The sequence below is a fragment of the Lepisosteus oculatus genome, chromosome 11, assembly GCF_040954835.1.
Source record: "Lepisosteus oculatus isolate fLepOcu1 chromosome 11, fLepOcu1.hap2, whole genome shotgun sequence".
Taxonomy (NCBI): Eukaryota; Metazoa; Chordata; class Actinopteri; order Semionotiformes; family Lepisosteidae; genus Lepisosteus; species Lepisosteus oculatus.
In genome coordinates, this window is record NC_090706.1 from 24,375,361 (window position 1) to 24,837,032 (window position 461,672).

A 461,672-nucleotide genomic window follows, 5' to 3' on the forward strand; every position below is an offset into this window, starting at 1 on the left:
CCTTTGTAAAAATAAAATAAAATGACCAAAAAAACTTGGAACAAAAACATATTATGTTCAGCTTTACAGTTGTGCTTCTTTTGCACAGACTACAACTTAAATATTCAGGAAAAGCTTCACCAATTGGGAGACTCAAAAATTAAAATGTGCCCTACCATTTTAAGCAGCAAGTCATCAGCATTAGCTAGAATTGTTACTAGGACCAGGAAGTACGACCGAACTGTATAACCCCTCTACTGAGCTCTCTCCATTGACTTCCTGTCAGGTACAGGGTCGACTTCAAAAACCTTCTACTGACTCATAAGGCTCTCGGAAGTCAGGCACCCGTCTTTCTAATGGAACTTATTAATATATACAATCCAAGACGCCCGCTTAGATCACAGAATGCAGGTCTTCTTCATATTCCATGCATTAATAAAAAAAACAGTTGACAGTAAAGCCTTTAGTTACAGGGCCCCTAGCTTATGGAACAGTCTCCCACCCCATGTTTGGGATGTTGAGTCAATCTCAGTATTCAAATCCAGATTGAAAACCTATTACTTCAGCCTAGCCTACTCACACCTTACATCATAGCCCGCTGCACTCATGGCTGCTGGTGCTGCTGTACATGTCATTGTGTGTCTTTATGTTGGTCCACCGGAACAGATACATCTGTTCTGACCAAACAATCCTATTCACCTCCCCACATGTCTGGATGGTGCCCGAGTTGGGCACCATCTGAGTTGGATGCTGCATCACTGCCATGGATCCAAGAGGGACATTGTGGATATAGCTATCGTTTAGGAGGAATTTACTGGTCTACAGAGATCTGCATGGAGTACTGACATACAGAAGACATGATGGATGGATTAATACCTTTATTTATTTATTCCTTTTTTAATTGTATAATGTTTGCATGCCCAAAGGGGTTGGGCAGCCAGTAGAAAGTTTTTTTCTCTTTACTAAGTAGCTTTTGGTTCCTCTCCTACATTGTCTTCTGGTCTTTTCTGTTGTGTATTCACAACATGAATGGTCACTTGCTTTGTTAAGCACTTTGGGGCAACCTTGTTGTGAAAGGCGCTATATAAAAAAACTAAAAGGTAATCCTCCAAATTCATCCCATGAATGCCATTTACACATAACTCCTCTTTTATTTATCTGTTGTGCTTAATATCTACTTAAATGAAAGGAAATTCTCAATACAAAAGTGTGGAGGGGTGTATGCAGCGACCCCCTTCCTTGAAACCCTTTTCAGATTGTAAAATTTCATTTAGAAATCATTGTGATCATTCACATCTTAATGCACTGCTGCTGACCATATATGGTTGAGGGTCTTTGTTTCACCAGCCTACATGGTGTTTCATAAAACACTGAAATGAATACTGTTTATTCCATACTCTAAGATCTTAATGCTTGGTTGAGCCAAAAAATCTTTGCTTAAACTGCACCTTCCCAGCAGTCTACAGATATTTTACAGTCTTTTGCTTTAAATTACAATGCTTAGGACAGCTGAGTTCTGCATGTGAGCAAATAGAAAACTGACATCACCTGAAAAGATGTTGTCAAATGTTGTAGTGAGTTTGATGTTACTCACTGAATGCTTAATATGAAATTCAAATATTGTTTTGTATTTGTCTCTCAGAGCAGAAGGTGACAAATCATCATTTTAGCGGGTTTATTCCATGCTGAAAAAAGAAAGGAAACACAACATTAAAGCTTTGGAGTCTTCTTCAGGTGTGTGGTTCTTCAAGCCTTCTTCAAACGTGGTTCCACAGCCGAAACATTGTGTTTCCTTTCTTTTCTTTTCAGCTTGGGATAAACCCGTTATCTGTTCCTTTGCAGCCTATGCATGCTGACCCAGCTACTGTACCTAATTGAACAGTGAACAGTGTTTTCTACTCGTTAAAAATTAAATGACTCCTTTGTCATCTGATTTCCTTTGATCAATGCTGGGATGGAAGACCTCTACAGCTTGCTGAGTGGTGCTCCCGGACTGGGAGGTGGCACTCTTCTGTCTGTCCAGAATTTCTAAATCAATGTCCCAGTGTCGTGAGGGAGCACTGTGTTTTAGGAGATGCCATCATTTGCATTAGATGCTACAGTAAATCACGGTCATGACTACTTGATCATTGAAGGTCCCATGACAATGTTTCAAAGGTAGTTGTGTTAACTGATTACATTTCTGCTTAAGCTTACATGTTCCTATATAAATCTTCCTTCTAGTGGAGTTTATAACAAACGTTCAGGAGGGATGACAACAACCACACATTGGCACCCAGGTTCATACTTAAATATAAAGCAGTTTTTTATTCAGTTTACTTGAGTTTTTGTTATTGGTGGCGAATGTGTTCGTTTGGGCCAAAATCAAACTGTACTGTATGTATTTTATAATCTAAGACCATTCAGGGCCTAAATTCAATCACACCCTTTTTTGCTTAGTATTATCAATAAAATACCAGTTTCACACAATTGTGGAACAAGAAAAGGTTAACATCTACTCAAAAGGGAATGAAAACAATATTTCATGTGTTGTGAAAAGAAAGGCAGAGAGCAGAAATAGGAGGGAAAGGGGAGGGGATGACCTCAGAAGCTAATATCTACACACAGGATTCATACATACCCCCAGTGCTTAAAAATCAATTAATCTCTTTTTAATCTTTTTCCAATCAACGAATGGATGCTTTCCATACCTCCCCCTGGACTCTGTTACTCGGTGTCCCCTTTTTTACAGCCCATTGCAAGTTTTCTTTCATTTTCCCTGCCCCCTCATACCTCTGCTCTCCCCATCTCTGCATGTCCACATTGTGATGAATGTTTGTAGACATTTAACTGTCTTAGAGCTGGTCAATCTCTATGCAACCCCTTAGCATGAAAATGGCAATAACTTCCACTTGAAGCAGTACTTTGTCAGGTCCAAATCCGTTCTTAGCAGAGAGCTCCACCCCTACTGAAAGAAAAGAAATGCAGGTTGACAATCAGCCTTGAAAGCACCTTAATACTATAATACTATCACCCTAGATAAAGTAATCTTTTGCAGAACAGCAACTCAGTTTAGTAATACAGTTTATTCAGCATTTTTCCTCTAACACAATGCAACTTATTATTTACAGACACAAGTCACTGGGAATTCAGCTTGTCTGAGATGGACTTTCACAATGGGCACTATGTATATGTGCAGCATGGGAACTGAAATGCAATTTAAAAAATGGCTAGAATATGAATGTTTAGAACTGAAGCAGTGCTTTGCCATTTGTTAAATATCTTTGACACATTTAATAAAATAGCCATGTAGTTTTTTAGTCTTCAGGTAAATATGCTCCACTGTAGAAAACTTATATGCATCCCAGTTTCACTTACAATACTTATTATGCAGTTAATCTCTGTTTAGTTTTTATTTAATTAAAAAGAAAAATTGGAAGACTGTTATATTTATTTCAGTGATACACTGAAGGAATGACCTCTACAACTTTAAGAATTTATCCTTCAAACTGTAGGCACAGAAATTAAAATACACATTTCTTCATGTCTTGGACTGCTTTCTGAAAATGCATATTAATGTTCCTGGGGTTTAGCTTTTGTCAAGTGATTCACTGATACTTCTTTATACCATTAACAAACCAGGATAATCCTTGACTTTGTTTGGCAAAATCTTTCTAATTGAGCCACAGAATCTGCTTGGTTTGAAAATGTGATACTGCAGTGCTTATCATAACATCCCTAGAACCCAAGCCTTTCTAAGGGGCTTTTCTAAAGTAATAAATGCCTGGGACATGAGCTTTTACTAGGGTGAATTGTTTATCTTTATTAAGTTTTGTGATACTGGTGTGTGTCATTTATAGGTTCAGAAGAAAATTCAGCTGCCTCTAAACTGGCCTTTATATATATTATAATGTATGCACTACAACATGTACCAAAATCTTGCTTCATTTTTTCAAACAATATGGTCTCCAGTGATGTAGCCAATATCTTTTCATCACTATCAGGCCTTTTCGAGACAAGTCTTACTTCAGCATATAGATCACGAGGATCAAATGACTTAGGGGGCAGCCACATGCCTCAGGATTGATTTGCTCAAAAAGGCTCTATTTTTCATCTTTGCTGAAAAGAATGAGCTTTACGTGCTGCACAGCCATCTGGCACTAAATGTTCTAATGTGCTTTTCCTGGAAGGTCTCTGCTTCAGTGGACACATCTTATGGAGGGATTCCTGTTGCTGATGCTTGTAAAATTGTGCAACATTTTAAAACAGAAAAAACCCTTTAAACATTTTTATCTTATCGTAATTTGGGGGAAAAAAAATTCTGTTCCCAGTAACACATCTCAGAACCCTTTTTAAAGTAAAGAGCATAGCACCTGAGGCTTATTTGAAGGATCAAAGACTGCTGAGACTGAACATAATGATACAAAATGAAAATGGAAAAACGGTAAAATACGTGATTAATTAATTAATTTGTTTAATTAATATTGATAACCGCCCAAAACATAGGGGGTACAAATCAGAAAATATGTAAAAACAGGTTATTTCTGAAGAGATTAAATCAACTGTCTCAACTTTACTTAGTGGTAGTAAGATTAATTTAATGTTTTTAAAGAAAACTCATGTAAACTGAGATCACTACATGACGTGACAGAGAATTCTGGGAATTGTTTTTACTGAGCAATTGGAAATACAGTATTTTATATTCTTATAGAATTACATTACAAAGGTAGGCTTACACCTCAGATATACAGTACAGTATCTAATAATAATAATTCCTTACACTTACAGGATATAGCACTTTTCTGGAAACTTTAAAGGTCAAAGCACTTTAAAGGTAATGGGGATTCCCCTCCACCACCACCAATGTGCAGCATCACCTTGGATGATGCAACAGCAGGAATAGTGTGCCAGTATGCTCACCACACATCAGCTATCAATGCAGACAAGAACAGAGCGATGAAGCCAGTTCATAGATGGGGATTATTAGGAGGCCATGATAGGTAAAGACATCTGGAAAATCTGGCCGGGACTGGGGTACCACCTCATACTCTTTTCCGAGAAACACCCTGGGATTTTTAATAATCACAGATAAGACCATGGTTTTACATCTCATCAAGAGGACAGCACCTGTTTACAGTATAGTGTCACTATACTGGGGCATTAGGACCCACACAGACCAGAGGTTGAGCACCCCCTACTGGCCCCACTAATACCTCTTCCAGCAACAACCTTAGATTTCCCAGGAGGTCTCCCATCCAACTTCTAACCAGGCTCACGCCTGCTTGACGTCAGTGGGTTGCAAGTTGTGAGTTGCAGGGTGATATGGCTGCTGGCCATCTTCTCATTTCCAACACACATAGAGTGTGTGTTCAAGAAATCTTGTTTGAAATGAATCACACAAGCTTAGTTTCACATGCAAATCACTTTCTTACAAAAGAAATTTGACCAATTATTTTTAAGACAGGTGATAAGCATATAAACAGACAGATTTTCTAGATTCCCTGTGTCTGTTCCATCAGCAACAACAGTGGATATGATTTATTTTACACAGGCCAATATAGAAATGCATGGCTTGTCCAAATTGATACCTCTTTTGCCTTTTTGAAATATGACTGAAATATATAACAGGGGAGTGGATAAGGAAATTGTTTCACAGCATGTAAATCTGCCCTTTTGTCTCCTGGGCTTCTACTTTGAATAGATAATTGATATTCTGTGGGACAGAACTCTTTCATATCAAGGCAAATATGGAAAATGACATTTTGCATGCTGGGGCTGTATGAAATTATCTGAATGAATTACAGACTGAAAAGGGTTTATACACTTATCTAGTATTCACAGGATTAAGCCCTGAGCATTCCACTCATGGAAGCCTGTGCAAATGAAGGGTACAAGCTATGTGCTTAGCAATATACTGAGCTATCTTGCTAAAAATGTTTTACATCACACCTGGGCCATGCAGTTCCTTGTTTATACAAGAAAATTGACTGATACTTTACATTTAGAATGGTAATCAAATCCAGAGAAATTTTACTGCCAGCCTCTATGCTTTAGTAGCGCTACCCATAATGGCATCTTAAATCTTCATTAGACTTTGAGATGCAGTAATGAATGTTCCCATTTTTATAGATGATCTGGGATAAAATCCATGTCTGCAGAGGCTTCTGCAGCTGCCCCATCGTAGGTTTGTGGGCTATATTCTTCAAAAGATAGAACAGATGTCTAGGGAATAATTGATTTATTTACCCATACCAGGTGGACAACATTTGCTAAATGATATTCAGTTTATACCATGATAACATTTTAAGTGCCCAGGAATACAGCATAACATGTGTGACTGTTTTTGCAAAAAAGGAGAAATTTTTAGTGGCTGTAAAAAACATACGGCAGTCTAATTGTTTAATTGCATTCCCATCACTAAGTTGCTTCCAATTCAAAAGGAATTATTTGGGGTAATATGGCTTGGTAGCTGGTAGCTCGGTAGCTTAGTAGTATAGTCCGGAAATTGCCGTTTTTGTTTTCTCCTAAATTTCCAGTCCATATCATTCAAGTCAAAAGCCTTCTGCAAATTGAGGTTTACCGATCCCATTAGTTTGAGAAGCTAAAGGGCTGTAAAAAGTGTTACAGGGACACAAATCTGGGAAGGTCTCCAAGTCATTCCCTCTCCTAGAAGCCTACATTGCATCTTTTAAAACATTCTAATTAAGCTGCTTTTTGCAAGAATAAATAAGATATAGATTTGCATGCGGCCTTATAATTAAAACATCAATGGACATAGCAATAGTTATTTTTCTATTGTTAGATGCCAATAGTAAAAGGACATAGGTCAACCACTCGAAAAGTACTGGCATTTAAAATGGCACTCATGAAGCGGAAAATGTGTTTATCTGTGGCAGTTCCAGAAGCATACTGTATTCAGCGTACTCTTGCTGTCTTTTTCTATTTACTGAAAGAACACGTGATAGAGTTCAAAAAAATATGGTAAAGAAACACAACAACAGGGTAAAAAAGAGAGAATTATAGAGAGCTTTGGCAAAATATTATGATTGAAGACATCAGTCTACATAATGGTAAACAAATCTTACCAAGTATTCAATATTAACACTAGCCATGATGCCGGCTATGCAGTTGGTTTGTCTTTTACTTGCAATTTTAAACTTAAATCTTTAAACAAAGTGCTCATTTGTTTATACTTACAAAACATAACACATATACAGTATGATACAAAATTATATTCTACAGTAAAATTTGAAAAGAAAACATTAGGTTCAAAACATTTCCAGAGCAATAAAACATTTTCTGTCACACCATAATTCAAATATGAAAAAGCAGGGCAGATGTCTTAAATGTGCATACTGTTTCATTTTGAGTGTTGCAGTTGTGGTTAATTATTCTCCTTCTTTGCTAAGAGTATGTCCATGTAGAAAGTTTTACTATTGCACTTTACCTCAGAAGAATGAAAAGCAGATGAAAGTGCACAGTACATTATGAATGCTTAATGTCACCCACAAAGGTGTTTTAATTCTGTTAAAAATAAATTCACAACCCAGATGCTCACTGGAATAAAAAAAGATTATTTGAAATGAATAAAGTGAGGAAAACAAGAAAACCTATTTTTAGAAGAACATTCAAAACTGATTTTAAGCGCAATGAGCAGCCAGTATAAGGAAGCAGATAAAGTATGGATTTAGTATGTAGTGTAACAGTGCTACCTGCAGCAAACTTTAAAAAATTGAATAATTGAACTTTTCTTAAAGAAGCATAGTTTTCTTTAGGACAGACAGTTTTAGAAAATGTTACTTTGAAATATATTTGATATATTATGATATATACAGTATTATGGAATAATTTAGTTTTTTTTAACAGCTGGTAACCTGGTAGAAAAGGACCTGGTTAAACTTGTAGGTCAGCTGAATCTCAAAAAGTACAGTACATCAGACATTCACTATCTTTTAATGTCCATCATTTAGTTAAAACTTTAACACCAGAACAGCAAAAAGTCTCATGGGGGTTTCTGAACCACTTGTTTATAATAATGGTCTACTCATTAACTGATTTTGCTAAATAAATGCTATGTTAACAAGACAAGACAACCAAAGTAAATTAATATTGAAAGGAAATTGTAAAATGAATGATCAAAAACAGACAGTTGTGGTGTATGAAGGATACTAATGAAAATAATATTTGTTGCTTTTTGACAGCCTGGCATTTGCTTCACAACGGTTTGGGAAGAGGAACATGAGAAAACTCCCGTCCTTGATAGATTCGGTAACCAGAATTCCATTTTAGAGCCAGTGAGGTGTTGCACAGAAATGTCCCCATGGGCACCATGAGATTGAAAACCTTGACCTTTCATTCAACCCTGGCAGAGCGAGTCACAGCACATTGACTTGATGCATGAGTGGAAAAAACGCAAAGGAAGAAATTAAGTGAAAATTTTAGGGTAAGATAAATAGACTTTACAAGACAGCTAGTTAAGGTATATTGGGCTTTTCAATTAATTGAAATACAGAATAATTCGGTGTTGAAGAACTCTTAATAAAAAGGGCTTTTTCTAATGCTTAGTCTATTAATCTTCCATATTTCTTAGTGCTGCTGTATGGCCAGTATTAATCCAATCACACCATTAACAAATTACAAACTGCAGTTCTTTGGAGAATGTGCTATTTTATGACAACCAGTGGAAGATTTATGGCAGTGCCACAAAAGTCATTTCTATGCAATTTACATACAAGCAATTTCAGAGTTTTCAAAGCTTTCTGATAGTAATGTTTACCAATGGCACCACAGTCTCTAAGGTACTGTATACAAAACACGGTTCTGTATACAAAACACGGCAAAAGGTATACAAAACACAACAGGATTGCTAGCTGCATACCAATGTTTTAAAATGTTTTTTACAATACTGAAATACTATAAACAATTACATTTTAAAGGGTTACAGAAGTAATCTAAATAAACCTTTTAAAATGGCGACATTTTTTAAGGTCTGTAAAATATGTCTGTCTTACATGTTGTAATAATTGGCTCAAAAAAACCACAAGCCATCTTTTGTAAAAATTCTCAACCAGTCAAACACACAAAAATCCATAAACCATACCAATTTTTTATTTAACATATAGAATTAAAGTAGGCATTATCAAAGAACTTTCTTGGATATTTAAGCTATCAATACCAATCATCTTCACCCAGGACCCATGTGAGAAACCTTTTTAAATGCAGATTTGTCAGGTTTTCATAATGAAAAGTAGACAATCTGGAAAGGTTTTTTCAAGCAGCCTGTTTAAAATATATATATTGAGGAAATATTTGAAAGACTTCAAAGTATTTTCTAGTTCAAGATGACAATCTGTCAACCTAAAACTCTAAGGTTTGTGTGTCTAAAACTCTAAAGTTTCCCTGTGATTATTACAAGAAGAGTTCAGCAATTGGTATGGAATTGAACCTGCTAATGTTTTATATTGATGGACAATTTAAGTTTTCTGTAACATTTTTCATTTGACAGAATAAAATATTACATAGTTAAACAGCTTTAACATGAGATAGTATATTACTAGCAATGAGGTATTTCTCATACACAATGATATACAGTAGACCCATGCTTCTCTGTGGTCTATGAAATTTTGCCAGTGGTTTAATTTATATGTTTCCTGTGTTTGCTGGTTATATTTGGAGTATATTTTTTAATTTCCTTTATACAGGATATTTTTTGTTTTACAAACCTGTAGAAAAGATATTCCATACATAAAATATGGCATGGAATGCACTGCACTACTGTATATTTAACTGAAAAAGTCCACTTGAAATGAGAACCTCAGCTTCTATTTAATAAAAATTATTTAAGACCATAGCTCATATACTACCTCCTCTTATGGCACATTAGTTGACACAAACTGTTTTTAAAAAACAAAGTGTTTAATTTGTGTGTGTTCATCTCCAAAATTAATGTACTTTATATGTGTGAAACATAAGGAGGATATACAGTACACCAATCAAACATTTTCTGTACTGAATGAATGAAAGCCAAGAAGCAGCAAGATTAATTAACAGATGCAATGTTTATATCCTTATTTATACTTTATTGACAAAGAAATGAGCCAAGAAGGCAATGAATTGGGATAATGTGAAAGAAAGAGCAGTGATCATTGTCAGGCTCTTGGAGGATTACGATAATTGATGATTTCTGGGTTCTGCTCTGAGCGTACAACCATGACAGCTGTAGAAGTGGATCAAGTAGTCATAGTTAAGTTTGCCTTATATACATTTTTTCATTCACTGTTGGATACATACAAACACTACATCTCTTTGGTCTCATGAAATGAGAGCACATTTTTTATTTCCATCAGGGAAACTATTGAACTTGTGGTGACCTTACTGTACATATTCTATTTAAAAACCTTAAAAGAGATGCTGAAGACACTTTTCTTACTACACTACACAAGGCAACTCGTCAGATTGTCAAAATAAAAATGCAGTAGCTTAGAAAAAACTAAAGACATATACTGTATAATAAAACTGTGATAGATTCTGAAAGATATTGATACTAATATTAGATTTTGCATATCCTCTGCTGTTTATATTCAGTTTACTGCAGATAACACATACAGTATTTGTACATGTACCTCTTATAAGATTTCATCTTGTCCTCCTTAAAACCCCAAAGCACTAGAAACCTCAGAACTGACAGTTAATATTTTTTTAAGTAATAACATCATCCATATGCCATAACATCATTAATTTTTCAGAGTCTGATTTTCCAGACTAAAACATGTTAGCATTTCTGTACACGAAAAAAATAATTTTCACCTTAGATTAGCAAGGTATCACGTTAGAGAGGTGCTACAGAACTATAACTGCAAGTATATGAGAACACACTTCTGTAAAAAAAATATAAAGAAACCCAACTTTTTAGCTCCTGAAGTCACATGCAAAATGTGCTGGAAAGTGTCTTACAGAATATATTTGTGAAAGAGGTAAAGTGTATATCTTTAACTCTCATTTCTGTCAAACACTTTTCACTTTTAAATGTTTCAGTGCTAATCTACATACAAGTTTTTACCACTTTGAGTCTATGAACTTAAAAATGAAGTCAAGAGAAGTGAAAAATCTAAATGTTTAAGCAAAACTGAAATACATGATGCATCTACTTTGTAAATTAACTTTCTCAATATACACTTGCTGAACTCCATAAAGTTAATTTTCTACAAAGTTTGCTCATGGTGACAAATCAAATACAGTTAGTTAAAATCTAAATAATATCTGTGTCAAGAAAATAATTATATTAATATATATTAACTGTAATTATTAAATATGAATAATTTGATCTAATCACAGACATTTAATTTAAGTACCTTTATTCTAAACCTAATTTAGTAAATATACATGCATTAGAAATTAATGAATTTCCCAAAACTTGTACCAAATGCAGATTACAAAAAACATGGAAAATATGTTTGTATTTGTTTTCCAATTAAACCATTTCACAGTGAGAGACTTTTCAGATTAAATGTGTTGTGTTTCAGCTTTTGGTGGGTGCAACAGCAGACGCAGCAATCAATAACTCATCAACTACAACACTGAACAAAACAAACAGGCAATCATTTAAAAACACGCCTTAGAATAATCACACTCATGTGGGAAAGACAATCAAGAACTGGCACATGTCGGTTTAGGAAATTAAAAAACAACACAGAAAGGATGTACTAATCAATTTTCAGATGAGGTCTGTATAAAGAACAGAAAGAGGAGATGCTCTTGACATTCGCAATCTGCAAACTTTGTGGAATTCAGAATACTAGGACTAACAATTCACTTTTTCTGCTGCCAAGAAGTGTTTACACTAAAATTTTAAATCTAACAACATTGTACACAGTCAAAAATGCCCACACATTCAAGGCAAGAACTCGTTTTCCATTTTTCCAGAGAAATACAGGCCATACACAGAGAACGGTAGTGAAGGGATGTCAAACTGCAATGCACTCACTATTTGCAAATTACAAATCCAGTACTTGATGATGGCATTCTGTTGGTTAAAGAAGTCTCTAGAAAACTAACAATGGAACAAGTAAAGGTTCATTCAATGCTGAAAAGAGAGAAAAGAAACACAATGTTTCAGCTGTGGAGCCTTCTTTGGGGTGTGACCTTCTTTGAGAAATGTTGCGTTTCTTTTCTTCTTACTTGTTCCTTTGCAGCCTATGCATGCTGACGCAGCTACCTAATTGAACTAATCTAGAAAACTAAATTACAGTACTAGCCACTGGGTCTGTAAAAAGAGACAGGTGGCTATTATAATTGTTTTATTGGATCCTGGTTAAATTATATAATTATTGTTATGGTAGTGTACTGGTTGTAGCACAGATTCAAGCACAGAGCATTTCGTACAGTATATGCAAAAAGTACAAATAAGGAGTAAATGTTGAAATTGTGGTGATGTAATTAACGGAGTACCACAGGGGTCTGCATTAGGATTATTGAACTTTATACATTATATTATTGTTTAAACCTTAGGTTTCCCCTTAAGACCTTTTTGCACACAAATCAGCTAAAGCTATAAAACCAATACCCCAGTCAAGGGAAAATATAAATACTTTAGGTATTAATATTTAAAAGGCTTTCCTCACCTAACACTAGATACTGAGACACATTCTCAATGTATTCAATTTACAGGTATATCACATCAATATTTAATTAGATATTAAATTGTATCACTTCTAAAAAAACTACATACACAGTGTTTCGGTCCTACATCTGATTCCTTTTAAATGTTACCTCTGTTTGCAGTAAAATATGTAAATGTTTACATTTTTTTTCCTTTTTTCCTTTGATGTGTTTAAAACAGACAGTTCTTGCTTAAAATGGCAACTTTCTGATTTAATAAAGTAACATTTGCAAGACCTCATTATTACTATTTGTGGACGTAATAATATTGTCATGATGTGCAGAAGAAATGCCATCAAAATGATGTTTTAATGTTTTAGAAAGCTTTGGAGTATTAGTCCTGTTAGAAGGACAAAAGTAGTTAACTAACTATTAAAATAATGACATGCTGGTAGCTGTTTTGGCATTCCCTATATAGTTCTAAAACAATTCATCAGTATAAAAATCTATACTTTTATATTATTACAAGACTCTTCTATCTGCCTCACTCTGATTATCTGATGAATAAAGCTCTTCAGATGTGTCTTATGGAACGGTCCTTATCAGAGACCCATGGGTCTTGTGCTTGAAAATACATTTCTTTAATGTTTATGAAAGAAAAAAGATACAACAGGTATGACTGATGCAAAAATGTCCAGGAAGATCTTTAGCAACTACAGTTACATATTATAATTATTTTTAGATTAAAAAAACATGATTAAAGGTCAAGTAATATAAAATAATGTATATTGTATTTGCTTATATATGGGCAGGTATTTCAATTATATATATTTAGAAAATATTAAAAAGGACTCATGAATCTAGTCATTGACAAAGCGGTTAATTTGACCCTAAGGCATATCATAATGAGCAATTGTAAACTGCTTTCCTGATCTTTTAACTCATTTAAAGTCAGTTACTTATTAATGGTCTTACAAGTGGAGCCTGCTTCATGCAATTATGGCATTCAGCCATTTTGCTGTGGCAAAGACTTTTTTATTTATTACATTCATTAGCCTAATTTGTAACTTTCAGGCAGTTTATGCCAGGAAAAAGTCCAGTTATGCAACAAAGATTGATCATTTAAATCATTTGAGGTTAGAGAGGAGAAAGTATTGTAGCGCTCTTGGGTTCACGTGGGTATGCGTCCTCACCGCTGCCGTCTCAGGTCGGCCCCCCCATCGCTGGGGACTCAAACCCGGGTGTCCGGCGTCACTCAACAGGGACCCAGCCAGTTGAGCTAAAAGGAAATCTCCCATCAGACAGATGGCTGCGGTCCCTGCTATCCACAGGGAAGGGCGGTGATGTCATCGCGCTGGTAGGCCAGCTCGAACAACCTGCAATGGTGGCCTTATGTGTTACAGTATCCATTGTTACTTTACTTAACACAGAAAGGTATCGTATAGTATCTAAAGGTATTTGTTTTCCATTATCCATTATCATTACTTCTATCCTTACATTTTGAGTCTTGTTACATACTATTTCTTACACAGTTATAGGATGGTACAGTGTTTAGCATGGGTACTGGGATGCTATCTGTTTGGAGTTTGTTCTTCCTTTGTAGGTTTTATCTCACAGTGCAAAAACATACTATTAAGTTAATTGGTTTCTGGGAAAAGTGGCCTTAGGTGTGAGCTTGCATGGCCTTGTGTCCTGCCTTGCTCCTGTTGTTTGCCAGGATAGGCTCCAGCTCCTCTGCTTCTCTGAACTTGAAGAAGTGGTTATATTTGTGCCCCATTGTACAGTATTTAGATACCAGTGATTACATTCATTACACTACATTTATTTTATGTGAAATTTTGGCTACAATGCTTGTCCTTGTATTACTTGAAAGTGAATATACTTAATGGTTTGTACATTTATATTTTGGAAAAGGGGGCTTCCAATTCGCTAGTTTTGCAAAATGATTGCCTTCATTTTCTCCAAACCATTTAAGTCTATAATGCTTGGAAATCTTGTTCCTTTGTTGGTAACATGTATTGCTAATTTCAGTTTTACATTTCAGACTTAGCATGAGGCATATAAACTGACTTTCTGAATGAGCATAACATTATTTATTTAAAGAATACAGAATAATCAATAATCAAAAAATAAATACAGTAAAAGAAAAAAAGGAAATAAAATACCATTTGTAGAATGAAAGCCTTTGCAATAGTTTCAACTTATACACACAGCAAATGGCTCTCACTTGAAGATTATGTTTAAGGAAAATAAACATATGTGACGTATAGACCTTTTGAGACATCATTGGAAAACTGATCCATTTCTTTGATGGCTTCTTTGGGAACTGAAAATGTCTACTGAATGATGTAAGTAATGGCTTTCTACAATCTCAGGATATTTCATATGTTTTCTAGACAAAGTGCTTAAAAGAAAATGGTAAGCTATTGAGTTATCAGAAAGTCAAGTGAACACCAAAAACAAATCTTTCCGTATTAAGTAAAAGGCAGGTTAATAGAAGACATACAGATTTATCTTTCACCCTTGGAGTTTTCTTTGTAAGTACTGTAAAACATTTTTCCAGAAAGTTATTGACACAGCTGTTAAAGCATGTCAGCATTTACCGTTCCACAAATGCATCATTTGCAGACATGCTTTTTTATATTCAACAAGAGCTAGCAAAAAGAATGAGCAAAAGAGATGTTATTATTTAGCTGAAAGAAGCACAGGATATTCTATAAATAACAGAGCTAATGCAAATAATGTTGATGGTGCTCTTTTTAAAAACACAAACCTTTTTAAAAAATAGCAAAGTATATTAAACATAATTAAATAAATACAACCGTCTTAAGAAAGATCAACTTAAATAAAAGCAAGAAGTAGTTTTAGGAGTAGAAATACATATGTCTAATGTTGGAAAAAATATCTCAGTGAAGCCTTGCTTAATCACTACATAAGCAACATAAGCAGCTATTATAGCAAGACAACACTTTTCTCAGTTCTGACAGTTTCCTGAACACGTTTTTAAATTGCTTTTCCTCTGGGGAAATTATTTCTGTACGCAGACTTCCAGTTACTTACACACACACAATCTTCTAATTTTGCTGGAGGTTCTGTTACAGTTAATTTTGAGTGTTCTTCTAAAACGTGTAGCTTCAGATCAACAGTATCAGAACTTACAGAAATGCCCTGAAAATATGTCACCTTTAGGTTTTTCATTAGCACTGACATCTGTGGGAAAAGCTGCCAGTGATTACATTGGTATTCATGCATATGTTTTTGTGTTCATCATTTACTGTTGTTTTCTTAGGGAATCAAATATACCTTTAAATAAAATCTGCCAACAGGCATGTTTCTTTACTTCTCTGTCCCTGTATGAGAATGAATTGTGTTATCTGTAGATCACATGAGGGTGTTTCAGTGAATAAAGTTTCAGGATGTCTCAGACATATCTCTTTATTTTATTTATCTTATGAGCTCTTTATGCTTTAATAAAGAAAGTGTAATAAGAAGTAATAAAAACAGTCTGAGTTGTTGTGTCAACGTATCATCTTACTGCAAGGTAATGCCAGCCCATGCACTACCAACCACAAGACTGTTTGTGGCATCATGAGTTCAGGTTATGAGCGAGGTCATGAACCACCCATCTCAAAGCCCTGATGTGAACCTTGAGGGATGAAGACACTCACTTAAAATGCAGGCTGAGCTCTACAATATAAACACTGACCATTTCACTAGCTGCTTGTGACCTGGGCTCCCAAGGTGGTGACCTAAAGCTGCCTGAGTACTGTTGGGGTAAGGACTGAATGAATGAGCCAGGGCTGTCTTGGGGACTTTCTTAGCTTGCATTGTGGAGCTTGCAAGCATTTCAAATGGCTTCTTCTGGCTTTGGAAGTTGGTGGGTTGGAAGAGAGAACCCATGTTATAATGGTAAAGGACACCTTGATAAAAGACCAAGACTAGCGGTATTATTTGATATGTTTTCCACTTGTAAGTCATGTCGTTTTTTTTGCTTTTTGCAAAACTTGCAATAGTTTATATTGCTTGTTACACCTAAAACAGCACCAAGTAAGGTAATAATTCATAACCGATCAAATTTCTGACGGCGCAACTATATTGAGACAGCAGGTGATACAATGTTTCCCAGGCTACCTTGATAAAATCCACCTCAGTAACACATAAACTGAAGAAGTGAATGTACTCAATATGCAGCAGAGATATCCTTCAATGTTCAGTCCCTGTGCAAACACCTTATGGTGAGCTGAATTTAACATGAGTGTAAGAATAACAAAATAATTTGACATTTATGCCAACAGAGAACTAACTTGATTGATATTCACACAGGACATTCACACAGCTTAATTGGGCATCCCCTAATAGATAGTGGTGTCAGCAAAATTGGCATCTGAAGAATTTCCAGCTGAAATTAGAAGCTAACATAACATTTTATAACAGATTGAGCCGTCTGTCAACCTCTTTGTAGAAAAGGGAATCTCAACATCCACTGTAATGTCCAGAGGTCCAGTCTGACTTTTCTTTACCTTGGAAGGCCAGCCTCTCATTAAGCTTAGTAAAGAGCTCTGCTAACTCTTGTCACTTACTGTAGCTTCAGCACTGCTATTGTTCATTAGAACAACCTCATAAATCTGAAGAAATAACTTACATAAAGCAAAGCAGAAAAAAATGTTCTGATAAGTAAAAAGACAATGAAATTGTCATATCATCTAATTTCTGACACTCTATTAAATATAGACTCACAATAAAGACAGGGATCTAACCTATTTCCTCTAAAACTGAACAAAAGCATAAAAACATGACATGCAGAGAATTGTTTGATTCTTGTGGATGTATCAGATTAGAAAGGCTTACGTGCTTTTTAGCCATTTTTGGGGCTGTGCTGTCTTTCTGCATCACTTTTGAGTTAACCTCAGGCCTCCTCAGGCTTTTTTTGGATGGTGGATGAAACCTAGATTTTTTTCAATCTCCAGAATCTTTTTTTCCCTGTCTTGGTATGTATAGTAAGTCTTAGTAAGTATTCAGTTGGAACATCTAAGAATATTAAAGCTCAGTGATTCCATCATGCATGGCCTGAGGTTTGAAAATTACAGAACATCTTTCTGATGTGTGTGCAAGAGATGTGCAGTATTTGTCTAAAATACATGGTGCATAAATATAAATAGATACAAGACTATAAAGAATGTGAACATAAATATCTCTTACTACTACTTAAAATTAATACTTAATTATATTAATTCTTAGAATTCTTAATTATCTTAAATAGAGCTCATCTGCATGACATACCTAACTTTGAGCAGTGAAATGAGCGTCTATTTTTAATCTAACAAGGAACAGAATTCAGGGTTATAGTGGAATTTAATGCCTGTTGAGACAAATCTGCTTTCTGTAGAGCTAATTATGAAACTTTCTATAATTCAGATGAGGTTCTTATTCTTAAAAGCCAACATAATACCTTAATGTTCTTCCTTGTTAGATATAAGTTAATTAGCTTGATCCCATCATTAATTCCCAAACTTCATAGCAATTGTAAGCATTTACAACATACCATAAGCCCGTAAGATGTTGTAAGATATTGCAACAAAATTTGTGAATTGTGGAGAAAAAAAGCACTCAGAGTGCTGACACATAACATGCAAAAATAAATCAGGACATATTATTTAAGGAAGCTGGAGTATTCAAACAATTTGCTCAAGAGTATTCAGCTCTTTGGTTTAATAGAGTAACATAAACAGAAATTTCAATTTGTGTATTTTGTAAGTTAGCAATAGCTATAGAGGCTACTGTAGAAAACCAATCTTAAGGCTTGTCAGGTCTTTCGTTTAGAATGATACAGTTGAGAATGGCTAAACCTCAGTTGGACACCGACAAACCCTGTTCTGCTAAAATTGGTTCTAGTAAAGGCCATTAAGATTCCTGACTCGCAATAAATCTAATCATATGCAGAGAAATAGCAATGCAGATCAGAATACATATTGCAGCTCAGGCATGTAACCATGAGGCATCTCAAAGGACAAAAGTGGAAGTTAAGACTAAACAAGCTGAATATTCAGATAATTTTGAGAAACAGTAAATATCTTTGAAATTTCCCATGTTATAAAACATGCAATATGCTAGCACCATGCCATGCAAACAGCACAATGGAAGGGTTAACAGTGATAAATAATTTCGCACTGAGGTGTTTTTCTGCTCTCTATGAATGGCACACCACAGTTAGCCATGCAAGCCACCTGTTTAGATGGAAAGAATCAAGCACACACGGTATCAAAGATGCAGTTTTATTTGAACGATTAGCAAGCTTTTGGGTAGAAAAAGATTAAATTTGTTCGAGATAAGTGGGAAAATCCTATAAAGAAGGAGCAGAAATGAATTCCATTGATTCTATCCCTTCAGTGGTTCAGCCATTGAAATGGAACTGATTAGTTTCTTCTGAAAAGGGTAAAAAAAAGTTCTTGAGAGGTTTCAATTTATTTTTGGTCAACTTCACACAGTATGTTTGTAACATATTGCTTAGAGATTTTCAGAATGTATATCATGAAAGTGAAATTAGCTGCATTTCTAAGCGAGGTTTACTACTTTTCCTTCTCACCTATGTATTATTTAAATTAACTAACCATGTAGAGAGCTATTATTTCCCCTCAATCATCTTAAGTAGCTGTAGATAGCTTTAAAGGGTTTTGCTGTCAATTGTAATGGAGTCATTGTAGTCAGAATGTTATTTTATTCAGTATTGTGACAAAAAGAAATGGAAATTAATACAGCGTATATATTACTGTCTGCACTGAAGATCTGCAATAAAGAAATGCCTTATATTCTTTCTCTCTTTTGTCATGCTTTCTAAGAGAATGATATATTGGAATGTGTAGCAATAACTCCCCATTTATCATTTAATTAGCAAGCATGTGCTAGGATATTATCACTAAATTGTTTTTTAATCGCATCATCAAATTGGAAATGCAGGAAAAAAATATTATTAAATATATATTGAAAGTATAATCAAAATGTGCTTATGGTGTCCCAGCACAAGCCTGTCAGAAGAAAGAAAAAGATAATATAGTCCACATTCTAATACAGTATCAAAAATTAAATGCTTAACAATACTTTAGTTAGTCAAGACTAAATCCAAGTCCAGAAGGCCACCTAGACTTGTCAGATTAAATTAATGGGGTAAACCACTGAATAAACCAATAATGTCCAGCTTCATATTTTGTCAAGCAAGATTCTATCAGAAAAGAGAAGTAATGCAACACTAATCTTCATAGTTTATGAAAGTAGCTAGGGACCAAAGTGGAAACATCTACCCTTCTCATGGCTAAGGGATGTTGGACAAAAATCTGACTTCCCTCATCGAGATCCTGTCCTGTTCACAAGTATGGCTATGGATGACAGGATGACATAAGACCAAAGAATTCCAAGGGCTCACATGCTCTCAAATTACTATTGTTGATCTTTTGCACCTCTTCTATGTAAGGGGTATCGTATCATTTAGTTAGCAATCATGCTAATGCTAAGACACAAAGCTCATAAACTCCTAATATACAAGTAATGTTATCAGGTGCTGATTTTTTTTAAATCTTAGAACACCAGAGAGGGTGAGAGGTAAGAGAAGAAAATGCAGTCTATCATTCAATCAATCACCTATCATTTATCAGCAGCACATTTCAGGTTTCTGCACATTAAAGGAAGGAATATGTGGATGAAAGAAGTCAAGCTGCTCATTATAACAACTTAAGAGTAAGACTTGAGTCTTTCAAAGGAAAAAAATCTTCAGTTCTTCAGTTTTGATCCTGTAACCAACAGGGGTTGTAACCTTAAACAAGGTATTTCCCCAGAAATGCTCTGGGGTGGCGCAGTGATACAGTTGTTTAACCCAGAGTCCCTGGGTTGAATTCTGGACCTGGAGTGCCATCCGCATAGAGTTTAGGTTTTCTTCCTGTATTTGCACAGGTTTCCTCTGCATCTTATCACAGTCCAAAACACACTTGCAAGTTGATTTATCTCTGTGAGTGAGTGTATGCGTGTCTGCTGTGAGACAGACTGGCATCCCATCCAGGGTGTACCCTTTCTTACACTCGTTGCTTGCAGGAACAGCCTCCGGTTCCCTGGAGACCCAGAATTGGAAGACACAGTTAGAAAATAGATGGAAAAATGCTGTAATTAATGCCCTGCTGTAGAGGTCAGCACTGTTCAGATAATAAATTTAAACAAGAATTTGTTCTGAATTGACTTGTATTTTTAGGAGTATAAAGTTTCTGTCTTTTCATGGAGAGTCTTGAGTGATAAAAGCCTAGAGAGCAGAATTGTCAGGTTAAGAGGTTGTGTTTATTTGCTTGAGAGTACGAGATGACCTTTAAACTAGCTCCCTGTGTCCATTTCAGATTACAGAGACACCTCAGGAATACAAAATTTGCAACAGCAGTTGAAATATCAACAAAGGCTTGCCTCACCTAAAGCTGCCCTTTAAAAGGAAAATGTCATATCCTCTGAAAGATTCAGCGAGAGGGTAAATCAGGGATTTGGTTCAATCTTTTCCATCAGTAATCTGTGGGTGATTCTGTATGTTAATGAACTGATTCCCTGTCTCATTGCATCTGGCAATTTTACGACATTCACCTGAAGAATACACGAATATGATACAGTGGAGTTATAGACTAAAGCACACCATTTGCTACGACATTTTTTCTTCAATATCATTGAAATAGAAGGCAAATGATCTATATAGTACTTTGCCTTACCAAACGTATCCAGAGAACAAATGATGTACAGAAAGAATGGAGGTGGTGACTGTATCGATCATATTCTTCTCTCACACTGATGATTCTCTGGGTATCTTGGGATCACTGAACAGATAACCACCCATCTACCCTTTGAAACATAGGGCTGTAAGGCAAATGCCTTCATGTCATTAATTCCACTTAAATCAGTACATTACAATCCAAGATTGTTAAATTTCTGTGTGACTGTATTGGAAAATAAATATTAAAATATGAACCTGTACTAAAGGACCAGCAGTAAAGTTCTCCTCAGCTAGAAAAATGTTTTAAACATCATCGGGACATAAGAAAACATCAGGGGAGATGCGATATTTTTACAAAATGTGCCAGTATGAGAGGAGACGGATTGATTGGAGATCTGAGCACATTTCAAAAGAAGAGCAGGTATGACAAGGCAATGAATCATAGGCCAAATCAGGGGGCTTCTTTAGATCACTAGAGAGTTTTACTTTGAGCATCCTTTCCTGACAGCTGCATAGCACAGGGTCTGCAAGAGAAGTTCCTCCTTTCCCCTCCAATCAAAATTGTACAAGGATAGCACAAACACATTCCCCCTGTGAAATCAGAAAATGTGTGATGCCTAGACAGCAGCAGTAAAATAAAGTTTTCTGCAAATACTGTATGTGGATTGTGTTCACAGCCACAGATACCATAAAAAGGGGGTTCCTTTAAAGTTCTAAAAACATTATTTTAATCTCCTGTATGAAGTTAATTTTACAATACCATCTTTAGGCAATTATGAGCTATAAAACGATATTGTTTATACCTCATCCACACTAGCATTCCATATTTCTGGAAAATAAAGGAGGCATACAGATATATTTCTAAAACAACAGGCATGCAAATATACTTCTTTGCTGGGCAACCACTCAAAAGTGTCCTTCATTAACATATTTGGTTGAAATATCACACACAGCTGCACAGAACTATGAAAATAATAATGCAAACAGGACTGAAGAATGTCTTAGTTTCTTCTGTTTTTAGCTGCCTTTGTTCATAAGTGCTACCTCTTCAAATAACACCTATGAATAGAATTTACATTATTAATAACTTATTCTTAAAGCACACTGCCATCTTTCCATATGAGATAACATATGGTTTGTAGAAGCATTCAAGTATAATTCTAACACATTTTAATTTTTTTAATTACTAAACAGAAGCTATGTTGAATTTGTATGTATAACTTCCTGACAGAAGGAAGTCTTGGTTTAATTCCAGGAAAAATACATTGGATGTTAAAACAATGATGCAATATTTAATATACAGTTAAGTATACTGTGACAGCATGCCGGAATAATGGAAATTATTTTAGGAAATTTTTACATATGGAAGAATAAATTTCCACTTTGAATTCCACTTAAATTTCTCAACCCTTCCTACAGTATGTAACATCATAGCAAAGGATTAAACCTCTGTTGTACCGTGCCATGTTCAGTTTTACACTAGAAAAGAAGAATGTTGATGTTTGGACACTTCATGTTCCTGATCCATTTTGAGCTGTACTGATTCATTAGTGTAACCTCTCGAAACTGTTGCTGTTCAAAAGACTGCATGAATATCAATAAAAACATGGAACACTGTCCCTTTTTAAGATCTAAGGCTTCTAGTGAGTGGTACTTGTTCAATTTAATTAACATTTATTGACTCACTTAAAAATAAAGAATACTCTTGAATTTTCTAGACACGTGTACAAGAGGGCACAGTGGTGCAGTAATTTGTGCTGCTGCCTTCTGTATGGGTTCCCTGTGCAAAGAAAACCCACATGGGGTTTTCTTTGTGTGCTCCTCTTTCCTTTTGCTTCCCAAAGGCATTCGTGTGTGTACACACCCTGCCAGGCTTAAATCACGCTTTGTGCTCAGTGCTTTCAGGATTGGCTCCGGGTTTTAGTTACTCTCACCCGGAATATGTGGCTTTTAGATAATTGAGGAATGGAAGAAATTAAAGCAATTTAAAGTGGAGGCTGTTGGTATATGAAAGTATCAATTCAGTTCTGTAAATTACATTTTAACATCTCTAACATCTGGAAGGCAAAAGGCTACCTCAAAAATTGAAGTCCTCTTATATATATACATGGCGTATATTTTATATCTGTTATCTTGGGCATTGTTTATGAAATTCAAATCCAACACAGAAAACACTGTAATAAAAAATCAAATAACTTTTGTGATCTTTAAACAGCAATTATGTAAATGCTAAAAAAAAACTAAGGAAAGCCATGTACCCCTGGTGTTAATTTATGAAATAGCCAGAAAACTCTCAGTAAGCACGAATAAACAGTGGGCGGAAATATGGCAATCACTGAAGGAATACAAGTTACCAGTCACCTCCATATTCTCACCTTAAGAAAGTGAGACACCTCAATAGAAAAGATTTATAACAACACAGCATGCAGCTCTAATCATACACTTCTGAACATATTGTTATTACTGAGGCAGGGAAAGGGAACCCAAATTCTATTGACAGCAAGACCAAAACAAAATGAAAAATTCCTCTAAATACACACAACTATCTAGCTACTCAGTAGGCCTTCAGCTATCTCTTTAATTAGTAAGCAATCAGTGCAGCCAGAGGAAGGGTTGAGCACTGCGAGATCTGAGACAAATTAAAGCCAAAAGCCATTTGTTTTATATAACTGTCACAGAAGATATGCTTTGCTTTTCATGAAAGGTTACGTTAATTTGTATTCTTTCAATCTGGCGAGTTTTTTATTGTCCAAATGTGCAAGGTGTAGTAGAATGATTCGATATTGTACCATACAATACTTCAATTATTAATTGTAGTTCATTGCCAGGATTAGTTCTTTTTTTAACTGAGAATGAGATTGGATAAGCAACTATAGTACACAGTTGAAAAACAACAAAATGTCTCTTTTAAGGTTCTGAGTCTTGAATGATCTACTGTATATATAATACTTATTTCATTGAAGTTTATTAGTTGGGCACGTGTGTCATCACTGGAGTTGCTGTATTTTCCTATAAACTATTGCTTTAATATAAACAAAATATTTTATGTATGTTTAAAATATACAGTATGCATGTAACCTGTTTTCTTTGATGTCTGAATCAATTATACAGTGAGTAAAACATACTTCAACAGTATAGTTTTAAAACACTGATTAAGCTACTTTTAATCAAAGTTAGAATTATTATTTTTTTCAAAGCTTTCATCACATATATGATCTGTAAATAAATATTCACTGTTGTCTGAAAAAGCATGGAGTTTCAACAGTTATCTCTCAGATCACACTGTTTGTTTTCCAATCCTGAAGGCTGGCTAATTCTGCTTTCAACAGATTTCACAAACCCTCAAGAGATACACATTCTCTGCTTCATGTATTACAAATATATTTAGTTTCTGAAGACATTTTTTTTTCCAATGGTGAGCCATGAAAAGTAATTTTGTATAACAGCCTAGCATGTTGAAAAGTGTTAAACTGACACATAGATTTTATGGCTTGATAACATTGCTATGTGATTTTGATTTGGCTTCAGTTCAGTTTTTTGTTATGTGGTTCCAGTTACAGATTAGCCGTGAAAGGAAGCAATGTAGAAGTAATGTTAAATAACTAAGTCATTTCTGGCAGTGGTAGAAGAAACAGATTGTGCTGGGAAACATCTCACTGCAGTAAGTTTTTAGTAGCTTTGTTGTTATGAGTTACTGTATATAAACGGACTTTAATGCTACTCCACTACTTACAGCAGCCATATCGCCCTGCAACTCACAACTAGCAACCCACTGAAGCTAAGCAGGTGTGAGCCTGGTCAGTACCTGGATGGGAGACCTCCTGGGAAAAACTAAGGTCCTTGCTGGAAGAGGTGGTAGTGGGGCCAACAGGGGGTGCTCACCCTGCGGTCCATGTGGGTCCTAATGCCCCAGTATCTTTATGTGAAACATAAAACCGAGCTCCTGACTCTCTGTGGTCATTTAAAATCCCAGGGTGTTTCTCGAAAAGAGTAAGGGTGTAATCCTGGCGTCCTGGCCAAATTTCCCATCGGCCCTTACCTCCTAATAATCCCCATCTATGAATTGGCTTCATTACTCTGCTCTCCTCCCCACTGATAGCTGATGTGTGGTGAGCGTTCTGGCACACTATGGCTGGTGGTGGAGGGGAGTCCCCATTACCTGTAAAGCACTTTGAGTGGAGCGTCCAGCCCTATATAAGTGTAAGCAATTATTCTTATTATTACATTATAAACTACGTTGTTTCGAAGCAAAAGGAAAGTATAACTGAAATCTTCTGGATCATTTTCTGAAAATCTATCATTCTCGATTGCGATTCCGACTAGTCAGAATTCAACAAAATTAATTTTCTATAGGAGATTTATCTCATCATCTCTAGCCTGCAAATTGTGTTCAGTTTCACCCTTCAACATTGTATGTGTAGATCCACAGTATTAAAACCCATTACAGTTTCAAGCCCCAACGCTTGCATTTTGTTGTAACCTCCCAATGAAAAGCATCAGAAACTCTCATCATTGGCTACACTAGCTACAATGCCAACACTTCAGTTCCATACATTTTTACGCAATTCCCTTTCTTCAGAAATAGTGTTAAATACTGAAAAAAAACATTGTTTTCTTCTGTGGAGTGAATCCGAAAGTATTGTACATGCAGCTGCAGCACTGACAATTTTCTTTCGCTGCACATTTCCAACTGATGTTCAAGCACAAAGGAACGTGTGTTGCTTCTGCTGATTTCTGCATGCATCTGCTGTGATTTGACATCTGCTCAAAAAAGGAGGGAGGGAGAAATCAAAGAACATTTGCAAGACAGATGTAAAGGGGGTGAAGAAGAAAAAACTCGAGGGGAAAACTAAACACCAAAGTACCAGGTGAATGCATGCTTATAACTAAATCCCAGAAGTATTACAGACAAAATGCAAGAAATAGAAGCTACTGCACTAGCATGTGATTATTATATAATGAGAATCATAGAAACTAACAATAAGCAATGGTACTGAATACAACATTTATGGATACACAACATTACTAAGTGATGGAAGGGTAGCATTATACATCAAAAACAAGCACAGAATCATAATGTACAGTAAATTAATTAAGAGTTTCAGAATCCTTATGGGACAGAAGCAGAAAAAAAAACATTCAAATGGGTACTATATGTAACAGACCACCAAATTACAGATACTAAATATAATGCAGTCTTATATCTTAAACTCAGGGATGTATATGTATAAAAAAGAAAAAGTAATCAGATTTTCATTTTCCTATTATAGATTTGGACAAAGCAAAGACCTCAAGCAACTGATAGTGGATATGGTTAAGGACCGTTTTCTTGGCTCGTCTGAACACAAAGGAAAGGGAATACAGTATCTGTATTGATCAAATTTTTTCAAACACTCAAGTGAGAAAAACAGATTATAGAAACATCAGGGAACTGTCATCTTAATATAATATGAGTTGGACTATATTTAGAAAGTGTACAAGTAGAGTCCAAAACAAAGGTTTCCAATTTCAGGAAAAGAGACTCTTAGTGATTTCAGAGATATTAATGAGACATATTTACAGACGATGATGACAGGAAATGGATAATATATTAAATGAACATTGTACTAGCATATTTACCAAGGAAAAAACTGACATGATTCAGGATGAGCAAAGACAAAGTTATACTGTACTGTATTCAAGAGACACAAATTTGATCTATTTAAAATATGAACATATACAAATATAGACTTTTTCACAAAGGCTTGTGGAACAAGCAACCCGAGCCATGTCATTGATTTCAATCCGTGGAGAAATTGCATTTTTAAGTTTAGGATTCCTTAACAATGCTGATTATTTTGATCCTTCTAGTGTGGTTTATTACGTTATCATCCGTTTTGATAAGGACATTGATTATCCCAAACAATGTCAATTGTTGAATTCCAGCTTGAACAAAAAATAAACAAAATGTTCATTTTTAGTCAGATCAGTGAATTTTTCTGTAGCTAGATGAGGAGACTTACTAGCCATGTGCAGTTAGGTATTAGAAAGATAGAATACCTAGGGTAGCATCAGTTTCATTTTACTAAAACAGCTTCAAAAGTAGCTCTAAAGAGCAGCTAGGCACTTTTTCAAGTTCTTTGGGACTTTTATAGCTATAGTGAGCCACAGGATCAGAGATATTATTTCCAAAATATGTTGTTATTTTGGACTATGCTCATGGTGAGTGGTTGTGATTTTCTATTAAATTAATATAATGTCATTAAAATATCAACAAGGTAAGTGTTAATAACTAATTTGATATCTACATATTCTTAAACTAATAAAAAAATATATTTCATGAAGATTGGTTCACTTAATAGGATTTTATTGTAATGAAAATGTGTCCTTATATGGAGAGACCCACGGCAAGAACAGTGGCATATGTGATAAAAGGCAAAAATGCTTTTCAGAAGTTACTAAACAAAGAATGTCTCCTTTTGCCAAAACATATCATGTCTGCCTGGAAAGCACAAGGTTATGAGATCTAATGCTGGCAGGCACTGGAAAAAATCAAAAGCCTCACTGTTTCCTTGACCTAACACATAGTATAAAGTGCAAGAGATGAGCAACAACCGATGCACTGCCTCACTCCACAGTGGATTGCACAGAGAAGACTAATTCATGGTGAATAACATTGTGTCAGATGTATATACATAACCCCCTGCTTCTGAAGCACTGTGTGGACGAGATATTCCGTTCAGGGATTCTTAAGTGAGATCTCAAGAGCCTGGCTTGACACATTTCATAATTAGCTTAGCGCTAAACCACGGATGCTACAAGTACTGTAGAAAAATAAGCAGGATTTTCAATATCCATATAAGATTTCCCTGGGTACTGAAGTGTTTTGCTGAATCTCAATGGATCAGCATCACTGTTTGTTTTAATCCTTTTGACATGTAAGAAAAAAAATACTTGCATTAGCAAAATTCAGCATTCACAGTTCTTCTAAGCAAAGTAAGAAGTTTAATTTTAAATGCATTCAGTATATACATAGGTAAACACACAGATGTTGAGAAAGAGATGTATGAAACTGATATAATGCAATATGTTTAAGACTGCAAGACAATATTTCAGCATGTTTTTTCCCTGAATTCATTTCCATAAAATGGCACAGTAGTTTTCATGACAAAATACAATTACAATACTGCGGCATCTTACACAGAACCTTTTTTAATTAGAAACTTTATTTTCAGCTTTAATCAAATGTTTTGCTGACACTTCATGATCTAAGCTATCCAATTACCCAATGGCTGAAGCCTAAATGGCAAAATTAAGCATAGAAAAATTAATTGTTACATAAATATATTTGCTGTAGCTTTTATCTCATTACAATTTGCTTCAATGACACATTTCCAGTAACTTAAATTTCTCATATATACTAAAATACAAATGTATCTAGTTTTATTGTTTTACACTGGGAGGCAAGTCTCAGCCTGAATTTTAATTTCTGGCTGTCCCATTCAAGACAGCAGCCATATCACCCTGCAAATCACAACTGGCAGCCCACTGAGGCTAAGCAGGTGTGAGCCTGGTCAGTACCTGGATAGCAGACCTCCTTGGAAAAACTAAGGTTGCTGCTGGAAGAGGTGTTAGTGGGGCCAGCAGGGGGCGCTCACCCTGCAGTCCATGTGGGTTCTAATGCCCCAGCATAGTGACGGGGACACTATACTGTAATCAGGCGGCGTCCTTCAGATGAGACATAAAACTGAGGTCCTGAGTCTCTGTGGTCATTAAAAATCCCAGGCCATTTCTTGAAAAGAGTAGGGATGTAATCCTGGTGTCCTGGCCAAATTTCCCATTGGCCCTTATCGATAATGGTCTCCTAATAATCCCCATCTATGAATTGGCTTCATTACTCTGCTCTCTTCCCCACTAATAGCTGATGTGTGGTGAGCGTTCTGGCGCACTATGGCTGCCATCACATAATCCAGGTGGATGCTGCACATTAGTGGTTGTGGTGGTGGAGGGGAGTCCCCATTACCTGTAAAGCGCTTTGAGTGGAGTGTCCAGAAAGTGCTATATAAGTGAAAGCAATTATTATTATTATTATTATTATTATTATTATTATTATTATTATTATTATTAAGACCTCTTCAAAGATAGATATCTGGAAGATAGATAATTCCAGGTTTGAAATTTTGTAAAAAGTAAAAAAATAATAATTAGAGGTGAAGGAAAAGACAGGAAAATACATTTACTATCCAGACAAGGTGTGATCACGTTTAACTATTGAGAAATACAGAAATACAGAAATACAGGTAGAGAAACTCTGTACTTCACACACATAACCCACAGCTTTATTTAAAATTTTATTTTATTTTACAATAATAACCAAAACCATTGTACTTAGTATGAAAAAAGTTATGTCTACAAACATGACACTTATGACGAATATTTTAAAAAACAAACATAAAAATAATAATCATATTACTATTATGTATTATGTACTATAATTATATTAAATATGAAGGCAGCACTATGTTGTTGTGCTGTTTTAAATACTCCATTACAGAGTATGCAGATTTCTAATCATTTTAAACATTATTTTATATAGAAACAAGTAAAGGTTTGCGTTTCGGCTGTGGAACTTTCTCAAAGAATGCCACACCCAAAGAAGGCTCCACAGCCGAAACGTCATGTTTTTCTTTTCTTTTCAGCATGGAATAAACCTTTACTTGTTCTTCTGCAGCCTACACATGGTGGTGCAACTACATACTTTAAATTATTTTATAAAGCATTTGATATTGCAATCATTTCAAAGCTCTTCACAATAAATCAAAAGAAAAAAGAACACAATAAAATTAAACCATATTAAAAAATGCAAAGCCAATAAAATGTAAAATATAGAATATTTATATAGTCTCTGTAAAAAAGTATGTTTTGGAGCTAGTTCTCAAAATGGCTGAGTCCCTGATTTCTTTTGGGATGGTGTTTTAGAGCTTTGGGGCACAACAACAAAAGGCCCTGTCACCCAGCAAGTGTAGGGAGACAAAATTGTGTGATTCTAAATATGATACTAGCACAGCAACTATTAATAATGCATCACACCAACAAGAACAACAAGAACAGAGGCCAGATGTCAGACAGCTAAAGCAAACACAGGCAATCTATTCAAACTGGATAATATACTTATAAAACTACAGTGTCCTGTAAGTTGAACACAGTCTTACTGGAATTTATGCCTTTGCTTTATTGCTGTGTGGTAAAATATGCTTACACCACTAATGTGGTGTGAGTCTTGAGAACAATCAGGCTTCCTAAAATAGTAGAACATACAATTTATGTGAGAAGTCTAAATAGAGATTTTTCTTTTCAGTTAGAACAAAGAAAATGGTGGTAGGAAAAAATCAAAAAGAAGATGTAATAGTGTCACATACAGTAGTTTAATAAAGAATTAACAGCACTCTGAGTATTACTGAATAAATTAAAGAAGTGCAATTTCTGTTCTGTCCTTTTTTATGTTAAATGGATGCAAATCTCTAATGAACACTGAAGAGCATACAAATAACACCTGCATATACAGTATCATGCACTTCCTCTGTTATTCTGATGGCATTCTAGCAGTAAACGCTGTTGGTCAGATGATCACTAAGAGCAGAAAAGACATATTGATTTCTCACTGCATTGCCAAATGATTTGAAGTGTTACCTTTAGAACCAACACAGTGTTGGGCTAACATCATCATAACTCAAATTGGGATTGCGTCAAAGTAAGCAAATTTGTGATCACCGCTGCAAAGAGTTCCTGAAAGATAGTGTTTATTTTAACAAATATGGCATTATTTTTTATTTTTAACAAAATAACCATCCAATAGAATAATAAGGCCATAAAAAGTGCAAGGCATCACCTAACTGGTACTGTACTTGCCGTATCCTAAGAAAGACAGCAACAAAAAGCTAAGAAAAGTCACAGATAACGAGATATTCTTTCAGCTCACCATGCCTACCCATTTCTTACAGCAGTGGCTTTTTGATCCAAGGAATAATATTTCACAGAAAGTCCCATTTCTCACAAAGACATTGCATAAATTTAACATCAAGTATGAGATACAAGCCACTGACTACCATGTACTGCTAGTCTGAGCTAACAGTAGGGGCTCAAAACTTCAAGAGAAGGGAAGATGCAAGTCCAATTGGAAGCCACTGAAATACTAAGATTCCGTTTCTTAAAAAAAGAAGCAAAATCAAAGAATAAGGATATCAAAACTAAACAATGAAAGCTATGAATATATATGAAAATTCATAGTTGCTATTCACTCTGTTAGATTTATGTGCAAAAAAACTTCCAAAACAGTCTTTTGTACTGTTGCTTGTTATACTGTACTTTTGTTTGCTGGCTTGGACAATGTTAAAGCTGATGCAGTATAATATTCAGAAGGCTGTGAATCACATTATAGAGGAACGGGCATGAAATTATTGAACTTCAGAAATAATGATTACTGCAATAATGCCAATGATGTTACTGTAAACATGCTGTAGATTTCTGCAGAATAAGCAGCTTTTAAGAGAGAGAAGAATATGACAAAGACAAATTAACATGAATGACATTTTCAATTGATTCATAATTGTTATTTTCCGAATTAAAACTTACTTTCTTAATTTTATTAATTTGTTATATCCATTCCAGCCCAATGCCCCACTATTAGTATTCAGTCTCTTCTTCAATTTAATTTTCTGCTTTTCTGTCACCGTTTCTCATTTTGCATAACAGTTCAATTTAAAATTAAAGTCTAAAGGGAGATCTGCACCTGATCCAAGGACCTGCCTCATTGATTTTGGAATGGGAATCATTGCCTTTTATTTCAATGTGTTGCATTTATGCAGTAACTCCAAAATTATTATGCATATCTTTGATGAACTGTGACTAGAATTTGATCTAGGAAATAAATATACATGTACATCAAGAATTTCTATCCAAAATTTAAGAATTATAGTCAGATAAAATGTACAGTATATAAAAGCGTTGAAAGTATCAGCAGCATAAGACAAAGAAACAATTGCATACATTAATAAAATAAACAATGTTCAAATCTATTAATAGTCTGAAATAAACTGGTTTATTTTGGATTTAATATTCTAATGTTTTGTTTTGTAGTTTTACAAACCCTCAGACAGTAGAAGATTCTGGATGTCATCATTATCTATTAAAGGAGACTGAGCACAGAAGACAAACAACCAGTATTGCATCATCATGGAAAAAGATCTTAAATAAAATATTTTTCACCTTGGCAACTCCAGTGATGGCTATAAGAAAATTTGTAAGACATCCCAGTTTTTGCTATGGTTTCCATTATAAAGCAATTCAAGGCTATTGAACTAGTTAAAGGGTGGCTTCCTACCAGTAAAGGCAAATGTCTGGTCAGAATATCAGTTTGAGAGTGTTACGCACAGGGCAACAGTTGGGACCTTTTGCTTCTTTGGGATACAAGACTTCCTAGACATTGCAGTTTTGTGCCTGCTTCTTAGGAAAAAAGTAAAGATGTGAATTTGCTGAAAACTGACTAATTGATAACCAAGTCAAATGAGACCAAATGGTGAGTGCGGATGAAACACAAACTGGATTTCTGTACAGTGTTTGTGTTGAAAAAGAAGGTCTTTTGTGAAGAACAGAACTGGATCTCATCTACATTTTCTAGTCCTGGGGTCCTAGAACTGAGGGACAGGTGAAATCCAAAGTTTACTGGATATTTTAGCCAAGGAACTGGCCCCATGTGTCAAGTCCAAATTTGTAAGCAAATAGACTTTACAATAGAACAACAATGAGTTAAGAGGGCATCAAAATCAAGTGTTCTTGATTGGCCATCAAAGTGTTTACTAGAATGAGTATGGTTAGAGCTGAAGACAGCAGTTCACATTTGCACATCTTGCAGGACTGCAAAAGGTTCTGCATGGAGGAGTGATTGAATATTGAATAAGTTTCAAACCTATTAAAAGGCTTCAGGAAATAGATAGATAATACTTTATTAATCCCGTAGGGAAATTGATGGGTTACAGCAGTCCAGCCCAAGACAAGCAAAAACAGACATCAGAATAGTTATAAAACAAAAGACAACAAAACATTGTTGAATAAAAAAAATAAATAAATACATAGGTGTGTGCAAAATGTGATGATCATAATCACTGTAAAAACAATAAAATATATGCAAAATGTGCATAGGTTTATACAGACTGATTGTTTTAGCGTAAGCGTTTAGTACAATGGAGCAGAAATGCTGTCCATAGACTAACAAATGAAGGGCTAACAGTCCTATCCTAGGGCAGAGTTATACACCCTGACAGCCGCCGGGAGGAAAGACCTGCGGAAACGTTCCCTTGAACACCGTAGCTGGAGCAGTCTGTTGCTAAAAGTGCTCCGCTGCCCAGTAACAGTCCCATGAAGCGGATGAGAAGTGTTGTTCATGATGGCTGTGAGCTCGGTCAGCATTCTCCTCTCAGCCACCACCTCCATGGGGTCAAGGCTCAGCCCAAACACAGAGCCAGCCTTCTTGATGAGTTTATTGAGTCCATTTGCATCTTTTGTCATGATGCTGCTGCCCCAACACACAACAGCGTAGAACTCATAAAAAATGTGTAGCAGTGTTCCACACACACCAAAGGACCTGAGTCTCCTAAGAAAATAGAGTCGGCTCTGACCTTTCTTATACAGGGTGTCAGTGTTACCAGACCACTCCATCTTATCATCCAGGTGTACCCCTAAGTACTTGTAGGAATGTACTTCCTCTATGTCCTCACCCTGGATAGAAACAGGGTTCAGCGGAGACTTATTCCTTCGAAAGTCCATTACCATTTCTTTGGTCTTGCTGGTGTTAAGGTGGAGATGGTTAAGATGACACCACTACACAAAGTTGGTAATCAAGCTCCTATATTCCTCCTCCCTCCCCTCTCTAATACACCCACAATTGCAGAGTCTTCCGAAAACTTCTGCAGATGACATGTCTCAGAGTTGTACCTGAAGTCAGAGGTGTAAAAGGTGAAAATGCCTCCTCGTGATTATCAAAGCAAATGTAATTTCCACAAAGAACTAATTGATTAAATTTGAACATCATGCATTTATAAGTATACTGTATGTAGCTATAGGTGAGTAGTATAGGTGAGACAAGAAGACTGTGAGAAAAGGTGTTTGTACTGTAACTTCTTGAGAGTGCATCAGATTGCAAGTTAATAGAAACATCAGTTACCTGTTAGTTTTAGAAGATATTCATATACATAATTTTTACATTGCCTGCCTGGAGATTAGGATTATTTGCTTTTAATACCCAGTCATTTAAAGGCAGATATAAGAAATCGACAATAAAATGTGTTACATCTCCTGTTACCTATTAAGTGAATCATTTATAGCTAGATTTGCTTAATAATAAAATTATCACTGGCCTTTTTAACATTATGAGAGACAGGAGCTATAACTAGCTTTCTTCAACAATGGTAAAAAACAAACATGAAGGTAGCATAAAGCATATTTGATATACCATAAAATAATATATTTTTAAATAAATACCATCTATACTTATATATGTGTATGTATCATACCAATTAATTGTTTGGATTGGACTGGATTTGTAAAACCCTAAAGGGAAATGCAAAACCAAAACAGCTTTTAGGTCTAGTGGACATTTTATAGATGCACTTGCTGGATTGGAATATGAGAAAAACAGGAGCAAGATGCTCGATTTTACACAGTGAACTTTGCAGCCTAAAACATCAGGCACTTTTACACACATCAGCTCCATAGCAATTTTATCTGCACTTTGGTTCCTTCAGCATATGGTCTGATGGCACCATTCCACCCCTCCAGCCCCCTGGAGAGCAGTTTGAAACAGAGAGAAATGGCACAGCACATTTTGGTTTATGGAGTATTAAAGAGGTGGCAGTGAATGGTAGCTAGAGCAGTGGAGTGAATTATTTATAGGGTAATGGCAATGCTCTTCAATGCCACCCTTCTCACAGGTCAAGGTTTGGCCATTACATACTGAGGGCTTGTTAGGACAGTTTTACTGCTGTGCCACAGAGACATTGTACAGATCACTGCATCCAGTTAAAGGGATAGCACTGCATGACTTGAGCTCGAAAAGTCTTACTTTAGACTGTCAGAAGAGACTGTGCGGATAATGCTATCATGATTCAAGGTTAGAGATTCATGCAGCTTTTTTCTGGAGGATACACTTTTTTTGTTTTTTTGATTTTTACAATAAGCCCACAACCCTGGAAGAAGCAGACAGAAAATGGACGAGTGGCATAACAAGATGTGACCGAAACATATTGTCCATGCCAAAGAACAGAAGAGCATGTGGTCACAGTTATAAAACAGCTTTTGAAAAGCAATGAATCTTGTTACACACTATATTAGCAAAATACTCACAATTGGAATCTAGAGTTTGCCTAAATGGGCTGATTTATTTCAATTTTAAGGTTGCATATTTACAAAGTTTTGATTAAAACTGCAAATTTGATAATTTTTTTTTAAAAAAAAGATTCAAATGTTTTTCTAATATTTCAAATATTTATGCAGTAATTTCCTTCAGAAAAGCCCCAGCGACTTTAACAGCTCCCAGGGTATTATTATTATTATTATTATTATTATTATTATTATTATTATTATTACCATCTGTTAATCAGCATATGTATTTCTGTCCTTGCTGGTTTTAAATGTGTACATAGAGTTCAGATTCATTCCAGTGGCACACACTGATCTACAGACCTGATCTACAGATTCTTTTTTTTGGCCTGGGTACAAGCTAAAGAGAGCCCCATCATTGCAGCATAGAGTTATCAAAATGATGAAAGAGGCACCTTGTTGTTATTGATTTACTGCTGACATGATATGTCTGTGGCACCCCCAGTCCCTCCAACTCTACCAGGCAGGTGTATGCAAAAAAATCTATCTACTTAAGGAGACACAAGGTTCATTTTTAACACTGCTGTGTTGGCAACAAAAATGTGCTGTCTGCAGTTTCCGCGTCTCACCAAGCTTATCTGCTACAGGGTGTCAGACTGGTTCAGTGGTTGCTCACTTATCAGACTGAATTTAGGAATAATTTATTCACTTATATATTGGACTGCAAACCTTTGAGCCATATTGAGTGCTTTGCTACAAAAACGGGCATCCCCCAATCATCCCTATATACCTTTGATGAATAGTTTATGCTTATGCTCCTGTTATTACCTGTTGTGATTGGTTTATCTGAGAACATCAGGTTGCAGCTGCTAGCAATTTTACCAGACCATCAAGCAAGGACATACTGTAGTTCACTCCATCTAAAACACATTAGAAATGGAGCAAAAAGATACACAATACTTGTGAATAATCATGCTGCAGAAACAAATAATGTATCAATATTCCCATTTATTTGTTCGGGGATGTACGCCACAGATAAATTACTATAAATGCCTTTGTCCTCAAGAGATGAAGTCTCATGCAATGACATTTTGACTATTTATTTAGGTTTTTAAAGGTGTCATTTAGAATTCCAGAAGGAAGATTTCAGTGATGGGGGGGGGGGGGGAGGGGGGATTTTGAGCTACCTGCAGTGTATAAATTTTGGAGCATGAAAGAGGTCATTTGATGACCTAATCCTCACACCATTAACAAGCCACTAGTTTGTTTTCTATTTATGGCAATCAGTAGGTGGTTTTCCTTTAATTATCAGCCCTATCATTCCACAAGATATACTGACTAACCTATCTCTCTCACAGACGATGTCCTCTACAGAATCATAAAGGACACTTTTCCCATTATCAACAACATTCTCTCATAGCAATGCCAGCCATGAACTGCTAGGAAGTCACATATTTTGGGGCCTTTTGCCTAATGTCAAACCCAATAAAAAAAAATCACTGACTGTAAAAATGTTACCAGGATTTATCATTATCAGACCAGTTCCTCCTCTTGTCCCCTTTACGGTCTGTCTTCATTATCTGTCTGCTTTTTTCCCTTTCAGCTGAACTAAAATGCATTAGGTTTTAAAACTGTCAGACAAATTTATACAGTATCTGTGTGCGAAACACCTTAATTTGACCATGAGAAGTGTCCTTATGCTAATTAAAGAACATCAATCTTGTGTTGACAAACGGTGACACTGACTTATAAAAAGTGGGCATTTTCCAACAAATCGAGCAAAAAAAAAATGTTTCTTAGAATTTTATACAAACAACTAACACACCTGAACTGGAAACACTCATTGATCTAAGAGAGTCAAGTGGAAATGCAAACACAGAGGGGAGAAACCCTCAGGTGAGGAAAGAATATTAAGGTCAAACAACAATGATGGGCATTTAAGAGGAATGTCAGATATGATTTATAACAGACTACTGCAGCCTCACACATTTTTCCATGACTCAGAAAGAACATATTTTGCAGTTGCTCTATTGAATAATTAGATGCAAAGCACTGAACCTTTTAGTAATTGTAGATTTGTAACTACGAAAAATATAAACCATTGAAAATAAAATGCTGTCTTCTAAAAGGCATTTTATTCTACCAAAAGAGCTAATCAGAACAATGAAAATGTGGATTTAACAAATCAGGCAAATAAACTAGTATTTGAGGGTTTTCTAAGTGGAATTACAGTACATGTTGCTCCTTTCATAAAAAGCTTCCATTTACCAATTTTAAGACAGATCTGTGCTGATCTGATTCTTGTATTCGTTTGAAACCATTTTAAAATTCTTTTTTGAAAATGTGATGCTGTTTAAAGCAATTAATTCAGTCTGATTTTCCCAGTCTGTTCAATACAAGAAATTTAAATTCTATATTTGAGTTTAATCCATTTAGTCATGCAGATTAAATGTAAACATTATGAACATTATCACTTTTTGCAGTTTGAGGTTTACTAATGTTTTACTTAAAAAATAAATAAAATTAGATTCACAGACCTTTGAACCATAGATATACTGTACATTTTACTGTCTAAGAGATGTGTTGCATTCTAAATAAAATTAAGTCAGCAGTCAGAATTCAGAAAGTAAAGTGAGTATTCAAGATCATAAAGAATGCATAAAACTATATCTGTCTAACCTGACATTAGGTTTTCTGGGGTTTTTTTCTTGTTGGGAGGGATTCTGACGGCTTTGCTTTTTTTTCTAGTTGCTTCAGCAATAAAAGGTCTTCTGCTTATTATCCTTATAACTCTTTAAAATGTTAATTTTTTATCCTTTCTTACTAACTAGGCCAGTTTTAGTCATCCCATCACAGATCATCTTCTAGCAACATCCGCTTAAGAGTAACAGGAATGATGTGATGTGAACTCATCCCTTCTTTTTGTAAAGATTTCTGCATGAAACATAAAAGCCTTGCATAGCTGCCTTACATAGTTGGCACCTACAGCTCCTGGCATGTGTTTTTCTTACAACAATCCTTAAGCAGCAAAGACTATGTGCTTATTTAGAATACTGTACCTCTAGTAACACCAGAATTTGTTTTTCCTATGCTTCACTGAAAAACTGTTTCTCATTGCATGTTAAAAACCTTGCGACTAGAAGTCCTTCTCATTTTGTTGAGAGGGTCAAGGGTCTTCTTCATTATAAGTGCAGTGCAACATTAAAAATGACTGCAAAGGAACAAGTAATAGGTTTATTCCATGCTGATTATTTCCATAAATAGGAACAACAATAGTCATTAACATTACTCTAAAATCTCTTTAATGACCTGATTCCTGCAAAACAAATTAAAGCAAATTATCAGAAGTCTTGATGATACTGCTGGTGATTCTAGGCAACACTATTGACACAGGCAGTTAGTTTGTGAAATATGTACTGTATATACACATGTATGAGGACCTGGATACATTCCCTGGATTGCTTCAGCACAGGTATCTGCGGCTTGTACTATCACCCCAGTTGCTTGCCAGTCATAAATGTTCATTAAAATCATAACCGTGACAAGCTCTCTATAAAGCAACAACTGCATGACAGAATTTATTTCCTGATGCAGGTATATGATCCTTAAATGATAAATGACACACTCGATCCCTCATAACTAAAAATGAATTCTGAACATTATTTTCTCCATCTTTACCATTTCATTTTACTAAGCACTGATTAGAACTATTTCTAGGGTTGTGTTTCATTACATGCACCCCATGAGCATATTTCTTTAACTGTAAAATTAGGCCATATCAGGGTTGATTGTGGTGTTCCTGATCTTCAGATCTAATAAAAATCTTATCAGAGAGGACAAGAACTGAGCATAATTGATATAAAATGCTCTGCCATTTTTAATTCAAGCTTCTATATAAAATATATTGCTTACAGTTAAGAACCAGAAATAACGTTATACAGGGCATTGATCATAGGTCCGTAACTAATTCAAAACATACTGTATACCTGTAAATCCCATTTAGAAATGCTCTTAAAAACCTACATAAGGCCAAATGGTATATGAACAAAATTAAAAATGCATCTTAGGATTTCACTAATGTGTGATCATATTTGAAATAGATCTTCCTGCACTCATATTTCTAAAGGGCCAAAATATTTATTCAATACATGTGTGGCACTACTTGTGTGGCACTATTGGGAAGACGTTTGTTTTTGTTTTGTGTTGTTGAGTGGCAGGCACATGCACTTGAAATAATCATTTAAATTCATTACTGCTTGTTGCTGCAGGTGCCAGCACTTCATAAGTACTGATCCCCCCCTCCCACCACCACCAGGCATGTCTGTCAAGTGGAAGGGATTGTGTCACACTCAACCCAAAGGGTAATCATTGAATAAATTCCAGTGCCACCTGCCTAACAGGAGCGGAAACAAATGCAAACTCTCCGTACTTTAAGGTAATCTTAAAATCTGCAATTCAAAGCTCTCTTATTATTGAGGAAAATTACTAAAATGATATTTTTTAGTCTCTAATGAAGTAGGATGAGAAATATAACTGCTACTTAACTCTAATAAAGTGGCTCATTTTGATAACATCAAGAGTACATTATTCCTATTGACTCTGAAATTCATTCAGTCATATTGCAAGCTAATATTATAATAGGATGAAAAATAATATAGTCATAATAGTATGAGAGCATTTTAACACATAGCGTTTTAAAATGAAAAGCATGAATGTATGTCATCTGTTGATTCTTAATCAGTTTTTGGCCCAGGGACACGGCAGAATCTGCAATCCACAGTTGCACAATAATCACTTAAAGAATGCCACATTTGTGAAAACAGCAATTCTGTAACATGCCTGTTAAAGGGTTATTTTGAGAAAACAGTACAAGACAAAATAATCTAGAAAGACAGTGTCTCTTTCCCATGCTCGGCTGTTTATAAAATGTATTTACAAAATCATACAATGACAAATATTATACAGACAGCAATAATTATAATTCCTTCCATTCCTGAAATGGTTTTTCACAAAATAGCATCTGACACAAAGAATAGGACCCATATCCATCACCTCCAAGTGCAGCAACCATTTAAGTGATGTTTAGCCACCATTATGTGTCAGTAGTACCACTGTAATGCCCATTACAGCCTGTGTGGCGCAAATCAAGCAGGACAGTGAGAGAAAGCAGCGCAGTGTGCGCAACAGGCAAGGGTCAAGCTCAGAACAAGAGGGTCAAGAATCTGGGAAGGACAAGCAAGGACTTAAAATCTTGGAAAAGTAGGAAACACAGCTAGGGTCAGACCCAGAGCACTGCCTTAGTTAAGTAGCCTGCTTCACCTGAGACAGGGAAGATCCCCATAATTGCCCACAGGTGAAACTGGCTTCCTATCTGATTATGTCTTAATGGCAACCGCACTGACTGACAGACACAAGGCCGGTAGCCATGGTAGCGCTAGCCCATCCTCAGCACTCTAGCGAGGACGAGCATGACACTCACCAGGCAATGATACCAAGGATATTTATGAATTTACCGAGGAATTGCAACAGCAATCGACTGGAATTACATCAAGACATTATTTAATATTGTTTTCCTGTGCTATCACAGTGTATCTATTGTTGGAGGTAAAGTATTTAATTCTTTAATCATATAATTAAAGACACAAATTATACATCATAGTATGATGAAGCCACAGTATTACAAGTATTTCTAGTTTTTCATCCTATTCATTTATGCCATTGCTCCAATTACTTACAGTAGTAAGATACAAGACAATTTCTTCTTCAGTAAATATAAAAATTACTGTAATATGCTGCACTATGAAAAAATTAATGCTACAACATAAATAAAAATAGACTGATTAGCAGCTCCTTGTTTTCAATTTCATTTACAAAAATTAGGACTGATGAAGAAGGCAGAAGTTGGTATGAATACTTGATACAAAATGAGAAAGTACTAAAAATTATATTAAATAACTAGACACCAGGAGTGGTTTACTACTCTTGTGGTAGGGCTCTGTGACATTGAACCTGGCACAGCTTTTAAAAAAGATTATTTTGCCATATGCATGAAATCAGACAGGGATTCAGCACACCTGCCCTGGGACCAGTGTTAAAGAGCAAAGTAACTCATCACCCAGACAGGCCTGACATGAAGCTAGAAAACATTAAAGAAAATTACTGTATAGAAACTTGCCAAGCCTATTAAACTAGTGTATTCCATATTAATTAAATTGGAGTTCAAAATGCTATTGCCCATCGTTTACAGTCAATCAAGAAGTCATGCTTTCTTCCCTCACTTCCAAAATGATGGTGGAAGGGTAAATCTGTTTATGAAGCTGACCTTTTCAGAACCTAAACTTGCATATTATTCTTCATCAGGGGAAATTTCCCAACAACAAAAATGTGCAGTATACAATTCATTACAGAAGGGCACAGTGATACATCATCTTGATCAGTTCACTAGGTATAGCTTTTTTTCTTTACTTTATAAGTGCTTAGCAAATATATACATTGGATAGAGAAATATTTAAAAAGGGTTCAAAAGAAATTCAATGCATTCTAAACTAAAGAAATGGTGAAAGTTTCTTTGTCAAATTGAGAATGCAATTGGAATTTGTGTGGCATGACAAATCTAACTAGACTTGATGATATTAAATGAACAGCTGTGTAAGTACTATGCTACAGTATGTTGTATAACACAAAAACAGAAACAAGAAAAAATGAAAAAAATTAGACCAAGGAGACCAAGTGAAGTAGGCTGACAACAAAATACATAACAATGAATATTTTACCATAAAATGTTTATTTTTGGAAGTCACAAGAGATGATATCAAAGAACAAAATCTGCCTAACCCTCTCTCTTGTCCAGTACAGCAAGCAAAATGGCATTCACAACTAAAAACAGTTAATTTAATTGCAAAATATTCCATATCAATTTATATACAGTACTCCAGAAAGTAAAATAAATGCTTAACATCTTAATTGACTATCTCAGTTTAAGCTCACATACAAATGTTGTATTGCCATAGAAATGACCTTGTAATCTTATTGAAACTTTCTGCATATTCAGTTTTCTTTATAATAATGGATTCAGCATGTCAGTTAAAGCTACAATAAACTGAAATGTCTGCAATGCATTCACTCTCATATGTTGATGTGTATAAATTATAATGGAATTCATGTGAAGGGAAATCTTGAAATTGAAAATACGATCACTCAAAACTGAAAATGAAAGGGTTAACACACAGCTTTAAATTCATGACAGAGATTCATAAATTATTCATGCATCTTACATTACTGAGCATTTTACCAGGTTCTAATAGACTATGTTAACAGGCCACAGTGCAGGAATCACTGGCTGGTTGACCTACTGTACAGTATGTATATACTGTAGCTTAAAAGGCCCTTAGCAGACCACAAAAACCTGCAAGGTTTTAAGCTGAAAATGTCAATTTTTGTCATTAAAAAATGTAAAAACAAAAATAAAACTGAAACCTGAATTCTGACTCATGCCTTTGTGAAGTATTTTTGTACCATTCAAATCACCCTCTTCATCTGAAGATTTGCTCCTATTTTCTTCCTTCATTCTTTTTTTCACATAGAACATTAAAAGGAAAGTTAAATCGGAAAGCAAGATAAAAATGCCATCCACTTTACCTGACATGACAGTACTTGACTATAATCATAAATGTCCCAGTTTGTTCTCTAAACATAATGATAACATCTACATACTGCTGAGGTGTAGCTCCTTTTGAATTCTGAATTAGAGGCCTTCCTTTTGTTCACTATTGATTTTAGATGCCAATACACACAATGGGAGTAATTGGGTCTTATCTTGATGGCTGCAAGTTTAATTATGTTGGCTGTGAAGATCGATCCCTGGGCTCTTGCAGCAGTGTGAAAGACAGATCCTGCCAAATGGAGTTTGCTCAGGACTTAACAAATGCTAGATCATGCAGGAAGACGATAATAATACGCCCATTTCTTTTACAACTATCATTCTTGCTATCACTTCACACTCTGTGTGCACAGCCATAATGGAGAGCATTCCTCAATGACTGAAAAATGGATCTTCAGTTCAGACTTTGGGGGAAAAAAATTCTCTCCCCTGCTTCCTTAAAAAGAAAAATACAACTAAAACTTTTGAAACTGGGTGCCCAATGAAAACTCTAAAATGAAGACTATCAGAAAATTCTTTTTTTTAAGGACACTTGTAATGCTTTTGCTATTAGACCAAAACCAGAAATTTCAATATAACACAGAGAAGATGGGTTTTGAAGCAGAGGAACCTACAAAAGCATTGCTCTACACAAAAATCACCAAAGCATGACAAGCACACCCATTGAATTGGATCGCTGTGTGGCAGGAGAAAATTTAAAATGAAGAGCTATTTTCTGCGACTGTAAGGAGGGAAAGGGATTTAGTATTCCAAGACAAGATTTGCAAGATAATACTTGAATTCATTAATTTTCTTAACCCCATTGTGACAAAAAAAAACTCATACATCAGGTTAAAGAATTAGAAATGAGATGTGTAACTTTTTATATAGTTCAAATATAACAGCCTAAAAAAAAGTCTTATTCAAATCCCTCTTTGTTAACCATGCAAATGGTAGGATGTGCAGGGCAGGTGAGAGAATACTTTGCTCACAGTGCTAACCTCACCTTATGTCCTTTGCGAGGATGTAGAATATTTCCCAACAAGATTGGCAATTCAGTATTCAGTAATCAGCCCCCTGATTAATTGTCAAAACTACACGTGGCTCCTCATAGACACTACAGGGGTGTCCGGCTATATCAAGCCACACCTGCTCATTTAAAATAAAAAAGAGCCACAAAGAACAGAACCTGCAAAAATAAAGACTGTTTTCCAGCATTTTACTGGGTACAAACAAAATTTTGATTGGTCAAAACTAAGGTTTCCTGTACAAAAAAAGAACAACAACAATTTGTTCATCTAATGGTACATTTATTTATATCTACAGATGTTTAGGGCATTGAAGTATACTGTATGTGGCAAATTTAAATGAATGTGCCTTTATTTAACCATTTCTTATGTATTTTCTAATTAAGCTCTTAAGGTAGCCAATTAACTGCTGGAAGTTTTCAGTACTGTATTTTTTCTATGACTGGAATTTAGTAAGGACTTCACACCTCCTCTATGTTTCTGATCATACTTTTGAATGGCATATTTATTTTACACAGTTCCTAAATTAACCATTCCTCTTATTAATTAAATTAGTAATGCCTTCATCAAATGCCTTTCTTATATGAAACCATAATCAGTGAAACCTTAATTTGGTGTAATCTCTGTATAGACCAGTAATACTGGCATAAATATTCAGGGAGTGTTTCCTGGGTGAAATTATGCTTATTTTTGCATGATTAAAGCTGACATCTCTGAACCACAGTGAGTTCCGATGACGAGGAAGCCTGTGCAGTTAAATGGAGACAACCTAAGATGAGCTCTGTACTGGTAGATGCAGTTTCTTAGCAACACCTGTAACTGTGGGTCACTAGGTGTAGAGAGGTCAGAGACTAAAATCAGAGGGTGACTAATGATCTGTAGTGCTTTAGATGGCAGGGAAGAGTTTCAAAACTAGTTTAAAAACAGTGAGGAAAGATAACTGTTGTATTATCCCATCTTTAATTTCCATCTTAAATTTGAGGTATTAGGGCAATTAATCTGAGTGGCTACAATCTATTTCAGGATGTTGCCTTCACTACAGTGGATTAAAAAATGATTAAATCAAACTGAGAAATACTACTTGAGCTCAAACTGTTTTATGGCCTTGTGTCAGATTAGTAACTTTACATCTTTTCACAAACTTTTTTATTAAAGAAATGTGTTTCACAAAACTGATCTGAGCCTAAAAAGAAAACACTGAGCACTTGAATAGGGTCAGTTGATTGATCTGCCTGACAAATCGCACCATGATGTCTCTTCCGATAGGATGTAAGCCTGAAAGACTTGCGCCTGGAAACAGGGAAACGCATGGAGCTGAAGTTGAGCAAACAAGCATGTCATAAAACATTATGTCAAGTCCACCGTACATATGCAGGACTGGAAAAAAAGCCAGCTTTGCAATATGACAAAAACGCCACTGGCAACTCATATGGTTGTTGCTTTCTCAGTGTAAAGAAGCTGGGCTGTAACAAAATGCAATTCACTCAGTAAGACAGAGGAAGAAAATTCCTTCACATATGACATCAGCAGTTCTCCACGCAAATATATACTATCACCATTTCAGCATTTTAACAGCTCACACATTTCAAATGGATTTGGGTTTTTTGAAAGGCTGCAGAGCAAATAAAACAAATAAATAACCTTATCTTAATAAGGTTTTAAGGTCTAAATCCAGAGAGTAATGCTCTCAAATAAGGAAGCTTGAAAGCAAAGACATCCGAGTTACAGCACCATCAGCTCTTTGCCACATAACCTGATGAGCACATGCCAAAAGGAAAAACTAAAACACAGCAAATTTGAAATAAAAAGTAAATATAATATTGTTTTCAATTCTATGGTATTTGCAGATACATTTTTTCCAGTAATGATACAATATACTGGAGAATTGAGGCATGAGCATGGAATGTTGTTTCTCTTTTAAAACTTTAGTTTTCAGAGCTTTAGTCATATACAATACTGTGCCTTCATGAATGTAAGTAATAAGGCATAGAAGGACAATTAACATTACATTTAAAATTAGCTTTCATAGATTTTTACTTTCAAAACACATCTTTTTAAATTCTTAAATGATCAAGCATTTGTCTTCCTTTGATAATGTATGTCCTTGAGACCAGGGATGTATAGGCATGGTTTGATACTTTTAACATTCCAACATTACAAAACAAGCACTTTGGAGTAGTCTTGTTCTAAGTTCTAAGTCATTTTGCAAGACTTTACGAAATGCATAGTATATTCAGGCTTTTGTGCTTAAAAATGAATTATTATCTGAAATTTGTATTCAATTACAGGGAAAACATTTATGGTATTTTATACAGTAAAATGTTAAAACTATTACTGTAAATCGGAATTATGTATAGTCCTTTATACAGTATGTACTTTTCTGGAATACTGACATGGAACCTACTGAACATGGATTCAGAACAAGTGCACATTTTATTGATTGGGTCTTCCATAGGTGCTGCCCTTCAGTTCTGCAGAAATTTGAAATCCTACTCTACCTTATAAAACTAAGAACTAAAACTATTCCATGAAAACATATATTGAGATGCTCATGGGATAAGCTAGACCAGACAGGAAACTGACCTCAGTAGCTGGCAGTTCAGGCAAATGCATAACTTAATCACCAAAATGTTCAGATGTGCTGTCAAGGCAGATTCTCATTTCCTCTGCCACGTGCACCCACAAAGGCTGTACACATTACAATATTATGAAAGCACTGAATACACTTAAATTGATTTAGACTTTTTAATAGGTTTTACGCTTTGGGTTTACGGCGTCTAAATTGTGTGCAAAGTTTACTACTGTTCATTTCTGTTTTAAAGCATTATCTAAGCTCTTGCTTTTTCAGACTGTGTTCTGATATATTCATTGAAAACAAAAAAGTCATTTCGCCAGCATAAAACAAAATTCTAGCAATCTCATTCCGTAACTTTGCAGTAGACTATCCACAGTAGGCAATCCATATGTACACATTAAAATTCATGAAGGTTTCAAAGCCTATATTAAACAGCCTTGCATGGAGTTTCAAAGAGAGACATAGGTTCGCTGTCTGATCTTATCCCATGGCTGTTGGCAGCTCTGTCCTTTGATGAGACTCGGTAAGATACAGTGCAAAGCTTGTCTATTTTGGCACAAGCAGCCTGCACCTACTGGTGAAAGGAGAAACTCAAGGCCAGCACTGATTGTACCACCTACCCAGGGAGTGCTGTGGTCAGTGTAATGTGCCAGCTGTGAGGATTCTCAAGACTAACCTTCACACTTCAAGGGTTTTAACATTCCTCGCTACCACTGTCACAGAAATAAAAAGTCATAGTAGCTAAACTCTGCCTGATGAAATACGAATAGCTCTGGATGGCCTGTTGTGGGTGTTTGCAGTCTACGTTATATAAAATAAAAGATTTAAATGAAATTAATAATTAAATTAAAAGATTAAAACTCGATTGCCACTTTTTCCTTGCAACAGGAAGCCATGTTTTCTATGTCAGTATACACTAAACTCCAACCTACCAGTTAAAAGCCCTATGTTTAATGAATGCTATGTGCTAATTTAGGATTTGGTTTTTCTACTAAATGACTTTGTCGCTCCCAGCAGCACGTACCTTTCTGTAAATTATTAAGCATCCGTTTAAAATAAATAAGTAATTTATATTCAGCTGAGCACGAATCGTATACTTCCTCTCTGTCAGCGGGTGGTCAGGCTCAAGGTGTGAACAAATAAAAAACATCCTTTCCTGCTTCCTGCAACCTGAACCGCCCTGGATAAACACAAATTAGGAAAAGTGCCAGCATCTCACAAAATCAAAGGTGAGCAAAGTTTAAGGATGACACTCCACTTTTGCTGTTCTTTGTTTTCAGCTGACAGAAGACTTCATAGAGACAGGTGGTCGATCTATTTCTTTCACATTAGTATTTCAAGTCAGTTTAAATGTATTAACATGCTGCAGAGGTTAATGTTTTTCTCATTCTAAAATACTCAAAATGTCAATACTAAGCACCTTATTTTGTGTCATAAAATCAGACCTCACATTCAACAGCTGAGAAGCATAAAGGACAAGCTGAGTGTGTGACAAGGACTCTAGTGAAGTCACTCTCAAATGACCTGTCACTAATCCACATCCTTATTGATTCTTTTCTCTATAGACTTACAAGAAAACATTCTGTGTGCTTTAGAATACCACACATTGTTTCTTTTTAGGTTTGTCTGAACTAAAATCACTTACCACTTTTTTTATCAGAATAGGGGACCTCTGCACTCTATTTTATTTTCATTGATCATTTATTAGCTCTTGCTGTTTTGTAATAGCTCAATTAAGGATTCACAAAAGTCATTTCAAATACAAAAAACACTAAGCTGACACAGACCTGAAAGAATAAAATGCAAAGGTAGACTGAATACTGTATATTCCAAAAAGATTGCACCATATTTTAGGAAGCTTATATTGATTGATTTTTGTCCAGCTGTAGATGAAGGGGATTGATCAACATTTAATTCATTAAATGATAAGACAATAAAATTGTATGGTTGCTTCATGCTCAAAAGCAAAACAATTCCCCACAGACCTGAGGTTAAATTATGAGGACATACATTTAGGATTGAAAATAGGAGGTACTGCAATTCACTCCACCTACAGTATGTACATGGTAGTATACTTGCATTATTCAGTAATAAAGAATTAGCAGATGCCTTTTAATACCTTCAACTCAATTTAAGCTTTTCCAAAATCAGTTGTGTCCTTGAGATTGTTCATGACATGCCTAGATAAGATACTTATGCCAAGAAACTGGAAATATTTAAATCCACCAAGTGGTCTACAATTTGTAATTTTTGTTGAGTTTGTCTCATGTTCATACTGTATGCATGTCCTAGACCTTCAACTCTTTAAAAGACAAAAAAAACCTAGTACTTAGTTTTCAAAATTTGTTTAATTCTAACATATTTCTCAGCTACTTCCTTTAGTACCACAAAATACTGTTGTTATTTGTATGAAGAACAGCATTGTGTGATCCTTCTAAAGAAAGGACAAACAATGACAAGACTGTGTATTGATTTAAGCTGATTGCATGCCCATCATGGAGGAAGACAAATGAAGAAAAGAAAATAAATCTCAAGCTATGGATACACCACTTTCATTCATCAGCATCCCTATCAATCACCAAAATCAGGTATACTTTCGAACTGTTTTATTTATTGTCCACGATCTCTTCAGTAAATGAAATTATATTACTTACAGATAAGAGGCCTAAAAGCATTCCTGCAGTATCTGCAAGAGGGTCAGGCAAGCACTACTTGACAAGAATTGCTAATAGATATTTGTGAGATTAAAGTTAAGTGGTTATGAAGAGTGTTTGGAATGGATTTGTGTATCAACTGTATAACTCTAGTGGCATGTTTTTTTGTAGCATTCAATTTATTAAAAAAATGTCAGGTTAAGCTTTGGTCCACGTAGACATGACTGAGATCTGACCTAACCTTTTACCTTAGATTTATTCATTAGACAACATTGAAATTTATGCATATGCCTAACAAATCTAGCATTAAGATATTTCTAGAATGAAACTTGTTCATTGGTAGCCCAGGCCAAATAAGCAAGGAATGATAATGACTGTTCTGCTGTTTATAGAGCTTGTTTGCATAAAAGTGAGCAGAATACTATATCACCTTGTAAATGTCAGCAGTGTCATCCATTAGCTTTATATTTGCAACACAAGAATGTCAGAAAATGAAAGAAACTAATTATGATTGCCAGGTGCCTTACTCTCTACAATATTTTCAACATTTGTGTCCACATTGTGGATTGGGTCCACTTAACAAGAACCTTTTAACTAAATACACCAAAGAGTGGTTTACAAATGATAAATTCTGTTTTTACTCTTTTTGAGTGGAGCAGTGATATTATAACATTGAGGAAAAACTCCTGGCTCTTTATAAGGATGTACAGTAGCTAATTTTCAATTCCACAGCAGTATACAATGGTATGCATTTAAAAATCACAGAGGGCGAATGAATCCAGCCTATCCATTACATACCTTATTAATCAGAAATAATGCAGCACCAGTTGACCTAAGGACTGAACTTCTGTAGTCCAGCTAAGTGGATTAATGCTTATAAAAATATGGGTTCATAAATTATATTCATTCCATCAGGTTGGACAAGGAAGGAAGATCAGGCATATGGCCAGTAAAACGAAAGGTTAAAGAATATTTGCACTGGGGGACTGAGATTTTTTAAATGGAACTGTTGATCAGTCATATATTTTAAAATGCATCATGAAAATGAAATGGTTAATTAAAACAATTAAACCAATACCAGTGAAAGTGGAGGATTTAGATTATTCTAAAATCATTTACATTTTTGTAACTTTGTTTTCTTATCCAGGAAATGTGTCATTGTCAGGAGGACAATCACTGATTAAAAAGTATTATATAAATCTTCATCATTGCTCTAATATTTGAAGCATCAAAGATGGTAAGAACAAGATCTGTATTATATACAAAAAGACAGCCAAAGGTACAATTGTTCCACTAACATCTCTTGGTTATCTTACCCATTATTAACCTTGCTGAGATATGCTTTAATCAAATCAATTTAATCCAACAATAACCCAAAGTGATATGATTGCATCCACAAATTCTATAATTTGATTTTTAAGCAATATGGCCTGTTAGATTCCCATTGACCTCTGCTGGTTGTCTGACCAAAGTAGCAATTAATAATAATAGTTTTTCAACTGTGTATAGAGCTTGCTTGCATTAAAGTATGGAGAATATTATATATTACCTTATTAATTTCATCTGTGTCATCCACTAGCTTTATCTATGTAAACACATTTATATGCGTTTTCAGACTAGCACTTCACAATACTAATAAGAGTGTGCATGTACAGTAAATAGTTTTTTTTCTCTTTTAGTCTCAATGGGTTTATTCCTGGTGGAGCACAATAATAAATAAAATAAGCATTTACCCAGGGGAGCAAAAATAACCGGAGAATCAGCAGATTTTAGATCTCTCCTTGAAGACCTATAGTGCACCCAGTTGGGAAGTGTATTGACTATCCTCAAGAGTTCATGCTATTACTGTAGGTGTTTCCAGACTCTTTTAGGTTTCATGCAGCTGTATATAGTGCTTTAAAATAGCTAGTTTGTTTATTTACAGCTACAATCCTTACCCTTTCAAACATAATTTCATAACAGAGTTATTGATTGTTGAATACAATATATGAATGTGCCCATAAACTCAATATCAGGAATCTATAATAACATTCTAATCAAAAGTGGATACTTTTGCCTCTTGAAAGCAAACATGAAATATTCTTTGGAATAGTTGCAGCTTTTTTATACAACAACTGAAAAAGAAAAGGGAGGGTAGTGCACAAGGTTTAGAGGATTAAAAAAAAAACGTTTTTTGGGTGTGTTAGACAGACGTCCCTCTCCAGCTTGTTAGATCGATGTAGAATGATAGATTGTCGGACTTGTTTGTTTCAGTCCAGTAACATACAGGTATAAAATGCACAATCATACTGTATGTCAATAAAAACAAGAGAAAGAAAAGGATATGACTGCTAACAAATACCAGTCACTGATCCTTACTAACATATGGTTTCCTAACCACACATGAAGCAGAAAGATGCAATTCCAGTGGAAGCTAATACGATGAAAATAATAAAATGTTACAGCTTTATTGGTTTCAGAAGACTGGAGCATTGCTTCCTGTGTATTCAGACACATTGATTTTAGTCTGAAATCTAATGCGCAAGGTCTACAAAGTCACTGCTCTTGAAGGTACTCCTCAGAAAGTTTGGTATCAGGTTATCTGAGGCTACAATTCAAACATCCTTTTTTTAAACTTTTTCTAGCCCACTTTATACAGAACAACAGCAGACTTGTATGTTTACAGCTATACCAGGAAAATGTGAAGGAGCAGATGCTCCTTTAGCTAGGCCACCTATGGAGCCATTCATCTTTTGATATACTGCAAATTCCACACTACCTTACCGGAGAGTCAGAAACAGCATATCTCTCACTGACATCCCTGCAAGCCTGCAGGTGCCTGGGAAGTTACAGTTTAGCCATAAAACTGACAGTGAACTGGCCCACTATTCCCAGCCCTATTCCTAATTGCACTCTGAAATGTACAGTGCCTGGTTATGAAGATCACCCTGTGCACAGAATGAGTCTCTTTACTGACCAAACTGTTTGGGAGCCTCAAGTGTAACATAAATGCTCATCATTGGCTTCTCACCCAAGCACAGACACTCAATTTGATTTCACATGAACACAAAAAGAAAACCTTCATGGTAATTGTGGGTGTGCTGCAACCTGCCTATAGTCCAGTAACAGTAACAGTAAAAGATGCCCAAATCTATACACCTGTAAGTGTTTAGAAGAATAATAATCAGTTTTTGATTAATTGTGAATTACCTCAATTATATAATTAATTATAATAAGATTATTGTACCAAAAAGCTGTACTGCAATGAATTAGACTTATTAAAAGGGTTTACCTTTCCTACTTAGAAATGTATCTCCTGAGAATAGTCAAAGCATTCTTTCTTAAAATCGTTGATTTAACTTTGGTTTCTTTGATTGGTTAAATGCTCAAACCGATGCATGGGGAAAACAAACTCTAGATAAAAATTAAAATATATTAAAAGATGCACTGAGTATTATCCACCTACAGCCATATTGTTTATTTTGAAAAGTGGCAGGAATTCTCATTTTTCATCTCTACAAAACAATTCCAGGCTCTGAAGGGCTCAAATTTTCTTTTCTTCAATTTATAATTGGCAGGCACTCACCTTGCCTTCTGGTAATCAGGATTTTATTCTTCAGTCATATAAATCATTAGTCCAGAGTAATAACCTACAGTGGCAGAATGACAAGGTTGAGAAATGTGTTAGTACATTAAAGAAAATGAAATATGTTTGAATTAAAAGCTTTACATTTATGAAAAACATAGGGTGGTCTCTATACCCATATTTTTCCCCTTGTCAAAATACAAGGAGAAGGGTTTTAGCCATATGTTTCAAAGCAAAATTTGAACTGAAGTGCTTTTGAAAAACAAAACCTATACAAAACCTGAACAACTTGTGCCAGTGTGTGCAAATAGAAGATATACACATGGTAGTAGACCAGAATATATACTGATGTTTATATATTTAACATGTATGTCATGTAAGCATCCAAAGAATGTTTTATTTATGATGGCTCTCACCTTATCCAAAATTCAATATAAAAGACTGAGCTGTTTTACTATTTTAGGCTTACATGTAGAACTAAAATCAAGAAGGTAAAGGCTGATTCTTTGCCAGATATTGGATTTGTATTAGCATAGATCTCAGATGTGGCTATACTAATTTGAAGAGCACCACACAGAGAATGGTTATGAGATGTGTTTTTCAAAATTGTTGTTTATAGGTCTAGTGTTTTCTTTAAAAAGATCACTTTTTAAAGTGCATCTGAAAATTCATGCAGCAGAATGCAACTTTTAAATTGCTTTCTGCAGGATAGGTTTATACTGTCAGGAGTAAAAGAAATCCTTGTTAGCTTAAAGGATATTGAAAAATACCAGACATAAAAGTAAAAATGAATAAAGCAGCAGGATGTTATTTCTGGATATATAAAAATTACATCACCACCGGATCTGTGTAAATAAAAAAGCTATGTGGCAGGTTTGGTGAAACATACAGTAATGAACTGAACTGATTCATCTTGAGGTAATCACCTGAAAAGAAAAACAAGAAAGGTTCAGCTTTAAAATGAGTGATGCTACGATTTGTCTCCGTTTTCAATAAGAAAGTGTTTCATTTTGAGAATACTGCAACGCATTCAAGATGGTGATAGTCTCCTCTGAATGGAACGATCATAAGAACATAATAAAGGTTACAAACTAGAGGAGGCCGTTAGACCCATCCAGCATATTTGTTTGCTAGTAGCTAACTTATCTGAGGATCTCATCCAGATGTTCAAATCCAACCATTACATGCACAGTGTAGTCCCGTGATAGAGTATGATCTTACTTTATTTTGAGACTAGAGAGCTGATATTTTTTTGCTCCAAAAACTTTTTCTTTTCTCTTTTATTTATGCCTGTGTGTCCATATGCGATGAAAAAAAAGGGATTGGATTAGGGTTCACCATCCTTGGTATTTGATTTTGGAATTGGTCAGCCCATCTTGGTTTCCAGGCTAAAATCAGAAGAGGAAGACAGGGGTACTCTGTATGTACAGTATGTCAACATGCAATGTATGTCAAACATTTGCTAACAGTACCTTATCGATTTGAACGTGGCTAATCATGCCACTTCAGTACAAAAATGGCTGTTGATTTTCAGAGCAAAGGTTAATGAGAAGTCATTATTGAAAGACATTCACTTTGTTTTACTCTGTTTGACACCCTTCTAATTTAAGTTAGCTATTTTACTGCTTAAAATGTGGCCAATTTTTTTTTTCAATAATATGCACATTGGTGCATATAAAAATACAGGTACAGTGTATACCTCTGTATCTATTTTGTTATATGGAAGATGTCCCTTTAAGGGAGAATGGCCTTAAGGGACCTGAGTTTTGTATAAACTGGCCTAGAAATACTCTGAAGAATCACGTTGGGCTTCCACAAGGGAAGTTGGAGTCTATCTGTGTGGTAATCCAAATGTTGTCGATCATCCTGAGGTAGATCCATTTCAAATTAGGTCTCTCTCTACATTTTTCATTATATATGAAGTCAAGTAAACAATACCAGCTTGTAGCCTGATCTCATCAGATTCCAGAAACTAAGCACAGATGTGTTTGGTCATTAATGGGATAGCAGATCTCTCAGGAAAACCATATTTCCACTGCAAGTGGTTGTGATGAATCATGAAGTACCAAACCAATGTTCATCGTATGGTTAACAGGGATGCTGTGCGGTTGGGGATGAGATCCCAAAGTACTTGTCAAAATAAAGGGAGATCTGCCTCATTTATACTCTTGCTTTATACAAGCTGGACTTCTTAAACATTCTCCTTTAACACAATTGGTGAAGCAATTTCTCTGTGGGGTGTTAGGATGAAAAGAACTAATTAACTGTGTCCACTTCTTGAAGTAAATAACTTCCATACATGAATGGCAGAAGTTTCATTTGCATTATTTATCAGTATAATATTGTTTTTTCAGAAAGTGTTTCCAAATCAGGTCAAGGTATTGTAGTGTTCCACTCCACCCCTGGTCTTCCACTGTGCCATTACCCCCTGAACTTGCTCTCTGGCAGCTTCCCCTCTCCAGCTGCACCTAATATAAGAAGGGACACCCCTAGCTTTCTCATTCTTTGAACTGTATGGCAAGCTGCAGGAGGCTGTGCTCCCCCCTTATCTAGCTATCTCCAGTCTCTCTCCCTCCAGAGTGAATAACACACTCCTGTAACCTAAAGGGCAATGAAATCACTGCCTTGGGAAGCTGCATACCTGCCTCCTATCTACTGTATTGCTGTCCTCTGCCAGACCAGGTTTTGGTGCCGATTCACTACAGTATTATTAATAAAATACTAAAACCAAGTATAATTTAAAAAAACTGAAGGTCATTAATAATGTGGCATGATCTACTAGACCACCGCTCATTTATCTTCTCTCATTTTTAAAGTATAAATTAGTCTTTTTATGGGTTTAAAATAGAAATGATTTTTTTAAGTTAAGGTTAAAAATGTATTCTGCATTTTTTGCAGAAATTAAAGCTATTGCTGTACATTAAGTTGCATAAGTTAACTTTACACTTATTATAATTTAATACTTCAAATTAAAATTTATGATTTTACAAAGCTACATTTTTAGACAAAAAGGAGTTTTGCCAAAGATCAATGAAATGAAAATCTTAACTATATTATTTAAGACTTTGCCCTTGATGTCTATGAAGTTTTCAGAGTTACAGAGTACAAATTTCCTTACAAAGGTTGATCTTTGGTTTGACAGACCACCAGATACTGCAAGTTGCCATCTGACAAAAGAGAAAACCTAATTTCCTAAAAAAATGATAAAGAGAACAAATGAAACAACATGTTTTTAAGAGAAATTTAATATTAAAGTACATTTGCTCAAAATAAAACTCAAACAATTCACTAAAGAATTTTGGATTTGCACCCTTAAGGTAATTCTATTGAGGGCAAAGGTGATAGTGTTCTACAGAATACACAGTAGCTAATGTTTTGCTGTTGAAAATAACTTGCATCTAGGTTCGTAGACAAAACTGCTCTCCTTATCTCATCTTTCCTGTCAAGTTTAATTTAATTAAGGCTTGAGTAGCAGGCATGTAGGGAAGGCTATAATTACTTTCGGATTGCAGCTTCACAACAGTGAGTCAGATCAGGAGGGGAGAACTTGGGATGCCAAATGTTGTGTCAGGACATTATAGTTAATGCAGTCAAATTAATATCATTAGAGACAGCAATCACCTTTACATATTGAGATATTGTATTATGGAAAGTTAGATTTGTTTTTACTTTAGCCTCAGTCTACCTGAAGCTCAGCATTTAACTCATTCCTATGAATGTCCTGTTGGGTAAGTATAGGAGGAGGATGACAGAACATTGAGCAAGATACTTAAAATATGTTCAAATAAGTTCTTACTTCAACTGCACACTCCCTGTGAGTTGTTATGCATTGCATGACTGAACGATTATCATCAGGAGCATATTAAGGGAATTGTTTTAATGGCTTAATTATGTGCAGTTTTCCCCTCATTGAATTGAACCTGTATTGCAGGGGAGGAAAGATTGCACTCAGTCAGCTGTGGATTCATTGCAACTTGATCACCTCCAAAAAACTGGGAAGACAAATGTGAATGTATGATACAATAGGAATAGCCTGAGTAGCTTCTCATGCAGCAATTGCTATGTAGTATATTAAAAAAAAATTGCACATTCACTAATAGAAGAATACATATATGCCCCAGGACTCTTTGTAAGGGTGAAAGTTGACTTCTTATATGACTGAATTAATTTTTCTTGACCAAAGAAAATGTGGATTTAAAAAAGGTAGAAATAATGCAATTTAATACATTTCCACAAATCTAAAGTGAAAAATGGTACAAAAGTCTGTCGAATGTGTTAAGTGGGATTTTAGTATTTATTACACTCACTTCACATAACAGCCAAGTGCTTTTTTTATTCATGTTTATCAATGGAAGAAAACATTGCCACCTTCTGGTTTTCACTGAGAATCTGATTTGGTTTTCACACTGTACATTTCTTGTTTTTTTTTTCTATGAGGAAACTCTTTGGTGTATAACTGGCCATAAAGTAAGTTACTGAAGAGTTGCTGTTTCACAAACTTTCTACTTTATAAACCACTACACTTAATACAGAATATATTGCAAACAATCTTTGTACTGCAAACACTTTAAACCGATGATACGTATTGTGAATAAAGATGAGATTTGCTCTAAAAAGACTTTCTAAATATATGGAGACATATTTTAAGACTTTTTTCATACAACTGTTGAAAATAAGAACCATACCAAAAAATGAAAATTTACCAGAAAACCAGATGATTTAGTAAGGTAGGTAGGTCAGTCCCTTTTCAGGCCATAAAGGCCCAGGGTCACCATTTGTCTTTGACCATCTGACACTGGAAGTGGAAGTGATGTGGTCAGCATCACACTCCAGCTGGCCCATTACCCCCAGCAGGATTAACCCCCAGTACTCATTTGGAAAGCAAGCTGAGTGGACCTGGGAGCCAACTGGAAGGAATCAGAGCAAGCTACATTACTTGCCCCTACAGGGGATTGAACCAAGGACCTTCTAGTCAGAAGCTAGATGCCCTGGCCATCTGAGCTACCACAACTCCAGGGGTAAAGGAAGTAGTCAGATAATTTCATAAAAACTAATTGCAACATTTGTTTTTTTCCAGTATCGTTGCCATTTTTAAACTTTATTTAAATGAGGTACAATTTTATGAATTAATTTTGTAACAGAGTAGGCTGAATGAATGCTGAAAATCAAATATTCAACATCAATACTAGACCTCTGTTATCAGAAAAAAAAACATTGGCGGACTTCTTGGAAGTAATTGAAAGAAGAATGGTCCAAAATGAGATTATTTTTAACATGTTCTTTCTTCCAAAATACTTTGCAAAAAACGGTTATAAATGACAGATATTTTTGGAGTGAGATTAAAAGAATTACCTTAAAAGCACTGGTTATGACAGACACAAATACTGTAGGAAGAGCCCAGCAGTCTTTTTGTACTGCCTGCCCTCAGTCCTTCAGTGCTCAAGCTCTTTATAACAGGACTGCAATCACAAGGGCAAACATGTGTGAAGAAGAGACTTAATGGTTTGCAATCATTGTTAAATTTTACCTTGATAGTTAACCTTTCCCTCACCTGCAGCAATGGCTCCTGCCTATATAATGAGCAGAAATTAGTTAAATTGATTTAAAAGTTCAATTTGCCTATTTCTTCACCACTGTGTGATTGAAATGGAATTGGTAAAGGCGTACTTAAATGCAGATTATGCATACACTTCTTGGGTTCATATTGATTTACATACAGAGGAATAGGCTGACCATATTAGCTGGCAGATAAATTATCAGGGGAATAACAGTTGTTTGACAAAGATGTCTATAAAGTGTATGTAGTGGGGTGAGAGGGTCTATGTTAAGTATTTTACATTATTACACTCCTACACTTCATTCCTTTCAGCATCATCAGCCGTTAAGATAGCATATTATAGTTAAATCAATGTTTATTATAGTTTCCCATCATAGGGAGTGAATATTGTGTTTTCTCAAGCATTATGACAAATATCTAGTTGACTCTTCTTCTTTTTATTCATGACATAAATCTAAAATGGAAAGGGGCAATGTTTTAGTAAGGGCAGGGGTGTGAAATTGTAATTAGACTGACAATTCCTATGAAACGTTAAGGACTTGTCAAATTGGTTCGTATGAGTGGGTGTTTATGTTATTTCAGAAACATTTTCCTATTAAAATGCCAAGCCTATATGTATTAATTGCGTTTCATTCTGAACATTATGTTTTTTATACTTAATTTGAATTACTCCACATTTACATAGCATGGACATATAAAAGTCAACTCTGGTGAACCATTCTGTTTTAAACTAACAGATAATCCTGATAGAACTGTTTTTAGTGCAAAAATAGTTTTTTGGATTAATGGATGTGTATAAATGACAAGGAACACCTCGCAGTGAGTCAATTAGATGTGATTGGTAAATGTGATGGATTAGCCACTATAGCACTTCATATTGGTGGCTCATGTATAATTCACGTTTTTGAAGACTAATCGGTATGAGTTAAAGATTACTAAATGACAAGCTTTGTTCCTCCTCACACAAACTATGCCATATTAATAACAGTCAAGGGTATTGTAAAAAAACACTATTTGACACTTTAATGGTTAATATAATATGTGCATATTATGAGCAACTCCTGATTATGTCTTACGATGTCTGAGACCTGTACACAGCAGTGCATTTTATGTATACGGTATATAAAAGCATTCATATGTGCACATACAGAAGGTTTTTAGTGGCCAGTCATAGAAAATGATTCTTGATTTCCTCTTCTTTATTCAGTTACAATGACAGTGACCAGCATTAAATAAAAGTCAGGTTGATTTACTTTCAGGGTAAGGCTGTAAAAACGTCACCTTGATTTCTTGGAGAAGTAAAAGTCATTATTGATGATCTAAATATGTGTCATCCAATGAGACAGGGGACAGTTCTTGTATTTTTGTATTGGTCAAGGACTGAGAGATGTTCCATCCATGTGAAAATAGTAAATACATGCACAGTGTAGCAGTACCCATACCATATGTGGCCAGGGAGGGCTTCTGTGACCTGGAAGAACAAACAACTCAGCATGCAGTAGGATAAACCAGCATCCTGCGGGAAAATCTGCAAGAAAAGGTCAAAAACAGCAACCTTGTTTATTATAAGTGACAATCACAATAAGGCACTAACATAAACAATTAGCTCTTCAGTACACCTACCACTGGGAAAACTGAACTCCAGTGCCAGAAGCTAGTGCAATAATTATAACAAGATATAGAAAGATCTTTTGCGATTCATTGATCACTTATGTTTACAGCAACACTTGGGTCTGTGTTAATTTTTGTTTTATTCTCCATGGAATGCAACAATACCTCGAGGGTATCAGATCAGTGAAAAAGTGACTAAAGAGGCAGAAATCAGTGACAACTCCTCCCTTCATGTCTGTTGATGTCAAAAGTAGCTTAATTATAGTATATTCCATGCCAACCTATTCCTGTGATGCACTCTGAGAATTTATCATGACACGCTTTGAGTCTGCTTTTCAAAAGTGTCCCATGTACTGTAAAAATCATTTGTCTTATTTATGTGCATGATGCTTAACCTTTCCACACTCAAGGAAAAAATACCATTAGTCGAGGCCAACAAGGGCAGGGAAAGATCAATAAGCAATCAATGCAAGTGAGCACATATAGATACATTCCCTTTCAACTCTCCAGTTCCAGTCCCTTAGAGGGATGTCAGACTGGCTGACTCAGAGTTTTTTTCAAAGTACACACAAGCCAAGCTTCATACACTTATAGTTGGCCGTCTTTGATAAAACTGCTGATATTAAACTACGTCTTTTTACTTCACAGAAATTATTAGGAAAGTATTAATTAAAACATTAAAAGATGTAAAATAGGCCTTTAGAATGAGATTACAGTTTGGGTTTTTGAATTAAACATAATGCAACCTTTTTTTTTCTTCCTGTAGTTGAGGAATCCTGTTTTTGGATCCTGTTTTGTCTTGCCGCAAATTATTTTAGGGTGACTTGTTTTTCAGGGAGCTCATAAATATAGCGAATTTAGCTAAACCTGTTTACTGTGTATTATTATTCAATTGCTGTCTAGAAACCTTAAAAAACATTATATTGCTATCCTCGTTTTAAACTGCTTTTTTAATGACCCCAACATAAGCATTGAACATCAATTTATGTATGCAGATCTGATTCACAGCAAGATGTATACATGGAGAAACTTGAAATATAACTTATTACACAAATCTTTAGTTGCACTGTATTCAGAAGCCATCTAGGTGGTAACTATAATTTTCATCCCTATGTGCTACAAGCCTCACATAAGACTCCCATCCTGTGATTTAAGGATGTTACATCTCTGCTCACAGTTACAGTAAATCTTTTAAAATGCACCTGCAAGGAGGCAGACACAGAATTACCTACAGAAGATTGGCTCTTAAAGAATCACATCAAGGAAAGAGATATATTCTTTCTATTCTTTTCAGCAATGGCTCATAAAAAATCTTGGCATTTATAAGCTAGTCTTGAGAAGTTCTTCCAGTTACATGAAATTCTGAAGGTTAGAAACAAAGAACACCAATCCATACAATACCATAAAAGAATGTTCACTGACATTTTTCTCTTGTTGGTTTGTTTGCTTACGAATGGATTTGCGATAAAAGTAAGGTGTGCTCCTTGTTCAAATAATGAAATAAGAAAAAATTGAAATAATGACACAAGACAACCAGACCCAAATTCCAGCGCGCAAATCTGGGCTTCGATATCCTTCCATTTAAAATGCACTTAGTGCACAGCTCCCTCTTTGTTTTCATTCAGTGGCTTCAGATTCTGAAAACGCAGCCTGACCTTGAGAGTAGCATGTGTTCCAGCTCATTTTCACAAAGCCCTGAGGTTACAATTGCCCCACCAGGAGACACTGTACTTCAGATGTGGAGCAAAAAAAATATATATAACTACCCTCAGAACATACACTTGCCAGGTTTGTGTTTTATGGATACAATAGGAGATAAAAATAAATTAAAAAAAACACCTGCAATCTTTCAATCAAAATGTCTTTTTTGCAATTCATGATAAAATCATAGTTTTGAAAATGAGATCAACCTTTGTTATTTTTCCTAATTCCTCCATAGCTGATAGCAATTCTAGGTCCAAGAGACAAAAAAAACAGTTCTCAGTACCAAACATATACATGAAGACCGCTTACAAGAAGAATCTAATTTATATTTCAAGCTTTCATGCACCTGAAGAGTCCACATTCAGCAAAGTTTCTTTCTTCTTTTAACCTTACAGTGAAAAATCACAACTCAACTATGTTCCTTTGCAGCTTGACCTCTAATGCAGGTCGTATATTTTTGGATTACATTGGCAATGATCTGAAAATGATAAAAATAGCAATAAAAGCAATAAAAACATTAACAAAGTATTTCTTATTAAATACTAGCACTGTACCACACCCTCTGAGAACCAAAACACAATTAGCTCTTCCTAAGAAAGAAGGACGATCGTAAAGAGAAGCAATGGTTTCAATAGGAACATCATAATCAACTGCTTTACAACATTTTTCATTTTTATTGCCACTCTCATCCCTCTGTGTGGGCAAAAAAGTTGGGAGCAAAACAACAATAAAAAACACAGTCTTACCTCATCAAAACTTATTTCTTTCACTTTAGCTGTCAGTTACCTTACAGGTGTTTCAGATTATTCATAGCTACCAACCTACCCGTGAAAAGCTAATTAGTCATTTAACTCTAATTAAAAGTGTAACATTATAATTAAACCTTTCAGTCAGTGTAATCATTTAAACATAAAACACAAACTGATCTGAACATTATTATCAACCTACTATCTGAACAGAGAGGTTGATTGCTTTCAGGTACTCTGATAAAGATACATTTCCTCGGGCAGGATGGTGGCGCAGTGCTGGGGACCTGCATTCAATTCCTGTGGTGCTCCCAAAGGATTCAGATGGATTTAATGCAGCCAAGTCTTCTTTTATGATGAGTCAAGGACCAGTCTTTGGACATTAGCAAGTGTGTGATACATTTGCGGAATGATAAGTTTGTATATTGACGCCCCTCCCAAGGTGTAGAATGGGATCCGGCTCCCCCATGATCCTGAACTGGAAGAAGCAGTTCGAAAATGGATGAATGGATACATTTATATCCAATTGTGGTGGTATAAGAGTGTCTGGCCATTACAGAACGTTTATAGTATCATGGCACCCATTCGCAGCACACTGATGAAGTTTTGGGATCTTACTTACTGCCCCTCCATCTGGCTCATGCAGTATGAATGACTTTTTTGCTACATGAGACTAATGCAGTTATGCTATGCATGCTTTATTTGGCATTCCTAAGCATCATTGAATGTTAGTTGGTTCAGCTGGGAAGACATATACTGTAGTACAAGGATTTCAAATACCACTGAGCACACAGATGCTTGTCCAGGCTATAGGAGAGGAGAAGGACAGAATCCCACAAAACTACATCTGCTACCTGCTGCAAAACATGTGCAATATTGCTCATTTAAAAGATATACTACTTCTAGTGGTGGCCTCATACGTTACTATCCTGTGGCTTTCACAGCAGAGCCCTGTCGATTAACCCTGGCAAATATTAAGCAGCATAATGAATCTACCTGTGTCAGATCTGTTCAATAAAATGTCACTACACCTGCTACTAAAGCTTGTCATTTTCCTGTTAACTTTATGCATCTGTTGCAGTTCTGATATATATGACAGGGCACCTCTATTCATGTAAACGGTCCCAGCATGCAATATGTTATATAAATGGAAAATAGCAAATCGATATGTGGATTCGTTGCAGTATTTCAAGTATTTCAAGGTTTTTTTTATAACATAACAGGGTGAACACTGCACTCTCCTGGTCAGTTGATAAATAACAGTTTGTTATTCAGAAGACTCCATTTCCAAAGACTGATAGTAGTGATTATTTATTTTTTTAAAATGTTAATTTGATAAAGTTGTATTTTAATTCACCTTCAGAATTTCATAAGAGAAATATAAATATTTTAATAAACAGAGCTCTTACACTGGTAATCAATGCAGAGTTTTTAAGAGAAAAGGTAGGAAATGTCTCTTTCCTACAATATACTGATGTGAAATAAAAATGCAAAGTCTAGATTTTACATTGTCTCACTGTGCACATGCACATTTCATTCCATATAGTGTGTGATAGGTTTGTTTATTGAGTACTGAAGTTCCTGAAAATAAAATACTGAGCTTGTTATGTGACATTATATAAATGCCAGAACTGGCAAGTGCTCACTGTTAGGTATTTAATTAAAAAATGCATAAAAAAGTTACAAATCTATACAGACATTCAGAACATATTTGTGTTAATCAATGTATGAAAACAATGACAAAGTGCTGTCTGGTTGCTACTGATCAAAGGTAACTTGTCTGTCAGAGAAGGATGTTGGACTTCAACATCCAACAGACTAGACCAAAATAATCGGGTAACAGGCTGTGTGAGACAGACCGTGTCCTAGAAAGCTATTTGATCCATCTGTGCAATCATTTTCAGACAACAGAGGCTGCAGCAGCAGAATTTCCAGTAAGATGTAACCCAGGTATCAACAGAATACCATATTTGGATATAAATGATCTGCAGGTTCAGAGCTTATACAAGCTTATAACATTTTAATAATTGAGACACCAGATTGTCATCTACTGTAGATCAGGGACAGCTGAGGTGGTAGCAGAGAAAGTGGTGGACTGTGACTATTGCCTAAGTACTAAATCATCTTAAATCAGTACATGAATCACTAATTAGTGAGAGAGTTGACTGGACACAGGGATGAGACGTGCCCTGTTTAATGTCAAAGCAGGTGAAAATCAAGAAAGAAGAACACAGAAAGGAACACACATTTCCTGCACTGAATCCATCCGATGCGTTATTAATTGATCAACGCTGTTTTACCATTGACCGACCTGATGGAAAACGAAACCGTGCAGACGTCGAACATTAGTTCATTTCATTTCGGCTAACCGGAAGGGCAATGTGGGGAGGAATCTCCTTACAAGAGCACCTTTAAGAAAGATTGAGGATAATCTTACTTCTCAGCAATATGTTAACATCCTTGAACTAACAGTTTAGACTTTGCAAGCCATTTCAAAAGTGTTGATTTTCAAATAGTAAAATGCAAGGTCACAGTGCCTGGGTTACAATGGAATATCAACAAATATTCAGCCTGGAAGCTACTAAATACAAGCAAGTGGACTTTCTCAGCTTTTTTCCATCTCACTTGCTACCCAGCTCGAATCCTAGGATTGTGTGCATGCTCCATTGGACAACAATTCACCGATAACACAGTCCTCTTCCTCTTTATGTGCTAAGAGGACAATCTCTGGATGACGGTCAGACTGCGGCAGAATGCAGCATTCCTCTCCATGCGTCAGAACACCGGGCCAGGCACCTAATTCCAAAGACTTTATATTCAATGTTCATATTATAACCGTGGAGAATTCAGGTTTATTTAAAAAAGTACATATTTTCATAAATTGATAATTATTAAATATGATGTGCTTGAATGAGACCATGTACTGGCAGTACACAGTTGATTCCACAAACACAAGTGCCATAGCTAATTTTAACCCTGCAGAATGAATATCTTTTTGTAACCCCCAAGTTTGGCAAGCCTTCCAAATAGTTTGTAGGCATGGAAGTGGCATCTAATTGTAGTTTTGGAGGCACGGTGACACCAGGATGCAACCAACTCCTGCAGTTGTTCAACTGTGATCTTTGGAGGAAGTTTGGCCTCTTGAACCATCCTTCTGATTGCACGTGGAGGCAAAATACACTTGCATCCTCTTTCAGGTAGGTTCATCAGAGTTCCAGTTGTTTGAAACTTCTTAATTATTGCCCTAATAGTGGAGATGGATATTTTCAGGTGTGAAGATATTTTTTATAGCCAGTGCCTGATTTATGAAGGTCAACAACCTTTTGTCGCATTTCTTTATTCTCTGATCTTCCCCAAGTTGATGGATGATTAAAGATGTTTGTCCTGTGTCTCACCTCATATTTATACCCTAGTGAAACAGGAAGTCATGGATGACCACTTAAGTTTTCCTAAAGACTCAGGTGTGTTTAAAAAAAGGTAAAATATAAATGGGCATATATGTCAATTAGATTTTGTTCATTGGAATTTCTAGGGGTGCCAATAATTGTAACGTGTTTCTGAGGATTTTTTCCTTTGAATAATTTTACCTCACTGAAAGGTTAGATTTCTCTCAGATTTTCAGTGTAAGATCAAGCTGATAAAAACCAGACATTTTTTCATAGCCTTTTTTGCTCATCTTTACAAAGGGTGCCAATAATTCTGGAGGGCACTGTATGCATAAAGTGTATAAAATAAAATGCAGATCATATTGTTTACTATGACCAATCCTTTGTGGTTTCCCTACTATTATTTACTCCATAAACAGAGAATGAATGCAATGTAAGATTGATTAATGAATAAGACATTTCATTTTTAATGTACATAGTTTATTGATGTCCAAATTTATATCGGTAGATTTGGAGGAATAAACTGTACTTTTTAAACATTCTCTTAAACAAAATATAACAAATATTTACACTCACTGGTAAAAATACAAAAAGCATACAGGCAAATTGTCTTTCTAAAAGACATAAGTTACAACAGCTATGAAAAATGGGAGACAAAAAGCAACTTATTGGATAATACTTGTGTCACAGACATGTGCAGTACATTTGCTACCTGTATGACTACAATTGTGCAGTTCTGCCAGAGGTCTAAAAAACATTTATTCCAAAGCTCATTTAGTGCATTCCAGATATATTAGAATAGAGACAAGCGATTGGCAAACAGTGACACACAAGTCAGAAAAAAGAAAATGCCAAAATAAATCTCCCAATATAGCAGAAAGCAACGTTAAAGAGAAAATACACCTTGGTTGAACTGCTCGTGACTTTGCACAACTATGTAGCTCATAACAGAGAATGCTACAGAATAGTCATACGAGTGACACTTTTTGATGTTGTTCCCTATATAAAAAGTGGTAGGCTCCTTAAAAAAAACAGGGCACCGGCCAAGAAAAACTCATGTGTATGGTGTTGAACATTTTAACTTCAAAACACAGTAGTTTATGATACTTTCGTGCAACCCCAATACAAGTATTGTAGCAAAAAACATGCAAAAAGTGTCAGCCCTATTTAGAATGCATTTAGAATGACTACAAGATGTGTTGAACGGTTGCTCCTACAAGAACCACAACAACAACAAAAATTGCTGTCAAATCAGCCTTGACAAAGAAATGGGGTTTTGGTCGGGAGTCTTAGATTTCTCCATAAACCCATATATAAAACAAGGTGAACCTGATGTATACTGACATGAAACATCACCATCCAGACTCTCATTGCCACACTACTGATAGTTTACACTACTGAGTTTATTTCACCTCTGCTCTCACTAATTAGCGGAATACAAATTATCTCACTAAATGTGACTAATATTTTGCCTTAGCTTCAATTATTTATCCTTTCAACTGAAATATAAAAGACTAGTAATGCTAATGCTTATACGTTTCATCACGGAGAACCCTCTTTTCATGTTTTCAGTATAATTTGTCCAGAGTAAATTTGGGTTCTATTTCACCCAACAAAAACAACTATTTAAAGATTAAGGATTTGTAAAGGATTTGTCAAGCTAGAAGTACCATTTTCTCTTTAACTTTGCTGGAAAAAAAGGGACACCATCTGCTATTGACACAACCGATCAATATGATCAGCTAACCTGAATAAGAACCACAGCTAGGCCATGCAAAAGTAAGCCAAACTGCGAGTTGAAAATGCACAGAATAAAAGTCTGAAATTACCAATGATATTTTTTTTTTATTTACACTGCTCTACAAGTAATTTAAATTAGGAAAATATAAAGATCAAGAATATATATTTAAGATCTCTCTTCAAACTTTGTGGCAAATGTTAATACTAAGTTTCATTAAGGTTGTTGGGGAATGTGCAAAGATTTCAGAGGCCACTGGCTCAGCTGGGGACTAAGCCAGTGTTTTCAGTGCCGAAAATCCACGTATTTACGAATAAAGCTAATTTATTCTGCAAGTTCAGTCAGTTGACAAAAGTTGAAACAACCAATTGGAAGGAGAAGCTTTTTCTGCTATGCACAGAAGTTGAGAGATGTCTGGCTGAACTTCCAGGATTAGAACCAGCAGCTGTTGTCCACGGTGCTTTCGTTTCACCACAAGGACCCTGCCGTTAACACTGCTCTCTTTTCTCATCTCTAAGAGCCAGTTGCGTCCGATTACTGTACAACCTATACAACAACAAGAGCAGGACAGCAGCAAGGAGTAAAGATGAGGTGATTCAGAAGGTACTCCCGATGTAAAGCAATGCAGCAAGCATATAAGCTGCGGAGGCAGGGAGGACACATTATGTCATAAGACAAAAAAATCTCTGTACAATGTTTATGAAGCTCAATTTCAGTCTTTACGTCACACTAAAACAGCTTAAATTACACAACAATCTTCCTCTTTAAGATTCCTGCCTCAAAACGATTCGGGGCAGTCATAATCTCAGATTTCGATATATCAATATAACAAAATATTAAAATACAGTCTCTATAGCTTTTTTCTCATCTATACAGTCAGTAACATTAATTTATATTAAAACAAAAAATAGATGTATATATTACCATTAATATCTTCAAGTCTTCGTGTCGCATAATGAGGGAAAAAAACCTTGGGCACTAACAGCAAATGTAAAATAGCCCAGAGATATTCCAGTTATATCCCCACATGGAACATGAAATCCGCAGTTTACAACTCCAGGCCTAGGGTTTGTATTTGATTTGATTACATTACTTGATTTACAGAGTAATTTGCAAGCCCCCTAATTTAGTATGTTTCCAGGTCGCAAAATGAAGTTTTATAAAGAAGCTTGAACTTTAACAGAGCTAAGCCAACAAGACTTGGAGCTGAGAATCCATGAACTGCAATATTTACTTTTTCTTGTTTTATTTTACCAGAAAAGGGATAAAGGAAGGCTTTTTAATTGATGCTTCATGGTAGTAACGTTTACACACTGTTTATGATATAGCTTCCACATGAAAAAGGCTCAATATATTTTTACTAAGTGTTTGACTAATATTAGATAACTAACAACTTGGAGTATTATTTAACATTTTAACACACCCCAACAAGACAGAGTAAATACTAAGAAATGCTGTAGCTGCATAACTCATGTAAGCAATGTCATAACTTCAGGTTGCATATTTGTCTTAAATGTCAACCTGTAAGCGTATAGTGTTTATATAAATTGATTCTAGTGTGAAACAGTAACAGAAGATGTTATTACAATTATGTTTGGCCTCAGTTTCTAAATTCATATTTAGATTTTTTGGCATTAAGCAGGTAGATGGCAGCATTGCGCTAGGAAGTAACCTGTGTTCAATAAGCTGGAGTAGACTAAAACATTTTTAGAACAAAGCCAAATGTTTTCAATTTTACACTCAAAAGAACCTCAAGAGAAAGCAAGAAAATAAGAAAATATACTGTGAGAAGTCAGTGGATTCAATCATTTTACTAGACCTACCATAATCCTGCTTCTTTTAAAAAGACTACTTTGTCCCCTTCCTAGGTACAAATTATGCTGATCACGCTGGAACATATTTAGAAAGTACTAGCATGCTACTTTAAGCATAAGATTACAACACCTATTAATAAGCACACTGACCAGTCTGATATTTCACAGCAAAATCTAAAAAGAAAAGTTAAATTGATTTTGGTCAAAAACACAAAAATTGTGCTATAGCACTTTAATACTTTTTCCCCCCCATCACAGAACCATAGATGAGGTCATTAAATAACGTCCATCCCATTACATGGAGGAAATTGAAGATTTTGCAGTGCTTTGCTTTTTGTTCAAAATATCCAAGGTCATTAGAACGGGCACTGTCACTGAAGATGATTTTGGCTACAAGGATGGAAAAGAAAAGTACTCCACATAAGAATTTCTAAAAATATATGTCTATATTTGCAATTTTATTGTACATGTCCCAATACAGGGCAGTTTGTGATGGTGTAGGCCCTCTAGCAAGATTAGAAAAATGTGCTCCATTAAAAGACAGCAGCAAGCTGGTATAGCTTATGTAATAAAACACTCATAAGTTTAATCTTCCAGTGTGACTGTGTCCACTGATCCTTCGAGACTCCTTTAAAGTCTTCTTCAGAGAACTAGACAGCCGACACTTGTTCTCCTGCAAAAGAACGGAGAACATTTTATTTCTGTACAGCCTGTTCCAATCAGCAAAATAAGAGTCATCAATATTTCTAACAATCATTTTTGTTGCTTTGATTTTACAACACCAGTCACAATAAATTATTATAATTTACAGATAATAAGAAAGGCACTTAGTTTACTTAACTGAAAAGCTGAATAAAGTTCCAATAACACAAAACCATATAAAGTATTTTACATCATTCTTTTTTCCCCAAGTACAGGGAGTTGGATTACACTAAATGGCACTCGCTTCTCCATTTCAAAATACTATTTAAAAAGGGAAAAGCAATAACTGCAGCCCAGAGCAATTTTTAAAAAGAAAGGTACAACTGGTTTTGAAAAAAGGCAATCAGATAAAATTGTCCATTTCGGACTAACATTTTGGTACCTCTCCAGGTACAGAACACCCATTGGTTACAATTTAGGTGTTTAATCTATATAATTATGTTGTTTTCTCATGCATTATTAACACAAAAAAAGATGGAATAAGAGGAGTAAATATTGTTCAGGCAGCTGACACTCTAAAAAGCTTACATTTCAATAAAAGTCATTACAAGTTAGTTAGCATAGGAATCTTTTTTTACGGTTTCACATCACGTACCATCTTCCTCACTATCATGTTGGCTCTGCCGATTAACACTTCCTAGACTAGGGTCAGAGTCTTGCCGGAATTGCATCTGGGACTGAACTAGTCTCTTCGAATGTGCAACAGCTTCAGGTTGGCAAACAATGGCACATGGGGGCTTCACCAGCTTTGACCTCTGCACTGCCACGCTATAGTCTGGAGGTTTTAAGTGTGGGTGGCGGGACGGTCCTTCCTTTACATCCACTAAGGAGATTCCCTGGTATCCCGGCGGAGTTGGGGGGGGCCCTCTATACCTATCGTCCTTCTGAGTTGACGTAACACAGTACACTGGCACAGGAGACAAGCAGTGGCAATGTTAATGAGGAAAAACAGAAAATGAAAAAATAAATTAAAAACAATGAGATGTTAAAGTTATAAACACGGTACAAAAAAAAGGGTATAAACAGAATGCAAGATGAATGGCAGCAGCAGATTTTAACCTTAACTTTCCCCCGTCTCTATACCTACGAACACCCCTGCCATCTTTTAAGAATGATGTTAAAAAGGAGCTTTGAAATGCAAACACAGATAAGGTAACCAGGTATAAAGTAGCACAAATGTATTACAGTAGAAAGTAGCACTTATAGTAGTAAGTTAAGCTTAAAGCTTTTCTACATATACTACCTTTCATATTTTACATATTCAAATGAAACAAACCAGTTAAATCAGTTTTGAATTATCATGCTCAGTACCTTCAAAATCTTTGCAGTGGGCAAAAAACCTAAGGGTTCTGGAAACAAATACTACATCCTTCGCAAAGCAATACTGTTTAAAGCAATAGCAGCGGCAGGTGCGTAACAATACATAAAGCACTCTCTTTTCATTATCCTCAATTGCAACTCAAGCCCCACAGATAAAGAAGACAAGACTTGTGTTTAGTGCTTGGTTAATTTAAGCTAGGAGACGGACAGAGGAAAATGAAGCGGTTACGTGCCATTTCGAAGCCCCGAAATCTGCTGATGTCATTTCATTTGTTTCAAAATTTAAAAAAAGGCATGGAACTCTTCAAGTACATGCAGGTAGAAAAAGAGACGAGGTACAGTATGTCCTTACCTATAAGTCCCTTTTCTGTGCTTGAGGTGACAGTTTTGTAAGACGCATCTGTCCTTTGGGGGCTGTCCAAAGCAGCTCCCTGTGTCACCACAGAATTTTCTGGAGCCCTACGCTTTATAGTCCCATAGTTCCCTTCATAAGTGTCAGATAGGGAACTTGAAGAAGCCCAGCTTTGCCTGGACTGGTTGAGCTCTAAGCTGTCCTTGGAATGTCTTTTACTGGCATCGTCCACCCATGAACCTGTCGGTTCCACTTCCACTATGGGCCCTTCCAGCTGCGTGTGGCGGAAGGAGCTGAGCTCCCAGGCCCTCTGGCCAGGGATGCTCTGGAAATTGTCATGGGAGTTGCTGGAGCAGGAAGTCCAGCTCCCTCGGCCGCTGTCCGCTGTGTCAAGGAATATGTGATCGTGTGTGAGCTCCTCATTGCTCGTTGAAGACGTGAATGTTGACGCCCTCGTGACAGGAGGCCGTGGCATTGAATAGCTAAAGAAGAAAAAAGAAACAACTTCTTGCACAGCAACAGAACCCAATGTGCAACGTCAAGCAGTCCTTTGCAGCTACTACTGAGCCACTCATCCAAAGCTGAATAATCAAAGGGTTTTGTAAAATGATTACTAGGAAGGGAAGGCCATACATAATACTTTGCTGTGTTTGCTAGGGAATAAAATGATTTGATCAATTCTGATTATGACACAAATCATGGCGAGAAGTGCAGATTAGTGGATTTCCTGCTGTGCACACACAGCTATCTGCCACTGAGCAATGTACTTCAACCAGACTGGTCCAGTCTAACAAGTTGCAGAAATATCAGCATTACCGAGGGTATCCCTAGTGCACTATCCAAGATGGCGTGACATACAGTACTCTAGAGTCTGCTTAGTGTTACAGAAACCTGAAAAGTTCTAAACTGAGGAGCTTCTAGGATTGACTGTGGACTTTACAGAGTTTCGTTAACTGGTTAACAGTACCACAATCAGTATTAATTTTATTCAAATTATTTTTTGGACTGCAAGAATGAGGATGTAATAGGAAATAAAAGTACAATGGTATGTGACTTATGGTTTAACTGCATGTCTTAGGTCATATTCCCAAACTGTCAGCACAACACTTAGTACAGTGACCTGCCTTGGTTTGGTACACCAGGTCATGAAACAAGGCAAAGGGGGTGAAGGTCATCTGCCAGTGGCTGCAGGATGTTACCTGGTACAGGGCTGGATACAGTCGGCTGCGGAGTGTACACCGTTTTTCCTGTCTGCGGCCCCGGCTCTCTCGGCGAGGCTGCAGGCCTGCAAGTAGCAGCGCTCCTCTGACGCGGAGGCCGGCACGGAGTCCACCGAGCAGTTGCTGACGAGGCTCGAGCGAGAGGAGATCTCGCTGTGACTCGAGTCCGAGAAGTTATCAGACCTTGTCGGAGCAGTCACAGCAATACCTGGGAGAGGGGGGGGGGGAGGCAAACTCGTCAGGTTTCTTTCAGAGTTTGCAGCATATTTTGCAAAGGAGTTGTTTCTGTCCTTTGGAGAATTTTAACAATATTATAAATTTCAATTAGCAAAAAATAATATACCCTTAAGCCTGATCGCTAAAACACAGTAAAGCAAAGGACTACTACTATTCCCATAGCTCCGGAAAAAACTCAAGACTCTATGGCTCCCCAAGAACTTTATAAACTTGGATTTTAAATCATTGATCAACAATTAATGAAGATGAGACATTTTATGTGTCATTTAGTATTAAGTCCACCAAAACCACGATATAGCTATGCACATCAGTTAAGATCACTTTAATTTTGCAGCATCGTTCTGAGGAGAACATTTTGACCCCCACAACCATCTGAATTTCATGGAATTCAGTAATGTGTACGGGCCAATACAGTATGGTGCAATATGGATGTTAATTTTAAATCACATTTGAAGCAATCTATACAAATAAACGTTTCTGTCTTTCTGTCTACAACCTTCTTCATTTTCTTTCTGTTGGTGGAAAGGGGCTCTTGAAATCTGAAGTAGTAATATCAAACTAGTTATGTGCCGTTTCCAAACGGACAAAAGACATGTAACTTGGCAAAGAGCGGGTTATGTTTCACTCTATATGCAATTTTGGAAAGTGAAGGTTATCGACAGCATGCAGATATTTTACAAATTCATGAGTCTGAAGGAACTTAATTTATAAAGCACCCAGGTCTTAACTTGCTTCCTTTGGGTCTTCTGTGCATCACCTACAGGCTTGTTTCCACAGTTTTTTTAATAAAACAGATCTGAGGTTTTTTATTATAAACCTCTCAGTCTTAAAAATAAACACAGCCTTGTGCAGATCAAATCACCAGAAAATGCACAGTTAATTCAATACACTTCGACAGCCAGTGTCATGGGAGGTGTTTTTTTCAAAAGCACTAATGTTTCTAGCACTAAATGGCATTTTCTGCATCTATTATTTTATTAAGCACATTTCCTTTCACTATTTCAAACTGTACAACTGTATATACAATGTTAAAGAGATATTCCCATTTTCCAGAGTGCATCCCTACTTTTTACTGCTCTGTATTCTAATCACATATTCTGTCCCTCACGGTATCACTTAAACTATAAATAACATCAGTTTATCTGTATTTTTGCATACCACTGATGTGATTTGCAGTAGGAAAAATATTTCATGTAAAAACACGAACATAAAAACTGATTAACAATAATGGACAAAATACAATTAGAATCTGTAAAGATATTGATTTTTCTATATATTCTATAGATATCCTGGTCATCAAGAGAACACTTGGCTTGTATTTAATCTAAAAAACATTCTAATGAGCATTATAATTGCAAATAATTGGAAAAAATGTTTTTGAACACTGAAGTCCAGAGTCTATTCAATCTGTGTTTCTGTCCTTGAACTTAGAGCTGTTTTTTTATTCAGATGGTCTTTCTTCTCATATGCCTGCCTCTGGGGGCGAACCATGCTGAAAATCTGTTCACTTGCACAGCGAAGTTGCTCCACCCGTGACTTCGCTTGCTAGGATCCTCCGAGTCATTTCTGGCTCTCTCTGCCTGCTCTTCAACACAGTGAGCTGCCTTGTCCTCACTGGCAGCAGCTGCTGCAGCTCTCTCCCTAGACTGGCTCCTCTCCCTGCAAATTCTAAACGGTGACCTCATCCTTTTCCTTGGGGTTATCTCTGGCACTGGCTCAGAGGAAGGCCCTGGCACTGTCTGCATGCTGTCATTGCTACCGTTTCCTGCCGCTGCCCTCACTGCTGTCATCTGACGGATTCTCTTCTGCAAGAAAGCCCCACCTATAGAGCTGCGGTGTGCACTGTTCCTGGTGCTAGCCTCGCTGGTCAGTGAGGACGAGGAGCCTGACAGGTTCATCTGGCTCGAGTTCTGAGACTTTGGGACACTGCCAACTGCACAAGGAAAAAATGAAGATGAGACAAAATGCCGCATTTACGGTTTTCATCAACTCCTTCAAAACCCTAAGACTTTACCCGTGAACTCTAGAGCGTTGGGTTTTTCAAATTTTCTTTTCGAGGACATGAAGCATCAGCATTTATCATACATCTGTCGCATCGATGCCTAGCTGTTTTAAACCTTTTATTTTTTATCAAAAGTTCACCAGTTCATTCTAAAGTAGTCTAAGCCAAAATAATTACTACCTGTAAAAGCATAGTTCCGTATAAGAGTACGCTTCACAAATCTGTCAGTCTGCTTTTGCAGATGAAGAACTCAGAACACAGGACTCTTTCTGCTCAGGTTACTTTGATCAAAACAGCATTTAAATCTTTCTTTCTTAAAAAGCAGAGACACGGTGAAGAAGCCAAGGCGCACCTTTGCGGGGTGATCCCTGCGGAGAGACAGGGGGGCTGGAGTGAAGGGAAGAGGCAGTCGACCCAGCGTCTTCTGCAGCTCTCTTACAGTTCACCTCCTCAGATGAGCTGACAGGTTTCTTTACCACCTGTGGAGAACTAGTACCTGCAAGAGGGGACAACTGGGTCAATCTCACAAGTGACTGCTTCTGGCACTGTGAAGCACTTCTGGCACTTCTTTCTTGAAGAGCTGAACAAACTGACAAATTACACTTGCTTTATGCTAAAATAACACCCCCAAGGAATTATCAAAAAGACAAATGCAAACTTCAGACACTCTACATACATTATAAACACAGATAAGATTTTTAAATCCAGCTGCTTTGCATCAGAACTGCAACAAATTAAGACAGTCACAAAAAAGTAGACTTCTGAAGAGGGAGGCTTCAGCAGGTCTCAGAAAGACTAAACCATACGATGCATTTAAAGCAATTTTATGGAAAAACATGAGAGACGGGCATTAAACTCACTGAATGAGACAATGTCCTTGGATGCCCCTTTCTTCCGCAGTGGGTAGAGATTGACAGTGGGCACCTGCAGGACCTGGCTCATTCTGTGTTGCTGGTGGGATTTTCCAGATGGAAGTGATGATCTTGAGGATACCGGGGACATGTCAGATTTGGCTGACCTCCTTTCACTTAAGTTCTTGGACACTGTCATATTGAAACAGGAAATAATTAATCTTGCATTTGTCGTTGCAAGATTATTATGTTCCCACCAAAGACAATCACAAAATAACAACATTTTAAGGCGTTTTACAGTAAGAGTGGAGATGTGTCTAGTTGAGATAAGTGGTTGGGAAAGTCAAAGACAAGGGAGGAACAAACATATTAAGAATTAAAGTTCTGACAAGTAAACGGAATGCTTGAGAAACCTACTACTACTACTACTACTACTACTACTCAGATGAAACAAATCTGAGATAAAATGTAAAAACAGAAAGATAATCTGTTTTATCCATATCAAATTGTCTAAAATGTTATAATCTGATGTAATTATTTTTACTGGTATTGTTCAAAACCATTACATTGGCCCCTGTCTTGGACACTGAGCAGGGCTGTCCAGCACAATCCACCAGATGGCAGTGTGAACCCAGTAACTTCTGAAAAAGTGTTTTCCATTACCAGCAAGTACTTAAAATAATTCAAATAGCTTCAAATTTCATCATCTATTTGGTGACCAATGTTTTAAAACATCTAGAACATGGTCTAAATGTGGAACCAAACCTAGCAGTAGGAAAGGATCATTTTTTGTGAATCTATTTGAGCAATTAAAACATATTGCCATTCTATGAGCATAAGGCTGAAAACGGTCAATACATGAGGCCAGAATATTTAGGTTGCAGAACTAAAATCAGTTTTAGCCGTTTTTCGTTTCAGTTCTATTTCATCTCCCACTGGCTGAATTCTTCCACATCTTACAGATGGAAGTTTCCTGTATACTTACAGAGCTTCTGTATAATTATAATAAAAATAATAAATTAACTGGGTTATTCATTAAGAAATACATATAGATCAAATGAAATCTAAAAATGGCATACCCAGGTCAAAACGTAAAACGTGATGAATGCAGAAAGTAAACTACTGTACAACCCTGGACTGAGAAGAAGTGTACAATTCCCCTTGGTGGAAAAAAAAAAACTTACAGGTGCTGTAGGCGGGTTCACACTGCAGCGACATAATCTGGAATTTCTCCTCGTCCGTTTCCACTTGCAGATTGGAAAGATACTGCTTCACTTTCCGTGCCATCTGGGCGTCCTCGTACAGCTTCTTGGCATTGAGGAGAGAGCTGCGGCGCACGCGCTTCTTGTGCGCCCCCACTTGGACGTCCAGCACGTTCGAGTTAGTGCTGCCCTGGCTGAGAGACCTGCAGCAGGGAAACGGATATGAACGAACTGCATAAAATCAGCACGAGCTGCTCAAAACAGACATGCAAACTGCAGGTTATTTCACAAGAGCGATACATGCCTTTCCCGTTGCAGTTAAAATCAAAGTCTTTCCTTCTTAGCATTAAAGGGATAAGGCAGAAAAGGGTTTATTGTAGCGAATTTTCAGTAAAACAAAACCACATTTAGATCACACACATAGTATGACTAGATTCTGTATAAAACTTTATGCAGGGTCATATTCTACTTCAGCTTACTTTGAACCCTTACAAACAACAGTGCAAGAACTCTAGTGCATGACATTTTGTCGTTTCAATTGAAAAAAATCTTGTGTTTTTACATCAGTTCTGTTACACAATGTTTTATAAGCTAGATGCAATTACTTCATATTCAAGCAAAATTCTTAAGAGTATATCCCGTATTCTGCATTCCTAGATACAATAAGCTGCACCCCTTGCTACCAGATTAAATATAGTAATATGCACCGATTCATAGTTGTCCTAATTCTTTTAGAAATAGAAGCAGTCCATGCTTGTTAAATATTTTTTTACAAAGTCATTCAAAATTTACTTTTAGCATAGCAAGTTAAGAAGGCCATGCAGGTTTCTTTTTCACTGAACCATGCCAAGAAATAATGATGTTTGATGAATGAAAAACGTTAGAAAACAAATGATAATAGTAACCAAAAAAAAACACACAACACAAAGTAATTCACATTCCATTACAATGTTTATGATGCAGAATGATTATTCCCCCTAGATATAGGTTACTTCGCAGCATCCAGCATGTTCAATGGCTGACAAAGTCTTGTCTTGCAACCAGTCCCACTCTTCAGTATCAATGTTAATACAGTATGAAGCATGCTGTTCTTATCTTGGTAAAGGCAACCAGGATGCAAGGTGTTAAAGTGCTTAGAATTGGTGGCTTGGTAACAGGAACTTACCCTAAACTTTTCCACCTCTTCTTCCTGCAAGCAAGAGCCATGAACATTGAAGCATGTTTTAAAAAGGAAGAATCAGGACACAGAACAGTCAAGACCCAAGAGCAACAGGAGCAAAACAGAAGGAGGAAAAATGTTTGAAGCAAAGGACAATGACAAGATCTGAAATCCTCTTCCATACCTCAGAAATTCAAACACCTTGCATTTGATTACGACGTACTAAATATAGCAGGTAGTGTTGATGTTGAAATTGTATAGGAATATTCTAATCACCTGTCTCTCCCCTTTTCTAAGATTAAAAAGGATTTGATGCAAACAGAAGAGTGGTCATAACTCCTTCAACCTTCAGCATTTGAAATAATTTACAGTAAATTAGAAATCTTCTCCCTTTCCTTGCCGAACCTCTGGAGTGATCATATACATGACCATATTGTCCTATTCAGAAAGGCACACATGAATACAATCATTGCCTTGACCAGTTCAAGCACTAAAATGAAGAATGTCCACATCACAGCCAATAATGTATTGCATCTAGATTATATTAGATATACAGGGGATTTGGGGAAACAAAGGTGATAAAACATCCTCAACAGAACTCCGTTTGTGGCCTTTACAGGCTTCCTCTAGGCAACATAAATCAACAGCACATCTTTCTTAAGGATCCTGGACATTTCTGCATTGTATTCAGAATTACTGCATGTTCTGAAAAATGGAAATGTATAGAAATACAGAGTCCTTTCTTGACATTACAACTACTGTCTTCCTGGTGTCCCCAACCAAAACCTAAGAAATATTTATCATTTATACTTCCATTTGTGATTTTTATTGGCTTTTACCCTACCCATCAATCGAGACATCTATTCTGAAATGCTACCTCTATAAGCGCCATAATCAGTGCCTTTCACATACTGTAATTGTCAAGCCTTTTCTCTTCTGGGCTCATGCACGAGTCTTTTACCTCAGCCCATCAGCCTCCTCTGACAAATCAGTGTTAAGGACCATTAATCCACAACATGTTCGGCCACAATGGCTACCCACCAGATTTCAAATCACTTTCATGAATCTTCAGATCCTTACCGGCTCTCCCAGTACATTCCTAATAATCTATTTGTACCTTGTGATTCTAGCCCATTCTTAACAGATTTAAGATGGCTAAGCCACACGAATGCTCCAAAACTCAGCCATTACTATCAGAACAGCCCCTATTGTAACCTACACAACATCTCTTTGGCTTATACTAAACCTGATCTCTTCTAAAGAGCAAGTGTAATATTTTGTCCCATAATTCATCCTATTTAATTCTGATTATGATAGCTAATGAAACACCCCGTTTTTGTTTTTCCTGTATTTTTAACTTGCTTAGAAAATGTTCAATATAAAATCTTACTAGTGCCTGGAACCCTGAAGTAGTTTCCGCAGCTTCTGTAAAATTCAGTTTATCAACTGTATCAAGGTAAGATGAGCAGTTGTGACCACAATGAAAAGTTGCTCAACATTAAAATGAAAACCACTCTTGAGTTTATAGGAGACTAATGATAATCAAACCTACAGTACCAAAGGTTTGCTAAAATGCATGAAAGCCTCCTCAATGAAGAAATTATTCTAGACTTCTCACACCATCCAGGCAGTGCTGGGGCTGGAAAAGACATTGGACAGTTGCACTCCTATTGCAATACTATACAATGTGAGCCATCTGGATACTTTACCAATGTTACAATATCTTTATTCTAAACGAGCCTTGTTATTGATTACACAAAAAATCGATTCACACAGTGACACTGGCTGCCAGGGGTTTTAGTCAGCAATAAACTGCATAATATCTTCATCAGGGAATTCACACACGGAGCACAAGCACAGTCGTTATTGATTCTCAGGCTTCAGCCACAGCCCTGGCCTGTTTGAGCTGCATTATTCACATGTAAAATGCCCCACTTTCACCTTTGAAAAGTACCCACCTCTGTCTGAACATGAGGGCTGGGTCCATGTTGGCAGAAGTCATGCGCACGACGTGGCGGATCTCTTTGGCAACCATCCGCAGCTTCTCAAAGTTCACGAGACCGTCCACGCTGGAATCATTACCTGCAACCACAAGGAGAGTTTCATCATGTAAAATAACTACATATTGCCCATTTTAATTAGAAACCGCACAAGAGTTAAAACACTGGAAGGTGATGAAGAAACAGAATACTGAACGGTTTGGTTCTACATAAATGTTGGCTGAAACACAGTCTGCCACCTTCATATGTCTGATGTACACAATAAATATATCTTTCTTTATAAAAAAAGATTCCACCAGACCTCCTCAGAATTTGAGGCTTTCAGTTCTCCGTTTTACTGAGATTCTTTTCAGGATACAAGCTTGCTCTTCCACTGCAAATTATTCCTGCTCTGCGATGTAGATATTCTCAGAAGGACAGGCAGCTGATAAAGCATTTTAACACATAGGTCCATCATCATAATGAGCTTCCAACTGATTTATTATTTCTTTTTAATCATTACGAATGGGTTTGTAAATAGTTGGTGCTCATCAGGGACTATGACCTTTCTGTAGGCTAGGTACTTTTATTAACATGGTATTTAACATATATTTAAAATTCTGGACTGTTACTTGTGACTGCAAGACAGCTTTCTAATTTGTCTTCTGCTATGAGCTACCCATTTAACCAAAGCAACAGTGCTCTAGCAGCACTTCTTACAGTATTTTGCTGAAATTAAATTTTACTTTTACCATTGTATGACTGTAAATACTGTACACAAGTCCTAAAATGGAATTGCTTCGATAGCATTTGACAGACGTTTGGTTCTCAAGATAGTTACATAAACTTGTGATTTTCCACCTAAAACTTCTGTATTTAACTCACAAAGAAATAACGAGATTAGTCATAATGCAAAAAAGAAAGCAATCAAGCTAGAAAAAAATAATTTAAGAGAAAACAATCATCATTAATTAAGAACTTCTTAAAATAGCCTACCTTCATGAAGAAATGTCAAGTCCTTCTTCACAACAGGAAAGAGAGGAATGATGGGAGGTTGCATACTCTGGCTGCTTAGTAGATTGCGATACTTAGCCATGTTCCTTGAAGGATCAAAAATGTCCTGGAGATCTCTGAAGAGTTTTTCATACTTGCTTGGAAGCTTTTCCCATGTTCCCCTCAGACGAGCTACTGGTGCCAAGTTCAGGCCACTACAATGGTACAGGACAGAGTTTAAGCCTTTCAATGCAGAAGAACAAGAAATTAAGCAAGCCCAGATCTGTCAGAAAGTAATATGAAACTTTTTCCATATATATAACCGATATGCTCCTTTGTTGAACTGTTGAGTTTAGAAGAGAATTCCCTTGTTAAATATGACTTCTCACTGACTGAACATTAATAGGAAAATCTGAATAAATTCGGAACCTACTCATTTTTAAGAACCACCCCCCAAAACACACAAGCACTTTAAGTCAAAATCAATCAGCAAAAACGTGAAGTTTTATAACAAAGTTTTGAGTTTTCAAAAACTTAAGACAGCTACTGCAATTTGTAATCTTAGGTGCTCTGCTAAATTCAGATGGAAAGCTACTGTAACAAAAATTCTGAAAGACTTAAGAATTAAGTCAGGATTTATAATTTACCTCGCAAAGTGCTGACACACAACTTCTACATAATACATGTACAACAAAAAACACTGGTTTGTGTTCTCGCCTACAAAAAATCTATACCAAAGTGTTACATTTTTAATGCTTTGTTTCATCAATAAGAACTGATGATATATTCCTGACATCAAGCCACGTCTTTCTCTAGTATCTAAAAAAAAGCTACGTTGTTTTTTGCTGGAAAAGTCTCAAGCATTGATTCAATAACATGCTCAGCAGCTCATATAAAACAGGAAAAAGGTTGAACCATGACTTTGAGTTCATCACCCATTTTCAATCACTCAGTGCTGCATGATCAACTAACTAAAAATATAAATTTAGAGACTTACAATGTTGTAACAAAATCCTTTGATTGAGAAATTACATGTTTTATTTATTGTTTTCGGGGTTTTCCTCATTAAGCAGTATGGATGGTAGAAATAAAAGATCAATTGCGTTTTGTTTTTCAAAGCAGACTAGTTGTTTGTCGTCAGTCATAAAATTTTCAAACATGAAACAAAAGAGCAGTCACTGTCACTTACATACTCGTCATTGTGGTTTTTGCTTCTCCTTTATTTTTACAGGTAACAATTCTTTACTTAATGAGACTTAAAGGCCTCGATTTACTTGTTTGGGTAACAGTGGGAAAATAAATCAGTGAAGATAACTCTGCACTTTCTGTTTGGAGATCAACCTATGCAGTGCAGACGACGAAACTTACTCAAGGTGTGATGAGGCCCACAAAAGCTGTAGTAAACGGACTACTGATGAAAGTGACTACTTCATTGGCTTTCTTTATTTCAGCTTTCGCCAAAAGTAATATTCTATTGCAGACTACCGGTAATTGCACTGTATAGCAAGTTAACAAAATGATGGTTCACAGAATATATAAATTCTGGCAGATACCAAGGTCAAATGGTACTGTAGAGAGCACTTCAAATTAGCACAGAATTTCATTTGAAAAAAAAAGAGTAAATCTTAATGCTACATCATACCATCAAGATGAAACATTCATTCCCAATGCTCTTTCAAGAGAAATGAATGTGTTAGGCCAACAAAAAAAAAGGAAGCATACCTGATTATTGCAAACATAGAGTTAAAATTTTTACACTCCCGACAGTGCAGAGAAATTTTAATGAAGTGCTTAATGGTCTTCATCCTCTTGAAGTGGTTGGGCTCTTTCAGGATCTCAGTGGCCACCCAGAACGTTTCTTGATTAATGACATCTTCGAACTGCTTGAGGTGGGTGTTGCTGGCCGCAGAGTCCAGTTTGAACAGATCGTCAATGTACTCTGTGGGCTCGAGGTTGCGGAAGAGTTCGAAGTCCCGCATGGAGAGCTGTGTGGCCACCTCCACCGTGCTCAGCTGGAGCAGGCTGATCTGGCTCTCCCTCAGCAGCTCCTGAGCATCGTCATCTGAGCACAGAGTCTCTGTTTCCATGTTATTTTTCAGGTAGTATCTGGGGAAAAACCCACAAATGGTGCAAAAAGATTAATGACATGAAAAAAGCTGCAAGGCTTGCTCAAAGAAGAGATGGGGTTCGAGAGGTGTCTGCAGAACAGCAGGTCTGTTCTAGGAATTGGGAGGATTACAAAAAATGCAATTCTGGTCTAAGTAAAAAACAAATTCTGCTGGATCAGCTTGTCTGTGTCTTAATATGCATATTAGTTACTGTCAAGGAAGTTCCTGTTAAGCAAGATACAGAACAGAAAGTGGCTCTTATTTGCATAGTCTAGAGACCAAAAATAGATACATTGAATGAAAATTTTGCTCCAAAACATTTACATCAAAAGTATTCAGTTTACATGCTGTTCTATGAGACCTTCAATTTAAAGACTCGATATATGCATTGCTGTTCAGACACAAGCGGGGATAACGTTCACTGCAGTCTAGAATGAAACTGGAAGAAATGTTTAAAAAATAGTGTTGAGTATTTTAATGGCTTTTTAACATGCCTTTCGGAGCACGTGTTCTGTTCATGTTTTTCTACCACTCCATTGGAAACATGTTTAAATTCCTACCGCCCGTTTAGCTGGATCCTGTCGGCTAGTTTGGACAGCTGATCAGGAAGCCTCCTCTGTTTGATCACGCCCTCAGGGCTGATGGAGACCTCACAGAGGGAATAGGTATCAGGAGCTGCCGTCAGACCAAACTCATTGACCACATGAGACACCACATCCTTGGCTGTTGTGTCTTTGCTTATAATGATGTAGCAGCTCTGCTGGTCAGCCTTAAAAACGCGGATAACTTGATCTGGAATGTCTATTATAGAAAAAAAAAAAGAATAGTTTTAAAAGACAAAAAACAGTTGATCTGAATTCTCTGTTCATTTTTGTTTTCACTGACACCTACTGTATGAAGACTGAAATACGTTTTGAGGATGTTTTCATAAATACACAACAAGTCTAGAGTTAAAGAAGTTCCTTAGAAGAAACTACTTCACACATTCCATAAGGGACTGCAGAAATAACTTTGGTAAAGGTTATACCATAAAAAACCTTAAGCTATCCAAAAAAGGTTAATCAGCCTATAAAATTTAGAAAGATTCTTGAACATTAAACAAAGAACTGTTTCAACTTCAAGATTTTAATACCATAGACTGAACTGCACTAAATTAAGCAATGATAAATAGAATATAAGCTTCACTTATACGATATCAAGCTAAATCAATACTGATATGTAACCATTATTATACATTGAACTATGCAACCATTCATACAAATTGAGTAGGTTAACAAATGCATAATTAAAAATTGATAGCACAAGGCTGCTTATTAACTGCAAAGTGACTTAAACATCTATTAAAATATCATTATTCTTTTGCAAAATTAAAGATTACACCACAATGTCCTGGGAAATCATGATGAACTGCAGATTCTTTCTAAAAATATTCATTACATCTGATGTTGAATGAATAAAAACTATTATTTATTAATTAGAAACAGCCGCTTTAAGTGCTAGATAACAGAAATGCTGTATATCAGGTTACAGTGCAAAAAGGACATTGCATTAATAGCCAATACACACTAGTACAAGATTATAAATTAAATAATTTCCACTAATTATCTTTAAAAAATGTATTTCTGTTTTCATGGCAGTGTAACAAACTTTACACTGTCTGTTTCTTTCTCTTATAAAATGAATTTGGCTGCTTGAAAATTTCAAATAATGCATTCAGTTACTTATCAAAGTTCTCCCTCTCTTCACTCTTCTGGGAGAGGTCAGATATATCAAACTAACAGAAGCTACTGAACTGCTGACTCATGACATGCATACCAAACTACTGCACCATATTCAATAGGAGGGAGGAGTGTGTCAGTTTTATCAGGCAAGAGGTTCACATAAAACTCAGACTAAGCTAAAACTACAAAAAAACAAACATGGAATAAAAAGGGAATACTATGTATGGCAAATGACAGGCAAAAAAGCATGTTAAAAAATGCTAAGGGAATGAAAAACACCACTTTTAGTGGAGGATAAGACTTTTTCAGTATTCCAACAGTAAATAACATTGAAGAATGAAAGGTTTCAGAGAGGAAGGAGGAAAACTTTAGATGATGAAAGGGTAATAACTTATATATAAAATGCATATTTTACTCATGACTGACAAGATGCCCAAGGCTGAATAAAGAAAATATTCTATAATAGACTGAATAGTATTAGCATGAAACAAAACATTTACAGGTTTGAGAATGACTTAAACTAGAGGATTATCAGTATGGCAAAAGTATTTTGTAGTCAACAATCTCCATAACAAAAAAACACTTGGTAATAAAAACTGAATTACAGCTCCTTTAAAAACAACTCATGCATTATGTAGTTATAGGCATACTTACAGTAAAAGCTTACAGCTGCGTAAGCAGAAAAGAAAAAAAGAAGCCAGTCAATGGAAACATGACATTTAAACAAATTGAGACATGATATTTCTCTTTTTTAAAAGTAAAAAAATACGGACATGAACAAGACTAACGAAAATGCAACCTTACTTTTGCATCAGTTGCTCATTCGGGATGTTGGTGAATTAATTCTATTTTAAACAGTGAGCACATAGGTTGTTAATTGTTTTGAGTAATCTTTTTCCTTGATTATACCAAGGTGAAGCCATTTGACTTCATTAAACCAGCAGGTGCTCAATGTTCGATATATGAGTTAAATTAAAATTGCCAGTATGAGTGATTAAGAATCTGTATAAACAGCCACTCATAAAGACATGATTTTAATTAATTCAAGAACAGTGAAGGATAAGGCTGTGCTCTGACTAAATAATGAAGACTGCTGGTTGCTATTGTGACAGTTGGAGGGGTCTGCCTGAGAGAAACTGCCCTGTGAAAGAGATATTCTAGAACATATACACTAGTCTAGAGAATCCAGGAAAACAGGAAGCACACCCAGATGATCCAGGACAATCATATCATGTTTGATCCATAACCATTTTTGCATTGCAGGCTACAGTGGTGAGAAATGCTATGGTAAAAAACCTACACATGAGCAGAATGACTGTACCTCACTTTCTGCTTAAAAATGATCTGTATGTCATTCATACAGCAGAGAGAGTCATTTTATTCAACAGTAAATGCCGTTTTGCTTCACAAAAACAATGGAAGACGACATGATCAGTGTAATGCCAATTGCCATGGGATTTAACCCAACCAGTAAGTCAGTGGAACTGTGACTTATTGGTTGGGTTAAAGTGGAGTGGAGAAATTTGCTTTAACACAAGAACATCAATGCTGCAGTTGGTAGGCTAACTTCACCACTCAGCAATACACTTGTTACAGTTATCAAGCCAGTAAGTTTTACAATCTTGAAAGCCAAAGCAATGTTAAGCTCTTGCAATGGTCTGCTTTTTCTCCACAAGGCTCCACACACCCAATGAAGAGACAGCCAAAATGTTGTATTATTTTTATTCTTACTTGTTCCTTTGCAGCCTACGCATGCTAATGCAGCAACCTACTAGAATAACTTTTCATAGAGCAATTCATTTAATTAATGGCTCTTTATACAGTACAGTATATAAATGGAATAGCAAACCACAGAAAAATGTGTGCATATATAATCGCACACGTGTAGATGTAAAAACCGACACTGATAAATGCAGAAGCACCTACTACACGTTATTTCCACTGCACTGTGTTTAAATGGTAAAAGATAAATTAATGCTACTAACAACTGCTTTAATTTTTTAGTAGCATACTTATTCTAGCATTACTGAATTATAGTAAAAGAAAGAAGCTGTTTTAAGCTAAAAAGTTACTAAAAAAGCAAGCAATTACTCATTTTTAAAAGTCAAAATTATTAGTAAAAGTAAAAGTTCGCAAGCACTCTTCCACTGCATTTCACTTCTTTCATATAGTGTACCTATGTGTTTTTGCTTTGCTGTGAACAAAATGAGAATTTTCAGGCAGTATTTTTTTGGCAATTGCTAACGAAGCTAAGTGACATCCTTATTCTGCCAATTAAACTTTGAAAATGTATTATATTGCCTGCAAAGGCTGGCAATATTTTTTGAAACAACAAAAATGTATAAAAAAGATTTTGAGTTTACTTCAGTGTTCAAAACAGTTCTTTTAACATTTCCGTTAATATTAGGTATAAACTTAGTTACAGGAGCATGCGATGGGAACAACAGATTTTTACAAGTTATGTATTGTGAATTGGTACAGTATGTTTAGAGATGACAGCTCCTCAGCAGCTTGGACATCCAGGAAACAGACAAGAACACAGAAACAACTGGGTAAATAAGAGTCACCAAATATATCGAAAGCAGGGGCTTCCACATAGGCAACGCTCATGTGTTAATTAAGCAGATAACATCCCAGCATGCTTAGGGTCATGTATGGAAATGCTGGACAGGTCTGGATACATATAATTTTGGTGAACATGGCTACAAGAGGAGACCTCAATGACTTTGAAAGAGGGGTGTTTGGCAGATCGCTAGTGACCAAGAAAGCTCAACTTGCTGATGATTCACAAGCAAACGATGTCTAAGGTGACATCAGCATGGAAATCTGAGTAAACGAAATCAATAAAGGGAATTATTGGGCAAACTCCAGGATCGAGATAGCCTTGTAAGGCAAAACAGGTGAGTAACTGCAGATCAATTCACTGCAATTTTCAACCTGGGACATTAGCAACCAGTGTTATCAAAATGGTCACTTCTGAATCCAGCTGAGCATTTATACTGTATTCTGGAACCACAAAGACAGTTTTTTCCATATTCATAAATTAGATGCAAGTTGACTGACAAGTCAACTGACACGTTGAATGGTGCTGCACCACTCCTATAGAATTCCATATTCTGGTAAACCCTATGCCATGACACAAATGGACTCCATTGGCCTTGTGGTCCAATGCCATCTTAACTGACGTGACATTTCACACTTTTCACTGCTTTTCTGTACAATTTTCCCCAATTAAATCATATGCAATCTTGGACCAGATCATTACTTCCATGGCATTCCCTGTACTCTGACCCCAGGCTTCTCTTCCTGTCTGTGTGTCTCATGGAGAGCAAGTTGGTGTATGCGAAAAATAAATTCCTAATACAAGAAATTGTATATGGCCAATAAAGTGATCTTGTATCTTTTTCAGCATCTCCAGGACAGCCTTACCTGAAGGATTTGAGAAGTCCAGCACACTGGTAGCAGGCTGCAGGAGGTCAGGACTGCTGGAAGACAGAGATCCTGGGATAGGCATGATAGCAACACTATGTCTGCACTGCTTGGTTCCAACAATGCTGTCATCTTGGGACTGGCCTACGCCACCATCACTATACAATAAACAGAGTAGAAAAAGAAACAAAAATAGAAAGAAATTCTCCTACTTTTTTTGACCAAATGCAAAACAATAGTACTATTAAAAAAAGCAAATAAGAAAACCTCATTCTTGGGCCACCTCACTGCTGAAATGTTTCTAACACACAAATGTACAAACAGTTACAGATTCCCAAAATACTGTGCAATCACTGATAATATAGGTAGGGAACTTAACATTCAATTTTAACCAATATACAGTATCCAATATACATACAGTGTACTGTATACAGTGAACTTATGTACTACTTTGGCTAATCTCAGTTTATAAAGCCAGTTGGTTGGAGCACTGGAGTCTGAGCCATTCAAATAGACCCACTGCATGCTGTGTAAATACCATGTATGTGGTACAGATGTGTGTACATTACAGTCTTCATTCTTGTCTGTAAAGTAATGTAATGTAGTTTTAATTAAATAATGTCACTTACAGTTTTTGCAAAGTTATACAATTAGGAACAGACTGATCGATGTAGTAACACATACTGCATATTCAAAATTGTAAATATTGCCAAATAAGCCTATAATTATTAGCTTGTACAAATCAAGCATGAACAGTATATTATGTAGCTCTGATGTACATACCATGCACAGTATAACAATACTAACAGAAAACGATAAAGACATTTGTTGCCTCCATTGCCTAGTCAAATATTTCTGTAGTAAACGATATGCAAAGTATGACCTTTTGACAAATGTGAGCGTCATCACTTAACTTTTTTAGGTCATATGCCACAAATACAGAGGTGTAAAAGCCGAAATCCTTAAGCAGTCTAGATAAATGACAGTGCATTCTGTCTTCAGTTACAGACAGCGGGGTATTTTAGACCTCCCTGGAAAATTCAAGATTAGATGTTATGTAAGATTTATCCTCAATATAGAGGTAGCTGGCTTTACAAAACAGTGAGAGAAATTCAATATTTCCAAAATGTTCCTTTGCATTTAAGGCCCTGTAAAACAATCATTTTTGTTTCCGGGCTACTTACAGTAACAGGCTTTGAAGTAAAGAATCAATTAAGAATGTCCTCAATGCAACAGAAACAAATAAATAAATCCATATTCATAAAAAAATTCTCAGGGATTTAAATCCGTTTTACAATAATTGTAAAACACATGGCAAACACTATTAACATTGATTGTTTAGTGCTGTAGTTTCATAACTAGGTTACAAAAGGGGTAAAAAATACTGTCCAATTGATACAGTCTCTGCTTTTTTACTTTTATTGCTATACTTGAAGAGATCTATTGGATGTTCAGTGCTAGGCCCCATCTAGAATGGTGCCTACCAATTATCTTTAAACAAACCAGAGCTCAATGTGAATATTTATAGCACCAATAAGGCTGTGAAAGATACACAGTCTTTAACTGTTTAAAAATCAAAGCTGTGTCATTAACATTTCATATAATGGCAATACACTTTGCCACATTCAATGTCTAAATCTGAATTCACCCCACCATTGCTTTCTTTCACAAATTACTGACCTTGAAGTTATAACAACAATAATGATATTTGAAATGTAAGTCCATTTTAAGCCAAATCATAAACCTTGACATTTAATTTTATGGTATTTTAGGATAAATTAAAAGAGAACTTTTTTGGGGGGTGGGCTTGTCGTTTGCTTATTTTATATTTCTCTTTATCATTTTAAAACATTCTCTTTATAGATACAAGACATGTATCACCTCATATTAATTGTAATTATACAAGGGTCTTACCAAAACAGTCCCCTGTGAAGGTGAGGCAGTTACAAAGAAAGACAACATTGGAGAACATGAGAATGGACAACACCATAGCAACTACAGCCATTAAAAAAACACACAAAACAGAACAAGTGCAGTAACCAGCACACTGAAACTCACTAGGCATACACCAAACAAGAACAACATCACACAAAATCTATATTATAATAATTTAAAATGCCAAAGTGATGTAAAGCCTTAATATAACATGAAATTAAGCAAGTGAAACATAAAATGTACATCACATTTAGGATTCTTCAAAAAGACATTAGAAATATGCACATACTTCATTAGGCATCTTATATGAATGAAGAGGTTCTTGAAATGGTATGTGTGTAAATAAGTGAAGTGGGCTTATCACTCTAGAGTTCCAATATACATCATGGTCACATACACTTAACTTCACACAAGATTTCCAAATGATTAATGATGTTTAAGAACCACCTCCCCCTCTCAAAAGGAGCTATACCAGGCAATCTTACAATTACTTCCCTGGGCTTCCAGCTCTACAGCAGACAAACAACCAAATCTGATCCCAAGAAAGGAAAGGAAAATGTGTTTGTGCTATTCAATCACTTTATATGTTTGGATAACTGTCTATGTCAACAACGTCACCACTCATGGTCTATCAAAAGCAAAGTACCACCCCTAGCTACTTGCCAGCACAACAAAATACAGAGGATGCTTTTTGGAAAAAAAAAAAACATTTTGAAGAAAGCTTTTGGTTAAGGAAAATGGCCTCTGTTACACAGGTTAATTTGGAATAAAATAAAAACACCTGCACTATAATAATAGACTATAATAGACTCCTACGCTTATTGAAATAAAACAGATTCACACTTGGGAGGAATCAATCCCACACCTCATAAACAGCTATTGTGAAGATACAAAAAACATACAGAACAGATGTAATCATATCCATCAGATATTTAAATTTCCCAAACTACTGAGGCACTGTAAAACAGAAAGCAGGAAAAGAGCTTTGAATTCAGATAATAGTGCTTCCAGCTATCTCTCTTTTTATGTTTTACCTCACATTAATAATACGATGCTGATGAGCTTAAACTGCTTGCAATTCTTACATCAATGCCTTTCATGTGCATTTTCACCAATTTCATAGCAAAAAGCAAAAACCTTTCAACTCCCTGCAGAGCAGGACAGGAAATGAGCATCAGTTTTCATCTGCCAAAAATTGTGAGTAAAACCAACTATAATGAGAACAGCCTATCTATAGAAGATGGTAAAAAAATCATTCAATCTATAGTGCATCATAACATTTACATTTTTTCCTGAAACAAGAAAACCGTTTGTACCTCTTTTATACCCTATGATCGCTAAACCCTTTCCAATCAGATGCATAATTCCGCCTCATTTGATTCTACTCGCATATCTATTAGTATAATGCTATAGAATGGCAGAGTCACTATCTGTGCAGATCTGCTTTATTAACTGTGCATGAAAATAGGCAGTGGAATTTGCTGTAGCTTCACACATCACTTGCCTGCTACTCAGCTAATACAATACTACAGAGCAAATGATGACTCTCTGCACCCAACGGAAGTGCGTGATGTTGAAGACAACTGTCACAGAAATTAAAATGAGATGGAAGTGCTGATAACTTTTAGCAGTGAAAGGTTGAATAACATTGAAGACCAACTGCTGTGACTTCTACTCTGTTTCCCTTTACATGACAACATCGCAGTCCAAAGGTCTTTTCTCCCTTTTGCTTCTGACTCGACGTACCTGAATGGTTTCGGAGGCAGGATGCTGAAGCGTGTCTTGTCCAGGATCTTCCTGATTTTGTTCCTTCCACCCGACACAGTATTGGCTTTGATCTTCTTGTTTCCCTTTTCAGTAGGAAACATCTGCTCCATGTCTCCAGGAAGATCAGGAATGGAGTAGCGATTCCCTTTCTTCTCCTGGATTTTGGGAATGTGAGGAATGCCATTCTTCTTTTCATGCACTATTCTGCTTAACAGCTCCTTGAAAACTGAAAGTACAAAAATATGAATGGGATCTGTCTAGCACAAAGGTACGAATTAAAACTATAAAAACAAGGGTCTCGATTGTGCTATTTTAGTGTTAAATGCAGGCATTTAACTAATTCTATAATTTACAGTTTGTGTGTAGAACAAAAAAATTTAAATAGAGGAGGAGAAAAACTAAAAGAACATGCAAAATACTTGATTAAGAAAAACTTGACAGATGTTTGTTTATTCTCTAGCATTCCTTTGCCTTACAAAAGATAAGCATCTCCTTACCAAATATATTAGTTTTCACTGTAATGGAAAGATGTGTGTTGTTCTTCAGGATATCAATGGCTTTGGCAGAGGTAATGTTTTCAAAATTTTGGCCATTTATTTCCATTATCTGAAAAGCAAGAGAAACAAGAAAATAACATTTGGGCTGCCGGGTTCACAAAAACGGTCTATCCTGCACTTGACACAAATGCTCGTCATTCTAGATGTTTTAATGAAAAAACACACAAACCATTTTCCTATCCAACCCAAGTAAAAAGCTTTCTGAACCATAACGTCATTGAACAGTTTTAATGACAAATCCTTAAAGGATGTCATTGACATAATTCCCACGTCTGGCTTTGCCGAGATGGTGCTGCTGTCCCCAGCAGCCTCATCTTATTGATTGTCTTAATTATAAAGTGTGCTCAAAGGTCAATGATGCAAAAACAGCTCTCTCGCTCATGTCTGCCTTGCTTGGTTGCCACAAATTACATGCTAGCTAATGAGTGCCCACTAGTATTTTCTATACCAAAGGAATATTTAAAACAGTATGTGTTATTAATGGGGTATTAGAGGACACAAAGAACTTAAGTGATACCCCTCTGACACCCAAACAGCACAGAGATAACAAATGACTGACAGGAAGGATAGTTTACAAAAACATATCCTTTCAAGGAAATACCAAGGATGAAAGAAACTTTAAATACAATTAGTGAGCTCAGCTCTTTTTAAAATCGATACCAATTAGACAAACAGAGCCACATGTATGTGCTGTTATCCTACAGCAAAATGACCAGCTATCCAAGAACTATAGCCTACAGTGCTATAGTTCAATCTTTCATTACATATCAGGCGATCCAAAAATATACCCAAGTGTGTACTTATGCAAACATGACGAACCTGATCTCCTCGTTTCAGACCAGCCTCAGCAGCTTTACTCCCTGGTTCCACAGACTCGATGAAGATACCGAAGCCCCTCTCGCTGCCTCCCAGCAGGGTGAAGAAGAGGGAAGACTCTCTGGAGGGCTTTAGCAGAGTCACCTGCCTCCATTTGGCTTTAGCAGCACAGGCAATGTTCAAGAGCCTGAGATGACCTTTCATTTTCTTGAAAAGAGAACATTAAAAGTCTGTGACCAATTTGTAGGCACTGACAACTGCTTAAATAATGTTCAGTTGTCTGCAAACATTCACAGACTAGTATATCTTGGACCAATACTTGAACAATGATACGTATCTGGATTGTATTATTTTCTGAAAGAAGCATTGTTTTTAACATATGAATGCACTAAATCCTTACTGCTGCTTCCAGAAGTCTTTCAAACTCCTCCAAGAACTGCGTCATCGCAGGATCTCCTTCAAAATCATTGAAATGATTGTTCACCCACAACAGCACTACCCGTGTAACCTAGCATGAAAAGATTCAAGTTAAAACAAAGATCGGCACTCTTCAAACTCACACGGTAGTTAAGCATACAATTTTTTCACTGTTTTTCTCTAGAGATGGAAACTATTTCTGCAGATGTTTTAAGAAGGGAACACATCTTTGCATTAATAGGATCCCTCTGTATAACATGAGGGATGCTTAGGTTGAAGTTTTTCCACAATGGAAGAGTGTTTCCCTCTAGATTTAGGCCCTGCATGTTCCTTCATTCACTCAAGGTATAACAAGATCTGAAAATTACACGTTGAAAATTTGTGATTCATTGTCATCAAAGTGTGCGAGTCCGAACATCAAGTACTTCAAATCAAAGCCATCAAACTCCACAAAGAGAAAACAATAAACACCTATATCTTCTGGTGTAATCATTCCTAAAAGAGATTAACTGCCCTTTACAAAATGTTCTCAAAGGAATATTGATCGTTTTAAAGTATTTGATGTTTTATGGTCTAGAAGTGAAGATATCTGCAATTCAGTCCCAGGCGTTTGCAGACCTGTCAATACTGTTATTGATCCTGTAGAGCACTACTGCGCTCACTTGAATGTAAATCAATTGTTAAGTGCTTGATGACAGCCTTGGCAATGTCTACTGACCTTGTCCCTGAGGCTGTCAACTTTGAACCACTCTAACAATTTCCTCCCCACCTCCATGGGGCTCGACAGAAATGTCCTATAGGTTAGTAAGAAATCCTCAATGTATGTGGGGTCCACAATGGAATGTTCTTCCACCAAGTGCATGATAAGGCGTTCGGGAGTCCCCTGAAGACACAGCAAACAGACAACAGTGTGATTCAATGTGATTAAACAAAGATCTTTATCAAAATTCAGCTTCCCTATTCTGCCTAGAATAAAAAAAAAAACAGGGATGTAAAGTGGTATTCACATTAATTTAAGCTAGTAATACTGCATACCACAAAACCAATGCATGTGCTACAGTACGTTTGCTGAGCAAGTCAATTTTTGGCAACATGAAAATAAAACCTTTTACATGAAAACACAAAGGCTTATTCAGCTTTCATCAGCCTTGCCTTGCTCTTTGTGCTGCATGCAAGCCACATGACCAGAGGTATTGCTTGGGAAACCCCTACATTTTAGAGGATGAGAAACTAAAAACGTGGTTGTCAACTAAATTGGAATAAGGAAATACAGAAGGACGGATCTACCAGGACCCGTGCTCATTCACTATTTAACTTAAATTGAAGCGTTATCCTCTTGTAGTCAAAAGAAAATAAGTAACTCATATAAATCTAGAAGCAGAAAATGACTGTTTATGAAGGATTAATAATGGCAATCTAAAACCAAAGAGCTAGAAAACAATGCTTAGTAGGCAAAAAATCAGCTACATTAAAACAACTAATGTTAAAATGAAATACATACTGTATAACACTAAGCCCTGATTGTATCAGTTTCTCTTGCACAGTATTTTCAATAATTCACCCCCCAATGTGAATTTAAAAGTGGTTAGAAATTACATTTCAAAAAAGCACGGAAAACAAATTGCTCCCACCAAGCATTACAGTTCATATATTTCTGAAAATCTTTTAAAAATAGCAATTGGATACATAAATAGAGAAGGATTTGCCCAAATAAAAATCATAAATGAACACAGATTTGAAAGCACAGAAGCTGTCCTTGCCTTAATGACGATGTGTCCTTTCCTGGTGCCACTGCGATCGAGTTCTCGGTGTTCCTTCACCATAACGATCTCTCCTTCCTCCTCCACTTTGTGCGTATTCTTTTCCACATGGTTCAGAATGCGCCAGTAATCTTCTTGGGCTATACAAACAAACTGCCCCACAAAGATATGAGGACAGTTAATAAACTGGTAGTACAAAAGAACACTGCTATCCACCACTGATGGGTATTCCGACAACAGCAGTACAGAGTCATTCTCGTTAGGCATTGGACTTCAACCACCTCTTTTGCCAATATTCTTTAAAGACAATTTAGTTTCTTTTTTCAAGCTTTGTATTTAGATCAATATCCGTTGAAGATATTTTTTTCAGAGACTTAGCATGAAGAAACAAACAAGCAATCGGAAAGAACATGAATTTAACTTTACAAACGGTAGCAACAGGAAACAGAACTTATCAGCCTAACTCTGAAACTGAACACTTAAAAGTACTTGCAGAAGCCAAAACCACTTCTTGAGTATTAGCAGAACAAGAAGGTCACTTTTACTGCAGCCTCTCTAAATTAAGACAAAGTTCCTGTTCTATATGACTAAGCTACAACATTTAACCCTGTTTTATCTTGTGCTCGTGACTGCAAACACATATGATTTGAAACCGATTATTTTTTCAAATATATTAAAGAAATAAACTAAAAAAAAATCTAAAATGTATAAAGCTGGACAGACTCCAAATCAGTTACAGTAGCTTTAACATAGAGGGCTGTTGCAGGGCCTATATTCTGATAAATTGTGGAACACATTCAAATTAAAATTGTTTTGTAACGACTATCCATAACACTCTCATTCCGTGTTTAATTGTCAAATAGTACAGGAATTAATAAGGAATTTATCCTTATCAGGAGGAGACATTCTGGACTATACACACTTTACAAATACTGTATTACAGCAAAATCAAAAGGTTTTTTTTGTATCGTAAATTACCACAAAAAATGTGTTCAGTTTTGATACCAACCTGACAGTCTTCTACTTTGGTCCGTACCAAACCACTCATGAACTGCTTGTCAAGAGAGGGAGAAATCCCAAAGCTGTTTCCCATGCAAAGGATTTCCATTCTTCCATCCGGATGAAACACTTCAACTGAGCCATTCAGAATAACATACCACATATCCAACTGCAAAACGCCAACAAAAAACGCATAACAATCTCTTTGGAGAACTCTTTGCTTTTAGCACTTTTAAAGGCAAAATGTATAAGCAGTTTCAAAGCTACTGGTCCACCTCCTGTTTTTTTTGTAGAGGAGACATTCCTCCATGATGTGCTACATACTGTAGTTTGTTTCTCTCCACACATGCATAAGGGGTTTGCATTTCAGCAGAAGAGGTGGATGCCACGGGATTTGTCTTAACCTGAGTTTATATTTTCTACCAAGAACCACTTTGTGGCATCCTGTTATGATAATAATCTTCAAACTGCTTCTTCTAATTCTGGCTCGGGGGGGTTTCAAAGCCAAGGGTTTGCCCAGAAGCCTATGAACCTGACAGTATGTCTTTGGACTGTGGGAAGAAACCGGAAGAAACTCACACAAACACGGGAATAACATACAAACTCCACACAGATAGATGTCCAGGACCAGAACTGAACTCAGGGCACCGGTGCTGTGAGGTGGCAATTCTATCCACTGCTCCACCATGCTGTCCAAAACTGACTTATTTAGCTAAATAAAATTTGCCATTTATTATTACTACAAATCAACGATAATATTTATGTCTTAGCTTTTTACCTCTAGTAAAACTAAATTGTTTCAAGTTGAGAAAATGTTGACAAAATAACTTCTATGCCATGACATGCTCTCTTCCTACTGTAGATTCGATATGAATTTTCATTTTCTCAGGCAAGTACCTAAATTAACTACTTAATGCATCCATCTCTACACAAGCTAGCTAAATAATTAAACAAGCAGTGTGCTCTACATTTTGTACTGAATCATAGATCCACTGTAAGTCACATGCCACTGAGGTTTTGGTTGATGAAGAATTTCTTACTTTGAGAAATTGCATAATTAAGATGTATTTAAAAAAGATGGGTAGTTGTATGAGGTTTAGACTGATCTAGAGTTCACACTGTGTCTATACAAGTATTTTACATCTAGCATAGGTTAAATACAGGGACTTACTTCTTGTCCATCCTGAAGAATGACTTTTCCTGCATGTTCAATTACTTCAAATTTCATAACATTGCACAGTTCTCGCCTCACAGACATGGTCATGTTTGCAAACGCAGGCAGCTGGTGCATGAACTCCAGCAGTTGTTCTGAAACAGCAATGAAACACATTCCTTACAAGCGAGGTTAGAATTCTTGTAATATGGGTTTTCTGCCAGGAAAGCTTGCAAACGGATAACTTTTTACACTCAAGCATAAAGTCAAACATTTTGGACAAAATGCTGGATGTTAAAAAAGAAAAGTTAATATTCGGTCATTTCAACCCTTTTGGAGAGATGAATATGGATTAGTTCAATTTGCTGTTGTGCTCTGAGTGCTTGGAAATAAATGATGTACCGTGATTAGCGATTCTTGCGAGATAAAGAGACTCATGGAATTCGAGGAGCTGTACTGCCTAAAATCTGTGCACGGCATAACTACAGGAGAAGATCTAGCTACGACGTATAATAATCATTTTGAGGAAATAGGAGCTGACATCAAGAATGTATTTTCTGTGATGACTAGATGGTGCTCCTGCTATGAACAGAAAAAAAAGGGATTCGTAGAGATCATTGTTGATCACATTGGCTATGCCATGGTAAATTTTCATTGCATTACTGATCAGGAAATGAATACTCTGTGCCAAAATTTCAAATGTTGAGCTTAATAATGCAATGTCTGCCTAGACACACAAGCAGTTTTAATCTCTGCTTCAAGCCTGAGAACCTACTTTGTACTTTGTACAGTCATCTGTTAAATTTAGTTTTAGTTTAGTTCCTTTAAATAAAAGTTTTTTAATTCAAAGAAACCTTTAATTTAAGAGTTATTCTCCCTACCATCTCAATACACTGCAAAATTGAAGGTGCTTTTCAATCTAATCTTTGCTACTAAAATACTTGCCAACCGTCTTATAACAATACAGGATTTTGTTTGAATAACTGCACTTCCTGAGGCTGATAATGCCTGGCCTGAAGCTTTGTACATTACATGAGTTAAGTGGCTTTTTTCAGCACAACTAACAAACATGTACTGTCTGCTTAAATAACACACTGGCTGATAGAAGATGACCTGAAGACCTTTAAAATTCTTGACCAGCTTCCTCTTCTGTAAGGTTACATTTTACATATTTACATACACATTTTAGGTCCAACCAGAGATAAAGCCATCTCACTTGGTGTGAGTTATGCTGCGACACAGTCTTAATTAAAAAAGGGTTGTCTACTTTGGGATTTTGAATAATTTGTCTAATGTATTATATGTGTGTATGTGTATATCATACAATAAAATTATGTTTTCATTAAAGATTATTAACATAATTCAACTCAACAGTGAAAGGTTCTAGTCAATGGTTATTAAAAAGATTTAAGTAGAAAAAAAGCCTGCGATCCCCAAGAAGAATACCATGTTGTTGCATAATGTGGGTTTTCCTGGTACAGTTTAAATATGAAAGGTACTAACCAACATCATCATCCATTCTGTCAACTGGATCCTTCTCCAAACACTCTCGCACAACATCTCTCCCCAGGAGGGGGTCTGAGGCTCGGTCGATATCTTCATCTTCCTCCTCCTCCTCTTCCGAATCCACTGCTGCCTCAGGGAGACCTGACAGATCAACATCGCCAACCTCACTCTCTGTGGCCTGGGGAGAAGGACAAGAGACTCATGACTTCCTTCCTTCACTGCTTTATTGAACCTATTGGGAGGAATCTCTATAGATCAAAATTTTGACAGGAACCGCTGTGCAAAAGAGTTGCACGGCGATTTTCAGCCTCTTTTTTTTAAGCTCATAGTTAACCATTATCTATATTTTTAGCTTAATAGATGAGTATAGGGCAACAAATGATGCTAATTACAATGAACACCTGCCAATGGGTTATTTATATTAGTGTGGTAAATGAGATGGCTTAGCTAATGCAACTCTTAATATTAATTGCTTATATGTAGATTGCCTTGAACAGTTGTGACCAATCTTTTGAAGACTGTTGTCAATATGAATTAAAAATGGCTTTAAAAACAAGCTTGGTTTCCTCTTGCCCCAACTAAGATGTATGCTCACCACATATATACAGTAACTTTTCATTATGTCCCAGATGTCTAAAACCTCTGCACAGAGTGTTTACAGACCACGTATCACTGTAGAAACCGAACTGTGCTCGTTCGCTGCCCTGTTGGTCAGACGGCTAGCCTGTGAGGAAGGGATACAGCTGGTCTATGTGCCTGCCCATGCTGTCATCTGCTCTCCCACACGTGCATCCGCTGCCAACTCTACCGAGACCGAACGTGGAGACTGCTAATCCAAGCCTTGGGCAATAACTTGTCCAGAAATCAACAAGATAAAAAACAAACTCCTTTCAATGAGCCATGTTAACTAGGAAAGAGACAGAGGTTTAATGAGAACTTGACATTGATAGGTACTGCATCTAACAGGGCAAGGGATCACTTGGAATTCACAACAGATGCCATCACCAATTACATTAAACAAAATTGTACTTATGCATTAAATTAATAAACAGTGTGACAAATATGTACTTCACTTACAAGTTTGAACAGCCTTCAAAAATAATCTTTAGTTGCACAAAGTAAGCATTTATTAACATTTCTTCTTCCACTTGACAATTGCAGAGATGACCTGATGAACAGTGAATAGTTATTTAAATATCTCACACCTTGAGAAGGCCCCATAGCCAAAATGTTATATTACTTTTCAACAGAACTATTTATTTATTTCTTAGCAGTTTGAAGCTGAGATGCTCAAGCAACTCCCCAATATAATCTATTAACCAGGATAAAATAGGGATTACTTTGAATCATTGTACATGAAACTGCCATGACATTATCACAATGCTCAAAACAATTCAGTCGATTTAAACAGCTGTTTCTTATGTGAAATGGTCATAGCAGTTTGTTTTGTGTATTGCCCTGAATTCACTGAGATCATTTTGCTATCCTGGACACCCTAACACTGAAGAGTATAGATGTAACAGTAGATTATATGTAATTTAAGCACACTGTGACTATTAACATAAAATGAATAGAATGGGTAATAAAATATTTTGCCCTCATGAATTGGTTCATAATACAATACTGGATTGAACAATGAGTACACCTACAGTATATTTAGATACAAATTTAATCTCATTGAGACCAACACAAAGGCATATTACTTTAGCACTAATCTTGTGGAATATTACTCAATTTTCCATGTCAATCTCTTAAATAGATTCAATCTAAAATAGGTTCTATTTTAAAAGGTGTTTGGGGGCATTGTTTTCAGATTATTATCCAAGGTAATTTTAAATTCGTAGTTGATGGCATGCATTAGCACACAAAATCCGTCCCTTGTGTTACTGTGCTTGCGTTACTTCAACAGCTCAGCCAACAACATTAGCACAATAAATCTTTCATTTTGGTTTCAGCTCAGTTCCCACACCTATCGGAAATGACAGATATCAGTTCTGCTTCACTGCAATCACGTCAGTTTCACCACCTGGACTAAAGCAAATTATACACTGCATGCAGATTTGATGGTCTTTAATACAAAAACTGTGCTCAAAAAAGCATTGCTTGAATCATGTAAACAAAACTGGCAGATGCCAATAACATTTTTGTCTTCACACCTTTCCCCTTTCTGACCGTTATTAGCATTTTTCCACTATCAAAACAGAAAATGGGGTGTGCTAAAGGAATGTCAGTAGCAGACTCAAAACCTTTACTGTATTGCAACAGCCAAAAGCACTATTTTACAAAACAATTACAGGAAGTCTATGAGCTCTCCTAAGACTTCAAAATACTGCTGGAATCTGTGAAAGACTACATCCGATTTATTAAACTCTACAGTAGTTCGGATTTCAAGAAACACTATCTATCTTGCTTATTTCAACGACTGGGACAGAAATCTATCTTCTGTTTATTTTTGAGTGATGTCACATATCTGGGAAAGGTATTTTTTGAATGTTTTAGGACAAATGGAATGTTACTTTGCATTACAATACATTTCATTTTTACATTGCAGAATAGTTCATACACCAGATTACTTGACCTTTTCAAGAAAAATCTATAGAAACAATGATAGCATAACTCAATGTTATATATTTATAATGTTAAATTTATTTATAATGCACTTTATCTTTAATGTTATAATGTATAATTTGTTTCTATTTTTCACATTGTATTTAACTTATACTAATTACATATTCCTATTTAATGTTTCTTTTTTTTTAAAGCATGAAACTATTGCATTTTAAATTCATCCTACTGAAACTTGGATCTCCAGTAACTATTGCTGTACTGACTTAATTGAAAATCAAGTGGAAACTTTCAGTATCCAGAGTGTCTTACAGGAAATGAACACAAAGCTGAATGTTTTCATTCTCATCACTAAGCGCTCTTGTACTGTTGATGCAAGCCAGCATCACAGGAAATGGAGTTGTGTCACAAGTAGAGACTAATCCCAATCCTATTCTGGTGAAGGACTACATTGGGGAATCTGGGCTACAGCCAGCTGGTGACATGACTTCATAAACACAAACTAGTAATTTCTGGGCCGAAAAACCAAGACTGTGCTCGGAGCAAGCACCGGAGCAAGCACCTTTATTGGCTAGATGGCTTGGCAGCTATCAGTGCTGAGTAACAGCTCAAGAAAACGTTAATACATATGTGCATGTGATAAGTAGTTCAAGCATCCAGCACACAGCCGTAATTGACCTTGCATTGCTGAAGTCTTTCCTGTGGTCTTGAATAGTTTGTGAAGGACTAGGGGTTACATGGCTGTATATTCTACGCACTTTTCTGCTGTCAGCTCAGGAGAGGACTCTCTTCCTGTTTAACCTTTAGCACACAGCTTGGATGAGAGAGTTCGCGTTCACATTTCTGGGGCTCAGAGCAACAGGATGCCAAGCCAAACCCTCTATAATTAGAAGCTTTGCAAGAGCCATAGAACAACAAACGTCCTTTGCAGCTATCGCCCATAGAAGTGCAAGCCAATTAATTTGGCAAAGGCATTCTGAATAATTTAAATGAGAAAACCCTGAATTCACTGAGATCATTTTGGTATCTTGCAATTCTAGAAAAGAAGGTGTTGTGACTACGATGTTCTCTTCAAAAAAGTCAGACACCATATCCAGTATATATTATCCATTTTAAAATCTAAACCACTCAAAAATGCTTTCCTGCTATTAAGAGAAATGATTTTATATGGAAAATGAATCTGTTAAATACAAAATGCAAGTATAAATGGTGTCCAGCCTCTGGAATTAGATCTAGTATGACAGGATTTTATTTCCCCGCAAGTTTCATCCTTTTTCATGCTGCCTGTTGCTGCTGTGCAATGCTTTTACAATTACATTTGCATGGAAACAAAAGGTCACTTCCACAATGATCAAGGTATTGCAGAAAACATGCCTGAAGTTCCAAATGCAGTATTCACGATGCAAATATGTCCCTTGGTAACTTAAAAACTGAGCTTTGTGACAATAATAAAAAAACTGGGTCACAATAAAATGACAAAACCTCAAAGAAAATACCGATGAGCCTTTTATTAACATTATCACAAGTATAACCAAAATTTAATATTGTCCAAAAGCTATAAAGTACCATTTCTATCCTATTTGATCTGTAAATATGTGACTTGCAAAGCCCCCACTGTACTGCAGTGCAAAATCCTCTTTTTCCCCCCATTTCATTTTTACACATTTGTAATTTTATTTAACTTTATATATAAATAACATGATTGTAACAAATGAAAACTATTAAATGCTGAGAAAGGATTTTTATAGTGTTAGAATAGAATATAAACATGACATAAAAGGTCAGCAAGAAAAGGTCATTCCTGCAGGAGAATCCTGGTGGATTTAAAAGGTCTTTATACTTGACTACAAATTGTCACTCAACCCAACCATAAACCACATGGCAAGATTTAGATCAGTATATTCAACACTTGCTTATCGTTGGTTGCTGTATAGTTTCGTTTTTTACGCTAGAAATGATAAATTATTTTATTTTATACTTGAATGTGGAATAAACTCAACTTACTGTACATTTCCAACCAGTGTAACTCCCAGGTATCAGGAAATACACTAACGCACTTACTGTATGACTTTAGTTATGTAAAGAAATGTGCATATTTTTACTTAGACCAATTTTGTGTACCAGTAGCACTTTACTCAAAGGTGTAGATGTGCCCAGCTGCCTCTTGTTTCCCCCAGTGTCCAAACCCTTTGGCTGAAGTGCTTGATAAGGATAAGGTGTCTAACCAGGTCTTGGACCCTTGTCTGCCTTCAGGGAAGACTTTCACAAGCTCTGAGAAAAACATGATTGGAACGCACGTGTGCAGATTTGGATTTCGTGTTATTACTCATTTGGCATGCCACAGGTTCACTGATCAAAGGAAATATTATTACAATTAAATAAACAAATACAATAATAAGGCGCTTATGAATGGTTTTTGCATTAAGGCTAGTTATAGACTTGCCATTTCTTCATATTCTGAAGCAATATACCACAGTTACAGGAAAATGTAGTGGTCTGTTCTAAGTTAATATGTAACCTTTGCACTGTTCAAATCATTTTAAGGTGCCAAAAACACTGTTGGGAAATCCTTTCCATTTAAAACTCACTGCTCTGTTGACTGAAAATCTGCTAATTGCTTTCTTAGTCTGGCAAGAGATTGGATAGCTTACTGTACCTATGTTGTGGGATACCTGCTCATTGATTAGCTGTTTGTTTTTTAAAAGTTAAACCGTGGCTCACCAGGACCAGGACAGGGAACCACTGTTCTATAGCCAATATATCTGATATACTAGAGCTCCTACACATTCTTCAGGTGATCCATAAAATGTGTACAAACAAAAAATGTCTCTTGTCTTTAAACATTTTTAAATAATAGTCTGACCAGTTAATATTAGGGGTGGCCCAGCAGACAGTACCCAGATAGCAGGCATCTATGGTGCTTTACTGGTTGAGCTACAGAAGCCTGATTTGTTGTACATGAAACTATTACCTGGTAGATGTCCGATAAGCTACTGCTCCCAGAGTCACTGGCGATGCTGCATCCTGATTGACTGGGAGGCACATGCATCACCTGTTGGTGTGGATTGTCAGTGAGATGCATCTTGGCGAGATCTGCAGGGAGCTGAATAAATAATAATGAAAGGAATAAAAATTAATTAAAAAAATTAGGCCTAAAACAAAGAACTACTAATGCAAATTAACTGTCCTTTTGCTTTGGGATTTATTAATCAAAAAATCAATTCTCTCTCACAAGGCGCATATGTAATGACATAACAAAAAGATGGTCATAGTATTGTAGCTGGTAATAACTTACCATGTTGCAATACAGTATTTCTATTTTATGTACAACTTTTTAATGCGCCTTTCTGAATAAAATTTTATAAAACAGTTAAAATGTACTTTAGATTTTACATATCGGCAGCTCAGGAAATTAGCAGACCTTTTAAAATTAATATGCTGCCATTTTGAACTCAGTATTAAGAATGGCGTTAATATGTGCACATTTTGGAATTTACAGAGATATGTTTAAGCAACAAAATGTAAACATTACAAAAACAGGAAATCAATATACTGTATACTCAAATGAATACAAATTGACAGAAGCACAAACATGTAGCACTGCAGTTAAAACAAAGGCTGACATTACATCAAAATCTGTGTGAAAGACTGTAGTGTTACAAAGTGGACTATTTCCCTTTGAAGAAAAGAAAGTAGACTTTGTCCATTGTCTCCAAACTCTTTCAAACGGTACTTGATGATCTGAATAAGAACATTAAGCCTTTAAACATTAAAAACTTCAGGATGCCCGCTATGCTGTGTAATATTTCTCGATAGTTTGAAAGAACCCTCATTTTATGGTTGACAAGCGACCTTTAAGTACTGCCTGCCTCCCTGGAAGCCTTTTGACAATAAATTTAAACTCCAACTGTCTTTTCAATGTGATCTTTATTACCCAAACTGCCCCACCTGTCTGTCACAGCTGAATGAACAGTGATCTGGTGTTATGATATTTTTGTATCAAACTGACAGTTTGGAATTTTAAAAATGAGTTAGCACTACTTTATCACAGAGCTGCTTAAAGGGACTGTGGCTGGAAACCATACATCATAACATTTATTACTGAACTGTCAGTCCCACAAAAAGGAAATCTTTGTGATGTTTACTCCAGCAGCTGGAGAGTGTGTATACCTACCAACCTTTTGTTTTTATTAACATACTGTTCTTTTTACACAGATTTCCAACTATATAAAATAAAAAGTATCATTAATAAATTACATTTAAAAAACATTCTCAAATATCATTCAGTGTAATAAAATGCATAAACAGTTTAACAGATTGTTACTCTCAGTTACTGTGAAATCAAACAAAACTGCAACAGAACAGGTATTCTTTCCCTGAAAAAGCAGCCTGCACAATTCAAAATTATTTAGTTACATTTAAATAGATATTATTTGGAAAGCTGCAACTGTGGAAAAAGACAACATTTCTGAAAATCGATCACTTGTGCTACCCTACATTTACGCATTAAAGACGAGTGTGATCATTCATGACAGCCAGACATAGAAGTACAATCACTCTACTTTTAAAGTATGCAGTAAATCTACAATGTCTGTAACAATAAATACTTATTTTTGGTCAAAGCATTTAAAATGTTAAAAAAGAACAAAACATTAACTCTTACCAGTCTCCAGTGCACAAAACTGCCTTTTTTAGACTGCTTAAATTTATAACAAATTTCTTCCATTATAACATTTGACAATCTGATGCCAGACAGCTGCACAACTGTAATTATCGTTGAAACATACAATATTAAAGACGTCAAGGATCCAAGATCACGGAATGCTTCACTGCCTACTATACAAAGATGTAAAATTGTTCTGTTATGTCATATTTAGGAAACAAAAAAAAAACAAAAAATACCACAGTCCTAAAATAAATATATATTTCACAGTGATCTAACTTGTACAGTTAGATACTAAAGAATGTTTAAGAAAGTGACAGCTACAGCAGACCAGTGACCTCCCATAAAGAATCCAGTATTGCTCTCACCCTCTACACCAACCAGACAGGACTGTCAGGGGATAAGTATGAATAATGTAATGCAATTTTTCGCTCCTCAAATGTGCATTCAGACAAAAACACAAAGAAACGTCCAGCAGATTTTAAGCTCCAAATGTCTACTTCTATTAAACAAAATCTAGTTTTTGTTATGCTGTGCAATTAATGCAATCTTCTTTCATTTTGACATTGTAATCCCATCTACATTGTAGTCTCTTAGTTCAGGCTATTGATTTTTGATACTAATATACAGTGGGGATAATAAGATACAAAGTCACTGAAATTAACAATAAAAAGGTCGTTGCCATATCAATCAGTGGAAATGACTTTTATTCATAGCAGGGTTAACTGCTTGATGCTGATTAAATTATATTTGTGGCTTCACAGATTGATTACAGTTCTGGGGTATCAAATCAGCTTATGAATATATCCTACTGCAAGGAGATTAATCAAAATGAAAGTGCTGCCCATTGCAGCAGAGAAGCGCAGTATTAGATACAAACCAATATTTGTAATGTATTACTTCCAGTCCAAACTATAATTATAATATAATAATATCATATAAAAATATATATATATATTATTCTTCTATAGTATGTGTGTCAAAGGCTATTAGTACAAGAGTTCCTTGCAAATCAAAAGAGCACAATTAATTACCATACCCTAATTTGCACTGGAGCAGATGTGCCTGCACTAAGAGCACTAAACTGTTTCCCACCTAAAGGAAAGGGTTTCCAGTTTGCATTATGAATAAATTATAACTGTAACTGATTAAATATGAATGACTGCTCTCTTCTTCACTATGAAACTGTCATATCAATACAACCCAAAGACAAAATAATTGTCATCTTCTAGATAGCAGAGCTGTAAGACAAATGAAGGTGTTATGGGTTACATCTTAAAAATACAAAACATACTACCTGAAGTACCAAAACAGCATGGATCACTTTCTTTTGGAGACTTCATAAGCTATTTCATGCAGCGTGCTTTTAATCAGACATGATGTCACAAATAGGCAATGAGTGATATAGTATAGTAATAAACCTCTGCAGGTTCATTTCTTTCCTTACAGACCACAGTTCAAAACAACAAACAGCCATTATGTAGTGGTAATAAGGCCTTTATGTAAGAAGCCATTTAGAACAAACCCAGTATATCACAGCTGGAATAACATCATTAAAACATGGTTAGTTTTCCAATCACCTTCAACCTGATAGCCATCATGAACAACCTGATTAAAATGTATTGTGATGAAAATGTAAAGAGTATGCTGATCACAGTATAGTTTAAAACTAATTATTAAAAATAATTTAATGTGTTTAAATATATCTCCTTTATAAGTTATGAAAGCTTGCATTCTTCACCCACTCTCCTTTCTTAAATTTAATCAATTTCACAAATACAGCTGAGTGGCTTACCGAGTATAAAAAATACCAAATATTCATTTTAATCTCTTTATAGTACAATAACCTGCTGTCTATGCTCAAAGCACATCTGTTTTAAGGCAGTCTAATCGACTTCTAGAGTGTGGAAAGGACAACATACATTTAAATTAGCCAGATGTTCATCCTCCTCATCGCAATTTGCTTTTACTCACAAATTTACCAAATCAGGGTGTTTTTAAGGGATTTCCAAAGAAGAAAGTGGTAAAATTACAAATGTCAGGCGGACAAAAGGTAACAGAAAATGAGAGGTCCAGGGTAAAAGAATTTTTGCAGTGAAATGAGGCTCATATATGGCAGGTTAAAGAAACTGAACTTCCCTTACAACACTCCAATGGCAAAAGCAATTATGTTAACAGCAATGAAAACTATTATTGCAGACTGTCACAGTCGCATGAACTACTGCAAACTTTAATGGATTTTGTAATTAATGATATGGAAGAATTGCTACACTTTGTAAGAAAGCTACTACCATAGTTACAGATGGATCTGAATGTAAGATCTTAACACTCACACAGGCTTCGCATGTTATGTTTTACCTTCTAACCTGTGAAAAGTGTGGTATCAAGAAATGAGTGTACTGCACAGTTCTGCACATGTTCTGTAACCATTATGAACTGTATGTTTCACCCTATGACCTGACTTGTTAACACTGGGTTTAAACTTAGAGGCTGACAAAGATCTGGTTTTAAAAATATACCTTCTTTAAAGACCATGAACCTGAAATTTCAAAACTATTTATTCACCAATCCCCATTCCTTCTAACTACTAGAATATAAAGTCACTTATGGTTAGTATTTGAAATGAATAGACACAGTCATCTGAAGTATTACCTTTACTGAATGATAAAATACTAGAGGCAATTCTAACCGAAACGAAACGAATTCATTAACAGTCCACCAGACACATTCAGCACCCAGTGCCAAACATTGAAAGTTACAATTCAAGTCCTCTAAAACTATCATTCTTAATAGCTGCAGAAACTGCACAGAACCAACATTTCACTTTACACTTTGGAAACTACCCTAATATTAACAGTAGTTTTGGCATATTGAACTATATATTGTTTTTTAAAGATACTGCAGTTATTCAGAATGGCAAATGATAATTGCTTTATAGCGAACACACAAAAGATAAGCTTGTGCTTAGTTTGTACTAAAATTGGAATGGTTTGGTTAAGACCACCTTGAAATGAAATTGCAGAAAGCTGCTCTCCTCTTAACATTATAATGTATGACAAATGTAACAGCTGTTATTAGCAAAGCCATTGCATTAAAGGCAATTAATGGTATGATATAGGTTTAAAGTGCTTGGGCCCCATGATTGATATTCAGTGTGCAATTATTGCATTTCATCGTTTTGATTATTAAAACATTGATCTCTGCCATTTCATGCTATCCTCCCACTCTTGGAAGACCAAAACTACAGAGCAACAGAGAGAGAAAAAAGCATTATAAAAGCATCTGAATTTAAATCTTACAGTTTTACCTATCCTCTATCATCACTGTGAGTGGTGTACAGTTTTGCTTCATAAAGTAACTTAGTAAAACATTTTAAAGAAAAGAGCAAAAACAGATTGTGCACCACCTTCCTTAAGCAAACATATGCACAGTTGTCTCTCATATCTAATACCACAGTCAAATCCCATGAAATGATGCCTGTTCTGTAAAAAATACAGGATTAGAAAAGTCACAAATACAGTATACACCATACAGCATGGGAACTCAGCAAAGTTCTCATGACATAAGACAAGAACAAATTCCTAAATAGAAAATCTCAGAGGAATGACACTTTGACCTTCAACATCCCAGAAAAACAACAGTTTATCACTGTATGCTTACTGTACAGTAAGCTTCAGGGAACAAACACTATCCAGTTCTAGAGCCAAGAGCCACTGAGGCCTCAGTGAGTATGTGTGTCTTTTTTTGTCTTATTCACCCTTTTACTTTCAATAATAATTGGAAGGAATGTAAATCTATCATGATAAAATCTAATAAGAAAACTACTTTGAGATGCCACAAAGAAATATTTCACGTAAGTTCAGCTGACCTGTAGATGTATAGTTCCAAACAAGCTTCTATAAACACTGGTAGAAGCACAGCAATCCACACAGTGCCATCTGTACCAACTATAGGCTACTGTAAAGTAGAGAAAAACAGGGAAAAGGATTCATAGCTTGTTTTTAAAACTTAATTTAAAATTAGCCAAGCAGGAGACAGCACTGATCAACAGAGGTAACAATTTTGGCTTGTTGATTAGTTCTGCTTAAAAGTATCGTACTGTACATTGTAGTATTTATGTCTATGCAGACAATTATGTGTCTACATATAACAATCTGTACACAATTTCTCCACCACCCCCTTAAAAGTATTTAATTAGAAATATTTGAAAAATTCAGACTGATATATGTTATTGAAATGTTATTTAGAATTGTATTAAATTCATAAGAGCTGTCTTTTGGAAGGTGCACTGGAAACAGGAAAGATACTGCAGATGAATTGAACTCTGAATAGAATGTGACAAGTGCAAAGGACAGGCTGTGCTGAATACAATCTATCTACAGCAAACACATAAAAGAAAGGCTGCCAAAGTCTATTTTTGTCTCTTGGAGTCAAGAACAATGCCCAGCGATGACTGAATCAAGGCTCTGAAAGGTTACTTTCAACACCTAAGCAGGTCATTTAACTCGCACAACATCACAAGTACAGTTTAAAATCAGCACGCTGGTATTACAGAAAATTCAAGTAATGGCTGCTAAAGTTATCCCTATTTACATAAAGCACAGATATACCCTTGCTGAACATGTATGGTTTAATAAAGAACTTTAAGATCTCATCTGCATTTCTTCAGCAGAAACACTGAGATTCTGCAGTACTAGAACCAGCTGTCTGCTCTAGATGAAGGGTAGACCACATAAAAAGTCCATTCTAGTAATCAGCTGTTTTGCAGACTAAACAAAGACTTGCTGCGTGGCTGCTTTTCTGCATTCTGGCCTTGCAAGACAAGATATGTCTTTGGCAGTGTTCCTGTAATCATTAAATTGACACTACTGTAACATCACAGATGCAAATCTGAAGAATGCATTCACAGTTGAAGCTGACACTTGTGTTTATGACTTTTGCCCCAAGACAAACAGCACACTGCGCAGCAGTCAGACTAATAAGGGACCTGCTTCTCAGAGAACGATGGCAACTTATCTATTCTTTGCTTAGGCTGCGGAGTTCTACAGAAAAATATATGATGATCAACAGGTATCTAGCTACAAGTAGCAGCAATAACTACGAGTTCATATTTATGTTGTACTTTAGCAGCTAATCCAGTTTAAATCTCAGTTTAATCTACATTTTTAATAATCATATAAAGTTCTTGGTTTGTCAAATATTCCCCCTATTATTTTTGTACTATCTGCACCGCACAGTAATCATTGAGAGAAAATGTTGGAGACAGAAAAAAATCTTATGTTGGAGACAGAAAAAAATAATTATTTTGTCTCTAGTTGTTGCCATTACATATACAGTGTATATATATACACACACAAGTTCATTTTTATATTCAGCTATTGCCATGCAGTTAAGGGCTACAATTAATCCTTCTGATGTCCTGGTCCTAAAATTGAAAATTGATGTAAGAGAGAGAGCAGGTGAAATTTAACTCTGCATGATATAGAAATTAAGAAATAACTTATGCAACATTACAAGGTACATATCCTTAAAGATGTAGGACATGGTCATATTATTCACCTACAGGAAGTAAAAGAAAAACTGTTTAAAAACATTAAAATGTTAATCTTAATTCAGCAGTCAAAAACTTTACTATAAGGAATGTGTTACATCATATTCTTTGTGAGAAAAGCTTCCGATGGAAATCAAAATACAAACTATCAAAGAGTCACTGGTCTGTTTTTGGCAAGAAAACATTTCTAAAATGTAGCTTAACATTTTCAGAATTTAACATGACTGTACAGTATATGACAACATTCAGTTTCAATATTCATGATCGCTTTCTTGAAGATTTTTGCAAACAGTGCAGGTCATACAGTACATCATAATAAACGCACAGCATATTTACACTGCAATTAGGTACTGTGTGATAGTTACAAGAGGGTATTGTTACTGAAACAAAAGGAAGACAACTGCACTAAATTTATGTGAACACTTAAAGAAGAACATTTTACAGTTTGTATTCTTAAATAGATGAATAGAAAAACAAATATTTAGCAAGAAAGCATTTATAGCTTGCTTTCTACTTGACAGTTGCAAGCATTTTGAATTAAAATTCTAATAACCTGTCCTTGTATTTGACTAGGAGGTCTGCTAAGACAATACATTTTAATGTTTGAATTACACACCATTTCTGAATAACAATAATCATAATCAAATATCTCCGCTATGTCACGTCTGGAGCATATATTATTCATTAACATCATGGACAAGGCACAAATATTTTAAAACCCGTCCCCAAGGGAAAAAACAAAACACGACCTGCACTATTAAGTGTCTCAAGGAATTTCAATTTCTCTTTATATAAAATCCTACATATCAAGATGTAGCAAAATTTAGACCTGTCATGTTCCGAATTGCCTTATTCTATATTCCTAAACAATTAAGGAGTTAACGCACAACAGGAAGTCTAAGTTGTTTTGCAGGAAAGACGCAGACACCACGGTTTCAGGGCAGCTAGCTCGTTTTCCCAGCTGTGTCAGTCTCACAAAAACAAACAGTGGAACTTTGTCAATGTCCCTTTAAGGCTCCACCTGGTGATCAGTCTGGACTAAGAAAACGTCCAGCAGCAGTGTGGTGCTGACGGACAGAGGGAGGCTAAACACACAGTTAGGAGCCCAATCTGCCGCAGTGCTGCATCTCCCAAGCCCTCTGCTCACAGATGCTTCCTGCCGTGGTCTCTCTCCTTGCATTCCCCAGTCTGGGAATGACTTCATCTGGGTCAGTAGTTGGGTATCAAGCATCTTGTGTTTTTTCTTTTGCTTGGCAGACTTCAACCATTTCCAGATGGCCCAGAAACAGACAAATTGTAGCCCAATACAACATAGTCCTTAGAAAAGAACCACTCAGTCCAGCCAACTTCCCTTTGTTCAGCAGCTAGATAAATATATGTACTGAAATGCTTTTCTCTTTCTGGGGGGGGGGGGTCTGGGTGTTACTTGAGAAAAAAATACTACAGGAAAAAAAAAGATTCGCACTCAATCTGCCAGGAAGTATACAAACTGATAGTATATTATATTTAGAAATGCCCTTGAAAATTATCCAGAAGGGCTTTCTGTAGATAACCATTGGTGGAAAAATCAATACCGTGCACTAAGATCATGGAAACAGCTGGAATTTTGAAATCCACTCAAATATTTAAAGTAAGGGATTTACAATTTATAAACCAATATATTAAGGAGTTTAAAAGAATGGGTCTTCTATCACCATGCTCATGATTAACTGTATTTCTAAATGGATTTACAAATCTGTAAACGGAAACTGTAAACTCGAATATTTTTAACTGGGATAAAAAATGTATTACCCACTGCACTGGAGTGAAAGTCAGCCTTGCGGCCATTATTCTGCCAAAAACAGACTTTAAAGAAAAAAACATCTCCGACCATTAAGATTAAGCATGTTGCCAGCTTACCAGAGTTACAATGATCAACTGTAAATATCACTAAGAGGTTTATTAGACATGACAATAATATACTGCAAAATGGTGCACGTTTCATGCTAGCTTGCACCCGTGGCCTCCTAGCATAGCTTGATAAGCCGATTATATTCATAGCCCATCCTGTTTCTTTTCTATCTGCCACCAATTAGCCATCCAGCTACAGATTATATACAGTACATGAAGTATCTTCCACAATATTTGAACGTCAAATGCCAACCAATAACAGGCCAGAAGAAAAATCTCAAACTTGCATTTCCACCATCTCCAAAGTTTGTCTGCAATCTCAATGCTGGAAATTATGATTATCCCTAATTTAAATGACCTTTCAGCTAGCCTCAACCCAGTTTTAAGCATCATGTACATGACCGATTGCTTTTACTGTAATTTATTGTAAAGATTTCAATGCAGCAATTCTAATATCAACCACACATAGAGCTACAAAAACTAAGAATAATGTGATGCATAATTTAGGGTTTGCTCTGAACATCTCAATATTATCCATGTAGTGGCTGAGAGCTTTTAACCATTCTATCCAGGGAGGTATAGCATGTCAGAGGGACAGGAAGAACAGGCGATAATAATCAATGCACAATGCATTAGGCATCTACTGTTGATCTTCCGTCAATTTATATTTTTTCTAATACCGGGACCGATATAATTATGATACAAGAGTGGCATGTTATCATGGCTTTGATCTCTGAAAATGAGACCAACATAGTTCTGCTTGATAATTGCTAAAGCAGTGTTTTATATGAAGCAATCCAGAAAATGGATGCATGCATACATCAGCTCCATGACACCAAGCACGTTTCAGCTTCTCGTACAGACCATAAGACAAAAATGTGGCACTCGTTTCACCTAAATAAATGTACCCCCCCCCCCCCCATAATTTGCGGCTTTTTATTAATGGTTGCACAAGTTGTTGAGACCGGGGCCATGTATGTTCTCCTTTTCAGTACACATACTTGTACCCATACTGACGTATTTGGAGATAACTCACAACTTCACCATTATTTCAATATGCTGTATTTCAATACCCTGCCAGAAATACAGTACCTGAGGCCTAGTCAGTTTGTCACATCCTCCATCTGTACCTGTCTAGCTGGTACAGGACTGAAATTAAATGCATTACTGAATCCTCACAAAGGGATTGAATACAGAACTTAAACTGACACTATTTACATTTGTACATTAGTAAAAACAGTCCACACCCATTGTAAATACAGCAGATGTGCATCCTTCCTAGCCCGATTACTCTTATTTTTGCACATCCTTCCCACTTTCTCAAACATTTCACACATGTCCAGCTGTGTACTGCTTTTCTTGCTTGCCAAACTGTAATGGAGCGTAGTAGGCATGGAGTCCACCCGCAATGTAAGGAGGCCCAATGTTTATACAATGTTTAAGCTGGCCAATCATATGATGCTTCATCCATTTCAATGTAGTCATTTTTATAGCTAACTCCTTAGCAATATAACAAAATTGAAGTTAAAAGAACTGCACACTAAGGTCTTTTCAATTCCACAAGAAATCTGTGCACGTCTTATACACATCTGTGTACTTATTAATTTACACAAATATATAGTTTTGTGAACTGCATTCCCTCAAGTTGGATTAAAATAAGCTGGGAACAGAGTGTACTTTGTACTTATATACCTTCATTAAACACTGAAATTAATAACAGTCACTTCAGTCAAGTCAAAGAAACAAAAATAACTCCTCACGGATACAATAATATAATTTTGTTCTTAAGCGGTCTAATTATTTTATCACTTTCTAGAAAAAGTGATAAAATATCCTTAAGGACAGTTTGGCCACTGTAAACAAGATTTTTTTTTTTTAGGTCTTAGGTATGTCAGCATGTTACATAAACCTGTATTTGTTTTTATTTACAAAGACATGCCCACCACCGGTCACTTAACATTTAAATAATCACAATTTCTAGAACTTTATTCACTACGGAAACAGTTGTGGATCAATGCATTTTGGCAACTCCTCTACAACATCACTGATTCCCGGCTCTGGCCCTGCGGGATACTGGTTTTCATTCCATCTGAACTCTTAAATTACTGGTGCTAACTAATGCCTTTAATTGATCTGCCTGCTTGTTGAGCTGTTTTTGCTCTTGGTCCTAGGCTTTAAAACACCCAATTTGAGGCATTCAGTTTCCAACAACCTCAGTAAACAAAATTGTAAGTGGTCACAACTTAACTTGCTTTTTAGTGTTTGCTCCTTTAATTCCGAGTGAACAAACCTTAATAAAAGATCAAAATATGAATAGCAACTTTCAACTGTCTAAAATATGAAATACTCCCAGCAGTGTTTTCTTTTTCCAGAGACCCAACTACAGTAGTTACATTTGAAGTAATATGTTCTGAAGCTCAGAAATTACTACAAGGTTCAGAACTAAAAACCTGCATCAACTTTTTAATGAAAATTGAAAGCAATTAGACTGGGATTAAAAAGTTGACCAAAACAATGAACAAAAAGCAGTCATCAGGACAAGGGTTAGGAACCACTGTACAGGATGTGTTTCAATGTTGATTTGATTGACATTGCTTCATATCATAGTGTATGTTGTTCAAGGCCACAGAAAACTGAAATTACTTTAACAAAGTACATTTTAGTACAAAAACAGTAGGTAAGTAAGAAGTTACTATACTTCTTTTCACTTCAAAGATCAGAATTATTTTGATATGAATGCACTTTAAATGTTATGTTAAACAACGTCCCATCAACCTTACTACACTTATAACACATATGGCTTAACTATAAAGATAAAAGGATGTTTACAGATTAAAAATGTAAAATATATAAATCCAATGCATAGACCAGCCAGCCCACCATAAACAAGAGCCCAGCAAGTGTTTGTTATATTGAAAAGTTTCAGTAACTAGCACAACAAAAATCATGTTCTAATGAGACTGTTAACACAGCCCTAATAATAATAGTGTGGTAAAGATACATTTTAATGGTATGTGAACAATTTCATTCAAGTTCCTAACAGCATGGATCGAGTTCCATAAAAGTACCTATCTATTTCACCAATAGCGAAACTGGATCACCGAACACAAGGCCTGCACAGTAATAATGCAGGAAGTGAAAACAACGATAAACCAGAGCTGTTCAGGCAAGACTCCGGATTCAGCTGTGTACAGTACATGTTTATACTCTTCTTATGCAATTAATACAGGAAACTGGGGTGAGACATATGGAAAGCAGTACAGCCTAGGGGTTGAAAGCAACCAACAGGTCAGGTTTCCAGGCTTTCTGTCAACTACAATGCAAACCATAATATCTTAGCTTCTCAGTCATCTCCCCAAATACACTTTTCTAGAAGAGCAATTTATTGGTCCAAAGAGTAAGAGTGAATTCTAAATCCTCATAACACAAATTCCCAACATAAAAACATAACCAGCAATGGAACCAGCAATGTGTGTTAATGAAAAACACACATGCACTGACAGACAACGGCATTTTCTCTGCAGATCCTTGACGTGAATATGATTTAAAGAAAGTTAAGTACTGCTAAAAAGTTTTCAAGATTCATATCCAGTTATGTCACTGCATATTTCGGCAACTTTTGGATAGTATTCATTTAAATTCGTAGGATCCTCGGTCAGGATAAAAAACAATCATTCTTACATTCTAAATGATAAAAAGTTTTTTTGAACCACAAAAAGCTAATATATAAAACAAGTTTGGCAATAAATACACACATCAAAGCAACTTTCTAAATCTAGTTTTTGTAGATGTATTTCTCTTCCAATGCGACTATGAAAGAACTGTGTCCTTCAATGAAAAAAAAGAGCTGTGATCAAATAATAAGAATCAAATAAGATCAAAATATGTGATGAAAATGTGTACTTGATTTTACTTTAAGACATGGCAGCTGAGATAAATGAATGCACTCAAACAGAATCTAAAATATTTCTCCTTGGTGGTGCACCATCATTAAATGAAGCTGGTAATTTCACATTTTACCCCCATTTCCTACTCAACATTTGTAAAGTCTTTTCCTAGAATGTACAAGTCAAACAGAATACACACAAACATTAACAAGTCAACCTACAAGAAGTTGTAAAAGGCTATGCGTCATGCCAAGAAACAAAAGCTGGACACAGGGCACATTTTAACATTGCTTACTTTAGAGGACCAGGGCTGCAAGCAGTTGGCATAGCAACGGACGAGAAAAGCCATTTCCTGGACAGGGTGGGAAAGTTTCCTTTTCAAAACAAAAATAAATTATATTTTCAAAAAATCCTATCAGCTGGGTTTGCTTGAAAGTTTTTGCAGCAGTTGCCTCAGCAAATACAAACCACAGCAGTGGAGTTTCAAAAGTCCAAGAATTTCATTGAAAATGAATAAATAGCAAATGAGAATGCTCCCAGTTCACTGTAGGTAGGTGGTGTGTCCGTAACAATGCCCAGTGAAAGCAAGGAAAAAAGATTTTCACAGGAAGGAGTTAAAAAACAACTCTAAGCTAGTGATAAAAGACTATAAATTGCTGTAAAGGTCACTTCAGCACAGCCTCTTGATGCAGATTTATTCAGTAGTCCTCTTCTTAAACTTCAGACAGTGAACATGCAAGCCATGAATGACCATTGTGCATTATACAGTTAAACATCCATAGTCAAAAACAAAAAAGATTAAGAAGACTTAATGTCACAATCCCAGATAAATAAAGGTTTAATTTGTGTTCACTTAGAGAAGTCAAGTGCTGCCAAAGTAATCGGTCTTTTCTTTCAGTCTTCCTTATGCAGAAATAAACCCCAGCTGCAAAAGCTTGCTTCAGGAATCTTCTATGCAGAAATGCACAGTAACACAGTGTTCATATCCTTAGTCTTGTCCAGCGTATTAGATCCATTCTCTCTCAAATATCAGTTAAACACTAATACAAAACTACTCTCAAGAACTGTAGATGGTCTTAGCATCTTTAAAGTCTGTGCAGGGAGCTATTCACCGGCATTTCCCAGTAGCCCTCTGCATTTAGCAAAATCTAAGCTCAATGCAAACTGCACGCTGCATTCTACATTTACAAACAAATTCCTGTCCATATCCAGAGCAAGACTGCATGCATGTTTATGTCACTGATTCCTAGTGAATATCCCTGGCTTCTGCTCAGCTGTTCCCCCAGGAAAACCTCCCATCGATTGGATGCTCCACTGCAAGATGAAACATCTAATAAGGAGAAGAGTGGGAGGAGAATAGAGAAAAAAGAATGACATCACCTGTATAGAGAGCGAGCGAGTGCTGTGGAAACTGCATTAGACCAATTGGCTATCTGGCAGATGCAGAGAGGAGAGCATCTTTATTGATCAAGCAACACATAAACCTGAGTGCATTCATTTACAAAAAAGCAGAAATAGTGATGCAAATCATATATCGCCAAACTCACATTTCAGAAGCAACTGTCCTTGCTGGAATTAAATTGTAAAAAATATGCTAATGAATTCCTTTTCCAAAGTATAAACCATTTATTACTAATCTGTTGTTATATTTAAAAAAAAAATTGATATGCAAAGATCTGTATTAAATGTATTTGTGTGCTACCAGAATTGCTCCAAACTTGTTAAAATGGCTAAAAATAAAAATACCATCTCTTCAAATTATGGCTTATTTTATGAATGCCAATAAAATATGCAGCTACCTCCTTGATTTTAAACACATTCATTTATATGCAGAAGCCTATGCAAGACAGGATGATAATCTGCGTGAATGAAAAGAATCATTATCATGTCAAATTACAAATTTCCAATGCAGAATATTTAACAGGCAATAGACAAACCAGCTTATTTAATGTGGAATGAAATATGTGATTTTAAGAATTATTTTGATACCTTCTGAAAGATTAATACATTTAATAAAAACCTAACATATTTTGAGACAAGCATTATGCACCAACACAAACTATTTAAAACCACATATAGCAAATATACATGTAAAAATATTCCAGAGGTTAACTGAATTGTGCAACCAAACTGATATATTCCTGAAGATTGAACATCTGATCTCAGAGAGTAGTGATAAACAAGAAGGTGAAAATACAGAAAACATCTCCTCATGAAGGCTAGTTTATAACATGAATCTTTACTCGAGAAAGATCTGTAACACTTAGTCTATGCAAGTAAATGTCTTATTCCTCTAGCAGTTCCTGCATCAGCTCAATAATAGGAGCTAAATTCTATTTCCTCCCAGTTTGCCCTCAAGTAAGGATGACATCATCCTTTTCTCCTACCAACCAATTGCAGAACAGCACATGGAGCTCCCTGGAGAACGTTATCCATAAGGAGCTGTATGCAGTCCTGCCAGACTGTGAGTATAGCGAAAAGAAAACTGACCCCTATGCAGGGTTTCTTTCACTTCAAGATGCTACTAAAATACCCCCAAAATCTAATTTATTTTCATTTCACACGCAGTCCAGAGCTATACGCTGTGAAAATGTTTGCAGTCAGAACAGCACACAGTCCCATCTGTATTACTTGCACATTTTACTCATCTTTTATTTAAGGCACACATCCTAGTGTTTGGCGTGATAAGTGCACTTTCAAATAAATACTGTATTTTTCGGTTTATCATATGAACTACCTAAAAACAGCATTTCTTTCCTTTGCGGCCTTAAAAAATGTGAATATTCTAAATTACTCAAAGAAACCAACCTTTTTCACAAACATCATGTTTAAATGTTTTGAATATTTTTCACACTAATGAGTATACTGTATATTAACAGGTATGTATAATCCTACCGTTAGACAGTATGCAATTACAAGATCTAGAAATAATCGCGCCTCGTGATTACAAAAGGACATGCAATCCTTTTCACTCGTACCTTATATCACTCACTTCATTATAGCCTACACTTAGTTCTTCACATTCAAAGCATTTTGGAGAGACAGGCTGCTTTAACACCATATACAGTTAATAAAACACTAATGAAAAGGTGATGGGCTCATCACATTAAAGGTATTAAGGCCAAAGAAAGATGTCAGGTTTGAATAAAAACTACAATGAAAAATGAGATGGCTGTTTGCTTTTAAGATTAGTTTTCTCTTTGTAATTTGTTCACAAAATGCAGTTACTGGTGTGTCTTGCCTTCCATATATTTATCAAGACAGACGAGCTAGAAAATGATGTCAGTCTTGTGAGTTTCTAAACAAAGCATGGGTATTGGCAACGCTATACACAGAAGGGACTGCTGGGGGAGGGGTTCACTAAAGGCTCCCCAAAGGGTGATCTTCCTAGCAGAGCTGAAGGCAGACTGACAGCAGCTAGACCAGTCCCCTCTGCACCTCCCCATGCTAAGCCTGAATGACAAAAAAAACACAGGCCAACACAAAGGATGCCACACTAGTCAGTTGTATCTTAATTACATACCATTAACGGGGTTAAAGATGACTGTTTACTATTCAACTCACTGCATTGTCATTTACATTTTTTGCTTTTAGTAATTTAAACCCAGTAAAGACCGCAAAGTGGCCGACAAAGCATAACAATCCAGCAACCTACTGTAACTTCAGCTAACGGTGGTTTTCGCTGTACTGTACTGTAAAATCTTGCCCCTTCATTTGGTTTCCACTACAAAACTTACAAAAACTTCAGCCTGTTGTTTTATTGTGTACCTCACTCCTGAAGGGCTGGGCTCTCATTATTTATCCAGCACAGGAATTCCTGCCTTTTAAAAAAAAAACAATCCCCACCCAGATCCTGGAGTCAAGGAAGGAGAGGGGAGAGCCCAGCCTATCCTTGAAGGTGACATATTGTTTCGCCCTCGGGGTCCAATTGTGGACCTGCTCTTTGTGCCACTGCCAGCTGCTCTCTAATGTATCATGAAAAGCAGCCTGATTACAGCACTGGAGAGATCCAAGGCACTAAATGGAATGAAAATATGATCTATCCCCAGAGGGGGGAGCAAGGTTGTCATCTCGACTCAGATGATGTAATCCCCTAAAATTAGCAACAGTAACAGCAGCTGCAGCAGCGGCAGCAGCACAGAAGGAACAATAACATTTAGTTTCAATTCCATTTCTACAACTTCTTGCTACAGCGTTACCAGATTTTGTTGAGGTTGCCGTTATTGTGCAAACAAAGAGGTGAAAAGTAAATGCTGTATAAGATGAATAAACTATACATTTTCAAGAGCTTCTTCATCTAAAAAAAATTCATGTTGTTACTCTGATACAGGCCTGATCATGATGTGTAACTTTTAACTTTTTGTTTTCCTTAGGAGAATAAATAATAAGATAACATTTCTTGCAGAGTTTGTACATGAGTCTCCATTTTTAATAGCAGGACAGTGTTCTCAGCAGAGATAACTCCCATTAAACTTCCATACTGTACATCAAGTCAGGTCATTTAAGTAAGACAGAGGTATGTCCTAAAAGAATTCAGGGGCATATTGGAAGTGTACCAATATGTGATGCTGATTAAGTAAATGTACAAAACATTTAACCACTCAGTCAGGTAGGGGATGTGAAGACAGTGTTTATCACAAATCATGGGCACAAAAAATACATGAAGAGACTGTTTAAGTATTGTAATATTTTAAGTCTTTTTAAGAGAATTTTCACATGATCCTCATTTTGTTCCAGTTTCTAACCACATTGCTCTTTCCAATGTCACAAAAATAAGTCAGGTTTTAGAAAGTCAAGTTGTATGATTACAGCTGATAGAAAATTAAGAGAGATCCATGCAATCCAGCCTCAAATGCTTTCCTAAAAACAAAAAACAGCCATACTACAAAGAGTAAAACAAAACTTCCCTATTAATAGTCAATGGTGGTATTAAATAAACCATGTACAAAATACAGGTTTAAGCATAAGACCAGTTTGCGTAGAAAATGATGTTAGTATTCAGATGTAAGCAAACATCCAGCTTGCATAAGAAATCAACTGCAAAGGAACAAGTAATAGCTTTATTCCATGCTGAAAAAAAAAAAAGAAGAAAGAGAACACAACGTTTCGGCCATGGAGCCTTCTTCAGGTGTGAACCTGAAGAAGGCTCCACGCACACCTGAAGAAGGCTCCACGGCTGAAACGTTGTGTTCTCTTTCTTCTTTTTTTCAGCATGGAATAAACCTATTACTTGTTCCTTTGCAGCCTACGCATGCTGACGCAGCTACCCACCTGAACTAAGAAATCAACTGACATATCTACTTCACTTATAGCACAGGTAAAAAAAATTCTAAACTCAATGGCTACATGTTCTAGTACTACATAGTTTAGAAGTTAGCTAAACATTTATATGTAAACGACAGAGTTAAGTTTTTTTCGGGACCTTAATACCACAGCAGATTTCCTTAGATCAATAAAGAGCAGAATACATCATAAAGAACGTCACAAGCCTCTTATAGCCCTTATTCTGCTGTCTACCTCCCCTGGCTGTTCAGGGACCTGTAGTTCACTTTCATTCAGCTCAATAGCCTTCATACAGTTAACGCAAGTGAAACGCAAAGAACAAAAACAAAGTTAAAATAAATATAAAGTCGCCAAGCACATTTTTCTGACATCCAACGCCGATATGATAGAGGACACTGGTTAGTTCTGCTTAGGATACTGTGTGCTTCTTTATCATTATGATTGGCTAACGTTTTTTTTTCTGCACAAATGTTCAATATGGGTCACATCACTGATTACAGCAGAAAACGGAGCAATAAGCAGACGTCTTTCAGACATGACAGGAAATACAATACCACAGAGGAGACGGTTGACTAGCAACTCTTTCCGCACATCTTGTCTCGATCTGCCAGCACAAACGCAAGACCACAAACAGAAATTTAAAATAAACTTTCCTGTTGGGGCTTCTTCAAAGTTTAAAAATGACTGCAATTTCTTGACAGTGTTTTGCTTTGTTGTTTTCATACATGTAAACAAACGTTCATTTTTACAAATGCTCTCATTAGATGCAGTTTTTTGAAAATGTTTTGATGTTTTATAACATATTTATACAACAGAAGCAAACCCTGTCTGGATACAGAAGTATTTTCTTCCAACACAGGGAACTAGTGTTCAAACACAGAGTTCTCAATACATAATAATGGCAGGAAGTGGGAGAACTGATTGTGTTTTATCCTGCTGTAGCTTACTTGGCTAAGAGACAATATTACCATTGCCAACACTACAATGAATGGACTCCCCAAATAAATCACAATCAGGATATTTCAACTAACTTTCAACAGGTAGCTAATGAAAGGAGCTAAGAACTGGACAGATAGTGTACACAATGTTGTTAGGTAACACTGAATGTTTATGCCTTTAGATCACTCAATTAAAAAATATCAAAAAACAAATTGTGATAATTGAATGCATGAATGTTAAATAAATGCAGTCAAAGCATGCACAGTATTATTTCCACTTTGGATTGCTGGCACTCCTTTATTGATATTTCCAAAAATATGCATAATGGATTGGGAAAAGAGACTAAAACAAAGCTCTTCAAGAACCTCACAGGGCCTCTTCCCCTTCTTCCAATTACATCAGTTTACTAGCAAAACAGTGCAGATGAAAGGAACCAGAGTACACTAGTCCTATTTAAGTTTAAATTTGCTAATGAGTTTACCCTTTAGAGATTCCTGATAAATTACTAAGTACCTTGTGTTTTTTCCCCTAAAATGAGTCTCATATAATCCTATTAGCATCACATCTGGCAAACCTCACTTAAATACAGAGCCAATCTTAAATAGCAACAGGCATGGAGAAGTTAATACAAGCCACTGTAACTAACACCAGATTTCACTTTTTTATTAAAGGATAATGGGTTTTGCACACCTCCACTGCTCATAAATAATGCTTGAGAAGCAAACTATTTAGAGGACTGTAGGTTTGAGTTCACCTTCCCATACTGTATCAGTAAACACAATGACAGATAACATGATCCACTCAAATATGGTAAGCACTCTTTACTAAGAGTTGTCATATGTATGAGCGCTAAAATAGCAACACTATCGCTACAACCTGTCACTGCCTTGGATGTGATCTTTCTCAGCTGTAGTTTGAGGATGATGACTCAGAAAGGATTAAAAGCAATTTGTCAGACTTAGTCATAAAATTTTCCACGTACCTGGTTATCTTCATAATCCTGATGGCCAAAAGACAATAACATCCATGGTGGGGGGAAAAAAGGCACATTAAGAGACACATTACAAACAACTTGTGACAGATGCAATCCTTTCTCTAAACAAATCAGCATGCAGATCAAATGCCATTTTACCAAATAGAAATACAGTCAAAAGCACGTACAGTATTATTTCCACTTTAGATTGCTGGCACTCCTTTATTGATATTGCATTTCTTCTTGTTTATTTGTCTTACATAGGAGTTACATGTAGATTTCACAATTCAAGCACACCTTACACACGTAGATGTTTTAAACTTTGGGGTATGGAGGAAATACCCCCATCACAATTTTACGCTGTTATTATGGCGTCCTCCCAACATGAGGTACTGACTCATGCTGCTACAGTAAAAACTAATTAACTGTCATTCTAAATGATGAAATATGTGCCTGCAAGATTACATGCAACTCTAACTGAAACAACTGATGCCATCAGCAGGAACTCCCCTATTTGAAATGTGAAACAATAAGGGACTTATATATACACATTTACAAAAGGTGCTTTTGGTGAGAAATCTGGCTTATGTTATTCTGTACTGGCCATACAGAATTGTTAAGCGTCTTTGTAATTTCATTTTGAGAAGCAAGAAATTTAGACATTTCCCCGTCTATAAAACCACAACTAAAACAAGGTAGTCTACATCGTCTGTGACATGTGCATTGATAAACGAATTCTATGCATTTAAACTAAAAAAATACACATTATAATATACAGTATATTAGCATAGGCACTGGATACTATTTGGACTTTCTCCCCCTTACGTTACAAAGAATTATCCTTGCCATTCAAAAGACAACACTGTTGCAGTCAGTCATGACAGTGTATTTATAGTAAGAGCACTGAAAAATAATGTTTAAGTGCTGCGTTAAGTTTTGGGCTTCCCTTAAACATCTTGTACTAGGTTAAAAGATTGCTTAAAGAAAAATATGAGTACAGGAAAAAATATTTTTTTTTAAATTGGCTAGTTCTGGCTGTTGTGTTGGACTAAGATAAAATGCTAGTAATCAAACTTTTAATATTAATAATCTAATATAACTTGCTGCTTTAACCTGAAGTACTTTCTTGAGGTTATTTCCTTTCTAGCACAAGGAGAAAAAATAACTGCAAACCACTTACTCTCCCACATAATATGCATCTGCTACTTAAGAACAACTCCAGAAGTTTTTTAGTAAGTTTTAGCCAGACTCAGACTTCTACACACTTTAATCAGACTCAGGGTAATAGAAGAAACAAATTAGACAAAGCAATTTGACATTTTATAAGTGTACTGCACTCAAAGTACCACGTGGATTTCAAACAATCGTTTCTGTATTACACTGCAGATTACTGAAGCTTGACATCGTCAAGTATACATATGCTCATTAAACGTTCCAGACATTTACAGGTTGATATTTCCAAACGCCAGAATATTATCTGAGTGACTGTTTCTTACCAGATGGTATCCTGATGGATCCTGGCTGTCTGAGACGGTTTCCTTTTCCCCGGTCTGATTAACTGTCTGATTTTGAAATCGCCGGCGGGACCGGCGATGTGGCGCATCACGCTGTAGAACGAGGTCCTCACTGTCGTTGGCGGCTTCCACCTGAAAGACATGTTCAGGATCCTGATTAAACATCCAGTTCTTCCATAGCACAGAAAGCCTGTGAAACCGAAGTAGACTCATGAGGAAGGCATCAAGAAAAGATAAAAAAAAAACAAAGATGACACGATGGTTTCTTTTCCACAAGGTTTTCAGTCACTTGTGAGCCTGCAGTATACACTGATCTCACTGCAAAGTTTTAACTTCCTGCAGGAAACCGTAAATACACAAATATCCTCTCAAACCAAAACTAGCCTGAATCCGGCAATACAAATGAGTTCCAAGAAGACACCAATCCCACACATATTTCACTGGGGTGTACAATTCTTTTGTAAACTGCTGTTTTAGAATACCTAATGTGAACTATTGAGTAAAAAAATAAAAGTTGTATATATGGATGTATCTTAAGTTACCAAAAACAAAAATTAGGTCCTGAACCTAATGAGGATTAGATTCAGATATTTTTAAGATCGTACAAGATGTTATTTTACAGACCTATACAATTTGAAGCAAAACAAATTTTGCTGAGGAAGGTCCCTGTGTGTATTATGATATAATTGTCTTCTGTGTTATAACTACAAGGCAATTTTAAGCAAATATTCGAATGACTACTTTAAAAAACAGTCTTCGAACAAGTACTGTAGGTCTTGGAACCTACTGTATATCTACTTCAAAATACAGTATTTAAATGACTTCAACTACAAACCTCCTTATGTCCACAATGTACAATGATAGGCGCTATATAACAAAGTTTATTATTATTATTAATGATAAGAAAGCAACTGTTCTTTTCGAAGGAGGAATGTCTCTTAAAGATGTTTAAAGCAAGCAATAATTAATAAAGAAAAACATTTATTCTTTTCTATATGAATTTGCTGCTGGACTTAAAGCAAGTTTCTCCACAGTAGTTTAATAACCATGGTTTAACCATGACACATACAAAACTAACACTGTTACTACTGACAACTGCTTTGCTGAACATTTAAAAGTGTGCTTAAAATCACTCCACAGAAAAATAACTGTAAAAAAACTGTAAAAAAAATTAAAAGATCCAATTTATACAACATGAGCAGAATACAAAACGGGGAATACATATTTCAAAGTAATGAATGGAACAAAACAGAAAATATATCACAAAACATGCTAATGTCTTCATTTTTCTCAGTGTGACTTTTTTTCCCCAGAACTTTATACCAGATACTGTATATGAGACCTGTTTTGCTCCTAGTGACACATTGCAAAAATCATTCTTTTAAAACTCTCTACGCAGATTCAGTAGGCCTACATCCTCAAAATGTCTAGTTCAAACCCAAACAAGCTCAATGGTGAATAAAGTAATCAGAGACTTCAGAAGGTGTACTGTATACAGGAAAATTATTCTTCAGGTGTTCAATAGAGTGGACCGGGCACCTTCTGACAGGAGTGATCAAGGCCTGTTCTGCTCTTGTCTGAGCCTCTACTCTGTTCACACTCTTAGATCAATCAGACTAGAGAAATAGTCCACACATGCCTGGTTCATGTCTGGGCTACGTCATTAGAGGATTGTAAAGGGAATTCCCCTATCTGTAACAAACAGTGGCCAAGCACTGCTAGGTATATATGAGCTTGAAGCAGCCAAGCTCCTGCGATTTGCTGTGCGCTACCTACAAACTACGAACAGTAAAAGCTGCCTCAGTCAACCATTCAACCAAAATAATGCTGCACACACCATTAGACTTGCAATGTGAAACAAAGTGACTGACTACATTAGCACAGTTCCAAAGAAACAGCACATGTGACTTAAGCTCGTCTGTGCCGGTGTTGTAATTTTGAGCATCTGCCAATTCAAAATCGGATTGTATAAGAGCAACAAAAATAATTGACAATTCCAAATAAAATGTTATTTTAAGAAAGTGATCTCAGAGGATGTGTCTTTTTTTGTACCCATGGGGCACTGTAGCTCAGGACTGGTGAGATTTTAAAATACTGCCGTACCCAACTATCCTGTAACCCAGGGGTCAGAAACCTATGGCATGTGCCAAAAATGGGATTTTTAATGAAACATGCAATGACAGCAGCATGTGTAATACAAGTCTAATAAGCTACAAAGAAACTAAAAAACAATAGGTCTAAAGTCAAACATTTTGGACAAAATGGTGGTTGCTAAGAAAAAGTTAGATGTTCACTTATTTGAGCCTCTTTGGAGAGGTGAATATGGATTTGTCCAACAAAAAGACCATGCAGTTTTTTTAACCCTACACTGCATGATGAAAAACAGTTTGCAACTCTAATGTTTCTAGTGGCCATCACTACTCATATGAATTAACTCAACCTCTGGCTGCAGGATGCAGATCAAGCTGTCATGGGTCTTTTAGAAACATGGAAGACATTTCTTTAAAAACCTGCCATTTTTTCTCTGGACACCAACACCTCACCTTTCCGCTATTTCCAACATCTTAAAGAGCTTTCAAGACATTGCACAATCCGTGCTACTGAGCTTGGAGTGTACATGCAAGAACTGGCATCAGAATTTTCTGTCAGATTTCAGGATTTCAAAAGTTTTGGCCTAACGTTTCCTTATTCAATAAACCACACAGCTTTGATACCAGCAACTTGAATTTTCAGCAAGGATCACACTAAATGGCAAGATATGCATATTAATTTATTATATTTTAATATTTTTTATTTTACTTGTATTACTCAAAATATAAGTAGGGTAATTACTGAAAGGTAAAACAAATCCATAAAAACAAATATATGAGCTAACTCTGGGCATACATCCTCTGAAAGGTTGCTGAGCCTTGTTCTAACTGCTTCTTCCGGTCCAGGGTCGAGGGGGAGCTAGAGCCTATCCTGGCAAGCAATGGGCGCAAGGCAGGGTATATCCTGGACAGGACACCAACCCACCGCAGGGCAGACAAGCACAGACTCCCACCTAGCGCCAATGTTCCCAGAAGCCAGTTAACCTACCAGTATGTTTTTGGACCGTGGGAGGAAACCCATGCAAACGCAGGGAGAACATGCAAACTCCATGCAGATAGCACCCCAGATCTGGAATTCAACCCAGGGCCCCAGCACGGCAAAGCAGCAATGCTGAGCACTGTGCCACCATGTTGCCTAATGGTGAGTCGATTTTAATCATTTGCTCTTCTAAAATGATGCAAATATGGGTAAATACTATTTACCCATGTTAGCATCATGGGTAAATAGTATTTACCCATGAAATTTCCGTAGGGAAATTTCTTCAATTTCCCTACGGGATTAATAAAGTACTATCTATCAAAAAAAATACTAGGGTTGGGTACTGCCTCTGGAAAACACGCATGTACCGCAATACGTACCGCGGTATACCGCAAACTATTTTGCATGTTTATACATGAAGAATCTCTCAGTTTTGATTAGTAAAGCATATTGAGTTGTATACAAAATTATGAAAATTATGTTGTTTTGCTGGAACCAAAGAACTAGAAATAACACTGAACAGTTTAACAGAACAATTTAACAACATGCAGATTTTTGTCACAAGGTATTGGAGGTTGTAACAATTTCTTTCTTTACAATGAGTAAAGCTGACATTTACAACCTTATGAACTAACTTTCCACCTTTATCTTCAATGTTCCCTGGTGCATCTTGCAGTGGTGGGGGTCGGACAGCCTCATTGCACTCAATCGATAGATTAGGAAACATGAGCTTCTTGACAAACGAGCAGAGAATTATATCACCCAATTCAGCGGATGCTGCAAAGCAACTGTCCAACAGGCAGGTCATATAGCATGTTGGTGAATGCATCATTAAAATTATTACTGGCAAATGGAAATTCACGTAAAGGAAACTAAAATGAGAAATGGGAGTTTAAGAATTCAGATATTCATTTAGTTTAGCCTGCTTTATTTATACGATTTTGAAACATTCATGAAGACCAGGCAGGTGTCAGAACACATTTTTCAAAGCTTATTAAAGGTGTAAACATAAACACATTCTCTCTCACTCCCCTTAGAAATGCATTTACTCACACACATCTACAACTACTGCAGTATGTTACTTTGTACTGTGCCTTCACACAGTCTAAAGTTCAATTATCCTGACACAGGAACTTCTGCTGAGTGTTTGGGAATAGGATGGAAATGTTTCTGACCATGAAATGAAAAAAAAAAAAGACTTTGAAAATTTGTACAGTAATTGTGTAGGTGTAGCTTTGTGTAGGCTGGGTTTGAGCACACACTAAGTGCCGCAGGCTCCACTTTCCACACTGTCTCTGCCTCTCCAGCCGCTGGAGAAAACCTACATTACAGGAGATTTAAAAGGGAAGGAAGCATTTTCATACAAACAGGGGAGAATTAAAAATCTGGCACAAAAAAAAGTCTAATTATTTGTATTCAGACTCCAATCCCCTAGCAATCCCTACATAACACTCCCCACTCCAATAAAATAAAACAGATATCAACTGTTGCACAAAACTAGTATAATGCACTTCTGGCACAACGGAATATTAAAACATCTTACCCTTTGCATTAATGTTTAACTGGTACAAACAGCTGTTTGAGTGAACTGTATGACCACTGTAAAATGAATTATCTTTAGGAAAGCACAAGTCATCGTACAGCGTACAGCTTAGTTGTAGTACATGTTTTAAATTGTAAACCCTGTAAGTGTATTTTTCACATAGTTAAAAAACAAAAATAGCACAATTAGGGGAAAAAAGTGCTAGTGAGTTTTTGGAGAGTTCCCATGGCTGTACATGAGTAAATTCTCTACAGAGAGATGGTCTTTACCGCAGTTTAAGAAAGTTAGCTTAAAAAAACATATAGAAAAAAGGTTTTCCATGCAGAATTATACACAGTGCCAGGTGGCTCTGCAGTCCTAAACTGGGATCAGCACATTATGAGAATCTGACCACCGATCTGTTTGTTGAGTCTGTGGTTTTCTGTTCCGCCAGCTTTATATACAGACCCAAGCAAATAAGCCAAGGAGGGATAGAATTATACAGTGAGTCACAGCATGAATTCAAGCAAACTGAAAAAATTGCTTCTTGCTCCTGTCTTAATTTGAAATTACACTTTAATTCTTCTATGTTCACATAAATTAAGTTAAAAGGTGTAAGTTAAAAGGATAAGTGATGATTTATATTGATGAAACTGCTGATGTAAATGAGGTGCTACATGGCTCAACCTTTAGTCCTTCAGATCTACCATGAAGTGTACATTTACATAAATGAAGGCAAAGGTTGAAAAAAACAGCCCATTATGCATAAGCAACTGTACCATTACAGTTAAGATGTACAACTGTTTTGAAATAACTGCACTGGATAAACAGAGCATACATTTTTGTGTATGGAATTTGTGATTCATGCAAAATGTGAACATCCCAGTAAAAAACGTAGAAAAAACATTTTTACTTTTTTTTCAGATTTTATTGTAGCTAATTAAGGTTTATACTACATTAAGTTCAGTTGACCCCTTTCTTATAATTAAGGGAGAAACTAAGCATTTGAAATTAATTGGTCAGTTGCTGTGCATTCTCATCTCTAAACACAACTTGAGGTCATCACATCGTGTAAAAACTCATGATTCATCATGCTGCCCCCTGAAATTGATCAGTAATGTCCTCCTTCCATTTTGAGCTTGGTCCTTTGTGCAACATTAGGTTATGAGGGAAAAAAAACTTGACAAACGCTGAAGGGATCTCACTCACCACAATCATTTCTGATGGCTCTAAAGTGATATATTCATAGCCTCTTCTTCCTCCAGATTGCTTTCCAAAACTGCAGAAAGAACATAACATTTTAAGCTTAAATGCAGCAAAGTTCAGGAATAATAAAAGATTGAATTGAGCCCACATGCTGAGCTTTAAGTAATACTGTGATTGGGATTATCCCCCTTTAAAGCAAAGCTTTAGAAGTCAATCAACACATCATGGAAAAGATGGCAAAGAAATCAACAGAAAGACGGTGAACCAGAATGGTTATATTTGAAAGCAGGAATGTCTTATTTGAGCAGTAATTTCCATAAAATGAGAACAAAAATTATTTCTAGACAGGCCCTACCACACAACGTTAGTTTTTTTTCTGAACAACAGGGCTGTTCCTACAACTTTGTAAAATGCATTAAAAGTCCAAATACATTCTGACAAGTCATAATAGCGGAGTCTCTTTCATTCGGTCCTGCTAAACTTCTTAAGCAATAGAACTGGCAGAGCCTATTTAAGTTGTGGTCATAGGTTTTAAACTAAGACCTATGCTGACACAAATCCCTCTAATTCTCACTTGTTCGAGAAGGTCATGTTTAGTTACAGTCACTGAGCAGTCAAGCAGGGCCTTATTGATCAGGAAGCAACAGCAGGATTTCCATGGCTTGATGAGAAGACAGAAAAATCAAGTCTGCAATGCACAAGATTATTTTATTTTCCTTGCTCTCAGAAAGATTGCTTTTTGTCATATTTCTGACATTTCACCTTCACAGTATGAAGTAATGTACATAATATTGCTTTAGGCTTACCAGATTCAATTTCCTTTTATGGCAACCTTTATAGCAGAAAGATTCATCCTCAAAAGCCTTACAGCCATCTGAGCCATGAAAAAGTGAGGCTCAAAGAACACTAGCTTTAGGCTATAAACGATCACAGCACCTTGTTCATCAGATCTCTTCATTTATTTATTTTTTAATCTCAGCCATGTCACTTCCCAACAAAAACCATCTGCAGACATTCCAAACAGATTGCACACGAAAATATATACTCCAATTAAAGTAAAAAATTGAGCTTCACCACTTCATCGAACAACTGTTCAGAGCAAGCACGTCCAATTATCTTAAGCACGAGTGTCTGCGAACAGCCCACTGTTGCAGAATCATCTTAGACATTGCACTTTAGACAAATATGTGCTTAGCTCGCATGGTATTTTTTTCTTTTCCTTGCATGACATATAATGTGACCCCAGACTACTTGACAGCAGTACTTTCTACAGCAAGTAAAAAAACACTTGATACTTTCACCCACATTACTTCCCCAAATAAAACCTTTTCACAACTATTAAAGTACTGAGACAGTGAGAACTCTTTCAATGTTACTGTCACTAGTTAACAGAACTACAGCTATACATTAGACTTAATGGTCAAGTGCTAGGCTACTAATGAAGAATGCATCCCCGTGAGAATTTCTTTCACATGTCATATAAAAGGGAAGGAAATTATAAGCTACAGTATATCATAAGCAATTCTCATTACAGACAGACCTACTGTTCTTTACAAGAAAGAAAATTCTGCAAAACATACAAAACAGAAGAAAGGACTGTTTTAAATTCAGGTCTTTCGTCTGCATATAAAGTTATATTCAGAATATTTATAAATATTTATAAATATTTATAAAGACCTTATAAATAAAATGTAATATCCAGAATCCAACAACTGCTTTAAAAACCCAAAATAAATTAGCAGAATACAATTTTCTTTCCACAGCTTTCAATACAGGAAACATATCTGCAATTTGATTGGCACAATTAAATCCTCAGTTTTCCACCACTTATGATTAAGATCATATGGTCACAACTCACAAAATGTGCAATTTGCTACCACCAAGCAGTCAAGCACAGCCATACACTAATTTTATCAATCTTACAATACAAAGCACTTTTGTATATCCTCACAACATATGTGACAGTGAGCAAAAACATATTTTTCTTGAAGTGTCCTCTATACTATGTATGATTAAAAACAGAAACTTGATCACTGACCATTACATTACTATCATTAGCCAATATTTAATGCAAGCGTGTCCAAAACATTAATCACTGTACTGCAAAATGCAAGGATTATTAAAAATCTAGTGCAAATATTTGTATTTATTCTCATTAGGGATGAAGTTAATAACATTGTAAAGTAGTTTCATTTTAAAATGCAAAGCCTTCACACTTCTGTGAGTTTAAAATCTGCTGTGAACTAGTAACTATTCTGCCAAGTATTTTTGCCTCCCTGACCACCAAAAGATAATGTATTCAGTTCACTAGCTGCTTAGCGGTTATCATTTCTTCAGAGTACCACACCAACATCAATATCTTTGCCTTTGGCTTTTAACATATTTCCTCTTCTGACAGTGAGGTGAAAATTGACCCAGAAATTATTTCATCTACCAAATCATGAAAATGAGATTGCCATGACCTGAAGGATTTTCATCAGATAGGCACATGCTTTCTTTACAAACAGAGTAACCTGAAAAAATCATTTCGGGGGATTTGCACTGTTTTACAAGTTTGTTCTATTTTAAAATGAGTGGTGACCTGATCATCATACCCGTAAATTATTCTCTCTCACTGTTGGAGCAGCTGCGAGAGGAGAATTAAAGCCGAACTTTAAAAATAATGGTTTAACTGAATCAAGAGAGGGTTACCTCAAAATATTGTTCCAAATGGTTGAAGGTTACAACCTCTATAAACATATTTGGGACATTATTTTCAATATTCTCCAAAAAAATATCTATATACCTTATAATAGGTAATTAAAAAACTACCTGTTCTTTATAGGTAATAGGTAATTAAATAATTAAATACCTTAATTGGTAGTTGTGAACAATTGTAAACAATGGCAATGTTCACAAGAATAGGGGTGTTAATTTCATTACCCTGGCTAAATTCTACTCGGCCAAGGGACTTGGGACTTACTCAATCACCCTTTCATAAAGTTCTCCTTTAGTTCAGATGATGAAGAAAATGTCCCCATGATTTGCTGTGTAGTTAGTGTAGCAGCTGGTGCACAATGGTTGCCACACTTCAGTAGCGGACAAAGTAGGTCCTCACATATGTAAAGAGATCTGGGGTCCTTCTGGATGAACTGCACGACATAAATCCTGAAAATAATTATTTTAAAATGCAAAGTACATACACTGTCATTCCCAGTCTCACTCAGACTTTCACAATGCTGTGCCACCAGCAAATATCAGGCTCACCAATATGATTTGCTAAACAGACTGCCATGCTTTCACATACTCTACACGGATTTTCTGGAATGCTAAAACAAACAAAAAAGCCACATGTGACACATGTTTTGTCTGTGTGGCTACTGGATAAGAGCTACACATGAATCCATTAAAACTGACAAATTCAGAGCAGGTATTACCTTACAGGACGGACATTCGGCATTCTGCATTCCACAGAAACTGAACCACAGACATTAAGGATGCCAGTTTTATATAGCTTAAAATGAAGTGCTATAGAAAATCATTAAATATGACAAGCTGCAAAGCTTGATAGAAAATGTGAAGAGAAGCATTTATCAAGACACATAAAAAATGCTGACTCAAAACTTCAACTGAAAAGGTTTAAAAGTGCCAGACACTGCTGTTCAGAAACCTTTCACAGCCAGAGATTACATCATTCAAAACAAAAGTACTAACCTTTGTTTTCCATGTAAATCTCCTTAGAAACAGCTGTTAGAGCTGACTCTAGAAACAGATGCTTTACACTAAAGCCACTGTGCTCATTGTAGGTCCTTTATTTTGAATTCTGGTGGACCTTCCCACATTGTATAGCCTACACATCCTTTTGAGGATAAGACAATTAACATGTACAGGTTACAACTACACATAATGCTACGACAAAACCTACGACAAATAGTTAATACTGTGTTCTAGCTTTGCAGCACATCACTATCTCAGAAATGCACAAGCACAGATAGTAAAAAAATCAGCTCTATATAAACATTGACATGAAATATCCAGAAACTGACAAGTCATGAAACAGAATCTTTATTTCAATTTGGCAATTATGAAGTATACTCTTAGCTGTAACACTCATCTAAGGTAACCACATAAGCAGCCAAACGTAAATATGGTTAGAGTAATTCAACTTGCCTGAACTACTGTCAAGTAGTCAGCTTAGTCAATGATGGTATTTAACACAAATGTAATAAAAACCTGGAACAAAGAATCATTTACTGCATGGTAAAGCAATCTATTGTATTTAAAGTGACTCAAGGACATGGACATTCACACAGGATGCAGAATAAATCTTACAATTAAAGTAGGAAGGCATTATCTTTCATTAACCAGTGAATTCTGCTTTAACAATGTTAAATTATTAACAGCCTACTGCATTCTAACAAAATAAATTTGTAAAAATATTTGGGATTGTATTAGGGATGTATCCTTTGCATAAAAGAAGACAAAATCTCATTAATCATATGAGCTGAACACCTTAAGAACAACATTCTACCAATTTTGAATACATTTTCATGACCACAAAATGTATTACTTTGAAAAGAAAAAAAAATTAATACCACCATTTGTATTACAAAAAGATGAATCTATTGAATCAAAACTTACATTCACTGCCCTGCTGAATCTTTCTACTTTCTGTGAGCATACCCAGACTGTACAAATGTACCCTGTTGACAGCCACTAACTAACAAGTGGCTAGCACATGGAAAAATTAATATCCTGAGACAGTCATTTCCAAGGAAGTAATCCCACTTTTCCAAATATCAGGTCTGGGAAAATGTCTCAATGCAGTGCTACTCTTTAGTCAAAGATTTTGCAAAGGTCATAGCCAGAAAAAAAACGAGAACAGTAGCAGGAAAATTTATATCCAGGTGTGCAGACCCGCTTCTTTCAGATCTTTCTTGTCGCTATCTGTCTTAGCTTGAGCTTGCAGGAAAGGATCAATTAAACCCGTAGAACAAAGCAAAGTTTCAAAACTGTTCTGCAGCTGAAATCCATCTGACACATTCCAAATCTCAAGTTATCGAGATCTTCTCATTCCTCAGAAAAGAATTTCCCCATTCGCTGAATTCGGAGTTCGATGATGCTTTTTCTTTTCTTTCTGGTGGAGCGTTCGAGACAGACACGAAGAGTGTTGTCCAGTCCCTCTCTGCTTCTGTGGATAGCATGTTCATTTCCTGCCTGGATGAGCTCACAGCCACAGCCGCCCCAGTAACACATGGCTCAGTCACAGTCCTGCCAGAAGTTCCGCATTCCAGACCCCCCCCCCCCGCTGTGCTGACTACCATCCCACAGCTGGCTTCCATCAATTTGCAGAAAAATCAGCTCCCAGACCTCAGGGTTAAACTTTCCTAGGTTTCTCTCCTACTATAGATTATACTATTATGAACATGGCAAAATCTGTGTAGCGGACAGATTAGATATGTTTTTACCCTGTCATGGTTTCCCTGCTAACATCCCTGCTGTATAAATAACTTAAATAGGTTCTGGAAAGATCATCTGTGAAGAGCTTCAGAGACAAATGGTGTCAACAGGCTTATACTGTATAGCTGAGGGGCTTGCCTCCATATTGAAAAAGTGCTTGTATTTCTTGAATGTAAAATAAAAAACAGAAGGTACTATAGATATCAGGGGATTTTAGAGACTATGTTTAAAAGAGATCTGGGCAAGGAGGGGGTCAGAAGAAAGCAGCTAAAGAAAACAGTCATTAATAAGCAGCCAAACTTCACTCCTGATTCAAAAACACTCCTGGACATCTGCTCTCAATAAAGAAACACCCCTCATTACTAAGCATTTGACTTTTGAGTCCCACATGAACTGAGGTACATTATGTACCATTACAAAAAGAGTTAAAAAATGACAGAGTTACAAACTAAAATGTAAACATGGATAATAGGCTTCTTTTGTCAATCCCATTTTTCCTAGGAGAAAGCAAGCAGATTTGAATCCAAGATTTATCGCACATCTTTCAAGAATGTTCTTTGATGCCCTGTATTTCACATTAGCTAATTGCTTAAGCAAACAAGGCTATAACTGATAGCTACTGTCAGGCAGTAAACATCTTTCACTTGCCTCTTCAGTTTGTCTGGGTCCCTCTCAACTGAGAGATTCAACCTCGAGTTAACTGGATTCTTCACTGAACTAGTAACGTGCTTACCTTCAAAGTTATACATAAAACTATGCTTTAAAGTCACCCAAAATCCCCAAGCATTTTCACAAGTCAAAAGAATATGTAAACATCAAAACTGTTAATAATTGTAAAGCACATATATACAGTATTTTGAACAAGAACCAGAGGATACAGAGGCCCTAGGAAAACGGTATTGCAAAACAGCGATCTCTCATCTTAATGTTTTAGATTTTACAGGCTTTTACCAGCATCATTGGCAAGGACTCATAAATACTTAACCAGAAAGAAGAAGCCACTGCATCACATGACTTTGCTAATAAACCGCTGGCTCAACTGGAATCTGGCCCTAACGTGGAGCAATTAAAGATGTAATTGAAGGTTTTAAACAAAGATTTAATATACATCTACAAGCCCCCTTGCGTGATGTGAAGGCAGCTGAGAGCATGAAAGGTGTTTACTAGCTCTTCCATAGGTTTACTTACTAGAACAGGACGTGGTTAGTTTCGTGTTTCTCATAACGAGCTGTGGTGCACATTGACCTGAAATTCAAAAACAACAGGTTATCAAAGTTTCTTAGAGCTGGCCTACACCAGCCAAGCAGCAGCCTACACATCGCTTAAAACACAAATCTAATCAAATTCCATGCTGCAAGCCAAATCAAAGATACATGAAAAAATGCTTCTAGAATGATTACTCATCAGTGCAATCTGTGAGGGAGGTGTGCAAGAACGCTTTCTCTTTTCATCTGAAGTGCTGCCAAATACTTAGCTGAAATTAGGTCAGAAAACTGTGTAGAATGTAGCCCCATTTTAAAGGGCTGCTGCATTATGATTTTCAGATATTTAACTGAAACTTAAGTTGTCCCATGTGTCCACCCCCGCAGCCACCAACTTGGTCTTCTCACAAGAGTTCTAATAAAACTACTGTGTTGGTACAACTTTAAACATTTTCTCCCTGCCAGGAGACCTCAGCTATAAATTGTGACAGGAGTGGGAATCTCTCCTCCTCTGTAACAAAGAGCTGAAGTTAAGTTTACAGGGCATGTAGCAAACCTATAGCAAGGAGCAAAGAGCTCTGAAACAGATCGAATGAGGCCAACTCAAAGGAGTCCAAAAATATTGGACAAGATTTAACCAAAAATAAAAAAACTGAGGGGTGTTTATGATGTGTAGGAATTTTCTAAGAAAAATTTAAAGTGCAACTTGTTCAAAATAGATTATCCCGCTCTCGTTAAATACAACAGAAGAGGGCTAATTACATCAAGTTCAGCAGTTTGCAGATTGATGGGAGCTTTGGGGTGCATTCAACCCCAAGGCAATTATTTACACTATAATATTCCATAACATTGCTCTAGCAGATCTAACAGGTCATATTCAGCAAGCTGTGGTACAGCACAGATCTTTTATTTGAATTTTATGCAGTATCTTCAATTCTCCTGAAAACAGCATTCCATTCCTAATTCACATGTTGCAAAACTACAATTGTTTTGTGCAAGAAAGCATATCTCCATTTATTGGAAGAGCACAGATCTGTACCATCTGAAGAATACACAGAAATATAGTATCTAATACTAGAGGTGTCTTTCGTGACAGGGATGTTAGTGCAGTACTAAGTTTAAGTATTAAGCGGTTTTATTTAAAACATAATATTCATCATAACTGGATACTATTGTATTCTGTTACTGAAATTACACATAAATGTTTAATTACCTAAATCTCCCACTGATGACTAATATGACTCTGTGCGTTATAATTTCAGGTTTTGTATTAAATCATATCAAGTTGAAGCACACCTGGTTAATACCTTTTAGAAGAAATAATTTTAATTATCTTTGAATTAAAAGTGCCCACAGATAACAGATATGCACATATTTGTGCTATTTAAAACAACCTGCTTTGAATTTGAACATCAGGCAAAAGAGAACTTAAAGGAAAATCTGCTGAAATATTTACATTTTGCATACCCCTATGTGATACAAAACACTAAGACATTAAGAAACATGAGATACAAAACACATTACACTAAGAAAAGACACATTTACAACTATAAAGATGAGGGTTTTTTAATAAACAGTGTGTCTGGAAAGAACTTTTACTGACAACTAATTTTGGCAGTTAAAAAATCATTTGATGGAATAAGAGGAGGTCAACTGGATTCACTGTCCCTGGTCATGAATGCATGAAAGGATGAAAGGACATTCTCCTTCTGTTCTGAGTGTAGATGGTATTCTCAGTGCTGCTGAAAGGTTACAGAACAAATAGGTATTGGAATTGATCAAATGTAGAATACATTTATTCTTGTATAGTTTTGATCACAGAGAACTTGAGCAATGCATGATAATTTTATCTTACCTTATCTGATGTTCCCTGAGATGTGATAAAATATCCATGTTATAAAGATGGCAGTAAATGGTGTTTAAATCCTAAAAAGACAAGATAAAACACTTTCAGCTTATGTACAATTAATGGCGACAAGCATTTAAATTCAGGCTGGTTTAATGAAGCATTGTTTCAAAAGCAATTCAGATCAGTGACTGTTGTAAAATCCTGTGATTGATACAGACCATGAGCAAAGTACCCAGAACAGCTCACCTAAGGACATGCTTTTGAATTACAAGATAAACTGTAATATTCACAAAGAATTATAATGGTTTTAAATGATGCCATGAACTGCAATACAATACATTCATAAAATAATGTAAAAAAGTAATTGTTCATCCAAAATCCAAAAGCTTATACTGTATTTTGGGGTACTGTACAATACAAGCATACTCACTGCTATGTGAAGCACGTTTTCTGTTAAGTTGACATTACAGCAAAATCTTTTTGATTTTGCAAGACTGTCTTTAATATAGCATGGTGACTATACAGTACTTTCACAATTTGAGAAGCTTTTTTTTTTACACAATTTTTCCACAAGTTCACAATTATGTGCTTAATTTAAAATTTGATTTTTTTTTCCTATACCATCAATGAATGTATTTTGTTACCAAGATTTAATACCCAGTCTAAGAAATTGGGACTGCAGTTCCCCTTTAAGGGAGAGCTTCAGCAAGGCCAGACTGTACAAGCCCAGAATGGAATTTAGCCAGGACAACTCCAATTCCCCGCCAATTTTAAAGATTAAAATTAAACCACTTTTATTTTAATGACTTCCCGAACATTGTTAGCCAGTATTGGAAAACTCGAAACATGTCTTTTTGCAGGAATGGAAACTGGAAAACATTTTAAGTTTTTTTTTCTGGCTGTTAAAATCAAAGTAGGCCTGTGCTGTAAACATTCAAAATACACAGCAACACTATAGTCCTCTATTAGAATATTAACAAATAAAACATATCTTAAATGTCATCCCCTAAATTAATAACTTCCAATCTAAGCAAAATTACATATTTTCTTTTGCACTGAAAGTATTTTAATTACATCTGTAGCTTAGTTCATGTCAACAAAAGCCTGAAGCAGACCAATGCCCATGTTCAAACCTTCTGTTATATTTCCATTTTGTGAGAAAATCTCAACTCAATACAAAGACACCTTGCAGAGATAAGGCATTCCAGATTAACTAAACATGTTACATCAATATTATATGAGCCAACATGATTTAAAATCTATGCAGTCTTTATTAAAATGGCCTTTACATCTTTTCCCCTTAGCTCAGAGACTCCAAAGAATGGACCAATACGAAACATCACTAAACCAACAGTCTTCATTCTGAATTTTGTATTCTAGACATTTTATTCTAAATAAAGCCTGCTGAAGCCTATAACATACCTATAACATACCACTCTCCTGCCAAAAGCGCATCGAGTCTGTTAGACTTGATGTAGTATTTGATTAGATATTTCTAAAAAAGGAAAAATAGAGGACACACATGGAAAACACGGGAAAGAGCACTAAAAATGAGAACAGGAGGAACTTCTATACACAAAGAGTTGTAGACATATGGAACAAGTTATCCAGTCATGGTGTTTAATCTTAAACCTGGATTCCCTCATGGAAATCCTTGAATTAATCCTGAAATCCTTGGATTAATTATCTACATAAAATTCCTATTCGAACCAAATAGTCTTTCTCATTTTTAACAGTTCTTATGATCTGTAAGGGTTTAATAAAGAATACAAAACAGCCAAAAGTCATGATGAAAATTGTCTCAAATCAATTGTATGTAAAATAAATAGCAGTAATCCCACAGTATTTTTGTGTTGTGTGAAGCAACCATTAATATATCAGTGTATAAATGTATCAATTGTGATCACAGTGCAAGAAACTTGCTCACAACCCAGAGGCTGAACAGCAATCTGACAAGGATAAAATGTGGACAATGCAGGTGTTGCTGCCACCTTCTGGTACTAACTCAACAGTGTAACCACATTTGCCAAAATAATCTGAGACTCAGCTCAAAACAGTTCTTGAGACAGTTTTAAAATCTACACCACTTTAAACTTGACTGAATGCAATTCCTACATTTTTCAATTGCCTGTGTTTCTTCAACTACAGCAGCACACTTTGTTTATAACATTTGAAACTGTCCTAGTATCTAATGAAAATTTAAGATTAATCATATTTAAATATATAAACCATGATGGAGTTAGTGTCTAGATGTCTAAATATGTCAATGTATGGATAGGAAATGGGCACAATAAGTTGTGGTTTTGGAAAATTACTTCATAATCCCATGGTTACAGAGTACTGCTAGAAATGTAAGAAACGTTGCATCAATCCTTGGAGGCACAGATACAAATAGCCAAGATGTGATGACGAACAGACTATTTTACAGTAATGTGTACACTGCAAAACTGGAAAATATTAGAGCTAATCGAAAGAATTGTGTTCTTACATTAACTCCGTGTGCACAATATGAATACATTTTTAGAAGACTTGCAATCAATTTGACGAAAAAGAGGCCAAATTTAGAAGGCTTATTTCTCAGAACACGATTGGAGATAGTACAGTAACTTCTGGAAGACAGAGGAAGTGCCTGTACTGAGTGTTCCCTTGTTTAATCAGTCGACTGTCATCACACTGGGACAGGTCACTTCTGGAACCTGCCCTTCCAAAACTGTTTACTTAAAATTTCAACGCGCTAAAGGCAGATAGAGCTCTTGGAAGAGACAGCGGCGGCACTCATTCTGAATGATAAAATGTGGAGAGCAGTACCCATTACTGCAAATTATCTAAAAAGAAATTGAATCTTTTTTTTAAACTTTATTTATGGAACATCTACTATAATCATAATGGGCTTTATATTCAAAATACTTAGGTTTTTAAATTCACATTGGTTCTCATGGGGACTTTGAAAGCCCAGAGCAATTTAATAATTATAACCTTAGTCCAAAAGAGAGAAACTGCTATTAACCAATGGCAGCACTGAAGCATTAAGATGCACCCAGCATACTTATTTTGATATCTATTGGCATGATGTGATATTAGCCCCTCTCAGCAGCCTCACTGTAAAAAACACATTCTATTCTAGCCTAGGGTTGTGGCTTTTTGTTTATATTACTCTGCTGTCCCGTGGACAAAAGTTAAGCTACTGGTCAGCAGACTGTCATGTACTATGGGAAAAAGAGTAAAAGTCTTTGCACCATCAAATGGTGTCCAACTATCTAACAACTCAGGATTTGATTTGTACAGTCATTCATGAACCACTAGTCAGTTCTGTCTCTTCATGCATCATAAAGCTGGAGTTGGCATTGGGTGTTTCCCTTGGGACCACTTGCAAACAGCAAATCATCATGTGATGATGAGCCACAAACAGTACAGCAAGATAAACAATGACTCTCAAAAACTGTGTGACAGCCTGGAACTTCTGTCTAATGAATGGCACAGGACTTAGGACAATCACCAGAGATTATACAAGCCTCATCCTTTAAACAGGCCCTCTATTTGCACAATAAAACACTTCATAAGTTACAGGGAAAAACTATATAAATGCCTGGCTTTTCAAATCAAATGAGTAACTGGAAAAGACAGCTGGAACATGGGAGACAAACTACTCAGCAGTGGTAGACATGCAAAGTTTTCATCCAAGGACAAATAAAATACTTTCTAATAAGTGGTTCTGTAATTCTTTTTTCCATCCTACATTAATACCAAGTGCAAATAAATATATATTTTTTCTGAAAGCACACTGGAAAATAAAAACCCATAGCTAACCCGCATAAAGACCACTGTAACACTCCTTCAGTACTCGTGGCCAGAACAAACAGTTACATTCTCAAGAAAAACAATTTGGTTGTCATAGTGACAGATAGAAAATTACAGAATATTGTTCTGCACTGTGCTGCATCTACTCTGTAAAACTGTTCCAGCAAATGCCATGATTGCAGTAGGTAATGGTGCCTGGTGAATGAAAGATTAAAAATGAAGGTCTTTTTCTGCATAACTACACAACTCTGAAAATTTATAGAAAATACAGTAAGTAGTAAGAGGTTCGTTTGAAACTCAGCAGTTAGGCAAAAAAAAAAGTAACTGCAATAAAAGGTCAAAGCATATATTAATGCTACTATAGAAAGCTTACCACACACCTTAAAAGTACTTACTGTATGGAGATACAATAGTACTGTGCTCTACACAGATATTAATACTGAGTGAATATTGTGCAAAAAATAAAAAATATATAAATATAATATAAAAACAAAACTACATGTAAAGAAACCATACTGCAGAATTACACCCATCTTTTGACTTGTAAAGAGCTTAGTCTCCACACATAGAAAATACCGTTTTCATTGACATACAGTTCAGTATGCAGTTACAAGTAAAGCAAAATTCAAAATTACATTTAAAATACATAATTTAGACTTCAAATACATTTTCTTACTTTCAGTAAAGATAAATCTCCTTCTCTTAACTAAAGCAACTGCAGTAGTGAACTTTACTATTACAGTATATGCTAAAAATCTGTATTTACCCCTGAAGGACCACTTAAAAGCAGGTGTTGACTTCTTCTGATTTAATGCTGGCTTTCATTTTTGTAGACACTAGATATTACTTCCGACTAAAACCATAAATGACCTTAATATACACAAGCCAGAAAATAAAAAAGGGATATTTGTAATAGAAAGTTAAATCCTACGCTATAGTCATAGAAGATTGGTCCTCGTAATCACTGAGTGAAAGGTCACTGAAGTCAAGATATTACAAAACCTACATAGTCATGGCTAAAAAAAAATTAACACCTTGCAAGCTTACCTCAATTTTTCATGTCCCGTTATCTAATTTCAGTGGACTCCTAATGTCAAAACAAGACATCCAGTATTTTTGCGCTCAGTTAATGCAATAAAAATTACACTGAGTGTTGGAAATCACTCACTGCTACTGTACACTACAAGTTAATTTGGACTTGCATAACAGACAAGCTTGTATAAAATAATGTCCTGCCATTCAGCCCATGGTCAGGATTTAACAGCTGTGAATATTCTTCCAGACCTACAGGCAACATGTATAGAAAAAGTCAAGATTTACACATGTTCAAGTGTGTATCAGTCAGCTGAGGAATCTTGGGCTTTCTAAATCTTTTGAAGTGTGTTGTGCATCTGTCAACTTTTAAAAAGGAGTAAGCAAGCAGACTCTCACAAAACCATTCTATAAAACTTCAAGTCATCCATTGAAAAAGAAAACACCAACTACAAAAAGGTACAAAATGTCAAATTGCTGGGAACTACAACGGGGGTGCATTAATTCTGGTGAAGTGTTCTTTGGATCAGTCTGATTTTGGACTCTTCCTAGGATACTTACCATTCTTTTCAGAGACACAAAGGTACATAATGCCTCCATCACCATTCAAATTTACACAATCCACCCAAAGTAACTGGTCTATTCACTTCTCCCACTTTAAAACACTCAGCATTTTCATTTCTAAAATGTTTAACACTGACCAATGTTAAGAGATCTGTTATAAGATATGCTGTTTTGGTTATACAGTTTTGATTCATAAGAGTTACTTCTTCAAATGATGAAGATACAGTATGGTGTAACCAACTGAATTTAAAACAAAGGTGTCAGTTATTTTATTTCTAATTTGGGACAGAGTTCACACTTTATGGTTAAATTGATCAGCAATTGTGCAATATATCAAATTAAGTTTGTTAAGCTGTACAAAATGTTTTATTTTTCTTTATAAACCAGCATACAATGATGTTTAAAGAAGTACTTCTCTGCATGTTGTTAGCTGATACACTTTTATGATGTACAGTCCCCGCAGTATTAAAAGCATTTATATCCCACCAAGCAGAGATAATGCATAAAAGCACATTTAATTCAGATCATCAGACGCACACAACAAACAATTGACTTAAACCTTGAAAACTGGCAATTAACACATTTTAACAGGTATGTTCTATCTTTGAAGTGGTCTGGAGGCATCAAATGCTCCAAAACAAAAATTATGAAATAAAAACAAGAAAACAAGAAAAGTGGGTAACTAAATGGCACTTACATCGTGCCTTTAAAGATACAAGAGGAGTTAATAATTTGCAGGAATGAGTTTCTTTTGTTCCATTGTTACTCCTTGAGAGGAATGCTTCCAGTGTTCTGATGTTAAACTTTACCTCCACCAGCAGGTTCAGGCAGACTGTTTGCTGTCATGTAAACCATTAAAGAGAATCTTAGAAAAACAGTTTCCTCTTTATTACTTGCGCTTACAGTTACAATGGAATGTATGGGCAAAGCTTTAGGTCTAACTGTACAATCAGTTGAAGATGCAGGGCAGGACTGACCAAAGACAGGGAGTTCAATGCTTGGCCAGGCTGTGCTAACAGGTCACTTCCGGGGTCAGGCTTTAATAAACAGGGACATTGTGTTCTCAGCACTTGAGAGAAGTGGGTGCAATAAACAAGTAAAGCTAAACCTCCAACTGGATTAATTACATTTCCAGCTACCATGCAAGAAGAAAAGCTTCACAGAAACCTACTGTAAAGAGCATTTCCTGGAGAAAAAAAAAAGAGGAAAGGGACAGGGCACAGAACATAATGTTTGTAATTCAGTTCTTCAATGAAGGGGCAGAAAAACGTACCAACATGTAGTGAACATAAAATGAATGCAAAACTTGCGGCAGAAGTAAAAGAAAATGTCTCTCTAAAATCCAAGAGATGACAGTCACACCATCTAAGCTAGCAAAGAATCCTTTCAATTTACATCACACTAGAGCTATACTGAACAGCACTTAATGTAAATTGTACCCCACCCATATGTGGAAATCATTAATCATCTCTTGTTTGCTGGTTGGCTTCCACTGAGCAGCCAGAAGCCACTGAGAAAAACCTGGTACAATGAACGGGGCTCTCAACTTAAAAATTGGGACATTGTTTCAATCTAATCTTTTTCTTGGCCATTTGTCGTTCTTGCGAGGATTCAATAATAATAATAATAATAATAATAATAATTGCTTACACTTATATAGCTTATATAAAGACCAACCTATTCTCAGCACTGGAAAACAGAAAAAGAAATTGCAGTCAGCTATGTGCTTCAACGTTCTTCACGAAATACAAAACAGTTTCTGAAAAAATGTCAACACCCATTCACCTTTTTATTCCATATTCTTCTCTTTCCTTTCTACAGAGCAAAGACTGCTTCTTGTGTGTATTTTCTGCATTAAACAGATAAGCAGCATGCAGAGCGACAATACCGCATGCCAAGAAGCGTCAGTCTCGACTGACGAAATGTTTTATGTTAGAAATGTTTTTTTTTAACAAACTACATATTAGTAAAAGGTAAAGGGTATGGACTGAAGCATACACAGTAAAAGAATTAGAATGTCTATCACCTTCACAAGTAGTTTCATTTTAGTTTATTTTGAGTAACCTTAATACCACATACTGCTTTTACAAAAAAATACAATGACACCTTTCATAAACATTTAATGATCGGTGTAATAGAACATTTACATTACTGAACATCACTGTAAGTCAAATATATTTCCTTAAAAAAAAAGATCCACAAAGTTTTACTGTAAACAGGTCACCCTCTTTTCCAGTTTAAATTTACACATTTGTTTCTTAAATTTAGTACATATAATTGTACTGTAGATTAAATATTAGCAGTAAAATGTGGACATTATAATCAAAAAGTGTTTTGACCTGTGGCCTTTAAAAGAGATAATTTTAGTGCTATTTTTGAAGCTACCAGCGCAGGTGCGGTGGTCAAGTGGTAAGGCGTCGGTCTCATAAACCAAAGATCGCGGGCTCGAACCCCGTCCGTGCCTGTTCAGGGAGAGACTGTTTCGGGCGGAATGGTGGTACTGTGGCTAAGGATCTGTGCTTGTGGCTAAAAGGTTTCCAGTTCAAATCCCACGGCCAGCAGAGGAATCCTCATCTGTTGGGCCCCTGCAAGGCCCTTAACCCCAACTGCTCCAGGGGCGCTGTACAATGACTGACCCTCAGTCTGACCCCAAGCTTCTCACCCTGTCTGTGTGTCTGTGTCCCATGTAGAGCAAGCTGGGGTATGCGAAAAGACGAATTCCTAATGCAAGAAATTGTATATGGCTTTGTATGAAGTGATCTTATCTCTTACCAAAGCTTTCTTGAGGGCATTGCTGATTGTGATCTACACAAGAGATACATAACAGTCTTAGTGTCATTCTAAAGGCTCATCATGATCCAGAAAACAATCTACAAGATTTGTGCCTCAAATCCTTCCTCCACTGGACAGATGTAAAGTAGGTGCCAAAGCAGGCTGAGACGATCATGCCTAATCAGGCTGATTTCCCACAGAATGTATTTTCATATACGAGTTCAAAATACAAACTCAGAAAACAAGAAATTGTAAATGGATTGTCTATTGTATTTTTAAAAATCATTTGTAAAGGGAAGACTTACCACACTGCCCCCGATTTTCTGAAACAATGCCTTACAAAGGCTTTCACAGTAACTAACTCACCCATTTTAATTAACAGCCCCAAGGGTGGGCATTTGAAAGAGCTGACTGAAATTCTTTGAATACGCACCACATTCCTACTGCATAAATCACTGGAAGAACTGCATCAGTATTCCAACTATTATTTCAGGTCAGGCTTCATTCTTGTACCTTTTAAAAATTACAGGGATGCTCGCAACACAACTATCATCTCTCTTTCAATACGTTAAGAAATATTAAAATAAACCCCACATGCTAAGTGTCTGAATGTCCATTTTACCCAAGATCTTCTGTACCACTCTCAAATTTGATGGGTTTTTTTTTATTCTTTCACAAATGCATTTTGACAATCGGCCAAAGAATGAGAGGAGTTATTGTTTGTATAAAAATTATAATAGGCCTTTCATACAGTTTGAGACTGGCTTCAGCAGGTGGCCACAAGGTTTAATTACGTTTAAATCAACATCCATGGAAAAAGACAGGAAATCTTAAGTCGAGCCTCTGCAGCGTCTCGTTTGTGTTGTAGCTGGTGACTAATTCTTTCCTGTGGCACATCTGCCACTAACCACACTGTGAGCAGCACACTTTGGAGAAACCCGCTGATGCATCCAGCAAAATCTATTAGGGCTCAAACTTGTAGCTCAAGAAAATTTAAAACCAAAAGTCATCAAAAACATTAAGATCTTAAGAGATAATGAAAGTGTTATTATAAAGGGCCACAATTTAAATTATGACTGGCTTTTTACCCTCCAAGCAAAGGCTACTGTACAAGACTAGTGCATATACAGTACAGTAAAGCACTTGAATAAACTATGCCACTAAATCAAATTGATGGACACTGTAAAGAAAGCAGTTTAACAAATGTCTGTGGAGTAATGTTCTTGAAATAATAATCACTACTTACTGGATTTTGGTGTGCAAGTGTGACGTTTGACAAATTACTCAAATTATCAAAATATTCCATTTTTTGTGAAGCTTGCGAGTTTCAAAAAAGAGGGACTCTTAAAGTACTGTAATCTACTGAAAGGATGTTACTATAATATTTATATAAAGAAAGGAATGCCAACAGCTGACATATCTCAATATTTATTTAAATATAGTAGGCTATTCATACAGAAGTTTAGGAAAACCTGCCTCAGCTCTACTGCACAGCAATGAAGAATGTCAGTATTTGCTCTGCAGCATTCACATAAGTGCGGCAGTTCAGGCTGCTGACTGGATCCTTGTTCAGAGCTCTGCTCAGTATGCTCTGCACACATGCCATCAGGGTCATCCTCACTAGCAGGGATTGCCAATACAAGTCAGTGATAGTCCAAAGTCCCTCGGGTTTTACCGCGGCACAATGACAGTCAGCAGCAGAAGGTGTTATATTATACCCAACAACAGCCAACAGAACATTAATTGCCGTTGTTGTCAGATGCATATACTGTACAACACAACAGGCAGTAAATTATTGCTTTCCACCAGCTTAATAAAAAAAGATATCAATGGAGACAGAGGGAGGGGAGGAACAGTAAAACATGAACCAGGAAATTTCACATTCCTCAACTTCTATTCTAGATGCCTGACAGGTGGCCTGGTATTTGGCAATTGCACTGCCACAATGAGCACATACCTAAAGTAAAAACTTCCTCCTGATCAGGGTTGCTCTGCCAGTCTTGTTTGGCTTTCTCTGAACTGAGCCCTTTTATTGGAACTATAAAAAGCTTTTAACAGGCGCTGTCCTTCGGATGAGACGTAAAACCGAGGTCCTGACTCTCTGTGGTCATTAAAAATCCCAGGGCGTTTCTCGAAAAGAGTAGGGGTGTAACCCCGGCGTCCTGGCCAAATTTCCCATTGGCCCTTACCAATCATGGCCTCCTAATAATCCCCATCTATAAATTGGCTTCATTACTCTGCTCTCCTCCCCACTAATAGCTGATGTGTGGTGAGCGTTCTGGCGCACTATGGCTGCCGTCGCATCATCCAGGTGGATGCTGCACATTGGTGGTGGAGGGGAGTCCAAATTACCTGTAAAGCGCTTTGAGTGGAGTGTCCAGGAAAGCACTATATAAAAGTGTAAGCAATTATTATAATTATTATTATTAAAGCTGGGAGGACAAGATCGAGCTGTGTTTAACACTCCATATACGACTTAAAATGTTCCATGAGCAGAAAATATTTTCATGACAAAAATTACTTTTAAACTCCATTTCAACTATAAAGATAAAAAAGAGATAGTGTTTTCCTCATATGGTAGAGGTCTCAACCAACATGCAGTATGAGCAGCATTCTTAGAAATCAATGTGGTTCAGGGGAAAAAAAATCATTTTAAATTTTTCAATGACTCATGAAACAAAGACCTTCTACATCAGGGCTCTATTCTGAGGCTAAGGGATAAGCTGTACAATAAAGGCCTCTGACTTTGCTTCATCGTAGATGTTTTAGGTTCTCAGCAGGTTTGGTTTATTTTTGGTATATTGGTATGTGAGATTCTCAGATCCTACAGGCGACTCAAAATGCCCCAGAAAGTACTGCATCACAACAGTATGTGTTCCTAATGAAACATTTATTGACAAATGCATTCTCCACTTGGCACCAAAGTAGAAGAATCAGTTATTACATTTATAATCATTTCTGTTACTATGAAAACTGAATTTTTGCCTTCAAATTTAAGTACAGGAAAAGGTTAATACAGGTTTGTCAGAGATTAGTGAGTTATTCTGGAAACTTTGGAACTTGTTTTATCAGAAAAGAAACAGGATGCTGAAAGCTGTTCACTTAATTGATGGGCAGTGGGAAATCGTCAAATCCAAGCAATTGTCACAACTACCATACAAATAGTCTACTTTACTTTGCCAGTCACTTTAGTCTCAAGAGATTTTTTTCAGCTGCAAACACTGAAGATGACTGCAAATGCATTAATTGGTTACTGCAACATTCTACTCACTGGGGTATCTAAATCCAACCCTGACCAGATCAAAAGTGATCATATTACTCCTGTCCTGGAGTCCTTGCACTGGCTTCCTGTCAGGTTTCATGTGGACTTCAAAATCCTCACCTATAAAGCTCTGCATGGCTTGGCAGCTCAGTACTTGTCTTATTTATGTTTCTACACACCACCTCATGAGCTTCGTTTATCCGACTCTGGTCTCCTGTCTGTTTCCGTAACTCATCTACATATTATGGGTGACCGAGTCCTCTCTTGCTACATCCTACGGCTCTGGAATTCTATCACTAAGCAATATCAGAGTCACCTTCCCCGAGTGCTTTCAAATCAAGACTCAAAACCTTTTTTCCCCAGAAAACTTAAATGATGTGCATCTTACACCACGCATTTAAAACCCTTATTTCCTATAATTGTTTTTTACTGTAAAGCGCTTACCATAAAGCGCTTTGAGGAGCTAATTTTAAAGGCTTTATATAAAATAAAAGTTTATTATTGTGACAAAGCAGAGAAGGTTTGATAAGAGAGAAAAATAAAAGTGTAAATAACCAAAAGATGTTGAAAGATACAGCAATTTCCTGCTGTAAAAATCTAAAAAATAGCTAAAAAAACTAAAGTTTTTTTTCCCCCCATACACTAGATACAGTTTATGGTCATACAAAGCAAAATAAAAACACTGCTTAAGGTATGACCTTTCCAGAAGACAATCATGATGGCTTAAAGTTCACGCTTGGTGTCGGTCCCTTGTGTGACTGTACTTATCAAATGTTCAGGATCCAAACAGTCCATAAGATGTACAGTCCTTATTCTATCGCACTGAGGTAAAAACACTGTTTCATTAGAGTAAAACAAACACGCCAAGTTCCAGTTCCAGAGAAAGTTAACCTCCTTCCTTTACAAATGCTTCACTAACAAACTTTCCGGAAACTGATTCTGTAGAAGCAGGACAAGATTTGACCTTAATCATTCTTGTACAAAGGTCACCACAGGCACAGTAATAGATTGTAAAGAGGATGAGTTTGGCGCTTCTGTTGTGACAGTAAACAGCACTGTTCACTCATCAACTTTCAGCAGCTTTTGTCATTAATGAGGTAGACTTATTACAGCTATTAGAAACACTTAACATAACATCGCAGGGCCTGATAGTGTTCTGTGAACTGTACTTAAGGGAACAAGCATTGTTATTTATAGGTTTATTCCATGCTGAAAAAAAAGAAAGAACACAATGTTTCGGCCGTGGAGCCTTCTTCAAGTGTGTTATTTATAGACCACTAACAAAATTATTTCAAGAATCTTGACTCCAGACAGGAATAATAACCATTAACTAAAAACTGCAAAGGTGGTATCCATTCACAAAAAGGGTGAGAAAACTAAATAAAATAATTACACCATTAAATCCTACTAGATCTTGTATGCAAGGTTATGGATTCCATAATTCTGATGAGAGGATCATCTGATCAGTAATACCATTCCAGTGGATAGTTATCACGCATCTAGAAAAGGTAATACAGTGCACTGTAGATATTGCTTAATGAACTTAAGAGTTCCTTATATATGCAAGAGCAATGACAGATACAGAGCACATGACATGCTATAGCCTATTGGAAGGTGGCTTTAGAAAAAGTAAGCCTAGGCAAAAACCTGGAAGATGACATTTAACATTGATGTGCATGTACTGTAATGTGATCTACATACAAATCACTGAGCCTGGAGAAGCTACCTAGTAAGCTTCTTAGTAAAAAGTCTTAGATGTTAATGACAATATCATTTTCAGGATTTGGAATGCAGGGAAGAAATTAAATCTTGAACAGAGAAGACTGAGATCTGACAGAAGTATTTAAAACATTCAAAGTCAACAGACTGGCAAAGTCTATTGACAAAAGTCAGCTTCAGATTAAAAAGTAAAACAAAACCAGATGATGTAAGTGAAAACTAACAGATAAGGCATTTAATACAAAAGAGACAGCAGTTTTTACACAAAGAAAAAAGCTACCCAGAGATTCTGTCACAGATGATACCCTTGCTTCTTTTTACAAATGCAATCCTTCTTAACTACAAGCAACCAAACAACCTAGACGGGGTGAATAGCCACCTCTCATTTGTAGCTTGTTTAGCGTGTTAAAAGTGACCAAAAAAGTCTCCATGAATCTTCTAGACAAAAACACAGACAGGCACACCTAGACAATGTCTCATACACATTGACTGCTGAGGCTCTGGGAGAACGGGAGGGGTGTGTTTGCATTACAATGGTTCAGTGTGAATTACCATCACAGGAAGACCCACACATCCACATTCTACTACTGTATGAAGGTCCCTCCCAACTTAGAAATAATGGCAGGGACCTCCACTGTCACTCTGAAGGACATGTGGAGGATGTCTGGTGGAGCTTTCTCTTGAATTAGCATCCTGTCAACACACCCAAGACATTAAGATTTAAATGTTCTTGTCATTCTTATTGGACAAAACATTCATTAAAGTCTCTGCTGCTGCACAGTCATAATAAGAGATCTTTTTAATCCTTTGCCAAAAGATATCCATCTGATTGAAAAATCAGACTCACTACAATGTGCAGAAAAGAAGTACTAGCTGGGCTTTAGACTGTGTAACAAACTGAACATTCCAGTTAAGGGTTATTAACTCCAAAATATTTAAAATCCTGCCTTTCTTTATTCTTCCTTTACCTGCTCCTGCCCAGTACAATAATGCTCCTGAAAAAGAATAATAAATCAAATGGGGGGATTGTATTAGTTGTACAGCAAGATACTGGTTCTTCGCTAATAAGGGTTTCCTGATAATGAAGAAATACTGCCTTGCGCAGTAAACAAATGTTATAAACTAACTAGATGATTTACTGTTTCCATCTGGAAATTAAATTTCTAACTTATTAATCACATGACTGCTGCATGTCCTGTACTATACATGTATTCTTGTGATTCTGCCAAAGTGCAGATTACTAGATTCCTAAAATAACTTACAGAGTTGAATTTAAAATTCATTATTTGTCTGTAATCAGCGGAGTTACTTTTTTTACGCCAGCGTCATGTATTCTATGATTAGCTACACATTAAATCGCTGAGAACATGGATCCATTAAGAGCTGGGCAATAAAGATTCACAGACTGCACAAATATTAAGTATTCTGCACTGCAAACCTGTAAATTACCCAAACATTTTCATACATTAAAATCCTCAATACTGCACCAGCATATTCTACTGTACATCATCTCAGCGAGTTATTATTAAATCAGAAAAGATACAGCATACTGTATAATACACAGTGCATAGGGAGCAGTTTCTTCATTCTTTTCCTCTGTAAAGCTTCCAACGTAATAACAAACACGTGACAGCCATTAATATTTGTCTACAGAGCACACCTTGGGCTTAGCAACTTTGCAAACTGGAGGTATCTACAGTATGCTTCTTCAAACATTCTGCCCATAGATCAACAACAGTGCTCAGCTGAGCACTGAGTAACCAGGTGGTTACAAACAGTAGATCCTGTGTGTTCAGATAAATGCTTTAACCATCTGTAAATGTATAACTGTACCATCTTGACCTAATTCTGCCTTCCAAAATTAAAGTCATTTATAAAATAAAATCCCAGATGAAGGTGAATCGGTGATTAACAAGCAGCCTCAGTTTTTACAATAATAATAATAATAATCATAATAATAATAATTGTTGTTTACACTTATAAAATGCTTTTCTGGACACTCCGCTTAAAGTGCTTTACAGGTAATTGGGGACTCCCCTCCACCACCACCAATTTGCAGAATCCACCTGGATTATGTGACTGCTGCCATAGGGCGCCAGAATGCTCTCCAGTGGGGAGGAGAGCAGAGTAATGAAGCCAATTCCTAGATGGGGATTATTAGGAGGCCATGATTGGTAAGGGCCAATGGGAAATTTGGCCAGGACGCCGGGGTTACACCCCTACTCTTTTCAAGAAACGCCCTGGGATTTTTAATGACCACAGAGAGTCAGGACCTCAGTTTTACGTCTCATCCGAAGGACAGTGCCTGTTTACAGTCTAGTGCCCCCATCACTATACTGGGGCATTAGGACCCACATGGACTGCACGAGCTCCCCCTGCTGGCCCCACTAACACCTCTTCCAGCAGCAACCTTAGTTTTTCCCAGGAGGTCTCTCATCCAGGTACTGACCAGGCTCACACCTGCTGAGCTTCAGTGGGTTGCCAGTTGTGAGTTGCAGATTGATATGGCTGCTGGCATTTAGACAAGACCCACAGCATAAATGTTCTAGGCTTCAGGAATTGAACAAACAAAGGAACCTTCAGGAACCTCTTGAGCATGATAAACTTCCTCTTGGTCCCGCCATTAACACTCTTGTTCTCTCAGCACTCCCAAGGAAGCTTTCCAGAGACTCAGTATGTCTAGATGTGGCTATTCTAAGAACTGAAATAGAGTCATGACTACTCAATTAAGATGACAAATCCAACAACTGCTATATAAATACGCCCAGGCAAAAACACGTTTTTAAATGTTTTTTTTTTTTTTCTGATCATGGCCTTTTCAACACAAACAACAGAAAATAGTCATGACATATGCAGACTATGGATGCTCAACATCATGGGGTGGACACTGACAGGGCTGCAGCTTGTTACAATACTGAGTGATTGAAATCAGAAGCATAGAGAGCCTGTGTCTCAAGACTAAATTACAACATAATTCTAAGAAACATTCAACTATACAGTGTTGCATTACAATAACATCTGTTACTGTCTCACAAAAATGGAAGACATGTGTACAACTTTTCTAATTATTATCTAGGCCTCTCTAGTCAGGTCAGAATATTTTAAAAGCTCTTTCCATTTTGCTTCTTTGTGTCTTTATAAATACTCCATTCTAAGAGGCAAATAAACGGTTGCACCTACAACCCAAAGAACACAGCAGAAACAAAGTTTATCCACTTCTTTGATCAATTTGTTTTACATTATATTGCAAATGCAGCCTTCTCAATTTTCTCATTAAACAATTATATTAATTAACTGTGCTCTGTAAATTGGGCATGGTGGTGGAAGCATCGTGCTTTGGGGCTGCTTCTATTCAGCTGGGACAGGGGCTCTAGTCAAGATAGATGGGATAATGACTAGCTCCAAATATCAAGATATTTTGGCACAAAACCTGCTGGCCTCTGTCAGAAAGCTGAAGATAAAGAGGAATTTCACCTTCCAACACAATGACCCAAAGCACATATTCAAGTCAACCAAGGAATGGCTTCAGAAAAATAAGATCAAAGTCTTGGAATGGCCCAGTTAGAGCCCAGATCTCAATCCTATAGAAAACCTGTGGAATGACCTAAAGAGGGCTGTGCACAGGAGATCCCCAGGCAATATGAAGAAGATTGAACTTTTTTGCCAGGAATAGTGGGATAAAATTACAAAGTCCAGGTGTGCAAAGTTGACAGAGATTTATTCACAAACACTTACTGCTCTAATAAATGCAAAAGGAGCTTCCACCAAGTATTAGTTGGAGGGGGGGATGCACACTTATGCAACCAGGGTGTTGCAGGTTTTTTTTATTTCAATTATTGGTTTTTCTCGTGAATTGTGTTGGTTACAAGGTCACATTTAAGATGGAAAAATGTCCGACATGATTTATCTTGATTTCTGGCTTTACATCACAAAACCCTGCAATTTCAATAAGGGTGTATAGACTTTTCATATCCACTGTACACACAAGGGCAAGTTTTCCCACAAGCCTGTTAACCTACCAGTATATCTTTAGATTGTTAGAGGAAACCAGAGCACCTAGACAAACCCACACAAACAAGGGGGGGAACATACAAACTCCATGCAGATAGCTCCCCAGGGCTTGAACCCAGGGCTCTAGCACTGTGAGGCAACAATGCTAACTACTGCGCCATGGACCCAATGCAAACTGGGACTTGTATAAAAAATTAACTTCTTCATTCCTGAATTCAGAGTCGGAATCTTTATTCTATCTGGACTAAATTAATAAGGAATTCATTTAGCCTTACTAAATGAATGGATCCAAATAACCATTGACCCCAACATCTTTAACCATTAAGGTGTTTGGGTTATCTATCAAATGCAAAGCCATGGATCTCCAGGATCAAGAGCCAACACTGCTTTAAAAGGTGTTCCTACAGCTGAATACCAGGCAGTAGGTAAGACCTGATGGTGCTTGTCAACAATGTACAGCACACCCCATGGAATTCCCTTGTGTACTTCCCTGGAGAAAAATCCCTCCTTTAAATCCGTCAACATGCTGTGCATATACCTTTAGTAACTCCACCTACAAATACAAATGCGGGGTCTGTTTGGCTTCTATGAGCTCTTTCTGTCTGTGTAACTGCCTGAGTACTTGAACTTGTCATACAGAGTGGATATGAACACACTGTACCCCCACCCTTCAAACCTAATGCAGCAATGTTTAATGTGAATCGTTTATCAGTACTGTCTTGCACATCAGTGTAATGGTGTGTCAGAAAGCAACTTCTAAAGAGATCACACCCAGGTCAGGTGTTAATCTGAGTTAGTTTCCTTCCACTCATTTTCTAACTGCTTTAACCAGTACAGGTTGTGGGGGGAGCTGGAGCTCATCCCGGTCAGTGACAGATGAAAGGTGGGCTATACCCTGGGCAAGAAGCCAGTCAATCACTGGACAGACCCAAACAAACACATGCTCACACCAGGGCCACATTCTCCCAAAAGCCAATTAACTACCAGTACAGTATGTACTGTATTAGGAGCACCCAGAGGAAACCCACACAAACACAGGGAGAACATACAAATGCCACGCAGATAGCACACCAGATCCAGAACTGAACCCAGGACCCCAGCACTGCAAAGCAGCAACCTAACCACAGCTAACCACTGCGCCACTGTGCTATGTTCATGGGTTGACATGGCAAAATCAAGTTTATATTAACAGAAAAAGTAAAATGGTTTAGATTTTAAATTGGATATGTTCCCCTAAAGCCTCAAAGAGTTGTTCTAGGTAGATCTTCAGTAATGGAATTATTTTACTGTATAGAAATGTTTCAATTTATTTCACCATGTTGAAATTGTACGACCCTGGCTAGTATTATCATCATCCTCATCAAGCACTTACTGTTATAAGCCAACAGGAAAAAGTGTAAATTACAAATGGCAGGTTGGGGTTATAATAATTCCTTTATGCTTTCAAGAATTCAAGAAATGTACATTTGTGTTCTGTTACAGTGTGCCTAAAAAAGGTTACTCAGTAGGGTCAAAGGGATATCCTCACAGCTTTATTAAACTATCTTAAACCCCGTCCAGTTTTTCCAATCCATCCATTTACTCATCCATAAGCCTTAACTACCGTATCTGCTCAAAGATTTCCCACATGCTTTATCTAATAGCATGGAGACTCCCTGCCAAAACCAAGATCAAGGAGGATGTGTGAACAAAACACTGTAAAACTCAAACACTATTATATAGAACATAAAACTGACAACTCTTAATTAAGTATCCTAGTTAAGTGAAGTACCCCAAAAATTCCACGAATGGAGACCGTAAAGTAGGAAAACCAATGTATTCATCATTACGGCGGAAGAGCCATTCATTCAAAAAACACGGCCTTCCTGCAACGATTTCGCTGAAATCAGTTTTTTTTTATCTTAACAGGTTTTTGCATGCATGGGACGGGCAAGGCACATCATGACATGTGTCTTAAAGCATCTGAAAAACAATGATTTTTTTTTAGTTTAACTACAACAATGAGACTTATTTTGAAGACAATAAAGACGATAATTTAATGCAGACTGGCACGTAGGGGCATGAAATGGTTCTGGCAATCATTTCTTTTCTATGGTATTCTGTTGGAGTTGTGATTTCCCTGTAAAGAAAAACTGCCGACCACTGCCGATAGCGCGGGGTGGGGACGCGGGGTGTGGAAGATGTTTTGAAAGTGCATGTCAATCAAAATGTTCAGGGTATTTTTGTAGCCAAAGCAAGGTCCCGGGACCAAATTAACAGCCACATTCATTTCAAACATTAAACAATTTACCTCTCTTGTCCTTAACGAAGGATGTTTCTTCAAAGCTCGTTTAAATGACGTATCCATGGAGTCTGTCATATCTCATCTCCACATGAAATGAAACGAGATCCAACTCTCAGAGAGCTCTTAAAACTTCCACGAGATCTTCTTAAGTGTAAAACTGTTGGATAAGTTCCTATCAGGAGGTCCTCTACCTTAGATGAGGACTGAGACTTTTGATGATCATAAATTCTGTTAGACAAGTAGCTACAAGTATCCCTTAGGCAATATCCGTCGTAAAGAGAACCTCTGTAAAGATTTTTAAAAAAGAAAATAAGTTCAAAAAAAACTTTCCTCTCTTCCGAATAAGGACGTGTGCAATTTCATGTCGATGTTTCTGCATACAGCTTTTTTAGGCAGCATCCAAAAACTTGTTTGTCCAAACACCGTGCACTTAAAACGTTTGAAATCATTTAAGCTTGGTTCCCAAGAAAAACACGCACGCACCAATTCATATGAGCTAACCTCCACACATATCCATTGCCATCCCTGACGCTAAAGGCATCAAACAACCAAAATAATAAACTCCATCTCGCTTTGTCATTTATGACATTAATCTCTTTCCCATAATCCGTTGTGCCTGTTTCATCCAGTCATCTATATGTAAAACGTTTCTTCAACTTGCAGTAAAGTCTCCTTGGTTTAAACAACAAAGTTGAAAAAAGTTAAAAACTAATTATACTCTAACAATTCCCCGTCCAATATATTAAACAAGCCTTCATAGTTCCCCTGTTAGTTTTCCAGCTGTGCTACATGATAATCCAATAAAACCGTAAAATTCAACTTCCCTCCTGTTGCAGAGCTAGTCAGTCCGTTTTCCACACTCCTTTGAAGACCTGTGTTTCCCTCCTGACTCCGCAAGCCTACACTGTTCCCCACTCCCACTGACTCCTCAAACATCGCGAGAGGTGCTTTTTAAAGGGCCTGCAATGATTTTCGAAGACAGTAAATCTGATTCTTTAAAAAATTGGATTTGGGAATTTTACCATTAAATTCGAATTATTCTCAAAGAGTATTATACCTTTGGTGAAAGTATTCTTTTAACAGTATCAGAGGAATTATAGCGTAGCTCTCAATATATTGTAAATAGAGTGGTGTATATACCGGAATGCTACGTTCTCGCATTCAGATCTGTACAAAAAAAGTGTAAAGTAAAGGCGATTTACATGGTAAAGAGATGTTTAATGTTGCGAAAATGGTAAGCTAGTTATGCAAAATAAAAAAGCTTGTCTTTTATTGTACATTTTAGATTTATTTTAAATACTTATTTTTAGGTTGACTTACATTAAAAACCAGAGGGGTTTAATCTATAGTAAAATTATTATTTTAGGTTGGAGCTTCCACCATAGATTATTTTACAGATTCTGATCATATTTTGTGAACAATTTATAAACTGTATATTGTTTCAATACGTGTATTGACCTACTAAAAAATACTGACCACAGCTATTTATTTTCGGTATCATTGGTGAAAACCAAGACCTGAAAACAAGCGAAAATTAAGAGGCATTTCCTTACGAATATTGGTGTGGTAGATTGGATAAGATCTTAAATTAATTAACAACTAGTAGCCAATTAAAACAGATTAACTGACTGTCTTTCTCTTGACTTAGTATGTAACCTTTCTTATGTATGATTTAAGTTGTAACCTTATGTTATCACTTTTATATATTCTACTGTATGCTTTTGCCTGCATATTCCATGAATAATTGTGTGGGATTCATGGTCTTCTGCATAAACACCTGCAGTGCTATGGAATTAACTTGAAAGCTACAGCAAAACATGTTAGCTCTAGCTGTGCATTAACAAAATAACTCAATTATTGTATCTCTTTCATAAGCAAAATTAAAAGCTTGTTTTAAGTTTTTACAATAACATAAGATTCCTTCAACTTCCAATTTGTTTGCTTATGCTACAAATGCCAGAATGAAATGAATTAGAAAAAAACAATTCTGGAAACCTTTCTGAATAACTGTTTTTATACAAACATACATAACACTGTATTAGTAAAAAAATAGGGACATTCAGTCACTACCCCAGAGAATAAGAGGCTTAAATCTGAAACAGACTGATCAAATTTAATGTTTTTCATTATCTGAAATGATAATTATACTAACCTAACTGATGTTAAGAACAAACGATTACAAATGAAAGAAAGATTAGAAAGAGAAAGAAAGAGCCTGTTAATTAGTAACTAACCCAAGAAAGTCATACACCTATAAGGAATCGCCTTAAGCCACATGGCTGAGTAGTTTGTTCCATATTTACCAATCTTTGGGTAAAGAAGTGCCAACTGTTCCCTATTTTAAAAGTACTTATATATTTTCCACTTATGTCCACTGGTTGGTGGGCTGACTAGGTTGATGCTGCTGAGGATTTTAAATACTTGTATTAGGTCCCAGCACAGTCTTCTCTGTTCAAGACTAAAAAGGTTCAGTTCCTTCAGTGACGGACATTACCTTAATCCCCAAAATGCATCTGGCTGCTCTATTTGGATCTGATTTAGTCTGGGGACCTTAGTCCGGGGATCAGAAGAATTCTGTATCTTTTTTATAGCATGATGACCAAAATTGTATTCATTATCTTAAGAAGGTCTTACTAATGTACTGTACAGTTTAGACACACCATCACTTGATTTATAGTTTATGCTTTAAACTACAAATCTTATCATTTTGCCTTTCAATTCCCACATATATCTACATTATCCCCCAGTCTAGATGGTGTAGTCTACATAAACACCTAAATCATTAAAGCAAGTCCTCAAAACCTATCTTTTCTAAATCAATGCTACTTCGAACTATCCTTTATCCATGCAGGTGATGTTACTTTATGGATGGGAACTACATCAGCATCAGCAACTAGAGGCCATCATGGACAACTTCTCCCATCCCCTCTATGACAGGCTTGCAGGAATGAAGAGCACGATCAGCAATAGACTGATTCATCCACGGTGCGACAGGGAGCGGTACAGGAGGTCATTCTTGCCGTCTGCCATAAGACTGTACAACGCATCCACCTCGCGTCTTGGCAGAGGCAACATCGATAGTGACCTGTTTCTGGACTAAACGCATATACACATCTACTGCTACATCTGTTCTCTTTCTTTTTCTTTTTCTTTTTCCCGTTTACAACCACTTTTGTGCAATATATGCCAGGGACCTGTGCAATACATTTATATTTATATTTATATCTATGGTTACATCTAGATTTATATTCATATGTGTGATACGATTTTCTGTGTACTGTTCTGTTCTAGTTTGCTCTTGTGTGTCCGGACTGTGAGTAACTCTTGTATTGTATTGTATGTATTGTACTATTATTATATAATTCGTTACACTGTGGCTGTGTTGTGTGTGTTAAGCTGCTGTTGCACTGCAATTTCCCTCAAGGGATCAATAAAGTATCTATCTATCTATTTCTCCAATCCCCAGGTACTATCTTGACTGACTGTTGGAAAAGTTTATGGCTTCTGAATAACATATACTGGAGACGTTATTTCTTTCCTGAAACTCTTCTGCCTCTTCTATGCTACTTCTATTTAATAAAATATTTTGTCCTTTGATTTCTGCTGCATGATGTCTGCATGATGTCTTCCAGTGTTAACTTCTTGGTTAAGGCTAGAGATGTTGTATACTTTTGTTTCCTGCTGCTAAGTGTTCCATGAGTCATCTTACAGAATGTTTTTGCTTTAAATGTGACCATAATTTGAATGGACTCAGAGGCCTATTTTCACATGTAAATCACATCATTAATGTGTTAGCATATTAAAAAAACATACCTAATCTTGTTAGGCAGGGCAGAGCAGAATTTGAATGTGGCATAATTTAGTTATGTGGCATAAGAGAGGCTTAGAAAGTAATAGCAAATTTTAAGTGTTACAGAAAATGCATTTTGTTTTTTTAAAGCAAAACAGTACAAAACATATAGCATGAACATTTTATTGCACAACATTCCCATAAAATTGGGAAATAATAAATTAGGAATACAATGCATATTCAAAAACATTATGTACAAAATTAAAACAGATAAAACAACTATTTACAATGTACATAACTTACATGGCATACTAAATAATTTAACAATATATTTAATTTAAAAAAGATTTTTGTTTTTACAAAAAGCAATGGCGATGCTAGTCATTGTAGTATCCTAAGCAGTCAAGCATTCTTAAAGCATAATATTGACAATAATCCTTGAAAAGGAAGTCATCTTATGATATTTACCTTCAGCATGCCACGTCCATTAAGACTTAAGTACATGACATTAGCTTTTGACAAATAATAGAGAAATACACCATAATTACTCAATAGTGGTACAAAATATCAGAAAAAATAAGCCTTTTGAAACTGCCCTTTTGATCTGTCCCCTAATGATATGTTTCCCTTATAGAAAAGATTAGCATCTTTTAAGCATTAAAAATACTGTGTAAGTTTAGAAACAGACTTAAGTTTCAAAGTAGAAAAGTTGCTGAAGCATATATTTACCTATTTTTGCAAGTGTAATGAATTCAAATAGACTCCTTTTGAAACATGCATGATCACAGAATGTTATATAGCTATAGAGCTACTGAAGGGACCTAAAATTATTGAGAAACTTACTGTGGTCATTTTAAATATTAAACTGATCTTTGAATTGCTTCATCACCATAGTCATAGTTATTTATACTTGTATTTCCACATAAATGAGAATTAATAGTAATTTAAATTATCAGTATAATATGCATTGTTAGGTAGCAAAAAATAAATTATTCCTTTTGGAAAACTATACTTGGTGAGAATATCCCAATTCACAACGTATAATGTGCCTATTTGCTACACATTTCTAATTTTTAAAAAGTGTTAATTTCCCTTTAAGCAATCTATGGCAGCAAAACTGACACTTGTTCACTGTAGCCCCCTATGGGTCTGAGGTAGTAATGCAAGACAAGAATGCTATTATTCTGTAGCTGCTCCCTTTTTCAAACTCAGACCCCAAAGCTATTTTGGGAAAATAAATGTGGATTGCAGTAATCTAGAATTGCATATTTCTGTTCCACTAACATTGATTTAAAGTAGTTTTACATGCAATGCAGGAAAGGAACTTCCAAATCAATGAGTAACGATAAAATCCAAGTTAAACTTTGGAGGATGATTCCCCAGGGTCCAATACAAAACACAAGAAATCAGAATGGGAAAGAACAGACTTGAGATTTGCTTTAAATAATGCTCCCCAGCATTTTCTATAGATCTTTTTTTTCTTTTATGCGATAGAAAAAAGACCAAAAGATGTGTGATTATTAGTGCTGAGATCTGTTAGCATTTCTCCTTTTTTCCTCTTCTGATTACATCCTTATTATACTTCCTTTTTAGCAAGATTGTACTGTACTTCTAAAAATCTTAAAAACAGTAAGAAAATGCTCCAAAGATGCAAAATGACAGTAAAACCTTCAAGCAGTCTGAGACACTCTCCTTCTGTGTGTAGACACGGATGTGCTCTGTGTATCCTTTGCTACTTCGTAGGCAGCGAACATTTGATTTGTGATCCAACAGTAACGCTGTCCAATCCCAGTGCCTCACACTGCTTCCGTTTGCTCTGCATGTGCAAGGCTAAGCCTCCTTTTGCAAATGGCCAGACAAGTTCAGCCTAGATTGTTGCTGTCTCTCTGCTGCTCTTGTGGTTTCAGATGAAATTGTTTCCATTTTTGCCTTTTGGCCATCTATAACAGTATCTGGGCCACATATGGAGAATGAGTACTTGCTACTGCTGCCAATAAAGGAAGATCGCTGGATTCAATCCTGGAAAGTTACAAAAAAAACACATTAGGTTGTGTTTGAAAGCATGGAAAAGGAACATAGCTCAATAAAGTGTAGCTTAAACATTTTGTAAAGGGCAAAAACTGTTACAATATCAGCTGAAAACAAATTTAAAAGGTCAGTTTCAAGATCCTGTGCACCAGGTTTTAAATAAAAAATGCCCATGTCTGATAGCATATGACAGAGCTACCAATCCTAAAGCAGTGAAAGTTTCATTTTGACACAGAAGAAATCAATTCTTACCCCAGAACCATTCCAAGCTCTTTAACGTGCACTCTTGTTTGACCCTTTAGGTATTCTGCAAGCATTTTGCTTTTGAAATACAACTCCTGAAGTCGATCTTCAAGGTGCATGATGCACTGAGGAAAGAATAGTTTAAAATTGAAACCATTTATACATGCAGTGAAAATAACATTACTTGATGTGCAGTGCAGTGGGAATGAAATGGGTTAGGGGACAGTATAAAAAGTGATATCAGTGAGATATCTGTTGCTCCTCTTAACATCTTATTCTCTCCCAAAAAGGTTCAGGAGACATTTCCAGAAAATATTTTACTCCGTACAGATTTGGCAGATTCAAATTGGATGAGTGCTTGTATATGTATCCTCTTAATACAAACGTCTGGTCTCTTACACAGCTTCTCATTCCAAGAAATTAAAACAAATTAGAAGTTAGAATGTTAAAAACTGCCGATCTTTATGCACACTGAACAGATTGAGAGAGTAATAAATCAAAAGACAAAGTGAAACTTACAAAGTTAGATGAAAGGTTGAGCTTATACAGCTGGAGGGTTGAATGGAGCAAGTTGGAGATGAGACTGGACACTAAGACCTCCTTGCCCAATTTGTTTTCTGTTGCTCGTCTCTGGCTGCTAGCCACCTGTACTGTCCACTTATCTGTGTCTGCGATAATGCAGACAGCTTCAGCAATGGGTTCATCCAAAACTGGATGCTACAGGGAGAAATTAAGAAACAATTTGCACAATTCAAGATGGAATAAAATAACATTCCTAGGTGTCATCTGGCTAACAGCATAGCTACAAATAAATATGTTTATATCACACAAATAATGGATTTTAATAATAAATCCAGCTTTTGGAATTGGATATTTTATGGTTAAAATGGAAATCTCAAACAATTATCACAATTATGTCAACATTCCTGCAACACATAAACCAATGCTAATGTATTTGAAGTACAGTATAAGCCTAGTATCCAGTGTGTGATGTCCATCTTCTACAGAAAAGATCCCTTCCTCTTAAGTATGATAAATATAATAAACTGTCAGATGAACGTCAAGTATTAAATGAATATCCTTTGACTCTCAAAGTCTGCAAGGCCTAACAATTGAGATGTTTCACATGTTTATCACTACTTTGGACCTCTGATGATAAACGTAAGATTTTGTAAAATGAGGAAGTGGTCGGGGTGTTGTCAAATCTCTAAGAAAATGACAAATGTAAATACTTCAGTGCTACCGATTTCTTTGTACCTAAATGTCATCATACATTTACGTCACTACTTTTGGCACAAAAGGCAATGTAAAGAGCACAAAATGGATAATCATCATAATTATTTAGTCCAATAAACAATGCTAAATCTAAAATAAGCTATTGCTTACCTGTACAGCATGTGCCAAATCGGACATTAGACACTGCCTAAGCTTCTCGTCATTGGGTATCCCATGCAGAACAAAGTCAGGAACATAAGTTGGACAATATCCACCAAACAAAGACCTCCCAAAATTTGCAATGTTAGGCTTGGAGAAATTCATCTCCACTAATTTAGACCTATGAAAAGAAATAATTAGTAGCAAAATTTGCAAATCACTGTTGCAAAATTGTATTTTAAACCATTTTTGTACCCATAGTTTACTCTGCTTTGAACATATTTAAAATAAGTGGCAATTATATATTCCCGTTGAGCTAATATAATTTGAATATCCAAATATTATAATATGAGCCAAATATTTTTCCCACATAGGTTAATATAAATAAATTATGATCTATAATAAATCTCTAATATCTACTAGACCCAGCAACTTACAGTACACGGTATGTGGCAAATACAGTATTTGAAAACATTCAACTGAAATAGTACAACTTAAGCTAATGAAAGTTAATGAAAAGATCTTCTGCAAACATCACATAATATGATAATACTAGTTAATTATTATAATAACTAGTACATTGTCTAGAAAATATAGTTAACCTTACCCTGGAAAAGGTATCTCCACCTCATCTAGCCACTCTTCTTGCTCCTCGCCATAGTAACTGCTGTCGTGTCTTTGAATGTCATGGCCAGTGTCCTCACTCTCGCTGTCCCCTAGGGCACTGTCCGAGCTCTCGTTCCGTGGAATTTCCCACTCGTTGAGTGGGAGAGCTTTTTTCAGTTCCTCTTTGTCCCCTTGGGGGACAGTAACTGAAATCACAATTCCTTTGTCCTGCTCAGCAGAACAATTTTTACAAAAGCTTCCCCTCATGGAATCCATTGCACTACAACAACATTTGCCGTCTCCCAGCCCACTCTGGATCTTATTGCCAGGGAACCCCCCTGAGCTTTTAGAAGGATATAAAAGTTCTTTCTCTGCACTTTCAGAGGTGCTTGATTCCTCTTTTTTTAAAATATCATCAATTGTCCTGGTTTCCACTGGATTATCATCGCTAAAATACTCATCAAATAATTCTATGCGTTGTTCATGAGGAAGGCCCCAGTTTGGTAGCTTTCTGGCATCATGAAGCAATCTTTCCTTGGCCTCGTTGGTCTTGGCTTGGTCCTCTAATATCTTGTTTGAGTCACAGTTCTGCTCAGCGCTACCCTGTGGTTTCTCCTTTAGCTGTTTCTTGTGCTTCTTAATTTGCTTTTCTACTTTGAGCCTCCGGGTTTCTGTGTCAGAATCTGGTGACATCGAATCCCCAATCAGAAACATTACTTTAGTGGAAGGCTGCTCATCATCAGACAGAAAGTTGGACAACATGGTCTTATCCGGTGGCTTTTTCTCCAGAGGTATGCCTGATGAACGGAACACTTTAATGGGGACACTCCCAGCCTCTGCAGTTGCATCATCAGCTCTGGCGTCAATGTCTGGCTCCAGTGCAGTCTCCAGCACTGAGCTTTGGTCCCTTAAGGCAGACCCTACGCAGACAACTGTCTCTAGCTTTGTCTCCAAGCAGCAGTTTGCCTTCTCTTTACAGCGCTGTGTATCACTGACATCCTCTGTGCGGATGACTGGGAGGGTGCTTTTATTGAATAAAGACTGGAGGGCATTGCTCTTTGTGTTCTGGGCACACTCTTTTTCAAGGTTTTTGGTGCCACTTCCTAAACGTACTTCATCTGCGTATGTAGTGTTTTGGGAGCTGTTGTCTGAAATATAGTTTTCTTCCCCTTCAGGAGCTTGACACAGGTAATCGCTTCCATGCTTGTGCATGGTTACAAGAACGTACTCAGATTCCTCTACCTCTCCTTTGCGCAGGGACGTGGTGATGAGAGAGCCAGGCATAACTATGGCCTCATCTTCCCCACTCTCTATCAGGTGAGTCTCTATGAGCTCTGAGCAGCGGATGAAGTAGGTAAGGAAGTAAAGCAACTGCTGCACCAGGTCCTGTCTCTTGCCAATAACCACAGTCCTAGACAGTCTCACAGGGGAACCAATAGCACCGTACAGGTCACCTGCAACAAATGTAGAAAGAAAATGTTTTACAGAAAAAGTATTACATTAAGTTTAGTCATCCTCATTATACTGCTAGAGGCTATACAGGATTTACATAATTCTGCATACACTATCCATGCACTTAAAATATGTGTGATTGCTGGGGTGTGTTCACATATTGTCAGTAAAGTAAACCCTTAGTTTAATTAGCTAATGGGGGTAAGTTTCTGTTATGGCCGAATGTCCGTTAAATCATGATGTTTTTCTCAGCCCCAAAATCACACTATTATGTGAGAAATACTGTGTATATACTATCATATACATATACAGTACATACAAGCTCTTTATTTCACATGTCATAAACATACTGTATAAAATTCATTTAAAGCATATGAAACACAAGCAACACCCATTGTAAACAGCTGACCTACCACTATATGGCACCACTTAAATTCCTAAATTTTAAACCATTTTAGTATTTATTTTCCCTTTGTTTATTATATGAGCACTTCCCTGTTAATGCAGGGAAAGAGTGATATTTTACAGACAAAATTCTCCTTTAGACTATTTTGTCCGTTAAATGCGAAGTCCAGCAAGAGAATTCCATTAAACTAAGAGCTTACTGTATTGTATCAAGTGTGTAAAATCAAGATGTTTTTATTTTAATACAATGCTTTTATGCCAGAATTCCCTGTGTAACATACGGTACATGCCACAAATACCTTATATTCCAATATGCATGGTGTTTCTTCTTGAACGTGAAACGTCTGCTGTAGAAATGTGTACATCACCTTCTTAATCTTAATATTTTTATTAATTCTTACATAAACACTAAGATGAAATATTATAATTAAATTTTATTTTCCTTAAAAATATATTTTTTCAAATGTACACAATGTATTTCTGCAAAAAAACAAGTAATACAGTAGGTTTATTCCATGCTGAAAAGAGAAGAGAGAAAACACGTTTCAGCTGTGAAGTCTTCTTCTTGGAATAAACCTATTACTTGTTCCTTTGCAGACTACGCATGCCACCCACCTGAACTACAAGGTATTTCTTTCTTGTTTTCAAGTATAGCGTTATCTTCTGCTGTGTAGCCACTGTGTTTAACCACTAGATGGAGATGTACTCTTATATTAGCTCTATGTATGCGGTAACAATTTATCTGAAGCAAAGTAGTTGTGTTTTATAATGTTACTATGAACAAAACTATTAAGTTAATAGTTTTAACTACAATAAATTACAACTACAATTTTCTCACATAATAAATTTTAAACTTCATTGTAAATGCCCTGTATTTATAATTTAAAAGCATTTCTTTGTTTTCTTTGTACATCTTTTTGAGAAATAAAAGCAATTAAAAGCGGACATGAGCTAAAATTGCACAATACCACTATTAAAAGCAAAACAAAATAAATGTACATTCACATTTGTGAATTCCAAAGTTTTGGAGCATTACAATAAGAAGCAACCTCTTCTAAATGATTTTTTTTTGGAATATGTATAAAACAAAAGGACCCTATCAGGCAGAATCAAGCATTAGCTGTTAACATGAGGTAAAACTCCAACCACAGACTATAAACTGTCTCGACACACCTTTTATTAAGCCATAGACTATAAATGGTCTTGACAAACTGTTTTTTTATAAAGCATTTTTTACAATTTGCGGACTGTATTTCCTTCATGATGGTACACTCTCTATACTCACCGAGCTGGGCCCACAGAGGGTTGTAGGGGTGAGTTTTTGCCAGCAGGTCCACACTCTGACAGGAATGTTTTTCCAGAAAGATTTTAATGGGTGGCTGTCCATTTGGCATGACAGTGGGAACCCAGGCCAGGTGATTGGTGAGGACGGCTGTGAGGAGAGCTGGCAGAAACCTGGAAAGAGGAGAGCAGCAGCGTCAGCGTCAAGCCTTTTTCTATATTCATTACACTCATCCATTATCCACTGATCTCATCTGCATTTCCACCATGGTTCTCATGAAATCGAATCCAAAAAACAATCAACAACAAACAGATGGCGACAAAGTGAACATAGTTAAGAGATTAAGGACTGCTAGAATTTTTTTTTAGATTTCTTAATTTAGATTCAGATTAACAGACTTTTAAATTATAAGGCATCAACTTTGTCACTTAAAATTTGTCATTATGAACCACATAATGCAAACAAAATGCATGTATAAACTTCAAAAACAAAATAACTGAAGTACAGTATGTATCTTGTTTCAATGAACACAAAAGTCAGATTCAGAATGTTTGTGACAGCACTGTTTTTCCTCAGCTTCCTAAAGCACGGACACAAACACACAGACACACACACCGACACACACAGTACTCAACTGGTTCTTTGAGGCTTGCTCCATTAGAAAGGCAAACTCCCTCATAAACTGGCCACAGAGCTGTTTTTTCTCCGGAGTCCCCGACATCATTGTGAGCCATACAGGCTCTGCAATGCGTGGCATGGTGTAAAGGTTACAGATGGTTGTCCTGCAAGGAAACAACAAGGCCATTGTTTCGCCAACAAGAAGAGCACAGTTCTTATATTTGAAAAAAAGGGAGATCCTTGGTAGTAATTTATCATCTGTAAGTTCCACTGCCAATATAATCCAAATTCTATTCAGATGTGCTGTAAAAAACATGCAGACAAAGAGATCTGGACTAAACTATTATAATAAATCCTAGCGCAACATGCAATCCCTGTTTTTATTTTGAAGTGTTCAGTAAATTACAAATGCCTTTCTTAAAGTGTAAAAAAATACTCTCAAGGAGACCATACCAGGAGAATGTGCAGATTGGCTAAAAATTTTGGCAATGTCATTACAAATAACATGCTTCTGCAAATGTCACAAACAGCTTGTCCATGTACTGTCTACAGGTTCTGTATTCCAGCATTTGCAGCCTAGTCCCATCCCTTTCTCCTAGCATGACAGATGTTGTGTTGAGGAAAATGACATGTACGGCTGAACGCCACTTTCCACTGGTTCCTCCAGTTTTTAATACTATTGAGATGTGGAGATTTTTTCTCCAGCCAGCTATACACTGCTTGCCTTTGCAGGTCTATGCATTTGACCGGAGGCCCGTTTCTTTCTTTTAATAACTTGCACCACATGTAAACTATACTGTGTAGTGAAGGGGGATCTGAGCAATCATCAATCTCTATAGCATGAGAAAAACCTGGAACATCGCTGGCAATGTGTTGAAGCTAGTGTAATGTCTAACCTTTCACTTAGCAGCTGTTCAGGTGAAATTCAGGTTAGCCATATCAATTTTTTTTCCAAAGTAAAACTGTATACTCTATGTTCAGGCTTATTTTCAAAATACCGAGCAGTGGAAAGAAAAATAAAAGCAAACTTAAAAAAACCCTACGCCTTTTAAAAATATCTGAAAAAATAAATTTATATATGCAATCTCAAGGGTGTGAGGTTCTGAAGTATCATTTCATAATGCTAGGATTGTAATTATTATTATTATTAAGTCATGCTTAATTTTACACTGTTTCATTAGCCATGACCTTACATCCCTAATGTCAGATACAGCCTTCAAAAGTTATATTTAGTCATGAAGGTGAGATATTAAAAATATTTTGTTTGTCCAATGCAGACAAATTCCATCTCATGGCACTGACATATTATTTACTATTCTGGTAGCCCTGACACTGTCTGGAACAGATAGTGTTTCCTCCAAGGGAGATCGGGTTGCCTTGGCAGCAGGCCAGCAGGCATATGACTGCAGCAATGGGAATCTCTTCACTGCAGCCATGTGAGCAATGGTGCAGAGACACAGGAACTGACACGCTCACTACTGCAGGACATCAGGGGCAAGCACTGCACAAGCTCCTTAGGAACACTAACAGTCACTAAAGGTTTTGTTTGCTTAAAACAACCTCGTCTTATACAGTTTGGCATCTTGTAATATTTTTATATCTAATTTCTTAACCTCTATCTAAATAAAGACAAAAACACACAATGTTAGGGCCTGAATCTACTATATCTTTATGGTTTGTCATCAGGCAGATACAGCTGTGTCATGCTGAATGCCACATGTATTATCTTAACAATTCTTGATTTAAATTCCTCAAACACTTTACAATAATCATTTCATCTGAATTTAACAGCTTTTAGAATTTTGGAACAGCTTCATATTCTAAACAGAAGTCCAATCTTTAATATAAAACCAGTTTGTCCAAATTCCAAAATAATGAGCTGAGGGATTTGCTTCTCTCCCTTTTTCAATTATATGAGAAGAAAACTCACCTAAATTCATTCAGGGCATCTACGATCCTGCTGTAAGCCAACGCTCTCTGACTGGCATCAGCTGATCGCCGACTCATTTTCATTGCCTTTTAAAAACAGGAAAGCACACTCAGAGTCTAATCGCTCCAGAGAACAGAATTCAGAAAAATCAGGAAATATATTCCAAACACATAAATGATAATGTGAGCATTCATCATCTTTTTTCAGGAGTGTCAGACTGACAGAGCACAAATAGCCAATCCCCTACCAAAGTCATTTCATTACATTCTGTCAATATGATGGAAGACATTGAGATTAAAACTAAAGCAGCAAGTCTGTTGCTTAAGTAATATCTCACTTAGAAGTAGCAAAACCCGTTTGGGAAAAGCATAGCATGTATTAATATTGGGATAAAAACCATAAAATATTCTCACTGTGACTGTACATTGTATTACGTAACACCCCAAAAATCCATTAATGAAAAATCAAGAAACAATCAATTTAAAAAAAAGCAATGGTATTTCTTGTTTATATTATTCTGTTTAAAAATATCTGAATAGGGAGCTGCATCAGCATGCCAGAAGGGTCCTTAAGGATTAAGAACTAAGAAGGTTCCAAAGCCGAACCATTGTGTTTCTTTGCTTTTAGCACCAGTCAATCCTGAAATACTTTTCTAAAGAGGAGGTCAACTTCTAATTTTGTATTAAACTAAACCATTCTCAACATGGCAAAACCAGAAATATGTTCTCCATTAGTTTTGAGTCCTCTGGAAAAAGAAATGTTACATTTCTTCATGCAGAGGCAGAAAAAACAAATAATTTGCCGCATGAATCATTAGTGAAATAAAAAGGGTACAAAAAAAACTTTCAGAGTAGAAAAAATTAAAATGAGGTTACCTGTTCAATTGCACTTTTTAATTTGTTCATGTGACTTTCAAAGAGTGGGAAGTGTGAAAAGAAGAAATCCTGAAACTTGTTACTCTCCTCTTCGTCTTGCGAAAGCAGGAAGATGACACCTATAGCAATCTTCTTCTTCCTCATGACTCCCAGACTGGGGCCGCTGGTCTCATCAGACATGTTAAAACTCTCCTCCACTGACCTGGAAAGACATTTTAATTACACCGCTTCAAATCCATTTCATGTAACAAAAATAATACATGTAATTTGATAACCCTGGTAAAGTTGTCAAATTATGACAACTAAATTACGAATTACAGGCCACACTATAACAACAGGCTTGTTGATTGCGTTACTGAGATAACCATGCAAGGTAAGACTGGGACCAAAACGTGGAAGACACAGACTCACTTCATAATCGGAGATTACGAATCAGTTACTCAGTTGAACTTAGATTTAAATTATTTAGAAGGTTAAGGTAACTGAAGAAGGTTCAGAAGTCAAACAACTACCTATTCTTATTAAACATAAGTCTTGATTTTATGCTGTATGTTTCACTGTCCCCCATAAACATGGACATGCTATAAGACTCATCACTTTTCAAAGTTTAGTTATAATACATGCTTAACAGAACTTATATACAGTATAGACTTAGAATCGCCAATTATTTTTGTTTTACCCACCCAATCTGGAATAGCTATCTCTGTGTTTTGCACATCTTGGCTTGCAGCTTTAATCCCAGCAACCTCACACAGGGGAGAGTGAGTTAGTGCAGGCAGGTTCCTCCAACCCACCCACTTTCAAGCCACTCGTCTTTTAACACGCCACAGGCAACACAGGCCTGCTCAAGAGGTTCTGCACCAACCGGAGGAAAGACACGTCCCTCACTGAGAGCCCGGGGAGGCAGCAGAGGTTGTTCCGTTACTAGAACCCACTGGTTGATCAATTGCTGTATCACCTGTTGTTGCTTTTTTAAATGTGTTTTTCTTCGTATGCAATGTCAGGTTTATCAAATTGTACCTGTGGTGGCCCTCAGGGTTTTATTCCTTGTCCAGTTTTGCTCTTTATAGATGATAAAATGACCTCTAGATCATTTTATTTGCAAACACTGCATTCATTTTCACTGTTAATCTGATGATACACAATCATAGTAAATGTCTGTCAAACCTAGTGACTTCAGCAATACTCAAGTCAATTACTCCGTAATAGACAAGTCTTATCGAGTGGAGCTGTGTGAACGCTACATAATGAATCTTAATATTTCTTATCACTTCTGCATTTTACTTGAGACTACTTTACTTGTGTGTAAGTGGGGCTTACATTAATAAATGTCCTCCATCTAATAATTAACCCTCCAACCATAAAAAGGTTTTCTAAGACATGTTCTACTCCAGTAGCTCCTATGCAGCTCTGTTAACAGATGAGTTAGTTGACAGATGGAACCATCTTAATACAACTAATCTTCATACTTCTGCCCCAGTTGAGACTCAATTAGTTCCACCTAAAAGCAATTCTCTTTCATTAAAAATAACATCTGTCAAACGAAATGAGATAGTCATAAAATGGAATGTAAGGCCAGAAAATTACTTGTCTATTATGACTTTATAGAAGGATATGTATTGAGGGATAATGATCAGCAAGGTTGGTTTATATTTCTAAACTTACTAACAATATAAAGACAATATAAATAACCCGCAGGTTATTTTCCCAACGATAAGAGAAATGAGCAAATCAGGCCTTTCCTTCACTCAGTAACATGAAAACACTGACATTTTAACTCTCTCAGTGCAAATAATTTCTCGTTCACTTCCAAAATAACACAAAGACTATTTGGGCACAGAATCTTAATGCAATTATAGCGCAGATGAAATCTTTAAATATTAAGTTAGGACCAACTGGAATAAGGTTTCTGAAGGATGTTGTTAGTTACCAAAGTAACAATATTTTACAAACAGTTCTGTGGAAAACGTTCTAGCCTTTTTAAGTATTGCTTTGGTAAAGCCATCTTGTTGAAGCTAAAACCTGTCTCCTTTCAGGAGATCGAAAAACCTTCTACTAAGAATATTAAATGGCAATATGGACCTTTTATTTTTAAGTCATGTGATGAACGACACTTTTTGTAAGACGCAGTCAGTTTCCCTCCATTAACAGCATAGTAAATGCTCTAGTAAGAGTAAGAAATGATTTATCCTTTATCCAGAGCCATAAAACTACAAAACTACAAAAAGTAAGTAAAAAGTGGTAAAAGTCTCTTTGCACAACTTAAAAGCCAAGCTTTATTACACAATACACATTCAGTTGTAGGGCTGGGCGATATGACCTTTAATCAATATCGCGATAATTTCCCACATTTACATCAATAAAGATAAATTAACGATTTTTTTAAACCCTTTTAAAAATTATATGATTACATGATATGCTGAAAGATTCCATTTTAAATATGCAAAACTCTTAAACTTAGTAAATGTCAGGCACAACAGTTTGAGAAAAATATTTTCTTGAGGGCACAACGTATCTCGTCAAGGGCTTGAACGAGTCTTTTGAAACCACTATGCTCCACTGTAGCAATGGGGACCATGTCCTTCGCTATGTACTATAGTATACAATGGCATTAGTTGTCTCATTACATCTGCGTAAATCTTTTGCATATTGAGCGGCATTAGAAAATGTTTGTGTTAGACACAGTCAGTCTCTTGTGAGCTTGTCAGTCTCTCTTTTTTTTTGTCCATGCACTCTTTGTATTCTACTCGTGTTACTTTTGGGCGCAGAAACGGTTTTCCAACAGAGTTTACATCTGACTTCTCTTTGTTCAGTATCTGGTTTGCTGAAGCCAAAATATGACCAAATTATCGACACTGCATCTGTTTTAGATACCAGCCCATCTTCATTTGTACTTGAGTCATCCCTGCCTGACTGGGGTTCAGCATAAGCGCTCGTGTTGTCTCATGCCCGGCACGCTTCTTTGTGTTTTGAATGAAGAGCGGAGGTTGGACGAGGCAGAAGCATGTGACTGGATATGATGACTGGGTGTTGTAGTTTAAGGGGAGCGCTCATGAAAACACACAGTGGGGAAAGCTTACCGACATAAGCAAACTAAGGTCAGTGAGAGATTCTTAACGTCGGTATCGATAAATGTTCTATATATCGCCCAGCCCTATACAGCTGTACAAAATTCAGCTCCAAGATTTATGTTCTTATGTGCTCTTTGTTCTAGTAAGCACATTAACTACTGTTCCTTAGCTTGCAGTGAGATATTACACTGACAATAACATCCTACTGTTTCCAGTTAAAGTACTTAAACAGAATAGCACCAAAGAACTTAATCAGAGTTGTCTACCTATCTACTCTATCAACAAAACCAAGTTGTCTCAGTATTGACTGAGGTGAACACATAGTGGTTGTATTCCTCATGATGGTCACCCTCACTGTATTCCTAGGTCGAGGACGAAGAGGAGATAATTGCTTTTTGTGTTCAGGCTAAATGATAGTGGAATTCACTGCCCAATCATCAGGTTTGCTCAATCAAGTTTGGTCATAGACATCTTTAAAATTAAGGCTTAAGACCTTTTTTAGATGTTTTTGATGAACTACTTTTTTTATGAGTGCTGTTATTAACATTGAGTGTATTTTTCTTTTTCTCTACAATTTGCATTTGTAACTACTTCTGAACATTGTCATGAACGAGTTAATGTAATGCAGGCTACAGGTAAGTCTATCGGCAGTGCAGTTAGTGGCTGAATTTTCAAGAAGCCGTCCACCTTACTTCTGCTTCTCCTGAATATCTATTTCTCTATTCCTCTACATCATTTCCATTGCATCCAACTAACACAGATACCCAAAGACACATTTCTCCTTTGTACATTTGAAATTCCGAATGAATGATGATAACAATCTACAGTATTTCTGATACAATTTCTAAATCAATGATAAAATACTGTACTTAACTATAATCTTTTTTTTATACAAAAAGGGCAATTATTTGTCACAAAATCAAATACTACAAAAAAGGAGCTGATAAGTAATAATCTTCTGCAGTGTTAAAAAGTTTGAGATACTTAAAAGAATGCTAAAAAAAACTTTTTTTTTTAATTCATACCATCGTGGGAATACACCATTCTCCAGGCTGGTAGTCTGACTGCGAAGCCACCGCCTCTGGTAGCTGCTGGCACAGCTGCTGGTGAGGGAGGAGCCCGGAGAAGGGAAGGGAGTAACGAGCAGGCTGCTCAGGGAGGCTGCGTTCAGAAGAAGAGGAAGGTCAGGAGCGCATCACTACAGAAAGACACCCATCCACACAGCACAGCGTCAAGCCTGCACTCGCTTCCCTCAGTGGTCACCGCATACTGCTCATATAGTTTTAAAGGAACGGGTGAAGGTTTTATCCATGCTGAAAGGTAAAGGAAGGAAACCAAACACTACGTTTCAGCTGTGGAGCCTTCTTCAGGTGTGTCACCTTTCAGGATGGAATGAATCTTTTCCTGTTCCTTTGCAGCCTATGCATGCTTCTACAGTTCCCCACTCGAGCGTCTTCACGTAATTATATTTGTGTGTTTAAAAAGATAAAATGTAGAACTGCTATATATCACTCCCCATGTGCACATTTGGAAATAGTAATCGATTCAGCTTTGCTTCTGTGGCCCTTACACTAGTGAACAGGCGATGATCCCACATGCTATCTTCCATAACACACACTTCTAAGAACCACCAGTCATTGTTTTGCCCCAGTAGTGACGCAGTACCCACAGCAGAGCCAGCATCACTTAGAGGAGTTAAGAACTGCATGTTCTTAATGACAGTACTGAACGTTTACACATACACCCAACAAGTCATATGCTCAGGAAGCTGAGGATGCCCCATCTTGCTCAGGCCTACCTAACCTTGGCAAGGCTCACCCATCTGTACAACACAATCCAGACCCGAAACGCATATCCAACTTTATGGCTTAAGTTACAGCTGTACTGAAAACAAAACATCCTGAATATAAAATTTAATCTCAAGGCAAGTGGCATGAAAACGTCTCAAGTGTTTTCACCGCAATGAATGAATAATAAAGATACGGTGAGACTTTGCATGTAAACCTGTTGAGTGGTTCAGGGAAAGCAATGGGGATTGAATGAGAGCTGCGTTTATAAATATCCATGCAGTTTCACGTTTCTAAATTTAAATATCTGTACACACACTATAAAGAACGTGAGATTCCCCACATGCCCACAATGCCGCTAGATCATTTTCCATTCTCTGATCTAGTCAAGGGTTTTTGGAGCTTTGGCAAGATTCAGTACCAGTACTATATAACAGCATACCATCAGACGTAACCATTAGGCTGTCTGGTATGGCTCAGTAAAATAATGTGCTCTCTTCTAAGGAATTTCAGATATTGCAAAGATTGATTTGGGGAATTGTCTAATCATAATGGCTCTGATTTGACCCTTGATGTGGTTTTAAGGATAGAAAAGAAGACAGTGAACAATTACACTATGTTACTATGTTTTCTGCTTCTGAATAAAAAATGAACTTGCTGAATTATTACTTTACAAACAAAGCAAAACTTAAGACAGTTCCAAAATGAGAATCAAAACAATCAGCTAATGATATAAAAAAACTTGAATAGCACTCTATTACTCTGTTTAATCTAACTTTGACAATTTTGATAGATTATACGCGGAAAAAAAAACTGCATCTTCAAAAAGAAGTTACAGTATGTCTTGAGTCCAAGTAAATGTTATTACCTGATCTGGCAATTCCACTGTCTCTCTCATCATTTTGTCCTCTTCCAGGCATGTCCATGGGGTTACTGTGGCCTTTTGGAGAATAATTGAATTTAGCTTAAGAAACTTTAATAAACTATTTCAGAAAAAGTACATATCCTACTGCAAATGTGATATGAATGTCCCATCACCAACAGCTGTTGATGTCCCAAGTTAAAATAAGCACACTTATTTCTAATAGTTTTCAACACATACAGCTTATGAAAAGTGTTTTCTTACATGTGCAATGAATATACTGTAGTGTGTCAGGATGTACAGTATACATGTTTATCAGAATCCATAAGGAAATACAATTGTACGTGCTTATGTTGAACTCAACAACTAAGAAACCATACACAGAAGGTGTTTATTTATAAAATGAGAACCATCAACCACAATGTGCAAACAGAGATCCAGAATGCCAAATAATAACAACCTATTTACACAGGAATTATCAAATTGAAAAAAATGAAACAAACTAAAATCTGATTTGAAAATTAAATGGATATCAATAGAAACAGGCAATTTAAGCAAGGATTCATAAAACGCATGCATTTTTCCCTCCAAATACTGATTAACAAAGACAGCCGGTGAGCATTCCATTTAAATCACAAGGTTAAAAATTACACAAAGCATTGTTAAACTCAGTCACTTTTTTAAAAAGTGTTTTTTATTTTCTTTCAAAAAACATATATATGTTTCCCCATGCACTTCTGGGTCAACTGACAAAACCATTATGTTGGGGTTTATTCAGGTGACATTCTTATGATATTTTATCTTTCTGCAGTATTTCCCCAAATTCCTGAAAACGGCCGAAGCCAGTTAGTTTTCGTAATAAGAAAAAAAACAAAACTAAGGTCCAGGTCAGGAGGTCAGAAATTCACACACTGCCTCCTCTTTTCCCTGTTGGGTGTTAAATACTACTCATGTCAATACAGACAGAATGTCTACCACTGCAGGACATATACTGTACAGCCTTGCCATTGTTAGAGATCTGCTCAAGAGACACTTCTTCGACCAAGATTAAAATATTTACTTGTCCTGTGTGTGACCCTTCAACATTATTGTTGATATAAGAGCCTGCTAAGAAAGGCTTTTCAGCCATCTGATTATGTGATTTATCATCACGTAAACACAGACTTTCACTGAAAATATCTGAACTGTGCTCTCTGACTTGTGTCTTCCTGACATAACTGTAATGCATAATTACATAGTTGCATGCCACCACCACACCGAGTGAGTTCTGTAAAGCTATTTTTAACAATGCTACCACCAGTGCCACACTAAAAAAAAACAAAAAAAACATAGTGATTTCAGGGTTATACAGAGAGACAGACCACAGGAGTAGTGGCTGTAGATGGCAGGGACGTGAATGGAACAAAGATACACATGCATGCACTGCACACAGCACACTGCAAACCTGAAAAGAAAGAGGCACTCTTGATCAAACGAAGAGGGCCCTGCTCAGAGAAGGCCCGTCGGGGGCTGCAGAGTTGCGAAAAACCTAGACAGCAAAACGTAAAACAGACGTGAACTGGGTTAGTGAAGCAGAGAAACAAGTCTGCACTGAACATTGAACTTACACCCCAGCATAAAGGATACAAACAAAACAATGGAGACTCTTAAGCTGTCAAGACAACATATGCCATCCATCATCCATATGAAGGATTCAGTACCCCTTTAAGAAAATATATATATTTTTAAAATGACTTTATGGTGCTAATATTTGACCATACAAACATAAATGATTACTAATTGAGGATTTAAAATTAAAATGTTAGCTAAAGATTAAAAATGAAATATATTTTCTTAGGGGGTAAAACTCAAGCAGAAACAGACATCAAAACAAAGGGTCGGATTTACTAAGATTTTGAACTGGGGGTTGAGCTGTGATGCATTTAAGAACAAGGCTTTTTATATAAGTTGCATTTAAAATCAAATTCATTTCTCACAGAGAAAAAAATAACTTAGTAAATCCAACTCAAAGTGTTTTGAACAGCCTTATGATGGATGTTAGAACAATTACATTAACAGTACAGGTAGACACAAACAGAAAACATTTGTGTTTGTACACAGAGCATACAGTATGCGCAACAAAGAGACAAACCAATAAAGGTCTTTCAGGGAACTTCAACCTGAAGGCACAGGTTATATGAATGTAAAGTGGTATGTTCTCACAATCTGTGCAAGAATGGAAAAAAATAAGCTATGTAACTGTTCTACACAACAGGTGATATGAAACTGAAATGCTGCACTTAAATTCATGGAGATCCCTAAGATCTCAGCCACATGAAGGTTTAGTAGGAAAGAATAGTAACTATAAATTTATGATTAAAAAATTAATCAGATAAAATTCTGAAAGAGTATACTGAAGTTCCTGATGGAACTTCATAAGGTTCTTTTACGACTATTTAAGATGAACATATTATGAAAAATACATGTTTTGATTACAATAAGGAAATGAGTGAATGAGCATGCTTGAATGAATGGCTGCTTAGCTGTCAATCCAAAGTTGCCAATTCTAAATGTCAAGTTACCTATGTTGCCCAGTAGCCCGTTCACCACAGTGTTCTGATCTGGTTTTAGAGCATTCGAATCTTGATTGATGAACTCAAGACTGTCTTGCAATCTATAACACAGAGCCAAATTAGTGTCAGGTATCCAAGAGTAACCTTCAGTGTCCGACAATAGTAAACATTTGCTTACTTTAATTACAGAAAGAATACATGGTCTCATATTCAAACTTTAGTACAGAAAAATATATATTTTTACATTTTTACATATTTCTTTATATTTTACATTTTTCTTTTATCTATGTATTGTAATCATAGACTAGTCATAACGTATACTGATCAGTTAGACAAAAAAGTTCAGAAGCACTAGATCTCGTACTCCAAGGAGATATGTACTTAATTCAATGGTACAGTAACTGTGGATGTTAGAATGAAAGATGAAAGGGAAAGGACTCACGTGTTAAGGCTGCCATATACACTGCTACCAGTTCGAGCTGTAAACACTTTGCTGAGCATCAGCTGAGGCGGAGAACTGCAGACCAGAGAAGCACAGCAGAATAAATTTAATTTTGGCTGCTCAAAGATCAGTCATCTGTCACTGCGGCTTCACTACCTGCACTTCATTCTTTTATTTATAAATCAGAGGCGTTTCAGAGGAAACTCACCGTATCTGGTGGATTTTCAGAGTGGACCCTTTGTAGCTCATTGCAACAGATCCAAACATCATTTCTCCCAGCATGTTAGCATCTGATGAACAACGGGATGCCTAATTGAAAAACACAGAGAGACATAATTCAGTCCACCAAGAAAATTCAGAAAGACAGATGCAAAAGACCTTCACATATGCCTAAGTCAATACAGAAGGATTAAATAACTACATCAAATCAGAATGTTATTTTGCCCTCATCCCAGACTGCTGCTAAGAAACAGAACTAATTTTTATAGTACAGTACTTTCAGGTTTAACATTTAGTAACAAAAATTACTAAACGTGGATAAATGCAAACAAGAACTGTAAGACACTGTTTAAAACTACTATGTCAAATAAGATAAAATGTGTATACATCACAAGCTTGAGAAATAATGCTCATTTACCATACAACCTTCCATATCCGTAAGGGAACAAACCTTTCTACACGAAGTATGTACATCTCTGCCTTCACCTGCTGCTCTAGTGTGTCTGTGGCCAGTGTTCACCTGGTGTCTCACACGTGTCTATAACCAGCCTTCACCTGCTGCTCCAGTGTGTCTGTGGCCTGTGTTCACCTGGTGTATCACACGAGTCTATAGCCAGCCTTCACCTGCTGCTCGCGAGGGTCTGTGGCCTGTGTTCACTTGGTGTCTCACACGTGTCTATGGCCAGCCTTCACCTGCTGTTCGAGTGCGTCTGTGGCCTGTGTTCACCTGGTGTCTCACATGTGTCTATAACCAGCCTTCACCTGCTGCTCCAGTGTGTCTGTGGCCTGTGTTCACCTGGTGTATCACACGAGTCTATAGCCAGCCTTCACCTGCTGCTCGCGAGGGTCTGTGGCCTGTGTTCACTTGGTGTCTCACACGTGTCTATGGCCAGCCTTCACCTGCTGTTCGAGTGCGTCTGTGGCCTGTGTTCACCTGGTGTCTCACATGTGTCTATGGCCAGCCTTCACCTGCTGCTCGAGAGGGTCTGTGGCCTGTGTTCACCTGGTGTCTCAAACGTGTCTATGGCCACCCTTCACCTGCTGCTCGAGTGTATCTGTGGCCTGTGATCACCTGGTGTCTCACACGTGTCTATGGCCAGCCTTCACCTGCTGCTCGAGTGTATCTGTGGCCTTTGATCATCTGGTGTCTCACACGTGTCTATGGCCAGCCTTCACCTGCTGCTCGAGTGTGTCTGTGGCCTGTGTTCACCTGGTGTCTCACACGTGTCTATGGTCAGCCTTCACCTGCTGCTCGAGTGTGTCTGTGGCCAGTGTTCACCTGGTGTCTCATACATGTCTATGGCCTGCATTCACCTGCTGCTCTAGTGTGCCTGTGGCCTGAGCTCACCTGGTATCTGGGAGCCTGTTCCTTCGGCTCAGAGGCCAAAGATGAGGAGGAGCTATCCAGGGAGCTCGAACTGCCTCCTGCTGGTCTCAGCTGGCAGCACTTCCCAAACATCTTCACCTGGGCATTACTGCACAACTTCTGCATGACGGGTCACACAAAGACAGTTCAAGATTAGATTACCCACCAGGAAACTGTTTCACTCATAGAAGGGAATTTCAAGTGATGTTCCTATCTTAGATTTGATTGATTTATCGACTTTCATTTGTGATAATCAAATGTTTATATTCTGCCAGTAGTCAGCAATATGTTTTATTTTCCACATCTGTCAACTTAAAATTATTAAGGAATAATGAATATTTGCTAAAAGTTTTTTACTTCTGCTTTTGTATGTTCACCCATAAAATAAGTTTGCATATTACTTTGCTCTGACACACAAGCACACAAAAGTGTTAAAGGCTTGTGAAAATCCACATATTTTGTGGCATGGAAATTAATTACTTTACTCTTTTTCTCTTTCGGGTAAAGCATTTTTAGTGTTCTTAGTAATAGCATAGAAAAGAACTGGCACAAGTTCTCTCACCAAGCTAATTTAAAAAATAAAAAATAAGAATTTATCTCAAGGAAAGAGTCAAACAAATCGTCTGGAAGGCTTGCAGTACATGAATCTGCAATGAAAGCATAAATCTGGCTAGTGCTTAACAATTGTAAGGAAATGGAAACTTAAAACAGGTCTTGTTAAAACCCATAGTGCACACTGTGGATTTTCACACCAATGCGAAGGGGAGCAAGGGAGATATTTACATGTTGATGTGGAATTCGTGCAATTCCTTGCCTTGCTAATGGCTCACATCAAACAAATGTCTTGTCATGCCCTCACAGAGTACACAACAGTTGGAACATGTGAATGGTAATCATATGACTTCCCTTGGAACTCGTGAGCTGGAATTGCTCTCTCTCCCTCTCGCTTGCGGTCTCTCTGCATCTCTCTCTCACTCACACACACAGGACAAATAACGTCTCAAGCCAAAGACTGTCATGTGATAAAAGCCACACTAAATCCACTGTTCTTAGTGCTTCCACTTCAGACCTGCAGATTAGGCTGACAAACTTCAACTATAATAGTCTTCTATCTTATCTATTGTTTATATCTATCCTTTAAGAAAATACATTTGCTGAAGTAGAAGATGGTCTTGTTTATATTCACAACATTTATATGTTCAAAGAAAAGATAACAGCAGCAACAGAATATATTATTGAAAGCACATTCAAATAATTCTTATTGTAGTTTGCAATTTGGTTACAATTGTAATTGTTCAAAGAAACCTGATCCTTAGAGAAACGTTTCAAATTTATATTTAAAATATTTGTATAATGATAATGAATGCAGTTCCGAACAAAACAAGCTATGCACAGGTTACTAATAATTTTGCTCAGCAATCTGTGAAAATGTAATGATAAATAAGGAAAATATGTGAGGACACATCACATTCACACAGTCACTGTTATATGAATTTAAAAGAATGCTATAGAAGTCAGCAGCAAATATGGGAGATTAAATCAGACAAAGTTCAGACCTTTACAGAAGCAGAAGTTAAAAAGCAGCCCTGTGACTATACTCATTTACCAGCAACACCAAACAGAACCCTACTTTCATCATTTACTTTTTCCTACAAAACGTTCACTTCTCACCGAAACTGGCGTCTCTTCTGTGTTTTTCTTCTTTGTGTTGGAGTCAAATAGAACATTCCTTCCTCGTCTCTCGCAGTCTTGATACACTATCAGTCTGATCTGGCCTGGCTCCAGCTCAGGAGATGGCCAGCTAAAGAATAAAGCAAATGCAGTGATTCTGCTGTTGTAAACCAAGGTGTCATCAATATATGAAAGAAACACCACAAGTGTGATATTTTATGTAAGAATTTTATGAACTCCTAAATACTAAACCAAAAATCCAGAAAGAATCACAGAAGTGAAGACTACACTTCAATCCGTCAAACATTTTAATAAGCTCAAGACAACCTAATATAAAATGGCACTGAATATTGCAGTCTATGTTTATCTCCTGTCTGGCATATACGGTAGCAAAAGGCATCCTAGACTGTACTATCAAAATGCCTTTTCTCTGTCCAGCCAAAAAACACTGTTTCCTACTTTATCATGTAGGAAAATATACAGTAACTTGAACTCAAGGGAAATAATTATAAGTATCTATGGACTGGAGTCATATTCAAAATTTCCTTATATAATACCTGAATAGTAGTAATAATAGTTTTAAAAGCATGTTTTCGTAGCACTTTACAGGAAAAAGTTAAAACACTTAAACCCATAAAAAACAAAGTGATTAAACAGTTGTTCCAAGGAAGAGTGATGTCTCCTATTAGTTTAAGGGTGATGACAAGAGACAGGGTAAGATCCTAAGTTATTTTGGGCTTTAGTCATTGTACATCCGAAAAGTGGTTTACGCAATAATGATCATCATACACAAATGGTGCTACTGAACCATAAACTTTATAGCTGTTTTGACACAATGCAGAGGAGGACAGCATATTCTTTCCAGTGATATCTCTGCAGTAAAAGTTTATATTTAACTTGATGAAAGATCACTTAATATAACTCTTAAACAAATTATTTGCACTTGAAATCACTTACATAAACTAAAACCCCATATAAATAACACAGAATATTCTTGGTCACTGATGAAAGGAATGTTTCTGATATTTATACCCTTTTGTTAATAAGCTACCACAACAAACCTCTTCAAGGTTAACAGAACTTAATCTTACAATGAAATAATTCATTTTGCTGTATTATCCTTATATTATCTTATCTGAATAATGTTACTCTCTTTGAACAAAGTGTGAAATAAATAATGAGAAGCAGTTACACACTGTATTGCTGTAATTTCAAATGTTTTCCAAAGACAGCATCAGCTCCACTCTGAGTGTAAATTTAAACGGTTTTATCCACAGTATAAACCATATCAAGGCCTTGGGGACTGCAACATTCATGCAGTGTGCCAATACCAGTGTTGTTCCAAGGACCAGGGATGTAAGTCAACTTTCTACTGTTGCAGTGCATTTAAAAACAAAAGTACCACATAAGCAGTACACCTTTTTATTCTGGCATAAAAAGTGCTTGCCTTGAAGATCTGATTTGAGCCCTTACCTGCTTCTGAAGACCTGTAAAAGTAAATAATCCATTTTGTACCCCAGGCTACACTTTAGAGTCACATAGGCATTCTGGGACTCCTATGCACAGTACAGTTGTTGGCAACACTTAAATCAAACTGTGGAGGATTGGGTGATTTTAACTGTATGTGTCGACCAGTGAGAGAAACAGCAGGTGTGCCGTTTGGCAGGGAGGATGGGATTAAAGCACTGCCAAAAAATTGAGTAAGAAATGACAGGTGAGAAGCAATGCTGATGTTAATTACCCCCAAGGAATACAAGAGTGTTTCTAAAGCAGTGAGTGAACAGTCTGAAGAGGCATGCTGCAGTAAAGTATCTCAACACTTAACAAGTGTATTATTTTCAGAAGCCTGACTGTGTTGTCCCAGCCAACTGCAATTACAGACAATTTTCATGCCCTTTTAAAACATCAGTTCTTCCTTCCAATCTATTGACACTAAAGTCCTCTGGGGCACTAAACAGAAGCTGGTTCAAAATTCTAAAAAACAAATGCACTTAAGTGTATTACAATTCTGTAGTAGATACCGAACCATGGCAAACTCATAAAACTTCTCTCCTTTCCAACTGCCCACATTCTGCACAGTCACTTAAATATTAAGTTACAATAAATTATAGTCAACATTTAGGCACGACCCCTTTTATATTTGTAAGAAAAACAGAACGTATACTGTTATTATATATACTATATACTGCAACAAAACATTTTAAGTAAAGTATCTACATATATAGAACATGTGCCATACATATACTGAGATGCATTAAAATTCAATAAATGAGTATTAGAACAGTATTTGTTGCATTTTTTAGAAATATAAAACTACAGTAGGCCATATGTAAATACACTGGATATATGATGTATTCACTAACATAATTAATATAGACATTAATAAATGACAGCATAAATAAATTATGTCACTTCCTCTCAAATTGTACTACACATGTAACATCATTTAAACAATTTAAACATCTTACCACTGCATAAATGAACATAAACAAATAATTTAAGCAACAACTCTGCTTAAATTGAGCAGGTACCTGGGCATCTTTGTTCATCTGCCAGCCTTTTCCCAATCTCCCAAGCCCCTCTACTCACACTCTCTCCAGTACTAAGAATAGCTCTGAACTAAATTCATCCAAAAACATGAGACTGTCAGGTGACATCCCAGGAACGCTGGACACAGCTCAGACAAAGGAATTTCCATGCTCCTGTGCAGATAGCGCTGTATCCAGTTGAAAAAGAACAACTGACAGAGAGGTCTATAGGAACGAAGCCTTGAAGTCCGCAGCTACAGTAGCAAATGCGTCTTCCTCATCGCTGCCATCCATACAAAACATCTTGTACCCTCTCTCGCAACAGACAGGAGGTAGGAGGAATGAGGCTACAGTATATTGTGGACAAATAAATTGGCCACTGCCTTGGTTTTCCTGTCGCAATGTTAGTATTTTTCCAGTGAAAAATTCCTGGTCATGAACCATCTCCTCCTGGCTAATTCTGATGTGAAAACTAAGCCCTGCTGAGGCATTCAGTGCCAGAATAGTCTGATCACTGTTTCTTCTCAGCGAAAGCTGATACTTGTTCACCCCTCCTGACCACAGCAGCCCCCCTAGCAACTGCGTCTTTGGCACACGGCTCCCCTTGCTCTCAGCATGTCAAGCGTAAGTCCAGACACATTTGGTGCCAGCAGAGTGACAGAAATCTCCCCTCTCTGAATTGAAAATAAATGCATCAATAAATCAGTACATAAAAAATACAAATGACTGGAAAATTCTTTGAAGCTTATGGGCCACCTGCAGTCAGCTTTGCTGTTGCTGTTTGCAAAATCAGATGAGCAAAAAGAAACACACACCATTACCTACCATGTGACAGGCAACAGTCACTTCCTCAGAGGACTGTCTTGAAACTCACCCACTATTCTGCAGTGCACAGGCCTACTCCCTTTCCAAACCTACTTACGTTGACTAATCTCAGCCTTCAGCTTAAAAGCCACAATGGAATATATTAAATCTTTGTTACAGTAAAAGCTGTTGGCCAGAGAAATGTCTACCTTCTTGCCTGCAGTATATGTGGGAGGCAATTTCAGTGCTAGCACTTAAAATGACACACTGCTTCATTTTTATATAGGCCTTTTGTCCCTCAATCATTGTAATAGATCACTGGACAATACAACAATGGTTCCAAAATCTATTTGGAGACTGGACAGCTTATTGAGCAGTGCCCAGATTTAATGAAGTATGATACAGTTCAACTCCTCAATCCAAATGGAGGACTTTTGAACAAATTGTAAACAAAAAAATAAGAACCCATTTATCATGGATCACGGACAGTGACAAAACCTTGCCTCTAAAGTCAACATCAAAGTACACCATTTTATTTTTTCAGTCACCTTACATATCAAATATTTACTTAGGCCCTGCAGGACAGGGGGTGGCATGGTGGCACAATGGCAAGCATTGCTACCTCGCTACACTGCAGTCCTAGGTTCAATTCCGAACCTTGGGTGCTATCAGTGTGTAGTTTGTACTGTATGTCCTTCTCGCATTTTCAAGCGCTCTGTTTTCTTCCCATAGTTCAAACCTGTACTGGTAGGTTAAATGGTTTCTGGAAACATTGGCTGTGGTATGAGAGTGTGCCTGTCTGTGCCCTGCAATGGACTGGCATCCCGTTCAGGGTGTACCCTGCATTGTGCCCACTGTTTGCCAAGTTCACTCTCCTGCGACCCAGATCTGAATGCAGCGGTTAGAAAAGGGATGAATGAAAACATATCCTGAAAATCCATGTCAAAAGCAAATACAAATTGCAACAGGTGCCTTTTAAGGATGTTTTTCCAGAGACATGTGTCTGGTTTAAGTCAGAAACATACTGTAGTTCCAGGCTATGACTCTTGCATTCCATTATCAGGTGAGGTCTTTAAAAAAGGGCGAATCCAAGCATCGTGCCATTATTTAGCAGAGGAATGGGTCGATAACATCATATTTAGAATCATGATCAAAATGTAAAATACACATTTCAATGTAGCCATTTTATTAAAAGTAATACAGCATCGCCCAAATAGCAGAATAAAAAACATCATCTAGGTGATGTAAAGCAAGGAGGAACACAAATAAGTGTTCAGATCCAAATCCATGTTGTGTGAGAGGCACGGATTCCCTGAAGTAGCTCCTGAGACACAAAAGATCTACTGTATGCATCTCTACACTACAATCACACAAGTTATAGAAACCTGAATGTTTTTTGGTTTTTCACTGCATAGACAGGCAAAGTTAATAACCTTCAAAGGAACATTGTACCTCGCAATACATTATAATCCTTGGCATGCAGAAATGTAATGCATTCGGAATGACTCTAAAACCTAACCAGAGCAAACGATTAACAGGACTGAAAAACAAAACTGACTTGAAGACTTGACCCTAGTTAGTAAATGTGATACACTCATGCTGTAGGTCAGAAATAATTTATCATAATCATAATCTCAATAATACCATTTTCTTGTTACAGGAACAATCTCAAAGTTGTGTGAGTGTAAGCACTACAGCACAACTTGAAACAAATGTAAAGCAAATTCTTCATAAATACTACAATCCAGGTTCAAAGAACACCTTAGCTCGAAACACACATACAGTATCCTGCAAATATACGTGCTATACTGCACATCAAGCTGTTCTGCTAAATAATCACTTTAAAGCATGTGTTTGTTTTCAATCTTTGTATCATGTGATCAGCAAGAAAGTTATGCAAGGTAAATGAACCTTGAAGTTTTTTTTTTCTTTTCCTGAAATAACAGTATACAGTTACCATGTGTTGCAATGTTTCTTGAGCAGGTGATCCACTCCCTCTAGCCAGTTTACATACTTCACCTAAATCCAATTCCCACAGGTAATCTGAGCAACATAGGATTCAACGTTGCGTGCAGGTTACTATTCAACTTAACAAGACACAGGAGCACTAGTGAATCAAAGAAAACAGTCTGCCTCTCTAACAGAGTGAGTGCCAGTGGGAGTTTGTAATCAGAATTCTTAAAAACTACAGAGGAATATAACATACAGTATGTATCATATAAGGTCTTTCTGAAGTACAATTTGATATTTTACCACATTTATCATTGTTATTTTTTAGTAAAAAGTGATTCTGCAGTTTGGTTTCCAGGGCAAAAAAAATCAAACAATAAACAGTTATTAGTCTTTAATTAATATAGAAATATTAATTAAAGACTAACAGAAATAACACTGCTTCTATTTAAAGGCCCCATTTTTTAAAATGGCCTTTATAGAATGTATTTATTTTGTAAAAACCTGTCAAACCCAATACTGTCCGTTTAGATGTCATGAACAGGCTGTGCATTTGAATAAGTTAATTAAAAAAGAATAAATAAGTAGATACCATTAATCACTGGATTCAGACCCAGACCAAGAGAACCCTACATAACCACTCTGCTTCACATTCAAATCACTTACAATTACAAGCTACGCCTGGCTTTGCATCCAATGTGATCCTGCTAAAGTTCATTTAAGGATATTCCTAAATTAGGGTTGTGTACAAGCATGGATAAATTCCAGAATCACTGATAGCAACAGGTCATTTTCAGAGATGCCTGCCCATGTAAGAAGTAGTCTGCCAAACACATACCACCATTATTATACACTTTAAATTGCTGTACTTCAACAGACATACTGTAAAAAGTATTACAGCATAAAAAAGATAGATGCTGTTATATTTTTTTCTTTAAAACACACAAATTACTAGAGAACATGAGCACTATTATTTATTATTATGATTATTTTTAGAAAACTGGAACAATACATGCAATTATCCTTCATACAGAGTATGAAGCTGAGTAATAAGTATATGCATGCTCTTAACATACTATATCAAGTCATATTATTAAAGAATGTCATGAATTCCAAGACTTGAACTGTTTGAAAACATAGTAAATATTATTTTAATTAAACTTGTGAGGCACATAAAAGATAAAAATGATCAAAAGCCTCAAAATCAACAGGATATCAAAAAGTATCAACAGCAACAGTATAAAATAAAAAGCTTTCACATTGCATTGTACAGTATTTGGTGCGAAAAGCTTATACAGAAGAAAAAAATAAGGAAAATGCAGAAAAATCATGTTTTTAGGTCAAGTGTATCATGATTCCACAGTTCCGAGAAGTCTCGAAGCTATTCAAAATAGCTCAAACTGGAACATGATGACAAGCTGACTTAATGGTAACCATTAGTCTGATGAGCTACATCGCAGTCACACCACTGCTACAGTAACGAATCCAAAGAAATACTTATGGTAGGCTATATAATATATGTTTAAATTCATACTCTCCTTTATCAAAATTATTCAGATTATTCTTAAGGTTAGCAATAAGGGAAGCCTCTTATCAACCTTATAATCTCTTTTTAACATTGTTTTGTAGAACAAAGAAAAGCTCAAAATTACAAAACAAAATCAAAACCGGTCCTTTCCCTAATTTCAGGTACTATATATTTTATCACGATATGAAAGGCAATAAAGACAAGACAAATAACTATTCTTTCAGTATACTTTACTAACTCGACATGTAAATGAGAATCATTTATTAGTAAGGCAAAGGAAAGGGCATTTTCTGATGCTGGCATTCAAACTTGCAAAATAAACCCAAGAGTGCACCACAACAGACACTCAGCCGAAACAAATTTAAAAAGGCCCCACTGACAGCTCTCACCGAGATGAACTTTTACCAGATTTTGTTTGCATTGTATTAAGATTTAAGGGTGGAGTTTCTGATGCTATGAATGGGCTAATTTCCAGTGAGGCATTCAAAAGTGCTGGTAGCCCCAACTTTACAGAGCCTTTTGCAATGGTTTGGGAAACACAGCACTCAGCTGGATGGGAATAATTTGTGACCTGGGTTATCATGGGTATAAATACATAACATGCGTGTTTTGGTTTAAATTCAGTAGGTCAGCCAATTGTTTGACCTCCCCGGTATTCATGAGGACAACCCTTTCATCACTGTGTGCTCTAAGAGCTTAAGAGGATAAAATATGAGTAATCTATTCAAAAAATAAACTTCTGTTTAAAAATGTTTTTCACTTTTTTATTAGGGTAGTTGCTTAACAGACTATAGAGCTACAGCTTATCATTTGACACAAATGTTTATTGTTTATGTCTGTAAAATTATTTATATTATACTCAAATTAAACCAAACGACTTTGTCTTCAATCGCAAATTACAGATTTGGCTTCTAGCTCCGACTCTCCTGAAAATCTGGGGCCTTCATAAAGTTGATTTTCCCCAAAGAAACAACATGCAGCTGTATCAGTGATAATCTAGGGTGGGGTACTAATAATTATTCACTTTGCTACAGTGACATTTATGTGCTCATGGTCTCTTAAGAAACTTAAGTTCATTGTGAATTAATGTTCACATGCAGAACTTCCTGTAAGAAAAAAAACTGAAAGACTAATATGGAGACCAGACCGCCCTTATTACAGGAATTGAAGTGAGTCACATTTTAGGATGCGCTTATTTTAGCTAAAAAATTCATAGAGCTGATTCTAACAGAAAAATGAAGAAAGGATTTTTATTTCAAATTTAAGGGACTGCCCCTTCTGACAACATACCATTCACAAGCTGTGAGACTAAGATTTTTAAGTTTCACTACTGTTACAAATCCCTAACAGCCAACACCATTTTTTCAAATCCTTTAGCTTTGTAAAAAATGTGAAAAACCAACCCCCCACTTAAAAGTTACAATTCTTTTTTACATGCGCCATGAAGCAGAAGCATTCCAGATTTCTTACAGAATCTCAGATAATATAGAATTAAGATATAGAAACAACAACAATATTAAAGATATTTAAACACTTACTTGATCATTTATGTTTGACTGAATGAAACTTTAGTTTCAGGAATAAAAAATTCGGTCAAGCCCAAAGGTCAGGAATGGATTCTAACCCAGACTGAGTGACGTACATTAATGCAGGTAAAGCATTTTTATAGCTATAATTTATAGCATTTTTACCTATAATTGACCGCAGCAGAAAGGTGAAGTGTATTTATAAAGGGCCCATTCCATGTGCTTGTGATTAGCACACACAGCATGCTGGCACATAGTTCAGTTTATATTATGAAAGACTTTAGTTAAGTGTCCACCATTAGTGACAAAAAATAGGAGCCAAAATCAATGAAACCCCCTCCTTTAAAAGAGAAAACTTTCTGGAGTTTACTCTTTCCTCAGATGTGACCTCGTCCTACTACACAACTAGATTACATAATCACAAAGTTCATTAGTCACTTTTGTACTGATCAGATTCTAATACGCATTATAAAATCATCACCCACAAAAGAAATGTGGAATGACCTGATGTGCAAGGCCACAGAGATGTGTTGTGCATTACGGACTCATTTTGCAGACCCTAATTTGTGAAAACCCTGGACTCGCTAGCCAAATTAACATCAGGTAGTCCAGGATTAGTGATAATTAAGGTCTGTGAAACCACTGGGAACTCAATGATGTCATAAATACATCAGAAGAGGTACTGAATGAATGCAGTTGTGATTCCAATCCTGTTTTTAAGTAAAAATGCTGCATATTTTTCTGTATGGTTAGGTGTAAGGCATCTTTAATATGGAATTTGCTAATTTACGCTTTCAAGTTCAATTGCACAGACTTCTAGAGAATATGTGAGAGGATTCCAATTAAAGATTATCAATTCTCTAGGAATGTCCCTATTAAAATGCCTAAAAAAAGAGTATATCAAATCTCATGAACATAAGGTCTCACAGCTCAATTTATTAAGCCTCCCTTTCATTAAAAAAGGATAAAACAAACATCCTACTTCAATTGAAGATATCAAAACAAACCTAAAAATAATATTTAATTTCATACAAAATAACACAAATACTGATGAATGCAGAGGTATGGCCCAAAGACTTGGATAAAACAAAAAACCTCAACAAAATCAAGTTTTATTTGATCCTTCTTCATTAAACAGCCAGAGACACTATTCTGGCACATTGTAGAACCCCATGACAAATACGAGAATCTATTTTCTTCTTAATAAAAATGTGAACAAAAGAGCACTCCAGCAAGATTAAAATATCAACTATGAATAGTGATGAAAATTCTATGGGATCATTCAATGAAAAACTTAATTTATCTCAGATCAATAAGATACCAGTAACCACATGAACACAACTGGACCTAATATTACTTCTCTCAGTGCATATCTTCTACAAATATTAACATAATCAGTATATTGTCCTAACAAAGCAGGGGACTAGAAAAAATGCATTCTCCTAAAAAAAATCTTAAGAAAATGTTTTAATTTGTAACACAAAGCAATACCTAACAAAAAGAAATATAACCTCAAAAAAATGACAGTTTTCATTTTTGCAATAGATAGCGGTCGTGTTAGGAAATGTGTCTTGTGATTCATGATACAGCAAAACGAAAAAGTTTCACTCTGCAACGCGCAGGAATCCTGTCACATACTGTACGTGTCTATTTTAACTAAAAGGTCCCTCACGAAGACATGCATTTTTGGTTTTAATATCCAATGCTATATTACCGATAATTATTGTAGAATTCAGATTATTTAAATTGGGGGACTTTCCTGAGAGGGGCTTCTCAGACAGTGGTCTTCAACCCAGAAAAGTTGTGAAAGACCCATAATCTGTTCTACCCTTTTCATACCAATCTTTTTAAAGTACTGTACGACTGCGGTGAACACTTGCATGCATCATATACTGTACTTTTCACTCAATGCAATTTTAAGAGCATGATAAGCTATACTTACAAAATATGTATCAGACATACTGCACAGCACAGTTCTGGACTGTAAGAATATCTCAAATAAATACAATGCACAGCCTATATACTGTACAATAAATACATGCAAGCAGTGCCGACTATAAATGGTGTTCTAAAACATCAAATCTTTAATATTAATAGGGTGTGAGAGGGGAGGATATGAATTTTAGCTTTACTGACCTCACACAAACCCACGCGTTTTTTGTTGCGGTATACTGTATATAATTGAGTCAGACGCCCTGTCGTCATTCGAGAGATGAGTGAATTTTACATTCGTCAATGGTTTACAGTAAGGGGGGTGACCGATTGCAATGGATTTGTAATAGTTAATAGCGTTTTTAAACACGGTACTTAATCATATAACTTGCTCCCCGAACAGGCTGCATCCCAGTTCGTCATTCCGACTCTATGCACCACCTTACCCAAACAAATGTCAACACCCCAAAAAGTAAACTTGAATTCTGTAAAAATCTCACATTCCATATTTTAATGTAGCGAATGCGTAACCCAGAAACAAAAGAGTCCAAAAAACATACGGCTCTATTCTTCTTTTTGCAATCATAATCACGATGTTGTCAAAAACAAAGAGCAACCACGTTGAAACTTACGTTATCTTGATACAAACAGAAGCCATACCATGGCACGGTATTAAAACCAAGACCATTTGTTATGTCACGTACCTGAATGTCTGCTCGTCTTTTGCACACTTCGGAGGAGGCGAAAAGGCATTTCTTTTATTAAAAAGTTTTTGAAAAAGCGTAGGAGGCATTTTGTACCAAATACTTTGGTACAAAAATTCTCTTTCTTATCAATCCACAAGCACACCTAGTTCCTTGAAACTAACTCCATTTGTGTCAGAGTCATATGACAGGCATTAGTCACACAAGCTGCTAGGAAACACAACTCGATTTTTCTGATTGGACAATACTGCACCTTCATGGTTTTCAATTACGCGATTGGCTGTTATTTTTGGCAGAGCACCACGTGGTCGACAGAATTGCTGTGTTGATATTTTGGCGTGTGGCTAGGAAACATTTACAGAACTGTACAGAAATTATCAAAACCACACGTTAAACTTAAATATACGACGTTTCAATTTACATCTTAAGGTGATACATTGAATGCATGAGTCTTTTACTACAGAATGCACTTTCCTTAATTAAATAATACCAAGCATTGCTATAGGTTCATTACGTAACAGGAAAAAAATGTTGAAACTAATCTTATTTAAAATTAGACAAATCTAATGTAATGGTTTGGGGGAAATACCTTTATAGCATATTTCAATCAATTACATTTGCTAAATAAAAAGCTTTATACAACGAAATTGTTTTCATTAAACAGGTGTGATAACTCACTAGAAAAGGCATATTTAAAATAAGTAAATTCAGAACAAAAATCACGCTAAAAAAGATAGCCATTACACAAAATGAGTCTTCAAATGTCATTGTATCAATCTATTTTCTCTTACATCTGTAGAGGAGTACTGTAAATGCAGAGCTTGTTGCACATCAGTACTGTAGATAAATACTTAAAATAAGAAAAGCAAGGTAGAAAAACCTATGACTTTCTTTAGTCATTTTCAGCTAAAACTACACAAGCAAAGTTAGTAACATCTTGAAATTTGAGTGACCACTTCTTTATAAAATGACCTAACATTGGAATAATAAGATTGCACGAGACTGCATTCTGGCAGCATGGTGGTGCAATGGTTAGCATTGCTCTCATGCAGTGCTGGGAGTCTGGGTTTAATGCCTGACCTGGGGTACTGTCTGTGTGGAGTTTGTATGTTCTCATCATGTTTGCATGGGTTTCTTTTATGTGCTCTAATTTCCTCCCACAGCTCAAAACCTTTCTGCTAGGTTGAGTGGCTTCTGGGAGAATTGGCCCTACTGTAGGTGAGAGTTTGTGTGCCCTTCAATGGACTGGAGTGTTGTGCAGGGCATATCCTTTCTTGTGCCTGTTGCTGGATGAATGGATGAACTGTGTTCAGATTTATGTATACAAAAGCAACAGTCAAAGTCCGAAATCCTGTTCAAATAAACGTTTCCTCTTTATAGAAGTTCAAAAAGATTACATTAATTTTAGGTGATGGATCCATTTTAAACATCTGATTGAAATTCTATTCTATTCGATTTTCTAGTCAGTCAGTGCTTGTTCACTTTATAATTCAGATGAATATGACATCCTGCTGCTACATGAAATCTGTTGGCTCTTAGGTTAATAAAACTCAGCACATCTGTGCATCTTGCTCTTCACTGGTTACAATAAAATATACACCCAAGCATGATGCTTAGCTGAAAAAGTTCTTTAAGTGTTCACTTAACACTAGTGACCAATTTCCATCTCATAACTTCAACACAAAATGTTTACCATGCGCAGGTAGTTCTTAACACCTTTAAAGAAAATGATCCTCATTAAAGGCAACACTGCCCTCTACCGAAACACAGAAAGACTATCATTTAGCTCATCCGCATTCAACACCAGACAGTGGTGTATGATTTGCAAAGTGTGCGAAATTGAAGACAGTTTTGTTTAATCTCAGTTTTAATCTCAATATAAAAAGTATAGATGTACAAAATGTATAACAATAAAAAAATCCTTTTTTAATTAATATCTACGAGTTTTTTACATGAAAATGTGTCCACAGAAACAAATTTAGTATTATTCGAATAGCAAAACAAATTACAGTCGAAACATTTTTATTCTTTTCAAATGTACATGTTATTTCTATATACACAAAGTTTTCCTAAAATAAGCTTTCAAGCCTTTGTTTGAAGTAGAGGAATCTGATTAACCTGCCTTCTTATTCAGGCACAATTTATCTTTTCATTCACTGAATAATATAAAAAATATTAAAACGGTTATGCAATGTTATTTCCAAAATACTTGCTAAAAATAACACTCAAACTGTACATCTAACTGTCCTCATTTGTTCCCATACATTTTGTCTCTTGCACCTTCTTTGTCACCAGCTCAACTGAAAGTGAAGTTTCTGCCCCAGCACCATGTGGGAACTAGAGAAATGTGAAAACAAATGAGAAAAGCAAAAGTCATAGTTAATTAATTCATTCTTTTTATATGCTCCAATTTGGAAATGGCCCCACAGCACCTACACCACAGTTATGTTCTCCTGGACTTGTCCCTTGAGGAGATTCTCAGCTCTTTGGCTTGGCTTCAGCCTCCAGGGAGCATCATCTGTGTTCTCAGCTCAATGATTTGAGTATTTCAAAGTAAGAGCTCATTCCAGACAACACTCATACATCATGAAAATGTTTATACCGGCAATAGTGCTGCTGCTCTTCCTCAGAAAAAAAGAAAGACAACTCTTCTGTACGTTTTGGCAAGAAACATTTGAGCCCTGTAGTCTGCGATGTGAGGTGTTTTTGTCTGTCTGTTCTACCTGGATCTGTACTTAACAAATATAGCAAACAATGTGATCTCCAGGCATTATTTAATCAACATCAACGGCATCCAACATTTGGTAAAGATGTGAAAAGTCAACCACAACTCGTTTTCTTAATGAGTTGCCTTATTCTTCTACTCCAGTTTTGTTTTATTGCAGTTTTCCTGAGGGAAAAGGACAGAAGACCCCAGATGATGAGAGAGCATTGCCTTTTGAGAAAGTGTCTGAAGTCCCATGCGACCTACTAGAAACCCAAATCATCGTAATAGCCCTTGTGTTCCTAGCTTGTGATTTTGTAGATCTCATTAAATCACCACCGATCCAAAATCGGGAAACAACGATTAATTTGTTCAAATAAAAAAATGGTTTAATTAAGAAATTAAGAGCTGAGGTCCTCCAGGACCGGGGGTACCCAGATTTGGTCTGAGGTATACACATTTAACTCTTGACCCTGGGCTTGTGGGTCTCAGCCTTCAAGACTGTACTCAACCAATCCCATTCACCTTGTAATGTTCTCACAGTATAATGGCCTAAAGAAAACACAACCTACCTCTTGCAGAACGTCTTGATTTCACATTCTATCTAGAGGATCTACATTCTTCTTTGCAGATTTTTGGAAAACTCTTCCTTGATTTAATTTTCTTTCAGGAAACCTTGTATTCTCTCTCTCTGGTTTAGGCTTACCACTCTCTTCTGTCACACCTTGTTCAGCATACCTTCCTGTGTTGTTTTGGATAGGACCCATATTTGTGTGGAAGTACTGTACAGTAGATACCAACCAACAATCAACTTTCCCTATAACCTTAATTTTGTAGGATTTCTTGCAGTGTTTTTTTGCTTTCATAATCACAGCTAACACCCTTTGACTGATCTGAAGAGTAGCACAGCTCATTTCTGTAATTATAAAGAAAGCACAGTTAACAAGCACTCGAAATAGCGGTACCAGTGTTCACTGTGATGAGGGGAACTCACTGAGGAGATGTAAAGTTCTTAAATGTCTTGACTTCTTAAACTTCTTCATCCAAGCACACAATCTTTCAATCCAAGTACACAATCTTTCAATCTGTATCACATTGCATTACATACCATCTTTAAATGATAGTTATGAACTGTTTGACTAAGTCCTCGGTTTGAAAGTAAGAACTGGTTTAATTATTTCAGACAGAAGGATATACAGAATTAAACTTAGAATGGAGACATAAAGCTGAAATGAGCCATAAGTGACCATAAGGCCATATTTTAGGGTGTTAGAGTGCGCATTATAACTGAATTAGTATGCATAAACTGATTGAATACATATTAAGATGAGATATGGACAAGCTTAATAGCTACTGTACTTATCATCTTAGGTGCTGCTGAGGGTAAAAAGATTCATAGGGAATGTCATCCTGTCCTTCTTAGTTTCTTCTTTACTGTTAGATGGAAAACTGAAAAAATAGTTCAAGTAGGTAGCTGCGTCAGCATGCATAGGCTGCAAAGGAACAAGTAAAGGTTTATTCCATGCTGAAAAGCGAAGAAAAGAAACAAAGTTTTGGTTGCAGACCCTTCTTCAGGTGTCTCACTCTCTTCAGTGTGGAATAAACCTTTACTTGTTCCTTTTTGAAAACAAATGCAACATTTTTCAGAACACAGGGCTTCCTGAGCCCCACAGAAGTACCAGAAAGTTGACAGTCTGACGTCACTTACTATTTAAGTAAAATTAACAGCATTACGTGGACTTATCAGCGCTCAATCTGAATAATTTGTGAAGCATTATTATAACTTTATGTTAAAAAACAGCACCACAACAGGCCTAACTCTCAGCAGAACCGTGTATCCCTTTATAACCAAACTTAGTCTAAATTAAACCCATGTAAGAATAAACTGTAGCTTTTTACCCTTGACCAGTTAAGTAATTATTCAATTAATACATCATACAGGTGAACAAAACAGAGGCCTAAACGACCTCTAGTGGCAGGTCAGTGAAACAATAATCATCAGTATTGCTGACCTGCTACACACTGTTGGCATAATTAAATACACAGCCAGAACATTAAATAGTTTATGCCTACTATTGTGGGTATTATTATACCTGTCTAGTGGTTTTAAACAAACCACATCTCATTAAGACAGTATTCCTTATTGTTTTTAAAATATATCTTTTAAAAATGAATAAATACCATCACCCTAGCTGATCTCAATGTACTGTTTAGCTTTACAAACAACTGGGCATCTTTTGCTTCACTTAGTTCTTGAAAGACTTTCTGATAACAACAATCACCATAATTAATTATTAGCACCTTCATTATTATACTATGATATTATCCTGTGCCTTGCTTTAACCAGAACAAAATCTCAAAATGATCGGTCTGGTGAAATAAAAATAAAATTCAATATTCCCAAAATTGAAGGATGCATAGAAATTAAACAGCACTACAGTAGTGTGGGAAAGTATTGTACACCAGTATCTCAACTGGCCGTGAATCTAATGTTTTTTTAGTTCTTGAAGCCACTTTAAATTAGCCACTGCTCTTCTGTTTTTGTACAGTTTATCAAGGTAAAAACTTTATTCCTTTGAAAACTTGGCAATTGTAAAGTAGGACAAACTTAAGATGTTTTTCTTTACCAAGTTCTTGGAAAACATTGCAATGAGAAAGTCACAATATTATAACTGTACTGTAAATAATCCATTTTGAATTAATAATCACCCATCCAGTAATAAAATGAAAAACAATGAGTAAGGAAGCAATGTAAATACAGATTAGACATAAACATTTATTAAGTAAAATTTCTACAATGTTCTTACATTTTATGCTGTATTCTTATTTTTCCGATTTGTTAAAATTTATGGAAAAACGAATTAATGCAAAATTAATGACAGCCATGATACAATTAGAAAACAGCTCAAAATTAGGTTCCATATAATTAATTTAAATCTTAACCTCTACAGACCTTCATAAGTCTTTAATAATGGGAGTCATTTCATTGTTGTGGATTACAAAATAAATCCACAAAAATACAAAAAATCATAACAATCACATCTTATTTTTTCCATGCAGTTTGATAAACTATGAAATCATCTATATTTATAATTTATTTTAATCCTATTTCCTTTACATATGATATATATATATAATACATGTATAGCATATTTCATTTCATGCTGTATAATACATTCATCAGGTTGATTTTTTAGTGCAGTTGGTTGGTCTTCCAGCCAGTCATGTCACTCCTTGCAGTGTTAATTATTGAATTAATTAAATACTTTAAGGCTGGGTTTTGTTTACCATGCAAAATACTTGCTTCCAGTCCACTCTTTGAACATTCATATTACAAGAGTGCTATACAAACACATGCACTTTCATTAACAATATACAGTTTTCACATCTGTGAAGCCTTAATAACTTAATAAGCCTTAATAAGATTAATAACACCACAAAGGTAAGAAGGATAAAAACAATATTGAGATTTAAAATGTAAAAAAGTCATTTGTGGGCAATTCTCAATGAATATATCATTTTTTATACTCCTTGATATCTTCAGGACTCTCATGTAATTCATTTATCTTTGTTGAAAATGTGTATGTATGAACAGATAATATAATTAAACCCCTTTAAATCTGAGAAATAAAAATGAAAAAAGCTTAAACCTATCCTATATCTTCCTGGCTTCTCAAGTATTTTTTTTACATACTGTTGCTTAGATCTATATAAGTTCTTAAGTTTCCACATTTTTAAAAATAATCTTAGATTGCACCTTCAAGTATTTTACATGAAGGAAAATAATTTAAAAATATACAGTATATGTGCTATATAGATATAGATATAAGAATATCTATTTGGAAGATATTACCATGTCTTGATTGACATGTTTGATTGACAATCATACAGTACATGCAAAAACTAATTCAAATTCTTAATTCTCCATTCATCCAATCATACATTTGCATGTCAAATACTACTGAGAAATGAAATGAACTTAACATCTCAGCATAGCACCAGGATCTTGGAAAAAAACAAAGGAAAATGACATTTTTAATCTCTAATGCATTAGAACTGAAAAATTGTATTTTACTACTTTGTACAGAATGAATCCAGAGGTCACACAAATCCTAATTGCAAATCCAGAAAAACAAAACTTCTAAGATTAGACAAACTCATTATCATTTATTGTAGCTTGTTTTTAACAAAATATGTTTGAACAGGAAAACTGAAAGGAAATAAAATGTTTCAGAGAAATAAAGGAGGCTGTCAGGTACAGTAGAAGCATAGTATTACAGACAACGTGTTATAAAAGTGGATGATTTTAAAAGATATACATTAATAACTGATTAAAATACATTGCTTTCATTCATGTTTATTCATACAGATTAAAATATACAGTATACCTCAATGCAGTGCCTTTACTACAATACATTTCATAATGAGCATACTAGAGGTTATGATCTTTTTGTCTTTGGTGATGGTGATAGAGAGAAATCTGTGTACAGGGGACAAAGGCTTTGGTCATGGTGAACTATTTACACTTTTTAACAACGTAAGGTCTGTCTATCATACAAAAATGACAATTAAATGTATTAGAAAGCCAACGTGACATCATTGAAGACCTTTTCACCATAAAGTTTAAATAAGTGTACAAAACTGGACCTTGGTTTAAATACATTTTGGACAGTACAAATATTTCCAAGTCCAAGTCAACCCAGTGCTACACAAAACAAAAACAAAAAGAAACATTTTTGCATATCACTATTTTTTAACAATGCTGTATGTCCTTTCAGTACATTACATGGTTAATAATTTTAAACATACAAAAAAAGAGTAGGTTCATATTGTGTATATTTTAGAATGTGTCTTTATTTTACTTCACATAATTGTTATCCATACCTGGCAATGCCGTTCTTTGAATGTGGGATCATGTTAATGCTTTCCAGTGTACAGGATTAATACACTTGATGTTTTTTACTGGATACTTAAATCTTTTTACATATAATTGTTTAGATATGTACTCATATCTAATTTTTCACCTTTTTAAAGCAATTATTTTGATTTGCAAGAAATTCAAAACCATACTTAATACTTAATACCAGGTCCTAATACTAAAGCCTTTTACGTGTTTTCCAAGAGTTTTGAATATCTCAATCAGAACTCTAAACAAATATCATTATCAATATAGTTTTACATTCATTTCATAAAGCTTGTAGACCATTTGTGTATTAGAAAGCAATACAGGACACTACAAGAGAGTGTTATGCCTTTTATTGTGAATAAATAACCTCTGATTTTTCTGAAGCCACTTTAATCTTGCATTTATAGTTTATTTTTGATAGATGTGAAAAATCCATTTTTTTTATCAGGGCAAGAAATATAAAAACTGAATATTAATAATAACAGATGATTTGGTTTTAACTTTAGAGCATCAGCCCACCAGATTGCCTGGATGTTGCTCATTGGATAGGACCAGTACTAGAAGGCCTGACTCCTTCAGTACTAATAACAAAAACCTGTATTGTTTTCTTCCATTTTCATAGTTGAATGTTGTATTTAATTAAGAGTTAAGGACATGTGGTTTATATACAGCAATATTGCTATATTCTCTGAAATCAGGGGAATTTATTAATTTACATAGAGATGTTGGCATACATATGCTCAATTTTCTCCTTAAAGAACTCTCTCAGTTCTGATCTCTTCGCCTTTAATGTTGGAGTAAGAAGGCCATTTTGTATTGAGAACAACTCATTGTGGATGTAGATGTCTTTGACCTAATGGAAGGGGAGAGTCTAAGTTAGACACCAGCAAGATGCGTTATGAACACTACCAAACAGTACACAAATACATTTCTGAACTCATGGAGACCACCTGTTTATATTGTCCAAATCACCACCTACTCATTACATATTCATCCATTTTCTAACTGCTTTTCCAATTCAGGGTTGCAGGGGAGCCGAAGCCTATCTTGGCAAGCAATGGGCAAAAGGCAGGGTACAACATGGACAGGACACCAGTCCATTGCAGGGCAGACACACAAACACCTAGGGCTAATTTTTCCAAAACCCAATTAGGCTACCAGTATGTCATTGGACTGTGGAGGAGCACCCATAGGAAACCTGTGCAGACACAGGGAGAACATACAAACTCCAAGCAGAGAGCATCTCAGGTCTGGAATTGAACTCTGGGTCCCAGTGCTGCAAGGCAGCAAAGCAAAACACTGTGCTACCATGCAGCCCTTGTAATTAAACATAAGATATATAACGTATACATATATAAGTTATTATATGTACAAACGATACTAATTTTTCCCTCCATTTCTGCAAAATGTGCTATCACAGTCAAAATAACGTTAGACAAAATATATAATAGATATTGTTTCATATCTAAGATTAAATGCAACATATTGAATATCTTTTCCTTCAATTGTGTATCCCTAATATCCCTCTTTTCTTGAAACCTTTACACTTCGAAGTTTAGAGTTTCTGACCTGTTCAAAAGAATGGAGTCCACTTGCTTTTCCCAGTCGTACCATATCATCCATTACTGCTTTCTTCACTTCCTTTACACATAACAGAAAAGGCTGTATTAAAATCCAGTATTGCTTTGTTGTTTTAATAAATGCTACAGTATGCCTATTTTAAGAGTCCATGGAGTAATGAAGAATCGACCCTATGTGTACGGGTTGTCCACCATAGTGAATTGTAAGCATTAGTAGTATTGAGCAGACTAATCAGACATTACAGTATTTGCCTGGGCTCCAGTTTGTTTTGTTTTTATAAGAAAGAATGTTCTTTGGGGCTTTGTTTCTTTTGTGAAGTTAAATATGATTTATATGATTTCCAAAATGAGTTCCAAAAATATGCTTATTATTTTGAGTGCATTTCTAAAATCCATGCCTAAAAACCCTCTTCCATGTTTCTGTAGAGCATTTAATTCACTTAGAAATGAAATAGGTAGATCTTTTAGTTTTCATTTTTATAACGTCACTTTTAAGTTTTGTTATTTTTTTCACGTTAAAGTGTTTCACTTATAGAAAAGGAGCAAAAAGGCTATGAATACTGTAAGAAACCTAACTTTCATTGCTAACAAATATTAATTCTTTCTTCAAAAATCTCCTATTCCATAAAAAGGTGTGTTTGTATATTTTTAAGATGAAGATAAACTGTATGCTTACTTTGTTTTTACACAGATCTCCAAAACATTCCTCAATGCCTCTTTTCCTGGCCCAGTCCAGCAATACTTCAGGATCAAGTACAACAATACCAACAAGACAGGACTGTAAAAAGCACCAGAGATGCAATTGTAAAATATATTTTGGAACACAAACCATAGCAGTACTGTTGTTACAGTAGGTTAACAGAACAGCACAGAATGCTTCACTGAACAATCAGGTTCAGTTTAATTAGCTTATTAAGTGGAACTCCAACAAGGTTCATATTTGTAGTGAAGGAACAAAACCAGCTAATTAAGGCAGCAGAAATCATTCTACGGTCAGTTACATATTATTTCTGTCCTGGAGACTTTGATGTGTAGTTTTTTAAATGAAGACACCACTGTTTGTCATTTGAACATTTGCAGGCAGCCTTAGGCCTCTGATAAAACTAAAGATCAACTATCAAAGCAACATGGGGATTGCACTGAAAGGGAGACATATACTACCTGTAAGCTATCCCCGTGGACATAGAGTTGTGCTACTGGTTCACTCCGGATGTAGATGTTCTCGATCTTTTCTGGCGCAATGTACTCTCCTTGAGCTAGCTTGAAGATATGTTTCTTCCGATCAATAATTTTTAATGTACCATTCTGGCAAAATATAAATAAAAACATAAAAACCTAGATCCTAAAAGCTAATCAAAGGAAATGTAAAATAAGAAAAAGTGTATACATGAACTGTAGAACAAACTATGGGATTCGGAGCTAAAATTAGCAAGAGACAGAATAAACCTTTCTGTACAGAACAAAATAAACAGATATATTGCACAATGCAAAGAAAGAAACAATTTACCTAAAACACCAGGCAAAGTGAAGGGAATCAAGCAAAAACATTTCCGTACACTTTAAACAAACTATAGGTATAATGCATATATTAATTTAATGAATGCAGCATTATTTTTATCCTCTGCTTTAGCAATGCCATTCGTGACAGTTGGAGACTTACAGGCAACCACTTCCCAATGTCTCCAGTGTGCAGCCATCCATCTTCGTCCAGGGCCTCGGCTGTTTTCTCCTGGTCTTTCAGGTACCCTTTGAACACGTTTGGGCCTTTCACACACACCTGCATATTCGAGAGAACATTTCCTCATTATGAAGATCTCATTTAGCTCATTGTTAAGTGACTCTGTCATTGTTAACTGTGGCCACAATATTGCAAGAAGGCCACTGCTACTCTGGGATCAGACAAGGTTACATGACAACAAGGTTAATCCCTGGATTCAAAAGAAATCTGCACACTATCAGGGTAATAATATTAAAATAATAAGCTTTTCATGCAATTTAAATGTAGCATCTCCAAGCGCTTTATAGTAGGTGTAAAATCATAAAAAGTTAAAAAACAGTAAATTACAAAATAAGCATACAGTATAAGAAACACAAGTGGTTAGGGGTACAGCAGAATATACACTGTCATTAGAAAATGCAGCAGAACAGACACAGACACAGAACAGACAAATTTAATAAAAGCCATTCTGAAAAGAAAGGTATTAAGTCTAGATATAAATGCACTCAGGGAAGATGACTCTCTGATAACTCTGATGAGCTTTAGGGCATAGCAAGAGAAGGCCATGCCCTCTATAGAATGTAGACGGGTTTGGGCGACAACTAGAGTCTGTTAAACAAAGGCTGCAAGGTGGGTCAGATATTGTAGGTACTGAGGTGCCAAGCCATCGAAAACCTTGTAGGTGAGCACAAGGATTATGAAGTAGGGTGTTTCATTTTCTATTTCTACTGTATATACTGTAAATGAACAAAAAGATCCTAAATGCTGGTACTGCTCTCTAAAAATCCCAATGTGAAGGGATGAAGTGTTTTGCAACAGGCGTATGAGCAGGTAGGCTTATGAAAAATTCAAAGTCAATCATGAAGACTACTTCAGGATCTACAGTTTTCTAGGACACAAGTACATTTAGGACTCAAAGTGCATTCAACTTCATCCAGTGTTTTCATATGTAAATAGGCTGAACAGCCACCTCTTTTCTGTAACCTTATTTATTTTTTTTATTTTGAATGTTCAGTCATCTGATTTGATGTACTGTGCTAACAGTAATTCATGTAAGCATTTTTGCTTCTGACGCTTTATAATTGTTACCCAATTACATAGATGCTCTTGCCAGCCAAGTTAATTGTCTGATGCTGATGGAGCAAATCAGCAAAAAAGGGTCTCAGCAAGTCTCTATAGCCAGGTTGGGACTGAAATGCTTTTTAATGGATGAAAGAAAATTAAAAAACCACATATAAGGAGACAGTTTTTTGCAGGAAGAGGGACATTGTGCCACACGGACTGGCTTTAACTGCTCTCACCTCTCCTTCTCCTTTTGAAGCAAAGTAATTCATATCTGCAACATCCACCAGTTTTATTAAATTACAAGGCAGTGGTGCCCCGACATGGCCTGAAATGACACAGTCAATTAAACAGGTTAAAACAGGAAATCAAAAACACGAAGTAGGGAATTTCATGCTTTTATATTCGAATTAGCATATATCATTTAATGGCATATGAAGTACTGGAAAAACTTGTATTGCCTGATTGATATAAAGGAACAAAGAATATTTCAGTCAATGCATCCAGTTTTTCAAAAACAAATCGTTAACATCAGTGCTTACTAAATGAAACCACAAGGGGGGGCAGTTTATTAAGGAAACTGTCGAGTGACGGAGGTTAGAGTGTGTATAGTTGAACGAACAAATTAATTCCACGCTGAAAAGTAAATAAAAAAGTTGTAAAATGCATAACTTGGCAGCCATGAAGCTTTCCTCAGAAGTGTAAAGAACAAACAGAGGAATCGGGACTAAGAGGGATGCGGTAGGGAACAAAAAGGGGAAAAGAAACAAAATGTAAGAATGATTGGGTCAAGTTAAGAGTACAAGAACAATGAAACAAAATTCAAGGGGAAGTGCAAACAACATCAGTCTTGGAACTGAAACATTCCATATATAATAAGTGAACTAATAAGTGAGTGCTAAGACAGCTAATAAGTGGGTGCTGGGAAAATGTGTACACCCAGTTGATTTTGATGTCTTTATTGCAGAGTCCTTTGAATCTTGCAAAAAGGACACAGGCCAGCAACGTCAGTGGGATCATGACTAGAGGAGGTGAAATTGTGGATTAGCCTGCAGAGGTCCTTGATCCTCAGTGTTCTGACATGTTCCCTGGAGAAGGCAATCCGTCAGCTTCCAGTTCCTTTGAGGAAGATTGGCAATAAATAAGATTGCTGGACATGCATGATACTCTCCAAGTGAACCTGAACCAGGGACTATGAACTGGAACCAGGAACCGTGTATACGTGTTCTGTCGGAGATATATTTATTGTTGACATAGCAGCTTCTGGTGCAGCAAAAAGTGCTTGGTGTGCACTTTAGCTGTGGACGGTATTAAATAATAGGTGTGGTCGCATGGATCACTCTGTAAAGTTGTGTTTGATGACCCTGGGTAATATGTGGAATGTGGCTCTGGATGTGTGTATTCCTCCTGTGGTTGATGTTGAGGAGGGGGGGGTGAGGCCTTGGTCAATGGAGAGAGTCCTGTCAACAAAGAACTATCACATTTTGAGGGCTTTGTTTTGAAAGTTCAGTGGCCTCACTAAATAAATAAAACAAATTTCAGGAAATGGGATTAAGGAAGAACAAATGCATTTTTTTGCAATAGGATCTGCATTGACAACTGTTTAATCTATTTTAAAATCTGCCCAATAGAGTGTACTTTTCGATTCCACCTCATTGTTCCATTGCTTTAACCTTGAGCATTTATCATTCTGTCTTTCCAAATCCTCTCCACTTATTTTTTTTAATTCTTTTGTACAGAATTTAAAGGGGTAGAGAGGATCCATAGCCAAAAAGTTGCATATTTCACTCTTTTTTCTTTGTTCTTTTCTGGGTGAAATCAGCTTCAACTTGCCCATTGGTAATTTGTACACTGACTCAGCTCTCCACTCTAGTGAGTAATTTTGTTTGTATGAAATATAACGTTCAACAGCATAAAGCAGCTCAGCATAAATTTTCACATTAATATGACTTCTACATCTTTACATCCTGTTTCATAGCTGTATATTTTCAGAACAGTAACAAACCCGATTTTTGTGTCAGAATTCCCCAGAGATACATCTCTTGTATTGCGCATAATAGTTCCAGCAGCCCAAATTAGCATTAGCAAAACGCTTTAAACAAAACGGAAAAAGCAGCCCAGTAGCATTTGGAAGACGCCTTTGGGTTAAGGACAAATAAAAAATGCAGCAAGAATTCTCTACGCAAACTGAATTCCTAATGAAGCACACGGAGATCTCCGAGTGGGTTTATCAGATGTAGAAAAAAATCCCGAAAAAAAATTCATAGCATTGTTGCAAAAACATGTTTGCAGAAACACACATGGTGCTCATGACTAAGCAATCGCTTTACATCCACTTCTTATTTGCTTAGGCTTGTGACATTCATGTTGTTGTAAGTAAAACAAATATACGTAACGTAATCAACATAAAAAAGAAATACAACATTTGCAGGGGAATGCGCCTGGCGAAACGCCAGTGGTGGCCTTTGTTTAACTACATTAATGTTTTTTTTAATCCATTTCCGCATAGCAACAGCAGGCCCACTGCTGTTTCATGCAGTCCTCCAGCTAGTTTCTTCTACTGCTCTACCTGTTTTGGTGAAACAATGGCATGCGACCATGTTATTTGCAAGGGATTAATTTAACGTGATGACTATCCTTATAGCCTTAAAGGTTTACCTCACTTTAAAAGACAAGGCCTTCAAGCTTACCCAGTCAATGTTCTGTTATTTAGTGAAACACAAAAGCTAAAGTGAAAAATGTAGGCAGAGAAGATAAATACGTACCCTGCTTTATAAGCTGAAGTCTCACTAAAGATTTATGAATGCTTGTTTCTCCTTTACCCTATCACACATGCTGTTTACAGTGAAGAACAGGATGTGGGTTCAATAAGACCTTCAGATACTAAGCTGCAAAATAAGGCCAACTTGCAGCTGCAGTGTTGAAACAATGGAAAATTTTATGTCTGTTTACTGAACATTAATAATTAACGTTTCAGCCTATAAAAGTTTTTTGAAAGTTTGAAATTTCACTTGCTTTGCTTATTAAATAAACTATAATGAACACCATTTATCAAACCATTGATACCACTATCTGGATGTATTCATCAAAGTCTTTACTGCATGCAGCAGTTTTGAGGTGCTTGTTTCTGCATCCATTTTCACTGTGATACATTTTTCAAAGAAAAAGACATTTCAAAATGCAGGTATAGAAATATAAGAAACTGTTACAAAAAAACATAACTGCTGCTATTCGAGATAGTAAGATTAGTTTTGAAGTACTCAATTTGGATGCATTTCACCACAGAAACTATACAGGATAAAGTGCTCAGTCCCTGTTGGTCTCTTCTAGATTTGCACCTGGCTAGAGAGCGTGTAAAAGCAAGAATCTTGAAGAGATTGTTAGCTTGGTTCAGACACTTGGTGGAAATTACAAGCACACTAATGCACTACAATGGGAAGCCTGAAATTCCTACTGTTTCAAACTCTCTAAAACATCCTCTTTGAGCTCTAGAACATGTTCAGGTGAAGTAAAAAAGAGGACTGAGCACTAACAAGACATTGCACAGATGAGTTTCTAAGAAATTTTAAAGATAGCTATACAAATATATGTACTGAATATATTCTGAATGAGCATTAAATGTTTTGTACTTTTTAAACGATATCTTACTACAGAGGTTTTAGTTCTTCTGAGGTTCTGCTCACCTGAAGTCCAGTCACCGGGGGTTGTAAAGGTACATCCAGCAGTGCACTCTGTTTGTCCATACCCCTCATAGACCTACAGCACAAATCATGACAAGCACATTCATGCTTGCACGACAGATAGCATGTTTTGCAATAAATGATACTGTGAGCAAATTCATTTGTCAGCCTTACATTTGAACCAACAAAACACGCTTGTTGTTTTTTCTGCTCCTGATAACGACCCAAGATCAGAAACAATTAAGAAGAACAGTTAAGAAGAAAAAATGAGAAAGGTCTAGAGCAAGGTTAGAACTGGGTGTCTGTATTCACCTGGCAGCCCAGTGCAGCTCGCAGGAATCCCAGGACAGTTGGAGATGCTGGAGCAGCTCCTGTCACGATCATTCGCACCCGCCCACCGAGACTGGCCTGCCAGAGACAATGTGCTGGTTATCCACACAGCTACCCAGCTTCACAAATAACCACCATTGTGCTGTTATCTGATGTGCCATGCCATAAACATGGAGGATAACATGAATGTTGGCCACAATGAAATGCACAACAAAGATTTCCTTAGTCCTTATTATTTTCCTTAGTCTTTTCATGATAAATATAGCATTTTAACTATGCGGTTCTCAATGTGTCTAATGTTGATAATCACAGTGTTTTGAAATCTGCTATGGTGAATCACAATAAGAACAGAGAATTAAAAAAATTCTCATTTGACTATATAAATCCTGACTACTTTTATTATCCTGGTTAAGGGTATTTTTGTGTCTGTTATAGTTTGCTGCTTCTCAGGCTAGCTATGCTCTCCTCCACACAGTCAAGATGCATTCGTTGTTAATGCACAAATTAGATCTGAGGTCACCAAAGCCAGTAATTGAACTGACTCTTCAGGTATATTTATTCTCTAGACGCATTTGATACTGCAGCGTTTTTCACACCTGGATCTTACTGAAGAAGATTTTGTCCCACACACTGTCGTTCCGTATGATCCCACTGTGAACCTCAGCACTTTTCCTTCTGGCAGCAAATTCCAGAAGCCAGCGCTTCACAGGGTTACTGGCTTGGCTAAAGATCTGTAAAACAGTGTGCATTAAAACATTGTGGTCTTCTTTTCACTAATGGGCAATGTTAGCTGACCATTAGTACACCGCAAATCCTTCTCTCTCACCTTGTCATACATTCTGTTGAGCAGCCTGGGTACCACAGGAAAGATGGTGGGGCGAAGTGCTTTCATGTCATCTGAGAGGAGCCTGATATCTCCTTGAAAGAAACCAATCCTTCCACCATGGCAGTACACTACAGACTAGGTACAACACAACACAACACAAGAAAAGCCATTCTCAACTTTCTGCTCAGATTCTCTTTGAAGTTAATGATTGGTTAGCAAATCCACGATGGAATAATTTATTATCCACACTTCCAAAGTCAACATTGAATACTTCAAGTAAGGTGAATACAAAATTAAAATACATTAGGTCTATACATGTATATCCTGAATTCATTTTGTTCCTTTAGTTTTATTTTAAATCACTAGGTGGCACTCTTGCAAAAAATGGCTATGAAACTAACACTGCTGCTGTCACTAATCACCACTCAGCTTTTATAGCTCTTTTAAAGAGATTCACATTATTGGTTGTCAATTCCTCCAGATTCATTCCGAAATAAAATGCTTCAGTCTTTATTGTATCGTCACTTAAATGTTTCATTTAAACCACAGGTAAAACTGTTTCAGATGTAATTTAATCTACAGTACTTTTAATTTTATAATCCAGTTTTTAAGATTTCCCTTAGAAGAAACAAATTGACATTTAAAGAGAATTTCATTACAATTACAATTCACAAACACTAATCGAGATTTATTGTCATAGGTTGCACAATTTGATGTTTGTTTTAAACTATTCTGTCAAGGTGCCAAACAGGAAGTGCTCCATGCCTTAAAGCTTTAAGTGACCACACTTTTTAAATCCTTTTAGAAAGCTACAAACAGGATGAATCATGATCAGAATGCTTATCATTTTTCCATCAAACCAGGTACAACATTTTTGTTTTGATCTTAGATTTGTAGATTGGCATACAGTGGAAAAAGAAGAGATCGGGACATGTTCCTAATTCTGAACTCTGCTGACAGAGATACAACAGCCGGCAAAGATCCAGAGTATGGGGCCACTAACAGACTTGACAGGCAGTGAAAACCACAGGAAGGGTGTGGGTGAACTTCCCTAAGCTGTATCTCACAGTTTCACATTGATTGAAACAGTGCTACAAGGTTTCCCCTGTGAATGTGTGCCTTGATATATTCATCATAGCATTTCTGCTCTAATATTAGAATTTCATAACAGTTTTGCTGTGGTTTCCCAATGCAACAGAGAATGTATTAGTTCAGATCCCACTGGTGCTGTGGGTTGTCTACTAATGCTGTATTATTGTCCTTAATACAGAGGTTGAAACTCCGCTGTGTTGTTGACAGCACTGGGATTGCTTATGGAGATTTGCAAAAAATAATACAGAAAAATACATATCCAAGTTCAGGTTAACTCCTAAAGATTTGGTTACAGAATACAGTTTATCTCAATGTTTAATCTGAGTGGTTCTGGATAAAGCCCAGGGAAGCTGTTGAAGAATATCACAGTAACAATCACAGTAACATCTGTGTCATAAGAACAGAATAAATAACCTTTTTAGGATTCCTACTGTAAAAATAATTTTGATTAGAATGATACTCAACATCATATTTTTTTTTAATTCCTGTCAAAGATATAGCCTTATGTAGATGAAAGTGTTTCCCTGATTGATGTTTCTCCACAAAGTATAGGTTTGTCCAGAAAGCATGGTCAATAAAGGAAGGGGACAGGTTAGCTTTTATTTTCCTAAGTGATCTACAATTATAAATATACATGTGATATACAAGTCTTACAATCTTGTTCATATAAATTAAAATGCCCAGTAATTTACCATAATAATTTACTGCCCTCCTGTATCTGGTAACAGAATCCCTAGAATACCTATTTTATTTAAATATGACAGTGTTTTTTACTTGAAATTTTTTATTTATGCACTGATAATGATTCAATAGCTCATGAGTAATTAAGTCTTTTACAATTGCTGGATTTTGTTAAGTATGTCACTGGGCCCACAAAACAGAAGGGTACTTGGGTATACCACACCATCAACATAATATTCAAAAATTGGGATCACTACGACTCCAAATGAGTTATGGTATAATGAAAGAAAACTTGTGGAGGTACAAAGGAGCTTTTATCTTCCAGATAAAGAAATTACAAAAAATCTCCAACCACTCACTTGCATGCATTTTAGGACGTAAAATCTAGATTTGATTTTAATAATTACAGTACATTAGGTCGGTCCCTTTTCAGGCCATCGAGCCCATGGGGAATGAGGGGGCAAGGGCCACCATTTTTCTTGACCGTCTGACTTTGGAGGTGGAGGTGATGTGGTCAGCATCACACTCCGGTTGGACTATTACCCCCGGAAATATTAACCCCCAGTACTTATTTGGAAAGCAGGCTGGGTGGAACTGGGAGCCGTCTGGAAGGAATTAGAACAAACTATATCACTCACCCCTACTTGGGATTGAACCCAGAACCTTCTGGTGAGGAGCTACAGTAGGTGCCCTTGCCATCTGAACTACCATTTAACAGAATGGCCCCAGAGCATATCACAGAGATGCTGTCTACCTATAAGTTTCAACATGCCAAGGGAGGGACTTAAGAGGAAGACATTAGTCAGTTTCAGTGTGCAAGCACTGTGACTTTGAAACTCTCTTTCTGTGCATATCAAAGGCTCTGCTCTGCTGTTGATTTTTAAAGAATAGGATTAAGACTTACTTTCAGAACTTTGCATTTTTAAAGTGGTTGCATTCTCTTGTTTGTGTGTATTACCATGCGTATACAGTATGTTATTTGTTGTCAGTTTTTAATTAATTAATTTTAATTATTTATTACTTTCAAATACAGTTGTAAAAGGTTCAGCTCATATTGTTACTTATTGTTTCTTTGGTATATTCATAACTTACTGGAATGTGTTTTGATGAAACCCCTTTTGATGTTAAGAGGCTTTCAACCAATAATGTTTTATTAATATTTAACATTCAACTTTTCTATGCTTTATTTCATGGGAATGATGCTGATAATAAAAAAACAAATGTTTTAAATAATGCACTATGGTTCATCCATGATCTTTCTCATTATTGTCTTACCTGGTCTATCCTTTCAAATGAGTGCTAAAGTCAAGCAGGAAATGAGTCTGGACATCTGGAAGACAAAGCAAGGTGGCCATACCAGTGACCCAGTTAGACGACCCCCCTTACCTGGATGAGTCTCTCAAACATGTGAGCAAGAGGCAGGAAAGAGATGAGCACGTCATCCTGCCTGGGAAAGATGACTTTCTGCAGCAGGGGCAAGGGCATGGGAGACAGAAAGGAGAGAGATACTGACAGAAAAAATAATCATAAGAAAGTAGCGAAAAAACGAAAGGAAAAAGAGAGAAAAAGCGAAACGATACAAGGTTTACGGTGAAGAAAAAAAATAACGTGAAAGCCGCATAGTAAGGCAGGGTCAAAGAAAGACATTAGTTAAGATACTTTGGGTTCCAATGACCAGCAAAGTTGCTGGTCTCTTGCACATGTACTGTACTGTATATACAGTACAATTGACTGGAATTGTGTTTTCTTCATACAAGTGGGTACTTTTGACGAAACCCCACTGTATTTTGGAAAACCAAAACACAAAAAACTGTGACTCCCCAGATCCTTAAGTCAACATGTCATACTTTTAACTAAAAAAAACTTAATCAATTAAACCACTATTAATGCCGTATGTGTGCATTCACAAGATTAACCTATTATTAAAATGTTCATAAAGTATAAATGACTTCTATTTACAGAGAACTAATGTTATTTTTAAAAAATTATATCGGCATTAAATTTAGTTTTTTCAAATTAAAGGAATCTTGATTTTAAGTATTTTTTAATTAGTTTTAAGAAGTATGTTTTTTTAGTCACTACAATTGGGTAACTTTACCTTTAATGTACAGACATACAGTAGTAAAGTTTGAAAAGCTAATTCTGTGGAAGAAGGGCACAGAGCAAGCATTAGCAGTGATTTTGGGAGCCAATCAATGCACATACATAAGAGGTGCCCTAGGTATTGAAATTTAATTGTCCAAACATGTTGCACACAGAATATATTCAAGCTAGTTAAGTAACCCAAACTGTAAAGACTAGGTTGAAATTAATCTGTTCAGAATTATCTTAGTTAAGGAGACAAGGCTATAGACACTTCCGGGATCAAGTTTAAGATCACATTCTATTTGAGACTTAACATCTACAATGTTGAATTTAAGGATGTAAACAGTCTGATGTCTATTAAGAGCCAAAATAGTCATACTGATAAATGGGAAGGTACACAGAAAAGATAATCACACTACTTTTTTGTTTTTAGTATTTTTCTCCATGGGCACCTACCTCGGTAACTTTAAGGAAGCCAGAAAAATCTGCAACAACATTCCCATGAGTTAACATCACCCCTTTAGGATTTCCTAGAAGAATCCAGGTAAAAACATCAATAAAATCGTTTCATTTTGACTCATTGTTTGTCACATACATAAGTGGTGTTTCTCATGGTGAAGATAAGAATCACGAAACTGCTTAATTCCTACACTTACTCACACAAGTGATACTCCCCTGTCCCTGACTCATAAAAATATAACAGCTTAACAACTTTCAAGATAGGTGAGTCATTTTAGGTTAACCACCTTAACTGACCCAGTCAAGACCCTAAGTAATAATTATATATTTTTATAGAACTGATATGAACTCTCAGAGTCCTGTGTAGAGAATGAAAGAATGATTTTCAAAGATTTAAGGTATCAGAGTCTCTGAGGAAATTTCACAGCTACTGTATGATCTCCCATCTGAATTTAATTTACTTCTATGTAGTTAGGAACCAAGCCTTTCAAAATCTTCAGACATGAGCCAACATAGGAGTTACATTGTCATTGGAACCAGATTTAGATAATTATTTATTACCAGTTCTGAGCATTTAATACTCCAGTATAATGCACAGACAGTGCACTAATTAGCATTACGATAATTTATTCTTAATGCAATAAAAGCATGAACAAAAACACAAGCCAAATCCAATTAATAAACTTCAGAGAGGTGAGAACAAACATTAATAGTGATACAAACTTAAAATAGTAACAGAATATGAAAAATTATTTAACTTGTATACAGTATACATATACATATATATTTAATTCCTCTTTGCTTTTAAATTATGCTAATTACAAATTAGATTATCTTCTTTTTCAAAATTATACCATTTTGTTATAACTATTTTATATAATAATGAACTACTAATAATTCTGGACCAAAGTCTATAGACACTAGTATTTAATGTTATTTACAGTACTTGCAGGCCTTGAAAAAATGGCCTAAAAAGTCAGTCAAACTTGTCAGTGAAGTCACTGTGAAGATTTAACCAGTCTGATGGACACCATAGTTAAACAACTATTACTCAAAATATAGCTTTTCCTAAGTGTTTAAGAAAAAAATGTAGCTCATAATGTAGAGTAAATACACAACATCATGTAAAATACTACTGGCATTTCAATAGGTGGTTAATAAATTGTTCTGTTGTTTGTATACACTGATGTTTACATAGATAGGGAAGTTGCAGCATGCATTGTGTAAAACAAAACACAAAAAATGTACAGTAGATTCGATATTTGATATGACATCTGATCTGGAGTATAGTTACAAACATACAGTACCTGTTGTGCCACTGGTAAAACACACAATGGACAAGTCATCTGGCTGAGGAGGCTACACAGAAACAAATGGAAAATAAGATTATTTTTTATTTGTATGAAAAGGGACATATTCATGTAAATGTAACCTTTTTTTATGCAGTTGCCTTACAGATATGTCTCAACAAACTGAAATCAGATCTGAATGCGTGCCCCCACAGGGCAAATATAATGTGAAAAAAGTCATTCACCAATGTTTACAGATCCAAAACACAAAAAATGACTGTATCATACTCTTTGAGTCTACTGTTCTTTGTGTTCCAATGTTCTTTGGCAAATTTAATGTACTGTATAAATACAAGGAACTTATACATGTTGCACATTTTCACATACTTTTACAGTGGTAAAAATACTAAAATAATAACCTCATAAGTATTAACTACCTATGTTTTATGTCTTTGTCCACTAAAACCTTTTCAAGGGAGTATATTCCATCATCTAAATATTCTCCATCTGCTACAAAGCTGAAGACTTCTGATTAGAATGCAAATTAGACACAAAGGGTATAATGTACCTTTGAATCAAGACAAAAAGTTTAAAGGATTAAGTACATAGTGGGGCTGTGGTTTTTATCATTAAACTTCCCTTTAAAATCTTCTACACCTACCCTGCTGAGACCAATTCCACATAGAAGGATGTGCCTTTAAAAATCTTGCATTATCATGGAAAGTACAGACAGTACAGACCTGGTTGATGGCTTGCATTCAAGGTAAGTTTGCTTTCCCTGTCTACTGAACAGGATTCAGATGGAAAATAATCAATGAGGACTTACCAGGGGAACTCTGTGGTGTGCTCTCCCCGAAGTCTGGAGGGAACAAAAATATAAGAACAAAAACCTCCATCATTGCTCAAGACTATGGAAGCTTATTAGCACCATGGAGAAAAAATATTTATTGTGTTTATTCAACTGAAGACAGGCTTGCACAAAAGTAATCAGTGCCAAAAAACCCGACAAAAACAGCTTTCTATCTAATTTAACAAAAATCCTGTCGCTTTAAATACACAGCACCAGATGTACTTATGAAAACAAAAGGAAGAACTATAGTTATTGAATGTGATCATGCAATACAGATTAACAGCTTTTGTGCAATAATGAAATACAGCCTAATATAGTACTAAATGGATGTGCTACACCTTGTTGTCAGGCAGCCCATCCAAAAGTGCCACAAGCGTAGGCAATGATACCACTGAAGAGATTTAACTACGTGGTGCACAGAAATAAAAAAAATTCTGTTTATTTTTATACTCAGCAAAATTCATACAATATATTTATGAAAAAAGTCGAATGTAACTGTGTAAAAGAACCTGTTCTCTAATTAGGGTATTAGAAACTGACATTTATTTAATACCCGTAGGGAATGCAGGCAGAGCTGTCTCTGTTCCTACCTCAACTTCCTTTATAGACTGAATGTGCACTCCACATCCGACACCCCTCTCCACCAGGGAGCTGTCAAAAGGGTCCATTACGATGACAGTCTTCAGTCCTGGTGTCTCCTTCCTCTCCACATTCTCCAGCAGGACCTGAGCCTTTCCTGGCTTGTCACATATAACTGTGGAGATCTCCGCTGAAAAATCACCCACATGGGAAAAAAAAAACTTTTTAAAAGCTGCTTCAGTCTGAAAGACATTTCTCAAGAATTGACTCCTAAGAAAGTTTTGAAGGCTCCCCACATAGCGTTAGCAGTTACGGTGCTCTCTTAGTGTGCAGGTTGGAACCTATGGCTCAGATATCACTGGTCTCAGTTTGGATTATGTCGGTTGATGCTGGGGACCAGGAGTCCTCAAGTTAAGGAGCACGAGTTCACAGTGCACCTCAAGGGCGGGGGCACTACTGGGCTAAGCCCTTGTCTTTAAACTAGGGACCTGCAGGCTATCTTTGACAATTGATGAGATATACAGTATACCTCAACTTATATAAAGTATACAGCATGTAGGCAGTGAGATATACAGTATATGTCACTTTATATACAGTATACACCATGTAGCCAGTGAGATACCTGTATATACCAGCAGTAGCTCTCCTTTAAGGTGCTTTGGAGCTTGCTACATGTCAAAAGACGAACAGCTCAGACAGAGGAGCATGTCTGCTAGTCCTCCGTTTCCCTGTGCAGTACAGGGGTCATAGTTGTAAGTTGCAAATAATAATTGCAAAATTCAACAAGGGTGAGGTGTGGTTATTTACTGATGAATCCAAGAAAACAAAAGCTATAATCATAATTTAATGTCTACATAAAAAGATTAATTCAAACTGTAAATGAAAATAGGATTATATTTCTAGTAATTAAGTTGTAATACATACAGTGAGTAGAAATTATGAATGTATTATGTTAACAACAGAGCCACATAATGCATAGTACCATAGGGAATGCCTAAATTTCAAATAGAAATGCACTATTTATACAGAAATATATGGCATATAGGAGACATCATCTCTTACCAGTGTTGATAATGTAGCGAATAGCATCTGGTCCTAAAGTATCATAAAGTGGTACTACCACCATAGAGTAAGTGTAGCAGGCCAACTCTGAAATAATCCACTATAAATGGAAACACAAAATGAAAACAAACATTATGACTAGGATTTATAAACGTTGAGGTCACAGTTTACCAACCATTACAGTAATGTATCAGTAATGTTTATTCTAGCACAGCTCTTCATTAATTAAGGTCGCTGAGCCCTTAATTAATGTTTTTAAATAGTTTAAGCCCTCAAAAAGTGGGATGGTGTTAGAAAAGAGCATGAACTCCCCATACCAGCTGCTAGATTTCAGAACCCCTCACATTTAAGATAAATGTTGAAAGGTGTTAAAAGTTTATACTCCAGGAGGAACTCAACTAATTAGGTTACGCATCACTAAGGATGCTTATAATGTGAGTGACTGCCACAGTGTCTCAAAAAATGTCCTAAAGGAACTCATTCCCTTCGTTCACCAGTGAAATGGCAGCCTCAACCTGGGTGACACACAGAAGCCCTTGTTCAACAATCTGTCCATTACACAGGAAGTAAAGTGGAGAAGTGAGAAATAATTTCACTATTTAAATAAAGAGGAAAATTTAGGTACGCCAGATTCTGAATACCCAAAGCTTAAACTAGCTAGGACACTGGGGTTAACACATGACACCAGTTCTGATATGTAGGAAAAAGTACCATCTGATCTTAATGACCAGGCCCAAGCTTCTTTAGTATCTGAATACTGTGACAATCAGGGTACAGGATGCCAATGCTAATGGTTAGAAATCAATACAATATCATTCCTTCTATTTAAAACAATGTTGCAATGGTCACTAAATATTCCACTAAAGATTTAAAACAGATGTCAAGGCAGCCAAAAATATCACACACAGCACACAGCACACAGCATTCTCACTCATTCTGTTATATTCATAATTTCTAGGTTCTGCCTCACCTCTGGCCTGTTTTGTGCAAATACCCCAATGAATTGGTCAGGGCAAGGTCTGCAGCCCTGGAATATCAACCCTGACCCCAGATGCTCTGCCCTAGAGATAACCTAGAAGAAAAGATTTTGATAGACGGAAATTCCTTCAGTGTTCTTCCTGTAAAACCAGCACTTGCAAATCTGCAAAAGGTTTACTAGGGTTTAGTTCACAAGATGGTGAGCCAACTGGCCCAAAGCCCAGCTGGATAGTACAACACTTAAACCTACGGTACTTTCATAGTGGAGTCATAACGATTGCACTGTAAACAGTGCACTGTAAACACACTATTACACACAGAATTACATAAAGAGAAGTCAGTTTGAAGATAAGTCAATTAATAATGATCTACAGGATTACACTGCAAAATAATGCAAAGCTAAAATGATTTTATTTCCCTATAAAACTGAAGATAGAGATGAAGTCTATATCAGAGCTCATGCTTGTTCCTGGATTGTTTAGCAGACTAAAGAGTGACTTCCCCCAGGTGGGACACCAGTCAATCCAAGGGGATTATTTCCCCAGCAATGTCCAATTGGGGGAAAACTTCTCTCAGGGAACAATAGCAGTGTCTGCAGCAACAAATCAAACCCACAACCTACCTATTATGAGTCCAAAGACTTATCCACTATGCTGTCCTGCACTCCTCTCAAAATCAAGCAAATTTTAATATCAAAATGATGTGCAAGTGAAAAACTAACAATTTGATCAGAATTATTCTGCAATTTAAGATTAAAATGTACTCAAGAGCAAGATGCTCTTCCTGCTTAGTTCTGAAATTTGCTCAATAAACTAGGAGAGGACTTTGAAGTCAAAAAGAGGGTTTGAAATCGTATGTATATCATGCTTGTGTAATGTGATGTCAATTAAACATGGATTCATTTAAAATAACTTCACTAAATAAAGAGAAACATTTTGGGTAGAGCCAATGCTAGTTCATGTTGAAAGAGATAAAAGATTTTAATGAATAAGGATAAAGCTTCTATTTGAGCTACCTGTATATTCCATAAATAAGGAATATATTAATAAGACTCATTTCTTAATCTGGTACGCTGCAATATTATTAGGGACCGAAATAATGCTTCAATTAGATTTAGAAAGCACAGAGTTTAATTTATTGGTGCATTCCAAATACATCTGACACCTTTGCTACTTGTCATCTCATTGTGAAACACAAACAAAACAGAAGGCTGGAAATTTGGTCCATATATACAAATGTGTTAATGTATGTGCTCTAGTGACTTAATTTATTTCAAACACTCTGCAAAGTCTACAGCATTTTCTAGATTTGAGAAATTTCTAAATTGAAAGATGGTGCCTGTGTCTACTTAACTAGCTGATGAGTACTGAAGGGTAATGCTCTAATTGCATTTTGAAACAAAATATTTAAATATTTACTGCACTTAACAAATGCAATTCTTCTCGTCAGGGGAAAGTGCTATACGCTGCTCTTCCTGTTCATTTTAAACAAGGTCTTAACTAGACAAAGAATCCAGCAGCAGCCCCCCACTGCTAACAAATTTACTCACCTCCTTGTAAGACAGCCACACATATGGCTGGTTGGGATGTCGGGATCCTAAACAAGGTCCATCTCCTGCTCAGACGAAAGAAAAGAAAGAGCAATGACTTGAAAAGTCATTTACATTACATAGATTTCTGTAGGGACTGGAAACATAAACATCCTATTCAGATCATGCGATTATGATATTGAAACAAAGCAAAACAGGCTGAAGTGATTAAGCAAGAACAGAGCACTGGAAACTGTGCATCATCATCCCAGGGCAAGGCTGTGCAGTTCCTCACTTGGAAGCAGGGAAATCAACAGCACCTGTAAGAGACCTGACTTCCACACTGTATAATCAAGTAAGCCCAGCCAAAAGGTGTCTGCAGCTGGAGATCGGTATCGTTGTGACGTAATATGTGACAATTAGTATTAGCTGCTGAAATGAACTTTAGAAACATTGCAGTAGACAAATGTTCTATCTTTAAAATTCTTGACCTCTGGCCAAACTGTAACATCTAGGCTACTCTCCAACCAGATACAATAATATTATATAATGTATGACTTACAATTTAAAATATAAATGATGATTTTATTATTATTAAATAATACTATTATATGACAGGTATGTACTATAATATTATATATTATATAATATACTGTATTTCAGAACTAGTGCAGAACTAAGGAGAGAATAGCAAGGGAGTGTTGGGAAGCACTGTACTGATCCTGCCTGAGTGAATTTTTATACCCTAAACAGGACACGTGTAGGTCCTTCAAGTCACGCTTCCCCAGAGAAGGATCTGTCACTATATATAGATTTTCAGGTCTGCTGAACCTCTTGCAAAGAATCAACTGTACTGTATTTGCTCCATAAAATACACAAATGAGGCTGGTGGGAGAGAGGCAGCAACTCCGGCACTTTGTAAAATATTCCTTGATGTCTTGATGTCATTTATCAGATACACACCAGCTATGTGTAGCCCCCGCTGGAACACCTCATACATGGTCTTGGCATCATCATGGTAATGAGTTAGCAGCTTGGGAGTGTCCCCCAGTACTGATCTGTGGGCTCCATCACTGTGCTGTATGGGGAGAAGAAGAAGCACATTGTGATCTCAGAAGAAAGGCAAAAGAAACATAAAATGCAGATTCTCAAGTCTTCCAATGCAGGGCTTGTGTCATTTTTTAGGAGATTTTGAAACGTAAGGACTTATATTTAAAGAACATGTATGTTTTTGAATTCAAGAAAATTTAATTTTGCTCATTTCCTTAGCTTGCGTTTTTTCAAATTGAAAAAAGATATTCACAATACTTAATAAATCCATCCATCCATCCATCCATTTTCTAACTGCTTTATCTAATATGGGGTCACAGGGAAGCTGGGGTCTATCCCAGCAAGGAATGAGCGCAAGGCAGGTACACCCTGGATGGAATACCAGTCCATCGCAGGCCATACACAGACACAACACACCCACACCCACACCTGGGCTAGTTTTCTCAGAAGCCAGTGAACCTTCTAGTGTGCCTTTGGACTATGGAGGTTAACTGGAATACCCAGAGCAAACTCTAATAAACACAGGGAGAAAATTCAAACTCCACACAGAAAGCACCACAGTGTGGAACTCAATGCAGGTCCCCAGTTCTGTGAGCCAGCGATGCTAACTACTGTGACACTGTATGTATGTCTGGCCCCCTTTTAGGGTAAAATACTGAAAGACATGTCAAAAGGGCATATGGTTGCAACAGGTAATTCCTGTCTTATATATACTGATGGAAAAAAGAAATGCATCATTTTCTGGAATGAGAATACTATAGTTATAGCTTATGTACTTCCACAAAAAGTTGTCAATTTGTTTTAAGTCCTCCAACCAGCAATACAGCTTGTGCAGTGAGGCATTGCAACTTGCCGATCACATGAAAGCTTGTTAGGTGCACTTTTACCCAACGAGGTCCAGGTGGAACAATGTCTGATCAGGTCACCTTTAAAAAGGCCTTAATTCAAAGCTTAGGTCACTGCAAGAAAAAGGCCACACTTAGTCAATTTTCTGTGCATTCCATAATGCCTCGAATGTCACCAGAAGCAAGGGAGAGGACCATTGACATGCTGCAGGCAGGCATGCCATGTGCCAGTGTTGCCAGACACTATGGAGTAAGCCGCTCCACTGTGTCACAACTGCAAAGAAGGTTTCAGCAGACCAGCGGGACAGATGATTGTCCAAGACCTGGTCACCCTCGAGTGACCACACCAGAGCAGGACCGACACATCAGACTGGTCCATCTGAGAGACCGTTTTAGATCTGCCAATCTTACTGCTGCTGAAACTGCCAGCAGACACAATTCCCACATCAGTGACAGGACAGTGAGGCTCCATGCTGCTGGCCTTAGAGCAAGGCGACCTGTCAGAGGCCCTCTGCTCACACCTCCTAGACGTCACACCCGACTGGCTTGGGCCAGACAGAGGCTGTGATGGACTCATCAGCAGTGGCATCAGGTCCTCTTCACGAATGAGTCACTCTTCAGCTTGTTCCATGCAGACGGGAGGGCATGAGTGTGGAGGAGGAGGTGTTGCATTTCTTTTTTCCATCAGAATTTATTCATTATGAATGAATACTGCAATAAATATTTCCTGATTTCTTATTTGATTCAAATTTGCTGCCTTGGCAACTAAGCAATTGCTTGGCTTTGCTTTATCCGGACACTCTCGGGAAGTGCAAAAGAAGGAAAACACAGGATCCACTGGACAAGAAAATAAATACCTGTGTCTACTGATGGGCTAAAGATAGGGCTGAAGAAAAACAATACACAAAAACTTGGCATGGCACTAAGGATGCATAAAATGTAAAGCATTCAGGTAGTAAATATTTCATGGTTTCTATGCAGAAAAATCTAAAAGCTAAATATAGTGACAGCTGTTATGCGAATATAGCAATCGAGAAGAGGGAAGATGACTACAAATGTTTCATACAACCAGGAATTCAAACATTTCAGAGCCAGAATTATCATGCAGCAGAAGACTCAGTCCTGTGTCTTCACGGGGTATGAAAAATGATATTTTAGACATTTAAATACCATAATACTACAATTAATAATATAAAACGGACAGATAGTGGGAAAATATACAGTGGTGAGAATTTTCTGAATTTCTGCATAAATGTTCAGACATTTAATGTTGGATCATTTTGATCGATAAATGAATGAAAAAGTATATCATTGTGTGTGTTATTTGTTTTATTGGGTTGCCTTTATCTATTTTTATGACTTAGATGAAGATCTGATTACATTTAGGTCACATTTATACAGAAAATCTGAAAATTACTTTCTAGCACCACTGTAGTGTGGTTAGCAAAATGTATTACCACCTGTTTGACAGTTTGAATGTCTTAATTGTTAATAAGATTTTTACTATGGAGAAAAAAAACTACATTAGTGTTAGCCCTACAATTGTATGGTAGGGGTCAGAGAGAAACTATGACCTAAGGCAATTATTTTTATGGACAAAGAGGTTCTGGAGTTCTGCAGCCAGTGATGTCAAGAATTAATCAATAAAACATGGAAAGAGTCTGCTCACCTCAACTTCCTGAGACTGCTGGGTGAGGTCACAAGGAGGTTTCATGGCTTTTGGTCGTGTGGCGAGCCAGTAAGCTATTATAGCCGCCAGTGCTCCGATGCCCATGAGTGTGGAAGCAGGGAGAGAGTGGAAGAATTGGCTGAACTCATCCAATTCTGGCAGCCTTAGACTACGTAGAATCTCCTGAGCCTGCATCTTCTCCATCAGCGAATTACTGATCTCTGCCCAGGAGAGAGAAACATGCACCACACCCTGTGATGGCGGCACATATTCAATACATAGACAACAACCTTGAGTGTGTTGAAGGGCACTACTCAATAATCCTCTCATTTGTTTCCACAGGAGAAACTAATTCCTTAATTGATTAATTGTACTCATTAAGTAATTAAGGATATGCCAGTAACTGATCCCTGCAATGCTGAGAAAAGGAAGAGTTATAAGTTGTGCAACAGCACAGTTATTTAGAATGAATTACACTATTTCTAAAAACAAAACTGGTAAAACTGCTCCCTTTTTATGAAGCCATAACAGAGTCAAGCACTTTGGTAAAACAGCTTGACATGTCAACGTCCATTTTTAACATGGTAAGGGCTCTGATAATAAAGGCATCAAAGTTAAAAAACACTATTAAACAGTGTAAAATCAATTGGTATATACAGGTATAGAATATAACAGTAATGAAGTTTGAAATGAAGTTTGTAATGAAATATGGCATCTTAAAGTACAGGTACACTTCAAATGCATATAATAATAATAATAATAATAATAATAATAATAATAATTTCTTACACTTATATAGCGCTTTTCTGGACACTCCACTCAAAGTGCTTTACAGGTAATGGGGACTCCCCTCCACCACCATATTACCATATTACCACCATAACACCATATTACCCAAGGAAGTCTCTACAACTGCAATGTTGTACTTTTTCTCTTTGTTATTAGTTTTAGCATGAAATTAACTTCTGTTTATTTTCCTTTGCAGACACCCATACTAATTTTTTAAAAATCTATAAATTTACTTGAAACTAGTTTATTAGTAACCCTTTAATGAAATAATAGGCTATATCAGACTATACCCTTGATATTAAAATCAGAACTATAGTCTCACTTACCTAGTTTACACTCTCAAACACCTTTTCAATGAATTGTGGAATTAAGATGTATGTAACAACCTCTTGAATACTTACGACTATTGTGACTAAAGAAAATTCAACATCCCATACATTACAAAAAACATTTAAATTTGATAATTTTATAATTGAAAAATAAAATAAAAATAAAAATGAAATGTAGGTACCGTAGAGCTGTTACTTGCAGTCAATGTAAGAGAACCTACAGTATACGAAATGCCCTCACCAGAGAACAGTCTATTTCACATTTAGTTTTATTCCTTAAAGCCCTTTAAAATTGACTGCCTGTAGAAAAACTGCACAACCACAAAGTGAATTCAGTACACTTGATTATGAGATTTCAATAGTGTTACTAATGACACATGCCAGACTAGAGATAAGAAGAGAAACTGATTCAAAGTTCAAAGTTTTTTTCTCCACAGTTTACACACGGGATAAAGACAAACTTGGCAACTAACTCAAGCACAGTGTCTGATGCTTACTGTGTTTGATTTATAGTGAAATATGTACATTTATAGTACTTCTGAAAGGTATATATAATGTATTTTTTTAGCATTTTAGGATTTTTACATAGAATATTATCCCTTCCATATTATTTGGACACACTAGTGAAAGGGTTTTTTTTTATTCCCAAGTAAAACCTAGACACCAACACTTCAAATCAAAGCCACTTTGTCACTTTGCTACCACACAGTGCTGCTTAGGTCACACAACCAGTAATGTCTTGAGTAATGCAAGAACGAAGTCCCTTTCAACACTTACTTCAAAGAGAAAGGGACACCTTCTATAACCTTGTTAGAGAGAGACTTGAGAAATGATTTACAGGCTGGACATTGTCTTACTGAGAGCTGTAATGAGGGCTACACATTAACAAAATACTGTTATCTTTTCAAAAGGGCAACCTAGGGATTCCTGAAAATGTATGTGGCATTCTGCTTATTATTATTATATGGAATGAGAGCCAAGTCTTTTAGTTAGAGCAATCACAACAGTTAGGGCAAGGATCAACAACGTTTTCAGGAAGAGTGCCAAAAGTCTGCAATGTCTGCTTTGAATACTGGAATCTACAGTTTCTTTGTGCAGTACACTACATAAATAAATGCAGTAGAAACATAAATAAATAGGTAATGGCTCAGTCTTTCATATATCTAACTTGCAGTTTTTGCTGGTCATAATTATGAAACTCTATGGTTGTAACCGTAACATTTCTGAAAGTTCATGAAATACTTTGAGATGACTTGATGTTTTCTCTAGTTTGAGATACACATTCTGAGTAGCAATTTAGGGATTTGGTTTTGGACCAAAACGTTCACATTCTTTTAAGTATTATGTGTTAGGCTCACTTTAATTTCTTTCTTAGTCAATTGTGTGAAATATATGTCAGAACATGACATGAAAACGGATACCTTGCCCAGTAAAATGTCTTAATGTACTACAATACGCTCTGTGCCAGAAGTTGCCCACCCCTGAGTTAGAGGGTGTTTATTTTGTTTGGGCATGCCACAGTTCAGTTGGAAAATTTGCTTATGAAAATGCTGCTTGTGGCTGGAAAAACTGGCCCCAAGTATGAGAGGGTATTAAATAATGCATTCTGAAACATCTGCATTCTTTAATGAATAACAATATCAAAAGGTTAAATAAAAGACGCATTACCATGAGGATGCTGATACATCTATGTCTGTAAAAATTTCAGTTGATAAAATGTTCCTCTATGAACACAGAGCTACAGCTAAAACCCCAATGAGACCTGTTATATTAATTTGCTAATCATGAATAGGGTAAAAATAACTCCACATCGTAACACAGTTATAGCACATTCAGCAGAACTGTGGAATCAGCACATCATGGGCCATAGATCCATAGAAGACTCAATATTTATACACACAGAATATTCATCTAATGTTTCAGATGAAAATCATTAACTGAAGCTGGGAAAAAGCTAATGCTGCACTGCCTGATATATCTCATTGTATAGTCGAACCTTGACGAATTCCAAAATAAATTTTATGTCTAAAAGTACATATATGGACTAGTGTGGAATATGGTACATTATTTGTGTTCAGCCTTTGGGCCTATACAGTGCATAACTGTACCAGCACTGCTTAACTTCAGCAGAACCAACTGACACAATGTCTGAAATATCGCTTGATAGGATTTCATGTACAATCTGGCCAAAATCATATCAATTCATTTTATGAATTTCTTAAAGATTTAAGATTGCATATATAAGATAATAAAATTATTTTAAGAAAAATTGTTTAGATACATTTTAGTTATACAGGACAGTATCATAATCTATTCCAAATGATAAATTGATTTAAGCCATTTCTAAAAGCCATTAATTATTATATACATTTCGTTCATGGTTCTATCAAACACAAAAAAGATATTAATAAAACTATTTGATTTCACTTCACCAATAAATGTGTTTTGTTTACAAAAACATTCACTTCTTTCAACACTTCTTGTATTATTACCTACTTACCTAATGGTTTTGAGAATGATTACTTTTCAAACTAGTTCATTAACAAGAAAATAAAACAACAATGACATTCAACATTTCTTCATTAATAAAAATAGCCAATGAGTCTAAAAAGCCCCCCTTCCTTGTGTGTGTGTGTGTGTGGGGGGGGGGTTAAAATGTTGTATCGGCTGCATGATTGGATCATATAGGATCATTAATCTTTGTCTTTTCAAAGCCCCTCTTTATTATGTAAAAGACGTCACTGTTATATGTTATGTTGCAACCACATTTCCTTTCAAAGCAAACTATTTTGTAATGTTTTGTAATGTTAGTAATGTTATTACAAGGCTTTGGAAAACTTACTTTTCTTTATAAACCTATGGCAGAAATGTGGTCCCTTTTGAGGGCTGTCGAGGTTATATTTCAACTAACAGGGAAATCAACAGTAAACAGCAACAGAGTATTGACCTTGTTATCTTAAATGATTTGCCCTATTCATTTCCCTGGAACCATTTCCAGGTGAAAGTAGGTCCAGCAGTCACGAGAGGCTACCTTTCATTAGCAAAGCCTGGTTCATGGACAGAACTCTATACGCAAGCAAACATCAGGCCATCCTGTGTGGCCACACTTTTCAGTTATTTCTTTGTTCCAACACCCCCAGCATCATTTGAATATTTAGCAGAACTGATATTCTTAAATTCTTAAATGGGGAAAAGGGCTGCGTATGACTTTCAAAAGTAGGAGTCAGGCAAAAAACAGATCATATCTGGCCTGACTCCCACATCTCTCCTCATCTACAAACTGACAGGAGCAATTAGGATTCCCTACTACAGGATTACAACCTATTACCAAAGATAGACTGCTGGCCAGAGGTAATCCTGCTGTTTATTTTTACTTTTATGGTCTTCAGACATTAAATTGTTTTCTTCTCAGCAATATCAGCTGTCCTACAAATTATTTTATTAAATATCAATTAATTTAAATCTCATCAAGTTACTAAAAAATACATACAGAGGAATGTCATATGAGTTCAAGACATGTCAACAAGTGTTTTATTTGTTAACAAGGGCACCTACAGTAAACCATAAAGATTCTAAGGGTGGGCTTCTCTCCTCATCTTTATAGTGTTACAGCTTTAGGTGACTGAGTAGTGTCTCTTGGATTTTAGATAAAGTTTGTGACACTTGGCAGAGTAAACATTATTTGTTTACTTCTAGCTTCAAAGCCGAGAGGATGTTTGCTGAGGTCTACAGGGTCCCTTCAGCAAAAACAATTTGAAAGTTTACCTTGGTATACAGTACCTATGTAAGTTATGAGTTAAAGATTGTCAAGGAGCAGTACAGAAATACACAATTTAAGATCACACTAACAGCACAGAGAGACGGAAATGAGAAAAAAAATAAGAAGCAGGGAACAAGAAGAGGAAAGACAAGAGTCCCTACTTTATGATCATCTAAACCAAACCTGATTACAGCTAAGTATTTGAACCTTGCTAGAGAGAGTGTATGTTTTTAGGGAATTTAGGTTTCCTTGGTAAAAGATACCTCAGTTCCTGCTTAGGGTGTACTTTTATGGATAGGGATATTTGCTCCCATTTATTTAGTGGCATCCGGGGTGCAGAGAGAAAGATTTAATTGCAGGTTGCATTGTATTTAGATAGAAGGAAGCTTATCTCTTATGTGGCCTCTGTGGGCATTAAAGAGTTTAATGCTTAGTAGCCGTCTGGGGTTTACTGGGTGACCAGAATGTTAGGCCTCTGACACACCTTGTTTGTAAATACTGTACATAGAGTAACTTATGTGTTGTATGTTTTGTTGTGTATAGTGTAGTTTGTGTCTTGTCATTGTAATCAATATTTGTTAAACCAAGTGTGCCTGGATTATTATTCCTCTCCCTCTCGCCAAAGCTGTGCCAGAGAACAAAGAATTCACGTGCCACTGATTATACCAAACACTCAGGTATATTTTGGAGAAATCACTTACAAGTTGGGGGTTATGAATAATAATTTCACTTATTGACTTAAGCGCTTGGTCAAATCCTGATTTTCACCATTTTCATAACCCCCCCCCATAGCTAACAATAGTATATTATATTCTGTATGCTTGTTGTGGTAAATCATGGGAAAATGCAATAAAGAGCATCAATGCACAATTTTAAATTAAGGTAAACTACAGAACAATATGGTGCAATAGACTGATGACACAGAATCTTGGAAACTGACAAAACACATTATGAGTATAGGAAAAGCAGGGCAAAATAGGAAACATTTAGGTAGGTTTAGCAGAGTGAACTTTCATAAGGAAAACATGGCAGAGGTCATGAGTTTGATCTTGGGTCTTGTTACTAGGCACAAGTGACTAGGATTCCCCAAGTGGCAGAGTGTTGGCAGGGGGCAGAGCTGGAATTATCTGGGTAAGGATCTCTATGAACATCTGGTTTGACGTCCTGTGAATGGCAGTGAAGTCATTGAGAGATTCACCACTCATTCAATCAGCACAAGCTTTCCCACAAGACACTGTGGAACTTGGAGTGTGCCAAAGACATGTAAGATGGGCAATTGTGATTGTTGTGAGCAAAAAAGGTAAAGAAAACCATTAGTGATTCCAACATGGCTGGACAGAAAATGAAAAATTGGGAACAGAATGCTCTAAAAGATCACTTACTGGTACCAAGATCGGGACATATCCTGTTCGTTTGAATAGGTTAAACCGGGAAACAAATTCTGAAGGATGAAAGCAGGGAGAATGTACTGCAATACACTCAACTGTGTATCATTTAATAAATATAATAGGTGGGATAATGAAACATATATGAATTAATGTTTTCTAGGACATACAACTATTTAGATAAGCCTTGCAATGATGTAAACTCATTTTTTTACATCTCATCTGATTTATTGAAAAACAAACAAATTTAACAATAATTCAAATTTAGATCAAGAAGTAGTAGGGAGTAAAGACTATTGAGCTTTGGAAGTATCTCTGCAGTCCAAACAGTAAATGATAAATGTTTGTTTACTAAAATATCAGGCATACTTCAAGAACCAATAGTAATGAAATCAATGCCTAGATCTAGCTACATAACTAGAAACTGTCCTTCACCTTAAGCCTGTTCATTACTTTTGTCAAACATTTCCCAAACTGAAAAAAATCTTCTGATATGTTCTTCTGTTTATAAAAGGAAAATGCTTGGACGAATACAACATTATAACAGATAAACTGATACAAATGAAGAAAAAGACGTCTAACTTAATCTTTATCTCGAACAGAGAAAGTGGTCGGAAAATAGCCACTCTAGATCACTGTTTCAGTACCGATGGCCACTGGACAGCTCCTCTGAGTCACGCTTGCCTCTCTTAGATGCGCTAGGCTAACAGCAGGCCATCCACCATGCGACAAGCACACTAAAGGTATTGTTGCAAACTACATGGGCTAGTTTTATTAATATATGTCTTACAATATAATGTCTTAAGCATTAGTTTTTATTTTCTTTATAGTAAATACACGATCAGAAAGGTTATTTTGAAAATCCGTCCAAAAAAGAACAAAAGTAAAAACATTTGAACACATTAAATATTTTGAATGAAACAATGTTGACGTCGGTAGCATTGCCCCCGTGCTATTAGTGGGAAGGCTAAATATAATTAATAAAGAGATAACGGAATGTAAGCACCGGCTTATGCTAAGAATCACAATGGCACAGTCGCGTTTTGCAGCCTCTCTAAAGTGCATATAATTATAGTTTAGACATTTATTTTACTGTTAAAACCCGTTCATACTGTAGGAGAAACGATTATATGTTTTAAGCTTACCCCATTTGTTTTAAAACATTATAAAGAATGGGTTGCTATTGTTCCTTGTATACCGGTTCCTGCAGTGTGCATCTCCGTAGCAATGTGCATCATGCTGATGCAAGCATCCGGCGAGAAATCAGCTATTGCCTTAGTAAAAGTGGTAAGAAATGCTGTAGCCGCATTAGGCTATACATTCGTTTCTCAGTTTAGGCCTGTGTAAATCATTGAGTTCAAAGCACGATGTCAGCGCAAAATAATCAGACCACGCTCAATTATATAAATATTTTCTACAAAATCCAAGTGTAACGTCCATTATTTTCAGTGAAATATCAACCTTTACATAATACATGAGTACTATTATGTTAAGCGTAAGCTTTGAAAGTCAAAAAGCCGGTATCCACGACAGAAAATCCCCGTTATTTCCCATTTGCTTCACTTCTTCAATAAATAACAATAAACATCCTTAACTGTAGTCTCGAAGAAAGGATGTACGAGCAGATAATGCAATAAGCTTACCTAGCACGATCCAAATAGACCCAGATACAAGGACGAAGGCAAGCATCTCTCGCACATTGAGTTTGCTGCTGCAGCACGAAAGCTGGAGTTGGAAGAGTCGAAGACTGCAGCGCACACTGCAGCAGCTCTGGGACAATCTGGGAGATTAGACGACTATCACCGAGTAATACTGAGCTAGTCAATTCGGCTTTGCAAAGTCGGCTTTTAGTGGTAGATGCCTCCGGTTTTATGCATTATCTTTATTAAAGGTTCATACCAAGCTGGGTTTTAGAACAGGAAGCATTAGTTAATAAGGTATTGATGTGTCACAAAATTTAGCTCCATGAGGCTAATGGATTCCTTCGAACTAAAGGTGTAGTGCGACGGCGACAAGGTGACAAGATGATTACAGGCTTGGTGTCAGGATTTCCTTAACTCGGGATATAGCAATTACAGTATACACATTCATTTCAATGTTTTCTACAGCGATTAAACAACGTACTCAAAGGCCTTCTGTCTTTTACATTAAAAATAAATGGCAGTACAGAAGTCATCGCTTTAACAGAATTTGTTCAACTTCGTTCGAATTTCGAGTGAGCAAAACTAGATGTCAAATTATTAAAAATAATGTTGTTTTATGTATATTTAGAATTACTTTCTTGTTATCGTTCCGGGCGTCCTCCTTTAGCCCCTAGCGTTGGAACTAAGTGATAACATTCCCCCTCTCACTCCAAGTGACTTGCTGACTCACAATTCTCTTCTGGTTACTGGGCACATTCTTCCAAGTGGCGAATGAAAGACATCACAGAAACTGCCGTCTTGAAATACAGCCTTGGAATACAGGGTTCAAAACATGAAGCGGTCTCTTAGGAACCGGAGCCATTTTATTTGCCTGACCACAGTAATTAACATTACAGAAAGCGAACAATAGCATTTTCCACAAAGATGCTCCTGGGTGCCTCCTTTAAAACCAGTGCCCAAACCTGACACACCAGTTACAGCTAAATAAAGAAACAAAAAAAAGCCTCTTGTTTTTATTTAAATAACCACAGTATCTCCATGAACTATATATTCTTCCTTTTTTCAATAATAATGTTTTTTAAAGGGGAACTACAATGCTATTTTTATATTACAGGGTTAGAGAGAATCAGCATTGATGAGTGCATTTCAAACCACAATGAAAGTAAAATGTACTTCCAATTTTCATCACAAAATAGTTTAAATTTCCAGGTATGCACAAAACCATGTTCTGCTATTCAGAATGAAGCAGCAAAACGTCCGGTGAGGTGAACCAGCATTATTAAATTGTAAACAAGCAAGCTTGTGAATACATCTCTTTTAATTCAATAGAAACATTGCTCTGGACTTCAAGATGGTCTTGCTGACAAATACTACTAGTTATCTCTGCACACAGATCACATTGTAACGTTTCTCCAGTGAAATGTCTGCTTTACAACCTGTACTTATTCGTTTGTACTGTACATTGCATTACATCAGTCATTACAGTAACTAGTGAGCAGGAAAGGCCACATCACATCGCGATTCATGCGAGCTCTAGGGGTTTGCAATAACATGGCAATGTTCACAAAGTGTAACGGGAGCTGGTCCAGGCTCCCACGAAGCGTAGTTCAGGGCCCTATGCAGACAGTATAATCCGGAAGTAAATGGAGAAGAACAACAGGGAAGAAACGTAGAGGATCAGGATGGGTAGACAGCCAAGGCGGGGGGGGGCGTGACATGATAACGGTGACCCAGCGCTCGAGAGACGTGGCGCAGGCAACCATGTTCTAACAGTCCAAGGGAGAAAATCCGTGACGCAGTCCAAAGTCCAAAACTGGGTGATCCATCCAAAATGAGACAAACACAGTTAAAATCCGGAGTGGGATCCGGAACAGAGACAGGGAATAAAACCAAGATAATGAGGCCAGGCACTCCGTGCCCCGGACTCAGATGGTCAGGACGCTGTGATGAAGCCTATGCTGTCGGGTCTCTCCTGGACCCGCTGGTAGGCAGGCTTCTGGGCGTCCATCTCCCAATGCTGAGCCAGGAATAGCGGGAGCGCCAGGTTTAAATAAGGAGACAAAACAGGGGGCAGGTGCATGTAATACACGAAACTACGAAAGGGACAGAGCGCCCTTAACAGGAGGGATTACGGTCATGACACAAAGTTCCCATTTTTGTGCTTAATTCAAAATTTGTAAAAAAAATAATGTCAGTTACTTTTTTTTTGTTACTGCGATTGAATAACCAGTCTGATAAATCGGGACTGCAGTTCCCCTTTAAGAAACAAGCTTGGTCTGATAACATGTTTCTGTTGTTGTTGTAACACACATTTGCACCAGACTTCCTGCCTGTATGTTCGTTAGGGCTGAAGTTGATTTAATAGCTTTATTACGCAGGGCGCATGTGACTGACCTTTCAAGCTGGATCACAGTAAGAAAGCTCCAGCTGCTGCTTCTGAATGCAACCCTGAATTATGAAAAATGTGGAGATAATATGCAACGTTCAATATGAAGCTTCCAAATTCAATAACTGGTTTCATCCCACAGTCCAAAAATATTCTGGTAGGTTAATTGGCTTCTTGAAAATTGAACCTGGTGTGAGTGTGTATACTTCTGTTTGTATCTGTGTGTCTGCCCTGGGATGGACTGGCACCCCCTCCAGAGTGTATCTTGCATTGCGGCCACTGCTTGCCAGGATAGGCTCTGGCTCCCCCTTGACCCTGAATTGGAAGAAGCAGTCAGAAAATACTGTAGATGGATGGAAATGCTACTCCAATTTTAAACAAGAACACTTCCATGCCTATTAAAGTCTTGGGGCTCCAAGTTACAAGGTTCCATCAGTTTGACAAACAAGAATATAAGTTCAGACTTCTAACACACCTGCAAGTATATTGCAAATGTGGGATTTACAAAAAGTAAGACTTCCAACCAGGAAATGTAAAAACTGTTTTTGCTTTTACATACTATCATGTAAATTAGTGAACATTTACTGTAAATGCTATCTGTGGTACTGGAACTTGTCCCATTGTTCCTTGGCTTAAAGTTATGAATTCATGCAAATAAGTAAAGGAAAAAGGAAAAAAAGATATTGCAGCATCAGATACAACAAGAATAACCTGGTGTGGAAAAGGAAGTCCTCATAGACTTGTGCACTGAATTCCTCTAACCTTCCCAATACCAACTTTTAGCATCCAGTCCAAGCAAGTCTGTCCTAAACCTAATGTAATTTCTTCTCCTATGCAATCTAAGGTAAACATTCCAGAAGTCATTAAGCTTGTTTTGAAACCAGCTTGAAAATATATTTTTAAAATACCTAATGCTCCTAAAGATTTGAGTAACAAAGCTATTTGGCCTTGCTTTAAATTTTAAATAAAGTATATTAGTATTGGTATATCCATATTAATTGATCTATTGATAAGCAACATGTTGGCATGGTAGTTTGTGCTGTCTTTTTTTTTTTTTGCATGTTCTTCCAGGTTTATGTGGATTTTCTCCTGGTGCTCTGGTGTCCTACCCCTCGCAAGGACAGGTTAGTAAGGCAAGCTGTCACCGTGTATGTACTGTACCCGGTGATGGACTGGTGCTTGTGTTCTGTGCTCCCAGAATAGGCTCTTGGTTATTTATCAGCAACGAATCGCATTCTGATAAAGGGCACATGGAATGATGGAACAGATCAATTGTCTGTTGGCAGGCTCTGCATACAAAGTTATCAAAACTAGATTACTGCATAGGGAAACACTAAATAGTATTTTCCACTTCCGTGGAAATTAATATGTCATCTGCTTCATGAAAAAATGTCATTGTAAAACCTGCCATTCTCATGCTGTGTGAGAGTTTTTCAAAGTTAATTTCTGGTTAAAAGGATTGTTGAAAGGGCTGGTGATGTGCTAGGAAGGTAAATGTGGTCTTTGCAAAGGAGATGGTCATTACAAACACTCTTTTGGTTTACGTTAGCAAAGTTAGCAAAATTTGCTTTGTTATTCCATGCTTCCTTCCCATTTCCTATGTAGTTCCTGCTACACTTCGCAAGGCAAATTCACTCTGTAAGTGGTGGAAGAAATTCATGACTCTTTTTTAATGTTTTGGGAAGGGAGGAGGGTTCTGACAGAGACCCTCAGAGAGAAATGAATGTCTGTTTTAGAGATCAGCAGTTTTGTCTTGACAGAATGTCAGTGAACACTGAGACAGATGGCCAGCAGGGGATTTACGAGCAAGCTGTTTCTTCCAAAGCCTAAAACTCCTCTCTTATTAACCTAATTATTATAAACTGTATAGTATATTGTTTATATTTAAAGTCTATTATCTATTTTTTTATCTGGCTGCCCTGGCATATTTAAAGTTCCTATTACAAACATGCTATTGTTTCCAGTCTGAAGCATTTGAGGCTTTGACTGGTTTGAAAGAGTACAGCTTGGACAGGCAATGTTGTGCTCCCACTTGGCAGAGACAAGCAAGAACGCTGTGGTTTGAGGATGATCATTGCTTTTGCCACATTTTTGTAAATGTCTTCTTTAAGACACTTGTGACATTTTTAATATTTCTAAAAAATAAGTGTATAAATAAGTAAAAAGTGTTTCCTTGTTACTTCAATAATGTTAATTTGTTAATTTGATATCCTCAACTACATGTTCACACACTGCTCCCGGAATCTGTTTTTAAATCCTTTCAATTTACTGATTGCTTTCATTTACACTTCTGCTTGGTTTTCACTCTGGTGTTTCTGATCTCCCACCTCTTTCTTACTCTCTCATTTCTGCCCTCTCCTTCTCTACTTCAAAAACCAGAGGAAGGCTCCACAGCTGAAACATAGTGTATTGTTACAATCAGTGGTTATGAAAATGGTGAATATCAGAAATAGGCCAAGCAGATTAATCAATAATCAAAATAAATAACCACAATCACTAACTTGTAAAGATTTTGCCAAGAATATACCAGAGTGGTTAGTATAATCAGAGGCACCTGAGTTATTTGTTCTCTGGCACAGCTTTTGATGAAAAGTGGAATAATCCCGGCACACTGGGTTAAACAATTATTTATTAATAACGACAATAAAGGCAGTAAACAGTATACAACATAAATGTTCAACATGTAACACTATTTACAAACATGCAAACAAGTCCCAGGGCCTACGAGCTGACCATCCAGAAAAAATGCCAGCCTGCTACCAAGTACTTAACTCCTACATATCACCTACCCATGCCGACAAGAAATCTGCCTTCTAAACTAAACAGAATATGACCTACAGTTACATCTCTCTGAAAATTAAATAAATGGAAACCTATCTTCCTACCCTAAAACTTCACTCACAAACCAGGGGAGGCCATTTTAACCAAGGGATTCTTTATACAGGAAATGAGAATTTCCTAGAAACAGAAGAATGGCAAGGTTATCTTAGGAAGAATCAAATACTAATACAAATAATACAAATAAGCCGAATATGGTCTATATTTGGTCTCCTCTCTATTGTCTCTCCTGGACTGTTGATTGACACTTAATCATTTACCCAGAACTTAATTAATAAGGGTAATTTTTATGATTGCTATGATCAGTGAATCTCAGACCCCTACATCTCAGCAAAAATCTCCATGCTTTGAAGCTCCAGAGAGGTGGAAATGTTGATACTAACCAGGTGATGACCATCAATAACCTCAATATCCACTTCCAATCAATAACCATACCAGTATTTTCCATATGCTTTTATCTTTAACTTTTGCAGGCCACGGCTCCCAGTTCTAACCTTAGCGATGCGTATATTGTTTACAATCCATCCATCTATCCATTTTCTAACCGCTTCTGCCAATTCAAGATCCCAGGGAAACTGGAGCCTATTCCAGCAAGCAATGAGGACAAGGCAAGATAAGCCCTGGATGGAACACCAGTCTATTGCAGGGCACACACAGACACAAAAAACACACTCACACCGGGGCCAGTTTTCAAAGAAGTCAAGTAACCTACCAGTATGTCATTGAACTGTGGGAGGAAACCCACAGGAACACAGGAAGAACACAAACTCTAAGCAAAACTGAACCCAGGGCCCCAGTGCTGCAAGGCAGCAATGGTAATCACTGTGCCCCTCTGCTGCTCCATATTGCTTACACATGGATCTATTATGAACTGATACCAACTAACACTATGTAACATACTTTTTCATTAATTTCTGACAGATTGAACAGAGAGACCCAGACTGATCATGGTCCATTTTTCTAACCATAAAATGACAATCAGTGCAAAACACAATCATGCAATATAATATCAGGTGCAGGGATGTGTTAGATATTTTGTATCCAGGGCAAAGAAATCACTGAATAATTCTAAAAGTAGTTTAATCCAATGCAAAACCAATTATTAAGATGATGAACTGTACAACAATTTAACCATTTGGCATATACTTTACAGGACCTCCATTTGTGATTTAATTTAAAAAAGAAACCTTTAGATTTTTTACAAAAATGTGGCTATTTCAATCATGTTTCATATTAATGATACTTCTTACTCTTATTCGAAATGTTCTTTCCCCAGCAACGACTCTCACCTTCCTTATGTTGGTGGGTGTTGCCGACGCAAGAGCATCAGTGAGTCAAAACGTGCTCATCCTTTGCAGCCCTCCACAAGGACTCTGCCAAAGCTGAATTTGCAAAGGCACTGGAAGAGAAAAAAGGGAAATTGGTGCTCAGAATCAGATGCATGTTAAATGCACTTGCATGCTTTTACATTTGTCCACAGGAACATTCTAAGAGTATCTATGTTCCGTTTGCTGCTTGCTGTTATGAAAATCACCATCTTAAAGGATCTCAGAGTGGATATAAGACATACAAGGACACAAGCCTTGTGTAAAATATCTGTTCAAATTTTACATTATATACAGGACATTATCACATTTAAGGTTCTTTGAAGCACAAATCTACAGTGATAAGCTTTATAACTGTGTATTACACATGGGAAGGAAGATACAAGCATAATTCATTTTACATACTGTATAATGAAATGTGTGGTAATCCACACAATGAAGGTATCTTAGTTTTATCATTTCTTCTAAATCATCATCTATTCTGTAGCAAAGGTCAACAGTTTAAAAAAGGTTATGGCACAGTATCAGGCCCTTTTGTAATGTATTGCACGAGTGTGTATATTAATAGAACACATGGCAACTCCTAGAAACACATGCTTTACAGTAAACAAATCACAAGCTCTATTATTATAGAGCCAACCACTAGGGGGCTGAGCTTTACTCATTCTACCGTAAAATTCTGATGTGTATTATTTAACCTCATAACAATTCCTGCTAACTACTTTAAAATCGCCCTTGTTTATCATGCTGTTGAAAAAAATCACCTCTTTGAGGGAGGTCATCATTTTAAATAGCACAATGCCAGCACATCTCAGGAGACACAATTTCAACAATTAACAATTAACCATAATCACGGTGATTTAGAATGAATTAGAATGAATTATTGTTCAAATTAGAAATTTAGGAGCAAAATACATTTTTCATCTCCTCACACAAAAAAATCAAAACTGTGTTGCAGCTACAAAAAGACATTTATGGAAACAGAGGACTGCTGGCTGTTAAACAGACATACTCCTCTGTAGAAAGCAAATATTCTAAAATACTTTTCATCCAGAATATTTTTAATATGTAGTATACTGGATTTATAGTTTTACCCCTTGTAGCTGGAATATGTACTGTAGTGAACATAATTTAATAGTGTTTAATACTAACAAACACTTTTTTAATCAGGGAGAAAAGAGACACATATTGCTAAAGAATACGATAGGAGTTGATTGGACTTTGTGTCATTATGATAACAGCTGGCTAACCAACCTGTTTCCCTCTTTATTGTGGGAATGTTATTTACAGTACCTGGGAGTGCACAGAATTTGCCACTGGTGACTGTGGCGGTCTTGTGTATTACTGTATCTGCTATCACTTACAGGAAACAGCTCAGTAAGCACAGAGTGGTGGCTGTTTACACAGCATAACGGTGACAAACGACAGTGAAACTGTCATTCAAAATAATGAGGTGCCTTTTACAATGCTACTATTGCACAGGATCAGAAAAAATATAATATAAACAAGAAAAAGTTACAGCAAAATCTGCTCTTGAGAGGTGGCTTTTACTTCTACTGTCTATTAAAGCTGTTCTCTTTCTCAGACAGTGTTCAGATTTAGGCAGAATACAACTGAACTTAGGTGGCAAATGTGAAATACATGTTCAGCAGTTCACTTTTTATCTTATGAAGTGTAAATTACACTTGCTTAACAATGCAAAGCTTTCCAGTAAAAGTACACAATTGAAAAAGTGTCTTGAATCAGCTTTTACATTTGGGATGGACAAAAAAAATGTAATGTATCATTCAAAAAAAGCATCTGTCCTTCTGTAATTACAATTATATTTTGTATATGCACAGTATATCAATTATATTTATATACATTATATGATATACTGTACAGCATAATAAAGCTTAAATGCTTAAATCTGTTTCCCAATTGATACATTCTTCACAGCTCCTATGCTAGTTACTCACATACTTGAAATCATTTGGAATTTTCCTGTATCTTGGTGGTGGTTGCTAATGCCATCACATTGTATTTGATTGAGTAGAAAAGGATCTTAGCCCAAACAAATGGCAGTGATTCCAGCAACTGACCTGCTCTCAAAAAGGCAAACAATGCTTTTATGATACTACAGGTCAACAGACTTGGTAAAGTACTGTAGAAATAAGAGGTTTGAGTAGGGAGCTGCTTCTTCATACGTTGGCTCTAAAGGAACAGGTAAAGGTTCATTCCGTGCTGAATGGTAAAGAAAAGAAACACTACGTTGCACCAGAGCCTTCTTCAGGTGAGTGAGAGAGGGAACACTGCAAATAAATAAGGCATAGGAGAACAAAAGAAAGAGTAGATGAGAACGCACAAGGAAATGGAAGTAGAGCAGGTGAGAATGAGTGTCCAAACTAAGAGAGATTGGGATAAAAGGTGCAGAATGGCAAATATTATGTAGAAATAATATAATCATGCAAAATCATAAAATCAGAATTTTGTGCTCACCTGATGTTACAAGTCTTAATTATACATGTAAAGGGTACATGATCTATTGTCTATTGAACAAAGTTTACAGAAGCGTTTTTAAATAAAATGCTTAGAACCTTTAGAAAGCACTTCCTTTAGAGAACTGTTCTTTTGGTCAGGAAAACCTTCATTAAAGAATTAACCTTTTCAATACAAAGGATGGTATTTTGCGGTTTCAATGTGAAAAAAAGACACAGAGAAGAAGTAGAAGAAAAGGAACTGAGAATAGCCTCTAGATGGTTAGATGGATTCTGAGTTCATATATTATTACAATGTTTCATAAAAATATTTGGGCTTGCTTTTAATCTCTTGCTGTATTTTAGAACCATGTATGATACCCCCTTTTGAACTGGTCTGTATGTGGATTAATTTTTAAACGCTATAGATATACATTTTCAACAGAGTGTGGTTGACCCTTATGTGTTTTATACTGGCATCTGGAATAATGAATTAACCGTACTTAGCATGAGCATGTTACTACTGTATACAGTACAGGTATGTGCACGATTCAGTTCCTTTACATTTCAAAATAGGAATGTCTCTGGCTGCAACAATCCATAATCCTTAAAATAACTTCACATGGCCTTTATCCATCATAATCTATTGATGACACTTTACCATAAGAGGGTATGGTATGTATTTAATCGGGCTATTGAATGCACTCCTAACAAAGGTTCATGGGTAGGAGCAAACTCACCATCCCATCAAAAATGTTCATTTCTATACAATTGCCAGCTGTGCTTTCTTTTGCTGGTTGACTTTTCAAATACGTAATCTATAAAAGACCAAATTGATATAGATGGCGGCTGGATTAAAAAATATATATATATATTATTTTGCACTGTTAGATTTATGGAACAGTTTCACAACATACGATGTTGAAAGGTACAATATAATTCAGACTGAACATATAATTAAAGTAATATTTGCACATGCGTTTTCTGTGAGAACTGGGGTACGGATAGGGCAATGGGGTACAGCGAAAGGACAGAAACGTTATTACTATAAGGTTGATAATACACATTCTTTGACATGCGCAGTTAATAAGCCTTCGCTTACTAGCCTGCGCATGTCCGTTTCACCTTGCCGTCTATTATATGAGGTTCACATAATAATAGGTTTCCTTTATTTCCCAGCATTTCCTTGAATCGCTTCAGTTCAGAAAATTGTGAACAATTCCTCTCGACGTGTAACTTTAAGAACATGTAGCCATGTACAGTAGCCTAACTGACAGCGTGCTGGTAGCCTATTAATAGCTTCCAAATCCACATCCACCTATTAGATACAAAGGGGGGCGGTTTTTAAACGCCAATAAGATTCTCCATCTCTTTTTGCAGCGGTAATTGGCAATCTGCTCTACATTACTGGGAAAACCCAAAGCGTTACTGAAAATTTCCAAAGGAAAATACCAGGACTTCCATGCTGTATCTAATCCTCTGTATCTGCCTAAAAAAATCCAGAGATTAGGAATCTCATTTTACAATAAAACTAAATCATTTTTTAAAGTTACGGCAAAAACTGAATGTAACGGAGAATGTATTCATAACCAGAACACCTCGCATTTGGCAGAGATTGTAAAATATTATTATTTGTTACGCTAAAAAGGGCATGTAGAGAGGAAAGAAAAAAACACATCTGAATTATTTACAAATGTCCATAACTCTTTAATACAAGACCAAGAGATCAGTTGAATGCAAAAAAATCATAAAAAAGGAATCATCCGCCAAAAATTTCATTCTGGGATATGAAGCCTACTGTAGAAAGAACTTATTTGATCTAAATTTTAGGAATAGAAATCTATGACTCTGCAGAATGCGACTGCAAATTATAGCTCGGAATGCATTATTGATGAGAAATATGCAGGTATTAATGTATGATTTTAAATGCCTAAGACTACGATGTATTTTTTTCCTTTTCTCTCTCGTGCTATCGACGTGTAAATGCATTTTAAAATAGTATTTACAATTTGGAAAGAAAACCGGGTTTGCCATGTAAGTAGAATATTTACCATTGCAAAAATATTCAGTTTTTTACGTTCACCGACTGTGCCACAACAGAACAGTCCTAGGATGCATTATTGACAATTGTCTTGCTCCATACTTCCATCTGTTGGCATAAAATGTCATCACACCGTTTCCTGGAAAAGCCTGCTTTACTGTTTTGACTGTGGTTTTAAAGAAAGGCATAACCGAGGCTCATGTGACTTCTGCTGACGGCATTCTTAGAATGTTTTGAACTAACCATTGCTTTACCTCAGCTGAACGCTGTGCTCCACTTCGGCGCACAGTGTATGGAGCCTGATGTGGGTAGAACTGAGGTTTTGGAGATGCAGGTAACAGAGAGGATTTGTGGGGGTATACAATAGGTGGGTGTACAATAGGAGAGTAGCTAGACTAATATGAATTGTGAGGAATGCCCTTGAGTGTAAACGATTGAATTGTCAAGGTAATGTAAAAACTAAAAAGAAGAGAAGTTTTTCATCCGCCATCCATCAATCATTTTGCTATTCATTTACTCTGCAATTGAATTCAGTGAACCGCTGCCTTAGGTATCGTGTCCACTACATAACAGAACATACACAATTCTATTATAATTATTTATATATGAAGTGCTTAATTTTCCCTTTGTTGCATTTCAAGAATAACTGCTGTAATTACAAAATGTTCTGGTTTGGCCTTTTCAATTTAAGTTCACATACAGTTTTGTGGTATAGTATGTGTACGTGCAATCGCGTATAATAGGGAGGTTTTGGTGTTTATTCTCTACTTGCACTATGAAACGTACTTCCCCTTCTCACGCCGGCCTTAGCTTCACAACGGTATGATTTCTCGGAAATCAGGCTGCCTTCGCCTTTTCGCAGCCACCCAATAGTCTGTAAAACACAGCGCAGCCGCGAGTCTGTGCCAAAAGCGTCCTCCCTTTTTAAATAAATTCTGATATCACCGGGAAATCCCGGATTGTACTTTATAGTCTCAGAGCTCTTCGTGCAGTTCTCACAGTAGCGTTCAAACACTGAGCACAGTGGATAGTCTTAGACAGTGGATTAACTTCATACAGTTTGGGAAGCCAATTGTCACACATTGCAACTGTAAGTTCTATTATATTTCATACAGATATACTGTTTGCTTTTTAGGTGCGTTATTATTCGTTTATTGCATTTCGTTTTTTAGGTAGTTGTTGTTATCATCAAACTGGATAACGATCACCCTAAAAAATATTATTTGACATTCGGTGCATGTCTGCGTGTACGAGATTGAAGCACCCTGTAGTGTGCGTTTATTTTTAAATTTTAAATTTTGAAATTTTAATATTTCTATTTCAAATTTTTAAACTAATTATAATATTGTTTGTTTTTTAGAGTGTATATAGTGTGTGGAATATATACATGCTTATGTACACCATACTGTAGATACATGTTAAAGATAAACTATTTTTTGCATAAAAGGCAACACCATGTACACATCTGCACGTGTGTTGTTTTAATGGATATTTTATAATTATGTTTCGCGGGTGTTTTTTTTTAATCGAACATTAAAACAACAGAGTTACTGTAACGCTGAAGTTCAACGCTATAACAATTAGTTACAAATAACAACTATTATAAAACATTGGTTAAGGTAAGAGCTTACAGCTAGAAGCTAGTTTTTAGCCTATGCATATCTATTTAGCTTAGTTGGAACAGCTCTTTCATGAGTTATGATCTGGAGGTTCGGTACTGTAGATAACCTCTAAACTTAAGTTCACGGTGCTTGCCATCTCATAAAACTTGCTTTAGCAACGCCCCATGCAGGGCGACTGTAGAACTTAAGTCGCATGGGTCTGCCTGCTGACAGTTTAACAATCTTTAAATGTGTTAATAAAATAGCGGGTGCTTTGCAGAAGAACCGTATTTTGAGTTTGTATACTTGACACTTCTGCACACTTGACGTTCTATATAGAAAGTTGCATTAACAAACCCACCGCAAAATATCGATTATTTTTCCATAAAAGGCGCACATACTGCACACCACGAATGGTACCGTGGATGAGTCTTTGCAGTGTTATAAATTCATCTGTTCCTTCACAGGATTCACTGCGTACGGCACATTTCCTTTTGTTGAAGCGCGAAATGTGTTAAAATACGCCTAGTAAGGGTCTAATATGACGTGAGATACAACAGTACGTTAGAGTGAACGGTTAAAGCCTTGAATAAACAATACTGCACATAGGATACAAGCAAAAACAATATTCTCAATACCTTATAAAGAAATACAGATCTTAGTAAGGATCACTAACCGGTACTTCCTTGTTCGTACATGATCGTTGATCTCGGCTATCGTTTGCATATTTTGTTAATTTAACAACTATAAGCACGTGACTTCTTTATTTCCTTGTAGACTGAGTGCTATAAGGTCAGTGCTTGTTTTTTACGACGCAGTCTGCAGAATAATCGGTCAGTGTTCAGCTGCTAACAACACAACAACGAAAACATTGAAGTTCCTAAAACAAAATAATTTATTCTCGACCCTACACACTTTATTTACAGCCAGCATGCCTGTTTCAAGAATGAGAATGAGACCCTGGCTGGAAGCCAAAATTGACTCCAATGCCATCAATGGATTAATCTGGATAAACAAGGTATAATGTCGCCTTAAAACATTGTTTTTTTCTCCCTCATTTTGCAGTTGAAGTAAAAGGGAATCCATCAAATGTGATAATTACAATTTGTTGCTGAGTCTCTCAACTCAAGTGATACGGCATACAGTTCTGCCACAACAAATACAATCTAAAATATTTTTCAGTAAAAAAAAATTGATTAGATCAGGCTAAATGTGCACCCACAAATACATTCTAATGAACCACTGATAAAATATTTTTTATGCTTTTCAGAAATGTTAGTTTGAATAAGTAGAAAAAGTACAGGTGCTTAAGCCTTATGTACCAGTAATGTACCCCTTGATGCTATACTAATATGTAAATTGCTGGTTTTAAGGAGAAGAAGATCTTCCAGATTCCTTGGAAACATGCTGCTAGACACGGATGGGATCTCGACAAAGATGCCTGTCTTTTCAAACAGTGGGCCATACACACAGGTAAGCAGGGATTATTGTGACACGATTCCAAAATGCTACCTGGCAAATATATAGACGTATATTAACTGGGACTGTGTGGTGAAATAGGAAAAAGGAGTACAGAAATTGTTCTCAAGTAGTGCCTTCAAATGCAAGACAAAATCAAACTTTTGTAATAAGTGAATAATATTGTCAGTGGTAATAACATTAGAGGTGCAGACTCATTTTTCTCCACGTTTTACAGATTTGCCCTTTAAAAACCTCCCTCAATTTTCATATTTGTCTTTAGGAAAGTACAAACAAGGTGTACATGAGCCAGACCCAAAGACATGGAAAGCCAATTTCCGGTGCGCAATGAACTCGCTTCCAGACATCGAGGAAGTAAAAGACCAAAGTGTCAACAAAGGCTCCAGCGCTGTTCGTGTCTATAAAATGCTACCACCCATCTCCAAGAAAAGAGGTAAGAGTTTAAAAATGTGCACAAATTCTTAAAGAAATATGTTTTACACTTTGAGTATATCTTTTCCAAACTCTTCTATTACTAGATATTTACTACTTTACATAAAGAGCAGATGCACAATACATTTAAAACTTGAGGAAAATTGAAAAATTGGAATTAAAAGGCACTTTTCACAAGCTCCTGATTTCAGAAAATGACTTAAAAGTATCCTTCATACATTCATCTATTGCAACTTACTGTAAGTGAATGTGGTATAAAAACACATGATAGTTACCCAGACAAACCTTTTGTAACCTTCTATTCTGCTTTCTCCACAGATAAGAAGTCATGTACGAAAGAAACCAAAAACAGAAACAGAAACAAGGTAACATTCAGTTTATATATATAATTAATTGTGGTATTTAATGTAATATGTATGAAAAGTGATTAGAAAGAGCAAAAAACATTTTGTAAAGTTAGGAGAATGGCTTTAGGGCCATGCATATACTGTATGGTCCTTTTTACTACGTTCTAAGCATCCAGTGAGCTGTTTAAAACAATAGTCTGAAAATCTACCATTTTGTGAACTGAAACGTGGGTTTCTCTTTTCGTCTGCTTTATGTCATAAGAGGAAATTCGACTGCAGTGTGTGGCTTACTACCTCACGCTCGATAACAAACAACAGAGGTTTTTTTTACTGTTGTACCATAGATATTATTAAATCAGGCATGCAGACCAGGATGTTACTGTAGGAAAACATTTTTTAGAAAACTTTGAAAAAAAAGGTATTCTATACACTTCACAATTGAAAAACAATATTAGTAGGCTGTTCAAAATCACACAATCACTAAAGTGTGCTTAAATAATCTCAATGGTAGAAGGCTAATATATTTAAACCTGTGTACCATCTGTTCTATATAGAATGTAAAACTAATAAAAGTATAAGTATTTAAAAAGTTAATCTGTGCAGTACCAGTATTGTTGAAATCATGAAAACATTTCAGTTGTAATTTCAAACGATAGCACTTACAGAATTGCATTCTAAAAGTGCAACTATCGTAGCAGTAGCAATAAATAGTAGTACTCTTTGTAAATTGATCTCTGTAAAAGTTTAATTGATTTTATACATCCATAAAGAGGAATACCAAAATAAATTGATGCATGCTTTTAATTGTATTTTTTAACATCCTGCCATTTGATGCTGACCATTCTGAATCTTTTTTTTTTCAGGGAACGCTACCAAAGGTAAAAGCTGAAGATTCAGACTACAGAGAACCACACCTTCCAGATGACCATAGCACATACACAGCTCAGGAAGAACATTCAAGTGAAGAGGTAGACAGCACCGAAAATGATTTAGGTAAGCGTTAAACTTTTAATTGTTGCTTTCCTGTTATTTTATCCCCTCAGATCAGAAGTCAACCACAAATATTGATTTGAGTTTAAATGAGGGTGCTGTAACCACAATGCCATCATAGGGTTTGGTTATTGTTAAGTAGGACGTCATATGGGTTCAGCATAAATGCTAATAACTAAGGCCTTTGTACAAAAGGGTCACTCTCAGAGCACTCTAATAACGTGCATATCATTTTTTGATGAAACACCAATTTTTCCTTTCTTAACTGTATCACATTTTGTGAAGAAATCAAGAAAACATTTTCTTTTTTTCTTGCAGATTTCACAGATTCACAATTTCAGGAAGACACGATGGTGGTACCTTCGGATTGGACGAATACTGTGGAGATATCAACAGCTGACAGCACAAATGAAATCTATCAGTTCCAAGTGTCACCCATACATTCGCCAGGTAGGTGTCAGAAGGACTTCCTCTAGAGACTGCCTCTAAAATCATTTCATGCTTTCATCATAAGGCTTTGAAGGTCTTTCCCTGGGATTCAAATATTTCTGTAGTTATTACATCATAAAACACTTTATACTCTCATAGCGAAACTTTGAGCTGTGCAATTTCTCAAACTTCTCATGGTGTGGATGTTTCTCTTTAAGACTCATCATTTTTAACTTCTTTTTTTTCAGAACTGGAAAGTCTTCAGGAAGTCATTCAGGTGGGTGCATCTTTGTTTGTATTTGTTGTTTTAAATTTTGATATCAACAGTCAGTATATTTGTGATGGATTCATGCATTTGATTTAATGTGCCTGATTGCTGAGAAAACAATTGAACATATTCTGTGTATATAGTATAGTATATATTTAGTAAAAAAAAACAGCAACAAAACAGCAAGTTTCATTTCCGTTTTTTGCTCTTTCAGATGGCACAAGAATTGGAACAAGATCAGTCTCAGTGGCAACAAAGCAATATAAATGGCAAAGGTTTCCTGAGCAATGCAGTAGGCACATCAGAAACAGTTCACAATACCGAAAGCCACTGGAGCGATACTGCAGGTAATAAATGGTCTCCCCTATGTAAAATCAAGCAGCAGTGGACAGAATCTATCTTCATAGAAGGCTCTGCTATGTGAATATTAGTGTTTTTGTGCTCCAGTAAAAAAAACAGATGCTGTTGTGTTGTTGCTCAGAGGAAAACAGTGCATGCTGGTAGTTTGAAATTTGGTGCAAATGTTTGCCCTTGTATTTGCAAAGTTGCACTTCTTTAGTGTTACATATGATGCTCCTTTTAAAAAATAACCATGCAGCATAAATACTCTAATACTCAAGAACTAGTGCATGTTTCTGTGCTGCACATGCATTCTAGATGTAGAAATTCAGCATACAGTTGGCTGAATCAAAAGATGAAAATCCAATAGCAAGATTTTGAGATGAACATTTGCAAAAAGCACTGAAAGAAAAAAAATGTAAATGAGCTTGCTGTCAACCAAAAAAGAGCAAGATGAAAAACTAGCAGGCGTAGGTGTCTCAAAGACCTGTCCTAGGAGGGTTTGCTCTAGAAATGTCAGATAAACTCTGTCCTGAAATTTCTAAACAGATCCCATTTTGTCTTTTCTTCCAGAAGTCGAATTAAGATTTTACACTGAACTGAAAGGAGGAGTAAACTTGGATCTTGTGAGCTACCTCGACCCTTGGACCTCAAACAGCACAGCAAACCTACAACAAATTGTCTGCCCTCTCTAGTTCCAGTTGTAAATAATCCCAGAACATAAAAGACTGTTTTTCAACTCGGGGGACTTCAATTAATATTTTTGGACATTGTCTCTGTTATTCAGTTGATTGCCTTTGAGGACTAAAGAAGGATTATTTTGGCAAAAGGAATAGGACCACAAAAAATGTTTCTAATTCAGTGTTTTCCTTTTGTGAAAATTTGTTGCACTCAGACAAAGCACAGAGGTGCTTTGACTTCTCTTCCCTGATTTAACCTATGATGATGGCACAAGATGTTTTGCTATAACAGGTGTTGTGAGAAAAATTATGCTGTGAGTTATTATAGTGAATCTAAAAGGGCAGTTAAGTGGGACATATTTAAATGCATGCACTTTACCACCATTACATTGTGCCTTTTATAGATACAGTACTTCTTGTTAGAATTGTCTTAAACTTGACAAAGGTCTTTTAACTGGAAAAAAATAAACTATTGTCCAACTTCACGTTCTATACAAAAAAAAACAAAAGCAAACTGCTGTTCCGTTATTTGCATTGTCCTTTAGTTTTGTAAACAATATTTGTGTATTCCAAGAGCAACAGGACTGTACAGCATCCACTTATGACATTCTTACATGCAGAAATGTATTGTCAGCTATGTACAAATGTAAATATTGTAAATTATATTTGGTTTTGTTAAAAAAATAAAAAAGGTTTTTTCAAATTGCTTTGTTTCTTGAAAACTTGCTTGTTTTGGTTTATGGCTGGAGCCTGGATAGCAGTGCGTGTGTATCTTAGACGTTTTAACATACTACTGAAGAATGTACAGTATTCCATTATATACTGTGTTACTTATATATGGTATAATATATATTATTCTCTAAACATTGTTAAACATTACTATATGCGTTAGGTCTTCAGTCCTAGTACAGTATGTGCAACTTAACAGTAAAACCAAGTTTTAGAAGTTTCTTCACAAAGGTTTTGGGTTCAGAGGTGTTCATATCTCTTGGCACATTGCAAAATCAGTTTATTGGAGATTCAGCACCAATTTGCGAAGTGGAGCCTTCCAGTTGACCAGCAAGGCACAGTGAAGTGTTTGTTGTTAGCATTGAGAGAGTCCTGGTCAGTCAACCCCAATCCCGCCCACAGCAGATCTGATATACTGTAAGTGTCCACTGCCGCACAAGAAATTCTAGTGAGTAAGACAATTATTTAACATAAGCAGAAATTTCGGGGGAAATCATTTTAATAGAGATTAGAAATTGCTATCCTATGAAACAGTATCTAAAAAAGTGCAGTACTCATGCAGCTTGTTAGTAATTTTCAAAAAAGTAATCCTTTATGTAATCACTTGCAACTTTTTGTTACAGTCTGGTCCAAATGTTGCCATAGCGGTGTGAATCTGCTGAGGGAGACCACATACAGTACGTAGGGTGAGGGTAAATTAAGTGTCACAACATGCCAAGTTGATCAATTTTTATTATGATTGTATTCTCTTTCTGGATTTAAAACCCCCCATTCTCTTTCTCTTTCTTTAAATTACTGTCTTTTAATTCTGCTCTTTTTAAAGAAGTTTGTTCAACATCAACATACCGTATGTTTTGTCTCTAATACTAAAGAATGTGTGTTTCCTGAATGTTTGGACAGTAACTGTTTAAGCCTTTATACTGTATTTACCCCCATTAAAACAATGGGTGAAATAAAGGAAGATAATAATAAATTCAGTCAAACCCTTCAAGGTTTATAAAGAAAGTATTGATCACAAGTTAGTCAGTAATCACTAGAATTTGAAATATGTGTTCTACTGAGTATAATGTATATATAAAGCACTTGCTAAACAATCATAACCCTCACAAACAGTTTATATACAAAATAATTATATATATATTTACTAAAATTGTTACACAAATCAGAAGTCTACAAACTCTTTAGTTCACACAGAGAATGTGTGAATCTACAATGTAATGTATTGATCTCATTTTTAAATAATTGACAAAAATAGGAAAAAACAGGATAACACAGAACATTTTATTAAATGTATTTATTTTTTTGAAAGACAAAGAACTGGCTACAAAATATCATCATATGTATCAATTGATTTTTTATCATAATAATATATGCATGAACAGTTATTATTTTAACTCTTTCTCTAATGTCTGTTGAGAAACACAGCAATGCAAGACAATTTCTATTCCAATAAAGTTTAACCTATTTAACTATTCATTCATATTTTGAGAAAAGGTGTTGAAGTGAAACCTGACAACAAATGTGTTTAAAATTCAATAAGGTTTATAATCCAGTCTCATGAGTGGTATTTTAACTCAGTTCCTCAGTAGATCAAAAATTATCTCACTTGGATGGTTTATAATGCGATGGGATTATTTATTTGCTGTTTGTGGTAGATGAATTCAGCTGTATGTTAATGATAAGTCATGATTCACATACAATAAAGAATTAACTAAACTTTTAGCAAATTCCACTACAGACTCACATAGAGTAGTATATTGCTTTTTTCTCATCCCAAGGATAGAACAAGGAGATGGTAAGTATATTGCTCCAGATACCCCTGTTTGTTGCCTTGTTAAGGCTTAAACCTGAAAACGTAATTATTGTAAAAGCCCAGCCCCTTTTCTTGTAATTCTTTTAGACTACATAGCCTGTAAATATTTCATTTAATGAACATATAATTTTCACAATCTTTGCTGTGTTGATAAATTTGCTTTTGCACAATTCATAACTGGCGTTTTTGTAATTATGCTGTTTCCACCAGCCATTTGGATCCAGTTCAGAGGATATAACACCACTCAGGTTGGACTTCCCATGATCCAAATAGTATTAACAGTACATGATGCATAGCTGGAAAATTGAAACTTGAACGCTAATGGATTCAACTGTGGGTAGGGAGAAACCTTTTAAATCTATGGCATGTCAAAACACATACACATATGAAAGTATAACATCTCAATCAATAGTTATTTTTTATTATGAAAAGAAGGTGCATTACATATAAAATATATGTAACTGCAGCAGAAGCCCGAAATATGTGATTAACAAGTAAAAAGTATATTTTGAATTATGAGAATTAATATTAATTAGATCCTGCCTTTTCACAACATTAATAAGTGGGTCATACAGTATACAGTGTGCAACAGATACATACATACACTGAATAGAGCATAATAAAAGGAAATTAGTCACTTTGAAACCCATTTCTTCTGTGCAAAAGCCTCTATTTCATGCATGTAATATGGATTTCTATTTAAAAATGTAAAATGAAGTGTGAAGCATTTTCATGCATAGACATGCTCACACTTTCTGTGTCCATGTGTTCAGCTACAATAAAATGTTTTGAAAAACAACCCAGGCGTTTGCTGTCTAGAAATGTACATTGATACATTGTGAATTCTTGGCAGAAAAAAAGTGTTTCTACTACACTTAATAATTTCTTAATAATAACTTAATAATAGCACAATGTATGAAATTTAACCAACCTTCAGAGCAATACAGCTCACCACTGTCTTGCACCGTAAGATATCATATTTACCATGAAGGGACTCCAAGCTTGAAAACCTGCCAAGGAAAACTCTTAAAAATACCTAACATCATTCTGAATAAATTACTTTAAAGCATTTTCTCACCCCGACACTTGAACCTGTGGAAAGAGATCACAATGAAGAAGATTTATTCTCATGGGAAAGTCAAGGATGACATTTTACCCCTTTGATGGCACTGTTATTTATTAGTCTAATGAACAGTAAAAAAAATTGTTTGAAATGTTTGGTGGAAATCAAGGTTGTATTGTGATACAAAAATAAACAAGTTAAAAAAAGGTTTTTAAAAAGTTTCCTAAACTTTGGAAAGCTTTATGTATAGTATAAGGTATTCTATTTTCAAACTCAAAACATATTTTAGTTAAACCACACAAGTCTTTAATCCTTGGCATACTGTATGTGGAAGTAGAAAGGGTTCTTTCATTTGCTCTAAACTGAATGTAATTAATGCAGAAATTAATTATCACAGCTTTGATAAGATTAATTGTGTTACTTTATTTCTGGAACAGAAAAAAAACAATATTTACTATCAGTTCACTATACCACCCTGTCAGTCCGGTTAATTAAATTTTAGGAGATCATAAAAAATTATAAGAAAATAGTGATTTGGACTTATCTGTGACAGAAACAACATAAGATAAAACATATACTGTATATATACTGTATATACAACCTGCCGTGCAAAAGACATATTAGATGTAATCAGGAGTTATACAGTATACATACTGTATGTTATGAGCACCAAAACTTCCTCGAGTCCTTTCTTCTATTATAAGAACTTTACTCGGAATACAGTTAAGTTTGTGTCAGAAAAGACCAAGAAAAAACTTTAGTTCACACACTGAAGTGCGACGTCAGTGTGAAATGCATGCTAGAGTCGCATGTCCTTGTGCCTCATTTCTTTCCAAGCTGTACACAAGTCAGTGCCCGAGAACCGAGTCTGAAAACATTTGACATCTTGAACTTTGGTAGGTATGTAATAAAAAAATAAATGTCCATTACATTTAAAAACTGTAATTCATGGCATTGCATAGATAAAGTAGTGACCGGTAGTCCATCCATCAATTGTCTAACCACTTTATCCAGTACAAGGTGCCAGAAGCCAAAGCCTATCCCAGCCAGCAATGGACATGAGGCAGGATTCACCAGTCCATCACAAGGATCACACACTCACACCAGGGTCGGTTTATCCAGCAGCTAATTAACCTGCCCGTATGTTTTTGGACTGTGTGAGGAAATTGGAGCACCTGGAGGTTAACGATGCAAACAAGAAGAACATACCTCTACAGTCTCCACACAGATACTGTAGCACTCAAAGTCCAGAACTGAACACTGAGCTCTCCAAGGCAGCAATGCTAACCACTGCACCACTGGGCCACCCTTGCCACATTCCTATTTGTCTTAACTCTTCAGTTCTATCTAGTATGACTGAGCATGTGTATCACAACCTCCCCTTGATGTACAGCTGTTAAGGTGCCAGCTCTCAATTAAAAAGATCACTAAGCAGGGAGCTGCTGTGGGGAAGCACCAAAAATGTGCTAACCCCATTGAGGCAGCAATGCTAACCACTTTGCTAAAGTGCCACCCATGATCAGCAGTGCAAAATTAAGTTCTGTTGTTTACTTCCTTCCAAAGAAGCGGTTGAAAGTTGCATGGGTTTTTCTTAAGGGAGATCCGCAGGACAGGGGACAACCTTTGGACCTGGTTAATTGCATTTTAAAAACAAGATAAGCAGCAGAGAGAGGCTTAAAAAAAGGATAAAAAGATGTACAGTATAAAAACAAAAACAAAACACCCTACAGTATTATCGAACTGTCTTATCCCCCATTTAATCAAAAGCTGCAGTTTAATTCAAATACTGTATATGGCTTTGTTTTTTCAGTTGGCAAGACTGCAACCATCATAGTGTTACACAGTCATGTGTCTAACCAAGATTTATTTAGCCTGTCATCCTGCGAGGCATTAAATTGTGAATACTGTAAATGCTCAAAAGAGGAACATTTATCAGAGAGAAATTCAAATACCTTAACATGATTACTAACTGCATTGATGTCATGTCAGATGTCCTGAGAAGTAAAACAAGAATGAAGCGTATATATACAGTACATACATTATTTTTGGGGAAGGAACAACCATAGCATACTACTTTAAAGAAGAATACACCATCCAAAGTCCCATTCAAAACAGCTCAACTAAAGGAGAGAAGGGAAATCTGCTAATACACAGATTTTAAAAAATATAGTGTCTTCAAATGGACAGACCATTTAATGCATCTTGTTCATAGAGATGTTGTTGTGAATGTGGACTCCCACAACTTGTGCAGTAAATATTTGGACCTTTTTTGCCCCACATCAACTGTCATCAGAGAATCTTGAGATTTTTTTGGGGGAACTGTCTTAAAGAAAATATATACAGTACAGTAATAACCCATGGGCAACTGGAGACCTGAAACATTTAAACATCAAAATGAGTCATTAGAATTAAGAAAGAGCTGATGTTTGCTATGGTACAGAACCTAAAAGTTCTCTAACTGAATGGAGCTCATATCAAGAAACACCCAATGATGTACATTTTAAAAGAGTTTATGTACTGGTACCCCCCAAAAATAACAATATCACACTTCTGATTTCTAGTTAAGAAAGGCATATTTTACTGTACAGAAAATAGAGAGGAGAGGTGATTTTAAAGGACTTAGGTTGTATGGTAAATTTAATTTACTGTTAAATTTGATATTGGTACAAGGATAAGGATTGGGTTTTGGTTAAAGTCAGAGAAACATTTAAAGGATTGTTGTTGGTCTGGGATTAAGACTAGTGATAGCAGGCAGGGTTAATGTCTATGTTCATTTTGGATTGGGTTTTTTGTCTGAAATTGGATTAGAGGTGAAATCGCACTTGGGTTCACCAGAGATACCAATGTCCAAGAATTAGATCTCTTGTGAATGTCTAGAATTATTTGGTGGGATATTTGTCTTAACCCACTTGGTTAATGGGTAGCCTATTACCTGTGATTAGGTATAGTTGTGTGAGATCAACAAGTTGTTGTTAACCTTCCTGAACCTTAGTTATTTACTTCCATTTAAGATAGGGATTATGATTGAAAACAAGGTTAGGCTTGGTCTAGCATTAGGGCTATGATGGTTTTAGACTAGACTAAAATTAGGATCATGGAGTGTTTTTGTCTAACACCTACAGTATATACTCTTTAAACAGTTTATCTGCTAAAAATACAATAACGTACAATGGAAAGTAAATCCACAGCATAAAAGTGAAAAATATGAATTACGATGTAAATTTACCATTTACAAGATGGAAGTGGTTGATGAAAGAGTTCTGCCTAGTTTTGACTTAAATGAGGATTCGAGTTATAAAGTCATTATTATGCAGAACTGTATACTATCCAATATTGATATACTGTATTATTATAAACAGTATTTAAGACCACTTTATTGTCTATATACAATTTCTTGTATTAGGAATTTGTCTTTTTTCACATAACCCAACTTAGTCTCCATGAGACACACAAAGCAACAGGCAGGGAGAGAAGCTTGGGGTCAGAGTGCAGGGTTAGCCATTCATACGGCACCCCTAGAGCAGTTGGGGTGAAGGGCCTTGCTCAGGTGCCCAATGGAGCACGATTCCTCTGCCAGCCGCGGGATACAAACCAGCAACCTTCCAGCCACAGGCGCAGATCCTTAGCTACAGAGCCACCTCCCTGCCCCTACATTCAAGTATATTAATGATTTGAGCCATAAAACATCTTATTACTTTATTGATGACAGTATACTTGTCAACACAGCAACCAAAGAGTGAAATCAGAGAGGAAGTCCCTTTTTTCCTCACAACATTTCTGAATCTTTTTCATAATATCAAGGCAAGACAGGCATACCCTCTCTTTCAAGGATGGATTCATGGAATTACTATTTATTAAGTTTAGTTTATGGAAACTGCTAAGAATAATTCAATTATAAGCCACTTTTTGTATACCTAGAAAACACTGAATATGTTTTTTCTTACTGTATATACAGTAAGTCTTAGTTTTTATGTCCTCTTTCCTTTTTATTAAAACATGTCTTATCTCGATTTATTCCCTAGGCAGATGCTAGGCAGTGGGTGGAAATGGCTGATGGCAACTGCAGATACAGTACATACTACACTCTCTTCGTACTGAATTTAAAAAATGCAAGTTTTGACTATGCATACGTTTACAGAATTCTACAAATAAGTATAAGAAATATCATGCGCAAAGCATTAATGAAAATACAGATATTTTAATAAATTAATAGATTTAGATAGATTAACCACATCATTGTAAATATTGCTATCCTTATTCTTATTGATCTCAGTGCTGCTTTCGACACTGTTGACCATTACATCTTATTTTCTCGTCTTGAGACTGTGTTTGGAGTTTCTGACACTGCTCTCAAATGGTTCAAATCTTACCTCACTGATCACTGTTACTTTGTCTCTATTGGTGGATTTAGGTCTGAAATTGGTCTTGTTAAGTCATGTGTTCCTCAGGGCTCGATACTGGTTCCCCTACTTTTCAACATTTACATGTTTCCACTTGGTCAGCTTTTAAGATCACATGGCCTCAACTGTCATTTCTATGCTGATGATACTCAAACACACATCCATACCAAACCTGATACTGATGTGGCTGTCTCTATTCTATCTAATTGCATCTCTGACATAAATATTTAGAAGACTCAAAATTTTGTTCATCTTAACTGTGACAAGACTGAAGTCATACTTATTGGCACCCCCCATCAACTTTGCAAAGCCAATCCTGTAACCCTGTATGTGGATGGTACTGTACTTGAGCTTTAGTCTAAATTGAAAAACCTTGGGGTGATATTTGATTCAGGCTTAACATTCGACCCACATGTTTAGCATATTGTTAAAACATCTTTCTTTCACCTCAGAAAAATCTCTAGACTATGCCCTATGTTATCCTAACTGTGGCTGAAAAGCTGATCACATACTGTACTGTATGTCTTCTCCCAGATTGATTACTGTAATGCTCTACTCGCTAGGGTATCTAAATCCACATTGACCAAACTCCATTATGTCCGAAATTCGGCAGCAAGAATCCTGACAAGGTCTAGTGCATATGATCACATTACTCCTATCCTGGAGTCCTTGCATTGGCTTCTTGTCAAGTTTCATGTTGACATCAAAATCCTCGTGCTCACCTATAGTATAAGGCTCTGCATGGCTTGGCACCTCAGTACCTGTTTGATCTATGATCGCCCTACTCCCCATCTCGTAACCTTCGCTCCTCTAATTCTGGTCTCCGAACTGTCCCCCAAGCTCATCTACATTCTATGGGGGACAGGGCCTTTTCCTGTTATGCCCCCAAGCTCTTGAACTATCTCCCCAAGGATATCAGAGACTCACTTTTTCTAAACCATTTCTAAACTTTCAAAACCTTTTTCTTTAGAAGAGCCTTTACTTAACTGGTTCCATTCTTTACCCCTCTGCTCCTACCGTATTTAGTACCACCATCTAGTGTCTCCTCTGCGTATTCTCATCATGTTGATCTTGTGTATTTTTAATTTTTAATTGTGTATTTTTATTGTTCATTCTTAATTGTTGTTCTTGCTGTTGTCACTCTGTAAAGCGCTTTGAGGAGCGACCTTTAAAGGTGCTATATAAAATAAAGTATATTATTATTATAGTTTAATAATAGGTGAATTTGTCCCACAGATATTGTTTTAAGTTTAATTTCAAATACAGTTACAACATTGTTGCATTGCAGCATCACAATGTTCATTTTAAATGTCCCTACAGTAGATGTGAATTGCACTCCTAATCTTTATCTCAATTTTTAAATAGTTGATTTTGAATGAAATGCTTTGGTTCTGGATTTAAACAACACGTGCCTACAGAAAAAATTACAAAGAAAATCACGAAAATCAAGATTCCAAACAAGAAGAGGAAAAGACCTGTGAAGAGTTAGGGCTAATTTCTCACAACCTGAATTAATCTAAAAAAAAGCTTTTCAAAGTTCACAGAAGTCAAGCTTGGAAATGCCAGCTGTTACTCACTGCAATTGTCACAGGGTTATTCTGGGATGTTTTGAAACGAGAACTTTATCCTTACAGAAACCCATCAAAATACTCATAAGAAGTAACTGTACTTCCTTTTTTTGTGTACACTTTGTGGCATGTGTGCACCTTGGCTTTCTGTTGATTGTTTGTATTCAGGTTTTACAAATGTCAAAGCTATTAAAAGACTGTTAATTATCTAATTTCTCTGACTGAAATCCATTATTTGCAGATTGTCTGTGGTTTCATAGTTTCAGTTCAATTCCAGTGAGTCAATTTGGTTGTCGTATGATTGCAAAGAAAACTGGCAGTTTCCCAGTAGTCACTTTTTGCTCCGATGACTTCACAAGCAATGTTTGCTGCTTCCTGTTTGCATGGCTTTTTCCTTTCCTGTCTTTTCACATTCATAAGCTTACAACTACAGTATGTACTATTAATTTTCTTGGTTGACAAGTATCCAAAGCAATTTGCATTTGTGCCATTCAGACAACTAGGCATTTTACTCACAATTAGAGTACAGTACCTTGCTAAAGGATACAACTGCAGAACCTCACCCAAGATTTGAATTCATAACATTCCAGTTATTGATTCGGAATCCTGCCCACAGCTTCACAGAATGAAATATGTGAAACGACTAGCCCAGATGCATACCTATCACTTGGCATCACTAGTCCAGCAGCAAAGGAAAAAGCCACATGTATAATAGGGGATAAACAATTTCATCAAATACTATTGAGACTTGGTGTCCTAAAAACTTTCAGCTATCAATGGTTTCAGAAGAAGGTTCATGCATAGGCTTCTAATTATAATGCTTGATCTTGATTACAAACACCATATTAAACAGAAAAATGCTAATATATTCAGCACAAACTTCAGAAAGTTCTGGAATGATATGAATGATTTACATAGTTACTTCTTGTGGTTATGGGGTTGTGGTAAATAATGGGGTATTGTTATTAAAATGTAACATGCATTAGAGTTTGTTGTTATTACATTAATATTTTATTAACATATCTCATTTGTAAAATGTTTACAAATGTAATTTGCAACACCTATAGTATTAGCCCCCCTCAAAAATACTATATAAATGATATTACAGTATGTGCAAATCTAGAAAAAATAATTAGACAACTTAAATACAAAATGTCAATGTGTCTGCAACATCTTTGCTCTTTTAAATACTTAAACATCTAATGAAACAATCAGATTATTTGAGGGGACTGGGTCCTTAGTGGGACTATAGTCTTTGTGATTACTTTTGCTGGTTTAGGAATCCACCCAACCCCAGCTCCAGCATTTTAAATATTAGAAGGCACCTTAGGTGTAAAGTGCTATTTTTTACAGTAAAAACATGAAGTGATTTATATTTCAAAATAAAATAATCAGATTAACATTTTTATGTATACTTTGGAGTAAATTATAAAATTAACCAAAATTAATGTTGTAACCATTACAACAACAGTTATATGTATCAAATATGGTACTATATGTATTACAGGTGTGCTACAAAACAGCTTTAGTTAAATTCCTAGGAAAGGCTTTCAAGCACTTTATTTGTACCATAACAATCATGACAAACACTTAACGCACAGAAAATGTAAATATTTTGCTAGGTATAATGCAAAGAACTTCCATGCTTAAGAAGGGGAACATTTTTTTCTGCATTGAAACCATGCAAGTTCCACAAAAAATACCACTCAATACATGAAAGAGCAATACATTCTGCTGACATTATTTATTTGCCAATGTTACATTGTTTTTAGTTTCTGCCATGTTTCAGCCACAAGGTTTGCTACTTCCACAATATGAAATAAAATTTTCTTTACTCACAATTTACTGTTATCACTTGGAAGGTACTCTGTTTTAAAAAAAACATAATTAGTGGTATTTTAGGTAGAATATATCCCTCCTTGGGAAAAACTTGTATGACTAAAATACAGAAATAATTTCTTCTTTCTTTAGCCATGAACATCTACAGTTATTCTGACAGCAAACAAATTCACTAAGCGAAGATATCACTAGCTTTATGGTGCATTCTTTACAAAACATACTGTAGCTGTCTTTTCTGTTTGATTTAATACTTATAATAAACTTATTCTAGTTTTTGTGTAATTAAAGGTTAATACACAGTTAAACTGGTAGGGTATTTTTTGGGTAGTGATCACAAAGTTAATTTGGATGTTTTGTGTGTGTGTGGTGGTGGTGTTGGGGGCAAATAGATTTTTAGAGCACTTTCAAAGTGATCCAGAATTTTTGGAATAAGCTTTTTATAACATTTGACCCATGTTTCCTACAAGGATGTTGGTACAGTATCTGTTCATTCAGAGCTTGTGCCATCCAGAGACTTGTTGCTGTTGCACTGTTGCCTGTGTGAATCATTTCAGCATAAAATATTAAAAGTACAGTACATAGTCTGTTTTTTAAATCAGGAAAAAAATCACTAGATTCTCTAAAGATTAACTTGAAAAAGTACAATCATATCCTTTATCAATTATAAATCAATTACCTCACATATTCACATAGTCACTTTTCCAATTTTCCAAAAACTGCATTGCTTTTAGAAATTTTGCTATTATGGAACAGCAATATTATAGCAATAATCATGCCAATCACATGAATTCTACAATTTATGAATTAAATGTACAGTATAATAGGCAAAATAATTACATATTCTGAACAATCATGTTAAGTCGATTTTGTCAACTTGTATGTTATCTATTAATCAGCAATGATATCAAAATCTCTTTCCATTCCAAGAAAAGAAATAAAAGCAACTAGTCAGCACCAGGTTCTGCATAATGGTCCTCATCAGCCTGGTGAAACTATTCATCCTGCAACAGGAATTCAGTAGTGCTTCCTTGTATCAGTATTTTCAAAGATTTTATTAAGATTTTTTTGTCATCATTGATGGTGTCAGTTGTACCAAGGCAATTCCTGGCATTCTGAATTTTGTGTAATGCAAAAAAAGAGAATATTTCAAAGACTATTTATAAATATGAAGTAAAAATGGGAATCGAACAAAGGCCAGGAAACTGATATACAGTATTAAGTATGAACAACTGGTTCAAGAAGAAACAAAATCTTCTGAATTGGAATCTCTTAACTACACTGAGAAATCACTCCAAATAACAGGTGTAAAGCATTAAATACACTATAATCATTTACTCATTTGTTTCTAAGAGGGTAATAAGTAACTTTAAAACTAACCTTTATGGGTTGGTGGCAGAAGATTCTCATTACCATAGTCCTGCCACCATTTTTCACAATATTTTAACATGTACACAAACTAATCACTTCTGAGCCTGCAACATTTTTAGAATTCAATTTTCATTCACTGTACCCAAGGCCACACACCTTCCACCAAGAGAGAAGTAAAATGTGAATTCGAAGCAATTTTAATTCTGCATGCTGGTTAATTTATGCTTATGATTTTTTAAAGTAACTGTAAAAGTTTAAATATGCAAGGGAAATGTGTGTCACTGAAACTTACTCTACATGTTCAAGCATCATGAAGTAATTGCTGTAAGAAAATATCAACTTTATTGTCCTGTAGGGAAAAATTTAATTGTGTGGCATACTGTACATATAATAGTATAATAGAGTGTAATTTCAAAACAACTTGTGGCACCAGGCTAAAAAAGCCAAATTAGTCGTTTGCCACTTAGCAGAACGTGAGAAATTAGGTTGATAATTACACTTACTCCTGGCATGGAGCCTATCCACACCAAACAACTGGTAGGGGATTTTTGCTTTACTAAGTGGTCATGGCTCTTGGCTCTAGTCCAGGTGTTTTTCCTGGGTTATCTGCTAAAAAAATAGCTAACATGGAGGTAATCTGTTGATCAACACAACATAGCTTCATATCCAAATATCAAGCATGCAGGAAATAAAAAGCTAATATAGGAACATAATTTTAAAACTGACTTGAAAACCTTAAGTTGTCAGGTAAGGAACAAGAAGTGGTAAGGTACGACATGATGTGTCTGAACTGAGAATCTCCAATGAGTCATTTTAATCTAGGAATACCTAAGCGCTTCTATCCCAACAGTCCAATTAAACTTGTCAGGTTAGATATGCTAAAACTTGTTAGAATATCTCAACTTGATAAATGCATTAATAGCACATCTATAGTGAACAAAGGAACCACATTCAATTTATTTGTAATTCATACGTAAAATTTGTAACTACCTTAAAGACATCTGAATGACAACAAAATGAAAAATTGCCTTCATTTCATGGAGGTGCCCTTTCTGCTCTCTTTTCTGTGTCTTACTTCCTGGAAGCTCCTCTTAGTGATTTATCTCTAGGGTTCTCTTTTTTGATGTTGATTGTTTTTATTTCCATGGTCACTACTGTGACAAAATGCCACCTTTGTTAACCAAGGTGATTGTATTACCTAAGGTAAACCTCTAAGGTATCCCATACATTTTAAAGCTTCATACTTCATGATCTGTGTTGAGTCCTGACACTCATTAAAGACAATGCGAGTCTTAGATATAATGATCACCCTCAGCCTTTTGTACTGCTGCTAGACAATGGCAATCAGAAGCACTAAAAAAGGCAGGTCTCTGCCCTGTGCTAGTTTTAATTTTAAAATTTCTTTATAACTGAAAGCCGTCACAATAGATAGATAAATAGATAAGTTCCTCGACAGGATTGACAGGACTGCATTTAACAAGTACCAAGGTCACCTAAAATGAACTTCAAAAGAAGAGTTTTGTGTTACTACACTTCTGAACAATAAACATCACACAGGCACCCAGTTACAACACTGAACTCTCGTTATCCTATTATTCCTCTATTACTGAACCGATAAAAAAACAAACAAGAAGTTTGTGTATTTGCAGCAAATTGATGAGAAATATTTTCTGTTAGGAGTGCTAATAAAGAGTTGTCGTGGAAAATGAAAGGCAAGAAAGATATATGTGTGGGAAGTAATGCTCTGAGTCTTAATTTTCTGCTTGAGTACTGCATGGCTCAGTTTGTTGTTCTTCACAGTCAGACGGTTATGTGCTTCAGGGTTCATTCAGCAGGTGCCAGACCCAGCTGATCAGAGGCCAGATAGACTTACCCTTGGCAAGCCACTGCATCCAGTTAGGCAAAAGAATGCACTAGTCTTACAAGTAAAGAAACTGGCAGTCTTATTATTGGTGTTCCCTCCTCCCTTCTTACTGAGCGCAAATTACAGGCGATGACAGGGCGTAGTTATTATTTGCCAGATTTTAATTTCTAAGTTATCATGCCATTGCCTCTTCTTAATTAAGTGCCAGAACAACTGCTGTGATTCACTTTTTCATCTTTCTGTTGCAAAAGACAGGAAGAATTAATATCAAGATCCAACATGTTTTTTCAGTGTCTGTTTGTCCAGAAGGATAAAAAAAAACCTCACAGTGTGGAATAACAGAAGCTAACCATACACTGTAGGCAATATGATTCCCGGGGTTTTACAATATTACATTAATATATACAGACCACTGATTTGGTTTTGGAACTAAAATGGCAAAGGATCCCATTATCATTTCAAATTATTACATTGTCAATATACTACATTTGAGCTCAAAGGCTTTCCAATGTATACAAATTGTATTGTACAGTTTTGAATTGTGCCTAGTCATCATCGAAAAGTGAATTTTATTCATATCACCACATAGAGCATAACTGTAAATATTGCAATTAAAATGGTTATTATATCATGCACCTAAACATCCCATCAGGTCTAATTGAACATCGAATGAACATACTATTAAAATAGGAACAAGTAAAGGTTATATTTTACCGGAAGAAGGCTCCACAGCTAAAACGTTGTGCTGCTTTTCTTTTCAGCATGGAATAAACCTTTACTTGTTCCTTTACAGCCTACAATTGCTAACGCAGCTTCCTGCTTGAAATAATATTAAACTATATATGTATCATCTAATACTTAACAGAGTACCAGGCCTCTTAAATTAGTATGTGTAAGAGTTTGTCCTGTGTTAATTAGCTTTTACAGATAATATGAATTGGCTGGAAATGACTAAAATATGATAGCAAAAGGAATGTTGCATTTATATGTAAATCAATGTACCTGCTAACCACATCCTTTTGACTACTAAAATTGATAAATTCTATCAATTTTATTTTATTTTTTCAATTCAAAGCTAGGTTCTCCTAAATAAAGCATATGTTTATTCATTTGTCTCATGGTCTCACTGATACCAATCTGCATCTGCACTGTATCATTACTGTGGAAACCATGTGAAAGTGTCTTTATGAATGAAACAAGGTACTTAATTTCACAAAAACAACACATCTGGAAGAAGTCTACCTTGACATCTTGCTGAAACCTTTTTCCTAATATCAAGAATGAGTACGATTTTCAGTACGTAGCTACTAATATTGAGGAGAGGAAGAAAAGTGAACACCCTTTTACACCTCAGAAACATTACTCATGTTTTTCTTTCTACTCTTGTGGTTGAAAGCATAGTCCATGCATCCTGGCTGTGCCTTTTGTGGCTGTGCCATCCCTTTCCTGTGTAAGGGAAACCACAACTGACAAGGTGGCAGTGGTGGTCAGGTACCTCCACTTCTCTTGTAAACTTAAGCTCTTGTTCTCTAGATGTGACAGAAGTGAAACAAATGAAACACAATATATGCAGCAGAGATTTGAATGTGCACCTGATATCTGATGCATTCTGTATGATATTAAGGAAACTCTGATGTACCAAAATTTAGGCTGAATAAATGAAGTAAAACAATTTAATGTAAAAGGAACATGCTAAAGCAACCAAATAAGAACTTGAAAGTGATAGCTTTTCCAAGCTATAGCCCAAGCTACATACTATACTGTATTTTTGGTGGTATAAATGAGAAGTTGGAAGCTTGGAGGAATCCAAAACAGCAAACACAGCACCATACTGTATATATTCAAACTGTTGTCATTTTATTAAATAGCATTGGTTTCTTCTGAATGTATGGCTACCTATGAACTGTGAAATGCTTGTAAGTAAAAAAATTGTAATTCGAAAAAAATGTTTTCCATTTAATTGATCTAGTAATATTAGTAAATAATATAAATAATATAATACTATAATATTAGTATAACATCTAAACAGTTCAATAAATAACATTTAACATAAGTAACTTGATTTGGTGAGGTACTAATCCTTATATGATGATATTCATAGATATTCACATTTTAACAGACACTGTAGCATACATTTTAATGTCATTTGATACTGATATACATATTCTATCATGTGCATTTTGTTTGACACAATTCCAGCTGCTTAATTGTTATCACTTTAGAGGTAATTTTCTGATCTGTGTATGAAAGCTTGATTGACACAAAATGTGTTGTGTAGCACATCTGTTGAGAAGCTTTAAGGGTACTAAAAAATTTTGAAGCAATATTAGCTATTTTATTTTTGTTTGCTTCATCTCAGACTTCTTCATCTAAGATAAAGGCTGAATAACACCTCAATGTACATCCGGTTTTGTTGTCATCAAATGCACAAGGGTCCTATGCTGCTTTCTTTATTCGGCACATAATCTTGGTTTGCAATTCTGAAATGCGTCTTGACCCATTCAAATATATCACAGCATTTGAGGGATGTGGTTGCTTCTGGTGACCACAAACTGATTAAACAAAGAAAGTAGTGTTCATCTCTTTGATTTACTGAAGTGCTGTCAGTAATTTAAATAGCAAGATACCAACATCAAAAGAAGACATTCTGCAACATGCAAAGGTGTGATCTTAGCTTAGTGCTTCTGGTGCATGCTAGTCAGAGTCCTAAAAACGGTATAAACTCCCAAACAAATTCAACAGTTAACCTTTGCCAGAGCTCCAGAGTGAAAAATCGTAGATTCACAAAAGACTTTAACATCTTAATAATTTATACCAGCTTTTTTTAAGTGCATGAATGTAAAAAGGTCCAATCTGTGACAATCCTACAGTAAGCTGCAATCTGACTGGAGAACAGATTAATCTAATTGGAGCCACATAGAAATGAAATGATGACTTAAGTAGCCTCAAAAGAGTCCATGACCTTGAAATGTTTTTGCCTATTAGTTCATAGAAATGTTTTGTTGTAAGGAAAACCACTATATTGTAAGACAATGGCTCATTTCTTAGAGATGGGAAATGCTCAGATGTCTCCATCCATCTATTTCAGGTTCACAGGGCAGCTGGAGCCTATCCCAGTAAGCAATGGGTAGAAAGCAGGGTAAACCATGGACAGGGCCCCATTCCATTGCAGGACAGACACACAAACACACTCACACCTGGGCCAGTTTTCCCAGAAGCCAATTAAACTTCCGAAAACTTTTTGGACAGTCGGAAGAAACTGGAGGACCTAGAGGAAACCCACATAAAAACGTAGAGATTTACAAACTCTACACATATAGCACCACAGGTCTGGAATTAAACCCAGGGCTCCAGCGATGTAAGGTTGCAATGCTAACCACTGTGATACTGTGCTGCCCTCGTCACCTTCCTATTTGTCTAAACTCTTCAGTTCCATCTAGTATGACTGAGCATGTGTATAACAACCTCCCCTGATCCGTTGTCAAGTGTCAATTAAAAAGAACACCAAGCAGGGAGCTGCTGTGGGGAAGCACCAAAAATGTCCAACCCACATATATATACTTGTGTAAAGAAAAAAAATAAAAACATGAAGTCATGTGCAGAAGCATGGTGATTTCCAACACTAAACATCTACCTGAAAATGAAACTCTCTTGTTCTCCGTATTAAAAGCTTAAGTGTTCTGATACTTTTTGTCTTCGTGCCTGTTGTAAACCTGTTGTAAGTAAGCATTCAGTCATTCCTTTTAATTATTAATCACTTTATTTACCAATTTAACTCATAATTCAGTGGGTTTCTGAATGCAAAACTTTGTGAGTAAAACAATTGAAAGTTTGGGTGAAACTTTAACTTGAATAATAAAATGATACAGTTTAGTTTAAAGTATACAAAGTTCAAAGAGTAATTTACACTCCTAAAACAACACCAGAATAAAGCTGGTCTGTTAGTGACCATAGCCTAAGTAAACATGAGAAAGCCACAAGTATCGTGCATGAGTATTTCTCAAGAGCTTCCTTTTTATTGTTAAGCGGAGAAAAATTCATAAATTGAAATTACATTTTGATTCAAAGAAATGTCTACTTCAATTGTATACATATGCATGTGTACAGTATATGTGGTGCCTCTTTACCTTTTAATGTATATTTAAAGTCTTTTAATTGTTAATGTTTTAAACACAGAACAAAGCTCTGTCAAGTTTTTAATTGTCATAGGAGAAGTGGAGATGAAAATAAACCTTCACTTGCTGTATTGAATGTAGATTAATTAAGGAACACCTTGTATGGTAATCGGCAGACTCCTTCATCTTGTGATCTGAGGTGTGGAGAACAGAATGCTGAGATCACCACACGCAAACACACAAAACTGCTCATACCATGGTGTACTGGGTAACTCCCTGAAAGTTATCACACCAAAAACAGACCACAGAAAAATACTCCTTGGTATTTTCCTAAATTTAAACTCACGTACCATTCAGCACTATTTCTGGCACAATATCAAAGTACTGTTAGTGGAGTCACTGCACACTGTAATAATAATAGTAATACTGTAATTAGTTCTTATGCAACCGTTACTTAGAAAATAAAAGAAGGCAGTAAAAATAAACAAACACTTCAAAAACATGAATACCATCTTATTGGACTTTAATTTTAATTTTTATTTAAAAAACAATCACAAAAAACCCTCTAGACGCTATGTATACTGTAGAACTTTAGACTTTGAATGAAACCACCATTTAATGTATTATACATAGTACAGGTAGCATAATATTTGTTCAAAAACTTTTTTCCAGTATGTAAAACTCACTATTCTTCAGCCTATACTGTAATAACTTCATATCACATAAGGTTTAATAAGAGAAATGGCTAAAGGAATGATCTCCAGAAGTTTTTTTTCAATAAATCTTCACTTTCTGTTAAGAAACCGAAAAGCCTATGGTGCGAGCGTGCTGCAATATCTTTAAAAAATGCTATTTTAATTTCAGGAAACAAAATCGCTTTGGAATGAAAATCATGTTTTCTGCACAGAGTTACATGACTTGAAGAAAATGGTATTACTGGAACAATATTGTGATGCCTGTGATGTTACACTAAAAATCACTAAGCTCATTGTGAACTGTTAAGTGTGCTGTTATCCTAAAGATGAATTTTCTATTGTAAAAAAGCTTGATGATTTTGGCGCCTGTTTGTTGGAGGAGGGGGAAGGCAAGCTATAGCTATTATCATTTCCTGTGTGTATAAAACAAACAGCAGTGGCACAAAAGAACTGTGATACAGACAGTGCTCAGCCCATCCTCCCTCATGTGGCCAGATACAGCCTGTCTCTACTAGCACAGCACAAAAGGAATGGAAAGAACAGCAGTTTTATTCTAGGGAGTCTTTACAAAATTAGTACACATAAAATAACTCAGAAGCAGATCTGTAAGGATTTTAACCAGGCTGTTCCTCTCTCTCCTATTGAATTACATAAACAAATGCTAGCTTTTTCTCAGTGTAGTTTTCCTGTTTTTTCATATACTTCTGCAAAACTCAAAAGTTCATGAGTCTTATCATATTCACTATTTATGCTGAAACTTCGTGTTTTTTTTAAACTAAGGCGAATGTATTGTAGAGCTCTGTTTTTATTTTCTATTACCTATCAAGTCCTTTACAAATCAATCGTTTTAAAAGTGTTCTCATATTGAGACATTTGCAGTCCAAAATCTAAAGATAATTAATGCCTAATTAACACACCCCTTCTCCAAATTATTTTAATTAATGAATTAACGGACTTACTGGCCTCATTACTTCTCTTTTCTCTTTGCCACCCTTGTCTTTTTAAAAGTTTTACTTTTTAAATAAGTGCAAGGAAATTTTAAATTTGAATGATTCCGAAATCACACTTAAAAAGATCTGACATGACATACAGGTTTTTTTTGTATTTGCTTACAGTATATAAATATATAAAAAGAGAGATACTTCCACATTTAAAATGGAAATCTAAAGGCTGAATGTGACTACTCAGAAGTGTGAGAATCTCCAGCTAAAACTACATTTCTCAAGGATAATGCAGTTTCACTTCTACAGACGTGCCTTATAGAAGCGCAGCATGAAATAATTTTGCAGAACCTTCATAAAAAAGCAAAATGAAAATACAGTATATGTTTCCAATAGGTATTTTATATTTCAGTACATATTATGGTAGAGTAGTTAACCAAAAAAAACAAACAAATGAAGCTTATTAATCTTTCTGTTTTATGCTGATGTATCATTCTTTGTGTGCTTATGAACTGTATCACATTATAGCATAAAGTGAAACAGGCATTGTGTGTGTGCAGATTCCCAGAGAAGTGCAGTTTCTCACTGCACACCTGTCACCTTTCATCCAACAGGTTAATAAACTGCACGTAGGACTTACCGGAAAGCATTCTCTTATCGGAATGACTTCATTAGGTTGTTTTTGCCATTGTTTTATTTTATGATTATGGGACAACTACATTAATGTTAATGTTTCACCTTTCAAATAGCAAGACTTGGACAGTGAACCACCCACGGTATAAGAAAAATACAACTCCTACACTTTGGAATTTGGTATGAGTAATTAAGCGACCAAGATATAACTGAACTGTATTGAACTTTATCTAAGCACTGAACTGTACCCCATCATAAATCTGAAAGGCTCCAAATATTCAGATGAAGGCTCATTTAAGTTTTACCAGAATACAGACTTGAAAGCAGGCCCAAGGTATTTTTTTTTTTGCTTTTAGCATAAATGATCAGTTTATTATTCCTTCTCATCTTTATATAGGCCTTCTTAATGAATACAGGTTATGTTTATATCACGGTAGTTCATGTGCACATTTTAAACATTTCCTCATATGCAAACACAATACAGGATAGAGAGAAGAAAATGTCATGTTCCTCACATTTTCAAACAAGTTATCCAACATGAATCTAAAAGAAACAAGAAAATAAAAAGATGGCATTCATTTGGTAGTGATAGTAGTTTTCAGGTTTTTGATTTATCAGCAGCTCGAAGGAGCTGTACATTTCTTGTCAGACATTATTGTTTACACTGGCAGACACTGAGAATAACATTTTGGGATCAAACAGAGATGAAGATGTGTAAACACTCAAAACTGGGGGCAGGGACACGGTTGAACTATTTGGTCAGTAAATGAGCAAAAAAATGTACAAGTGCAGTCATGTTTTTCTACCTGTTTCTTACCTGGTACCCCTTATCAGGTAGCAGTTCTTCATAGTAATTGTTATTATGATATTTCAGCTGCTCACAAAAAAGATCAAGTTCAGTATGTTAAGAAGGATTAGTGTGCGGTAGATTTCAGGTTCCAGATGTCAGCATGTATTTCAGCTTTTTAAATAACAATTCATGTTCAAATGTAATGAAGTCAAATAATATTAATTTTAATGATGAGTAAGAAATGCTCTTTTCTGTACAAATGAATGATCAAGAAGTGTCTTCAATGGAACTCAGAGTATTTTTTGCAAGATGGAAAGAATATACATGCTAGAATTACAGTATGTCCACAGTGTTATTTAGTTTTAGAAAACAGGTGCACACATTGTATTGTAATTTACCCGTTATCTTCAAACAAGGATTCACACAGAGTTAGCTGTAATCAGACATTTTAAACTGTCTGCTTTATATTAGCATTGAAAAATGTTCCTAAAACTCTAGGGAAAGGATCAAAATTAAAACCTACTTAACAAGCTTTGATAACTAAACTCACCCCATTGCAGAGACATAGCATCTAATAACTTTTAAACTTGAAAACTAAACAATAGCTAACACAGTCCTGCCAGTATATTTGTTTTCTTAGAATCACTACTACTAAAAACTCACATTCTCACAAACACTATTATGCAATAATTGTCATCCACTAATTCATGTTCATGGTCTTGGAATTCTACACCTGGAATATTTATACTTCGCTTGAGCTGCTCTTGTGTGCCCAGTACACTACATTGTAGTTTCCATATCTTGTATCTGCTGCTTTGCTTTGAACTCCCCAGTTCTGCACTGTGTGTAGGCTGGATTTGACTTGCAGGAAAATGATCTGAACAACTTGAATGTCAACAATATGCTCCTCAGAAGGACCTTTAACTGATTTAAACATAGCTTCTATAATTAAAGAGTATTTAAAAAAAACTTCCTTCAAATGTTTCTATGCAACAAGAATAATAAAAGGACAACGGTTTCACTACTACATGCCACCACTTTTGAATGAAGTGGCCAAGAGGCTGCATGTTCAAATCCTTGCTATGCCACTGGTGCACTGTAGTTGAGAACACAGTCTTGCCAAGGCTGGGTGGAGTGGAGTCAGATGGGAGATTTAAGGTTTCATCGTACTCCTGCAGCTGTGTCCCTGGTGCCTGAAGGTTTGGCTGATATCATTAAGACTGTCAGACCTCCCCACTTTCATCTTCTCTGTTTTTAAAATAAACTTACCCTGAGTTTTACTTATTTATTTGCTAACCCAATGTTTAACGCAACTAAGTTTTAACTTAACTTTAATTCAAATCCTAAAATACCTGTGATACACACCAACTCTCAAGGTAAAAGAAACCTAGTCACTCCCTAGAGTTTTTAAGGAGATTCACTAGCAATTTGTCTTCTATCCAGTATAAAGGTATTTGTGCTTTTCCAAGTACTGTGAACACCACACATTGCCTGACATATCATACATATTTCCTCCATCAGACTGGTATATAGTATAGAGGAAAACCTATTGATTCAAAATGTAAATGCAATGTGCACTTCCTAATGTGTTAAAAAGAACAATGGACAAGAGTTTTCTTTGAAGTGTTTGGATTTCAGTTGAGTGGCAATACCCTTGATACTTTGTCAAGACCTGCAAAAAAAACAAACCAACAGATCCGGTAAAATGTGTTTCTATGAATCATCTACAAATAACTATAGCACGCATGGTAAGCCAACATGGCAGGTTGTTTCATAGAAACAAACAGGGCTGTTGCTCAAAGAAACAAGAAAATATGATATTGCCTGTAAGTTACAGTATTGTTCTTGTGTAGGCTGTCCATCACTTTATGTTATTAAAGGAATGCAACTGAAGAATGAAGATTGAAACATATTCTACATCTGTTCTAAAGAAAGACGTCCAGTCCTTGACCACTTACAAAAATATGTACAAGCAATCTCCAGATATCATTGTGGTTTTTCAGCTGGTATAAGGAAACAAGAAAATCACTGAGAAGGAGTCTACTTCTTCAGCTAATGAACACTTTGGCATAAAAGTGAAATGAGTAACGCTTGTGTGAAAATGTGAAAGCTGTCACTTTTAAAAATCTTCACAACCAAAGTTACTTTAGAATGTATTTCATCCATATTGAATAGGTCACTGTCTGTTAAGATGGCATTAGTTCATGTAGATCAAGTCTTTACTGTAGAGTTCGGAGTGCATGTTATGGAAAAATAGGTGTTTTTCAAGGCCTTCCAGTTCTGGAGGTAGAAGCTACTGACTCATCACTTATCAGTTGAGTTTGTTCCTTAGAGTTGACACCTGATGATATATTGAATGTAATAAGAGCCAACAGCTACATCAGCGTTCAAAATATACTAAAGAATCCTGGTGGAGTCTGGGGTTTAATTTTTCCTTTTCAATATACTGCATTAAGAAAAGTAGTCAGTTTAGAAGGGCTCAAGACCATCAGCTTTTAAAAGTTTATTACACATGAACTTTTTAAAAATGTTTTTAGGCCAGTTCATTAGTACCCTTTAACTACAATCTCTTTTAGACAGACACCAAAGAAACATTAAAATAGGGTAAATTACTGTACTTTAAAGAGAATGTGAACTCAATATTATCAAAATATTTTAACTTCCATGGCTCCATACAAGTTTAACTAATGTCACTGTAAAATGAATTCAGTATAAATGACATTATTTTGGTAAATTATTGCTTTTGCAACTATAAAATTTGGTTTTCTTGTGCGATTTGTTCTGTTATGCCCATCATATTGGATATTATGCACAGTCATGCTTTCCATATAAAACAATACCCTGTTAATGTGCAATTAGGTTTGACTGACCCAATTATGTAATGTATTAGTTTGTATTAGTATGTATTATTATTAATATTCCCCATATCAAACTCATTATAATGGGATAACGTCCATTGGTGTTAAGATTTTGATTTGAGCTAAGTCAATTATGTTAAGTCCAAATTAAAAGATAAAAAATTAATGCCATTCATGAAGTAAACATAAGATTTTGAAAAATATATTTTCCACGTTCTAATAACTATTATTTTCAGTGCTTCAATGCTTTTTATTTAAAAAACAGATCGAAAAAGGAAGCAGCAAACAATTAAAAAGGTGCATTTTGTTTTGCTATGGAAGATTGATAAAAATACTAAAATTCGCCTCTGTTAGAAATGTATATTGCATGCCTAAAGATTTTTAAATGTATAACACCTTCATCACACATAAAATCTAGACCTCAATTATGATAAATCTTCACTTACTAAGTTACTAAGAAACATAAACAACAACAAAAAAGGATTCTGAATTCTACAAAAAAGGAATCAGGCTACATAAAGATTAAATATGGATCTCTTGTATAATAACATGGGATGTTCACTTTCTCACAATAGAAGAAAGCTGAAAAATGTAGTTTCAACTTTATAAAGTACTACCTCAATAAAATTTCTAGGTCATTCAGGGTTGAGTGTGTTCTCTGAGATTAGCCTATTTCTTGTAAATCACATGACCAGCAGAAAAAAACTGAGGTAGGTGTACAGTCAACCCATAGCTATGAGGAATGACAAAGGGAGTGGTGCTGTTGGACTCCTTCTAAGGAATTTGCCTTTGAGCAGCTTGTTATATAATAGGATTTCCAATGAAAAACATTGGTGTAAGTAAAATATATATTTCTATACAAAAATACAAAAACATCTGGAGGCATATATTGTTTGTGAGCAGCTGTAGAACCCCAGAGTTATATACCCCAGAAATATGCTTGAATGTATGCAGACATGTAAGGATCTAAAGACGTACCAAATTAATTGAAGGGAACGTAGTTCTTTTCCTTTCTCCTAAGTAAGGATGAATGAATGGATGTGAGGCAATTCTGCTGAGGTGATAAAACTGCATTCTTGTCAGATACAGTACTGTGATTTGTAAGCATTTATCAATGGTTTTTTAACTTGGAAAGACTATTTCAATTTAAACACACTTACAAAGAGCCAAAACACCATGTTCCTGCTTTTTCCTTCTTTGACATCTTAATTTTTTCCCAACTATTCTGGAGTCACTATTATAGAGACCTGCCCATCTCCCCAATCCTCAATATCAATCTAGGAATGTCAGCAGTACTAATTAATGTACCAGCATGTGTGTTTAAGGTACTACACTCTGTAGTACCCAGAGAAAATACAGAAACGTGTAGAGAATATCCCAGAAGAAAATGCTGGAAACTGAACACAAGACCATTGGACTGTGAGGCTTGGGCACAAAATATCATGCTTCCTTGCCACCGTGCATTCATTACTACTTATCAGATAAGTGTCCACTGCTATGTGGAGCAGTCTTTACAGGGCTTTCTGAAATAAAAGCAAGCTGACATAAATTTGCACTATAGACTTCAACTCACTGTAAGGAAGCAAAAAGACCATGGAAAACATGCCCACCTCCAGTGGTGATTTCTCAGATTTTCAGGCTTTACATTTGGAATGAAAAACTCATTATAAAATTCTGCATTTATGAATAGGCAATCCTGAATTTCCCCACCACTTTTCCCCTAGTAAAACTTATTTCCTATCCTTACTGACATCCTCAGATTCTATCTGAGTTTGCAAATGCCCCTTTCCTTATCATATTTTCCATTGAATTGCTCTGATGTGGCTATACTGACTTGTCTGAAACTCTGGACTTGAATGAATATCAATCTGGGTTATTTAGCTGAGGCTGTAATAAAGAGTATGGTAATCATGATGTTTCAGAAAGAAGAACACCATGCCAATTGCTTTCCTAAGCACTAAAAAAGAATATGTTTCCTACCACTTTCTTTTGGAAAGTGCACTTACAAAATCTGTATTATGAAGACTAATGAGCTCATGTGTAAACATCCGGCAGTTTTCTCTGTGAGCATAAGCCACTGGGCATGTAAAATAGCTTTTTTCTAGAAATGCAAATGTATGTATACGTATGCTCATCTATACATGATTGTATGGAAAAAGAGTAATAAGGCAAACTTCAATGCTTCTTCAGTTTCACACACTACATGTACTGAAATTATGAATCCTAAAAATTCACTTTTCCCAGCCAATTCTTAGAAAGCAGTCATTTGATAATAGAATACTTATTTATATTTTGAAGATACGAAAATGTATAATATTGAAGCACTTTCGGGTTCACGTGGGTATACGCCCTTGACACTGGCTCCTCAGGTCAGCCCTCCACCACTGGGGGCTCAAACTTGGGCCTCCGGTGTCACTCAACTGGGAATCAGTCAGCTGAGCTAAAGGGAGATCTCCCCCAAGCTCAGCGGCTGAGGTCCCTGCTATTCACAGGCAAGGGCGATGACGTCACCATGCTGGCAAGCTGGCTCGCACAACCTGTAACGTCGGCCGTATGCGTTACAGTATATTTGCATAAGGGTTTTTAATGTTTTTGCAGGTAAAAATTGGTAGGACGATTGTAATATACCATGAGCATTCATAGGAGCAGGCTTACAGAACTGATTTTAACACTGTATTATTGTAATGCTGTTATAGGGCACTGAATAAATTACATAATATAAACATTTCTGAAGGGGAGGAGAAAATTAAAGCTACAGACAGTAAATGATATTCCACCTCATAATTGAAACAATTACGCCGACCAATTAGCCACTTGTTGTCACTATAAATCTCCACTGCAAGATTTTTAGCTAAGGGTTCATGCAGGCTTTCTGCCAAACGTGTACTGGTTAGAATAAAGCCACTATAAATTTTCCATTTCATTTGTGTGAGTCCTGCAAAGAAGTGGCATTTTGCCCAGGGCACAGTTTTGCTTTGGACCTCCATGTCTCCGTGATGGACTCTGGGCTGCCATTCCTACCAACTCTTAACCCATATTTGGTAACTGACTCATATCGTGGATGACCTTACACATTAATATAATTCCTAGTTATTGTAAGTTCATAGTATGGAGAGCTCGTAACCACACATAAAAGAAATGGTATTTGTCTGTATATTACTTTATAACTGGTTGTTCAGCTAAAACATTATTGCCACTTACTTAAATGCACCTCTAAAGGATGAGTGTCATGTCCCAGTGTGTGTTCTGTGTGTGTTTTTTTCTATGTTCCACACTGCTGACCCTTGATTGTTCTCCCTTCCCCATTGGCCCACCATCACTCCACTGTTTCAGTATGATGTCATCATTATTTAGCCTCAGCCAATCAGAACACATCTTATTCACTATATAACATGGAGACTTTCAGAAAGAAGAGGCCTTTCGTTTGACTTCGGTCCCGTTCGGTTTTTGTTATCGCTTCGCTTCGCTCCTGGTTATTGCTTCAGCTTCGTTTGTTGGTTTGTTTTGCTTTGTGTGTGTATATTTTCGTATAGCTTCGGCTTTGTTGTTTTGTTGGGTTTACGTTAGTTTCTTTGTACTTTCGTTTGTTTGTGTGTTTATCCTTGTTTTGTCATTACCTTGCCCCAGTGTTACATGTTCAACTTTTGTGTTCTTTTTGTACCCTGCTCCTGTTTATTACTCTTGTTTTCCCTTATTTGTCTTCCTGGTTCACTTGTGTTTTTGTGTGAACTTTTGTATATAAGGTTAGTTTAGGTTTTTGGGTACACTTACACACTTAGTTGATTTTGTATTAGTACACTAGTTTAGTACGGGTGAGTCCCGTTTGTCTTGTATGGTTTTGGGTAGTCAGTGCAAGTTAGCTAGGGTGTTGAAGACGCCGAAGACCGTGTGTTTCGGGGTTTCTTTTGTAGTCAGATTAGCTTTCCCTCACTGTCCTAGCCAGCTCCATTTTTGTTTGTTATTTTCTTTCCTTTGGCACCACTCTAGTTCCTTACCCTTGTTATCATACTTCCTAGTCCCTCACCAAAACCCCCCCTGCTTCCAAAAGAATTATCCTAAATGTTACACCCCTTTTCCCCTAGACACTTGGGGTCGTAACAATGAGCATTGTCATTGATTATCAGGTTGATGTTTTTATGCAATTCCGCTCTTCGTCTGGGCATTTTAGCAGAGCAAACAGAATCAAGTACTTTGCTCAGGTTTACAGCAGCAGTGTTTGAGCACTAAGGAGCCCTTACTGCTACTCCATGCTGTTATCAGGCAAAACATGAAAAAGGTTTTCCAAGAAGTCGTATTCAACGCACACAATGCAACTGTGTAAGGAATGGAAAAAAGGCAGCATTTTTCTTTTCATTAAAAAAGCAGATTGTGATCAGAAGTTGTTTTTAATGACAGCACAACTGGATTCTACAGTTATATTCCAAAGGTTCATGTATGTGCCTCTTCATTTTAATTGGATGCTGGATATTTTTCTGTGTACTGTAACAATTGGCTACAATTAGAAACTGGGTAATGCATGGGAAAGAGAACATGGGTTTATTTTGTAATTTAGGTGTATCAATTAAATTAGACATTAAAATGAATCTAAAAAACCTAAACATTTCATTGAGATACTTAATGTGCTTTTGTACATATAATATGTTTATTGTACTTTATTTTTGTGTTTAGCAACTAGGTGACTTTGCAATTGATTGATTATAAAAGAAACAAAATGTTGTGCAGTAGAGATCCTAATCTTCACAGATGAAAGATGAATATTTCCTTAGTTTAGGGCCAAAAAAAGGGATCAAGTCAGAAATCATAAAATCTCAAGGTCATGTTTAAGTCAGAACTTCTACAGTGGTAATCTTCATCAGTTAACGTGTGGGCTGCATTCCTTTCTGACTGTGAAACTGCTGTAAAGTTGGCCAAGCACTTATTTCCTTTAGTCTCCCCTTTCTGGCACAAAAGGTTCATCTAAGGATGGTGTGTTTAACAAGTACTGTATTTGTCAACTATTCGTCATGTTTGATTACATACAATTAGTATAATGTCATTGGGCATATTGTTGCTTTCTTCCTTGGTAAAAACCTGTTTGGAGTAATTTAACACACCAGCCATTTCCCTTTCATTACTTGGTTCACATTTTTATGTCCAAAACTAAAGTTTCTATTAACAGCAAAAACCGGTAGAGCATGCTCTTGTCTACCTCTCCCTTTTAATGTATTGTTCCTTATCTGAAGACACATGATTAAGTATTCCCTATTAAGGAATTCCCTTTTATAAACAGGTTACTGCCAATTACAATGAAAACCATCCACAGTGCAATTCTGATTACCTGTAGGATTATTTTGATTCAATAGTAGAAAGATGTGTAAAGAAGACTAATGTGCTAGTTTGATCTCTTTAAAAGAGATGTAACCTCTTAGTGGCATTTGATTTGCACTTTCAAAATACTAACATACTGTAGCAAACATTTGAGTAGGTTTATTCTGGGAGCCCCTGATTTTTTTCACATAGAAACCTAATCTATTACTAGAAAGACAATCAGAAACAGTATAGTAGGCAAAAAGAGACAGTGTTCCTCACTGTTAATATATAAAATCACCACAAATGTTCATATAATATACTACAGAACCATAGAGAACAATTAAATCTAAATGATTTCTCCCTTTGAACAAAAAACTGGATAGCACAGTAGTTAATTGGTGACTTGACTCACAGATGGTTCCAACATTTGCCTTCAGAGGAGGGCAATTGGACATTCTAAAGACATTCATGATAGACCTACATATCAAAAGCTTTATTCAATATCATTCCATCCCAGTTACAACTGTGTAAGCAGATGTTCAGACTTTTGGCAAGGATATAAATCCTACTGCACAGAGTACCTCCTACAGACAGTTGACTGCCCTAGGCTGTGAGCGCTTCCTGCCTGTAGGAATTTGTATGAGACTCATAAGATTTGGTTTACTGAACACATAGGACACAAAGATGCCAAAGTGTTAGTCCATTGTATTCTTAACAGCAACTGACACCAATAGATTTTGTATATATCCAGCATTGTATTACAGTATGGTAGAATTATTTCATACCAAACACTGATCAAAAATAACCAACAATTTGCATTGTTCTTATTTTGTTTTCATTATATTTCAATACAAACTACTAATAAGACAAATAGGAATGGAGGGGAGCTTTCTTCCCGTAAGCAGTTCTTAGCTTGCATAACTGGTTTTAGAAATCTTTCTGACAAAATAGTCTATTGTTTGCATTCCTCCAAACCCATTGAAGTAACAGCATGTTTGTCACTTCATTTTTGCTTTAAAATAAGCTTGCTATGCTCACAGCAGACAAATGTCACTTTGACATGTGCGGCAATTACATTTTAAATAGGGATGCTTTTCATTACATGCATTCCTGTGAAAGAATGAAATGAGACTTTGCACCCTTCACACAGGTATACATAATACAGAACAATGATTAGGATTTGATACAGCTGGAGGAGTGAACTCTCATGTTGTAATAGGACTTGACTTAGTTATGGTCACAGGCTTCCTTATAGCAATTTGTGTTTTGTGGATCTGTGAAGGAAACCAATATGCAATGGAGAAATTCCAGTTTTAGAGTGTGATTCAGTACAATAACTGAGAAGTTACCTGAATTCCTCCAACTTCAGTGGTGCTTGGATAACAGAGCTGCTTGTTCCTGATAATGCCACCACAAGCTATTGGTACAGGGAGTGTGGTTAGACCACAAATCCTTACACTAGAAACACTTCTGAAAACCTGATCTGCACAGCTCAAAATGAGCACCAGTCCTGGTATTCCAAAAGCCCTGTCACCTACCAAAGGTCACTCGTCATACTCCAAAGGAGTGATATCATAGCAACATCTAGTGCCTGGTTGTCAACCAGTGTGGAGACATGCAAGAGATCTGGGACTCCAATTAGCTCTTCCAATATTTTAATTTTAGCTGTAGACTGACGTATTGTCAATGTATGACAAAATATATTGCACCACAAAGGAAGACTATGATATTACAGAGAAATGGTTTAATTTAATATTTTTTCTAGAATACATGTATTTTTGTTATTTTTAGGATGTCTTTTTGGCTTGCTGGTCAAGTGACATAAACAAAGTCCAACATATTATCAGAAGTCATCCAAACACTTTATCTAGACTACCTGTAATCATGCATGGAAGTTTTATAAGGTCAGTTTCCAAGACTTCAGGGTCAATGTCCAATTGAAAGGACACTTCTCCTCTCCATTCTCCTGCATAAAAATAATTATTATGCCTATTATTCCAATAATATTATTAATAATAATACAGTAATCATGGCTGTATTCTGTCTCCTTTTCTTTTCAATCTTTAGGCAGAAATGATCATGAGGAAATTAGATCTGGAAGAATCGGAAATCGGTGTGAAGATTGGAGGCAGAAATATTAATAATCTCCGCTATGCTGATGATACAACATAACTGGCGGAAACGGAAGATGGCCTGAAATACCTCATTTTAAGAATCAAAAAGGAAAGTGAAAAGATGGGTCTCCACCTCAACATCAAAAAGACGAAGATCATGACAACAGCTGGAAATGGAGCAGTCAAAATAACCATCAATAATGAAGAGATTGAATGCGTCAAGGTTTTCTGCTTCCTGGGATCCATGATCGACTGAACTTGAGACTGCGACCCTGAAATCAGGCGACGAATTGCGTTAGGCCATAGTGTGATGCTGAGCATGCACCAAATCTGGAAGAGCAAAGACATCAGCCTCACAACCAAATGCAAATGTGTTCCCCATATCAATGTATGGGTGTGAAAGCTGGACCCTGAAAAAAGCTGACCGAAAGAGGATGGATGCTTTCGAGCTATGGTGCTGGAGAAGACTGTTACGGATACCATGGACAGCAAAGGTCACCCACAAAGAGGTTCTGGAACGCATCAAGCCAGAAATTTCGCTTGAGGGAAAGATCACCAGACTCTGGCTAACTTATTTTGGTCACGTGATGGGATCAGATTCATTGGAGAAAGCAATGATGCTTGGAATGGTCAGTGGAACAAGAAGATGAGGCCGCCAAAGAACGCGGTGGCTCGACGCCATCAAAATGGACACTGGCTTAGGCATAGAACAGCTGAAAGAGAAGTCCAAGACCAGAAAGCATGGCAAGAGATGTCCTATAGAATCTGCGAGAGTCTGATCCGACTGACCGGATAACATCATCATCATTCCAATGGCTTTGATCAAATATGTGGAGTTTTGATAAGTAGATAAATCTTTCTGTCCTGCTCAAACATCTCAAGTGGCATGTTTGTTGATGTATTGTTATAGAATTATCTCCCTCTAAGCCTTGGGTAGCCTAATTAGAAACCTTTCCAACATTTGCTTCCCTTGATGCAGTTCTGAAAGACTCACTTTGCAAAAGATTTATAAATCTAACAAGAGACAAGGGAAGTTATTTTACCATTAACTTATTTTAGACATCTGAAACTAACCTGCAGAGAAATATTGACACTGAGATAGACTCTCAAATTTGTTAATCATTTTACTTGGGTTCAGCCAGGTGTACTGAACACCAGTAGGTCGGTGTGCACTACTAAATAAGTTATTACCTGCTTTCACTGAACTTATTGTAAAGAGAACCTTTCCTTTTTATTGCCTTCTGCAAAGCTGATGATGCAAAAAAATCTCATTTCTTGTTGCACAAGAAAGATGGACACACTTTGTAACAGCAAAGCCAAGCTTCTTCAAAGCTGGCAAACATAATAATAAGGAACAAGTAATCAGTTTATCATGGGATAAACCTTTTACTTGTTCCTTTGCAGCCTACGCATGCTGACGCAGCTACCCACTTGAACATAATAATATTAATATTATTTTATAAAGTGCCTTTAAAAATGGCTCCTCAAAGCACAACAAAACAACAATAAAAGAAAAATACGTGATATACAAATGAAAGAAGGTCGTTGAAGAGGGTAAAGAATAAAGTAGGAGCAAAGGGACACACAGAACCAGTTAAGTAAAAGCCCTTCTAAAGAAGAAGATTTTGAGTCATTATTTGAAACAGCTCAGGGAGGGTGAGGCTCTGATATCTTTTGAGATAGTTTCAAAGCTCGGGGCATAGCAGGAGGAGGTCCTGTCACCCGCAGAGCATACTGTTGAGTCAGAAAAGAGACCACAATTGGGTTACAAAGGCTGTAAGGTGGGGAGTAGGACGACAGAAGTTCAAGCAGATACTGAGGTGAGGCTTGCACTAGACTGGGTCTGGCTTCTGGCTGCAGAATTATAGAAATGCCATAGTTTGTTGAATGTGGATTTGGATACCCCAGCGAGTGTTGACCAGCTTTTCAGCAACAGTTAACGACAACATAGGATGTAGTCTGGTCATATTTCTGAGGTGGAAAAAAGATGGTTTAACAATATGTTTGGCGTGTGGGTAAGACATCAATCCTGGTTCAAATATCACCCCAAGTTCTTCAATTTAGACTTTTTGAAGATCTTTTTGAAGAAAACTTTGAGTCATCCATGCTTTTATGTCAGAGATGCAATTAGAGAGAGCAGAGACAGTCATCAGTGTCAGGTTTGGAATGGACACTTCTAATGTATCTAAAGTAATGGACACTTCAATGTAGATCTGAGTATCATCAACATGGAAATGATAATTTAGGCCATGTGATCTTACTATCTGGCCATGTGGGAACATGTAAATACTGACAAGCAGTTAGTGTTACAAGACGTTTTTTACCTGGAAAATTCACAGAAAATCCATAAGAGTAGGGAATTATTGTGAGTGAAATTGAAAAAATAAACACTTAATCAGATCTTATTTCCTGGAAATGAGTTTGCTATAGGAACCACATATGCAAGGCTAACAAAGCCTAACAATGCTTGAACCGCATTCTGTAACAGAGATAATTGTTTGGATAAGTTGAATCACCTGTTGCTAACCAAGAACAACTTGTAAAATGGAAGAAACTGGTCCTTAATATGTGAAGTTGCTCTTCTCTGTGCAAGATTACTAAACAAGTTTCAATTACTGTACTTCACCAAATTATGTACTGTATGCAGTACCTCTCATACAGCATTAATGGCTAAATCTTCGTTAATGGGTAATACATTAGAAAAGGTATTACTACTCAAATTTGCAAATGAAGCCCAACCTGAAACGGAGGTTCTCACACTTGTCTCAACCAGATCAGTTTTCAAAAGGTCACAGGAAGGACTCCCCACCCCCAGACTCAGCATACAGAAAGAAGTAAATATGGTGTGAATCTGTCATTAATTCTAAGGATATGTAAAACAGAATACTGTCTGGATAGTGTTGCAGTAAACCCTTGATCCAAAAGACCTCCTCCACCCAGTCCTTCTCACAGATACCACAATAAAGTCCTTTGGAATACCACAACACTGAAAATCTTTGTTTTCAGAACTCACCCAGATGTGCACTCTATTCACAATTCCGGGTATTGTCTAGAAATATTTGATTAAAAATCCCATTTCAGATGAAATTTTTAACTGAAACATATTTCAGAAGCCGGGAGACGTGACAACAAACATTGAGAAAAAAAACATGTCACGCAAACATCAAAAAGAATCGCAATGATGGTGCTGCCATCTTGTGACAAAATACATTTGTGGGATGTAAAAATATATCTTACAAAACACTATTGGTTTTAAATTGGATCAAGAAACTTCAAAAATGAAGTGGTTCTTGTTAAAAAGCAGAACCGAATAAAACAACTTCTGTGAACTGAACAATCAAGTCAAGTTAGTACTAGTATTCCTTTTTATAAACGAAAATGTTTTCAGATTTCACAGCCTCTTTTTAAAGACTTCTAAGCTATATAACCAGGATACCAGGTAATATTTTAATCTATCAAGTATGGAATGTTCAACTTAGCCACTCTGTGGCACCGGGTTTCTGAACATATTCACATTGTAGATCCATTAACACTCACCGTACCTAAGTACTACAGAACAATACAGATATTTTGTGCATGTGAGGAAAGTGTACTGGTGTTGTAAACAATAGACATTATTCTCAAGTGAAGATTTTGCATAACTATCATTAAAAGGATATGTTTGGTTTATTTAGCAAAGAATAACTCCTATGGCTTTCAGAGTTAGTTAAAACGTACTGATTTCAACTGTCGATAAACAGGAAGCAGGAATAATTCGAGAGAGGGAGGGAACCAGTACAACTGCCAAAGCTAACTCAGCTGGAACGGCTGTAATTCACGGGGAAAGGGTTGGCATGTTTTGCTGTTGCCAGCAGCAGTGTGATCCCTTGATAACGGGGAAACTCAAAGGTCTCGGAGCATTGGCCTCATTAAAAGAAGCCATGTTTCCACAAAAAGTAGTACCATCCTATATTGACATCAAATGGAACCTGATGACAAGGACTTGAACTTAGAAAAGGTACTCCTTGGAATGCTGCAGTCCCTCTCTCTGGCTATAGTAAGTGTATTTATATAATTCCCATTTCTCAGTTGTTTTAAATGTCTCAAGACATTCCACACATACTAGATGTCTACAGCTGCACTACTGTATGCCTTTTGGGAAAAGCCAGAGGCTTTGGAAAACATAAGGGCAAAGCAGTTCAAATTACCAAGAGCCAAAATGAAAATCAATCCCAAACGTGCACTTTGCAATAAATAATTAAAACAATTGTATACTGTATGTATATGGAGAGCAAAGGGAAAAAAATGTTTCACAGACCGGTGGTGTAACAGATTAGTGAACAAAGGGATAGGCCTACAATACCAAGGTTATTAGTTTAAACTGTTGAGTTGTTCTGCAGAACAAATAACTGCAATTTAAAAAAGAAGTTTGCCAGCATGTCTTTTAAAGGTGGGATGAAACTACTGAGCCCAGGGAAAACATGTATAAACAGTGGAAAAAAATGCAAATTGCACACAATTCCAGTCCCTTACTAGGACCCAAGAGCCGTGGGGCAACAGCACTAAAATGCCACTGTGCCCCCAGTAACATTGGCTATCAAAAGTATTCACCCCCATAGACTTTTTCACATTTTGTTACAATATAGAAACGTAATGTATTTAATTGAGATTCTATGCCATTGGTCAACGCAGAACTATGATGTCAAATTGCAAACACAATTCTAAAGATCCTCCAAGGTTAACTAAATTCTCCTAAATATAAAACAAAATAACTGATTGCACATATTCACCTCCTTTGCTCTGGCACACTTACAGTAAATGGTGCAACCAATGGTCTTTACAAGTCACAGTTAGGTGAATGGAATCCACCTTTGTTCAATTAAGGTGTCTTGCACCAGATCAAGTGAAATACATCTATCGGTAGGAGGTCCCACGTTGATTTGTACAGCTCCCTAAAAAAATATATCATGAAGACAAGAACATTCAAAGAAAAGCACCAACCAGGGTAGGGGTATAAAAAATCTAAGACTAAATATCCCCCAGAGAACAGTAAAGTCCATTATAAAGAAATAGAGGAAATATGTCACAACTGTGAATCTGTGCAGAGTCAGGGAGGCCATCAGGAGGACTATGACAACTCTAAAGGAATTACAATCTTCCAGGGCTGAGATGGAAGAAACCTTATATGACAACAATTGCCTGGGTGCTTCACTTAACTAAGCTTAATGGGAGAGAGGCAAAAGACAGCCATTGTTGAAAAAAAATCTCACATTAAATCTCAACTAAGAGTGGCAAGATCAAATTACAGCGTGTCAGAAAGCGTGTGGGAAAGAAATTCTGAGACCAAGTGGAAGAAGATTTTGTGCCCTGGTGAAACGTTGGTAAATGCTAAGCTTGGCGCAGCAGTGGAGTGGAGTAACATCACATCCTGAGAATCTCATCTATTGTGAAGCATGGTGGTGGCATGGGGATGTCAGGACCTGGAAGATTGATGAAAGTAGAAGGCAAAATAGATGCAGCAAAATACTGAAAAATCCTGGAGGAAAACCTGCTGTAGTCAACAAGAGACTAGGGAGAGGGCTCATCTTGCAGCAGGACAATAACCCAAAACATACAGCCAGAGTGACACTGAAAGGCTTAAAAACAAAAATGTCAGTGTTATGGAGTGGCCCAGTCAAAGACCAGTCCTCAATCCAAATGAGAATCTGTGGCAGGATTTAAAAATTGTTGTTTTCCAATGGTCCCAATCCAACCTGAGGGAGCTTGAGGAATTTTACAAAGAACAATGACAAAGCTAGCAGACACTTAACCAAGAAGATTTACAGCTGTAATTTCGGCCAAAGGTTCTTCCACCAAATATTGACTCAAGGGGGTGAATACTTATGCAATCAGTTACTGTATTTTTTGTTTTCTATTTGTAACTTAGGAAGATATGTAGAGTTTTTGTTTTCACTTTGATACTGTTTTGTGTCAATCAATGGAAAAAATTAAAATACATTATTTAATACAAATTAAATACAATATGATTCCATGTTGTAACACTATAGAATGTGCCTATATCCAAGGGGGGTGAATACTTTTGACAGCTACTGTGTAATGAACTGCAACACCTTCGGCTTGGGATGCTGTAGCAAGCAATTCTTTTTGACAGGTGAGTCTGGTGAAAACAGAACGTGGTTGTAAGGTTCAAAACTATAACTGTCACACCCCACACTCTCCCTCGCAAACGCCGTTCTATTCCTGTCACACCCCACACTCTCCCTCGCAAACGGCGTTGCATTCCCAAACCCACTGTTTCAGAATCTCATTCCTAATTGAACCCATCACATTCCCACATGCACTAGATTCCATAAATTCTCACTCCTGAACCAATTATCCAACCACATCCCTTTCCTTTCAGTATTTAAAGTTCCCTCACACACCAACCCATGTGCATTATTGAGAAGCCTCTGAGAGTGTGAGAGTGTGAGAGTGTGAGAGTGTGAGAGTGTGAGAGTGTGAGAGTGTGAGAGTGTGAGAGTGTGAGAGTGTGAGAGTGTGAGAGTGTGAGAGTGTGAGAGTGTGAGAGTGTGAGAGTGTGAGAGTGTGAGAGTGTGAGAGTGTGAGAGTGTGAGAGTGTGAGAGTGTGAGAGTGTGAGAGTGTGAGAGTGTGAGAGTGTGAGAGTGTGAGAGTGTGAGAGTGTGAGAGTGTGAGAGTGTGAGAGTGACATGGTTATACATTAGGATTCTCCTATTCTACCAGTTGGTTTCCTGACAAAAACAAGAAGAAAAAGTTTTAAGTTCTTTTTTGAGCCCCTAACTACATTTCTACAAAGTCTCTCAGTATATACAGCAGACTGCTGAACTGCTTAGTGACTTCACAATTTGTCTTCTTAATTCTGATGTAGAAACTACAGTTTCTCTTGAAACAATTTCAAAAAGTCTCAGACTTCTCCTTATCTGATTTGTTCCCCCTCTATTTGAAATCATACAGTGAAAGTTCTGCCTCTGTATCCAGAAAACAGATGTTGAGCCAACAACTGGAAGCCATTATTTTTTGTTTTTTAAAACACCTGACCAGCAGACTTCTTTAAACAGGCAAGGTGACTGAGGATTGTAGCTCATTCCCCACAGTTTTCGGGGTAATGTGATTCAGGACATCCATCTTTTCTCAACCTACTATCCTCTTACAATATATGATATACACACAGACATTCATTTTCAGTCCCCACCTGGGCTTTAAATCTATACTTTTCTGTTCAGGAACACAGAAGACTGACACTGCCATCAAGTGGAATTACCATAGGAACAGCAGTTCTGAAAAGTCTGGAATCAAGCACCTAAGGTGGTACATTATAAGTCCATTAACGTTTCATTATGCCAATAGTCAATTGTTACTTTTTCTGTACACTCATTCATGCATATATTAACCCCAATGCATACAAATATTTTATAAAAACCTTTAAAATAAGCAAATGAGTGATTTATTAATGAAAAATTAGAAAATGCAATGCCTCATTTTATAATGCCTAGTTTAATAACATTCATCTGTTTCAAAGAAAAAGGCACATCCTAAAAATGCTAACTTTATAAAATCTCCTCATAATGCATTTAAAAAAACATTGACTAAGCATTCTTTTAGGTTTCTCACCACAACTACAATTAAGCAGGCAAAAAGGTGTTACACAAAAGATCATTGAATAGATTAACAATTCTAGATTAACAATTCTTCATTAACAATGTGCTAATGAAATCAGTATAATTATACTACAAGTCGGTATGTCACATGTGCTGGGTGTGAATGTGTGTTGTTTGGGCTAACCTCTGCCTTATCATCACATACTGTATAATGTTATTCCTCAGTGCTGTTTTTCCCACATCACAGATATTAACTATTCCTGTTCAGTTTGTTAATGGGGACATTTTAGGCAGATACAACTAAATCATTATTAAATAAATAGTTCAGAACCTTCCCCTAGAGACTACACCTTCCCAGAGACTCCTGGTTCTTAAAGACATCTGCTGTACTTTAATGCAACTTATGAAAGCTGCAGTAGCCTCAAGAAAGAAAGTGAAAGCAAAAAAAAATTCAGTTTTAAACAAACAATGCTAAATTCAATTTTTAATTATACTAGGTTCTTACTTTTACCCATCAATTTAATCTATATCATTACATCACATTTCATGGAAATTAAACTAATTTTGTCATTTAATGACATTTTGTCAAATTAGACAGTTTTACTTTCATACTTATAACGGACAACCACTGGATGTAAACAAAACATCTTATAGAGAATGATTACTGATTGATTACTTTTGTGTATTTATTCGATTGCGCTTTTAAAATTAGATTCTCAAACTCCACACTATTTTAAGAAATGATATTTAAACTTTACTTTTCAGTTTCAAATTTGGTACAAACAGACTGTACAAGCAGCAGTACCTTTTTAGTCGGGATCTGAAATCTGTATCAGCTTAGGTCTGCTGTACATAAACATTTCTCTTACCTTAAAATGTATATTCCATGTTCCATTGTCTAGATGTTCAAATAAATCCATTGTAAAAGCATTAAAATAGATTAAAATGTTCTCTCGCAGGTTCCATTCACCAGCCATTCACAATGTTAGCTCTGTCTCTGCTTTCTTTACTTTCACTTTTTATTTCTGCCTAAAACCATACCAGGGGGTGGGAAAAAAGTGTGAGTCAAAAAGAAGCTTACAGTCTTTTTGCAACACTTTGAAATTAACAATTGTGTGGTCCGTGACACACTACACAACCTAAAGTGAATCAATCTCTTTAATTGAAATGTGGTTGTGAATTCTAATGCTTAATGAAGTACTTTCACATAAGAGAATAGGGAACACAGCTTTACAGCCTTATTTCAGAATCAGTGTAACATGAACCAGAGTAAAGTAGAAAAGCATTGAAAACAGAATAGAAAGCATTTTCCTGAAGTTACTTCTTACAGAATAGATTTTTTATTCAATCATCTGTAAGCTTTAAGTTCTTTAATGTCCATTGCAGCCTTTTAACTTACATCATTATCAAATGAACTAGGTTTTATGATGCACTAGTATTTTCTTACATTCAACTTTATCCTTACATTTTTCCATAAAAATCACATCTCCTAGAATAGATTTCCCTGTGTGAAATTTAGCTATCCCAGGGCATTTCTCGATAAAATTGGGGTGTACCCCAGTGTCCTGCCAAATTTCCAGCTGGCCTTTATCAATCATGGCCTCCTAATAATACCCATCTTTGAAATGGCTTCAATTACGAAGTTCTCCTCCCCACTGATAGCTAATGTGTGGTGAGCATTCTGGCACACTCTGGGTACCATCATATTATCCAGGTGGGTGTTGCACATTGGTGGTGATGGAGCAGAGATCTCATGAACTGTAAAGTGCTGTGATTGGAGTGACTGGAGATAAAGCACTATATAAGTGCAAAGAATTATTATTTTTTAATTTGTTTGCAATGGCCATGTGACCACACTGACTGACACTGTCAATGTGGATTCCTCTGGTATCCTAGCTCTTGTTGTTCTGCTCTCAGGGGAATCTGCATGGTCTTTCTTCCACCGATCTTTCACTCTCCTCTCATGACATGTCTTCTCATACATTCTCTTCATGATCATTAATTTCCAGGCACTTGAGCATTCACATTTACTCTGCATCACCCGGCTTCTCATACTTGATCTTTACTCTCCACCTTCAACACCCCACACAGGACATTACTCAATAGATCTTCTCCCCAACTCCACTAACAACCAGTAACTTCTGGCTATCTCAGCTGGTCCTGTTTGGTCAGGGACATCTCTCTTGCAGCCCTGACATAGACACAAAAGGTGTGTAAACAGAGAAATCGACATTCTATCAGTAGTAAAAATCAAGGAATAGCACACGCTGACCTCAGGGTATCTTGATTCCTCTCCTCTCTCAGCTGTGGCAGTATTCTACTCCTCCAGTCAGCCTTAGTTCCTTAGTTCCTCAGCAGCACACTTCGACCCCATTGTGCCCAGCAAATGAACTACCAATCTAGGAATATTAGACATTGTTCCTCTGTCCCCTACACTAATTTTCTGGGCAAAGAATACTTACTTACTTTATTGTCCCAGATGGTAAATTTTCTGTGCAGGCAAGTAAAACACTTAACACATTGCATAATATATTTAACACAACATGAACCCATTAACAAATAAGAGACATATTTGTATACAATAGGTACCACTCTAGCAATTTTAAAGCATTCACTATATAATCCATCTGTCTAGCGCCTGTGACAGTCCTAAAACATTACTACAGTGCAAGCCTTTACTAATGAAGAACTCTCTTCTAGAGTTCACACTCTACATCCTTCGAGGCTGAATGTTCAACAGAGACTTAAACCCTGTTAAACCCTGTTCTTATTAATTAGCCAGAGCAACAGCTAATTATGTTGAATTCCAACACAATTCCTTTCCTGACAGCCCCATTCCATCATTTGGAGTTTCACTGTCATTTCGACCAGCTGTGCCTCGTTCCACTGGGTTTTTTCCATTAACATTGCTCTCTCTCTAAGACCCATCTCACAACCTCGGAGGCCAGTTCAATCTGGGAGGCAATTTAATAAATACCTGAATTAAATATTAAATACATGTAAAGTCACTGAGTTTTGATTGTTGAGAAAATTGTCTGTCTCAAAGTTTGTCTCAGGTCTTCATTTTTTCTTTTTTATCTTGTTTTTAGGCATGCTTAAACATCAAACATGACACTAAGAGAGCATGTAACTCTCCTTACACAGAAAGACAGGATTTTCTTTTAAGAGTGATATAGTTCATCAGGGATGGTTCATACTGTATATGCTTCAATATATTGCTTTAAGCATAGAGTGGAGAAATGGTTTTTGTTTGGTGGAATGCTAAAAACTTATTACAAATGGCTATGTAAGAGAATAAGCAACAATAAAAATGAGGTGTAAGATATATCCCAAGATACTGAATGCTTATGTGGGTGTTTTGTCATTTTAACTTCTGCTTGTAACTGCTGTATGACAGATGCTGTACACTTGAGAAATTCCCCTTCAGCTGTATTATTGTTTTGCTTGAAAATTCCCTGTAACTCCCTCTTTGTTAGGAAGGTTTTCTTTCAAAGCTTTCTTGCTGAAACCTAAATTGAAAGCACATCTTTTATTTTTGTCTGTACCAAAATGTTTTTTCTTACTTATCATTTCTCAGTCTGATCAGTTTTATTTTTTTTCCCAAAGAAAAATATCTTGCTTGGATATTTTAATTTATTTTACACATCAGTGACAGCATATTGATGGTTTCCCAAGAAGTTTACACAGGCTGTCTCTAGCCATCAGGTTACATGAAAAACAAACCACCACCCCCATTCTGTAATTACAGAGGCAGGCCACACAGGTCTAATTATTCATTTATTTAAATATTCATAATATTTCTATCCATAATATGAGAATATAGAGACATATGATGTAAATATGCAAACAGGGAAACTGAGGGGTGCTTTACAATTGCTAGAGTGGTACCTATTGTATACTTACAGTACATACACAGAACAATAGGGCGCCTAGGTTATTTTGAAGAATCAATTTGTCATATTCTCATTGATCGTGTAAATTATTCTGGGTGATATTTCATAATGGTATTACCACAAATAATGTTTCTTGCTTTTGAAAGATGACCATTTTTTCATTCTAATACACACTCAAAACACATCTTTTTTTAACATAAAAATCCCAGTTACAGTATGTCAGGCATTTATTTAATAAAATATTAGTGTAAAATTGCTGAACAAATATTGAAGCCATTTTTAAACCCACAATTAAAGAAGGCATTCTATTGAGCTATCTTATTCCTTCAGAAAATTATTTTTGTTTCTGCTTGCTAACTATCTCTCCTGTCTTTCCAATGCTGTAATTATGCTGGAATATTGTGTAGATGGATCCACAATATCCAGTCTTGAGCTCTTTGGCCTGTGATTTTGGTCATCCTAATGCCACACCTGGGTTAGGGGCAATGTTTCTTCTTAGAAAGTAGACTTCTGTTTGTGAAGAGGAGACTGCATTACAGTTTGTCTTCCTTGCAAATGACAGTAATGTTGATTTCAGCCTCGGTTAGATTCTTAAGGTTACCAGAGTGTGTTTTATTCTTAGCTTTCATTCTGTGAACAGAGAAAAAAACAGATTTAATAAAGATAAATGTTCGAACAAACAGGCAAGGACTTGTTTGCTTAAGCTCAACTGCAGATGTAAACATGAAGAGGCCTCACCCTCTGAGCCTTTGCATCTGGTCGATGGTCTCGGGGAGGGGCATATTAAAACTTTCAGGCAAAGCAAAGGACAGCAGTCCGGAAAAAATGGCTAGACTGCCAATAAGAATGTAAGGCAAAAACTTGTCGTAGTTGCCTGTCAAAACAAAAGTGGACAGAATTGCTGTACAACATGAGTAGAAAATGAACAAAAACATAAAAATGTTGAAGGTTGCCGTTATTAACTTATGTCCAGGACCTTAGCCTCTACTTAAATAACTTGTTGCACTACGCTGCAGGGGGGGAGGCGCATTCAGTGTGGCATCACGTTACTTTAGTAGCCACTGATCAAGGGCGAGCCACAGCTGTGAGGGCTCTTTAAAGACATACTGAACACTTCCCCGGAGGGAGGAGCAGGAATATTCCAGCGACAGTCCAGGAGGGGGGCTGGGACCGAGCTTAAGGCCATTGTCTTTTCTTTTCAGCCTGTCTGTTTTGCAAGTTCACCGGGACAGGGTGACCTTTTTCCACAAGTTGAGTTTTATTTTAGACTTGGCGCTCCTTAAATAGGGGGAAGTCCAGTCTGGTCCCAGCCGCCAAGCAGGTTCTTTTTCCCAGGATCCCGTTAGACAGGGAAAATCCAGCCTGGTGCCACTTTATACAGTGATAAGTTTTTTCTATTTGATTTGTTTTTCTGTTTTCTGCTAATCTCACACTGGCTCCTCCCACTCCTACACTGCTACAAACTGTATATAAAAAGTGCATTGCTGGAGCACATGAACCAAGGATCACCAACTGGGAGGCCTGTATGAAGCTGCTTTTTGCTTTTTGATGTCTCATCACCAGTTTGTTTGGTCTTCCCTGAATGCTGAGACAGAGGCTTGCAACTTGTCTTACCCAGGTAGATAACATAGGGAGAGATAATGTTGCCAATTCGAGCTGCCATGGAGCAGGTTCCCATTGATATGTTCCTCACGACGGTGGGGTACAGCTCGGCAGTGAAGGCGTAAACCACACAGAAAGCAGACGTGATGCCAAATTTTCCCACCATTTCCAGAGAAATCGCCAGGGCATGTAGATCTAATTGTAAGAAGCAGGACCGTCACCATGATGAGTTATTTGAATTTAAATAAAAGATTGCAGTGAAAGTATAGTTGAAATTATACAGATCTTACAGCTATGGGAAACTTGTGAGAAGGTAGCACAAATGCAGTGTTGTACAAAGTAATTTTTCTCAAGTTATTAACATTCAAAGAGTCAGCAAACTACAATTTCTTTCATCTTTGATATAGCAAAATTAAAAAAAAAGTTATTGTTCTTTGGTAGTATTTGTGCAATATTTTGGTCATATTGTGTGTATGAACCAAAGATTCAGTACAAGCTCTCTCAAGGTAATTTCCTCCAGGTTTCCTATGTGGTACGTCTTACCTGCAGGAACCATTTGGATGAAGAGAGTAACAGCTCCCCCAAGAAAGAGAGTGGAAGATTGGCAGTAGCGCCTGGGGACATATTTCAGCAGTAGCAGGGCTGCGATGTATGCGGGCACTTCCACAATGCCAGAGAGAAAACAGTTGAGGTAGGGATTCCCGTGCAAGTTGGCAGTGTTCAAAGTCAGCGCATAGTAAGCCATGGTTATTATTATCCTTCAGGCAAAGTAAGAACATAAAAAATAAGAAGACTGAAAACCAGAAGTGGTCATGTGACTTACTTGCAACTACTTGCACATTTGGCAGGTTTGTAGCTAAGTGGATCTAAAATTTAATGTACCATTTTCTTGAAAGAGCTCAAAATCTGCACTTCAGCAACCTAGCTGGGAAGTCTGTTCGAAACAATTACAACTCTTTGAATGGGAAACAGATGAATACAGAGAAGGCAGTAGTGAATAACAAGGTATAACATGAATGTCCATTCATCTATCTATTTTCTAACCGTTTTATCTTCTTCTGGGTTGCGGGGGAGCTGGAGCCTATCCCGGCAAGCAATGGCTGAAACACCTGGTACACCCTGGACAGGATGCCTGTCCATCGCAGGACACAGACACAGACACACTCCCAAGCACACCACAGACAATCTTCACAGAAGCCAATTAGCCTACTGTCACGCCCTCTGCAGCCAGAGGGCGCTCCTACTCTGTCCTGTCCCTGTGTGCTTTGCTGTCCTTCTCTCTGAGGCTATATATTTCCAGGTCACTCATTCCCCTTGGCTCAGCATTGACGTTTGGATGTCCTGAGACCCCCCTAGTACCTTGTCACCCCACGTCCGCTGCCTGAGGGCACTGGTTTCTATTCGACTCCTGAACTGCTGAGCCCGGGCTAATCCCCTGTTCCGCCGCTATGCATATGGGTCTTTTTCCGCTATCCTGCCTCTCCACGGTTTGTCCCTTCCAACATCCATGACACCTACCAGTATGTCTTTAGACTGTGGAAAGAACCCGGAGCAGCCAGAGGAATCCCATGTGAACAAGAGGAGAACATACAAGCTCCACACAGATAGGACCGCAGGTCCAGACTTGAACCCAGGGACCTCAGCATTGTGAGGCAGCAACAATAACTGCTGCACCTCCATGCCACCAATAACAATAGACAAATACTATTAATAACTAATGTTATTTGATTATGGTCAAATTGCCCAGTGTCATAAATTTAGCCATTTGTATTTTAAGTTCTGCTAGAAATGTTTTCAATCCAGACTAAGTAAATTATTTTACATTAAAGTTACATAAAATAATTGATCTGATGAAGTAATTGCGAATGAAAAACTTAAACTAACAATACAACACTGTCACTGGAGTGCATGTCTGTGAAAGATGCCAGTTGGTGAGCACTGACAGCTCCATTTCAAAAGGATTAATCACACCAACTAGACCAACAATGTTTCCTTCCTGAATACATACCACTGTATGTATCAGTATTTTAATAAATTTGAGGGGTTATCTGACACCTACTGACTTACACCACTGAAGTCCTTGTGGAAATAGCATATTTGTCACCAAGATCATTTTCACATGAATGCATTATAACCTGGAACACAGGATAACTTTCTCCACTTGGCTTTTTTGTGATTTCTGTTGATACAAATGACACTCACCACAAAAGTGCAGATATAATGGTGATTAAGAGAATATTGCAGCTCCTTAAAATGTCTAGAATGGTGTGTGTATGCTCTTTTTTAGCAACTGCATGTTCTACCTAGAAAAAAATAATAATCAGAAGAACAAATATATTAAAATAGTACTGCAGTACAAATTTGTCCTTATTATAATGGAATAAACAAACTGTTTTATCACAGTAAAGTGGTGATAAAAACTGGACTGTCCAGAAAATGTCCAGGAAATTACAGTTCCTCTCACTTTAAATGGTTTCTTATCAAAGATCTTGTTTGAATGTTTGTTGAGCTGCCTGCAAGGCATTCATGCTATTTCCTTTGGAAATCCCTCACTTTGTTTTAAGGCACAGACCTCCCAAGACAAAAATATCCTGAAAGATGTGTCACATAAGCACAATCAATGGAGGATTTGGAAAAGAAAAGAACTACTGGAAAATTGTGTGTCCTTAAAAGACCTGAACTGCACATTCCTGTGAAATGAGGTCTTGTTTGTCTTTTTGCAAGGCCTGAAGGCTTCATTCACATGACCTGATGATAGTAAGTAATACACTAACACACTGTGGAGCTGAATACAAGATGCAGTGATGGGGTTTATTTAGCTATTCAATAACACATATAATTTGTATTAAATTATTTAAATCCTGCTTCTTTTGCCAAAGCAAACAGAGAAAGAGCTATGGCTAATCTAGGACATGATGAATTGTTTATTCTCTTATTGCAGTTAAAAGAATCAAATACTTGATAGTGCAAGACACACACAGCTACAATTACCTCTGTGGGGCTGAATATGATGTCAGGGGGGGTGATTCTGTTCTTTTTGGCTGCTTCTCTCAGTATGGCCTCCGCCTCCTCCACTCTGCCCTGAGACAACAACCACCGTGGAGACTCAGGAATGAACCTGTGTCACACACTCATGTTAGAACACAGACTAGGATAGCAAGGATGAGACTATATGATATATAACTTCACACTACTTGTTATCCTGCATTATGGTATCACACTAAAGGCCTAGAAGGAAGGCTCCCTAAAGATGGTAAATAAACACCGGAAGCAGAAAGTGAGGAAGGATTGGATGAGTAAAGGTTGTTGCCATTTTTCCAACTTTATTCAGGAATTTATTCAAATTTAGATTTTTTATGTGTAGATTTTTTTAGAATTAGATATTAAAAATACAACTTTATTTTAAAAAAAAACCTATTTAGTTTATTTCAATATTGATTTGAAAGCTGAAGACTGTGTCGTAGCACCAGTAGACCATCAGGGAATTTATGAATTATTATGACATGAGTACTGAAAACAATTCACCCATCCATCCTTTACCCACAATTGTTTCATCTTAAGTAGAGTGGGGGCAGGATTAGAAAAGTGTATCATTTATTTAAAGGAGAGATTTATCTTAGACTCTCTAAGTGGGCTAAACTTCAATCCCTCAAAAAGGTAAATGTCCAGTAAAGTGACTCCCCTCTATTTTCTGCCTCTATTGTCTCTTCACACTCACCACCACAGTGGGACATAGAGGATTCCAGAGGCAGCCATGGTCACCAGCAGAGCCCTCCAGCCCCGCAGAAAGTATGCTGCCACAGGCATCAGCATGTACCCAACGGCTGAGCCAAAAAAGACCCCCAGGGAGCAAAATACAACACGAATGGACTTGCTCAAAATTTCTGATCCTGTCAGAGTACAAAAGAAAATCATGGACAGGGCAGGCCAATTTTCAATTTTCATAGCAAGAGTCAATAAAATGAGTAAAAAAATGCCCATTCTTTCAATAATTTTGGCCATTGGCCTGTACAGTATGTTGTGGTTATTTGAAAATTACATTAGACATTAGACTTCAATTTATTGCATTGTTAAAATACTGTATATTGCCTACCAAAGCCAAGTAAAGATTCACTGACTGAAGTTGCATCGATATAAAGATTTACTATGAAATAATCTAATCTCTTTGTCGCAGAATGTATAATACTGTATATAACTGTAAAATATAGAAATATTCCCAAAATCTATATTTCATGTGGTCTTGTGTAGGTTTACCTAGTACAAATGCAACCACATAGTTGGAGAAACCACCAAAGCCTACAAAGAAATACATCACGCAGAACACCTCCCAGCTGGGTGAGAAAATCTGGATAAAGGTGAAAAACGTCTGAATCGCCATCATTCCAAAAAGAACCGGCTTCCTCCCAAACCTGCAAATAAAAATAAAATAGGAAAACAGAAAAAAGTAGGAACTAATAATTCAAGTTGGGTGGCTTGCATGTTCCTGTGGCAGTGTTACAATGTGTTACAGTGTTACATATACAGTAAACACATGAAAAGGCTGTAAATAAGAGTAATTTCATAGCTACAGTACAGTTCACAAACACCAAAGAGTGTTACATTTATACAATGTGACCAATGTTTGCACCTGTAATGGCAATGTCCAGGTGCAATGGAAAAATACCAAAACTTTATTTCATAGTGCAGCTGAGGTAAAATAACTTTAAGTTATTTTTATCTTGGTCACTGGAAGATGAATTGAAATACACTTCAGAGAGACTGAGGAGATAGCTCATACAGGATACTGTATGAGGATGAACCTTCAAAGACTGCAGTTAGTTTGAAAATTAAGATTCTGTTTCGAAGCAGACTTAGACTATGCTATACTATCGATGTACACTATGGGTCTTTATACTGTACATGCAAAACAGTTCAGTAGGATCTGTGCTCATAAATACTGTATACAGTACCTGTCAGACAGTTGTCCAGAGACAAAGGTTCCAACCAACACACCCAGGAATAATACTGATGATGTCAAAGGTACCTTCCACTCATTTTCACAAACAATGTCCCACTGTAACATATAAATGTATTACCGCACAGATCTTTTTTCTATTTGCATTTGTATTCGACAGAACAAAGTAAAATAGCAGTGCGTTACCAAAACCAATTTATTAAATAGCACAACAGCATGTTTATTACTCTGTGAATTTTATCATGTTTAGTTAATGTCTTGTCCTATTAAGACAAACAACTTGCTAAAACAAAGTTTACATTTTCTCAACTACAGCTACTGCCATAAAACAATTTTGAGTGTATACAAGTGTTTGCTCTAACCCATCACTTTCTAACTGTTGTCAATGATTGGCTGAGTCATCAGTTATTCATTGCCTGAAATGAAGACGAGCCAAAGGTTAATGCATTTAAAACTCTTTCAACAATAAAAGACTTCAAAGGACATTTATAGTTTTTTCAGTAAAATACTTATTTTTATTATATTTTTGTCTTTATCACAATCTTAATTTATAGCTTACCTTACAGTTATAAATTGCAAGTACATAGAGAAAAATGCCATAAAAATAGAACTGTGTTATAAAGGTGAAAGCCCAGTGATCTTCCGAACAATAATAGTGTTACATAGTGCACCTGCTTGTGGAGTTTGTAACAAAAGTTTGGGACGGATGAGAACAGTGAAGGTCTCCTTCACCTCTGCTACGCTAACTCATAATTCTCCTTGTATCCACTTCCTGAAAAACGATAAATACCATAATACTGTAGTTCCTCTCTTCCTCACATTTCTCTTTCTGCATCTCTCCTCCACCCCATCTCCACATTTGCAGATCACCCTTAGTTCCTCATCCTACAGTCTGGTGGGTTCAGCCAAAATACAGTATCTTACACAGAACCCCACTCCTCAATAAACATTCCTAAATTCATTTTCTTCTTGGGTGATTTTATTTATTGGGAATGGTTGTTTAAAATTAATATCCAAGTTAATATGTCCTTAAAAGGTTCTATTTTAACACTAACCATTATGCCATTGCATTTGTAATTAATAATGTAAATGTAATTTACAGCAAATTAATTCATTTACTGCTGCTTCATCAATAAATGAACTCATAGACAGTTCTACCAAAAAATCTAGAAGAAAGACTAATGCTGTAAATGAAGAAATATGGACAATCTACCTATTGCAAGGAGCTCTGCAAAAAATGTTTTATGATACAGGACAAAATAAAAAACAAAAAATAAAAAACACAATCCAGTCAATGATTCTGATAATGATTAATATAGACATAATATAAGACATTCTTTCAAGCATTACAAAAAGAATAATTAACAGACCATAGGTCTTCATTCTTAACAACAGTCTAAAGGTTATACTTTATACAGTACATACAACATCTCTGTTGCTTAGTTTGTACTGTTTGTTCACATTGCTGATGGTAAATGTATCCTTATCAAAAGTTTTGATTCTTTTTTATGCTGAATAGTCTAGTACCAGGAATGCACTGTACTTATTAGGTAACACTAATGGCCATTGTTAAACATTAAAGTCAGTATTTTCTGAGCATTAAAAGGGCTTTTTAAAAACATTTTGGCAAATAAAACTGCAAATATACACACTTAAAGATGCAGACACTGCTGACTGAAAACTGCCATTCTTGTCTGAAAACAGCAACAGAGAATGCATTATCAGAATTGACACTTACCTCTGTTATAATAGTGGACTCGTATGTCTCATTGCTGTATTTCCAACCGTCCTTACAGCTCTCCTGTTCTATGTCACTTACATTTACTTCAAAGCCTGGTGTATAGTTTAAATCAGAAAAATTTTTGATCTCCTCCAGTCTGTATCTTGTACACTTACTGTGTTGCTGTTTTCCATCCACATTCACTATAGGGATGGCCACATTTTTCCACACTTCACTTATATTGGCCTCTTCAGGTATCAAACATTCATGGGGTGGGCTGTCACCCACAAAGACAATGTAAAGACCAGTAAATCCATTAGGAAGAATGCTGGCAGCCAGAGAAAAGAAAACCATCTGTTGGAAAGGCCCCCATACTCCGAGGAAAGATGTAATTTCATCATAATCTCTCATCCTTTGTATTCCAGGCATTCTCACTTCGTCCTTAGTAAATGAAAAGGCTGAGACTAACTAGCAGTCTAATTAAACAAGTTCTACTTTCTGTCATTGTTGCATCTGTCAGATTCTTTAGAAGCAAAGTCTTACTCTTTGCACTAAGCGCCATATTTGAAGCTCTAAAGTTAATTTTTTACACTCTCCCAAGTTGTTTTTTTTTTAATGCAGAAATGTGATTGCAAATCAAATAACCTTTTTATTGCTCTAGACATGGTAAAAAATGTTATAGGCCATATTTTGTAATCGCTTATCTGGTGTGAGAGGGAGGATGATGATTAATTTGTTTTAATAGCTCCTAAAAAAGGACTACAGGCCCATCTGCACTGAGCAAATGTTGCAGGTCTTTGCAGGTTTTCCCTCAACTTATAACCATTTTTCCGGGTACTTCTGAAACCACCCGCATAACACCAGGATTTGGCACAATGTGAAAAAAAGCTTGAAGACTGGCAAATTTGCAGCCTGTGAAAAGCAGAGTCTCTTCTCCATGTCATCATGGGTAAGAGATCACAGAAACAGTCAACACTTTGTGTCTACCAATTTTTTACCTTAGTAAACTGAATTTATCTTTTTATTAAACCAAACAGCTCAAAGAATCAATTTTTGGGACTTTTAACTTCAAAACATATTACAATTTTTTTTTATTTGCACAATTGTGTCAAAGGATTTGATAGTCTGAGTAACAAGACGTGTTTCATAATTAGAAACAGGTCAGTGTGCACTTTTTCTTTCTTTACTGTTGCCACTAAATTTATTACCTACACATGACCAAATGTAGTATTTTAGAAGACCACTTAATACAGTATGTTGATTTAAATATATTTTAAAAATACACCAGAAAACCATAATGTTCTGTGTTCAAGACCTGGATTACTTCTAGACATATAGCTTTATGTACTGTATGTATAAATGTATTATGTCCTTCATGAAGTAGCTTGTAAATTATTGACTCAACTTGTAAACTACTAACTTTAGAAGATAATTGTTTACATTTGTTAAGTGTTAAGCATTGATAGAAGATAAACTGAATATTTTTACAGGTCACCAGTGACCAGGATTCTCTAAGTGGCAAAGAACAATTCATAGATTGCTGGGGCACATTAAGGATTAGATGGCCAGGGTTGTCTAGGCTGTGAGTAAAAAAGTAACTCTTGCATTTTTTTACCTCTTTACATTGACAGGGATATTTAACTGATCTTGAAAAGACCTCCATTTGTAAAAGTTCTATCAGCCACCAGGTGTCGCTCCATTCACATGATCTCTCTCGTGAATTCTGTGGGCCACTGCTGATGCTGTGAATTCAGAGGTAGAACCTGGAACTATTGCAAACTTGAATGGACCACATGACAAGCAGAATGACATGCATGAGCTGAAGGAGGCAATGATTAGCTGTCAGGAATCCTCTGGACTTCCTGCAACCAGTATCTTAAAAATATTTTATTAACCTTTTTTTTTAAAAGGTGATGAAGAATGGCCAAATTGCCTGGTGAAGCCATTGTCAGTGTTCTGTCAAAATATGTACAACCAGCAAGTGGTAGTGGAAGCTATAGGCTAGTATCATCGCTAACAAACTACTGGAGTGGCTCATCCTTTGAAAGATCTGCCTAATCACTGAGGCATGTCGTACTCTGCAGCCTTGTTCGTGTAAATGCATGCCACAGGTTAAACATTTACACACCAGATGAAATCTATAACAGATGCATAGAACAACAAATAACATAAAATGTACTGCTTTTACAATCCTTTAAAATTCTCACAGCTCATTCTGTTAAATCGTATTGCAGTAAATCTGAAAACTGGGTATGACTGAATTTTAACTCATTTGCCAATTATGTTAATTTTCCACCAAGAGGAAGTACTGTGGTATTAAAGTCCTTAAATATCCTTAAGAATACATTTTACATTTCGAAAGGACTCACATTAAAACGATCCCAATCAACATCAGAAAATCCTGATATACAATCCACCATTTTAGCAAGCTAAAAAAAAGCAACCTCTTCATAATTATTATAAAGACAGATAATGTTTATTTTATCTCAAACGTCACATTTTTACTGAGTAGCCGGATGCTGTCAGCAGTTTAACCTGTAAGTAATGTATGCAAGCAGCAAATAAAGTCAAGAGCTAAAATAGTTGGGACTATTTAACATTTTCTGGAAAAGGATATCAAATAAAAATAATAATTTATATTCCAATTCCTCACAGGTTTCCTAAGCTTTTTTGCATATATAACTCAAAAATATTTTAAATAAAACAACAATAACACAGGACATTTGCTAACACGTGTATTCATCGCGAACATTATTTTCCAAAACCTCACACAGAAACAAACGTTAAAACCGTTTATGAAATAAACACTGTATAAGCTATTTCCAACTTGCGTCACAGTAAATATAATTCTCAATGAACTCCAACACTGGCACTGAATCAGGAGTCCCCCGAACTAGCAACTTTGTAACCCAATCAATAAATCCCGATCGATAGAACCGGATAGGTCAAATAACACAACACTCATTAAAACGTTAATGATAAGTCGTATCTATGAAATACGAAATCTGCAGCACTGCCTATAGGCGAATGTACTGTATAACTCGGAAGCTATGATGTGTCAGTTCAGTTCACTACTCCGATCGCACGATGCACGGAAAGACTAAAAAGTAAAATGTGTGGTGCAGTTTGGTTCGTCCTTTCTTAAGAATTATTTAGTGAGTTTTTGCCGATGGCAATATGAGAGACTATGATGAAATAACAGCATTCCTAGGAGAATGGGGACCTTTTCAACGTGTAATTTTTTTTCTCTTGAGCCTCAGCATAATTCCCAACGGTTTTACGGGTCTCTCCATTGTGTTTGTGGGGGACACCCCGGCTCATACGTGCCTGATACCCCAAAGTGCCAACATTAGCGCTGAATGGAGAAACGTCAGTATTCCCGTGGAAAATATCAACGGAGAAACACAGTACAGTAAATGCCGGAGGTATAAACTGGACGTCATAAAAAATTTTTCCGACCAGAAGTTGATACCGGGTGTTGATGTCCATGTTACGGAAATACAACAAGAGAGCTGTAAGGATGGCTGGGAGTATAACCGAGATACATACACATCCACCATTGTAACCGAGGTCGGTGAAGTTAAGTTCATAGCCTTTTGGATTTCCCTTTTGATTTAAATGTTACACTAATACAACTGTGGATGTTTATGCTAAAATAGTAAACTAGGAGGTGTTTAGCTAAGCATGATGGGAGAAATGCAACACGCATTTGGCTCCGTATTGCGCACTTTTCCTTTTTGGTTATTATTACATGCAACGAGCATCACTGGTGCTCACGTATTGTGAAAGAATACATTAAAACGTTTGTTACTCATTATCCATGATATTTCATCATTATAAATAAGTATTTGATTAGAGAAACACAATTTGTTATACTAATGTGATCGGCCAAGGTCACCTTCTTAATATACTTACGTTTACTTCTTAAGCAGACCAGCAGGAGATTTACAATAATTAATCTCGTTTAGTGGCGGTTTTTGCTACAATATAATGTAGCACAAGAGTGGTGTTCATTCACACACGGAATAAATTAGCTCTGGAATAAATATTACTTTATCCTTTTATGTCCAAAATAAGTCAATCATAAATCTTAAACGAGTGATTTATTTCTTGTAAAATAATGTATAAAATATTAAACATTTTATTAAATATGCAATGCTGTGATGTTTAAAAAAAACTAAAAAGACTTCATATAAAATCGCAACAGTAAAAATTGATTAATTATTCTTTGTTTGGAAAATAGGAAAAACATTGGGTATCGATATTGTAATGAGAAGATAAGAACAAAAAAGATTAAATGTAGCAAAGGGTAAAATGACGTTTCCATCCTGTCATTGACGAATTGCTAAATGTAGTCAGTAAAAGAGAGAAACGAAAAAGGAAGAAGAAAATACATCTATATTGACTGAAACTTAACTCTTTCCCTCTGTTAGCCAGTAACGTCTTTACAGCACCATGGAGCACAAACGTGTCCACATTTCATAAACTCTGCTCAGCCTCTCCTCCATTTATTGTGAAACTCTTTTATCAGCATGTGTCACTGAAACATCCACATGCTGTTTTCGCCTGTGTGTAAATGAGTGTACAGCCTTTCTCTACAATATGGAATATGTCTCTGGAAATAGATATTATACAGCATCTATAAACAAGGTGTCTTGTCGGAGGAAACTGTATACAGTATACAGTAAAGTGCTTTGCAAAAGTATTCAGACCCTTGACCAATTCTCTCCTTATACTGAATTACAAATCCTACAAATGTATCCTTGGCCCTGTTCTCTGTGGTATTTTTATTTCAAAGCACTGAAACTCCAAATTAACATTTTAATGTGACATTGTTTCATGTTTGAAAATATTCTTTTCACAGATAACTAAATTTAAATGTAGGATTTGTTACTTTTGCAAGGCACTGCAGCTGTTGTATCTAAGGTTAATGTTAGGCAACCATGACTTTTTCCATCTAAGAAAAAAACAAAAAGATTTCTTATGTCAGTAATTAAATCATTACTGCACTGCATAAGATAAATTGTAGTAATAAATCAGAGTAGGAAACACATGTTTAAATGACTAATACATGCTGTGCTGATGAAGGTATTTCTGACAAAAGGTGGACTACCCAGTCTTTAAATTTAATTTTTCCTAATTCTGTTAAGTGTGACTGTATCGTTTATACATAGATAATGCATGGTTAACACGTGTCTCTGATTAAGAAAGTGCTACTAAGAGTTGCATTGCATCAGGTTGCATTGTGCAGCCTCTGTATCATTTGTGCACTGTGCTCACAAAACTACATGCTGTTGCCTTTTTTAGTTTTTTTTTGTGTGTATATTTTTGCAAGGTTTCAACTTACTCTATGGCCCTTTAACATTCCCCATTCTGGATCAGTAATTTATTTCTGTCAACCATTTCCATGAAACTTACAGTGATACAGAAAATAATGCCACCCATGTAAAATGGTACACAGAACAAGTTAGTGTTTAATTTTGTTAATATTCTTTAATTTCTTAACTTAAGCTACTTATAGAAAAGGCACTTTTTATAAGAGCATAAGAAAGATTATAGGTCCTTGAAGTTCATTTGGTTGCTAGTAGCTACAATATTCCAGGACCTCATTTGGCTGTTTCTTGAAAGAAGCCAGGGTATCAACTTTGACAGCATGGTTGAGTACGTTCTTCGAATAACTCTGTGCAAAAAAAAATCTTGCTTACTTCGTTGTTTTTCATGTTTTTTTTTTATATTTGAAATGGTTAAAAAATTCTAGAAATCATGTATGTTTTTCTTTAGGCAACAAATTAGTCTCTTAAAATTGATAAAAATAGTCTTTTAAAATTTATAAAGGTATTATTAGAACTGTGAAAATGCAGGAAATGTAAGAGAAATGTTATGGATATTACCATTACCAGTTTTTTTCAGATACCAGTAAGTAAAATATCTTATAATACAGTAACTAAATATTGGCTTTGCAGTGGGACCTTGTCTGTGAAAATGAATGGAAAGGCCCTCTGACATCCTCCATCTTATTCTTTGGCGTACTAACTGGAACATTTGTGTCTGGGCAGCTGTCTGACAGGTAATACTTGAACACTGTTCTGTTCAGTAAACTGTCACGTTTATTTGGTATCTCTAATTTGTCGGTTGTTTGAAATTCAGTACTCTCCTGCAGCTCCAAGGCAGCCAGCAATTCTGATCTCACCCAGCCCTGCACATGGTTCAGCTTCTTTTCTTTAGCAGATGGTACAGTATAGTCCTTATAAATCCAAAAATGGTTGTCTTTGTAACCAATTATGTAATTTGTAATGTTGTTTTATATTTATAAGTTTTATCTGAAAATGCAATATATGTTTAATGTCATAGCAGTACATTTTACATTTGTACTTCAATAATAATATTTGCTTAGACTTACTGTATATACCACTTTTCTGGACACTCCACTCAAAGCGCTTAACAGGTAATGGGACTCCCCTCCATCAACACCAATGTGCAGCCCCACCTGGATGATGCAACAGCAGCCATAGTGTACACAGTATGCTCACCACACACCAGCTGTCAGTGGGGAGAGCAATGGAGTGATGAGGCCAATTCATAAATGGGGATTATTAGGAGGCCATGATTTGTAAAAGGCCAGTGGGAAATTTGGCCAGAACACCAGGGTAGTACCCCTACTCTTTTTAAAACACAATGTGGGATTTTTAATGACCACAGACAGTCAGGACCTTGGTTTTACATCTCATCTGAAGCATATTGCCCTTTTACAATATAGTGTCCCTGTCACTATACTGGAGCATTAGGACCCACACGGACCACAGGGTGAGCATCCCCTACTGGCCCCACTAACACCTCTTCCAGCAGAAAACTTGTTTTTTTTTTTGGGAGGTTTCCCATCCAGGTACTGACCAGGCTCCTACATGCTTAGCTTCAATCAGCTGCCAGCTGTGAGTTGCAGGGTGATATGACTATTGGCACTGTTTGTGCTTTCACATGAACTGTATAGTGCAATTTAATGTTTCAGAACAAGCGTACAATTGATTTGAATGATTGTTTTCTACTTCAATGACTGCTTACCTTGTGCATTTTGTTTCACTTCACAAATGAAATTGCATTTATCCTTGGCCCTGAATCATCTTTTTAACTGTGAGTATTAAGTTATTATTTCTTATTTTGTAGGTTTGGAAGGAAACTAATTCTGTTTGCTACAATGGGAGTTCAGACTCTTTCCAGCCTTATCCTGGTCTTCTCTCCATCATGGGTTGTGTTCTGCTTGTTGTTTTTCATTGTGGGGATGGGACACATCTCCAACTATGTGGCAGCATTTGTACTGGGTATGCAGCTGATCTCCCTCCCATTTTGAAACCCGCAGCTCAATTACTGCAATCATTCCACCTGCTTCTGTTTTGACCGCAACAGTTCTGAATTTCTCTACCAATCTTGTGTTAAAGGAACAGAGCAGTATTGCAATTTGTATTTCCAACTGTCGCATCTGAGAAACAGCTGTGTTTGGTACTGTAGACCTATTCTCGTACTTGTACTGGACTATAGTTTAAATCTGAAAACTACAATTAGTGAGAGAATGGTCTTTAAATCATTAATATCTTAATTATACTTTTAATTGTCTATAAGCAAAGTAGGTTGGTGCTGAATTAAAATATACTAATTTCACAGTCATTATCATGTGATCAAACATATTTAGACATACTATATTCAAATTGGTTCAAATATGTTTTAAGTGTTAAAGAAAATGTATTGTCTGTCAACAGGAACAGAGATATTAAGCAAATCCATTCGTATTATTTATTCCACTCTGGGAGTGTGCGTTTTCTTTGCATTTGGATACATGGCATTGCCTTTGTTGGCATTTTTTATAAGAGGCTGGAGGATGCTGCTGTTGGCCTTAACTTTGCCTGGGCTACTCTACATTCCTCTGTGGTGGTAGGTCTATAATATATGGGTTTCATTTACTTTCTAATCCTGTTTTAGCAAATCCAAACAGTATTTATTTGATTACAGATGTTAATTGCTCTATTAACCAGGAATCTATTTCCTTAAAATGTAAGGTCATTCAAACCTTTACTTTGCATGCTTCATCTCCACAATGATTTGCACACATCAGTCACAGATGTTTCATTGTTTTACACTTAACGATTCTTTTCATTTTTATAATGTATTATTTTTAATTTGTTTTCCTTCAAATTGCTGAAAAAATCCAATGCTAACATATAACTGTTGATATGGCAGCAACCCATCACTGTATAGTTTATCTAGCTTTTGTGGTTTCAAATTTTTGTGCTCATTATGTAATATTCTATCCTTACCGTTAAGTAGATGGGGTTAATCATTTCTAACAGCTTTCTGTGATGCAGGTTCATTCCTGAGTCTCCACGGTGGCTGCTGTCTCAGGGCAGAGTGGAGGAAGCTGAAGCCATACTGAGAAAGGCTGCCAGAATGAACAGGATCACTGCACCAGATGCCATATTCCATCCTATTCAGGTAGGGACCTTCCTCATCTCTGTTCCACTGAACAAAATATTGCTTAAAAAATTTGGCCAATTTCCATTTCAGGAAGCACACCTTTTATTCCATTAAGAGACAAAAAAAAAATCTGCAGAAAATAGTGTTTCACTTGTTGACCACTGAGTAGTATACAAGAAATTGTCGTGTGATTAGAGTACAGTACCTAGCATGTCCTATAAAATATTTGATTCTAAGAGTTGTAATTTCTTCTGTGGCAGGTGTATTCTGGGCCAGTTAAGTGAACAGTACCAAAGCTGGTTTGTTAGAGATTCATTTCTTAGACTTTGCATATCAGTGCTGTTACATGTAATTATGTTCAATGCAAGTATAAGCAGTCAAGACCATTCCTCACACAACAGCTGTGATGTATCTTTACATTTTTTCTCTTCAAATGCTTAAAAGAAATTGAACAGAAAAGAGGAAATCGAAAAGACTCCTTTATATCTGGAGTGACAGAGTCACTGAGATTATCACAGAAAATTACAAATGAAACAGACACTTGTAAAGTTTGCATACAGTTTGTCTGAATCCTAAATCCCACATTGTTGAAACAATCATCACTACCGTGTGAGGCAGCGTGGATGAAAAGGGAAGGATACAATTAGCATCAAACATCACAAACCCTGGCATACAATTCACATGAGCACAAATACTGTACTGTTACAAACACACAGTCAATATTGTAACAGTTCCCTGTATCAATTAGTGTTCAAGTAGTGATCAAGAGTGTTATGAATGTTTCTCCTTACGTTGTCATCATTATACACTACTTGTTTCGGGTTTAAATAGCAATGTTTGATAGTGTCATTGCTAATCTGAACACAAGTGAGGCTGTAGCCTGACTTAGGGAGTGGAGTAGTTGGAGTCTAATGTGAGAGAGTTGGTGAAGTACTTTTTTTAGAAGAATTAGTTTGGCAAATCAGTGCATTTCTCAAGCCTTGGTCTGAATTTTTAAGGTGATGGGTTAAGGCTGCATAATTTTGTGTGTGTGTGTGGTGTTTCATTTTGTTTTCTCCCAGCTCCTTACATAAACTTTTTTTTATGTTTTTTTCTTCTTTTCAACTTGTTGTCAGAACATTTCAATAAATGATCTCCCATGTCTCCCATGTAAAGGCATTTGTTTTGACATAGAGTAGATGGAGATATAACCATATGAATACAAAATATTTAGATTTATATTGTTGAGCAGAAAGGTGACGCAGTGGTTAGTCTTTCTGCACTGGAACCCTGGGTTCAATTCCAGACCTGGTGCTGTCTGGGTGGAGGGACATATAATGTTCTCCATGTGTTCACATGGGTTTCCTCCGGGTGTTCCAGTTTCCTCCCTCTGTCCACAGTCCCACAGTCGTAACATACTGGCAGGTTAATTGGCTTCTGGGAGAAATGGCCTTGGTGTGGGTGTGAGTGCATCTGTGTATGTATCTTTGTGTGCGACACAATGATGGACTGAGATACTGTCCAAGATGCTTGCCAGGATAGGCTCTGGGCCACTGTAACCCTGAGTTGAATGAAACCCGTAAATGGATGTCTGGATGGATTTATTAATGTAGTAATAATAATAAAATAGTTAGGCATGAATGGGGCATTCAACTCCAGTAGAGATGCTAAGAGGCTCACACATGAATATTCCCAAAACTCTGAAGTGCTTCTTAGTTGAACATTAAGACCATGTGGGGTCATGAATTATTTTGTCATTCATGGCAAAAGACAAACATTTTGCAGTAACCTCATTTGAACCCCTGCAATATCGCTAAAGAAAAAATATTGAAAAGATTTATCTTGGATATGCATTGTATTTAATTAAATATTTTTATATCTGTTTTATACAAACAGCTGTCAAAACGATTTTTACACAATAGGTTGTTTAGAAATGATGGGGAAACAATTTTGTGATTTTGTGTTCACTCAACATATTTGACATTTTATTAAAGACATAGAACAATGTGTAGGACACCAAAAGTACAGGTCTAAGTTGTTTTACGACATGTGTTCTGTAGGCTAATGAAACGACTTCTGAAAAAGCTCGCCCTCACAATGTCTTTGATCTTCTGAGGACCAGTAACATCTGCTGCATCACTGTTGTGTTGTGTCTTGTGTGGTAAGTACCAGAATCATACTGTATAATGCATTTATGTACAATCCATCATAATTTTCTACTTTTGAATAATTGGTGTGTCCATGATGATATTAGATCAGATAAGCAGTTAATGCCTCCTCAAAATCTGAAAGCATTCAGGACAACTGTTTGTGCAGGAAAAGGGAGCCATATGTCAGACTGTTTACACAGTCCTGTTATTAGGGAAGAGTTCAGCAATGTAGGAAGCAGGATGCAGGTACTGTACTTATTATAATTTTCACATAACATTATGTACTCTTTAGGCCTTTATCTCTTCAGAAACACCTGATACACATGGGGAGAATTCAACATCTGTTCCTGCAGTCAGGCTCACTACAATACGTCAGAAAAATGTTTTTAATCAAGTTAAAGCTAAGTGGGGATTTTTCTGACATTGTACTAAAATTTGCAAACTGTGTACTCCAACCCTAAAAATACCCCTGCCTTCTTCTTTTCAGGATGATACTATCTATGGGATACTTTGCCTTATCACTGAACACTTCCAACTTGCATGGAAACCCCTATCTCAACTGCTTTTTCTCTGCGGCCATTGAAGTCCCAGCATATTCTGCTGCTTGGCTGCTCCTCCGGTTCTGTTCTAGGCGATTATGCCTTTTCTTCACACTTTCCTTAGGAGGAGGAGTGCTTCTTTTCATTCACCTTATACCACAAAGTAAGACTTTAAGCCACAAATATTGGCACTGTTACGGTAATCCTAGACATATCCCAAAACATATTTGGAATATAGGAAATTTGTTTGTGGATTTTTTTTAAAATCCATCCAGTTTTGGTTCATAAACTAACCAATTAATATTTTATTAGTTGTTCTGAATAGAGTTTCATATAAAAGCCTGAGAAAGGACATTGATGCCCAACACTGTTTGTCAAGAGCTGCTGTCCAGCAGTTTTTGCAGGGCTCTATAAATCTCCAGCTTTCCAAGAGCAAGGAAAGGCTTTGATTTGTTCATTTAAGCAAATAATGAATGCTAAAAAATATCAATTAGGTACTTTTAAAAAATCCTTGGCATTAAAGTAATTTAATTTTTTTTTCATTTTCTCAGATTTAATTTCCTTAGCAATCGCTCTAGAGATGCTGGGGAAGTTTGGAATGACATCTGCATTTTCCATAGTTTATGCGTTCACAGCCGAGCTGTACCCCACAGTGGTGAGGAACATGGCTGTGGGAGCTTGTTCCATGTTTTCCAGAATAGGGAGCATCATTGCTCCCTACTTCACCTACATGGGTAAATCTTTAATCCGTGTACCCTTCTTATTAACAGCTTTCACAAGAAAAAAGATACAAAACCTGTGCTGGGGAATAATCTTGATATTTGTACTGTATACTGTATATTTATTTGCAGCAAAGCTAATACAGTCGTTGTTCCAATCTGAACTAAACATTGTATTCATGCTGTACAGCACTTTCTTACTTTATCAGTGTGTTTTTTTCAGTGAATTAAAAAGGTGGTCATTTTAAGTTTGACAAACAATTATTTTGACCATTTTCAGTACCAGGAACTGAAAAATAAGGATGAAAAACATATAGTTAATTCTCTAATTCAGTAAGTGCTAATTTTAACCATCAATTCAGTAGCAAAGTACAAAATAAATATGATCAAGCTTAGTTGTAATGAATTTTGTCTTCTCACAAAGCTTCATATGTTAAAATACAGACAGTTTTCCATTATGGGGACGGTGCGGTGGCTTTGTGGCTAAGGATCTGCGCCTGTGGATGGAAGGTTGCCGTTTCATATCCTGCGGCCAGCAGAGGAATCCTACTCTGTTGGGCCCCTGAGCAAGGCCCTTAACCCCAACTACACTGTGGGTGCCATATAAATGGCTGACCCTGTGCTCTGACCCCCAGATTCTCTCCCTGTCTGTGTGTCTCATGGAGAGCAAGTTGGGGTATACGAAAAGACAAATTCCAAATACAACAAATTGTATATGACCAATAAAGTGATCTTAAAAATAATAATAGTTTTCTTATGAAGTGTACCCGTAGGTGTGTTGATTTCAGGATCTGGTTCTGTTTCACAGGATCTCATGACAAGTTTTTGCCTTACATTCTGATGGGAAGTCTGACAGTTTTCTCAGGGGTACTGGCCCTTCTGTTACCTGAAAGTTTTGGAATGCCTCTCCCTGACACCATTGTACAAATGCAGAAAATAACATGGTAAGATGTCTTTTTTGACTGTGAAGGTCTGTTGAGAATTTGTTCAAATATTGTTTGCTAAAATGCTGTCAGCTTTATCATTTTCAAGTTACATGTGGAAAGGCATCATAATATCTATTATTTTCAGATTTAGTATTTTAGAAATATTAAAACACTCATGGTGTTATTCAGTAATTATAATGTTCTTTACATAAGACTTATAATTTTTTTAAATTGGCTCCTTGCACCTTTTTTGTTTTCTGAATGAAAGTTTAAAATCATGTCAGGGAACAACTTATTTTACCTTTTTTTTCCTCTTTAGGTGTAAGAGGACAAAAACGTCTTATAATCTTAACGATAGAGTTGAAGTGGAACCAAATAATTCTGCTGTTTTCGAAACTGAGACACTGTGATGGGATCCTTTTGGAACTTTGAATCCTTGGGACAAACCAAGTCCAAGTCTATACATTATACACAGTGCCATGAGCACAATTCAGGGAAAACATGTTCTGATACACTTGACTGTACTGACCATATAGTATAAAAGTTTTGTTGTATTCTACTCAGAAATATGGAGAGACAGGCACATAATAACAGTTTAATATTTTATTGAATCCAAGATATTATACTTTGTGCTGCACTGAATAGACAGTTCATGACAATTAAGCTAATATCTGACAAGGAAAGAAATTAATATTTTAGCCCTTCATTGAAGCCTTACCTCTAAAGCAGTACAAGTTTTGCCAGTAACCAATTTATGGTGATTTGGAATCACCATAAATCAGTGATCTGGAATATTTGATATAACTTCATGTTGGTTTTAGAGCTTATACGGTATCTTAAATGTGTCACAATCAAAAAGAAAAATTGCCTCAAACGTGACTTTGTCTACCTCAGAATAAGGATTACATTATGATAAGTCTTAGTGCTTTAAGTATTTGGGAAGTACGCCACTGAATGTGTCTGAAACATTTTGAGGTCGGCAGTTCCAAACAGTAATGTTAACACCTACCTCATTCTGCGTACGAATTTAAATATTCTGCATAATTTTAAATAATTTTAAATGAATTATTTAAATCAGCAGTAAAGAAGACATTTTCATAATAGGGGGTGATTTGTCTGAACACAAATGCAAGAGAAATGCTGCTGTGAAAAATGACGAAGTGCCGTCAAACAAGAACAGAAGTGTTTCAGAAGAAAACTATCCACCTACTGAATAAACTTCTTTCCATACATTTTGCACATCTTGTTGATGTGTTCTTAGCTGATCTCTGTTTTCATACTAATAGTAAAAGAAATGTAATGCTTCATGTTATAGTATGGAATTTAATCCACTTTGTGTAGCTATGTTTTTGAAAAAAATAGTTGAAAAAATGTAATTAATTTATTAAATAAATTGAGACATTATGGAGTGCCTATATTCCCTATATTCCCTGTATATGGCCTGTAAAACCATGTGAACTATCCATCCATCCATCCATCTATTTCCTAGTAGGAGCCTATCCTAACAGACACAAGGCAGGTTACACCCTGGGCAGGAAGCCAGTCCATCACAAGAAATACAGATACAGACACACACTCACACCAGGGCCAGTTTTTCCAGGAGCCAATTAACGTACCAGTCTGGCTTGTGGTCTGTGGGAGGAAGCTGAAGAATCTGGAGGAAACATACATGCACGTGAGGAGAACATACAAGCTCCATTGCGCTGATACGTATGTTGCACTATTTAAACAAAATGTAATGCACTGTATTTCTGCAGATTCCAAACATACTGTTTAACTTCACACAAACAAGCTTAATATGATTAAATATATTACATAATTTCATAAATCATAAGCATTGTTCAGAAGATCCCTCAAGAAAAGTGGAAGAATGCCTGAATCTATTAACTGTGGTGTAAGTATTGGAAATATCAAGTTTCTAAAAGCGCATGATGTTAGAGAAGAATGCAAACTGCACACTTTATACCAAGAATTCCTTTTATTTAAAATTTCTGTTAAGTACAGGTATCATTATTTTTTGTTTGCTTAAATGCGAGTCATTTAGGCCATGCACGAAAACTATAGCTTCCCTTGTTTTTGGAAGTTAAACAAAATTGTGATAAAAATGCTATATTCAAATTGATAGCCTTACCTTATATACTGTAAATGTCCTGACATGTCCTAATATTGTGAATATTGCATATTATACTGTAATACAGTCTATTATAATTTATCATATTTTACAGTAATGTTTATTACATACGGTATTATGACATTGTACTAATTGTAATAAACATTACAATAAGAACATACTGTAAATATAGATAGAAAAGGGTCCATGTACAGTAGCAGTATGTGAAGACTAAGCTCTTTCCAGAAAATACTGACTCTATCAAAATGGCTCCTCTTTAATGACTTCAGGATCTCTTGTTTCAGCTGAATCTTTCTTTTTATTTGAAGCATTTCTAGTTTTTAACCTGTGAGGAAATGTACAATACACATTAAAAACATAACAATTGGATTGATCATTATAGATCTTATTAACAATACAATGTGGTCCCCAGAATCAGAGCAAAAAATAAAATAAAAAATCATGTATTAATTGCCAACAGATTCAGCAGACCTCAAGTCTGAAGTCTGCTTCCCACATAAATTCATACAATTTACACAAAAGCAAGGGGGATGAGAAGTCTGCTCGGGAAAGAGTAATTTGAAAGCACATATCTCCCATTTGCTCACCCTTTTCTTTTCTGCATCTGCTCAATGGTCTCTGGCAGTGGCTTTCCGAAGCTTTCAGGTAGAAAGAAGGTGAGGACAGCTGCAAGAACAGTGAGACTTCCCAAAATAATGTATGGTAGGTACTTAGAAAATGTGCCTAGCAAAAGAGAAGATTGCATGTTATCAAAATCCTTCGTTCATCTGAAAAGAAATCAAGTCATGTGATGGTTCAGTCAGGAATCTGATTTTCCTGCAAGATAGATCACTGAAGTGCTAGCATGCCAATTCACTTTCCCTTTCAATTCACCAGATGAGTAATTAGCCCTAATCTGTTAATAAACAAGCATGCCCAATGAATGGGGCGGTAGGGGTATGTACCTCTGTGTCTCATAAAGCAGTGAGGCGCAAGGTAATACCGAAAAGGGTAAATGAGACATTCGAAATGGCAATGAAGCCTGCCAAAGTTTCATTCAAAAGATTTTACACTGACAGCATCAATAATTTATTTATATGACTCAAGGGCTGACATTTGATCACTGTCATTTGTCATTAAACTTGTATTGTCAAGATCTGATATATGTCTGAGATGCTTAGATATTATATGCTTTTTGTATTCTGTCTGCACAGATATTCATATACGCCTAATAATATAATATTAAATGTTATATACTATATATACAGTATATTGCAGGATCCCATTTACAAAAATTTAATATTATTTGATCGATTACAAAACCTTCAATCCTGGAGGGCAATTGTAAATTATTTATCAATTTAAACATGTACAGTACTTATGGAATGTACATGCAGAATGTGACCTTTTTTTAACTGTCCATTCAAGCAAACACTAGAGATTACAGTAGCTTTTGTCCTTTAATGGAAATGTATATATTTTTGAAGAACCCAATAACTAGACAGGGTGCGTCTGTGCCAAATATGACAAGGTCTTATTCTTTGATGGGGTCTGGAACGTTCAATTCCATTCCTCTGAAATAACAGACATGTCCGTCTTTGTAAACAGTAAAAACATGCTCCACAAAATGCAAGGTGTTGGTACAAATTTTACATTTTAAATCACTTGACAAGCTGGAAGAGATATTTGATATTATTGAGATAAGTGTGTTTGAACCCTTTATGTTCCATTAAAAGGAAGTGTACTGTATCATTGCCATCTTACCCAAATGGATAAAGTAAGGAGCAATAGAGCTGCCTATTCTGGAGACCATTGTACAGGATCCCACAGCAGTGTTTCTTAATACTGTAGGATAGAGCTCCCCGGTGTAAGCAAACACTAGGGCTGTTCCAATAGACATGCCAAACTTTCCTACCATCTCCAAAGTAACAGCCAAGATGGGTAAACCTGGAAAAATATTGAAGAATATATTTAGATAAATGACAGTCAACACCAGGCCAGTTGTGCAAGTTGACAACATGCATTTCTTACTTTGTGGTACAAGCTGAATGAAGAAAAGCACTCCCCCACCGAGAATCATACTAGCTGAGGTGCATAGCCTCCTGGGCAAATATCGAAGGAATATCCAGGTGATTGTGTAAGCAGGGATTTCAATAGCAGCAGAGATAAAGCAGTTGAGATATGGATTTCCATGTAAGTGGGACGTGTTCAAAGACAAGCCAAAGTATCCCATACTTAAAGTCCACCTAAAAGAAAAAGCTTACTTAGCAACAAGATACTGCATACTAAAACAGACAAAAAGGGGCTTAATCCCTAACATTTTTGGAAAACTTTATTTTTCCTCCTTCATATTTTATTTACAGTGTCTTTTTTTCCAAAAACTATACAGTACATCTCTTTAACAAGGTCTATATTATTTTATTAAAATTAAATTAAAAACAGTTCTATCCCTGATCAGCTACCTGTACATAAATATAGCAAGGATATCTTATTTGAGTACAAGTTTACTTTATCCATTTTGAAGCAAATGAGACATGTAAATGTCCCTGGCAATAGCAGGTATCATATCTGCTAATATCACATGTATACCAAAGGAGTCTGATTGTCTTTCATATTTCTGTCTCCATAAATCATAACCTTGCGGTCTTTTGCACTCACAGAACCCCCCCCCCCCACACACACACAAAAAGTTAAACAGCAGACTGCTGTTTCTCAGTTCATTAATTCACTTTCAGATTGCCAATTCAAATTGCTCGGAAAGGCTTTTGCAGACATATTTTCAATAATTTTTAAGGGCAGCTACTAACAGTAAATCTGCTACATTCTTTAATGCTTTCTCTCAGTTGTAATCTTGGATTTGGATTAAAAAGGAGAAAATAAAAGTGTGAAATGGATTTTGGAAACAATTACATTTCATTGCTGACTAACAAGATAAATGCCAACAACCAGAAAATGTCAGAAGGACCTGTAGCCAGGTTTAGCATTATAATTGAACTAATGGCAGCGAAATTATGATGTGCATTTTGATATTTAAATATCATCCATAAATAAATAATCTTAAATCAACAGTGCTGATCTGTAAAAGTTACAAATGATGTGTCTTAAAGGCTGTTTTCTAGTCCAAAGAGATTCAACATGCCAGTGAAGGCAGCCTAGCTGTAATCACTCAATATGACCAAAGCTCATAGACTGTAATCACTTAAGGAACTGATAACACTGCTTGTACTTCTTGTTTTGATTCTCCATACTATGAAGCACCCCCTCTTGCTGATTATGATTCTTGGAAAAGGTTATAATTCATTTTTTTTACAGCGCAATAACGGTTGGACTTTCTCTCTTCAGTCCCTTACCACTGTCCAAATTTGCACTCACACTGAAACAGTCCAACATGGAAAGGGTAAATTGAAAGCTTCAAAGTCAGGAATTGTGGTTTTCTAGAAGTAATGAAAAGAAATCATCCTGGGAAAATCGAGGTTGATTTTATTTATTTTAGGGGAGGGAGGAGTTGAGTGGTATTGACCAGAAAAGAGGAAAAAGCCAGAGAAACATCTCGTTGCTCACCACACAAGAAACAATATGAGTGTGGTGTGGCGAATGTTTCTGGTTCTTAGAAGATCAAGGAAGCTATTGGCATCCTCTTTTTTAGATTGAGTCTCTTCACCCTATAAAAAAAGAATATTAGTATAATTCACATATTCATAAAGGCCTGAAAACTTTTTTTTTGCAATAAAATAAATGTCAGAGGTGTAATTTAATACATTTACAAGAACCTAGTGCTTGTCACAGGAAACTCCAAAAGGAGGAAAATAAACATATGAAGTAACCCAAAGCTGAAATTAATTTCAGCACAGGTTATCCTCTGTTTGTTTGCTTGGAAAATGACTTTTCAAACTTTTCTTAAAATATCAAACCATTTTTGTTAACTGGAATGTGAAAAAAATCCCGGTCACTTAGAAAATGATCCTTGATGCTTTCACAGAGACAAAATAAATTTTTCTGTTGTTTTGGAAATATCTAAACTGTGAAACATAATGCCTTTTTGATGCATCCATACATATTTGACTTTGATGGTTAAATTTGATTAAATTCACGGGTTGTGCTATATGCGTCTGAAGTACATGGTCAGTGCTGATGTACAGTATGTGCTATGCACATCACAGTGGCAGGAATCTTCCCCTGCTCACCACTAGAGGGCCCCTAACACCACCAAGGCAGCTCTCTAATTATTATTATTAATAATAATTGCTTTCACTTATATATCGCTTTTCTGGACTCTCTACTCAAAGTGCTTTACAGCTAATGGGGACACCCCTCCACCACCACCAATGTGCTGCATCCACCTGGGTGATGCAATGGCAGCCATAGCCCACACCAGCTATCATCGGGGAGGAGAACAGAGTGATGAGGTCAGATTATACAGATGGGGATTATAAGAAGGCCATGATTGGTAAAGGCCAATGGGAAATTTGGCCAGGACACCAGGATAACACCCCTACTCTTTTCAAAAATCACCCTGGGATTTTTAATGAACACAGAGAGTCAGGACCTCGGTTCTACCTCTCATCCAAAGGACAGCACCTACAGTATTTTACAGTACAGTGTCCCCATTACTATGCTGGGGCACTGGGACCCACACAGATCACAGGGTGAGTGCCCCCTACTGGACTCACTAACACCTCTTCCTCTTCTCCCAAGAAGTCTCCCGTCCAGGCTCACACCTGCTTAGCTTCAGTAAGTTGTCAGGTGTGAGCTGCAGGGTGATATGGCTGGTTCAGTTATGGCTAGTTGTTCCTCTCTGCCTGATTATCGCTTGAGAGTGTTTTTTCAGCACCACCTGAGCTTCTAAATCTATATTACATTCTCACACAAGTCCTGTTCGATCAACTTAGAACCAAGCCATTGGCTCTCCAGCTAAGGTGCTCTCTTCTCATCTACAAAACCCTTAGGGAATTTTTCTATATTTTTTCTGTCATCTTAGAGAAGAACCCAAGTTTTCAGACAACTACACACTGACTCTCTACCTCCTCTCGAGGTCTTGACCCCTTTTGCTGGTGAAAAACAGCTATGAAAACAAACTTAATAGTTGTATTTAACAGATATTAAAGATCACTTGCATGTGTAATTAAAATGTGTTGTTTATGGTAGTGAAAAGTGTGCAGTTAACAGCAAATTTACACATTGAGTCTAATGTGGTCAAGATAGTGGGATAAACTGTCCATACTATAGCAAGAATACAACTTTATCTGTAAGGCTATAGCAGGGACTGGTCAGCATTGCTCCAGGGATCAGTGGCAGTCCACGGATTTAATAATAATAATAATTATACTGATAATTGCTTACACTCCATTCAAAGTGCTTTTTACAGGTAATGGGGACTCCCCTCTACCACCACCAGCAATGCGTAGCCCCAAATTGGATGATGCAACGGCAGCCATAGTGTGCCAGAACACTCACCACACATCAGCTATTAGTAGGGAGGAGAACAGCATAATAAAGACAATTCATAGATGGGGATTATTAGGAGGCCATGATTGGTAAAGGCCGATGGGACATTTGGCAGGATGCCAGGGTTACATCCCTAATCTTTTCAAGAAACGCCCAGGGATTTTTAAGGACCTCAGTTTTACGTCTCATCCAAGGAACAGCGCCTTTTTACATTATAGTCTTCCCATCACTATACTGGGGCATTAGGACCCATACAGATCAAAGGGTGTGTGCCCCCTACTGGCCACGCTGGCGCCTCTTGCAGCAGCAACCTTAGTTTTTCCTAGGAGGTCTCCCATCCAGGAACTGACTAGGCAGTCAGTTGCAGGGTGTTATGGCTGCTGGCAAGATTGAGATTTAAGATTGAGATTGAGACATTGAAACTAGATGCTGCCAATATCAGGAAATGTGACATGTAGTAACACTATACAACTTGTGTCAAAATTTTATTCCTTACTCCTCTGTAGATTTTACCCTGTAGGAATGCAAGAAGTCACAGCATAGTTTTGGCATTTGAAGTTAAAGAAAGGCCTACAGGAGAATTGAACAAAAACACACCTTTATTCTCTCAAATAACTTTAAAGCTTTGGCCATTTCTGTGTGTTCATATCAGTTTTAAAAGGACTTACACTGATTTATAATAAGACTGAATATATATTCTGAAATCGAGCTGTTAGAGAATGTCACATACTCTTTCTAGTCAGCAAAAAAAATGCCTTACCACAGATGTCTGTAGGCTTTAAAATGTAGAGATCTAACTAAGTTCAGACCAGACCCACAGACCAAGCTCTACAACCTGTTTTAACAGAGTCCCCATAGAATTCAATTTTCTATGTCCTTATTTGCTTCCTCATAAAACCTGGCCTGATGATCCTCTTACCTCTTACCGCCGCTTCTGCAGTACTTTGTTCAGTACTTCCTCTTAAAAATTATCAGAAAAACTACTTAACCTCATTTTCCATTTAAAGAAAAGGGGTCAAGGTTTACCTCTGATGGATGGAATATGACTTCAGGCGGAGTGATCCCATTCCTCCTTGCTGCCTCTCTCAGTATGGCCTCAGCCTCTGCCACTCTGCCCTGAGACAGCAGCCACCTTGGTGACTCGGGAATCAACCTGCATCATAGACAGCTGTTAGAGAATCTCTTAGCACAAGGGTGCAAGCCCGTAACCAAACCCTTTTCCATTTTCAACCAGCCACGAAACAGGAGACCTACCACCACAGGGGGATATAGATGAGCCCAGGCATTGACAAGGCAATCAGGAGCATCCTCCAGTCTCGTATAAAGAAAGCCATCAAAGGGAGCATCATGTACCCAAGTGCAAAGAACATGCACACTCCCAGAGACGAATACAGAACACGCAAAGACCTGGTCAATATTTCGGTACCTGCAGAAAATTGGAAAATATTTGTTAAAAATATTTTAAAAATGTAGATTGTATTGTGCATTTATTTCTTCCTGTCAAATTATATTTTTATATTTGTAATATTATATGATATTACTATTAACAGTTGATTATTTTATAAATGTTTTACTGTTATACTTGGGATCCCTTTAGGATGTCTTCTACTCCTTACAGTATACAGTATATCTGTTTTGTTCTGCAGAGCTCCAAATGAATAGAACCAAGCCAAATGCCAGTCAGGACATGTCTACAGTACATCACTCTTGACAGCTACATTAAAGGTGAAACTATGCATCTTCTCACTGCAAGAGAAAAAGAATTTGAATCATCTCTGTGGGTTTTTTGTTAGTTAATGCTTGTGTATTTGTTTTCAGATTCTTCCTTTGTGCAATCTTTTGGTTCAGTACAAAGCTATCATTAATGGAAATTATAATTTGCTCTTAACAACAACAGACATATTTCAACCACAAAGCCAGGAAAGTATTAGTCTACCCAGTACAAATGCTGCCACATAGTTGGAAATCTGGCCCAGTCCCACGATGAAGAATAATATGCAGAATACCTCCCAGGATGGAGCAAAGACTTGGATGAAAGTGAAGACAGTCTGTATTGCCATTGTTGCAAACAGCACTGGCTTTCTGCCAAACCTGCTCAGTGTTGAAACAAAATCAAAATTAGGGATGGTACACAGAGTCTTAGCTTCTTTTCCTTGTTCTTAGGTCACAGTAAAATACTGTGATCTTTAGAGTGTTACTACCTGTCAGAGAGCTGTCCAGAAACAAAGGACCCACACAACACTCCCAGGAAGTAAATAGAAGAGGTGAGAGGCTCTTTCCATTCGTTGTTGCAGACAAGATCATACTAACAGAAAAAGTTAAATATTATTGTTGTTTTTTTTAAATAAAGTATTATTCATATAACACAGTATATAAATATATACAGTGCCTATAGAAAGTCTAAACCCCCCTTGGACTTTTTCACATTTTATTATGTTACAGCATGGAACCATGATGTATTTAACTGAGAATGTTTGCCACTCTTCAACACAAAGTATTCTATAATGTCAGAGTAAAAATCCAGACATTTTCCTAAATTAATTAAAAATAAAAAAGTTAATACTTGGTAGGACCACCTTTAGCAGCAATTACAGCTGTGAGTCTTTTTGGGTAGGTCTCTATCAGAGTTGCACATCTTGACATTGGAATTTGTGCCCATTCTTCTTGGCAAAATTGTTCCATCGAGTTGAATGAGGACCGTTTGTGAAAAGCAATTTTTTAGTCATTCCACAGATGCTCAATTGGATTGAGGTTTGGGCTTTGACTGGGCCGCTCCAGGACATTACTCTTTTTGGTTTTAAGCCACTCCAGTGTGGCTTTTGCTGTATGTTTCGGGTCATTGTCCTGTTGGAAGATGAATCATCTTCCAAGTCCCAGTGCTCTTGTGGATTGCAGTACATTTTCCTCCAGGATTTTTCTGTACTTAGCTCCATCCATTTTTCCTTCTATCCTTATGAGTTATCCAGTCCCTGCTGCAGAGAAGCATCTGCAAAAGCATGATGCTGCCACCACCACCATGCTTCACTGTAGGGATGGTGTTCTCAGTGTGATGTGCTGTGTTAGGTTGGCGCAAAACATAAAGTTCAATTTCTTCTTGCCACCCTTCCATACAAGACAGATTTATGAAGTGTGTGTGCTATTGTTGTCTCATTCACAGTTTCTCCCATCTATCATAGAGGACTGTACCTCCTTTACAGTTGGTATAGGCCTCTTGGTGGCTTCCCTTACTCTTCTTGCCTGGACACTCAGTTTTGGAGGACAGCCAGTACTGGACAGATTTACAGTTGTTCCATATTTTCTTATCTTTTTAATAATGGACTTCACTGTGCTTCGAGGTATATTCAATGCCTTGGAAATGTTCTTATATCCTTGCCCCTTACTGGTATTTTTCAAGAACCTTGTCTTGGATCTGCTTGGAATGTTCTTTGGTCTTCATGGTGTAGTTGTCACAGATGTCGGAAGGGACAAACCATGGAATGGCAGGAAAGCAAAAAAGACCGTATGCGTAGCAGTGAGACGGGGGTTAGCCCGGGCTCAGCTGTTCAGGAAACGCCATATAGAAACCTATGTCCTCAGGTAGCGGACATGGGGGGACCTGGTGCTAGGCGGGTTTCAGGACATCCGAACTTCAATGCTGAGCGAAGGAGAATAAGAGACCTGGAAATATATAGCCCCAGAGAGAGAGAGACACCGGAAGGAAAGCAAAGCACAGGAAACTAGGGACATGAGAGAGTGGGAGCGCCCTCTGGCTGTGGATGGTGTGACAGTAGTGTTTCCTTGGAAATGCACTAAGTGGAGAAGCTCCCAGACACAGGTTTATTTTTTCTGAAATCATGTGAAACGCCTCAACTGTACACAGGTGGACTCCAGTCAAGTAATTCTGTGACTTGGAGAAGAAGTGGTTACTTCAGAGGTAATTTAGGTATGTCAAAGCAAGGGGGTGAATACTTATGCATTCAATTATTTTCTGTTTTCTATTTTAATTAATTTAGTTTTTTTTTTACTTTGACATTATAGAGTACTTTGTGTTGATGAGTGCCAAACATTCTCAGTTAAATATATCATGGTTCCATGCTGTAACTCAATAAAATGTGAAAAACTCCAAGGGGGACTTTCTATAGGCACTGTACATTCAAGCTTTCAGCACTTTTCTGTGTGAAGTTTGTCTGCTCTTCCTAAATTTGTACAGCTTTTTGCCAGACACTTCAGCTTTCTCTCAGCACACAAAGAAATGCAATTTTGCTCTGAATTGTCTGTTTCTGGAGAATGTTCCCAGCATGACCATTTCTGGTTATATAACTAAAACCAATTAGCTTGACAGACTTCCTCTCATTTGTGGCTGGATGATATTAGGAAGTTAATTAGCTGACAAAAAAAATATGCCTAATGATTTCTTCTTGCTAGTATCTCATGCTCCATCAGCCCCCCTGGACTGGTTTAATTGACCTTGGGTATAAGGTACCAGCTCCATTTTCACATCAGGCTGAGTGAGTGACATGTTCTAATGTGTCTCCAGGGCTCATACATGAACTAACAACTTGACTCTCCTTGCTGGCAGTTTAAAATCCTTAAACTTAAAATCCTGTATTAAATACATTTCAGAAAACAAAACGCAAATGTGGAAAACATGATCACTTCACGGAAAATGTAGCACTTTGCACTTTGGTACACTTACCTCTGTTACAACAGTGGACTTGTACATCTCTTTACTGTATTCCCACCCATTGAGACAGCTCTCCTGTTCTATCTCACTAACATTTACATCCACACCTGGGATGTAATTCAAATTAGAGAAATTTCTGATCACATCCAGCCTGTATCTTCTGCACTTGCTGGGTTGTTTCTGTCCATTGACTTCTTCAAGGGGGATAGAAAAATTTCTCCATACAGCACTGACATTCACACTCGCAGGTATAAAGCATTTATGAGCTGGAGTGTCACCCAAGAACACGATGGAAAATGCGCTAAACCCATTTGGAATCGTGCTTGCACAAAGAAGAAAGAATACTATTTGCTGAAATTGTCCCCAATCTCCCAGGAAAACTGTTATTTGATCATAATCTCTCATTATGACAGCTAACATCAACAGCTGGGAGATACTGTAAGTTTCTATTAATAAAATCATGGGGTAAGGCCACCTACATAAAGCAGCTGACAGAATGCTTTATCCAGATTGGACATCTCACTGTCATGTACTGTATTTAGAGTCCAGTTATTGCTGTCTATGAAATGTTTTACTAGAGCACAGTAAGAGAACTACATCATATGGTCTCATCATTAATCATTGACATACAGTACTGTATTACTGATTTCAGTTAGGGCAAAGGACATCCTTACTGGTTCTTGTGTTTGTTTCTTGTGAAATGTGAAAATGTCTTGTGAAAACAATCCTTGTGACCTACTTCTTCCAGTTAGATCTGCATTTTAAAATGTGTATGTGAGTTATGGGCTTTGAAATGGTATCAGCATGTTGTCAAGTTGTGTATGTCCTGGACTTTCCCCAGAGCTAAACATGCCAGAATCTTGAACACAAGTTTACTTATTATTTTGTACGTTTAATAGCAGCCTTTTCCCTAATGTTGTATGTTTTGTGTTCTGCTGTCTATTCTGAGGCATGTTTTGTGGTTAAAGACAAAACTACATGTGTAGGATTTTTAAAACACTTAAGATTAAAATTGAGATTGAAATATAGTTATATTAGTGTATACAGTGCATTAATAAGTGGTTATGACTCTTAATAATAATAATAATAATAATAATTGTGGAGTCAGATCTGAACTCCCTCCAGTTTGCTGGGAAACTGGATGCCTTTCATCCTGGAAGAGGAGTTTCTACTAGATCTCCTTTATAAACATTTAGAGCAGAAACCTTCTTTACCTGGACTTTTCTTTGCTGATTTCCCTCAGCCCCTCCTTTTCATCGTATATAGTGACTGTCGGACCAACTGTCAAAATTATTTCAGTATGTCAAGTTTGTTAATGAGTGACTACTACGGTGTAGTAGTCAGAGCCTGGACAGATCCATTCTAGATCAACTGCGGTCATACAGTACTTTTTATCTTGAGATGAATGTGTGAAAAACAAAATAAATTATTGTTGATTTAAAAAAGCAATATAATTCCCACAACATTCCATGTTCTGTGAGTCAATCCCATGAGTCTGTTGGCACAGTATGGTTCACAGTTACAAATATCTGGGCACTGTTTTTGATGACAAACTTAAATCCACTGAGAACACTGATGTCATTGTGAAGAAATCCAGCAGTGCTTGCACGTTTTTTTAAAAAAAAGACTTCCTTTGGAGTCCAAAAAAAACAGAATTCTATCAACTTTTAATAGTTCTTTTATCAAAACCTTTTCTTCTATCTGTTGGTTCATATCAGTCGAAAAGACTAAAATCACCTTCAAACTGTTGTGAACCTCTAACATAATTGGGGAGCCTTTAGGATCCCTGGCAAAGCATTATGCCCAACAGATCCTGAGGAATGCCTGTGCCAACATTGAAGACCCATCTCATATCCTTCATCAGTCTTCTGAACATTTGAGGATCCGATAATTATTAATTGTGTTGTATAGGAAAGAGTCCTTCCAATTCACACTACTTCTTTCATAATCATTTTATTACCCTTCTGCTATTTTTGTTTTTATATACAGTATATACTGTATGCTTTACATTACACCACTTGCTGCTTAAATTGCCGCCTTGGGCATTTTGAATCTAAGTGCATTCATATGCAATCATTTAGATTGACCGATTTTCATGTTTAAATAGATCCACTAGATGGCACAATGAAACCAATTATATAAGTAATAGTAGTTCTGCAATTGAAATATCAGAGCTTTTCCAGGCATGTTTTTGTGTTCAAAACTCAGTTTATAAAATCAATAGAACAACTCAAGAATATTGAGAGTGGTAATAAGCAAACACTCACATCTGTGAACATGAAATATAGACGGGGAATTCGAATTTATCAAATCAGTCCTCTGGTATTTTATTCAAGTATCAGTCTGGGTTTCAAACCATTAGTTGACAAAATACAAATGCTAAAAATAAGAAAATATCAGAGCAGAAATTAAGTCGTTTCTTTTTGAGAGATGGCCCCTCGCAAAATACACACATTTAATTATTCATGAACATAGAGAATAGATTTGTTTTGGTTGATTTTTTTTAAATGTGACCTCACTTATCTTGATCCCCATACAGAAATCTAACAACGATCTTCAGGAAGATAAATGAACACAATAGAGAAGCACGTTCATGGGAAGCGGTTTTGAAAGCGTGATCTGCCAGGGTGTGGTCAATTGAAAGTTTTTTTTTTCCCAGTTCAGCCTAATGAACAATCAAAGCAGAGCTATGTGAGCCAGCCTGCCTTCCCAGGCTCATTTTGTGTGCCCCATGTTTCTCCTTGCTGTATTGAATATCATATTGTAATGTATATACTGTATTGTAAATGATACAGATCCCTTAAGACATTCAAGGTCCTCTATTGTGCAAAGTTCCTCTTGTTCCCCCTGTTCCTGTGTTTGTTACGCTGTTTTCCCTGGTGATTGTGTGTGCCTGTGGCCACTGTGGTGTCCCGTCTATAGACAGGTCCTTGAGCTCTAGGCAGCACCCAGGGTAGAGAGAGAGCATGCAAGCGAAGGGGCCCATAGCCAGCTGAATTTTTGGTTAATGGAGGACTGTGCCCTGCATAAACAGATTGACAACGTACAGAAAATGGCTAAGAAATGTTGCCCAGGCTCTCCTGGATATTCATTTATTCTTTTGTGATTCAATGAGTAGTTTCTCTAACACATCTTCTGACCTTTGTTTACTTCTGCAGCAGTTACAGTGGGTCTATGTGGAGCGGTTCCATGCAGACATATTTTGACTAAGGTATTGCAGTCCACTTTCCTGGCATGACTGGTGTGCCCTCACAAATCAAAGGAACTCAAACGTTCACTAAACAAAATGGTCATGAAAACCATGACTCTGAAAACCCTCCAGATATACTGTACAGCAGTATAATCCGCAGTTGTTCCTTCAAGTGCAAGCAAGTCAAAGACAGAAGTCTGATGCTGATCACAAGTATGTTCCCATAACTACAGCCATATCACCCTGCAACTCACAACTGACAACCCACTGAAGTTAAGCAGGTGTGAGCCTGGTCAGTACCTGGATGAGAGACCTCCTGGAGAAAAACTAAGGTTGTTGCTGGAAGAGGTGTTATTGGCGCCAGCAGGATTCTCACCCTGTGGTCTGTGTGGGTCCTAACACCTTTTTACAGCATAGCCGTCCTTCGGATGAGGTCCTGACTCTCTGTGGACATTGAAAATCCCAAGGCGTTTGATCAAAAGAATAAGAGTGTTAGCCTGTTGTTCTAGTCCAATTTCCCAGTGGCCTACATCAATCATGGCCTCCCAATAATCCCCATCTATGAATTGGCTTCATCACTCTATTCTCCTCCCCACTGATAGCTGATGAGTGGTGAGCATACTGGTGTACAATGGCTGCTGTTGCATCATCCAGGTGAGGGCTACACATTGGTGGGTGGAGGGGAATCCCCATTGCCTGTAAAGTGCTTTGAGTGGAGTGTACAGTTAAGAACTATATAAATGTAAGGAAGAATAATATAATAATATTAGTTCAGGTGGGTAGCTGCGTCAGCATGCGTAGGCTGCAAAGGAACAAGTAATAGGTTTATTCCATGCTGAAAAAAAGAAGAAAGAGAACACAACGTTTCAGCCGTGGACCCTTCTTCAGGTGTCAGGTATAATAATATTATATTGTTATATAAAAAACAACAACAATAATAATTCTTCTTTTAACTGATTTGCTGATTGAGGAGGTAGGTAAACATATTCTAAACAGATTTTTGGTTTGTTATTTTTTTCAATTTTCCTCACACAACCACAACTCATGGCTTCTTTTGGTGAGTGGCTTCTTGTTCAGCTCTTGCAAATCCACCTGTACTGAGATATCTGGGAATTGCTTTTCAGACTTACTTATTTCACGGGCAGGATAGAATAATCATGTTCACAGCTCCCTATAATACAGTATGTGGACTTGGCATGAGTTCCAGTGCTTGCCATTTTTGCAGTGTCTATATTCTTTTCAGATGTCATATGAGCATGTGCTCATTTTTTCTTAATGAGGCCTGGTGCTTTTATTTGTCAGTCCTGTCATTTATGTCACTGTGCACTCACACCATTCAGCCTCAGCCCCTGCACTTTGTGCAGTCCAGACAATTTTAAAGAGTTAGCATGCCAAGCACTCCAGCTTTTAAGTTTTTACAACAATCCATTCAACAATCCATTCCATGCAGAAATGTTGTATTTGCTCTTTTGTTCAGCAGTCTGGTGGATGAGTAGCCGCAGGATCACCTTCACTGCAAGGGCTTTCGTGAAGTGTACCAGAAGGCAAAATACCAGGTCCCATCTCACACACAGCAACTTTGGTAGGATGAAAATTGGTACTCTTACATCTGAGTCCCCATCTTCAAGACACTTTCTCCTAACCTTGACCCATTTACACATCATTGGAGGTAACATGTAATGGAAATATGTATTTTAGGTCCTTGCTGTGTCCTCTGTGTAGTCTGTGCTTTGTTTAAGGTCGATCGAGCTAGGAGAGAGAAACATTAAACAAAACTAAATTAAACAGGCACATAAAATGTATCTAAACATTTGGATAAAATATAAATAGTACTGAATAGTACTGTATGTAATAATTGTGATAACTAAAAGCTACATACAGTATTTATTGCACAGCCAATTTCAAGCAATGGTCTGTGTTGTGGACATACAGTAAGACTGTGGCAATTCTGTATTGGCAAGGGTTATTTTCTAAGGTATGTGTCCTGTCAAGTGAATATTAAACCACCCTGTCATATAAAGGAAGAGAAACTAACCTTAGGTTTGCAATCACTGGACAATTGATGTAATCTGTAGTCAGCAGATTGCTATCCGGAGCTCTTGGCTTTGTGACAATCCATGGTGCTTGTTTTTCCATGAAGGTCAGGCGGCTCCTTCCTGATTTATTTCTTCCTTATCTAAAGCTCCAAGCATTCCAACTACCAATTTAAACAGGATAACCCCCTTTTATACATATACCAATATTTTTTTTTCTTTTCTTCAAGGCAAAAAGATAACAGGTTCAAGGTCCAAAAGCAAAGATATCAATAGGGCCTTGTAGCTAGTAAACACAGATAAGTCTCCAGCAAGCAGAAAGGCTGTTTAAATCGTGATTTATGAAGGAGCTGTTAGCAAGTCAGGACTAATCAGCATTGGCTCTGCAATAATTTTTCATTTTACGCTGAGAATAATGTCAAATCCAGTTATTCTGTAATAAGACCCATCCGTGTAACTGTCTTTCTGTCTGAAGTGTTGAGGCTTGTTGGTAAGGGGCATAACTAAAAAAGACAAGAGGTTGTGGCATAGGTACGCCTAACAATGTTGAAATGCTGTGTTTTGTAAGACTGAAACCACACCCAAGTGATTTAAAGAATTTTTTCTTGTCACTCTCATTGTGTGATGTGAACCACACCACATTTCATTTGTTCAAATACCTCACAGACAGATGATCTGTAAATTAGGTTTTTCATTCACAAACTTCCTGACTCACATCTGCATTAGAAAAATGACGTCTTCGTTATTCAGAATAAAGCTCATATAGTTTAATGGGGAAACAGGGGGCTACTGTTGTCGTTTTATTTCAAGGAATCTTCAAGACTCTTAATAGTCTTAATCAGAGCTGCCATGATGTCACTGGGTTTGTGAAAGTCACAGATCTGTTTCCAAATTGCTAAGTATTGCTTGACCTTTCACAACAGCTGCAGAGTCACAGCAATTTTTCCTAAAAACTAGGAGGCAGCAGGAAACAAGATCTTACAAAAGCTGGTGCAAACATTTCATCATCCAAAATATATAGTAAGAGTGATGTGGTGACTTTAGGTGGTTTTTCTCAACAATGAGATGGCAGGTCAGGTCACCAAAAAAGAGTGTATGTTGCATCAGCTTCAATTGACTTCATTTGTTTCCATTTTTATAAATTGGGCAACAGCCTGACTGCAAAATAACAAATCTGGACACTAGAATGACAGTGTAAGTCATTCCAGGAAACAGGAAACCATACATGACAAGTTATGACTGGGATGGAATTTGGATTAGGCTCTTGCATTGAAATGAATTTTATAAACGCAAAAGAAAAAACTCTGGAGGTTACTGGGTGCCTTCTTGATCAAGCAGTATGACTGTTGCCACATTGGCAGTGTGGAGCACTGGTTAGGTCTCTGGACTCCTAACCAAAGAGTGGTGGGGCTTCTGCTCTTGTTAGACAAAATTGTTACAGTAAACCCAGTTATCTAAACATATACCAAAATTAGTATCTAAAGAAATAAGTGATTATAAATTGTGTTAGATAAATGCATTAACAGTATTAATAATACCAGTTTGTGTTGTAACCTGCTGTCCAAGATACTTATTCCTAAGAGTTGCATATTAAGAACAAATTACTGTATTTAATTTATTTTTCTATGGGCATCATAACCCACGAATCATCAACTGCAACAGTGTGGAAAGATTGGGAAATGTGCTTTAGTTTTAACATGCAGCAGATTCAATTAATTGCAAAAGGTCATTTTTTCTTTTCAGAAGGCTTTATAATAAAAACCATATCCCTTCTTCTCTAGTCTCCGAAATAGGATGCTCCTTCTAATCCCTGCAGTTGTTTCTTAGTCATCATAACAGAAGCCTTACCTCCTTGGAATCTTGTATAATCAGTTTTCCACATCTAAAAAAAACTTGCGTCTTGAAGCAAAATACTGGGGAATGTTGTTTGGAGTTCTGGATAGTGTACAAAACGATGTTGGTAGGTGGATTTATAATTACCTTTTTTCCAGGGTTAGTATTCAGGATGTAATACTGTCAGAAGGATTACTTTCAGAGAGGGAATTCTTTGTGGGAGTTTATTTTTACTTTAAATATGAAATCATCATGTTCAACTTCTCTGCTTTTTATGAACTCACTTTTTAGAAACTCACACCTTACAATGCAAAGGCAATACATTTTTGGTTTCATTCAAAGCTTTAAGGACCCCCTTCCATGAAATAAGTTTTTTTTTTCAGTGTTAAAATTGACTTTGAAACTATACATGTAGGTTGTTTTGATGACTAACCAACACTTGGAATTTACTGTAAATTTGACAGGAAAATCTATATGAAAATATAGCAAAAATTCTAGAATTCAAATTATTACTTTGCATCTTGTGGTGTGAGATGGCTGGTAGCACCTGGTTTGTTACAAGCAAATTAGAAGTTTTTGATAATTAATGCACTACACAAGTTTAAAGAAAACAAAAGTTGTCAAGCTCCAATTAAAAAAGGGAAGCTATTTGTGAAATAAAGCTTTGCAATGCCGCTAGGCCAGATTGAAATACCAAAGGGGAGATAAGCACCATTCATACCTACAGTAAGTAAGTTAATACTACATGCAAATTACACCTGACAAGACACCTGCCACAATTATTACAAGTAAGTTCAATGCTCATGAGAAGGGACAAAAAAGCTATTTTCCTGAATTTCCCTCTTGGCAGATGTTCTCATGCTTGTGCACTTTATTAGAAAAATGGACCCCACTGCTTTTCAGGGTGCTTTCATCAGGTCTTAGTTACTGTATACTACAGAATAAAACCGAAATGAATCCTTTTTCCATGCATTAAGAGACTGGATACAGATAAGCAAGCATGTCTTGTTTTTTCCATTTATTTTGCAGCGGGGAGATGGAAAGGAAGCAAATTAAGTTTATTGATTTATTTTTTTTGGCAAATGCTTGAAAGCATGCTGGGCCCTTAGTGGTTCCAAAGACAACTGAGTTTTTATTTTGCTCTCCGTAGCATGACTAACACTCATTCAGTAAGGGGAACTAGGCAATGCAGGAGGGATGCTTTTTATTGTGGCAAGAGGGACTAATACTGTTGACAGATCAATATGTCTTTTAACAATACCATGCTTCAGCAGTGCTGAGAAAGCACATATGGGGCACATATTAAAAAAACAAAGACAAACTGAATCGAACACAGAATCAGTAATACTTAACAGCAGTAGAAACAGGTGGAAGAGTTTCTTCTGCATTGCTTATTAGAAATCTCATACTGTATTCCAACAGCAAGAATGTAATTTAAGTTAAAGCACTTCAAGGGTATCAATCAAGATAAACCATTCATGTCTGTATCCCAGATTTGCTAATTCCCGGTTGTACACATCACATATCATGGAATCCAGCCAGCATATGGGAACAGATTCTTTGCTGACATGAAATAGCTGATGGATGTTCACTCTTTTCATTCAAACTATTTTAACAAGCACGTCTTTTGCTTAAATATTTCATCTCCTGGGCTCCTTTCCTGTGTCCCATTGGCTGACAGTGACTTCATGACTTCAAATTCGTATTATATAGATGCGGTTTTACTCAAGCAGTCCTTAGGAAAACCCACAACATCTGCGGATACCGGGCTGATTATGTCATATTAGCTGAACTATAATTAAACCGCCCATGTAATTTAGAGTAGCACACTCAATAAAATGTATCAGTGGTTCATAGTTTTGGAAAAACAATCCATGGGCCTTTTCTTGGCCCATGGACTCCTTTGAAGACAAAATGAAAGGGCAAAAAACACAAAACACTTCCCAAAATTGAAATAAAATTAGAGATCTATAGTTTTAAAATTAGGCAACCTGAAGGCGGAAAACTGTTGAATTTTCCCAAGTAAAATACTTCTCCTGAGATATTTTTTGGCAATCTCGATGTCTTAGCACTAAATTCTGAGAAATAACTGCTTTATTTTTGCACACTTTAAGAAAACCGGCTTGGGGATTTTATTTTAAATAAAGAGTTGGCAGTAATTGGATCTTTAAAGTTTACGTCTGTCTCATAACCTTTCAAAAATAATATTTGTGAGCTCATCGCTGGCTGCTGGCGAATCCTATAATCTGGATAACTGCCAATTGAATGAGGTACTGACTATGATAACAGAAAGAAAATAACATCCAAACAACTCCAAACCCTGAACGAAAGTGACTGTTTCTGGTCTGGCTGGGCTTTAAGAGCATCAGTATGCAGTGATGACTTTTTTTGTTAAAATTTAACATTTAAAATAAAAAAGAGCACTTTACAGAAAGCAGTATTGATAGTTCACAGCAGTGGTTACAGATCTATGGTGTTAACGTCTTTCATTAGGCCATTTGTGGTTGCTAAGACACGAAAATAGTGTCATGTGAGCTGTAGAACAGAAAATGCACCACCCCTGCAATTCCATTTCTCATGGTCGAGGGATATCTCTGTTTATTCCCATTGGAATTCCCCTGATGTGGCTATGTGCGGATCAGCTCATCTTCATGCCCCTTCTGAGTTTGTCCAACTTGTTCTATTAAAATTTATGCTGCATTGTTTTTCTTTTCATTTTATTTTATATATATATATTCTTTTTTATATTATTTCCTTACTTCTTCTGTCACTCAAGGGAGTGTGCCTACCCCCCCAGTGGAGGATTTCATTAATATGATTGTAATGTAGTATTTTGAAGCCCTCTTTTGGATTTTTGGGGTATACTGTATCTTTAATCAATCGAGGCAAATTACCATGCCTTCCAATTTATGCCAGTACAGGATTTGTGTACAGCCAGCTCTTTAACTGTTTCATCCATCCATTTTCTAACCACTTTATATCCAATACAGGGTCACAGGTGTGCTGGAACCTACCCAGGCAAGAAATGGTTGCAAGGTGAGATACACCCCGAGTGAGATGCCAGTCCATCGCAGGCTAGCCACACAGATGCACACTCACACCAGGGAAAATGTTCTCAGAAGCCAATTATGCCTTTGAAGTGTGGGAGGAATCCCACTCAACCACTTGGAGAACACACAAACGCCATGCAGATAGCCCTCCAAATTTGGAAATGACCCCAGGGCCCCAGAGATGTGAGGCAGGAATGATACCCACTGCTCCAATGTGCCACCCCTTCAACTGTTTCATAAACATACTGTAACGCATACGGCCTCCATTGCTTGCGACAGCTGGCTTACCAGAGCGGTGACGTCACCGCCCTCCCCTGTGAATAGCAGGGTAGCAGGGACCGCAGCCGCTGGGCTGATGGGAGATTTCCCTTTGGCTCAAGAGGCTGGGTCCCTGTTGAGTGGCGCCAGAGGCCCGGGTTCGAGTCCCTGACGGTGGGGGGTCGACCTGATGCGCCAGCGGCAAGGGCGCCCACATGAACCCCGAAGCGTTACAGTATAGTACTTATTCATCCAATTGCATTAGTATAGAGGAGGTTAGCGGAATGGTGAAGATCTGAAATTTCCTGACCACTACTTTAAAATATTATACAGTATGTACAGTGTAAGCACTACTGAAGGCAAACACAATGTATTACCTTAAAGGATATAACCACAACAATGAATATCCAAATGTACTGCATAGTGCCCTTTGTTTTTATGCCTTTTCTGAAAGATACCCTAGTTTAGCACATGAAAATCAAAATCCTTCAGTGGTGCATATTTTATTCAACAAGTATTTATTTTGGTGGTGTTAGGAAGTCTGCAAAACACGCAGAGCATATCTTCACCTAACAATTGTATTGTAAGTTTGTACAGAGTCATGCCAACATTTTAATTCAAAAAGTTTTTACAGGAATGTTAGTCATTCAACTTTTAAGATTCTCAAGAATTATCAGGACATACAGTATATACAGTATGTGATGCTAGAAAGGACAGATGGTTTGCCACTAACCCTTCACTAATGCCAAACCATATTTCTCCAATATTTGATAGCTCTGTTATTTATTCTGGATTTCTTTTTCTCGCTTTGACTTTTTAACTTTCAGCATTTTCCAGCTTAATTTCTATTAAGCTTATATAGGGATTCAAGTTGAAGGAAAGATCAATCTAAAATGATTTACTGTATATTCCCAGTTTCTGTAATAATCCTTATTGCAATGATTAATGAACTCAGGAAGGGAAGTCATGCTCCTTTTTTTCAATTAGTTATTTTTGTTTTAATAAAGATATTATACAATTACTCCGGAATGTGGCACATACTCTCAGTGTAACATGCCACTGTTTCCACTGTTTTCCAAAGCATTATTATAATATATAATCACCTTAAGAAACACACAAAAATATTTGTAGACTTGTTGTAATAAAATTATAAATATATTACTGATGTAATAAAATGATTAATAAAAATCATAGCAGTTTCAATTTGCAAATGTACAGTATGTTATTTCGACTTTGCACAGGGTCTTAGTGATGTGTACATTTGAGGAGTTACAGTATTAAAACTGTAATAATCTCTGTAATTACCATTGTTTAAGAGACATTTTGGATATTATATTAAACCCCAGCTTACATGATCACAACTCTTGTTTCTGTCCTTATCGTAAATATTTTTTTAAAAACTTTCACAGAAGGCAAGTTTGAAATCTGTACCCAACTAAAAGGCCAAATGGTGAAATTCATTAAAGTAGTCAAAAGGGTGAGCAACATCTGGATTGTGCTATAGGTAAAGTATTACCCTGAAGAAATCAGAGGATTGTTGACTCAGTGAAACACCTGGGATGCTGCCAAAGTCCTTTGGTGCTCCACTACAACTGATAAGCCCTCCGATTAGTGCTCACAGCTGAGCTGGAAAAAAAAAACTTTCTTATCAGAAATATATTTGAAATGACTTTAAAATGTGTGAAAATAAAAGACACCAAGAATAAAATAGCAGGAATGCAGGGCAGCATGGAGGAGTGCTTGTTGCTTCAGCTTCACAAATTATGGTTCCAGGGTTCAATTTCAGGGTAGGGTGAGCTCTGTGTGGAGTTTGCATGTTCTCTCCAAGTTTATATGGCTTTTCTATTGGACCTTCCAAAGACATACTGGCTAAGCTAAGTGGTGTCTCTAAATTGTTCCTGTTATTCGGTGTGTGCCCTCTAATGGACTGAAGTCCTGTCCAGGAAGTAGTCCTGCCTTGTTTCCTGTGTTTCTGGGATAGGGTTTCTCCTGTAAACCTCACCAGGTTACTGTCTGAAAAAGAGTCAATGTTCTCGGGGGTTTTTTTATGTGAACATTTGTTTTTCTAATGGCAGATGGTTTATTTTCAAATGAAGATTCTCTGTTCTTTTTGGGGTGAAAAATAAATAAAAGCCTGTTAAGCAGGAACAATCTGTTGACAAAGTTCAATGTGCTTTGTTATTTTTGCCCTTAAAAGCTTTCCTTTGATGTCTAGTCTTACAGAGCCTTGCCTCTCTGACACAGTAGGGCTGTTGGTTCTCTGTCGGTTTTGAATGTACTGTATATTCAACAGTAGCCCCTTCTACACTGAAGTGTTTACACTTGGAAACATTAAGCTAATAGTGAAGTGCTGATGTAAACCATCTAACAAACCCTTGAGGCATAACTAAGCACATTGAAATGTTTACTTAAATTCTCTGCGAGATGTTCATAAAGGCAAATGAGGTATGCTCAAACATTTTAAGAATTTTTTTGTCTTTGACTTTGTGTTTCAGTTACGTTAAAGTCTGTTGAACGCAACATTGATTTACTGTACAATATAACATAAATTCAGAGATTGAGTGGTAGGAAGCAAACCATTAAAATCCAAGTGTCTTGTACTGTACTTTAAAGCATTTCAAAATGAAAAGTCTTGTCTTTAGAGCAACCCTCTGGTTTTAAAATGAATTATAAATTTATAAAAGAGAAGATTTTAAAAGAAGACAAGAGCATTCAGATGGAAAGAAACATCTGGGCCTTTTTCCTCTTACAAAAGCTGAATCATTTTTTCCAGATATCCCTGAGGATCAATCAGACCCATTAAATTACATCAAATAGTAAAATTATTAAAAGATATACATATTTTATAAATCAAAAAAATATTGTACAGCCTAATATAATGACATGAAAAACAGTATAATGCTAATTTCATTTATAGGGGAGAACACTGATCGTTATCTTGTTCCAGCGCTCAAGGAAGAAAAACATTTTCAATTATTTTCCAGGATTAGAACTGCCACACTATTGTGCTTTGTTTGTACTGCAAAAAGATGTATTACTCAAAGCAAAATGGAGTAGGTCCAGGGAAATTCAGCACAGGATATTGTGTGGCTCAAAATCCCTGCTTAGCTTGCTCTAGAGACAGCTGGTTCATGACATCTTAAAAGTATGCATGTCAAAATGTGGAAAACTTTACACAAGAGCTATCAAGAGAAAGATCTCATCTCTGTTTATGCTTGGTAAAAAAACAAAGTTACCTACAGTTTGGTAATGTGGAACACTACTACAGCACATTAGACTTTTAACATACAATTGGTGCGTGCGAGTTCAAGCCGATTTATTTATGCAGCATCATCAAGACAAATAGAGAAACAGCCTGTAAAATATGCGAAAGGATGCCTTCGCATCTGTATCTGATTGAACATTTTTAAAAAATCAACTTAGCTGAAGGTCAGCTGCATTTCTCAAGAGTGTCTTGTGCTTGACGTTCATTCTTAAACACTCAGTAGCTCAGGTTACAATAAAGTGGTCCTTTAGTTTACTTAAAATGTACCAAGCGAGTTGGAGAATGAGTCTGAAGTTATCGTTTTGAACAAGACTAAACCACTCTATGAGAAAAATGCAAAAGTGTAGAAATGGAATTTAATCTTGGCACTAATGGTCAGGCACTTATGTGAGACTCATGTAAGTGTGGCCACGTTAGAGTTTGCATTGTAGAAAGGGAAAACGTAAACATCTCAAGCCTTCTATGAGAATATAATGCACTCTGAATGAGCAGACCAGCTGCATATCAAAAGAAATAAACCTTTTCTTAATTTAATTCTCAATGCCAGAGCAAAGTTAACACTGTTTTATACTTTTTGAGGGTCTAAGGTCTGCCAATACAGATCTGAAAACCAATTCCCTGGCTACAATGATCATGTGATAGTTTAGTAGAGTTTATGTAAGTACAAACAGATTTGCAATAATAAGCTGAATCGTGTTCCTATAAACAAGGAATCTTTCAGCTATTGTGTCAGGTAAATATTCTGAGAACATATTGTTACGTTCACATGTTGCTCAAGAATCTTGGCAAAACACAGTGCAAACAAAGAAGAAGGTTTTCATTCTTTTTTTCCCCATTTTATTTTTTTTCATTATCAGCTGAACTGAAAGGACAAAACTGACACAGAGAAATAAGTTAAAAAAATCAACTCAGAAATATTTAACGATTTGTTGCAGGTCACCTAATAAAGATTAGCAGGTTTAAAAGAGACAGGTGTGTACAGGCAAAATGTAATAATGACAAGTCAAAAACAGTTTGTTAAAACATAATAAAAGTTAACTTAGTAAAAAAAACAAAGAACCACAAACAAACAAATATATACACGACTCATAAGAAAACACAGAAATGTAACATTGTTCTGCATCATTTCCTATTGTAACATACTGTACTACATTTTTAAATTAGTATAGTAACAGTGTGAATTATTCTTATAAAGTTGTCCTTTAGCATTTAAATGTATGCAAGAATTTAGTATTCTGGAATGGACCTACTGGAGTTATTGTGTTATTATTCTTCCTGGCATTATCTTTAAATAAACACCTTTCAAATATTTTACAAACTTCACCTTTATATTTAATTGGAAATTCACTTTTAAGAATTGTAAACACGTAATACAATCATTATTAGTATTTTAAACAAGATAAAAAATATACACATGAACATTTCACACCAAACTGACATTTTAGTCACCTCCAGCTTATAACAAATGGATTTCCACCCATCTAAAAGTACTTATTTTCATACAAATCTAAGAAATGAATCCAACATAATGTACCTACAGTATATACCAGGGGTAGCCAACAAATACAATTAAATAATGTGCATGAAGATACACAGTTAAAAAAAATCTTATATACAGTATCACCCTCACATCATCAATACGTAGAAACTTGGAATAAATGTGTTTTTATACATTTAACAATATTAACTGGTTCATTAAGGCTAGGATTGGCCAATTGTGGTCCTTTGTAACTATAGGGTGTTGTGATCTTAATTTTAAATGATCTATAAATTACTTAACTGAACAAGTCTCCTGCTTCGGTGGTCAAAAGAAAATTGTTTCTTGAATTTAGAAATTGATTATTTAAGGACATTAATAAATGTCTAGGATTTAATAAGGATTAATAAAATCTGCTGGTTGTGGGTCTCCATGATTACTGTAAATGCCAGGAATTAAACAAATGAAAGACATCACACATACTCATATTACAGCCATGTTTCATTGTTTTCTGCTTTTCTCATTTTGTCTCCCAAATCCCTTTCAAAGATTAACAGAAGCATAAAGAAAGACTTTCTTGCTGCAGCACTGGAATGTGTTTAAACAGATACTTTAAAAAAGGGTATCCTGGGAATGTGACCAATTTTGTCGGCAGCTTTATTTTGAAATGCCATGGTATATCCTTATTTCTTTTAAAACGATACTTAGTTTCTATGATTTGAAGAGATAACCACTAAGAATAAAGACTGAATGTTTCAGATATTCAGAAAGCATATTTCAAACCGTGGTTAACAGAGATAGAGATAAAGTGCTATTGATACAAAAAAAGGTTTGCCGTCTTAAAACCTCAGAGTTAAATGACTTTATAATTTCAGCAGGTATAAAACACAATTTCAAAAAAACACTAAATGGTGACTTCTACAATAAGCTTTTAAAAACAAAAGAAAACTTCTTGAAGACAATGACTGTTTAACATTTATGGACAATTGTAACATGCAGTGCATGGAAACTTATCACCCCAAATAAGAACAGGACAACAGCATTATCGAACTGGAAAAAAGGCACATGCTTTGCACACTGTGCAGACTTAGACCAGTTCAACTTTAGAGTTGGGATAAACGGCTACAACATCATATCCCTCTGGAGGCTGTACTCTGGCCTTGGCGTGGGTCTCACAGTAAAGATGGTCCTCGATGAAAAAATACCCCCGCTGCTTCAGATTTAATCCACAGTCGTCACACATGAAGCACTCTGGGTGGTATAACTTGTCCCTTGCTTTCACTATTGTCCCCCTGCACATTGAAAAAGATAATTTAGTCTACATCAGTGACTATTCTGATACCGTGTACACTGCATTACAGTCTTCCTACTTGGGAACTAGTGATGACAGAAACAGTACATAGTATAGACTTGTATACTCTCTTTACTAACAAATAGGTAATGGTTACTTTCTGAACATATTTCAGAACATGGGAAAATTGTACGTAAAAGTGCGATAAACATAGAGGACGTATTAAATAACTGATCCATACATTTTCGAACAACTTTATCCAATCCAGCCAGTGCCTATCCTGACAAGCAATGGAGACAAGGCAGGGTAAATCCTGGAAGGGACGCCACCTGGGCCAATTTTCCCAGTTAACCTACCAGTATGTCTTTGGACTGTGGGAGGGAACCCATGTGAACACAGGGAGAACATACAAACTCCATGTAGATACACCCCAGGTCTGGAAGTGAACCCAGGGCCCCAGAGCTGCAAGACAGCAATGGTGGCCACTGTGCTACCGTGCCACCCATATTAAATCAGAGCTTGCAGAAGTAGGTTAAACAGAATCAGAGGACTAAGTTAAAACATTCATCCGTGTTAAGACCCTCAGTGCATGCAGATTAAGCATAGGAAAGCTTGCACTCTGTGATGTGCCTTGGACTTACACTATGCCATTCCCGCAACGGGTGCACTCGGGAAGCTGAAAGCCAGGTAAGGGCGACCCCAGTTTTGGAACGGGAGATCTTACAGGAGATTTCACACTTTTGACTGCAGGTCTTTCAGCTGGAAAAAGATTTTGCAGAATGCATATACAGTAGGGTGAAGGTTTTTAAATTGAAACAAAAGCAGAAGAATTAAAAATACTGTAGGTATAGTGTACTGTACACTGCACATTCATATAAACCTGGAAGGGACACCAGTCCATTGTAAGGCAGACACACAGACACAAATCCACTCACATTGTTACACCCGGCCAACTGCATATAACCAATTACTTAATTAGCCCCCGTCTGTTTGATCTGCCAACCTCCTGTGATCACTAGCACATTCCCACCCCTCACTGCAGTCCTAAGCTCTGTTCAGGAAGGAAATAAACATGCCTTGAAAAGTTGAAAACCTTTTTCAACTTTACAAAATCTGTGGGTATTCTTCCAACAGCGAGAAATTGTGAGAGCTAAACCTATTTAAGCTTTTTGGCCTTATATTCTGTAGAATGTTAATATATAAAGTTGGAACTTAAATGGTCACCTGCGAAACTAGGCCACACTCATGAAAAGGTTTAGACCGGTCTTCACGCACCACAGTGAGATTTTTCAATGTCACATGTTTCAGCTGCATCTTGTGCCCTGCTGGCCATTTAAGCCAAGTTGCTTTGCCCATGCCAAAATATATATATATATTAATTCACATGTTAAATTTGGCATCTGTGCCAAGACTGGCACAGCATGAACACATTCATTAGGAAAAAAATGTAGCTGTTGGCAGTCAAAACATTCCACATTACCGAAAAAAATATCACCACAGAAGTGTTAAAATCCCACTTTCCCAGAATAAGGGTCTGTCAGGGAGCCAGACCAAAGCTATAAACCCCGTACCTCCACAAGTCATATAAAACTTTAGAAAATATGAGCAGTACTGCTTTCCACCTGCTTTCAGGTGGTATTTTTTATCCTAACATTTTAAGTAAACAGAAACTGTATGCAAAGGAATTTTTTTTTATTTTTTTCAATCACTATTGGCTCAAAAATCTGAACAAAACTGAAATAACTCAGAACCAGAAGGGTGATTTACTTTTATTTGCAATAAAACACTGCTTTGATTTCAGGTCCCTGGATTATAGGGTATAATTAGCATAGATGCTGTAAGTCAACTATCACATTTTACAATAAACTCAACTTAACCTGAATAGTTCTCCAAATGTTGGAATTCTTGGAGAGGTATGCTTTAACACCCAAATGCGCAAGACAGGGCAAATGGTCTTTATAATCTCTTATAACACACACAAGGTTTTCCCCCACTCTTTAACTTGAAATGCCTCTGACCTAGGGCTTCATGACATGTGCCTCCTCTGTCCCACACATTTGGGTTTGTCAAATGTTATTTGGATGTTATTTTGTGGGAAAATAAGTTTCGGTTTGACAATGGAAACACTGCCAATGTTTAAGGGAGTTTTAGACTTTCATTAAGGGATTTATATTAGAAATCTGAGATTGTCTTTTCAAACATTGTTTTTTTTTTCCGAAATACAAAGGAGTATTTACAATAAGGTTTTAAACGTTTGTTTTTTGTTCTCTTATTTACTATTGTTTTGCCATAGGCAACAGTTTGCTTTTTAGAGCAATGTTATTTGTGTCACACTTTGCTTTTGATTACAGAAGGAAAAACTTGTTGCTACTGTCTCTTGCTGTTGCATTTTACTGTAATTTCTTCATGTAAATAAATTGCAAACATATGAACAGAGGATATATTCATTTGAAAGAAGAAAAATGGGCTTCAAGAATTTCTTATTTTACCTAAAGTTGGATTTTAAACAGAAACGATAACAAAATGTGGGAATAAAATTGAATTTCCTTACCACTATCCTCGGCTTGCAGAATCCCTTGCAGGTATCGGAAAGAGCCAGATTGCTTGGGTTCTGCAGAAGGCTCTTCATAATCTTGAAGCATCTTATAGACTTCAGACTGAGTATCAAACCCATTTTTGCTACTTGGTGAATGGATTTGTGGTTCAGGGCTAAAATGTGAGAGATAATATTTCAATACAAAAAAGTAATAATACTGTAAGTATACAATTAATTGCCACATTTGTTTTTTTTAATTTGATTTCTTCCCTTTGCATTATAAAACATATAATTGTCCATAAATATAATTTCTATTTGCTGTTGAGTAGAATTAATTTTGGTAATGGTACTGGTAATACTGTATTGGTAATAAAAAGTTGCCCAGAGTTTAAAAGGGAAGTCAACCATGACCAAAAGTACAGTTTTTAATCTTGCACAGGAACATCCATGGATTAGATATTTCCCAATTAACCCAAAAGTTAAAAAGCGTGCAAGCTCTGAACACGTTTAGTCTGAGTGTGTGGCCGAGTTCATACAAGGTCTTAAATCTGAAAAAAAAAAACAGTTACTATACATGACAAGTTGCAACAAATTATATGACATGGTATCTTCAAGACATGACATACCTGTTAGAGGAACCTAGACGGAGATTAGTCATTTGCTTGGGTAAAGTGGCTTCTGTGTTGTTGTTATTGTACAGTCCAACTGGATTATTATACTGCAAGGCTGACTTTGAATTGCCATTATTCAATGGAACATCAGTAACATACTGGGCGGCTCTTCTGTTATATCCACTTCCAATGGGTCGGAAACCCTAAAAAAGAAAACCAATCACCAAAAATTTAATACGCTTTTTAGTAATCGTTTTTTCTAAAAAAGACGCTCACTTTTCACAGGTACTGAAAATCCCTGAATGAGATTAGAAACCATATCAGTTACAAACAACGTTAATTCATATTCAATGATAAATCCTTTGTATTCACATTCTTTCCAAATTCTACTTCATAAACCACAGACCACATTGCACTTCTTACTTTTCAGACACTTCTAAAACTACAAATGTCACTCTGAGAACTCCTATGACAAGATATAGTATTTTGAGCACATAGGAATGAATAAAACTTTCAGATGGGAATTTACAGTTGTAACGTCATTTTTTAAATGCACTTTATCTTAAAGCTTATGTCTGAAGGGAGTCTGGATATTGCTCATAAATGATGTTTGCTGGACTGCTCAGGAAACAGCTCTTCACAGGACAGAGCTGTTCCCCACACCAGTCAGCAGATGTGACCCTGCTCTGCCCTCTACAGACCACCAACAGAGAGTGAGAGAGTAAATCACAGCTTGGAGGGACCCAATGACTCCTACAATTACCTGAGGTAATCTTTGAAAATAAGTTCCTTTCAAAATTGCAGGCCACAGCACAAAGTATTTTTCTGGTAGTATGGAGACTTCATAATGTGAGAGAGTTAATCTATATTAAAAGTTCTTCCATTTCTAGTTTTGTGGTATTTGTTACAACAAAAAAAACAGCCTAAAATATAGCACCACATTACAGTTTCTTCTCATATAAATGTTCATGTTGTGACAAGTTATCATTTTAGGACACTGGACAACATTGTTTTAAAAAGCTTTCAGAAATACAATTAAACATACAAAGTCAATTTACACTTTGAATTTTTAAAGCACTCAAGTTCAGTTTGTTTTGGTTGCCAGTCAACCCATAATGTGTGGAATTCTGGGATTTGCTTCCATGCTGGCATTGAATTGTATACTTTTTATTTATGTTCCTGTGCATTTAAACAGTTCCTTCTACATTAATTAAACATAGCAAATGGACAGGCATCATTTTAATCTAATTTATGCTGCTAAGGCCTTTAAAAAAATATTTTTCTGCATATAGATATTTGTCTGAGGTAGATGGCAGATTTATTAGTCGCACATCTGGTACACAGTTTAGAGAAAGGCCTGTGTGTTGACAATCTGTGACTTTTTTTTGTTCATGATATATATAGGCCAAGATCATTTTCATTATACGTCTGTAAAGTCAGGGTATTTACTTAAATTGATTTATTTCCTACACGTGAGGTTTTGACAGTGCATTAAAACACCAGATGCACTGCAGACTCAGACCAACTCTTGGTATCACTACTTAATATTGATAAAATCCCTGCATGCATTTTCTTCCACAAAAATCATATGACATTCACAGAAAGACTGAACCCTTGAATCACTTGGCAACCTTATCTTATTTAGTAGGCAGGTTAAAGCTATGTTACTAGGATTTTGCTGTTGGCTTACAGATACTACACCTGCCTGACACTGTTTGCTTGGGACTAGAATTGCCATAGTAATAAATTATGACACAACACACTAAAATGGTTATACATTAATGATGTTTTTCACATATAACATTGAACATTAAAGGTAATAAACATGTATCATTGTTTTTGAAAAGTAAGAATCCAGTGACAGTATTACTAACCGCTTTTTAGAACTTAGCATTCTAAAACTATATTTCCATCAAAAACCACTGACAACAGAAAGGAAGAGAAAGGTTATTTTAAAGTCAGTGAACTTTAAAACAGTCCAAACATCTCACACCTTGATGTTCTCTTTTTTGTCTTATAATTTCCAGAAAAAAAGTTCTAGAAAGACGTGGTTTTCATTGAGAAGCGTATGTCAGTGGTGATGGTAATGTTTTTTTTCTTCTTCATATTTTGGTCAAACTCAAACCGTCTGTTTCTTTAAGTTGCCAGAATTCACTGACTTGTTTGACAACAGCAGCCAAGCATGACACCCACTTACGGATGACTGCTTACAGTGAATGCAAGTTCACTTTACGAACAACAGGATCACCCAACAGCCACTTAATACTACAGATACCCTTCTGAAGCCCCAGTGCTACTGAATAAATCAACTTTCAAAATTAGATTTTAATCGTATGTGCCTGAGAGGGATTTCACGTTTTGATACATTTCCTCTACAAATATTGAGCTAGCAGCCTTTTGCTTTATTTCCAGTGTTAATTGTATTCATATGCCTTCCCAGTTCTGCAGTCCCTTATCTGTCTATGGTGCTTAGTAATCCTTAAACTTTTGGAGAATAAAGTTTTTCACATGATGCTTTGCATTAGGAACCAAACACAAGAAGCCCTTTATTGTTGGATTTCAAATTGTGTGCTCAGCATGAGGTAGTTATCACTGGGGAGAGACCAGAATGGCATGCAATTGCTCCTTTTGCTCCATAATAAATAATATATATAGAATCTCGTTTACATGGAATTCACTCCATGGCTACCAACTACTTAATGAAAGAGTAATAAATAAATAAAAATTCAAAGTGGCATAACCATGCTACACTGAATTGGATATCCTCATAACATTGTGTGAATGAAGCATTCACAACATTCACAAATAATCAAATTGAAAAACAAACAGCGCACACAGTAGAACTGAGGTTTTATTACTTAGCCTACAAAATGTACCTGGTTTATGGCATACATATTTGTAGTAAAGTTGTACACACACACTATAAAACTTAGCATGGTAAAGAACAGAAACATTAAAATGTTTTGCGTTTACTTTTTCTTTCTACAATGTCTTATGACAATATCTTCATTGTTGTTTGTATGACAATCTGCAAATATTTTGCATCCAAATGAAATTTTAACCTGTGTAAAAGGACTTTAGTCTTAGGAATAATGGTCTTGACTTAAGGTTTTAAAAGTATTCCAAATTCTTAGAACTGAAGAATCCAAAATCAAAATAATGAAAAAGCTTACGACAGAGGAGCTTCATGATATTATATCTTTAGCATGCGTATAAAGGATAGAGTGCTGACTACTCCAATATTTGCTTATTTCGGCCTTTTTTGGCAAACTAGTGGGAAAGATTTTGGCATTTTGTGTACTGCAACAATGTGACAATAAAAAAAACATAGCATAATAATATACCAAAGTTTTATTGCAGTTGTAAAAAGCAAACAACTTCGGCAGAAAAGCCCCAAACAAATGTCAGGAAATACTGCTGGGCTAAAACAGAAACAAGTAAAGGTTAGTTTATAAGTCTTGTAAATAAATTTGAATGTTTATGTCGGCTTGTACAGGTGTCCAAATTCTGACACACTACTTAAAGTGAAAGACCATCATTACGAAACGAGAAAGGGAACACAATATGATAATTCTGGAAAAAAGTGCTTACAACACAAAACATGAGAAAAGCAAGCTTATGAATAGATAGCCTTAAATTAAAACACATAACATCAGAAATGAAAAAGGAGACAAATATAATAATCTAAAAATTAAGAAATCAAGCAGGATTTAATGAAAATACCTTCTACTCATGAAGCAAATGTTGTCTTGTGCTGGATGTTTGCAGTCTCAGGTATTTGAACTGCAATATTTTCATTAGTAAGTTATGTGTGAACTAACTGTCAAAGCTGACCAATGCCTTCTGGAAGAATTTTGTCTGTTTTAACAGCATGGTAGTGAATCTTTAGAATATGACTGTAATGATATGTGATGTCTGGACTGAACCAGGTAATGATATGTGATGTCTGGACTGAACCAATAACTGTACCTAGATTCAGGGGCAGACATTGTAGAATGCAGCTTTTGTATACAAAGCATCATACAGTACTGTATACAGTATATGATTGCAAAGCTATACAGTAGGTATAGGAACAAATTGCATGTGGTTGATATACGTTGTGGCTATCTGTGGTGAAAATTCCGATATTTATGATATCTCCTCTGACCTATGCAGTTAATGTCGCCAATAGATTTATAATGTCATCACCTTAAAAAAACAAACAGAGTAATAGTGACGATTAGCACAAACATTTATTAAAAGGCTATGAATAAATGCCTCATTCACTTTTTTGTACTTACTTTTTTTCCCCATATTGAAATATTTTAATTGCAGCGGTTGTGTAAAACAGAATGAAATTTACAAGTGGTTGTTGTCACATAAAACTGTGGCACAGGGATTGAAATGAATGGAAAGCCAACAATTGAAAAAAGCTTTATTTCAGTCTAGGTTTACCAAGCTTTGGCTGAGGTGTAACTTTAATTGAAAGAATTTGCAAAAGGAACAGTTAAGAATTGAAATCCAAAAACTTTATATTAAACTTTCTATCAGCTCTGAACAAAAATGCCCAAAAAGACAAGAGCCTATTTTAAGTGGAGCACGTTAAGGAAACACCTCATTGCTTCCATGTGTCAATTCCTGTTGTGTTGGTAGATCATATCCACCTACTTACTTAAAATTTCCAACAAAATGAGTGGTAGGGCGTTGTTTTTACATTGTGATTAATATGATGTGAAAATGATTAAAGCTAGAAAGCAGTGTTATATTCTTATCAACACTGCATCTTGTAACACACCAGTGTGGAAAATGCATTTCCTTGGATGGAAGTCAAATTCATTAATTTCATTTTGCCTTCTCACTGGATTGCAGTAATATTTCAATGTACCACTCTCCTTGGTTTTTTGAAAAGTCCCTGTTACAACTTTTCCCCTTTTAAAGTAGTCAACTCAACCTACTACTGATACATATGCAACTTGAATGCTAAACTTTCTTTTAGGGCTATATTTGTATCCATTATTCTAGTTTTTTCCAACAGCATTTTAATCAAAATATGATGTTTCTTACTGCCAAGGTCACTCTACTGCTGAGACAGTGAAACATAATGTTCCCCAAACCCAAATTTCTTGAAAACATATCTACTTATTTCCACAGTTTCAAGTTTTTCCCCATGTGTAGCAATTATCATACCAAACTCACAATGAGTTTCTTATCCCAGTGTGTAGTAGTTTAGCAATTTAATTTCTTTAACAATGGATCAGATTCTATTTTTTTTCCATTGTTCATTGCTGTCACATTCTGTCCACTGCAAGGAAAAAAGCTGTAATGAAGAAGATAGAGATTCTTGTCTAAAACATTTCACAAAAATACATTTAATTAGATGAACCTTTGTCATGCTTATTTTTCACTTACAGTGGCTATTGCAGAATTTTAATAGAATAGTGCATTGCTCAAATTCATCAGACTTTCATTATACAAAAGTCTGTGTCTCATTATAGATATTTGCTCTCCATCTAGCTGTTGATATAAACCACATGTCATGAAGAAACCATTTTCATCTCTTATTTTCATTTATAGAATACAAAGTATGAAAACGGCCTTCAGGCAGGTCTCTCCTCTCTTGTGTGGGTGGTAGCTGTTAGGCAAAACCAGGTTTTAGATTAAAAACACCTGCAAAAGTACAGAGGAATGGGAAATGAACGATCCTCTTTTTTGATTTACTAATTACCGTGTTTTTTTTTCTTTTTTAAAGGAAATTATCAAAATGTCAAAAGTATTTTCAGAAACAAAATACTGTCATAAGGACAAAAAAGTGTTTTAAACACCACACATTTTCATTCAAAGTCTATGAAGTTATACTCTCTCTCTCTCTCTTAGATGAAAAATAAACAAATTGTAGTGCAAATGCTCCACCACAAATAGTCATTGGAACTGTATTATCTTTATTCTGTTCTCAAAGCAATGAAATTTAAAGAAAGTCAGATAAATTAATAAAGTTTCTAGATTTAAGTTCTCAAAGATTTGTGTATGAATGTTTAAGAGGGTAATACTATTTAAGGCAATGTTATGTATATTTTACTATTTTGTGTATTTAACAGTGATTAATTTCCAGTTTTGATTTGTTTAAAGACACTTTAAACTTTAAATCCATTTTAGGAAAAATAATTCTCCACAGTTTTAAATACCTTTGCTAAAAGCCTGTGAAATCAGAGTCTCTGAAAAAATGTGAACATCTGTAAGAGTAGTATGCAGTAAAAGAAATGTGGTATTAACTTTTTTCCTTAAAAGGAATGATGGAAAGAGCCAAGATACATCACATAAATCTGAAGTACTTACACTTTTACAGCTTAACTGTGTCATAAGCATAATAGATATCGGTCTGAAAACAGGTAAAAGGAAGAGTGTACCTTTCATTTGAGTATTAAGATGATATATTACTGCATTTCCAAAGCAGGATAATGTAAACCATGCCTAATATGTCTTATCAGAATTGAAAGGACGATTTTGTGCTTATGGCGTGATGGTCCAGGATGTGATTTACCCATTTAACAAGGTCCATCTCACAATTAATAAATATTAGTCATAGGGTTTTTTTTTTCAAAATAGGATATGTTCTCTAAATGGGATATGTTCCTATCTTAAAAAAAAAAATAATTTGTACTGTAAGTATTTGATCACAACAATGCTGTAATGAACTCCCACATCCATTATCAGAAGTTATGCCTTATTGCTGATGAGGGTAACCTGGAGCCCGTGCTGCAAGCACAGGGCTCAGGGCAGAAGTATATCCTGCATGAGATGTCTATCCAAGCCAAACAGGACAATTCTGACACAGCAGTGAAATTGCATTTGAACACTGGGAGAACATGCAAACTCCACACAGAAGATGTTCGAGGCCACACTCAAAATCAGCACCCAGAGCAGCATTATTAATGGCCAATCCACCATACTGACCCATAAGAAACTCCTAACTGCACATTCTAAGATAAAGCGCATACTGTATTACATGCTCTTTAGTTTCCAATCTCTCCATCTACTGATATTCTCTGTAGGTAAGGATCTTACTGTATAACAGCTTTGGGATGTGTGCCAGGCCATTGCTGCTCCTCCTTTATATATTAATGCCTTTTTGTGACTTTTTCATATTGGTTTACTTACATATGATTCTTATTTACACTAGTTTTCTTTTCTGCTTAGTTGCTACTTACATCCTAACTTGCAATTCTATAAACAATAGCTGTGGAACAGGCATCTCCAAACACATTGAGAGGAAGTGTCCAGGACAAATACATTAGTGTTTCACAGAGATCTGAAAAAATAATCAGTGGAGATTATAGACTGAACCTGGCATGCTACCAACATAAAAATAAAGCTGCATATCATTTTAATCAAATACTCAAAATGCTCCTCAAAATAATCTCAACAACAGTATTGTTAAGTGTCATAAAATGTGTTTTGTCTGAAAATGTACATATATACATGGCACTGAGACAACACTGAGAACAAGAATCTTAATGTATTATACGTTTGATATAGTTATACCTTTTTTCTTGTTCGTCCTTTAAAACAAACAAATTAAATTGTTGAGTTTGAGTTCTTGATTTTCTTGCATATTAGTTATTACTCTGCATACCTGTGGTTCAGCCTCCAAATTGACCTTAAAAGGATTCGTCTTGCCATCTTCTGTACCAGTTGGAGACCAGATCTTTGTCTCAGATCTGTAAAAACCACATCAAACAACAGATGATCAATTAAGAAACAAATTTCAAACCACAAAGTTAATTCTAACTTTTTTGCTAACCAGATAATCATCATATATTTAAGGGATCTTATCGTATACCTCGGGCATCTTGCTTTTGTTACTGTACTTGCACTTAGATTGATATTCAGTATGCTAAATTACTTTTCCAGTAAAAAATGACTTCTGAGTGATCTTCTCAGAGCAAAGGAAATGAGGAGAGCTCTACTGGCTCAGCACTCTAATGCATTTGCAAAGAGGCAAAAAGGCTTGTAATATTCTACTTCAATTTGATAAATTTACAAGGTATCCAATTTAAAAATGTCAAAAATAGTGCCTGTATCCTGGCGCACCAGTTTAATGCGATATCTGGAGAAGGGTTTGTCTGAATACACTTTCTCCAAATATATTTTATTAAGATTAGTTAAATACCAAAACAATATTCAAATGTCCTTGAACGTTTTGTATCATTTAGAATAACAACATTTATTTCTTCAAAGTTGTAAGGAATGTGAAAATGTTCAAGAAAGGAGCCCTTCATGCTAAATGTTTTTGCAGCGCTGATCCAGTCTTTTCCAAAAACCTGAAATGGTTTCTTTGGGTTAAAGACTGAAGGTCTATCTGTTCATTGATAGGAAAACTGCTTCATTGTCCTTTCTTCCCTGAAGTTTCTATATACTGTACAGTAGTAAGAGTCTGCAAATTAACTAGGAGTAACCAGGAGTGTTGAAAATAAATTAAACAAAAAAGGAAACGTGCCCTCAGCCAATAGGTTTCTCTGTTACAGACTGAAAGCACCTTTCATTTAAATGCAAGCTAAACCTTGTAGCCATAATTCAAACAGAAAATGTGTCCTTTTTCCATCTCTCTAGATTAGTTCTGACAGTGATTGTATAAAACAAATATTTAAGAAAATTCAAAACTGTCAATTAGTAACCAAACCTTAAAGGAAGTGAAAATGACTTTACTCCTGTACAAGCTGTCATTAACAGCTGTGTAAAGAAGAGAAGGATGCCTGCCTGCAGTTTAAATTAAACCAATTAAAAGTTTGGAATGTATACAGTAGATTACAGTAGACATGAAAGCTTTAGATAATATAAAAGTAATAAAAAAATACTAACAACAGTAAAGCTTTTAGTGAGCCATCATTTTGTGTGACCTATACACAATATATTATGAGATTGTTTAAGATACCACAAAGATTTGTAAGTACTTCTGGAATTTTCCAAGAGCTTGAATGAAAACAGTGTGGGTAATATTTTAATATCCCTGAGAGATATGCTAACTGCAAGAGTTTGCCAAGTTGCCTAAATATACTACATATACTCATGCCTCCAGATTTAAACAGGTTTTATTTTTGTGACATCATTTCATCCAAGTAGCCATATTCACAGATTAATAGAGAGCTTCATTGGAACAAAGACGTATTCTGCAGAACATCTGCTGCAGTTGAAGAACGTACACCTACACAGTAGCAAGCCTGAGGATTCAGACTAACAAAGAGGTTTCTGTAATCACTCCAACGGTGGAAAACTCACAACTAGTTTCAATGAGATCACACAGCTCAGCTGTCGTAATTGCGGCTGGGTGAGGTAATGCCTAAAAAATTGTCAAAGAGGTGTTCATATCAAAAAGATATTAGGCATACATGCAAAATTAACGATCTTCAGACCCAAGCGCAGACACCCAGCCAACTTGACTTTTAGGCTAATTATGACATAATGCATTCCCCAGACATAACTTTGTGGACACGTTTAGGAAAATACATTAGGAGTAAAAACCTCAGTAAAATCTAGTCTATACTGAAATACTGACAAGTGCTTTTTGTTGAGAATGTCAGTATACAAATTAAATTCAGATTGAAATTCAGATACTGATGAATGTCACTTTAAAAGCTATTACAGAATGGCTTACTACTGTATATCAAACTTATATTTTTACCTATACCTAACAATGCACTATATTTCTATGGAAGCTTTTCAACAAGAACTATGAGATTTGAAAGTACTGTACTACATCTGAGAAGTATCTGATAATCATCACTGCACTGGGACATTCTAAAGCTTCCATAGAGAGCTACCAGACTTTCCCCCAAATACTGTATATCTCTAAACCATTTTCAGTATGACAGCAACCACTTGTAGATATAGAAGACAAATTCTTCTTTCATCAATGTCACTTTTAATCTTAGGTAATAAATTAAAGCCATAAAATACTGTATATTAGTGTTAAATTGCTGTAAATGAGTTTAATTATCTCAAATGTTTTAGGTTCTATTAAATTAAATTGCTCCATGCACATTTTATACTACCATTTATTCTTATACTCTGTCAAGAAGAAAATACTCCACATACTTTACAGAGTGCAATTCAAAATCTAAACTATTTAATACATTTTGCATTATAATAAAATGCTTTAATGGTCACATTTTCCAAAAATTAAACATCAGCACAATAGTTAAATTGCTCCCAAGTTTCCCTTTTTTCTATATTTTAACTAATCTGATATGTTTATGTCAAAACATAAATCAAAGACAGAGCAAGGTCCAACAGTTCTCTAAGCACAAAAAACCCCCTTCTACCTCCCCTCCCTTCTCAGAAGTATCCCCGAGAGGAAACAAAAGTGAAAACCTAAAGTGCCTCTCCTGTTTGAAAATCCTGTCTGATAATCACTTGAAAGAGGAACACTATTACCATTGCTGAATGAAATATTTGGTCTTTGGGGGCCCTAGACTGTCTGGACATGACTTAGTCATGTTCAGAGTTATGAATTAAAAAACATTCGGCTCTTGACAACAGGTTTTTTTAACACACTATTTTAGTTGATGATTATTTCATGCTCCCACTTGAGAACCTTCCTTCAGAGAGCTCAGTAAAAGAGACACTTTATTAATCTTCTTTTTGTTTATCGTCCATTTAGATGAAACAGAAGAGCCCCCTTTCAGCTCCACTGTAATACAGTATGCAAGACAGCATACAGTACATTCATCAGAGGCCCAGTGCCACTGCTGGACTCATTTTGTAAGCACTTGTTTTTCTAAGCAATTATTCTGCTTTAAAAGGAGTCACTCCCCAGCTGATTGCTCAAGAAGCAGCAATCCTCTGCATTTCAAAGATCAGATCTTTCAGAATCTGTCAATAGAAACCTTCTGTATTGATTTTGTGTTCATAGAAACAAACATGGCTTGTTTCAGACTGCCTTCATCTTACTCCCAGTTCTTCATGGCCACTGCTTTCTTAAAAAGCAGAATAAATTACAGCTGGCATGTCTCATGTGGAAGTGTTACAATAGGTTAATGATATACTGGCACTGCTGAACAGACATGACATATTTCAGGAAGCTCCTAATATAATGCTCTGACTTTTTAGTGAACTTAGCATGAGCCTCTGAGCAACAAATCTTTCTCAGTCAGCCACCCTTTGATCACAAAGCCAGAAATACAGCACACAATTTATGGAATGATTTTACCTCATACTCTAGACGTTAAAGGTATTTCAAGGGCTTTTAGATTTGAACAGCTGAATCCAAAAACCTTGCTCCATTACCCATTAAAGCTGAAAACATCTTTTTCCTTTTTTACAGTAATTCCAATAATAATTACACCATAGTTTTCTCTTAATTGGGACAGAGCACTGTTGCTGACATTTTGAGTTTATGTTTAAAACAATATTTCCTCTATTTTTCTACAGTGCCTAAAATTGAATTTAAAGTTAAATGAATTGAGGGTTACAGACTGCCTGGCCAGCTGTTGAAGAGTCCAGTGCATTTTCTGGATGAAAATGCTAATAAAGATCCCAGTTTTGAGGCAATTAGTCTTTACAATGCTTTTTATTTTATTAGATATTTTGAAAGAAGTTTAGCTCATCTCATTTTCTCATGACTCACCGCAAATATGCTCACTTCTCCCAATGTTTTAATATACTTTGGAAGTCTTTTCAGATCGTGTGTGAATTACATGTTTCTCTTTTCTATTTTAGGATTCTTTCTTTTATATAATTATAACTTGGTCTAGTGTTCATTTTTTCTTTTCTCCTGGCCCTCTGGAAACATGATCCACTGAATGCAACATTCTTTGCTGCAGGAAAGTCTTTTATTAGTTTACTCAAAGTGAAATAGACACCTACTTTTCAAGTATTCTAGAAACAGAGGGAAACAGCCTAGAATCTTGCTTTACAATGTAATGACTATTTGTCTGATGTTGGTTTTCATTGATAGATTAGAATTTCTTTCGTTTATTCAAATAGTTGTAAAATCTGTTAGAGTAAAATGAAGTGAATATCATGAAAAATGACAAAAACGGATATGCTATAAGATTACAATAAGGGAATAAGACTCTAAAGTTGTTCTGCGCTACGCTGACCATATAATTGAAATTACACACACATAGCACACTGAAATCTGGCCCCGTTAAATTCATTCCACTTCCACTTCTATTTTTTTAAGGAAATACGAGAGCAAGGGAAAGTACTCTGGCCCTTACTGAACAAGCTAACTTACTTGAGGTATAAGGTATTCATAGCAAAGGCAGCCTTATCTTTGTCTGTATATAAACAATGTTGGTTTAGTACTTATGGCTTGAGTCTTTACAGGAACTTGTGTTACTATACTTTTTTAGTCTTTGTAACTTTCAAAAAATGTCTTAATACTAAAGGCTAGATATACTGTATAATTAAAATTGTTGCATGGGTTACCAAGAAAAATGAGACGAGGGAAAGTGCAAGAAAACTGAACAATGTAGTCAGTAAATGAATCAATCTTTATTTTGTTCAAAACTATTGCTTGAAAACTTACAAGCTTTTATGTAAATCAATATAACCCAAATAAAACCATTTGCTCTTCATTTGATCAATTTACGTTTCTATTACAGAAACAAGAGATTTCAAGAACCAGCAAAGTGAAGAAGAGTTCAGCACAGTAAAAATGCTAAATATTTGTATGAAAGCAGAACGCCAGATAAAGTTATCAGAATATGAATGTATATCTAAAGAATCTATAACAATCATTTAGGAATTGACATGTTTGACACTTTGTTTTCTTGACAATTGGAAGGTGAAATCTACCTTTTATTCTTTCCAAAAGGAAACTGCTTTAGCTGTTCTTGGACATTCATGGCTATGCATGGGAAAAACACTTTTATCAGAAACTGAAATATGTTCTGAACCTAGGTACATTTTTGTTAGATAACATATGTCAAGAAAAGACAATGGACTAATGCCAAATGACAATTTTACTGTAAAGACATTAACTTTATTATGTTTTGTGTCTAGTTTTGTTTTACAGCCTAGTAGAATTTATATGTACTGCTTGGGCAGACTAAAAAAATAATGTCAACATTCTTTGAGCAACAACTTTTAGGCAAATCTAATCTGTCATAAAATGCCTGAGAGAGACCAGTATTTATAGGGATTTTTATAATATCTATATATCATGCTAAACATTTGTCAGCATATTTCACAACTTACAAGGGAGTACTGAATTATTTCCTTAAATTAATATATATTTTAGTTTTCCAAGATGCTTTAAAGAAGCTTAACTAAGTTTTATTCTTTTGTGTTCATAGCAAAGCATGAAACTATGAACTATGCAATTAATAAAATTGTAGGGGGAATTAAAGGATATTGAGGATATTAAAAATACTTACTAAAATTGCTCATTTTAATTGATCCTTTAAGTATACAGTAAGAGTGAAGGACAAGATGTTGGACATGTAATTGTTCACACAAGAGGATACACTGCTTATCATGTCTGATTGCTTGACATTAAGATCAAACCTTTTCCAATCAGGGTTTGAAGGATTCCAGTGCGCAAATCCAATAAGGTAGCTGGGGGTTTGTTTTAGAGACATACAGCTTAAATATATATAAATACGTTCTGCCTGTGCTCATCCTAAATGTTTCTCCTGTTCTTTCACTTTCGTGATCTCAAGGCCCGCAGAGGTTCGTGTCATCATGTCACACAACAAAGTAAAGTATTCCTGGTCCTAACTAGCTAGGGAGAGCTAGGGACACGCTTGTATACACTAACAATTCGAGCTTTGAAATGGTCCGAAAAGCCTTTAGATTAATAAAAGCTAAAAATAATGACTTTTTTAAGGAAGAACATTAAATAAAAAAGTAAATAATCAGAATCCAAATTGTAAACTTTTCCCTACTGTAAAGCTAAGCGCCAGTTGACTGCTAAGATATATCAGAATATAAAATAAGATATGCATTAATGAAAGGAAAAATGCATATGGTGGTAAAACCATACAGTATCTGTTTGGCTTTATCATCATAATTCAGAAGTTGTGATCATACCCCATTGTTTTGCACTAAATGTCTCATTTCTTTCATCCAATACACATTTGATACAGCTTCAGAGATACTGTAGATGTCCAGTTAATCAAAGATGGTTAAGTGACTCCGTACAGTGACGCTACTCACCGGCTGATAGACAAAACAAGCTGGTCAGTGCAGGCTTTGATCCTGTTCTGGGCCTCCATGTGTGTCATGCTCTCAGTACTGTCTCCATTTATAGCCACGATAGTATCACCAGGGTTAAGCTCTGCCTGTGCAGCTTTACTTCCAGGTGTAATCTACAGCAAAGGAAAAATCAACATTAAGCTTGTGTTAACCCAAAACAATGGGTATGTAGAAGTACCACAATGCACTCGGTACACTCGCCAATACAGAATGAATCGTTTAAGATGAATATTTATTTTTGCAACAATTGTAATAAAATAGGAAAACTATATGTCGCATACAGACAAAAGATCAAGGAGGATCAACAAAACCATAGAAACATTAGTAAAAAAGCAACACTCCCACACTGCAGTAAATGTCCTTGTACGAACACCCATGTGGTTGAATTAGCTTCAGGTAGCAGGCAAAGAAATTGCAGTTTTCTATAATTTACCACTATCAAACAAGGCATTAATCTCTAGAGAGTGAGAAAGACTTCAGGCGATGATGAATCATTTAACAACAGCAATAAAACAAAAGGGTCATAGACAAAATAAATTAAACATCAGGACAAATGGGTGACTGTATTAGCCCAATTTTGAGACAATTAAAACTTAAGCAATGTGGAAACCTTTAACTGGGAAATTTGGTGTCATTACCCCTTGAATTGATGTCAGGTGCTTGGCCATGCAGATTTAATGACTACAATGTATCAGTCTGCTATGTAAACAAAAGGATACACTCCACATACATTCCTCAAGGTATATTACTCTAGGTGTCAAACAGAGACAAGGTAGGAGATTAACAGTTTGCCATTTCCTCTTATTGTTCTAATCAGTGCCTGGGCACAGTAATTTAATCACCTTTTTATGGAAATGTTTGGAAGAGTAACAAAATGCTTAAGGTCAACATATGCATGTGCTTCTCCTTAGAAGTTAATAGAAAAAATATACAAGCCTTTGTTTTGTTTTTTTGCTCATGACATTTTAACTTCGTAAATATTTTAAAGGGTTTTTTCTTCATATTAAAGCTTACCTTCAGAAGTTTGTTTGTTACCACATGATAGCAATTTCATTTTGAACTACGCCTTCAGAGGAGGACATCTGGATGTCACACTACGAACCTTAAATACTGTATAACCATAAATCACCAGAAGCCCTCTGTGAATCTTATATATTTTCTATTACAATATTACCCTCAGACTAATCTTTCCAGATCAGGGATGATTTTGGAAACAGAGGAATGATTTACAAAGTTTCTATATGAAGAAGGGTGGAAGCACAAAAATATATTTTCCTAATTAATTAAAGTGCTCATTCACAAATTAGATTTGTGATTAGATAAACCAAGTGCTGGTCCACTATGGCCTAAAAAAGTCACTTCAATCCGATTATTCCTTCATCACTGTTTGATTATAGAGATAACTGGAACCCATCATACAAATGGATGACGAAAGATTAATAGTCAAAAATATTCTTCTGACAGAGCAAAATGCATAGTCACTTTATTCCACATCGAGTGTAACCACATGGAGAGGTTAATATAAATAGGCTATGCAAACCTTCTTCAAAATCCTATGCCAGAAATGATCACTTTTAAAGCTTTTGGAGCTGTTTCATGGAACATAGCATTGGTCTGAAATAACTGACATGAAGAATTATAGAAATCTGAACTAAAAAAAATACTCTACCAAAACAATTTTTAAAGAATTGTTTTTTTTGTAACCTAAAACAAAAATAGAATACAAATTTTCTTTATGTTTTAGAACCTGGCTTAAACTTATTGAATTTCATTTAATTCCCTAGGAACTTTGCTCTCCAGTGGGATGTGCATTAATTTCAAATGAAAAACACTTGTGGTGATAGGATTGTATATGTGCTTGCCAAGTTTTATTTTCTCTTTATCATTCAGAAACAACAAATTGACTCATTTTTTTCCAGTTGTTTTTGCATTGTCTTACAATGCACTACACGTTTCATATGACTTTAGATATATGCGAACAGTAATTCAAAAGGACAACTGTTGGGATTGTAGTCGTGTCTTTCCAACCACAGTCCTAAAAGCACCACATTATAATCCAATATGGAATCCCTCTTTTCAAATTTCTAATTTTAACTTTATGATATTACATTAAAATTGTAAAAAGACCCTGGCTGTGGAAATCCTCCTTTATTGTGGGTAATTTGGCAATAACATGTTATGTTTAAGGGTGTGCTGTTATAGCAGAACAAAGCCCACAGCAAGGTCAGGACTTACATGAATAGCCCTTTATGAGTCACTCTTCCGACCTGCCTTCTTAGAAAAAGTATTAAATTATCAATCTGCTCTTAGAAACCTGAAACAATGGTGATCGTAAAACAAGCACGTTAAAATGTTTTCTTTTGCTAATAAAAATGTTCAATGAAAATACATGTTTTATGTTTGTCTTACGAGAATGGGTCAAGAGATCTGTTTCTGTGACAGGGATAGACCAGAATCAGGCTTATTGCTTTACACAACAAACAGTATTTTTTAAATCTTTGGGGAAAATGTATACATTGCTGCATTTTTGATGTACAAAACTTACTTTTCAGTAGATACGGGCTTACACCCAACAACACAGAACTGAAAAGTCAACTAATCTGAACACGCCCCTCTGCCCACAATGAAATAAAATGTGGAGACTAGCATGCAGTACAACAAATTAGCTGCTTAACTCAGACTAAAGTCTCCAGAAACAAAAATTGGGAGCCTTATCCCATAGTGGATAGAGGTCCGCAAAGGTAAGCAACAGGAAATTAAATTACATTGAGTCACATAATGGCATTCTTCAGTTTTACCAGATCCACAGAACAAGAATTTATTTTTTCTAATTCATTTTGAACCCAGAATCCTAAATCAGTTCTGTTTTTTCAGTTTTAGGTAAAGCTACCCTTAACCTTATCTAACACCACAAAAAAACTCCTTCTCATTTGTGTAACAAATCCTATCTCAGTTTGAGGAAAAATGTTCAAATATTTTAAACTAAGAACAAAATATTAAATTTGCCAGTGCACAGTCATCTCTTTTGTGATCTAACAAAAGTAGCTTCACAATATGGCCAAAAAGAGCTGTGTTTTATTAAAAAAAAAAGAATATGACCATTCCACCTTCAAAGTGCATAAATTAAACAAGTTTAACCACTTCTGATTTGTATGGTATCTTTATACAAGTGTACCAAGAACAGTAGCTACTGTAAGTAAACGGCATATTCTAAACAAAGTTAAAAGAATATGCAATATATTGGAGATCGCATTAGCAGTGAGCAAATTAATGAATGTTAAACAGAAAAAGCAGAGTGACTTCTCTTACATCTGTAAAACTGCCTAATCAATGCAATTTGTGTAATAGAACAATAATGTTCTGCATATCGTATCAGTTATACAATATCTAGTTAATTATTGCCAGGTTCTGCAAGGAATGAAAAACAAGAATATTCAAGAGGGTCTGGCTGCCTGAAAATGGAGTTTGTGACAGTGGTTGCTGAATGCTACAGAATTAGTTGTGTCCAGCCATGTGTAAAATGTGGTCATAATGGGTCAGAGGGTTTTGTTGTGCCATCAATGCAGGTATAAAGAAAGACCAGCTTTTCATTGGCCTTTCTGTCTGTGTGGCTTAAACAAAATCACGTTTTCTAATTGTTATTGTATGAATTTGCTTTCAGGTTTAGGAGTTTAAAAATCCTTGTTCTGTTATGTACTATGCAGAATTCAACACTGTAAACACAAACTTCAAGGCCATATACTGCTAGTAAAGTAAGCAATGCAAACCCAATAGTTAAAAATGGTCTTAAATAGAATATAATCTTGTGAGCAATTGTTTGCTCTAAAGGGTTATTATAAACTATCAGTTATAAGGTTATTAAGAATGATCAGAACTATCAGATAACGAAAGGGTTATTAGGAACTAAAACTTAAATAAAAGTATTCATTTCATGTGCAGTACTATAAATAACTTCAACAACCTTTTTGAGGTTGTTGACTTTTGAGGTATATAAACATTTTATTGAAAGTCTCATTTAGATTCTGTCTCCTGTTGCAACCATGGAAAAGTAAAAGTATTGAGCCATCTTAAATATTTTATCATGGTTTAAAGAACAGAAAAACTTTAATCTCAAATATGAATGGTTATATTTTGCTCAGAAATACAAATCCAAATAGAAGCATAAACAACAAACTGTAAGACCAATACAAAGTTGTGAATCACTGATGCCAACAATATTAAATGCATCACAGCAAGGTAATAAACATACTGCAGAGACTTTTTTGCCATTAATGTCTGGTTTGTAAATTTATTACGCAGTCACATATGTTTCCAAAATAAGGCACTTCAGTTCTTCCATGGATATGAAAAGAAAACAGTACGGGACACATAAAAAGAATGGTCACTGATTTCAAAATGTCTCTTTTAGGTCACACAGATCCCTGGAATGCATAACCACATGAGGCTCAAAGAGAATAAATTCTGACAAAAGGTTAGCAGACCCCTTCACTTCAAAATGAGCAGCAAGGCTAATAAATTACTAGACAGAAGAAAGGGGTAGAGAAAAACAGATACTGAAAAGGTAGCAGGAAGGAATTCACTGTGGAAAGCTAGCAGAAAATGTCATTTGAAGGAACAAAGAATGAAATAATGAATCTTTCGTCTTCTGTTCAGATTCAAATCTGAACTTTTTCAAATGCCTGTAATCAAGAGTCCATCTCCTCTGGCTTTTTTCAATATCTGCACTCTTTCCAGGATTAATTAAACTGGTCTGTTCCAACAAAGACTGAAATTTAACCTGGAAGAGGAGGAATTTTTCAGCATAGGAAATTCCCATAGAGGCATTCCCTTTCTTGCTAATATGCATGTGCATCACTTTTTCATCACAGCCTGCATTTTTCAATTATACTATGAATAACCATACATAATATCAAAATTCAGAGTTACATACACATGCAGTAAAGGTTTACTAATTGAAAATAATTTCAGTTCAATTTTAAAAGGTATTGAAATGGATTGTTTTTATATTAAAAGTAGATCTGGCCTGAGAATTTCCAATTTAATTACTCTCTGGTAGTCCTTGCCCCAGAGATGAACATTAAGTTAAAGAATTCCTCATTCAGAAAGATCTGGCCATGACTGTGCACAGCTTTTACATTATTTCCTGGAAATAAAAAACAGTTTCTTGTGTGTTTGTATCCATTTGTCAATAGCAAGTGCACAGTATACATAAAACCTTATATACACAGCTCTGACACTTTAGCAATTTAGCTGAACTATAGTATACTGCTTGCAAACCATGTGATAATCTTATTGTTCCCACATTCAAGAAGGTTACGCTTTATGTTTTAACTTCATAGTTACACTTTTCCACATTATCTCTGCAACATGTTTTAACAATTAGGACTGTGGTCCAACTTGTCCTTATTTCATTATAAACTACCCCACCCTTGTATATGCAATTTGGTTATTTGCTCTCGTCTGTGAACTGCAGTAGACTTCACAATTAGCACCTACACTACACCATGATTTGAGTCAGTACTGAATTTACAATTTTAAAGTGCAGGATCAGTTAGTGTTTTAGAACTTTTAGTCTGAGAAGAATGCTTTCCAACATGATGTCTAGCTTGTCCCCTGTGTAATATCATTAAACTAAGAAATCTGGAAAATATTTTAAATGTTTCAATATTTAAACATGTCACTTATTCAATGGAATAATCCAAGGCTTCCTTTCTGCAGTATAGCTTAGAAAGCATCCCATAAAATGATACAGGACACTTGGCACACAAGGTACACAAGGAATGCATTGAAGATATGATACAGCTAACCAGACAATTAAGATTTTTGGGAACTGCAGTTTTCCATATGCACTATGAAGGGTAAACATTAAGAGTATTACTGTATATCCAAGTCTTAGGAATTTAATTCTCCATTGCTTTTCTTGGGGTTTAATTGCCTAGTTGTATATACAGAAAACCCAGAGTGTTTAATTGTTACATGCATTAAACCTTCTAAAGGTTTTTAAATGTAGAATTCAAATATACCCTTCATCATTTAGAAGACAGCTCGCTGATCTCCCTGACATTTTGGTCCAGATTGTGGTTTGACAGGAATAACATGCTGGAATTGGTACATTCTCTTTACCCCCAAAACATATCATGCTTTACTATTTTTCTGAAGATGAACTGAAAAATCAATTTGATTTGATATTTAAATAATTTTGGAGAAAACATAATAAATAAGATGAATAAGAAGCAAATAAGATGAATATGATAACATCTTTTCCAGATGCAATCATTTCCTTTATAGGAGACATACTTTACTTGAGAAGATTAAAATTTACTATACCACGACAATAAGCCACAGGAGATCATTATATTCTCTATGAAAGAAGGAGCTGCTGGTTGAATAATACGCTTTTATAAATGTTATGAGGAGTTATCATTAAAATAGTTTATAGTATTCATATTAAATCTCTTCATACAACCAGGGTTCAGAACACATAAATTCCATACTGAGTCTACATTCCCTTATAGTTTTTAATTTTACATAGTTGTCCTGAGATTGACTATATATGAAAATAACACATTAATGTTTAAATAGATGCTTCAATGGGAAAATTGTAATTACATATTAGTACCTGTAAGCAAAATATCTTTAACGGAAATCCTACATTTCCAAAATACAGTATTGCTAAAATTATTTTGTACGTTGGAATCAAACTCTATTTACAAAACAATCCTATGACATTTTTATCCTTTCTTCATATTAAGTAAACTGGCGGAGCCAGATATTCAAAATGAATATGAAAAGACGAAACACACCTAGGGACACTTTGATTACAACATTACAGCTCGTTTATTCCTTTAGTACTGCAGCAACGTCTGTATTAAGCCTATGCGCTAGAAACTGTTGTGACAGCACCTGCAAGCTTTCTTCTCAGCAGTAATCTTCGACGACAGCTTTCAACTTCAGCAAAATGTCAGCACCCTGAGCATTTTCATCTGAATCTCCCGTGTTTATTATACTATCAACACATCTACGGCTCCCCATGTACAGTAGTACGGATGTTAAAATATTGTAACACTGCATATTAAACCCAAGTATGTGTACCTATTGTTGAGGGGATTTTACAGTTTGTACAAGACATGTAGTTATTACTTTCCTATAGTACACAGCGGATACTCGGGTGAAATGCATATTGGGAAGACATGTAACAGATTATAAAAGGCGAAGTTTGTACTTTCTCTGGCAGCTAAAGACCAGACCAGATAAAATAATAATAATAACTGTCCTAACGTCACTTATCACGTAACCCCGTTAAAATAATTGCAAACCAAATGTGTTAAAAATAGATGACCAGTTTTCTTACTTATAACAATAAACCTATTTAACAAAGCACACTTAATTTCTGGTCTTTTCATAGCAAAGCAAGTCTTAAATGCTAGAAAAATGTGACCAAATGAAAGCTATAAAAAATTAAAGCACCTGTATAAAAGTATTTGTGAATATAACTAGAGAAAACAAATGTTGCATAAATAATGTTGCATTCTTTCCAGTTGGGCATTCGTAAGATAAACGTCGTTCACAGTATCATCGTTAGGGAGCACTGAGCGAAAAGGATTTTTTTAACAACTGTGCTACATATACTGTAATCAATGTAACAGAAGTATGGAAAGCTTGTAGACTTCTTCAGTTGTTAGTTACAGGCGTCTTCAAGTAATCTTGTATATTATTTAATAAAATAAATTATTATTTTAAATCCCTTCCACTTAATACAGTACTAGTACTCCAACTCGAATGTTCCACTCTCAAATGTTAGCAAAGTGAGTCCAATAAACATGTGTTAATTAGCAATGATCTATTCAGACTAAATCCCAATAAAGGTCACACAATACCATCAATACCATCACTCAGCATTATATTTCAACTTCCAAAACTGACACAAAGTGCCACATGCCTCGTCTCTGTGAACTACAGAAAGAATTATTAGATTAAAGACAAAAAGATTAACACATTACATACCCTTGAAATAGTTAAAGGTGTACTAAAATCCCTTCCACCTACAAGCCTGAAACCCCATGGCGAGGGTCCGATTAGAGTTACAGTCTGAGGCATATCTGCGCTTCAGAAGGATCCACGAAGTCAGAACTGAGGGGTTTAAAAATAGGTCCTTAGCCTGGTAGCTTCTAGGCAACAGTCTAACAGTTCCCTCTTCACTTGCTGCAAACTTTAAATAATAAAAGCCCTCCTGACGTTTGAAAGGGGGAGTTGTTCTTTGTAACTGCCTCACACCAAATTAAATGGGAGGGAGGAAAGCGGCGTCATTGCAATTCAACTCTTTGGTTGAAAGATGTAGTTTTTAAGCACAACCGCCTCTTGTAGCTGTAGACAGGAATTCAGACAGCTTTACTACGGCTCCCAGAAGGCAGTAGTGAAATTCTCACTCAGACAGTTCGGACAAGGAGGAGTTTAACCAAATTCAAGGGCTGGGAAACTAGCGGTGGTATGCTAATTATCAAAAGTGCGCATAATAAAATTGGAAAAAAAGCTGTAAAACCTGATAATAGTACTTAACAAATAGATATTTGCAAGTGTTGAAGGTCTGAAAGAATGTTGCAGTTTGTCGTAATTCAAATGGCTGCTTAACAATATAGTTGACAATTTTAAAATGTTCATTTAATCTGTTTGACTCAATATCTACATGATATTATCACATTATCAATAGATTGAATTTGCAGATATTCATACGTTCAGGCTGCATCTGTAGTACACTTTTGCTTAGGTGTTAGTCGAGAAGAATGATCATACGTCTAGAGATGTAAAGATTGTAAACACTTTTTCTTTAATATCTCCTATTTGTTTAACAACTTTCAGATTTGTGTCAGATTTGTTTTTACCCTAAAACTGAAAACTAGTTCCGAAGGAATTTTTTGCTTTCACTTTGTCCACTAATCATGCGAAAAACTGTTAAAGAATATACGTGAATCTGTTCTTGGGAGTCACCGTAAATCTTGAGTCATTTCCCTTTGATTCTTTTTGTGTCTGTCTTTTCCCAGGACTCATGACGTAATTACCAGACACTCCGTGTGACTCGTCTTTAGTAGCTCCAGTGTTGTGACCGGCACAGCAGTAATTGCCTTCAGCCTCTCCCAAGAAACTTCTCCAAAGCTTGGCAAAAAATCCGAATAAACCTTTTAACAGTATTTCAGCCCTATAACTAAAAGAAAACTAAAATGCTTTGGCAAATTAATACATTAACAAGAAAAAAAAAACCTTAGGTTTTTTAACTATCTAAATAATTCATAAAATGCTCCTGACATACTTTATTTTACAGTGCCTTGCGAAAGTATTCGGCCCCCTTGAACTTTTCAACCTTTTGCCACATTTCAGGCTTCAAACATAAAGATATAAATTTTTTATTTTATGTGAAGAATCACCAACAAGTGGGACACAATTGTGAAGTGGAACGAAATCTATTGGATTTTTGAAACTTTTTTAACTAATAAAAAAATGAAAAGTGGGGCGTGCAAAATTATTCGGCCCCTTTACTTTCAGTGCAGCAAACTCACTCCAGAAGTTCAGCGAGGATCTCTGAATGATCCAATGTTGTCCTAAATGACTGATGGTGATAAATAGAATCCACCTGTGTGTAATCAAGTCTCTGTATAAATGCACCTGCTCTGTGATAGTCTCAAGGTTCTGTTGAAAGCGCAGAGAGCATCATGAAGACCAAGGAACACACCAGGCAGGTCCGTAATACTGTTGTGGAGAAGTTTAAAGCCGGATTTGGATACAAAAAGATTTCCCAAGCTTCAAACATCCCAAGGAGCACTGTGCAAGCGATCATCTTGAAATGGAAGGAGTATCAGACCACTGCAAATCTACCAAGACCTGGCTGTCCCTCTAAACTTTCAGCTCAGACAAGGAGAAGACTGATCAGAGATGCAGCCAAGAGGCCCATGATCACTCTGGATGAACTGCAGAGAACTACAGCTGAGGTGGGAGAGTCTGTCCATAGGACAACAATCAGTCTTACACTGCACAAATCTGGCCTTTATGGAAGAGTGGCAAGAAGAAAGCCATTTCTCAAAGATATCCATAAAAAGTCTCGTCTAAAGTTTGCCACAAGCCACCTGGGAGACACCCCAAACATGTGGAAGAAGGTGCTCTGGTCAGATGAAACCAAAATCGAACTTTTTGGCCACAATGCAAAACGATATGTTTGGCGTAAAAGCAACACAGCTCATCACCCTCAACACACCATCCCCACTGTCAAACATGGTGGTGGCAGCATCATGGTTTGGGCCTGCTTTTCTTCAGCAGGGACAGGGAAGATGGTTAAAATTGAGGGGAAGATGGATGCAGCCAAATACAGGACCATTCTGGATGAAAACCTGTTGGAGTCTGCAAAAGACCTGAAACTGGGACGGAGATTTATCTTCCAACAAGACAATGATCCCAAACATACAGCAAAATCTACAAAGGAATGGTTCACAAATAACCGTATCCAGGTGTTTGAATGGCCAAGTCAAAGTCCAGACCTGAATCCAATCGAGAATCTGTGGAAAGAGCTGAAAACTGCTGTTCACAAACGCTCTCCATCCAACCTCACTGAGCTCGAGCTGTTTTGCAAGGAAGAATGGGCAAGAATTTCAGTCTCTCGATGTGCAAAACTGATAGAGACATACCCCAAGCGACTTGCAGCTGTAATCGCAGCAAAAGGTGGCTCTACAAAGTATTAACGCAAGGGGGCCAAATAATTTTGCACGCCCCACTTTTCATTTTTTTATTAGTTAAAAAAGTTTCAAAAATCCAATAGATTTCGTTCCACTTCACAATTGTGTCCCACTTGTTGGTGATTCTTCACATAAAATAAAAAATTTATATCTTTATGTTTGAAGCCTGAAATGTGGCAAAAGGTTGAAAAGTTCAAGGGGGCCGAATACTTTCGCAAGGCACTGTATATTATTTATCTTGCCCCATATCTTCCTATAGGCTTACCTATAGTCAGCTTATATTTTAGCTAACTCTCCTTTTTCATACCAGTGTATATTTTATGTTTAATGTGTCACTTTGTGTCAGAATTGATGGTAGATGCTTCATGTTAATGTTTATCACAGTTGTACACTACCACATGAGATCAAATTAGCTTTATTTCAGTTTTGCTGGAAATTTCTATTCCACAAATCTCAGAAAGACCTTAAGATTGTTGTTTTGCTACATACTAAATTTTTTTAATCATTGCTGAATTCTGCAACCCATTATTGTCATTTTGAGCCGTCATAGGTTAATGCCAATACAATATGACAAGGTTTGAAACATGCTTGGATTTTGCACCATATCTGTCTATGTGCATGTGCCTCTCTATCAGTGTTATTTTCATTTAGATGCTCCATTAGAAAGAGATTTGTACCCAGTGCAGTTTAAAATAGCATGTCTGCATTCAGTCAGGCACCAGAATTAATACCATCAGTCTGGCTGTAGTAGTACTGTTAGAAACATTTTTGTTATTAAAAATCGAAAGGCTCGGTAGCTTACTAAGAGCTTATGAGATTTATGTCCACTTAAACCAGTAAAAAATTTAAATTGCACAACACATATTGGAAATAATGTTAGCACTAAATAGGATTTGCCTACAATCTGTTGAGGTAATGAAAATATATCCAACAAGTATATTTCATGCAACAAGTATAATGTAGGATAAGTGATTACTAGCATAATTCCAGCGCATAATGGAAAGAATATTATTTGGTGTTTTAAATATTCCATAAGCTCTGACGTTTACATCATTGTAGAGTCATCTTGGGTCAAAAATCCCTTTTTATATCACTTGACAAAGTTGAACTACGTCCTGTAATTTAGCTCAGTTTAATTTACTCTTCCTTGGCTGTTTACTTTACCAAATGGGTAGTTTAATGACATCTACCAGTATAACAAAACTAAACTGTCAGAAAAGTAACCCTAAATGTCATCTAACAGTGCTTAAAATGTTAATTGAACACAAAGGCATTTTCAGAGGCTAATCTGAAAATATTTCATTTCATAACTTTATTGGGTGTTGGTTTGATTTTCTATTGATCAAATCAATTACATAGGGCCAGGATGACATTTTCCAGCAATTTCATCAGGAATTAATGGAAATGTTCCCGATAATAAAAGCAAGTAATTTCTGCATATTCCCGGTAAGAGTCACAGCAACCCAGAGCCTATTATGGAAGTGCAAGACTCAGGATGGGACTGCACCCTAGATTGAAGAACAACCCATTTTGGGGAGGACATACACACACAAGAACACGGGGGCAACTTACAGATTCCAGCAGGTTTTGAAAAGCTGGAGGAAACTGGAGCACATGGAAAAAAGATACAGGAATGTGGGGAAAATGCAAACTCCACACAGAAGTAGCTACCATACTGTAGCGAAGCTAGTTCGGATACAGTGACGTCATTGCCCTCACTGCGCGTAGCAGGGACCTCAGCTGCCTGGGCTGGGGGAGGTCTCCTTTAGCTTATGCGACTGGTTCCCTGTTGCGTTACGCCGGAGACCCGGGTTCATGCTCCAGGTGTTGCGGGACGGAACGAGGTGGTGGAGGGCACGAGACTGTGCAGAACCGCAACGGTCACAATACTACAATGCCTCCCCCAACATTAACAGTTCAGTTGTCATTCATAGCTGAAGTGATGCTTTTTTCCTTGTTACTAAAAGTCCTTTCAAACAATCATTTTCAACTCAGTCCATTAAAATTTTTTGGAACAGTCAGTTTTATAAAATCTATTTTCATTGAAATTAAGAGAATAATCTGGACACATTTTGCCATCCACATGTCCCTGGGCTCTATGAGCTTTTTAAAGTTTTTCATATTTCTTTGGCTTGTGCCAATGCACACACACACTAAGTCACTGTTCAACTTTCAAAGCATAATGTATGAGTTATGCAGTTAGAAATGCATTTTTGGAACTGTGATCTTATTAATTTCTAATTTCAAAGGAGAATGAGTAGTTCTAAAATCAGTGTTCTTCATGGTAACATTTTGTGCAAATACCAAAGTTTTCAAGATAAGGAATAGTGTGCTTTAACCGGAAATCATTTATACCAGTTCTGTATAAATATTCCTTTTGTTTCAGCACACCACATTATGTTTATATCCTACTAAAACATCTGTGGTATGTGCAAATGTTCTTTTTAACCCTAAGTGACTGTTTGAAGTTATATCATTTACAGCTTTCGAAATACGTGTGAACTTTTAAACATTTTTGTAAAATCTGAATCTGTTACAATTTAATCATTAATGTTTAAACTGTGGTGTATAATTTTGCTTGCCATCACAGCCCTCAGGGAAAAGTCAAGACTGAGGCTGTAACTAAACCCATAAACGAACCCCTAAATGATCTTTACATTTTAAACAGGCTTTCAGTAAGTGGTTTGAAATGTTTAAACCAGAATGTTAAATAATTTTAATTCATTCAGTGCAGTATATTATCTTTTTTTCTGATGGGCCAAAAAAACCCAAACAAAATTCATTTGTCAGTAACTTGCCTATTTTGGTGGCATTTCTGCCCAAGCACTGAGTGATTGAATGTTTATTATGACCGCAAACATAAAAAAAGTAAACAAATGTGCAGTTTCATAAAACACTGAGTGTTGTGAGTAAATCATTTGTAATAGAAAAACAAATAAGATTGGCAGAGCTGATGCTATCTGATCAATGATTGGATCTGTTTATGAAATACCTGATGATAAAGAAGAAGCTTATAGCTTATTTTTAGGTTTGCACAAGTGCGTTGAACTTAGGCTTAATCCTATAGAACCTACATACTGTACAAAGCAGTCAAGGTGGAAAGAGTTAATAAAAACTGGAGTCCAGTCAGCTGGGAGGTGGGGAGTCTTGTAATGTGATAATGGAACACAATGGGGAAGCCAGGACATGAAACCCACCTGCAGGTCAGATGCAGTGTTTCAGGTTCATACTGGGCTATACCACAGGCCACAAACAACAGAGCTTACAACGGAGGTTTGGGAGGAAGTTTTGAGCATACTCTCTCACACTTCCACTTGTCTACGTACCAGTGTATACACTGTAAGTCGTGCAACTGGGATTTCACTTCTCATATCTCCCCTGCATCCTCCCCCTCATCTTTACTCGTGCAGTAATCTCCCTGGCTCTTTTATCGTAGTAGTGAGGGGGATTTCCTTCAGGCGATCCACACCAAATACTGTCTACATATTTTGTCCTTCTACCGCCTTCGTTAGGATCTGACCGAACAATTGAAATAGTTATTAGTTCAATTTAAGTTTTCAGAGAAAGGAAATGAATTCATGTCCATGGTGACTTTTTATTTTTATTTTTTATCCAGATCCAGCCAGTTTGCCACTTACCTTTTTATACCCAACGGACCCTAATTGAATCTAATCTCTGATTCTTAAACGGTTTGGCTCAGGGCTGTTGTACTGGCACATTGGGAATGAGTGCGATGCACACCGTCCTTTGAAATGGAAAATGCTTGGGCCACCTGCTACTGATTTACATGGTGAGCTCTCAGTAAAGTGGGATTGCACCTTAGCGAGTAAAAATGTAGCTCCTGCTACGTCTAATGTAAACTCACAAAGGAATGGAAAGTCCAAGGTGTTGCTATCACACAGGAAGCTGAAGTTGGCCTGGGGATGCTAAATCCTGGCGGTCCTGGGTCATCTCTTAAGGAATTCCAGTGACAGTCATCTAATAACATGACACAAACATGAACCGGCCTAGACAGATGGCCTGAACCTGCAAACAATCGCCTTTACTAGTTGAGCCTCTTAGGAGCCCTAAGAGTTTTTTTTAGCATTGTTACCTCCTAGCTTCCATCACAGTCGATTGAGTGTTCCTTTTTCATGTTATGTTGTCATTTTTTTAGACATCTCTTCATAATTCATCCTGTACATTAATGGACAGTAGGGCAGATTCTGCTAATGCCTCAGCTACAGTCTTTTATGGACTATAAATACACATTTTCAGCAGAACATTTTATTTCACATTAAGTTCAAACATTAATGCATGCTAAAATTAAACACAAACAAAATCGAAGGAGAGTTGGAATGATATGAACAATTTATTTTGTGGTGAGAAACAGTGCCGTTAAAGCAAAACTCATGGAAAAATAAATGGCAAGAGGCATCAATCTCAGATGTCACACAACTTTGTTCTCTTCACAAAAGCTCACAGCTGAAACGGACCAATGCCAGCTAGTTAATGTAAATCTTGACTGTATTTGATGTGTTAGCCAAACAGATTGTGCAACAGCTGGTGTACCCATAGCTAATTACAATAAAATGATCTAAAAGGGAGTAATGGCTCATGAGTTGCCTGATTTGCTTAAACCTTTCTAACCATATTATAGATCTTCACTCAAATAAAGCTAGACATCAAAATACTTAACAGGCAGCCATCCCCTAGAGACAGTTTTAGCTGAGGAGTTTTGTTGTCTCTGATTCATTAGCGGCAATCTGAGACACATGTGAAGATTTACATCTGATTTACAAGCAGATCAAATAAAATTACAAATATGACATCATTAACCTCTTGAAGTGGAAGTTTACAATGCAGGTTTTCTAATGCAGTAGTTTGATATGACCATTCATTCCTGACAATGAACCTTTCACAATGTGTCCGGGATTTCCTACAGTACATCCCCTGAAAATCGGAACTGCAGCTCAGCACACATATTTTGGTTTATTTTGTGAACTGTTGCTAAGGCCTCCGTGTCTGCAGTTTGGCAATGTAGAGCAGTCTATAATGGTTTATTTTAGATTCTTCACCTATTTAAAGATTTGTCTGAGGACATCAATGCTCTCTGTGTTAACATGTTAACATCAATTGCTCTATGAAAGATGGCTTGCTGACATATAAAATACATGAAGTTGTTGTTATTGTTGTAATTGTGGCCAAAGTCAACAGCCGTGTCATTATATCTTCCAGACAGATTAGCAAAGAATAAGCTTTTAAACTCCACTAAGTTGCATTAGGGATCATCTGTATTTTCTTTTCTAAAATGAAGGATTTAAATGTACACTAATTACAAGGACATAAATCTTCTCAAGATGTTTTCTCCATCAACAAGTGTGTTAAAAAAAAGTTAACACCTGGTTTTGGTACCAATTAAACACTTTAAATAACAAATATCAATGCTTTCTTTCTCAATTATCTATATCGTAACATGTTACCTTTGTAGAATCTGTTACAACAAAAACAATCTGGTTAGAAGTATGAGTGCATGAATGTAACAGAAGAAATAGAATGTGCTCAAGACAACTGCCCAAGCTTTAATGTTGGTGTTAACTTATTTTTAAAAAGTGAATTAATAATACCACACATACATATTAAACGTTATTTGGTTTTCAAATTTATAGACAGCTTAATAGTACTTAGTTACAAGTCATGTGTCCACAGTGGAAGGAAAGTATTTCAAAAATGAAGCTGTAAAACTTCACTGTTGGTTATCTTTGCCACCACTGATAACAGGCCATTATTGCCTTTTGGCCTATTGGTCATTGCGGCATCTGTAAGTCCTTGTCTGACCCATTTTATGTATATTCTAGCCCTTAACATTTCTCTGGAATGTTGTGAAGTATTTATATAAATTATAGATGCAGACTAACAGCCGAACATGCACAAGTATAGGAAATTACTATTATTTGGCTTTATTTGCCAAACTGAGTCTTTGTAAGGATGCTTATTTAAAAGTAATCTTACAGATGAATTAACTGTACCTTATTGCTTAATAATACTCCTGTATCAACAAGCTTTCTGAGCAACTTAAATAGGGGTTGTCTATGCTAACGTCTTGTTGACTTAGGCAATGATTCATATTTTTTTTTCCCAGCGCATTGGTCTGAGGTAAAATAAGCCAGAATAAACTGAAAAGAATATAAATGTGCATACAGCATTTCTGAATTTTCACATGTAAGGGAAACTCTTGCACACTGGGACTGGATAGCATAACATTCAAGGCACAACACCATAAAGTAGGCAATGTACTGTAAAGGAAGGCATTCCAAGAAAATAACATAAAATAATAATAAATAAGAAGGAAGGTGTGGAAAATTTTGCAATTGAGGCAGACGTTGCAGCTATAGCAAGAAAACAAAATGACATTTTACCAGTTAGCATGTTCCAAATTGGACACATTATATATATATAAGAGTGGTATATTCTTGGAAACGTATCCATGTGAATTCAGGTAACCTTGGTAAATAATTAAAAACTGCTTGAAATCATCCAATGGGCATTTGTCTTTTCCTATCACTGGAAATTAACTGAAATAAATATAAAAAAACCTTACAAAGCAGCTACTGTATGTTAAAATGTTAAATCTTTGTTACTGTGGCCTCCCTGAAGACAACGCTCAAGCAGCTGTGGAAAAGTAGGATCTATAAGTAATTCAGAATATCCTGATTCATGCCTTATTTGATTAAGACAGAATGCACTGCTAATTGAGAAAGAGTACAGTATTAATTTACATCATTTCTTTGCTAATTTGTCAAGTTTTTAAGTGAATAATAAGGATATGGGTATGTTCTAAAATATTCATAATGCAGCAGTGTTCTGTTTCAAAAAAGGTTTACTTATAGAATCCATATCAGAGCTATGCTTTAATGTATTCCTCACCTACAATGTATGGAATGAACAGTCCTGAAGTCTGTATTCTACGTGATTTAAAAACTCTTAGTTTTTGCAGTGCCTTTGCAAAAAGCCTTAATTAAACTCATAATTACTTACAGATATTTGTATTCAAATCAAGGTACTGAAATTAATGTTTATCTGGATGGGGAAATCAAGCCTTTCAAAGTTCAAAATAAACTAAACTGAAAAAGAGCTAATTTAGAAGTTTCGTGTTTCTTAATTTAATTTTTTTCCAGTCAGATGTTTTAAAATTTATCATTTTTTAGCTCCAACATTTAAAGGTCAAACAAAACTATACTTTATATAAAAGAAAACAGACATAAACAATGTGCTTTATGTAATAGTCTATGTCTGATTTTACTTTTAAATAACTGAAACTATAGTTGATACAGCATAAACAGCAGGCATCATAACAAATCAAAAATGTATATCTTAACTTACACAATAATTGATATGTAACTATTTTTAAAGAGAAATGTTCGATTGCATTTCTCTATGCAGAGAATAATTCTGCAAATCATGTCACAATAATGTTGAGTAGTTATATAAAGTCAAGACTAGCATGAAATAAAACCCAATCCAGCTGTTCCTTATCCCATTCAATAATATATTGAACAATATATTCTAAATGACAGGTTTGAAAGCTAAAAAATGGATCACAGGAGGTCTTTTAAAGTTGTTGACCTAGGATAGCACTGAAATATTTTTTTGTTTTTTAAACATTGCAGCTTGTGGTAGAGCAAAAACATAATTTTTTGTCAGGTTCAAAAGCTCTTATGTGTGTTCTGTGCAGAAGACCATGAAACCTCTCTCAGCCATATGGTTGACAAATTTTCATGCTTTGTAGAATCTGTCAAGAGCTTCAGCACATGCCACAAGAAACGTCTTTTCCAATTAGTCCCTGAGTGTTACTAATCACCTCTCATTTTCAGATGAGAGCCACTTGCATCACCATACTGTATAAATACTGCAGTACAACAAAATTGAAACAAAACTAAAGTCCAATGAAATATCGCTCCTGTGATCTTTTGTTCTTTATCTTTATTCTCAAACAGTCTAAACATTCTGTATAACATACCCCATGTTTCAAATTTAATAACATAGCATATTCATATACTACTTCACCCATGCAGTGTACAGTATATCTGCCATTCAGGAAGTCACGGATAAACAGAGAGGGCGTTGTTCCTAGAGGAGGATCAGAGATAATTGTTTTTTAACATTTACAGATACAGCTGGGTTTGCCGTTGTTGTAGACAAGGGGTCAGGACCATGCTAGTCTTGGGGCTTTGGTTGGAATTAGGACTAGGCTTGTCGTCTGACATAGAAGTAATTTTAGAAGAGGTTTTGACCAGGATTTACTTGAAGTTACATTTATTAATTACATTAAAACTACGTTTAGCAAAGGATAACATTACATTCATGTTAGGCATAGGATTAGGATTAGGATCTGACTGGTGTTGGGTTCGAATTAAATTACAAGTTTAGGTTGGTTAAGAATGAGAATAAAGGTTAGGCTTCTGGGTTCTGGTTTCATTTTAAAAACATCACTGTTGCAATGCAGCAGGTGAAATAAATGGGTAGATTGACTCCTATTATTATTCATACCACAAGAAGACTTTATACAACAGAAAAGCATTTTTGAGTTGATTTTAAACTTCTAAATAGTTCTAAAACTATTCTAAAATTAGAAAACCGTTCTAAAATTAGAAGTACTATTCCAGGGAAATATTGGAGGGATCAAGGCATCACAGATTTCAAAGATGTTGGTCAGTGCAGTATTAAATACTTTATTTATTAAACTTTGGGTAGCTACAGTAGCAAAAAACAGATAAGTTAATGACATGCACAGAATGGAGTCTTAGGTATTTCAGATGACACACATTTCTCCACAGCAAAGACTGAACAGCAGGAAAAGGAAACCTTGAAATGAGACTTCAGGGACACAATTGAAATTGTTCTATACCTTTAGACACAATGCAAAAGAAACACTCATAGCGAAGTACTGTACATTGAAATAAGAAAATAATGCTGCTATTAAAAAGGATTTAAAATACCTTCCTGACACTTTTTGCCTCTGAATTCTGTAATGTGTTGACTGAGGGTATTTGAAATATAAGCCAGGGAGATGAAAACATTGCCGTGACTAATTTCTTGGCCAAGTCTGATCTGGTAATTCCCTACCTTAATTTTTCTTTGGTTTTATTGTTTCATTGTCATGTATGGGCTTTCTGATGCCAAATAAAATAAACCCAGTTAAGATGCTGAAGATATTCTATTTTAGATTTTTATTAAATATTTTACAGTTAAACAGAGAGGATGAAACTAAAAGCTACATGGGCTCACTTCTGCTGTTTTAATAAAAGGAGAGTGCATTTTTGACCTTTTGCACTGCTTGTGCATGACTAACAAGGCAAACCAGGGACAAGCATAAACATCAACGTCTGGAACCATTTGGACATCTGGAATGACTTTAGTAAAATAAATGAGTGGGTAGTAGATATGCAGGATTTAGCAATTCTGTCATAGCTCTTAGAAAACACAGCTACCTGTAACAAAACTGGTGTTTTCTCCTGGGTTTATTGGGTGATATAAATGGAAATCTTAAGATTAGCCAAGCGATCTTCAGAGTGACTTTAATTGAGCATGTATTTTATGTGCTGAAAAAAAAATGGAAGTTACAACACCCTCGAAAAAGGTAAGAGTGACTGCAGCAGAACATCTCAAATAATTACAAGAAGAGTCAATGGATCACAGACCTTGTACAGATTTTGCCTCAAAGGGATATGCATACAAATACTGCCTTCCATTCTAAAATGTACATAAAATTAATGTGTCCAAAACATATGGTTATTTGCTTTCTGGGCTGAGCACAAAGTATGTTTTTGTTCTGATACGATCAAATGTATGCATGGAATTAGCCAAAAAGAAAATGTACAGAATATTATATTGAATATATCGTTCCTTTCAATCTCATGGTCATAAATTACTTGACTGTAAAGTTTTAAAGCCTTTTTTTGGAGGCACTTTATAAACCATAGTGTAGATTATAATAGACAAAAATTAAAAAGGGTGTTTATAGTAAATTATGCATCAAATATTAATAGCTATTGTGCAAAAATAAAATGTTATCTACAGTAGTACATTGACATACTTCAATGTTGTTGATGGCCAGGAAACCATCAGAACCCATTAGAAAGTGCCACTCAAATTCAGGGCCTTCATGTAAGTATAGGCAATAACGCCAGATTTTTACCCATGTGGTTAACTCTATGGTTTCTGAGAAGGAAATCCCACATGACAAGAGCATAGGAATTATGATGGCTGCTCATGGTCTAGTCCTCTTGCAAGATGGTAGTCCAGGTTCACTTTATATCAGTTTACAATCTCTATGTGCTAGCTAATTATGCAGCAGAGATCCTGTGAATGGCCCTGCTGTAAATACAGGAGTTAAGATAACCATTGTGTGCTGTTGTTAGGATAAACAACAGTGCAAAATGGTCTCTTTGGGTGTGTAAATGCTCAGAAGCTTTGGTTTCATTCTTTTCATCTCATTCCTCTCCTCAGCAAATGTTTTCTGGAAAAATATTCAAAGGTATTTCTTTAGTCCTCTAATGATCTCCTGGATCTCTAGTTTTCCTTTTAATTTAAGAGTATGCTAATTTACTTACTCATAAATGCCCTTTCGTGGTTCAGACGTTTACCATTTCATCCGCAGTTACTCAGGTGTATCCTGTGACCTTACTGCATGTTGTTTTAATGAGCTGGTGGCCTCTCGGCATCCCTTGTCAAACTGGCATAGTGATTACACACGTCAGCCCTGCTTAGCAATGTCTCGCTCAGCCTGCCATTGCAATCGCGCCTGGCCCAGTGAACCGTGACCGTGAAGTGAAAGGGTCACTTCCTAATCATAGCTCTTTACAAGCACAGCACGGTCATTTTCTGAGCAGCTGGTCGGCTGCAATAAATAATTTTCATAATGAGAGCTAAAGTGTATTTTTGACTAAAAAAAAATCACCTGAAATTACTTAAATTAATAATTAATAATTAACTAATGTGACTCCCCTCCACCACCACCAATGTGCAGCATCCACACAGATGATGTGATGGCAGCCATAGTGCGCCAGATATCAGTGGGGAGGAGAGCAGAGTAATGAAGCCAGTTTATAGATGGGGATTATTAGGATGCCAAGATTGGTAAGGGCCAAAGGGAAATTTGGCCAGGACGCTGGGGTTACGCCCCTACTCTTTTCAAGAAACACCCTGGGATTTTTAATGACCACAGAGAGTCAGGACCTCGGTTTTACATCTCATCCGAAGGACGGCACCTGTTTACAGTATAGTGTCCCCGTCCCTATACTGGGGCATTAGGACCCACATAGACCACAGGGTGAGCACTCCCTGCTGGCCCCACTAACACCTCATCCAGCAGCAACCTTAGTTTTTCCCAGGAGGTCTCCCATCCAGGTACTGACCAGGCTCATACCTGCTTAGTTTCAGTGGGTTACCAGTTGTGAGTTGCAGGGTGATATGGCTGCTGGCTAATATATTTTATATTCTCTTGGAAGATGTACAATACTGACAAAGTGTTATATGCATTTTTCCAATATGGAGATATCAATCCCAACTAAAAGCAATTGTTTTGGCATTTTTTGTAAATAAAGATTGTCTGGAATTGAATTCTTCTGGATGCCCGAAGTCCTCTGTGTTTTGCATACTATAGGTAGCACAACATTAAACAGTAACAAACATTAAAAGTTAACTACATTTAACAATCGCATGTACTTTACACTTTACAAGTGTTTTAAATTTTAAATCTTTCGTTTGTACCCTATTAACAAGCTACGGACTGCTGAACGGTGAAAACCTGTGTGCCTTTTTTTCCCATATAAATTGCTTTTCGCATGCTCAACAAAAATCAAAATAGATCAACGTTCTCTCCTCCTCTTGAAAAACAGAAGGAAACGTGGCATGCTCTTCGCTTCTTTTGCATTCAAAACTAAGTTGGGATGGCCCTTCCGTTTGGAACTGTTCCGTTTGGAACTGTTCTGCTTTTGGGTACAGTTATTATAATTAAGGATAAAAAGTAAAAAAAAATGGCACTTAGCTCTGCCGAAGTTAATACAAGTAATATATGTATTTTATTACACATTGCTAAAACATTGGTGTATATATAGATTATATCATTTACATCCTACATTAGTTTAACAAGTACTTGAAATCAGAGCCTGTATAACTGCCACTGCAGTATATACCGTAGCTATTTCATTAAAAAGGGAATTGCAGTACGCATTGTGCATTAGTATTATTGTGCCACCTACAGGTGAAAATGATTATATCAACATTTGCGGAAGTACTGGAATTGACTGCAACCAATGCATCTACTAGTAACCTGTTACTAAAGTATGTGAATATCACAGAAATAAACTGGATGATGTGTTGATAAAGTTGCAATATTTATCATGCTGTTTCTTTTGTGGTGTAAATTCAGCACTCCCAATGGAAACGAACAGAAAAGAACTTCCTCTAAAGTATGATAATAATATTTTAATTGTTTAGCAGGGCAGAATTGTAAAATTAGACCCCAAAGAGCAGATTGAATTATTGTTTCTGCAATAGAAAGGAACATTTCCTGCAACATTGAAATGATTAAATAACTGCTTTAGAATAAAAGAGTCTTGTACATTCAATGTTTGGATGACTATACCAGACTTCCTTTAATAATATTAATATTTTTAAAAATCTAAATAGTTCATACTTCTTATGCAGACATCTCTGGAGCCCTGGGTTCAATGCCAGAACTGGAATACTGTCTGCATGGAGTTTGTATGCTCTCCCCATGTTCATATGGGTTTCCTCCCACAGTCCAAAGACCCACTGGTTGGTTAACTGGCTTCAGGGAACATTAGCCCTGGTGTGATATTGTGGCTGTCTCTGTGTGTACAGTATGTGTGCCCTGCGATGGACTAGCATCCAATCCAGGATGTACCCTCCCTTGCGCCTGTTGCTTGTCGGGGTAGACTCTGGCTCCTTCTTGACCCTGAAACAGTTAGAAAATGAATGGATATATGCATCTCCTATATTGTACGAACGCCTTTGCTTGTTTTACACATTAAATGCTTAAACATCATAAATGAACCCCATCCTACAGCTAAGACTACAGAAAATAAATTCTACATAGCCTGATGACAGTGATATATTTTTATTGTTTCAATCTCTATAGTTATATAATATAACATGTACATTTTTATTATGAAAACTGTTTTATCAATTAAACTAAAGCAGCTAGTGCTTAAATAGGCTTGTTTTAGTAACTACTACAGTAACTATGAGATGTGTCAAATGGCTGTCACGGGAGCCGGTTCTGTCTACAGTGAAATAGTTTGTTTAAAGACCCTATGTGTGATGGTATGATCCGGAAGTGTCTGGAGAAGTACATCAGGGAAGGAACTGCGAGGTAAGGTCGGGATGACAGACAGGGGGCGGTGACGGTGGTGATCAGGTGTACAGGGAAAGGCCGAGGTGACAAATCCAATAAGGTCCAAAGGGATAGTAAGCTCAGTCCATTGCCAGGAGGTCCATCCGAGATGAACACAGGAACAGGGAAGTAGGAACACGAAAGGGTAAAACCATAACAGGGCAGGGTGCTCCGAGCCCCAGACTCAGAGGTCAGGACGACTGGGAATAAGGCCTTCTCCTGAGCCAGGTGGATAGGCAGGCCTTCAGACGTCTGTCTTCCAAAGCTGAGCCGGAACTACAGAGACACCGGGCTTAAATATGGGAAAGGATGAGACACAGGTGAAACTACTAAACTAAGATCAATACAGAAAAGCGTAGGAGCACCCTCTAGAGGAGGGATGACGACCGTGCCAATAGCTTGCTCTTGTTTGTAATCTTTCTTATGTTCTTAAGTGTGTTTCTCTGTCGAAGATTTCAGCAGCTATTGGGACATTCCCACTTGAAGTACAACCATGGATTCACTATGCTCTGTTAGATGACCATGGTCAAATTATTTAGTATATCTCTGTTTACAGGACAGAGACTTTCTAACTGTGAATTTCTGTGAATTTGGCTTACTGTATCTTCCTTACTAGTACTGTTCCACTCAATACATGGGGTCAACTGAACGTTGTGTGAGCAATGTGTTTAGCAGCAGCACATAAAGTATGTGAATATCACAGAAATAAACTGGATGATGTGTTGATAAAGTTGCAATATTTATCATGCTGTTTCTTTTGTGGTGTAATATAGAAAGAAATTAACACATACTTCATATAATATAATTCATAACGAAGCACAAAACCTTTTATGATAACCATATGTAAAGAAATGTCCTCTGTGAAACTATTACCTGGGCCAAGAAATATTCTTGTTTATGTTGTTTGCTTTTTTCAAGAAAGTTCAAGTTGGAAGTAAGTTTGTTACTTTGTTTTAGTTTGTTTTGTTTTTAGCCCATAAACACTGCTGTACACACTCAAATAGCCATCCTACATTAATCTTAAAAATAAATCAAACTTGCAGCTATTGTGTATTTGTGAAATTAATGTTCCAGTCTATTAATATTTATTTTTATTGTATCATGGGAATGTTTCACATCATTCTCTGAATATATTGTTTACATGGCGGGATGAATATATGTATTCACAATATACAGTATTTCAAATACTAATAGAATATTACTATTTGCCTTGTATCACAGAAAAGATTATTATTTGAACGTTCTGGAATTATCTCCTTCCATTGCTGAAGAGCTCCCAGAATCTGAGTATGGGTTAAGGACATGAGGATGCACAGATAACAAGATTTTCACTGTTCATCAACTGTTCGAAAAAATGTTGGGAACAACACCAGGCTCTGTGTATGGCCTTCTTTGACTTCGCAAAATCCTTCTATTCATTGTGAAGCACTGTGGAGGATCTTTTCTGAAAAGCATCATGATTCTTTGCCAGCTTGAGAATTGATTCCATCTTCATGTGAGAAATGATCCTAAAACTTGTCTTCAAACAGCTTGTAATGGATAAGTGTGCAAGCAAAGCTGTGGCATTGTCTCTAGACATGTTTTCCATACTGTATACTTTACTGCAATGCTACTGTACATCTGGCCACCACAAAGCTCCCATTAACTTCTTTGGGCTAGCCATGTCATCCAGACATCTGACTCAAGACTTCCAAAGCAACAAACGCAGGATGAGGGCAGAGAAAAGATGTCCTCAAGGTTTACAGGTAGAGGTGCAACTGTGACAAGATTCCCTTCCAGTTACTCATGGACTCTGGGCTTTCACAGCCACAGCACCACTCCCTACACAGTGGATAACTCTGCTTCGGCAAAGGACTGGAGCCTCTACACTGTCTGGATTTCAAAGGCCACTGATGTCGCCTCTGTCACCTGCTCAGCCCACCGAGTTCTGTTACAAAACATTGTCATCTTCTCACGGAAGGCTATTTGCCAAAACTCAGCCTTCCCAAGACTCAGGCGGAGAAAGAGTTTGCATTAGGGATCTCAGCATTTCATAACCCCGTGGCAACGACAGTTCAGTAGAGACAACATCATCCAAGGACAGAATGCTTTGTGAATACTTGGAATACTTGGAGAGAAAAGTTTGGCTTAACCCACTTCCATAATGGGTGGCCTTCCAGCCATTGGACGAAGAGGCTTGAATTCAATTTATGTAGCTAGTTTGGCAAGAATGGTGATTAGGAGAAGCTATGTACAAATGACTTCTTGTTGTCATGCCTCCTGAACAGCATTTAATAATGTCCATGAAAAGTAAGTGGTAGAATTAGGCTATCAGCCACCCAGGGCCAGCCTTTCTAAGATGGAGCCCATGCCTTAACTGCTACAGGGTGTGTCTGTACTGGATTAGCCTTACAATTCACCTTCAGATCAATCAATGAGGAGATCATGGAAAACAACCATACTGTTACGAATCCCTGATGGAGACATATGATGATCCTGTGCAGACGCCGGTGTGGGTAGTTGACAAGGCGGGCGAACAATCCAATTTGATAGGCGAGTTCGTGGTCCAAAGGAAAATGGTGTATAAGAATCCAGGAAGTATGATCAAAGCGAATGTTACGTCCCAGTGTGTGTTCTGTGTGTGTTTTTTCTGTTATGTCCACACTGTTGACCCTTGATTGTTCTCCCTTCCCCATTGGCCAACCATCACACCACTGTTTCAATATGATGTCATCATCAAACAGCCCTCAGCCAATCAGAACACATCTTATTCACTATATAACATGGAGGCTTTCAGAAAGAAGAGGCCTTTTGTTTGACTTCGGTCCCGTTCGGTTTTGGTTATCGCTTTGCTTCGCTCCTGGTTATTGCTTCGGCTTCGTTTGTTGGTTTGTTTTGCTTTGTGTGTGTGTATTTTCGTATAGCTTTGGCTTTGTTGTTTTGTTGGATTTACGTTAGTTTCTTTGTACTTTCGTTTGCTTGTGTGTTCATCCTTGTTTTGTCATTACCTTGCCCCAGTGTTACATGTTCAACTTTTGTGTTCTTTTTGTACCCTGCTCCTATTTATTACTCTTGTTTTCCCTTATTTGTCTTCCTGGTTCACTTGTGTTTTTGTGTGAACTTTTGTATATAAGGTTAGTTTAGGTTGTTGGGTACACTTACACACTTAGTTGATTTTGTATTAGTACACTAGTTTAGTACGGGTGAGTGCCGTTTGTCTTGTATGGTTTTGGGTAGTCAGTGCAGGTTAGCTAGGGTGTTGAAGACACCGAAGACTGTGTGTTTTGGGGTTTCTTTTGTAGTCAGATTAGCTTTCCGTCACTGTCCTAGCCAGCTCCATTTTGTTTGTTATTTTCTTTCCTTTGGCACCACTCTAGTTCCTTACCCTTGTTATCATACTTCCTAGTCCCTCACCAAAACCCCCCCTGCTTCCAAAATAATTATCCTAAATGTTACACCCCTTTTCCCCTAGACACTTGGGGTCGTAACAGCGAACAATCCAAAGCAAGAGGCAAGTTCATGGTCAAAAGGAGTAAGGTAGGTTGGAATCCGGGGAGAACACAGGATGCAAACAATCCGAGACGAGAGGCTGTCACGAACAGTTTTTTCAGGGCCCTATGCAGACAACACGATCCGAAGGGAAGTGAGGAATACATGAGGAAGGCATGCTAGGGGCTGGAAGGAAAACGGGGGGGCATGTCCATGGTGCGCTAGTGTTCAGGGGAGGTGTGGCCAAGGCGAACAGTCCAAGGGAGTCCGATGCAAATCCAAGAATGAAGCGAAAGTCCAAAGCCAGGTAATCCATCCTGACAGACACACAGAAGAATTAAAAACCGGAGGGAGCGGGATCCGGTGGAGTGTCGGGGGAATAAAGGGGGTAACAGGACCAGACGCTCCCTGATCCTGGACCCAGATGGTCTAGCCGCTCCTGGACTCACAGGTAGGCGGGCTTCCATATTCCAAAGCTGAGATAGGCAGGAACGTCTGGTTTATATAACACAGGGGGCTGGAATTGGAGACAGGTGCTGGAGATGAATGAAAACAAGGTAGGGCTGGAGCGTCCTTAAGGGGAGGGGTTTACGATCGTGACAGAGGTGAGGTCCAAAGTCGAAAAGGCAAAAGGAGTCCAGAGTCCAGAGTCCAGAGTCCAGAGTCCAGAGTCCAGAGTCCAGAGTCCAGAGTCCAGAGTCCAGAATATACAAGATACGGAAAAACGCCAGGTGGAGCTCTCAACGAGTAGACTCAATACCGAGCAGCAGGAAGCGGGTAAGGATGATATAAATAGTGCAGCGTGCCACACGGTAGAGCATGTACAGGTGGGTTAACACGTGCAGCGGTGCTTGTTATGATTAATCCGCTGCTGGTGCTGATTAGCTCGCTTATGAGTTGATCTCCGCTGGCTGGCGGTCGTGACACATACTTGACTGCAAGGAATGCTGAGAGAGAATGGGAAGTTAGAGTACATTTTGAAAGGAATTAGTACCAGTAGGGCTGGTCCTTTGCTTAGGTTAACTAGGTGACTGCCTAGGGCCCAGCAGCCACTGTGGGACTCTCTCAATGCGCCACACAGCATATTTTTTTAATCAGCACATTCAAATGTCAGCCAAAAATTCCCTCCAGTGGCCTTTTCTGTTGGTGCTGTGCTAATCTAGGCTGTTCAAGTGTGTGAGTTATAAATTTTAATATTATTAGTTGTGAATGGATGTGTAGTAGTTTATTTTCACTGTCAATGTAGTAAATGACTACAAACAATGACAAGTGACCTTTTCCTTGTTTTGCAAACTACTATATGTTGTAGTGGTTTAACATTAAATTCATGTAGTTGCAACTAGTAAACACACATCATCCTCCAAAAGGACAGATATATCGGGTGCTGAGAAAAGGAAGCACAGAAGCACAGAAAAGAAGAGCAGGATAAGGAATCTCAAAACAGAGGTACACCAAATCATATTATTGTAATAATGAATTTATATTTCACCTGGGTTTGAGTCTGTCAGATCCATGTAACGAGCAAACTGTAGACACACCACATTTTCAAGTTCAAGTTTATTGTCATTATACTCATATACAGGTATATGGTATAACGAAATGCTATTTAGCTAGCTCTCAGACAATACGTTGTACAAAAAAAACAACAATACAATTGTATAATAAAAGAAAGATAGAGACAACAGGCAATGTGCAAAAAACAACAGGCAATGTGCAAAACAACAAAAAGGTAACAGGTTATGTGCAAAAACCACATCAGATGTGCAAAAACATGCATCAACAGAATTAAATAAAAGGATAGAAATTATGGGGAGTGAGCTTTTTGACATGTAAGGTAGAGGTAGATTTCAATGTGTGAGTTTTTGGTAATAAAGAAAGAAGGCACTGTGAGGTTCATATCATAGGTGAGAGGTGAGGTGAGAGTGAGAGAGGCTGGGAGTTTAATAGTTTGATAGTGCGGGGGTTAAGACTGTCTCTGAGTCTGGTAGTCCGGGCCCGAATGCTCTGGCACCGTTTTCCAGATTGTAGAGGGTCATACAGTCTGTAGCTGGGATGTGTGGGGTCTTTGATGATGCTTAGAGTTTTCCTCAAGCACCGTCTGTCATAAATGTCCTGTATAGATGGGAGGGCAACCCCAGGGCTTTGCGGTCAGCAATACTGCAGTTGCCATCCCACACTGTGATGCAACCTGTCAGTGTGCTTTCTGTAGTGCATCTGTAAAAGTTAGTGAGGACCTCGGGACATATCTTAGCCTTCTTCAACTCTCTTAGGAAGTATAGGCACCGTTGCGCTTTCTTGATCAGACAGGTGGCGTTGAGAGACCATGTGAGGTCCTCGGTGATATGGACACCAAGGAATTTAAAGTTACTGACCCTTTCCACTTCAGTTCCATTGATGTGGATAGGGGCATGACCGTTTTGCAGTTTCCTGAAATCGACGATCAGTTCCTTGGTTTTGCTGACGTTGAGGGTGAGGTTGTTGTCTTCACACCATGTTGTAAGGAGACTGACCTCCTCCCTATAGGCCCTCTCATCATTGTCTGTGATCAGACCTACAACTGTGGTGTCATCGGTGTCAACCGTTGTGTCATGGGGTTGGTGTTGTGTTTGGCTTTACAGTTGTGGGTGTACAGGGAGTAGAGTAATGGACTAAGCACACACCCCTGGGGGACCCCAGTTTTTCTAGCTAGGCACGACGACTACTTGAGGTGTTTTACTAAATATTAAAAGATTTGCATTTCATGTTATTACTTTCAATGTTTAAATATGTTATGTTTGTAAAATATGAGCTTCTTATTCTTATTTGTAAATTATTTATTATGTGTTATTCTAAGCTAATAAAAGTGTTCTTGTCATGTAATCCATTTAATTCTTCTAAATAGCAAAATAAGTTTTGGGGGAAGCTGATAAATAGTAGTGTATGTGCTAATTATGATCTGGAGGGGGCCCCTTTCCAAAATCTTGCGTAGGGACCCTAAAAAGCTAGGGCCAGCCCTGAGTACCATATTCAGAAAAGTCTTGAAACAGGTTGTATTGGCACTCAAAAGTAATGTTTTGAGTTTGTTATCAAAAGTAATGGTGAATGTAAACTACATCATCAGCTCTAGAGCTACTCATCCACTGTGTCTGGTTCTCTAACATCGAACAATTCTGCAAAGGCACCCCCAGTGCAGAATCACAATTATTGTGTGGCATGTGGATTTTACAGCACAACACAACAGGCTTCTCCCTGCCTGATAAGCTTCTGGTTAACATCCGCATTGTATCTCAGCCAGTGAATGCGACTGCATCTGTGCCCTAATGTTTTCAGTACAACTACAGTACTTGAAAAATGTTGCCAATATAATGATCTCAGCATGTTCCTCATAGTTCGAGACGTGTCAATTCAACATTTATTCCAAGGGGAAAAAAACATTGGCCTGTTTAGAAGCAGAGCAGAGTTATGCTATCCTAGCAGATGGTATTAATTAGAATTTAAGTAAAGTGCTGTGTATTATCATATAAAGATTAAACTTCGTAGCATCGGCAAAGATTCGCGCAGGTCGACATTATAGCATTGTGAAATATACCTGTAACATTGTTCATAAAACAAAACAAATAAATACGACTTGTTTGTAAATACCGTAATTCAAATAAATATACAAAAGACAACACACGTCACCGTTTGCTATTCCAAGAAACTATCCCTAAAACTACTGTCGATGTACTGTGCAAACTAAAACAGCACCTCGGCTTCGGGGCAGTCCTGTTACAGCTGCTATTTGGGGACCTGGGTTTTCAGACGTGCCGCCGTTATTGTTCTTGACTGTTTTTGTTTCAGATTAAATGCATGAAAACAATTTTAGTGCTCAATACGTGGTTAGGAGATGTTCTGTTTCTTGTGCAGAAAATGTAAACGTGCAAACCTGCATGGCTTGCTCTTCCACGTTACCGTATTTGCTTGCTCTTCGGTACCCTGAATTAACATACTGTATCCTTTGTGAATGGACATGTACAGTAGCAGCTTATGTAAATGCATTAATTTCATTAGAACTAGTTCTTCCCTCAATGGACAGAAAAAACAAATTAAAAACAAAAATAATATTTCAATTTTCGGTTTTGAAAACTCACAAAGAACAGCTTACATCCTGAAGTTAGGTTTCCAAGTGTTAAAGTTCAAATTTAAATCTCTTAACATGTGCTATAAGAATTAAAACCTACTTTATTCACAGGCTCACGGGATTTACACATTGCTGTTCTGAATGATTAAATTTAAATTTAATGCAAAAACTTTAACCTTAGTTAAGAAACCATAAGCCAGCAATTTCTAGTCTAAAATTGAAAAAACACAAAACGTGTTGCGCCTTGTATAGAGATTTTATGTCTTCAACACGAGAGAGTTAAATTTAGGGGAGGTGTTTCCATACGTGGCAGCGAAGAAGTCGGTACGAATCAGAAACAGCACTGGGGAAGTCATATTGTGTAAGGTTTGTATGGCACTAAAGTCTTGTAAGCTGATTTACAGAGGAAGGGAAGGTAAGCTTAAAATTTTAACCTTATCTCCTCCGATATTCCCGCGAAGCATACTTGAAGATCGTATGCTTAATCAGTTTTACTACAGGCAAAACGCTTGCAAAAAGAGAATGCAAGCGGGTGGTTTTGCAACTTAGTTTGTTAGTTTTCAACATTTATTGCAATAATTTTGAGATATTTAATGTCTTCTCCAATTATTTGTAATGTCTCAGCGTTATAGTGAACTCGAACTGTTACATGAACATAAGGTTATGTTCATGTTGTACTGACGCAATATTATTCAGTTAGAACTTGGGAAAAGCCAGGAAAGCTGCTAAAAGACGCCTGTGAACGAACATGCGTTACTTTGGTAGGCTACACGAATAGTTGCAAGTTATAATGTCTGTCTTCAAAACTGAGCTTGTTTTGTTTCGAAACTAACATTAAAAAATGTTAGCTTCAATATATGAGGATCTCGCGAGCTCTGTTTCCCTATATTCAAATAGACTCCACTTTTTCTCTAGTCGGAATGTGTCCAGTCTGTGAACATAACAGTGCTGTATTTCTAGAACCATCCCGGCTGGCGTGGACATAGCTCAGACTGAAATCATGTAACACAGTGCGAATGTACAGTATGCATCCTGGATCCCCATCAGCTGGCGAGAATGATTCAGGTCTAAGGCATGTCTCCTTCCTTCTGTCGGGGGATTTCGTGCACAGCTGTTTTTATTATTGGTCAAGATGTTACAGAAGAAGACTGATTAGCACATGGAGGAGACAGAGAACTGTACACCGTCATTTTTGTACATAGTTTTTGTAGCTCTATCTTCAAGTGTTACAAAATAAGCATAATTACAATTTTCAAACATAAAATGAGAAATGCGCAGGTTCTTGCAGTGAATTAATATGTTGAAGGCAATGACTGATGAGCAAGGTGACAGCGTGTCACCAACGGCAACAGGATTTATCTGAACTACATTTACAGTGTATCTCAGCCTGGAGGTAGAAGCATATCTGAGTGAAACAAGCAACAGGTCCTGTTTTGTTTTACTATGGGCGTTTGAGCTGCAGGAATGTGAAAACTGCGAATTATTCATAAATTACGTTATATCTGGGAGTCGGGGGAGAACGGTGGAAGGGATTTCGCAGCTGTTCTTCACCGGACTTTTAATAACAGCTGCGTTGTGTTTTCTGTGACTGTGGTGGTGGGGATTACAGCGGTGTTCAACTTTTTTGGCAGAAGAAAGCCTTGTTTAGAAGCCCCTCTCGGTAAGAATGTCAAATTTAAAACATAAAATCAAACCGTGCATATAATTGAAGGAATCATTAATGCTATTACATGATACAATATCAGCAGAATTGCAGGTTAAAACGTTCATTAAGCATAGTTAGAGGATACCCTATATAACAGTAAATCAGACTTTATGCTTGGAGTGATATAATCCATTTGTTTCTAGAAATCCCCTGGACAGTCTCAGAGGCCCCTAGGGGTTCCCGGACGCTAATGGAGAATAGTGTGGTTCAGATTGCTCTTAGTCCTCAAAGAAAGTCACTGTGAGATTGCCGAGTGCATATCGGAAGCCAGCATCCAATGAAATGCAAGGGTGGAGTGTTTAGAACTTTGTGCAGAAACGTGTGATCGCATAAGTAAATGGGGGAAGACGAAAATACATAATCTATAAGTCCGGTCTACACTTGAATTACTGTCATTTTACATGCTGTGTGTTTTCGTCACCATACACAAGGCAACATGTGAATATATAATTCGAGGGAACCTTCCAATAGCTTGGGATTCAGTGCTCAGTGGTGAATAATGAGTTGTACTGAATTTGCAGTACATCAAAATTGTTTTACGCCTTCAGTACTTTGTTGTAAAAAGTATTAAAAGTATTGTATTTAAAGAGCAATTAAGTCAGTCTGCTGATTGCACAGATGTAACTTGTTTTATATTGTCAGTGATCCGTGAGGACGAGCACTTTATTTTTATTTCTGAACACATTGTTTCTGTGTACCATTGACACAACAAAGGTTTAGAGGTTAAACGCCATCAGATTTGTTTCAAGATAGTTACATACTGTATGAAAACATCTGCACGGCTTTTAGTTTGTGTATGTATTTATAGGATAACGGTTCGAAGTCCAGAATATTCGAGAAGGAAAAGTAATAATAAAAAACTTTATTTTATTTAGCGCCTTTAAAGGTGACTTCTCAAAGCCCTTTACAGGATGACAATAACAATAAATAAGAAGACTACAACAATAAATAAGAAGATTTCACAAGATAGGACACAATTATAATTACAGCAATACAACAAAAACAATAGCGGAGACCGTGGAAGGTGGTATTAAGAAGAACAGAGGGGTGAAGAATGGAACCAGTTAAGTAAAGGCTTTTCTGAAGAAGAAGGTTTTGAGTCTGGATTTGAAGGAGTTTAGAGAAGGTGACTCTCTGATATCCTTGGGCAAAGAGTTCCAGACCTTGGGGGCATAGCAGGAGAAGGCCCTGTCGCCCATACAATGTAGACGGGCATTGGGGACAGTAAGGAGGGCAGAATTTGAAGAGCGGAGGTTGCAAGGTGGGGAGTAGGGCAATAAAAGTTCAGACAGGTATTGAGGTGCCAAGCCATGTAAAGCCTTATAGGTGAGCATGAGGATTTTAAAGTCTACGCGGAATTTGACCGGAAGCCAGTGCAAGGACTCCAGGATAGGAGTAATGTGAACACTTGAACTAGACCTGGTCAGGATTCTGGCTGCTGAATTTTGGACATACTGCAGCTTGTTCAGAGTAGATTTAGATACCCCAGGGAGTAGAGCATTGCAGTAGTCAATTCGAGAGAATACAAATATGTTGATCAGCTTTTCAGCCACAGTTAATGATAGCATAGGGCGTAGTCTTTCTATTATTTCTAAGGTGAAAAAAAGATGTTTTGACCGTACGCTGTACATGTAGGTCGAATGTTAAGCCAGAATCTAATATAACCCTAAGGTTTTTCAATTTTGATTGAAGCTCAAGTACAGAGCCATCTACAGACAGGGTTACAGGACTGGCTTTACGAAGTTGATGGGGGTTACCAATAAGCATGACTTCAGTCTTGTCACAATTAAGATGAAGGAAGTTTTGAGTCATCCAATTTTTTATGTCAGAGATGCAATTAGATAGAATAGAGACAGCCACATCAGTGTCGAGTTTGGTATGGATGTGTATTTGAGTAACGTCAGCGTAAAAAAGAAAGCTGAGGCCATGTGATCTTAAAAGCTGACCAAGTGGGAACATGTAAATGCTGAAGAGCAAGGGGCCCAGTATTGAGCCCTGGGGGGCACCAGACTTGACAAGACCAATTTCAGACCTGTACCCATTAAGAGAGACAAAGTGACTGCGATCAGTGAGGTAAGACTTAAACCATTTGAGGGCAGAGTCAGAGACTCCAAACACAGTCTTGAGACAAGAAAGTAAGATGTTATGGTCAACAGTGTCAAGGGCAGCACTGAGATCAAGAAGGATGAGTATGGAAAGAGAACCAGAATCAGAAGCTATTAGGAGATCGTTGGTGACTTTGACTAGGGTGGTTTCTGTGCTGTGAACTTGGCGGAAGCCAGATTAGAGGTGTTCGAAAAGGTTGTTTGTCATGAGGTCGTTATGTAACTGAAGTGTGACAGCATGTTCTAGAATTTTAGAGAGAAAGGGTAAGTTGGAGATGGGGCGAAAGTTGTTAAGATTGTCGAGAGCCATGTTAGGCTTCTTTGGCACGGGGGTAATAGCAGTAGTTTTGAGGACCGTTGGTACAATGCCGGTGCTCAACGATTCATGTATTATTTTGAGGACAATGGGACAGAGAGAAGAGAAACAGGACTGGAATAAAGTGGTGGGAATGGGATCTAAAATAGATGTGGTGGTAAAAGTACATTCTTCTGATTCATTGTAAAGAGTTACATTGAATTTACATAGGATTTTTTAAAATGAAATTTTAACTTTATCACTGTAATATTTTAATACAGAGTGTGGCATGATGCGTGTCTGATCATTAAAGATTGGCGTTTAAATTGAGTGAGTGCGTTAACTGCATTTTTGGTAGACAGTTTAATTATATTTTAAATAGGACGTAAATCCCTGCGATTTTATTTGCATCCTCTAGAAAATAAAACAAACTGTCTAGTTGTGTGGAGAGTGATAACAGCAATTTCGTGTTTTTTACATGATTTCCATGGCATATTTTCTGGCTGTTTAATTTATCCGACATTTTGTTTGCACTGGTTAGGAAATAAAAAATAATAAGTAAACTGAGAGTAGGACCAGTGGTCATTGAAGGCAAAGCAGCAAATATAAGATGTACGCCTTGTTTTTATAAAATCAAATCTGTTTTACTGTTTAAAATGTATTTTTCCCCCCAAATATTTGAAATTATGAAGGGAAATCTGAATGACTGGATACAATATTAAATTTAATCTTAAAATACATCTTTCAATTTCACAACACTCACTTATAATTACTACTTATAAGTATAAAAGTATTAAGCATATTTCTTGTACACTGGTGAATTGGGTATGGCACTGCAGCTCAGAAAGTTGTTGCTGAAAAATCCATCAGTTTTGTTTCTCTGTTTTGCATTGGTTATCTACACGAAATATAAGAAATTTACATTGGAAATGCCTTTACATTCCTGGACTAAAGAAGTTTGCTAGAAGCCATTCTTATCTAAGATATTTAGTTGGATGCCTGTTACCATTTTGTAACCTGGTCTTGTTAGTTTCCTGAAGTTAAGCAAGGCTGGGAGTGGTTAGTCTAAAGAAAAAACAGCTTGCTGTTCTTACTGTTGCTGGTGGACCAGTAGGTGACACTGTTCTCTCTTGATTGGAATCTTTGAACTTATTACCCATTAATGTTGACTGGAGACTCTGTACTCTAGAGATACTGATTTTGTGATGACACTGTAGTGGCCATGGTCTTCACTACATGGCCATTAAAGATACTTTGGTTCAACCATATGGGCAAACAACTGTTATCCTTATCTGCAGGGCATATGTTCCTGAAATTTCTGCAGATAAACAAAAATGCCTATACAAGGAAAAGCTCTCTGTCCTATAACATGTACTTTATATACTGTGGGTCTAACTAATACATTGTGGCCATCTAAATTAAAGTTGCCAAATACAAAAAGATTATGACAGAAAATAAATACAATACTGCAAAGTTTTCTTTTTTAAAAAATGGCACTATAAAAAAAAACAAAACACAAACCTTGATTTTGTCATTGATATTGAGTGTAGCAGTCTTCAAGAAAATGTGAGGAAGTAGGAGAGATAGGATACGTGGGAGGGTAATGTGGAGGAAAATGATTGTGTTAAGATTGTTTTGAACCACAATGCAGTCTGAGAGGCATCAAGTCCCTGAGAAGATTTGAGATGTTTTTAGAATGCATCTCAAGCTACACAATGGATGGAGAGACCATAGATAACCATGGGGAGCAAGGCAATTGTACTTTTTAACAGATCAGGATGTTAACCTCAATATGGTAATTTAATTCCACTTCAGGCTTATACAATGTTGCTGAGTATTCTTCCTTAATTCAGCTGGTGAAACTAATTTTCACATCGCCACACGAATGCACTGTTGTGTAGTGGCATAGCTGGAGAATTATTGTTACTGTGCATTACACGGTTTGACACTGCACATGGTGGATGAAGTCAGTCCCTTCCTATATCGTAAAGCACTCTGGCATCCTTTAAGATGAAAAATGCAAGGAATTGTCTGTATACACACTGCTTCTTTCAAAGCCAATTTTTGCCTTTTAATCTGGTGACGCAAAAATAAACCTGTGGTTGTGGAATGATTGTGCAGAGCTCAGGAAATCATACCTTCATTTGTGAATGGGTTGTTCATTATTCAGTCCCACTCTGAGCAGGAAGAATTTACACATTCCTTAGTAGTGGTGGTTGCTGCCAACGAGAGCATAATAATATCTTTGTTTAAGACCAGAGTTCCACCTTTATTGATGTTTGTTTCTGCCTTTTAATTTTTAAAAAATTTATTTCCCTTTGGAATTATCTTTTTTTCAGCCAGTTCTTTTTATTTCTATTAGCAAACACAGAGAACGCTTTCTCTCTGGCATGTTTTGTCTTGCTGGAATCCACGTTGTGTTTCTTAGCCAACGTACGAACAAGCCAGGGACCTAGGGGTTTGAATGATATTTATGAGCAGTTTGGAGGCCAAACATTTACCTTCTTAAATTATTTCTGTTTATTGCCCACACCCTCAACAAATAACAAAATGAAGTAAGTGTAATCATAGCAGGATAGTGTAGCTCCTAGTATAGAAGTAGTATGTAGCTCCTATTCTATTTATTGTTTCTCAGCTGTTGATTCAAAATCACAAAATGTCCCAGCTGAATCAATAATGTTTTGCTGGGATCAAATTAAATCAAACTGTAATGTGAACTAAAGAGCTATTTAAATAATTGAGATAATTCATGATGTTTATGTTTTACCTTTCTCAGTACAAAAAAAACTGAGATTTTAATCAGGTCTTTTCATAATTGGATTTGTCTGTTATGTTTTTGTGTTATTGAATGTACAGTGTGTGTATAAGCTTGTTTGAAGTAGTTTGGTGCTGTTCTTTTTTTCCCAGTCCTAAAAAATAAAACACAATGATAACTGCTACTTTTTGAGTGCTATTAATGTTGATGTCATTGAGGTGAAGCCTTCCTTCTCTATTTAAGGAGATTTTTTTTCATTTGCAGCTTTCACATAAACCACTGTCTTGAATTCCTTTGATTATTATTTAGAAACAAGTGGTTAGAGGAAGTCCATACCTACTATGTATGCACTGTAATATTGTTACTGTTGTGTTAGTAAGAGAAAAAAATGCTAATTTAGCTTGTGTTCGGTAATTATGAGCTGAACTATCTTTTAATTTAATGCAAGGAAAACATTCCTTTTTAAAAATGGAGGGGAGGTTGGCTTAATCTTCCCCAGAGTTACATATAATTAGAACTTTACTGTACACATTATTTGTTCCAACAGGAAATTCTGTTAGTAAAGAATTCAAATAAACTGTAGATTATGAATCTCAAGTAGATCCATATGGTGTATCTCTCCTATCTGATCCTCTGATTAAGCATTTTTGGTTGATGCCATTTCATCCATAATAGACTATAGGATAAGCATATCATTTGCCAGCAACAATATCGCCCTCCAGCTGACAACTCACAATCCACTGAAGTAAGCAGGTGTGAACCTGGTCAGTACCTGGATGGGAAACCTCCTGGGAAAAACTAAGGTTTCTACTAGAAGTGGTGTTAGTAGGGACAGTAGGGAGCGCTCACCCTGTGGTCTGTGTGGGTCCTACAGTAATGCCCCAGTAGACTGACAGAGACACTATTCTGTAAAAAGGTGCTGTCCTTAGGATGACATGTAAAACCGAGGTCCTGACTCTCTGTGGTCATTAAAAATCCCAGGATGTTTCTCTGAAAACAGTAGGGATGTTACCCTGGCATCCTGGCCAAATTGCCCATTGACCTTTACCAATCATGGCCTCCTAATAATCCCTATTTATGAACTGACATCATCTGTGCTCTTCTCCCCCACTGATAACTGATGTGTGTACACTATGGCTGCCGTCACACCATCCAGGTGGGCCTGCACATTGGTGGTGGTGGAGGGGAGTCCCCATTACCTGTAAAGTGCTTTGAGTGGAGTCTAGAAAAGCGCTATATAAGTGTAAGGAATTATTATTATTATTGAGTTGCTGTTCACAGCTTTCCGTGTTACATTTAATCAAACAATCTGGGAGCAGCTTTCTAGATTTCATCCATTAATGCCAACTTTTTTTTCTAATTTAATATTTTGCCATCTTTTGTAGTCTTTATACCTGCTATTGTAGCTCCTGATCTGTGGCTTATGTTTTCCAGAAAGGAAAGCTGATTTGATTTCTGCTGCAGTTCTTTTCTTTCGGGTTTAACCTAGAACAACCAACTCTGAAGCTGGTTTGGCAGAATATGGCTGATGACATCGGCAACAGTGTTTTTTCATTAGGTATCCAACACGAATTTCCATGGAGACAGAGGTTATAGAGCCAAAACCTAGATGTAGTTCATATGGCAGGCAGATCATGACTTTCCAGGCTGCCATATACTTGAATAGCAGGAAATTATGAGCAGGCAGCAGTTGTTTAAAGGCCAGCTCTTTGAGGAGTTCAGATCTAAGCCATGAAAAATCAGTTTATGATTCACTGTGGCAGATGCTAACTTAAGCAAATCCAGAATATTCACATATATTTACTCTGGGGGAAACGAGCCTTTACTATTCATGCATAAAACCTCCATAATGAGATTTTGGGTATTTGGCATCTGGATTTTGGAAGCCTTTTTTTCCCCTATCCTAGGACCTGTTCACATAGAAGGTCAAGGTAAAAAAAGGTATTTCAAAATGAAAGAGACTATCAGAAAAATGTAATTATGCATTGAATCTAGCTAGCAAAATAAATATTGGGTTGAAGAAAGGAACTGAGTTTATTTGATTATTGCAGTATGAACACAAGAGTGTAAACAGTTTGCACATTGAGGAAAAAAAAACAACTTAAAATTTCACTTGAATACTGTATGATTTTTTTCCTCCTGTTAAGGTATGGTGTATACAAAGCAATGATATGTGATTCCAAGATGCAGTACCCAAAAGAATTTAGCTTGAAAATAAGAGGAAATTTATTTTGGGAGGAGCTGAGTGCACGTCATGATTTTCCTGCTCCTAACTTTGATACTAGGCAAGAAAAAGGAAATAGTTTTTAAGCCTGTTTATACTTTCCCTCCTTTTGTACCTTATTTATTTAAGCAGAGACCTATGAAAACCATCAATGGAAACCAATTTTCCTTAAATTAAAATACTATTACTTGACTATTGTTTGCAATGGTCTTCATAAATACAATCGATGTATACCACTTATTCATGCAAATGCTCTGATATAATTTTTGCTTGTACGGGGCTTACTTTTTCACACAAGACTCATTGTGGCAAAGTAAAATTTGTTTGTCACGTTACGTTAGATTTATTTACTGTTAGCACTTGGTGAGGACAAGGTGAAGTCCAGATATATCTTAATATGTAAAACCATAGAATCTTAAGACTGTACTTTCTTTTTCACATCACTATTAAGATTAACATTAAGAGTAATTTGAGTTTATTCAAATTCAGCGTTTTTTTCCCCCCATTTTTTTTCTTGATACGTTATGTATAGAGCACTCTTAAGTGCTCTGCATTTCAGAATGTAAAATAATGTAATTAATGGAGTATTTGGGCTTTCCTTAGGTTCTGCTACCAGAGAGAAAATGAAGCGCTGGATGTTGTGTCTCACTGTATTTTGCTGCTACAGCTGGTGGGCTGAGGCCGAGATATTCACTTCAATTGGTAAGTGTTCACTTTATCACAATTTCTATAAAATGTTACAGGGAGCTAAACATCATATTTAAGAAAATGGGTTCTCCTCTTTCATGTACAATTTCAAATATAAGACAATGAGTTGTTTTTTGGAAGAATGTGTGCTCTAAATATCAATTAATTAAGAATTTATGCTTCTGTAAGCATTTAGACAGTATGTTAAGCAGGCCACTCTGTTTTAATAACTATTTTACTGAAAATGTTTTTGGCATAAAATAGGATTTCTGATTCAACTTCAGTTCAAACAAAAACACTTTTTTTCTTTAAAATGTCAGAGGTGAGTAGTACTCTATAAAAAGAAAAGAGACTGGAAAAATTATTTACTGAGAGTCTGGGAATGCTAAGCACTCTGAAATTTTACCATACAACAGATAATATTTATACGTCGGTTAGAAACTTACAAAATGCACACCAATGAAAGATCATTTTGCTCTAAAATAGCATTTGGCCAAGCTGTCACCTTCATTCCTTTATTTCAGTCCTATAACTTTTGTGATGTTGAGGACAAGTAAGCACAAAACAGTCAACCATAATTGCAAGGTTCTCAAATAAAAAACAAATAAAATGCTAAAATTAAGAGGTAGCACCAGCCCTAAAATTCAAAGGAGACATCTTATTTTTACTCTGGTTTCCATTTTGTTTTCCATCTCTATAATTTATTAGTTGAAGGCTGACGTGAAAGCAGATGTTCCTTTTTTTTTCTAAACTTTTTTTTCTAAAGTTTTCTAAACTTTGGAGGATAAAGCATTGGAACGGTATAGTCATTCTACAAGTTGTTCTTTTTTTTTCCTCATATTCATGTTCACAGATGTCATATATTGTCTGAACAAGCTGAATTCTGGCTCCTATCATTTGTTTTCCTTGGATTCGTGCAGAGCTGGATTAAAAGTGAACAAAACAGTTTGGTGAGATTAGCATAACATTAAATAGAAGTACCAGTTGGGAGAGATTTCTTAGTTAAAATCTTTTGCCAAATGCACTCATGTTTTGTTAGATGGAGATGATACACAGCCCTTTTATCACCAAGCCTCATAACTTTTTGTAAAAATAATCAAAGCTCATCTGTCCATAATGTTCGTACTTTTAAAAATCACTGAAGAACTCACAGGCCCTAGGTGTGGTATTAAAAATCCTACATCAAAATGCAGGATGTTTCAATGTTTCAGAGATTTACTTTTGCTGTTGCTCTGAAAGATGCTGAATTTTCCTTTGTGGTTAATTTCAAGGATACCGCATGCTTATGAGCAATAATGTTTTATGTTTTTTTATCTTACTTTTAGGTCAAATGACAGACTTGATTTTCACAGAACAGCAACTTGTCCAGTCTCTCAAAGAGTATATTCAAGCAGAGGAGTCCAAGTTAGCTGCAATAAAAAGGTATTGTCAGTAATTTGCAGAAACGCCAAGTGTATCAAGATTTTGGGAACGTGATTTGAGTTCCATCTCAACCTTCTTAAATATAGTCCACTGTCTTTCTCAGAAATCTTAGCATTTTCTTAAAACTCTAATGCTTTCTTTCATTACTCTGTCACCAACAACACATTTTCAGTGTTGTTTATTTTAACAGAGTATGAGTGACCAAGCAATTTTTCATGGAAGAATAAAGACTGAAGGAACTGAGCTTTTTAATCAAACTTTTAAATGAAGAAGGCTGCACGGGGGCCTTATATAAGTATTCAAAATCCTCAAATGTACTGGCAAATCCAACCCAGCTGATTTCTTCAGAATGGATAGTGAAACAACTATATGGAAGGAATGAGGCACTGCTTTACCCAAAGGGTTGTGGGAGTGTGGTGCAAGTAATTTTGATGAAGGTGATAGCCTGCCTTCTTTCAGGAAACAGCTGGATGAGACTCTTGGATCAATTAACGGCTGTGAAAGGGCTAGGTTATCCAAATGGCCTCCTCATTTGTACATATTTTGTTATAAACTTTTTAGAATTTTATTTTTTGCTAGTGCTAAACTAAAACCCTTCGGGGTATTGTGTGAGTGATTAAGGGTGGCGTGATTTGTAAGTGTGAAGCTGGTTGGTGAATACTGTCAAATGGAAGGAAGGTGCTGATTACCAAAAAGCTCTTTGGCATCACAGTTTTCTTTTTTTGTTGTAGCTGGGCCAACAGATTAGACGCACTGACCCGTACCTCCACTGCAGACCCAGAGGGGTACCTGGCCCACCCAGTCAATGCTTACAAGTTAATGAAGAGGCTGAACACTGAGTGGTCAGAACTGGAGAACATGGTGTTACAGGATCCAGCCGATGGTAGGGGGAGGAAAATGCAGGCTCAGCTGCAGTGGTCAAGAAGTTTGTTTGGATGTGTTTGAGATTGCTAGCACTGTTGTCATAAGATCACAGAAGGATTTGGTGGTCATAGCCCAGGCCGACATCTTTGACTAAAACCAAAGATATTTCATTGGTGCCCGGAGCTTTGTATGCAATCCGCCTGACCTGAATTTGCTGATTTGCTGTGGGAACTTAAGGATTTCCTTTGCTCTCCCCTCTGGCCCTCAAAATGTCTGGTAGTCTGTGCCCTGAAGAGTTTTCATATGCTGCACCCTTGGGGTAACCTGGGGTATACTCACAAATTAATTCAATTAATTTCTCTTTCATACCTGTACATGGCTATGTGTTCGATGCGTGTCCTGGCAAGCAAATCTCTAAAAAAATTAAAATTCCTCAGCAAATGCATGGAGGGAGATGTCCTCTTGCTGAAAGAATAATAGTAGTCATAATAATTCCTTACATTTATATAGTGTAATAAGAAGATCTAGAATTTAATGTTTCTTGGCAAAGAAAATGTTATTTTTCTCTCCTCACGTACCCAGCTTATCGTGATTGGGTTTAAAAAAATCAAAATTCAGCTTTAATTTGATGTATGTTTAACCTCAGTTCTCGCGTTATGACGTGGAAGCAAGCTGTGAATTTGTGGTATTGCTGAGAATGGGAGTTGAAAGGCACCCCATCTGGTTGTGGGCTGTTTTCTAGGGCCAGTTGCCTAAATCCAATCCAAAGTCTTTTCATCTGCCACAGCTGTTCTCCTCACACTGCAAATGTCGCACTTCTCTTGGTCTATTGTGTAGCACAGCCTCTTGGCTGTGAGGTGTTACAAACCTCACTTTCATCCTCATTGGGGAGAAATGTCTGAATGCCGCCCATCTAATAAGACAGTTTCATTTGTCATTAAGAGCCAAACTGGATAGCTAGAGCGAGAAATATTATTTTTGGATGCAAAAAGCTTTTGCCAGTTTGCCCTTAAAGCGAATCTGTGTTCGTTTTTTGTTTTTCATAAAAATGATGTACAGCTGATTAGAAGAAATAAATAAGTGTGTGTTCAGGAAAGAAGGATGTACAAGTATAAATGTGTGCCTGAATTAAAGGCGAGGCTTAAAGCATGCTGATCAGCTTTTCTCTTTTAGTTTTACTTCAGGAAAGGAACATAGCTGGCAGGTGAAGTCATGTGGCATGCTGGGTCATATGGATATTTTGTTAGGGCAGGTTTCATTTTTTTTAATCTAACTTCATTTGAGAGCTAATGTGTTTAAAAAGTATGTCAATGTGATTTAGCAAGTGAGTAGTTTATCAAAGAAATCATGTTGTAAAGATTAAAGGAAGTATTAAGGCAGAAGGGGCTGGAAAATTTAAACCTGATTATATACATACATGAGTAACTTATTTTTTTTTACATTTTTTTTGCTTCTGAGCTTATTTTCTTGTATTTCCTGATTTGTGAAGGTTTCATATCCAATATCTCGGTTCATCGGCAGTACTTCCCAGATGAGGAGGATGAGAAAGGAGCAGCCAAAGCACTGATGCGGCTGCAGGACACTTATAAACTGGACCCGGAGAGTATCTCCAAAGGAAGACTTCCAGGTACCCAGCAGGGAATGCTGCGAGCTGAACCAGCCCACTTTGATCATGTGACTGTGAAGTAGGAGAGACTCGGGTTTCTTGGACATTTAGGATTTAAGCAAGTTTGAGGTTAATAATAATAATTACTTACATTTATATAGCACTTTTCTGGACACTCAACTCAAAGCACTTTACAGGTAATGGGGACTCCCCTCCACCACCACCAATGTGCAGCATCCACCTGAATGATGCGACGGCAGCCATAGTGCGCCAGAACACTCACCACACACCAGCTATCAGTGGGGAGGAGAGCAGAGTAATGAAGCCAATTCATAGATGGGGATTATTAGGAGGCCATGATTGGTAAGGGCCAATGGGAAATTTGGCCAGGATGCCGGGGTTAAACCCCTACTCTTTAGGAGAAATGCCCTGGGATTTTTAATGACCACAGAGAGTCAGGACCTCGGTTTTACGTCTCATCCGAAGGACGGCTTCTGTTTACAGTATAGTACAGTATACTGGGGCATTAGGACCCACATGGACCGCAGGGTGAGCGCCCCCTGCTGGTCCCACTAACACCTCTTCCAGCAGCAACCTTAGATTTTCCCAGGAGGTCTCCCATCCAGGTACTGACCAGGCTCACACCTGCTTATCTTCAGTGGGTTGCCAGTTGTGAGTTGCAGGGTGATATGGCTGCTAAGGTTAAGGATTAAGATCATCTTTTGTCCATCAACTAAGTTTTTGCCATACGCTTCAATTTTAATCTTGTAAACCTTGTAATCTGTGTTAAAGGAAAGTGGTTCATATGCTGGAAAATAACACGTCTGTCTCATTTATTTCCAGTCACTTTGTTTTGCAACCATGGTGATGCAGCGAACAAGTCCAAACAAATTAGTGAATTGGCAAATGCATAGCTTTCTTAGTATAGCTGGGTTTTATCTTCTGAACTGGTCTTATTTATAAAGTGTTGATCCACTGCAGTCTTCCCGACAGGTTATTTATGTGCCCCCTTCTTAAACTGGGTTGATGTGCCTTCAGCGTTTCTGTTTCTGAGAGATTTGTCTCTCAAGCTGCCAAGTTGTCTCTCTAAGAAGAAGCTGAATTAGAATTATCATACTGTATTTGGTTAGGTGAAATCTGAAAGCCTATGACTTAACAAACAAAATATGTTTGGACACAGTTGATAACTTTGTGCGACTTTTTGCTAAAATAATTATGGTTACTATTCTGCAAGCCATAGATATTCAGAAAGTCAGATGTAGAAAGGAAACGGAAATACACAAACCTATTTAGTAGAAGCTTTGTGTTTTGTATTTGAAGAAAAAAAACTATAAGTGTTGGTATGACCCTTAGAAAAGACATGCATGAAGCTAATGAGTGTGTGCATCGCTAGGTGTGAAGTTCAATGCAGTCCTGACTGTGGATGACTGTTACGACATGGGGAAGACAGCCTACAATGAAGGAGATTACTACCACACAGTGCTGTGGATGCAGCAGGCTCTTAAGCAGCTGGACGAGGGGGAAGAGGCTGTCGTTACAAAGTCGGATGTTTTTGACTACCTCAGCTATTCCGTGTATCAGATGGGAGACATTCCTCGGGCCATAGAGCTGACCAGACGTCTGGTTGTTGCAGGTGAGTTGCTGTCCACTGTCATTCTCCCAGCTCACTCTGTGTCTGGACTGATGTCTTTCAGCGTTCTTAAGTGGTAAACTGAATTTGAATGCTGGTCTCCAATTCATAAATCATAAGTTCAGAATTTCCCACCTGCAATAAAATCAGCTGTACAAAGAATCATTTCTCTAAAGATTAAATAGTTGGCATCCTCTTTAATAGTTACGTATGATATGGCGTATAAAGACCTTATCAGAACTAATAATTTTAAAAATAACTCCACTTAGTATCGCCCAAAATAATAAAAACAGATAAAGATGCACCAAAACAAAATTTATTATTTCATTATATTGTATTTATTAGTATTTTAGTAGTAATGCCTTTGTAATAATGTCTTATTTTAGTTATAATTTCTAAATTCAGGACAAGGTGAGATTTTCTTTGCTGACAATATACATTTTACAGTGACACAGTTAATTTTCACATCATGTGATGTTATATCTTCTTTGTATTCATCCTATTGATTATCTGCTGCCCCACCCATCCCTGAAATATTGAAATCCTGAAATATTGTCTACAGAGCATTAACACTTAACATGTTACCTAATGCAGATGTAATGAACTTACTTATTTTAGCATTGAAATAATCCTACCCAAATATAAATATTATATGGTCGGCTGAATACAAAAAAGCTTTTTGGATAACGGCAAGAAGACATTTCCAGTCTAGTTATTAAATGTTTTTTTAAGGTTCAAGGCACAAGGCTGTAAAATACTGCACAACAAAGACATGTAGTAAACACAAGAGGGCAGTATAGCATAAAACAAACAATTCTCTGCTGTGCACAGTGGAGATTCTTGAAAGCTTCTCAGCTATATGATAGAGCCTGTTCTTTTTCTAAATTAGTCTGTTTTGATATGCCACAGTTCTTAAGTATAAACATTTAAAAACAGATTTTTTGAAGTGGTATTTAGCTTATTTTGTGATTAGGTCCATGCCAAAATATTAAGAATATGTCGGCTCGTAAAGCTCTTTTGGAAAGCCAACGAAGCTTTTGTTTTCTGGAATTAGCAGGGTTTTCATTTTGAGTAATTTCAAGAAATTCTGCTTGCTCCGTGTGTCATGGCAACAGATCCAAACCATCAGCGAGCGGGAGGGAATCTGCGGTACTTTGAGAAGCTGTATGCCAAAGAAATGCGAGAGCGCGAGAAGACCGAGCAGCCTCCGGCCACAGAAACACCCATTGAACTGGGGACCTATGACAGGCCCCCCGACTACCTGCCGGAGAGAGAAACATATGAGGCCTTGTGCCGAGGAGAGGGAGTGAAAATGGTAAGAGCTAAGGAGATTTCGTTTCGAGGGCCACTCTTGGAAATGACCGTAGTTACCATATTTATAAATCAATTAACAACAAGGGGATTTGTTCTCAAAGCTCTCTGTTTTACAAAGTAAAAGTGTGATTCATTCAGGCAACAAACAGTCCAAAGACAATAGTCTACAGATACAGGTAGCATTCTGGATCCATTAGGATCAAGATAAAAAAGTTTTTTTTTTTTCAATTGGGAAATAGATTTCCAACTTTCTTTCTGGGCTTCTTTTATCAATGTTTTTAGTGGTTCTTTTGCTCTGTGTTGTTCTGAGCAGAACCTATCCAAAGCATTTTGCAAAATACCTAAGCAGCTGATGAGATTATCAAATACAATACAATGAAAACATTGCTGACATACTCTAATTCTGTTGAAAATATTAGTGCTTGGGGCTACATGACCTTTTGTTTTTAAGATATTTTTCATATCTCCATCTAAATGCTTAATTGGAAATTTTTTGCATTTTGGTTTTAAAAAGATAGTTTATAAAATACATTAGATTCCAGGAAGACTCTGGAGCTTGATAATAATATACTATATTTGGTTAGACTACGTTCAGCTATGGTAGGGGGACTAAAGAAACTGGCAGGCAGAAACACCTCACTCCTCCTAGGATTTGATTTCATGAGTGATTGTAGATGATTTTGAAGTGGTGGTACAGGTCAGTGGAAGTATGTACTAGCCAGTGCGACCCCATGGAAGCATGGGGTGTCTTAACCCTGCTTACAATGTAATTGAGCTTTTGTCAGACCAATGGAGCAATTTTGACCGTGTAGTTTCATTATTTGTCCGTAGAAGACGAACGTGCCCATCCAATATATTATTACAGACAATTCAGAGACAGAGCAGGCTCTTCTGTCGCTACCAAGATGGCAACAGAAGCCCCAGGCTGCTGCTTGCCCCGGTGAAGGAGGAAGATGAGTGGGACAGTCCTCACATTGTCCGCTACCTTGATGTCCTGTCAGATGTAGAGATTGAGAAAATAAAAGAGCTTGCCAAGCCAAGAGTAAGTCTTGTTACGATCTTTTAAATTTAATGTACTAGTCCAAGTATGATTTTCCTTCTTTCTACCTACTGTACCTACTTTCATTATAAAATACATAATACAGAAAATGTGAATGGTTGACTCCACATCAGCATTTCATTTTGTTTTATAAAGCTGGCAAGAGCCACTGTCAGGGACCCAAAGTCTGGAGTTTTGACTGTGGCCAATTACCGAGTATCAAAAAGGTGAGTATATCAGATACTGAACAGGTCTAGCTTTCTGAGTTTCAGTTTTCAGCTTGGTATTTGTGCTTTGTTTGCTTATATCCAAGTTAATGTACTTTAAAGCTGTCTGCAAGAAATAATTTTCCAAAAGTACTTCAGTACTGTTCTTTGTGTGCCGAGAATGAGCTTACTCCATGTTTTTTTTAGAATTACCAGCAGTTAAAGAAATATCCTTGATTTCTGCTGCAGAGTGCCTAAAACTTTCTTTGGTTGCCCATCTGTTTTGGGGAACCAGACTATTTTTTATTTGCTTACATTGGGATTAACCATAGCATAGTACATATACTTTAAAACGTAAAAAGAAGGAAAAACCAAAGCTTCAGTATTTCAAAATATGATTTTAACATGTATAATATCAAAGCATATTCCACACTTTTTTTAGTGTCAAACAGTGAGGTGGAGAATGTCAGCCACAGTAGAGGTTTCTGGGTAGTTCATATTGCCTCTTGTCTTTTCAGTGCCTGGCTAGAGGGGGAGGATGACCCTGTTATTGCCCGTGTCAACCAGAGGATAGAGGACATTACTGGACTGACTGTAGAAACAGCAGAACTACTGCAGGTGCTTTCTTTTTGTCTCCATATAAAGTCCTTCAAATATGCACATACCCACAGGCACTTCATTTTTGTGGCATTGCAAGATGTGATGTATTTCGGAAGAATTAGTAAAGCCACCTGGTGTAGTGGTACTCTGATTTCTAAAAGAGCTGCCTTGTGTGGTTTATTTCTAAAGCTGCTCTATGTATTTGGTGTCACACAAAGGCATTATTCTCCTCACAGTCACATTTAGAATAAAGCAAGAGAAGAGAGGATATTCATGGTGTAGGGGTTTTGTGCATTTACTGGGACAGTTATTAATTGTAGCAGTAAGTCACAAAATGATTCTTTGATGGCTATTAGAAAACCGACCTTGCGGGATAACTCGGCACGCACACACACGGATACTAATATGTGAAAATACATTTATTAATACATAAAATGTGCATAAACATAACAGATCTTAAGAGTGAGGGTTAGCAGAATACAAAAGGTATATATTCAATAAAGAAGAGTTAAAAATACCAAGAGGGATATACATTCAGTATACCATTCATTTTTACTGTTTGGTAAATGAACTTTGATTACAACTTCTACACTAGATACTCGAAGCGAGTACGTCACTCATAGGAATTAAATTTACATCAACTGGGGTTGAGGTAACAATTGCATTCTCGAGCTATAATGCAGAATGTTGAATACTCAACCAATCTGTGTGGATTCAGATCTCCCACAGACACAAGGGAACAGCGACAGGCTGTTGCTGCGTCCAATCGTCGTCCTCTGGCCTGTTGCCAGGCAGTCCTGGTTCGGCCTGAGGTGTGGGAGAAGGAGGGAGAGATTCCTGCTGCGATGCACTGGCAGTGGGCTCTCTGAAGACCGGCTAGTTAGTCCTGGCTGAACTAGCGAGAGTTTGTGCACATGGAAAATGACTGCGGGTCCAAGCAAGTCACACTCTTTAGATGGGAAGAAGACCAGTTCGTTCCCAATGTAGCGCTAGTCCTGAATACTGATATTCAGCTGTTGACAGTTCCGACCGTAGTTCACTTGTTGATCAGGCAAGCGTTCGCGGTGGGTACCGGTGGTTCACGAGGCTTGCTACTGGGCTAACCTCAGGCGGATCCTTTGGTTACGCGCGGGCGACCTCCGTTCTCGACTCTTAGAACATAGTTAAGTGCTGGCATTCGAACACACTAGCCGTTACGTGATTGTCCAAGATGAGTCTGAGGATGTCTTGGAGGAGCCACTTTCTGGGCCCTGTGCTGCATGTTTTATGTGGAGGAACTACGGTCGTTCATTGGTTGAATGTTCCGTGGGCATTCGAGACCCACGTGGCGTTACCCTGCCCTACCAGTTACTGATTGGCTGATCGAGGTGGAGGATGAGTAACCATGCTCTCTGACATTAGGGTTGTAAGCCACCTTGGATGCGATTCTCCCTTGGAATCTCCCAGACAGTAAGGTGCCAGAGATGACCATTTTTTAGGGTGGCTGGTGAATCTCAGCCTTGGAAACTGTTCCTTATCAGGAAACTCTATCAGCAAGAAAAACGCCTTAAATGTGAACCAAATGGAATGGCCTTTTTATATCCAGTACCACTGAGATGAGGGAGAGAGGGACTGGCAAGGGGAGCAGCAAACTTAATCCCTGTATTTTTAATAAGCTTTGGCGCTACAATGGGTTGCAGAAAATTCAATACTGGTCTAGAGGGTATGTGACTTTGTCCATGTTCCCATCAGTCTTGACAAGATTTCAAGTCCCTGTTGATGACCAACAGAACTATTTTTCATATTTAACAATTACTATGCTACAGCAATGATGTGCAAGGTCTACATATATTTGTAAGGTACTGTGTAGTTCCTAATTAGGGTACTTTTTTCATGATCTGTACTTAAGTTATATGTGCACACTTATGAATTTTATAAATGTTTACTAAACCTTTATAACCTTAATGTCTAACATTAGTCTTTTAACATTTTTTAATAAACGTTGAACATAGCACATAGAATATTAAGAGTTTTTCACTTGTAGATATGTACATACACATTGCACCTTATGTAATCTGAATGTTAGGATTTAATTCATTTTTATATAAAACTTTAAGGCTTTGGAGAATGTTATGTTTCTGTAGATACATAGTAGTTTCCTAACCTAGCATTTTCAGTAGTAATTATCTGTGGACACTTAATTACCATTGATTAGAACTTTGATTGGTAGTTAACTGACAGTTTTATGTAAAGTCTGATGCAGTTTATTTTTATACTGTTATTTTTTGTTTTGAAACAGGTTGCAAACTATGGGGTTGGAGGGCAGTATGAGCCTCATTATGACTTCTCAAGGGTAAGATTAATCAATTGGCTTATATTTTCTAACAAGCTGCCAGTCAAGAAAGCTTTTTTTTTTACAAACGTGCTAAACAGCACATCCACAATACAATTGGATTTTTCACACTTTGTCTGACCAAGAATCTAAGACTGATATTGCTGTAATACACACAGGCATCTTTTGTCTAAATTGTGTATTTAAATGGAAATGTATGCCTATAACTGTTATATGAGAACTACAATTTATTGATTCAAAATACATTAAATACATTTTAAATTCCAAATGATAGTTGAGATGGTCTTTCTGTGACCAGAATACCTTCTTTTTTTAGTATCTTATTTGAAACTTCTTTGTTTTCTAAAAAACTCGTACAGTACAGTACCTTCCAAAAATATTGGGACAAAAACCCATGCATTTCCCTGTTGTATACACAAGAAAATTATATTCACATAGTCAGAGTTCAGAAGGTCACCTTTTATTTTGAGGATATATTTTGCGAACACAACTAATCATTTTCAGCAAGCATATGTTCTGTTAAGTCCCCCCAAATCTAGGTGACCAGAAGTATTGGAAACCTTAAAGCAAATTAAAGACGTGGAAAAAATCAGTATTTCATTGCAAATCCCTTGCTTGCAATAACTGCATCAAGCCTCTGTCCCATTGACATCACCAGACTTTGTTTCTTCATTTGAGATGCTTTGCCAGGCTTTAACTGCAGTCCGTTTACAGTAAGTTGTTGCTTGTTGGTTGGGCTTCTGCCTTCAGTCTCCTTTTGAACAAATGAAATGCATTTTCAATTGGATTCAGATCTGGTGATTGACTTGGCCAATTTAAAATGTTCCACTTCAGTTAAGTCATCAGTAAAGACCATTGATCCTGTTATGGAAGTATCCATACATGCCCAAGTGATGATATCCCATCATGATTTATTTTGTACGCTCATGATCATTGGCGTTTCCTGTTTTTCTCCACGCTTTAGCCTTTCCATCACTGTCCATAAAACTCCCGTGGCTCATCTCGATATTTTTTTGCAAATTCTAATTGAGTTCTTCCGATCTTGCTGCTGATGAGGGGCTTACCCCTTGTACTACAGCCTCTGAATTTTTCTTGGTGAAGTCTTCTGCAGACTGTGATACTCGAGATTTCCACTCCCACACTCTGGAGATTACTTTTGATTTCACTGACAGTAATTTGGGGGGTTTTCTTTACACTTTCAAATATTTTTCTGTCAACCACTGCATTTTTCTTTTTGGAACGCCCTGTTTTTGACTCCTCCAGTTGTTCTTAAAAAAAAGTAAACATTCCAGATTGTTGATTTTGCAATGCCAAAAGTCTTACCAATTTCTCTAATGGTCATTTCCTTTCCTCTCATTTTGAAAATGGCCTTCTTTTTTGTTATAGTGAGTTCTTTGGTCTTCGTGTGTGTTTTTGCTGACTAATTCAAATGAAAGACTTTAAAAGCAATTTCAAAAGACCTCAACCATGCCTAGACCTTCACAGCTCTTTTCTGTGTGTGAAACGTATGTAACGTGTAACATCTGTGCAATTAGAAACACCTGTAAACCCATTTGTTCCAATACTTATGCTCATCTAAAATGTGGGGGTTGATAAAAAAAGTAGTTGTTTTATAACGGTAAAACATTTATGCATAAACATTTCCGTGCTTAAAAGGGGATATTCTCTGCTTTTGTCTTGTATCCATCTGGTGATTTGAAATCCAAATTTCCTGAGCATTTAACTATAATAGGCTGATTTTAACTCTTGTTCCAGTTCTTTTGGAGGGCACTGTAACTAGTTGACTGTAATACCAAGTATTTAAGTGGGGGAGTCAAGTTTTCTGTGTGAACACCATAGTAGGGTACAAAATGAATTATCAAGTAAATTGTCTACAAATATGTTTCAGTCTGTAGAGTCACACATCTCTGAACTGTCTAAAACAGCCTTTCTGTTTTGCTTGCCCTGCTCGGTTTGAGTAGTCGGTTGTTTTAATGAAACTTCACTTGACTTGGATGTTTAAATCTTTATAGTTAATACTTTTATTTCATTTTTTATCCTCACTTCACAACATAATTAATTAAAACTATATTATTGTCCACTGGAGTATACAGTAACTGTTTAGTACTTTGTAAATACTGGACACAAAATCTGGCACTCCAGAGTTAGGAACAAGAAGTTTCCAAATGAGAGGAAGCTCATCCAGGTTTGTTTGGTTTTTAGTTTCTCATCGGATCTTATCCAGGTATATCTTGTCATTGAATCCCATCCCATTTGCTTGGTAATTTATTCCAAGATTCCAACAACCCTTTGTGTAAAGGGTTAGGCATCAGTGTTATATTTATTAATCTTGTTGGCCACTTCTAAAGGAAAGCTAATAGATTTTGCATCTGCTACACTAATTAGATGATTGATAGTCAGACAACATAGTAGTTAATTGGCCCATCTGTCACAAAATGTTAGTTCCCAGAAAGTCTTTAACATGCATTAAAATTGAGATAAAGTGTTGGTATTTTGATACAAATTTCATTAGCAAGATCACCATCTTGGGGTTTTTTTAATAATAATTATTAATATATGCAGAATTAGAATGTTATATATACAGTATGACACAGGAAGGTCCCCTGGTTTTAATGCTGCTGTCGTCATTTTCTGTTGAATCATGAAATTTTCAAATCTGATTCATCTTAAACTGAACAGACTTTATTTTCCTGTTTTTCAAGAAGTGTGTACTGTAATCTTATCAATTAGAGGAAACCTTTTAACTTTTTACCGCATCCCTTTTACATTAGTAATTAAAGTAAACCCCTTTGCATGCAGATCACAATTGCAAATTTAATAAAATCTGAGTAATGAAAATTATAACTGACAGCCATACGGTTACATTTTCTTGTTAAAACATTTTGATCGTTTTTTGTTCAGGCAACTGGGCACTGGAAGAGATTTGTATATGTATATATTACACCAAGCATGCATAGATACTGGATAGATGGATTGCTGTTATCCCTTTCCATCTCTGTATCTTCATTGTAGTTTGTATTTTTTATGTTTATACACTTGCATTCAAATATTTCATCTTGCATGAGTATCACCCTCTTCGTTATATGATTTTGATTTTAACAATACAAGCTTGACATTTACCTTTATTTAGCTTTTAATGAAGGTTGCAATTAACTGAAAATGAAAAATTGCAGACTCAGCAGCTGAAGGGTTTGTCCTTGAAGAAGAAAAGATCTGAACTTTTGGTTTTTTCCCCAGGCCACAGTGTAGTCAGACAGAGTTGAAAGAAGCTGGCGGAGATTGGTACTGCTGACACTTCTGCACAGGGATGTCTATCCCCTTTATTCATTTTCTAACCAAACTTTCCGAGCCGTGTCTTGCTGTGCAAACTATTTAGATCTGGCTTAATGTTGTGAACATCTGTTGCAGCGACCTTTTGACAGCAATCTCAAGAAAGATGGCAATAGACTTGCAACCTATCTGAATTATGTAAGTACCTGTGTGTGCTCCCTGGCACTTCCCTAGCTGTCTGTGAATTTACTCTGAAATTTTATCTTTGTAGAAAGATGAACCTGATGCTTTCAAATCATTAGGCACTGGAAATCGTGTGGCTACTTTTTTAAATTATGTAAGTATGGTATATCTGGTGTGAATTTAGTTTACGGAAATTTACCCTTAGTTTTAGATGGTGTAGTTGCTCAGCCCTGCAATCTAGACGTCTCCATTCAATATTGCACCTGAACTGACTGAACATTGCCACCATTTGAGAAAATACAATACTATTTCCCATCATGCCACAAAAATGGTACCATTGGCTTGTGCAGTTGAACAAATCTAATTTAAAACTGCTTGGTGAAAGACCTATTCTGAGTATTTGTGTCAGTCAATTTTGGTACACTTTTGAAGAGATTCCATTGTAGTTTAATATCCTGCTTGTAATATAACCAACTGCAAAACTATGATAGTTTTAAAAACAGGAAACAAATTCCAGTTCTCCATGTTTTGAATTGAGACAAGATCAACTTCTAATCTGTATTCGCATAAGCAAATGTGACTTCAAAAATTTCACACCAGATTCTTAAGATGCTGAAAAATTTAAAGCTGACTTTTTAGTATATCGCAGTGTTCGGTACACAAACATTAGTGAATATCTTTATTCTTAAAGAGAACTGAAATAAATTTTATGGCTTTTGTCCACTGAATTTACTGTTTTTAAACTGCTGCTGATTACTCATGCAAGCTTATTGCAGTCATGTTAATGCTTTTACGTTTTTTGCTTTGCTTCATGCTCTGTGTGTTGACTGTGCTTTATGAAAAGCAGATGTTTTGCTTTCTGTCTCAATTTTTATGTGTAATTTTAAAGAGTCCACAATGAACAGTCCACAGAAAAGTCTTATTTAAAAGCACTGTGTGTAAAGTTCTAATGACAAAAATGATGAACAGGCATTTTGTGCCTTTAAACATAAGTGGGAAAGGGGAAGGACTTAACCCATCTTATATTTGCTTTTTTATTCTTTTTGTAAAGAATGGCAAATGTTGTTACATGCAAAGTTAATTTTTGCATTAGCATTCAAGATGAACCTTATCTCCTTAACTCAGTGGAACAACTCTCCCCTGCTACCTCTGAACTGTTTGTACAATGTGATTAAAGAAATACTAAGAAAAGCTTATTCAGCCCCATCAAATGCATTTTTAAAATAAATGTTTTACACTTTTAGAAACTTAACAGTTTTCATTTGTCTGTGCGCTTGCGAGCAGAGAAGTGTTCATGTTATGGCTCTTTACCTGTAACAGATGAGTGATGTAGAAGCTGGGGGAGCTACAGTATTTCCAGATTTTGGTGCAGCAATCTGGCCCAGAAAGGTGAGTGTCAGTGCTGATACACTGTCCTTTTAAAATAACATTAACTTAACCATTCCAGGATACAAATCATATTTTCTGTCTTCTACAGTAAATTCCAGTTATGAATATAGATTTCAGTGATTCATGCACAGCTTCAGAGGAAGGTTTACAAAATTCACTCATTTTGAAACTCATTTTGAAACTGTGCCACATTGATAATTTCTAAACTTTGCAAGAGTAATTTTCAACAAGCCATGACTATTATGCAAGGTTTTCCTGAAGCGTTCCATTAACCTATGAAATCTAGACCACAAATTCTGTTGGTAAACATAAGATTTTATGATGTGATTAAGAAATATTTCAAGAGGGATGGGATCTGGGGGTAAATGAAGGTGTGCACAGCCTTGTCATATTTTCATGTTCTCCTCAGGGCACTGCGGTGTTCTGGTATAACCTTTTCAGAAGTGGAGAGGGAGACTACAGGACAAGACATGCAGCCTGTCCGGTATTAGTAGGAAGTAAATGGGGTATGTGGCAAGAAGAATTTCCTCTTTTTTGGTACAGTGCAACTTTTTTCTATATGATTTTGTACTCTAGGTCAATGGCTTCCTTCATTGGTCAATTGTGGATCCTTTTTTTCTAGTTGAGTTCTTAATAACTCAGTAATTAATAATAATAACTCTTAACTTAATAATTAGTCTGTTTGACTTTAATTACCTGCTCTGACATGTTGTTTCTGAGTTAACTTCTTATGGACAATTTTGGGGGATAGCAAGCTTATTTTTGGAGGACAGTAAGCTGACCTTTTTTGGTTGAGTGTAAAGTAGGAGCATGAAGGGTTTAATTTTAAAAAATGCAAAGTGTGTCATTGGTGACAAGGTTAGGTTTCTGTAAACTCCTGTTGTTTTATGTTTACAGTATCAAACAAATGGATCCATGAGAGAGGCCAAGAGTTCCGAAGACCTTGTGGGCTAACAGAAGTCGACTAAATTCTCCAGATTTTGTTTTCGAACTCTTAGGTACTTATTCAACTTTGGTTGTGGTCACAGCACCAAGGATCCCATCTGTACACATCGAAAAGGACAGCAGTGTTAAATTGCCAAAACCTGATGGAATTAAGAGATCTCATGTGTGATGTGTCTGGTATCGCATTCTTTCACTAAAGAAACCAAAAAAGCCCATTTTGTAAATGTACTCTTCTTCACAGGTGCCTTTATCTGTTTTTTTAGACTGTTATTTAAAAGAAAAATACCTTTTTATGTTTTTAACATTAAATGATTGATTGCAACTCATGACTGATTTATTTGATTGGGATACTTTTCTCACAGTAAATACCTAATTTATTTTCTTTATAACTACAAAGTTCTGCCATTGTCAGCTTCTGTTCAGAGCTTTTAAGCTGGGATTGTCACTGGAAGATAAACAAACCTGCCTACTGTATGTATAAACAAGTGGAATCTTTTTAGATGTGTGAATTATTTTACAATGTTAAGGAATGGTGGAATGGCATAGGCATAGGTGTAAACTCTGGGCTCTGTTAGCTGATGGGTTTTGGGTTCAGGTCTTGTGATGGACCAGAATACTATTCAGGGAGAGAGTCAAGTGCCCTCATTCTTTGTAACACTGTGGTAACGAGTGAGAGCTCTGGCTAGGCTCTGGTCTGGACTTTCACTTTCCCTTTAGTAAAGGAGCTTTGCTTTTTAAGAGCAATTAATGAGCAGTGCCTGTGGAGGCTCATTTTGCTATAGGTTGTTGAGCTGTTTAAAAACTGAAAATGTAATTTACGTTGAAATGAGCAATCCTCTTTTTCTTCTAGGCTGAAAAGAGAAGAAAAGAAACAACATTTCAGCTGTGGAGCCTTCTTTAGGTGTCTTTCTCTCAAACAAGACTCCACAGCCAAAACGTTGTTTCTTTTCTTCTCTTTTCAGCATGGAATAAACCTTTACTTATTCCTTTGCAGCCTATGCATGCTGACAGCTACAGTACCTACTTGAACTCTTTTTCTTCTGTTTCATTTGCGGTTTCTTTATAAATAATGCTGCAAACCAGGACGTGAAGATTCATGTTTTAAGGAACAACATTTACGTCAGTATTTAGGATCACTTTCAGCAGGGTCTTTTCCCAGGATTGGTCAACATGTGGTACAGTATGAAGATTCTGATAACATCATACCTTTTGAGGCAGGGGTCGTTTAAATATACACCACAAGGGGAAGCATAGTGCCTTATCACTGTAAACTCGGACCCTTCTAAACTCAGTTAATAGAGTTTTGTCAGGAACACCTACCACAATTGCTTTTTTTATACAGTATCTGTTATTCAGGTTGCAAATCCTGTTGAGCTAGACGAAGATAAGTATTAAGAAACTTACACAAGTTGAATGGAGGTTAACCTTACAAAGAAGTAACCTTTGTGATAACTTTTTTTATCTGACAAGTCTTTATATAGTCTGCTTAATATATACTGATGGAAAAAAGAAACGCAGCACCTCCTCCTACACACTCTCGCCCTCCCGTCTGCATTAAACAGGCTGAAGAGTGACTCATCTGTGAAGCGGACCTCGTGCCTCTGCTGATGTCTGGCCCAAGTCAGTCGGGTGTGACGTCTAGGAGGTGTGAGCAGAGGGCCTCTGACAGGTCGCCTTGCTCTAAGGCCAGCAGCATGGAGTCTCACTGTCCTGTCACTAATGCAAGCATTTTGCCCACCGGTAGTTTCAGCAGCAGTACAGGTGGCAGATCTGAAATGATCTCTCAGATGGACCAGTCTGTGTCGGTCCTGCTCTGGTGTGGTCACTTGAGGGCGAACCGATCTTGGACAGTCATTTGTCCTGCTGGTCTGCTGCTCTGCTGAAACCTATGCAGTTGGGACACAATAGAGCGGCCTACGCCGTAGTGTCTGGAAACGCAGGCACATGACATGCCTGCCTGCAGCATGTCAATGGTCCTCTCCCTTGCTTCTGGTGACATTTGAAGCATTATGGAATGCACAGAAAACTGATTAAGTGTGGACTTTTTCTTCCAGTGACCTAAGCTTTGAATTAAGGCCTTTTTAAAGGTGACCTGATCAGGCATTGTTCCACCTGGACCTCGTTGGGTAAAAATGCACCTAACAAGCTTTTGTGTGATTGGCAAGTTGCAATGCCTGGCTGCACAAGTTGTATTGCTGGTCAGAGGGCTTAAAACAAATTGACAACTTTTTGTGAAAGTACATAAGGTATAACAATAGTATTCTCATTCCAGAAAATGTTGCGTTTCTTTTTTCCATCAGTATATTTTCAGAGGCAAACCTTTCATAAATTCTTCCAGAAAACCTAATAGTTTTATTTGTGTAATAATCCTAACCTGAAACATAGTTCTAACCCTAATGTGCAGTTTGCTAGCTGTTACAAACACTCATGTAATTGTTGCATCTAGGAGCAATATTCATAAATTATGAGTGTTAGAATACTTTCTTGTGTCGCTTCTAAGAAGGTATCATACAGGGTACATAAACCTTAAGCCAGAGGAAGTGTTAACATTTTATTTTTCTCTTTAAGATATGTTTCAGAGAAACAGTGTTGTCCTCCCTAATGATGTGTTTTTACAAACTATAGATTTGATTTCTACTGACTACTGTCATCTGGATATTACTGTATATGTTCTGTAATACCTGTTAGTGAACTAAAATCAATTTTAATATGGATGATTAAGCAAATACTGTAAACCTTTGTTAACATTTCGGTTTGGGTACTCCTATAAAAAAAAATCTGTGCATGGCATTCATGTGGTAAATATTGATTCAGTACCAATAAAGACAGTAAAAAAAAAGGTTGGAAAGGAAAGCAAATACTTTTCCATTTTTAAGAAAGCACAATTTTTTTTAATTCAAAATCATAATAGAAAATAAGCTTCATAAATATTTGCTGCTACTTTTCTATTATGTGGTTTTGGAAATTGCAGCAAATGCAAAACATTACTGAAAAGGACCTGTCTAATGACTAGATTCTAGCCTCAAATGACTGACCCTAAAGACAATATTGTATTCACAGACTCATTGTAAGAAAAATATACACATAAATCTGGATTTGGAAACTTGCCCAAACTTACCACTTTTGTCTAGGAGTGCTTAATAAACGAAACCTCAAAATTAAAGAATATACAGTAACACCTATGTTAAAATGAATGTTGTCTCCACAGTGATTGTAAATGTATGTGGTTTAAATGACCATTTACTCTTACCTAATCATTTACGTAGTGTACAATACTATGACTGGGTTCTCTAATTCTGGGTTGTGCACAAATGAAACACCTTGCTCTTGATTTCCCAAGACACAATGTTGTGCAAAGAGTTGTGTTAGCCAGAGATGTCAATTATTTTGTGCTAGCATTTTTTTCTTTTACTGTTTTGATCACAGCATTTGGTCCTTTACAAACCCAACAGACGCAGACAATGATTTTTGGTGTCACCTGTGGTCTGAAATAAATTCCATTACACATTGTTAATCAGAAGAGACAGAGAGAGAAAAACAGTTTTAAAAAGTATGTTAAAGCTACACTTTAAGTTCTGTGTGCATTCACTGATATTTATCCAAATTGCAAGAGATCAATATTGGTATTTATCTTTTCAATATTGAGGAAATTAGAAAGAATATTCTGATTGTGTGGTATAGATGAACCTTCAGTGTTTCAGCTCATGTGCCACCTTCCTGCACAAACAGATATTGAACAGCAAATTCTTTTGATGCTCTAACTGCAATTCATTTAAGCCTATTGACACAGCAGCCAATGGCGACAAACTGCACTCTTTTCTGCTTTTTTTCTGTAGTGCTATGCTTGAAGATTTATCAGATCAATTAAATGGATTTAAAACCCCTTGTTGTTTCCTCTGTATCTTAGAATTCCAGTTATTCTAAGGTTTTATGCAAGGTCAGGTGTATATATATATATACTTAGTATCTTGCAAATTGACAGAAAATTCCGGGGAGGCTAAGAATTACCATATCAAAGCCCTGTGAGTAATTGTTTTCAAAGTAATCTCAAACCTATGTATTACTGTACATCACCAAAATCCAGTCAACTAATGAAGACACTCCTTCATGTTGTCTACTGGAGAGCTTAAACCTCATAACCTGTTGCTGCATATGCCTTGCTTTTAAAAGTGATTCTCCAGAAGGCTTAGGCTTACTATTGTACTGTGAAGGCTGCTTAATGTTTGTAACTGTTTCATGCCACTCATGTATAAAATGTTTCCATTCAAAACATTTGTACAGGCTAATTATGCATCCATTTTCTAACTGCTTCATCCAATGCAGGGTCACTGGCAAACAACAGGCACAAGGCAGGACACAATGTGGACAGGACACCAATAAATTGCGGGGCACACACACACAAACACACACACCAGGACCAGTTAAATCCAGAAGCTGTTTCACCTACATCAGTATCAGTATTGCTTTTGGACTGTGGGAGAAAACCCACAGACAGACGAAGAGAACATTCAAACCTCACCCAGGTAGCACTCCAAGAGTTAAACCAGGGTCCCAGCACTGTGAGGCATATATAACTGAAATTAATAGATTGAGTTTTTTTTTTGGTTTTAATCCCCGATGCTGCAGGATCACACACCTTCTCCTTGTTTGCAGGTAAAGGCCACAGAATTTTGGAATCCAGCTGGATGACGTAAACATGCAAACAATTTTCACATCACCTCAGATGATAAACTGGATTGGAAATAAATCTATCAAATATTTTATAAGGTTTTTGAGGTTCACAATCCTGATTAACTTTAATGATTACAATATTAAGTTATGTATCCAGTCACCTGCAGAGAAAGTAATGAGAAGTGATGGTAGTTTGTGCAGTACATGCAGCTGGATGAATCATATTCATTTTCTAAGAATCAAATGATCTGGTTTAAGATGAGTCATATCAGTTTCTATAGTTCATCTGTACTAGTACTTTGCATATTAAAGTTTGCTTGTCATTGCTATTGTTCATACATCATCTTCGATTTCCAGTGAAATTTTTATTTTACTGGAGCTCTTGCTGTTCAACAAACGGCCTTGTCAATATCACTCAAAATTTGTCTCACTTTAACTAATGAAACATGGTTCTAAACAGAGTAGAACCTGTATTTGACTAACACATTGTATTAAAATTAGAATTGCAACATTTAATTCTGTAGGTTGCTTAGTATCAGTAGGTTTCAGTACCTTTTTCCAATTGTATGTTACATTATTTGAATTTACATTTATATCCTCCAGCCTCATATTCCTCCTACTCTAGTTCACTGTCATAAGCAGCTAGATTCATCAGATTATTATGTGGTTTCACTACACCTAGTCTGAAATGCCAACTGTAAAACCAGTGATGTGTCGTGGTTTATGATTCAGGTCATTGTACAAGTCTCTGCATGAGAATGAACATTCCTGTCTAATCAAATCCTTGAACGAGTAGTCAAGGTTGGATTAAAACATACTGTACTTGCCCAACAGTGCCAGCTTCATTCGAGCTGTTAACAGCAGGTATGTTTTAATTGAGAGAGATCTGTGCTTCGACAGGAGTTTTTTTCATCATTAACACAATGTTCAGAATGTTATCTGGAATCTATTTTGTATTTTTAAAATTGCATACAGGCACCTTTTTGACAGCCATTACTGCTGGATTTTTTCCCAGGATCAAGACATCGACTTTGAAAGATGAAGTTCCAGTGGTTGCTTTCTTCACTCTTTACTGGTGTAATCCTCTGCCATGTGCAGGATGAGTTTTATTCCTCCATAGGTAATATTCTGAGGTGATTTCCACCATTTCTGTTACCATACTCATAGGTTTTACCTATTTTTTTTTGCACGTATTACCCAATTTTTATAACTGTTTCAATTAGTCAGCTGTTTTTTGTTTCACCCCGAAAAAAAAGATCATTTGATAAAGCTTTAAAACTATGAGCAAGAGATTAATGTTAAGAACAACAGAGGCCAAATCAGTATTGTATGACTAAACTAATTTCTACCTCATACTTTAGTAAACATACTCTTCTATTTCAAAATTAAGATAATAAGATACATAAAATGCAAATTTTAGATTTTAAATAATCCTTGTACTTTCTATATTGGCATGTACAATAAGAAAAAAGCACCTTAATAAACCTTAAAAAGGTGTCTGAGTTAAACATCTTGTAGATGCTCTTCACAATAAACTCCAAGTACATTGCTACTTACACAAATCTATTATACTAGATATACTTGTTTATACAGAATTCTTCACAGATGTTGAAGCTTTAAACTGTTTGGTTATTGTGCTAATTCACTGACACCTGATGTTGAAAGATGGTGCTATGATTGATATTTATATTGTGTCTTGTGAATATAACTTTCTTAACTGTGAACCTGAAAATCTAAATAATATACAATAGTTCATTTTTTATTGTTTTGTTTTTGAATAAGTTGTATGTTGTGTTATTTTCTGTAATTTCTCTAGACCAAGTGGCAGAGCTGATTTCCATGGAAAGAGACTTCATTCAGTCTTTAAAGGAATATATAAAAGAAGAAGAGACCCACTTAGAACAACTGAAAAGGTAAAATTAGCTTTGATGATTAAAAGGAGTGTCTATCTGAAATTTGAGAGAAAAGAGTTCCTGTATGTTGGCAGTACAGAGGAGTGGTGGTTAGCTTTGCTTCTTCTGGGGTACTGGGTTTAATTCTGGACCTGGTTTACTATCTTTGTGGAGTTTAAATGTTCTCCTCATGTTTGTGTGGGCTTCTTCCAGGTGCTCCTGTTTCCTCCCATAGTCCAAAATTTACTTGTAGGTTAATTGGGTTCTGGGAAAATTACCTTGGGGTGATTGTATGTGTGTCTGTGTTCATGTCTGTCTGGACTGGTCTTCCGTCCAGAATACATCCTATCTTGTGCCTGTTGCTGGTCAGGATGGGCATGTATGTATTTAGAGTAAATAACAGAATATTTTAAATCATCAGCCTTTTCATTTAAATCCTTGTTGATAATTAGGATCTATTTTTGTCCATGTTACTCGCTGCATCGTGCGGTTCACTGACGTTTTGCTCCTTAGATGGTTACATACAGTAGATGAATAATTACTGAAAATCGATGACATTGCAGTGGCTCAGACCATGTTTGATTGCAAACTAGTCTGCTAAAATACAGTTTGTGAAACACTGTAGCCATAAAGGAACTACAGTTAAATATGTGAAGGTATACTGGAACTACCCCTTGAAGCATTGTAATTAGAAATTTGTTTTTCTTCTTACCCCACTGTTGTTGAACCATATGCTTACAAGCTGTCATGTTCATATTTTCTTGTTTAAGTAGCCTTTAAAACAGTTGTGTGTTTTAATTTTAAAGGACAGTTGATGTAATGGATGAAATCTCAGGCACGTTTTCAGAAATGCCTGAAACACGTGTAAGCAATCCCTTAAATGCTTACAAGCTAATGAAGAGAATGTACACCGACTGGAGAGCTGTGGAAAAACTAATAAAGATGGATCCATCACATGGTAGGATTTGAAAGAGGAGGTGTCAAAAATTATTTTGTTTTTCAACTGTCTTTTTAATTTCCAGTAAACACTGAAGCCGCAGCACTAACTATCCACATTTTTGTGTTATGAAACAACTCATGTGGTAATCATCAAGATAATTCATCATACTAAATAAACACATAGATACAATTTTATGTTTCCCACAGGTATATGCATGCCACTTGAATCTGGCACTGAGATTTTAAGATAAAGAAATGCTACATACCACTTTTACTCTAGCTGCTAGAGAGACACTTCATCATGGTGAAAGTGCTTCCATTCATTATTCATTTTTTGTTTAGATTTTTTGGCTTCACTTTCTTTGAAGTGCCAGCATTTTCCCAGCAAAGATGATGTAGACGGTGCAGCACTGGGTCTAGTTAGACTACAAGAAACATACAGACTGGATCCACAGAGCATCATGGATGGAAAAATCTCAGGTAACAATTACAGACTATTAGAACCATCTGAATATGGTTGGAAAAACTCTTTGGTTGGCAACTCCAGAGGCCATTGCTGCAGCAGCAATACATTGGTAAATTTGATGAGATTTTAGATTAGGGGCTGAAAATTCTATTTAGAAATTCTATGTAACCTGTAACATATTGTATAATCAAATTATTAACAGAGCATCAATATCAATCAGTAACATCAATAACATGATCAATATACTGTTTAAATCGGAGTGTTAATAGATTTTTTGTAATGCTTTACAAAGTGTTTTTCGCAACCCTTAAAAAAAAGTATTGGTTTACATTTTTGGGGGGCTAGGGTTTCCAACTCATGATTAGACTGATATTCTGATTTTTTTTATCCATTGTGGTGTAGGTTTAAAAACCCAACCGGAACAATTACATAACCAGTATGAGAAATCCATCTGCAGACATTTAGTGTAGACTAAAATTAATTTTTAGTTTGAGGACTTGTAATTACAACATATTTTAATTAAAAATAAATTGATCAAATTTAATTCGAATTTTTTTATATATTAGTATTTCCAGAAAAAATAATTTGATTTAAAGAGAGAACAGTCTTAGACAAACCTTTATTCATCCTAATCGTGGCAATTCCAATGATTAAACAGTAATAAAATGGAAATACAAACAAATCATATGTATATCCTGTATTACTATGTATAATTTACTTTGCATATGACATACTTTGCATATGACATGGTTTGCAAATTTGTTTTGTTTTTTTTACAGGAATGGGACACACTGAATTACTGACACCAGATGAAAGCTATTATCTGGCTACTATTGCCCATGAAAAACAAAAATATTTGTACTCTTTTCTATGGATGCAACATGCTTTGAAAGAACTTGATGAGGGCAAGCCAGCAGTAATTACAAAAAAAGAGATTCTCTACTTTCTCATTCCCTTTGTGTTTCAAGTAGGAGATTTGCCTTTGGCGGTTGAAATGACCAGACAATTGATTGCTCTGGGTAGGTATCAAATTAAGTCTTTTTAAAAAGAAATATGTGATTACCATGTCCTTCCTACACCCAGTGGGTTGTATGTTCTGATATTTGTCTTCTTCTTTCAGATCCCAGTGATCAAAATGCTTTAAATTATTTTAAATATTATGAAACTGTGAAGGAAAGTTTACGACGGTGGAATGAGACTCAAAGTGCCACTGCTAACTTAGACTTTTTTGAAGGGCCAAACTTCTTGCAAGGCAAAGAATACTATGAAGCACTCTGCCGGGGAGAAGGCATAAAAATGGCGAGTTGGTGTTCCTGTGTTTCCATGCTTATTCTATGAATTCACTTTGTTTTGCTAGGGTTTTTCAAACTTTTCTCTATCTTCTTGTATAAATGTACATATACTGGCTTTATCATCATTATACTTTGGTTTACTCCTTTAAGTCCAATTTACCACAGTAGAACAGAGGAAACCCCTTCATATGAGGCACAACATTTCATATCCATTGTCTGTTTTAATGGTAGACTCCGAGGAGACAGAGCACACTGTTCTGCAGGTACAACAATGGGAAGAGAAACCCCAGGCTAATATATGCACCTATAAAGGAGGAGGATGAATGGGACCATCCACCAATCGTCAGATATCATAACTTCTTGTCAGAAAAGGAAATGGAAACAATAAAGCGATTATCCCGGCCTAAGGTAACCCAGAAAAAGCAGTTGTCACGAAACGATGAACAAATGCTAATTTTTTTTTTCATTTTCATTGCCAGTTGTTGAACACCTTTTAGGTGAACCTATTTAATAAATACATTTAAATATAATATTTAATGAAATGATTTAATGAAACATTGTAATAGTGACAAAACCAAGATAACATGAGGCACTAATAAGACTTACACTTCATGTTTAATTTTATTTTTATTAAAGTCATTTACCCTTCAGCTCTGCCTGTCTTTTACCTCAAACACAGCTTAAAAGAGCTGGAGTTGCAGACAGGAAAACTGGAGGCTGGTTCATAGCTGAATACAGAGTTTCTAAAAGGTGAGTAAATTTGAGAAATAGTTCTAAACAGTTTCCTTTTGATCTTTTTCAAGAAAGCTGTTAATAAATAATGCAAATGAAGATGTATCCAGTACAGCTCCAGCTATGTATGTTAAGACTATGATCTTTTGTTTTATGATGTAAAGATCTGCGATAGGCGCAACATATGATGATTTGTACAGTAGGTATACAAATTTCCATGCATCTCTCTCCTTAAAAGAACTGTTAAAAAGTTAAAATATTCATAATGTGACAGTATGGAGTCTAGGGTTATGCTTACATGTGCTGTATGCACCATCCTGGAATATGTTTTGGCTTTGTGTATGTAATTGGCTATATTCAGAGACTTTTTACCACTCCAAATGTATCATTCATTTTCTGAAAAAGCAAAAAAAAAACTCCCAATAACTCAAACATTACAAATTCAAATGGGAAATCCATGAGTGTCTGCAGCAGAACTACCAGACTTCCAGTCTTCTCTATTGTAGTGCTTTACTGTTACCAGCACCTCAATTGTTTTAATGATCATGCTGATCAAGTGGCTCAATTATTAATTAGAACACTAATGCAAGTTATAGCTTCAGTTTATTATTTATCAAGTGAAAACAAAATTAGATATAAATGTGTGGTTGTGGTTCAAGCTTAAAGAAAAAAAACAGCAGCCTCTTTTAATTCCTGTGTTGCATTTTCCTCTCTTCTTTAATGTCCTCCAGCGCATGGTTGATGGAAGAAGATGACCCCGTTGTCTCTCGAGTCAATCAAAGAATCGCTGATATTACAGGCTTAGACATGCAAACAGCAGAACATCTCCAGGTACTGCCTGAGACAGCTCTCTTATTTTCTAATAAACTAGTGTTTCACTGGTATCTGTCGAATAGGCAGAAGTAGCCTAGATGCCCATCACATCTGGAAGTATTATTCAATTAGCAAGTGTGCACTCCTTGTGCTCTGCACTGTATTAGCAATTTGATCATATTCAAAACTACCTTGTTAGTGACTTTTAAGGCTATAAGTAATCTGGCTCCATCACACATCTCTGAGCTCCTCCATGTTTACGTTCCCTTCCGTAGGCTCAGTTCAGTTGAGGCTGGTCATTTACTTACTGTACCTAGGACTAAATCGCAGGCTTTTTCTTTTCTGTCACTGCCTTTCTTCAAGCACATCAAGAGACAGATTCTTTGACTCTTCTCAAATTTAAACTCAAAAGTCACCTGCCTTACAATTTATGTAACATTAATTTACAATTTTCTTGTTGTTTTTTTTTACTATTTATTGTATCTTTTCTCTCTTTTTCTTCTTTATCACTGTGTACAGCAACCTTGGATTTGGAAAGGCACTTTGTAAATAAAAAGTTTTTATTTGAAACAGGTAGCTTTACAAGTATTGAAAATGAATAGATGAATTAGTGTATTTTTATCTTCCTGCTCATATATTTTTTTTTTAGCAAAATAGGGTAGCGATGCAAATAAAGAGAATGAAGGCTGTCAATAAATGTCAGTGTTGACCAGAGAATTAAATCCATTTATTTCAAGATCCATTCCAACTTTTCTCAATACAGGTTGCCAACTACGGTATTGGTGGTCACTATGAGCCACACTATGACTTTCCCAGGGTAAGAGAAAAATAAGTATAATTTAAAAACAAAAACTTTTTTTGTGTAACGATGTGAGTAGTCAATGCAAAAGTATAATATTTGCATAATTCATCACATTTTCATATCATTTCTGTTTCTTCTAAACTAATTTTGTTTTGAATAAATTTAATCTTGTGTCAAGGTAAATGTTAGATGTTATTCTGAAAATGCTACATTTTTCAGATGCACGTCAATGACTCCAACTACAAGACAAATGGGAACAGGATTGCTACTTTCTTAAATTATGTAAGCATAATTGTCTCTGGACATTTATCCATTCAATGGACATTCCATTTACAGTATATACGATAAATGGAATACAAAATAATAACGAAGTAACTATATTTAATTCACTATTAGTTCTCTTTGAACAGATAGAACACTCCTCTTTTAGCTGTAGTACAGACATTCATGAGACAGCTGATTAACTGGAAAAACTGTCAGTGAAAAAATATGGTTACTTTCTCCACTACTTACAGTTGTAAAAAATGACTTATTCTAATGTTTTTTTTCTGTAGATATTTATCTTCTAGGAATTTCTAGAAAGCAAAAATATGCATTCTAAGTTTAATACCGTGCTTTATTTCTTAAACTGCTTTACCTATTGTTGTTAACGCTCAGCCACAGTCCCAGGTTGCATGATTTCAGATTTACCCACAATAATGAGCTTTATCAGTCAGTTCCTGATAAAGCAGCACACTACAGATTGCATAACCGAGGGATGAAACAGATAAAGAACCGTTTTTCGGCTTTTGACCACACATCTTTGCACAACAAAACAAAGCGAAAATCTAATATACTGTACAGTTGTTTAAATGAAACAAAATTTTCAGCACACTAAATGCGCCATACAGTTTCTACAGCAGTATACCATTTTTCCTATTGTGTCAATACAGCTGTTTTTCAATTGTGGCTTCTCTTTCAGATGAGTGATGTGGAATTTGGGGGAGCTACAGTATTTCCAGATGTTGGAGCTGCTGTTCAGCCCATAAAGGTAAATATCATGTTTTGCATGTTGAGGTTGTCACTAGGCTGTGATTCAAAGGTTTAATATAGCAATCCTTACATTTCCATATATTCAAAACTCATTTGAGTTCATAGAGATGTAATATATATATATAGTAATTCAGGTGGGTAGCTGTGTCAGCATGCGTAGGCTGCAAAGGAACAAGTAATAGGTTTATTCCATGCTGAAAAAAAGATGAAAGAGAACACAATGTTTCGGCCATGGAGCACACCTGAAGAAGGCTCCATGGCCAAAATGTTGTGTTCTCTTTCTTCTTTTATTGCATGGAATAAACCTATTACTTGTTCCATATATATATGTTATACCTGTATATGTTGGCTTTGTGTTGACATACTGTAGTTGCCCAAGAACAAGGTTTTTTTTGTCTTACAGTATGTGACATTTTCTAGTTTTAGTTGGTTGGTAAGATTACATAATTTATAAATTGTACATATACATTAGGTGCTACTATTTGTAAACTCAGAGCATAACAAAATATATGCTTCCTTTTGTGTCTTACATTTTGTATTTTAAACATGCCATTTTTTTCATTGAGGGTTCAGCTGTGTTCTGGTACAATCTTTTACAAAATGGGGAAGATGATTACAGAACTCTGCATGCTGCATGCCCAGTTTTAACAGGAAACAAATGGGGTGAGTTGGGAATGCTCTTGCAAGCATTAGTAAGGAGGGTTAATGACATAACATTTCATAACTGACAAGCCAAGAGTGAAGGTGTCACAAAGAAATATGAAGAGTTCAAATAAAGTAAAAATAGTACTTTCAATTATACCATTTTTACTGTGTCCTAAAAAAAGTTTTGGAATAATAATACAATTTTTAGGATAGCATTAGCTACAGTACTTGTTTATTTTCTTCTTCCTTCCATTTTCTTTCTTTTAAGCTGTACAACTGTGAAAGAAAGGTCCAATTTATGCAATTCTGAATTCTGATTACAGTTTCAAACAAGTGGATCAGAGAACGGGGCCAGGAGTTCAGACGAAGGTGTGGTTTATCTGAAGTTGACTGAGTATGTCTTCTCCTGTCACTACTGCTCCCTGTGCTTTTGGGCATTTCATGGTGTTACTGCCTAACAAAATATTAAAATATCAGAATCTCAAATTACATTTCTTCAGACTGTAGATCTGACGTCTGATTGGTATCCTTTAAGGAAACGTTATTACTCTCTGAACGTACTTGATGTTTATCATTTCAGTACATAAAAGTCTCTAAAGAATTGTTAAACCTCCCATTTCAAATGATTTGATAAATACAGTAAACCTGTTTTTTACCACTCTGCATTCAATTTGTGTCACGGTCGTCATACCTCCTCTAGAGAGCGCTCCTACCCTTTTGTATTAATTTTAGTTTGAGTACCCTGAGCTGTGTTTCCTCCTTTTTTTGTTATATAAGCCCGGCATTTCTCTGTAGTTCCGGGCTCAGCTCTGGAAGATGGACACCCGAAGGCCCACCTACAGTACTTCCAGGCTTCAGGGGAAGCCTGAGGGCATAGGCCTTCACCCTGATTCAGCCTGGGGCTCAGAGCACCTAGTCCCATCATTTTTTTATCTTCCGTGTTCCTGGTCCTAGTTCCCCATTCCCTGGTTTTAATCGTCTTCGTCTTGGATGGATCTCCTGGCTTTGGGATAATGGACTGCGCCCTGACTACCCCTTTTGGACTTCCCTGGATTCGGTTGCCTTGGTGTTTCCCCCATGCACCGGATCACTACAGTCACCTCCCCCCTGTCTGTGAACCGTCCTAACCCTACTGTTGCTTCCCCAGATGTCCTTCTCCAGACTCTTCAGGATTATACCTTCACATGAGTTCTTTATTTTCTAGTGCAGCTCTGGTGAAAGAGTAACTAGAGGCAAATTACAACTGACAGATATTGTTTAAGAATATCAAAATAACACAAACTAAATAACCCACAATGTTACATACAACATTATACAAAACACTATTTAACAAACAAGGTATTTCAGAGATCTAACCTTTACTGTTCCAGAAACCTCAGATTGTAATCTGAAATCCTACATAATACCTAAACAGGCCAACAAAAGAAATCCCCTGTGTCCTGAATTAACAGAATATGACTCAGTCCTAAATCTTCCTTTCTAAAACACAGATGTCCAAAATGTTAATGAGAATCTGTCTGTCATGGATGTTGGAAGGGACGAACAGTGGAATGGCAGGAGAGTGGAAAAAGACCCAATGTGTAGCGGTGGGACGGGGGTTAGCCCGGGCTCAGCAGTTCAGGAGTCATATAGAAACCTACAGTATGCCCTCAGACAGCGGACGTGGGATGGCCTGGTGCTAGGCGGGTCTCAGGACATCCGAACCTCAATGCTGAGCGTATAGGAATGAGTGACCCGGAAATATATAGCCCCAGAGAGAGAGACACAGGAAGGACAGCAAAGCACAGGAAACTAGGGAACGGACAGAGTGGGAGCGCCCTCTGGCTGCAGAGGGTGTGCCACTGTCTGCCTATCCTAAACCTGCATCATTAACTAGGAGAGGCCTGAGGATTCCTCAAATAAAGACAATGGAATAATGTCAAGCTATCTTAAATACTTAGTTAGAATCTGGTTTCCAGGACTAGTCCAGGGGACCAAAGTCCTCTCTCCTGGTAAACTATTTCTGTCTGTTTCCCTTCCAAAGTAATTCCCCAGAAAATCCTATTTTTATTCTCCCCAGAAGATCGTAATTTTATGACGCCCTCCTACTGTAGCTGTGTCACAGAGCAAAACAAAATAAATGTGGGGGCAACCGCACTGCAACAGCAAGCATTACTAGTGACAGTAAAGACTAATACAGTATTTTGTTGTACAGAGTAACCACCAAAAAGAGTACCCTGAGGAAATCTGTGAGAAAATGCCACCTTATTAAGTAAAAATAAGATAAAATAGGTATTTCTCAATGTTTATTTGTACAAGACTGTACACATCTACAGTTTCTTCAGTTTGACCAGATGTATGAATTCACATTTGAAAAATGTGAAGGGCAACACAGAATACATAAATGAGCAATGGATATTTGCTGTATTATGTAGACTTTGATTCGATTAAACTGTTTAAATTTTTACCATAGTATACTGTTATATGGAAATATAGTAAAAATTGCAAATGTTTTAATGATAATGATGTTTCTTTATTAGCCCTATACAATTTCTTGCATTAGGAATTCGTCTTTTCGCATACCCCAACTTTTCTCCATGGAGACACAGACACACAGACAGGGAGACTTGTGTCTCATTCCTATTTAATAAAGGCAAAATAGAGACATTATAACTTAGTGTGATAAACTCATCTGTAGTTGCTCCAGGGAATATCATGAAGGTCATAAGGTTAAAAAAACACCAGAATCCTCTATCTGAATCCCAAAGGTTTCTCAATCTCAGTAATTTTTAAGAATAGCTCAACTTGAAACTTAATGCATCATTGTAGAAGACGATATCTAATATTGCAGAGCATCCTGTAACAGTGGAAGATGCATCTTAAGTGATAATGATAATGTTCATTTCTTCCGCTAGACCTTAGAAAGACAATTCCAAGAATGTCATACCTTATGACACTTTAATGCTTTAATCTTGGGATTTTTCATTCTGGAATTTACCATGGTTTGTTCCTTTTATTATCAGCATGTTGACCTACTGTAGCAGTCATCAGCAATCTATGATTGAATACATGTATGATTGCAACACACTGAAGGTCTGCTTTGCACTTCTGAAGTCTATGTACAGTATATTACTTTTAAACATGTCCTAATTCTATAATAGTTCAGGTGGGTAGCTGCGTCAGCATGCGTAGGCTGCAAAGGAACAAGTAATAGGTTTATTCCATGCTGAAAAAAAGAAGAAAGAGAACACAACGTTTCGGCCGTGGAGCCTTCTTCAGGTGTCAACACCTGAAGAAGGCTCCACGGCCGAAACGTTGTGTTCTCTTTCTTCTTTTTTTCAGCATGGAATAAACCTATTACTTGTTCCTAATTCTATAATGTTCTATAATTTTCTATGGATTCAAGCTTTAGAATTAATTAATACATTGTCAGATATAAATGTATGGGAGCAGCCATGATCCCCTGGCCAGACATGAGACTGACCCTGACACTCTGGATCTGGAGATTGGGAGACTTGTATCTTAATGGCCAACTGTAAGGAAGGGCTACACATACAGATAATGGGTGTCTTATCTTGGACATGAATAATTGGACAAAGAAGTGGGAACAAAATGATTCCACCTATCCATTATGTGTTAAGATACTTCCATAGCTTTAGAAAAACTTTCTGATATTTTTATATATCTATTGCCCATTTGACTGGTACTTGCATGGCTGAAGTATCAAAGGCCTAGTCATGGGGTCGACCTTAATAACCCCCCCCTCCTTGGGGGGAATAAGTTTAGTAGCTGCTAATCCTAATGACGGGAGGAGGGAAGGGAGCAAAACAAAGAATGCTGGGATAGGTGAACACAAAACCTGTATTTATACGTAATAAGGTGAGGTCAAGTTGTTCTCTTAACAGAAACTGCCTTTTAGAGGGTAATTTGAACTTAAAGGCATTCAATCACAATCTTATTTAATTTCTCAATATGTGTGTTTGCAATTCAAATGGATGAAGCAAGATGCCGAACATTTTAAAGATTTTACACTGTGAGTGAAAAGACTGAGAAATTGTTTGGAGTCTGAGTGTTTAGAGAAATGTTAATTGATAAGCATGGCAAATTATTCTTTAGTTTTGGAACCAAATTGTAAACTGGTGTATACTGATGAATATTACTGTGGCTATTTTTTTATATAAACTTTCAAGTGGCACAATGCAAAGTGAAGACCTAAAACAATGATTTTGTATGTAAATAAAGTGAGTCAGACAAATGCTGAAGTACCAAAATACCGAATAGTTTAAATAGTATAAATAAATACAATTAAAGATGTTATTTATTCAGTATTCTACAACAGAGACCTTTATCTCATTACAGGGAAATGCTAGATCATAATACATACAACAATCGGAATTAGAAGTTTCTTTAGACAGAATCACTCCTGTCAGTGTTGTGAAATCCACGAAATAAATCAAAGGGTTTTCTTAGATAAAGAAAATGAAGTTCAAGTGTCATACTCAAGATATACATTAATAAAAATCAAAAAGATTTTCCATTTTAACCTCATGTATAACATAAAATTCTATTTTAGTCATTCTTTACAGTGTAGTTCAACATCTTCTAAAAACATTTTATAACAAAGGTCTGGAATTAAAATGTAAAAGTTAGACAATGCTTTCTTACTGAGTTCATATTGAATATTATTATTATTATTATTATTATTATTATTATTATTATTATTATTATTATTATTATTACCCCATACTCACAAACCAATATATAACGAATAAATAATGAAGAATATATTATATTATATTGAAGAATATTATTAAAATACTGTGTGCAAATGCCATCTATAAAAATAAGCATAAGTAGAACAGTATTTTATTATTCAAAATCAATATGCCCTATGAGAAAATCTTGGATTTTGTCATTGTAAAAAAAATATTTTTCTAAAACTAAAAAAAAGATTTCCTATTCAATTGCATATTACGACAAGTAGCTTCCTCAAGGTTTTTCAGGTACAGCTTCAGGGAATTTATGGAGAGCCAGAAAGCACGTTACCATACTTGCAACCACTTGTTCGTAGCGCAGATTGAATGGTAAGCTTGTCAACTGTGAGCCACATGATTTGGCCAGTAATACTGGTAAATCACAAGAGGTCATATTTGTTTCTGATCTAGCCAGTTTTGGTCCTGGAAGGCTCATGTGTCTGGAGGTTTTCTATATTGGCAGCTGGGATTAAATACAGTCTCTCAAGGACTAGGACTGGATATTTTTCATATGGAAAAATAAAGGGAAAGAGAATACATTACACCCCATTGTTGTATTTTTCAATGAAGAATTAATTTCTTATATTTCCTTTGCAGCTCATGTCAGTGCAGCTCCGCCATCTAACCCCTTCAGAATATTTGTCCATTGTGTTTTAAATGGCTAAAGAGTTTCAAGAGTGAGAAACTATAGAGAAACCGATAAAAGAGTTACCAGAAGGAAGTAGAGTAGATTACTAACTCATGTAAAGGTGTTGAAGTAGTACCCGTGCTTCATTATATTACATTTATAATCTTGGCTAGGAAGAGTAAAAGCTCATGTTTAGACGGGGTAATGTCCCTGTGTAAAAGCACAGCTCAATAGAGCTAAACGTTGGTTTATTTCATTCTAAAGTATATTGGTTGGTCTGTTGTCTGAAATGAATTGACAGGAAGTGTCCTTTTTATTGTCTTTGACATGGTGCTCACAGTTCTGTAGTTGAGGCAGTAATAACAGAGCTAAGCATGTTTTTCTCTTTATCCACCTCTTTCAGGGTTTTCTGTTATTCTCTGTACTACTTGGTGAAGGCATGTAAGGAGAAAAACAATGCAAATGGAAGAAAGCAAAGCAACATACAGGTATAATCCTGTATGTAAGATTACCTCTGGTATCTTCGCATCTGAAATAAAATTCAAAGAATTCTTTAAATTCAAAGAAGCTGTTGTTGTGTTTACAGCCTCCACTGTTGTCAACACTTTAAAATTATGTATGTTTTTCCTTAAAAAGTCCAGTTGTAACAAGACAGGGACAGAGGAACTTAAAAGTCCTTTAATTGCTGGTTCTGCTCCCATAAACAAAACCTTCAGGCACTGTGCTCCTCACCTGTACAATTCTCTCCTAGTCATCATCAAGAATAATAGCATCCTAATTTAATTTTAAATCCTAATTTAGCATCCTAAGAAACTCAGAGTCAGTTGCCTGAATGACTACCTCCCTGTTGCACTCACATCAGTGATCATGAAGTGCTTCGAGCGGTTGGTCAAAGCATACATCACCTTCTCACTGCCTGACACCCTAGACACACTGCAATTTGAATATCACCAGAACAGGTCAACAGAGGATGCTATTGCCACTGCCCTCCATACTGCCCTCTCACTCCTGGATAAGAAAGGAACATGTGTGAGAATGCTGTTTGTTGATTATGGCTCAGCATTCAATACCATAGCTTGTCATCAAGCTCCAGGACCTGGGACTGAACACCTCCCTTTGTAATTGGATCCTGGACTTTTTGATGGAATGTTCACAGGTGGTGAGGGTGGGCACCAACATATCCTCTTCCCTGACTCTAATCACTGGAGCCTTTCAAAAGGCTATGTGCTTAGCTCTGTCCTCTACTCCTTATTTACCCATGATTGTGTCGCCAGGCATAACTCAAATTCAATCATTAAGTTTGCGGACGATACAACAGTCATTGGCCTGATCACAGATGGTGAAGAGTCTGCGTACAGGGAAGAGGTTGAAACCCTGGCAGCATGGTGCCAGGTGAACAGCCTCTCTCTGAACATCAGTAAGACTAAGGAGATGATTGTGGACTATTGGAAACACCAGGGAGGAGATCACATACCTATCTATATCAATGGGACTGCAGTGGAGAGCGTCATCAGTTTTACGTTCCTGGGAGTTAACATCACAGAGGACTTAACCTGGACCCACCACTCCAACATCTTGGTCAAAACAGGACGGCAGCGCCTATTCTTTCGGCATGCCATCACATATCCAGGCCAAGTTCTACAGGTGCACTATTGAGAGTATCCTGACTGGTTGTATCCCTGCCTGGTATGGGAACTGCTCTGCCCGGGATTGCAAAGTACTGCAGAGAGTGGTGATGTCAGCGCAGCTCATTACCGGCTGTGAGCTACCAAACATCCAGGATATCTACTCAGCTAGCTGTCTAAAGAAGTACAGGTCCATTTTAAAGGACCCCAGTCATCCCAGTTACAAACTGTTTTCTCTCCTACCGTCCGGTAAATGGTACCGAAGCATTTGGTCAAAGTCCAACAGATTATGGAACAGCTTCTACCTCCAGACAATAAGACTGCTAAATCGTCAACCTGCAGCTCCTTCAGCAAATCACCGGTAATGGCTACATGGAAATACAGTTTTCAATGTATTCGCCATACTGCACTACTTGGACATAATATATTGCATACACACTGGACACATAGCAGCTCTATTTATATTGAGTTTTGTCTGTGTTTATTTTAATTCAATTTTCGATTACATTATCTATTGTTATGTTACCTTATTTTGTAACCTTCATTTTGTGATTTTTATCTCTCCCCCATGACCTCGTAGAAAAGACATGTCATTGCCAGCAACTACTGCTGGATGCTATATTGTTGTGCATTTGATAAATAAACTTTGATTGATTGATTTTCAGTGTAAACTGACAAGCTCTCCTGAACGTGCTTATTAGTATATGATAGTAGTTTGAGAATTTTGTTTGCTTTAGGGTTTTGCTATGTTTTAATTTAAGATAGCAGAGTGGCAAATGAGTTATTCTGATGCCTCATAGCTCTAGGGCCCTGGGTTTGTCTCCAGACCCCTGATGTATAACTGTGCATGCTCTTCCCACTTTTGTGTGGAATTCCACCTTCAAAGACAGGGTTTGATTGGCTATTCTTAAATTGTTCAATTCCCCACTTTGTCTGCAGAGGTCTGGGGTCCTGCCCAGGGGAAGAGGAGTCATGTGATCACACCCTTGCTTTGTGCCCTTCTGGGACAGGCTCTGCTTTGCTCCAACTCTCATCAGGGTAATCATTTTCAGATCAAGGATTACTTTTACTGCCTTTTAAGGAAAACCTCTAGAGACTGTAAATTCTGTATATTAATCTTATCTTAAGTGAATGAGCAATATATTAATCTGTAGATAAAGAAATGGAAAAGGAAATAAAGTCATACTGTACATGTCACAAATCTAGATTAACATAAAAACTTCTTGAAGATTATCTTTGACAGAGGTATTTCCTTTTCTTTTTGCATCAGAATTACGTTGCATCCTATATGAGCTGTGTTTCTACATTTGCTGAGCAAGTTGCTCTATTTCCATTGTTAAAGTATGTATAAAAGACAGATGATGACAGCTGTGAGTACAGGCAACTTTTCCAAGCACTTTGCAATGCAGAATCAAAGAAACATGTCCATGTATTTGGTGTTGTTGATCTTGGGTGTACATTACTCGGGTGTTCGTACACAGCACTACCACTTCATCAGTGAAATCATAAGCCACATAGAGAATGCAAAACAGGTATATTTTTATTCGTTTTATAATTTAATTATTTTTCTAGTCAAAATCTTTACTTTATGAGGGAATGAATGTGGAAAAGTTTGTTCAAACAAACATGTAATATGATGTAAAATGTTTTATTCTATTTTTTAAATCCAGGGCGTAGTACACACAATCCTTTTGACACCACAGAATGTATTGGTAAGTGTTTGAACTTTCTTTACCTTTTTCTTTTTCACCACTGTAATATAAAATGAATTTTAGTTGATGTTAATGTGTTAGCACCTTTTTTAGTATTCTATGGTCATGTCTTGATCTCATCTGTTTAAATTAAGAATAAATATTCTGTTTTACATCTACATTTTGAATTTAATTATTTTTTCCATAGTGAAAAGTTCAATACCCTTTTTTAAATGGTATAATTTACATAATTAACATTACTTATGCTATTAACAATATTCTTAAATTCTTGGTTTTGATATATGAATTAAGGGTGGAACAGAACATTTAATAATTGCTTCTTTTTGTTCTTGTAAATGACATATTCTCTAATAACAATAAATAATTATTTATTCCCTGCAGAATGCCAATTGTACTGCTTCATACTCAAAGATCTTTCTTAAAGGAATAAAACATCTGTCTGTGCATTCAGAACATGGCTCACAAGAAGAATTAAAACTTATTATACACAATATGGAAAGAATGGATGTTATTTGCCCAAATCTAAAGGTAAATTTTTATTATAGATTTTTGTGCTACAGTTCAAAAATAATTTTCTTCAGAACTTTTTAACTGAATGAAATGTTTTTAGAATTAATGTTCTATCAACAACTATTTATTGTCAAGTAGTGAATAAGTGAATTGCACAGTGTAATATCATTCAAACTGTTTTTGCATTTATATAAATATACAATAGGTCACAATCACATTTTGGGAGGTAGAAATTTTAGAAAAATACCCAAAGGAAAAAAAAACAGGGGTCATAATTGTGCTCTACAACTAAGCAATTTTAAAAAAGGACAATGTTTGGTTATAGAAATTACAAAATTCAAGTCAAGGTTTATACTGAAAGTGTACATTAATCAGAATACATCTGCTATACTGGATTGCAAATAATTGCTGGTTTTCTCTTTGCTAAACATGATCACAAAAAGATTTCATTCTAAAGATTGATTCAAACAATTGACAGAGGACTTTTGAGTTAGATTTAGTTAAAGGGAATCAAGACTGTTTTAAGTTAAGTTGAGTTGAGCGGATTTAAATAAAAAAAACTTGCTGAAATTCAGCTTTGCATCAATACTGCACTGATGGGCTATGTAGACAATTTAAAAAAGTTTTTAAGCATTTTTCTTTTATTCAGTGTACTGTATGTAACTGCCATCCAATTTTGTTTTCTGTTGACAAAATCTCCTTTTGAGGCAGACCTCTTTACCCCAAAGCACAGTTGATAGACAAGATAGAGACCAATTCTAATCTAATGCTTGGTTGATTTTTTGTATGCAGCACCAGGTACCAGACTGTGAAGTACAGGATACGTCCACTTTCCAATTCCTGAGACAATTTACGAAGTTTCTTCAAAAAATAAAAAGGTCCGACTGTTTCAGACTAAGAAGTGAATATCCATTTTCTGCCTGAAGATTTTCTTTTAGTACGAGAAGAATCATCTCACTACACTTGTTATTCACCAGAAACAGTATTTTAGTATAATTGTTTGTTCTTAGTTGCAGTATGTATTTAAAGATTCACAATTTTTTTGTGGGTTATTTATTTTATTTATTAAAATCGTTAGCTTTGTTGTTGTATCTGTATTTACAGAAAATATTAATTTATATTTAAAAAATAATGTTAAATTATACAGGAATTATCACATTTACTGTGGCATACATCAGTATTCTTGTTTTTCGAAACCAAAATGCTTTTCAATATGTTTAATATTTTTTGGCTTGATACACAAAAGGCATAATTATTTGATTGTCTGTATCAAAGAAAAGCTCGGTTATGTGATACCTGAAGTTAAGAGTAGGAACAAAATGTGAATGTTATGTTTTTAATACTCAATATTTATGTAATAACATATAAGTTGTCCAAACAAGAAAGATTAATGACTCTTATGTAATTATGGGAAATGTAAGGTCATGTACTACAGTATATAAATCTTGTAACTTCTCAAACATGAAGAGAAAATAAATAAAAAATCAAATGTTTTATTAAAAAACATTCATAATTTGTTTTATTTATTCATTTCTATTTCAGTGATGGGGCATGATTCTTGCATATAAAAATGTAATGTATTACATATAACACCATTATGTACAATGGTCTTACTGAAAGATCTTAACAAGATCACAAGTCAGCCAGTGATATTAGATTATACATTTTCACCTGATATTGTGTAGCTGGCTTTTAACAAGGAGTGTGAGATTTTGAGAATGCCACAAAAACAACTATGTATCTTAAAAACAGTTCACAAATTAGCAATTGATACGTGTCTCTGCAAATACATACAGACAAATCTTCAAATGTAAGTCATACTAGCATTCAGCCATGCCATACAATAATATTAAAGATGGGTGTATTTCTTGGACACATGACATAACCAGTTTAAAAATTAAACAAAATGTACCAGAAATTGAAATGTAATGGAGTTACAGCTACACAAATGTCCACATTCATTATTTAGCATTCTGAACCGGACTTGCTCTCCATGACAACCCAGGAGTCACTTCTCCTCCAGAATCGAGAGGAGCCATTTGAGGTGGTTTGAGGATCTGGTGAGGCTGCCCTACAAGTGACTACAACTGGAGGTGTTCCAGGCACAGCCCACTGGGAAGAGACCCTCAGCTGTCCTGGGAATGCATGGGAATCCCCCAAGAGGTGCTAGAGACTACTGCTGGGGCAAGGGAAGTCTGGTCTGCCGCAGTAACACAACTCAGCATTAAGAAAACTTCTCAAAGCTCTTATTTCATAGAACAAAAAGAAACAAGAGACTTATTGCTGTTCATTTCTGGTTCCACTTCCATTTTCTACTATGGCAATCAATTTCTATAGGCCAATAAGATTTATTGTTTGTTTATACCTCCATCTATATCAAATATAATTTAGTTAGCTATTGGCAGGTCAAGCATGCCAAGAATGTCCAATCAAAGAGCACCATCTTTATTAGGTAGGAGCCGAAGCCTTTTGATTTGATTTGATTTGCCCCTGACACTTTTGAGAGACTCTAGTACTGGTATCTGTTCCCTGAATGCATTATATCCTCTACCTGGACAACTTAAAGGTGAAGCTTCATACTTTTGAAGTAGCTCTCAAAAACCACCGCATCTTGCATCTTGGACTGTGCTGTGCTCTTTCTCAACCATAGGAAGTGCAAGCTATTGCAGAGGGAGGTATCGTGAGGCCAGAGTAGGTGGCAAAAGATCTAGTCAAGGATTATTGAAGGCTCAGCGGTGTGTGGTGGCTGGTAGGCACCATACTGGTCCCAGCAAGAACCCAGCTCCCCCACCAGAAACCAACCAGCAAAGCAGGATAACCCTGCACTGGGAGGTACCCAATACCAATGGGTCCCAGCATGGGAGAGCCAGGTGGGGAGGTGGACTCATCAATGGCACAGAGTTCCACTCCTGGCAGCATGGAGCAGCCCAAGGCACTGGTTTCAGCATTCACCTCTTCTTCTTGGATACATCAGTTATGAAATAAGAACCACATGTTCTATTGATAAGGCTGGCATGAGCCCTGGGTTCATTCCTGGGGTCTTGCCTGCGTAGATTTTTCCATGTTCTCCTTGTTTTCACTTGAGTTTCCTCCTGGTACTCTGGTTTGCTCCCACAGCCCAAAGACATACTGGTAGGTTAATTGGCTTCTTGAAAAATTGGTCCTTGTGTTAGATTATGTGTTTGTGTCTGTGTGTTTCCTGTGATGGACTGGAGTCCAGGGTGTATCCTGCCCTGAGCCCAGTGCTTCCTGGAATAAGCTCTGTGCGACTGTGACCCTGAATTGGATAAGAAGGTATTGATAGTGATGTGATGTTCTATTGATTTGCTCCATACACACGGTATTGAATAAGTTTTACTTAATTTCTTTTAAAGGTAACCTCTTGGCTCATCATATTTATTTATTTTATAATATAATAGTTGTTATTATATTGTAACAACTATATACATATCCCCATTAGTTTAGTTTAAATTAAAGATCACTGTCAGTCACACTTTTCTTATTTCTCAATACAGATAACTGTAACACAAAAGTACACCTGCTGCAGCTGGTAAAATGCAAAAATATCAGCTTTCACTAAAGCACAGTAGTTACAGTGTTACAAGACATCCGTCACAGTCTTTTTTGAATAATTACTTAATTCGTTATAAAACAAATTAAAATGCCAGACAAAAAACAAAACACACACAAGAGATAGAAGCTCACATATTAAAGAAAATAGAGACAAAGAAGGGAAAAGGGGCTGATTTAAACGGACAAGAGATGGACTGTTTCAACTCTGTAACCTAGCTGTAATTCTTTCCCTAAGACCAACTTCCACAAGTCTGGTTTTGTAATCATATCTCTTACACAGAATATAAAGATTATCCCTGCAAAAAATGTAGGGGAACATAATATTTAACACGTTACTAGTGTCAAGTAGATTCTATAGGTCACCGCTGTACCATGTGCTGTTAAATATGAGGTGCTGCCTTCTTACTGTGCACTGATACTGTATGTGCATACAGTATATATAATATAACTCAGTGGCACAGAAGATGAAATTACCTCTTGGAATCCAGAAAGCTCTCTAGCAGCAGAGATCTGATGTAGTACTGTATGTGGGCAAGAGCACTGTGACTCTTCTGATACAGAGTTGCATCTGTTACTCATTCACCCATTATCTAGGGCCAGAGCCTCTCCTGGCAAGTAATGGGTACAAGGCATAGTAAACTCCAGATGAGACACACAGATACAAGTACAGACATTCACACATTCACACCAGGGCTAATCTTTTGAGAATACGATTAACCTACCACTATGTCTTTTGACTGTGGGAGGAAACCCTGAAAAAAAAACATGCTAACATGAAGAGAACATAAAACTACGCAGGTGGCACACCATGGACCCAATGCTGCCTCATTTTAGCAGCCATCTCACCCTGCAACTCACAACTGGCAGCCCACTGAAGCTAAGCAGGTGTGAACCTGGTCAGTTCCTGGATGGGAGACCTCCTGGGAAAAACTAAGGTTGCTGCTGGAAGGGGTGTTAGTGGGGCCAGCAGGGGGTGCTCACCCTGCGGTCTATGTGGGTCCTAATGCCCCTGTATAGTGAAAGGGACACTATACTGTAAAACAGATGCACGCCATCCTTCAGTTGAGATGTAAAACCAAGGTCCTGCCTCTCTGTGGTCATTAAAAATCCCAGGGCGTTTCTCGAAAAGAGTAGTGGTGTAACCCCAGCATCCTGGCCAAATTTCCCATTGGCCCTTACCAATCATGGCCTCCTAATAATCCCTATCTATGAATTGGCTTCATTACTCTGCTCTTCTCCCCTCTGATAGCTGGTGTGTGGTGAGTGTTCTGGCGCACTATGGCTGCAGTCACATCATCCAGGTGGATGCTGCACATTAGTGGTGGTGGAGGGGAGTCCCCATTACCTGTAAAGTGCTTTGAGTGGAGTGTCCAGAAAAGCACTATATAAGTGTAAGCAATTATTATTATTATAATTTGTTACTTATATGTTACATTACTGAACAAATGGACCGCCCCCACTTACAATAATTGTACAATACCGCCATCTTTTGGGCATAATGCAGTAGTACAAATCCTCAATACATTCTAACAAGGTTTTTGACATTCCGTAAGTATGAGCCACGTGGTATGAGTCGAGAATATGCCTTATGTACAAGAAATGTAGCCCCCCTTTGATATATTCTAGACCGCATGTGCTTGCTTTACTTTGCTGTATTGCAAAAATTGGAAAGAATTTTATGTGCAGTGCTGCCCATACCGCTGCCCATACCGAATCTGAGAGTCAAGACCAGATTTGATTTGGTTAAAACAGATAGGGGCTATGCAATTAGAAATAGTTATTGCACATAGGATATATATAACTATAACTGCCAACAATAAGCTCCTAAATAAAAATACAATTTTTTCAATTTTAAGTCACTCTTTCTTTGATCACAGAACCTCATAATGTCTTTACTTGAAAATGTATAAATGCAATTCTCTGAGTGTAGAAGTCACCTTTTCAGTTAAATTCAAGCTTTATTATCCTCTGGGGGATTTAATATGGCACACTCCAGTAAACCAATACAATAGTACAAATAGTATTACAGGAGATAATTGTGCATTGTTTGAGATAAATATTCCAGTGGGAATGAATCATTTCCTCAGTCTGTTAATCTTACAACTGGGGTCACACTGTAGGTCTCACAAATGGAAGGAGTGTGAATTCACAATGAAGGGGGTGAGGCACACACTCCACAATGCTCTTGGCCTTCTTTGCAAACCTTTTGTTTTTGATCTTTTATTTGATTTGGTCCAATAATTTTGCTACTTATTTTCATTAATATTTTCAACGTATTACAATTAACAGATATTACCAAACCAACAAGTCAGATGGTATTTTTACAAATGTGGGCTGGACAAATATTTTAAAACAATGACACAAGACACACTACAACCAACAACACACATTATATACAGTATTAACAGACCAGGTGTTTCAAAGGCCTAACATTCTGGTCACCCAGAAAACCCAAGACTGCTACTAAGCACTAAACCCTTAATATGCCCACAGAGGCCACACAAGAGATGAGCTCCTTTATAACTAAATATAAAGCAACCTGCAGTTAAATCTCTCTCTCTGCACCCTGGATGCCATAAAATAAATGGGAGCCTATATCCCTAATCATAGCATCATCAAAGACCCCACACACCCCAGCTACAGACTTTATGATCTGCTACCTGTCACGGACGTCCAAAGGGACTAACCGTGGGGAGCAGGAGAGCAGAAAAAGACCCATATGCGTAGCGGCGAGACGGGAAAAAGGCCCGGGCTCATTAGTGCAAAGAGTTCAGGAATGCCGTATAGAAACCTATGCCCTCAGGGAGTGGACGTGGGGCGCCCTGGTGCTAGGCGGGTCTCAGGACATCCGAACATCAATGCTGAGCGAGGACAGAGTGCAAGACCCGGAAATATATAGCCCAAAGGAAAGAGAGGGACAGGAAGGACAGCAGACCGGAAACTAGGGACAGGACAGAGAAGGAGCGCCCTCTGGCTGCAGAGGGCGTGACACTACCATCTGGAAAACGGTACTGGAGTATTCGGGCCCGGACTACCAGACTCAGAGACAGTTTTTACCCCCGCACTATCAAACTATTAAACTCCCAGCCTACAATCTGAACCTCACAGTGCCTTCTGTCTTTCTTTCTTACCAAAAACCCAAACACACATTGAAAATCTACCTCTACCATACATGTCAAAAGCTCACTCCCCATAATTTCTATCCTTTTATTTCATTCTGTTGATGCATATTTTTGCACATAACCTGTTACCTTTTTGTTGTTTTGCACATTGCCTGTTGTTGTTTTTTGCACATTGCCTGTTGTTGTTTTTGCACATTGCCTGTTGCTGTTTTTGCACATCGTCTGTTGTTGTTTTTTTGCACACTGCCTGTTGTCGCTGTCTTTCTTTTGTTATATAATTGTTTTGTTGTTGTTTTTTTTCCTTGTACTACTTATGTCCGAGAGCTAGCTAAATAGCATTTCGTTATACCATATACCTGAGTATAATGACAATAAACTTGAACTTGAACTTGAACTAATACAAAATGCACCCTAATCAGGAAAGACTAACTGAGGTATCTTTTACCCAGGAAACCCAAGTTCCCTTAAACACAGAACAGCATGAGCTCTCTAACAAGGTTCAAATACTTAGCTCCAGTCAGGTTTGGTTTGGATGATCAAGAACTAGGGGCTCTCGCCTTGCACAAGCTTCAAGTCCCAACTCCTCTGGACTCTCTCTTCTCCCTGCTCTCCTTGTTTCTTCCTTCCTCCTCTCCCCCTCTCCTCCCGATTCTCCTCTTCTTTGGACTCTTAATGTGTCTCCTTCTCTGCTGCTCTTTGCCAATCAGTAATCCACAACATTCCTAGGTATACTAAGGTAAACTCTACCATTGTTTCTGCTCAAGGGACCCCCAGACCTCAGTAAACATCCTCTCTCCAATGAAGTTAGAAGTGTTTACTCTTCCAAGTGTCACAAACTTTATCTAAAATCTAAGAGACACTTCTCAGTCACCTAAAGCTGTAACAGTATTTTAAGACACTTTCCATAAATAACTTGTGGAAAATTGTGAAAATAGTTCTATCTACCATAAACTAGCTGAATTGCTAGAGAAAAGACAGCCTCTGTTGCCCATTTTTTTAAATGGCATCACATTTGTCCCTCCTTCTCAGGTTTTTGTCTATGATTTTTCTCGGGAACTTGTGATCATTGACAGTTTCTATAGTCTGAACGTTAATTACAGTGGGTTGGAAGGATGTGTGCGCGCGCGTGTGTGTGTGTGTGTGTGTGGTGGGGGGGTTACAGGCCCGTGGTGATCCAGTAGAAATGTAGCAATTGTCAGATAACAATTTTCCCTAATTTCAACTGTTTGTTAAGATGTCTAGGACCCATCTTGTTAAGTTAAAATTGAAGTTCTTTGAGAGTGTCTGTGCAAGAAAAGATGTATTGTTTTAAAAGCAGAGGGAAATCGACAAATAAGATCCTTACAAATGATTTTGCTTTGTCATGATAGACCAGATAGACCATGGTATACCAGATAGATATACTGATAGACCAGATTTAGCAATGTCAGTATTGCGTTTGCACACTACAAGGGGTCAGTAAGGTTGTGTGTGCTCTTTGTGATTGTTGCTTCACTATTCTCTCCAGACTTTTCATTGGGAGAGATATGAGAGCAGCTGGCTGGTAGCTGTTAATCTCACTTGGAGTGCCAGTTTCTGGAGTGGGAATGATAGCAGATTTCTTGATTTCTTCCACAGAGAGGGGATGATTAATAAATTTAAGGACATCTAAAAAAACAAACGAAAAATATGCGGTAGCTGATCTGCTCAAGCATGCAGAAATTTTCCACACACATTATTTGAACCTGCACTTGTCCTTAAATTAATTCTCCTAAACAGCCTACGCAGCACTGCTGTGTCAGTTATAAAAAAACTCTCCAGGTATTAAGTGAAGACTCTTAATTGAGGTGATAATCTCACCCTACGGTCTCAGTGGGTCCTAATGCCCCAGTATAGTGATGGGGACACTATACTGTAAAACAAAGGCACTGTCCTTTGGATAAGACGTAAAATCGAGGTCCTGACACTCCATGGTGATGAAAAATCCCTGACAGTTTCTCCAAAAGAGTAGGGGTGTTACCCCGGGTGTCTGGCCAAATCTTCCCCCATCATAGTAATAACCCCCATTTCCCCCCACAAATTGCTGATCTGGTGAGTGTACTGGTGCACATCAGCTGATGTTGCATCATCAAGGAGGTGGTGCTTTACGTTGGTGGTGGAGAGGAGTCCACAATACCTGTAAAGCTCTTTGAGTGTATTTTCCAGAAAAGCGGTAGATACTGTACAGTAAGTGAAACGGATTATTATTAGTAGTAGTATCATCATCATTACACAGGTACTGCATTACCACTATCTCTCTGAGAGATATTTTTCAGATGAAGCAAGTTTTGTTCAGGAGTACATGTTTGAGACCCTTGGTTACCCAGGGTTTATTATTGTTAGTTTTTGTTATAAACCCTGAAAGCGTTCGAAAGGAATGATGGAAATAAAGTAAAGTAATCCTACTAAGTAACGATACTACATCACATTATCAGAAGACTACAGGTCAGATTGATAATATGTGCAAGGTCTATTTCTTTTAGTGTGCAACTGTTAACATCGATTAAATCGAGATGAATGGATTTCAAACGCCTTTTCTACATTTGCTTTATGAAAAGCTGCGGGATCTCGAGGAAAATAGAAGCAACGCAGAAAGACTCATAGCAGTTCATTCTGGCGTACACACGCTCTGGAGGACAGCAATACTGTATTTTGACACCTACAGTCACTTATCTGACAGACCCTCACATCATGATGTTTACAGTACCTGCAGTTACATATTTCTGTCCAGCCGGAGTAGAGGAAACCCCTCAGATTTAACATCGTTGTCTTTTACTGTCTCGTCTAGCCATATCTCAGGCATTGCGAAACTCGCACAAGATCCGCAGGTTAATCGGCAGATTGTCCAAATTCCGACTATTAGACAAAACTATAGAAGATGGGGATAGTATTTGAGTACTAAAATTCCTGACTGAAATTCGAAACATCTCTTACTTACAATCACACTACTAACTAAGATACAGTAGGAATATAATGTTTAATTTTCTTGAATACATGGCAAAAAACAGATTTAAAATAGGTTTAAGCTCATGATTTGTACATGAACTTACATTTCTTAACATTAGATAGTACAGTTCTTCTCATTCCATTTTTTGAAGAAGGCTTCATAGTTTACAAAAAAGTTGCCTGTAGTCAGACGTTTCACACATTTTGTTCTTGGTTTACCCTGCCAAAAAAAAAGGAATTCAATCACAAATCTTTCGGGCTCTTTTTAATTCCAAATTCAAAGATGTTAACTGGAAGTAATGAAAATAAACAAGTTAAATCTGTATGAAAGATATATTATTTTTATCTTTACATTACACTGAAGAGTCTTTTGTGATTAAACATTTTCATGATCATTATCTGTGGAAATCTTAAACAATGATGGGGTCTTTATCAGTGCAATAAGATAATGTAAAAGTAATCCAACTCACCTCACTGTAGTAGCGCTGCAGAAGACTTTTCACCCTCAACGTCAGCTTTGCAATTATGCTTTCCAAGTGTAAATTTGCATTTTGGGCAGCCATTTCCATGATGTCCTGCAGGTTTGCAAAGCAGACAGCAGCACAAGCACACTGCCAAGGAAATAGCGTTGATCCATATTAGCGCTTACAGTACTGTATATGAATGTCATATCTGAGTTAACTACTTCGCTGACGGTATGAAGAGATCCTAATTTAAAAATAGAACGTAAATAGAACGTCTCAATTGTTGTTTTTTTTCCGCAGAAAGACTAAAACTAGTGCATTGGGCTCAGATGTTCTGTAATTGTTTTCAACAACACTACACATTTTCGGAAGGGAATTTTCCCTGAAAATTGAGTCCTCTTTTTGATATTCTTACACATCCGTGAATTTGAATATACAGTATACAGTAATTGTCAGCTGAGTTATAATTGAAACGATAAACAGTAAACTTTAATAAAAAAAAACACTAATAAAGATTACAAGAAATAGGAACTGAATCCACTAATTTTCTAATTGTTAAGGCATTTCGTCAGTCTATATGTAAACATTTCAGGTTAGCACCAAACAGATTTCAACAGCAACATCCGATATAAAACTACATTTGCGAAAGTTTGTGCAAGAAAACGTACCGTATCACCAACAATGTTAGCTGGAATTTTTAAATCTTCCCTTCTCAACCCCTAAAGAAAAATGATGAACAAATAAATGAAGCAAGGTTTTAAGAAAAGAAAATGAAAGCAACAAATAATACTGAATTTAACCAGTATATGTCCCATTTCAATGTAAAAGATTACAAGAAAAATGTAGCACATCCTTTTAAAACTTTTTAACGGCTGGGGGCGCCATATGCACATAAATACATCGAATAGCATAGCGTTAAAATTAATCTATACTTCATCACTGTCAAAGGGCGTATGCAGTACACCTAGAGTCAGAAGAGTGGCCTACAACCCAGGATCCTGGATCTGTCTGGGAGTGTCAAGACATGCATTTTTCGGGACAATTCTGCCTCTTTATCCAGACCATCAAACAAAACATACATAAGTGAATGCATACTGTACATAAACAAATACACAAGGACATATTTGTTTAAAAATGAAAGCAAACAAGCTATAAACCAATCTTTTTATTTTAATAAACAAACATTAAATGAATTTTGTTTTTAACATTACACATTATAAATTGAAGTCCAAACAAATGGTCAGATTTAAATTAGATCATTCTACGATGATCCAGTTTTTTTCTTTACCATTAAGACAGGTGCACACTGTCCTGCGTCCTTACACTTACCAGCGTTTCATTGACATTTTGTTTCAGAATTCTCAGGTCGCTTAAAATTTCACTCATCCAGTTATTTGCACTGATGAGAAGAAAATTGCTAGTAAAACTAGATTTTTGTGAAGCATCATGCTTTTCAGTCTCACGTCTAGTGAAGTGAGACTTCACACCAAATTACTGAAGCAAATATATACCCATCTCTTTAACAGGGGATTTTCATGCTGTATGCGCATGCTGCCCTTGTTGTCACCAGTTTGATCTTTAACTGCAAAGACACAAGAAATTGTTTCCATTACATGTGTTTCCTAACGTTACATCCATCTTATTCTATAGATTTACAAAAGTGGAAAAGTATATTTTCTCCTTTTATATACGTACCTATGTTTTCTGACTATGAACTGTGCCTAGCATCTGCAACATTGCTTGACATGTTCTCATTTATCTGTATATTACGCAAGGAACTGTTCTGTAACTTGGCATCATTGAAGGAACATGAAGAATGAGATGAAAAGATCCAGTCCTTTAAATTCACAGCCCTGCAGGTTTTCCAGTTTTCCAATATAGGATCATGGGGGAGCTGGAGCCTATTCTAGCAAGCAACAGGAGCAAGGCGGGATACACCCTGAATGGGACACCAGTCCATTGAAGGGCACACACAGACAAAGACACAGACACACACACACCAACACCAGGGCCAATTTTCCTAGAAGCCAATTAACTGACCATTATGTCTTTGGACTGTGGGAGGAAACCAGAGCACATGAAGGAAACCACCTTGAAACCAGAGAGAGAACATACAGACTCTATGCAGACTCTATAAAGACAAAGGAACTGGTGGTAGATTTCAGGAGGTAAAAGGTCAAACCTACTCCTGTCTACATCCATGGGAGTGGCGTGGAGATGGTGGACTCGTACAAGTACCTGGGAGTACACATCGACGATAGACTGGAATGGTCTAAGAACATCGAGGCCATCTATAAGAAGGGACAGAGCCGACTTTACTTCTTGAGGAGGCTCAGGTCCTTCAATGTGTGTAGTAAGATGCTACACATGTTTTATCAGTCGGTGGTAGCGAGTGCCATTTTCTACGCAGTGGTGTACTGGGGCTCTGGGATTAGAGCAGTGGATTCTAAAAGGCTGAACAAGCTCATCAGAAGAGTAAGCTCCGTCACTGGGTCTGACCTGGACCCCTTGGAGGTAGTGGCTGAGAGGAAAATGATGTCCAAACTAGAGGCCATCATGGACAACTTCTCCCATCCCCTCTATGACAGGCTTGCAGGAATGAAGAGCACGATCAGCAATAGACTGATTCATCCACAGTGCGACAGGGAGCACTACAGGAGGTCATTCTTGCCTTCTGCCATAAGACTGTACAACGCATCCACCTCGCGTCTGGGCAGAGGAAACATCGACAGTGACCTGTTTCTGGACTAAACGCATCTACACATCTACTGCTACATCTGTTTTCTTTTTCCCGTTTACAACCATTTTTTGTGCAATATATGCCAGGGAACTGTGCAATACATTTATATTTATATCTATATTTACATCTATATTTATATTCATATGTGTGATACCATTTTTCTGTGTACTGTTCTGTTCTAGTTTGTTCTTTGTGTGTCCAGACTGTGAGTAACTCTTGTATTGTATTGTATGTATTGTACTATTATTATATAATTCATTACACTGTGGCTGTGTTGTGTGTGTTAAGCTGCTGTTGCACTGCAATTTCCCTCACGGGATCAATAAAGTATCTATCTATCTATGCAGATAGCACCCCAGGAATTGAACCCAGGATTATCTCTCTGATAAACAAAACACAGGTAAACTGGCCAGTAATTAGTTTAATTCAGTAACCAAGAACACAAAGGGGACAAAAATGAGAAAACCCTACTATATGACTCTCATCTTCCAGCCACGGAAGGATTAATTACTGTACTCTCATCTGTCACTCCAGCAATGAAACACTTCAAGTTTTATTTGATCAGAGTACTATTTTACTATTTTTAGTAGAGAAACAGAAAATTCTCTTGACTATGGAACACTAGTCATCACTAAGGTATTATGGAATGAAAACAGGTGATCTTTGATTGGTTTGAAGTATCTGTAACAGATATAAGACGATTGACTATGTTCTCCCTGGTTAGGTCATATATTGTTCTCCTGTAAACCCTAGCATGAATAATTTAAACAAATAAGCTCCTCAAGAGTTCATAATGCAAAGAAAAAACCCTTTAAGGATGTTATAACCAATTTTCATAAGTAAGACATGTACACAGCCCACCAATTCAGAGCAGTTATTCAGAGAAGAATACCCTCTATAGGACAGAACCTGGACAAAGGTGTTATTCAAAAACCAGTTGATATCGTGTTAAATGGTGATGTAACTAAATTCTAGTACAAATGTGTGTATGGTTTTTCTAACATTTACTCAATTCTAAGTATTTTTTTCAAGCAAACTTGAAAAACTGGTCCTCATTTTATTTTGCCTGGACAATGTACTGCTCATTCATATCCTTTACACACAAGGCATTATGGAAAATAGAAAGTTCTATTTTGAGGTATGCTTGCTTTATTATGCAAAGGCTCTGTCTGTAAACATTTTAAAAATAAAGCTAGCTTCTTAATGCATGCTACCATTGTCACTTATTCTAGGAAGGATTTTAAAACAGAACAGGGGCAGTTCTGTACCTCCAAGAGCACTCTGTAACTCCACTAGTGGCTACTTTTGAAATTAACAACACCTGACAATCACTGAGAAAAAAAAAATTCCAAAGCCCAAACCAAGTACTTTAGACAAATGGGCCTAGGATTGAGAGCATTCTAACTCTTCCTCAAATCTTTCTCAGATTCTGTTGCAACACAGGCTCTTGCAATTTGCTAGCTGCCTGAAGTTATACAATGATATCAGGGAGGGATAATTCACTCCTCCAGTTAGTACTCCAACCTCTTATAAGTTGCTATGAAGGGAAAAGACGAATGGTTAACTTAGTGGGTGGACTGGAAGAATATTATGTCTTCACATTGGCACAGGAGTTGCTGTTGTTGGAACAGAGATACAAAATGTATTTGGCAATTTCAAAATTTGGTGGGAAAAAAAGGACACTATTTTAAAATCAGTGTCTTGGGGGAGCCAGAGCCTATCTCAGCAAACAACAGGCACAAGGCTGGGATGGGACATCCATCACAGGATTCACACCAGGGCCAATTTACCCAGAAGCCAATTAACGTACCGGGAGGTCTTTGGGCTGAGGAAGCCCCCCTAAATACAGGGAGAACATACAAACTCCACTTGTTTTACAATTGAGAGACTTTCTGTAAGTAAGAATTCCATTGTACCAGTACCGGTCACATATGGCAATAAAGTTCAAGTTCAAGTTCAAGTTCAAGTTCAAGATAGCACCTCAGGTCCAGAATGGAACCCAGGGCTCCTACAAGGCAGTAATTCTCACCATTACACCACCGTGCCATTCAGAAACTATACATTTTTCTGAATGTAAAAGCCTGGTCAGTACCTGGATGGGAGACCTCCTGGAAAAAATTAAGGTTGCTGCTGGAAGGTGTTAGTGGGGCCAGCAGGGGGCGCTCACCCTGCAGTCCATGTGGGTCCTAATGCTCCAGTATAGTCCCAGGGCGTTTCTCGAAAAGAGTAGGGGTGTAACCCATCTATGAATTGGCTTCATTACTCTGCTCTCCTCCCCACTGATAGCTGATGTGTGGTGAGCAGTCTGGCGCACTATGGCTGTAGTCCATCATCCAGGTGGATGCTGCACATTGGTGGTGGTGGGGAGTCCCCATTACCTGTAAAGTGCTTTGAGTGGAGTGTCCAGAAAAGTGCTATATAAGTGTAAGCAATTATAATTATTATTATTATTACATCTTCTTCAAAAAATATGCAACTTCAAAATATATTTTTTCCAACTGGGCTTGGATACATTGGAGGGTAAGAAACTCTTCTTTTGGTTTCCCATGAAACAGCAAATTTGGTAGAAAGGTTAAGTTTAAATTAACTAACTTTGAGTTGACACTATCGGTAGTACTAAAATAGTTTGGTAATTAT

At 36.6% G+C, this 461,672-nt stretch overlaps 9 protein-coding genes and 2 long non-coding RNA genes across 27 annotated transcripts; 5 read left to right on the forward strand and 6 right to left on the reverse strand.

The window, feature by feature from the left end:
* Positions 1-66,561: 66,561 nt before the first annotated feature.
* Positions 66,562-161,705, reverse strand: rapgef6 (Rap guanine nucleotide exchange factor (GEF) 6). Of its 8 annotated transcripts, XM_015349502.2 has the most exons (31): positions 160,841-161,705; positions 141,399-141,469; positions 139,530-139,586; positions 132,906-132,975; positions 127,088-127,237; positions 125,601-125,618; positions 105,377-105,508; positions 99,838-100,018; positions 98,353-98,489; positions 97,192-97,350; positions 96,183-96,335; positions 95,141-95,305; positions 94,406-94,513; positions 94,009-94,212; positions 93,130-93,238; positions 92,612-92,858; positions 88,931-89,088; positions 86,156-86,170; positions 84,341-84,581; positions 83,395-83,778; positions 81,676-81,887; positions 80,659-80,782; positions 78,707-78,730; positions 77,524-77,744; positions 76,349-76,531; positions 75,841-75,984; positions 75,309-75,419; positions 73,229-73,457; positions 72,030-72,511; positions 70,953-71,264; positions 66,562-70,328 (listed from the first exon to the last, which is right to left on the reverse strand). In XM_015349502.2, the coding sequence occupies exons 1-31, from the start codon at positions 160,907-160,909 to the stop codon at positions 70,306-70,308; spliced, it is 4,893 nt and encodes a 1,630-aa protein (XP_015204988.2). In that variant the 5' UTR covers positions 160,910-161,705; the 3' UTR covers positions 66,562-70,305. The 8 variants fall into 8 exon arrangements, with proteins under 8 accessions (XP_015204988.2, XP_015204991.2, XP_015204992.2 ...); XM_015349505.2 differs by lacking the exon at positions 86,156-86,170; XM_015349506.2 differs by lacking the exon at positions 78,707-78,730.
* A 3,088-nt stretch (positions 161,706-164,793) lies between these two features.
* Positions 164,794-198,550, reverse strand: fnip1 (folliculin interacting protein 1). Of its 4 annotated transcripts, none has more exons than XM_015349531.2 (18): positions 198,380-198,550; positions 187,408-187,537; positions 185,719-185,856; positions 184,360-184,460; positions 184,152-184,226; positions 183,719-183,810; positions 182,602-182,685; positions 181,164-181,235; positions 179,534-179,669; positions 175,438-175,639; positions 174,563-174,648; positions 172,650-172,796; positions 172,018-172,187; positions 168,877-170,329; positions 168,282-168,450; positions 167,415-167,612; positions 166,905-167,020; positions 164,794-166,643 (listed from the first exon to the last, which is right to left on the reverse strand). In XM_015349531.2, the coding sequence occupies exons 1-18, from the start codon at positions 198,466-198,468 to the stop codon at positions 166,565-166,567; spliced, it is 3,537 nt and encodes a 1,178-aa protein (XP_015205017.1). In that variant the 5' UTR covers positions 198,469-198,550; the 3' UTR covers positions 164,794-166,564. The 4 variants fall into 4 exon arrangements, with proteins under 4 accessions (XP_015205017.1, XP_015205019.1, XP_015205018.1 ...); XM_015349533.2 differs by lacking the exon at positions 198,380-198,550 and adding an exon at positions 189,876-190,500; XM_015349532.2 differs by lacking the exon at positions 198,380-198,550 and adding an exon at positions 189,939-190,499.
* Positions 198,551-205,230: 6,680 nt separating this feature from the next.
* Positions 205,231-238,009, reverse strand: acsl6 (acyl-CoA synthetase long chain family member 6). Of its 2 annotated transcripts, none has more exons than XM_006631789.3 (21): positions 237,258-238,009; positions 229,352-229,572; positions 226,751-226,865; positions 225,809-225,873; positions 224,252-224,353; positions 223,282-223,381; positions 222,231-222,409; positions 221,617-221,649; positions 220,809-220,860; positions 219,499-219,572; positions 218,344-218,421; positions 215,185-215,319; positions 214,955-215,089; positions 214,341-214,436; positions 214,032-214,104; positions 210,588-210,676; positions 209,230-209,346; positions 208,731-208,874; positions 208,246-208,347; positions 207,559-207,630; positions 205,231-206,842 (listed from the first exon to the last, which is right to left on the reverse strand). In XM_006631789.3, exons 1-21 carry the CDS (start codon positions 237,301-237,303, stop codon positions 206,702-206,704), a joined length of 2,169 nt encoding a protein of 722 aa, XP_006631852.2. In that variant the 5' UTR covers positions 237,304-238,009; the 3' UTR covers positions 205,231-206,701. The 2 variants fall into 2 exon arrangements, with proteins under 2 accessions (XP_006631852.2, XP_015204966.2); XM_015349480.2 differs by lacking the exon at positions 237,258-238,009 and adding an exon at positions 236,760-237,013.
* Positions 238,010-238,102: 93 nt separating this feature from the next.
* LOC102695143 (uncharacterized) lies at positions 238,103-332,156 on the reverse strand. The gene is made up of 21 exons (XM_006631791.3): positions 331,719-332,156; positions 329,245-329,348; positions 328,980-329,134; positions 328,298-328,469; positions 328,070-328,196; positions 325,160-325,260; positions 323,363-323,844; positions 322,207-322,342; positions 321,866-321,944; positions 306,731-307,180; positions 304,988-305,091; positions 304,293-304,447; positions 303,757-303,928; positions 303,030-303,156; positions 302,241-302,341; positions 300,582-300,796; positions 300,051-300,233; positions 299,175-299,310; positions 295,413-299,066; positions 243,771-243,880; positions 238,103-239,705 (listed from the first exon to the last, which is right to left on the reverse strand). The coding sequence occupies exons 1-19, from the start codon at positions 332,124-332,126 to the stop codon at positions 298,970-298,972; spliced, it is 3,504 nt and encodes a 1,167-aa protein (XP_006631854.3). The 5' UTR covers positions 332,127-332,156; the 3' UTR covers positions 238,103-239,705; positions 243,771-243,880; positions 295,413-298,969.
* irf1b (interferon regulatory factor 1b) lies at positions 249,256-255,571 on the forward strand. The gene is made up of 10 exons (XM_015349482.2): positions 249,256-249,393; positions 250,831-250,922; positions 251,278-251,377; positions 251,646-251,816; positions 252,134-252,180; positions 253,026-253,155; positions 253,471-253,602; positions 253,830-253,858; positions 254,064-254,196; positions 254,762-255,571. The coding sequence occupies exons 2-10, from the start codon at positions 250,836-250,838 to the stop codon at positions 254,881-254,883; spliced, it is 951 nt and encodes a 316-aa protein (XP_015204968.1). The 5' UTR covers positions 249,256-249,393; positions 250,831-250,835; the 3' UTR covers positions 254,884-255,571.
* LOC102691604 (organic cation/carnitine transporter 2) lies at positions 309,746-320,901 on the forward strand. Its single transcript, XM_015349481.2, has 10 exons — positions 309,746-310,282; positions 312,676-312,779; positions 313,874-314,028; positions 314,464-314,635; positions 315,067-315,193; positions 317,215-317,315; positions 317,792-318,006; positions 318,395-318,577; positions 319,371-319,506; positions 319,808-320,901. The coding sequence occupies exons 1-10, from the start codon at positions 309,890-309,892 to the stop codon at positions 319,896-319,898; spliced, it is 1,677 nt and encodes a 558-aa protein (XP_015204967.2). The 5' UTR covers positions 309,746-309,889; the 3' UTR covers positions 319,899-320,901.
* A 13,977-nt stretch (positions 332,157-346,133) lies between the features above and the next one.
* Positions 346,134-373,652, reverse strand: pdlim4 (PDZ and LIM domain 4). The gene is made up of 7 exons (XM_006631792.3): positions 373,430-373,652; positions 365,387-365,538; positions 358,860-358,944; positions 351,266-351,453; positions 350,655-350,812; positions 348,745-348,862; positions 346,134-348,104 (listed from the first exon to the last, which is right to left on the reverse strand). The coding sequence occupies exons 1-7, from the start codon at positions 373,520-373,522 to the stop codon at positions 347,900-347,902; spliced, it is 999 nt and encodes a 332-aa protein (XP_006631855.1). The 5' UTR covers positions 373,523-373,652; the 3' UTR covers positions 346,134-347,899.
* A 23,758-nt stretch (positions 373,653-397,410) lies between these two features.
* On the forward strand, positions 397,411-424,006 carry p4ha2 (procollagen-proline, 2-oxoglutarate 4-dioxygenase (proline 4-hydroxylase), alpha polypeptide 2). Of its 2 annotated transcripts, none has more exons than XM_069195946.1 (15): positions 397,411-397,524; positions 406,797-406,895; positions 408,206-408,302; positions 409,034-409,185; positions 410,656-410,793; positions 412,166-412,405; positions 413,518-413,717; positions 414,582-414,758; positions 414,912-414,982; positions 415,480-415,579; positions 417,840-417,893; positions 421,302-421,361; positions 422,667-422,735; positions 423,145-423,241; positions 423,633-424,006. In XM_069195946.1, the coding sequence occupies exons 1-15, from the start codon at positions 397,482-397,484 to the stop codon at positions 423,701-423,703; spliced, it is 1,668 nt and encodes a 555-aa protein (XP_069052047.1). In that variant the 5' UTR covers positions 397,411-397,481; the 3' UTR covers positions 423,704-424,006. The 2 variants fall into 2 exon arrangements, with proteins under 2 accessions (XP_069052047.1, XP_069052046.1); XM_069195945.1 differs by lacking the exon at positions 421,302-421,361 and adding an exon at positions 421,435-421,500.
* A 5,170-nt stretch (positions 424,007-429,176) lies between these two features.
* Positions 429,177-443,495, forward strand: LOC102695530 (prolyl 4-hydroxylase subunit alpha-2-like). Of its 4 annotated transcripts, none has more exons than XM_069195947.1 (15): positions 429,177-429,215; positions 429,367-429,471; positions 430,168-430,264; positions 431,050-431,201; positions 431,525-431,662; positions 432,428-432,667; positions 432,769-432,947; positions 433,172-433,348; positions 433,620-433,690; positions 434,404-434,503; positions 435,249-435,302; positions 435,507-435,569; positions 436,249-436,317; positions 436,886-436,982; positions 437,288-439,838. In XM_069195947.1, exons 2-15 carry the CDS (start codon positions 429,390-429,392, stop codon positions 437,356-437,358), a joined length of 1,590 nt encoding a protein of 529 aa, XP_069052048.1. In that variant the 5' UTR covers positions 429,177-429,215; positions 429,367-429,389; the 3' UTR covers positions 437,359-439,838. The 4 variants fall into 4 exon arrangements, with proteins under 4 accessions (XP_069052048.1, XP_015205041.2, XP_015205042.1 ...); XM_015349553.2 differs by adding an exon at positions 442,729-442,811 and having other exon boundaries at positions 429,189-429,471; positions 437,288-437,358; XM_015349555.2 differs by lacking the exon at positions 436,886-436,982 and adding an exon at positions 442,729-443,495 and having other exon boundaries at positions 429,188-429,471; positions 437,288-437,358.
* Positions 443,496-444,835: 1,340 nt separating this feature from the next.
* Positions 444,836-447,180, forward strand: LOC107077646 (uncharacterized). 2 transcript variants are annotated; one of them, XR_011191094.1, is made up of 4 exons: positions 444,836-444,988; positions 445,621-445,662; positions 446,044-446,190; positions 446,965-447,180. It is a non-coding gene; the product is annotated as an uncharacterized lncRNA (long non-coding RNA). The 2 variants fall into 2 exon arrangements; XR_001478648.2 differs by lacking the exon at positions 444,836-444,988 and adding an exon at positions 445,363-445,482.
* Positions 447,181-455,845: 8,665 nt separating this feature from the next.
* Positions 455,846-456,437, reverse strand: LOC138241700 (uncharacterized). The gene is made up of 2 exons (XR_011190963.1): positions 456,302-456,437; positions 455,846-456,051 (listed from the first exon to the last, which is right to left on the reverse strand). It is a non-coding gene; the product is annotated as an uncharacterized lncRNA (long non-coding RNA).
* Between the last annotated feature and the right edge of the window lie 5,235 nt (positions 456,438-461,672).

Coding starts and splice junctions, on each gene's coding strand:
- rapgef6 (XM_015349502.2), bottom strand. CDS start 160,909: ATGACAGACTCCATGGATACGTCATTTAAACGAGCTTTGAAGAAACAT. Junction 96,336..97,191: donor CCAAAGTAGAAGACTGTCAG/GTTGGTATCAAA, acceptor TTTGTGGGGCAG/TTTGTTTGTATAGCCCAAGA. Junction 83,779..84,340: donor AGGATCCAGCTAAACGGGCG/GTAGGAATTTAA, acceptor GTTTTTCCCCAG/ATACTACCTGAAAAATAACA.
- fnip1 (XM_015349531.2), bottom strand. CDS start 198,468: ATGCCTCCTACGCTTTTTCAAAAACTTTTTAATAAAAGAAATGCCTTT. Junction 181,236..182,601: donor GAGTGCCTCTTTCTTTTCAG/GTTTGCAGTGTG, acceptor ATTCTCCAAAAG/GCCACAGTAACCCCATGGAC. Junction 167,021..167,414: donor TCAACCTTTCATCTAACTTT/GTAAGTTTCACT, acceptor TTCTTTCCTCAG/TGCATCATGCACCTTGAAGA.
- acsl6 (XM_006631789.3), bottom strand. CDS start 237,303: ATGCTTGCCTTCGTCCTTGTATCTGGGTCTATTTGGATCGTGCTAG. Junction 214,437..214,954: donor TCTTCTTCAGTAAGATCCAG/GTGTGAAAAACG, acceptor TGTCTCTGGCAG/GCCAGTCTCGGTGGGCGGGT. Junction 214,105..214,340: donor GAGCTGCACTGGGCTGCCAG/GTGAATACAGAC, acceptor TTTGTGCTGTAG/GTCTATGAGGGGTATGGACA.
- irf1b (XM_015349482.2), top strand. CDS start 250,836: ATGCCTGTTTCAAGAATGAGAATGAGACCCTGGCTGGAAGCCAAAATT. Junction 251,378..251,645: donor ACAGTGGGCCATACACACAG/GTAAGCAGGGAT, acceptor ATTTGTCTTTAG/GAAAGTACAAACAAGGTGTA. Junction 254,197..254,761: donor CCACTGGAGCGATACTGCAG/GTAATAAATGGT, acceptor CTTTTCTTCCAG/AAGTCGAATTAAGATTTTAC.
- LOC102691604 (XM_015349481.2), top strand. CDS start 309,890: ATGAGAGACTATGATGAAATAACAGCATTCCTAGGAGAATGGGGACCT. Junction 314,636..315,066: donor CTCTACATTCCTCTGTGGTG/GTAGGTCTATAA, acceptor TCTGTGATGCAG/GTTCATTCCTGAGTCTCCAC. Junction 319,507..319,807: donor CAAATGCAGAAAATAACATG/GTAAGATGTCTT, acceptor TTTCCTCTTTAG/GTGTAAGAGGACAAAAACGT.
- LOC102695143 (XM_006631791.3), bottom strand. CDS start 332,126: ATGTTAGCTGTCATAATGAGAGATTATGATCAAATAACAGTTTTCCTG. Junction 305,092..306,730: donor AGTCCACTATTATAACAGAG/GTAAGTGTCAAT, acceptor TATATGTTACAG/TGGGACATTGTTTGTGAAAA. Junction 300,234..300,581: donor CATCCAAATGGTTCCTGCAG/GTAAGACGTACC, acceptor TCTTACAATTAG/ATCTACATGCCCTGGCGATT.
- pdlim4 (XM_006631792.3), bottom strand. CDS start 373,522: ATGCCTCAGACTGTAACTCTAATCGGACCCTCGCCATGGGGTTTCAGG. Junction 358,945..365,386: donor CTTGTTTTGTCTATCAGCCG/GTGAGTAGCGTC, acceptor TGGTTTTTACAG/ATCTGAGACAAAGATCTGGT. Junction 348,863..350,654: donor TCTGCAAGCCGAGGATAGTG/GTAAGGAAATTC, acceptor ATCTTTTTCCAG/CTGAAAGACCTGCAGTCAAA.
- p4ha2 (XM_069195945.1), top strand. CDS start 397,482: ATGGCACTAAAGTCTTGTAAGCTGATTTACAGAGGAAGGGAAG. Junction 409,186..410,655: donor GTTACAGGATCCAGCCGATG/GTAGGGGGAGGA, acceptor TGATTTGTGAAG/GTTTCATATCCAATATCTCG. Junction 414,983..415,479: donor AATTACCGAGTATCAAAAAG/GTGAGTATATCA, acceptor TTGTCTTTTCAG/TGCCTGGCTAGAGGGGGAGG.
- LOC102695530 (XM_069195947.1), top strand. CDS start 429,390: ATGAAGTTCCAGTGGTTGCTTTCTTCACTCTTTACTGGTGTAATCCTC. Junction 432,668..432,768: donor CAGACAATTGATTGCTCTGG/GTAGGTATCAAA, acceptor TTCTTCTTTCAG/ATCCCAGTGATCAAAATGCT. Junction 436,318..436,885: donor CTGCTGTTCAGCCCATAAAG/GTAAATATCATG, acceptor TTTTTCATTGAG/GGTTCAGCTGTGTTCTGGTA.